This window comes from Neopsephotus bourkii, unplaced genomic scaffold (genome assembly GCF_033783945.1).
Source record: "Neopsephotus bourkii isolate Nb327-2 ecotype Australia unplaced genomic scaffold, CSIRO-AGI_Nbou_v1 NB_1792, whole genome shotgun sequence".
In the NCBI taxonomy this organism is placed as follows: Eukaryota; Metazoa; Chordata; class Aves; order Psittaciformes; family Psittacidae; genus Neopsephotus; species Neopsephotus bourkii.
In genome coordinates, this window is record NW_026902266.1 from 4295854 (window position 1) to 4798740 (window position 502887).

At 41.6% G+C, this 502887-nt stretch overlaps 2 protein-coding genes and 2 long non-coding RNA genes across 11 annotated transcripts; 2 read left to right on the forward strand and 2 right to left on the reverse strand.

Moving 5' to 3' along the window:
* Window positions 1–15267: 15267 nt before the first annotated feature.
* On the reverse strand, window positions 15268–20021 carry POLR2L (RNA polymerase II, I and III subunit L). 2 transcript variants are annotated; one of them, XM_061380357.1, is made up of 3 exons: window positions 19861–20021; window positions 19331–19469; window positions 15268–15764 (listed from the first exon to the last, which is right to left on the reverse strand). In XM_061380357.1, exons 2-3 carry the CDS (start codon window positions 19423–19425, stop codon window positions 15656–15658), a joined length of 204 nt encoding a protein of 67 aa, XP_061236341.1. In that variant the 5' UTR covers window positions 19426–19469; window positions 19861–20021; the 3' UTR covers window positions 15268–15655. The 2 variants fall into 2 exon arrangements, with proteins under 2 accessions (XP_061236341.1, XP_061236342.1); XM_061380358.1 differs by having other exon boundaries at window positions 19331–19480; window positions 19861–19991.
* Window positions 20022–20158: 137 nt separating this feature from the next.
* Window positions 20159–482112, forward strand: TSPAN4 (tetraspanin 4). Of its 7 annotated transcripts, none has more exons than XM_061380322.1 (10): window positions 20159–20287; window positions 94895–94986; window positions 183182–183263; window positions 276216–276295; window positions 408964–409155; window positions 427252–427326; window positions 468477–468578; window positions 476321–476452; window positions 478200–478283; window positions 481126–482112. In XM_061380322.1, the coding sequence occupies exons 4-10, from the start codon at window positions 276233–276235 to the stop codon at window positions 481192–481194; spliced, it is 717 nt and encodes a 238-aa protein (XP_061236306.1). In that variant the 5' UTR covers window positions 20159–20287; window positions 94895–94986; window positions 183182–183263; window positions 276216–276232; the 3' UTR covers window positions 481195–482112. The 7 variants fall into 7 exon arrangements, with proteins under 7 accessions (XP_061236306.1, XP_061236307.1, XP_061236305.1 ...); XM_061380323.1 differs by lacking the exon at window positions 20159–20287 and adding an exon at window positions 93725–93799; XM_061380321.1 differs by lacking the exons at window positions 20159–20287; window positions 94895–94986; window positions 276216–276295 and adding an exon at window positions 95789–95969.
* On the forward strand, window positions 364195–366653 carry LOC133226589 (uncharacterized). The gene is made up of 2 exons (XR_009729574.1): window positions 364195–364299; window positions 366512–366653. It is a non-coding gene; the product is annotated as an uncharacterized LOC133226589 (long non-coding RNA).
* On the reverse strand, window positions 445095–460927 carry LOC133226526 (uncharacterized). The gene is made up of 4 exons (XR_009729534.1): window positions 460745–460927; window positions 458253–458338; window positions 445867–445945; window positions 445095–445382 (listed from the first exon to the last, which is right to left on the reverse strand). It is a non-coding gene; the product is annotated as an uncharacterized LOC133226526 (long non-coding RNA).
* Window positions 482113–502887: the final 20775 nt, after the last annotated feature.

Genomic DNA, 502887 nt, shown 5'->3' on the forward strand with positions numbered 1-502887 from the left:
GGGGGTGTGTGGGGTATTTGTTCCATGTGCTGTAGAGTAGCTTGTCTGTCTTGCATCACAGACATGTCAAAAAGAAAGCAGGTGTGTGCCCTTTTTCTTACCCTATAGGATTTAGGTTTGAAAGTTACACATCACCAGTTCCAAACACGCCTGTATCTGGCCGTATGAAAACGTCTGCTTGCAGCTAATGGGCATGGCCGCTCGGTGGCTCTCGGGGCTCAGCACAGTGCGCTGTGATTTCAATTCTTGTTATTTAAGTGAGTCTAATTCAAGCTGCTTGGCTCTGTGGGCAGCGGGGCCATGGAGTCACCAAGCCCCAGGGAAGTGCAGTACAAGACGCTCTGGTGCTCCGTTGCCTAGAAAGGAAGGTCTCTCCTTCCAGCCCCAGCAACATGCCTGATTTTCATGCTGCAGCAAGGCACTGGTTGTGCAAGAGCGAGGCTGAGGGCTTGACCTTGGCTCAGAGCAGGGACTTCAGCTAAGAAAGCCATAAATATGGGCATATACCAAGGAGACAGACCTGGGTGGCTCAGTAGCAGTTTGATGAGCCAGTGCCATTGCTGTGGTGAGGAGGGTAGATGCACTCCTGGGATGTACTGGCTAAGACAGGGATGGGGTGGTGCCAATTTATGAGGCCTGGTCCTCAGACCTGTGTGTAGCTCTGGCTGCTCTGTTTCAGGAGATGTGAGTTGAAGGTGGAACAGTAATTAAGCCAGGAGGGCTCATCCTGGAGGGGTGTTCACCAAGGACTGGAGGCATGGGGTGGGCTGGGGTCCTATGCTTACAGCAGGAGTCCAGAAAGTGGCACAAATGGCTCTGTTAACAGGATGTTCCAAACAGCTGTTGTGCCACCACAGTTGTTTTGCCACATCATAAAGAGAACACAACTCCTCTCCTCGTGCCTCATCCCATTCCACTTTGTGTCATTAGGGGTTCTGAGTGGCTCCAGTCACCCTTTCCCACTCCTAAAAGGAAATTAGTTCCCCTTATGCAAGACTGTCATGGGGTGGTGTCTGTGAAGTCTGTAGCAGTGTCTTTCAGCATGAAGCAATTGCTTAAAAGCTATTTCTCTTGTTTTAATTTGCTGCTTCTGCAGTGTCTGTGATTGGGGGTGCAATTACTGCCTTACAGCATCCCCATGGGCCACACAGCCTCAGCCTCCCGGTGCTGCTGCCTTTCTCAGGCAAGAGTGCAGATTTCTTCCACTCTGTATCTGGAGACGTGGGGTGTGCTAATTGTTCTTTGCAGCAATTAGCTCAGCTGGTGCTCTGCTCTCTTGGGGTGCTTGGGTGGTCAGTGCAATTTGACCAGGAATAAAAGGGAAAACTGATGGAGCAGTAAATAGTATCTGCAAGGGGTGGTCATCTTGTTGCTGCAGTTTCAAACAAGACACAAGTATTTTGTGCTCCCCTGCACGATGACTTCTAACCCAAACCAGTTCACAAACATGCCCTTTCTGCTCCTCCTGCCGTTTAATTGGGAGGAATTTTCCCCTCAGGGAGGCCTTAGTGCCTCTTTCTTTCACCGTTTATAAAATCTCCCTTCAGGGTGGTTGTCATGTCCTGGTTTTCCTGCTGTGCTGGGACTGAGCAGGGCTGCAGCAATGGAGAGAGAAGCACCAGGAGCAGACAGTGATACTCTCCTCCCTGGCAAGATATGGCTAATACACTGCTTAGGAAATGGCAAAGGCGAACGCTCTCTCCTTTCCTGCCGTGAAATCTCTGCAGGTTTCCATGTGTACGTGTGTGTGTGTGTGTGCACCCTTGGGAGAAGATACCAGGTGCCCTGTGCTGCTTGTTGCCACTCTGCACCGAGCAGCGACAAGAAATGCCTCGGGCAGTGCTGGCGCTGAACTGAGGAGTGGGCACATGTGAGCTGAGACCAACAGCTTCTCCTGGTGTGGCAGGTTCTGCTGTGGGGTCCTGGGCTGGCTCCTGTGCTATTAAAGAGCTGCTCTTTGGGCTGCTGGCTGCATGAGCTGCTACTGCCAGAGGTGTGTGTCTGCCTGCTGCTGCTCTGTGCTAAAGCCTGGTCAGGAGGAGAGGTGGTGATTGTGCCAGGGGCGCTGCTCAGCCGGCCAGGGAGACAACAGGGAGCGGATTCATGTGGTGTGTCTAGAAATGGCAAATTCCTTGGTGGGAGAGGGCATGATGCTCTCAAATGAGCTATAATCACATGAACAGCAGAGATGCTCATGCCCACCAGACTCATGCGGTGACTCATTCCATCACAGCAGATCATCAGGCACACTGGGGTTTTGAAGTCCTCTTACTCCCTGCACAGGAAGCTGTTCCTATTGCTTTCTTGGCTGCCTGCATTAGCAAAAGGATATTACACACTCTAAGGCCATCAGGATCAGCAGCTTTCTGTCTTCTGATTACTGCTCCTGCCTGCAGCAAAAGAGCTGCTGAGCATCAGGCATTTCCAGGCTTCATTTTTGTAAGTAGCAAACTGACAAGGGGAAAGCAGCTTCTGCCTATGCAGAGTGTAGAGAGAGCCCAGTGTCCCAGCAGGGCCTGATCCTGCCAATGGCTGCTGTGTCCCCCTGTTGGACAGCAAAACTTAACCCACCCCATTGCAGTCCTGGAGGTGGCTCTGATGGCTGTAGCACGTTTACAGCAGCTGCATGGGAGCATGAGGGTCACACTGAGCCCCTTGCACCCCTCTGTGGTTAGAGGCCAACCCAAACCAGTCATTGACCCTGGGGTGCAGGGAGTGTGGAGTGACTCTTCATGACTTTGGCCATATGTGTGTGTGCATTTAATTGTATCTATGTGTCTCTTCCTGACACGCTGGAGGGTTTCCACTGCCTGCAGGAACTTTTACAGGTAAGGTTTGTATTTCTTACTTTGCTGAGAAATGCTGGAACCCCTTTACTCCAGAAACCTGCCACCACAGAAATGTGCTCTTCCTCCCAGAGTTACAGTCCCCTCTCTCGTCCCATGCAAAGATCATCCGCTTCCCTCGTAGGGAGCCAGGGGTGCTCCCCACCTGCCAGAAGTCACAACCTCAGCCTCCCTTCTTCTAAAGGGCTTCTCAGCCCTGGATTAATGAGGAGCCAAGGGGAATTGCTGTACCACACAGCAAATGGTTTTCTCTTTAACGTAGCAGTGCCCCCTTAACATTCAGCTGTGTGTCCTACCTGCCACAGGCTGTAAATAAATAGACTTATGTCTAATGGCACCTCACTGATGCAGGCAGGAAGCAGGTGCCTGCATCAGTGCGCAGCCATCTCCCTCTGGGGAATGCAGGGCAGTACCAAAAAGCTTAAGCCTCTTGCTTTGTTTTACAGGAGAAACTGAGGCAAATGTTTCATCCATACTTACATGGCAAGTATGTGGTAAGTGCTGGGGGACTCCCGGTGTGGGGTGTCCATGCAGAGAGCTGCCTGCTCTGCTCATGTGCTCATAGAACATATTTTAATTACAGTCAAAGCCTCCCCTTTCCTGGAGAACAGGGATGTTCCTGGGGCAGCTGCCTCTTTAACCACCTTTTAAGCTTCCCAAGCAGTCCTTACTGACAAGTTGTTTTCCCAGGCTGTTTTAGACACTGGTATAAAACAGGTTGTTTGATTTCTTGCTGCCCGTTCTGGGATGCAGTGTTAAACAGTGATGGCCTGAGATGTGAGGCACCAGGCTCTGGTTTTGGGATTAGGACTGCAACTGCTATCTCCACTCCTAGAGGATGCCATCTCAGTTCCCCGTGGCCAAAATAACAGCTAATATCCCTACAAAATGACACCTGAAAGCATGTCCTTCCACACCCAGCTCTTACAGCTCCTCTTGCATGTTATTCCTCTCTTACATGCTGAGCATTGTCAGGTACCATTTTATGTTTATCTAAATTCAATCTTGTCCTGTTTAAATGTGCCCAACTTTCTGAGATATCCCAGGCTAATTCACATTTTGTCCTTCCTTGCATTTTCCATCCCTCCTTCATCGATCCGCAGACGTGATTGAGGTTATAATTTATTTCCTTTTCCTTCTTCCTCCTTCTCCTGCTGCTCTCTTCCAGGACTTCAATGAAAGGTTTTAATAGCAGTCAGTTGGAGGCTGACCTGTTCTTTCATTCCCTGAGTGCCTTGTGCTCTGCGAATGGGCTCATGAATGAGTCAGTTCTTTGGGCTCTAGCTTGGCAGCCTGTGGCAGAGTTACTCAAAGGAGTAACCATTTCTGAGGTTTGTCCACACTTCCAAATGGAACAGTCCTGAACCCCAAAACAGGAAGTGGAGCCCTAACTCATAGAACAACTGCAAAGGCGGCTGCATATGTATTTTTTCAACCAAAAAAAACCCTCAACCCCAAATGTTCGCTTACCATAGTGAATGGCACTGGATGGGGCTATTAAAATCACAGTCTCATCAAATGTGGGCTTTTGGTGTCCTTTTCATCAAAAAACAACGCTACCTTCAACTGGAAGTAAATTGAATTTAAACAAACGTGGGTGACAAGCAGCAGCATTTCCCAGGCAGAGCTGTGGGGCCCTGGGATGTAGTTAAGGTGCTGACTGGGAATACAGGAGCCTGGTGTCGCGTCCCCACTTTGCCAGGAGGTTTGAGGCCAGCTCTTGCCTTGGGGTTTTTGGCAGAGCTCAGTGAGCCGTTTAGTGAAGTGACGGGATACTTGGAGGTTCCTGGTGCTGGTGCTGGTGCTGGGTGTCAGTGGATGAGCACGCAGCACTGCAGAAGTCCATCCTGTGCCTGCCTGAGAGCGGAGCTCCCCTGCACCTGTGAGCTGCTGCTCCAGGCTGCTAAACACGGCTGACAATTCCTATCAGCGTTTCTTTTTCCCCTTCATGCTTCCTTTTCCTTGTCCCCTTAGATTGAAAACTTCCTTTTAGTGAATGTACAAGCTGTGCCAACCTCCATGTGGTCCTGATGGTACCACTTAAATTCTGCCCGCAATCTAAATAACAATAAAAATACTGCTTCAAAGGAGTTACAACCTTACAAAATTGCTGACGTACAGTGCACTCCTCTCCTGAAGCCAACAATAGGAAACACAAATTGGTGCTAAACTGAAACCTCTGATTTAGCATCAGCAATTTTTTTTCTAGCCTGGAGCTTTGGGTAAACTTGATTCTGCCCTTGCAGCAGAGGTTTCTGGAACGTGAATGCAAATAACTTCTGCTCTCCACGCACCACTGGAGAGATGCTCTTGTTTCACTGCTTTAAGATTCAGAGTCCTTCCAGGAGACAGGAACCAAGGAAGCCTGTCATCTCCCAGGGGAGAAAAGTGCTGCCAGCCTGTGGATTAAGTAGAAGCAGGGACTAGCCTAAAGTAGAGAGGGGGGTTGGAGAGAGGGAGGCAATTCCTGAATCACCTGCTTAGAGCCAGCTTAGGGGAACAGGGTCACTTTTTCTGGCCCAGTTTTTAATGCCACTTTTACCCATGAAAGGGTCCTGGAGGGAGGATGCAGGAGCCACAGCACCCTCAGGCACTTCCACCTACCCTGTGCATGGAGCTCACAGGCAGGGGCAGCCCCGCTGACACCATCTCCTGGGCAGAAAATCAGGCTAAAATTAAGGCAATCACGCCTTTATACATAAGTTCTGCCTTTATTTACATAAATGAGCTAATGGATTTTTTATTTCAGACTACCCCTCCTCTCCTGGATAACCTATAAGCCAAGCTCTGAGCTCCCTGTCAGGGCTTGTAGGAAGCAAATGTTCACTCCTTGTCTCCTCCAGCTAATTAAATCCTCTCCCCGCTCCACTGGAGGTGGCAGGAGATGCCCCAGTTTGCTCTTAATGAAACCAATTGGTGCCATGAGGGGAGTTATTTGAAGGCCAGAAGCAGCTCCCAGGGTTGGGTCTTCCTTCTGCACCTCTAGCCCAGGAGAGGGGCTGTGGCACCAGCCAAAACAGAACAGGTTGTGGTCAGCCCAGTGACACTGTCCTAGGCACGGTGGTTGAGCTGCAGGCAGAGGTGTGCTTTGAGACAAGAGCGGTCCAGACCGAGAACAGGGCTGTGTGCTGAAAGAAAGGCTGCACGGTGGGAGAAACAAAGCTGTTTTGTTCTCATTGTAGCCCGCCCTGCACTGCAGCAGCACTTGTAGAAAGCCAGAGATGTTCTTGACATGCCACCACCATCAGCTGTCTTACTGGCTGAGGGCAGGAGTAGCCTCCTCCCTGTTGCCCTGCTCTGGTGAGATGCATGTCTGGCCCAGCCTGGCACATCCCAACCATTGCAGCATCCCTGTCCCTACATGGGGGGAAAGCAGCAACTGCCACGGCCCTTGTTGGGGTGGATTTAGGTTTTGGGGGCTGCAACACTGCAGGTAGCCTGGCTGGTGTAGGAACGAAGCCTTGAGATACGTGGTGAAGGGATTAACAAGGTGTGGTCGTTGCAACATCCTGATGGGGGTGATTAGGGTATCAGGTGGAGGCCTGAGCGCCCTTACTGCTCCCACCTCAGCCGGGTGGAAGAGGGAGAGATGTGATTCACCGTTCTTTTCTGCCCTTGCACAAGACCCAGGGCCCTTGAGCAGCCTGACCGAAGGCAATTGAAACTATCCCTCATTTACATATAAAAAATGCATCACAGTGAGAAAGTGTCTGCACCCCATCACCTGTGACAGCAGCAGCAGGTAATTTGACTACAGTCTCATCTCCACTTCTCTCAAAAGGATGAATTTGGTATTTGAACCCCTCCAGATGGGCAGAGGATGAGAGTATGACTCCACTTTGCAGAGAAGTTGATGCGCTTGCTCCTCTCTCCTCCCCAGAGCAGGGATTCCCCTTTAGTAAGATTTGCATCTCTGGCTATGTTGGAAGATACTTGGGCGGAACTAAGCTTAATGAATTACCAATCATTGGCTAGCTCTGGATTTTAGTGCTGCTGCAGTGAGTGAATTTATCAATGGCAGTGTTGTACAGCAGCGGCAATGCACGCTCTGTGTTTCTGTCGCTTCAACGAACCACACTGTTTGCGAATCTGTAATTGTGAAAGTTCTTGCTGAATGTGACTGGGTGCACAGTGACAGGTTGCTTGTAATCAGAAACTAAGCCCAGCCGCACCCTGCCCTCTGATCTCTGAGGACTGGCTGGAACACAAGGGGGTTATTTTCTGCCAAATCTCTTTACTCTCAACATGACAGAGCTGTCAGGCTCAACTTGGGCTGCTCTTTGCTGCTAAGGCTGAGGATTCACCTCTAAGTGAGGTCAACCCTAGACCTGGTGCTCCCAACTCTGAGCAATTTGTGGTGGCCCTGAGCCTGTGGGGATGCTGGCTTCTTCCCGCTGGTGAGCTGGTGGTGGCTTCCCTTTCTTGCAAGCCTGCTTGCACCAGTTGCAGTGGCAGCTTGTTGGTGGCCTGCTGGGAGGCTCCTGCCTGAGGCTGGGGGGTGAGTGTCAGAGCCAACATCAGGCACATGGCATCTGGTCCAGCATCCTGTTGGTGTGCTGTCGCTGTTTGTCACCAAGGAGCGTCGTGTCCCTCGCAGGCAGCTTGCAAAAGCATCTCATTGCTTTCCAGGCATCCAGCCCCATTCAACTGGTGTGAGTAAATCCAGCCTGTATCACATCTGCCTAAAAGTCTCCTGAGGACCTGGGGCTCGGCTGATCCCTGGAGTAGCATCTCACACTGCCTCTGTAACTCAGGCACCAACATGACTTTAATACAACTTTTTAAAGTATGCATTTGTAGCTAGTAAGCCCTTGAGTACTGCAGAGTCCCTTTTATATTGAAATTCAGGCTCTTCAATAACATTTTATTATGAGGCTTGCTATTTTTGGAATTGCTGTTACTCTGTTATGAGCAAGGCACCTAACATCCTTCAATATGAAATCATTAAAGGCACAGCAGAGTTCATTACAGGGGCATTTCTCTGGATTAAGAACAAATCAATACAACGTACTAATATCACAGCCTGGTACCTGGCTTCGATTGCAAATAGCACATCCAAAGGCAGGTACTCTTGGCCTCTTGTGCTCTTCTTCCAATATCTTATTTACTGTTTTCCCCCAAGCTGTTGTGACGGATTTATGAACAGACAAAATCTGGAGGTTGTTTTTTCCTTGAGCTACCTGAATATTGTAGCTTTTAAAATAAAGAAGAAACAACCAGCTTAGGTTTGTGATATTGCAGTAACCTCACATGCAGTGTGACTTCTCCGCTTCTGCCGGAGGAGCCCCCCTGGAAGCAGACATGCAGAAGGGAGCAAAAGCCTGAAGCTCTCTCTAGTTATGTTTAGCTGATCACATTCAGAGTTTAGAGTAAGTTTCAGATGTTCATTTGGTTCAGTAGCAGCCACTAAGGCCAGTAGTGTTTGTTTCTCTTTATTTAGTAGAAGTAATTATTCATCAGTGGAATTTAATTATTACCTTTTTGCCTTTTTGAAATACTGCTTAATGGAGGGAAGCAGCCATTTGTCGGGGCTGCATTTAGTGCTGAGTGGATCCAAAGGGGGTTTTCTTCATGCTGTTTTGACAATTATAATTAAAAAAACCAATCAAGTTGATGACGTTTGAAGCCGTCTCTGTAATGATGTGAAGCACTCAAGCCCTTATTAACTTTATGCTTCCATTTACTAGTCTGTTCCTGGAGGAAGACCTTCCAGTCAAACTGCTATTGCTTCTTTAAAAAGCTGAAGTTAGTAGTTGCTTCGGCTGCATCTCATTATGAGGAAAGGCCTACAGCTGGGAGCAGCACTCATTTTGGGTTTTATATTTTTTGGGGGGAATATAGCAAAATGTCTTGCTATACCTCCAGCCCAACCTTTAGCAATTCCATTGCTGCATATGCATTTATTAACTCAATTGTGAAAGTTCTACATTTCTACAGAAATGGAAGGCTTGAGGGCTTGGCTTTATCACAAACCATTACTGCATTGATGAAGAGCTGCGCAGAGCCTACCTGCTGGTGGGTAGTGGCTGATCAGTGTAGGTAGGAGCACATCAGCGCAGCCTTTAACGCTGAGTAGTTGACACTGCTCTGATTGCCACTTATTCCATTAAGTGGACATTGTCCCTTCCCTCTCCTAGCACTGTCTGGAAAGGAGCACGCTTTCATACATGCTACCATAGGGAAGACTTAGTTAAAAAGAAAAAAGGAGAGGAGAGGAAGCACTTCAAGGCAGCTTTGAGTAGCTGAAGATAATTGGGTTTTAGCTGTGTTCTTATACCTTACAGAATGCCAAGAACAGTGATGCTGCTGATCTCTGAATTGCTGCACAAGCTCAGGGCAGCAGCTTTCCATCAGCAGTTCCTTCACTGGGCTCTACTTCCTGGCTGGGAGAAGCTGTGTGGAAATGGACCTGGGGGTCCTAGTAGACAAGCAGCTTAATATGAGTGAACGGTGTGCAGCTGCAGCAGAGAAAGCTAACAGGATGCTGGCTTTTCATTTTCCCACTCAGCGCTTGTATGGCTACATCTGGAGTAGCATGTTCAGTTTTGGTCCCCACTATACAAAAGAAATGTGGACAGGCTGGAGAGGGTCCAGGGAAGGGCAGCAAAGATGATCCAAGGATTGGGAAGCTGTGTGAGAAAAGGCTGAGAGAACTGCATTTGTTTAGCCTTGAGAAAAGAACCTTATGGGGAGACCTTATCACCATGTTCCAGTATGTAAAGGATGACTGCAAAGAAGAGACTCTCTTCAGAAGGAGTCATGTGGAAAAGATGAGGGGTAATGAGTACCAGTTACTCCCTGGGGAGATTCTGGTTGGACACTAGAGGAGACTTTTTCCCAATGAGAAGAACCAGCCATTGGAATAATCTCCCCAGGAAAGTGGTGGATTTCCCAACACTGGACACTTTTAGGATTCAGCTGGAGAGAGTGCTGGGTCATGTCATCTAGACCGTGCTTTTGCCAGGAAGGTTGAACCAGATGATCCTTGAGGTCCAGTCCAACCTGTTATTCCATGATCCACGGTGAAAAAGTACTTTAAAAAAAAACTCTATTTAAAGATATTCCATTAGGATTTGAGGGCAGCATATGATGGACGTCCTTGATAAGAGAGAGGCAAGAAAACACCAGGGGTTGGGTGAGATAAGGTTTTTCCTTGCTGCCCCGATGGTTTCTGAAGATTGGGATGAGTGCCATCTCAGAAGTACAGACAGGGAAACTGAGGCACCACACTGGTGGCTTGCCTAAGGCTTGTGTAGCGAGTCTATTTGTTCTGTCAAGGCCCGTCTGTAAATACACACCTTAAGGTGAAGCATTTTTCTGTCTTTGAAAGACATAAGCAATAATATTAGATGGAGATGAGCAAAGGGAGTCTCCCTTGCTCATGTGGCTAGCCTGGAGAAAGCAAAGAGAGGGTGGAATGGAATGGACCCAAAGTACACCAGAGCGGAAGGAAAGATTCCCACTGAGCTTCATGCCCTTGGATGAGGTGTCTGGAGGGATGTTGGTAAGGACAGTGACATTTATGTTAATCTCCGAAGTAATTCAAAGCTTGTAGATACCACTGTGGTGATCCACTAGAAAATGTGCAAAGCAGCAGCCTAAGAAAAAGTTAGCAGCTGAAGCTTCGTGCTGAGCACAGCTGTCTTACGCGTGGCACTGATTGATTTCTTACTTTTTAAGAGCAGTGTATCCCTTGGATTGCTGCAAGTAGACCTGCTTTTGAAAGGAGGAGGTCTGATTCCCAAAGAACACATATTCAGTATTCATTCTTCCTAGCTCCAAATCCAGCCTGTGGGGTGTGGGTTAATTCAGCATCATCAGTGCCTACAGAAGCTTTTGACCACAGCCTTTGCTGCTTGCTATGAAGTTTGCTTTAACTGTCAGTTTCTTGTGCTTCCCAAAGCATACAGGCTTTTAGCTTTTTGTCTGCTGTTCCATGCCTGTCTTTGATGACTATTTGTTCAGCTTCTGAAAGCAGGAAATAATGAACCACTTTTATTACCACACTTCCTTTGTATTTGGGAGGGAAAAGTGAAGGACTTTCCTGCATGAATTTTCTAGCTTGGCTGTTACAAGACACAATGTTTGCTGTGGGAGCAGATGCATCAGGAAGGAACTTATGGGGAAACCCGTGTGATGCTTGGGAGCTCTGTGTCTTCACCCCAGCCATGTGTTACCTACAAGCACAAGACAAGATGTAGGTCACCAGAACGGGTGATTGACAAAGTCTGAAAGACATGCTTTTGTGAAGCAAAAATAAGCTCAGGAGTTAGGTGAAAGCTAATGCTCTCTGTGAGTCTTGGCTCTACATCACCTATGTATTTCTGTAAGGGAGTGTCGAGAAGAAAGAGATGGGGGCTTAAATGAGACTAAGTCCCATGTAAATACTGTATTGCTTCCAAGCGCTAGCTCAAAGTGAAATCAGTTGCCTTGCATCTCCCCTCAGCTGGAGCCACTGAAGCCAAAGATAACTTCTTACCTGTTTTTATGGCCTTATGTGCATGAGGCGCACGCACCTTATGCTACCAGGCCATTTTCAGCCACACTGAAGTTAATGAAGACTCCCACAGACTTCAGTGGGAAATACATCAAACTGTGCAGCTCAGGAAAGCCGAAGTCTGAGCCACAAGCTTCCTGTCCTTGGCTTTCAAACATCTCTATTGTGCTGTCCCTATTGAACAATCAAAAACGCTTTACTTTCTGGAGGAACTGAATAAAAATTGGATCTGAAAACAAAGCTACAATGTAAATCATGGCACAGATGCACTGAAGGAGAAATCAAAGCTGTGCTCATCATCTGGGCAGTCAGGGCCAGGTGGGAATAACATTATTTTGGAGATGTCTCAACTGAGAAGTTCCAGGAGTAAGAAAATCTCACTGGCTAACTACAATTAAATGGATGAATATGAATCTGCTCAGAGAGGGGTCTAAGTAGAAGTGCTGCTTTCTTACTTGGATTGGTATTGAAGTTAGAAACTATTTTGGAATGCTTTTAGAGGCAAATGGGCTATTTGGTTTTGGTGGTGCTGTTGGGTTTTGATGTTTTTTTTTGCAGGGAAGGCCAAATTGTATTTTTCTTTAGAGCTATTTGCAGGTAAAGAGGTAGCTCATGTTCTGTGTCCTCATAGTTCACTACCAGAGAAATGTGGATTTGTAGTCAGAGGGCTAGCTAGGCATTTCAGTGGAAACATACAGCTATGGGTTTGTGCACTGGTTGCAATCAGGGTTTTCAGAATTCTGTTTTACTTCATATAGACAAGAAGTCAGAATTCAGTATCCAGTTGCAGGCTGCATTTAGGTAGAGGATACAGGAAGACAAAAACCCAGCACAGATCTCTCAGTAAATCACCCTGGGGTGTGATGCTCACAAGGGGTGATTTTTTGGTGCTAAGCTTTTGAAATACAAGCCTTGAGGCTCATTACAGATAGGAACGAAAGCACTTCCCTTCCTTCCTGCAGATGGGCTCAGAATTGTGAGCAAGAGGTTTATTTCTTATTTTGGTTAAAACTGTCAAGAAATGTAAAGCTTTCCAGACACACACATACCTGGGTGCTGATGCTCCAGGTAGAAGCCCGCCTTTGGACTCCATGAGCAGATGCCTCTCTACTTTCGTGACCTCAGCTCCCATCACATGCTTCTCAGGCACTACTTCGTTATTTTTATATGATAGTGAGGTGTGAAAGTCCTGCCTGGTGCTGCCCTGGCCTGGGAGGCTGCAGCCTGGATGCTGGGGGTTCTCCCATTACACTTTGGTGGTGCTTGCTTGCTTGCTTCTCCAATAGCAGGTGTGAGCTCTGCAAGAGTCTTTCAAAACAGACTGGAAAAACTCACAGAATGCTTTATATATGAAGTGACTGAATGACTGCAGAGCACTGGTGGGATTTTGTTGGGTTTTTCTTTTAGCAAGCTTCCAACTGACAGGTTTCCACACGTAATTAAAGGCTGCATATTCAGTACAATTCCTCTCTTTGCCACTTCTGTCTGTTGATTCTGCTAAGGGTTCCTTTTTATTAGGAGTCAGTGAAAACCAAGGCTTTTTCTGCCTCTGTGTGTGTATACACGTGTCTTTCACATTGGCTTTAAACAATATGGTTGTTGTGAGCATATTTAGTGGCTCTTCTCTAAGAGATCTGGCAGGTTAGAAAGCAGATCCAATGCACTTACGTTATTAACAGCTGCAGAAGCAAGCACAGGAGAAATGACAGCAGAAAGGGACTTACTTTCTTAGTTACCAGTGAGCAGGGGTGAAAGCTGGGATTTATAGAAATGCACTGAAAAATTTGCTGTCCCTTTACAGAACAGAATTTAAGCTCTGCCGCTGCCCCTAACCCTCCCAAGGATGAAACTCTTGAGACAACCTTTCACATGAACATGATAAACCATTTGCTTCTCCACATTACAGAAATGGCTTTTTTTGGTCAATGCTGCATGTGCAAACTCCCAAGGAAAGGCTGTGATGCAGAGAGGTTGCCCTGTGCTGCAGGAGCTAGTCTTACCGCCTGCTGTGGCTTAGTCTTGCTGCTCAGGTTTTTTTCCTGCTCTTTTGTGTAATGTCTGTCTGACAGAGCGATACCAGACTGCCACTGTCTTCCACTGTGCTGTGTTTTCTGTCTGAGAAATAGTAATGAGAGCAACCAAGGCAGTTTTTATTTTTCCTTCAATTTTTTGAATGAGGCCTGCTGTGGTTTTTGCAAATTGCATCCTCACAAGTGCTTAAGAGCCGTAGTTTTTCATATTGGACAATGGCATCAGCTTTGAAAAGAAACATGTTATTCTAAAGCAGAAAACTAGATTAGAAAATTGCTTTTGCAGATAGAAGCACAGTCCTGTCAGATCGTCTAATCCAGTTCTTTGGCACTGATGCAGGACAGCTTTCCACACGGCATAACGCACGGCTGCCTCTGCCAGACGTACCAGCCTGGGCTGCTGCGCTTTCTCAGTACAGCTCACGAATGAGTGCTGGGCCTGGCATTCTGATCTTTCTGTGAGCAACCTGGCACGTATCTCCATGTAACGCTCCACTGGAACATGGACAAGTGTCCTACAGGAGTTCAGTTTGGAAAGGTCATCCTATATTTTATAGTGTCCCTTTTATAAAACAGCCTGAAAGAGAAATTTTAAGTGCATTTAACTAGCTAATACAGCAGGCATGCTGAACATAAGCTATCCAGTCAACTATGAAACGAATACTAGATTTAATTGCTTAATTCTCTTTGCATTAGGATAAAGCATATGGTTTCAAAACGCCTTCAGTGAACAACTGCTGAATTTGGGAAACATCTACTATTGCCCTGTACTAAATTAAAAAGCAAGTTCAAGTGTAAAGATTGGTGGGGTGATAGCCAAAGGCAAGCTGACCTGCAACTTATTTTGCGAGACAATCTAGTTTTAAGGTTTGTGTGTACATGTTTGACCTGGAAACCCAGGTTTTGTTCAACTTCTCTGTGGTTCTTCAACCATGGAAAAAAATCGAGATGCTGCTTATCCAGCAGCCAATACGTGAATGCAAAAAGTTTTACTGTACCAAGGAATAACAGGCTGCAAGCTGAGGGATCATCATCTGTTCTTGCCTGTTTTCTACAAGGCTGCTGTAACGATGATTTGTCCTACATTTGCATATGGGCTAACGCTGCATTTGAACAGAATCCTGAGCGTTCACAGATGTAGGAATTGGCCTCCTTCATTTTCAGGTAAGGCGAGTGTGTCTGCCTCTGCATACCACCCGAATGGTGTGTTTTTGGGATGTTGGAGAACTGCATGAAACATGCTCAGCTTTCAAGTCAACAGCACAACAGGAAGGTGAGACCTTTTGGAAGGGTCAGTGCCTGTCTCCCCATGTAGGTAACCTTGGCAAGCCCTGTATGTACAGCTGACCTCTCTGTGTTTGGTTCTACCAGGACAGCCTCCATTTGGCCAGGCAGTACTACACCACCTGCAGCACAACATGAAGCCAGTGAAATGACAAGCAAGTGGAAAGCTTGCATGTGTACCAGCTACAGGGAGGTACAGGTGCTTGGCAAGATCAAGACTTTGATCCTGTTCACACCAGCATGCGTAAATTCTCACATCAAGTGCTTTCCATAGAACACTCATGCATGTTTTACCTAACTGAAGGGCACTGCACCATCTGATGCCCTGTTCTTTATAATACAGCAGCTGCAGTGTTTCGTAAGAATTGGGATAGAGACCACACGTTGACTTTAACTGCAGTGAGAAGTACGCTCTGCTAGCTCCAGCAGCTTTCACGAGTAATGCCTCATTCTTGCCAAACTTACCCACTCCCCTGTTGCTGGAGCACTGAGCTTCAGTCCCATGTTTCTAATCCCTCCGCCTGCCTAGTGCAAAGCACCAGACTTAATAGTACTCCTAACCTCAAAGAAACCAGCACAAGCAAATGGCAAGATCCAAGCACACACTCTATCCAGAAACTGTAGGAAGTCTACAGGGGAGGACCTGCTTTATTTTAATGTTTTAATGAAATACAGTAATTTCTCTATATGAACAAACACGTATTTTTGCTGGCAGCTGCATCTAAAAGTTCACAAAACAACTCCAAACACAGATTTAAAAAAAGAAGCATCCAAACGTTTAACTTAATCTCCAAATCTTGGTTAAATGGACTTCATCTTTCCTTTGTTTCCTTGAAAGAGGTTAGTGTGTTGGGGCAGTATTTTCTCCAGAAGGTGAACATCTCTCAATGGCTACGTGACAGGTGGCTTTCATCTTTTACTGTCTGAAGTCCACTTTCAAGTTCAGCATTAGAGATCCATTCCATGTAGTTTGCAGTGTGGTGCTTTGTTCATCTATCTCATTTCTCCAGGGGCGCATAATTCAAAAGCTTCTCAATCAGATCCACATGGGCCAGGAGCATTCTGCGGCAGCAGTATCTCTTCAAACCAAGGGCATCCAGGGCATCTCTATTAATGAACAGCAACAAAAAAACCCATAATGGATGAAGTGTGTCACAACCACTTGTAAGTGTTCCTAAGCAACATACTGATTACTTTGAGCTTAGTCATAAAGGGAAACTTGTCTGCAGTTCAAACTAAGAAACAGAAATTTAGCATGTGCTGTTAATGTTCTGTTCAATTTACTGCTGTTGACAGGGTGTTTGCCTGTTCTCTGGCCTGCAAGAGCACATGATCTCTGCTGAAGCCAGCATCTAGCTGACACAGCTACCAACTTCCAGAGGTAAGTCTGCAGAACTCCCATAGGAACAGAACCAGAACAGTCTTAACTCTTACAGATTTCTCCTTCTGAGCCATCCCACTCATGAGAGCATATTTGTTCATGAAACAGCAAGGTTAAGTAAGACACAAATATTTTGATTTTTGGAAATAAAATTTTAGTCTTCAGAGCTGGAAAGAGCCTCAAAATACAGTACATTTGTAAACTCAATTATTTAGTTACAGTAACTTAGTCTTCCTTTTACAAACACCAGTCTGTAGAGAAGAGAGGAGCTGATCTGGTTAAAACCAGGACTGATCAAGAGGTGTGAAGGTTTCAGAACACAGTTCTGAAACATGGGAAGTCATTTCCACTCCTTAGCTGTGGTCTGTCTAGGATTTTACCTGCACTGGTTACAGCTCCTGCTAGCTGCATGGTAGAACACAGCACGAAGGCACTAGACAGTCTCCTGACCCAGGAATAAGGAATAGCATCTCTGAGCATCATTATCCATGCTGTTGTTAGCATCTCTAAACACTGTTAACACTTTTCTGTAAAGTGAGGAGGATACTTGACTATCTCATGAGATAGATAAATTTGTGATCTAAGGCGTCTTAAAAGGGTGAGAGATAGAGAAACTAAAATAACTCAAAATGCAAACCAGCCCACATATGGATGGGATGTTAACTCTGTGGAAGGCAAAAATCCTTTCCGGTTCCCATGTAAGAAGGCATTCTGTGATACAACCCACAAATACACAAATAAGGATGTACAGACTGCTCAATACAGTCTTTCCACTTAATTCCTTCTGAGTGACTGCTTGAGACTCTTATGGTTGGGTAGAGAAAATATGAGTCATCCTAGCCTGCACAACTATATGTGTCTTCAATGGCCATTGCTATCAGACCTCTTAAAGATAAGTGACATTTTCCATGCTCTTTAGCTCCAACCTATTAACCATAAAGCCAATCTGATACTCCTTCAGAATCTGACATTCATGAAATATGAATCAAGTCTTTAGATCTACATGATGCAGTGCAACAATCCAGCATTTGCTTAAAAGCAGTATTATTTCCTGAAGCCTGTAATTCAGCTATAGGAAGAAGCTGACAGTTCTAAGTACAAATGACTGAAATGAGGGCTCTGCATAAGCTGGGCCATGGAAAAGGTTGTTTGGCTTCAAGCAGCTTCTCTGATGACGTCAATTAGTTCTTGTACCTTTCAACAGTTCTTCAAGGGCTTAAATAGCAGGGCTATTTGTTTTAGGACTAGCGCATGCAAAAGTCATTTAAGAAGTATATGAAGAGTATATTTTTAGAAAAGATTTTTTATAAATAATATCTAAATGCTCCAAACCACTTGAGAACAAAAGCATCTGATGTCCGTTGACATGCAAGTTTTTAAGAGGTATCTGATAAATTCTGAACTTTCAAATCCAGTTATCAGAGATGCAAAATACTGACATTAATCACATCTTTAGAATTCATACTATATATGCATTTCAGCTATAACAGCTTCAGTTGTGTTTCTCTTCTTTTCTAGCTTCCCTTCTAGCTCTTCCCTTTTCTCTTACAGCTTTTGGAAGAAGAGCAATTTTAAGGGACAAATGGAAAGGTGTGGGTCTTTTTTAAGCACAAATTACTTAGACATGATTATTTTTTCCATTTTGTCTGTCCATTTCTTAGCCACAATTAACAGAGATGCTGACACTGCACTGCAAGTTTTTAACTGTTCAGTATCTGTAAACCCTGCTTCTGATCTTACAATCTCATAAATACATTAGTTTGAACAGGCATCCCAGAAACACATAGTGACTACAGCAATAGTTCTCAAGTGAGCACTTATCAATACCAATGTACATCTTCCTGTCCCACACAAAAGCAGAGGAATAATGAAGACAGGAAAAATATTAAAATGTAATACTTGGAAAATAAGTCAGAAGTGCTGCCAAAATAGTTCTGATCAGTTTCAGTATTAGTGAGAAATGATTCGCTACCCACACTATTTTAATGCTTTTAACTCCATGAATGAAAAATTTTTTTAGTAGGAATTTCCAAATATCTTTAGTTTAGCCACTGCAATCTTTTACTCAGCTAGTTTGACAGGTTCTAGGATGTAAATGCACTCTAAAAGACACTCACAGAAGTAATGAAATTTAGGAGAACTACTGAATGATATTTCATTGGACAGTTTTTAATGAAACCGGTGGGGGAACAGGACATCTCTCTGCTGCAAACTCTACATCAAGCAGTAAGAAGCACGGAGAATAGCACCCTCCTATAAGTTTAGATTAGGCTCAAAAAAACTACGCTTCGTTTTGTGCTCCAGTGTTTAACATTTGACAAAACAGTATCCTAAATCACAAGAATGTTTTCAGGTTTGCTTTGGAAAAAAGACAGTGAAATCTGTGCTAGTTTACACTCTTCTGAAAGTTCATAGATATCAGTCCGTTTATAAACCTATTACTAACCCTAAACATTTGAATGCAAAACAAATATTCCCTTCTATTTAACAGTTTCAACATCACTTCAGGAGGTTTACTCGAATTTCTAACACTTTCTTTTTCCATTCCTTTGAATTGCAAACATCTGCATTTTCTTTCATACTTAAACTCAATGACAGTGTAAGGAATTCTCAAGAGTTACCTTGTGAAACCTTTCTGAAGTAGTCACACCATAGCTAGACCCTCCTTGAATTATTGTGACTTAAAGACATGGTAGACTCTGCCACTAGCATGAGCTCTGGCCAGCGCAGATTAAAAGTCTGGCTATGCAAAGCCCAGACTACTGAAAACACAGTTGCTGGGAGTATCAGTCAGGCATCTGAAGCAGCTAAACTTCTCCTTCCCCCATCTGCAAACCAGTGCTTTCAAGTAAGATCTGCAGCTCTGCATAGCAAACACAAAATGCTTTAAAGAAAACCTAAAAGGGGCATACATTTTTAACAGTGATACTTCTTACACTTGTGACTTCTTTCTCCCACCTTTAAAAAACCCTCCAAAACTCACTGGTGTCCTAGTTGGCTCAACTGCTTGTTACTTTCCTTCCTGTTCCATAGAGTTAAGTATGAGTTTGAGTATAAAAGTTATGACTTGGCAACATCCATCCTACTACACAGAAAGATTCAGTAGGGAAGCAAGTACTTTCTCACCGATTAAAATGTCTAACCATTGGTTAAATCATTAGCTTCAGAACGTACCTGTAGTTTTTAGCCTCTTTACATCTACTTTGTAATGCCATGACCCTGCACTTAGGTATCCTATATGCTGTGCGATCTCATCTAACACGTGACTCGAACATAGAGAAATAATACCCACCCTTCTGTATATTCTGCTTGCAGAAGGCCAAGATAGGCTTCCCACTTGTTTCCAACTATTTTTCCGCATGTGAAACATCTGACTGGGATGATCATTCTTGCAGTGTAGCTGTAACGTTAAAAAATACAGTATCACACCTCTGCAAAATGACTACCAGTTAATATCCAAACATAAGAAGCACAGGACTTGACGCCTCCAGCAGCAGCTCAAACCACTACGTGACAGCAAAAGGACAGCCCGCAGTACGGGCGTGCGGAATTACAGCGGTGCAAGGCCATCAGGCTGCGCTTCACCACCGTGGCCAGGCCCGCATCGCTCCTGCGACCGGGAGAGAACCGGCCAGGCCCGAACCCGCCCGCGCGTTACGCCTGCCCCGCGGCGGCGGAAACAGGCCTGGGGAGGGGTGTAAGAGACGGGTGTAGGGCCAGGGGAGGCCGGTACTGGTTCGCCACGATCACTACCCCATGGCGGCGAGGAAGCTCCCGTCTTGAGGCACTAACAGAACCGTAACCCTACGAGGCGGCTCTTACCGTAACCGAACAACTACTCCGCGCTCCCGTAACGCCTGCCCGGGCAGTACCAGTGCGGCGAGGCGGGGGGGCAGGCGCTCCGCTTCAGGGCGGGCCGACACAGCGGCAGGGCGGGAGGCGGTCCGGTGCACCCCTCTTTCTGCGCAGGGCGGGCAGATGGTAGCGGCCCAGAGTACGGCGTCCCGGGCAGCTCAAGAGAGTTGGCGCGCGGGGCGGGCTTGGTTTCGCGTTTCGCGTGTGGCGCGCTGAGCGGCAGCTGGAGCGCCGGGAGCGCGGAGCGGCGGCACCGGCGGCGAGAGCTACCGAGTGAGGGAGCGCGGCGCCCGCCCCGGCTCCTCCTCTTCCCCGTCCCCAGCCGGGTGGACACTTGTTGCTATTGCGAAAGGGCTTTTGCAGCGGCGAGACTTCTCATCCCATCCTGGCTGAGGTATCGGAGCCGTCCGGGGCGGGAAGCGCAACTGGTGGCTGTAGCTCGGCACCCGCCAGCGCTGTCTGGCGAAGGGGGAGAGCATGAGGAGAACCCTGTCGGGCAGGGTTGTGGGACTGGGCACCACGCCGGGGTCCGGTCTCTCACCGGTACGGGCGGCGGTGCCCGCCATGGCTCCGCGGCTGAGAGCCTGTCCTCCCGCTGGGGGGGTGCGGGGTGGGTGCCGTGATGGGATCCGGTCGGGACGTCCCCAGTGTTCGGCTGGCGGCTGCCTTGTCGCCGCGTCGCGCCTGTGGGAGGGAGCGCAGTGCTCCTTTGGGGCTGTTTCTTCTCAGGCGAGAGGAGGCAGGAGCGCCTGTGTGCGACCCGCTCCGCTCTCCCGCCTCCCGTCCCAAGGGCTGTGGGGTGTTCTGCACAGCTCGGACAGGGTTGGTTTCTTTGAAGGCAAACTCGCCCTCGAGTCCCGGTCTAGTTGTGGGCGCTGTCGTGGCTGCGGGTTTGCCGGGAGTTCTTAACTCTGGGGTCAGGTTGGGCTTGACGCTGTCCCGTTTAACTTTGAGTGTTGCTCCGTCTCGCTGTGCCCTGTGCACAGCTAAAAAGCAAACGAACTGTTCAGCAGATGTAACTGTGCCCTCGGGGCATCACTGCTGCTCAGGGCAGTGCCAGAGGCGCAGCCTGCGCCAAGAGGAGCGTTTTCCTCATACCTGAGGGACAAGGAAGTTCCCCTTGCTCGGGAGGCAACGGCTGGGTGCAGGCAAAGCAACCGGTTTTATTTGGCACCCCAAGCAGGAGAGGTTTGGTAGCAGAGGATAATGCATCTTGAAACTGTTTACTTGTATTTCATTAAGGATTGGGGAAGCATTAGGCGTCAGGAGGCTGTGTGTGCTTAGCACACATAGGGAAGCATGCTGCAGTGGCTACAAACTTAAGGGACAGACACTGCTGTTCTGGAGACTCTGGGATAAAACATTATCCTGAACGCCATCAGTCCTTATTGCTCTCTCGTTACAGCGTTAGCGTTATGTTAATTGTCCTTGGGCGGAGCAGAAATTCTCCAAAAGTGTTTTATTTTCCTGCTAAAGTGTCTGTGAGTTGATAGAGTGCACTTCACAGAGCTATTACTGCCAGGCGTATAAATAATTGTGTCTTAATGCACAGCTTATGTTAATACGTCTTTCGTGACTATTTTTTGAATGACTGGATTATTGACCCTCTGCACAGAAATGCCAGACCTAACTTGAACTGTAAAAGAGCACATAGTTTGATTCTAACAAATAAGGGTTCGAGGTTGTTTGAAAGCATTTTTACAATTGTGATTGCTACTGAAAAGACAGTAATTTTTGCAGTCCCAGGAACAATTATAAGCAGTTGTGAATGGAGAGAATTGACTTGGCATGGAGGGTAGATGAAACCTCCTGCGATCTCTAGATTATTATAATGATTGTTACTGTAGGCCAGAGGGAGCCAAACTGTGTTTTCTTTTTCTCCTTTTATTTATTTATTTATTTATTTGGGGGGAGGGTGGATTTTGGAGATTGTTCTTTGATGCATTTTCAGCACCAGGGCTCCGAAGGAATTTTCTTACTGAACTCTGCAGCGAAAGACATTTGTGTTTGGAGATGGGAATTTGCAAGTGGGGCTGAGAAAGAGGGGCTGTCATGGAGGCTTCAGGGCAGAGCCACATTCTGAGATGTAGAATAGCATCTTATTGGCCACCTTGTAGAAATGTGGTTGCTTACTTCTTGAAAACAACTGGATTTTGACTTTGAGACCTAGTTCTTGTATCTGTCTTTGCTTTTCATCCTTTTCAAAGAAAAATTTACTCAGCTTGTTCTAACAGTAACACTATGACTTTGTTACTTCTTTCCCCGATAACCTGCTTTGGCTGGGTGATGGGCTTAATGAACTAATAGGTCTTTTATGGCTGTAGCTTCTTTGATCCCAGAAAATGTAAGGATTTTTATGATGTATGACCTGGAGAGACTGCTATATACTGAGAATATTCTCTGCTCAACTTCGTGTACCCTCTGTTTAATCTGACCTTTTGCCAAACCGCAGAAGTCTGTTTAAAATACTTGCTGGGAGAGGATGTGCGTGCGTGCATGTAACTATCAGGAATCACAGAGTCTTATGGGCTGTAGCTCACAGTGATTAGGGTGACTCTGCAGAGTGAGCTCAGGTGAGCTGGGTACTGCTGACACTCAGCTGTCGCAGTTTAGTATTTAGTCAAATACTAAATATACAAAATACAAAAGTATTTAGACTCTTCAGCCATCCTTCTGAAGAGGGATGAGGACTGGAAGAACTGGAGAATTAGGTCTCTTTAAACATTGTTTGAATTGGAGTCCTGTCTCCTAGAACTACTCCTACAACCGCATAGGTCCTTCTCACAGGAAATTTTAGTTCCATTTCTGGTCGCTTGCCACCTTCAATAAGCAACAGTCCCTGAACCAGTGATTCTTTGTGCCTTTGGGCAGCCTGCTGCTCAGGAAACCCATCAGAGCGCTCCTTCACATTGAGCAGAAAAGGCTTCCTTAGAACTAGCCAAATAGAGGTATGTTTGACAACAATGGACTGCTTTTCTGATACGGTTCTGGAACAGCTTCTGTCATGTGAGGCTTTCTGGTGGGGCATTGCAGATAATATATCCCACTTACTGGTTAATGCAGTACAGGACTTCTTACTGTGACCTGAGCAACTTTTGAAGGCTGATAATGTTTTGTCCCACTGTCACTGTTGGGTTGGGGCTTGGCATTTCTTGGTGGATTTAGATCTACAAAAGTCAGCTAGTCATGACCGCTTTGTGGCATTGTTAGTGGTGAGTACTGAAATCCTGCGTTGGTGACTAAGGAGTCCTTCTTCCTCTCCCATCCATAAAATGTAAGGGAAAATATTACTACATGTTTAAAACTGAACAAAAAGTCAGTTAAATGACCTGACTTACTGAACTACTCTTAAAATACTTTAATAGCTTGAGTGGCCGTATGACCTCCTGCAGCTCATGTTGGCAGATTGTGTCTTTTGTAACCTTGTCTCTGTAATTAGGGCTGTAGGAAGGAGTCGTGGGATCTCTGTGCTTGTACTGGTAGCATGAGAAACCAGTGGCTGAGAAATGTATTTATTTATTTACTTCATGGGTTGCCATAGGTCAAATTTTGGTGTACATCCTCACGAGTCTGAAGGCTCTTCGCCTTTCACTGCTTTTCACCTTCCTTAGTTGTTCCCCTTCTACTGACTTTGCTTGTTTCTGCACACATGTAGATTATCAGAACTTGAGGCTTTTAAGATCTGATTTGCCAGTTAGGTAGCAGTTGTGTTCGGAGGTAGTGAAATGTTATTTAAATTCAGGACTTTTTAGCAGAGCTTCTCAGTGAAGGATTGTTTTGGTGCTATTGAGCATGTCTTGCACCCTTCTATAAACTTGTGGATAGCGCTGCTGGCTCTGACTAACACCTCAGAATCCTGTACACGATGGCAGGTTCCTGGCACCATGTTCAGTGTGATGCTCCTCATATCTCAACAAAGCCAGGGAGAAGAACCCTAAGAGGAGGACGTGCATGAATCTTGAAATAAGTGATTAAATAGGACATTAGTCAGGAGCTGAAATGTGACATGGAAAAACTAACGAATAAATATGTAGCAGCAGAGAGACAGTGAGAGAGGAAGATAGAAAAAGGCAAGACAAAGCTTGGCTGCTCTTTTGTCAGGCACATTGTACACTCCAAGTCTACCAAATCCTGCAGATTTGCTGTTGGGCCTTCTCTAGTCCCAGCTAACTGCTCAGAAGTGTCATTCATTGCATCCACAAAACAAAAAGAAAGCCGGCTCCTTCTGGAGCTACCTAGCATGCTAGGCAGCACACATGACTTAGGAAGGACTTCCCTCCTTTCCCTCAAAAGCTTGCAGGCTCAAGGACCAAAGACTAAGCTTGTTTTGTTTCCCCCTTGATATTTGTGAGTGGGTTGCTCTCTAAGCAGTTATGTGCCCCCCTGGTTGTTTATAGCTGGTGTGAGGAAGGTGGAGAAAACCAAGAGGGAGGGGCAGGGATGATGAAAGGAGGAAAGTCGTGCCTACTCTGTAGATCTGTGTGTTGTTTAGTTGTCCTGCAGGTTGTTTAATAGCTGCCTAGGCCCCTGGATTTAGTGAAATGAATACAGAAGCTGCTAAGCAAGTAGAAATGAAGAGAAACCTCTCTAAGCTGGGGATGTGGCTGCAGCTTCACTGTAATACCAGACAAGCCTGATGCTGCTGATTTCATTAAAAGCAACATTTGGAGCCTCAAAGCAGGTTTTAATACTTGCTGTATATTTTTTTTTTAAATATGCTGACCTTATCTGGTAAGCCTGTAATATTCATTGCAATGAAGAGCAGCTGCTGCATAAATACATATATAATATCAGTTGCCAATTCTGAGAGCTGTGCTGAAACTGTGACTTGTTTGAAGTGAGGTTGCTATTAAAAGGCAGGTGGCAGGATGTTTATTTTACACCTTGTTAATTGCTTGTTTTTCCTGCTGTAATTGGCTTCCTAATGGGGGCAGAATGCACTTGGTTTTGCACACAAAGCTTCATTAGTGACAACTGATGGAAAGGATTCAGAGGGTGAGATTTATATGATATATATATATTGGAGTAACAGATGTCTCTGCTAAATAGAGTGTATGAAGAAATCCCACAGATGCATCCAAAATTCAAATGTTTTTCCATAAAACGATTCATAAGGTGTCCTTGTGTCAGATGTAAAGATAACTTCCTATTACTTGGGGAAGGCAAAGAGACTTTATCTTGCTATTTTTGTGGGACAGAGACTTTGTTCTCCCTCACTAGACAGGTGTTAGGATACTGGGATGGTGCTCTGTACCTGGGACTCTGACAGTGTAAATATATTGAGAAAGATATCTTCAATGATCTCTGTGGCATAGAATCCTAGAATGGTTTTGGTTGGAAGGGATGTTAAAGATTACTCAGTTCCAACTCCCTGCCATGGGCAGGGACACCTTCCACTAGGCCAGGTTGCTCAAAGCTCTGTCCAACCTGGCCTTCACTGCTGGCGGAGATGGGGCAGCCACAGCTTCTCTGGGCAGCCTGTGCCTGTGTCTCACCACCTTCATAGTGAAGGACTTCTTCCTAATGTATAATCTACATCTACCCTCTTTCAGTTTAAAGCCATTCCCCCTTGCCCTATCCCTGCATGCCTTTGTAAGAAGCCCCTCACCAGCTTTCTTGTAGGCCCACTTTAAGTACTGGAAGGCATCCATAAGGTCTCCCCAAAGCCTTCCGTTCTCCAGGCTGAACAATTCCAGCTCTCTCAGCGTTTCCTCATAGGAGAGGTGGTCCAGCCCTTGGAGCATCTTTGTGGTCCCTCTTCTTGATTCAGTGTAACATGTCCACTTCCTTCTTATGTTGGAGGCCCTGGAGCTGAACACTACTTCAAGGGGTGTCTCACAAGAGTAGAGTGGAAGGGGCGAATCCCCTCCCTCAACCTGCTGGTCACGCTCCTTTTGATGCAGCCCAGAACACAGTTGGCTTTCTGGGCTGCAGGTGCATGCTGCCAGTCATGTTGAGCTTCTTGTCCACCAACACCTTCAAACCTCTCTCCTCAGGGCTGCTCTTAGTCCAGCATATCTAGTGATTGCTTCTGCTGATGAACTAGAAGGAGATGCTGAGCAGTGGTGGTGTTTGTGGTGATGTTTAGTAGCTTTCTGAGATTTATGGAGCCTTCCCTGCTTCTTGTGTATGTTAATGCTGTTTCAAATCTCCTCCCATTTGTGCTGGGCCCATGGAAGCAGGGCACTGTTGTGGAGAGGCATAGCTATTCCATTTATAATTTCACGGTCATCCCAATTGTGCTTAGAAGTGAGAGGTGAGGTGTTGTTCTGGCTAGAGATGGGTGTTCCACAAAGGCAGTCCTTGTTTTAATAATGATGTTTCTTAATGTGGTGTAAGGTTCCTTAGTGTAAGAGACCAGTCTAAGGACCGTCTGTTGATGTTCATCATAATGATCATGAGATACCATTGCGTCTGATACCATGTGCTGTCAGGTCTAATATGTTGTACCTGTAGAGGCTGCTGTAGGTGGCAGGTGAGTGTAGTTGTGTATATGTACACATATATGTACATGTATATAGAATCAATACTGAAAAGGCAAGAAAGCCCTTCATGGAAAAGGTTTACCATGCTTAACTCACCCTATTGCCCCACTTTTTTCTTTTCTAAAGCACTGATGTGGGATTGGAAAAAACTACCCATCTACTCCCTCATTCTCTGCTTCCTCAGATCCTAGTTTACGATTGGTTTTATCTGTCGTGTTTGTTCTCGGTAAGGTCACTTCAAGACAAAAGTAAAATGTTTGCCAGTCTTGGATTGACATTTTATAAGAAAAAGCCTTTATTACATGAATGTATCACAGCCTAATTGTCTGTTTCATGTTGGGGGGTGGGGGGAGAGTAATATCCTGAGGCAGCATTTTAATTAGAAAGATCGCAGGAGCTGCCCATCAGCTCTGCTCTTCCATGCAAGTGTCCTCAGATGACAAAATAATCCCCTTTCTTGGGATAATGTTTTTCATTTCTGCAGAATCTTTCCTTCCATAGTAAAGGATGAATTGTGAAGTTGAGGTGAGACCAGGACACATCAATTATTAATGCTTGAAGGGAGGAGCCCCAAGGTGGTGTTCTTCCATGGTGAAAATACTATGTGCATTCCCGTTTTGCTCATGGAGGTACTTCTGTTCTTTGACTGGGAGCTTTTTTCTTGGATGTATGAGCAAGTCCTCTCCCATCAAGATTTATCTCTGTTTAATGAGACTGCAGCAAACCAGTCCTCATGTACTAGTTTGTTCTGGCATCTATGAGTCTCTGAGCTTCAATAAAAAGGAATGGGGGAATTTTCTAACTTTTTTTTTTTTTAAGTCTTATCTTTGAGGCTCTTATAAGCAATGATGGATGTATTTGGAACAAAGAATTAAAAATCAGGCTCTGCTAAAGGCTTTGGTCCTTCAGGGATGCTCATATCTGTATTTAGACTTGATGCTTTGGCTTTTCCTGCTATCTGTCTTCTGGCCAGTCTTGTGTCTTGCAAGCCTCCATTGGGGTGGGAATAAGAGACTGTTGTCATAAGTAGGAGCAAAGATCCCTTCTGCTGAGTACCTTGTCTCTGGCAGCAGCTAGCAATAGCTACTTATGCAAGCAGGTAAGCTTGAAGCAAGTGTGTGATAGCTGTACAGTGTGATGCTTTCATTTTAGGTTTCATGAAAGTCTGTAACTGTAGGGTGTTTTTTTTTTCCAGAACCAGCCACGTAGGGAAGAGAATGAAGTTTTTCTCATTGAAACTGGTTACTCAGCTCAGGCATGTCTGCTGGTTGTGTCTAGGTTGAGCTGCTGTATGGAACCTGGATGTCCTAAACCAGCTGCAAAGCTGCCCCTGCTATGTGCTGCATCATGATGAAAAATGGCTATTTCTGGAAAAGCTCCTGTTGGTGTGCAGAGCTTGAGACCTCCTAGTGTACAGGGCTTCTTCCAGTGTGGATGTGGGGAGGAGGGCAGAGCTGATGCACAGGATATCATGTTATCACTCAGATGAGTGGGCTGCTGTGCACCTATCATTGTGCCAGCCACAGGGAGCGTTCCATTGCTTTGTTTATTGAGCTGCTGTTTTTTAAATTAAAAACGGCCAAATGTTTCATAAAATATTAAGAGGCACTGCTTTAGTGTCTCTCATCAGATTAAGTATGTCACTTTTTGTGTCCTTCGGGTGATGAAGCCAATCAGCGTGGTCGTTCTCTCACCTTAAGGATGCATTAAGGTGACATGCTTCATCTCACAAGGGATGCTGAAGCTATCACGCTGCAGAACTGGTGACTGTAGGGGTCCTGCACTTTCACTGTGGATTTTCAAATGAAATTTTGCAGAAGCAATACGGTTTGCTTTGTACAAGTGAATTCTTTTTTGTTAGAGAAGTGTTTATTGGAAAAAAAAATACTGAGGTAATACAGTGGTAGACAGATGCACAGTGACTGCTCTGCAGGAAAGAAAGAAATTACAGCAGGTCTTGTATGAAAGACCAAGAACTGTTATGTTTCAGTGGGTAAAGGGGGAGAAGCCTCCACAGTCCTCAAACATTCTTTATGAATATGGATTTAGAAGCTGTTTTCCTTGCAAGTGAATTTCTTTTTCATTCAAGAGCCAGTTCCAGCGTTTTAGTCACGAGTGCTGGAGTAACAAAGGGCTGGGAAACTGTGGGGTGTGTAATCTCAGGACTAGAAAGCTGGGGGAGGGTCTCTAGCCTGCTGCAGAGAAGCCCTGAAGCCTGCATGCTGGTGAAACACAGTATTTTGGAGTTGGGACCAAGCTGTGGAGAGCTAGCTTCCACTGAGTTTTCCATCATCTCTTGCCCAGGAGTACTCTAGTACTCTTCAGTATGCATATAATACTTGGCAATGCTGCAACATACAGGTGAAGTTGTTAAGTTTTAACACGATACAAGACCAACTTGGTTCTGAATGCCCTGGTTGTTTCTGACTGTGCTGGCTTTTTAAAATCAGTAAGTAATGGCACATGTAGCATGTTAGTCTTGAATTCCCGCTGCACACAGGTAAATCGCACATGTGCACATAAGGGAGCAGTTATTCAGGAGCCTGTTCTGAAGGGCAGCAGTTTCTTTGTCTGATCTGATAACGCTGCTGCTGCTTTGCTAGGTGGTGTGAGGGAATAATAAAAGCCTTCAATCGTTTGACCTGATCAGCCAGGGTTGTCTGTAGTGATTGATAAGTCCTCTCAGAACAATAGGCTGCTTGAGCTGTGCCCAGGGATTGATGGGTTTGTTTGGTGTTATGCATTCATTGTTGGCCTAAGTAACAGTGAGACCAAGGTTGCAGTTTTGTTTGCAGCTTGCCTTCAGATCCCTGCATGATCTAAAATGGTACTTAACTGTATATACAACTCTGCTCTCCCCAAGGCTATTTGGAGAGAACTTTCCCCATCTCCTTTAGGATATGCTGAGTATTTTGAGGACCCCAAATTATTTTGATTCCTTAAATTGGCTTTCTTCCTAATAGGCATAAACCAAAGACATCTTTCTGCTCCTAGTGAGTTGTGCAGGGATTTATCTGTAATGTGGATGAATGTTAGTCATGTGCAGTGTTACACAAAGGATGCCACCTGTCTGCATCTGGGCTGGAGGTGTATTTGGATGTATTTACATTTCTACAAAGGAGATGAGTTTTCCTGCTTCTCTGTTAAGCTACATCCCCGGTATGTACGGTAGTTTAAAGCAGAGATGTTCTATCTTGAAATGCATGCTCAACAAATACACTCTCCCTTCTACCCTGAGTACAAAATGGTTTGTGGGTGAAAGAATGGCTTTTCCCCCAGCACCTGTGCAGCCACTTTATGAATCAAAGAACAGTTTATGGAGCACAGATGAGCTTATTGCTGCTGTAGGGAAGTGCTAGTTCGATGCCCTCTTTCAAGCATTCCTAGCTTCAGCCACAGTGGTAGTGGGCTACAGCTGTGGTGCAATAGCTCTGCCTGCACTTTATTTTTTCTTAGGCATTCTGCTTTTGTCAGAGTGAATCAGGACATCTGGAGGGAAGGTGGGATGTCTGTGAGTTTTGTCACACACAGAGGGAAATTTCTTGTTTGGAGAATGGATAATGGAATGCCTTCATACCAGAAAGCAAGAACTGCCTGGGAGATCCTGCTCCTCTCCTAGAGGTGAGGACAGAGAGAGCTATGCTCAGAAGAGATCTTCATCTTTACGCAGCGATAGGCTTGAGAAGCATTTGTTTTCTGGAAGTTGTCTGTTATGTCTTACTGTTCTATTTTAGATTTAAGTTTATTGGCTCTCTCTGTCAGTAAATGACCGTTTCATTTTCGCAGTGCCCTATTGGTTAAATTATAGTTAGGGCTAGTTTATTGTGGACCTGTTTAGCGTCAGATTTATTGCTTGCCTTCATTCCTGCTCTGCTGTGGGATTGTCATTGCAGTGCCTTTTGGGCATTTTCTTTACTGACAACTGGCCCAACTCCTGGGGCTTGAGAAGCTGGTTGGGGATTCCTCTGGGAGCCTAAGGGAGTTATTGGAAAGAAGTAAAATTCTCATAAGTTCCTGAGAAAGCTGTCATAAGGCTTGTGGCTGCCGGGGTATTGCAAAGTTCTTTGTTCATGGGACCCATGATGAGCCATTGTTAGACAATAACGGTTTCAGGTTCCTTTGTGCTGTACTTTGAAGGAAGGACCAGTTCTGGGCTGTTGTTTTGGCAGATGTAAGAACACACAACATACTCTGTATCAAAGCATTTACAACTTAATTGTTTTCTGCCTTTTTTTTTATTTCCCTTTTTCCTCCCAGGGTTCTTTTTCCATGCACCCGGTTTACCTGTTCCAGTTTCAATCCTGGCAATGATTCATCCAAAGTCAGACTGGTTTTCTACCCTGTGGCTTTTGGCAACTGGAAGCCCCATTTGCCATCCACAGTACTGATGCTGAGGCAGGTGCTGCTGTAGATGAGCCAACCGTCCTTTAGCGCTGACCAAGATATTTGTTACAGTGAGGAAAAGGGTTTTGATGATCCCTCATGATATTTCCTCAGTGTATGTATAACTGTATGTGTGCATACAGCATGTATGTGTTCACCCTGCCTTTGCCTGTTGCTGGCTTATTCAGTCGGCAGGCTTTGCTCTGCCCCTGCATATTTGCTCCACATCCTTAAGGCATTTAACAGTTTGTTTCTTTTATCTGCCTCTGCAGTGAAAGAGGTTGAACTAGCTTATTTGCCTCAAGGAGATCATGTTTTGCTGCTGGCTCATGGCTTTGTCCTGCTTTATGGTGTACAGTGTTTGCTACAACTGAATTTTGAGTAGATAGGGATGAAGTTTTCATTTCCCATGGGAAGGTGGTACTCCACCCAAACAGCTTTCATCCTCTGGATGTCTGTCTTGGAGCAATCTTCTGTTTTTACTTTAGTCCAATTGCCTTACACTCTAACCACTGAGCAAAAAATGGGTGGGTTAAAAAGCTATCCAGAATAGTATTGAAATGTCAAGAATGTGCAAAGTCATTTCAAATACTCAAATTTAAAATGAAATGTATTGGTGCGTTGAAATTGTTTGATACATCTCTCTGTTTGAGACTGAGCTGGGATAGAATCCAAACCAAACCATGCAAGATCCCTGGAGGGAAAAGTGCAATGCAAATTGGCGGTAGGAAAGTCAGACTGAGCTTTGGTTTGGCTTTGGCTTTGCAGTCTCTGAGTGTGTGCCAGCTATGGATGAACAGCAGTAGGACAAATATTTAGGCGCTGCTGTACAGCCTATCAAAGCTTTTATTCAGTGGCATGCATTATGGATTTCATACCAGATCTGAAAAATAGTGTTTCTGCAAGAAGCCACACCACTTAATTTCAGCACGATGTGCTGCCAGCCCTGAAACGTGTCTGCATTTGCTTGCAGAGAGCTTGCTCAGATGCAGGGCTTGGTTCCATCTATTTCTCCCTTTTCTTGGCTTGCTTTCTGTAGATATAATAATAGTAATAATAAAAAAACCCAGAAAAATCCTCTCCAAAATGTTGCTATTGCAGCTAATGTAGATGACTGCTAAAATCATCTATATATTTTTTGTGTGGTGGTGTTTATTATTGTTTGTTTGTGTTATTTAATTTGGAACTCTTCATTTCAATTTGAAGTAATTGAAAACTTAGCTCTGATAGCACTATAACACCTAAGCATTTGGTCAGCTGCATGGATATCGGCAAACAAGTCAGGAGATGTGTTTCAGAGCCAGCCTGGAAGAGCTGGGGTGTAAGGGACTGACTGGGGAAAAAGAAGCTTTTCTGAAATGTGATATGCCAAGCTGCCTTAGTGTTTATTAAGTCTGAAGAGTCAGAGTAGGCACAACAGAGGGACTGGGAGGGGGAAAAAGTCACAGAGGATGCAAAAAGCCAGCCTGGTATTTCGCACCTGTGAGTGTAAGAGCATGTGTGTGCAGATGAGTGCAGAGTGTGATTTAGTAGTTTCTAGATTTACTGTGGAACAGTTTGTGTCACCACTGATGCACAGAAAGTTGCTGCTTACTAGTTTGGCCTTGACTTGCAATAGCTGCCTATGAGCCTTAATGTCAGCATGGGTCCCTGGAGTGCGATGGAGCTAGTACTGTTTGCCCAGGACTCAGGCTGCAGCTTGTGCTAGGTGGCATGGACCAGACTGGGTGTAGCTAGGAGGAGATGATGTCAACAGGGTGGGAAAATCCTCTTGTGATTTTCATAGGGCAGACTGCTGTTGAAATACGAGGGAATGGGGAGTAGGTAGTCATGAAGGAAGTCAAAACAGGGTGTTACTTTGATGTAGCAGCACATGGATGATGGGAAATGAAAGCTGAAGGCTCTGACTGTCGATGCTTCAGTTTATCTTCAGAAGTCAAAGGTCTCTCTTGAAAGGTTTCCTTCTAAGACAGAATGTGCATAATGTGTTATGACTGTGTGATGTACACATGTAAAATTGCCTTCCAGTGTCCTGCTGCTGCAGAGTGAATCTGACTGGTTCTCTTTCTCTGCTTGTGCCAATGAAAATAAATTGCCCCATCATAACTTGAGGAAAACAGTGTTCTGTAATCCTGTGTGCAAGGCCACTGGCCAATGGTGTTTAAAACAAAGCCAGCCCTTCCTGTGGTATTGGATGCTGCTTCTAAGCAGGTTGGAAAGCCAGCTGGGCAGGGAGGCAGCAAAGCTGTCACTTCTGCAACTTTCTCACTCATGGCTGCTGAAAAGGGCTCTTCTCTGAACTCTGGACAATGCGTTCTTGCTCCTTTCCTTTCCCCTCCCATCCCTCAATTACTATGACAGTCCTTTTGCTCTGTCAGAGAAGGTGCTATTTTCTTTTGTGGCTCACAGAACAGGAGAAGAGGCATTGCACATGACATTTTGTCCCAGATGCTCTTTACACCTTTCCCATTTCATTTCAGATCTGTTTTCTCTTTTTAAAAGCTTCACAGAGAAAAGACGAGGCTCTAATGATGAAGGAGGAGGGAGGGAGAAGGAACCTTCCCTCTTAATTTTTTTGCTGCTTATGTGTGTCACCGATGAAGTAGAATATGGTGTATCAGTGTCTATGTATGCACAGTGATGTGGAGCAAGTGCCTCAAATTTGACTTACGGGGAATAGCTGAAAGGGGATTGCACGGGTAGGGCTCAAGAAGAGTGGCAAATACTGGAAGCTGGAGGTCCGAGTCCCTTACCCGTTTCTTTGGTTTTTGCCAATTCTGATCATGCACAAGAGCAGATACAGAGTGTGATTTAGGGGGGCTAGCAGGATCTTCTGCTTGTGAGAAGACCTCAATCCTTTCTAGCTTGCTTGTGCTCTCTCATTTCACACTAGTCATGTGATGTTCTTGGTGATCAGCCTTGCCCGCTCTCTGTTCTCTCAGGTTTATACAGCTGCTCTGTCTGTGGTTTTTCCTGCAATACTGGGATGTTTCCATCACTTCCTCTCTGTGTTCAGTATGAGGGCTAAGCTCAGGGGCGTCAGAATGTGCAATCTCAGACTGTCATCAGTGTGCCATGATCAGCTTATATAGGGAACACCTACTGATTACCAGTAATGTTCATGTGTACATCAAACCTCTGCTGAAAGAGGGCTTATTTTATGGGATGTGAGAAGTAAGGCAGCAAGTAAGGTGCCCATCAAGTCAGTGAAAGGAGCTATGGCTTAAGTCCAGCTTGTGCTGCCACGTTGCATTCCTGAGCATCTGAGTTGATACTTGGTTGAGCATAAGGCACTGAAGTGTTTCTGGTTACTGGTGCTGCTGCAGTTCTGAGCTTTCTGTCAGGGAATGAAACTATTCTGAAGTTCCTTATGGTAGAATGATCACAGTAAGGTCACCTCTGCATGCGCTTGACCTATTAGTTTTCCCTGATGTTTGGGCCATGCTATGATTTAGTTGCTATTTCCAAAAAGCACCGTTTCTTTAGAAAAATGACAATTCAATTCTAAAATCCCAGAGTTGTCTTTGCTGGAATTTGGCTGAAGGTTGCATTTGCCTTTGCATGTGGTATGGGTTGTAAACAAAGTTTGCCCTGCTGTTTTTCAGAAGGAGCTACAAAGAAGCTTAAAATATTCATTTCTGTGTCTCCCTGGAGATTTCTGTGCTTTCACCAGTTACTTTCATCTGAATTGAGCATTGCTATTCAGATTTAACAATAGTGTAGGCCAAGTAAAGGAGCATAATATTAATCCTGTTTAGTCGGTCGTGTGTAATCCAGCTGTTCCTAACACACTGTCTTGGATTCATGCCACTTGATGCGTCTAAAATAAGAAGTGGAGAGATGCTTATGTCTAGATGATGACTTCTATCTTGGTGGGAAGAGGTGTCCATCTCTCTCCATTGGCCTTAGAGGAAGCTGACTATGATGATCAGCTTAACTTGGGTGTTTCGTGAGTGCCTACAGGTGGCTCAGGTAGTCAAGCCTAGTGTTGGAGAACCCATGCAACGCATGGGAGACCCATTGCATGTGCCACCTTTTGCAGCTTTGCTGCTACTTGGGTTAAAGGAAATTCTGCTTATACTTTTGTAGGGCTGCTAAAAGCTTGTTTCAAGTTGGTTCTGTTTTGTGTTTTTAGTAGTCTTGTCCTATGCTGCTAGTAATGGGAAGGGTGATGCCTTTTGATTTGCACATGCATCTGGGCTAGTAGTGGTTAGTAGTTGGTTTCCTTTAAGCCAGGAGGTGTAGCTGCTGCTGGCAACTCAGGCTACTGTAGCAGCTCAACAATTTGACCTTCAGTGGTCATAGTGCTTGCCCACTATCTCAGACTGCAGCTTTGGTATCTTTCCCTAACTATTTGGCTTTTTTATTTTTCCCTTAGCTGTGACAAGCTTACTCGTGCATACACGCTCAAGTGGGTAATTAATCTGTCTCTCAACAGGCTCTGCTAGCCATAGTATTTTATTCAATTCCATGAAAAGAGTTACTTTTTCATTATGATGCTGGAAGGGTAAAAGGCAGCTTATTCTCTACTTTAAAAATGCCATGATGGAACATAAAGCTTTTCATTAAACATGCCTGGGTGAATGTATACGCTTAAGTATCTGAGCTGTGTCTAATATTTTTTTTTTGAAAGAGAAGGAAATAACACAGCTCTAATAGCCAGTGTTTTGTTTTCAGATGGTTAATCGGTAGTATAGAAAAAATGACTGAATTAATTCCTTCATAGTTTTAGGCCAGGAAAAATAAAAAACCCAAAGAGAATGTCTGTTGCTGTAGGGTAGTTCTCCCCTTCTTGACATCTTACAACCTTTTAGGAGTGTTGGCATCTCAGTGGTTCACAGATGATTGTATCCATGTTGCAGTTCTTTTTGCTGTTATTAGCTAACCTGGTAGAAGATTTGCAGTGTAATAGCTGGTGAAACAGCCGATTTCTACCAGGAGCTCTTTCATGCCAACTTGGCTTTGAGTGGGTACCTGGTTATGCTGGATAATGTTTTGTCCTCAAATAGGTGAACTTGCCAGCAGCTGGACATGTTTTGTCCCTTCTCTTGCATGTGTGATTGTCACAGACTTCAGTGCTACTATTCAGCCCATTATTTGTCACAGACTTCAGCGTACCTTTCAGGGGCATACATGGACTCAAGCTGAGTATTGAGCCTACCTGAGGTGGTAAGTTTTGGAGGGCGGTCACGGTATTACTTAGTGTTTTGCTAAGGGATGTCTGGTGGAACAAGCCCTGCTCCTGGGATTAACTGATTTTATAGATTTCCAGCAGCAATTGCAGTAAGCTGAGCAAAAGCCAGGGGTCAAGACTGTATAATAGTAGTAGGGGGTTTTTTTTGTTGTTCCTGAATTGGTTTGATGGCAGCACTCAGGTACTGCAATGGATAGAAAAAGCACACTGCAGATCAGCTGCTGGGTAATGACTTGCTGTACCACCCAGGGCAGCTTTACAATTGTATGGGAACTGAGAGCTGGCTCACTGTGCAAACTTAAAACAATTCTGGTCAGCTGCTTGGTGGCTTGTGTACAGGGCTTAGGCTTGTGTAGACTGGAGCTGCCTTCATGAATTAAGCACTTAGCTGTGATGTGTGGAAAAGTGTTGTGCTTATAGCTGGCCCTGCCAAAGGTTCATTACAGACTCGGTTGCAAGTTGATACGTAGAGACAGCCATAGTGCTTGGCTCTCATAAATATCCTAGTTCTGGATATGTGGGAGAAGTGGTTTGTGGTTGGGCAAACTTCTTGGAGATAAGATAGAGATAAGCCTGTGCAGAAGACCAGGAGCTGGGAATCACACAATGCTGTCATTTCCATACTACAGGATTAGAAGAGGATGTCTGACCAAGTAAGACAGGGAACCCAATACTTAGGGTTGAAAGCCATGAATTTGGCAATTGTGTTGCACTTTCAAAAAGAAGTTTTTAAATCTGTCTCTGTCTTGCCTTGGAAACTTTGAACACTCAACCACATGCAGGCACTAATATAAGTTACAAGTCTGGTTTCTGTTTATTCCTCCTCCATGTTCAGTGTATAAAGGTTATTTCCCTTCCATGGAGGCAGAAGCTTACAATTTACTGGCACCAACCCTTGTGGCTCTCTCCAGCTGTAATTGGGAAGGAAGTGTTATGCTGCTGCATTTTCTTGTCACTACCACATCTCAACTAAAGGACTGATTTGGCTGCTGGAAGATGCAATATAAACTTTTTTGTTTAGGTAGTTGAAAATATCACATCATGACGAAGAATGTTTATTGTAACAACAAAATATTCCTTGCATCATCTGCCAAACCGAGGGTAACTGAGTAGGAGCTGAGCTAAACAGGTCTGCATGGATTTAACGTGGATAAATAGCCACTGCTGAGGGGGCGAAAGAAAAGGGAACTGGGAAGGAATTTTCAAGGCACAGAAAATACAGATCCTGTATCGTTTACTCTCCTGTAACCTGGGTCCCTATTCAACAAAGTACTGACAAATCCCGTTTCAGCTAAGTATTCAGAGGTGCATTTCCAAAGGGTTTTAAGTCTACAAAGACACGGAGAGCAGCACTTCAAAGGGATTTCAGAATCTGTGTTCTAGATGCCTTGTACTTGTGAGTCTGTGGAGAATTTCTTCCTAGTCCTTGCTAGTCACTTTCCATGAACACCTTGGCTGTGAGACCTATCTTAGCCAAGGCAAAGCAGTGTTTGTCAAAATATTTATCTGAGCTGAGGCCTTTACAATATAACAGATAAAAAAAAAGAATGATGGGAAATGGTGACCAGAACAGGGTTTGTTAGGCCCAGATGGCTCTGTAAGCACGCAGATAAGGATGCCTAAGCCTGCTGCTGTCTAGGGGGAGGATTGCCCGTGTGTTCAGCAGCTCAGGAGTTTGGACCGGGCTGGTGGAGGCAGACCCATGAAGCTGCTTTACTTTCTGCAGACATTCCGCATGAAATACACTGTAGAGATTTGAAGGTGTTACAGTGATTAACTAAATGGGAACTTAAATGACAAAATGATCCTGTTATGCTGCTTAGGCTTGGCAGAAGGAGAGGTGTTGGGGTGCTGCTGCAGTGCATTTCAGAGCAGTGGGAGTTTGTGACAGAGCAGAGCAGGTGTGAACACTCCAGATCATGACTAAGTGATGTCTTGGCTGATGAAGAGTGCTGTTTTATTCCTTTTCCTTCAGTGTTTTCTTCCAAATGTAATTTGCAGCAATCACATCTCTTTCTTATTTACTGTTACTGGTGGCTTGCAGTTTTGTGTCAGCCTCTTCCTGTTGCAGGCATGAAGAGGAGGGAATTAGTCTCTGTTGTGCTGGTTATTGGAGACCATGTGGCATTAAGGCACTGAACAAGGAAGAGGGCTTCTGTCCTCAGGAACACGTCCTCTGAAAGGAGGAAAATGTACAGGGAGTATCTAGCATACCTGGAACTGGGAACAGAGCCCAGGTCTACTATGCACTTAGTCCAACCTTCCAGCTACTGAGTGGTAGAGAGGCTTTCATGGCACTCTGGCCTATTGATTTTTCGTCTTTTGTGTGTGTATATTTTAGCTGCTGCTTTCTGGAATCCGGCTGAGGAATTTCTGAACTTGGGTGCGCAAATAAATGGAATGAAAATAAGTGAGACCCCAGGTTCCTAGTAGAAGCTGGTATTCTCTTCCTGCTGCTTGAGGATTCTTGTGGGTTGACAGGAAGCCTGGAGGAGGAAGGGTTACAAATGCCTTGCTTTGATTTCCGAAATCGCCCCAGGCTGCAGATTTGACTGGTTTTGGAAAACATATTTCAGTGTTGAATTCTCATGCAGAGGGGCCACTAATGCAGCTGACATCTATTTTCCTAAGCCATTTAATAGTTAGGGAAAATCAGAAAAGAGTAGGGTGAGGAGGACCTTATAAAGGATTTTTCTTGCCCTTTTGGCTTACAGCCACTTCTGAAAAGTACCTGTCCTGTTTCTTTATCTATAAAGGTTTCCTGGAGACTTCTCAAGGCATTGGGTCAAGGCATTTGAAACAGCTAGCCTAAGTCATTAAGAATAGATGCTCCTTCATTATGCTTACAGCTGGGATTTCCCACTGCCTCTCACAGGTATGTATGTATTCACAGATAGGAGAAAAGCTTGACTTCTGCATAAACAGAACTATACTTATTAGATGAGGGTTTTCATTCATTCTTATTTTTCTCATTTAAAAATACATCCACAAAACCAGTCGTGCTGATTTGAGTGTATTGTGTTTGTGTGGCAAGGTTTCGGTAGCAGGGCGTCTACAGGGGTGGCTTCTGTTGGAAGCTATGGAAGCTTCCCCTGTGCCTGATAGAGCCAGTGCCAGCCAGCTCTAAAATGGACCTGCCGCTGGCTAAGGCCAAGCATGTCAGTGATGGTGGTAGTTCCTCTGGGATGACATGTTTAAGAAGTGGTGAAAAACCTGCACCGCTGCAGCCAGAGAAGAGAGAGTTAGGTGGCAGAACCAGCTCTGTAGATACAAACGTCAGTGAAGAAGGAGGGGAGGAAATACTCTGGGTGCTGGAGCAGATTCCCCTGCAGCTCAGCAGTGGTGCAGACTATGGTGAGTGAGGCAGGCTGTCCCACTGCAGCCCATGGAGGTCCACGGTGGAGCAGGTCTCTACCTGCAGCCTCTGGAGGACCCCATGCTGGAGCTGGTGAATGCCTGAAGGAGGCTGTGACCTTCCTGCAGGCAGCAAGTGCTAGAGGAGGTGTCTGGCAGGACTTCTGGCCCCATGGAGAGAGGAGCCATGCTGGAGCAAGTTCACTGGCAGGACTCGTGACCCAGTGGAAGGGACCCACGCTGGAGCAGTTCATGAAGCCTGTGGAAGCATTTGTGTTGGAGAGGTTTGTGGAGAACTGTCTCCCATGGGAGGGCTCTCACACTGGAGCAGGGGAAGAGTATGAAGAGTCCTAACCCTGAGGAAGAAGGAGAGGCAGAAATAAAACGTGTGATGAATGGACTGCAACTCCCTTTCCCATTCCCCTGTGCTGCTGGCTGGAGGAGGCAGAGAAAATGGGTGAGGGAAGGTGTTTTGAAGATTTGGTTTTATTTCCCACTATCCTACTCTGATTTGATTTGTAATAAATTATTTTTCCCCAGGTCAAGACTGTTTTGCTCACGATGGTAATTTCTGAGTGATCTCCCTGTCCTTATTGCCATCCATGAGCCTTTTGTTACATTTTCTCTCTCCAGTCCAGTTGCAGAGCAGGAGTGATAGGGTGGCTTTGGTGAGTGTCAGCCAGCTCAGCCACCAAGAACCATCATGACCACAAAGGGACCTCTTAGGTCTGGAGATTATACTGTGTCTGGATGAGATGGAGTTAATTTTCCCCACAGCAGCCCTCACAGTGCTGTGCTTTGTACTGGTAGCTAGAAAGGTGCTGAATAACACATCACTGTTTTTGCTACTGCTGAGCAGTGCTCACACAGCATCAAGGCTGTCCAACATTCCCCCTCCTGTGCGGGGTCTGTGGGGTGAGCAAGATTTGTGAGGGGACATAGCCAGGACAGCTAACCCAAACTGACCAAAGGGATATTCTGTACCACATGGCATCTGCTCAGCAATAAAAGCCAAGAGAAAGGAGGAGCGGGGGCATTTGTTATTATGTGCTGAGGTCAACCCACCAGATTGAGCCATGTAAGTTTTCAAAGGTGGATCTTCTTATTCAAGTGTGTAACTTAAGAAGCATTCTGTGTGCTGAATCTAGCTGTTATACAAAGACTGTCCAGTAGATAGAACTCTTGAAGACCTGACCTTTGAGCATGGAAATAGGTACCTGATTTTCAGTTAGCTGTATAACACTGTGTATGTGAACACAAACTGTGCCTCAGATACATATATGAAAATACTTTTCCTACTAACCTTAAGGAAAGTGTACATTAATGTTAATTTTTGTCTAGTCAGAATGCACACAGAAAACACAACATTTACCTTAAAGGCCTTTGACAGAATTTCCTGTAAAGAACCTAAACAATATATCTGGTTAGAGAACAGGACACTGTATGTTAGCATATGCATCTTTATGCTTGCTGAAGTGTTGCCTAATGCTGCAAGTAAAACACTGGACTAGTGGCCGAAGATTTATCTTTATTCAGCCTGGCTTCCACTTATGCACCTGCTTATTTCTAGTTTGATTGCCTCCCTTTAATGTGTTTCAAAACCAAGTACTTCTGTGAAAATAATTCAGATGCCATGAGGTGGAACAATTGAAATATACTACTTGGTATAATTTCTTTCAGTCACTTTTAAGCAAGCATTTTGGAAGAGATGCCAAGCCTTCTGTGGTTTGGGGGCTTTGAAAAAATACTTGTGGGAATTAGGAGATTTCCTTGGGTTCAGGTTGGGCCCACATTGCTTTCTGCAGAGCACCTTGCAGCTTCCAAGTGTGTAATACTGGCCCTTTGCAGCAAATACCGTGTGAATTAAACCGTGGCCTTCTCTTTGTGTATCAATGTTGGACAGTTAACTTGCATTAGGAGTGCATTTTTTTGAAGCTAATTCTGATTGTTCCACCTTACTGCACTTAAATTTGAATAATGGAGTAGCTTAAGAGTGTGTATTTTATTCCTTTTTGGATAAAACTAAACTGTAAGCTGTGTTCCAGGAGCACACATGATGTTCATAGTCTAGTCCAACGTACCCCATCCCAAAAGGCTGATGATGATGGGGGCCCTTAGGAATAACTTGCTTACTTGACAGATTTGTTCTTGTTGGGCAGCATTTAGACAGCTTGGGAATAACTTGGGTAAGGCTAGCGGTGCTCAGTCTGAGATGTGCATACAAGGGGCTAGGTGAGGGGAAAGGAAGTGGGGTGAAACAGCAGTGTGCTTGCATACTTAAAAAGAGGGAAGGTTGGGGATATGTTGGCTGGTTACAGCCTTGGCTGCAGTGATTATGAGATGGAGCTCAGGATCCTGAGTGGAAGGAACAAGACAAAAAGCAGGATTGCAACCCTGGACTCTAAATGAAGTGCCAGCAGCTAGGCAGGGTGGTGGATATATTGAACAACAAGAGAACATTAGATTAGAAACTAAATTAGCAAACTCTTTAATTTACTGGAATATATTCCTCCATTTTAGTATCTTCATATTTGTGTCATTCATAATTTTCTTGGGAGCACTGCTCTTTCACAACTTTCTTCAGGAAAATCCTGTTAGAGTTTGGGACAAAATATGTGCTTTGTTGGGGTCAGATGCATGTGAAAGAGTACAAACTCTTAACTGTTGCTAGGTTACGCTTATGTTCTTACACAGAAAAAGAAATCTGTATATGTTGGGAGTGTCATATGACAGGTCAAAATGTTTCTCTTGCTGCATGATGTCAATCACTGCTATTGTGTAGTGAGCAGATCCTATGGTTAACTTTTCATGCGATTGGCATTAGTTGAACTCACCTCTGAGTCAGTCTAATATATGCAAATCTTTATGGATTCACACACTGAAGTGTATAAAGCGTTTTTATTATGGGAATTTGCATCTCTTATGAACTACAATAGGAATAACAAAAAAATATATTTCAATTAAAAAATTTACATTTTTAATTGAAATAAATGTAAATTGGATGTCTTGTTTGAAACTTTTGAAATGTGCTATGTAGGACATAGAATCATAGAATCATAGAATAGTTAGGGTTGGAAAGGACCTTAAGATCATCAAGTTCCAACCCCCTTGCCATGGGCAGGGACACCTCGCTCTAAACCATATTACCCAAGGCCTCATCCAACCTGGCCTTGAACACTGCCAGGGATGGAGCGTTCACAACTTCCCTGGGCAACCCATTCCAGTGCCTCACCACCCTAACAGGAAAGAATTTCCTCCTTCTATCCAATCTAAACTTCCCCTGTTTAAGTTTTAACCCGTTACCCCTTGTCCTATCACTACAGTCCCTAATGAAGAGTCCATCCCCAGCATCCTTATAGGCTCCCTTCAGATACTGGAAGTCTGCTATGAGGTCTCCACTCAGCCTTCTCTTCTCCAGGCTGAACAGCCCTAACTTTCTTAGCCGATCTTCATATGGGAGGTGCTCCAGTCCCCTGATCATTCTCGTGGCCTCCTCTGGACTTGTTCCAACAGTTCCATGTCCTTTTTATGTTGAGGACACCAGAACTGCACACAGTATTCCAGGTGAGGTCTCACGAGAGCAGAGTAAAGGGGCAGGATCACCTCCTTAGTTCTGCTGGTCATGCTCCTTTTGATGCAGCCCAGGATGCAGTTGGCTTTCTGGGCTGCGAGTGCACACTGCTGGCTCATGTTCATTTTCTCATCGATCAACACCCCCAAGTCCTTCTCTGCACAAGTGTCATTCTTTGTCCTAGCTTTAATATGAATCAGCACAGGAATCCTGTGTTTAAATGTCTTGCCTGTATTACTGCCATTTGTGTCTTTAATCAGGAATTCTGCTTACGGTGAGGGCCAGCTTGCTTCCTTTACCCCGGCAAGAAGGTGCAACAGTGCATAGAAGGCAAGAAGGTGCAACAGTGCATAGAAGGCAAAAAGTCTTACACAATCTTGTCTCTGAATGTTCTTTCATCGCATGCTATTGCCCTTGAAAGTCTGTTTTGTTTAATCACTGGAAGACTTGCTAGAGGTTAATCTTCAACATTTGGGACATTGAGAAGCAACTGAGCAGTCCTGCTCCACAAACTGAAATGACCAGTTTGTGCAAGTCTCTTACTTGCACTGTATGGGGATAGCTTGAATGTCTTCCAAACATAACTCCTATATTGTCTATGTGTGTGTTCCAGGTGATGTCCTGGGAAAAGCCTGTGATTTCCCTGTGCAGTCCTGTAGCTATTATTTTTATGTTTTGGCTTCAGTTCTGTGACAGTGGCGTTGTGCAAGTTATTGCATGTTTAAGCTGAAAGCTGCATTAGGAAATACCTGTAGGTTAAGGTACTGATAAAACAGTAGGTTTTACTTCTGAGACTTCTGGGCTTTTGTTCCATTCGTGGGCTTATGTCTGTCTGGAATAACTTGTGGTGCTTGGATGCTTGGAGAACAGTAATGCAGCAGGCACAACACTATTAAGTAGCATGGGTTTGTTTTACAAGGGGGTGTTTTAACTTTACCATAGGCTGCACCTTTTACTTTCCTGCCAGTTCTGAATCAGGTGGTGTGTTCTTGCTTTTGGTGATACAGTTTGGCTTTGAAATTCACCTGTAAGCCTGAAGCTGTGAGTCTCTTTGGGAACTATCATGCCTCTTCTCATTCCTGCTTAGTTCATCTAGTAAAATAGACGATGAAACCCTGTCTAGGAAGCTGTGTATGCTGGGGCTCTTGAGCATCAAACTTCTCCTTTTGATTGTTGGACTCAGCTGGGCCTTGAGGTGACATCTGGAAGATGCTTAAAGCTGTTCAGTTGAGAAATACAGTACTGCTATGTTTGCCAATGAAAGCTTTTAGGGAGGTGATGAAGGACTGTTAGATGCCTTAAATGCTTTGTGGCAAAATAGCAATGCCTCATATGCTGGAAGAATACATAATCTAGAACAGCAAGTCTTTGCTGCCCCTGCATTTTAAAGGAGGACAGTGAGCCAGAAATCCCATAAAAGTACAACATCATGAAAGAAAAAATTCCAGTTGCTTCCCAGTCTCTTTTAAGGGTGATTGTTTCAGGCTTTTGCTTTTAAAAAGCTAGCGAGAACACTTCAAGTATGTTATCTCTAAACTATAGATATTCTTGGTAAGTAAGGTTTTTAATCTTTAATTCAGTTTTCCCTACTTGCCTCCTTTTGGTATGGATAGAGGGAGAATAAACTGACAGCTGTAGGAATGTGGATAGAAGTGACATTTCAAGTAAATTTTGCCTATGAGGATGGCTAACAGCTTTATCCTCATGCATTGCTTGAGAGATAATGGGACTGTCACAATGTTAATATCTACTGCCATTTGTTTTCATTGTTTAATGTGCATGGTCACTGGACCTCATAATTAGAAAATAAGTTCCTTTTAGGAATATGCCTTGTAAAGCAGAACTCGAAATTAGTATTCATTATGAAAGCCGCTGTGTATATGACTCAAACAAATATGAACACCTAGCCATTGTTTGGTTTTTTCCTTGGCAATCACTGCATTATTCCCCTTGTGGCCCTGAAATGTTGGCCTGATTTTTGACGTCTGTAGATAATTGTGTAATATAATTCTTTGGGTAGGGAAGCTAACCACCAAGTTAATTTTGCTCTCTGAAGTGTTCAGCTTCTAAGGCAGATCTGTCTTTAAAGGCTTCTTGCTGTAATGACTAAACCATTGGGGAATATTGCGCACACAGAAGTGAAAATGTTCCTTCACTTACTCATTCTGATTAACCTTCTGTGTGAAGTTGGATTTCAGAATGCAGCCTTTTGGTGGCTTTTGTCCATCCACTTCTGTTTAGCATGTTGCAGAACGGAATTCGTGCTTTGGTTTATGTTTGTGTAGGCTAGACCACTTGGTAGTGTGGTATGTGTTCTGGTATGTGTTCGTGTATCTGTATGTCAGCTCACTGGTTTTGTGTGTGAATTTTGACTGCAGGAAATACTCTTGGTACATGCATTCAAATCCACTGTCTGTCTTGCAATTACTATGTTGGCTCTTTTGATAAGAACCAACAGTGTCCTGTGGGACAAGTGTTGGCAGAGGAGGACTTTGGATGCCTGTAGCAGGGCTGTTTGTAGCGTGATTCCCCTCATTTCTATTTGATGGCACAGTACCAGACATGTTCTAAGACTTTGATGGTCAATTAATTTGTTCTTTTCTGTTCTTGAATTGGAAACCAATTGAGTACTTGTGGAGGGTGCCAGACTAAACTGTTTTTTTCTTGGAGTGCCAGTGAAAATGTCTTTCTCTCCCATGTTTCCTTGGGAAAATACACTTGAAAAAAAAGAGCTTACATGATTATGCTGTGTGTGAGGTTGTCGGGCACCTGTAGACAGTCACCCCATGCTGATGATGTTTGACTCTGTCAGCCAATTGTAATAATTTTGCCAGAAGGTGGAGGTTCTACCTTCCCACCCAAGTACTCGTCTTGGGTCCTTTAGCTTTGTGAAAGAGCTGACTTCAGTGCACTAGTGCTAGCACAGGAAACCTAATAGGTGTGAGTGTCATTGTCTGGTTTGGACAAAGGTGACTCAAAGTTCGGCCTCGCCTTCAGCCCATGTTCTGTGAATGTGTGGTGTGACTTCCCCCCCATTTGAAAATACAGTCCTGGCTTTAAGGAATAGGTCTGAGGCTGCAGTTACTTGAAGCTCTCAAGCAACATCTTTGTCAGCATTTTAACTTTGTTTTGTTTCTGCTGTGGTAGTGATGAGTAATTTTAGACTGTGGTTTTGCACAGAAGGGGGGGAAGCATTTTCTCATTCAAAACTCTCACCAGGATCAGACTGTGTGCTTTAATCAATGAAGTTTATAAGCTATTTTGGTGACTGATGATTCTCTTGCACTGCCTTAAGTAAAGTTCTCCCTCTTTCCTTGAGGTAAAGAATGTTTTCTGATTTTCATGGATATCAACCGCCTTTCTTCTAGACTATTGGCTGGCATGGCCACAGGACAACAAGCAACATGTGTACAGCATGCCAGACCAGTGAAACAGTTCAGGAATTGCAGGATCCACATGTTTCCTAACGTAGATAGTTCTGCTCCCTTGCAAGCTTTATGGGACATGCAGGGGTACAGACTCCAAGATATAGGAATCTTTGTTATTCTTTGCTTTGGTAAAGTGTGGGATTTTGCTTCGGTTTTGGGATAGGAAGAGCCTAATAAACTGCAGGGCATATTATTTTAGAACTGGGATACAGTCCCTCTGGCAAAGGAAATACAGCATTTCTAGGAGATGGTGGGGTGTTGTAGGGTGCCATCTTCCCCTTTTCATCACAGCAGAGAATGATTAGAAAAGGAGGAAAGCAGGAGGATGGTTAATCTTTCAGAATTTTATGGGTTTACATATAAAAATCTCATGCTGTATTAAATACGCAATAGTGTTAATTTGCAGTATGGGACATCCCATTTCTTGTTCTGCCCTCACCCCCTTACTTTCATACTTCAGTCTTTTTGCTAGGAAGTCCAGGCTGTTTGTTGGTTTGGTTTTTTTTTTTCTTTTCATTTAATGTAAAACAGCTTCCTTACCTAGGTATGTTATTACTTTATGAAAAATGTCTGAAGTTCCTGTTTGCCTAAGATAAGTGCTGTCTTTCTGCTTTCTGAAGAACACTGATATATTTTGGTTCCTTGTTATTCCAACACCAATACGTGAATTCTGCTTCAGTTATTCAACAAAACCCATTGCATTTATTTATTTATTCACTAATATGTTCCTTCAGTTTCTGGATTCTTCTTCCTTTCCCTTGTGGGAAAACACTGTATAATTTTGTAACAGGAAAATATAGAGGAACATGAGAACTATGAGAAGAGGCAGATGTTTGTTAGCTTTGGGATATCTGTGTTGCTGCTTGACTGGTGAACTTGCACTTTGGCTTTAGAAGATTCTCCATGGGTGAGATGTATTTCTCCAGCCCACCAGGTTGTCCCATGCTAATAGCTGACTATTTCTTTACCAAGGCCCTTTTTTGTGGAGTTTTGTTCTGGGGAAGTTGTTAATTTTAACAAAACAGGAATGCAAATAGCCGTGAAAAAGAGTTTCTGGGAGCGGGAGTGAGATGCAGTGAAGGAAAGAAGGGTCTCTGCTTTGGAGAGCCAAAAGCAGAGCTTTGTGATGGCTTGCACTGGTACCTAGAACCTGCCGCTCTCGTGTCTGAGTGGGATGTGTCTCTTGTGAAGATCTGGTAAAAGGGATCTGGGCTCTAGTAGTAGTAGCAGCTATATAGTGTTAGCTATGGTCCCTTTCCTATAGGATTGACTGCAGGAAGCTCAAAGTGAGGCTGTGTCTTGCTTCTCTTGAGCCGTGAGATTGTTTATTTCCTTGACACACCCAGGCAGAGGTAATGCTTGTTCTTTGGTTTTGCTTTTTTAGGAGGGAGAGCGAGAAGCTGGTGTGGAGGTATTGCAATATGACTTTGAGAAAGAAGGTGTCAGGGGAGTTTGTAGGATTTCCTCCCCGCCCCCACTTCTTTCTGTTTCAGAGGTGATGTTTCCTGGCCTGCCTGCTGGTTAACTGGTGTGGGATGGGTCAAGAGTACAATAGAGCAGAGTCTGTGGAAGTACTGCCAGCCAGTATCAAACACAGCAAAGAAGCAGGAACAACCCTTCTGTCTTACTGTGCATATGTCTTGAGTTCTTGAATGTTGTATTGCTAATGCCATTTCTTCCTAATTCATGTGATCTTCTGTCACAACACAAGACATGACAAATGAAGCAGTAGGAATTTCCTTGAGCAGTGTTTATTTTAGTGACTAACATGTTCTTCTAAACCCATTAACTTTCTTGCAGATCTTTCTCTATAGCTGCATCGGATAAGTCTGTGGTCATATGAAGTTGCATGCTGCTCTGATTTGAAAGTGCACATTCCAGTGAAGTGAGTAGGACTGCTGACATCTAACTTGAGGAGAGCCTGCACCTCTCTTACCTGATGGTAGGTCTGCCTTGGGCAATCATGACCTTACTGAGGACAGAGAGCAGCCGCAGACTGGCTGTTTTTATGAAGTGTTGTAGTGCTAGTTTTCTGGTTATCCCTGAGGCAGACAGGATGTTGCTTGTGCACTGTGACAGCTTGCTCTTCAGAGGCAACTGGCCCAGTGTCAATTGTTAACAGCTGTGGCAAAAGTTTGAGGAAGAAGAATCCGATAATTGATGTATGAGAAGCTACCCCTAGGAAGATAGAACTGGACTCCCAAGTTGGTGTATGTGCTCTGTGCCTGACTTACTACTATTACAACAGACATAATAATGAAACTGGAAGAGTATTTCAGCAGGGAAATTATGGTATAAAGTAGGAGCTGATGAATTCAAATAAAGCATTTTGATCTATTACAGCCTTTGCCTTCACTGCAAATACTCCTATTCTTAAATTCTTTGTTGTTTTGGGGTAATATCCTCTACATAACCTGGCTGATAGAACAAAAAAAGAGAACTATAGGAAAGTATAAGCAATCAGCAGAAATAGTTTTGGTGGTGGGTTTTTTGTTGGTTTTTTGTTGCTTTGATTGTTTGGTTGGTTTTCTTTTTTTTTGTCTTTCAAGTTTGCTTCTGAGGTTAAAATAACAGGAACCAGATGTAAAAAATGTAAAAAACATTTAGGACTTGAATTCACTTTGTGTGAATTGCCATGTCATGGTTCAGAGAGAGGGAGACAGAAAGAGCCCTGTAGTCTGCCAAATGGGCAGGAATTTTAACTTCTGTTTCTCACTTCTGAGAAACTGAATAAAAAATACCTGTTTCTTGTGTAAATTTATCTGGCTCATCTGCTTGAAAATACTTTCCCAAAGGAAGGGTAGTGTTTGTAGCAATCTTGGAGCTGTTGGAGCAAGTCCAGAGGAGGGCCATGAGAATGATCAGGGGCGTGGAGCACCTCCTGTATGAAGACAGGCTGAGAAAGTTGGGGCTGTTCAGCCTGGAGAAGAGAAGGCTGCGTGGAGACCTCATAGCAGCCGTCCAGTATCTGAAGGGGGCCTGCAAGGATGCTGGGGAGCGACTCTTCATTGGGGACTGTAGTGATAGGACAAGGAGTAATGGGTTTAAATTTGAACAGGGGAAGTGTAGATTGGATATAAGGAAGGTTCTTTACTGTGAGCATGGTGCGACACAGAAACAGATTGCTCAAAGAAGTGGTGAATGCTCCATCCCTGGCTGTGTTCAAGGCCAGGTTGAACAGAGCCTTGGGTGACACGGTTTAGTGTGAGGCGTCCCTGCCCATTGCAGGGGGATTGGAACTGGATGATCTTAAGGTCCTTCCCAACCCTAACCATTCTGTGATTCTATGATTCATTAGATTATGCATTGTTTTTATCTACAAGCAATTCTATAAAGGTTAAGCAGAACAACTTTAGAAATTAATAAGCAAACAGCCATTATATTCAACAGAAGCCTTAAATAAAAGCTCTAGGAACTTCTAGGCTACGCTCATTTTAATTATACTATAATTAATTTGCTATTTCCTGCCTCTTTTCTAGAATTTGTAAGCTCAGCCAAAATAAGTTTGGAAGACAAACAAAAGGGTTTGATTTGCTAAGAGATATAACCTCTTTTGGGACAAAGAGTAAATCATTGCTTCCTGGGCTTTCTCATTGAAAACACTTCCTTCTTGTTGTTATAGGTCTCACTCAAACTACTTTCCTGCCTCTTTCTGTCTTGCTAAAATCTGAGTTTACAAATTACGAGACCATAATAAATTACAGTGGGCTGGAAATCAGGGACACTAATGGACTTGCATCTGTCAGTGGGATGTCGTGAAAGTGCCTCTTCTACGGCTGTTTATCTGAATTTTAAGGGATTTTCCATGCAAAGGATGATAAATACTCCTTATGCAAAGAGATCTTTTTGCATTAAAAATCTGTGATGCCTGTCTCAGTGTGTAGCTCACAGCATGCTAGAGGTCAGAAAGATACTCATAATGTAATTAAGGTGTTTTAAAATCAACTCCCTTTCTTGAGAATCTCAGAGTTCTTTTTAGACCAAGTCTGCACAAAATGCAGTTGTTAGCAGGTGGAAATGAGAAAGACACAGTGTGTGTGGCAGTGAGCAGCGCAGTGATGTGGTGGAACAGCAAGTGTTGCCTCATTGCTTGCAGTCTAGTCATTACCACTTCATCTTCTCAAGCTGATGAAGTAGGAGAGATTTATTTCATTCCCTTCCTCCTGAATCAGTGTGCACTGTGGGAGCATGATGTTGTGTTATCCTGCAGCAGCTTAGACTGCCACTTAGGAAAAGACCATAAGTGAGGGAGCTGAAACTGAGATGAGGCATGCCATTGGAAAAGGGAGTTTAATGAGAGATGAGTGCTTTCAGAAGTGTTGGAGTCATCTGTATGGCAAAGAAAGGAGGGGAGAGGACTTTTCCTGGGCTGCAGGGCACACAGCGTAGTGTTTCTCTAGAGCAGCTAGATCTCCAGTTGACTGAAAGATGTGCAGAGCTTTGTTCCTTGGCTTCCCTGGGCTTCCACCAACCCAACTATAAGAATTACAAAGCAGGATCTCGCTGAGGAACAAAAAGCTGCTAGTGACATGATGTAAGTACGCGTGTAACAGGCTGCATTAGAATAGTAGCAGTGTAAAGAGTGTAGCAAGGGTTAGTTCCTAAAAAGAAGCGCATGTTCTAGTCTTGGAGATGACATGAGAACTGAATTCCATTCCTAAGGGAAAGGAATGGTGCATTTCTAAATCCTGTTAGCCGAAAGGAGGCTACTATTGTGGAGAGTCTCCCTGCATTGAATCAAGTTTGTGTTCTGTCTTTCCAACTGCAAAGCTAAGGACACATCCTTCCAATCTTTGTGTATGAGATGGCTCTCTGGGGACGTTAATGTTGCGGTTACCATGGGAGCCAATTCAAAGTGAATTGTCATGCCATCATAACCAGAAGATATGTGCAAACTCTGTTGTTACATTTTGCAGAGGTTTGGGATTTTGAATATTTCTTGAAAAAAAAAAAGTATTTATTTATATGTGGGTATAACTTTTGTGTTAAGCATTTCTGAAATCAGACTGGCTCTGTGGCAGGGAGGACAGCTTGGCAAAACAAGTCAGCCTGAAGTGGGTACAGGTACAAGAACTTTAACTCTGGGTACAAGTCCCCCCTGGGAATTGTTATTCTGTTTGGTTGTAGTGTTTCTGAGTTACCTTGATCCCATTCATATAATGCACTCACCAAAGTCCAAGAAGAATCTTTTTTCCTTTCCATTGCTTTCATTTCAGTGTCAGTTGGCTGACACTGTTACTTGCTGCGGTGCTCAAGAAAAGTCCTCAGCTGAGACTTGGAGGTGCTCATTGGAGAGAAGAGCACTATGATAAGAGCAAGATGCTCTTGGACCTGTTTTTTCATCCATGAAAACGGGTTGGTTATTCATGCAGGACCCCTGTGGTTTTAAACATCTGCTTGTCACCAGACTCTGTTCAGTGACTTTGGACTTAACAGCATGGGGGCTGAGCTCTAGACCTTCAGGATCTTTAGGTTCTTGTGCTGATGGTGCTTCTAGCACTCGCAGTATCTCAGTCCACCAGCACAGTGGAGATGGCAGATGTGCTTCTTTGGAAAATTCCTTTGTGTGAAGTTAAATCAAATCCCTAGATTTTAATTGCTAATTTCTTTTAGGAAGAACTGACCTACATATGGGACTCAAATGTGACTTTCTAGCTCGCAGAAGACTTGTTGAAAATCTGAAACAGTGTTAAGATTGCAGGGATGCTGTTGTCTCTTTTCTTGTGACTTTTGTTTTTTGTCTTTTCTGCTGGTAGTGTGGACTTGAACTCTTCATGGAGAAGAAAACTGCATCAAGAAGTGGAAAGTTAGGAACTGCTTTATTGGTTGCTGTTTGTAGGTCTGCTAGGGGATTATCGGAAACATGTATTTTGTGCAGAACAGATTAGTCTTATGTCCTATCTGTAGGAATATTGTTTAAATAGCTCTTTTTTGTTGGTTGTTTTTTTTTCCCCCGCATTACAGAAAAGATTCTGGTCTGTGAATGAGAATTATTGTAGTATTAAAGGCTGTAGATTTTGATGACTTGTCAAAAAACAATAACAAAACCCTCAAACAACTCTGGAAAACACTTTTTCTATGCAAAAGTTCTGCAATGAATAATTAATTCTTTGTTCTGGTGTTATTGGAATTGTTTAATCTGTTTTGCTCATTTCTAAGGAGGAAGTGCTTTCTGTCTGTTGAGTTCACAAACTATTAAGAAAACTGTATCTTCTGTAGAGATATGGCATTTTCAAAATAACATCATTATTAAGGTAATTTCATTCAGATTTCATAAAATATTCTAGGCAGGCCTGTTTCAGGAACCAGATGTAAGGATAAAGATATGCACAGCTGAGGAAGTTAAACTGGAGCGAGAAGTAGAATATTGCCAAGGAACTCAAAAAAGAGGTGCTCTAGTTCAAGAAAATTATAAGCATTTGGTGAGGTGACCTGAAGACGAGTCTGCAAAACAGAGGGGAAACAAAGGCTGATATCCTGTATCAGACAATAAACTGATATTTCTCTTATTCAGGGATTCCAAAATATTTCACAAGCAACAGTGAATGATTCAGTTGTACAGTTATGGTGTTGTTCAGCACTAGTATGTTTAATACAGTCTTCCATAGATATTTATAGTAGGACAGTGGGTAATGATTTGGCTTTTGGTTCAGTATCTATCCAAAGGGATAGAGCCATTCTATTCAGAAGAGACTTCTAATGGGAGAGGAGGATATTGGCACTAGTCTGTGAAATGAACTTCTGTTGCGCATGATGTGCCTGAGTGCACCTTTCATTCAGGGCATGTGCTTTCAGCTTCAAAAAGAAGCTGTTTGTACATGTTTAAAGCCCACACTCTCTCAAAACAATTCATACTGTGGTGCATATGATTCTCCCTCAGGGAAGAGAGAGAATAAACTGAACATCAGATATTAGCTGCAGCACTTAGTGCACTGCTGGGAGGTGCTTGGATATGACAGTGATACAGGCAGTGTCAGAAGCAGTGCAGAAGAGAAGGTATCTGTGCCAGCAAGTTATGTTCAATGTTCACTACAGTATTTTTCTAGAGCACAGCTATGTTTAAATGTATAAGCCAAAAGCATTTTTGCTCCACACCTCCCAACTACTCTGCAAATACAACACCTTGTGGTTCCAGGAAAAGCAAGAAAGTGAGGAGCTAGCTCTTTTTTAAGATTGAGGCAAGCCATCTCTGCCAGGAAAACTCACCTCAGCATAGCTGTTAAGCTCCTGCCATCATTGTGCTCTTTGCTGAACAAAGCATGAATCCATGAACTAATAAAATACAATTTCTCAACTGATTTTTATGGACAGGATTTTTTCAAAACTCTCTTTGGGATTTAGGAACCTACTTATCACTGACTTTCCTTGGGGCATAAGTGTTGATTCTCCAAGGCTAGCTGGAGAGTATCTGGATGCTGTTGCATCATCCTTCTGAAGATGCTGGCAATGCAGTATAAGCAGTTCATGAGGCCTTACAATCAAGGAAGAGAAATGGATTACTTATCAACTGTGTATCTATTGGGAGGAAAAAGGCTGCCTCCACAATGCCTGCAGGGTAGACCATAACAAGGGTTAGGGACTTGCAATGAAAATTGCTGCCAAATGAAGAAAGTATGTTGCTACTGCATAGAGTGCTGGTATATATGCTTTGTATACCAGGTTCTTGGTGACTATTTTTATCTAAAATTCCCATGTTTACTCTGAAATCAAATGTAGAGGGTTTTGGTTTTGTTTGGGCGTTTTTTGTTTGTTTGTTTTTGTTTTTCTGGACAGCAGGAAAGATGTTACTAGTCTATGGCTTTTCCATCGCTTTTTATTTTGCCATAACAAAGCTGCCCTATTCAATCTATTGTTTTGATTTTTGAATTAATTTCTAAAAGGATTCCTCGTAGAGAATTTTATATTCCTAGCAATGAAAGACTGAGCTGTAAAAGCACTGTTTTAATTTAAGAAACTTGATCTTTAGAAATGCTATGTCTGCATGGGCACTGTGTGTTAGTAATTTGGGTGCATTCCTGTGCTGATTTCTTGTCAAAGACAGGCTTCTATGCCTCATTCAGAGAGACTTTTACTTCTTTGTGAGGCCTGGAGCCAGTACTGTCATAAAATATGATAATGTCTTCAAAATGACAATTACCGGGAGATATTTTTTCTTGGATAAATCCCTTTGCCTTCATTTTCCTGTCCTGTGTGCAGAAACAAGGCAGCATTATAATTCTCATCTACTTTCTGTTTTGTCTGACCCTGTTCTATGGAAACCCTTCTTCGAGGTTCACAGTCATGCATTTGAATTGTAACACCATACGATCATCTCTGCTGTGCTGGAAGGGCAACATAAAAATGACAGAAGCAACGAGACAAAGTGCAGTGGGAATCAGCTCCAGTAGCTTAGTTTTGAAAAGCTTTGTTCAAGGCATCCATAAATATGACAGAAGATAGTTTTATGATTTAAAAAATGAAGAGAGAATTATGTAGGTAATCTTTGCAACCTAGTAAAAATATCATAGTACACAGAAATTGAAGTGTTACAGCTTCCTGTGATCTAAATTGGCATCTAATCTTAGTAGGTGAAGCAACACTTGAGGATGTTGTTTATAGTGATTGCTTTTTTATCACTTAAGAACAAAGTGGTGTTTTGAAAACCTTCATTATGTGAATCAGGCAAATGAGGCAATTCAGGTAATAAGTAAAATCTCTGAAGATGAAGGAATCTCTGTGTTTTAATTTGTATTTATAATTGGCCCAGACTGTTATTTTTACGTTCTGAATCTCAGTCTGAAAACTACATTGGGGGAGGAGGGGAATAGTCTGGTTATTAAGAGTAAAATGTCTTTCTACTTAGAGCCTAAATGGTATTTTGCCTATTATCTCTCTACCCCCATACCCCAACATCCCCCCCACCCAATCAACAGGTTGCTTTTCCTGCCAAGGAAGTGCTTTGCTGCTATAGGGCCTGCCTCAGCTGTGGAGCAATTTTTTATGGTTAGGAGTGAAACCTTCAACTTATGTTAATTCTGTGCAACTAAAGCTGCCTAAGAATTAAGCATCTAAGCAGTCATTTAGGGCTTCCTTCTGCAGATGACAGGGGAAAAAGAAGGAGAAAGGGAACTTGGAGAGGAAGATTCATCCCACCTCAAATGGGGCTTTCCTCAAGATGGATTTTGGATTTGCTGTTTCTTTCCTTTGATTATACAAGGACCTTAGACTTGCCTTGAAGAGTGCATCTGGCAGTTAAATGATTGTATACAGGTATTTGTGTGTGCAGCTTGAATCCCAAGCATAGTCCTTAGAGCAACAGCTGTCTTTGTTACAGAGGATGTACCTGGAGATGATGCAGCATTTGCAACCAGAGACATTTTACTTTAGAGGCTGATGCTGAGTTAGTAGGGTTCTCATGCTGGTAGCTTACATGTATTTAGCTGACTGTGGTGGTAGCTGTCTGGAGGAAACTCTGCTTCAGGATCTTCTGCTGGTCAGGCAGATTCTATTTGCTAAGACTTCACAATGTGCTTGGAAGAAGCTCCTTCTGTTTGCTTGGACAGTTAACTGCTTACTGTAGTAGCGATGAAAGGTGGATTTTGTCAGCATGTTACAACAAAATTTTTGTAAAATCTTGGAAGAAAAAAGGCCTTTTTGAAATAGGAGCTCACGTTATGTAAAATAAAAGGTTGGGAGCTGGGGGTCAATTATTTGGGTTTTGTGGTGTATTTCCCTCACTTGAATTCACTGAGTAATTCCCCTGTTGTCCAAGTTTTACAGAGCTTTCAATGTGCAGCTAGCATTCCTCCTGGTAGCTTGTTATTCATTTGGAAGATCAGCTATAAGAGTGGTTACCTATCTGTTCTACCAGTTCTTGCCAATGTGGGTATATTCTCATGTCCTGGAGCTGGTTAAAAGAAGAATGCATGAGGAGCCCTGCTGTAAAGGTTTCAGCAAGTTATAGAATCATAGAATCGTTAGGGTTGGAAAAGACCTGAAGATTATCTAGTTCCAACTTCCCTGCCATGGGCAGGGACACGTCCCATTAAACTATGTCACCTCGTGTTGAGCACTGCCAGGGGTGGAGCATGCACAACTTCTCTGGTCAACCCATTTCAGTGCCTCACCACCCTAACAATAAAGAACTTCTTCCTTATATCCAATCTAAACTTCCCCCATATAACTTTGAACCCATTACCCCTTGTCCTATAACTACAGTCCCTAATGAATAGTCCATCTCCAGCATCCCTATGGCCCCCCTTCAGATACTGGAAGGCTGCTATGAGGTCTCCATGCAGCCTTCTCTTCTCCAGGCTGAATAGTCCCAACTTTCTCAGCCTATCTTCATATGGGATGTGCTCCAGTCCCCTGATCATCCTCGTGACCCTCCTCTGGACTTGTTCCAACAGTTCCATGCCCTTTTCACATTGAGGACACCAGAACTGCACACAGTACTCCAAGTGAGGTCTCACAAGAGCAGAGTAGAGGGGCAGGATCACCTCCTTCAACCTGCTGGTCACGCTCCTTTTGATGCAGCCCAGGTTGCAGTGGCTTTCTAGGCTGCAAGTGCTCACTAAATCCAGCTCATGTTAAGTTTCTCATCAACCAACACCCCCAAGTCCTGCAAGTCCAGCAGGGCTGCTCCGAATCTCTTCTCTGCCCAACCTGTCACTGTGCCTGGGATTGCTCCGACCCAGGTGTAGGACCTTGCACCTGTCATGGTTAAACTTCATGAGGTTGGCATCAGCCCACCTCACAAGCAGGTCAAGGTCCCTCTGGATGGCATTCCTTCCCTCCAGCGTATCAACCGAACCACACAGCTTGGTGTCATCGGCAAACTTGCTGAGGGCGCGCTCAATCCTGCTGTCCATGACACCAACAGAGGTGTTGAATAAGACCGGTCCCAACACCGATCCCTGAGGGACACCACTCGTTACTGGACTCCAGCTGGACATTGAGCCATTGACCACAAGTCTTTGTGTGCGGCCCTCCAGCCAGTTCTTTATCCACCGAGTGGTCCATTCATCAAATTGACGTCTCTCCAATTTAGAGACAAGAATGTCGTGTGTGACAGTGTCAAGAGCTTTGCGCAAGTCTAGGTAGATGACATCAACAACTGCTCTATCGCTGTCCATCAGTTCTATAGCCCCATCATAGAAGGCCACCAAATTAGTCAGGCAGGATTTCCCCTTATTGGAGCCATGCTGGCTGTCACCAAGCACCTTGTTGTTTTTCATGCGCCTTAGCATGCCTTCCAGGAGAATCTGCTCCAAGATTTTGCCAGGCACAGAGGTGAGACTGACTGGTCTGTAATTCCCCAGGTCATCCATTTTCCCCTTCTTGAAAATGGGGGTTATATTTCCCTTTTTCCAGTTGTCGGGAACTTCACCTGACTGCCATGATTTTTCAAATATTATGGCCAGTGACTTAGCAACTTCATTTGCCAGCTCCTTCAGGACCCACGGGTGGATTTCATCAGGTCCCATGGACTTGTGCACACTCAGGTTTTTAAGATGGTCTTGAACCAGATCCTCGTCTACAGTGGGCCCAAGGTCTTCATTGTCACAGTCCCTGCGTCTGCCTTCCAAGTTCAGAAAGTTTATTTTAGCCTCTCATATGGGGGCTTTTTCTTCCATAATGTAGTGGTTTTCCTTTCTTCTCATCCAATTTTTTTTTTCTTCAAATGAATTCAAAATGCTAAAATTGGTAGATAAATAAAAGCAAACCTCAGTCTTGTGCAGCTTAATGCTGAGCTTCAGACTCACTGTTTGATCGAACCAGTTTTCTGTCAGACCTCTTAACCTGTCTATGAAATGAAGAGGCTTCTGAAGGTAATAAGTACAGTTAGGATTTGGAGTTCATATATTGAGTGTCTGTAGGATGGAGAAAGGGAAGGTGTTGCATGTTCCTGTGCAACCAGGACATCTAGTGAAAAGTTGCACACAACCGGTTTTGCTTTCTTTTCTCCTCTCCCACTTCAGTGTTTTAGCTTGACAGTTCTGAAAACATTTCACTGATGGATTATAACTTTGAATAGAGATGAGACTTTGTTTGTTTTGCTTTTTCTGATAAATTTCAAAGAGCATCACAGCATTGTAGGCTGCTAAACTGACAAAAGGAAGATCAGTAGGAGAGTGAGTTTCTCCAGGCAAATTTCCTGACCCAAGACAAAGGCAGCAAAGGACTGTCAGGTTACATTTTTGTCATAGGAACAGAAGAAGAAAACTGGACACCTATCGGTTGGTCTTCACAAGTGAGTTGCTCTGAAGAAACATGGCTAATTCCAGCTGGAGCCTGGGATTGTGTGCTAGGCTTGGAGTAATAGTGGAGAAAAGATTGATTTCAGGGAGTTGTATGATCCTTCCCATGCTGGGTGCTGGCAGTGCAGTGTCTTGATGGCAGATAAAGAAACCTGATCTTTGCACTGAAGCAGCCAGCAAATGTGATCTCTTTTCTGAGAGGAGAATGTCTTTCTCTTCTCCTGAGTTTTTGGTGGATGAATTGCATTTCTACAGAGCCTTTCCACCCTGGCCTAAGACTGTCCAGGCCAATCACTTGCTCATTCATGTTGTTACAGAGCTAATTCTGCTTCAGCGATGGATAAGGAGTTCTGCTAAATCTGTGCTTGATTACCATCTCTGTTTACCACAAGGGAGCAGTTATTAATGTGCTCTCATTTTTAAGCCTGTTATAACTCCTTCACTTTGATTAATCTTATTGTAGAGCTCTTTACTCTTTTAGCCTATTTAAGATGTAAGTCTGATTGTAGAAGTGCTTCTGCTGTTTCCCTCCTAACTGAGGGAGGAGGTAAAGGGCTATTGATTTTTATATAAAAATGAGTTTAGTGAGACTTGGAAGTTGGGTTTGATCCAAGTCTTACTGGAGTTGGTGGTGATCAGTCATTAGGTTTCAGTGGATTTCAGGCTCTGGTGTCTGACTTACTGTCGTGGTGTTCAGTTGTCTGTGTAGCAGGGGCTTCGTGGGTCTTCATCAATTGCTCAAAAGCAGCGAACTATCATGGTGAGGGAGGGCAAGTGGAGCATGCTGACCAGATATTTATCAACTGATTATTTTATTCTTGTGATCCTATTGTCTCATATTTCTAAACATTTCAACCTTGAATGTGTGGTCATGATGGATGTGATAGCAGTTCATAATGAAGCACACAATGACAGATAATACAGCAGAGCTTTAGCAGCAAGCTTTCAGAGAGAAAAGATCAATACCTTTGAAATAAGTTGTAATTTAGCATGCATTAATACATATATTTTTTTAAAATATATTATGATGTGGAGATCGGGGAATCAGATAAAGATAGGGCATAACAGGCACAGACATGAACTAGTGATATAATTCAGAGGTTTGCCTGTGTCAGCAATTGGGCTACATCTGACCTGTGGGCCAGTCAAGCTGCTGCCTTTTCTTTTAAGAAGGAAAGGTTTCTGTGGCATGGAACAGAGAATGGTCCAGTGTGATGCCCAGCTTGTGGAAGGCATCCCCAAAAGATGGGACCATCTTCTCAGGCATAATTCTGTCTGCAGATGACTGCTGCAGCTCACGCTTCATTTCTCCCTCTCTCCCTCTGCTTTTTCTCTACTGACTTTTGATTGACTGGTACTCTAGGTCAACAAAATGCCATCAATTTCCCCTGATAGAAAAGCGTGTGAATAGTGCATCACTTTTACCTCTTGAACCCCCAGGAGCTTGTTCTATACAGAAGCAGGCTTTTTCTGTGCTTTGTTCTTGCTGATGTCATTTTTCAGGCTTCTTCACTATCCGATGTTAGGTAATGCATTTTCAGCTGGAACAAGTTGGTGTGGCTGTCCATTAAAGTTAAGAATAAATGTATTGTATCACCACAAGGTGCCATTCATAGAAATGGCAAGAGGAGAAATTTATCCATGCATCTGCCTTTGAAGAAATGCAGCTATTTCTAAGGTCTTTGTAAAGACAGATTTCATCTGTACATTTGAAATGTAGTATGACTTAAAACAGCAAAATAGAGTATCATTTCTTTGGGCTTACTCTTTTCTGTCAAGCACATAGAAGGAAGATATGGGTTTTTTATGTGAGAGAAGGATCATGAAGTATTGTTTATCTGCAGTGTGTGCTAGTAACAATGGAAGTGTACAAATGGAGGGAACAAAGTTCATGTACCCTGTTAATGCTAAATGGAAGTAGGTTCTATATAATAGCTATTATAAAATTCATCTATTAGCTTTGCCTAAAAAGCTTCTGGTAACCCTCTCAGGTACATCATTCAGTTTAGTGATAATAATTTACACTAATAGCTTTAAAACTCAGGACAGAACTAGTGCTTTGTCCTTGACTGTCTTGCCTACTGCTGTTAACACCCAGCGCCTGGGCGTGTTGTCATCAGGCACCACCTGCAATGGCATCAAAGGACAATGTAGCCAGAAGGTTTCTCCAAGGCTATCTGCCTTTCTGAAGAGGCTGTTGTTACTCTGTACCTCAGTTTAGTTCACCCTGAAGCATTGCTGGAACACTGCCTGTTCAGGCTTGTACTCACAGACTTGTGTTCAGGTGAAACCACAATGCAAAGTGCCTTTTCTGCTGAGAGTAAACTTACTGAGGGGGGAATTTCAAAACGTCACACCTGAACTTTTCAGTTTTGTTATGCTGGGTTTCAGTGAGGTGCTGTGTGCCTGATAACTTTGTCTTGCTGCTTGTTCCCAGTTTACAGGTGCAATAAGTCAGACTAGAGGTCAGCCTGGAGGAGAGGAGTGAAGCAAGTGGCCTACCAAGGCCTGATTGTGAAATAAACTTCACGCACAGATGGTGAAAGTGAGATGAGCAAGGCAGCTCTGAACTTGTGGCACACTTTTGCTTGTCATTTTAGAGTCATGCATTTTTGTGTAGAGACTGTATGCACCCTACCTCCTCCCCACTGAAGACAGCAGAAAGATTCTATAACTGAAGAACAGAGAAAAGGGAGGGGGAGAAGGCTGCGTCCATATTTTTTTTCCTCTGAATAGAAGACCCTGACATGGAGAAGCAGAGGGCACCTGTGGGAACAGAGATTTTGTACATATACTTGAGGATGTGCACAACAGGTTAACATGCTAAAGGCCACAGCAGCCAGCAGAAGTAGAGATAGCATGATGGTCATGTGTATGAGGGATGACTGCACAGAACTGTACGACTGCTGTTGTCAAGACAGTATACATTTTCCCTTGAGTGTAAAAGGCAGCAAACCTGGATATTGATTTGCTCTGGCTACACTGAGAACTCAAGCTGCAATTGTTCTGTGAGTGAGGGAGGAGGTGACTATAAACACAGTTGTGGTTTTGAACTGGGGAATGGGGAAGGGAGGACAGAGAAGAGGTTTGGATGATTCCCAGTCTACTCGTAGGTTCCACAAGCTCTTGAGGATGCATGTGGCTGCATGTGACCTGCAGGAAGGCTTGCTTTTCCATGCCATGCAATGCTGAAAGCCTTCAAGGAGACTGGCCCATGGCTGCTCCTTCTGCCTGAGCTGCCCACACCTGCAGAAGGTTGTTAGAAGTACCTGGCAGCGTGGAGAGTGCTGCTGAAGATCACTTTGCTTCCAGCCTTGTGACTTTTGACAGTGAAGGTATTGGAGAATAGGTTCATCTCACTTTTGGGATTCCCTTTGCTTCCCTCATACATAACTCCTGCTGGCTTTTGCTCCCCTCTAGCCCCCCAGTACAAAAACAGTGGCAGAGGTCCTTTGATAGTGCTCAGTTCTGTTTGTGTGCAGTGATGCTTTTTGTCCTGTGGTAGCCTTGAGTTATGGTGAGTGTGGAAAGTAGGATGTACTGTCCAGGCAAAATAACTTGCTGCCTGTTTAGCCTGTAGGAAGGAAGGCAGATGGGGTTTGCCAGCCAGCCACTGCATAACTGAGCTCCTGGTAGCTTTCTGCAGGTAGAGTACTGCAGATCTGTGGGATACTCGGTCACTTGTGTGGGGTGTCATCTGCCCTTTTGCATGAGAGATTAAGCTCAGCTGCCTATACCCATCTCTGTGGTGTTCTAGAGGCGCCTTCTTTTGAAGGTGGTGAGGCTGCTCTATGCCTGTTCCTGGTAGCATAGCCCACCAAGCAGTGCCTGTGAACATGGATCTGGAAGTACAAAGTATTATGTTTAAGAGGCTCTCTGCTGATTAAAGTAGATCTTAAGTTTATGGTTGTGCTTTCTTGGAAGGATAAGGCTGTTGTAGGGAGAGGACACAATGACAAAGTGTGTATGAGAGGCATGAGTTAATTTATGTCTTGATTCAGGTAAGTGCTGGTAGGATTGCAAGATATTTACAGTGCCAGTGACCTGAGCTGATCTGCTCGTAGAAGCACTGTGCTGTCTGGTAGCCAGTTTTTCTTCAGAGTATGTTCTGGATGTCTGATTGAGAGCATCCATCCATAACATCCCTACTTTTACCACAAAGCTCTTACAGTGCCTGCTGAAAGCTTGCACAACTGTGTATGCTTTACTGTGTATTTGGTCCAGAAGTGCTGTGTGGGTGGTGGAAACATGTTGTTGTGAGGAGAGGCCCTTTGAAATAGCAGAGGTGCATCTGTGTTTTTGTGGGACTTGTACTTTTAGTAACTGTGTAATTAATAATGACCTCCCAGGTTTTATATCTCTCTGGGTTTATTTATTAAATCCATTTGTGTTTAGGTGACAAGATGCCTCTGACCCTTCATGCTTTTGATATCTTTTCACCTAGTCAACAGAAGCAGAGAGAAACTGACATCTGGATACATGGGAGATGGCAGCATAGAAGAGCTGAAACCCTTTCTAATGGACTTGTGTGTTTTCTGCAATAAGAATTGACATGTGGGAGTTGCTTTGATAGATTGTTTTTTCAGGGAGTGGATCGCTTGGTATTTTGGATGTGTTGAAAAGACTTTCACCTGTGGCTTGCAGTACAGGCAAGTGGATTTTTTTAGTATGAGAATCATATATGGAAGGAGTACATATAATTGCACTAGGTGGGATATCTTTTGGGGGGTTATTTTCATATCCTTTGCCCAAACATTATTGACCATATGCTTCTTTTTAAGAACAGTATTATGCTTTCAAAGGCTTACAGTCTAGACACACATTAAAATACACAATGTTAGAAAATTTCTTTCCTTCCTCTCCAGCCATTCACCACATAAATCATTTTCCTTGCCAGTGAAACATCAGGATTAAACACCGTGGTGTGTATCAAGACTATTATTGTAATCTGCTATTTGAAATCAATGGCATTGAGAAGATGAACTATATAAATGTGGTGGTGTATTTTCTGGACTATCCTTAATTTGAGAACAAGATACATGCTTTGTTACTTTACTTCCATGTTCAGAGCAAGATATTAACCAGCTCCAATATTAACCAAATGAGAATATTGATGAAACCATACTGAAGTTGTTGTAGTTACATTAAAAGAAAAATAAATTCTTAAATAACATTGTTAAGTGTCAGGTGCTGTTTCATAGTGAAGTTTGCAGTGGAAGTCAAAAGCTTTGAAGCCATACTATAGAAGGCAATATGGCAGGCTATGAGTTTAACAAGGTACTGTCAAAATTAAAGGCAGTGTATTGAGAGTCTGCCCGCAGTGAGTCATCTTTTGAAGTATTTAAACTCATTAGTGGTTAAAGGCTCTCTTTTTTAGAACTATTCTGTTATTTACCTCTATTTTTTTCCTCTTCAGACAGGAAGAGTTCCATGTTTCCTATGTTCTCTCTGTTCCCCCTGTGTCCCTCTCTTCTACTCCTGTTGTTATTTCGTAGCTTTTCTGCACTTTACAAAGAGGTTCACTTTTCCTATAATGGTGTAGCTATTATAACTGCATTTAGGAAGAAAAAAAACCCCTTGCTCAAAACCCCACCAACTCATATAAAACACCACAAGAATTCATTTCATCTGTGTAAAGTGATTAAGTGTGTGTTTAAAGGGAGAGCTAAGTGTCTTTTACTGATTTGCAGCTCTAAGCTATTGAGTTTTACTGATGTCTTGAGTATGTGATAAAGAAAAGGTTGCCTTTCATATTAAGGCAGATGTATTTGAAGAAAAGGTACTGCATGAAATGGTAGCACTGCTGAAGTTATTGGGGTTTTGTTGTTTGTTTTTTTGTTTGTTTTGTTTGCTTTTTTGTTTGTTTTTTTTTGGTTTTTTTGAGGGGATTTCCTACATAACTGTACATTTAAAAGTAATCACGTTATTGTTTGGTATTTCTTCCTTGTTAGTATAGTGCCTGAGCAGCCACTAACATGCTAAATGACATGAGTTAACGTGTAGCTTGGTGCAACTTGTTCCCTTTTTCCTTTGTGTGTGTTTTTAGTTAACAACAAACAAGCAAATTGATCTTATGCCAAATGCCAGCAGTTGGAAATCTCTCTAAAATCAAATTGTCGTCTTAAAACTGATTGGGAAGCATTTGCTACTAGCAAAGCAGGGCTCTCAGGGGAGTAATACTAGGATTCACAATAAGGAGCAGAAATATTAGAGTGTATCTTATAAACATCTTAGGTCATGTAGATAGATAGCAGACATCAGAGATGATATTGTGCTCTCTTCTGTGTCTAAGGCTAATGTGGCTTTATTCCAGATGACATACTGAAGAAGTATTTTTCACCCAAGAAGAAAATGAGGGTCAGGTGCTGAAGTGGTGTAAACACCCAGAGCTCCAGGGAGGGCAGGAGTGCCCTTGGTTTAGCCAAGCAGATAACTACAAATTTTGTGTTGTGTTTTTATTGCCTTATTGGCTTAAATGACTGTGCTTTTGGTTTTGGTATGTGAGAATCTGGTACTGCAAATAAATGTAAATTCTAATGGGAGTATGACTAGAGCTGCATAAATGACATTCACCTCCACATCAGAGTGATCATCTCTGGCAAAGACTGAAGCATGGATTCTTACCTTGCAAGAGAACATCCTGATGGCTGGCCATGCTTTCATGTTCTTCCTTCTCTCCTATTTCTTCTACCCACCAAGTATACAGTTGTTTATGCCAAATAGCACAATTTCTCTGAGAACAATTGTGGGGCTTGCTCCAAACTGGCCAGTTGTTATTGTACTCCTAAACTGTGGGAGACTGGCTCAAGTTCCTGTTCTGTGTGGATATGATGTTAACACATTTAGGTCAACAACTGTCCTGGTTGTCAGAAAAGCATCAGCTTGAACTTTGAGATGCTGGAGAATTGAACAAGGCACAACAGGGACAGAAAGAGAGCTTTGCTGCTGTCCTGGGTTCAGCAGTAGCAGTCATTTTTTCTCCTTCTTAGTACCTGGTGCAGAGCTGTGTTTTTGACTTTTGGCCTGGGAACAGTGCTGATAACACTGATGTTTTTAGTTACTGCTCAAATGTTTAGTTTGACCAAGGACTTTGTGAGCCTCATGCTTTGCCAGGGAGGAGGAGAAGCCGTGAGGAAGCAGAGACAGGACACCTGACCCAAACTGACCAAAGAGGTATTCCATACCACAGCACATCATGCCTAGGAATGTAACTGGGAGTTACCAGGCAGGGTTCTCTCTGCTAGGTCGAGCTCATTTCGGTGGGTGGTATCGTATTCTGTTCTCTTGTCATTTCCCTTATCATTATTACTATTGGTGGCAGCAGCAGTGGTTTGTGTTATACCTGAGTTACTGGACTGTTCTTATCTCAACCTGTGGGAGTTACATTCTTTCAGTTCTCGTCCCCATCCCTCCGGTGGGTGGGTGGGAGGGAAGAAACTGCATGGCTGACTTGCCGACAGGGTTTAAACCACGACAGCTGCCCCGAGATTGATTGTTTATTAGTTTGTTTTTCTAAGCCAAAAAAGCCTGACAAATTTTACCTAAAAGCATCAATGGTTTTGGGTTAGTCAAGTGTTCTTTTTACCACCTTATTTTGGAGGAAACATTGATTGCCTAAAACTACAGAGATTGTGCTGTCTCTGTACTTTTCTGGAGAGAACTTCCAAGAAGACAAGCACCGGGGAAATTAGTAGGAGTAACAAGAATTCTCATCCTTAGCTTCTGACAAGGGTCCTTCAAAATAATGTTATTTCTTCAGGAGAGAAAAGTCTGAAGTTAATTTCTCCAGGCAAGTGAAGAAACTGACAAATATGCACAGGGATGTGAAAGGTAATACAAATGTGAACTTATGAATGTATGTATTGTATTTTATTTTATTACTGACATATATGTATCTGAAAATACTAGGGGAGGATTTCTACTTCTAAGTAATCTTGGTTTTTATCATATAAAACTAAACCTTTATTATAGTGTATATGCAGCCTGATCTAATGAAGTAATCCAGCTTCTTGTTAAAGGTGACTATATTTTCACATTTTATAAATTGTGGGAAATATATTTTAAGGAATCAGTGCCTGATAATGAAGTTATATAGTTTCGTTAGTCTTACTGACCCATAGCTGAAGGCTTTGAGCTGGGCAGAGCTCAAAGACACTCTCTCTCTGTCCTGTTCCTCTGTCTACCCGGTCTGACCAGCTAGCGTAATGAATCATCTTCCATTCGTTGCAAATCACAGGGTATTTATGAAGATTTATATGTGTGCGTGTGGTATGTTGGGAGATACACAGATTATTTCTGATCCTCCCCCTACCCTGCCTCTCATTTGCAAGGAATCTGTCATGTGCCAGAAAGCTCTCTGATAGAGCAGGCCAGGTTGAAAACAGCATTACAGCATTGGAGGAAGGGCAGGTCCCAGGGAACACGTTTTCAAAGTGACTGTTGTCCCTCGTTGAGAACAGGAGCAGACGTCGGTGTCTTGGCTGCATATAGTTGCAGTGAATTCATTCACCACGCTGAGGGATCTAATTAAATATGTAGAGCTACTGGGAGGACAGAAATGTTCACAGCAACACAAGAAATGCAAGGCTTCTCTGGCTGTCATTTTGCTATAAATTGGCAGTTCCCCAAAGACATCAGTAACCTCCCAGTAATCATATAATAGGATCTGGCCTACACTGGATCTATGTGCAGAGGGTGGTATGACTCCAAGAGTTGATGTAGTTCCTTTGCAGGAACAAAGGTTTTAATTGCTTTAATTGGTTTGGAAGGTAGGTACCTGATTCTGCTGGTATATCTGCTGCTAATGAAATCTGGTAGGGAATTGTTACTTAGAAGTAGTCTATTTTTAACAGTGCTGCTGTAACAATTTAAATTATTTGAGCCCTATGTAAAGAGCATAGACTCTGATGGGCTTTTGGCCTGTTTATTAGGTGGGAAAAGCTGTGTATCTGTGAACACAATTTGTTACCAGTGTTTCTCTAAGTGGTTAAAGGCAGTGGCTCTTCCCCCTGAAGATGTTTCAGCCTCCGATGTTTCTAATTAAACCAGACCCTGATGTGTGCTATTCATAAGCAAATCTGAAGAGGGGAACGTTGTTTCCCTGGCTCACCAGCCATCTCAGCCATTGCTTCTCTACAGATTGACCTGGCACTGTGAGATGGAGAAGCTACCCTGAAGCAGGAGACTACTTATTGCTCATTCTTGTAGGTTATCTGTCAGGTTTGTCCAGAGCAGGAAACTTTGAAACATTATTTCCTGCAGAATGAGTTCTCTGTTTTGTGCTGGGCTGTCAGCTTTCTTTCATTCTGTTTCTGTGAACAACATGTTTAAATAGCAGGGTTGAAAAGCCACGTTTGTAGATTCTCTTCTTGTCTTGATGTCAGCACAGAGCACTGTCTCCTTGTGTGGTTTTCAGATCTCATGATAGCAAGCAGATCAGAATTAGTCCTGTGTAACAAAGCTTGACTAAACATTATAGCTGTCTGGTGTTAACTTGTAGCATGTGATTTATAGGACATGGGGGAAGTGGTAGTGTTTTGTAACCTTTTCAGCTGGGAACTCCGTAACCATTTGTCCTTGCTACCAGGACAGCTAATCCTCCTGCCTGGCTGCCGGGTGGAAGCAGATCCCATCAAAGGGCTTCTTCCTCAGTTTTTCTCCCCTCTCTTCTTCATGTTAGTTCACAGGAATAACAATGGTCTCTGCAGAGTGTGTGACAGCCCTGGGACCTAAATAGATATGTACAGGATAGCATATCCTAATGCAGCTGCGATGCTTGTGTTATGCATTTTCCTGAATTAAGGAGAGTGATAAGCTCTCACATGCTTCACCCTGTGTCTATTTTGTTGCATGCTCACAGCAAGCACTCAGAAATGTAATGGTTGAAATTACTTTGGCCTTTGACGTGATTTTGGCTGGCTTATTACTACAGGATTTCTTCTGCTGGGTTTGTGCTAACATGCATCAGCACAAAGGTCTTGACTAAAGGCTGTCATTGCCATCTGAAGGCCTGTATAGGCTGAACTGTGTACAGTTATTGTCACACACAAGACTTGGAATAGTAAGAGCAGAAGCTCAGAAGCAGTAAATTACTCCCGACATTTTTCTTTTTTATTATTGTTAAAAAACCCCAAACAACTGAACCAAACAAAACTCGTGACAAACTTTTCTAAGAGAATTGAGAAATGACACAATAATAGAATGGTTTGGGTTGGAAAGGACCTTAAGATCATCTAGTTCTAACTAGAAGTGCTGTGGGCAGGGACACTTCACACTAGACCATGTTGCCAAGGCTCAGTCCCTGATGAAGAGTCCCTCTCCAGCATCCTTGTAGGCCCCCTTCAGATATTGCAGTTGATTTTCTCTGTCTCGCTCCAAGATCAGGTCCTGAAAGTTATTTTGAAAATGCTGGCTGTTGTTTAAGGATTTTATTAAAGTCCTTGCTTTGGAGAGTTTGGATAAAAGTAGTATTTAATTTAATTAACCTTTACTAGTCTTTCTGCACGAAAAGGTGACCTTTATAAAATGCCAATTACGTACCCAAAAGCTTGCTGCTTGCATTCTTCTGGTCTATATATATTAAAATATATATATATATAATTATCTGTGCATATGTAAATAAAGGGATGTGAAAACACATTTAAACTTATGTGAGGTATTTAAGGACTCTTTACTTTGAAAAACTGTGTTTGTACACAGACATAAACAGAAAAACCATAGACAGTGGTTGACTCAGGGTTGTTCTAAATATTATGTGGTTAACCAGATGCCTGACAGACAGTGGTCTAGAGCTGAGTGTGGGGGGGATATGTGTGTGTGTGTTTGAGAGCCATAGTCTAGAAATCAGGTTGTGTGTATGTGAATTAAAACAGTGCTTAGAGGCATTGGTAGAGGTCACAATGGCTATGGACTAGCTCCTGCGTGGGGATATAGCCAGAGAGATTCTCTGTCCCAAAAAGCATGTGAACTCACTATGCTGAAAAATGTTGGGAAGACTGTGGCTCAGAGTGGGAAAATGGCCAAGTCATGTTGCATGACTGCATTTCATCTAAACCCCTGCTAAGCATGGTGTCCCCTAGACCGACCTGTCCTTTCTTGTTCTTTGATTCATCGCTCATTCACATGCACAATTTTTCCTGTTTTCTCATGCCAAGCAGTCTAGAAGAGACATCTAAAAAGCTTTCGTCAACTAAGACAAGTGTGAATAAACACAGTTTTTGGAGAACATGAGGTCTAGTATGCTTGTTAAATTCCCCAGATTGAATTTGCCTTTAATATACTCTGGGGGTTGGATTTCAAATGTGTTTAAGTTTCTAAAGATGTGAACAGATGCGTAGTAAAATTTTCAAAGGCTTTTAACTTGCTTAGGTGCTTTTGAAAATCCCTTTAGGTGTCAGTGTGTCTTTAATCTCCTCAGTAAATCTGCAGATCCTTAGAGCCTGTTGTTCAGCATTCAGGACTTGAACAAGGTCTGGAGTCTCTGCCTTCTGTCCAGGTTTCTGTAGGTATATTTACTGCAGCTGTGGATTGCTGACTGTAATTGTGTAAATGCAAATGGGCCCCAGTTTTAAAGCTGACCCTCAGTTGTGTAGATGTATAATATTCTCAGAATAATTGTTTTGGACACAGAGGGCTTGTAGTATTTTGTAATCCTGTTGCAAAGACGAGATTCTGCCCTCCATTCTTTGAGAAAACCTCTCCTTCAAACAAAGCTTGTATAAAAGAGAGGTTACTTAAGTGTTAAAATGTACTTACACTCATCTATAGCACCATACAGCTTGCACACAATTACAGCCTCACTTTCTTCTGCCAATGGAAACATGATTGTAAATAGATGTGTATTTTAGGGGAAGGGATTCACCTTAGTGTTTGTATCTCTCTGTTTCTTGGCTGCTAACTGAATAACAGTGGAGATGGAGGGCAGAGCTACTGCAAAAAAAGTGCACTAATTTATCCTTGAAATCCAGCACGCACATTGAGATTACTCAGAAATGTTCCTTCGTGGCTCAGAGCTGAAATCAGTCCTGTTGTGATGATAGCTCCGTGGTGGAGGGAAGGAGCTCTTAAGTTTCAGGCAGAATAAAAAGTTGATGCATTTCTTTCCCACAGTGTGTTTTCTTTGAATAACTTGCTTATGGGCTGCTCATTTTAGGACCTGACTCCATTTTAGAGCCTGATTTTTGAAGCCCATTAGCTCCAGCAAGCTTTGAAAGAGATTGCCAGAATAAATATGCAAAAAATACTGCATGCCAAGCAGCGAGTGTAACAAGGTTTGGTGTGATAGCTGGGAACTGGTCCATTGCTGTAAGGAAGCTGCATCTCATGTTAGAGGCTGTCTCCAGTGTTTCTTATTGCCAAATTACTTTTTTATCCTTTGGAGAATTATGAGGATGATGTCACTTAACATCATGGAGGAGATCTGAGCAAACTTACTAATTTAGTCTATAGGGTGAAGGATCTCCACTTGCAGCCTGCAGGGTGAACTTTTATTCGTGAGTGGAAATGCTAAGGACCTCGGTGTCAAATGGAAGCAGTGTGTGTGATAAATCTCTTTTGAGAAAGCTAATCTACCAGTTAAATTTTGTTTTGAGAACCAGTTAGGTTGTTACTTTTTCCCAGTGATTATTTCTTCTTTTTTGCATTTTTTCCGGGCTCTGTTTGCATAATAAAAATGACTATTGACCCAATGCAGTAAAACCCTGCAAATGATGAAATGATTGCTGGAGAAGAATTGTCTCTGAATTTTGTACCATACACTTACTTTGTTCCTGACATTTGCTCTATCGTGTTTTATGGGTGCTCTGTATAGAAAATGAAATTGCCCTCATCCAGCCAGCAGTAAAAAATAATGCATTCCTTGTCTAAAGTATGCACCAAATGATTAAAGGAGGGACCTTTGGAGGCTGAATTTAGTGATGTTGTAGCCTATTTCTGAAGTTCTTGGTCTCTCTCTTGAGATAATGCAGTGTATACATTTCCCCACTGCCATTATTGCATAACGGTTCTTATCTCTAGTATCCAAAACTGGGACGTTTTCAGAGTTGGTGACAGTTTATTTCTACAGCTCTGGGGGGGAAAAAAGAAAATATAAAGGTGCCTGAATCAGCTGGAACTTTCCATTTACCCATGTCTCTGCTGAGCTTTGCATTAGGCCCTGGAAGGGGCCTATAGTGAGACCACTGCACTTGTACCCAAGTTGTTGTGAAAGGTGGGATTAAATCTGGCACTGAAAGGACGCTATGCCACTTAGACTTGCACTGTATCAGTGAGGTCTTGGGAGCTCTGTTACTCAATTGTGAAGGCAAGCAATTCTACAGTATGGTGAGGAGCGAGGCTGGAATAATGTCTAGGATTGCAAGGGGGGCTGTAAATGTGGGTCAGTGGAGGGAAAGAGGTTATGGGAATGCTGAGCGAGGTCAGTCAGATCCGCTGATTTTGAGCAGATATTTGTATTTTAAGGGTGATTTGGTATTCCAATAAATTCTCAGCCAATTTCTGCATAATGTCAGGGTATTTGTAGCTATTGCTGTTCCTGAGACATAGATCAGCAAGTAGGTTTGATACATGTGCAGATACTGCTTTCTCTGATAGCTCACCATTGCATAGGAGGAGAGCTGTTCAGATCCTGCTGCCCAATAATTCCCATGTTTGCTGTAGCCTTTCTGGTTAAAAAAGGTCAATGCAACTTTTTTTTTTCTTTCCCTCTGCCTCCCACTCCTCCCCCAGTTGAATCTGCTTCCTTCTGTCTTGAACTATTCTGCAGAGATATCTTGATTTCAGAGCCTGGTATATTGGGTTTGTGTAGCAAGGTTTTGGTAGTGGGGGGTGGCTTCTATGAGAAGCTGCTAGAAGCTTCCACTATGTCTGGTAAAAGCCAGTGGCAAGCAGCTCCAAGAAGGGCCACTACTGGCCAAGGCTGAGCCCATTAGTGAGGGTCGTAGCACCTCTGGGATAACATACTTAAGGAGGAGAAAGAGTTGCTGTGCAACAGCAACTGTGGTCAAAGAGAAGAGAGAGAATACCTGAGAGAAACAGCTCTGCAGACACCCAGGTCAGTGACAGAGAAGGTGAGGAGGTGCTCCAGGTGTTGGAGCAGCAATTCCCCTGCAGCCCATGGTGCAGACCATGGTGAGGCAGGCTGTGCCCTGCAGCCCATGGAGATCCATGGTGGAGCAGATCTCCACCTGCAGTCTGCGGAGGACCCCATGCTGGAGCAGGGGGATGTCCAAAGGAGGCTGTGAACCTGTGGAAAGCCTGTGCTGGAGGAGGCTCCTGGCAAAGACCAATGGAAAGAGGAGCCCATGCCGGAGCAGATTTGCTGCAGGACTTGTGACCCTGTGGGGGACCTATGCTGGAGCAGTCTGTTCCTGATGAACTGCACCCGACGAAGGGTCCCATGCTGGAACAGTCTGTCCCTGAAGGACTGTACCCCATGAAGGGACCCACGCTTGAGCAACACATGAAGAACTGCAGCCCTGTGGGAAGGATTCACATTAGAGAAGTTCGTGGAGAACTGTCTCACACTGGAGGGACCCCACACTGGAGCAGCAGAAGAGCGTGAAGAATCCTTGCCCTGAGGAGGAAGGAGTGACAGAAACAATGTGTGATGAATAGACTGTAACCCCCGTTCCCATGCCCATCTGCTGCTGATCGGGGGAGGTAAAGAAAATGGGTGTGGGAGAGTGGGAAGCTGTTTTTAAGATTTGGTTTTATTTCTCATTATCCTACTCTGATTGGTAATAAATTAAATAAATTTTCCCTGTGTTGAGTGTTTTGCCCATGATGGTAATTGCTGAGTGATCCCCTTTCCTTATCTCGATCCACGAGCCTTTTGTTGTATTTTCTCTCCCCTGTTCAGTTGAGGAGGGGAGTCATAGAGCAGCTTTGTTGGGTATGTAGCATCCAGCCAGGGTCAACCCAGGAGTGTGCTGCTGGGATACTGCAGGCTGTCTCTACTACCTCATCTCTGCCACATCAGAACCTTACTGAAGAGACTGGTCTTGCCGATCAGAGCTGCTGTTCTAGTTCATCTGCCTGCCAGTGCAGCATCCCTTCATCCAGGGTCTTTTTCTTGGCTGCCTGCAGCAATAACTCAAGATCTGTCTGCCATCTGGATGACACTTCCCACAATATAACCTAGCATTGGTTTTTATGTTGGTTTATTGTGTAATGCTGTAAATACATATGGCTGTGTATATCTTTTGCATAACTGCAGCTGTAGCAGTGAGAATGGTGGCTTGTGGGGTTGAGGAGACTTTGAGCTCTGCTGCTAACTTCCTCTGTGAAATAATGTGTAGGATGCTTGCTTTCCTTGAATGTTAAATTTGTTTTAAAGTCTGATTTGAAAACTCTTAAATTGGGGTTCATTTTTCAGTCCCTAAATACATTTTGAAAATGCCCCCCCCCTCCTTATAATAGTCCTTTTCTGGTACCTGTCTTCATGTTGATGATGTTTTTAGACACAGCTGCATAATATGTTCACAATATGCTCCAAAATCCTATGGCCTGCAACACCAGAGATTTGCGTATCTTAATCCAGATGCAGATTAGGGCTCCAGCTGTAAAGATGGGAGTGTTTTGTCCCAGCTAGGATGATAGATTTACTGTTGGCAAGGCTATCAGTCACATTCATGGCAGAAGATCTCCAAAGCTGGCAGAGAGCATGGGTCACTGCATGGGTTACTGCAAGACACATAAAAGCCAAAATGCTTGTACTGCCATTTTATTAAGCTGTCTCTGTAGCTCTCTTGTTTTTCTGTTGTGCTAGGTTACATCCCAGCAGACTTGGGGAACATGTGGTGCTCATTAAGTATTTCTCAATAGGTCAGCAACAATCCCAAACCAGTGAAGGTCTGTGCTAACAAACAGAGGTTGCCAAATCACTGGTGTCTGACAAAGCCAAACTCCTTGCAGGGTGGGAGCCAGCTCACCTATCATAGTCCTCTGTATGTCCAGTCTTGGAGACTTACAGATTACAATTAATCCTTGTTATTTTGAGATGTTGCATTTGTTTCCTCATCTCTTGGTGTCTGCCTTGAGAATGCTGTGAGATGTTAGCAGCAGCAGGGATATTTCAGGGAAGCAGGGATCCATTTGTACCTAGTTATGCAACCATGGTATGAATGCATGATTTGAAAAAGATAACAGTGTCTGATCCTTCAAGGACCCTTGGTTGTCCTTAGTTTTAATGTGAAACGTATGGGTGTAGTGTGGAGCTGGGGATAATGATTCAAACTAGAGAGACAGATCCCTGATGGTGACTGTCATCTGGGTTGGCAAATAGAAAGCTTCAACATCCCTTTTAAATCTTGTGTTGTATGGGATTCTTTTTAATTAGCTTTGTCATTGGTTGCTATAGCCAAATTGACTACTGGGAATTTAAATATATGTGAATAGAAACTGAAATGACACCCATACAGTACTTCAGTTTTAATTTCACTGTAACCTGTTTTCCCTGTGCCCTTCTTCTTTCAGATTTTGAGTGCAGGTTAGGAAAAGGGGTCTGGGAGGAAGATTGAATGTCTTCTACGTATAGCATTAAATTTTTAAACAGAGCCATTGCAAGGTGATTGTTTCTGGTCACTGGGAGCTTGACTTACAAAAAATATTTTGACAGTAAAAGATGCAGCTAGGCACTAATTTAAATAAAAGACGGGTACTATGACATTTAGGCTTCTAGAACAAGTAAATTTCTGACTTTTCCACCTTGTTTGTAGCTGTAGAGCAGGACAGAGAAACAAACTGTCCTAGTTTTCAACTCTATTTTTCATGTGAAGTATTGACATTTGGGGAAAATGCAAATAGGAACATTCGCTCTTTGGTACTTAACTGAAAGCAGTATTTGACACTGTGCTATATTTATAAAGCTTGAGTTAACCCCAAAAGTCAAAGCTCTATTATGAGTGCAACTTTAAAAAGAACCTTCTAACACTAAAATTTGGGGCAGGCATCATTCTCTGCAGTGTTTGAAAGGTTAGTGAATGTCCTAAGTAAAGTATGGAAGAATTAGGCTGTAACATAAATTCCTTAAAAAAAAAATCTTAAATTTAAAACCAGGTTTGTATTCTAAAAATAAAAATTAAGTAAAGATACTTCATGTTGGTTTAAGGTGATAAACTAACTGCTTTTTACTGATCTTACAGAGGAGACCTTGTTTGTGTTATGGCACAAGCTCGGAGGAGAAGGAATAATAAATGCCTCTGTCATTGCTGTACTCCAACAAGATACATGTAAACAACATTAAAAGCTAGTGCATCAGTGCCTGCCACTGCCATGCTGTTCTGCTGTTGTATGGCCATGCTGGGAAGATGAATTAAGCTGAGTTAGGAAATGGGTTTCTAGGATATTTTTCCACAGTCAGCAAAGTTAAGTGAGATGACGGCACTCAACTCATTTTGCTGTATTTATAGTGTGAGGTATCTAGAGCTTGAAATACTCAACACACAAATAAGCTTGGGAGAAGCTGATTTGTATTCTTCAGGCTCTATTAAGATGTGGGGGAGAAAATCAAAGCCACATGTAAAAGGTCCTCAACAGGGACAAGTATTTCCTTGTAATATACTTCATACACAATGGCTGTAGCAGGATGTAATCTGAAAAAGTATCTTGTACTGTTCCAGTTCTCTAGGTCCCCTAAAAACTTGTTTGCTTTAATCACAAATTCTTGCCCTTAACATGCCAGAGGTGTGGTTTGGGTTTTCTGTAATTCTGAGCTGAGATGCTGGACCTGGTTAAGGAAAGAAAAGGTCTCTATCTGAAGTATCTCATTTGCTCTTTTTCACAACTGATGTCAGCTTAGTAAAAATGATTTATCTTTTTCTTTCCTGCATATGTTAACTAGAGAGTCTGAACCCGCCTTTCGGCATTAGCAATTTATAGCAGTAAAAAGGAAGATGTAGTGAAGCTTTGGAAAAAGAACAGTCCCTTCCTCTTGTACCAGCACACAAAGCAGCAGAATTCATTTTCAAGACTTACTATCCAAACTGCATTTGAAAGAAAATGTCATTCACCAGGTGCATAAAATTGTACCAAATGAATTTAATTTGCTGGTTCCAGTTATCAGAGTCTTTGATCTGGGGTGTCAAAATCTAACCTCTTCACCCCTCTTTTCAGAAATCTTCCTGTGTTACGGAAGAGGTGGTAGGCAGAGCTGAAGAAAGACTGATGATCTTCTGTCTCAGTCAGACACAGCTAGCACAGTCTGTCTCAGTCAGACACAACAGACCCAGATCTACCTGCAAGGTGCTACGTATCCTCAGCTGGTCTTGTAGTAAGCAATTTCTCTTGGCATGGAATGGATTTGATAAGTTTAATAGTATGTGACCTACCCTTAAGAGTAAGTCACTTGTATGTTTTAACCTAAGACATGAGATGCAGGTGTCAGCTGGAGGAGCGGACTCCTGCCAGAATGATTGCTTGGGCACTGGATGGACCATGGTTGTGCTGTGTTTGCTCTGGAGTTACTAATGTTTTGGATTTATTTGATGAGTTGCCCCTTGTAGGAACACTTGTGAGCCCAGCAATAAGGTCCATCAGCCACGTACAGTTGATAAACTGTCTATTAGGCTTCTTGTTCTTTTTTTTCTTGGCTTTTAAGTTCTCATCATTTGAATTGCAAGAGTGCTTAGCAGGTCTGAACTGCCACATGTAGAAGGGCCAGTCCCTTCCCCAAGGCAATGTACAGTTTAAGCAGAAAAAAGATGGGGAAAAGGAGGCACAACTTATCCACACTATATGAGTACACTGCGAAGAAAGTAACTAAGGAATTAGTGGTGTGATTTGTGAAGGGCCTGGGTTGGTGGGGTTCCTGGCTTTGTGGTGCCAGAAGGAATTAGACAGCAAAGAGATCACAGGGAGTATAATTTCCATGTACGGATACAGACTTCAGTCTTCCTTCTGGCAGCTCATGTGTAGGAACCTGGAAGCCACGCAGCGCATCTGTGCACTGCATACAATAATTGAATTATTAATGGAAATGAAGACTGCAGGGTTACATATCCTATTCAGAGCCTTCCAAGGGCTTCCTCATTTTTGGGATTAATTGAAGACATGCACTTTTCTCCCATTTTACTTCAGCTTTTTTTTTTTTTTCCTTTTTTTTGTTTTGTTTTGTCCTTTTTTTGAAAAAAAATTGGTGGTTTTTTCCTTATTCTCTGTGGTATTTTAAGGCTCAGGTGAAAACAAATTTTCATGCTGTTCCCGTTCTCTACCAGAAAGTCCATTTTCTTACAGTTCAGTTGTAAGGTTTCGTGTAGGTCAGTAATATTTCAAGATTTTAATTGTCAATTAGTATGTTTAATATTAAGTTGCAAAGGGAAATTTTTAGCTGAATTAATGACCACTGGCACTATTAATCCTAAGTGAGTCCATCAAGATCATGTTATTATCATAAATGCCAGGAAGTAAACATGATTAGGCCATTAATTTACAGGTGCTACTGTGTTTAGTGTTTATTGCTGTTGATTGAAAGGGATGCTGCTAGGGCTGGCAGGTGAAAAGCTTGATCTCTAATTTTTGTTAATCTGTTCACAGATGTTTGACAAATTCCTGAAGACAGAGTTTGAGTGCACATATGATTTTTTTTCTTTTTTGAGATCTCAAGTAGTCACAATGGCAAAACCAAAACACAGACTAGCATCAGCTTCAAACTAATGCTTTGACTTACAGTTCAGTTAGTAAGTTAGTTGTTTCTGTGGTTTTGGCTGCGATAAGAGTTAACTTCTTTCCTAGTAGCTGGCTTAGTGCCATGTTTTCGTTTAGGATGAGAATGATGTTGATCACGTTATTATGAGCAGTGCTTACACTAAGTCAGAGACTTTCAGCTTCTCGCACTGCTCTGCTGGTGAGTAGGCTGGGAGTGCAGAAGATGGGAGGGGGCACAGCCGAGACAGCTGACCCCAACTGACCAAAGGGATATCCCATACCACAGAACAGCATGCTGAACAAAACAACCTGGGGGGTGGAACTGGTCAGGGTGTGGTGGCAGCCCACTGTCTGGGGACTAGCTGGGCATTGGTCAGTGGGTGATGAGCGACTGCATTATACAACACTTGTTGTGTGTACTCTTTTATTATTACTATTTTTCCTTCCTTTTCTGTCCTGTTAAATTGTCTTTATCTAAACCTACGAGTTTTACCTTCCCCCCTCCCTGCCCTGATTCTCTCCCCCATCCCACTGCAGGGGAGTGAGGGGACAGCTTGTATGGTGCTTAGCTGCCTGCTGGTTAAATCACAACAGTTCTCTTCCCTGAATACTTGTATAACAGTCTTACATTTGCATGTTTGGGTTGTGACCTTTATATATTGGAGATTGTGATTATTTTCCTTTGTTATATAAAGTGTAGATGTGTTAAACCAGGCATAAAGCCTATTTGAAGTTTCATATATGCTCTGTCTAGGACTCATTGAGTGACACTTGAAAACATGCTTGCATTGTAGCTCCAGGGATTACTTTTTGTAATGAACTTAAAATGCTTTTGCAATGTATGTCTAGGGTACTGCAGAAAGGAATTGTCCTGATTTCCTCTTGCCTGTGGCTGTTTCTCACTGTTTTCCTTATGCCAGATTTAGGGTTTTTTTCCCAGAGTTTTAAACTTTATAGCTGATTCTGAATGCTGGTGACAATGTGAGAGAGGAGACAGGTGAAGAGCAGGTAAGTGGAGGAGAATGTGAGCCAGATTGCCTTTCAGCAGCAATTTATACGTTAAAGTGACCTTGCAACAGCCTCAGACCCATGCTCTTCTGGTTGTGTCTCTGCGCTCTTAGCTGTACCCAAGAAAACTGAGTTTGTTGGAGTGTGTGGTATGTTGGTTGTTTAGATGATTGAGCTTGTACCAGCAAAACTAGTGTGGCAAACCAGCATTGGAAGCAGGGTAAGTAATAAGTGTGGTTGTCTACTCTAAAGCTTAACCTTGAGCCAATATGAATGTATCAATATATCTGTATTATCTGGTCTTCATAATGATGAGAACCCATGCCTCACAGGTGAGAAAATCTGCAGTAAAGACTAGGATGTACAAATATCATAGCTTGTGGCTGAGGGAGATAGAAACTAACACACACATGTTAAAGGTGAACAGGTATGGTGCCTTGCGCAAAGGAGTCATGTTTTTTCCTGATACTGATCTTCTGTGTAGTACTTGTAATAAAAAAGAGATTTTAATAATGTGTGTGTATACACATGAGCACGCACAGTAGCAGATCACATTTCCACACTGTGGTGCCTGCTTGCTTCACTGCTTCACATGGAATAACTGAAGTACTGTGGACCTAGGACTGGTCTGTGTCAGAAGGTGGTCTCCCTGCACCATGTTGCACACACATACAGAACAGATACCCTGTTATCCAGTGACTGTCTTTAATTGCTGGACACCCAGAACTTCTCCTGAGGTGAACGTTTTGTTCACTTGAAAACCTTTCTGGTATTTCTGAGCAGGGTTAGCTCTGCTTGGAAGAAGGTGCTGACAGCTAATGTAACAGGCTTGGAAAATATGCCATAATGCACCTAAAGGGGGAGCAAAGCTGAAGCTGCATGGATATTGTCACAGAATTGGCCAAACCACCTTGTGAGCTGGTCCGAAGTCTCCTTAGCTTTGATAGGTGTAGAGGGGAGATGTTATCCTAGGCATGTGCTCCTGTAATCTATGGGTGTTTAACAGAAAAATGTCACTTGGTGGCTATGCTGTATAACGTGTGCCTGCTGCTGTCTGCGGGGCTCGCAGATACACTTACAATGAAAGGGGAATCGGAGGAGCCACTGACAGAACTGAAATGTTTTCAGGAGATAAAGGCTATTAAACTGCTTGAAAAGACCAGTTCGGTCTCTAGAGGGTAAAAAGCCAATTTTGACCTTATGGAAACTTTACTTGCTGATCTTACAAAGGAAGTGTTAGCAGAAGAGAGAGATAAATCTATAATGGAGTTACTTTCTGCCTTACAAAATGTGCCCAGTAGCAAGATCCACAAAAGTATGCTCCTTGAAAACAAAATGAGAACTAGAGGGTAAAGCGCACTTTCTTCTCTTCCGCAGTGGCCACTCCCTTTGTGGAATCCAGCTCTTCACATCCACACTGTTCAGCATTCCCTTGCCTTGCAATGGGACTATCCCACAGTATGTGATGGTGATTGTATCTGTGATGAAGGGGGAGGGCAAATACTTTGCTGAACTGATTATAGCATTTACTATCCCTGTTGGAGTAGTATAAACGTACTACTCTAACTTCTTGTAGAAGTACAAACTATAGCACTGTCAGGCATTCGTATTCTGGGATAATAACTGTGGTGACTGTGAAACTGGAAAGCTTTTTATGTTAAATGTTATTTTTCAGTAATTGAAATGCTTCTACTGGGGCAAACTGACTACCTGATTAAACACTGCTTATTTCTATCTGAGGAGAAGTACTGCAATATATTTGCTCTTGTTAAACTAGTATCTTTATTTAAACATGTTGATGCTTTTCTGAAAGGACTATTTCTGACATCATTGCAACCCTTTGTTTCATTCCTTTAACTCTCCTTACTGAAGAGAATTTTTTTGTGCATCTTTACTGGCACAGTGGTTAGATGGATGTGACTAATAGGGGAGGGGAAGTGTTTGCTCATAAAATATCCTTGTTGTTCAATAAATTGGCCAAAACAATGCTCACTTTTGTATTAATTCCCTGACAGCTGACCAATGTGAATATTGTTCCATTTAGCATGTAAGAGATGAGAGGAACTTTATGAATTTGGTTTCTCTATTCTCTCTGCCTTTGCGCTGGCTTTTAAACTGGAGTTGTGGACATAAGGGTAGAACTGAGGCACGTGAAGTGTCTCCAGTTGGTGACTCAGTGTGTGTATGTGTGTACTGGTACTCTTAACAAAGCCTCTAACCAAGGAAAAGACTGAAGAAGCACATTATGGTTTTTTTTAACATGATGCAGTAAATGCCAACTGGAAGGTTATAAAAGTTGTCCTCAAATTTGGTAATTTGGTAACTTCATTCCCAGTTTAAAAGCGTGTCATCGTCTCTGTAGAAGTTTGTATGTAAATTATGGCCAGGTAGAGCTGCTGAGAGGCCCTGGGTAGGGAGATGAAGAATATCCTACACTGCCTAGCTAGTTCAGAGTACAAAGTGGGGTGGCTTTTACATACCATGGTAAAGCAGATTCCCTAAACTTTACTTTCTTGCAGGTGCAGGAGTGAAGGGATCAGAGCTGTAATTAGAATCAATTTCTCTTCCTTGTAGCATGCTGTCTTGCAACCGTAGCTTTAGAGCACAGGATTTATGCCTTTACAGTATCTGTTGCTACCACAGTGGGGATTAGGGAGCAGAGGCATGAGCATTGTGCGAGTCTTGTGAAGTTGTTTTAGTGCTATCAGAACACAAAATGGGAAAAGGTGTCCTGAGTCCTCCTGCTGTGTTCCATCAGCGTTATAACAAAGTGGCAACGGGCTTCAGTCTCCTGTTTCTTTCTTGCTTGTTTGATTCTTCTGCTCAAAAATGCGTCAGGCCTGGGGTTTGTCCAGATAGCTTCCACGAGGGGATAAATACAGGGCTTTTTCAGCTTGTTTTGCTGTATTCTTTTTCCACTCACGCATCTCCCTTCCATGGTTGGTTGTTTTTTTAATTCTTCTTCCCCACAGCCTGTAGACTGTTAGTTTATTTTATCTTGCAGACACAGTTGAAGGCATTTCCAAGAGGAGTTATTGGGTTTGCAGGAATTATTTTCACTAGTCGTCTTTCTTGTATGTGCCTAAGGTTCCGTTTATTGATATACATTCAAGTCCATTAGTTCAGAAGGCAAAGAGTCAGGAAAACGAGTCTGGGACACCACTGGGGTGTTTTTGTGAGGGAATTTCTTATGTTACTTCAGAGAACTGTTGCCATCGGTATGAACAGGACATACCTCATTTGTTGTAGGTAGAGCTGTAATTGTTTGTGTGTGTGACATTTACTTGTGAATTTGAGTCATGAAGTCCAGGAAAATACCATCACTTCTCAGGTGAGGGAGGATGAGGGAAAAATGCCTGTCAGTAGCCAAAGTCCTTCCTGACCTCTAATGGTAAGAAGTGACTGGAGACACTGGTCTGAAAGCTCGTAAATGAGGTAAATTGTTTCTCTTTTCTCCTGGCCTCCTCTGTTTAAATCTCCCCCACACCTCTGGGCCTAGAGGCAGGGACAGTACATGTTGCGCAGATGTACCGGAGGTGAAAGGACCCAAGCTGTCCTGTCCTGTCTGCACTCTTGTGCCAACCCTTTTGCAGTAAGTACAGCAGCAAGGGCATGGTACATTAGGTACATTAGATGCAAAGGTGGAGTGACGCTTTGAGGACTGTGAAGAGGTATTTGTGTAGAGGGGCGTAAGGGGGTATCTTTAAATATTTAGAGTTTGAGACATTTCAGAAGGTTTAAGGAAATTGTTTTTTGTTCTGTCCTTATGAATTCAGGCTATGCCTTTGTGTGCCTTTTAAAAGTGAGAGAAATGCAACACTGTAAAATCAGAAAGGAGAACTGGGTGGTTAATGGAGGAGGGAGGGAGGATGTCAAGCTTGGCTTTGTCAATGAGAAGGAGATGAAAGTGGTTTTGAGTTTACTTTCACTGAAAGCAGTACATGCGAATTTGTCTTAGCAAAACCTTTATGCTGTGTGTTGCTGCTTTGTAAATGCCGGCAAGTAACACTTAGGCTGTACAGGGTGCTGATCTATAGATGTGTTTTTTTCCTACTAAAGGACATGTCCAATGCTGGCTGTATTTGAAGGCATAGGATAGAATTTTGAAAAGCTGCGCACAGCAGCTGTCACAAATTACTGTAATATCCTGCTGTTTAGGATAACTGATGAGTGTGTCTGTTCCCTGGATATGTTGAGCCAGATCATCAGTCAGTATAAGCTGGCCTTGCTTCATGGATCTGGGTAAAGTGTCATGCGTTTCACCCCACCTGAGAACCTGTGTCCTAGGCAAGCATGGCAGGGCTGTGAAGAGCTGAGGGGAAACCTGAGGACCCTGGTAGCTTTGTTAATGTATTGAACTGGCACAGGTGCATCTTTAGGGTAATCTCTGCTTTCTTTGCTGGGAAGGAGCTTCCAAATTGTTTGAGTCTCATCCTCCTCTCTTTCCACACTCTTCCTCTTCAGTGGTTGGATTTCCTTCCAAGCGGAGGGCTGCAGGGCGGACACAGCTATGCATATGTCTGTGTGGTCAAGAAATACCACCAGTTCCTTGTATTAGGAACTGTCATGTAGTTGTAGGTTTCTTAATAATATTTACAGAAAAGTGGAAGTGGAAGAAGTAATGGTTGATATGAGTCATCTACATTGTGAGATTAAGGTGTAGAAAGGAGATAGTGTGGAACTGCTGGCTGCATTTACATTGACAGGAGATGAAATTGACTTACTGTTTAGAATACTCTGGTATTGGCATATGGAAAGCGCAGACCATGTACAAGAAACTTTTATTTCTCAGTTTACGTGGTGTTTCTTCAGCCTCTCTCATGCTCTGTAGAGCATGAGCAAATTTTATCAGCTTATACTTCACAGCCTGCCCATAAAGAGGAATTATTTTCTTCTAGCCAGTTCCAGACTTTGCTTGACTTCCTGTGGCTGACTTTCGGCTCTTGTTCCCATCCAGCTGTGAGGTATCATCCCTCTGCCTTATTCTCCCGTGGACTACCTAAAGTTAAAGCAGACCAGAAGCAAGAGGATGTTATCTTCACAGCAGGAGTTTACTTATACCTTAAGTGTTTCAAAGTTTTGATACAGCTGCAGCATATTTCTTAAGTATAGTCTTACTGTAGGTAGCAACAGCAGCAGCTCTCATAGTTGAAAATTAAATACGTGCTTTTGCTGGCCACCTGCTCAAGGCAGGGACCAGCAAACTCGTAGACTTCAGACAACCCTAGTGTGTCAGTGATGCCTACAGTGCTGTATGAGCAGGCATTACTGTAAGCAGCCTGCTTGCTTTTGGGTTCTGGATTGGGGGTGTTTTATTAGAGTAGTGCATGCTAGTTGTAATAGATGGGCACCTACCAAGCATTGGGTTTGCAAGAGAGTAGAGCACTAGCTGTACAAAGTGAATAACAGCATGTATATGAAGTGTAAGCTATAAAGTGGTTTTAGACTGTGCCAGGCTGAAGATGAGACAGCAGAGCAAAGGCAGATGGCAGAAACTGCTGGGAAGAGGTAAAGATAGACATTACAGTTGTTATTGGCTTGGGTACCTAGTGTGGTTCTAATGAGAAATACACTGGTTAGCCATAATGTTGTTAGAATACTAGTGGCCACTAAACGGCTGTTATCCCTGCAAGTTTAGTCTCCACATGTAGCATTTCATTTGCTTGACCAACTCTTGTGTGCTTGCAGAAAACTACTGTCAATCAAAGTGAAATGGTTTAAATTCGGATTTTCCTGGAGATGGGTGATTTTTTGTCTTCTATACATTTTTAAAGCTCAAAGATGAACTTTATGTTTTGTCGTAGACTTCTGTGGAGCTTTGCATTTATATTTTTTTTCATGATTTCATGTATATATGTATCTTTTTCCTGTTTCCCCCCATTTTTTAAAGTGTAAGCGGGTAATCAGTTGTATGCTGTACTGCTCAGTTTGCCCCAAGCAACACCAGAAATTTCCTGAGTTAGATGTAGCAAATAGGTATTGAGGGATGATTTCTGCGGTCAAAGGGCAGATTTTGGTCTCAAGACATATCAATTAGTCGGCATGTTCTCTGTATTGTGTGTGAGAACTGAGGGGCAGAGAAGTGAACGCTCAAGTCCTATTCATAACTTCTTTGCCTGTAGAAGAGGAATCAGGAGAGGAGGTAATAAACTGCATCTGCTGTTGAGTTGCTTTAACCAATATGGTGTGCTGTGGCTTTACTGTAACTGACTTGGCATAGAACTTCCAAAAACTTCTAAATAATTTAAAGGTGTTGATTCTGAAGCCATTTGGTGTCTCTCAGCTGATTGTAAAATACTAAAAAATATTTGCAGTGGTTCAAGCCAACCTTCATTTCTACACAAGCAAGTGCAGAAATCTGTGTTGATTCTTCATGAGATGCATTGGGTTATCCTGAGGCCTCGTGGTGCTAGGTGGTCCCATTGAATAGGTTTCTTAAAACTTGCGCTGGAGGGAAGGTGTTTGAAGTACCAGCAATGTGTATAGTTGTTTAGTATCTTTGGTATCGATACCTAGTATCTAGGTACTGGTTTAGATACTTTCTAAACTTTGCAAATAAGTCTGAGTTGGAAACTGTTATTGGTTCTGTCTGAAAAGTGATAATTTGACTCCTGTTTAGACCCCAAATGCATTTTCATTCTGTGAAATGGAATGTATTCTGTTCAGTTATCCTGTAATGGGCCTCTCGCCTCATCATTGGGATTGTCTGCTTCAGAGAGCTACCCAGGGCATCCAAATTTTTGCAGAGCAAAGAAGATTAGGGCAGCAGGTTGTGAAGTCCTGGGGATGCTCTGTGGCAAGAATGGGGGGGTGGGATGTCTGAAAGGGTTTGGCTGGAAGCAAACTGAATGTGAGTGCTCACCCCAGATAGAAGGGGACTTGGGCCTATGAGTTTGTGCAGAAACCCAGTGGCTGAGACTGTCAGAAAGTTCCTTAGAGCAACACTTGTGAAAGTGAAGGACTCTTTGGACAATGTGAATGCTGCTATCCTGGCCCCTGAGTTGTGCTTTACTTAGTGCTTGCACCATATTGCCAAAAATCAGTGCTCTTACATTACTGCACGGCAGCTCTTCAGTTGCCACAGAGTGCCTGCCATGGCTGCAGTGATTCTGGGCCAGCAACAGCGTTATTTTCTAATAGCTGGCTGAAGCGCTCACAGCCAATGCTACACTGCCCTGGCAGCGTGGGGGCTTGTAGCCAGATGGAAGATCAGAGCAGAGTGATTTGCTACAACCTGACATGAAAAACTTACTTGATTTAAGAGAGCGAAAAATCTAGCCTTTCCTCAAAATTGGAAATGTGTTGTTTTAACTCTGTGAAGTTACCGCAAAGGGCAAAGGTAGGATAGGTGTGTCTTCTCACTGGAAGTACTGTGTATTACATAAAACTTGTATGAGGTAGTTTACTGCCTCAGAGATTTTCTGTGAGCAAAACAAATGCCTTGGTGTATTGACAGCAACAAAAGTAAGATAACAGTAATTTTAAGTCTCTAGCTTAAAAGGAAAAGCTGGAAAGCTTTAAAGGAGGAGGGGGTGTGTGGAGTGACTATTTTTCAGACATTGCAGCACTAGAGAACTCAGTGCTGTGTCCTGAAGTGCTCCAACTGGCTAATTCAGTAGGAAATAAAAGACATGTAAACTGTTGTTACCACCAAAATTTCCTTTGCCTACACTGTCTGCTTTGCCTGTCTACCTTGCTCCTCCACAGATGCTTCTGTGTGTTTGCTCAGGGCATGCTTATGGGATAGCATTTACTTGGCTGTTGCTCCCTGTGGAGCTGGGTGCTCACTGGGAGCATGGGGGTACATGGTTCATCTCCCAGCTGAGCAGCAGACTCCTTGGGAAGGTAACTTCCGTCTTGCTGCATGATGTCAAGTGTTGTGGATGATCTCGGGGCAACTTAAAGTATTACTATGATTCAGTGTCATGCTGTGATATTAGGTGGGCCTCTGAAAGAGTATGGTGTGACTCTGGACCTAGCTAGTAAACCACCTGTCAGTCCAGGCAGTGCTGCATTACCCTTGCCAGAGAGAGCTTGGAGAGTAGGGAATATTCTGCTGGTGTTGCCTTCATCATAGTGTCTTGGGTCCATAACCATCACAGCATGGGAAGGATAGTGCTCATAAAGATGGCAGAGGGACAAATTTATGCAATATTGTGATATATATAAGAGATGTGTCAGCTCTTTGGGAAACAGAATAGCTCCTTTAGAAAATACCTGTGATCTCTTCTTCAAGGTTTATGGTGAGAAACAATTGGCTATGTCCATTGAGAATATATTTCAGAAGCAAGGTACCTGTCATATTTTAAATACACTCTGTGTTTCCCAAAGCCCTGGAATGGTTTCATGTTCAGAATCACTGGGGAAGTATTGGAATCAATGCATGCAACCAGTGCTATGTCTAAATCAAATTTGTGTGTGTATAATTGTAAGCATGAAATTAAATATATTCTCTGAAAAGAAACCTCTTCAATGGTAAGTTTGAAATAATGACAAATTTGATTAAAATTTAAACTTTCCCTGACCATTTAATAGCACTGAAATGAAAAAGTATTTACCAGTGGAGGTTTGGCTAGGGCTTTAAAGGAAAATGGAAGTGCTCTAACCACAGGAAATCAATGGCTTAATTGCTTGGAGAAAAAGAGTTCACTGCTGTGCCAGGATAACCAGTGAGAGCAATAGCCTATTCTGCAGGTGTAGGGGAGAATACTTGTCATTTAAGTTTTACAACAGGATCAGTTCCACGACAGGTAACTTGTGAAGTTGTGAGACTGATTGAGAGTTGAGAATTCCCTGTAGCTTGGGCTGGGGAGGGACTGAAGAAAGACTAAATGAAGGGTGCTGAGTTGTTCTGTTTACTCTGGTAGAACCAGTCAACTTTCTTTCTGTCGGTACAGACTATACTATTTCACAAACAATTTTAAATGTAAGGTTTGTTAAATCCGCTTTCTTCTCTCAGTAAGCCATCGAGTTTGGGGCACTTTAGGTAGCAAATAAATGCTGATTTTGCAGACTTAAACTGGGTTTCAGGTTTCCTTCAAGGGCAGCTTGACATAAAGTAAAAGTTAAACAGAAAAAAACACAACAAAACAAAAGAAGAAACAAGCAAACAAATCCCACCCCAACTTCAGTAAAAAGGAAAAGCATCATTCATTCATCTAAAAATGGCAAAAATTGAAGTTTGAATAAATGTGTGATTTATTACATAAGTGCTTAGTTAAATGAATGGTGATGTATCTTTGGCAACTTTGCATGCTGAACTTTAGTGTATCATCAGTAGCTTTCATAGTTCCTAAGCAGGGAGAGTCAGTCCTTTTTCAGGCATGACAGCTAAAAATAGAAACCAAGTTTAAAGCTGTTGACCTTAATCAGGGTTTCATATTTCAGACTTCTAATCACTTTGATTCAGTTACAACTGTTGAAACCATTAAAATATTTGTGCATTTTGTAAGTGTCTGAATTATGGCAGGCACAGAAGGGTGTTGTGGGAGCTGCTCCTCTGCCCTCTGGTGAGATGTAGCGTGTCCCATATAGAACCTCTGCTTGTTTCTGTGGTGTCTGAAGTTTTGGTGGCTCTGTGCTGCAAGCGACTGTTTGGGCTGGTGCTGTTATCTCTAGTTGCATGTTCAGTGCTGGGTATTGGCAGAGCTCCTTAGCCTGACTTGTGCAAGAGTTAACTAATGTTGCAGGAATATGGTTGTCAGGGTTATTTCTGATGTAATGAAGATGAGATCAGTGTAGAGTTCAGCAAAACCTAAAATAGGAGTGGGAAGGGAGTAACTGTTGATATTGTCCAGTGGTTGTTTTGTTTTGGCTTGGTTTTTTAAATATATGTAGGTATAAATACATAGCAGAATCCACTAGGGTAATTCAAGTATTTAAGCTTGTGCAGATATTAGCTGGAGGTAGCTTATCTGCCAGATTTGCTAGGTTTTGGGTACATGGTGATGGATATGGGCATGGCAGGGTTGTAGCCTTTTCTGTGGGTAAGGAGACATCATGTATCAAGTAATAAGAATTGAAATAAGAGACTTCAAATAAGTAGAATGATTGCAAGTTGTCACGTGGAATTTTGTTTGAAGAGAGAGCATGTGGGCAAGAAATACAATGTAACCTTAATTTAAACCCCCCCAAAATACAGGGGTGGGTGGTGGTACAGAGATGAAACTTCCTGACATTTCTTTTTTTTTTTTTTTGTCTTAAAAGCAAGAATAAGCAGTGTTCATATCTGCTTTAAAATATATTTTCAACAGCCTCTTGTGTTTAGTAGGACTTCACAGAATAACTTTTTTTATTTGTTACAGGCACTATCTGCTAATGCAAGAGTAAAGGCAGCAGTTGAAAGCAAAGATGAGACTAAAAAGTGCCTCTTACCACTGGTGGAGGTGGCTGTGCCTGATCTGTGTGCCTCAGGAATTTCTGTGTGTTCCCTTCAATATGGGGAAGTTGTGAGTAGTTCTACATGTGTGTGTCCTGCATGCCCTTGTAACATCAGGCAAGATCTATCTGTGATCTATCAGAGCAGTTCTCTGCTTCCTGCTGTCCCTGATGATATCTGGCCCTGGGTAGCTATGTGGGCACTAGCAAACAGAGGTCACTTTGTAATGCCTCATGGGAAGACTCATGCAGCAAAGTCTTTCCTCCTTTTCAGGGTTACCATCAAATAAATGCTTTTGATCATGTCTCTGTTGATAACGGTTTTGTTTCTTGGAGCTACTGCCCAAATGGGTGCAGCTTAGTGTCCTTGTCACATTATGGGTCTTGCCTCAAAATAGGAGAGGGTGAAGCTATTTTCTGGCTTAAGGGGAAGGAAAAAAATAACTGACTGTGCTCAGAAGAATGAAAACTCAGTCAATACTATCACATCATGGTCCTATCTCCTGACTTCCAAGTTCATTCTTTGCCTTTAAACAGTCCCGTAAGTCTCACTTCAGTGCCCATCAAGATCATGGAGCAGATCCTCTCTAAAGAAAAAGAGGTGATTTGTGACAGCCAACATGGCTTCACTAAGGGCAAATTGTGCCTGACAAATCTGTTGGCCTTTTACAGGACAGTGGGATTGAGTGTACCCTCAGCAAGTTTGCTGATGAAGTCAAGCTGAGTGGTGTGGGGGCTTACAGGAGAGATAAGGAGGAACTCTTTATCAGGGAGTGACCAGATAGGTAGTGGTTTTAAACTGGCAGAGGGTAGATTTAGATTTTAGATACTAGGAAGAAATTCTGTACTGTGAAGGTGGTGAGACACTGGTGCAGGTTACCCTGAGAAGCTGTGGCTGCCCCATGCATGGAAGTGTTCAGATCCAAGCAGGATGGGGCTTTGAGCAACCTGGTCTAGTGGAAGGGGTTGGAACTAGATGATCTTTAAGGTCTCTTCCAACCCAAACCATTCTGTGATTCTATGGTCTCTTCCAACCCAAACCATTCTGTGATGCTATGAAGAAGCAGTAAGCCCTGGGCAGTGATAGGGCACTGAGATGTCCTGCAGCTAGAAACCAGATTCCTCTATCAGTTTGCAGAAGAATATAAGCCCCAAGAAACAGCCATCCTGGATCACAGCAGAAAGTCACTTGGATCTGTCTCTGACAGCAGTGCCCAGGGAAGAACGCAAGAGTGGGGGAAGCAAGTACAGGTGTTTCAAAGCAAGAAAATCAGAAAGCAGGACTCCTGTCTAGCTCAGGGTGTCCAAGCTTGCTGTCTGTGACAGGTCTTTAATCAGACAGTTTGAATTTGGGCATTAGGATCAATCGGTCATTTGCCAAGGTGAGGAGCTCAGCAGAGGACGCCTTCAGCACCGGAGCTTGGGGAAGTGGCAGCGTTCAGGAGCCCCGCTCCGGAAGGACCGGCGCCACGAAGCCGCCCCGGGCCTTGCCCAGGCCCGCAGTGACCGACAGGGGGCGTTCAAACACCACCCAGGGAGGGCGAGCGGCCCAGGCCGCTCTGAGGTTGGAGGCCCTGGTGTCTGAGGATCAGGAAAATGATGAAGCGGACAAGGGATGAGCCAGGTTAGAAGAGTCGCCATGGAAGAGTCAGAGAGTTGCCTTGTATTGCGACCAACTCTACTAGGCAAGAAGAAGAGTGGCTGTGATTAGTGACTCCATCCTGAGGGGAACAAAGGGCCCCATATATCCACTCGACCTGGCTCACAGGGGAGTCTGCTGCCTCCCTCGGGCCAGGGTGAGGGATGTTACTAGAAAACTCACTTCTCTGGCACAGCCCTTCGACTGCTGTCTTCTTTTAGTCCTCCAGGTGGGCAGTGAGGAAATCTCTTCATCAGGAAGCCTGAGGAGACTCAGGAAGGACTTCAGGGCTTTGGGATGACAGTCCAGGGTTCGGAAGCCCAAGCAGATTTCTCGTCCCTCCTGCCAGTTACAAACAATGGCATGATAGTGTCAGAATTATTGTGTGCAGATTAATGTCTGGCTTTGGGACTGGTGTCAGCATCAGAACCATGGGTCAGTCTGCATGGCACCAGGCCTGCTGGTGACCCACAGGGTATGCTTGTTCCAAGGAGGTAAAAGAATTCTAGCCCAGGAGCTAGCAGAGCTCATAGACAGGGCTTTAAAACTAGATTCCAAAGGGAAGGGGATAAAATCAGGCTCGCTAGAAATGAGCCAGGGGATAGCACACTGCTGTTGAAGGCCAGATCCACAGGGCAAGTTAAATGCATCTATGCCAATGCCCACGGTATGGGCAACAAACAGGAGGAGCTTGAAGCCATTGTGCAGCAGGAAAATTATGACATAGTCACCATCACAGAAACATGGTGGAACGATTGGCATGATTGGAGTGCTGCAACGGATGGCTACAGGCTCTTCAGAAGGGATAGGCAAGGGAAAAGAGGTATTGAGGTTATGTTGTGTGTCAGGGAGTGCATTGACTGCCTTGAACTCAGTGTCGTGAGCGAGAGGGCTGAATGTCTGTGGGTGAAGAACAGGAGTAAAGCCAACCAAGCAGTTAGGAGTCTGTTATAGACCACCTACCCAGGATGAAGCTACAAATGAAGGAGGATGGAGAGGGGAGGTGGCTGGTCTCTTTTCCCAAATAACCAGTGGTATAGGACAAGAAGAAACGGCCTCAAGCTGTGCATGGGGAGGTTTAGATTGGATATTAGGAAGAATTTCTTCACTGCGAGGGTGATCAGGCGTTGCAATAGGGTGTCCAGGGAAGTGGTGGAATCACCACAGTATTTGAAAAATGTGTGGATGAGGCCCTTGGTGATATGTGTTAGTGGTGGTCTTGGCAGTCCTGGGGTAAAGGTTGGACTTGATCTTAAAGGTCTTTTTGAATCTAGTTGATTCTATGATTCCAGTTCACCCTCTCTTGCTAAGTTGTAGTTTGCCCCCTTAAGAACCCTTGAAGTTATCCTGAAAAAAATATCTAAACAGTTGGGATGTGTCAGAGACTTCTCTTGAGATGGACTCCAGGTCATTGCATGCCAGAGAGCCAGCAAGTATTTGACACAAGCCAGGACAGAAAGTTTAAACACATGCTTCTGGTCTCTGGAGCACGATATCTTCTGTAGCTGGGTTTGCGGGGAGCCTTGTAGCACTAATTGGAGTTACACTGCAGCTGATGGTCCTGTTGTTATTCAAGTTAATGCTTAGAGGCCCTGTTGTGCTCAGCAACACATGAAAAATAAACATCAACATTGTGTAAAAGATGGTCCCTGGTCAAAAGAAGAGACAAAAAAAAAAAATCAACCTGACAAAAAAAGTGGGGCACAAGCAGACAAAATGTTCTGCCTGGGGTTATAGTTTATTTGCAGTTCATTTATGGAGAGGGAGATGGAGCTCTGGTCTCTGATGGTGGTGCCGGTGCCTTCTTTGCTTAAATGTACTTTCCTGGGTTCCTGTGTTAGACAAGTCAAGGGAAATCTGTGCAATGGCCACAGTACTCAAAGAGGAGGATTTTTGATGTCTTCTAGACTTGAAGAGTAGATTTAGATGTAGCCTACTGAGATCACATCCTCTCACCAGTGTAATGCTGCCACTTCGATGGCAGTGACAACCTTTGTTTCAGGGGGCCGGATTGCAGTCTAAATAGCCATATATGACTTTAGTATCATTGATGTTGTTTAACAGGCCTGATGAAGATAAGGTGGTATTGGGTTATACACCTCTGCGCAGGCTCACTGGACCAGTGTTGTGTGTATGCTTCTGCATCATCTACTCTGCTTTGTCTCTTGTGCTGGTTGTCAACTGTGCTGAAAGCACGTTTGACTGCAGTGTAGATATGACTTCAGATAAATGCTTTCTCCTGTGTTCCTACATAATTAAGAGATGAAATGCGTTCCTGTGCATCTGTGCTTGTGTTTATGGTAGTGTACTCTCTAGGGATGCAAATGAATGGTAAGATTGGGTCAGTCCAGTAGTCTGTCTAGCTTGTTTTCTGTTTTGCAACAGCCAAGAACACCTGCTGAACCAGCCAACACCAATCCACAAAAGTCAAGGGAAAAGAAGGATTCATTTGCATTGTTATTACTAAGGCTTCTAGCTTGGTCTTGCTTTATGATTGTATTTGTTTTTCTAGGAAGAATCTTTGCTGTTATGAGTCACTCTGGCTTAAAAGAAGGATTTCACTTTCAGCTGCCTTTTGCCTTAAAAGGTGATGTTGCTTCTGGTATTTGTCAAGTTAGGAGGAAAAAAAGAAATCTAAAAATCATCAGGCAACTCTCTTCTCAACAAACACGTGATATCTATCTCCTTAGTTCTTTGTTTTAGAAAAACCAAAATAAATGTTTAGGGAATGCATTGCCAATTCTCCTTTGGGGCCTGCTTGTTTTGTGCGGCAGTACGATCTCGGACAGCAACACTCCTGCACGTAACAGGGATGTAGCCTGCTTTCTGTTGTGCTAGATTTCTAGAGCATCTGGAAATTAGTGTCATTAAGCACCTAAGCAAAAGCTACGAGTTACTCTTTGACAAACCATGCACAGTGGTTTGCACATGGACAAAGGGCTGTTTTTTCAAGAGGGCTTGTCTACAGTGCAGACTTTACTGTTGCTTCTGTAGGTAGAACTAAACTGTTGGTTGATTATGCATTTGAGTATAGTTATAACCTTACTTTTCCCTGTGCAGCATCACTTCATGCAATTTTACCATTCCCAGCAGAAGGTGCTTTTCATTTGCATGTATTTGTTGCATAAACTGCTCCCACCAGCGGAGCTTGCTGCTTTGGCATTTGTCAGTCGTAGAAACTTGAATGATTAGAAGTATTTATTAATTTTACTCTCCTTTTCCAAGACCTTCTCCCGTGTACAGGAAACAAGCTTCTTCTCTCTTCTGAATGCTTTCTGTGTATTGTTCCCTGGGAGCAGCAGAGCTTGTTCCTTGGGATGCTGGTGGAGCATAAATTACAGGGTACTGTTCTGTAGGTACTCTTTACCTGGGCTTTCCTCTGCATGCTAAGCATGCCTTAGTCTCTTTCCATTTCATGTTCATTCTCACTTCATTAGTTTATGTGTGGATTCAATGAGAAGTCACCTCTTTTAAATGTTATTTTTCCAATCTTCATTTGTTGACCTGAGTTTCATTTTAGTAATAAATTTCATTGAGGTTGAAAAGTGTGTGGGGTAGCACAGAGAGGAGAGGATTGTGAAGTAGGGAGCTGTAATTTTGAATTGAAAAATCTGTACCTGAAGTGACTTCTGATCACTAGCTGCCTGTTTGACTCATGAATCTGTTGGTTTCTGTCTTGCAGTGGTATTACTGAAGCTGGCTGTTACTGCTGTGGGGGATCAAAAGCTACTTCCAACTGCATCTTGTGTGTCAACTGCAAAACCACCAGTCAGAGTGAGTTTCTCCTACATGCACTCTTTTTTTTGCCAGTGAGGATTTGTTAGCTGTTGTCTGATAAGAATCTTTTTCTCTATTTATACTTTGTCAGTTCACGTACTACTGCAGAAAGATTTGATTTTCCAGTCCCAAGCTAAATGCATACATACCTTTCCCCACCCACCCCAAAAGCTCATACAGGAAGTTCAACATTGCAAGCTTCTCTTTCTTGGCCACCTGTACACCTTGTGGAGGAATGATGACTGAAGACTGAGTGCTTTGATTGTGTATTCTGGATATTCATCCAATGGCCAAGATGAGAATTTGTGAGAACAGCTTCAGAAAGAAAAAAATTATATAAATAAAAGGAGGAAAGAAAATTATTGCTTGGGTACAGAAGATCAGGCTTCCCTGCAGAAGCAAGGAAGCAAACACATCATACATGTGTGGCATCTAGTCACAGGCTGTGCGTGTGAAAGGGGAGGGTGTCTTGGTGCTAGAGTGTTCACAAGTCTGTTCCTAGGTATCTTCTTAAAATGAGTGATGGGAATTCTCTCAGCAGTGTGCCAGAGCTAGCTAATTCAGAGCTATTTGGATACCAAACAGAAACTCCGGAAAATCTTCTTTCCCACAAACTCTTTTATTTTCTACTTGAAAGAAATACAGTGAAGAAAATGCTTCCCTACCCCTACCAGCTCTCTGTGAACGTCCACATAACTTGCCTGTGATTCTTCTGTCAATAATTCTCTTCTGGCAATAACTCAGTAAAATACACTCAAATGATTTTAATATTTCTCACCCATAAGAATTTCTTGCAAAGCTGTCTCTGTTTTTCAGACAGTTATTTACCTGTCTTGTCTTGGCTGGGAGAGCTGATTATATCAGTCACGTATCTCCTGTGAGGAATCCCTCTGTAAGTCTAGAAGGGCAGGAACAAAGCTATGCATGTGCAAGTGTTTGCTTGGAGGAAAACTTGAAGACTCAATAAACAAAAAATACTGGTAAGTGCTTAAGGGAGCATAGGACACTTGTACAATTAAATGGCATCGAATGTTGACGTTGTATAGGTTTTGGGTTATGGGGCTGGGCGTAAGGGAAGTAATTGTGCTAAGGTAAATGATTCTGCTAAGAACTGGTAACAATAGCAGGAGGAAGCAATGCTTTAAAAGGAAAAGATCCCAAAATCACTGTTGAAAGGTTATAGAAAGAGAATTGGACACAGTGTGTGATTCTAGCTCTTGTCAATATTGCAGATGCACAAATTATATATGACTTGTAAAATAGGAGAGGTTGTTTCTAGTGTGCTGGTGGGTTTTGCCTGGAAGGGTAAAGCCAGGTTGCAGCATACATAGAAAATAATACCTGTCAGAAACTGAATATTGAATGAAAGTAATAATTTTAATCAAAAGTAGTTAAAAGTGAGGCTGAGTTGAAGGAGAAGACAACTGCTTAGCTGGAAGACTACTTCCAGTGCTACAGACATGGTCTGAGACACGTTTTATGTATTAGGAATATAGATCAAGGCCATGGTTTTACCATGCATTACAACTGTTCTTCCTGATCACTGTAATCAGAATTTCTTAACTCTTAGAATTCCACTCCATTCTCTGTGGCCCAGGTACAAAGCGCTTGGTGTTGGTGTATGGGGAACTTCACAGCGTATGAAGTGGTCAGCTTGTCCCTTCTTGCCTTCTGATTTGGTATTGTGCAGAAGTGACTCTTATAATTGCAAAAAAAAAGCTAAAAAGCTGTGGGGAACTCAGTCTCTGTACTCTCCTCCGAGAGAGAGTAAGCCTGCTAGTGAGCTTTGCTGCTAAAGACCATGATTTTGTAACAGAGGTTGCCTGTGAATTCCCCTCCCTCTCCTTTCCCCTGTTCATCACTTAGATTCTTGATCCTGTCTGCAGACACTTTTTCTGATGGATGGATCTTACTGTGGACCATGAATTTTGGTTGAGTGAAGTGCAGGAAGGATAAAGGGTTTAAGTGAGATATGTCTTGTGTTAGCTGACAGAGAACACTGCTCAAAGGAGAAGCTTCTTGCTGCATGGACAGATACTTGGCTGAATCTACTAGCTATGACAAAGACATGCTGATTTATATCAATTAGCTTTCCTGACAAATTATCTCAAATGACTGTGGTTGTCTTAAGAGAATCATTGTAAGGGGTGTCACTGGGATCAGTGATTGTACGTACAATCTCAGATACATTAAGTGCTGTAAAGAAGCCTAGACACTGCTTTCTGCAAAGAAAGAGCCTAGGCTGCTTTTTGAAGATTTTGCCTTTCAGATCAAATGCAGGGTTGCTTCCACACACTTCCACTGCTTTCTCTTGAGTCAGTGTCCATTCCCTTGTGCTTTTTTCAGTCCCCTGAGAAAGCTGAATCCCTGTTCAACCCACAGAAGCCACCTCTACTTGCATCTGTTAAAATTAGATGGCAGCAAGGTGTGAGGTTGCAGAAAAATTACGTCAAAGGCTTTTCCTGTGCTGTAACGTTTGGCTCCTGCACCCTTGAGAAGGCAGGAGTCTGCAGCTGTACCTACTTGAGCAAAGCTTGCTGTGGAGCAGCCCTGGTATGATGCTGGATGCATAGTAGATGATGCACTGACAGTCCTGCTGGTGCAGTTGCTTCTAACCTTGACCCACACCATCCTTGACTTTTATCTCTGACTTGTTTTTGCTTTTGTTTAGCCACCAAACTTTCAGTCAGCTGCACAAGTGCATCTTGGCTGGTACGCCTGTTGGAAGGTCTGGCAACTAATTTAGAACTCTGCAAGTCCAGTTGCAGCTCCCTGGTCTGCTTGCAGATTCCCTCTGAGATTTCCTCTCAGATTCCCTCTGAGAATTCAGTAGCATAACTTAGTCTTTGTGCCAGTGTCCTTTCTGTTAAAGGACACTTTCCACCTTGGAAAGGAATTGAGGGTAAGCATGGAGCCAGTGAATGCTCCAGTAAAATGGTTGAAGAAGTAATGTAAGTATTAACCAGGATGTCTTTCTTTAATATTTCTCTACAGTCCAAATAGTATCCCTGAAGTCTTTTTGGCAGTCAAAATGAGATGATGAGCACTGTGTATAGGTGGGAAATGCAGCCATGCCAGAGATACAGAGGTGTGAGCATGAGATCCTAGCATCCCCTGTCCCAGTGGTCACCAAGTGTGTCTCATTTCTGAGTGAAAGTGCTTGCCTGGACCTGGGACACCAGAGGTTGCAAACAACTTGGTTGCATGTTTCTTACCTGGGGTTCCAGTAGCAGGTACTGCTTTGTTCTTCATGTGGCTTTGCCTTGTGTAGTCAAATCTGCTTAACTCAGCTGGCCTGCCTGTGGTGTGTTGGCTTTCAGCATTTACTTTAGGATCACCTTGTTTTCCAGATGTCACCAGGTGATGTCCTCTTCTGACCCTGGCTATTTCATGTCTTCACAGCCTACCTCAGAATAGTTGCTGTCCCAGTTGTGTCAATGAGTAGGATCTTGATAGGATTGACAGCTATAAAACATTCCCTCTGAACTCTGAGATGAAAGTGAGGCATCTCCTTTCTCTTTCCAGAGGGCTCATCTTCTGTAAGAAGAGGGAGGTGGTTTTCTGTTTTAAAATGTAACTCATATCAGGTATCATAGCAGTGTCTATAGCACCCCACAGCAACATGCTGTGATGCCTCATGCTATGGGAAACTGGGAATATGGGAATGAAAGGCAACTCTGCCAAGAGGCTTCTGTCTGCATCAATAGGGTAGTACATGTGACTCTTAGGCATTACCTGAATCTCACTGGTGGTGCAGTGGAAAAGAAATAGGATAAAATCAAGTTAGGGTTCAAATATTCAGACTGTAAGGACACTCCCTGGGGTTTGATGTGCTTGTTTGCTTTCTTGGTATAGTGTGGAGAACAGAGTACATTAAAGAAGTTTGGCTCCGTGCTGCAAATATATGAGCCAACCTTGCTTTGGCTCCCAGCTCAGGGTGAAAAGGATGGCTGATCACCATGCTCTTTCAGTGTTGACAGCTATTGCTGTCAGGCACAGATGTGACTTGGGTCTAAGACAGGGATAACAGTGTGAGTGCTTTTTTAGTGAGAAGGTAGATCTTAGGAGATAATCTATTCCACAGTAAAGGAAAACAACAGAAATGTGTTTGTGTTCTCTTGATGCATTTTTCTTAATTCTTTTTTCATATTTGTTCCTAGGATGCAAGGACATTGCTCAAATATGCCACTATTTAACAATCTCGTGCTCTATCTTTGTTTAACAGTCTCATAACCTGTTCCTCTTTATGCCAAAGCCAGTTACCTTACCTGCAAGGCAGCAGGCAATTCTGGGATACCACTGGCTCTGCAGAAGCAAGTCTGCATATTTGATCCTTATGAAAATATTTTGAAGAACTGAACAAGAAAGCAATGTAGGAATTTAGTGAGCAGATTAATTGCATTCCTGTTTCAGGCTGTTTATTCATAGCTTTAACTTTTATAAGGCAAAAAGGAGGCTATTTTTAGCTTGCTTTTTTTCCCTTCATATTAACCTAAACAACCTCTCCTCTTGGAGGAGAGGGTGGAGTTGGAAGGAAGGAAGGGTGGAATTGAAACTGCTTCATTAAATAGTTTGAAGATCATCAACACACAATTTTGTTTTCACATTACAGTTCTGAGCACACAAGGGTCTCTTTATGCTTTCCAAAGAGGGAAAGCTTTGTGTACAGAGTGGGAGAGTGAGGGCATCTGCGACAATGAAGTGGTAATGGAAAGCTTATGACTTTTGCTTCCTGAATACTTTTTTCCTAGGTACTTCTGTTAGGGTTAGTCTTACTTCCAAGGAATGGTGTAGCTTAGTGATATTTTGTTCCTGCATTTTCCAACTCCCAGCAAATGCCTTGTATTGCAAGACTAAGAGAAAGATTCTGCTATAAGCTTGGAAGGTCATTCAGGTGTTGCTAAGCTACTAATGAAAAATGTTCTTGAGATGCCCATGTATGTGTGTTAAGAGATGGAACCTCACCTAAAGAGATGAGACTAAGGATAGGAGGTGAACTGTCAGAAGGGTAACCAAGCTCTCTTGAGTCCTAGTATGTGTGTTTTGATAATTTTATTGTAGGCTGCTTCTGAAGTAGAGAGAGCAAGAGCAACTCCAACAGCTTCCTTACTAGGCTGATGTGACTTTGGCTTTAACTGTCATGTGATTACTGACTTCAGTGTGCTGCTGAAAGGGTTGCTGAATCCAGGGCCTGTGGATCTGGTCTCTAGAAAGAAGGATACATGCTTTGAGACTGGCCACTGCAGAGCACAGCTGCTTTGTTATTTATCTGAATCTCTTAGACCTTAATGTTGGTTCTTTGATCTTTACAGTCAAGAGGAGGCCATGAAGATGATCAGAGGGCTGGAGCACCTTTCCTGTGAAGACAGACTGAGAGAGTTGGGCTTGTTCAGCCTGGAGCAGACTCAGGGGAGACCTTAGATCAGCCTTCCAATACCTAAAGAGAGTCTAGAAGAAATCTGGAGAGAGACCTTTTAGGAGGGCATATATTGTTAGGACAAGGCAGAATGGCTTTAAATTGAAAGAGGGAGATTTACATTTGTGATATTACGAAGAAGTTCTTTACTATGGGGGTAGTGAGGCACTGCAACAGGTTGCCCCAAGAAGTTGTGGCTGCCCCATCCCTGGCAATGTTCAAGGCCAGGTTAGACAGGGGCTTTGAGCAACATGGTCCAGTGGAAGGTGTCCCTGCCCATGGAAGGGGAGTTGGAACTGGATGATCTTTAAGGTCCCTTCCAACCCAAACCATTCTAGGATTCTATGAACTGTGAAGTCCACCTCTCTTGGTGGTAGAGTGAAGAGCTTCTTGTGCTGTCCTGTCTGACTGCACAGGCTACTCAAGGTTGGATCCTAAATTAGATCTTCTTGCCATGTGTTCCTCTTACTGCATGTTCTTTTGAGACGTCAGAGAACTGATGAAAAATAGAGGTTCCATTTGTAAAAAAAAAGACACATTTCTGTTTAGAAATAAGCAACAAAAAAATAAAACACATATAAATCCTAGTTTTCCAGTACTAACTGGTTACCAAGTTATTGGACTCTGTGTATAAGTTCAGAGCTGGAAGGGACAACGTGACTTTCCAAGCCTCAGTCCTAGGGAAGACTGCCTGCTGCTGAGGGGCAGGCACCCTGCATGGGGCAGGAGCCCTTTCTGTGCACTCTTAGGTTCTCTCTTTATCTGCTTGCTTCTCCTCTTCGCACTGGAAGGCTGCTCCAGATCACGAGTGCTCCATACTCAGATGTTTCTAGAAGCATTCATGGTTGGTATATCTCATTTCTTCACCAAGATAATTCTATTATTTAAATGGTTCTTTTCTTGCTGCGCTGTTCCTCATGTGTATTTGCAGACAGTGATCCTGTCCCTTACAAGGCTGTGTTTTACCAGCTTAAACAACCGATACTCTCTTGTGGTAGAGTTCCTATTATTACCAACATTTTAGTGTGCCTATTCTTGATTCAGTTAATCATCTTTGAATTTTGGTGTGACCAGAATTGCTCACAATATGAGTGTTTGGGAAGGGCTGCTTTCATTAACACTAGTTTACATTTAACCATTAACTATGGCTTAAGCTAGATCATATATTTGAGAAGGATTTTCTGGTCTTGCTTTGAAGACATCAAATGTCTTCAAATGAATGATGACTCTCTGCTCAAGGGGAGTTCTGTCACTGGTTGTTTACTTTGATGTTTAAAGAGGTACTGATGCACGGAATCAGACTCTACAACTCAAGAAGAGTTATAAAGCAGGTATGTTTATTATGGCGCTGGGTGCAAGGGGGGGATCACTCCTCTTAACTTGCATGCTGAGGGGTAAAGCAAAAAGACATTTATTACACACAAACATACATATTCATTAGATTTCTGTGAATAGGCAAGGCATATTACAGCTAGTTCAGGAAGTCATTATCATAAATCTCCTCCTCTTGGTGTTTGCGCACTGCCCTCCGGTGGTCGTGGGCAGGGGTCTTGAGGATGAAGCAAGCAGTCTTCACGATGTGCTTTTCATCTTTGGCAGAGTTGGGTGCCTCAGTAACCACAAAACTAGCTGAAACCAGCCATTTCAGGGATTTCTGAAGACATCTGTAACTTTCTGAAGGGCAGCTCCTGTAATTATTTCACAGTAATTATCTAGGACTAAACTAGTGATAGCTGGCATAGTTTTAGAACCTTATGACCTTCATATAAAATTTATTGCAAGCAAAATGTGATGTGTAGACAAAGAGTATCCGAAGCTAGCAGATGTTCAGGATGCACTGTATCCAAGCCAACTGATAAGCAGAACGGAGAGAAATAATTCACTTATTTTAGTAGTGTTACTAAACTGTGTTATCTTACCACAGACCTACAACACAGACATAGTTCTAAGACCTAAGTTAAGCTAAAAGTACTTCAACCCTATGTTTTCCAGGCACTAGCTTTCCTCGTATCAGTACCTTAATTTGAATAGGCTGCCTTTAACCACTGTGTCTTGAAATGCCTGACTTTTTTAGCTTACAGAGGCTTTTATTACCAGAAATCTGTTTTTTCTTAAAAGTACTCTTATACTTGAAGACTGTGTAAAGCAATTAGTAATTTACTAGGAGTCTGAATTCCAGAAACTGAGCATTCCTATTCCAAGAAAAGGTCCCTTTTAAGGTATCTTTGAATATCCAAAAATGGCTCACTATCAACTTCCATCTCCGGATGACACTGGGCACTGCACCAGCAACCATATATGCAAAGAATGAAAATAAAGTCCATTATTTATGACCCTCTCTCTGAGCTTCCCTGGCTTGTGCAAGGAGAGTGGAACTATTCGGAAATACTTTGCCTCCCCCTGGATTTCTGGCTTCTTTGAAGGTTGTCTTGATCTTTATGAATAATCTTTGGTTTGTATGTTTGATTTCTTGCCAGCAAACTAAATCCTTCTATAATGTGCATTCCTTCAGGCTTGGTATATCATGAAGATTTGAGGGATTTCTCTCACTGTTTGGTGTACTGCTGTTTTCCTCCTGTTAGCACTGAAGTATAGCAGAATGTAGTTCTGAGCAAGGCTTAGCCTGCCATGCGCAAAGTCAGGGTTTGTCACTAGGCTGTGCTGCAAGCGCTCTCTCTGGGAATGGACTGCACAATTTTTCCCTCTATCTGCCTTTAAACTGGGGGCAATGACACTTTGCTTGGCCCAGCAGAGCTCTTGTGCTTTCGTAAACCCTTCTGATGATACACTCTCTCTGACTGCTTAGCCATTGGGCTTATGGTGATGGTAGCACAGGGCTGCTAGGGAAGGTCAGCTCATGGTCCCCAAAACCCACCTGAAGTGATGATCTGACTGACATTAACAGTCTCACAGTTAGGAGTGCTCACCTTAGGATGCTGGTCAAGCTGGCTGTGGTTTTCTTTGTCATTCCTTGTGTTCTCCCAGTCTTGTTTGTTTGTTTGTTTGTTCCACACTGTCTCTTGTAATATACTCAAATTCAATGACATCTAACCTTTTTGGAATAATGGACTGCAGCCAACCATGAAGTTTCTGGCAGTCTGAGCTCCTCACTTACCATACCTTACTGTTCTCCTATTCAGGATGGCTTAATTTTGTTTATTGCAGGAGCTACAAACATTTATTATGGCCATTTATATGTGAACCAATGTGTTACTCTTAGCATAGCTAAGATTGACTTTAGAAGGTCTGTTTTTCTTCTGCTTCACAGTGCCTTACACTGAAGTCTTGATTAAAGGTATAGTAATACAAATACATTTGTCCTAAAATCAATTGAGTGAATGCCCCATACTTCTTAAAAACTTAAATGCCAATAGAGACAAGCTGCCTTCTGGATTTTAACTGAAATCCTATGAGAAAATTAATTGCTCTTTCCTTACCCTTCTCTTGGCATTTTAGTTCAGAGCTAGATGATTTTGGCAAAATACTTCCAGGTGTTTAATTTCCATGATCATAATTTTATTTATAATACTTAAGAAATCTTTTTACAATGGCAAACTTTTGCTTTTAGAAAATGCCTGTAAGCCCCTCCTGCTAGATTACACTGCCAGTACATGTATATGATTTATCAGATACGTATGTTAAGAAAGCACATATCTTTATGTGCATTCATCTTCACTAAGATGGAAGCCACCTTTGTGCTCCAGGCATCCTTTGCATCATTTGAAGTATATCAGAAACTTAGCATTTAAAATAACTTGCCATACATCCATTGACCATTAATGATTTTTCACATGTGCAATTATAGTGCCTTATACCTTCTCTTTCCAAGATTTGTTCTCTGCTTTTGAAAGTATTGTTCTTGTGCTCTGTCACATGTAGTGTTAGTTCACGCTGCAGTTCTCTCCTAGTCACTTGCTATAAATCCTTTAAAGTGCAATTGCATAATTTATATACATTTCGAAAAGGAAAGATGAAGATCTCTGTACCAGTCTGTTTTTGTTATCCTCCATGGAAGCTAGGAAAAAATCAGGTGAGTATACTGGAAAGTAATTAACGTTTGAAATGGAGGCTGAGATTGGACACTTTCTCATGTGTGCTGAAGTCCCCTTGCCTTTCATTGGTAGGAGTAATCGCTCAGTTTTAATAAATGACTGCTTCTGAGTCCTAAAGCAGCTTCACCATAGCTATTTATTCTTGCCAAAGGAGGTCAGTGTCTGGTTTACTTTGAGTTGAGTGGTTAGCCCAGCCCTCTTGAGACAAGGAGGCCCAAAATCACAAAATGGAATACATAAAAACCTTTAGAATCAGTTTTAAGTAATATTAAGTTTGATGACTTTGTAACAGTAGCAATGGAAAATTATTGTGGTGCATGATATATAGAGAAAAAAATAGAGTACAGCTAGAGAACATACTGAGAATTCTCACAAGATAAATCGTTACAGTTGGCATAGTTTTAAGAAAAAACAGTCTAGAAGAGCAGGACACAGGGATAAGGAGTATCTGGGAACTGCAGGTGTCCAGGATGGGCTACAGTTAAACTAACTGATAAGTAGGAGGATAGGAGGATTATTATGTCTCTGGTGCTAACGAACCAATTGAACTGGTATGAGCATCTACTGCGCGTGCTTCAAAGGCTGCCAGAAGTGATGAAGATTGTTGGAAGAAGTAAACGACCCTCAGAGACCACCACCACAATTCTGTACGCTTTCGGGGAACTCTCTGGAAAATTATGTAATCCATATGTAGCCTCATGAATATCCATGTATGCCCAGGGACTATATAAGGATGGCTTGTATAGCAGTAGGGAGACACACGTTAGGAGGAGCTATCCCCCCTGTCTCCCGGCGCCGCAATAAAGAATACCTGCTTGTCAGCTTGAAAACTTTGTTGGCAAGTTTGTTCCTGGAGTTTTCTCCGAATCACTCTGTATTTAATCTTGAATGTGGGCAAGCAAACAGCCTCTTCTTTGGCATTTGGTCTGAATAAGGCTTATTTTATTTGTTTGTACCACAGCAGTGTTCAAGAGCCCCAACTGGCAACTCATGCTATGTAAACACTGTACTTCAGGACAAGCAAATGATCCCTAATCAGACTTCAGGCCATGTGGAATAAATGGCCACTGCATTAGTAAATGCTCCTGGTTGAATAGAGACTTTATTCTAGCTGTGCCCAGCCCTTCCAGATGGAGGGAAGACAGTTTATACTACAGGCTGGTGAGAGCTGCATTATTTGTGTACACAGTACAGTTGGTCTATCTATAGTAGTTGTCTAACATTCCCTGGCTGTGGACAATGCACATAGGATGCTTCTTTTTCTGAGTAGGACATTGGAAAGATGGTGACCAGCTGTGGGCTGCTGGCATCCTGGTGAAGGTGGCCCAGTCCTGCCTGTGCTTTTCCCAGAGAACCCTTTGCAAATGAACAGGGAGAGGAGCTGTGGTCTGTGTGGACAGATCTTCAACCTGTTCACAACCACCTGTATCATGGGACAAAACTTGACAGGAGAAGGGTAAAGGAACAATTCTAGGGTTCCCCTTCTGTCAGGGGCTGGTAAGTTAGGGCTATATGAGCTCTTCTGCCAGGCCATGGATTTGGACACCTGCAGTCTTCGTCATTAGTATTTTAGGACTCATTTGCCTTGTTTACCAATAAGAAAGTATGTTGTTCTAACAGAAATCTGGGTTTTATAACCTTTCTTTCTGCTCTTTAAGATGCATTTAAACATGGGATTAGGAGCTGAGGGACAGCTCTGTTGACATTAATCTAATGGAGAATTATTTTGTAAAAGCAAAACTGTCTTGTGAATTTTCCTCCAATGACTGTTCATGCTCTTAATCATCGCTGAAGTCCTGTATCAACCTGCAGGCTCAAGAGTACAGTGTTGCTCCACCTTGCATTTTGCTTGTCCTTTAAAGGCTATCTGCAACTATAAGGGCTGCATGTTGATTCATTCTAATTGGTATCATAGATTGTATAGAAGCTTGAGACATGTATTTGCATTCTCCAGAATAAAATTTCTGGTTGTTGTAGTGAGAAGTGGATTCAGTTTTGCAAACCTTGTGTCTGTACTTGAGTCTCAAGTGAGGTGCTGCAATCATTTTGATGCTTCAAGAAATAAACCCACCACTAGGTTCAGATGCCTACAAACTAGCTGTCTGCATCTGAGTTATATGGACTCTCCTTCTGGTCAGGAAAGAGAAATAGGTATTTTAGGACACAGTTCATCTGACCCTGGTTTAGACCACTGCTTTAAAAACAGATGAACCTTGCCCTGCAGGTGCCTATTTCTCTCTGTTGACTGTAGCAGCAGTCTGGGCAGCTAGCACAGATGTTGATTTCAACATTTGCTCAAGTGAATCACATGCGAAGTATTTCCAGTTTTCAATTTAAATGATTAAGCATTTCAGTAAAGTGTAGTCCCCAACAAGCAAATACATCCTGGGACCCAGGGAGCTGGTTGTATGATTTAACTTTTTCTACTTTTAATCTCCAGCTCTTTATCTAGAGAATGAAAATTATTCCGTCATAACAGGAGCACTGGCCTTTAGAAAGCTTCTTTTATCTACACAAGTACTTTCTGTGGTGTTTTTCCACTTTTGATTATCCATCACAGAGCTGGATTGACTTCAGAAAGGCCTTGTATGGAACTCTGAGGCACATTTATTTCTTTGACCAGTAAATCAGTATTATAGTTTCCTGGGGACTGGAAAAGAGGGTATTATTATGGAGTTATACTAAGTCCAGTTTCCTGAATGCTGAATTTCCAAGGAAAAGATATAAATCTCCTTTGTGAAGATAAAGCAGCTACGTGAAACAGACTTCAGGGTCCTCATTCTCTTTGTGCTTATGCTTGCTTGCCTCTCTTTTCTACCTTCCTTCATTTCCTCAGGTGCTATGTTATATTACTTAATCTCCTTTGAGGTAAGTTGAGCTTCTTTGTCACTTTATGGAACACATTGGTATTCAGAAGAGCTTTTTCTTGTGTCAGAGCCAATATTTTGTTTCTTTGTCACACAAATCTTTTTTGGACTCTTCGGCTAATATTGTTCTTTTTGAATGTCTTTTATGGCCTGTGATACACTGAGTGTTGCTTCCCTCCCCAGTAAGTTGGGGGGTTTTACTCATTACTTGTACATCCATTTTATGAAGCAATAAAGCCTATTTACAAAGGAAAGTGAAGCTGGTTACAGGGGCTTGATGGAAGCAACAGTAGGAAGCACACACTCTCGAGTCATTTTTTTGTATAGATGAGGTCTGGCATGGAGCAGAGAGCCACAAATTCTGTGGCTCTTCAGGATCCTTCTGGTTGTGCTTAGATGTTCTCTTCTGCAGTCTGTCTGGGAAGAGTTGTGCTGAGGATTGCTGGAAAGGGTTTATTTGAGCGGGGCTGGGGAGGAAGGGGCAGCAATGAACTGTGGTCCTGTTCTCCTTTCTGGTGCTAGAGGGCTGGAAATCCCTGCAGCTTTGTCACATTTGTGTGTCTTTTTTCCCTCCACCATTCTTTGCCTGCTTTCACTGCAGGCTATTTCAAGGCAAAATTTTATTCCTGCAATGACAGTACAAATGATTCTCCCCAACCCCTGTTTTTTGGGAGGAGCTCCCCTCTGCATTCTACAGTCATTTTAAGAGACATAGGTGGAGTTTCAGTGACTGGATCTAGTTTTTGTGTTACTTTCCTTCCCTTTCCTTCCCTCATCACCTTAGTCATACAGTTTTGACACGATCTTCTTGTGTGCATGTTTTAGAAGGCTAGGAATTCATGTGGCATGTAAGGGAGAAGGATGATTTACCTGCATTTCAAGTATTTATCAGTGTTTTCACATGCTCTTGTTCCATTTCTGCCAGGATCTTACCCACAGCAGATTTTGACCATGAAACTGACATTTATGGGGCATAATACACTGAGCACCAGGGTAGTTTGGTGGAGCAAGGAGGGGATCTGAACTGCTGCTTTGATTCTGGTCTGTACCCCTTGAAGTTCTAGGGAGAAAATATGCTGGTTTGCCTAGGTATTATGGTAGGGAGGCATTAAGAAAAGTGGACGGCTCTTTGTGGCTGTCAGAAGAAATGTTCATTTTTGTTTGTCTAGGAATATTATTCTGGAGCCCCCTTGCTTTTGTCATAGATTAAATGTGACTTGACATAGTTCTGTGATTTTGACATAGATTAAAATGTAGTCTCTCTGGGTTTCATCTCACGCACATGTTGACCTGTGATTCAGGACTGGTGGTGTGAGTGTGTTGTGGCATCTCGTTAACAGAGTTGTCTTGCTCACAGATGTTCTCTTAAAGGACACATCTAACTTGTCACATCTGGGCCAGTGGGTCACTGATTCAAGAGCTTCACTCAGTGCTGTTGGTTATTTGCAATGCAGTGCAAAGCACACCTTTAAAATAACATCTATTTCACAGCAAGCCACATTTTGGTATCTCCCAGCCTTTTATTTAATCTGGTCTTAGTTTTGCACCTCCCTGTTGGTGCTCTCCTGGCCTTACAAGAATGCTGTCCAACCAAAACTGGGAATTATCACTTGTGATCAGTGAGCTGTTCAGCAAGTTTTGATTCTCTGCTTTGAAAGTGATAGAAATCTAGTACATAGGTGGCAAATCCAGCCACTTAAGCAAACAAAACCACTCAACACAGCAGATTTTTCAAGATGAAGTAAAGCTCTGACAGGAAGGCAGCAGAAGGAGAGAGCTGGTGGTGGTAAAATCTGACAAGTTAATTTATTTTTGATGTTTGAATTGGATAGGTTGGGAGACAGGGAAAAAAAAGACAGTGCTGGAGACAAGCAGTCCAAAAGAGTCCTGGAGTCCTGGGAAAGGGGGAGGGAAAGCAATTGTAAACATGACCAGCAAAATAATCTACTTCACGTGAAAGGTCTATTTAAATGTAAATTACCCAAAGTGATTTTTTGTGTGTGTGTGTGTATGTGTGTGTGTGTGTGGAATTTTTAGCAGCACCATGTAGACAGACAGAATACTTTTCCGCTTATTTAAATGTGTGATGCAGATAGCTGTAGAGAGATATAAACATCCCCATCTACCTCCTCACACCCACTTCTTTCCTTTAGGCTTCTTGGAGCTGTTCCCTGCAGCAATGCTTCCAGGTAGTGAGGGTTCGGATATCACTTCAGTCACCAGAGCCCTGTCAGGGCCAATTAGCATCCTAATGACTGGCATGTACCATCTTGATAGGAGTCTGTGCTCTGTACCAGGGGACCTCCCCTCTTAAGAACCGATCTTGTCTCAGCTGGCCCATACTGGCCGTATAAACCTGGTTTTAAAAAGAAAATTTCCATTTCATCTTGTCTTCTGAGACCCAGGGGCTTCAGCACAGAACAAATATACTGTCCTTTCCTTTCACTGGAGATGATGAATCTTGGCTTGGGGGAGGGGACTTAAATGAAACTGTTGCTCCTACAGTATTGCAGACTTTGGGAGCAAGTTTCAAGTGAAGTTAAGCAATGCAGTACTCATTCTTCAGAGCTGTGCTAAATAAGAGCACTCAAAGCCCCAGCTACATAGTCTGTTAAGTATTTGGTACCTGGCCAGGATGAGGACTAGAGTGGTACTTTCCTGAAATGACTGCGCCTTGTTGCTGTTTGGAGGTCTGCTGCAAAATCCACTTCATGGTACACTAGCACCTGTGGTCAGAACTGTGCCTTTGTCATTCAGACAAGGGCTGAATGCTGTGCAGAGATCCTTTCTGTAGCACTGACCAGGGCATGCAGGTGAGGAGACTGAGGGGAGGTTTCACAGCTCCTCATCAAGGTCATAGTGTAGTGGAGTGTCCAGGGTATAAACCTGCCACTCAGGCACCCTTTATCAGCATGGAGATTCTTGAGGCTTTGTGATATGCTGTGTCAGGCTGGAGGACAAACATATCCTCTGGTAGCTGCAGAGTTAAATGCTGCAGCATTTCTATGCCATGTTTTATTGTTTAGTGACAACATACTTTCAATTTATCCTGATTTCCAGCTCTGAAAGACACTATTCCTTCTCGTTAGCATGGCATTGCTGTCTAATCCTGCCATGTCCTAGCTCTTCAGTGGCTTTAATGAGATGCTGTGGTGCCAGGGCCAGCTGGTTGGCACATTGTGTTACAGCTGGCACAGCCACACTGGGTCATCTGGAGGGAGAGGTCAACAGTTTAATGGTCCTTAGAAGCCAAATTACCTGCAATGCTAAGTCAGGCCAAAGAGTGGCTGAAGGGCAGTGTATCATGGTGCCTGGAGTGAAGGTGCAGTAGGGAGGATTTCAGTTTATGGGGCTGTGGAGATAGCACCTTTCACAGGGAGCATTACAAACTGTATTATTTGAAATGACATTGCTAAGAGTCTGAGGACAAAAAGTTTTCTTCCCCATTACAGATGGAAATCCTAAGTGTGAACTCTGGAGAGTGAGTGAGCAAGAATTACTATTAAGGTCATAACTATTCTTGAAACATACACACAAAAAATACCTCTGCCGTCCCCCAGCCCAGCCTGTGAGGTTGAAAGACAGCACATTAACATAGCCACATGGTGCATATGTTATTTTTAACGTTGCCATGAGAATTTTATCGTTTCCTGAAATTTTTGAATGGCGTTTGCATTTACTATCAGAATGCTGTCATAGTGCTATCATGACTGTTTAAATTCTGATCTGACTTTTTTGGTTGTGATCTTCTGCAATGTTACAAGAACTTGATGGCTGAGAAGGCTACAGGTACCCAGGCAGGAGCACTGGTATTTGTTTGAGTATTTGCATTTATCTCTTGTCTCTTCTGGGTGTGTCACCAGCAGACTTAAGCCTGTGTTCTACAGCCCTTTTTCAGAAGTGCCACTTCAAATGCCATGGTATCTGTTACAATCTGGTTTGTATGCACCGAGCCTGCTCTCATTGTGCACGAGGTGTAGTAAACCAGCAAGGCGTCAGCGTGCACACAAAGAGCCTAGGACTAGAAGACACTCTACTAAAATGGCCCAATGATTTGAACTCTGCCTCTTGCCTTCTTTTATGTGCATGACTTTGTAGATACTTCTAAGGCTGAAGACCTCTGTCCCACTTTTGTGGTCCCTGAGCATCCCCAAATCTGACATTATAGGCCTTGCAAGATTACAGTGTGCTGCTTTTTCTGGATCATCATGTGTTAAACCCTACTCAAGGTCACTTAGTTTTTCTTTACAAATGTGAAGGTCAAAATCTTAATGTAAGACATAACCTCCAATGAAAGAGTGATTATAGTGATCTATCTTGAGAAGCTTAGGTGCTTAGTTAAGTGTAGATGGCATGGGGAGAGCTAGCAAAACTGATGTAGCAGATGGATGATAACATGGCAGTTTTTCCCCACATTAGCCTGCCTATGCCTAATCCTGACCAAGATCTGTTCTACCTCCCCCTTCAGAGCAAGGACGTGGCTAGGTTTCTGTGGGCTGTTTAACAAGTGGATAGTGCCCTGCAGCTTTCTAAAATGTGTAGGAGAAGAGAGTGTGTAAGATCCTAGGTAAGGGTTCAGGGGCTCTGACACAGATTTTGTCAGCTATGTACATATATCACCTGAAAGTCATGGACTGGTTAGTTGGCCATGCTTCAGAGAGGGGCAGAGCTGCAGCATGAGCCAGTCCTTCTGTCCTGGTGGAGCTTCCCAGCGTTCAGAGCCACCTCGTTTCTTAGAGGTGAGAGTTAGGGATACAGGGCTCAGGCTTGAAGGTGATCCCCAACTGCCCAGAAAAACACAAATCTCATTGATGTGACTGTAGACATGTCTATTGTGGACAGATCTGCAGAAATCATTTAGATCTCTAACTCTGCCGATCTCAAGAGGACTGGGTGTCTACATGGCTTTTTATAGCAAAGCTCTATTTGCTTCAGTTATCCTTTTGCAAAATCGATGAACCACTATTTCCTCTTTTCACCTCCCAGCCTGGCTGTGTAAAGATGCCACGTATTTATCCTGAGGATTTGTTTTTAAAACAGTGGGGACATGCTCTCAGTTGGGTAATGATTGCATTATGTCACCATGCAGAGCTGTCACTCGAAGGTTTCTGCTGAAGCACATAGTCAAAAGACAAAGTCTGCAGCTCAGAGTACTGTGTGGTCAAATCAATAATCTGAACACTGTGGTTTCCTGTAGTGTAGGACAATTCCCAGAGATTAATGTAAATGTAAAAGCCTTTCTAGTGGAAGCAAACCACAGGACTGTGTGATTGCATTAGACATTTCAAATGGCTGTGTAAAGACTTGGCAAATGCATATTTTTGAAACACGTTTATTCTTGGTGCAGCTCAAGTCTGTCTCAGTAATGAATTACTTTAAACTTGAAAATTAACTCCTCGTCCTGGTGTCAGGTTGGATTGTAATCTTAAAGGTGACCTGTAACAGAAAACAAATATTTATTTGGCTCGTGACTATTTTCATTATGTAGTGTGTAAAGACAGCCCACAGAGCAGATGCTTATTTGAAAGAGTCAGTGATGGCTGAAGGGCTACTAAAACAGTAATTCTTCCCCATCATTTCCAATTATCAGATCAACGCAGTTCTTTGAGACTTGTAAAATTTGCTTCTGAGTCAAGCTCTTTTTCTTTCATGTCCATTTCAATTAATCATCCTGGAAAAAGCCTTTATTTGTTTCAGAGTTTCACTGTCCTTTCCAGATAATGTGCAGGAGCCTGCAATGTCTATTCCTGTGATACTTGTGGAGGAGACTTGCTGTTGGCATTGCCAGTTACTGAAGCTGGCTGCTAAAGAGGTAGGAAGTGGAGAGCTTAGGGTTAAATTTAAAATTTCTCCAAATACATAGAGGGAAGAAACCTGCCCTCACCTCACTGCACACGAAACTCATCTATTTCAATTGCTGAGACCGATTTAAATCCCAGTTGTTGTCCGTATTTTCTGTTCTGTACATCTTGTTTTGTACACAGTGACTGATAAGGTCTTGTCCTAACATTGTTAATGTAAATTAAACTTAAGAACCACATGGCCTGATATGATGGCTGATTTTTGTCCTGAAGTAAAATGTCCACCTAAGCATTTACACTTTCTGAGGTACAGAGTAGGATGTTTTGCATATTTTCCCCTCCACCCCCATGCTTATTGCTTTTTTTTTCCCCCACTCCATGTATGTATTTGAAATATTTGAGGGGTTTTCATGATTCATTGTGGAGTTAACGGGTGTAGCTTGTGGTTATTAGGATAAATGTTTTGTCATCAATAATCTTGAATATCAATAGTGAATTAATAACCTACACTCAAGTCTTTTATTGAATTTGTGGTCCACATAATTCCTGCTGTGGTGTTGGTGCATAGTATTCAGATAAAATCTTGAGGACTGAAATGCAGTCTCTGACTTTGACCTTGGGCATACTGTGGGCAGAGATGTGGTAACAAAGTTCCTGGTCTGCTCAGCTGAAAGAGTCTACAGCTACATAGCTTCAATTTCCTGTGGTTGCAGCAGGTTAAGAGGACACGTGAAATACTACCATCACATACCATAACTCGACAAGCGCAGTCTAACCTGCTTGGTTTGGTGTAATTTGCTGATGGATCTGACACCCTGACGTATATCCTTTGGGCAGTCACATCTGCATTGTGATGGAAGCTCTGGAATACTGTGGAAACTAGCAGTTCTGCAGTGGTTTTGCATGAAGTAAAAATGAAGTGTGTTTTGATTAGGTACAGAATAAGCAACATGTTCCAGTGGGTAGAATTACCTTCCTATTAAAACATAGTCATGCTCTGGTTTGAGTATTTTCAACTGCCTGCAGATTTGTTGTGGAACAGAATGATGCACTTGTAGTCAGCAAGGAGAGGACGTCTGAGCTTGATATTGGGATCAGTATATAAGCTGGAGGTCTCTGTGCCAGGGTTCTGGAATAGGATTGGTAGCAGGACTGCCATGCAGCCTGTGGTCTGCTGATCTCTTGGTGAAGAGCTGCCAAGATACAGCGATCATGTTGCTAATGAACAGCAGGAAAGACTATCCTTTTTTCCTGTTCTTATGCTGCTTGAGCTGTGTCTCATCCTGAACCAAGGATTCTTGAGTTTAGAGTCAGATGGACTAGTTCCTAAGCCTCACTCTGTGCAGCTCTGGGTGGCCTGGGAAACAAATGGGAGCATGGGGGAATGGTGGCCAGAACATGAGCTTTGAGGACCAAGCTCTATTGTGGCAAATTAGATGAAAATAGATGGGTGTCTTTTCTGTGTCTGGGAGGGACAACAAAGAACTTAAATGCTGTCACTGGCTGCCTGGAAGGCAGTTGTGCCCTTCTGCTCCATTGTGGCTGGCTGGATGGCTGCAAGCTCAGACATAACTTAAAATGCAGTCATCCTAGGTTTCCCAAAGTTAAGGCTTCAGGGCACAGTTCTGTAATAGTGATCCACACATTTTCTAGCTGTGCAGTTCATTCTAGTCTGTGTGGCTCCTGAGCCTGTTCATTGTCTGTCAGAGCTGCATGTTTTTTCTCTGTTCCAAGAATATGGTTACAAATACTGTATTTCTGGCTTCTTGCTTTGAACATTTTTACTGCTGCCTCACAGGGCTTCCCTTTCCACCACCCAAGTGCAAGGCACTCATCTTCATTGTCATATCCTACCCCTGCTCTGCATATCTTGTCCAGTGCAGCACTGAGCCATCACCCCTACTTGCTCTGTCAGTCCTGAATGCTCGTTTGTCACGCACTTCCACAAAGCCTTCTTCATGTTTTCTTCCATGTCACAACAGGCATCCAAGAGGAGTGCTGGTTAAACGTCAACAAAGCCGACAACTTTTCTTATTTTCAGTCTGTGCCAGCAACAAGTTAGGGGATCATGAGACAGCTGCTGCACTGAGTCAGAAGCCATCCGTATCCCCCTTTCTTTGCCTATGGCAGTACCCTGTTGCTGCCGGGGGGTGGGGAGGAGGTATGAGAGCACTGCCTGCCTGGACTTGTATGGTCCCTGCTGAGCCATGCTGCTCCTGTTCCTCCAGCAGCAGCAAGGCTGCCTCTGCTCACCTCTCCTCAGTGCTCAGTAAGGACTGCCCTGCTAAGATGCTTTGAGCCTGGCAAGTGATGCTGTCATGACAGTCTCCTTCATGAGCCTTCCTCACAGCTGTCTGCATCTCTTCCACTCCTGGGGATTTAGATGACAAGCCCTTTTGGGTCAAGGACATAATCCGCATAACTGTGTGACCACTGTTTGGTAAGGTGCATAGCAAAATATGCAGGAACTCTGGGGTACTGCTGTGGTTTAAGTGCTCAACAATTCCTTCAGTACTTCTACTGCTAGTCACTATGTTTGATTCAGCTCTTCGTCCTCTTCTCTTGCCCCCCAAAATCATGGTGAAATTTAAATTTAGCATAAGAGGGAGTGCATGTTTCCTTATCAATGAGAGAAACAGTGCCAGCTGTGGTTTCAGTACTAATAGCAAACAAAGCCTCCCTAAAAGAGAATTTTTCTCCCTTCCTCTTCCTTGGCAAACAATTTTATGGACTTATTTTTATCTCATTATGTTTTCTATGCCTCAGTTGTTTGTATACTTTATAAAGCCTCTAAAGTAGAATTATTGAATAAACACCCTAATGTTGGACCCATGTGTTTCTCATGGCTGGCTTCACATGGATTTTGTTTTTTTAATCTTTGTTTACAGGACACAGTGTATTATACCCCTTCCCAGTGCCTGCACTCCCCCCGAAGAGCCAGAATCTGCTTCTAATGCTTTTTGTTTAGCTGACTGCTGTTCTGTTCTAACCTGGGAATTATTTCCTTTTAGTCTGGCAAAATTATATATTAGCTCTGTTATTGATATATGTGAATCAGAACTAAGGGTCTGATTGAGAATCCACATGGGACTGTGAATCTTTCAATCGATTTTTCGATGGGTTTTGGCTGTACCTCTAATTGCCTATCGTTCTCAGTTAATCTGTGCTGCTCTGTTTACTTTGCTTGATGAGATAAGGATCATTCTGTTCCTTGGTGAGATGTATTCCCAGGAGTCTTCGTTTTTTTTCACCTGTACAATGATCACTTTAGATTTTAGCAACCTGGTGCTAGGAAGTGCTGCATCATTAGTTGAGCCTTGGAGACAAAGCTGATGTAGTGCCGAACCTTTGTGCCCATAGGTATTGAGTGTTCCTCTTGGGCAGGGTGTAAATGGGTAACTGTGGCTGCCCTCAATCTACATCAAAGCTCACAATATTACTTTTGTGAAGGGATGACCTGTCACTCTACTTTTGCTTATCTTGCCTATCCTTGTTAATTGCTAGCTAGTATTGTGAGTTTTCTCTGTGCTCCTCTGTCTTATGTTTCATTGATATTTTTGCAATTTCTTTCTGTGTGTGTTTGTCCTTTCTGTCCCCATTATGGCTTGTTTTTTATCTCATGTAGCACTGGACAGGCAGCCTGCCCGCCTCTGTGGAACTGAGTGGATGCTTTGGGTATGCATCCAACTAGACAAAGATCACCAGCTCAGTGTTCCCTAACAGCCAGAAGAAAATTGCAGGAGTAGGATTTGTATCACAGGGTGGTTTACTGATGTAGTCACAATTGAGGCACTTGCTTAGGTAAGAGATCACAGGGGTAGATTACAACCTGATGAGCCTGAGGAGCCAAGCAGCTACACCAAAAGCAACGATGCAGAACCAAGGGTGGTTTACTGATGTAGTCACAATTGAGGCACTTGCTTAGGTAAGAGTTCACAGGAATAGATTACAATCTGATGAGCCTGAGGAGCCAAGCAGCTACACCAAAAGCAAGGATGCAGAACCAAGATCCGGTGACATGTGCTTTGTGGCCTTGTTGTAAGGTTCTTGCTTCTGTCTCAGAACACTAGGCACTCACTCACGTAACTCTCTACTTCTAGTAAACAGTTTAGGTTACAAAATGTTAAGTACTGAAAACAGCTACCTACATGCTGGCCTGGGCTGCGTGACTCTTGCTGGAGCTCTGCAAACTTTCTGTCCTGATCCCTGAACAAGCGCCTCTACTTGAACAAACCAACCATCTTCAGATATCCTAGTGTGCTGCTCACGGTGGAAGAGCAGTGGCTGTGGTAATTGTATCTTCCAAATCTGCCTTTGTGATTCTCCTGTGCTAGAAAATCTGCCCATCAGCGTATGAGTGACTGCCCCAAACGGCAAACCTGGGCTTGGTGGTATCTGATCCTCAGTATCTCCACTGAGACTTTGTTGTGACATCCAGACCTTCTGGAAGGGCACTTGTCTGGGTGCCCATCTTCTGTGGTTTTGTCCAGGGGAACAGTGCTGCATTGTTTGCTGCTTGGAGTCATAGCCAGCAAATATTTGTGGGTGTTTTGGGGAGCAGCAGCTTGGAAGTCTCTATTATTTCTTGAGAAGGTTGAACTTCTGCAGAATCTGAATCTTGTCTGTAGCCCACATTAATTTATTGCATTTATGCATTGAGCAGGCTGCATTCAGTATGTCGATTGAATGGAGAGATGATTTAAAAACATGAAGTGTTCTGGAGAGAGATTAAACTGTTTTCTTGTTCAGAATTTTGTGTATCTCTGCCTGCCATGAAAATTGAAACTGCAAATATTAATAAATTTGTTAGTCTCGCTGTAATGAGACAGCATTGTAATGACACAAGCAGTCAAAGGATGAGTCATACATTCAAAAGCAGGAGATATTTTTTAAATCATAAGGTTATTTCACAGTGTTGGGATTTGTTTTTAATTAAAGTCCTATGAGGACAGGCTGAGAGAGCTGGGGTTGTTCAGTCTGGAGAACAGAAGACTTCAGGGAGACCTTGGAGCAGCCTTCCAGTACCTAAAGGGGGTCTACAAGAAACCTGGAGAGGGACTTCTGACAAATGCATGTAGTGGTAGGACAAGAGGGAATGGCATAAAACTGAGAGGGGAGATTTAGATTAGTCATTAAGAAGAAATTCTTCACTTTGAGGGTGGTGAGACACTGGCACAGGTTGTCCAGAGAAGCTGTGGCTGTCCCATCCCTGGCAGTGTTCAAATCCAGGCTGGATGGGGCTTTGAGCAACCTGATCTAGTGGAAGGTATCCCTGCCCATGGCAGGGGGGTTGGAACTCGATGAGCTTTAAGGTCCCTTCCAACCCAAATCACTCTAATTCTGCTCTATGAACATATAGGGCTAGTATCGTTAGTCTTTCTTCTGTCTTCTGCAATTAGGAGGAGCAGAAAGTTTAGTAGTGTTTGTTTTTTAAGGAGAGGGCACCCATTACAAGTCTCCTCTTGAACCTAGTAGTTAAAGTTGACAGATCTACAGCTTCAACTGTATCTTTTCAGTTGTGATTTAAAACATCTTAAAGAAACAGTTCCTCATGACAAACAATGACTCACGGTAATTGAGGATTCTTGAAGCAGGTGTATAGTATAGTTGGCACTTTTTCTCCTGTCTTCCACTTTTTGCCTTTTGCCAAATTCAGAAGTTGTTGTAATAGCATCAGTCACTGCTTTCTCAGTGTCCATCTAGCAGGTAAGTAGGAAAGTACCTGGAAAGCGCTATAGTGCTTTGGGCAGGAAACCTGATCAGGGTAAATTCCAAAAACTACCTCGAAGGCCCTGTTGATGTTTCTTGTCTGTGTTTTATTCTAGCCGTTTGTGTTGCAGACTTGTTTTCCCAGTATTTTGATAGCTGTGTTAGAGCTGTGGTACTGAACTAAGGCCTGATACTAATAAAACATGATGCTGTTATAAAACTAATCAGGGTAGCCAGATTTAAAAATGTTTGCAGTGTTGCAGAGGTTCTCTCAATACTCAGAGACCAGGTGATGAAGTGACAGTTAAAATGCATCATTAGTAAATGCAGAATATCGCATGTAAAAAGACAATAAGTTCCCTTCCCTACCAAAGACCTCATGAAGTACTTGAGGATAGTGACAATGAGTCAAACCTCAACTAATGCTACTTTGGGAAAGTTTCTCCTGATAAGTCTTTGGAAGCATTAGCTGTGTTCAGAGATGTTTAAAGAAGCAAATAGAATGAAAGATTTTTTTTCTACTGTGCATGATTTCATCAATTTCTGGACTCATCGGCCTGGAAAAGAGGTGAGAGGTCTTGGAGAAGGCTAATGAAGTCATGAAAAAGGGAGAGAAGATAAATTAATGAATGATTGTTCACCTTTACATAAATCGGGCATTAGAAATAATCCAATGAAGTAAGTAGTAGTTTTTAAATAAATGAAAATATGTTTTCCTGCATGAACAGAGCTGTGGAACTCATTGCTACATTGTGTTGTTGAGGCTAAAAGCATATACAGACTAGAGAAGTTCATGGAGGAGAGGTTTAATAGACCACAAACAGAATAGTTCAGTATCAGCCTCTGCTGAGGAGCCATAAGCTTCTAATAGCCTGGAATACTCTAAGGAAGGTGATGCACCAGAAGGAAGGCCATGTTACCTTCTCCTAGCTTCTGACTCCTTCTGTCTTCACTCCCACTATGTCATTATTTGGGAGTGGGTGGTGAGGTGGTTACACTTTTTTTCCTTTGGCCTGGCTTCTGTTTCTAGCTACTTGGTTTGTGTAAGTCTCTGTATCTGAGCAGCTTTACCAGATTGCTAAAAACCAGCTTTGGGTCAGGTGAGCGCATTCACATTCCCCGTGTCTTCACATATGTGTACATACTCTTTCTGGTAAGCTTTTCTACATAACTGGATTTCAGTGAAGCAGGATCTTGACGCAGATCACATCGTACGGAAGTCCAGAGATGCACTTATGAAAACCTCCACTAGTTGTCACTCGATCCCTATTTTAAAGCTGACTTAAAGGCCAATTCGGGTTCTTTTTAGCTTCTCTGAAAATGATGTCCTGGACCCCAAATAACAAATATCTGTGACAAATTTTGCCATGGAGTCGTTTTGAAATGTAGGGATAAGAATCATTTTAAAACCAAGAGATGGCAATCTCTGCAAGTGTTGTTCTGTGGGTTTTGGCTTTCTGAATGACTATTCTCAACAGCATGTTGTCCAAGGTCCAAACTGTTATGGAGGCTGGTGTATCAGCTGCTGTATGCACACTGCATGATAACTCCCCTCTCTGGAGAGGTGAGGACGTGTTCCCTCTAGGAGGAGAAGTGACAGGGGATTGAAAAGGCTACAGCAGCACCTCAGTCAGCTTGGGTTTGGCTTTGATCAATGTTCTTCTGGGTGGAAGTTAGCAGGACTGAAAAGGAGTGTGTTGAAAGGGTGCTGGCAGTGATGAGCAGGAGGGGGTTCTGTAGAGGCAGTATGTAGCTTATTCCCAGGATGGTCTCCTTTCTCTGTTTTCTTTCAGTTAGAAGTCCAGGTGCTTGTTCATTGTGAACTGTTTTACAGGTGCATGTTTTGCTTGCTCTTATTTCTTTGGTACTTGTATTCAGAGCCAGTGTGAGTTTGAGAAAATGCTAGTAGAATTTCATAAACTTGATAAGCATCCTATCTCTTTTTCCGTCTTTAGGTCTGCCTGTCACAGATTCATATTTAGAGCACATGGGTTTTATTGTTTGTGTTAGAGGTAGTGCTGTGTTGAAAAAATCATGTTCTGTGCCAGCTGGTGCTTGACACTGTGAAGTAAGGAAGGCAGAGATGCCGACTGTCTTGAAGAGTTTATAGTCTGCCTAAATCACAGGAAAATGCAAACATTTCACTACTGAGGTGTTTAATTTATCCTTATTTTATCAAAATTCTTTTGTTCCTTGTTGTGATGGCAGGCAAGCCTGTCTTGTGATTTGTCTCTTCTGCCGGACTTGTGCTTGGTCTGCCCCAGTCCACGAAGAGCTGCCTGAAAATATTTGGGGATGATGCAGATCATCACTGTAAGGAGAGCTTTATTATCAGTGCAGGCAGAATTGGCACCCTTTGCTCTATGGAAGGAGAAGATTGACAAGGAGCTGAACTCTTGGCAGGCTTATAAAGAAAAAGCACTACTGTCTCTACATGCTTTGGCTTCAGTGAACATACATTATTTGAGGTAGTAGTCAAAGATGGAGTCAGTGAGCAGGAGCAATTAAGAAGTCCTCTACCCTCCTCTTGCATTCTCACTTTGTAAGTACTGTTACACACTACCATGTGCACTCCAGGAGCAAGGATGGAATACAGAGCAAACCAGCCTGTGCTGTGTGGCTGGCATATACTTGTTCCTACAAATCAATTACTGTTTCCAATCTCTCAGTGCTTAAGCAGTGTGCAAAGCTGTGTTTAAAAGGAAAAAAGAAAAAGAAAAAACCCAACACACCACCACAAAAAAACCCAAACCAAAAAATGCAAAGAAACCCAAAACAAAACTTAAAAAACATACACACACACAAAAACCAATCCAAAACACAACCAAAACCCACCCATAAAGCAAAATCAACACCCTCCCATTTTTCAAGATTTAAGGGAATTTAGTTTCATCAAAATTCACTTTTCAATGTAATGAAATGGAGGATTTGTTTTTCAATGACTTGTTTGTTCACTGTAATAGTAAAATTGTTGTGCTGAGTTATTGCTATAAAATTTAATAGGAGGTATTGTTCAGTCCCTTCTCTCTTCTTCTGAAAAAGAAGAAGGAAAATCAGCACAAACAGAATTACTCTGAAGGTGTTTCTTCAAGGTTAGAGAATGTTTCCTGCTCCAGCTACCCATTTGCTTTGAAATGATTATGTTTTGGAAATGCCGTGAGCCCAGGCCATCAAAATAAGTGTCAAGGGAACAAGGGATTGTTTGAAGCCAATGGGCGAGGTGTTTACACATTTGTATCCCAGGACTTACCATGTTCCATTTATATACTCAGATAAATGAGATGGAGATTTTTATTTACATGAGAAATGTGTGACTTAATCTCTATTATCATTTCATTGCTTTGCTGAAACCTTTATTACACATCTTGGTCTAATATTTTCTTTTTGATTTTCTAAAAGCAGTTTGAAAACCATGGAGATAGGGCAATCCATTCGTCCATTTCTTACATTTAATTGTAGGGGAAAATGATCAGGAACATCTTATTGCTCTTGATTGCCTTTTAATTATTTTACACTTTAATTAAATCTTACTATTCTTTGTTAAGGGTATTGGTTGGAAAGCGTTTTGGTAATCCCACACAAGCAGCATCTGTGGAAGCTTTTGGTAGCTGTTTCCTTGGCAAGGAGGATCTTCACTAATGTAAGCTAATAGCACATGATGGCGTTTGCTGCTGCACTGGGACAGCTTTGGGGAAGTTGTGGGGCAAAAGATAGAACCCCAATTTATACAACAGCTAGGAAACAAGTTCCTGAGGCTGGAGCAGCCTTGCCTAGAGATAGTCATTGCACTCATGAAGATACCATTTTCCTGGTTTCTGCTGCACAGCTCAGAAACTTTATTAACCAATTTGATGGCTTCCTTGGTCCGAGCTATTCTGTAATAAAATCAGAGGTGCCAGACAGTGACTTGTTGGGTGCTTACATCATGTCTCCTGTGGTGGTAAAATGTCAGAGGCAGGGGTCAATGTATTTAACGCTTGAGACAGTTTATACCAGCCTGCATATATGCATATGAGAGGAGGGTGTTGCTGCCATGACCAGAACTTCAGGAGCTGAGTTAGTACTCTGTGTGACACAGGTATAATTTGACCTGGCGGGGGTCCTTCAGCTCAGTCACTGGTTCTTCATTTTAACAGTTGCACAAAATTTGATTCTACCACAACCATACCTTGAACTCAAGTGAAAAATGTGTGTCACTGTAACATGAAGAATGAAGTATGGGCTAAACTGAACAACTACAGATGAGAAGTCTGAAGTGAGGCTGCTTAACAAAACTTAAAGCTTAAGGATAATTTTTTAGAGAGTTTGGAGGAGCAATTAAGTTTTCCAAGCCACGTCTATGCAGAGACAGTATCTAGATTACTTGGTAGCCTGGGAAGATGTAGTAGTATTGAGAGAAGTTTTACCAGCTTGTCCAGTGTGCTGAATGTTTGTTTATTTTGGTAGAGCACTGCTGCAGGATTAGTCAAATGAAAGTGCATCTTCATATACTGTAGTTAAACTGTCAGTAGAATGAACCTCTGTATTCTTGTTTGACACTTAAAGCATTCTGCTTTTGCAAAGGGTAGCATTAGCTATAAGACCTACCCACATAAATAGCTTAGCTCAAGGCATTGCTATGAGCATGCTATAATTTGGTTGAGTACCTCATGGTGATCTGTCTCCTGTGGGGTCACTCTCCTCTATCTTGCACTGAGAAGCAGAGATGATCTTCAGTCTTTGTATACATGCCTGCAGAAAAAATTAAAACAAAATAGAGTAGGGTTGAAGTTGTGCACGACACTGTCTCAACCCTAGCTGACATTTTGGGTATTCAGCTGTGAATAAATGAGTCTGCCTATCAGTTCATCAGGGAATCTAGCAAATGAGGAACTGCAGTAATTAAAACCTTGCTGGTGTGAAATCCTACTGAAAATACTTAGCATCTGCCATCCAGCAATTTTTAAGTAATTAACAAGCTTTCCACTTTCTTATGAGGAGGTAAACATCAGTGTCTCCCATTTTACACTGGTATTCAGAAGAGTCAAATGACTTCCTGTGTCATATGCAGTGAACCAAAGCAGAGTTCTTTGATTAGGATTTTAGCATTAATGTCAGCAGTCTTTCCGTATATGCACTCATAGTTATTATAACTAATAGAGCAAATATATGAGTTTTAATAACTTGTCAATTGAGGAGAGATCATGTGGCTTTCTTTGGAAGAACTGAAGAGTTATGCCGTTGTGAAAGAGAAGGAGCTATGGCTGTAAATGCACTTCTTGCTCGCACATGTTTTTTTTCATCTGGGGAAGAGTAGAACTGATTGTTGATTCTTCAGGAAAAAGATTTTTCCTTAATAAATAGTGTAAGGACACTTCAAAAATACAGGTTAGAGGCTTACTCACTATATAAACCGTATCAATATGCTGTATGCAATGGCTTATTGCAGAAGCATGATACTTGAAATCAGTCAGATCAGTAATAAAGTATAGCTTGACCAAGAAGTGGTTGAAAATAGTTGAATAATTGCTGCACATTGTAAAGTATTTCAAGTGGAACATAAGAGCCCTTCACCTTCATGGAAAAGTAATTGCATTTCACCTGGAAACCTGTAGCCGGAACCTGCCTTTAAGCTTAGGTTGGATACTGGTGAAGGCATTAGAAAGAGATTTTCAGGTCGTATAGTGATATAGGCCCTGAAAGGCTGTAGGCAGGAGAGAAGGCAAAAATGATGAAAGAACTGAAAGAAATTTAATATTAACAGAAGTCCCTGCTACTTCAGTGTATTTCAGTATGCTTTTTTGTCACAACCTGCTTACAGAGCTGTACCTGGAAACCCAAGTCTGTTATAAGCGTATGTCTAATTCTGACTAAAACATATAGCCAAAGTGGCTGACAGATAGTGTATGGTTTTCCTTATTCTGACCTCTAGGTTTGCAAAACCATTCTGTGATTCTATGAAAACTTCATTGTACCAGCATTACAAGAATCTTAGAATTGCCTTATTTTAAACTCTGAGTTGACTTCACAAGGAAGTTCATCATGAAGCCTCTGAAATATAGTTTATTTCTAAGATGATATGTTTTATGTTCCTAATCCTGCAGATGAAATCACTATTCTCACACTGCAAGTCTTAACTGAATCTGAAACAAAATAAATATAAGCCAATAGGATTAATTTATCTTCCAGCTGAAACATAGCTGAGAAAAGGGGGACTGTGATAACATTTTGGATGATACAATATGAGCCTGGAGGGTGGGAAAAGGAAGTGATAAGACAGTCCTGTGAAACTTCAGGAAAACTGTAAACACAGTGGTTCTAGTGCCATGACAAAGAATTTGTCCAAGATACCTGTATGAAGACCCATTTGTTGCAATTTATAGACTTTTATTTAGATGTCTAGGTGGCTGAGTTCCAAGACTTCTGTTATCCTTAAAGAGTTCAGTCTGGCAGTCAAAAAGTGTGTGGTGATGATTCATCAGGTGTAGTGAGCACGAGCACATTTTTGACAGATGCAATTAAGTTGTGTGCCTTAGCAACATTTTTCTTAGCCACAGGTCAATGTACTCTCCATTTATTCAGGCTTTCTCTTAAGTGACAAATGGTGCAAGACAGCTGTTTTAGAAACAGGACTCGTTTCAGTGTCAGAGGTGAGAAAACACTTTTTGTTGCATGTAATGGAAAGGCCAGTATCAGAGTCCTCTCAGAGGGAGCTTTAGAAAGTGCTGTAGCTTTATACTATGTGGGAGAACTTTTCATTTGTGAAAGCAAGGGGTAGAGAGCACTCCTGTTTCTTCTACAGGCACTGGATATTGCAGCTGCCTACTACCTTGCTAGCTTCTATGCAAATGCAGGAGTCTGGCTGTTCCACATTACCCGCAGGCACAGTGCCAATGTCATATACCTCCTAATCTCTCAGGCATTGTTTATTCTAACCTGCTTTTATACCTGGCAGCTCCCAGCCCTGCCTTCTCTTGCATTGTCCTCCTGTTGCCGTACCTGCTTTCTGGTTGCTTGGTGAGCCACTATTATGCCAGAGTATCTTTGGGTTGAAGTCATGACAAGCTCAGTCCAATTTGAAATATGGAGCTCTTTTTCTGTAGCCCTTTGGATACCAGACTGTTCCTCAGCATTTCTCAAGTCCAGTTGCCTTTCTTGCTTTGCACCTTGAACTGGAAAAATGTGGTGGATTAGCCCAACTGAGGGGCTGAGATCTGCTTGAAACACTGGACTGGAAATGTATACATAGGCACTAGATTCTGTTGTGAACCATGGTAGCAGTTACAGACCTATGTGGAATCTTGTCTTATGAGGGGTGGGGAAAGTTCAGCCTTTTCCCCTTAGCCTTCTGGTAACAGAGAATAAAATAAACCTGACATTGTTATAACATGTGATCCCTTTCTTAGGAGTTTATTTCCTGACAAGGGTAAGAAGATTCTTCTTGCTTAGTCTGTATGCATGCTGCCCACTGAGAGCTGTATGAAGCAGATGACTTCATATTTCACCATGTCTTTCAAGCAGTCTTTGCTCTTTTGTACCAGTCCTACTGACCAGTGTGAGTATGCAGAAAATGGAAAGGAACAGGGAAGTGCACATCCTCTCTGAGCCTCTGTGTCTCAGTGTTCAGGAGTTAACAATGGGTGGGTTGTCTCTAGTAACTATATTTGTAACCATGTGAAGCCACAAAACACGACTTGGTGTTGACAATTTGGGTTATTTAAAATAACTGTGTTTAAAATGCCAAGCCTATGGGAACTGAGTTGATTAAGAAAGAAAAATGTCAGATGTTTCAGGTACAGTAGATGTCAAGAAGTGTTTAATTAATAATTTGTATAAATATGCATTTTCTGTGGCTAAAGCTCATACACTGAGAAGAAGTGATTAGTTCTGTGTACTAAGGGTTAGTGAGGAAAAGTTGTTGAAAAAGCAATTAATGATTTTCCACAGTACTGTTTGTGAATTACACAGTGATAAGCACAGTGAATTCCAGCTTTCAAGGTCTCAGGTTAGATGATTTCTATGATGCCTTTCCTGTACACTTTTAAGTATTTCCCTAAGAATATATGTAGAGCAGCTTCATAGATGTGGGTTTGTGGGACAAAACAGTGCTAAAGGACTCAACACCTAGATTTGTATATGTTTCAGGGATGTTTACTTCATACTGGCTCTAGCTGTAGCTCTGCTGACTGCCAACGTGGTGTGCCACCTTGCATTGTCTACTGAGACTACTTGTCAATCTGTGTGGCTGTAATCCTTGTGTGAATGGGAGCAGTAACTGCGGAGGTGTGGTGTTTGCAGACAGGCAGCTTGTGATAACACTGCCTCTTTCTCTATGGACATTCATGCAACATGTATCTGGACAAAGTGGCAGCTGCTCAGATGCTCGTTCCTAGCTGCAGGCCGAATTACTCAACAGCTGACATACAAGGTCATCTGTGAGACTGACCAATTGCAGTGTAACACAAAACTTTACATTTAGTTGATTAATTTTACTTTTTTTTTAAATATAATTTTCTCTTCCTTAATGTGAATAATTCTCATTTCACAGTTGCCAGTTCTGTTTATTTTGTTAAATGTGGCATTTCCCTTTGGAGCCTTCACAGGCTGCTCAACTCAAAGAAACTGCACACTCCCCCTTCTGTGCCTTGTGTGCTACTCTTGAGTATAAAGTGTCTTTGTAGTGTCGTCTGTGTGAGTTCGGTTATACCATTAGTTAAAAAACAAACAAACAACCAACCCACCTTTAAATTTTGAGTGTCTGAAATTTCTTCTTAATTACCTTTAGAAACCAGCCCACCTTTTCTTTCTCTTGATCCTTATGGAAAACCAGTTGATGCAGAAGCATGGGGAAATAGCAGTGTGGAGGGTGGAAGGCCGATTTCCTCTGGCATTTGGAAATTTAAGGATTCTCTTTCCTACTGGCTTGGAACAAAACCTAAAAATGTTGAAAGACTCCACAAAGGAATACTTTGTGGCCTCACATGTGTGTGTAGGTTGATATTTGACTTGCAGTCTGTACTTTTTGTTTCAAATTTCAAAGCCGAAATATTTCATTTGGATTCTGATATCTGAAGTGCAGATGTAATATGCAGAAAAGAAGTGTGGAATTTAAAATAAGGGCAAGTAATTTAAAAATGAAAAGTGAGCAAAACCCTTTTTCTTTAGGAAAGGTTGTGGGGTGGAATGACTTGTATCCTGTAGTTTTAGTTTTTAATACTGTCAACATTGTTTTGACTTTGTTAAACACTAACATTTCAGCAGAAATGCTTTCTTTTCAGATGAATTGTGGATCTTTTGAAATCCTGTGGTTTTCTGTTGTTGCTGTTGCTACCACTGAATTTTTCTGATGCACAGAGGCAGAATTTAGATTAGGTTTTCATAGTGCTCTGCTGAAATCTTTACAATGAACAGCATTCCAATAACATTAGTGTATTTCAACATGTAGAGAAGCTAATCCTGGCCCTGTTGATGTCACTGGCGAAACCACAGTGAACTTTGCCCAGTTGAGGCTTTCATTTGAATGATTCAAGGTTTTGCTTTCTCTGCTAAGCTGGAGCCCTTTGTTTTTGAGGCACTTGATGAAACAGTTTTGTATGGGTTTGTTTAGGCTTTGGTTTAAATGCCAGTTTCTCACATGTGTTACGTATCTTTTTTTTCTCTTTCCAATTTTGTTGGGCTTTGTTCCTTCACCATGGAGCCCAGATGCAATGTGTGTGAGTTGGGAGGAGGCAGGAATGACACCTGTTTTGGAAGTAAATGAAAATTAACACCAGCACCTCCTGCCCTCCTCATTCCATCAGTTTCATTCACTTCCTTATTATCATGGCAGAGTTATGACTCTGAAGCAGAGAGGTTCTCCTTTACAGTGGCAGTTTTTGGCCCCACTAAACTATACTTAAAAAAAAATAATAGTAAAATCTCAGTATTCTGTATAGTCAATCACTCTGGAGCATCCCTTTCACACAAAGTTAGCCGTTTCAATGCCTTTAGTCCCTAAATGAAATAAATAACTCTATCTTTTCTTATAGCTGGTATTGCTTCTGGACTTAAGTCATTTTAGCCTTCTAGTACCAGCTGAGGCTTTCTGGAAGAGAGAAGGCTCTTTTCTGTCCCAGAGTTCATTTTACACATGGATTTTGTGATGAAGGGGAGCTCTGTTTTATGCTTGAGTTCCTTTTCCAGAATGTTCATTGTGTTCAAAGAAAGGACAGAATTACACACAGTTTCATTAAGGCCAAACTGTGAGTTCTGTGTCCAAAACTGCCATAAAACTGGCTGAAGGTAGTGCAGGATTTGGAGGTCACATCATGATATCGGTGTAGCTGTGCCTTTACTGACATTGCTTAATGTGCCCTGCAGAAAGCTGGTGGTTCTTTATTATGTGAGCTTGCCTGCACCCTGCTCTTGTGTGGCACAGGCATTTCTCGGGTAACTGGTGAGTGTTATACTCTGGAGAGGATTCAGGACCTTTGTCATTTTTGCAGCTGTTTCTTTTGTGAGTGTATGTATCCTGTGCTAGCAATGGGGTTACACTGTATCTTACATATATACCAGGCAGCTGAGATTGCCTGTCATGCGGTCATGTAAAATTATAAATCTTTGCATAAATATTTATGATTCCTGATTTTTAACTCTGCTCTGTGAGGAGCCTGATTGCAATTAATGACTTGGTTGCGTTTCCTGAGATTTAGTTAGAAAACTTCTCTTAGAAGCCTATTGCTAAACAGCATTCAGCAAGTTAAATGCGGTTGCTGGCTTTTATTATCAGAGGCGTAGTAACCTAGGAGCAGTTACAAGATGCCTGATTATAACAACATCTTGCATATTATCCATGCTTGTTTTCTGCAAATGCCAGTTTATTCTTGAAAAGCACCCTAGAATTTCATAGCACTCATACATGGTCTTATTGGGAGTGCAGGTGAGGCTGTCTTAATGCAGCGCTTATAAGTAATCCTAAGAGGTTTGGACAAACACCTGGGCTATACAAATACACTGTAAACTGTAATTATGCACTATGTAGCTGCAAGAACTGAATAATTCTACTGTCACTTTGACTTGAAGGCATTCTAATGCTTGCCTTGTCATGGCTTGGTGGCCTCATTCCTGGTCAGGATGTCATTGCATTGTGCTCCCTACAAACACACTGTAAGTGATGTTGAAGGATTTAGCATCTAGAATGGCCAACACAGAAAGGAAATACCATCGTACTCCTTTCAGAAACAGGACTCTAAAAATGGTAAGGTTGGGTCAGCTCTTACGGGAAAGTTCAACTTGACTCAGCTGCAAGTCTTAGGCAAAGGGCTGAGGCTGAAGGCTGCCTGTCCTTTGCAGATTGCTCCTGTTCTCAGTTAGGCATTTCCCTGATATGTTGTTTCAGTGGTTATTTGCTTTTCATCTTGCTACATAGTTTCAAAAAAATACTCATCCAGATGGGCTGTTTGATTTTCTGGGTGTTTCACTCTTTTATGTTTAGTTAAGTCAATATATGTCAATTTTTCATCCATAAAACAGAGCTAAAACTTTCATATTTAATACTGTGCTGTGAGGGTAAATTAAGAGGTTCATTTCTTTTTTTTGCTGTGTCAGGAAGAGAGTTAATATGACTTAAAGATGAAAATAAATATTTCGGATCCAGTCTTTCCTTCCTCCCTCTCTCCTGGCATTACATGTGTACTCTGGATCTGAAGCTTTTGCTCACACCTGCCCATTTGTGATGTAAGTAACACACATTTTAAAAGCATTATCCTATTTGGATTGCACAGGGTAACACCTGCTTATTCAACTTTCTTTGACCTTGTTTCATAAGTGTAAGAAGGGATGTTGCTCTTTGGAAGCAGCTTGTTCATACTACATCTTAATTATTAGGAGAGTGTATTAATCATGACATTGGGTGACTAGAGCTCAGGAGTCAGGCTCTAGTTCTCAAAGAGAGAAAACATAATCTTGTGGTTAAATCAAAAGCTGAAGATCTTGCATTCAGTCCCTTTCTTTGTGCATCCTTCAGTATCCCGAAGTTATTAAGTTCTGGAGCTCAAATTTCCCTGTCCAGCCTAGGCGTTGTAAGACCAAATTAATTAGTGTAGATGAGTCACTTGAATGCTCTGGGGTTGTGGTTTATTTAAAAACCTAAATCTATCACTGAGGCCAGACTTTTCTAAAGGTCACATCTTGGCTTTTAAGCTTATGCCAGTAGTTGTCTTACCATTGTCATTTAGGATTTGTATCACAGTTTTGCCTGGAAGCCCACATGCACATCAATGAAGAACTTTCAGTGAAGTCAGAGGCAATAAATGGATATGAAGAACATGAGAGAAAACATGGCAATGGATTACACTATGTATGTGTGTGTGTGTGTCTGCCCAACCACTCACAGGTTGCTATTTGTGGTTACTTTTTGGATTTTCTATTTGATGAGATTTGTTACTAGGAGGAGGCCATGAGTATTTTTAACAGGTATTCATATGTACAGGCAGTTCCAGGGGAGAGGAGAGGTCAGAACTGGTTACTGAAAAGCTTTGCAGATGAACAACACAGGCTCATTTTGCTATAGTGGAACTGGGAGTCAGTGTGTGATAAAAGATGAGTGTAGTGAGAAGCCAGGAAAGACTATCAGCGTTAAAACAAGCAGTGGAGAGTATCGTAGGAGTTATTGTAGCTTTATGTTGGGGAGAGATCTCTCCAGCAGTTATTTTAAACAAATGTAAGTAGCACAAGATTACATTATTGAGATTGGAGAGAAAGAGGTTTCAGTAGCAAATGTCCTAGCAAGATCGTTGCCAGATTAGTGTGCAGACACCAGTCTGTCTTTGCACTGCAAGGTGTATTTCTACCCTAAACTGAATTATTTTAGCTGTCAGCAAATGCTTGATAATATAGTGGTCTGTGCTTGGGAGATTTGCTCTTTATATTAGTGTTATATTGCATTCCGTGTTGAGGCTAGACAGAGCCACTCATCTTTACCTCATGGTCCCACGTGGCCCCACTTAACTTAGTCATGAGTGGGCAATTAAATAAGAAGAGAGACCTTGTCAGCTCCAGGCATTAATATAAATCTCGGTGCCTGTAATACATTTACACGGCTCCCCCGGGCCTATCTGGACTTATAATCATCTCTCTCATTCACTGATCTTCTGGGGTATTGACTACTCGCTTTTGGTTTATAGTTCTCCGAATCAGAGTTTGGCCCAGGAGGAAACCAGCAATGAGTTTTTCTGACAAGCATTCAGAAAGCAGACATTTGCCCATGTTGGTGTGCATAGGCATTGCCTCAAGTAACAGTAAATACTCTGCTGGGGAAACAGAAGTTTTCTTCAAGTTGGTGTATTCAACTCTTCATGTTGGTGAACAACTGCCTCTAAACAACATTGAATTGTTTATGCAAAATCACACAGAAGCAGGAAGGATGCATGGCTGGAGTCTGGTGTGTGTTTCTTTTTTTTTTTCTCCAAGAACATTAGAAGACATTATTTTTTGCTCTCAAAGTTAGGCAGAACTCTTCCATTCATTTCTGTTCCAGCAATCCCAGGGTACTACAACTAAATAAATGTCATGGCATAATTTTGTAAGTAGTCTGCACTTGAGCATTCTTCCAAGAAGATACATATTGTACTGGCTTTTATCAGACAGACTCTCAATGCTGCAGAGCCTTAAAGCAAATGTAGTCTCAGACTTCTTCCCTTCCTCCGTTCCCATAGAAAGCACCAAGGCTGTGTCCACCAGAACAGCTGGTACTGGTGCTAGTTATTTCCATTTCTAGTATAGATGTGTTGTGAAATCCAAAATAAGCTTAAGAGATAACATTAGCAGAATCTAATATTGTCAGAGGCTCTGTAGCTACATAAAGGGCATTCAGACTGTCAGTGTTTACTTTTGACAGTGAGAGACATGGATGCTGTGACCAAACATTAAGGTGACTCTATTATACCAAATGATTGGTGTGCATTTTCTTCTTTCAGCTGATAAATGTTGGTGCAGAGGAAGAAGCTGCCCACTCTGTGTCTTCATTGATCTCTTTTTCATATGCGTTTTGAGAACCAACTTGTAGCAGGCAGCAGCCAGTTACAGACCAGCTGATCACGACAGTAAGGAACTGAATGGGTGACGGCAACTGGGTCTGGATGGCTGATACGATTTTCAAATGTAGCTTTCAGCTCTGTGTAACCAGGCATTTTCTTGCAGTGGCTGGTGCAGCTATTCTATATCACTTTGGGCTCAATTTTGTCCTCATGTGCATGTGAACCATTCACAGTGAAGATCGGCTTGTGTATGTATGACTGTGCATTCAGGATTTAGTTCAGTCTTATGTTAAAGCTGAGTGGCAGCAATTGGTGAGAGTCAAATGGCCTCAGTTGCTTTCTATTTTATTACCTAAACCACTGTAAGCTTTCCATGCTTCTTGCTGTTTTTCTCTCAGCGCCTTCCCCTTCTGCTCATTCCAGGTGCGTGCTAATGCAGGTGCCACACAATCTGTTCGAGCTTTGGAGTAACTCTGAGAGAGAAACTGCAATGTTGATTTGTTTTAATGTTTAATTATGAAGGACCCAGCATTAAAGGCTGGAAATGTTCCCAACTGATGAAAGGTTTATGTGTGTGCATGTATGTATATAGCCTGACTGGTTTATATTTGTTTGTTGGCTTTTTTGTTTGTTTTTAAATTTCATTTGGACAATGAACACAAAACATCGTCTGTTTCTGCTGCTGCAGACACAATATTTACAGCTGAAACGTTTATGGTGACAGTCCCTCAGCAGCACACATTTCAGAGCATTGCTGTGGTGCTGATGAAAACCTTTGAAGTCTCTGTGGTAAGAACCACAGTAGTATTTTCCTTTCCTTTACTTAGGTTTATCATGCTTGAGGTCAGTTACAGCCTTGTCAGCAGGTCAGAAATACTCTGCCTTGTGCTGTTAAATGGGAGGGAGGCTCTGGGCATAGTGCTAATAGCCTGCCGTTCATAAATGGGTACAAGTTAATTAAGCCTTTGCTCTTTTTTTTTGCTCATTCTGTCATTTCCTAAAGGAAGGTTTATTGTCTATATGCTGAATAACCAGGTGCAGAGCTCCTTTTCAAATACTGTTTTGTTACTGAGCAGTTTTGAATCCTGGACACGGACTTCTGCTGGGGTGCAATGCAGGCCAGAAATTGCAGCAGGAGTTCAGAGTGAAGGCCTGCTGACCCACAGCTCCTTGCTCCATTTCTGGACATGAGGTTGTAGCCAGCTGTCTCTCTCTGGAGAGGAATGTTTCAATATTCATGCTGCAGGCGTGAGTTTGTATGAGACTGATCTTCAAGATTATACTGCTGAATTTGTTTTATCATGCAATTGTTTGTCCCCAGCTCTGCAGGACTCACCTTTTTTTTCCCCTCAGCTAATCTTCAGTATGATCCATGCCCATGGGTCTGGTTTCCTCTCATGAGCAGTCCTGTTAGAGTCCATAGAGGGCCTTGGCATTAGGCAAGCATAGGAATGTGTGGAGAGCAGGGACTTGCTGTGTGCTGAAGCCCAGTGTTAATGTGCCACACCTTCTAATAAGGGATGATCTAGAGTGAAGGTGCTGTCATGCCCATGCTGGGTAAATGGGACTTCTGTGCGTGACCTGTAAGTGAGTTGTCACCTAGTTCATCAGAGATGCAAATAAGTGATGTAAGTTATAGCTAAAATGTGCAGGGAATATCTAATGTAATAAATGTGTAATGTAATTTGAAGAGTTAAACATAGTTTGCTGCCTTCTTATTCTTTCTGTAGACTTAGAGAAAAAGAGGCTTTGTTACTGGCTGTCCTCTGAGTATTGGGCTTTGAATATTCATCCAGCCAATCTTCCTGATTGACTGACAATCCCAGGTGGCTGCATATACGCTAACACCAGTTGATGGAGTATGCTTCCTAAAGGCTGATGCTGCCTGCCTTTATCTGCAGCTGAGTAGTCACTTGTCCTCTAGTGAAGGTGGAGGCCCATATGAGTGATTTCACATTGGCAAAAATACAAGACATAAATTCTGTCATTTCTTCATCTTTATGTAACTGAGTGCTCTTTTTGAGATGCTTTGCTATCAGGTTGCATTTGAGTTTGTTGACAGAAAAGAAGCAGTAAGACTCAGGAAGCATTCACTGGTCAGGAAGTGGATATTCACTGGAGCACAGGATTTATGTGTGTGCCTGTTTTCCCAAAAGCGATCTCTTTTGCCTCTTTTTCTAGATTATTATTGTTCGAAGCTTGTCTTTGAAGGGTGGTCCTGCAGTCAGGTCCCTTCCCTATAGCTCTCTTCAGTCCCTGTGGCCGTGATCACTTAGCAACTTTTGAGTATCTTAAACCTACAGTTTCTCTTCTGACCCCATCAAATACAGTATGTTCTTAATCAGTTTCCCTGCCTTTGCCCAGCCAGTTGCTATTTTATGGGCTCCTCTTTATTCTTAAGTCTTGGTTTGTTTTTCACTCAATCTTTGCTGCCTTGTACAAGCTTTTAAAAATGCTTGTCTCTGCATTCATCTGCCTGTCCCTCTCCATGGCTGATGCTTGACTCTTTTCTCTGGTTCGTGTGCTGCTTTCTTTACTGTAGTAACAGCAGGGATTGCGTGGAGTACTTCCATATGCTTCTCAACTTTCCAGCTTTGGGACCCAGGTATTGCTCAACCTGGAGCTGCTGTTGCGGAGCATGCTGCCCGGGGTCTCAGCAAGCTCACTGCAGCTGGACTCTTTGTAGAGAACCTGTCTGGGGGTAAAGATCTAGAGCACCTCTCCTATGAAGACTGGATGGGCTGGGCTTGTTCAGCCTGGAGAAGAGAAAGCTCTGAGGAGACATTATAGATGCCTTCCAATACCTAAAATGGGCCTATATGGAAGCTGTAGAGGGGCTTTTTACAAGGGCATGTAGGCATAAGACAAGGGGGAATGGTTTTAAACTGAAAGAGGGTAGATTCAGATTAGACACTAGGAAGTAGTTCTTTACTGTGAGGGTGGTGAGACACCGGCACAGGTTGCCCAGAGAAGCTGTGGCTGCGCTATCCCTGGCAGTGTTCAAGGCCAGGTTGGTTGGGGCTCTAAGCAACCTGGTTTAGTGAAACGTGTCCCTGCCCATGGCAGGGGGGCTGGAACTGGATGATCTTTAAGGTTCCTTCCAGCACAAACCATTCTATGATAAGACGTGAGATACCCTAAAGCCTAATGAATGCTTGCAGAGCCTGTGCCAACTGCATCATGCAGTTGCAGGTGTGAAGGTGTAATATAGCAGCTGGATTATTCCAAAGTGTGTAAATTAGTCATATTTGGGTGGCTTCTGGCTGCACACTGTTCCTTTTAAAAAAGAAAGGAAAAAAAAGCTAAAAAAAACCCTAAAATGCTGCATGTATTTCATGAGCTGCTGCCTTCGGAGGTAATGCAGCACTCTGGTGTGTTCTTTAGCACATTGTCTCCTTAACATTGAAGTTCTGTCTTCAAATGCCAGGGAGAAAGAGGGCCTGAGGTACAGTAAATTGGTGCTTAAAGTTATCTTCTCCTCCTTTGTTAAATAAGATGATGACATGATAGCAATTCTTTGAACAAGAAGGAGGGTAATGTAAGGTTGATCAGTGTGAAATCAGCTGTTGTCAGCCCAGTGGATAGAACTTTGGAAACTGTCCTAAAAGAAAGAAGTCAGAAACCAACAAGAAGGCTATTTTTGTGGAATTGTCCTTATTTCTTATTTATGGCAACAGAGAGGAGGATCCTGTGACCCCTCTTTATCCTATTTGAAGAAAGATCAGAGTTTAGAGACTGCAGGCAGAGATTTGCTAATGGCTAATATATGTCTTGGGGATGACAGGTCAGATGTCCCAGTCAGTGGTGCCCATAATCATAGGTATGTATAAGTTAAGGATCTTGCTAGCACACTTTCTGTAGTGAGACATAAATAATTGAGGAGAAATTTGTAATTGAAGGGCAGCTGCAACCAACCTGCACCCTGCCTTTAGTGGCTGTGTTCTGCAGTCAGGAGTGCTATTGCCATGGGAAATATCCTAGGAGAGCATCATCAAGCCTTGACGGGCTTCTTGGGGATTAGAGTGCCTTCTGAAAGGAAGTCGTTGTTATAATCAAAAGTACTTTCCCCACTGTTTCCTCATCGGAGTGGATCAAAGTGATCCTTGATGGTTAGAAAGACTCAGTGCCTGTGGGTCTGTCAAGCATAGCCTTGCCTTACTCAACTTGTGTATCTGTCTCATGAGACCTTGAATGTGGGCATTGGCTTAAGCATTGGGCATCTTATTTCACACCTGGTCAAGCTGATGTTTTAAGACAAAAATGTCAAGCCAGTCCAGTTTGCATGGATTCTTAGTCTAAATCCTTAGGAGGGTTTTGGCAGGACACTTCAATTGTACTTTTGGACATTCAGGTCATCACTTCAACGTATAAATTCCTCCACTGCCACTCTGACCAGATATGTAGCATTGGCCTGTTCAAAGAAAAGCACAGGCATTGATCTCCCGTTCCTCACTCCATACAAAGAGTTTTGGAAAGACATATACTTTCAGGGCTGATATGAATTCATAGAAACTGGCTTGGTGAAATTTAGCATCAGGCCACAACCTGTCTGTGAATTTCTTTATAGACATCTCTCTGATGCAACAGACTCCCTTGTATCACTGTGTCTTGGTGTAACTAGAAGGTTACTGTGAAAGACTCACAGTGAGCTGTTATGCTGATGGGTATAAGTGATGACGATGATGCTATGTTTTTACAGCTCAGCAATCATTTCTATTTGTTCTTGAACCTGGCTGTGCTTCAAAACAGAATTTAAGTGAAGTCACCACCTGTTCATTTTTCAGCCAGACAATCTGCTTTTTTAATCTTGTAATAATAAAAATCCCCTTTCAATTTGTTTTTCTGGCTGGCATCTGATTTCTGGCTTGTTTTCCAGCCAAGTGGCATCTCCTCCTCCTCTTTACAGCTTTGCTTCTGGCTGCTCAGTGTAGCACTTAACACATGACGTGGCATCACTAGAAGCTGTAGTAGAGAATCCAACTGTAATAGAGTGAGCGTAGAAATATGGACTCATGAAGAAACTGGATGCGTAGGGAGAAGGCATTTCTACGACATTTTCAACTTGTTCCTGCATCTCAAAAATAAGTTGCTGTTAATTAATGCATATAATACACCTGTATGTTGGTAGAGATTATACTAAATGTATAGATAAAAGGCACAGACATAGTGAATGTGTACAATGGTGATTTCTGGGGCCCAATTTCATACACTTAAAAGGAGCTACATAGGGGCCTTGAAGTTCCCTGATGGTGTTACAGGATAATCATTTGCTGTTGCTGCTATTATTTGAGGATACAGCTTTTGTATTTTATCTCCCATATGTACTGGTATTTACACTGTCAGAGAGCTGGACAGAAAAATTCATGAGACCTTTTCAACTCTCACCCAGGTAGTGCTTTGGGTGTGAACACATGTATGCCAACTGTATATTGATATAAAAACTATGGAGGGGTTTGAATGAAAATCCATGGTTTTCCCTGACTTTATTTAGCCATTGCTAGATAATTTTAGATGTGTAATACAACTTAGGCAGCCATGGAGCTGGCCTGCATGTATCTACTCTAACTAAATTGCATTTAGAGAGGGCTTTGAGGCAGGTGAATGGTTAACTCCTCCACTCCTCATCCCTGATAGCCATGTGAGTAATTAGGAAAAGCTTCCAAAGAGGCTTGAAGAGCAAGGGCCTCACTCACCACCTTAAAATTTGGTGCTGGTTTTCATTATTTCTTTTGCTGTGTTTTTTTGCACTTGAATCTAAACTCTTTCTGCTGGAGCTGGCTACAGCAGTTGGATCGTGGAAGAAAATTAGGAGTTTTGGGACTCTGCTGTCTGAGATTTGTATTGTAAGCTGCTGTTTGCATTGTTCTATAAAGTGTATGTGTATTTGCTGTGGCTGGAATGCAGGGGTCTACAGACCTGTGAGGGTGGCCTGTATGCTGTTCTGAACGGTGCCATTTGGAATTTATAGTTTTGCTGGGTTTATTTTTTACATGAATTAAGCTGTTTTATGGTAGGGAGCCACTTAACTTTGAAATCTAGTACATCTTAGAACAGCATTTGGCCACAACTAAAATTAAACAGAGAATTGGTATGCAAGGAGTGCTTTCACTGAAAATTAAACAAGATAAAATGTTAAGACCCTACGGTGATGTAAAAATAATTATCCAGGTGTGCTCTTTAGGCTTTTAGTGGTGTGAAGTGCTTTTATAGGACAGTGTGTATGTTAATTATAGAATGAACCCTTGATATTTATGTAATGCCTGTTGTCTAAGGCCATAAAACACAAAAGGTGATCAAGTCTTTTTTGCTAATTTTACAGAGATACCTTGCTGTAGATTACAGAGCATGTCAGCAGGGGCAGCTCTTTCTCTGGGGACACATGGTCCATCCCCGCTGCAATTTCTAACCTTGGGCCTTATCTCCCAGCTGTGCAAAGGACAGATGACACGTGCCAGCTTGGCTCCTGCACCTCAGCACACTGGAACAGTGATCACTGCACCTGTGTGGTAGCTCTCAGTGGCACTTAGAGCTCCCTAATCTCCAGCAGCACCCTGCACTGTGGGGGCATTAGTGAAAAAACTTAAAATTTTTGTGGAGGAATAATCTGAAGAGCTTGTAAAGCATAAACCTGGTCAGTTTGGGAGCTCAGGTCAGATATGAGCTGGTGATGTGACATTTGTCAAATGGTCACTTTCAGCCATTTTTGCACTTTAAATCTCCCTGTGAATCTTAGCTGTCAAAGAAATAGGTAAATGATAAGACACAATGTAGCCTTGCAAGTCCTCTTTCTGGAAGAACTCACCATTTGGTCTCGCATGAACAAAGTGATGTGTGGGCTTTCATAAAATCGATAGGGTGCCTGTGTAGGTCTATTGTCCTTAAGGGAGTTCCTGCAGTTTCTCACCATCTTCAAACAGAAAGTGACTGGAAGAAATGTCGATTAAACTGAAGGCCCTCCAGGGCAATGCTTTTGTTTATTACAAAGTGCTGATGTATGAAATAACAGTGCTATAATCATCTGTAAATGAGCCACGAACCAGGAGAACATCCATGAGCATTTTATAACGAGATGTGTTCTCTAAAGTTGCAGTTGACCAGAATAAATCAATAGCCCATGGAGTGCACTTTAATTTTAGTCCTAAATGTAAAAAGGCAGTTTTAAGTGTCTCTGCTTTTGAGAGCACAGGCTTTAAAACTTCCTGACTCTAGCCATTTTCAATGCCTTAAGTTGTGTGCTAAGTAAGTAATGATAAATTTCCTGAAAATGTAGTAGGCCTTTCATCTTTATCTGCTGTGACTTATGCAGAGGAAAATAATTGCATCTCCTTGTTTCAAGGAGCATTGTTCAGTGTACCAATGTTTAATGACTCTTTGGTTAAATACCATTCCCAGCTCATCACTTTTGAGCCATTTATTGCTTCTCCAAGGTGCTGAAGAAGGAAAAAAAGAGAACAAGAAAAAGCAGAGGTAGCTCTAAAGTGTATGTTGGTGTTTCAGCACAAAGATTGGACAGTAGAGGAACTACTAGTTTTTTTTTTTGCTTTAGAGATCTGCAAAGAAGTTGTCATATCATCAAGACTATAGAAGCAAAGAATCTCCCATACTCTCTTGTGGGTAGTGCACACTTACCAGTTTTCTGTCACAGCAGGATGAGTATCTCTTGCAAGCCTTCACACTGCTCTGCTTATTGTGATCTTCGACTGCTCCTTTCCCACATCCTGTTCCTTCATACCACAGATTGCTTCCCATAGCTACACTGGTCTCTGATTCATCTGTCTCTGTTCCCATCTCACTTTAATATGGTCCTTTCCTTTTGCATCTTTTTATTGCAAGCTACCTTTGCTTAGGTCTAGTGAATCCTTTCCTTTTGATTGAAGTGCGTAAGAGTCTCGGAATACCCCACCCCAAATGAATTCCTTCTCCCATGCCTTGTGATTGATGCCTGCTTCGATCAGTAGCCCTGCCCCCTGCTAACAGCTCTCTGTTCAGGGGGAAGCTCATTTTACACAGTCTTCTTTTCAGCAGGTAATTTTACCGTGGTCCCCTGAGAGAAGTAAAGCAAGAGCAGTTGATTTATAAAGCACATCTGCATGGTGCTTTCCTAGGGCTTAGTCTTACAGAAGCCTTCAAACTTCTGGTGGCTACAGCTGAATTCACTGCCTAAATAATTTCTACTACAGGCTGTCTGAGAGGGTAGGGAAACAGTCTACTCTGGGTGTCTGGGATGGTGAGTAGTGTTGTATGTGTTAGGTTTCAATCAATTAAGGGAGGCTGTTCCCCTTCATGTTATTTGAACCAGGTCAGATGGACTTGCTTGCACCCATGTTACATCCTGCCATGGTCTCTTTTTTTGTGTCGTGCAAAGGAAGCTCCTGTTTCTCCTCAGAGCTGTGTTGAAGGCTACCTCAACTTACCCTATGCTGGCAGGGCACCTGATGCATGAAAGGCAGTCCTACAGTGGTGTTAGGTAACTGCGCTGGTTTAATGTCTCCTAACCTTAGAATAGGTTTGTGCTGGACTGACGTGTGTGCTGACAAGGGTGCAGAAGTGCACTTACAAAAACTGAGAGGCTGCAGCAGGTTCTAGTTGTATCGTTGATATTGCTACATATCAGGATATCAAAGGTTTTAAATTATGATGAATGCTGCTTCATTACAATGTTGCTTTGCTGTGTTTATTGAAATTGTAAGGGGCTCTTTTCATTAGCCTACCTAGGATCTACCTTTAACCAGTAGTGGTTCCCCCTTGATTGCTGAGGTCTTACTAAGTTTAAAAGTGCATGATGTATATGGTAGAGATGGTTGCAAGTTGCTTCTCGTCCAAACAAGTTAATTCCCTGTATGGCACAGATTTGCTACTGCTGGGTCATTTGCTGGGAGAATGTAAATCAGAGCAAGGTTGCCGACAATAAATAAATCGATGACGGATGAATTTATGGTCCATCACAGAAACAGAATGGGAGCTGTGATTTATATATTTATTTGCTTTAATAAATATGAAAAAATAAATTGTGACATTATTCATGGGAGCCCTGGTGGTGAGTGCAATCTGTATCTGCCCAGTAAATGAGTTTTTCCTTGTGGACAATTGGCAGCATTTTAAACATGCAGGTGGTTTTTAAAAGTGTGTGTATGGGGGATGGTGTTTTTATGACAATATACCATGACAGTAAGTATAAGCACATAAGAGTAGGAGACTGGTCACCCCTTCCTCTCTCAGAGTTTTTAGGTGATCCTACTTTTGTTTGTTGCTTGGCCATTGGTGTAAGCCAGTGTGATGTTTCTGATCCATGGTAGTTCAAGGTGTAAGAAAAGCAGAATAGAAAAACAGGATCTGGGGATGGGGAGTATCTGGGACTAGCAGATGCCCAGGGTGGACACAGATAAACTAACTGATAAGTAGGAGGACAGGATGATTGCTGTGTTTGGTGTTAATAAAGCCATTAAGCTGGTGCAGACATCTACTGGGGAGTATCCCGAACTACCTGATGTCCAGGATGGGAGCAGTTAAGCTAACTGATAGGATGATTGCTATGTCTGTAATGTTAATTAAGCTTGTTGGGAAAAGTAAACGATCCTTAAAGACCACCACATTTTTGTATGCGTGCGGGAAACTTTCTGTAAAAAGATGTAATATGCCCAGTGACTACATAAGGATGGTCTGTGTAGCAATACGGTGGTACACGTTAGGAGGAGCTATCCCCTGTGTCTTCCGGCTCTGCAGTAAAGAATACCTGCTTGTCAACTTGAAACTCTGTTAGCGAGTTTGTTCCTGGAGTTTTCTCTGAATCACTCATCAGTGATACAGCATACCTGGACACTTAACCATTGGCCAGAAAGCAGAGGAGGTGGAAGATTCCCCCATCACCACCACCCCTTGCCATAAGAAAACTAAGTAGCTCCGATGTCTAGTACATCGTATGGGAAACATGCCAGCTCATGGACACAGATTACATCTGGACTGGAGGGACTTGTTTGATAAGGGGTTATGGGAAGGCTTGTCATCCTTTTGGAGCTGGTGTGTGCACTCTAAAGCGTTGGCTTTGTGGAACATTTCGGGGGCAAAGTGTTCCTCTTTGGGAAGAAGGGCAGAGCCATTTTCCACATCCTTGGTTTCTGTACTGGTGTGGGGAGTGAAGGGGATAGGATTTGCATGAGAAACACTCTGGGAACAAGCTCTGAGGCCTTGATACTGAGCAAGCCTTGGGGCGATAAGTTGGAATGTTGAAAGACAGGAAATGTAAACGAGGAAGCCTTGGGGGGATAAGCCAGGATGTTGTTGATGCAGAGGGTTGACCAACATACAGGGGGGGTTGTACAAGGGGGTTAGAGGAATTCACTTGCTTAAGCAAAGGTATTGTCTGTACCTATCATGCCTACGGACCAGAACAAAGGCACTAACTATTGATAAGGAAAAGCAGACACCTGGTTCTACTGACAAGGAAAAGCAGACGCCTGATTCTACTGATAAGCAGCTATTGAGAAGGAAAAGCAGACGCCTGAATCTACTGTTAAGGGGGAGAAGCAGGTGGTTTATGGCTGGGACGAGGAAGACTCATTTACTTCATCTTGAAGACCCCTACCCACAGGAGGAAGACTCATTTACTTCATCTTGAGACCCCTGCCCATGACCAGAGGGGGCACTGCGCAGGTGCAAAGGACCTTCTAGCTCATTGTAATACGAAGCGGGGATAGGACATGAATATGTATAGGCGTATTGTGCAACCTTGTGACTTTAGAGGATAAATGTAGAGGGAAACAACACTGAGGCACGCATGACTTTGAGGAATTATCCCCGTGCGTCTCAGCGCTGAACAAGAACATACCTACTTTACAACTTTAACGAGTTGTGGAGTCAATCCGCGCAACATTGTAACAGGGAATCTCAGTTGGAGGCCAGAGGATATGGGCGTCCTGAGAAGAACTGAAGCAAGAAGGTGAAACTGTTGCCCTGTGAACAACGCGTGATCAGCATTGAGATTGGACTATTTACCTGTGGATTTTTACAGGGGCCAATGAGGTTGAATGTGGCATGCTTGTGCAGGTTGGGAAAATACCGAACAAAGGTATAAAAGGAGTTGATTGTAATAAAGTTGGGTCTCAGTCTCAGTATCCTCACCGACCTGAGTCCGTGTCTAAATATGCCACATACTGGTACATGGGCAACGTGGCAGTTGCAGAGCAAGGGTTTTGGGGTGGGAAAGAGTAAGAGAGTACTACTTTCTTCTAGAAGCCTGTCAACCCCAAACGTATAGTATGTTGCTTAGCTTTGCATTTTTACACTGTTGTTGAACTATAAATGGGGACATATCTGTGGTATTGTATCATACCAAGAATGGAAGATATGAATTAACATCTCCAGCTGCGTGCTGTGATTGGTTTAAGTTCCCATACCCAGTTTTCTTGTTAAAAAATCTATTTAACCTGTTTTTTTCTGAGGGAATTTGATATTTTTTGGCTCATCTGTGTGTATGTCTGCATAACCTGAGGTGAAAGAGAAGGTTGGGAAAATTTTAAGATATGGATAGTGGAAATCACAAAAAAATCATATGCTGAGAGTCACTCATTTCCTCTATGCTTAGCTGGGATAATACAGCTTAGCTTCACTGATACCAGCTATAGTAGCAGTCAGTAACAGTCTGGTCTTTTATTTGGGAGAATCAGAAGAGAAAATAAAATAACAACCTTTATTGAAAGGAAAAGGGGATGCATTTGTTAAAAGGGAATGATCTCAAATGATAGGGAACATTTCAGTTGATGTATTGGTTTATTTTTGGGTTGCCTTCGATACCTGTTTTCAGTCAATGATCACAGCAAGTTCCCTCTGAGCTGATTCTGCAGTTTCTTGAGAGCTGCCCGTCACAGATATTTCTTCTTGGACTATCTTTAGCAGAGACATTAAACAGGGTAATACATGTAGAGACTTTGCAATTCGCTAGATGCTAATGCTCTGATGGTGTGGTAAGCAGCAGGACTAATATATTACCTCACCTTCTCTCTCACTCTGTATGTGTAACCACTGAAATGTTTCTATTCAATAGCAAACAAAAGGCAGGGACTGGTACTTGGAGAGCAAACCAGGCCATGGGACCAATATCTTTCTGTTGTGACAAGCACTGAGCACTGTCTGCTACAGCAGCTGGAGCTTTATCACACGTGTGAGACCCCCTCATCTGGACCCTCCCCATTTGTTTTTCCTGTGATGCCTTCTGATACTCTTTGTCTTTATACTCAGCACCATTTACTAGCTTGCTGTCTCCTGGGCTTAGGTAGAGAAAACATGCTGTTCCTCTGTCATAAAATGGAACATTGATGGTTTCTGGTGCTGATGCATAGTTTAATCGTCAGCAGTGCAACTGAAATTAGGGAGAGTGAGTGTTGTTTTTAATTCTTGATTCGCAACCATTTTGAAGACTTAGGGCTTGTATCACAGCTTTAACATGTGGCTTTTTGTTATAAAAATAGTGAAGACGTGTCCAAAATGTGGGCTGACTACATATACTCTTTCATGGAGAACTTATTTCCTGGGGAATGATTTCTTATGTTAATAACTGCTAATGAGGGATCAGTCCAACAAGTGTCATGTGTGTGCTGCATGGAGAAAATAAAGGTGTGAGCTTGGAGTTTTGAAAGGCTAACTCTGAGATGACCCAAAAGAGCTGATAACCTCAGCTTTCGGGTGTAGCAGATGCGTGAAGAGCCTAAAAGGTCTCTTAGGTGCTAAAAATCAACACAAACCTTATTTTCATTTTTTCCTCTTTTTTGTGAAATTCAATCTAATCTTACACCCACTAAAACACACCTTACACTTGACTTGTTTGAGATGTCCCTGGACCACTCCAGTAAGAATAGCAATGGGTGAACTTGTGGATGGGCAAGCGACAGACTATGTGTTCCATACTGTGCTTTATGGAGGGATACTCCCCTGCTTGCCATAGGAAAGCTTTAAAACAGTGCAGTGAGTTATTTTACCTTCTGTACTAATTGAAAAGAGGCAGCCTCTGAATTGCATTACCTATTGCAATAATGTTTGCAAAGTACTTAAACGACACACTTACAATCACTTCTTTAAATGTAAACCTTCCCCATTCAAATAGTCACAGCTCAAAAGTTCTGCTCAAGGCAAAAACATGCAATAAAAAAACCTAATGTAAGATAAATGGGCCCTCCTGGCTGCTGAGCCATGAGGGTTGGATCTATTTGCATAGTTCACACAGACTGCATTTTTCATTGTCTTTAGGCACGTCTTACAGATCTTTCATTTTTTTTTTAAATGTTGCTCCTTATCATAGTTATTATAGCCCCCAAAAGTTAACCAATGCTTATCTAGAGGTGCAGAAACTAATGTAGACAAGGATTTGTTGAGTTTCCCTACCTGCTTTGACCAGGGTTATTGTGTACCTACATATGTGTTTTAGTAGCTGGTTTTGCAGTTGACTCCAGTTAGTCCTAACTAGCTCCTCAGCATAGGAGATACCAGCAATGTAGAGGTAGGTGTTGCAAGTGTACCGCTCCTTATACTGAGAGTTGGAGTTGATTAATGCTAGTAGGCTGACTGCCCAAGTTCAGGTAGCTCCTCAGATCCACTGGGATGGGAAGGTGGAGAAAGTTAATGTTGGGAGGAGTCAGTTAATCAGTGCTTTCCAAGCAGTGGAGAACTTAGTGTGCACTTAATCTCTTTCTCCCCTTTAATCTTGTTTCATGCCAGTATTATGGGGGAAAGATGTTTGGAATTTAACATGAGTGATTCTTTATGGTTCTGCGAAAACTCTGAAGTTTCTAGTTGCTAATAACTAGTGAAAACTGTGACCAGTAATTTAAAATCCTGAAATCATGCTTTCCCCAGTCTCCTGTGTGCACAAAGTAACTTGGTACAGAGCCTGATGTGGTACCCTTAACAGCAATTTTGCATGCATTTCTCTTCTGTACATACATGGCCTTTCACACCCTTAGTGCACACGCGGGTGCTTTTGATGAAGCAGGCAGCTGTCTTGGAGCTATTTGAAATAACTGAACAGATGCGTGACTCTGCCACACATCAGCTCAGTGCAAGGCATCCCTCCTGTGCAGCATAAATCTTCAGACTTCAGGAGCAAACATACAGTGCTAGACTTCTCATTTCCTCATTTATCTTTGCCATATTGTAGCCCCTTGGGGGGGATAATATTTTGATGGGTGAATAAAGTACCATTAACTTAAACATTATTATCAATCATCATGACAAAGGAGGACAAGTAGTCTTTGTACCTGGTCTTGCTGCTCGTTTAGTCATCAAACCCTTTGCAAAATGAGTGTAAAACTACTTTATTAAGGCTGTGGTTCTGTGATACAGTTTTTTTTGACAGAAGTACCTGTTTTAGCTACTGCCACTGCTACCCTGCATCCCTAAGGCATAGCAGCATCTCCATCCATTGCTCTGCAGCTACATGTGCTGCCACCCTGCTCAGAGTGCCAACCTGGCTCACCTTCTTAGAGAAAAAAACATGAGAAAACACATTTTAGGAAGGGAGGTAGTGGAAGGGTATTTTTTCTAAAGCTGCCTCAGTGCCCTGGTGCTGATTGCTGCCTGGGCTGGCACTCCCTGAGAGGAGTGGGCTGGGCTGAGGACAGGCACACCTCTGGGATGGGCGAAGAGGTGGAATGGTTTTCAGCTAGCATTTCCAAAAAGAACCGGGAAACGAAAGTCTGATTTAGTAACCTATGTAAGTGTTGGTAGTGCTTCAGCACCAAGGACGTAGAGCGGTCAGGATCCTTAGTTGACAGTTTTTATAATAGTCCTTTGTTTTCTCCTCCTTGAGACTTCTTGAGGGGATAAAAATCGTCACAAGCAGCTGGGTGCATAGCACAGCAGCAGGGCACAGGAAGGGTGTGGGCCAGCACCCTCAAGGGAGTGTGAAATTCAGGGGCTCACTCCAGGTCTGCTGCCTAGGTGAGAATTGAGGCAGCACCAACTAATTGATATCAAGTGTCATTTTCAGCAGTAGCCTGTCATAATGATATAGTATGAAACATTATTCAAATATCTTTTCTTCTCTCTTTCAAAAGTCGCTGCAGATGTTTCAGATTATGCCTCTGCTTTTCAAAGGGATTACTGTGCCTCGGAGAGGCAGATTATTCACTGTCTGTCAGCCTTGGGGTTTTTCGTGGTGTTTTGTTGTTTGGGTGTTTTTCATCTGTTTTGTTCACTTGAACTATCATCTTCCACAAGCATAGCTTTTATTGCCATGAAAGTGGGGCAAATGATGAGTAGATTCTACTGCATTGGTGTTTAATAAGTTACTGCTTAGATACAATTTTCTGTTCTTGCTTGCTCCTTGGGTGAATGTGATGTGCTGGCAATCTTTAATCTGTTACACAAACACAATGTCATGCTTCCCCAGACTTCTTCCTGGCTGGTATTATTTTTTGCTCACTTAGGTTCTCAATGTGCACAAACACTTACAGAGCCCATGCAGCAGAAAATTTTTCCAAAATAATGCCCTTTTATAATATGTAAGGTCAGGATTTGACAACTGATTTCCAGGAGGCCCCAGTGAAGAAGCACTGTTTACCTTGCCATATAATTTGCTTATGCTGCTCGCAAAGCTCATGCTTATGCTAAAAAAACAACCAAGGAGAGAAAACCTTCTGTGGTAGGTTTGGAAATTTTATGGACTATTCTAAGAGGACAAATAAAATGGGATCTGGCTGAAAGAGAAGAGAGTAATAAATGGTATAAAGAAGGTAAATAGGATGAATACAGGCACCTGATCACCTGATATAAGGGATGGTCAGTGAAAATAAGAAACTGGAAAATAATGTCAAGAAATTCATTGCTTTGTGAAGCAGCTGGCCTCTGAAACCCCTCACCACCACCAGACAAGGAGACCAAAGGGCTGGAGCTCAGAAAGTCACTAAAGCATGCTGGTTAACATGTATCTCAGGATATAGTGGGGAATACTATAGTTCACCAGGACTGTTGGAAGGGACACAGTCTCCTAGTTTTCAGAAGCTGAGTTAAAGCCTTGCTGCTGTGGCTTCAGAGGACCCTCCCTGGGAGCAGGTTATGCTCTAATCGAAGAGCTCTGGGATCTGCTTGTGGTAGCTGCTGGTGGAGGCAGAGTGGGAAGAGGACTTCCCAGGATCACCTGTAAGCAGGCAGCGGGTAAGGATGAAAAAGCCTGGAACCTACCTCTTCTTTCACCACTGTCTTAGACACAGTCAAGGAAAGTGAGCTCTCCCTAAAGTGGAGGTAAGTCAAGCAAGAAAGGCAATGAGGAAAGAGGCTTGGTAAAAAAAATCAGTAAGGTGACCTGATCTAGCTGGTTCTGCTTTGAGCAAGGGGTAGAGCTAGGTACTTCCAGGGCTCCCTTCCAACCTAAATTATTTCACACATCTGAGCCTGTGAGTTACCACAATACCTTGGAAATGCTATAGCTGTGACTACTAGCTTGTGACTAAGTTTGAGTGTTGCTTTTTGTTTCTTTTCTTTGTTGTTCTTTTGAGGAATACCCAACTTGGATCTCTCAGATTAGCCAGGTAAGTCAGTCACCACATCTCCCTTGCCTTCCTTTACTATTGAGTGAAAAGGGTTCTTCTATTCAGGGTGTGAGGTATTCAAACTCCTGCAGCTCCTTTCTCTGTGCTGATTATAGAGGGTATTTAAGAAAGGAAGACAGCCAGCTGAGAGGCCTAGTCCTTTCTTCTCCCTTCCCCTCCATCAATTCCTTTGCTTTTGAGGCACATTTTTTCTGAATGCTTTCTTTGCAACAGGAACATTTGTCAGCTGAGCCTTGTCGGACTTGCCATACTCTTGCTTTCTCCATACTTTTTTTTTTCCTCTCCCCTTTCTCCTTCTCTTTCCCTTCTAAGCATACTAATCAACTAAGGTAATATCAATTCCTAAAGAGGAAGTGTTGAAATCTGTGGGTTTGTCTTATGCTACTTTTTGTGCCTGGACAGTGTGTTACACCAGCTGACCAGGTTTTGAAATATTGATCACTGGGAGTTAACAGAGCAACCTGGCTTAATGGAGTGGTGTTAATCTGCCAAGGATGAGCACAGGTTGTAACCTGATGGCTTTGAGCGGCATTTTTCCTCTTGGCTAAGTCTTTAAGAATTTACCTCTAAGAGAGGGATGGATCCATGACACTTCTTTAAAAAAAAAAAAACAAACCAAACAACCCATAGAGAGAGATTTCCATGCCCAAATGTTGGTGTTTTAGGCACCTGAATTTCCGTGGTGAAGTTTCTGAATCAGCCTGCAGAAAGCTCTAGCCAGTTTCTGTCTGGCCGTAAAATCCAGCCTTTGAAGCAAATCATGCAGCACAAGATCCATCATATACTCTCAGCATATGGCATGACAGCGTTTTGCTGTTGCAAATCAGCATAACCAGCCCTACAACACCCTGCTTCCTTCCTGAACAGTACAGTTTAATATGTAGCAGAGGGGAGTTAGCTTCTCAGTGAAGATCTGGAAGAAAAGCACTGGCCTTTCTGGAGGTGCATGGGCAGTGATCACAAATGTGCCTGAGCCTGGGTATTTCTGTACTCCTTTCTGCATGTGCACCAGGGCAAAGCTTGGCAAGTGTTTGCCTGCATTGAGATTCTGAACCAGGCTCAAAGCCATTGTGAATGGATGATCTCAGTCTCTGGGTGAGCTGGCAGTGATGAATTGAAGCCCTTGAGATACAAGACTGAGCAGATGCAAGTGACCTTAACTGACACAGAAATGAAGCCTTATCTGCATGAAAGAGGGGTTCAGCTCATCATTGTCTGCTGTTATAAATAATAGAAAAGGAGAGAGGCACAGAAACTAGCCCAGGCAAAGTTCACCAAAAGAAGGCAGTTAGGAGGAAGCCTGGCCATTTTTATTTTTATTTTCATTATTTTTTTCTTTAATTAAATCCAACAACCTTTAATGCCAACAGGCATTAAAGATGTCATGCTAGTCAGGTGGGGTTTTTCAGCTACTCTTCCTTCAAGTACTCTTTCCCAAGGATAGTCTTTGCTCTGTGCTTGTTTGTGTTTTGTGCTTTTTATGGTTTCCTACCATCCCTTTTCAGTGTTTCAGCTTCTGTCTTTACCTTCTCTTTGTCCTGATGTATTTAGGGCCTAGTTCTGCTTATAGATGGAGAAGTGGGTTTTTACCCAGGTTAGTGGGTTGGTCAGTCAGCACTGGGCACTGCAGGCTACTCTTTATTCACAGGCAAGAAAAGAAAAAATTACTTTTCCACCCGGATCACGCTGAGACCTTAACCTCACAGAAAGAAGGGGGATTCTCACAAGTTTCCAGCTACAAAAATTGCTTCTTACTGCATGTGCCTGGATTGTGCAGAGTAGAACAAGATGTTGAACTTGATTGGAGTTGTTTAGTGTAATCATGGTAGAAAGTACTTTTCAGGCCAGAAGTATGTTTGGTATTTCTACATGTTGATGGAAGCTGTTCTTGAGTTTGCAGAGGGTGAAGTATGGAGACTGGTGGGAAAGCCTGGTCTGTGTCTTGTTTTCTCTGCACGTATGTGAAGGAACCAGCCTGAAATACTGGAATGCAGGAAATTACACATGTGGTGACTTTAAATTTCTGAGTAGTCTCATTACCTTCTAGAATCTTCCCACAGGCATTAAGTTGGCTCAGACATAAAGATTTGCAGGAATGTTCTGTTTAAAGTGTGCAGTGGAAACTGCAGTTTAATTTGTTAGTGTGGCTGTCCATCCTGCGGCCGTTGGAGACTGATGCTTAATTCCCACAAGCAGTGCTTTCCTGTGTTTTCTTGGATTATTGGCTTGCTGGCAATGGCTCTCAGGGATAGTAGGTCCCTGTGAAATGCAGACTCTTTCTATGGTCTCATCAGAAAAAGGCTGTACCTAGGTGCTTGGTTACAACATTAAGCGAGGGAAAGCAGAGGATAGAAATGAAATGTGAACAAGACTGTATTCAAAGCGTAAAATGTTAAAGGACAGCAGTGTCAGGGAAGCGCCACTGCCTTCAACGATTGATTGCTTTTCAGCACATGGTCATTCAAGAGCATGTCACCAAGCTGTGTGGTTCGGTTGATACGCTGGAGGGAAGGAATGCCATCCAGAGGGACCTTGACACGCTTGTGAGGTGGGCTGATGCCAACCTCATGAAGTTTAACCATGACAAGTGCAAGGTCCTACACCTGGGTCAGAGCAATCCCAGGCACAGCTACAGGCTGGGCAGAGAAGAGATTCAGAGCAGCCCTGTGGAGAAGGACTTGGGGGTGTTGGTCGATGAGAAAATGAACATGAGCCAGCAGTGTGTGCTTGCAGCCCAGAAAGCCAACCGTATCCTGGGCTGCATCAAAAGGAGCGTGACCAGCAGGTTGAAGGAGGTGATCCTGCCCTTCTACTCTGCTCTCGTGAGACCTCACCTGGAGTATTGTGTACAGTTCTGGTGTCCTCAACATAAAAAGGACATGGAACTGTTGGAACAAGTCCAGAGGAGGGCCACGAGAATGATCAGGGGACTGGAGCACCTCGCATATGAAGATCGGCTGAGAAAGTTGGGCCTGTTCAACCTGGAGAAGAGAAGGCTGCATGGAGACCTCCTAGCAGCCTTCCAGTATCTGAAGGGGGCCTATAGGGATGCTGGGGAGGGACTGTTCATTAGGGACTGTAGTGATAGGACAAGGGGTAATGGGTTAAAACTTAAACAGGGGAAGTTTAGATTGGATATAAGGAGGAAATTCTTTCCTGTTAGGGTAGTGAGGCACTGGAATAGGTTGCCCAAGGAGGCTGTGAATGCTCCATCCCTGGCAGTGTTCAAGGCCAGGTTGGACGAGGCCTTGGGTGATATGGTTTAGTGCGAGGTGTCCCTACCCATGGCAGGGGGTTGGAACTTGATGATCTTAAGGTTCTTTCGAACCCTAACTATTCTATGATTCTATGATTCTGTGTCTCCTGTAGCGCTGTGTGCTTTCCAGCAATGTGAACTAAGATGAGTTAAATTTGCAGCAATTCTGTGATAGAGATGCAGTCGCCTCTGTTCTACAGATGAAACTGAGGAAGTAAAGTTCAGGTGCCTACCCAGAATCAGTAAGTCAGTGACAAAGGTAGGAAGTGAACGAGAGCTCAGACTCCCAGTGAAGTACACAGAAATGAGCCACAACGAAGCTTTTAAGCTTACGTAGTTGAATAAATGAAACTGTATTTTTCCTGAAGCTTTGAGCACATGCTAGTTCCTGTGAAAATCTTCTGGAATTGTGGTAGCTGTTCTGCAAATCAGACTTCTGAAAAGCAAGAGATATGTACAATTGGTTCTGTTAGACCTATTGATTTTTCTTTAAATAAATGTTGCATTATGCACAATATTACACAGGAGAAGCAGCCTCAAAAGGGTGGAGTATTGGCAAGTTTCCTGAGGCCATTTGGAGTGCATCAAGTAGAATAGAATCAATATTGATCAGAAGAAATAGAAAATAAGAAAATGACTGGGGAGAAGGTGAAAAAGGCAAATGGGAAATAGTGGAGAATGGTGGCATAAGAGGTCAAGTTTGGTCTCAGTGTAGAAAATAGTGGGAAAGTGTGTGCATGATAGCCCGGAAAAAAAGGCCAAACTCCTGTCTTGAAGGAGTTGCATGAATTACGTAGTAGAATAAAGGAGAGTTTTGGTGAGGCAGCACAGCCATGAAGGTAGGAAGGCTGCTGATGGGCACATGACCTTGTATTGCCTCTTCTCACAGTGATTTACCACCAGTGTACCCTGTCTGTACACTGCGAGATGGTGCTGTAGCCTTGGCTGAGTCTTCCAGGTACTGCTCTAATAAAGTAAGATCAGTCATTTCCCTCAATCAGCAGTCAGTGGATTGAAAAAGGAGGAGGAAGATTAAGAGGCTGGTGAGAACTGTGTAGCTTTGGTTGTGTTCTTTGTTCTTGTAACCAAAATTTTACCCTGAAAGTGTTCCAGGAATGGATCCTTGTCTGCTGACATAAGTCAAAAACATCGTGTTCCCCATTCCTTCCCTTTCCCCCCTCAACACTAATGTGTAGCAGATGTTTAAAGAAGACAGAATCATAGTTCTTTGTGTTATACAAGGCAAATCAGGTGTTAGCTGGTTTCAGACTGTATTTTGCCATGACCTGGGAAGAGATATATTACTATCCTCTGGGAAGAGATACATTACTATCCTGTGTGAAGAGTGTTGGAAAACCCTGGCTGTTTGGTTTTGGTTTTGTATTTGTTGAAAACAATGAAATGTGTATCTGTGAGAGAGAGACAGACTGCGTGAGTGCATGTGTCAGGTGGAGGGGAAACTGAAACCTGTATAGTATGTTCCTGCTGCTGTATCAGGGTTAAACTCCTGGGCTGTGATGGGAACCTTGAAGAAATCTCCTTTGAGGGCTTCCTATTGGAAAATGCTCAGCATCATCCTGTCACTAGTGATTTTTCACTTGGATGGAAGTCTTGTGTTTCTGCCAAACTTCAAATAGACTCTCTCACAGTAGAGCTTTACTACCAGGAAGTCCCTTTGTGGGAGCTACTTAATAGACAAAACAGCCTCAGGAGAACAGTTGCAGTGTTGGTGATGCAAGAACCCTAGTCTAACATTTTTATGTTGTCCTGGGTTTTCCCATGTGGCCTTGAATATGTCAAATGGACTCTGTCTCAGGATGCCAGGAACGAGATGAAGAAAGTGGTACTACTTGGCATGGTGGGGATAGGATGATAAAGGCACTGAAACTGATGAGGTATCCAAATATAAAAGCTTTTATCTGAACCACTAAGTATGTCTGCCCACTCCCACGATGTTTATGTTGTATTCCTTATTTAAGCTGGGCATGGAGGCTTTTGTAAACCAGTCCCTTGCAACCTGTGGAAAACCCCATGAAGGGAATGGAAAGCTGCTGTCTGGCTCCCCAGCATTCAGTCCTGATGATGAAAAAAATCCAAGGGGATTTCCTGCATCAGATTTATTTTCTTATCTCTTCACTTGTGGCAGACATGCAGTTTACTCTTCTGGTTAGTCCTGCATCTCCGAAAATACTTGCCAGCATCAAGGATGGCTTACAAGAGAGCAGAAAGACCTACTGGTCATTGAGGTTGAAGATCAGAGGCTTCAAAAGGCAGTGCACAGATCTATGTTTATCTGTGGATCAGTACTGAGGGTGAATCTCTCAGTATTCCAAATACATAAGAACGTAATTGTAGGTGATGTTAGTAAGTCCACAGTGAAATGCAGCACTGCCTGAGTAACCCACAAGAAGTGGTGTTTCCCATGGCTCAGCCTTGGGGCCAGTTCAGTTTAGTGTCTTTATCAGTGATCTGGATGAAGGGATCAAATGCACCCTCAGTAACTTTGCAGACAACACCAAGCTGGGTGGGAGTGTTCATCTGCTGGAGGGTAGAAAGTTTCTGTTGAGGAATCTGGACAGGCCTGATCAATGGGCTGTGGCCAGTGGTATGAGTTTCAACAAGGCAAAGTACTGGGTCTTGCATTTGGGCCACAACAACTCCAAGCAATGCTACAGGCTTGGGAAGAGTGGCTGGAAAGCTGCCTGGCAGGAAAGGACCTGGGGGTGCTGATTGGCAGCTGTGTGAGTATGACCTGGCAGGGTATATAAGTGGCCAAGAAAGCCAACAGCATCCTGGCCTGTATCAGAAATAGCGTAGCCAGCAGGATTAGGGCAGTGATGGTTTCTTTGTACTTGGTGCTGGTGACCTCAGACATTGAGTACTGTGTTTAGTTCTGGGCTTCTCACTACGAGAAAGGCATTGAGGTGCTGAAGCATGTCTAAAGAGCAACAGAACAGGGGAAGTGTTTAGAGTGCAAGTTTAGGAGGCTCGGAAGGGCCCTGTTGCTCACTACAACTACCTGAAAGGGGATCATAGTCAGTGTCTTCTCCCAAATAACAGATGATAGGACAAGAGGAAATGGCTCCACATTGTGCCGGAGGGGTGTGTGGGGGGTGTGTGTGTGTTAGATTAGATATTAGGAAAAATTTCTTCACCAAAAGGATTGTCAAACACTGGAACAGGCTGCCCAAGGAGGTGGTGGAGTTGCCATCTCTGGAGGTATTCAAAAGATGTGTAGATGTGACATTTAGGGGCAGGGTTTAGTGGTGGACTTGGCACTATTTGGTTTATGGTTTAAGGGTCTTCTCCAACCCACATGATTCTATGGAAGTATTTCCCCCTGAAAATGCTTGGTGGCCAGTGAGCACTGAGGAAGAGGGCACATGGCTCTTGTAGATGATAGTTGAGCTTGCCCAGTCATTCTGTTTTACAGGTGAATTGGGGAACATACCCGGACCTCATAATGACATTGACTGTATCCCAGTCCCTCACCATGACTTACAAGTTTGCTCTCTCCCTGCTGTTGTCAGGAGCTTGGGCAGCCTTTACGAGGAGAAGATCAGGCAGCTGATGGAGGTACTGCAGAAAAGCAGAAGCATCTCACAGCTACAACATCAAGGCATATATAGGAAATTTGGATTTCCTGTGGCTAGGATCTCTGGCTCTGCTGCAGATCTGTCATTTTCCCCTTGGGCAGATCTCTTTATCCCCCTGGATGGTTCTTTTCTGTCTTGTTTGTTCATGTCTTATTGCTGGGGGAAATGCATTGTGCCTTCTGTTTGTACAGCACCAGGCTGTATGAGCAGCTGAGGTCTCCTAGCACATCCATCACGCTAATAAAAATAGGAAGGAGAGCAGCCATCAGAAATTTCTCCTTACCTTTTAGTTATTAATACATCCACCCCCTTTCTCTTCTTGCTTTAAGGGAAAAAATAAGTCAGCTATCTTTTATTACTTCTAAAAGAAATGAGTCTTGACAGGTCTGGAAATGTGTTTCCTGCAGTTACTCCATGCACACGGGGCCTTGCTGCCTCATTTATACACCCACATGCCATAGCTCAGACGTTTCATTAGCTTGGCATATATGTTTAGTTTTGCAGTGATAGGCACATGAAAGTACATCAGGAACAGGGCCAGAAGAAAAGAGAGGGGTGGAAAGGGAACACGTTGCTGTCTGAAAATCGCTGTCTCAATATTTTATTCCTTGTATAAGGAGGACAGTATCTTTTTTTTATTCTTACTGTTTGCTAGCAGTGCTTTCTGTGTACAAGATCTGACATGGACTCAGATGGATTCACTGTGGCCTGGATGGCTGCTCATGCCACTTAAACAAGGTTGATTTGTGATCATGGCTGGCAGAGGAAGGGAGAAGGGCATATAGGGGATTTTCCTGTTGGTCAGGAGTGAGGATGTACCCTGGAGAAAGGAGTACGAGGCAAATACTTGGCCAACCCTCTTCTCGTCCCCAGCCTTGCCTCTGGTTACTCTTGCTTCTGGGTATCTCCTCCAGCAGGAGCTGCTGTGTGTTTGGCTCTACACAGGGACTGATGGCTGCGTGGTGACAGGCAGGAGGAGAGGTGAGGGCAGTGCTGCTGTCTGATGTACATGCCCACAGCAGGGGTTGTCCTTGGCCAAGTGCATCCAGGGTGTTTGTGTAAGAACTGAAATGCAGTCAAGGCTGGTTAGATCAGCATAAGACTAATTTTAAATCCCAGATACGCTGCCAGTCTTATGCTGCATAACATCAGCCATTCTGCTCCCTTTTGTCTTGCTGCAGCTTCATCATTCCCTTTCAGAGTTGTCCCTCTGTTGCTCAGTGGAATTCCTGGGTGACTGGTTTTTGTCCCTAAGCCCACCTGTGTGCTTGCAGTTAGTGTCCTGGAAATGTTTGCCCTTGTCAGATCTGTCCCTCTCATTCAGCCAGCTACAGAGCTTGGCAGATCTAGGCCTCCTGCCAATGCTTTTGTGGTGCTGTGGTCTCTCAAGCAAAAAGCCACTCTTTCCTGTAGGTAGCACAGGCCGACAGATGTTCTGAATTCTGCTTTTGTCCCTGCCTGGCTGTCTTGGAGACAGAAAAGGCACACTGAATCCAGTGCTGATGCAAGAGATGTCTGCTGGGATCTGGCAAAGGTCACACAAAAACTGTGGAAGGAGGATATAATGCCATGTTTATTTCATCCCTACCTCCACCCCCAGCTTGAGATGATACAGGGAGGAACCACTCTTGGTATTTCAGATCCTCAGAATGTAAATTAACTTTGTTCTGCCCTGGCTCCTCTTTCTCTTGAAGGCTGTGTCAGCACTTGTGTTCTCCATGCCTGAGTTTAAACAAAAATCTGTGGGTTTCAGGGTTAGCAAGATGCTCTGAGGAGCTGTGACTGTTCATTCCTCTCATTGCTGGGGGAATGACTGTCCCCTTGGCTAACACCAGAGCTGGAACTCTGTTGCTTAGTGAGAGCCTCTGGTTTGAGTTGAAAAGACTCCCTTTTGCAGATAATTTTTGCTGGGGTAAAAAACCCAAACCCCAAACATCCACAAACTAAAAGAGCTGTAATGACCTTGTGTCTCCTGTGAGTACAAGGGGACCTACAGCACAGTCTGAAGAGCAGGTGTTACTCCAGAATCATTGCCACAGCTTGTGCTGGTTAAACGATTTGGAGCCAATTTGCAACCCCACCCCTTTTGTTTGCTGAATGCAGGTGAGATACTGGCATGATTCTCCTGGTGCCATGCTGTGGAGCACCACTTTTATGCTGTTGTCTTTACCCAGAAAATTACTGACCATAAAACCAGCTTTATGGTGTGGTGCTGTTTGTTTGTGGAGTTGGTTTTTGTTGTTGTTGTTGTTTGTTTTGCTTTGTTTTGGTTTGGTTTTGTTGGTTGGGTTTGTTTTGGTGTTTTTTTTGGAAGCTTGCACCATAATACAGCAAATGAAACAGGGGTGTTCTGTGTGCAGGGGATTATTTAAGGTCCTAATGCCTATTCAAAGCTGTTGGTTAATTGAACATCACAGAGTTTGGCCTGATCTGCCAAATACAAACAGGGTAATAATTTTTATTTATTTCACAGGATTAAATTCTGACCCTTGGTCATATTTATTGACTGCATGTCTTGGGGCTCAGCGGTTTTAACATTTGATAGTAAATTCTTAACATCATGCTGAGAAAAAGAGGGAAAGGTAGGAGTTTTAAAATACTTCTCTGTGCATCCTCATCATCCTTCTGCACTGAAGAAGCATTTGCTTCTTCACCAAATTGTTGTCATTCTTGCACAAGAAGTCTGTTTCCAGCAGATGTCTAGGCATGCTAAATTGTAGTAGGTCCATTGCTCTTTGGTAGTGTTTCCTCTTTAAAGTGCTAGACAAAGAGTGCTTAAACCTTCAAATCAAGGAACAGTGTTCAGAAGTGCTTAAATGATTTAGTAGTGCGGTTCCTTTTGGCTTCTAGTCAGACTTTGTGGTCTTTAATCTTTTTAGGTGCTTAAAAGACACGTTTTCTTTCCCTCCCCAAGGGTTTGCTGAATCTGTCTCTCCTAAGTACTAACATGGCCCCATTAACTATGGTTTTGAAGTACTGTCCAGCCTCCAATATGTTATCACAAGAGGCTAGTACAGAAGAGATCAGTGTCTGCATCTTACAGGTGGGCTGTTAAGACGTGAGGGAGTCAGACTGATTTGCTCATGACTATACACGGTGGGTTTTGAAGCATAGATACCCAGGTCCAGCACTGCATTCCAGAGCAGGAGATTGCTTGGCTTCTTTACAGGGAGGTTCTAAGTGTTCTGTGACATGCTTTGCTGAGTCAGGGCATTGGGCTTTTCCTTATGTAGTCTGTTTTTCCCCACATACAGCTACTTGCCAAAATTGCTAAGGTTTTGCTATAAGCGAAAATGTTGGCGTCAAAACCTCTCAGGATTGCAGTCTGATGAATTATTCTGTGTGCTGAGAAGAGGAAGATAAGGAACAGGCAGAGGAAGAGGCATTTAAGTACAGTATTCTGCATATATCATTTGTAGTTTCACTCATGATGATACTTCACTGCTCTGACAGTGGAAAAGCATACAATGTACAAACTCACCGGTGTTACGCTTTTTCTGTAGACAGCCCTTCCATTAATGGTGGCTCTGTCATAGTAAGACCATGTTGGGTGAGGTTTAGATCAGCTCTGAAGGGCTCACCTATACAACTTGGGATCTTTGAGTGTGGATGGGGATTATAGTGAATTTAATCAAGCAAAGATGGAGTGAGTTTGAAAAGATTCTTGCTTCAAATTTTCTTGAGCTGCTGCTGCTTTGGGATGCAGGGATGGCTTGTAATTGTTTGGAAGAGCTGTAGCCTTGCTCTTAGGAGAGCGGTGAGGTTTCTGAGGAGAATTTCATTTTGGGGCAGAGGGAAAGCCTCAGCACTGGCTTAGATTTTATGCCTGGTGTTTGCTTTCTGTAAAAGATTGTCTTTCTGCAGCTTGTGCTGTGAACAGTCTTCACATGGGGAGAAGGACTGGGTGGAACATAGGAACAGCTTTTCAAATAAGAACTTAATTATAAATATTTAGAAAAAAAATCCAGAGTTAATTATTTCTTGGCAGTTTTTCACAATAGAATCAGTGTTCATTATTTTGCCTTTTGTATGCTTTTTACCTTGGTGTGTTTTGTTTTGGGGTGTTTTTTTTTTTTTTTTTTTTTTTTTGAGGTTTTGGTTGCTGCTACTGCTGCTGTTTCTTTCTCTTTGTGCTGATGGGTCCTTGGTTAGCGAAGATGTTTTGTGTTGGCTTCACAATGATGTGTGTCCCAGGGACCGTGTGTTTCAGTTATCTGGTCTGGGCCAATTGAACAGCTGTAGTCCTCTGGCAGGATGTGTTTCTGAAATGAAAAATATGGTTCTAATTTATTTTTGTTTATTTTAAATCCTGTTTGGCAGTCACCGTTTTATACTTATTACAGTCTGATTATTGATAGTGGCAAAACGAATTTGCTTGAAGTTTAAAAAACCTGCAGTATGGCTTTTTTTTTGTAAGGGAAAATATTCTTACTGTTTTGAAATATTTTAGAATGCTTTTTGATTGTCTATTGTATGTTGCTTTATTTGAGATTATTGAGTTTACTCCCCAGAGTTGTTCAGAGGAGCACTTGCATACCAAAGCTGATCCCCTTGGCCATGTTACTAGTGCCTCTGTAAAACATATTTAAGAAAGGGTAAAAACCACCACACGGGCAGAGGAGGTGGTGGTGAGACAGTGAGAACAGCAGAGGAGGCACCAAGGTAAGGGTGGAAGAAGAGGAGAAGGTTCTCCATGGTGAAGCACTTATTACTTGCAGCCTGTGAAAGATGCACATAGCAAGAGATGAATATTGCCAAAGGAACTGCTGGCTGTGGAGTACCCATGCTGGAGCAGAGGAGAAGTATGAGAAGGAACAGTAGAGAAGAGCTGTTGTGTACTGACCATATATTTTCATCAATGGCAGAGACAGTGGGATTGAGTGCACTGTCAGCAGCTTTGTGGATGACACCAAGCTGAGTGGTGTGGTTGACACACCTGACGGATAGGATGCATTCAGAGGGACCTGAACAAGCTCAAGAAGTGGGCCCATGTGAACCTCATATGGTTCAACAATGCCAAGTTGGAGGGTCCTGCACCTGGACTGTGGCAACCTTCATTATCAGTAGAGTCTGGGGGGTGAAGGAATGAGAGCAGCCCTGAGGAAAAGGACTTGGATTTACTGGTGGATGAAAAGACGGACATGAGCTGATAATGTATGCTTGCAGCCCATAAAGCCAACCATATCCTGGGATGCATCAAAGCAAGTGAGACCAGCAGGTCAAGGGAGGTGATTCTGCCCCTCTGCTCTGTTGAGAACTCACCTGGAGTACTGTATGCAGCTGTGGAATCTTTAGTACAGGAGAAACTGGGACCTGTTGGAGCAGGTCCAGATGAGGGCAACAAGAATGATCAGTGAGAGGGAACACCTCTCCTATGAGGAAAGGCTGAGAGAGAGAGTTGGGGTTGTTCTGCCTGGAGAAGAGAAGGCCCTGGAGCAACCTTACTGTAGCCTTTCAGTACTTGAAGGGGCCTTATAACAAAGATGGGGACAGACTTTTTAGTAGGGCCTGTAGTGATAGAACAAGGGGTAATGGATTTAATCTGAAAGCACATAGGTTCAAACTAGATATAAGGAAGAAGGTTTTTTATGATGAGGGTGGTGAAACACTGAAAGAGGTTTCCTGGAGAGGTGATGGATGCCTCATCCCTGGAAGCAGTCATGGTCATATTGGACGAGACTCTGAGCAACCTCATCTAGTTGCAAGGAGGGTTGGACTAGATGACCTTTAAAGGTCCATTCCAACCCAAACCATTCTATGATTCTGTGACCATAGTCCCCATTCCCCTGTGCTGCTTGCGGTGGGGCATGGAGTCTGAAGAAAAAGAGTTTAGTTGACCATGGAAGACAGGAGAGGAAAGATGGTGTTTTAATGAATGTCTTTTTGTTGCTTACTACCGGAATCTATTTTACTTGGCAATAAGTTAAGTAATTTTTTTTCAAGTTGCATTTGTTACTGCCTGCAACAGGAATTGGAAAGCAATCTCTCTGTCTTTATCTTGACCCACAGGCTTTCTCGTTCCTTTTCTTATTCTTTTGTCCACATCCTTCTGAGTGAGTGCCTGCCTGGGTGGGTTGTTTGGCTCTTACCCATGGCTAACCCACCACAGTGGGCAAGAGGCTTACGATCAAACTACACTGGTCTCACACTTGAGCACTGTTCTCCAGTGCAGCTGTGCTGGCTCATTTAAATGAACCTCTGTAGCAACATGATGCTCAGTGCTGCCTCCATGACTTCACCTGTTTGGTTGTCCAGTGTCCTAATAGGGTTTGCAATGAAAGCAGCCTGCCCCTTTTTTGCTCTCCTCACAGCTAACTCAAGGTATTTCCAACAATGTCTGTATCTACTGAGCTTTACTTATGGTATTCTACCATGTATGTGCTATCATTGTATTTCTTGCAAAGGTCTTATATTGGATGCAAATGGGAAACTTGCAGTCTTTTGCACTTGCAAATAGGTGAGAGGAACTTGCTGGCTTATCTGCAATCAGAGGGGTGCATCTCTCAGCCAAATAATTTGGTAAGATGCTGTCTTTGTTATGAAGGAGGGTGGAAGCTGTCTTTGGCTACTTAGAGATGGAAGTTGGGCTCCATACAGCATTGCTGATCTCAGGAGATCAAATCAAATGAAATCATGAGATTCTCTACCAAGCAAATTTGTTTCAAATATAATTTCCTTTTTTTTTTTTCCTTTTCTGCTGTATTTGCAGAAGAGGGATGTTGGCAGTGATGACAGTTAGTGTACATACAAATTTATTCACTTTCATAGACTTCCCTGCATGCTGAGACTCTTCCATTTTTCTTTCTTCACCAGTAAAGTAGGTGCCACCCACCTTCCTTATGATCTTGAGTTTTGACTCTCCTGACTTGGCACTTTTTCTCATCTATAGCCCTTTGGTATGTGGAATAAAAAACCTGAGAAGAGTACAGAAGAAGGTGCAGGACAAAAATGACAGAGCTTGAATGTGTTGGACACAGGTGCGTCTTAAGATAGAATAAAAGATCTTTGTTCTTTCTCCCTCGTGGAGAAAGATGCCCAAGTCAGATAATTAAGGTGTGTTTTGCTTCAGGGTTCTACACGGAACTCTACTTGAATTAGCAGGCCTAAAAATAATAGAGCTGGAGAAGCTACTCACTTCACTTCAAGGACTCTTGCAGTGTCCTGCAAGTGCTAAATGCTGTGATCCATGATTTATTTCTGAGAGCTGGCAATGCTGTTACGTGGTTATATCAGTCATAGTCTCTGTACTCCCTACCATGCCTTCCAGCTGTGACCCTCCTGTCAGGAGAAAGTAACCATGTACACGATCCACATCCAAATACAGCAAGGATTTTTCCTCGTGAGTTATATTGATTTTGCAAATATGCATTCAATTAGCACAGTCTAGTAATTCTAAAGATGTGTTTATTTAGCTGTCTGTGCCCTTGTTGCTAATGCATACTGTATGGCATTGTGCTAGGAGTTGGGTGACCTTCGATTTTCTTTGTAGGCTATAAATCAGGGCCATTGTAGGCTGGTTGCTTGTTTTCCCATATATTAAGACAGCTCTGTTATCCTCGTAATAACATACTGATTTATTCAGTAATAATTGCTTCTCTTAGTAAAGCAGACTGTCTCATCTCATAAATACAAGCAGGCTTAATAGATTTCCAGGAGGAAGTGTACATTCACCTAGGCTTCTGGTTAACTTGGTCTGAAGACCCTCATTCAGCAGTTCCTGGTCCTAGCCCTTAATTTTTGACTTCTGCCGGAGTACATTGTCAGAAATTATAATGCTTTTGTTGAGGGTCTGAAGTGACAAAGTACTGCGTGGTTTATTAATTTGTGGCAGCGATGAATTAGTCTTTGTAATAAATTATGCAGCTTTTCTTCAGTTTGCATTTTTTCCCATCTTTAGCCTCAATGTGCCCTTTCTGCTATTTTAACAGTTCCTTTCCATGAATGGAAAGCATGTTCCTATATACAGTGATTATATCTGGTAAATCAGGCAGTTTAAAGTTTGCAGTATTAAGCTTCGTATGCAGGAGAACATGTTCTATAGGCTTCCAATAGGACTAATGGTCATCAGATTTATGGTTTTTTTATGATTTCTTTTTTAAAGATATTTTAAAATATCTTTGACATTGGAGAATGTGACTTTTGAATTTCCTTCTAGTAGACTGCAACTCTTGGGCTAGTTGGCCATGACTGCAAGACCTAAGAAGACTTGAATGGCTTAAAACCTCCTTGGCAGCCTAACGCTACAGATCTGTTTTAGGGTTGCTTGTGAGACAAAAATTAAAATTAAATGAAACTTAATTTTCAAATTATTGGGTTTTTTTTTAATTTGAAAACAGTTGGTTTGAGAAGGGAATAAAGTAAATCTCTTTGGGCTCACATCCTCATTTTCTATTCTGTAGCTACGTTTGTTCTTTAAGGATGTAAAAGTCAGGCAGCTTGTTACGTAATGTAGCCTTAGCATACGTGTATGTATGAAAATAAAATATTTTGCCTTGAAACACTTTGTAAGCATTGCCTTTGCTGTAGACCAAGTAAATGGTGTTAGTTTCCCTGATGTTTTCTATTAGTGGCCAATGCTGTATATCTCATAGAGAATTAGTAGTCTGTTGCAGTGGGAGTACCAAGGACTTTTGGTTTAACACGTTTACTTTCCTTTTATAACAAACCCCAAACAAACAGAGGTATGCGTGTATTTTGTCAGATTACTCCAAAAGAGTCAAGGATGTGGGTGCCGTAACATTGTGTACCTGGGGCACAAAACCTGCTGTGGTGAGACTGCTGGCAACCAGCCACTCTGTACTGTAAAGTCAGTACAGCTGGAGGCATGTTTGAGGGGAAATAGAGTCCCTCCACACCATGCAGCTGGACAGGGGTGCTTACGAGTGAGAAGACTTTCAATTAGACATCAGGTCTTGGCTAGTTCTGGTGTAAGGTGGAGCAACTACAGGGCTGACTACAGTGCTGCTGTGGTTCTTACACACTTGGCAGCACCATCTCTCTTTCTTTAACGAGTCCCCCCTTGCAGGTAGATGTCTGGTGCTGCAAGCAGCATTGCCTCATGCAAGATATACGGTTTTTCCCAGACCCAGTTGTTATGACTCCCCCAAAACAGCAACTCATTGATTCAGAATCTTGACTTGCTGCTAAATTTGTGTGCCACAGGCTTGGATGCCCGTGTCTGCCAGCATCACATGTCTGGCTGCTTCTTAGTTGTTAGGGGTTTGGTAGATGCTAAACTCTGAGTAATGCGCTTGAAGTGAGCAGACAGTTGCAAGCGTCCCAAGCATGTGAAAATCTGCTTGCCAAGTGTTGCAAGTGCTTTTGTAAGCCCCAAACATCTTGCATTTATATTCTTTCTGTGAATACAGAAAAAAAAATAATCATAAGATTTGGAACTGATTAAAAGAGAGAAGGAATATAGTTGTTTAGATAACCAGGTGGGTTCAGCAAACCCATTTACTAGAGTTAATTTTGCCCGTAGCCATATTTGTACTATTGGCAAAGTAACAGTCCTATTACAGGGAAGTGTTTTTACTCAGTTCTCAGCTGGGCACAGAAGCTGTATGAGGGCAGGAAGGAAGGAGGTAGTTTTTGAAAACAGAATTTGCAATGGTTAGGTGTTCCTGTACTCTTCATGAGTGGCTGCTGTGCTTTGCAGTGCTGCAGAAGTGGCACGTGATAAAGAACGTTGTGGTCATTTGTATGTTTGTGGTTCTTTACTTTGCTTGGAATTTTAAAATTCTTTAATACTTTCAAAATATAAAGAGATGTGCAAGTTTTTCAGTTGCGTTGAAATTTAATGTCATGATATATATTAAAGCAGTTTTGGGAAGGAAACCTAAAGTCACTCAGTGGATGTAGGTATTTTGGTGCAGCCCTCAGTGCTGAATCCCATCATAGCAGGGCTCAGTTCATCAAAGTAGAATTAATCTGATCCATCTCTAGCTGTCTAAACTTAAAGCATCTAGGCCAGAAAGTGCTTCAGTCCAGCTATTTTGGGTGCCTATTTTAGGTTTGTTAAGTCATGCTCTGATGATGTCTGTCGCCACTAGCTGCAGGGTACATAGGGAACTAGTTTGGATGCTTTGCCTGAGTTCAGCCTTGGGGTAACCCACAGTACAAGAGAGCTTGCACCCTCATGGTGTCATTTAAGACAGCATTGGTGTGTTGCTGGTTGATAAAATTTCCACTCAGAACAGTGCTTGGGCACCTCCTTCTACCCAAACAGGCACGTGTTACTGGAATAAGGCTTTCAGCTTTTACCAGATGCCCCCTCTGGCTCCAGCTGTGTCAGCTAGGATGTCAGTACCTGTCATTGCTTCTCAGGGCCTGTGATGGTCCCACAGGGATGTGACAGTAGGGCAGTCTGTAGTAAGCTGGATTGATCGGTTTAATGCAAACAGTTTGGAGCTTTTAGTTTAATCTGTCCTGATGGATTTTACCCAAAGCCGATCCAGCAGCACTTGCATGAAAGCTTCCACCAGCAGAGAGAAAGCAGCAACCACTGGACAATAACTTCAGTGGCACGACAGCATGTAAAAGGAATGTCTTTCTGCAGTCTGAACAAAGAAGATGAGGAGTCTCAGCCTGGTTTCCATCCACTGGACTGTGCTGTTCTCTAGCTCCTGTCTCATCTGAAGCCTTCAGTGGTGTTAAAACACTGTTGCCCATCAGCTGTGGATGCGTGATAGAGTGCTGACCTCTCTTGCTCTGCCAAGCTGAGTAACATGAACCATCAGGGTATGGGGGCAGGTGTAATACATACCAAGGGGGACTTCAGACAGGAAAGCACTGAGGAGGACTACCTCTCTCAGATGTAGTGAGCACATATAGATAACAAAGTTGGTTTTACCAGGGGGATTTGTGAGAACAAACTACAAGTTTACTATAGATGTTAGCAGATGATTTCTGTGCTTGTACATACTCCTGCAGAGTCATTTTGATTTCTCGGGCTTTACAGTTGCAGATGTAGTGAAGCTATAAACACTCTAATCTCTCTCCTTAATTCAGAATTTGGGCTCCTCCGTGCTCCATTAAATCCCACATTTAACTTTATTTTGAAGAGTTTTAGTCATAGGAACAGTGTTGGGGACAGAAATGGTACATTTAGTTCTGCTGAATGGATATGGTATTAGATTGACAGTCCCTGTCAGTGTGTAATTGCAGATTAATGGGATGTAGTATGTCATTATGGCAGCTCAATAATGCAAGTTTCGGAGCTGTGCACAAGTCCAGGTTTTCATTTCTTGTTAGAGTGTGCTACTCTGACCTGCTGTGCACCATTTTCTCCCAGATCTCTTGTGGCAGAGAATAAGGATGTTTACAGCTGAGGTACTTAATGACCCCAGGAATATGATGCAAGACTAGCAGTGTAATTTAAAGTGTATGAGGAGATGGGGAAGAACTGATACAATATGAGAATGGTGGAATCCAGCAATATGCTCTAAGGAATGAGATATGTATAAAAAACTTTATATTGTGAAATGAGCAGCCTTCTGCACAACATCTGCCAGTGGATGGGAAAGTATTATTTGTGTCCAAAATGAATATAGAGTTGCTGAGCTTTACTAACCAGACCATGAAGTCAAGGGAGGGACCATGTTAATGGACTAGAAAACAAGGACATTGCATGAATCGGTTATTGAAGTACTGAAGTAACTTTCCCAGTTATTGCCAAGTTGAGCCTCTATCAGATAGTACTTTAATACTTCATGTCTTGCAGCAGACACCTCGTGCTGAGCTGGTTGATTTGAAGGTGTTCTGAGAACCATCTTGAGACATTTACCTACCTAAAAAGTAGCATTTACCTACCTAAAAAGTAGCATTTACCTACCTAAAAAGCAGCCTCCTTGTGTCTGCAGATGAAAATATTGCTGTTTGAGAACTGAATAGATTGTAGTTTGACCCTGACTAAGGAACCAAACAGGTGTTAGAAAGGGCTTCATCACTTTAAGATGTAGTCGACCTTCAATTTGTCTTTGCTCATAAAGTAGCCTGTGCAGACAGTGCAGTCTGGACTGTCATAAGATAGAATGGATTTTTTTTTTTCATTTGTGGGAGTGGGCAGAGGGGAGGTATTTATCCCCCCATCTGACTGAAGTCACATGGAGAAAACATTAGCTATGTCAGACTGAAAGAAATGGCTTGGAAACCTCTGTGGCAAGCACAGAAATGCTTCCTCCTTGATAGATTTCAAGGCAGCAGTTATAGTGCTGGTTAAAGGACACTGAGAAGAAGAGAGAGCCCACAGCTGGGGAGTTGCAGATGCATTTGACAGATTTGCTGAGAATTTTTCCTCATGCTATAAAAAGTATGGCTTCCACTGCATTTACTTGTGATGCACCATTTTTAATGTTTCCGATGCTAGGGTATTTTACATGTCCGTTTTGTTTTTTGTCATAGTGTAAGTGGAAACTGGCAGGGCTTACCAAGTCATTACTCGGAGGATACCGAGTCTGTTGTTAAAGCTGCTGACCCAGAGGGGCTGGGGGTGCTTCTAGGCAGAAGGAGCATGTCTCTTAATAATTTGATCTAGTATGACCTTGACTGTGCTTCTGTATGTGAGAGAGTATTGAGGATATGTGAAGGGCTCCATTGCTCCTGTGCAAAGAACAGATATACTAGTACCATGCCCAAGCCTCCATGTCAGAGTAGCAGCCTATGGAGAGTGTTGTCTATTGCTTCCTGTTCCCTACAAGTAGGTGAAGGTGAAGCATCAAAATGCGGAGAGTGGGGTAAGCAGGCTCTTCCTCCTCTCTGTTGGCCTGCATGCCTAAGTGCATCTGGGAAAGGATAGTGAGCAATCAACCCATCTGGGCTAGATGTAATGCCACCCATCAGGTAACAGGGATATGGTCTGTGATTCCTACAGGGCCCAGGGCCCAAAGGTGTTCCTTTGGACATAGCCATGACAAGAAGGAGGTGACTCTCCACAGCCATCTGCCAGAATTTACTGCCTTACAGGTCTGTGTGTATGAGTACTCCCTCATCTGCTCCAGGCATGATCAGGTTGCCTAGGTCAGGTCAACGATTTGTGCTGTTTTATACTATCACTGATAATATATTTTTCCTAAATGTAAGTAAGCAATTTTGACAAAAACAGCTTTTCAGGGAAAAAAAAAATCTGGGAAAGGAGTCTGTGATGGCCTCAGATTCAGAACTCCCTGCTCTCTGCTCAGGGCTTGTTTGACAGCAATGGGTGAACTAAATATTTGTGCATTTACAGTTTGCAGAAAAATAGTAAATTCTTAGAGATAATGAATATATGTGTATATATATATATATGTGAATATATATATATGTATATCCACAGAACCACCAGCCTACTTCAAAAGAGTGGTAAGATCCTAATAATGCCTTTGTTTAAAAGGACCTCAACACTAAATCACCCATAGAACTGAGGAAAGTATTTATCGTTTAGTACCATGCTGCCAGATTTAGTAGTATGAAAATAAGTCATTCATCTGTAATGCAAATGTTGATGTCTGATTAATAGAGAAAATAACATGAGCAATTGATCTGCAAGGGAATAGATCATTATAAATGTAAATTAGATCATCAAAGGATAAGACACACAGAAATAAAAGTACCCCAAAACATGATTAATTATTGAAGTTCCAGTAAAAAAGTAATCTGTAACAATAGAGTCCTTGGAAGACATGTCATATGATTCATCAAAATTCTGGACAGGGTTATTTTTACAATCCCAAAATTGATTAGCTTCATTATAAATATAATGGGGGCATTTATTCCACCCAAGATAGCTTGCTATTTTAGGGACAGAGCACAGCCTTAACACTAAACGGACTCAGTTCTGATTTATGCACATCTGATTTTGCTGTAGTATATAGTTTGCTTGGGTAAGTCAGGAAATACCTGCTTGCATTTTTCAGGGAGGAATGTAGGTTTAACATTAATACATATTTTTACCTGCATATGTTCTTCATCACCCCAAGATATAGTGTTGGAGGAAAGACTGTCTTTCTGGTCAGGGCACAGAGTTTTGTCAAAAATTAGTTCCTGTTTTTGCCTCTCAGAAAAATTTTCAGGGGACCTTGGGCAGATCACTTTATCTCTCGAGGGTTTGTTCTGCACCTTGGTTTTGAATGCTTCAGCTTACTGGTGTATAGCATGAAATTACTTAAAAGGTCTTCATTTCAAGTAGTGCTAGAAACCTACCCTTGTAAAATCCTGGTCACTTTTTAAAAGCTCCATTTAAGATGTTATTATTTTCTAACAAAACAGGGCTTACTGACCACCAAGTGCTGTTAAATACTTGAGTGACTTCATACTTTCAAGGTACACAGTATTTTATCACTGTTTGTAAATTAAAGGCCAGGATCATAATCTGCATCTTTCCTGAGGTTCAATTTTCCATCTTGCTATTATTAGAGACCAACTTGGGAACTTGGCAGTTTTCCCCCTTTCTATTAAAAGTAGACTGGATGTGCTCTACTGCAGTAGTTTAAGTGCAGTTTGTATGGCATCGTGGTGGTATGCTGAGCACCGCAGAACTGGCCTTGTGCAGCACCCTGCAAGGTCAGTTGGAGTCTGAGATCTGTTGCTGGAATGAGTACTTGAAAGAGTGTCAGAGGGAGGAATAATACGAGAAACATCTTTGAAGCTGGTACTGGCAAGGTGGCCCATTGGCAGCCTAGGAATTCCTTATAGCAAGGGTCCAGAAAAAACAGACAGGAAACTTTTGTATACAGGGCAGGTTGACAGGATCATTGAAAGTGAGAAAGAATCCAAACAACCGTCTCTTCTGTTCAGTTTTTTTATTTGAGGAAAGAAAATTTTCTAAGTATTATTTTGTGAATAAGTATTATCCAGGAAATGCTGTATCTGTCCCTACTTTCATCTTCTTAATAGAAACGAGTCATATAACCCCAGTCTAGGTTAGCCTCTGGGTTAGAAAGTGTCTTGAAACAAATTTTGCATGCTGCTCATCTTATTAGACTTATACGCTACTTTATCTGCCACATCTTTATGTGTATGACAGCTAGCAGAGAGTCCCAAGAGCTGGTTATGTTAGGAAGTCACACGGTCACCTCTCTTGAGCTTCAGTTTTCTCTGGTTTAGCACCTTAGTGTTCAGTTCTGATAGTTTTTCCTCCTTTGAAGGAGAGCAAGATTGAAATCTGTAAAAGGTGTGTCTCCTGGCTGTCAACAACCACTGAATATTGACTGGTTCCCTACAGGAATCGGCACTTCAACCATGGCTTGAGATTGTTCTCCAAAAAGTGTGCCTTCACTGTGAACCACAGTCAGTAGTTTTTATTCCTCCTGAATATTAGTTTGAGCCCTGGAAGACTTACCTTTTGCAAATAGCACTGGAATGTAGCTGCTTGTGGTGCAAATTTCTGTAGCTGAGAAGGCCACCTGATGGTAAGTGTTTCTGCTTCTTCATTCAGTGAAATGGCTTTGAGGCATTTCTTACAGGAATTTAGTTAGAATATTGTATTAGTACCTTTGTGCTCTTGAGGCTCCAACAGCTAGATTTAATGCTGTAGAACAAATACAGAAAACCCGAGAAACGAGGAACAGTAGCCTGCCAGGAAAAAACACTTTTGCATCTTTATACTGTCATTATCTCTTAAAAAACAACCCTTCAGGCCTGATTCTTGTGTACAGAACTCCTATATAGGAAAAAAACATTGGTCTTGACTAACCCTTCATTTTGAGCTTCTGAGCCTTTGGTGGTTCTAGCTAGTCACTTCTATTACTGTAAGCATCTAAGTTTAAATAGTAGTCTTTTTAACCGCATTCTGAGGAAGGATGAGTGCAGTGCCCTATTCTAAGGACCTGGCAATATAAACAGAAATTGTTGAGTATGTATTTTCCTGGGTTCCCTCGGCGCTGTAGAGAGAGCCCTGAAGGGAGAAGGGCAGCTGAATGTTGGTAACTGGTATTAAAAACTAGCAGACAGGGAGAGATACATGAATGCAAGATACATAGGGCTGTTAAGTGAGGGAGCAGACTGTGAACCCAATTTATGCCAGTGGCATGAGGAATGAAATGAGAAAGGTGGCACTCAGTAGTTTCCCTTGGCTCTTCATAAATTTCAAGTGTCTGCCTTGCCTTTTTTAGTAGCTTGTAAAATGCAACCCTGGGATTTTTTGGAAGATGAGCTGGTGAAAGTGATGGGGAATGAGAGAAGAAATTTCCTCATTCTGGCCTTCATTTCCCAGATCTTCAACGATCTGTTAGTCAATTAACTGGAGGTCAGATATATCGGTAGGCTTTTAAAATGTTACACTCCAGGAAAGTATATTATTCAACTTATCTTGTCTGCATCTTCTGAACCACACTTGGAGTGGCAATATTTCAGGTTCGCAGTGATGAAGGAGAGGGTTTAATTTTTCAGTGCCTTCTGTGCAGAATGACATTTATGCTTTTTACATTTCTGTATTTTTGGTTAGGAATGTAAGTTGCTGTTTAAAACAAGCACTTGGAGATGAGTTGATTTCTAGAAATCATTTTAAATAAGGGGAAGAGGAGAGGCAGACTTTTGGTGTTCCTACTGTGGATTACTTGGCTTAAGTCTGGAGGGCTCGTGACTGGTACTTGTGATGTTCCTCATCAGCATCCTCATCCTGTCCCACATTATCCAATGCTTCCTCAATCTGGGGACTTCCACCAGTGTTGTCATCTCATGAGGCTGCAGAGCACTGGGGGCTGAGACTTTTATAGCTTTGTGCTCAGCACATATGTAATGCAAAATAACCATGTGCTCCCAGAGGGCAAATGTTAAGTGCTAAAGAGAAGTTACCAGTGAGGCCTAAGCAGTTGCTTTGCAAAGCAAATAGTATGAATTGTTTTTTAAATGTGGGCAGTCCTTTCCCACTTCATCCTCAAGGTGATATGCAGCCCTCTAAAAACTGAAGCCTGGGTTCATTTATCATTGACTTCTCAAGTCATCCAAGAGGCCTGTTGCGTCTCTGTACATTGTATGTTTTGATCCATCCTTGTAGGAGGGTGGCGAGAGCACCAGCATCATGTATGGATTTGCTTTGCTTTTAAATAGCTGAAGGTTGTTCCTTGTGATCTGGTTATAAATTCTCTGGAGCTTAGTGAAGGAGTTTGACAAACATCTTGGCCTTTCCATGGGGATTTCTACATGACCAATAGCTCATTTGCAGTATATAGTTTTGACCAGTTAGAAGAGTGTCCATTCTTCTTCCTGACAATCTGAATTCCAGGCAGATAAGGTCTCAGCTTTTCACTGTTTTCTCTGTACCTAGTATGAAGTAGCTGTTTTTCAAGATGGTGTTTTTAAATGGTGTAGTCAACCTACAAACCTCTCAGGCATAGTTATCTACACGAGGTAGGAGAAATCTCTTTTTAAAAGCATTAATGAAATTCATTAACTTCAGTAAACTGTCCTCAATGTTTGTATAGGTGAGACCTCATTACCCTCAGGACTGCTCAGTAAATGATTCTCAGGCCAACATTAACATTCCCATTTCAGTGACCTGCTGGATTGGCTATGTACAGATTACCAATGCTCCTGTTTCTTCCATGCCCACTGGAGGCCTTTTATTCCCCAGGTGCTACTTATTTCTGCTTGCCCTGAGGCAGTGAACTCTCCCAGCCTTGCTCTAGCCTTTGGTCCTGTGCAGGCCTTGGTGTACCTCTGTGTTCCTCATTGCCCTCAGAAATTCAGGATTTTTGTAGCCCCTTTTCATGGAAAACAGTGCAACCCTGACTCCAGCTTTCAGGGATCGTACTCTGGAGGCTTCCCAAACCTCCATGTGTGGAACTCTGGCTTTCTCCCTGGCTGGCACGGCAGCATCTCCACTCTCTGTCTAATTACAGATAACGGCATCTCAAGTTGAGCTCTCTCTGTTTATTAGGGAAACAGTCCAACACTCTCTCAGTGGTGTTGATTGACCCAGGCCATCTGATTGTCTTTGGCTGGACAGGAGAACTTCGGTGGGGATTTTGTGCTTCAAGGTGAGAGAACATGCTCTCATGGGAGCCGCTGAGCTGCTTCTTCAGGAAGAGCTGCTTGCGACTGGCCAGATGATTCTGTAGGGAAGGCAGAAAACTAGTAGGAGTCGATGACCAGAGTCGCACTGCAGCAGAAGCTTGAATGAGTTACTTAGGTCCACGCTAATGCTATGGAGGTTTTGGTGAGTATCTGAAATGTCTTCAATTCCATGCTTAGGTTGAGAAACACCTAGGCTAGCCTTCTCCCTCCTGTCTTGTGTATGCCATCTAGTTGTGTACTTGTTAGTGAAAGTGCTGCTTCTGAATGTATGTGCATGTGTGAGGGTCGTCAGCTCTCACTAAAGTGGGAATGTCATCCTGTCCAGCACTATGCCCATATTAATAGTAGTCACGCTAAAGGAGGAGGCAGGAACTATTTTATTGATTTCTAAAACAGTTAAACTCTTTTAATATAAGGGCAGCTGCTTAAAAGCTGTATGTGTCAGCCCTCTCAGTTTCACTCCACTGGCATCACAGCTTTCTAAAAACAAAAGCCTCATGCAGTCTAGGGACTTTAGTGCTGAACTTTTAATAACTGTGATGAAGTGCTGTTCAGGACAGCAGGTAATTGGCTGGTGTGTAACCCAAAATGTTTCTACAGGAGCATGTGGGTGAAAAGCAGTTAGTACTAATTAAATAATTGCTTCTATTAAGCTGAACATAATTAATGCAACTTAGATAATAGAGGAAGGTATGTTGGTGAATTAACTGCTGTGGGTTTGGGGTAGAATTTTAGTGATTTACTTTGTGGCCAAGAAGAAAGCATCAGGAAATACTGCTACAAAACAACTGAACTGAAAAGGGATCACCTTGCAGTATGCATGGCTGCGTATTAAACTGGTGCTGAAAGCTTTTTATACTTCCACAAGGTTGTATGGCAGATTATAGTTAGAGCTGGGAGGGAGTATGTTTATTGGGAGGGGTTGTTTTGTTTTGTTTTTCTAATTATTATGTTTGGTTGATTATTTATTTATTGTCTCAAGAAGCTTTTAAGACTTGGAAAACTTGAATGTACTTACAAGGTTGTGTCATTGCCCAAAGTGTCCCAGTAGTCCAAAGACTCTCACCTACTCTCTCTTAGAGTTTTAAGTGCCTGGGGCCAAGGGCAGGTTCAGGGCCATGTGCTTAGCTCCAAGCTTGAGTGTAGATTGCTTTGCAGTGGAAGGGGAGCCAGGAGCCAAAGGTCACAGCAAGGCAGGCAGGGCACTGCCTTCATCGCAGATTTGGAAAGTCCCTCTGCACCTGAATAAGAGGAGCAGGCAAGTTCAGTGATGGTAACCAAGAGGCTGGCCAAGAGTGCAGTGATTCGATGCATAGGGATGAGGCAGGTCCAAGATGAAGCTAGGGTGTTGCAGTCGGGGTCAGCAAGGTGGAGGGCCAGGCACAAGCTTGTGTGAACTCAAGCAAGTCTATAGAAAAGGGGGGAAGGCCCTGCTGGAGGTATCCATAGAGCTTTCTCACACATACCTGTTTCATAGCAGTCTAGTCTCAGCTTGTGTTTATGTTGTTCCAGGGCTGAGCTTGAGCATGGGCACCCAGACCCTCAGGAGAGGGGAGAGAGGTTGCAGAGCCTCTTCAGCACCCAGTTAAAAAAGCCAAACAAATAAACAGCTTTCTAAGATCTTCCCACACGGAAAAAGAGAGCTGCATCCTTTTCACCTAATGTTGCCAGTGCTGGGCTGGCCAGGTCATTCTCTAGGACTGGAATAACCACATCCAATATTCTGCTTGTCAGACTCAGAGATCTCAGCTTGAACCTGTCATCTACTCCCAAAACTAATATCTTGCTATTCCTGAGATCAATATCTTGCGTATGAGGGCTTTGGTAGTTCTTGGCTGGGGTTGGATTTTTTTCCTATTCCTTTTTTATTATACCTGAAATTTCAGCCTGGAGCTGGAAAAACTTTATGAATGCCAGGCAAATGATAAAACTCTCTTTAATTTGGCTCAACGTTTGTGAGTGTTGTGTATCATCATGGGAAAGAATGTATTCATCTCCTGTGTGGTACTGTAATGACAGTGAAAAGTGTGCATTCAACCTTAGGTTGAAATCTTCTGTGTTTTAAATGCTTGTACCTAGTAAAAAAAGCCCAACTGAAGCAGGCATAATGGAGTGGCTGGGGCAGGATGAAATCTTTATCACTAATAGAATCATAGAATAGTTAGGGTTGGAAAGGACCTTAAGATCATAAAGTTCCAATCCCCCTGACATGGGCAGGGACACCTCATACTAAACCATATCACCCAAGGCCTCATCCAACCTGGCCTTGAAAACAAATGAGGACAAACAAAAGGGTGTCCCTCAGGCACAAGCAGAAAGCATCCAAACTCCTTCATTTCACAGTGCCTTGTTCCTGAGAGATTGTCTAAAAACTCCTGTTGCTGGCACCAGTGCTGGGTATTGTGGGACTGATGCTCAGTGAATTCCTTGTAATTCTGTCCTTGCCATTGCTGCTGTTGGGGCTGAATCACAATAGTTTGGTTGTCAGTGGAAGCTGGAGAGAAGGACAGGTGTGGTCCTAGGCTAATTTTCTCCTTGTTCTCACCTGTCTATCTGTTCCCCTCTCAGAGGTTTGGAAACCTCTGAGACAACTCAGCTGGAGTGAAGGATTTACCTGCCTTGTCTTGTTATTTTGAATGTCTTCTAGGTATCAGCTAAGATCAAAATCCCTCAAGTGTTTTTTAGATAAATGGCTTGCGGTTTGTAAGCAAAAGATTAAATTGTCTTGACATTTTATAATCTTCATGTTTTCACATGTTGAAGCTTAAATGTACTGCAAAAGGCCCCTGTCATTTCTCTGAAGTCTGATGGGTCTCAGTGGACAGGAATAATATCCTCACTGCCTTGCAGTCCCATTTCTGTATCTGGTCCTGCAACCTTTAGGAGCCTCATACAAAGCTTTGTTGTCCTCAGGACCGTGCTGGCTTCTAGACAGTTTAGGCATACCTGTTACTAAATTATATCCAATGACAAGATACGATAAGATCAAATATGGCTTTATTCTCTGGAATATCTCAGCTAAGATTTGTTTGAGAGTAGAGTTGGGTGACTTCTCAATCAATACTGTCCAATTTTCCCATGGTACTGCCTCTCTGAGCTGCTGGAATTTATTATTTGTTTAATGAGTTTCTCAGCCTTAGCTTTAATCTTATTTACTTGTGAACTGTATACAGCATTGACACAAATAATTTCTATGCCAAGCCAATATGCCGTGCAAGGGAAAACATATTCAGATGGCTGTGTTGGATTTTGGCGCCTGTGAAGCTCATCATTCCTGCCTTTTCTTATCAAATAGGAGGCTGAAGTATTCTGGTACCATGCAGCCCATCAGGAGTAGATGTATTTCTGTCAAGGGAATGAAAGAAAATTCAGTTCCTTTCTCTTTCTGCTCTGGTGCTCCAGGAGATGCAGAGAAGAGAAATGTGATCCCTGAGGATCTCTGCAGAGAGAGAAAGAAAAGAATATATAGAGAAGGTGGAAATCAGCTACAGGATGCCATACCTTGAGGAATTCTGTATTCAATTGACTTTTGATACCTCAGGCTTTAAATTGTCTTTTGGTAGTAGGCATTGCAGATGATGCTCTCTTCAGGCAGCAGACAGCACCACATGGGATTTCCAGTAACTTGTGGGTGTGGTGTGTTGCCAATGATCAGTCAAGTTCTTATACCAAAATTACTTTTTTTATATTCTCTTTGTCCATGTAAATGTCAGAATTATTGGTTCTTTATTGGTGGTAGAAGCATTTTGTCAATCTCCTCCCCCCCCCCCCCCCAATGAAAAAAATCCGATTAATAGTGCTGAAAGGAAATGTTTCACAAAGGACTGGAAAATGTACCTGTTTTGAATCCTGGTGGACAGATAGACCCTTCAGTGTGCCAGTATGGTTTTTTTAAATTGACTTTTGACAAGTCTTATATTGATAAGGACTCACACATCAGGGGAGATGAGGAGGCAATGACTATCTGGCTGTGTGAGATTGTGTGAGATATACCTGTGCATGGGAGAGACTGGTGGTAGTGGTACATAATCCTTGTTTAAAAACGCTCTCAGGTGGGAGCTACCTTCAAAAGGCTACTAGTTAGAGCTTCTCTCCAGCTGCAAGTGCAATGACTGTGGCATACATTGCTGGTGTTCAGATGTTTCATAACCCAGGTTTGCAGTGTTCCCTACTCATTTCGGTTGCCTGGCTGAACCTGTCAGTTTGTTCAGACCTGCTCTTAGTTCTGAGTTTCAGCCGAAGATGAACCTTGGTACCAGATCAGGGAAGTCTTGAGCTAGAGATGTCTTCCCTCACAGGAGAGACAGTGTCCTGTTAGTTGCCTTTAGGGCATAATGGAAATGATTTGTTTAATCTGATCTGTTTAACCTTGGCCATGCTGCCACTGCCCTTCAGTTTTCTGGTTTACATTTGTGACATTTTTTCTTCCGCCTGGAAACTGAGCTTGCTTCTTCAGTTGGAGTGGCTGCTGAGGAGCAATGAATTCTGCCTTTGTACCAGGCTTTTAAAGAAATTATTTATGATTCTAAGATGATTGGATATGTTTCAGTGTCAGCACTGGGTATGCATTTTTAAGAATGCTGTTGAGACTCTCATGTAAGATACCAGCTAAGCATGTTTCTAGGAAGTTAATTTATAGTATTAAAGTTCTGAGTTCTCTGATATTAAATAAAACCTTTCAATGAATTTATCAAAACCTTTTCGGCCCTTTCTTCCTTCCAGAATAGGCAGAATTTAATAAAAACACCAAGCAAAGGAACAGAATCATGTTTTGGACCTTACATCTTGCATCTCTTTTGTTTTAACTGGGACTGGTTAGGCAGAATACATAATCATAAGCTCACAGGCTTGATTTTTGCTGAAGGGAGGTTCTGTAGCAGAGTTTGGAAAGTCACAGTGTGACTGATGTCAATAAGTCAGAAGCTGCATAGGCTTTGAGCTTGTTATCTGCAATAATGTGAATTAACTTCAGTTAACAATGAACAGCCATAGTAATAGGCTAACAGAGCATCCAGATTTAAAAAAAATGTAGTTGATGATAAGGGAGATATTGATATTTTTTTTTTACCCTTTGAAGGTAAATGAGAGGTTTACTGACCACCTCTGTGCTTAACATTGTCGTGCAGCCAGGAGGGTTTAAAAATTTTTCAACAGAATGTATCCTGACATTCCTTACTAGTCCAGTTTTCTGGCAGACATAAAAAAAAGAAGTTCATAAACCAAAAAGATTAAAAACTGTGAAAAGGGAAGAAGCCGTTTCATTAATGTTGCCTGTAGTCATGTTCCGTGAGGTGGGCAGTAGAGCTGCTCCTCTGCTTCAGGCAAGAGTCTGGAGTTTAATTCTGGTCTACATGCCTGGTCAGTTGTATCTTTGTATTTCAATCTCTGTGCTAAAATGCAACAGGATATACAGCAGAGGAGTTGAAGTTGTGGTGATCTTTAAGAATATAAGTCAAGCAACTTCTGTCTCTAAGAATGTAAGTCAAGCTACGTCAAGCGATACATAAGACTTTCTTGGACTAGAAACAAAGCTGAAATTTTGGGTTAGGTACATTATAGAAACAATTCCTTAAAGTTTAATTCTACTCAAATTCTTGTTGTTTTGCTTCTTTGGCATTTTGAAACTGGAACAAGCATGGAATTCTGCTTGTTCTAAGTTGAAAATGAAAATACACATTTGTCCCACTGAGTACTCTCAAGATGTCCTGATGTTCATTCCTCACTTCTATAAAAGCCTCTGTTGAGAGCTGCTGGGAAATGAGTTTGGACATATTCTTCCCATTGTGAATAACTTGTTCCTGTAATGTGGGTGCACTTTGCCTTGAAGACATTGGGGGGGAAAGCAGATTTTGTATCTTGCATGACACTTTGAGTTCATGCCTGATGCAGTAATACTGTTCTAAGCAGCAGAAGTTTTCAAAAGTGGGTAAAGACTCATCAGTGCAATCAGTGTTTCACAGTATCCATTCTCTTACAGGATTACATCTTACTTGAAAAGTCTGCTAATGCTGTACTTGAACTGTTTAATTTATGAAACAGTTTTTTTTCCTTCTCCATACTTCTCCTGAACTGAGTATGCTTAAATGGGAAGGAATGGCCCTATTTCTTCTGCATGTCTAACCTAATTAATCTGTTTAATTTATTCAGTAATTGGAACATACAGATTTATTTTTTTTTACTCACAAAGTAGAAGATGGGAATGCTAAACATCAGTGTTTGTTCTTGTAGAGTCTGCCTGGTTGAATAAATCACATCCTCTGGTGCCATCCTATTCACTTGAAGCAGGTGTTTGAAATTCACCATTTTGGTTGAGTTCGAACTGAAGGCAAGGAAAGCATACTGGGAAAATAAGTGCCAAAAGCCTTGTAGGCCTGTTGGAAGAGTTAAACCACTCTCTGATCTCAGTGGTTTCAATCAGGCTATAAGGTCTTTAAGCTTCTTGTTTTTGAAGATTAGTCTGAACTCTTAATTGTCCATTCCTGATGGTTTCTATTGCTCCAGGTTCACTAATTCTGCCTTAATAACTACAGCAATCATTGCAGTGGCATAAAACCTTGTTATTCTGCTTGTAACATTATCCGCTTTAAAAGCTTTCCCTTCAAAGCCTTTCAGCCAGTTCAGAATTGGGATGATGGGGGTGAGTACACTGGACAGAGCTAAGCAGAGCCATAGCACTTGGTTCTCTGGGCTCTTGGAGGAAAGGAAGTGTCACAAGCCACCATTTCACTATAACCCGCTGGTAGCAAGCTGGTGGAGTGTCGATTTCCGGCTGGTTTGCTTTATAATAGGATCTAACATATGCTCCTGCCAGGTGCCCTGTGGGCTTTGAAAAGAGTGCTTGTGCAGTTTGGAAGCACCACACATTTGTACCTGAGTCTTACTGTGACACCTTGGAGGTCTTGTCCAGGCGCCTCTCTCTGGAAGGACCTGCGCCAAGAAGCAGCCCCGGCTCCCCCCGGGCCTTACCCAGAGCCGCATGATGGACAGGGGGTGGTAAAGCACCATCTGGGGAGAGCGAACGGCCGAGCGCGGGAAACCGGTCTGGGCGTGAGGCGGCCGCGGGCCTGTGTGGGGAAGGCACCTCAGCAGCTCAGGGTTCAGCTCCTTTTGGTTATCACCCTCACAGGAGGAGCCGGGCCATGGTACCTACCCGGCGCAAAGTTATCTCCTCTGTTCGCGCCAGGAAGGATACAGCAACCCAGACGGAGCTGTCATGAAAATGTGCAGCCACCCGGATCTCAGGCTGGAAGGAGTGCCAGGGCTTCCCGCTGGTATCAGGTGGTGGTAGGGACAGCAGGTGTGTCAGATGTGACCAGGTGGACAATCTGCTCAGCCTGGTGGCAGAGATGAAAGAGGAAGAAGAAACATTAAGAAATATCAGGGAGTTAGAGAGGGACATAGACTGGTGGGGCCAGGCTCTGGCCTCCCGGACAGCCAGCAGAAAGAAAAGATCCAGGGGCTCCTGAATCCTCCCCCTGCCAGACTGAAGGCAGTATCTCAAGGGATAGGAGTGAATGGATGCAAGTCCACTCTAGGGTGGCAAGTGAAACCCCTTCTTGCTCACCTCACCCTCCCCTGGGGTCTCTGCACAACAGGTATGAGGCTCTGGATGTGGATGGCCAGTCAATGGATGAGAAGGATGAAGGTCCATCCACACCAGAGGTGGTGACAAGGTAAGGAAGGCGTCTGCCCCGTATTGCAACCACCTCCATGAAGAAGAATAGAACGGTTATAGTTGTAGGCGACTCCCTCCTGAGAGGACCAGAGGGTCCAATATGCCAAGCCCCTCTCACAGGGCAGTCTGCTCTCTCTTTGGGGCCTGGGTTAATGACGTTGCTAGGAGAATCCCTAGTCTGGTACTGTCCTTGGAGTATGACCCATTGCTGTTCTTCCATGAGGGTAGATGAAACTGCAACCAAAAGTCCAAGGGATCTCAAAAGACACTTGAGGGCCTTGGGATGGCTGGTAAGGGCATCTGAGGCACAGGTTATCTTCTCTCTTTCCAGTTGTGTGCAGCAACATTAGAAGAAATAGACGGACTGCTGTGTGCAGTCATCTCATTATTGTGTGCAGTATGGTCTCACTAATGACACCTTTTGATGTTCTATTTGATTTTTTTTAAAATATATTTAATTTTTTAGTTTATTAAAACCCTTCAAATTTCTGTATGCATGAGATGTTGGGGAGATCTATTTTCATTTACAAATATAAATAGAAAACTAGTCTTTGTGGTTATAAAGAAAAAGATCAAAAGCATAACATTCTGGCAGGCCAATATATTAGGTAATGAGATTCTAATGCTCAATGTTTTATGAAAACACAATGTTAGGAAGCTGATTTTTTATTTTTCTTTAGATTAACTTGGCAGTATTAGTTTATTTTCTGTTCTTCCAACAAACTTCCATCCCCCCCCCAATAATGGATTTGTACATTACGTATTCTGAATGTGTGGAATTCACATCTGCATCTTTTTTGAGTCTCGAGTCCATGAAGTGCTCCTATCTGATCCAGTGTTTTATGTGATTCAAATTATGCAAAGAAGCTGATAATGCTACCCTGTTCTAATTAAGTGCTTGAACATGGGCCTGAGTGGAAGCATGCTGTGTGGGTTTGGAAGTGCTTGTGGGAGAAAGGAGCTTAAGTCCCATTAAGAGTGAAGAGCTTGATCCCGCCAGCTTGAGAATGTGATGTTTCCCCTATGCTCTGCTTCTGCTGCCATCAGCAGGTGTTGTCATTCCTATGACTTCATGAGCCAACCTATGGACTTTGTGCACCATCCCTTTACAGTCACACTAATGAAAACTCTTATATCTCACTGAGTTTTTCTGTATTATGTTTCAATCCAGTGATTTTAGTCCAGTTAATGAGAGGGTCTCTTTCGTACTTCCTGAAAGATATGGTTAGAGAAAGCTGTTTTCCCTATATTATGCAAAGGATATATGACTTCTGATACACAGGTTCCTGTTTTGCAGGTCCACAGTTTACTGGTTGCGGAGAGGCCACCTTGTCAACTGGGATCACATCAAGTGCACTAAGCTCCTGTTCCTGCCTCAGGTACATGAATTTATTGATCTAAAATAAAGTTCTGAATGAGCAATTGCATTTGAACTTAAGGCCTCAGTGAATGGCTTTTTAAAGAGTAGAAAATGCAATCTGCAGAAGCTATTATAATTAATAAAATGGGTCAGGCTGCTAACAAAGGTGTTGCTTACTGATAGTGTGGACTGTTTCCTTATTTCCCTTAGAGTATTATGGCCTGGAAAGACATTGTATTGAGCCCTTTGGGTGAGGAAACTTGAAGTGGTATTAAATTATTATCCTAGGATCCTCTTTTTTTCCCTAGGATTACTGGCAAACTAATCTAATTTGAGTAATTTTGGTACTGTTTATATGAGTACTGAGAGCAACCTTGTTCTTTCCGAGCCAGCTCAATTATTTCCATTTATGAAGAAGGCTGGTATATTATGAATCTTCATGGTTTAAGAAAGAAAATAAATCCTGTCTAATGAAGTCATGTGTGAAATCTGTCCATTTATTCTTTTCCCCTTGAACCTGCTTTTTTGTTTTTTGTTTTTGTGCACAGTCTATGTATTTTGAAGAGGGGAAAAAACCCAGCCCAGTTCTCCTAATCATGTTATAAAAATGGTAGTGGTGTTGAAGAACATGCTGCGGGTAAGGAAAGGACAGATAAACAGATTAAAAAAGAGGTGCCGCAGCATCTGGCACAGTTGCTGCAAGCATATAGTTAAACACCCAGCAACAAATGACTAAGACACTGAGACGTATTTAGGATAACCTCACAGAGTGCAGCCCCTGAACAAGGGAGAAAGGAAGAAGGTGAGATGTTGGAGTTTGGTCCCCATTGGAGTCTGGTCCCCTGTAAAGCCTTTTTCTCAATCTTCTGCAAGATTAAAGCTGCAAGTATAAAACACTGTAAAAACTTTGAAGCAGAGATGGATCTGAAGTGTTGAAGCATTTAAATGGAGGGTTAGTCTTCGCCTTTCTTTTATTTATCTTAAATACTTCCTAGTTTGGTCTCTTTTAAACAGTTGCAGTGGGCACAGTGCCCAGCCTCAACCTGAGCTGAAAGTCAGATTTTGTCAGAAATCTGGGGAAAAAAAAATAATTTCTGAAACAAAAGCCTGTGTCATAGCAAATACCAAACACTCATCATGGGCAAGCTATTGGAGACACTCAAACACAATCACTACTGCATGGTGTGCCTTGAACTGGGAGCTGCAGGTTAATATTTAAGTCTGTGTAGGTCTGTGGACTTCTGTGGCCTATGCAAACTAAGGATTTGACCAAGGCCTGTGATATGAAGCAGGATTGAAGTCTGATATTGATGGGTACTAATTTTTGACTGCTTTAAAAGCTGGTGTCTATCAGGAATTTTTATGTTGCTTCATTTTCAGTGACACTTCTCCTCCAGCTCCTAGCTGGAGGGAAAGGTATTTTGCAGGGAAAAGTTTTTTTTGCAGGGAAAGGTATTTTCTTTGCTTTTTGTATGTATCTGTGACTTCCACATCAGTTACAAGTGGAAGATCTGTACTAAATAGTTAACATTACCTTGAGTCAATTGAATTGAATCACTCAGAGCTTGGTCATTTTTGCTAGAAAATTACTCTTTTGGTCAATTTTCTTGCCTTTGTGTTGTCTGTGAAGACTAGAATATCTGTTGTTCTTTCAGGCCCCTCAGAAGGGCTGTTCCATCTGTGTTGGTTTTACAGGTAGATGGAGCAAGTTAATTTGGTAGAGAGGCCATAACTTACCACCTAATAGAGTCTGTAATTGGGCTAGGGGTTTGTTTTTTTTTCTGAATTACTGTGTCAAAACTTGAGCAACTTCTGCTTTTAATTCTCAAACTGAATTATAGGTTTAGGACAAGGAGTTGCAGCAAACACATGCTTTCAGCAGCTGGACTGATCCAATTTTCTGCATTGCTAGTGACAGTCTTGTTGGTTTTGTGTGATTTTATATTTAATTCAAGCAGAGCTTCCAATAGGCAAAGATCAGAGAAGAGTAGAAGGCTTCTTTCTTTGCTTTGTAACTGTAAATAATCACACAGCATTACTGTATAATTTACAGGCTACAGCTCTTAGGGGCATGTTTACTCCTTCATCCTTACAGCCTTGTGCACAGCACTGCTGTATAAACTCTGCAGGGGGGGAAAAAACCCAAACCAAACAAAATCCATTTCTCTGCAGTAAATTTTTATACTGAATCTTCAAGATTGTCTTCACAGACTAAGGACAACCCATTTTTTCCTGTGGTATAAGGGTTTCTGGTGAAACATGGTTAATGAGTGCTGGAGCATCTGTTTGGGCTGATGGTGAATATATTTGGTTATACATGGACTGCTTGTACTTTAAATTATAAAAAAGAAGCGTGAATTTTCTAAATGGTATTTCACCATTGAAACCAGGTGGTATGAATTGTCAGCTCAAGTGCAGTGTCACCAGAAGGTGAGATTTAGCCAAAATGGTCACTTCTACTATAGAGATGAGGAGATGGAGTGGTAGAAAAATGACACACCATCATGTTCCTTTCACTTGCAAAAAGGCGGGGGGAAATAACTGCCTGTGTCTGTGCAGTATTTACACACAGACAAGGAGTCTAGACCAGAAGCTGTCAGACTGTAGATTTGGGGGGATTTAAAATGACCTTCATGCCATGAAAAGGCTCTTTGCCTACATGCCTGATGGTAGGAGTGGAGTCATTGTGGAAGCAAACAATGCTTTGCTTTCCCCACAAGTTTTTGTTTTTCTTTAGTTCTTCCTGCTTCTTGCCTCACTACTGACAGGGAGCCTATTTTGCCATGCTAAACACCTTGGGGCTGACAGGATGGAGAAAACCTACAGGCTCCTTTGACAGCTGTAATCAATAAGAAATGAAAAATCTCACTTCGAGAAGCCCTTTTCCAACTATAAATGACAGCAAGAGTCATGAAGGTGAAACCCTGATTTTAGACCAGACTGTGAAAGCAGAGGACCGGGAATCTGAGCCTAAGGAAAAGGTTTGCAAATCAAGAGTTTCTCTCCACTACTTAGTGTGCACCCAAGTCAAGGAAAGAGCCACCGTGTTCCAGTTAGTCCTCAGAAATACCTTCCTCAGGCAGCTCATAAGCCGGAGCTTTGCTTAGCACATCCCTGTGCATTCAGGGCAGACACAGGGCTTGCTGCTGCAGGAGCTTTCATTATCAGATTGCAATCTTCTCTGAAGGTCCCACTCACCTTCTGAGAAATGCTGAATTTCACAAGCTGTCATGAGAGTCACTGGGAGATGAGGAAGCTTCATTAATAGCATCTAGGCAGGAGGAGGGATCAGATGAGCTTTTTAACCTAACAGGTCTAGTTCATTTTTTTTTTTTTTTTGAAGTAGGTGATTTCTGTGGAAGAAGAAAAGTTGTTTATTTCCAAGTAGATTTAATTGCCAGCAAGCCACATTGAAAATGGGAATAACAACTTTTAATTATGATTAGGGGTAGACAGAAATTCCCAGAGCACGTGGTTAATCACAAATAGAGGCTGAGGAGTGCAGTGTTTTTCATGCCGTGTTACTGAGGCAATGGCAAGTTATTCAGAAAGCATAATAGGAAAAGTTAAGTCTAACTGGTATGTTCTTGTTTTGTGATGTTGAGTAACTATTAGTATGGGCTCTTACTGTCATCTTTGTTTTTCAGTAAGCAATGTAAGCGAATAAGTATGCCTGTGTCCCATACTGCTGCTTTACAATTTAGCTGCTCATTTGATTGATATGGAGTTTTTATTCCCTTTATGTTATGGGTGCAGTTGGGGAATTCAGTAGTAACAAAAATACAGAGCTCTTTACCACGAGCTGTGTGCTGATAGTTCTCAGTGTTCTGTGAAGTATGATTAATCACACATTGTAGATACATAACCGAGAATCAAGTTTGCCCATGGTCACTTGGCTGGTAAGAGGACTGGGGTGAGGATCCCTGCCCTGGAGTCTCAACACAGAGCTCCCTCTGTCTGTGCAGAATTCCTCTTTGGTTTGTTGGTAGAGCTGTGAGTAGTATCATTTCTCCTAAGGATGTGGGAAAGGTTTTATGTTCCCCAGATATTAATCAGTATCTTTTTGTCAGCACTGGATTTAAGGAAGAGATACAAAAATATCACTTCCTTTTGTATTATCTATCATATGTCCTCTGGAAGCATCTTTGCCAAATGCATTAAAAAATGCAATTAATGGCTACCCAAGAGATTTATTCTATTATCTTGATTAGCTTATTTCTAAAGTAGTTTGACATTTTATTTGTCTGACTTACCTGTTGTTGTAGGGAGATTTTGTTCTATTGCCCTTGAGAAGGCTGAAATGTTAAACAGGAAATATGGGAGTTCCTTTCATTTCACATTCATAGTAAAAATGTACTTTCAGACTGGAGTGTCAGGTCTGCAGTATAGGATAAATCTGGGCTTGTGGTTGATACAAAATGGTGCTCAGGAGACTTAGATTTTATTACAAGCAATATCCCAGACCTCTGTGGTAAGCTGCTTATACCTCAGTCCTACAAAGCAGTTTTAAGCCCTGCACACCGTACCTCTCAAATGTGAAATTCAGGTTGAGCTTTGTCTTCCTTTGGCACTGTCAACGTCCCGGTGTCTGCAGTCAGTGTGAATGGGCAATGTAGGGAAGTAGTGCACTGGAATGAAGTCGCATTGCTGCTCACAGAGCAGACTTAGCTGTAAACAGTAGGACAGATGTAATTTGAAGTAGCCACTGATGTTGCTGCTGGATGTGTACTGTTGGTACTGTGAACTATAATGGTAACTGTAACACATTAATGAAGATTTCATTTATCTGGAGGAGTAACAGCCTTTTTTATATGATCGTCTGGTAAAGTGAACTTGTTTCTTCTTCAGCCAGTCCAGACATGCTTGACATCAGCTGAAATCTTCTAAATATATTAGTTTTGGGGTAGTTTTGTAATCATATTCTGGTGTCCAGTTCTCTCAGCTCTGCTTCATGATTTCCTGATTTCACCTTGATGCATGCATGCGCACACACATGCACTCCATTTGGGAACAGAAGTTAAATATTTGATTTGATTATGATCTTTAGGAGGCATTATAATTAGGAAGGGTTTTTTTTTTTTTGAGGGGCCAAGAGAAAGCTCAGAGAGTCAGATCAGAAGCAAATCAAACCAATTGAAATTGGATTTGCAACTTTATATATGGGAACACTCTATTTTACTTTGCATTGCCATTCTGAGTCAAAGATGATGAAAAGCATCTGATTAATAGAAGCCTGGATGAATAGAGATGCTGCTATAGTGGTTTTGGAGTCCTGTAGATCTTGGGCTTGACAGCCAAAAAACTAGTCCCTTTTTATCTTCATGTTAGAGAAAACTGTAAGGTAAATGAAACAAGCAAGTAGAGCAGGCGTATATTATGAAGCATGTTTTGTGTGAGTAAATGAATATCCGCACTTCTAAAAGTGTAAAACTGAGCTCTGCAAAGATAAATTGCTTTATCTTAATAATATACAGCATCCAAGAAAGCCTCTGCTTTTTTGAGAAAAAAAAAAGGAAACTTTAGACCTTCTTGAAGCAAAGATAATTACACACTGGCTTATTTTAATTACATTGTCTTAAGTAGGTCACTCACATGCTTGAAACTGACAATTTAGGAAAGCTTAGGAATCTGGCATAAGCACAAAACCAAGGGACCTTGGTTCCAATCTCATTTTACAGATCAGTCCCAGTATTGCTCCAGCATTTTAGCATGGACTGCCTACAGTCAGAGAGAGCATTACTGGTATTTGTTTTTCAATCCAGACCTGTGTTCCCACTTATTTTCTGGGTCAACTGATTTAATTACAAACATGTTCATTGCAGTCAAGCTGCCTTGTAGCAGCAGTGATAAAAAGATAAAATCAGGCTTCTGAAAGCAATGGTGACAAGATTGGCTCAGAGCAGATACAGAAACTGAAAACAGGAACAGCTTCATATGGTCAGAGATGGTACTGAATGTTTGCTTTCTGATTTAGAGTGTCTTATGGCTCTAGGAGAATGAGGCAAAACTTACCAGCTCAGTTAGCTCCTAATTCCTTAAAAGCATGGTCCTGTCTTGCAGGTGCTTAGGATGCTGCATGTCCCTTCAGTACTGAAAAAGTCAGAACTTTAGTGTCGTCTCAGGAGAAGCAGAGCTCCAAGCATATTTATAAACTCCTCTGCCCTTCTTCAGCTACCTAGTGGGTAGACCACAGCTCCTCTGAAAATCTGCGTAAAGGGCTCTTTTGGAAATACTTGGCTTCAGAGATGCAGTGTGGGAAAGTACGAAAAGGAGCACTTGTGTCTGAACTGGCTTTGCCCCTACTTCACTAGTGTTTATGCAAGCTGGTCTTTAAACATCCTAGACCCTTCCCCTCCCCCCCCCCATATGGTTATGAAGATGATGCTAATGGGTGTAGCACATCTGAAAATACTAACATTTCTGATGTGATGGGGTTTCAGGCATGACCTATGTTCCCAAACACAGTTAAGTGGGAATACAGTGCACAGAACATCTATTTCAGAAAAAAAATCTCTAGCCTCTGCTTTCTACATACACACCTGCTGTGCCTTCCATACTTGGTGAGCTTTTGGGAAGTCCGCAGGGTGAATTGTGCAACCTGACCAGTATTGTCACTGTTACATTTTTTGTTTCTGCTTAACTCTGCAGTTAATGAATAGGTCATGGAAACTTTTTCCTTTAAACAAAGGGGCTGAGACACTGCTTTAGACCATTGTGTGTTTGCTAGCTGGAGCTCTGCTGGTGTAACCTGGGGAGGTTATGATGGTGGGGTGTTCAGGAAAAGATAGGGGAAGAAAAAGAGCTCTCTGCTGTGAGTAGAGGAGTTTGCATAAAGAACACACTGGTGGAAACAAGTCAAGTGGAAATAAGCCATGCAGGTTGGTTAGCAGTTTAACTATTTCTTCCCCTCTTCACTATGAAGCCCAGCTTGCACCCTTCTTTAGAAAATGGCAGTTATTGGTAGCTTAAACTTCTCAGTGGGGTTCAGGGTAATAGGGATAAAGTTAAAACCAAATGAACAAAGCTGTGGAGAAGGTGAATTTGATTGGAGTCTTCTTTGTGTGATCAGCTAAATCCTGATATCTGTCTACTCCTGGACTTTTCCTAGGATAAACTGTTTTAGGTTAATTATATAATTACCAAATGAGCACATTTGATCTAGAGTAAGAGTGTCTGTGTAGAAATTGAACTCTTGAAACCACTTGAAAGTATTTATTCTGCAGTAGTTACTTTGATTAATTTCTAAGCATACTGTGACCTACACTGATTATAGTTGGCATTGCTTCTGTACCTCACTGCCCACTTAAAGTAATTCAGTGTGCCCCCAGTAATGAGTCAGGTTCAGAATTGTGCCCTTTCATTTTATTTAAACTAGGCAGAAACAAACAATCTTCCCAACTCTTCATCTAAAAATGCATACCACAGATGAAACACTGCACTGTGTATCCATGTGCTGGCTCCACAAAACTCCTATATTTTGCTTCCATCTCTTTCATAACAATAGAGTTTAAATGTGGAAACATCTCTTAAGTCAGTCATGGATATTTGGTTCAGAAAACGAGGAGGTCAGTGCATCACATGAAGCAAGATGTGGGGGGATGAGACATGTCTAATGGAAAAAAATAGAAAAAGGCAAATAATACTGAGGGAGAGAAAAATAGAAAGAAAGGGACTGGAAACACAGTAGAAAATGCAGGGAGGGGCTGCAAGATCCTCATGCAATTCCAGTGAGTAGTTGTTAACACACAGGAATTGCTCAGTGACTTTGGATAGGCTGGGCTCCCTGCTCTGCAGAGCTGGAGCTCCACTGGCTTGCCTGTCACATTGTCCTGGGTTGCTTCTGCAGAGAACTTGGCCTTCATCACTCAGAGGCTGCCATCTGTCACAGTCACATCCACTGGTCTGTGAATTATTTGTGCTTGTCTAAAGGCACTAACTGCTGAATGTGTGAGCTCTGCTGTTGCTCCAGGATTTATGCTGTAGCTCAACTGGGGGCAAATGGCAGAGTCTCAGCCCTGCAAAAAGCCCAAAAGCAGATCCCACAGCTCTCTCCAACGTGCCCAGAGGAAGGGGGCAGCCCTCAGCTGCACTGCAGCCAAGGGTGTGTGTGGGCAGAGTAGCAGTCTTTAAAAATGAAAAAATTAAATTCTGTTCACCTCTGTGGACCTTACAGTTTTATTGTTGTCTGGATGAAGCTTCACAGAAATTTGGTGAGATAGCTCAGGCGTTTCCAGTAGGAATGAGAAAAGATACCAAAGGCAAATATCTACTGAATAACTAAGAGCTGGGGATAACCTTCAGCTTGCCTGAGCAGATGGCCCCTGCCCCATTCTCCAGGCAATGTGCACAGTTGTTTCGTCATTAGAAAAGTCTTTCCTCCATTCATGGAGCTCATGAACAGCCTTGTGTTCTTTGAGCTGTTGTACCACCGCATGTTCTTGACATTCTGCTTGCTTTCAGCTCATTGCCTGAAGTTCTGGTGTAACAACGTCTTCTGCTTGGCCAAGAACTGTCCTGGCTTGGCTGTGTGCAAATGCCTGTGGTCATTTCTCAGAGGATCTGTTTTGACTCCAGGTGGAAAATGGAGCACTTAGTCTCTCACTGAAGGTCTTGCCTTCATGTCAGCCCCAGGAGCTTGATATTGCTCCTTTTCTGGGGTCAGCAGAAATTAGTTAATCCTTATGAGCTCCTGATTGCTTCAAAATGTCTCCCTAGTCCAGGACTGTTTGGCTGGACAGGAGATGGTTAAAATTAACTGCCTGCAAACATGTGTATTCACCTTCACCTTTTATTTATGCTAAGGGTGAAATATGATACATCTATTTGACTATAGCACTGACCAAAATAGCTTCAACACTTTGCACCCAGTGAGCAGCTGATGAAGGTGGTGGTCTGGTTAGATGTCACTGTCTCCCTGCTGTCACTTTTTAGACCCAAATGACAGAAACACAAATTGCTGAAATCAAGAAGTAATTACAGTTCGTGAACAACGCAGAGTCAGACTGAAAACTGGTGGAAGTTAGCACAGCTTCATTAAAGTTTCATTTATTTGTGTTTGCATTATTTTAGCTGCCTAATTTTACAGCTCTAATTTAGAGCGTAGCAACGCATGTAACTGAATCAGCTTAAGTAAGGTGGCAGTGGACTCTGCTGTGAGGAGAGCAGAGTTGCGCTGGTGGTGGGAGAGTTAGCCCTCTTAAATCACATGTGCTATCAGTACAAATAATCATGTGGAGCTACAGCCTTACTAGATTGATGTAATTTTATACCAGCTCCTGACATGACTGGTAAATTGTAGCTAAACTTTAATTTACCCACCACCCCCTGCTCTTCATGTTGAGTATCACAATCATGAAAATTCTCATCTGAAAATGGTGTAAGAGTTACCAGTATGAAGGCACCAGTGGTAGGCTAAAGTCATGTACTCCTTATCTTCCTTTCGCAAGCTGTCAGTGGAATTAGGAAATGAAGTTAGCATTCTGGAAGTCCTTTCCATGGTGCAAGTGCATATTGCCTTTCTGTTAATTATTTAAGCCTAACTTGTAAGGCTAACCTTTAATAATTAAAGCCTAACTGTTCTGGAAGTGCAGAGATGCTGTTTATGCAAGGTCTGTTTATGGGCTTGGTCTCAACATGTCTTTCTGTTGTTATGTTGTTCATATTTAAATTGAGGTTAAAACTATGCAATTACTTCATATCGACTGAATAATACTTATAGTGCGTCTGAGCTTGGGTATTTTTGGTGAAAAGATACTTGACCTGAGATGAAGGGTTGTCCTGGCTTAAGGTGTTTGGTCAGCCCTTAGTTAGGATTTCTGGACATTTCTGTGTCAAAAATTTTTATATCTTCTTTACCATTTTGGATTTCTTTAAGTTTCGTTTGACTTAAGTGTGTATGATATCTAATAAGGCCAGGCATGTCGCTATAGAATTGAAGCAGAGACAGGAAATAGGCATTTGTCATATGGATGAATTTCAACAAGCTTGAGTTCAAATTGCTTTTTGAAAAGCAGCCTGATGTGATAAATGACAGTAAATGAAATTCTGCTTAAGAGTTGCTGACCTCTTATTTATTTTATTTTACTTTTTATTATCAGTAGTATTCCTGAAGAAGCTGCAACACTCAAACCTAAATAGAGAAAATAGACTGCAAGCATGTTATGAAGCTTTCCACATCTATAAATAGTGTTCTCCAAAGGACTTTGAGTAACAAGGTCTTGCTAAGTACAGGCAGTTTTGCCATTGTATAGTTCTGTCACAAATGTGAAAGGGTAGAAAAATGGAGATTCTTATGACAGTTTTTAGCCATGTCCCTTAATGTATATCTGGAAAGTCCCTGGACTTTCACACATGTTGGTTGGTCAGTGATTCTTTGACCCCTCTCTTGACAAATACATAAATAGTGATGTTTATCTCCTGACTGCAATAGGTTATCACTATAATTTTAAAAGTATTTATTGTGGTCAAAATGAAGTGGCCTGCCATCAAAGCTGAAGCAGGGGAATAGCTCTTCTCTGAAAAGAGAGAAAAGTATGGCCCGTTTATTTAGTGGAGAGTGTTTAACGTTGGCGGTCTTCAACCATGCCTTCATTCCATGGCACAGAAAAGGTCATGATAGGGAAGACTTTCACTGCTAGTAAGTCTTTCCAGCCATGGGAGAACTCTCTTGCACTGTCTGGGTTACAGAGGGTACAGCATGTATATGAAAGTACAGATTGTCTCATCTAGTGCATGTGAACAATGAAATCAGTGAAAGTAACGTAATCTAGGGAGAGCAGCCCATGGAGCTGTTACTCCCAGCTGAACCACCTCCTTTAAAATCTTTTGGGGGCACATTGTTAGATGCACATTGGCAGAAACACATTAATTAGTACAAGGACAAAGAAAAAACTTTGACTGTTCTCATCAAGGTCATTCTGAACAAGTCCAAGTTCACAAGTCACAATCAATGACAATAGCTACATTAGAAAAATCTCATTAATTAATTCCTGCCTCTGTGATCGGTGTCAGCATCAGAACATTGGGGTTTTTGACCATGGGTCAGTCTACACAGCACCAGGCCTGCTAGTGGCAGATGGGGTACCCCTGTCCCAAAAGCGGAAAAGGACTCTAGTCCAGGAGCTATCAGGGCTCATAGAGATGCCTTTAAACTAGATTTGAAAGGAGAAGGGGACAACACCAGGCTTGCTAGAAATAAGCCAGCGGGTAGATTGCTGCTGTTGGAGGCCAGATCCACAGGGCAAGTTAAATGCATCTATGCCAGTGTCCACAGCATGGCCAACAAACAGGAGGAGCTTGAAGCCATTGTGCAGCAGGAAAATGATGACATAGTCACCATCACAGAAACATGGTAGAATGATTGGCGGGTCCTGAAGGAGCTGGCAAATGAAGTTGCTAAGCCACTGGCCATCATATTTGAAAAACCATGGCAGTCAGGTGAAGTTCTGGACGACTGGAAAAAGGGAAATATAACCCTCATTTTCAAGAAGGGGAAAATGGGTGACCTGGGGAATTACAGACCAGTCAGTCTCACCTCTGTGCCTGGCAAAATCTTGGAGCAGATTCTCCTGGAAGGCATGCTAAGGCACATGAAAAACAACAAGGTGCTTGTTGACAGCCAGCATGGCTTCACTAAGGGCAAATCCTGCCTGACCAATTTGGTGGCCTCCTATGATGGGGCTACAGAACTGATGGACAGGGGTGGAGCAGCTGACGTCGTCTACCTGGACTTGTGTAAAGCGTTTGACACTGTCCCACACGACATCCTTGTCTCTAAATTGGAGAGACATCAGTTTGATAGGTGGACCACTCGGTGGATAAAGAACTGGCTGGATGGCTCCACACAAAGAGTTGTGATCAGTGGCTCAATGTCCAGCTGGAGACCAGTTACGAGTGGTGTCCCTCAGGGATCAGTGTTGGGACCAGTCTTGTTTAACATCTTTGTCAGTGACATGGACAGTGGGATTGAGTGCGCCCTCAGCAAGTTTGTTGATGACACCAAGCTGTGTGGTTCGGTTGAAACTGCTGTACGCTGGAGGGAAGGAATGCCGTCCAGAGGGACCTTGACACGCTTGTGAGGTGGGCTGATGCCAACCTGATGGAGTTTAACCATGCCAAGTGCAAGGTCCTACACCTGGGTCAGAGCAATCCCAGACACAGCTACAGGCTGGGCAGAGAAGAGATTCAGAGCAGCCCTGCAGAGAAGGACTTGGGTGTGCTGGTCAATGAGAAAATGAACATGAGCCGGCAGTGTGCGCTTGCAGCCCAGAAAGCCAACCGTATCCTGGGCTGCATCAAAAGGAGCGTGACCAGCAGGTTGAAGGAGGTGATCCTGCCCCTTTATTCTGCTCTCGTGAGACCTCACTTGGAGTATTGTGTGCAGTTCTGGTGTCCTCATCATAAAAAGGGCATGGAACTGTTGGAACAAGTCCAGAGGAGGGCCACGAGGATGATCAGGGGACTGGAGCACCTCCCGTATGAAGATAGCCTGAGAAAGTTGGGGCTTTTCAGCCTGGAGAAGAGAAGGCTGAGTGGAGACCTCATAGCAGCCTTCCAGTATCTGAAGGGGGCCTATAGGGATGCTGGGGATGGACTCTTCATTAGGGACTGTAGTGATAGGACAAGGGGTAATGGGTTAAAACTTAAACAGGGGAAGTTTAGATTGGATATAAGGAGGAAATTCTTTCCTGTTAGGGTGGTGAGGCACTGGAATAGGTTGCCCAGGGAAGTTGTGAATGCTCTATCCCTGGCAGTGTTCAAGGCCAGGTTGGATGAGGCCTTGGGTGATATGGTTTAGAGCGAGGTGTCCCTGCCCATGGCAGGGGGGTTGGAACTTGATGATCTTAAGGTCCTTTCCAAACCTAACTATTCTATGATTCTATGATTCTATGATTGGAGTCCTGCAACAGATGGCTACAGGCTTTTCAGAAGTGATAGGTAAGGAAAACGAGGTGTTGAGGTTGTGTTGTGTGTCAGGGAGTGCGTTGACTGCCTTGAACTTAATGTTGTGCGTGAGAGTGCTGAATGTTTGTGGGTGAAGAACAGGGAGAAGGCCAATCAAGCAGATATCTGGTAGGAGTCTCTTACAGACTGTCTACGCAGGGTCAAGCTACAGATGAAGTGTTCTTCAAACAATTGTGAGAAGTTTCATGATTGCTTGCCCTTGTTCTATTGGGGGACTTCAACCTATGAGGTGTCTGCTGGAATTACAGCACAGCAGAGTAGAAACAATCCAGGAGGCTCTTGGAGGGTGTGGAAGATAACTTCCTAACCTAGCTGGTAAGTGAGCCAACAAGAGGAGATGCCTGGCTAGGTTCGTATACTGAGGACTGGTGGGTGATGTGATGGTTAGAGGCCATCTTGGGCAAAGTGATCACAGAGAGATTGAATTTTCAATCTTTGGAGCAGTCAGGAAGGTCAGCAAAAGCTCCACCTTAGACTTCCGGATGGCTGACGTTGGCCTGTTTAGATGCTGGTTGGCAGAATTCCTTTGGAAACATTACTGAAGGACAGAGGGGTCCAGGAAGGCTGGACACTTTAAGAATGAAATCTTTAAGGTACAGGAGCAGGCAGTCCCTGCCTGCTGAAAATCAAACCAGCGGGGAAGAGACCAGCCTAACTGAACAGGGAAATATTGTTTGAACTCAGGGACAAAAGCGAATTTATCACCTGTGGAAGAAGGGACTGTCACCCCATAAAAAGTACAAGGATGTTGTTAGGTTATGTAGAGAGAAAGTTAGAAAGGCAAAGGCACAGATGGAACTAAATCTGCCCACTGCCATAAAAGATAATTAAAAGTGTGTTTACAAATATATTGGCAATAAAAGGAGGGCCAAGGAGAACCTCCATCCTCTGCTGGGTACTATGGAAAACCTAGTGACTGAGGATGAGGAAAAGACAGGTCTCTTTTCCCAAGTGATAGGACAAGAGGTAATGGTCTCAAGCTGCACTAGGGGAGGTTTCAACTGAGTATTAGGAAAAAATTCTTCACAGAGAGGGTGATCAGGCATTGGAACAGGCTTCCTCCCAGGGAAGCGGTGGAATCACTGTCCCTGCAGGTGTTCAAAAGTCATGTAGATGAGAACCTCAGTGGACTTAGCAGTCCTTGGATAGAGGTTGGACTTGAAAGGTCTTTTTCAACCTAGCTGATTCTATGATTCTAAGTGTTCTCTCTGTCTCCTTGTTCTGTGGCAAGTCTGTGATAAAGCTAATTGTGAGAAAACCAAGTTTTTAACCAATTCAATATCACATCCAGGAAAAAAAAAAGCTTTACAGCTTTATTTGTAGTCAAGCAAGCATTGGTGCAAAAGCTTGTATAGGATGGCATACTTTCTTAATATATTTGTATCTATGCGTGTGCATGGTTATGTATCTTTATTCTGTAGAAATCAAACCGTGTTCATCTCTTGGAAACCTTGACTACAGTGGTCCCTCATGCCCCTTATGGTTTCCAGATGTATTATTTCTTTTATTTTCCTCTACTCTTTTGTGCCTCTAACAAACAGGAGCGAAGGTCAACTTTGGCAGCAACCACCTTCCTTTTGAGAACCTCTATTCTTTTCTGCATGTGAAATGGTGTTATGGGATAGTTTCTAAACCACATTAATTGAGTTTAAAGAAAGTTGCCAAGCTTTGCAGAAACTGTCAATTTTCATTTCTTTTCTTCTTTTTGACACAATCTGGTGTCACAGTTCAGTTTCCACTATGACAGCATGATGGGAAGGTGTTTTTTCCTTCTTTCCAATTTAGAAGAATTGCTTTCCAAGTGGGAAGAACTTCAGCATCTTCTAGTGCTGTGAAGAATACAGCAAGTACAAAGATGCTTTGCAGTATCTATCTCCAGGAGACCTGGTGAAGCCTGAATTTGAACATGGCTAAGCAAGTTGAGACCTTCCATATGAAACGTCTCTCAATGTGGGACTACGAAGACCATGTAATCTCTGTTATATCTAATTTGCAAACAAGAAAACTATATTTGGTAATGGCTAATGTCTTGTTGCATTATGTTTCCTTGCAAATATTGGTCTCCTGTCCAATATTGGCTTCCTCTTGAGCAAGCCCTGAGTATGAAGGGAAATGCAGTTCCACACAGCACATTGTAGCTGGTGAGTTCTTTCCCCTGGGCACAGCTGCAGAGCTGTGCTCTCTATGTATACTATTAGTTCCTATCTCTTCCTTTGAGTGGGGTTTAGATCCCTCCCAGGGTGCACCTCCTGTTCATCTCTGTCCACCTACAGTTGTTACTGTGATGAGGCATTTGGGCATAGTTAGGCCCACTGAAGGAGCAGTAAAGCTTCCTATAGGTTTTGTCTGTCCCTCATGTATGCTCAGCAAGATAGCTGCTCACTTGACTTACTGTTAGTCAGTCTATAAACAATTTTGAAATCTCTGTGGCTTTAGATATGGGTTTCAATGAAGCTGTATGCGCAGTTTCTTAACCTTGAACTGTTCAAACTTGCACTTCCCTAACAAAGCACAAATCAGGCACTTAACTTTACGAACATGAATATGAGGCCTGAATATCTGTCAAATCAGAGTGAATGCAGGATCAGTTTTGGGAAGAATTGAAGGACAGATTTTTACTTACTTTTTTCCCCTCAAAAAAAAAAAGAACAGTATCTTGAAAATGTAAGACTAGACTTAAGGAAAGGTTATAGTTTTCTAAGAGTTTACGTTTCTGAGAGACTCATGATGGGCGTAAGGAGGGGGAAGTGTTGGGGTGGTTGCTTTTAATTTTGCTTTTCAACTTACATCTTCCACTACAGGCTTCAGACTATAATGACAGAATCCATCAGGTGTAATGAAGTACCAGCAGGTCCCAGTTGTTGCATTTGCCTCATGTCCCCTTGTGCTCAGTGTTCTGAACCCTTAGCTTGGCAACAGAAATGCACTGTTATCTCACTGACTGGTCTTTACTGCGCTTCATCTAGTTTTCTGATTTCATTTCAGATTTGCTAACACCTGGTCTGCAAGTGGCAAAGGCAGCCATAGGTGTTTATAGGCATGTAGCCGTGTATATATATGTTTAAATACATGTATGTATACATACTAAATGCTTACCAGTTCTATTGTGTTGTCAGTTACCATCATCTGTAGGAGTGGGCTGCCAGTGTTTTCCTCTGTTGCATTGATTCTCAAGGTGCCCTAAATGTATGAATGAAAATGCATTGACTCAGAAAGCACACAGTCTAGAGATTGTTCAGAAGTGAACCGGTTCACTTGACAAGTTCAATTTTGAAAGCAATCTTTTTCAGGGCACTGAAAGATAACAAGTGAGAAATCCTGCCCAGGAAACAAGAGAGACTCAATTTACCAACTGTCAGACACGTGGCATTAACTTTGAACAAAATGAACAGCAGATTCTCTGAGGCTTGAGGCTTCAGTGGAGCCCAAAAGTCAGGTGGACGTATTTGAATGATACAGAGGAGCAGCCTTTGTGTGGCAAGGTTGTTTTTACCTCCTAAAGTAAAATAATGGCATCCATAAAGGTGACTTTGCTACAGAGAGGGCTTACAACCTAGATGTTGAAACAAGTATGTGGAAAGTAATGAATTTGAACTGATAACGTTCCTCTTTTCCCTGTGAAAACTTCCTCCTACATTTCATAGCATGTTTCAGTGCAAATGCTGATCCTATTTGAGTGTTTCCAATTTAGTTTGAGGAAATAAAAAGTGTTGAGATACAATATTCTCTCTTGCAGCCTTCCTGTAGTGTTTTGAGTATTAGAATGAAAACCCCACAAGTTTGGAAAGGTTCATTAATTGTTCAGCCAGAACAAGTAGAAACAGTGGTCAAAGGTTGTGAGCATGATACCAGTTTTGCATTTTTTCTTGCTTGTTTTCAGGGGGTGAGGGTTTTATTTTCTTGTTTGTTTGCAATATTTTTGGTTTTGCCTTTTTTTTTAAAGCCTCAGCAGTCTGGCTGCTATGTTGGATCTGCATTAAAAGCATTTTGGGTAAGCTGACAAATTTATACCTCCCAGCTTGGAAGCTTGGTCTGTACTGTTGCCATCAGTTAGAGGATTTTGAAGAAACTATCAGGCAGGTGCTTTGCTGAGGTACAGGAGATGATGGCTGTAGGGGATAGCACACTGCAGGTAACAACAGATGCAGAATAGTCCTTATCTCTTCCTGCCCTCTGTGCCTGGTGGACATGTTGCTCTTGCTTTCACCCCATGGCGCCGCTTCCAGGCCTTGGCACGAGCTGTGTGTTAAGCAAAAACCTGAGTAAACAGTCACAATCTGCCTCAAAAAATCATGCAAGCGTGCTAATTCTGCCAGTTGCATTCTTTGAAGTATTGACTTGTATGATGAAATAAATGAGAGGTTTACCAATAAAAAGCCAGATTGACCACTACAGAGCTGCACTGAGGACAATGATTCTGAACCAGCGTGTGCTTCCTGGGGGTCTTGTACCCAGTGATATCCCCATCTATAAATAAGGAACAATTACTTGCAATGCAGGTGGTTCCATTTCAAATTCCAATAATGCTTTAAAAATGACATTTTACAAGATTAGATTTTAATTAATGGTTCAAACCAAAGTAGGCAAATACAAAGGGAGAGAAATGGGAAGAAAAAAAGGTGATGTTCAGTGGAAGTTAAGAGTATGTTTTGATTTTGATACATTCCTCTGTTTTCAGCAGGAAAAACCTCCTACTCACTATGGGGGAAGGTGTTTTTCAAGCCCTGTCTTGCAAGATGGAAATTTAAATGCAGCAACATTGTGGGTGCAGGTGACACTGAAAAAGTAAAACAGGACTTAAAATATGGATATAAGAGACTCTTCTTGAAGTAGAGTTATGTAAAAAGTAAGACTCCAATCCTGTATGCTGCCACTTTGATCTTCTTTCTGATGGCAGGAAGCAATTTTAGCAAATTAACGTAAGGATCAGATTGTAATCTATGGGGCTTAATTTACTTTGCTGTTTAGCATGTTGTGCATCTTGTTGAGCTTAGCATCTTGTTTCAGTTTCAATGTGGATATAGGAGCTACAAACTGGGCTTGTTAATAGGTTAGCAGTACAGGATGAGTGAAAGAGGGAAAGAGCTATTAGTTAATAATACATGGGAGTATGCTACAAAGATTGTGTGATGTGATTTAAAAAGTAGTTGTGTGTTCCTCTACTAGTTTCCTGTGAGGACTGGTAAATGTTTACAAGGTATGGAACAGTTACTGCAAATCAGCAATAGATTAAAAAGGTTAAAATACTTGGTGCTTCTACTCATTTCTCTGAGAATGAGTTTGAATTTGGGTAGAAAGTTTCTGATAAAAGGCTGTATTGGCTCATGGTGTTAGGGATTCTCACTGGTGGCTTTTACTGTGCCATGTTGAAGAACCTTTCCTGTTGTGTAGGGACTAAAATCTGGGATGCAGCTGCAGGGAATAACCTGTGTTGGTAGGTAGAGTGGAAATGAGGGAGGCAACTAAGTAAGTAGATGTTTCTTCTGCTAACACAATTTAACCATCCAGTCAAAAGAGGTGATTATCCCACTGTATTCAGCGTTGATGCAGCCTCACCTTGAGTGCAGTTCTGGGTCCCACTATTTAAGAAGGATGTGAAGGCCCTTGAGTGTTCTCAGAGGGCAACAAAACTGCTGGAAGGGCTGGAAGGAATGTCTTGTGAGTAGTGGCTAAAGACTTTGGGTTCGTCTAGTTTAGAGAAAAGGAGGCTGAGGGGCAACCTGATAGTTCTCTGCATCTTCCTTGGAGAGGAGACAGTGGAGAAGGAGGTTTCTGTGGTAGGATGCATGGGAATGGTTCAAAGCTACATCAGGAGGACTTTACACTTGACATTAGGAAGCATTTCTTTCCTGAGAGGTTAGTCAAACACTGGAACAGGCTTCCTAGAGAGGTGGTCAGTGCCCTTGGCCTGTTAGTGTTTAAGAGGCATTTGGGCACTGCCCTTAACAACACGCTTTAACTTTTGGTCAGCCCTGAACTGGCCAGGCAGTTAGACTAGATGATCACTCTAGATCACTTCAAACTGAAATAGTTTATATTCTATACCACTTGGACATTATCTCTCTCCTCTTATGAATAGTACCAAGATCAGATCAGATGAATTGTCTGAAAGGTATTCATTTCTCAGTACTAACAAGAGGAAAGGGAATGGGCTGGGTAAAGCTAGGCTGGACACAAGAGGTTAGATGACAGGAGACACCCTGTCTGTTGTTTGAAACACTTAAGATGGTCAAAAATGGGAAGGGAAAACAAAAGCAATGAGGCAATGTGGATTGTCACCAAATGAGCAAAGGTTTGAGAGAATAGAGCCTAGTACTTTACTCCTTGAAACACGCTGTTTTCCTGAAGTTAATCAAATCGCTTACAGCAGCTGGGCAATCTTCTTCAAACCGTAAGTATACATGAAGGCTATGCCAGGGGAAACTGAAATGAATTGTCCAGACCTGTGTCCTGACTGAGCATAATACTGTCATGAGAGCTCAAGGTTTCTTGAAAGAAGGTATCTTTTCAGGCATTTTAATCCTGTATGTTCAGCAAATATTTCTGAAAAAACTCTGTCCTCTCCCCTTTTCTCCTCCATCAATGTTTATTTTGATATCCATTTTCTAGAGAGAGATGCAGTATGCCTTGGTATTGGCTAAAAATCCAGTGACTTTAGTGCAATGAAAAAAGTAAAGGAAGATCTGTGGAAAGGTCTGCCAGAATTTGAAAGAAATATGAAAATGCCTCCGTGCCTTGTAAACCTGAGCTTGCTGATACATGGGGGGAGTCTAACAGAGATGGTGTCAGCTGGGAACTGAAGAGTCATTACACCTTAATCACTGTTTGCTGGCTCTGGGGGAAAGAAACAGCTCCTCAACTGGTCATCAGTTTTGTTTAACAATTTCTTTTAAAGAAAAAACAACAAACAAACAAACCAGAAACAAAGAGAAAACAAGGTTTTTCAGGATTATTCATATGTTTATTGGTTTGGGTATTTGCTGGTTTGGGTGTTTGTTGGTCTGGATATTCTAGAAGTAAAAAGTAACCCAGCACAGAAAAAGAGGCAAATAAGCACAGATCTGTTATTGAGGGAGAAGTGCATGTGGCTCACGATCAGCTTTTTGCTTATGGACCAAAGAATCTTCTCTTTTTTTTGTTAAATGAGTGTGGTTAGTATGTGACAGCTATGACATTGTTTTGTGAAATACAGCTCTTCAGCTTCTTTTTGAAGGCAGGAAAAAAAAGCATCCTGCTTGATTTATTGAGAAAAAAGCCTTAAGCTGTAGGTGACATTAGCAATGAAAATGTCAAGCTCTGTACTGTTTAATACATGACTGTGCTGTGATTTCACTCTATTTAATGTTACGGGACAATAACCGGACTTCTGCTCTCTGATTACTTATTTTATATGCAGCTTTTCTAGAGAGTGACAGTTTCACATTGCTAGGGAACAAAGTGCAGCTATTTTAGGCAAACTTCAGCCTTCCTACACAGAAGTTGTCAGGATTTACTCGTCTCCTATGGGAGAATGAGAAAACCTTAAGAGTATGTGTAAAGAGGGAATTTTCAGAGAAAACTTATTTTATTTGCATCATCTGAGTTACTGAGCTATCTGCTAGAAAGCTCTTCTCTCTTCCTGATTACGAGGGTTGTCTTTCCTTTTCATCCAAAATCTGTTTACGTCCTGCACAAATATTTTGTCCTTCTACTCTTAAAAAAAACAACCAAATCCAATAAACCAAACAACCCCACCTTCCCAAATATATTTTTTATATATATCAAGAAAGAAAGCTTTCAACACAGGGCAACAGCAAGAATGCTTTACACTGAGAAAGGATGACCATGGCACTCATAAGTGCATTGCATGTTTTACTTTTTCGCATTACATGTTTTCACTTCTCAGCCCCTTCTTAAATTATGGCTCAGATGCTGCTAAATACCATTGTTCTTATTCACTCATACATCTATGAATGATGAACAAACCCACATTTGTTTTCCCTGGGAAGACATCTCCTTGTTCTTTAGCAAGGATTGAGGTGGCTGGTGCAGATCAAGTCATTATATGACCTCACAGTAGGTTAATAAGAGATTGTGAAAATAGCTTAACACTTCAGCAGTTTTATTACTGAAATTGCACAGCTGAACGTTCAACAGCAGGACAAGATCATCTCAGTCTTATTCTGCCTTTGCATCCACTCAGAGGTGGTAGAGCATTGGCAAGAACAGGGGCAGCTGCAAATGGATGTGCCAGAATTTCATCATAATCAAGAGACCATGCTTACATAGGAACAGGCAAGTGACAAAAATAACACCAGTAAGTAATACTGGTGATTTCTTGGAGTCACTTCTGACTGTCACCTGCTGACTTCATGGAGGTTAAATGCATGTAATGGATGGCAAGTTACAATCAGCTGACTCTGCTCTCCTAACTGGCCTTGCTGCTTTAATTTTTAGCTTTCCCTAGTGTCTTACATAGCTGTATAATTACCCAGTAGGAGTCTGGTCCAGTAGTTTAATACTTTTGTATAAGGTAGTGCACAGAGTTGCCATTAAATCTGGTTTTATTCCTGTTTTTTATTTTGTTATTAAGCCACTGAAACACTCGTTCAATTCTGCTTGTTCATTAAACCCTGATATGAAAGAGGAGCTAGGCTGTAATGAGCAACTTGGCCAAGACATTTGCAGATATCTTTTATGGGAGGAACAATGTGAGTGGGAAATAAAATTTCAGTCTCAGGCTGCTGCCATGGGCCAATCATTATAAAGGCAGTTTAGAAATAATGAAAACATTCCCACTGGATTAAAGTTTTGAATGAGCTGTGTGAATTGTAAGTGGTAATGCTGGGTTTCCAAAGTCACTTAGGATCAGTTCTATGAAGATACTGCAGTATGTAAAGTTGTAGGTAGGCATTTTGTGGAATTAACAAACTTAAATGTCATTGAGGAACTTGAAGATAAGAGAATTTTCTCTTTTTTTTTTTTTTTAATCTAGCTATTTTGGCACTTGGCCTTATTTTTTTTAATGAGACCTGATTTTCTATGGGAAAGGAGGTAGCACTTTCGAAAGCTGAAGTCTGCAAACTGTTTGAAACTGTACATGAAGAACAGAGAGACATATCACTGCTGTACTTGTTTCTGAAAATCCTACATTTAAGGCACTTCTGAAAAAGGGAAAATTGTATCTGGTTAGAATAGTAGCAGTAAGTTTAAGACTGTTGGGAAAGCTCCCTTTGGTGTAATGAGGAATAGTTATATGACCTGTGAAATTGGGATGAGACTTCCTTATTTCTTTGCCTTAAACAAATGTTTTGATTTCTTCTTATTGGTTGAGCTGAAAAAATTGGAAACTTCTCTCTTTTTGCATTCCAACTCAAACTACGTAGTACAGCCTCTGAATAGAAAGTAGAATAATACAAATGAAAGAGGGCTAAAAATAAAAGTAATTTCCAGCTAGGTCTATATAAGCACTAAAAACAGAAATAAAGGAGATTTCATGCCTTCACTATAGCATCCAAGCAGTGAAAATCAATCCATTTGAGACAGATTCTTAGTATTAAAACAAACCATTGACTCATGGTAGGAAGTAAAACAAGAGGTGCAACATTCACAGTAAAGAAAGCGGATGGAAAGAGTGAGTAGATTAATGGGACTACTTTAAATACAATTTTGTGTGTGTCCATGATGTCTTATTACAAGTGAAAATCCAGTCGATTTAATTTACATTGTTCTCTGAAGTCCAATTACATGTACTACACAGTGGGAATGTGTGATGGATTGACCCGAGCCACCAACTAAACACCTGCTAGCCAATTGCTCACTGCCCACTGTCTGCCCTCCTACCCCTAGGAGGATGGGGAGATAACTGGAAAAGCAAAAATGAGAAAAAAATCAGTTTAATCAGTGCAGCAAAGCTCTATGTGCAAACAAAGCAAAATGAGGAATTTATTCACTACTTCCTATTGGCAAGCAGATGTTAACCACTTCCTGTAGGCCTTAGCAAGTAATGCTTACTTGGGAAGATGAATGCAGTAACAGTAAGTGATCCTCCTTTATCCTCCTTTCCCTGAGCTTTTATTGCTAAGCATGACATCATGGGGTATGGAATGATGTCGCTGTGGTCATTTGGAGTCAGCTGTTGTGGCTGTGTCCCCTCCTGACTTCTTGCCCAGCACTCAATGAGAACATTGCCATTCAAGCCTACTTTTGTCTGGTTCTGCTTCAAAGTGTCTAGTTGCTGCTGGAGTTACTGTGCCTAGTACTGGCCGTTCATGCTGGTCGGAAGAAGGTGCTGCTATGACTGCAGCTACTGGAGAGTTCTGCTGTACTCTGCCATTCTCAAGACATCCCAAGGTTTCACTTGGCCATTTTGTTAGACTTCAGTTTCCCCATTTTCTTGGATCAAGTGAGTTCTGTAATAAATCTATCAAGAAATGTGTCTCTCTGGTCACAACTGGAGGGAGGTGTTTTGACTTTTTTACTGCTGGAGAGGCTTGATTTTTGTTGCCTATTTATTTGTACCAGGTGAAGTTTTGGAGTCTTGTTAGAAATTAGTTCCTGATGTGTACATTGCTAGTATGGGATGGCATATTCATCCCTTCGGCCCTCAAGAGGCAGTCTGTCTGGACTCAAAGTTAGTTTAACCTGTTTTGATTGCAGCAAAGGACTCTAAATCCTCAGCAATGTTATTGCCTTAATTTGGGCATACTGAAATTCACATGCATGTGAATCTCATGTTTTTGAATACCTTGAGTCTGGGAGTTATAAAGATACCCTGTCTTTTCAGTGGGGGTTGCCACGTAAGATAGAACTGGGCGCTCAGTGTGGTTGAGTACTTTTGTTTCCAATGCGTAGGATGTGGCTGTATTCGAAGCGCAGGAGTTCAGACTTTTGATCAGTATTGGAAATCCGCAGGAGGCAGCTCTGTGAGTTGCACATTGACATTGCATTTAAATGAGGCATTTGATATTTTTTCCATTACTGCTGAAAAAGCCCAACTCTAATGGTAACTTTGGTTTGGATTTTTCCCTGTAATTATATACTTCTGGGTTTATATATATGTATATATATATTTAACTTCAGTGAATGTATGTGCCTATCTTTAGCTTATTTCTTCCTGAAAATTCTTGTTGTAGAATGATAAAAGCATAAAATAAACAGATTATTCATAAGTGGTACAGAAAATATCTCAGAATACCGGAAGTACTGAGCTCTTTAGAGGTGAGAACTGCCTTTATACCACAACTTTATTAATATTTTACCCCTGCCCGCTCTGTTAATGGAGAAGATATGTTTTTAAAGTTTTAATGTTCATTAAAGTTGCTATTTAAGTATACATTTTTTGTATTTTCCTTTTGCTGGAGCAGCTGATGTGCCCCTGAATTTTGAACAGGATATTTGTAATACTGAAGAAGCCTTATAGCTCTGCCTGTGTAAATACAGTTCCGGTTGCTTCTGAATGCCCTAGTAGTGTGTCAGCATTAGGTAAATAAACTACCTGCATTAATTGCTCTTATATCCCTTGAGTGCATCCACTTTCTGGGTTTTACAGTAATGCTAATGTATTGTAATCCATTATTATCTGCAAAATTAAAATTTTCTTTCTTTGCCTGCATCTGCCACTGTTAATTCAGAAGCTCTAATAAATGCATTATAAGAGGGAAGTAATAAGCAAAACAAAGTATAATTTCATTCTTTGTGCTGGCTTGGAAGGAAATAAATAGTGAAAACATGCAAAGTTAGCACACCACTAAAGTGAGACTACAAAGCAAAGTCATAAACCCCTTTTGTAGCTGTTGCACTTGCATTTATTATAGAAATGGGAAGAATGAGACCAAGCGCAGTGATGTACTGAAAGTAGGACTCAGATTCATATTGAAGGACTGGGAGTCATGTGGAAGCTCTGAGCAGTGTCACACCCTGGAATGGGAAACTACCCAGACGGGCACACTGAGACAGTAATTTTTATCAGGAAAAAATGGTAAACCATCAGAAAGCTGAGATTCATCATGAAAAGAAGCAAAACCCCAGAGGGACCTGTGTGTGGGCATAGTGTCTCAGTAAGGAAAAAGGTGGCTGAATGAGCAGATGAAGCTTCATCAGATGCAATAGTTTTGATTTGAACATAATTGCTTTACCACAATTTGGGAGCTGGCTGATACTAAACATGCATTTCTCCTGCTAATTTTAACTGACAGAGAGCATTAGGAGATGTCAGATGCAGATTCTTAGTTTATCCATTCTCTGAGTAGGTGAGCATGAGCCAGCCCATGACATGTTGAACAACTGGGATCAGTCAGAGAGTTTCAGAAAGATCCAGATGAGCAAAGGAAGAAATCAGAGTGGGATCAAGATGGTGAAAACGAAGGAAAAAAAGTGGAGAGGGAGTGGATGTTTTGGGAAAGCTTTATGAAATGTTTTTTGCAAGGCTGAGCTCAGGCAGAAATAGACGCTGAACTGCCAGGAGCAGGAGAAACATCTGAAAGCAGCATGGTGACCAAGAGGAGCCAGGAAAATAGCTATATATAGGGAATGCACATGGAACTGTGTGGCAGAAGAAGCAAATACGCTCAATTCCTTCTGCCAGCATTGTACTGTATCCTGTTGGGACTTCAGTGGCTCTTCCGTGGAATTTCAGAGTGGATGCTGGTTCTACACCTTACCATGAATGGCACATCTGGCAATTGCTACCAGCTTAACAGATTGTCTCAAAGGACCCTGGCCTTGCAGCGGTGGTTCTGTCTTCTCTGCCAAGAAAGCAGCTGCAGCAGCACTTGCAGGCAGAAGTGCCAGGGCACAAGCTGTTTAGGGCAGGTAAACAGCAGCCCAGGGGACAGGAAGTGGGCTTTCTCTGGGGGTAGTTGTGACAAATGTCCTGTTGTTTCAATGAGATAATACTGTGCTGTTAGTCTAATCACTGTAATTAGTCATGCTGTGCTCAGTGGTGATGTCCCTTGGGACATGTTTCAAACATTTCCTCCTGTTTTGTGCTTGGAGGGTGCTGGATTTGAGAGTAAAGAACAGTGATGTTATCCACCATAGCAGGAGAAATCTGAGCAAAGGAAGCAGTTGCAAAGCATGACTTTCAACAGTCACAGAAAGATATGCATGGGGGAGTGTGGGTGAAAGGAAAGGAATAAGCTAATTGTGCTGAATGGGGTATATATATTTATACAGGGGCAAGTTAGCCCCTGTTGGTCTCTGGAGGTTTCTTCCTTTAGTACGTTTTAGAGGAAGAGTGTAAGTCTAGAACTGTAGGGTACTTACAAATCCAGGAACAGGCATGTAAAATTCAGTGATACGTTTTTTATACAGACATAAAGCAATTGCAGTGAAATAAAGGAGGTTCTTTTATTTCATGAGGCTTAAAAATGAGTATGGCCCACAAGGCTGTACAAATCTCTCTTGATTTTCTAATGTGCGGCAGCATTGGGCTTCACAGAATAAATGGACCTAATCATTTCTAGGAGTTTTTCTGATTCATTGCTTGAGAAGCTGAGAGCTAGGACTTGTTCCCTTGAGTCAGTTGTAGCTCCTTTCTTCTGTCTTAAAATGTTAATAAACAGAGCTGTGGAACTTCATGGGTGTTTGTAGAGCTTTGTGGATTGCTGCTATGAAAGATTGTCCTCTCTAAAGTATATGGTGTTATTTCTAGACACCTGTGGGGTAGAGTGTCCTCCCTTTGTGTGCATTTGACTTCAGGGCTGAATAGTAATTGTCCAGGCATTGAATATTTAAGTTGTGGTAGAATGGAAGAATAGATAAACTTTCCATTAGTGTAGGTAAAGAAACAGATATGCATTTATAAATGTGTATTTGCTAGTCTTTCAAGAACGTTCAAAAATGCTATTAAAGTAGAGCAAAGAAACTAACATTAAGTAGAGCTTCTCTGTAGGAATAAGATAAATATCAGGAAATAACTAACTGCAAAGCACGTCAGAAAAGCAGTACTGTAGAAATACACACACAGTTTGCCACTCATGTTCCACATTCATTAAAAAGCATCAAACACTGTGAATTATCAATAACTGTTTCCTGAGTTCTTATTTATTAGGAGATGCTGATCTACATTTAGCTATATTATTGTCTCACTTCCAGAAAACTCAAGTTTCTGCTCCTTTGAAGAGTGTACCCACAATGCTTTCGGTTTCAGAACACTATTTCATTCTGTAGTTTCTCTGCCCCTCCAACTGCCATGTACAGATGATGCAGGATGTTTTTTGCAAGTTCAGTGACTATGGTGGTTTATGTGCAAACTGAAGATTTTAGTAGGCAGAGGAAGTGCCTTTAAAGAGGAGCTCTGCTTTTTCAAAGTAGCTGCAAAAGTGACAGCAAGTTTATATTTATTGTCCATATTTATTTTCTCCCAGTGGTGTCTTAGTTTATCCAGGAAAAAAAGATATTCTCATCCTTTTAGTACATTATAGAAGTTTTATACTAACATAATTCTAATGAAAACAGTAACAATGCAGTGCTCTAAAGTAAATATAACATAATGGAAATATGCATAGTGGTCTTACTTATTAACTCAGAGCTAAACTTTTAGTGTAAGCATGAAGTTTGTTATTTTAGGTCCATCAATGACAAGATAGTTTATTTAAAATTTCTGACATTAGAGTGCTATAAACCCACTGTAGCTTCTTTTCATATCGTTGGCATTGTAGAGATCTGATGCTGGTGTCTAAGTGACGAATTAGACACTTCTACATCATCGTTAAATATATACCATTACTGGTGCTCTATCTGTAAGAGTAATCCTGGCAATAAGGATTAAGTGATATCATCACTCTTCCAAATAGTCTCAAGAGAAGCCGGAGGATGATGTCATGTCTAAGCAGCCCTTTAATCCTAGATGTATATTTTAGTATCCTGATTTACATGTGGTTCTGCTATAGTGAGAAGAATTACAGTCTATGCTGAGACTATATGGGGTTTTTTTGGAGGCTGTCAATTTCTCAGCTTCGCCAGTACAAATAAATATTTTCAAGAAAAACGATGTCTTTTTTAGATTGTATCTGCCTATATATATATATATATATCATACGCATGTATGTTTGGTTTAGCTTTCATAATTAGGCTAGTTTTTTCATACCCATGTGTCGTGGTTTAACCCAGCCAGACAGCTTTCACTCACTCCCCCCCCCACTTCTTGCCCTCCCCCTACTCCTGGAGGGGTGGAGAGGAGAATCAGAAAGAATGCAACTCCCATGGGTTGAGATAAGAACAGTTCAGTAACTAAGGTATAACACAAATCACTACTGCTACCACCAATAATAGTAATGATAAAGGAAATAACAAGGGAAGAGAATGCAACACCCCATCACAAGGCGACCGATAACTTGCCCCCCCAGCCTGACCAAGCACCAACCGATACCTCCTCCAACCCTGCAGTCCACTCTTGCCTCTTCTGGGTCACTCCCAGTTACATCCCGGGCATGATGTGCTGTGGTATGGAATACCTCTTTGGTCAGTTTGGGTCAGGTGTCCTGTCTCTGCTTCCTCCCGGCTTCCCTCCTCCCTGGCAAAGCATGAGGCCCACAGAGTCCTTGGCCAAACCAAAACATCATTGTTTTTCAGCTCTGTTCCCAGCTGAAAGTCAAAACACAGCACTGCACCAGCTACCAAGAAAGAGAAAAATGACTGCCACTGCTAAACCCAGGACATTATCCACCCCTAAAAATTAAATCCCCTTGAGGTACACATCGGACTTCCCCATCATCCCGCATTACCCACCAAGTGTATCCAGGTCCCTGAGCAAAAGCAATCCCATGAGTGGGTTTGCCTTTACTTGAAGCCATGTCAAAGAACGCTTAGATGAGATCATGTCAGAAAGGTTATTGGATTGAGTGAGTTTTATTGTGATTTGTTTGTTTGCTTGTTTATTAGAACTTTTTTGTACTAATAACAGTTTTAGCACAGCTGCATTTCTACTGCTAGAAATGCCTTTGCTGAAAGAATTGTTAGACTTTTTTAAATTCTACACATTAATATAAATTATATTGACAAAAGATAATGTCATTGCTATAGGCTGTGCCTGTGAGACCATTAGCTGCTCCAGTTGTGCCAAGATGGGTTGTACTTGCACAATGATACCAGCAATCCATTTCTGAAGTAGACTTTGCCTGAGGCATATGCTTAACTTTGCATACTGCAAGTAGTTTCACTGATTTCAGAAATCATTTATAAGACAAAATCTTGGCCCCTACATTCCACAGATTCCAGTGGAGCTAGAAGCCACCTGTGAGGTATAAAGCATTTTCAGACCGGACTAGAGCTGATAGAATCCCAGGGGCTACAACAGAGGTAGAAACTGATCTTTTGATACTGAAGAAGTGAGACTTGTGGGTGAACTGTGGATAACTTAACAGTGATATGTAACTTATTATTGACATGAAAGAGAAAAGGGAGCGAGCAGAGGCTTGCATAGAAAGTAGTAACATTGTCAAAGGGATGGTGTAAGAACATGGTCTTTAAAGCAACATAAATAGCTGTGGAATAAGATTTCGTTTGTCAAGAGAGTTTTATCTTTGCAGGTGAGAGGAATGCTATGGATGGCCTATTAGTGACACTATGTGGAAACCGTCTGCCACAAGTCGTAAGAAAAGATGATAATGAGCAGGAGATTCTTGGGAAGAAAATGAAGATACCCTCTTTAGCCATGATGAGTTTGTGGTAATTGCTAAGCGCACACATAAACATACAACAAACAAGCTGAGATTCCCATTTGAACAGAAGGTGTGTCATGTTGTAATTCATCAGGATAGCTGAATTTGTGTTTGCAAATGAGAGGAAGGGTGGAAGGGAAAGGGAAGAGAAAGGACAGAGGCCAATGTGACTAAAGGAGAAGACTGAAAAGTGTGGAGCATGAGGAGAGTTCAGTAGAAGCCGCACTAAGGGAGCTCTTGGGAGAACCAAGAGAATTCAGGGAATGGTATCTACAAAGCTGTGAAAAGAAACAGTACAACATCAGGAGCATGGCCAAAACTACTGAAGGGCCTGATTAAGAAGTTGTAAAGGTATTGCTGGAAGTTGTTCCCATTGACTGTAAGAGCATGACCAAGGTGTTTCTAGACTGTATTTGTTTGGAAGGAATGCCAGATAATTATTGTAGCGATCTCAGAATGGGTTATGTGTTTTGACATGGATTTTTCAAGATGGAGCAATGAAAGCATATTTGAAGTTTATTTGTATTATGAAGGGAAGAGCTATAAAGAGAGCAGGTTGGTTGCAGTGGAGGTCTGAGAACAAGAAGAGATCACCCTCATAAACAGAGTTGGTTAGAGGAGGAGACTCTTTCCATACAGTCATCAATGAATCATACCTTGAACAAGAAAATTAATGGCTTGAACTGTAAATAAGACAGTTACATTGGACTACTCATGTAACCCTATGGTCTACAATGTATATTTAATATTATTTAGTTATTAATATTAATGAGAACTTGGCTCTATAAGTTTGACTACTTATGATCTGTTTGGGTGATTGTATGTCTTAACTCTGAGTGCATTTAAAAGATCTTTATTCTGGCATTTGGAAGGCATGAAGGACATACACGTGAGATCCTGAGGGCTAAAGCAGGGTGAGAACAGTGCCTTCCTGATGTCATGCATCAAATATTGCATGGGACAGGCTGAGCTGCCACAAATGCCTCATGAAGCTCTTAACCACCCAGGAATTATTCCACGCCTTTCTGGTATACTAGGCATGCATTCATGCCTCAGCTGAGAATGCTTGTCCTGTGCTGCAAGAGAAACTTGCTCCTAGTTCTTTTCAATCAGTTTTGCACTCCCTTTGCAGTGTCACTGGTGCAAGTTAGACCACTTATTTTGCTGCTGTTGTCCTTTTAAAGTATGTGTTGCAGAGATTTAACTAAAATTTTATCACCTCTTAATATAGTCAGCTTGCTGTATTCAGATGGGCCAACTGAGGCACTGCATCAGTACTAGTACAGATGGGGACTTGGTGAATGATGGTATAGTGTGAGTGGTTTCAGCTAATTAACACCTGTGTTTCTGTTCCATTTTATTTTCTTTACATGAATGGCAGCAATGACTGTCCCTGAAGTTGTTGGAGATAAGCAGATAGCAAGTGTTTCCTGTTATGAACACTGCTGTGAAAATGCAGTGACTGTTCTGCTCTTGCTGAGCATGCTCAAGAAGCAAGAACAGGACCCCATAGCCTCTGGGTAATAGAAACCCTTATCTTGCATTTCCATATTGCTTTGTGGAACAGAAGCTATTGTGAAAACGAATCCACCTCATTCCTCCATGAGTATTTTGTCTTGCTCCGCTCTTCATGAGAGCTGTTTTCCAGTGAGACAACCCAAGGCTGGCAAAAGAGAGATTTGTTACTTTCTGCTAGCTTACAGAGAGACAGGGGGACTCTTCTTGATGCACTACTGTCACTGTCCAGAGCTTTTCTAAGCTTTATCTTCTCCGGCTGCAGTTTGTGAGCTGAAAATCACCTCTACTGAAAATGCTGTGCAGTTTCTATAGGAAATATCACTGTCTGCGGGTTAAACTATGGATTTAAATGAGTGTTGCTGTATCCAGGTGGCTTCAGACAACTCTGAAGTCTAAAAGCTATGATATGTAGCAGTATCGGCAAAGAAGCCAATCTGAGCACTTATTTGCCCTACACCGCTGTTTGCTGTCTCACAGTTGCATCAATGTGACTGTAAATGTGGCTGCATCATGAAACTGGAACATCAAAATGATGGAGAGTCAGAAACATGGCAGAAAGGGAGAGGGCTCTTTTGATCTTCAAATAACCCTGTATGTCACATGGCGAGACAGACATTTTTATGTGCATAATTAAGGTGCTAAGCACAGGAAAATTATTGAAGGAGCAGGGACTTAGAACAGCCTCATAATGTCCTTAGAGAAATAACAGAACAATTGACAGATGAATTTCCTGTAATACTATTTAATTCCTTTAAGGGAATTCCTGCCAGCATCCTAAGCCTTGTGAGCTACCAAATTCAGGAGTCAGTTTATTCCAAGTACTGAAGAGTGTGTTTGAAACCATCATCCCTGCACCTCTTGTATTGTGGCTTGAAGCCCAAACTATTTTTGCCACACTGTAAGGTGTGTCAGTAAATGTCATTTGTTAAAAAATATCTAAACCACCCCACAGAATCCCCTTCAACCAGAATTCTGTACTTTGTGGGTGAGGCTGCAGAAGTTGCTGATGTGTGTGTAAGTAAGTTCTTTGAGAGAGTTGTTTTGGAGAAAGTTTCATTTCTTTTACATAGGACGTTCAGTCCCCCAGTAATTATGTATTTGGTATAGCTGTGACTCCTCCTTTTTATTCTGTATGCTGACAGTCTCTTGGGACTGAAACATTCCACTTGTTCACCCTTTTAGTATCAAGATGTGCATCACACTGCTGGCTTTCAGAATGAAGGAAGAGATGGCTGGGCAAAGTAAATGTTTTCCTTGTAGGTATCCCTATGGGGAAGAACCATTATGAATGTCTTTAGTCTTCTGGTACTTTCCACAGGCATCTTAGTTATACTGGAGTTCTCAAAGCATTTCTAGGTCAAGTCAGTCTTTTTTTTTGTAATACCTTTGACTTTATTCTTATTTATATGTATAACCAGCTGTTCTCCAGATAAGTGGTACAAAAGAGGTAAGAAAAGGAGAAAAAGAGCAAAGGAAGCAGTAACTACTTTTCTGTCTCTTCCACCACTGTGAAAGAAGGAGAGAAAAAAAGCGAGACAAGGAGGGCATGGCTGTAGTTGCTTTCCCCTCCCATTACTCCATTGAGCAGCAAATAACCTGAAGCATTGTTTGTACTTCCCCCACTAACTAAGCTGCTACTGGCAATTTTGACAGTTGACAGGAATAGTCAGTCATGACTGCTAGCAGTATTTCTCTCCTTCACATTGCAGGGAGTGGAATGGTCCATAGCTTTCAGGGTCCTGAGGGTGCTGTCTGGGTTGGGAGCAATCAAGTGATAACTACCCTTGCCAGCCATTATATTCTTGCAGCTGTACAGATTATCTCAATGCTTTTCAAATGTTCCTCATATCATACTCTCATCAGACACATACGTCATGCTTCTAGTTTAAGAAATATGCTTGTAGTGCATGGTCTTTAATCCGTATTATGGAATCATATTCCCTCTTCGTCTTGTACTCTTGGAGGATCTACCATGGCAGAAAGGTCCACAGTTTCCTCCTACAGAAGTTTCATACAACTTTAAAATATTTACACTGATATTTCCTAACATTAGAGCCATCCATTCATGATGGTCATCTTAGTAGGTAAGAAGAAATGGGCATCACTAGAAGTCCACAAAAGAGCAAGAAGTTTCAAAAACTGTCAGTTACTCTGTGGATGGTGAAATTAGCCTCCAGAGAGCTATGTGCCGCCCAGGATCTCACCTCTGTGCCTGGCAAAGTCTTGGAGCAGATTCTCCTGGAAGGCATGCTAAGGCACATGAAAAACAACAAGGTGCTTGTTGACAGCCAGCATGGCTTCACTAAGGGCAAATCCTGCCTGACCAATTTGGTGGCCTCCTATGATGGGGCTACAGAACTGATGGACAGGGGTGGAGCAGCTGACGTCGTCTACCTGGACTTGTGCAAAGCATTTGACACTGTCCCACATGACATCCTTGTCTCTAAATTGGAGAGACATCAGTTTGATAGGTGGACCACTCGGTGGATAGAGAACTGGCTGGATGGCCGCACACAAAGAGTTGTGATCAGTGGCTCAATGTCCAGCTGGAGACCAGTTACGAATGGTGTACCTCGGGGATCTGTGTTGGGACCAGTCTTGTTTAACATCTTTGTCAGTGACATGGACAGTGGGATTGAGTGCGCCCTCAGCAAGTTTGCCGATGACACCAAGCTGTGTGATTCAGTTGATACACTGGAGGGAAGGAATGCCATCCAGAGGGACCTTGACACGCTTGTGAGGTGGGCTGATGCCAACCTTATGAAGTTTAACCATGACAAGTACAAGGTCCTACACCTGGGTCAGAGCAATCCCAGGCACAGCTACAGGTTGGGCAGAGAAGAGATTCAGAGTAGCCCTGCGGAGAAGGACTTGGGGGTGTTGGTTGATGAGAAAATGAACAGGAGCCAGCAGTGTGCGCTTGCAGACCAGAAAGCCAACCGTATCGTGGGCTGCATCAAAAGGAGTGTGACCAGCAGGTCAAAGGAGGTGATCCTGCCCCTTTATTCTGCTCTCGTGAGACCTCACTTGGAGTATTGTGTGCAGTTCTGGTGTCCTCAACATAAAAAGGACATGGATCTGTTGGAACAAGTCCAGAGGAGGGCCACGAGAATGATCAGGGGACTGGAGCACCTCCTGTATGAAGACAGGCTGAGAAAGTTGGGGCTGTTCAGCCTGGAGAAGAGAAGGCTGCGTGGAGACCTCATAGCAGCCTTCGAGTATCTGAAGGGGGCCTATAAGGATGCTGGGGAGGTACTGTAGTGATAGGACAAGGGGTAATGGGTTAAGACTTAAACAGGGGAAGTTTAGATTGGATATAAGGAAGAAGTTCTTTCCTATTAGGATGGTGAGGCACTGGAATGGGTTCCCCAGGGAAACTGTGCATGTTCCATCCCTGGCAGTGTTCAAGGTCAGGTTGGACAGAGCCTTGGGTGAGATGGTTTAGTGTGAGGTTTCCCTGCCATGGCAGGGGGGTTGGAACTAGATGATCTTAAGGTCCTTTCCATCCCTAACTATTCTATGATTCTATGATTCTATAAGGTAATGTCTTGTATCCAATCTATTTTACACTATTCCCTTACTGTAAGAAAAGGCAATAGGATTATCCTGACTCTACAGATTAGACTGGGAGTAGAGTGTCAGTTAAATGATTTACCTGAAGTTAGAGAAGTTCGTGTCAGAGCCAGGGTTTGAATCATAATCATCTGAATTGATTAGCCTCCAAAGTAGACTGTTGTTCTGGAAAAGAAAAGCCTTCAGTCAGTCACAGTTGCAGCTTTGGGGAAGTGACTGGCCAGAAAAATTAGTGTTAGCCAAATGTTTTTCATTTTTGTGTTTGTGTGAGATAAACTGTGCATGCTCTAATTTGGTAAAAATTCAACATCATCTCTTAATAAGAAGTTGTTATCTAAAAGCTTTACAGCCCTCCCACATTTCCCCTGACAGCTTGGGCTGTGTAGCACGGAGAAGCTGGTGTGGCTTTAAATGTCAAAATATGCTTTTCATTCTTGTATGTGTGTATATATATATATCAACGCATTATCAAGTAACATAAAACCCTGCAGTGTGACAGATTACATTTCTTTAATTGTCATCACTTTTTCAATGAATTTATGGCTGTCAAGAGAAATTTTTTCTTCTAGAAACACTAGAAACCTTGGATCATCTAGGCTGAAAAGAAGGCCAGGACTTGCTCTGCGTATCTCTTGCTGGAACACTTCTGGAGATGGCTGAGCTGATTTGGATTTATTTGGTTTTGAATGCTTTCTCTTGTTTTGCTAATCACATACCAAGCTGTATTTCCTGGAGAACTCTGACCGTTTGCCTCTGCTTTATCAGTGACTTATATTGTTTGTGGGAAGAAAGAAGCTCATCTCCTGAGAAACCTGGTTCTTCATGTTTTCCTACTGGGTGGCCCCTGCTGCTGAGATGTTTGTGGAGAAAGAAGCCTGTGCACCCTTATGAATTAGAGAAGGTTTATGGTCCTTGTTCAGAGGCAGATGGGAAAGAGCAGTGGGTTGAAGCTGGGAATCTATTAGCTAAAATGTGTTAAACCTGGACAACCTGGACTAGCTTAGCAGAAGTTGAAGGTAAACTGGCTTCTCCTGGAGGCTGCTCCCAGGTGATTTTCCACATGGCAGCGTTACAGCCACTCTTGCCCAGGCCTGTGACGTTGTATGGAGTTATTGTGACCAAAGTGCAGGACCAAGCACTTTGCCGTGTTGAATCTCATACAATTGGCCTCAGCTTGTCCAGAGCCCTCTGCAGAGCCTTCCTACCCTCCAGCAGATCAACACTCCCACCCAGCTTGGTGTTATCTGACTGAGGGTGCACTTGATACCATCATCCAGATAGATGAGAAAAGAACTGGCCCCAGCACTGATCCTTGTGCTGCCGATTGGATTAACTCCATTTGTCACACTCTTTGGGCCTGGCCATCCCATGAGTTTTTTACCCAGCAAAGTGTACACCTGTCCAAGCCATGAGCAGTCAGTTTCTCCAGGAGAATGCCATGGAAATGGTGTCAAAGGCTTTATTAAAGTCCAGGTAAACAAAATCCACAGCCTTTCCCTCACCCACCAAGTGGGTGAGATGACACAGTTAATTTTAAAATGTCACTTTTTTTACCAATAAAAATGGTTCTATGATTCAGCTCATGGAGAAAGAAGGGGTTTTACCAAAAAAGCTTTCAGGTCAAGTGTTTGATCTCCAAAATAAAGGCACTTCTTAAAAGGTGATGGCCTTTGGTATCTCTCACCCTTGCACTAGGCAGGAAAGTATTGACTCCTCCATGCTACACTGAGGTGTAAGCTATAGCTGTTTACAGCTATAGGACATGGCAAAGGATGTCATTGCAGTTATTCTCAAGCTGAGATGTTTACATCTCAGTATTTGATACACAAGTTCAATCTGTGGACTGAGTCCAAATGGCCATAACTTTTAAGTACTTTTCACATTAGTGTAGCTATTCAGGTGAACAAAACTTAAGCCTGTATTCAGACCTGTCTGAAATGTTATAATGTGACATATTGTTTATTTTGGTGCTCTTATTTCCCTCCCTGTCCTTCTACAGAGGTTTGCACAGAATGTGTTGCAAGGCATAAGCAAGCAGCAGAAACAGAGGTGAATATTTTCCCTTCTCTTTGACAGTGTATTCCTTTCTAGCTCTGTCTTGATCTTGGTATTTCCTTTTCCTCATTGTTGCATGTTTGGAATAATGCATAGTTATCAGACCTCTCTCTACTGTGGTATGCCAGGATGATGGAAAGGCATCTCCTTGAAAACATTTACAAAGGCAGCCCAGCATCTGAAAACTGATGTGTTGCGCATAGTAAAAGCTGCAGATTACATGAAATCTTGTCTTACCAAAGCATGCCTGTGTTAACTAGGAGTTTGTAAATATTTCAAATTAATTTATGGGGAAAGATCGGATTTTCATGTACTGTAGTTTAATCAGATGTTGCCAATTCTGAGAATGTAGTGGGATAATGATAGTCATAAGGCTGTATGTCTCACTGTAGAATGAAGAGAATATTCTGAGGCTTAATACAGTGTTGTGCAGGATCTTTGCAAGTTAGGAATATTTAAACTGGTTGTATTATTAGGCTTTGTAGTATTGCATTTCATGTGTGTTTAGCAGGCTAGAGAGATGCATGCACACCAGCGTTACATTACTATGAAGCTGCTACTAGGAGCCTCTGAAGAATACAAGAATGGGAAGAAGGGAATAAACAGATGCAAATGGAAACAAAAATGACTCATCTGATGCCTTAAACATGAATGTCACCAATAATTTCTAGTTATGCAGAAATCAACAACTGCTGTTGCAGTTAGCTTTCTGCCTTCCTCTAAAATTACTTGATTTTGAGTTTTGTTTCCTATGTCTTTTTGTGTGCTGCATAGATTTAAAATCATATGTTGTCATTTACTGGTCCCTCAGGGATACTGGGAGTGCCAACTTTGACATTAAGATTTTTTCTGTGATTAACAAAGCTCAGACTCTGGAAACCTTAAAACCTGTGGCCAGTTTGCCAGCTGGATCCCTGGGTTGAGACGCATTCTTCAAATGGCAGTTTCAGGTAGGAAATTATGGACAGACAGCAACAGAGTCCCCAGGATCGCACTGAGTTCCACTTAAATGCCTGGTCTGCTTTGCAGCAGATGTATCACATTAGTCAGGGATTGTTGTATTTTTTGCCTTTTGGTTTCCCCACATTCATTTGCCTGGTTGGATACTCTGTTGCCTTGAGAGAAAAACCATGAATTAGATGCCACAGATAGAATTGCCTTTTTTTTGGGTGTGCAAATGAGTGCTCTGTGTACACCTGTAGCAGCAGCAGCCAGACAAACTGGTAGGTCACAGCACTTCTCTCCTGCCTAAAATGAAGAAGAGACTAGTTCTGATTAAAATGCAGCCATAGCCCCTAATATTGTAGTATTAATAGTGATGTTGGCCTTGACAAAAATAGCTGTTAAATGGGGAATAAAAAGTTTTCCATGTTTGCCAAAGTTGTAATGAAAACGGTGGAGCTGTCATAAATATGGTATTCTTAGCTAAAATGATTATGCCTTAACAATTTTCCAGTGCATTGCATTAGATTATTTCCAGCACATTCAGATCTTAGCGTTACAAAGGTTTAATAGAAAATCTTGACAGTGAGACTTTATCTGTGCCAGAGGAAAAGATAGGCAGTGTTTACGAAATCCACTCACATTCTTTACTCACCAGCACGATGTTGCTCCCATGCTTACTTGTTGTCATCTTTATATGCGTCTAACTCTCTCAAAAAACACTTGATCGAGTGGATAGCTGTGGATTGCTAAATTTGGTTGCTGTTGTGACGCAAACTACATGAGCCCAACTATCCTCATAGCCTTTAAAAACACAGGCTGACTCCCCAGGAGAGATAAAAACCATGGTGTTCCACAGAAGTGGCTGGTGGTGTGCCAAACTACACTGCCTGAAGACTGAGCACAATGATGCATCTTTGATTCATATAACTGTTTCTCAGAAAAGCTAGTGTTTGTAAGAAAACAAGCATGCATGGGTTAATGCTGAACCATGAGTCAGGGCCAGAAGTTACATTTGACATATCTCTGTTAGATGCCAAGGAACTCAGGAAAAATTTAAATACCAGCCTCTGTGATAGTGATAGAACAATGGTAGTTGAGAAAATGCACAGAAGTATTTTATTCCAGATAGCAAAATTACTAATGTTGTTCATTTATGATCCACACAGTGGAAAGTGTTTGCCCTGTGTAGCTCTGATTTCAGTTTGTAGCAGAAACTTGTCTCAGTAGAAGAAACCTTGGATGGCTCCAGCTTTCATTATTTATTGATTGTTTCTTATTTCTTCAGAACAGCAGCTGAACCCTCCTTAGCATGTTTCCACCGATCCCTAATGGGCTTTGTAAGTGGAGGGAGATACATGTGTGTTTGGAAGTTCTGTTGGCCTGCAGACATATGTATTACTTTCTTTTCACTTTTGTGTATTCTGGACTAAAAGGAGAACAGTTAATTTTTTCTGAGGCCAAAACCTGCACAGAACCTAAGGTGGCATCATGGTCTTTGCAACTGCAGAGAGCATGTTGTTGGGTATACAGGACACCCCAGGAACTGGGTTGCTTGGTTATCTCACGCTAAAGAGAGAAATTTGGTCTAGAAAAGCATTCCCATTTAGAGTTAGTGTACCTGGAAATATCCTGCTTTTTTTCTTTGGGTATCTCAGTTGAGTAAAAAATGCAGCATAGCCTTGGCTAGCCTTGTCAGAGAGCGAAGAGAGCCCCCTGATTCTCGTCTCCTGTTTTGCTGGGCTGTGTGTGAGATGAGGCTATTCAGTTGCTTAGTTAAGTATATGCTGAAATGTCTTTCTGAATCCATAGCCTTCTCTGTAGATTACTTTAATAAAATCATAGTAATAGTCACAATAAAGTATTTTCTGCACTGCTGTGAAAATTATGTGGGTTTTTTTGCAGAGAAGGTGTATGACTGCACAAGCTAAGAAATTGGATGTGTATTTTATTGCCTTCAATGGCTTTTCCAAAGCTTATGAATAATCTACATAAATAAAGGCTTTGGAATTCCTGTGTTAGTAGTGGTGTTTACTACTAACACCTTAATTATTGTGCACTGGTGCCTTTGGTGGTCTAAAGACATATGTGAGGGAAGATTTACAGGGTGGAGTGTTGTTTTAGTAAATCAGCTGATACACTTAGAGAGAACAGGCAGTAAACCAGTAAACTTCCAGAAAAAAACAATAAGTTGGTGGAGAGTGATTGTGATATGAGCACTCAGAGAAATTGCCTCCTAAGAACACCTTGATGCAGATGGCAAACACTTAGAAGACAGGAGCATGTACATACAAATTTGCCAGAATAAAGTCTGTAAGCTGATGTTTTGCTGGTAGGTACAGTGTATAACTAGGTAAAGCTGGCATGCCCTATAACCGTGTGGTGTGTGGTGACATTAACCTTTAGGTACTCATTCCAGTATCTGTGTCTCCCACTAGCTCTGCTCTTCTCCAGGGACCTGATGTCTTTAGGTGACAGCTGCCTGTCTGATCACCTAAACTGACTGCTATTGGATCTGTCTTGAATCCCACCTTCAGGTGATCAGACTTTTGCAGAGTCCTGCTGAAAATGTTGAGTATGTGTCTCAGATTTCTTTCTTGGGTAGTCAGTGTTACACTGTGTGCTGCTGAGAAACTGGTGGAATCTAACCTATCATGTTGGATAGATACCCTTTCCAGATTTGATCTATCAGATAAAAGATGTCTCACTGTGATTAATCGAGGTTCAGCTGTCTCCTTTGGTCATAGCTTCAGTTATTGGTCCCTATGTCTACACTGTACATAAACCATTTATCTTTCCCAGACAAGGGTATCTTGACCAGCTACCATTCTGGTACCCTTCAGACAGCCATTAGCTGTCTTGTTTTAGAACGAGAACTAATAACCCACAAAAAAAGTGGCAGTTTTCAGCTAATACTGTAACACCTTTCTACCTTGTACTCTGAAAAACACTGGGCTAATCACATGCTACTGAACTTACTGTGTATGCTGGATACGGTTAGGACTCCCAGATGTCTGGCAGCCTAGGTAAATATTAAATATTCTACTGGGTTTACCTGGGGAACAGTTGAAGTATGGAAATGCTACACTGAATCAATGGCTGAGTCTCACAAATATAAGAAAGTTTATTGCTTTTTTAGTCTTCCTCTCTGGAAGGACTGGAGGTGCTGGAAAATGTTTTCTCATAGGAACTGCTACTTATGAAAGGAGACTTTATGGTAAGGAAGGCACTTGCTACAAGTCACTCAAGCAAAATAGCATTTTTTACATGCACTTCATAATTCAATTACCTGAGGAAGAAGAGAATTTTTTTTTTTCTTCTGGTCGGTTTTCTTTAGAATGTACATGTGTGATTCCACTTAGAAAAGTTAAAATGCTGAACATTTATGTTACTGTCTTGTTATGATTGTATTTGGTAGTCCATTTCCTCCCAGTTTGCATTCTGAGGAGCCAGACTAGAAGCAGTTGCATGAATGTAGTAGTACCACAGGAGATTATTCTTTTCAGAGGGTGCTATGACATTCTTCATTTGTATATATTTTTAAAGAGATTGCTGACATTTTAGCACTTGATTTAGGAGACTGCAATAAAGAGAGGGGGCAAGGGAAGAAATGAAGAAGGAAAACCCAGTCTGTGATCTAGGAAAGAATTAAGGGAGAGTGTCTAAAAGAATTTCTGAAAAAAAACCCCACCACCCTGATTTGATACATTTTGCATTGTCAGACAAGTAACATGTAACAATAAAATAAGCCAAAATTCAAGCTAAACACATGGGAGGTTGGGTTCAGCACTGAATTTAAAATGTAACATTTTCTGTTTCTGATTGGACATTTTATTGTTGCGGGGAATTTCATATTTCTGTTTGAAAGAATTAAGCTTTCCTACTAACATATGTGACCCTACCACATGCACACCCTCAGCTTTCATTGATGAACTATGTTTTGTGCACAAAATGAATGCCCTTAATATTACAGGCACATTCCATTTCAATAGTTACACCTCTTTTTGGCAACACGGTCAGATAATTTGTGTATTAAATAGCTATGTTGCAAGGTCTTGAGTTCATGAAGGAAGGCAGTTCTGAGTCAGAGCAACATCAGTACTGTATCTTTTTTAAACTGTAGTTCAGAGCAAATGCTTAGGACATGTAGTGATAATTCTTGTATGTCCTGAGTGTACTTAGAAGTCATGGAGCAATATAGCTGCATCAGTGCAAGCCCTAAGTAGAGGCCGAGAGATACTATTTCCAGTTTTGCTCTTTGAAACAGGAATAAGTGGAAATGTTACAACTTGAGTTTTTCCTTGTTTGTAGTCTGGATTTACATCTTATCCCGTTGAAGTGAGTAAGACTTCTTAAGGCATTGGACATAATGTTGCAATGGTATGAACACAGGTTAAGTCTGAAGTTAGCAACTGTCTGCACTGTGAATGCAAACCTGGCTTTTAGTACAGATCTTTGTCTCTCTTGCATGTGCATATTGGATGGAGAGTCTTGATAACTGTTTATGATTACTAGCACTTGAGGCTGCTGAAGAAGAGAAAAAGACATACATGTTTGCGGGTGTCTCTTCCTGTTTGGCTTCTGTCTGCATGCAAATGCAAAAGGTTTATCAGGCAGTTAGCTTGGGACTTAAGCTAGAAATGCACCTCCTTCCCTCCTTCCCCTTCTGCCTGTGCAATATCCCCAGAGTGGTGATAGGAAGTAGCAGCAACTACCTCAGGTGTCAGATCAGTCCCCTTGCTTTCTGTTTAAGCAGGATCCACAGCCTGGCTGTGTTTCTTGAAGAGTAACAGAAAGACCTGGAGATGCTTCTGAGTTTCTGTATTATAACTGCTATTCAGAATAATTTGATATTGTCTCTGAAAACTGAAGCTATAAAATTGATTAATTGGTTTCACATTCATTTTTCTGTTGGTCTTCAGTTGCATGGACTGTTTAACACCAATGATTGATAGTTTCATTATAACTCTTCTCCTATAAGCACATGGAATCTTTATGAAAAATTGATTTGTGATTTATTCATTATGCCTAAAAATGTCTTAAAAGATGCCTTGCGTTGTGCTAATTCTCGAAAGTCAGATGAATAGTGTGGATTTTCTGAGACAACAAAAATGTTAACATTTGACACCCTAAATTGCTGCTGTTTTGTTTCCTCTCCTTCCTCTTGTCTTATGTATTAAAGCCTCTTCAGTAATTGTCATGCTGAATACTACATTACTTTTGGTGATTTCTTCTTTCGATACCAAAAAGCCATTTGTGCACCTTGTGTAGAGTTTGTGGGTTTTTTTGGTGTTTTCTTGTTGTTGTCGTAGTTGTTGCTGGTTGGTTTGGTTTTTTTTTACTACTGATCCCAAGCTGCTGCTGCATAAAATCAAGGTCAGAGGGGACTGGCTTAAAATATATATTTTAAGCTGTTAATTTAGAAGAGAATCAGCAAAGATTGAGGTCTCACAGATGGCCTGGTATTGCTGTTCCTAGACACTTCTCTGACCATGCCTCAAATCACTATATAAACCAATGAGTTTAGCTGGGAGAATGGTGAAGATTTCTTGTTTGGTATTGGCAGTCTCCAAGGGAGCCTGGTTAAAAGTTCAGGGAGGTTATCTTGGCTTTTCACCCTCTGGTTTTCAAACAGCTTGCTGAATAAGGTATTTAAAGCAGAAGGTATTATCAGAAAGCCTCAGGCTTGTATTACTGTAAGTTTTTGGTTCTTTTTTCCCTTTTGAATTCTATTTGATAGTATACAAGGAGAACTTTAAATATTCTGCTGGAAAGGAATGTGTTTTATACCAGTTTTTTACCCTTTCTCTTATTTAAGAGCCAATAATTTGAGGCATTGTCTGTTCTTGAGCTGATAATAATTTAGCAGGTTGGAAACATGTACTTCCTAATTCTTCAGTGAGAAATGATAGAAATTGTGAAACTACTTACGTAGGGTTTTTGTTAGCCAGGCTTACTCTTACTTGGCTTTTGTAGTCGATGGGGTAGCTGGTGTCTCACTGCAAATAAAAGGGACTTCTGGAGAGTCAGCTCATTGCAGAAATAGCAGGATGTTCACTGAGTATAATCTCTCATAGAGACAGAAATTCACAGCAACAGCGTTTCTTCTGCTTTATTTCCCACAGCACTAGGCAAAAGTGGCTCAGCCTTCTGGACATTACAAACATGTATTGCTCCTTTATTTGTTTAACACCTTTTCTGAGCTTTACATCACTGATATCAGATCTGGCCCACTCAAGGTATGTTTCATATTCTTCTACACACTCTTAACTGTAGCTTTCTCATTCCCCAGAGGGTTTCCTTCATTGCTCTTATCCTCATACTGCCCTTACACTTTCTTATTAGACTCTTGGTGAGTATGAAACAACAAAGGATAGAATCCCACTACAAGGTCTTGCTTGAAAGCACCAGACCCTTCAGAGCTGCAGAATCAGTCTGTGCGATGCCAGAGGTTCTTAGCTGTGAGTGATCTGAGAAATATTCCTGTAATTATTCCATTACTTTTCCATAAATGGAGTATCTCTAGAATGCCAATTGCCACAGCTTTAGGTGTATCTGGTCAAGAATTTATCTTTAAGTTACATGTAGCATTAAGATTACTCCAGGTATATGCAGGTACTACAGGTTCCATTGCAGGTGCTCTTTGAAGGGACCTTATAGGCATTGCTGCCCCTAAAACTCCCTAGAAAACTCAGTAGGTTTTGGCATCTGCTGCTTAATGGTTAGCGTAACTGTCTTCCTATGAACTTGGCAGTCTCACTCTTTGCATGCTATTTCTTTCCTTATCTTGAAAACTCTAGATGGCAGGGACCATTTTTAAACACAAGATGCGATACTGTTGAGATGTTAATTCTTACCTAAGCACCTGCAGGTTAACTAGTAGTTCACTGCTGGTGGGAGTTCTGTCAGATTTGTATTGTGCCTCCTGTGTTTTAACCACATATTTCTGAGAAATGCCTACAGTTAATTTTCATTGCCTAAAGCAACATATGAGCTAGGTAAGAACCAGCAGACCTACCAGCTTAGCTATTTGAACCCATTATGTATGTCCAGTTACACACTTGCTTGTGGACCGTTCTCTGCCAAAGTGCTTGTATATAGTTTATGCAAAAAAACCAGTTAGTTCTTTCTTACTGTTATTTATTCCTCCACAGAAGGCTAGCTTGCATTTTTTACTTCTAGAGTATACTTGTAGTATCCCCTAGGTTCAAAACAGCACAGTTATAAAAGTTTCAAGTGGTCAGTATTCTCTGTATAGTCTTGAAAATTTAGTTCAGGTGTCTAGCTCTGATTTGTTGCAAAATTATTTATTGAAGGCAGTTCTGTATTTCAGGATGTTCTCTATAAAAAGCCATTGTTATCTGTATTGTGAATTTTTTTTTGGGGTTGCCTTGGCTTTGTGGTTTTCCAGTGATTTTGTTCAATATGTAGTGATTTTTATTTGTGTCTGTAGTCTGTCAGTTAGCTGAAGATGTTATTACATATTTGTTAAATGCAGGCTGGGGTTGGTGGTGTACAAGACAAACCATATGGATAGATACTGCTTAGAGCTAATCTCTCCTGGGGCAAAGCATTTCTGAGGAATTTCTAATTCTGACAACTGGGATCAAATGTCTGACTTCTGAGGGCTGACAATAACACCAGGGGCTGAGCTGCTTTGTCCTGTTGATAGCAACTGCTAAGCTTAAAAACCACAGTAAACGCCAGGGAACCCTGCATCTTAGCTGCTTAGGTTAGGGTGTGTGTGTGCTCAGGGTAAGGCATTAGCTTTAGAAGTCTCTATGGGGCAGAAATGCTGTGGCTGCTCAGGGGTAAAAATAGTTCTGGGTTTTCAGTGACTGCATTCCATGGCTGGAGCCTGAAATCATGAATCAGGGCTCAGCGCTCAGTCTGTGTGAGACCAACTGTGAGAGCTCTGCAGGCAGATGCAGGAGGGGAGCAGCTAGCTGAGATGAGTCTGAGCCCAGCACCACTGATACTCTGGGAGGGACCTGTCTTGCTTGTACACTCTCAGCAAGGTATTGTACATTAATATTTTGATTTGCAGTGGGAGTGTAGTTACTTGAGTGTGAACAATTAAAAATCCACTGAACCATGCAAAATTTCCCATTAAACCAAAGATGACTTTTAAAAAGTGTCTTTTCTGTGCCTATTCAACTTCACAGAGGCTAACAGCTTCATACCTTGCAAGCTTTCAGAAACCTGGGATGATATATTGTGATTGGAAGGGCATGCTGCTTGTTTCCACCTGAACACTCTTTTGTGTGTTTGTCCTTGTTTTTTGCTTGGTAGGTTTTTCCTAGGAATTTTCTAGCCTGGAAGTTCCTGGGAATTCAGATCCATGAATAGCTAGTGGTCTTTGAAGGCTTTCCTGCAATAGTGCTTTTCAAAAATGGTACCTAAAACATGGTTGCTTAACTCAAAGATCTCTTTAAAACTTCAAACTCTGTCAGTGTTGTGGCATGAGGTCTGTGAAGATTTAAATCCCATTTTGGCAGAGTTCACATTGTTATCCTCAGTGGTTTAAAATGTGGCACAGTTTAATGAAAGAGTTCTACTTACAGTCTTTTTGCTTACAACATTTTGTTGAAAGTGTTCTTAGGATGCTCCTGAAGTCTTTGTGATTAACTTTACCTTTGGAAGCAGTAAACAAAAAACTTTCTGGTTGGGTTGTGGGCTGTTTGGGTTTTTTTATGTATTTGCCTCTGAGACATTTCAAATATGTACCCTCCAGGCCACTACTTGGAACACCTTGATGTTCCTGGGCATGCCCAGTGAGTTGAATAACTCTATGATCCTCCTTCCAGAATAAGCTGCTAGATTTCGTGTTGCTAGAAGTACCCATGCCACCTGCCTGTGCAGATTGTCTGTTCCATTAGTGCTGATGACAAAACTGTGCAAAACCACACGCAGTAACCTCGCAGCCAGGCACAGCATTCAAGTGCATTCATCTGTTTTCTTTCCAGGCCTTGGGATGCAGCCGCACATGCTTGTCGAACACTCTCAGTGTATCTGCTTGTGCTGATCTGCTCAGTGCTACCTCGATGTGCTTGGCGCAGTTGCAGGCACGTCTTTTGCTTTCCTGGCACTTTACACATAACGCAGGCATCTACAGCTGTGCTGTCCCCAGGTACTGCTGAATGGGATTGTGTTAGAAGAGCTTGATAGCTCAGCATGGTGCTGTGTATCAGTGATCTTTAGCAAACCAGTTGCCAAAGGCATTTGCCCCTAGTTTTTTTCTCTTATAGTATGCTGGCACAACTTACTTCCCCGAACATTGCTGATATTCAGAGTAGAGGATACTGTTTTCTCATGCGGCTCCCACATTTTGAGGCTTATCTGTAACACATAACTGAAGTGAATTTGAGAAATCTCACATGGAAAAACAACTTTGTAAAGTGAGAAGCATATTGCTCTAGCACAAGGAGTACAACTGTAGGAGTCAAAATAGTTACGTGCAGTAAGCTAGGTCAGTGGGGTGTTAGGTACAGGTACAGAATGATTAGCAAACATCAGGAATTTTAAAATCTATATTGTTTTCTTTTACTTGAGACTTCTTAGTGTGTAAGTCACTGGGCTGTTGTGCAGGACCTAAATTCTATTTCAGCCTTGCTGATAGAATTGACTCAGCTAATTTTCTTGCTTTTCAGTTCCCAGACTGTATAATGAGGACGATTTTACAACAGAGATGTTATGGGAATAAAATTTCTTTATTACAAATGTAAGTGCTAATGCCATCTTTACCGTTTCAGAGCTGCTAAACTGCCAGTGCACCACTTCTGGGAGACCTGTCCCACTTCTGAAACAGGAGTTTTGTGTTCTCACTAGTGCCATTTTGCAGAGGGTGAACATGGACTGCAGATAGCTCAGGATATTCCAAGAGTTGTATGAAGTCCGAGGACATTAACAGATGCTGTAATCCTGCCTATCCGTATCCTGTGTGCTGGCCTCACTGTATGTTCCCCTTTTGGGAGGTTCAGTAAGAGTTAGAAATATACTGCAGGACATTAGGTTCATCATCAGCACTGCACAAAAATAGTTGTATGGGTATTTTAAAGAAGTGACATGGCAAAACTGTTGGTATAATTGTACCAATAGCAGAGCTGCCTAAAATAACAGGAACATGAGAAAGTCCTTTCTAACAGCAGCAGTTTATCTAATGCCATTTTCACTTATTATGGATAAAGCAATGAGAGGTATCTCAAATATTTGGTCAGTGGTCCCAGATATTATGTGCCCTTTGTGTTAGGAATTACAACACTTCAAACTATGTGCCAGAGTTGTCAGCTAAGGTGAATAGCTGAAGATCTGGCTGTTTGCCCAAGCTGTCCACATTTAATTACCCTGTGAAACCTCATTAGTGATGAGCTGCACCTGTGATAATAAAAGGGAATTATTTTGAAGGTAGTTCAGATCCCAATTCATAGCTCAATTTTAAAAATGTTCTTTTAGAATCTGAAAGTTCTTGCATCCCTATGTGCTTTGTTATAAGTAGTGCTCAGACCTGATCTGATTTTCTGAGGGGGCAGGAAATAGAGAAGTTGCATTTCATAGCTAAAATTATATTAAGAAATTGGAAAGCCTGAAAAAAAAAAGGATAAATGCAATGTATTTCACTCGAGGACTGTTCAACTATATAAGTACAAATAGGCCTGTAAGAGAAGATCTGGGGGTTATTGTGGTTCACAAGGTGAATTTAAGTCAAGAATACTGTGTTGTTTAAAAAAGCAAAGCCATCTTGCAATGCAAAACCAGAGTATGTCACCCATGAGACCTGTGAAATGATCCATCTCTTTGGCACTTAGTAGAGTCTCATCTGGGTTTTGGGAGCTGCAGTTGAAAGATATGGATCAACTGGACAATTTGATGCAAGTGCAGTAAGAATGAACAAGATTAAAAGAAAACTTAAAGGGAAGATTGCATGCATTCAAGTTTTTTTGGTAAAGAAGAGGTTGCTAAGGATATTTAACAATATTTTGCAAGCACGTAAATGGCTGCTGGAAAGAGGAAGGGAATAGCTCTTCTTTGTAGGAATGGGGTAAGAAGTAATAGGGTTCAACCACAGATTAGAAGATGCAGGCTTGTTAGTAGATGAAGTAAATGTTCGTTTTAGGTGACCTGTTCTGCTGTCATCCATGAGCTGTTCTGCTGTCATCCATGTCATCCAGAGCCTTGTCAAGTCTCTTCCAATTCTATGATTCTACAGTCCTGCATAATTATGTGCTTTGAGTTGGAAACTAATGTCCTTAATCCTCTGCAGCAATGTGCTCTGTCTCCCAGAGTACCTGTTCCTGAAGCCAGGGCTGATGCTATTATAGATAATAGGAGCTGGGCAGAGGGAAGGGATTGGGTTTATATGTAACCTTTTAGCAGTTGTAAACAACATGGAGACATAAGTCAGGACTGACTGCTTATTCCCAGTTTCTCATAGTACAAAAACCATAGGACAGGCACTTGAATTGTCAGGTGGCAAATGCAAAACAGAGAAGGACCTTTTGCACACCATGTTTAGTTAACCTGAGGAATTTATTGCTGTTAGGTGTGTTGGGTGCTGAAACCAATAGGGTAGTATGCCAGCAGATCTTTCAAAAGTATTTAAACATAAATATACCAATTCTAGTTTGAGAATTTCTTGAGACGCATGTTGCTGGAGCCTAGGATTATATACCATGGAGGCTATTGCTATGTTTGTGCCCTGCTCGTATACTCTTGGCATTTCCAAGTGGTGTCTGTCAGAGTTTGAAGGGAGACCTGGGTCCAAAATTTATTGAAGGAGGGTTTTTTTCTTTCTCCAGGCTGCAGTGCACAGCCTGTAGAGGAATCTACATGCCTGGTAATCAGCACATTTAAAATAGCCTTTTGCCTGAGAAGAGCCGTGACTGGGACAAATTCTGTTCCCATCTGAGAAGGATTCTGTCAGCACTCCCACTTCAGTCTGAGAAGTGCAGTGGAACAGCTGAGGTGGAGTGGGAAGAGGCAGCAAAGATTCAGCCCTGGGCATTGGGCATTCCCATGTCTTTGCTGGGAATTTCAAGGCATGTACTTCTTAGATTATTTCTAGCCAGAACTTGCTCTTAAGTATCAAATCTTTGCTGTTAAGGATAATTTAGGAAGTGCCATCATGAGACACATTTCTGAGTACAAAGCTTGGCATGGGTTATAGGAAGAATCTTAAATAGCCAAGAGGTATGTGAGCAAGGTCAGATAAAAACTGAATAAATGCTATGTGTGAATTTTTTCTTTCACAAAATTGCCATTTCTTTAGCAGGATGATATTATGAATGATTCTAAAATAATTTCTGTAGCTGACATGCTGCCATTCTGTTAGGATTATGTGTTGTGAGGATATGACTGTGTGGGATTGGTATGCCAGGAGGTGCCATGCAAACAGCAGACTCTTGGTGCTTTTTTGCCTGTAAGCTTTCCTCTGCCAACACTAAAACCACTGTGTTGACAAGAGTAAGCTATGAATTTTACCTTTGGGGCAAACAGTTCAAAGTGTTGACAGAAGGGGATTGAGTACAATGGCAGAGGCTGTCTGCTAAAAGAACACAAGGCCAGGAAAGGCCATGAGAGCTAAGCACTTCTGGTCATGTTCAGCTTGTTACAGAATAGGGTCTGATGGGTCAGCCTGCTGGAGCAGTGTCACCCCCACTACTGTCAGAGGGAATATTCCTTGTAGCCAGTGTACAGATTGATAACGAAATGGAAATCAGGCAGAATAATGTCTACATGAGAAGTCCTTAGACCAACAAAATGCAAGCCATTTTGTACCAAATAAGGCATACACTGATATGGAAGAGTATCTTCTACTTCTAGAGCACAGTGCCTTGAGCAGTGAGCAAAAAGACTCGTGTTTACATCTGGAAAGGTATTGTGATATCTAGTTCTTATTAGGAAGCTAAAAATAATTTTACAAGCCTGGAACAAAGCTATAGGAGGCAAGAGTCCTTTGAGGGTTGGCTGCATTGTAGGGGCAGTTGTACTTGACCTAGATTAATGCTTGGACATCATTTCAAGTTGAAAATTGCATACTTGTGAAATCCTCCTCAAAACTTTGTTAATATGTTTCTAGGAGTTGTCTCAAGATCCTCTGTTCTGTTTTTTCTAACATCATCTAACCTTTTAAAACAAAGCAAAAGCGTCCCATAATCTACAGGCCTTGAAAAAAGATTCCTCAAATTAAAATTGAAAAAAAGGAAAAAAAACCATCACTTTAACATTTCTTCAGCAGATTTCACAGCAGATGATTCCCAAACCATTTTACAGGTCTCCTGAATTAAAAAGCAGCAACACTTTTAAAAGAGGCTGTACATTCTAGGTGTGACATAAAATTATCACACCGTGACAAAGCACTGACCCAGCTAATATGGATGTTGGCCAATGTTGCATGGTTTAGAAGCCCCTCATTTAGTGGTTGGCTTCTCTCATCTTTTAGAAATGAATTTTAAATCCTGTTTAACGTAAGCACAAATGTTCTTATGAGCCGTACAGAAATCCAAACCCAGTGGACACATCCTGCAGAGGTCTTGGAAAAGAGGGCCTGTGGTTGCAGTCAGGTGGAGTAACTGTAGCCGGAACTGACGTTGCACGAGAGGGATTTTCATCCTTTGAAGACCTTTGAGCAGCCTGTGAGCTAATTTAAATCACTGCTTTCCTAATTAGTACCTGTAATGGGATCTCATAATAGACTACTTGGCTCAACACACCTTAACAGCACACCCTCCTATGACCAACCTCGTCCTCCTTGCCTATCCCTTCCCTTAGCAGCCTCTATATTTGTTTTGGACCATCTATACCAGAATGCTGCCTGGAACAGCATACAGATATGCTTTTTTTTTTTTGATAGCAGCTTTGGAGTTGCTTTGTGTATTCTGAACAGCCAAAGCACTCAGGTGAGGAACTGAATAACTGACCTTTTACATTGCTGTCATGTGCTCACCTAAACAAAAAAATTCACCCTGAAGGTTGATAAAATGAAATAAATTTAAAAAGAAATAATAGAAAAGGCATTTTTATGCAGCACTTTTAACTCCCTTGATAGTCCTTGTGGAAGTGATAGATATGCCTTCAGGGTTTGCAGTATGTATTTGGTGTTGCATATACCTTATAATGAACATTCTAGTGGCTATCTTGCTGTAGTAATTTCTGAAGTCCCAAGTGAAATGTGGGATTTTTCTGAAGGATGTCATACTTGGTGCACACTAATTCCTTCTGAACTTTTGATCCGCTTTGCTGAAATGGAATTTCCCTGCAGAATAATTTGCCTTCCTGATATTGAACTAATAATATGAATGTGTATGTGTTTCCATTTGAAAGGGTTGGTAGCCACAGAGCACAATTCAGTTGTAATAATACTCAAGTTATTATTGTGAAATACATGTCAGATTGTTTGTTTCTTTTTTCCTGAAGCTGTATTTAATGATGTTTTAAATACAGCAAATTTCCACTCAAAATGAACAACAGCTTCTCTCAGTGAAACAAAAGGAAATTGTTCCTTATATTCTCTGTTTCATTACTAGATTTTCTGCAAAGTTTATTTGGATTTTTTTGTCCCCCAAAGCTGTTTTATTGATACCTATGCCAAACCAAAACTCACTGGGCAGATAAGAAGAAAAATACATATTTGTACAGTGACATATCTGCAGTGATGTAATCTTCTTTATGGAAAAATGCCTTTTAATTCATCTTGTACATGTGTATCCTTAGCAGCAGGTGCCACTGCCAGACAGTTCATCAAAGTTAATGTGATTGCTGGGAAATGCTAAGGCCTTTCTTTTTTATTGCTGTGGGAGGTGGTGTAAAGAGTGGTGTTTTCTGTGGGAGAGGAAAGAGACTAAGCTGACAAGCCAGAAAGGTGGACTTTTTAATTCTACTTTGTTAAATATTGAGTGTAAAAAATCAAGTGTCCTCTGTGAGGCTTGTGGTGGGGAGTGAATGTGGAACACCTTGTCTCAGCAGGAGGTGGAAGCACAAGTTCAGCGCAAAGGCGGCCATCTCATAGCAGGGTGGAATACACTTGCAGGAAGGACAGGGATGAGAAGTGAATAGGGAAATGCTGCCAACTTAGCCATGCTGTCAGCAGAGGCTGGACATTGTACATTCTTCCCTTGGCAAGCAGCTTTAAAAGCAGCACATGCTGCTTCACAGATTGCATGGGGCAACTGTACCAGCCTACCCTACCAAGGTTTTGGCTTTACTACCTCTAGCTGCTGATGTCTACTAATGGTTGAGCAGCAAGATTTGCTGACATTTAATGTCTGTCTGAACTTTTGCCCTGCTTTGACCAGGCTGGTCTGGAGACCAGTGGGAATAATAAGTTTGCATATGTGTAGCTGCATAGGAAGTAGCCAGGTTTGGGAGGAGTAGCCTGGAGCCGTAGTAAACAAATGCCAGGGGCATAAAATGACAAATGGCTAATAAAGGATGCTCTGTGGCATAAGAGAGTGGAAACGTTAGAAGAGAGCTGATCTACAGGGAAAGAAAACAGCACAAAGCAGATAGAATCATAGAATAGTTAGAGTTGGAAAGTACCTTAGATCATCTAGTTTCAACCCCCCCTGCTATAGGCAGGGATGCCTCACACTAAACCTTGTCACCCAAGGCTCTGTCCAGCCTGGGTTTGAGCACTGCCAGGGATGGAGCATTTACCACTTCTTTGGGCAACCTGTTCCAGTGCCTCACCACAGTAAAGAACTTGCTGGTATATAGCCTGAACTTCCCCTGTTTAAGTTTTAACCCATTACATCTTGTCCTATCACTAGAGTCACTGGTGAAAAGATAATGATAGAATTAACAACAAATTGCTAGTAATAGATATTACTATCAGCAGGCATGGAAATGAGGAAGGATTGTGTAAGAATGAATGGAGGCTTGCACATACACAGACAGTCCCTTTGGTTAGAAGTATACAGTGCTCAAAACCAGGACAGATCCTAATGCTAAGATGGATGCAAGTTTAGGAGATGAGCTACATACTGCAGAAGCATCTGTGTTATGGAAAGGACAGATGAGGTGCCTTTTTCTTACATCAGCAATTTCAGGCACAGAAAACAGCAGCAGTGAAACATCCGAAGAGTTGAGCATGAGCTAAACATAGTGGGAGAACAGTTATGCTAGGTAGTTTGGAGAATGTCAAGCAGAAATGTTTAAGCCAGGACAAAAGTAGCCATGAGAAGGTGAGTTCTCAGGTGTTTCACGGGACAGAAAGCTCAGGCATGTATACAGTAATACAGTTAAGAGTTCAGGGCCTGCAGTATGATGATATTAGTAAGCCTTCACAGAAAATTTGTGAACAGTATCACCTTGAGATTCTGCCTCTCTCTGTGTGCAAGGCTGTAGCTGAATTAGGAATCAGCTTAGTCTCAGGGCACTGGATTTAAATTCTATAACCCAGTTTAGTTGCTGTTCATAGCCAAACTTTTTCTGAATTCTGCAGTGATGGCATTGCAATGTTCTTTTCCTTGTCCTTTGTATAAACTTTCCTTGTCCTATTTGAAATAGGGAAGTCTGGGTAATACCTATGGAAATAGTTTGGTTTACTGATGGATTATTTTTGTTTATGCCCTAAAGTTAAAAGGGCTATCAGCAGAATAACTTGGATTTATGAAACAAAGATTTTAATTCTAATTTGTTCAATATTTTAGAAAAGTTGTATTTTCATCTTTGTGGTGAGGTTCTGTCTGTGTTCAAAGCACAGGATCCCCCATAGAATAAACTTTGACTTCCTCATTTCTTTGTGCTTTTAAGTAGTTTGAGGTGGTCTGATGCTTACCTAGGTGATAATAGTCATTGTTGTTTTTTCAGGAGCAAGTTTTCTTTCCTGAAATGGCTTGCAGTAGGGATTTTGGAACCAGGAGTCCAGTCTCGGAATGTTTCCTATAAGAACATATGTGAGAGAGTGCCTTCTTTTGTCAGAGGAGCAAGAAGTGGCTATCACCTTTTGCTGAAAGTGGAGCATTATTTATGAAAGCTGATTAAAGCTTCAGGCATATCAGTCTTCTGTTGAGTTGTATTTGTTTGTGCTTGTGTATCCCATTCTTTCCCCAAGTTCTGTTAATGACTAGATTGAACTCAAAAAGGGTCAACATCCTAATGTTTTTTCACCTAGCATCAATTACTAGGGCTGTCTTATTAAGGCAAGTAACAACATTCTTAATGGCAAATTCATCCACAAGGTTTTTTATCCATCTACTAGTAAAATCTGACCTTTATAGAAGTTCATCTTTTCAAGTGTTGCATGTGTTACAAATTCTTCTTGAGATTCTCAATTGGGTTTCATTTTTTCCCCTATGTTAGATTGCATGTGAATACTGACAGTTTGGGGAGCTTTCTTTTCTTTCTAAATGGAATCTTATGGCCAAATAAAGTAGCGTAAACAATTTGAAATGCAGGAAGCAAAGTAGGGTTTGGAGATGTAAATTCAGTTCCCTGGTATAATTTAAATAAACAACTCAACCAACAGAAAGTCCCATAATCTAGTTCACATGAGCAGATGTTTGGCAGGATTCAGCATGGTGGGTTTGTAGTCTTTGCTTATCACAGAACCAGTAATGCATGCATCACTGCCACATGCTTCTTTCTTCCCTTCATCCCAGGGAAACTAATTTTGTCAAGAAAATAAAGTGGGAGGAGGAAATGTATCATTCCAACAGAAGCTGGATACAATTTCTGTGCTCAACCTTTATTAGTGGAGGCTGCACAGGGGGATGTGTTACATCTTCCAGACAGCCTATTGCAGATACAAATCTCAATGTCTGCTCTTACTTTTAATGGAGATCCTTTTTCTCTTTTTTTTTTTTTTTTTAATGTGTATGAATTATAAAGCTATTTTCTGCAGCAGATTCAGACACTAAAATGTTTAGCACTGTAGCATCTGTCCTTTGTGTAGTATATGTAAGTGGCTCATGAAGTGTCCAGTAATTTCTGTTTTCTCATAACTGAAGAATGGGAAAGACATGTTGGCACTAGAATCTTCTTATAAAATGGAAAATTTACTTTAAGATGCCTAAAAGTATCATTAGATTTAGAAGCATTTCCCTTTCCCCCTAAGTGGAGAAAATCTTTCATTAAAATTTCAGCCATGGTAGTAATATGGTGAGTGTTGGTATAAATAGTTTGTTAATCATTACACAATGGTCTATCCTGTAAACCTTCTTGAACAAAATGTCCAATTCTTACTACCCGAGCTGTAAAAACCAGGAATTCACATGAAGTATTGTAGTAGCTTTTGACGGAGAAATTTCCCACTTAGGCTAACCTACGAAGAGTCTGGCCTGAGCAATGCAGAGAATGGTGAGGTGCTGTGAATACAGGGTGGACAAGCAGAATTGTAATTTGTGAAGGAAACTTAAATGGGCTCATCTTCTTCTGGATGTATAAGGGAATCAACAAAATTTAGTGGGAGATCTTACGAAAGAGAAAACTAGTATTTATAAAAAAAACCCCCCAGTCTTTAAATAAGGTTGATGATGCTCATTTTGTCATAGATTTCATTCATCTGCATATTTTTACCCATGTGCCAACACGCACCAAGCGTATGTCCAAATGGTCCGGCAAGGATCACTTGTGTGTGATGTAGAGGACGAAGGATTCCAGTTGTTAAGTCTCTGGGGTTCTTCCTGATGTGACAAGCATAGTTTTGGACCGATCTTTTATGCCTTCTATGATTCAACAGTGGTTGCAGTGTGGTGCTGTGCTGCAGAGCCTTGCTCACTCCATCTTTCTTAAATTGTAGGCCAGGTTACCACCCATTTCCTGTTTTCCTCATAGGCTAAGGAGGGTAGGAGTGGTGGATGTGGCAATTCCACAACCTTTGTTTGATCTTTGGTAGCAATACAGACCCTTAACTCTTTGTTCTGGTGCTTGCACCTATGCATTTCTGTTCTTTTCTGTAACAGATCTCTCCAGGTGGAATTTTTTAAGTGCACCCTTTGTTGTCCAAACTCTTTTTAACTGAAGTTAGTAGTAAAATTCTTGTGGACATGAAAGAGGGAGAGTTGTGTCACTGCTCAGTACTTTTGATTCGGAAAACTAGCTTCTTAAAATCCAGTTGTATACCACCTCTCCCCAAATGGAGGAGGCATCCCCAGCATGAAGTTTAAACTAGATAAAATAATGTTATGACCTTGCTGTAGTTCTGGAAACATAGTGTTGCATGAGCACAGAGCAGTTACATGAGCACAGAGAAGCAGTTCAGCTTTTGCCTGAAACTGAAAATGCTTTTTTTGTATGACAGTGTTTCCATGTAACACCCATGTATTTGTCACATGAGAACAACTTTGTTTCTAGCAGAAAGAAAAAAAGTGAACTTTGCTCTGGTGTTCCTGTGCAGTCAGGGCTCAGCACCAGACTGCTTATTCACCCAAATTGTTTTGCATGGTTGCAACCTTTTACTCACCTTTAGCTTTTGAATCCTTTGGCTAACAGCAGGAGATGACCTCACTTCTCTGAAGATTCAGAGAATAGCTGGAAGAGAGATTGCTTTGATGCAGGACATCAATGCTGAGAAGTGTTACTCACGTAGCTCAAGAAGAATGTAGTTCCAAGAACTAGTTCAGTGAGATTCACTCCCGCATATGGAAAAGAGGGATCGGCCCTGGGCTTTTGGGAAACTTTCTGTACCACCCTCCCTTTTCCTCCCCCATTTAATGTTTCCTGTGGCATACAGTATAGTTGGTGGTCTTCTGTGGAGAGTCCCTGGTGATTGTGTTGCACTAGTACTTCAGCTTTTCCATAGCATATATGTTTTGTCACAAGAGTGCTTGGTTATTGAAGCTGTCGAATGAGCCTACCTGCAGTGATTTGAATGCTTGAGTAAACCTTTGATTCCTCTTTCTGTGCTGAATATCTGGTAAAGAGTCTAAAACACCCTGGTGGCGTGTTTGGGGCGTGTGGGAAGGGAGAAGTGCAGAATGAAGGTAGGGGCAGAAAGCAGCTGCTCGAATGTTCTGCACCCACTTAGAACTACAATTTAAATTCAGTATCATTTCCAGGTTAAAAACAATCTTTTGCAAAATTCTCAACTTACGCTACATGTTGTGGGTGGCTATGAAGAATACTGCCTTTTAAGGAGTTGGCAGTGGGGTTTGGCAGAGGGGATGATATAGAAAGCAATTTGGTTTTGCATGCAAACCATGTGTTGATGAGGTCTCTGTAACAGCTACTGTACAGAGGATTGACGAAATATTTGTGATACCAACTTTGAGGTTGCTGCCCTAGGCTACCTGATTTGGGAGAACCCGTACATGATTCCCTTTTCTCCACAAGCTGAAGAAGAAGCTAGAGGATATGGAAAAAAGTGGGAACAGAACTAAAAAGGTTATGAGTGTTAGAAAGAAACATACTGCTCCTTAGTGCAGTATCTTGAAAACGTAACCCAGTCTGGAAACAAATTTAGTTGGTACTCAGGTGTCAACCGTTTGGAAAGCAGCAAGTTTCCTAAGTACTGAGGAATAGTTTTGGCCTTAGCCTGTGTCAGGATGGGTGTGAGGACTCTGGCAAGCTCTAGTGAGTCCTTCTAACATCAGCATGGAAAATCCCAAAGGCCACAGAACAGGTATCAGTGAGCTACTCTGCGAAATTTCACACATGGTTTATTATGTGCTTTCAGCTGTTTGGCTTTTTCATACTACTGCACTCTCTGCAGATGTTTTCCTGTGACTCACAGTGCAGCACCAAAGGAAAACACCACTAGGTTATCACACAGCTGTATCTGAATAAACCACGTCTGGGGCATGGGTGGACAGCAGTGTAATCTTATGACACAGTTGTTAGTGAGCCTGGAGCATACTGGCCAAGCCACTGCAATGTCAGCTCTTCAGGGATCCTGGGAGCAATTCTGGTAGTTGGTTGTGCTTCATCAGATCTCTGTACAGAGTCTAACTTGGTCTACCCTCTTTGCATGAACTGGAAAATCTCTCTCAGCAGTACCAAGGAGCTCTAGTTTCCTTGGGAATTTAGCGCTAAGTCTTATTTACAATGTGGAAGGGACGCTTGGAGCGGCAAGGTATGGAGAGCATGTTATAAGACCAGCCTGTGCCTTGGATCTTGAAGTGTGGGAGTGTGTCAGTGAGTGCTGATGGCAGGTACAAGCCAAAAGGCTTTTTTCTTAACTCCTGCTGTTCCCCTCCTGCATCCCCCTCTGTGTTCATCATGTGGTGAAGATAGCAGATGGGCTGCCCCTGAGGTGACACATGCTTACCTGCAGGGAAGAGGAGCTCTTGTACCAAGTCCCCAGTGAAAGCATTGCTGCTGGCAGGCAGGAAGTGCTGTCACTTGGCAGCAGGCCTCAGAGAAAAGATTACTTTGTCCTTGTTCTTAGTTCTGTTTGCCAGGTTCCTTTCTGATTGCCAGGCTGGTAGTGCATGGGGGAGATAACCCTGGTTCAGTGAGCAGCAGTTCAGTCTGTCATCAAACAGAAAATACTTGGGCAGAATTAACAGAGCTAAACTAATTTGGTATCAGGCTTGTGGGTGTGGTTCTTTGGTACAAGTGTGTTTTTGTTTGTCTTTCTGTAGAGAGGACTGAAATCTTCCATCACAATCTCCGTCTGTCTCTTACAGACACCTGTGAACAGGTCTCTTACAAGCCTCTTAACTTTTGTGGTCTTCCTCCTGGCTCTGTATTTCCAAGCTAAGCTGCTACCTCTCACCTCTCTCCAACAGGCTTCCCAGCAGCAGGGGGTTTGTTCCCTTTTCCCCAGCTCTCCCATCACCAGCTCTGCAGGCTGGGAGACTTGTTTGTGCTCTGTTCTTCATGGTTTGCTGAGTTTCGCTGCCACTTCAGGTAGTTCTGCCAGTCCAGTACCATCACTCCCAACCCCTGAGCCCCCACCCCAAAAGAAATATAAACATCGTTGCTTTAGAGTGATGTTTCTTTGTGAAATTTGGCTGCTTTCTCTGTTGAAAGACACAATATATCTTTCCTATTTTGATGTTTGTCTTGTAATTTTTCTTACCTTCCTAGCAGCTGCTAATGGGTTTGACTGTGTCTGAGTGTGACTCGTAATCCCAGAGGGCATAATTGGTTGAGATCCAGCTCACAAATAATGCTCGTGTTTACAGGATTGCTTAGTAAGGAAGCAAGTGTATTACTGTGCCCTGAACATGTATTAAGACTTCATTATATCTGGGAATCAAGATGCCTGTGGATTTTATTCAGTCATCATCATCATCATGGCTTGACTTCGCGAATGAAGATTTGGGAAGGGCTTTACCCACGCTTACTACAAGCGCGCCAATGACTAAGAAGGCCAATGCGGGATAGGCAAATCCGGCTACAAAAAGCACAGCAGAAGGTCTCCTTGGGTGGAACAGGTGGGGCGCGATTCTTCCTGCATTGTCTTTTCTCCTCGAGACTAGTTCTTCGTGAGCTCTCAAAGGAGTCAACAGCATTATGTATGGTGTGCCTCCAAGTCTCCCGATTGGAGGCCAAGGTGGACCACTGATGGTAGTCAATATGGCCAAGGCTAAGGTACTGTTTCAGGGAGTCCTTATATCTCTTCTTTGGGGCACCTCTCTTGCGGCTACCGGTGGGAAGTTCACCGTAAAACACGATCTTGGGGAGGCGGTGATCCTTCATCCTAGTGACGTGCCCTGCCCAGCGCAGCTGCAATTTCAGCAATATAGCCTCGATGCTGGTGACCCCTGCCTGTTCGAGGACAGTGACATTAGACACATAGTCAGTCCAATGGATGTTTAGAATTGTACGGAGGCAGCGCTGATGAAAGCGTTCCAGGAGTCGCAGGTGATGACGGTAGATGACCCATGATTCAGACCCATATAAAAGAGTAGACAATACAATGGCTCTATAGACACTGATCTTTGTACTTTTCTTCAGGTGTTTATTGCACCAGACTCTTTTATGGAGTTTTCCGAAGGCTCTATATGCCTTTGCTATTCTGTTGTCTACCTCTTTGTCGATCGTGGCATCCGAGGAAATGATGCTTCCCAGATGGCTGAACTGCTGAACTGTCTTAAGCTCTGACTCGCCAATGGTAATGTGGGGATGGCGATAATCTTCTTGCGGTGCAGGTTGGTAGAGGACTACTGTCTTCTTCAAGCTGACTTCCAGCCCAAAAACCTCAGCCGCCTCCGCAAAGCAAGATGTTAAACGCTGCAGAGCTGCTTCTGTGTGGACAACAAGGGCGGCATCATCAGCAAAGAGCAGTTCACGGACAAGATGGTTTAGGGTCTTAGTGTGGGCCTTCAGTCGCCTTAGATTGAATAGGCTACCATCGGTACGGTGTCGAATATAAATGCCGTCTTGTTCGTCAAGGTCTGCCGTAGCCCTTTGGAGCATCATGCTGAAGAAGACTGTGAATAAGGTCGGTGCAAGAACGCAACCTTGTTTCACACCATTGGTTATTGGGAAAGGCTCAGAGAGTGCATCACCATACCTGACTTGGCCTTGCTGATCCTCATGTAACAGAATAATCATTTTGAGGAACTTGGGGGGACAACCTAATCATTCCAAGATCAGCCACAGGCCTTTTCCGCTCACAGTGTCAAAAGCTTTGGTGAGGTCAACGAAAGTTACATATAAGCCCTTATTCTGTTCTCTACACTTTTCTTGCAGTTGTCTGAGAACAAATACCATGTCTGTGGTACTTCTATTAGCCCTGAAGCCACACTGACTTTCAGGTAGAAGTTCTTCTGCGATAGCAGGTACTAGTCTGTTTAATAGTATTCTTGCAAGAATTTTACCAGCAATGGAGAGCAGAGTTATACCACGGTAGCTTGAGCAGTCTGACTTGGCACCTTTTTTCTTATACAGAGTGACGATGATTGCGTCACGAAAGTCTGACGGTATTTTGCCTTGTTCCCAACAGCACACAACTAGCTCATGAAATTTTGCATGAAGTGCTTGGCCTCCATGCTTCCATATTTCAGGTGGGACTCTGTCAACCCCAGCTGCCTTGCCAGTTTTCACCTGCTGTATGGCCTTAAGAGTCTCTCCCATGGTAGGGGCTAAATCCAATTCGTTTTTCACCGGATGTTGCAGAATGTGCTGGATTCCTTCGCCTTGGACTACACGATTAGCACTAAAGAGGGTTTGAAAATGTTCAGACCAATGATTCAGGATGGAGATTTTATCTGTAAGAAGCATTTGGCCTTCTGCACCAAGTAAGGGGCTTTGAACCTGGAATGTGGGTCCATACACTGCTTTCAGAGCCTCATAGAATCCTCTGTGGTCACCCAAATCTGCACATAGTTGAGTCTTTTCTGCTAGGTTGACCCACCACTTGTTCTGGATGTCTCTAAGTTTCTGTTGGAGTTTGCTACATGCAAGACGAAAGGCTGCTTTTCTTACATGGCAGAGTGGCTGAGCGAGGTGTGCTTGATGAGCAGATCTCTTTTTTGTCAGCAATTCCTGGACCTCCTGGTTGCTATCGTCAAACCAGTCTTTGTTTTTCTTTGAGGAGAACCCAATGGATTCTACGGAGGACTGCAGGATGCTATTTTTGATATGTTGCCAAAGCGCTTCAGGAGAAGAATCTATAAGTTGGTCTTCAAGCCTAGTTTGAAGGTTAGCCTGAAAGCTGTCCCTCACTGCAGCTATTTGGAGATTATTAACATTGAGCCTCCTCCTCGGAATGCCGCCCCTCTTAGGTTTGGGCTTGAAGTGGAAATTAAGTTTGCAACGCACAAGGCGGTGGTCTGTTTGGCATTCTGCACTAGGCATCACTCTGGTCTGGCAGACATCACGAATATTTCTCTGGCGCACTAAAACATAATCAATAAGGTGCCAATGTTTAGATCGAGGATGCATCCAGGTTGTCTTCCAGCTGTCTTTCTGCTGGAAGATAGTGTTGGTGATGGTAAGCTGTTGCTCTGCACAGAACTCTAGTAAGAGGTGACCGTTATCATTGCAGCTGCCAACACCGTGCTTGCCTAGTACTCCTTTCCAGGCTTCAAAGTTCTTTCCTACTCGGGCGTTGAAATCACCAAGGATTATGATCTTATCTTCTATAGGAACTTTCTGAGTGAGGTGAGGCAGGTCGGAGTAGAATTTTTCTTTTTCTGCAGGGTCAGCTTGCAGAGTTGGAGCATATATGCTGAAAAGAACAACGTGTTGCTTATTGTGTAGTGGAAGACGTAAGGAGATAATACGGTCGGAATGACCTATCGGCAAATTTTCAAGTTTAGAGATGATGGAGTTTTTAATCATGAAGCCGACTCCAGAAAGATGACTTTCAGTTTTGGGTTTGCCTGACCAGTAGAGTGTATAGCCAGCACCATGTTCTTTGAGGCTACCTTCCTCATGAAGGTGAACTTCACTGACAGCAGCGATATCGATGTTAAGTCGTGACAATTCATGGGCAATTAGCGCAGAACGGCGCTCAGGACGCCCACTGTTCACTGTATCAAGCATGGTTCTGATGTTCCAACATGTGAGTGTCAATCTGGACACACCTTTGGAGGCAGGTGTATGCCTTTGTCTCTTTGTCTTTAATTGACCGCAATAGAAGATGCCCGTTGGCCGCGGCTAGCCAACCAGGTGAAGGGGGAGATGGGCTTTGGTTAGGCCACCTTTTCTAGGCCTCTCTCCATATGGAGCAAGCATTGCTGTCCTTGAAAAAGGCTGCTTGGTCATTCAGGATGCTGCTGAACAACACTGTCATCTCCTGGGTCAGTCTCGAGCAACCAGTGTCCTGAACCGCCTGCATGCAGCGTTGGGTCTGTGACTTCCAGTGCACCTTATCACCTGCCGTTTTGTCCCTCGCCTGTCGCTTCAGAGCTTTGCAAGTGTGGGTAAACCCTTCGGGCGTGCGCAGTGGATTCTTTTTAGGTAAGGCACAGCATGCGCAGAACTGGCCTCACCCTTTACACCTGAGCTTTATCTGCCAGGGCCTAGTGAGCTTGGACGGTGACAGCAAAGTCCTCAGGTCGTAGGTTTGATTAGAGTATCCTTCTCTTAGATGGATGACCTTACAGGGCTATACGAGCTCCATCTGCCTGGGTTTGAAGTTGGAGTTGTCCTTCTCCTAGGATGGTTGCCCGAAGGCTAGTGAGCCCATCCTGCCCATGGACACACTTTGTCTGACCCTTCATTTGAGACCTCACTGGCATGGAAGACCCTACCGGAAGCATAAGCCATGACCAGCATAGCATTTTATTCAGTAATACATCTGCAAAGGATATCTTGATGCACTTTACCACACAGGCATACTCTTGCAAGCTTTGCACACACTTGCAAGCATTGCATACCACCAAATTGTTTTATTTTAATATGACAGAGCAGACCTAATGTCTCTGTTACTTCTTGAATTACTTTCTTGTCTATCTTCTGTAGCAAATATAACAGATGATGCACACACATGTGGGTATATCCACCTAAAGCATCTATTCTCTCTGGCCAGAGTATCTATCTATCTGTGAAGTCACTGGATCCATTATTTGGTGCAAGGGTTATAAGAAGAATTTACCATAATATTAACGTGTTTGGGATTTTTTAAGCAGTAAGTGCAGCAGAAAACAACTTATTTATTGGCCATCTAAAGTGAGCTTGGGAAAGCAATGTTTTCCACAGGGTTTCAATTTAAGGTACAAGTTAGCTGGTCTGATGTTATGAAGAAGTCACTCTTCCCTCACCGTCTGGTGTAGGTATCAAGCAGCAAGTGAAGGGATAAAACTGGATGCAGAGGAATGTGAGGCGGTTATGATGGCTGCATGAGGCATGATAGACAGCAGCAGGGTTCAACAAGGAGAGAGGTTTATAGCATCACAGCTGCTGGCTGCATCTTTCTGATGCCCAAACCTGGGTGGAAATCTCTCTGTGCACTCTGAAGTCTTGCTGGTGCTGAACTTCAGGAAGTCATAGTGTTCATAAATGCTTTATTTATATGCACATACCAGGCATATAGAGGGGATGAAATCGCTAATAGAGTGTGCTGTGTCAAAGCTGATCTTGCTTCTGTACCTTTTCATGCTTTGGCAACCTAATATTGGGTTTTGTTTTGTTACTACTGTGTTTTTCTGTAGCCATTTGTTGCTGAGTGGTAATTTCCATGCGTCTGTCACAGCAGAATCCTGTGCAACCACAGCAGATGCACAAGGGCCAGATTATTCACACAAAAATGTCACATATGAGACAGTAACCCAAGGAAAGAACAAGGGTCAAAGACAATCACAATCTTCCTTGTTATAATCTGTTCTGGCCAGTAACTTTCTATTTTGGCACAGAAACATACAGAAAATCAGGCAGATCCTTTTATAAGGCACTGGCTCTCTTTGGCATGCTTTAATATACAGCCGTAATGGTGACCGCTCTGAGCTGTGCTGGCTGGCTTTTGCAGTGTGCTATTGTGTTTAACTGAAGCAGACACTGAGGTAGTTTTAATGCTATCTGTTTGGTTATTGTCTAACCAAATATCCAAATATTTGTCAAATAACATCCCAGACCACTTGGGCTCTTAGCATAAAGAAATGAAGCATTTTCACCCTTGTGAAAAATAGTTTGCTTTCTCCTTTAGTAACTTGCTGCTGTCTGCTCTCCCACACAGCTACTGCTTATTTGGTGTCACTGTTGAGCTTATCCAGGGTGACATTGGCCTATTGTTTTGACAATAACCTTAATCTATTTGTGGAGTTGAAAGTAGAGGCTGTGTAGCTAGAGATGGAAATGCATGGGTTTAGGCAGCTTATAATGAAATAGAGTCTTTTACTTCAGCAGCTTTGAAGCCACTGCAAATCAGATGTTGGATTTCATGTGTCTTCGGGGATGTGAAATGAATTTAGTGGCTTCTAGCTGGTTGTAGTGAATCAGGTGTTCACCTCATGAAATGCTCCAATATAATCAAGGTTTGTGGGTGGCAGGCTTAGCAGGTATGCCAGCGGCTGTATCAGACTGGATGTAGCTTACTGTACTGACAAGGATTTTGATAAACCAAGTTGAAGGCAATTTAACAGACAGATCACTGAGTAGGAGCCATGCTAGTACATGATTGCCTGTACTTGTATGGGTTGTAAACACAAAAGATAGTTGGACTTTGAATGGAAGTCATTACAGAGCTGTGTTAGGTGGTAGGACCAATAGTTTCCTCTTAGTCGGTGTCTCTTAGTGCTGCTGGGGTGAGGGAACTGCCTTGGTAGAATGATAGCACTGTGAAGTATCCAAGTCTGGGCTGTCAGTGTGGTGCCTTTATAGTGATAGACTCAAAAGTACCTTCACAGAAAAGGAGATAGAAAGTTATCTAGGAGAAAGCAAACTATTTCTGATGAACTTGAAAACACTTGATTTGTCCTTGCTCAGGAGTGGGAGCATGTTGTCTAGCTGAAGCACCCTCCCAGAAAACTTTGTCCCTTGTGGGAGTACTGGTGGGGGGTAAATGGCTACAAACCCTCCCATCAGAAATGTCTGCTGCAGGGTGAGACTGGAACAAGGCATGTTGCTTATGTTACTTGGTTATTTAGATCAGTAGTGTCTCTAAATTGTAGCCGGTCGCATTATACTTTGGAGCATGCTTTTGTGGAGATCCTAAGACCCTGGCTTCTCAAATGGAAGGAGCACCAAGCATTAAGAGGCAGCAAATGCACAGTATTTAGATTATGCCTGGCAAATTTGCTTCCTTACTTAATGTCAAAGGTCAGAAACAGTACCAAATTGCTTTCTTTTTGTCTTTCTGGGCTTGAATTCTCTGGACTCTGTAAACTGATACTTAGCTCAGCATCTGTTTCCAAAAGGCATGCATTTCCCTTGATTTACATTGTTTAATCAGTGAGGATGCAGTGGATGCATGTACTGTGAACAAGACAATCTTTATTGCAATCACTTTTCCGACTGCAAGCCTCAGCTTTCACAGCAATTAAAAGATAAGCTCACAGGTATGTAAAACTGTCCTCCTGCTTGTTACAATGATAGTGTTTGCTTAAGCTATTTTCTGTTATTCTCTGCTGCCATCAAAGCATTTCCTGCTAGTAATTCCTGCTAGTCACCAGTAACAACTATATGCATTCTTCTCCTCTTCCTTCCGTTGATGGGAGTCTAAGCCAAATCAGGAGAGATATTCAAGTTCTGTCTATGGATTAATGAGAGTTGAGCATCCTGTTGGTGGAAGCAGTTCCTGTGTTACAGGAAAAATACTAAAAATAAGGAGTTTATCTGCTATGAAGCTTTTCAATATTAGTGCAGCAGTAGAGGGAAGAGCCTAGTCATGTGGGATGTATCAGTATGCACTGGATAAAATATAAACGCAAGCCAAAAAGATAAGCTGTTGTTGAATTGTGTTCAGTCTGTGTTCATCGTGGCTCTAGATTCACGACAAAGTGATGAACAATCAAATGTCTGTTGACCTTATTCATGAGAAATGCTGCTGAGATACATTCCTGCCTTTCTCACTGCTCTGATGACTAATCTTTCCTTATTTGTGCTTCAGTGCCTTTATCTGTCAGATAGCAATAATGATAATAATTCCATTTTAAAGCTTATTGGGTTATACCAGTGAGGAACATACACAGGACCTGGACACAAGTGTTTTTTATTTTATCTTCCAGAGTCTAGGAGTGAGACAAAGGAAGACATAGTTGCTACTTGAAGGATGAGCATCAGGGACCTTAAATGCCTTCTAAAGTATTTTAGAGACTGCCTGGTCCATAGTGCTTTTTTGAGGACTTGAGATCAAATAATACACCAATTTGTATTGTGCTACTGTGGTATTTCCCCAGAAGATTTCAGTGCTTTGTAAGCAATTGTCATTGTGAATTTTAGGCCCCCAGTCAGTTGCATCTAATAGCCTTCCCTTATGTTTTCATTCACTTTATTCCCATCAAGTGAAAGAGAAGAGTTTGTGATGAAACATTCTCTCATTTCCATTTCTTATGGTCACTGTGTCTGGTCTTTTAGAGATGCTTCAGGAGTGGAAATGACTGAAAAATCCTGTGATACTTGTACACTCCTCTACAGCTGTCTCTGATCTATGGTGGTATTACTTCTCTGCTATTTATAGGTCATACTTTTGCAGAGTTACCAGCTCGCAATGCTTCTAACTTTGACAGTTTGTACTTCATATACATCTCAGGTCAACTAAAGTACAGCCATTTGTAATGTAATTGATAGTCCTTTGGGCCTGACCCCTCATGCTGCATTCTGGGACTTCAGCTTTTCCACCATATATCTTCTTTTTAATGTAACTGTGTAAATAGCCTGTGCCTGTGTGGCCATACTTAAACTCTCTGTGTCCCTTCTGTGACAAGCTACCTATAATTTGTAACCACATTTCCATGAATTTTTGTGAAATGTCTCCATATACTTTTCCCCTTCTGCTTAGGTCTGCCAGAGTATCTCTTGTCTGTCAGGTGGCTTCAGTCTTCAAAAATACATTCCTCATTTCATGTTTGGAGTGCACTCTGAGACACAGTAGGTCAATCTTCTGTCTCTTAGGAAGACTGTTGTCTTTTACATTCTTCTTTCAAAACACTGTGATTCTTGCAGTGTTTCACATTCTGCCTTGTTCTCAGTATATAGCCTGTTTGAGTTCTATCACTCTGTTACAGAGCCCTGACTTTCCTGTACATCATGGAATCAGGGAATAATTCATGTTGGAAATGACATCTTGAGGTCATCTGGACTGATCCCTTGTGCCAAGCAGTACTAGCTTTGAAGTTATATTGGGATGGTAACTCACAGCCTTTCCGAATCTTAAGATTTGTCTTCAGCTCCAAAGATGGAGATTCCCCATGCCTCAGAGCCCCTGTTCCAATTCCTCCTTTCCCCCTCCCTCCAATACCCATTTGCTCTCCTCCTAATACTGTGCAGCTCTGGAGAGACTTTGGTTTCATCTTCTGTATACCTCCCCTTTATGTAGTTGAAGCCCGCTATTACCTCTTAACCCTCTGCTAAGACTGCTCAAGCCCAGTTCCCTGCCTTTCATTTAGCACTTGCTTCAGCTTCTTAATCATCCTGGCATCCCTCCATTACTCTGGCTCCATTGTATCAGTGTCCATTTTGTACTGGGGACCCCTGAACTATCCCCACTACCGCAGGCACAGTTTGCAAGTGTTGAGTGAAGCAAGCTAATCACTTCCATTGATCTTCTGGCTTCCTTTCTTTTAAGACAGCCTAGTACACAGCTCATCTTCATCCTTTAGGGCAACTGCTGAGTTATATTTAATTTGTTGGCCACTGGAACCCCAGGTCCTTCTCCACAAAGCCATTTTCCAGCCAATTGGCTGAACCATACAGGATATAAGAAGATAGTGTTATATGTTTAAATTGTCTTAATCATATTTTTGGTCTTTGGACTTTGTTTTCAAGATATTAGTATTATTTTCTGATGCTTCTTTTCTCAGAATTTTCTGTATCTCTTTATTTTTAACCGCAGGCTTAGTAAGTACTTGTAATATCTAGAATAATTGTTATCCTCCTATTTTAGCATCTTTATTTTCCAGGCACGACTAATCATTCTGTGAAGGTCAGTGTCAGGAAATACCTGAGAAGTGCCTCACTATTTTGACCCTGATGTGAGACAACTGACCAGGGCCTGTTTCTCAGAGTATGTGAAAATACATTTTTGAACCTTAGTGTCAGGTTTTATTGGAGTTTCGCCCCCCCCCCCCCTTTTGTTTTCACTGCAGAAGAAATGGAACTAGAGGAATGAGCTGTATGTTGGTAGAACTTGTATTTAGTTCTTACGTTCTGATCTACTATTTCTGTGCAAGTCCCTTGAAACCCCTTATCAAGAAGGGAAGAACCCAGCTGGAGTTTTGGGACTCCCACATATGACAGCATTGTCACTGATACAATAACAATGACACCACAGTGAATTTACCGGATTTGGGGAATAAGATGTTCTGTTTTTGCAAATTCAGGTTATTTGATTTGAAATTCCATGAAAAGCATAAGCAAGAGAATACCATGGTGCTGCTTTAGAAGCAGCTTTTGAATGAGGTGTCTTTATGCAAATGTTCTCTGAAGTATTTGGTTTGAAATCTTCTTTTGAAATTAGTTTTCGATGCTCCAGTTCTTGATTCAGTCTTTTTTCTAGGGCCTCTGCCTGTGTTGCTTTAAGAGATGTAAAGCGTGGAGAGCTCCAGGTATCACCATGGTGGGAGGAAGACCTGACAATGCACCAACCTTGTCTTTGAGTAGAAAACACTGTTTTGCAGGCTTTTTTTAGATGATATTGTTATTCTGCTTTACCACTGGCATATTTACTGAACTGGAATGTATTTTGTGTCAAAACAAAGGCATGTTGCTGCTGTTATGTTTAAGTGCCAGCTCCTCTCCTACCATCCCTTTCATCCTGGCCATTTTCTATGCCAAAAAAGACAAATGTCTTTCTAGTGTTGTGCTAATGATTATGGGTCTCGTTTGACCAGAATGTGATGGTCAAGTTGATTTCCCCTCTGGAAGCAGGTACCCTGCAGGTTTCTAGATCAGATTTCCCTATCCAGTCCAAAAAGCACTTAAATGTAAATATGGCAAAGGATGATAAAATTAAAATGTCATCCATACAGATGTCAAACTAGTGTAAATCAAAAAGGTAGCCCAATAGTCACTGTATCTATTCCACACCAGTAATAATAAACACTAGGCTGAAACAGCTTTTCATGGATGGCCTGAGGTGGTTTTTTGTTTGGTTTTGGTTCTGAGGTGGTTTTTTGTTGTTGTTGTGTTGTTTGGTTTTTTTTGGGGGGAGGGGTGTGTGTGTGTGTTTGTTTGTTTGGTTTTAGTTTAAACAGCATTCCATGGGGCCACCAACTGCAATAATAGAAATCAGAGTCTGTAAAGATACAGTCAGTTCCTGGTCCTGAAGCAGTAGCAGGTTGAGGTGATCTGTCATCAGGAGAATCACTCCTGTCATGATACGTTACGCAAGCAGGGATTTTAAGGTTGTATCCGTGTTCCTAACCATGGGACCAACCTTTACTTTAGAATCTTCTTTTCTGGGTTAATTTAAGCTGGAATTTTATAGGTTCATCAAAGATTTCTTAAACATAATAAATGCTGTAGTATTAAACTTCAGATGTATAACACCAAGGAAGCGCCTGTTTTCCTAAGTAGTAGATGGCAGAAATGTCATTACTGAAGTTCACTGTTGGATAGGAGAGAGCTGGGGCTCTGCCCCTATTTGCCTGCAAGGAGCAGAGGAAGCAAGGTGAAGCTAATGGACAGAGACTGATTAAAATTTATTCCTGCCTGAAAGCAAAAATGTATCCCTAGTAAAGCATTGTTCTAAAGTCCTTTGATGTGTCAATGAAGGGAGCTCAGAGGAGCACGCTGCCGACAAAAGGACCCTGAACCACAGGGTGTAGTTGCTTATTCTTTGTCCTAAACCAGAGCAGTGCCATGTCTGTCCTCTTCAGTTCATGACTGCAATGACCGTTTCTTCATGAAGGAGGTTTTGACATTTTTAGCCAGTGGTGTTTTATTACCTGGTTCTTTTTTGTGAACACTGTGAGAGGCAAGAGTGTGCCTTCTCCCACCAGCCCTTGTTATCAACCATGCTTGAAATGCTTTCCTCCCTTAGAGTGCTTCATGGAAATAGGTTGCTTTGTCAGGCCCGTGTCTTCAACAGCTATACCTGTGAGAAAGCTCTGCCATGCAAAAACATAATCATCTCTTTCAAGAAGTCAGTGATTGCTCCAGGATATGTATTCCCGACCTGTATTATTGTTGGTTGGTCTCTTCTGATACAACTGTGTAGTTATTAACACAGAATTGAAACATAACTTTAAAGTATCATCAGACACAATGTCCTCATGTAACTCACAGGTTATGGTAAAGTAATAGTAATTCACAGAATAGCAAGGAACTGTAACACGGCTTTCTTCCCTACCAGTTCCTGATGACTTTTCCTAGTGGATGGTTAAGGGCAATGTTGGAAATAAGATGGCCATTCCATCATGCTTGGAAACCTACTAGATCCAGGTTATTTTGGGCAAAATGGAGAAAACAATTCCAAAAATGTCTAGCACTTTGTGCAACTGTTACAGCTGTATCCCTGTGCTGCATCCAGTGTCAGAGGTCTGGTGCACCTGGGGAGGGGCAGCCTGGTTGCTGTGGCTGTGTGGTCGTGACTGTGCTATGGCACTCATTGTGACGGCTGTCACTGTGATGGCTGTGCTGGGTGTTGTGAGCCAGCACACCGCTGGGGATAAAAACCCAGCCAAGCAGTTCTTTCCTGGATCCTGCAGCAGGAGGATGGCTGGGTTCCTGCAGCCCTTGTACTCAGTGCGAAGGTAAGAAAAACTTCACAGCAGCTTCCTGAAAAGCAGCTGGTCAAAATAATGAAGGTGATGAACCCTAGAAGTGGATTTGATAATTTTTTCAGACATGTTTTCCATCTAAATGGCAAACCTACCCATGTTGTTTACAAGGAGAACTGCAGCACTTCAGTTTCTATTGTTGGTTGAAACTAAGCAAACTTGGCCATTAAAGCAAGGCTGGAAGAAGGTAAAATTATGAGGGTGAATGTAAACCCCAGGGTATCATTAAAATTAGTTTTCTGAAAGGCTCGTTAGGAACAGGGTGAAACTCTCAGTAATACTGACAGGTGCCAGCAGAGGGCATTCGGAAACTTGGCCTTTCTGCTCATTTATCTTCCAAGAGATCATAGCCCCTGCGGAATTTCTGTGTGAGGCTGATGTTTTGCAGTGCCGGTGGCTTCTGTGTTGGTACAGGCTTATGGTCAAGGCAAATTTTCTGGGTTTGATATTTGGTTGTGGGGTTTTTTGTTGTTGGTTTGTTGTGCTGTTTTGTTTGCTTTGGTGGTGCTTGGGTTTTCTTTTTTTGTTGTTGTTTGGTTTGGGGGGGGTTGGTTTTGGGGTGTTTTTGGTTGTTTTTGGTTTTTTTAGTTGACATGTGGGATATCATCAATAAAATATGTATCTGAGTTATTTCCAGATTAGGGTAAGAATTGAGGCAGAAAGCTCTGGCTTCTATCAGGGTGCAGTATTTGGGTGTGAGCAGGTAAAAGGCCTGAAGAAAAGAAGTGAAGGAACAGTGTATTTTCTGTTTTCTTTCCAGTGTTTGTTATGTGTAAATCAGCAATCTAAAGTAAAGCCTGATTACTGCATAAGAATTACCCTATTTAGATATTAATTACACCTCCTCTATCCTAATATCGTTGGCACAAGGCTCTCAGCAGTGACCATTTTAGCTCAGTGCCCTGTCCTGAGTACTGAGAAAATTGCACATGTAGGAATAATAAAAAAAGAACAACTACTGACTCTTTATACTCATGACCAAAAATCCAGCTGCATTTTCTGTTGATCAGTGTTTTTGTTATTTGCATAGGGTATGTAACATGGTGCAGTACAGAACAGGTCTCTCACCAGCAATATATTTGGAGAGAGCTGTTGTTAAATCATTGAGTAAATGTGCAAAGATATTAAAGCATAAGAGCATTTAATAATAATGCTTTTCTGTTCTGGGGCTTCGGATCAAGTGATTCCTATCCATCAGCTTTGATTCAGGCTCTGGCAGCAGAGACTTTCTTGAAAATACTTTCACTAGACTTTCTTAATTAAAAGAGAGTCTCAAGGCATCTAATAAGTGAGGACAGGATTGAACCTTGAGACTTTTCTGTTTCAGATCTACAGACTGAGGTCTGAAGAGATGGAAACAGATCTATCTTAGGTCTTAAACCCATATACACACAGGAAAATTTCAATGCATTTTGCATAAAGCCTTTAGTAAAGCATGTAGCAGAAGTGGCTGTAGGACTTAGACCTCTGAACTCTACATGCTGTGCTTCATCCCACATGCAGAAATCAGACTTTGTTAGTTTTTTTTCTGAAAGGCAGAATATACTGCTAAACATGGGGTGTGCTTGTGAAACCAACTGAAGTGCATTTCACACCCTTGCAGTACGATATACGGCTTCAGCACTGTGAGGCTGTTAATGCTTTCAGCTTTTTTAGCTCTTTGGAAAAATGTTAATGAAAATTAAGGAAACTTTTTTTTAAGCAATGTAAAGATGCATTAAGTGGACCTGTTTGTGGTTTCTTTGTTTGCTACCATGCGTTCTAAAGTATTACAGATGTGAATTTTAGTATAAGCGGTGGCTTTATTGTGTATACTAAGAAGCTACATTGGGAGATTAGTTCCTCTAAATCTCATTTGTGGAAAGATATGAGTTATGCTGCCAAACATGATTTATTTAGTATGGCTTGATAAAGTGGCTGGAACAAGATCTTTCTGGGAGCCAGAAAGATATTGATTTATAATATAAGTGTCAGTAGCATAGACAGAGTAAAAAAGAGGAGCTGAAGGGTACATTTATTGATATATATTTCATATATTCTTCATTTCTTATAACACCTACTAACAAAATGTACCTGACATGTCCTTCTATTTTGTTTACCCATATGTCAGAGCTTTCCTTTACCTTTTGAAAACACTAGCTTGTTAGTGAATGTTAGTTTGTACTGCAGTACCTTCCTACATTGCTTTGTGCTTCCACATGCGTATGTTATAAAAGAAGTCATTGATTTCACCTGAAGTACCTTGCAGAACCCCTAAACTTGATTATTAATGTTAGATGGTTGATTTTAAAGGTGTTTGGTTGCATCTTTTCAGTACAGATATCTATTAGCTGTAAAAAGCGTACTCTTCCTTTGTGGAGTCTTGTCATTGTGGCTGAAAAGTAGCTTGTTCCCTTCTTGCAAACATGCTTGAATAATCTGAGAGAGGGGCTGTGGGGAGAGGGAAGGCAGAGCAGGACATGGGCTCTTCGCTGTGAAAGGAGCACAGAAGAAGGGAGCAATTTACTCAGACCTTGGACAAGTGGGTCCAGTGTTGTAGTTTTGCATCAGCATGATGGGAATGCAGTGGTTACCACTATAGAAAAGCTGTATGTTTTGGAAATGCAAAGCTGTTCAGTACTGCATGCCCAAATCCGACAAAATTCTTGGCTCTGACTGAGTGGCTAGCAGCTTCTTTTGGTATGTGAGAAATGATTTCTGTAAGCAAAGCTTAAATATTCCCTATGTGATGACAGTGTGTCTCACTCCTTTTCATTACCACCACCTGTCCGTATTGTATTTCTCCATTTCTGTGTTGTCTTGCCTTGCTTGCACTGAGTGGTAGCTGTTAGTGAGGTACTTCAGAACAATGTCAAGGTTACTGGAAATGTGGCAGACCTCAATTTCCATTTGCAGATGTGTCTTGAAGGAATCAAATCAATACATAGGTTGTAATAAGTGTTCTGGTTGAAGTGAGTTTTCACCCAGCCAATATAATGTTTCAGCACAGAGTGAATAACATTGGAATCACTGGCCCCATGTAAATGCTCTTCTACTAAACACAGAAAAACATTTTAGTAAAGGCTAGTTGTTGTTATACTGATAATTAACAGTAAAGTTAACCTTTTGCTGAGAAAAGCTCTTTCTTGGTATCCACTAGGTACCAGGAAAAAAAAAAGTATCTTAGCATATGTTATGTGTTGATGAGTTCATGTTCATGTTCCTTGTGTGAACAGTCAGATTTCAGGTTTGTGTTGAGTATCTTGTCCTTATCCTTATGCTGTTATTATGACTACCATAGAGCATGTCTGTCACCAGCAGTGCTGTACAGACACCTAGAAATGACAGTAAGCTGGTGAGAGGTGGTATAAAAAAAAGGGCTGGAGAGCAAAACTGAAGCACAGGGATTGAATCAACAACAACATGGAGGTCTGTGTCAGAGGTGGAGCAGAAACTCTGTCTGAAAGCCTACTTAATTTTCAGGGACGAAGTCTTAGTCCTTCTTGTCATTCTGTCTGTGAAGTAGGCTGACGCCTATCTTTCCCTCCATTCTTCTAGGAAAAGGATGGATCTAATCCTCTCATTCAGCACATCAGGAGGCATATCAAGTGTTTTGAACTGTACAGGCTCAGTGTAGAAGGGCAGCTGTCAGTAAAGTAGCTGCAGATGTCTCATTTAGCTATTTCACATCTACAGGGTGATGGCTTTAAATTGTTCTCTAAATTAAAAAGCTTCTCGGAAGTTTGCCTCTGTGCTCTTCAGACCCGTAGGTAGATCTGCCGCTGACTTCTGTGGGAGCTGGATCGGCCCACACAGGAAGAAGGAAGAGAGCATTTGAATTCTGTAATAAATACTAGCTGAGCTGATAAATCCCAAGAGCTTTCTCATTGCCATGGCTGCGTGGGTCCCTACCCCAGGGGGCCACTCTGCCTCTGCATATCTTCTAATCTGCTTTAGGGAAATTTCCATGCAGTACTACACAGTGCATTCAGACCATGCGTCTTCCAAAAACATATTGAAAAACAAAAACAGGGCTATGATGATACCTGATACAGAATAAACTATGTCATTCAGCAGCAATGGGAGGCTATAACAAAACATGTATTCAGGAGCAGTGTCCTGGTACTCCTTTGCCTGGAAAGAAAAATAAATCTAAAAGCCAGATTCTTAAATTAAGCTGGCTTGCGTATGTGGATTGGCAGGTAGCAAATAACAGTGTGAAGTGACTTCTGGCCCTTACTGGCTGCTTGCCTTGAAAGAGAAAGGAGCCAGCCGTGCTCCCAGATGGAGGAGCCAGAGGGAGTCTAACATCGTGACATGTGAGGTTCCTCCATGGATGCTGAGGCCCAGCTGGCAGCTGATTCTCCAGCAAGGCTGGTGACAGCTTGAGGGAAGGGCACCTCACCTGTGCCAGAGCAGGATAAATTATATAGTCGAGCTTTGGCATGCATAGCTCAACTGAATGAAGAAAACAGAGCCCCTACTCAAAGAAAGGGGGAAAAGTAAACAAATCCTAGGGCACAGTTCAGAAATGCTGCTGCAGATATTTTCTAGCAGAAATGAAAAAGGCAGCACATACATGGAGAGAAATACTTGAGTGGTGGCACTTTGCCTGAGCTGAAGCCTCTGCAGTTTGAAGATTGTTGTCTGGGTTCTCAGTTGGTGTAAACCCATCCAGTGCTTTTGATTTCCTTGTAGTTATTTTGCAGGCTGAGAATCTTGCTCATATATCTGATTCATGACTGAGGAGCATGAGTCTCTGAGGGATTTGTATGAAAACCCAATGGTTAATTAGCATGTAATGTTAAAAGCAGATCTAGTTTAAGTGAACGGTGATTCAGTGCACCTATCCAGGTAGAGATTTGATTCTAAAGAAGAAAGTTGAGCTGGTAGGTCACAGCTTGGGCTGTGACCATGGCGTGTGACCTGTCCATGAGCAGGGATGCTTCACACCAGACCATGTCACCCAAGACTCTGTCCAACCTGGCCTTGAACACTGCCAGGGATGGAGCATTCACTTCTTTGGGCAACCTGTTCCAGTGCCTCACCACCCTTGCAGTAAAGAGATTCTTCCTTATATGTAACTTAAACTTTCCCTGTTTATGTTTGAACCCATTACCCCTTGTCTATCATAAAATGCTTTGGGTTGGAATTGACCTTAAAATTCACCTAGTTCCAACCACCCTGTCACAGGCATAGGCACCTTCCACTAGACGAGGTTGCTCCAAGCCCCATCGAGCCTGGTCTTGAGCATTGCCAGGGATGGGGCAGACAACTTTTCTGGACAACCTGTTCCAGTGTCTCACCCCCCTCAAAAAAAAGAACTTCCTTGTAACTAATCTACTCTCTTTCAGTTTAAAGCTATTTGCCTTTGTCCTATCACTACATGCCCTTGTAAAAAGCCCCTCACCAGTTTTCTTGTAGGCACCTTTAGACACTGGAAGGCTATTAAGGTCTTCCCTGAAGTTTTCTCCAGGCTGAACAACCCAACTCTCTCAGCTGGTCTCCATACAGGAGTGCTCCAACCATTGGAGCATCTTCATGGCCGCCTCTGGACTCACTCCAACAGGCCCACATTCCTCTTGTGTTGTGGGCCCTAGAGCTGAATGCAGAACTGCAGGTGCAGTCTCATGAAAGCAGAGTAGAGGAGGGGAATCAAGTCCCTCAACCTGATGGTCACTCTCCTTTTGAAGAAGCATAAAGAGACGTAAGATTTTCACATGTATAGGAGGGAAACAGTCTCCCATCTTCTACTGAAACCCATTTTCCCTATTTAAAACATTCCTTGATCCTTTTTAATAAAAAAAGGATATACTGATAAAACTCAGTCATCTCATAGGTGATCTGTAAGTGGTAACATAAGACTTTTAGTCACCATTACATATACAGTAATTGGCTGCATTGAAAGTCTGCCTTGTAAATGCAAGGTCATAGTTTGTTGTGTAATGAATTGTTTCTTCTCCTGCGATGCCAGAAACTGTTGCCATGAACACTACAAAGTGCTGATTTACTTGCTGTCAAGTCACTGTGGTTATTTACTCTCCTGAAATCCTTGCTGCTTCATCCATTCCCTTTGCATGTAAAGGGAGAAAACTGCAAAAGTGAGAGCGTTGTTTTTTTACCCAAAAGAGGCAAGAGCTGTGTGAGTGTAACACTGATTTTCAAAAGCAGCCATCAGAAAAGTCTGTACAAGTGGTGCATGGCAGAAAAAGCCCTGTGCCAAAATTCCCCTTCCGTGATGAGGTGGGGGAGCAGCAGCCTTCAGAGTAAATATGCAGGGGATTCTGAAGGCAGTGCATTTTTGGGTCTAGCTGGTGTTGAGGCTGCTGGGCCTGCTGTCACACTGGACAGGACTGGTTGTGTTTACATGCATTGCCTGTGACCACTGCCTAACGTGGTGTGACAGACTGCCTCTTCCAGCCCCAGTGAGAGCAGATGGTGGTGCTGGCCCCCTACTGCTTCATGAGGGCCAACTGTAGTCTGGAGAAGACCCAAGTCTTCCTCCTTTCCAGTCCCCTTGCAAGGGGGGATCGCTTGATGATGAATGTGAGGTACAGGTGTAATTAAGTAGGTCCTTTTCCCCCAGGATCTTTTCTTTCCCTTTGCAGTTGCAGTTGTGAAGCCTGTAGGGCTGTCTCATTGGTGCTATGCTTTCATGACAGCTCAGGCTGCTATGACAGTTGCACTGCCTGTTGCAGAGTTTCTCCCTTGAAAGATCCTTATTTAAAATCCTAGCCTTCAAGCAGTCTAGTTAGCTAATTGTCAGAGCTTGTCATGCCATGTAATTAATTTTTGGACAGCATTCAGATGTCTCTTCAGGAGTGTGTAAGGGTATGTGTGGAACTGCATCTCTTCTGCCCTGTTACTGCAAGAACTGCACTTCTTGCTGGTTCAAAGAGAGCTGCAGACATCATCACAGTAGCCTTTGTGGAGGATTTAAAATAAGGAGCTTCTGTAACCTGCTCCTACAGAAAAATCTAGCTAACCTCACTACTAGTGCAGGGATTTGTTCACAACTGGCTGGGGATGACCAAGGGGATTGTTTAGTCTCATCAACTTGCTGTTAGGAGCTTGCTTATTGTAGCCTAATAATTCTGTCTTGGAAGCACTGAGATGAGACAAGCAGCCCTCAAGCTAAGGTCTCTGTCTTGGATAGGAAGGATAAGGCTTCAGCATCATAGATTTAAAAGTACCATGCTGCTAACTACTTCTGATGCACATGCACAGTTGGTCAGGTAAACAAGCTGCTTCTCATGCCTAAGGTTTCATGCACTGCAAATACCAGCCTGTCCCTGCCTCTGGCTGAGTGAGGTGGGAATAACCCCAGAGCTGCACTGATCTTGTGAAAAATAAAAAGTGCCTGTACATATACATAGAAGTATATATTTCTTTTTCTGGGAAAAATGCCAACATGCTGCTTCTAATTTTGAGCCATTGCCATCCTGGGTGCAGTCTATTGAATTTTGGGGTTGTTTTGTATTGAAAGCTGTGTTATAGAAATTAATGTCAACATGGAAAGTGGTTTTTTGTTTAGAGCATAATAACAAAAAATCATCTTTGAGGTACCCTAACTGCTCAAACATTATTGCAGCAGAACATTTTGCTTTTAAACTCAGTGTGCAGCACCTGTGCTGTCCTGATTCATCCCAAGATTTTCAATAGCATCCTAGTGGAGGCAGAATAAAGCATGGCTCTCACTGGATCCTCTCTTCTGTCAGAGCTCGGCATGGTCAAAAAATAAACTTAAATCACAGCAAAGTTGTTGAAGCCAATTCTTTAAGCTGCTCTCAAACTGAGAGGAAATAGTCCTATACACAAAAAAATATTCATCTGCTTTTATGGTATTTCAAGAAGTGTAGATAAGCAGGGATTCAAGACCAAAATGTTTCTGATACAGGAATGCAGACTCTCTATCAACAGAGTTGTTATATGCATGAATAAAACAAGATTAAAACATGCCAGAATTAAACTAGTAAAGCCTTGTAGTGTCTTCTACTCAGCCACCTCTGTTTGTCATGCACATCTCTTACTAAATATTGGCTGCTGTGCCCACAGCTGTGTGCCTTTTTTTGCAGCCCCTTTCATAGCTCAGGAGGCCCAGGTGAGATGAGTGCTGAGTTATACACTCTGCTCATCGCTTCAAGTGTGAAAAGAGCTGCTTGTCTTGAAATTTCATTGTCTTCATCTAAAGGAAGTGACCCCCTTTCTCTTGATTGCTCTCCAGCAACCTCTGATTTACAACATTTCAGACATCCTGGTGACCCTTGGAGCTTCCTTTTTTGCTTTTGATTTAAGAGAGCTCCTAGAAGTGCGGTTCGTCTTCCTAGGTGATAAGTAAAAAAAGACTTGGAAGCAGGCTGTGCCTTGAAAAGTGCAAAATGTGGATATAAAAGGTAGAGGAAAAAATTGCTTTTCTGTGTGCTAAGAAATAGGGCCACAGAGAGACTGATAGCTATGCCACTGATTACCGATGGAGCCAGGCAGAGGTCTGGCTGAACATCTACAGTAGCTCCTACTCATGGGAGGCTCCCAGTCTACCAGCAATGGCCTGTTCTTGTTCCCAGAAGGCAATGTTCTTCCCCTGTCCCTCAATGCTAAGTGGCTTTCAGTGGCTCCAGTCCCATGTACATCACTTCCCAGACAGCTTTCCTACAATTTGTGTTTCTCCACCACTTCTCAGGAACACAGGACATTATGGTTTCACATACTATTTTAGCTGACTAGTGAGAACCTTGCCATTTTGCAAACTTGGATGCAAGAGGCTCTGCACATTGATCTGATGGGGGGATCAGATGATCTTGACATAATCTTTTTGACAATGTAGGTAAATCCTGCTGTTTGGCAGGAGGAGAGGAAAACCTGCAGGTTGGTATTTCCCTGCTGGGCAAAGCAGCCATAGGGGAAGATTGCCAGATTGAGTTCAAACCAGTTATCTTATTATTGAGAACCACTGGGACTGTTGGAAGAGAAGAGGATGCTTTTGAAGTCATGTCTGTCTGTTTATGAGCTTCAATAAGCAGCAGAGAGCAGGCTGTCCCAGGGGCCAAGAAAGGGAAACCTCTTGTGTAATTACTCTGATCTGCAGGTTTTGCTATATGGATTTTGTGATTTGTAGTTTAGGATTAAAAAGACCAAAGACCTTTTAAGTGTGCATTTTATTCCGCTGATTGTGTCATCATCCAACAGATGTGAAGCCAGCCAGTGTGCATCAGACCCTTCATCAACTAATTAACTCAAGTTGTCAAGCTGCAATCAGTGAGCTGCTCTCATACTAAAATAATACTGATAAATTCCTCTCATCTGAAGCTGTCAGCTTCCAGCTGCATGAGTTTGCAGGATCTGTAATTTACTCCATGAAGGAAAATCAGATTTGCACCTCTGTCTTGCCAAAGCCAACTTTGACTTGGTTTCTTTTCTAGGAGAGTTTGCTGTTGGAGGAGCAGGTAAGGCCAGGCCAGGACTGTCAGGACTGGTAGTGGAGCTACCACCTGCTATCAGACTGGCAGATGCGGTGCACTACAGCGGTGTGAGTCCTGGTCGTTTCACAAGGGACAGAGGAGCAGAGAATGTGCGCCCTCTCTGGGCCGCGCCAGGGGACTTTCACGCTGCTAGCATTTAAGTTTTTCCAGTTGCTTGATAAGCTGATCTTTGTCTGTTTCTTTTTAGTTGCATTTAAAAAATTTCTCTGAAAGGAGTATGTGTCTTTTGAAATTCTTCTCATGGTTATTTTGTGAGGCAAGAAAGGTACTGCACATTTTACTATAGGACAGCTTCTAAGACCTGACTGAAAGCGTAAGTGTGGAAGAATGCCTTTGGGACCACTTGTCTGAGCCACAGAGCTGGCAGGCCAGCAGGGAACCCTCACAAGTTCTGGTGAGGATGTCAGGCCTTCTTCCCTCCCAGTTCTTGGAGTTTTAATACCCTGTTACATCTGTCCTGCCATACCTATCCTGTCTTAAATGCAATGAAGAAATCCCATTCCACAGTGGTAAAGGGAGTCCTGGATTCAGCCCTCCTGCCTGTCTTGCATAAAAAAATTGGATGCCATTTCATGGGAGCATAATCAATTTACAGCAGTCCTACTCACAATGATGTCCATGCATCAGTGAGGAGAGAAGCTTGCTCTGAGATTTGCCTGGCCTAAGAACAGCTAGAATTTTGAGGCATTGAGATTGGAAGAGCACCTTGCAATGATTTCAGTGTGTTTTGGATCAGGCTCCAAACACATTATGCTGCTTGAGTTAGGCAGTGAGTATAGTTGTCTTCTGGGTATTTTAACTTTTTGCTCTTGCAAATACAGTCAGCATCTTGATTCTTGACATGTGGAAAGCAGCACAGGTAGGGTTTTAGCTTTGTAGTGTTTGACCCCGTAGGAATTTTTACAGTTGTGTTACAGTTTGTTTAGCTTTTCTGCTTCCAAACAAAATGGAAGCAAACATAAATAATTATTTGTTTTCTTTATGCAGACTTCTAACAGGAGATTTGTATAGTCTTCTAAGAAATAATAACTAGCTGTTACTGTAATGAATCTGTTTGCACAGTGTAAACATAACAAGTGGAAATTAAAAGTACACTTTACCCTACGGCATAGGTTTTGGTGACAATTATAAAAGGCTATAAAGCATCTTAATTAAAGTTTTATAGGCTCATAATTATGCATTATTTGAGAGAAATATCATTAGCAATATCAGAGCTATGCAGAAACTTAATATGGTCATCAGATAGGTGGAAATATGTGTAAAATATGTTCCTAAGGAGGTGGTCTTTCCCCATCAACTAAGAAATCCTGTCTGAAGGCAGAAATGCAGAACACAGGAGTCAGGAGGGCTGGCTCTTCTTTCTACTTTCCCTGCCATTCTGAAAACCATAATGCAATAGATATCCTAATCACTTTTCAGTTGGCTTCTTGGTGATCTGATGCAGAAATCATTTTTAGTATATAAATCTGCCTTCATAAAAATACCCATAAATATAACACAGTAAACAAATTGCTTGGAGGTTGGACTGCGGAAGAGGTTGACCTTGTATTTTTAGCAGTTTCATGCATGATAGGGCTTAGATTTAGCAGGATTAAATTTTGCAAAGGTCCTGCGCCAGGTATTTCTTAGAGAGTAGAAATATCTGAAAGCCAAGTGTAAATCAATAGGAAACACTGCTCAGGTGAAATTTAGGCATGACTTTGGTTTTATTAAATCCAGATTCTTACCCAGTGTGCAAAATGGTGCAAAATGAGTGATGACTTTAAAGACTAAACAGATGTTTTGGAAGTACTTTTTCAATGAGGACATCTAAATTTCAGCTCCTCTTCATTTTATGTCATTAAAGCTCTAAGTTATGTCCTTATTTCTGTCCAAACAAAACCCCATGATTAGATGACTCTCTTTAGGGCCTCTGTATTATCTTTGGTAACAGAGTTTAGGCACGTTTTGCAAAAACAGAATCATACCTGTGCTGCCTTAAAATAACAGATGCCTCTTCTTTCTGTGTAGATGTACCCTTCCTTAGGGAAATGAGCTTATTTACAGATTTTGACAATGAAATATAAAAAGAGCCGGATTGTAGTGATGTGAACAAGCAAATATAGATACATGGTTTCCAGAGCAGGCAATACTTTTTCTTCAAAAAGAGCATTTTTATTTCAAGCATTATGACTATTATACTCACTAATATGTTTTTGAGGAGTGTAAATCCTAGGCTGTTGTTTTAAATTGTTTACCTGTATGTGTTATCCGTTCAAAAAATATAGTTGAAAGCATGTCTGCTGGTAGCACTCCTGAAGTTATTTTTGACTGTTCATTGTTATGAATGCTCAGAATGGCAAAACAGAAAGGCAAAGCTTTTGCTCCTGCCCAGAATTTCTTTCTTTATTTTTTGATAGCAGAAGCTCCTCTCTTTTTGCCTGAATGGTTACAGAGATGTCAGGAATAAGAGATCTGCTGCTGCTTACTTTTATTATGTGAAATGATATAAGCCCTGTGATTCTTTACAATGTCAGGAAAAGGGATAATAGCTAATAACATAATATATAAAAATATATGTGGGCAGTTGCATTTTCTTTGTGCAGGTCCATTGCATTTTAATACCAATATTTAATCATTACCTAGTGGTTTTGTTTGTTATTCTTTTCAAATACTCCTTTAATTTGTTGCATGTTCTTTAATTTTAAGCTCTCTTCAGCACAGCTTGCATTGTAAGAAATGCATTGTGTCGTAAAAAATAATGTCTGTTTGCTTACACCAAAAAGTTGTTATCTTTTGAGATGAAAAGGACATCTAGTGCTCCCTTAGGGAAGTTATTTTCAGTCCTTTTCTGGGAAAAGAAGCATATTTGTCTTTAAGCTAGGATTTTGGAAGGAGCCTAAGGGAGCTACGAGCAAATTGAGGTATTTCAGCTAGGAAGGGAAAGGTACAGACCCAGCAGTGCTGCAGGGGAGAACACTTCCCCATCCTGCCCTGGGGTCTTTGTGTGCTTGCTCACATCTGTTGACCCAGTTGCTGGAAGGAGAGCTCCTTGCCCCATTTCAAACCACTTGAACTAACTTTGCTTGTTTTGGCTGGAGGCACCTCCTAGCCAGCTCTGCAGGTAGCTCTGCAAAGCAGTAGCCTCAAAGATGTGTGCTCAGGGAGTAATTCCTTCCACTACAGTAGCAGTATACAGAGTCCAGCTCAATCTGCAGCCTTTTAAACACTGCATTTCTCATGTTTATGTACAATCCCACTCACGAGAGCATTTAAGGGTGTGCTTACATGAGTATCTCAATGGAGTGAAAACTATGTTTGAGTACTTTGCTGAAATGGGCTCTCCGTGACCTGATTCTCAAAAGTGCTGAGCACATGGATCCCTGTGAGGTCAGGGAATGCTGCTGGTCCTTCACTGCTTTGGAAATGGGAATGAAATATGGTTATATGAACTTGGTTTCATGCTCATATGGTTCTAAAACCTGAGCCCTGCTTTTAAGGATGCAAGAAAAGAGGAGAATCCATTTTGAATATTCAAGAAAGTTGTGAATGCTCCATCCCTGGCAGTGTTCAAGCCAGGTTGGACAAAGCCTTGGGTGACATGGTTTAGTGTTAGGTGTCCCTGCCCATGGCAGGGGGGTTGGAACAAGATGATCTTAAGGTCCTTTCCAACCCTAACTATTCTATGATTCTGATTCTGTGTTAAAAGGCAGACACAAATTAGGGAACATTAATGAATCTTTGAATTTTTCTAAGTCATTGTTTTGTTTTGTTTGCTTCTGCTTTAAAATACTTGCTTGTGTAGTTTAATGATTTTTGTGTCTGATTGATTGCTTCGTACTTGACAGAGATCTTGAGTATCATGTGTGTGTTTGAAGTGGTATTTCTTTGAACGTCAGCTTTTCTCAGGTTAAAGAAAGTAACCTGATTTTAAGAAAACTAGCACATAAATTGCACTTGTGCTGCTAAGACCTGCTGACACTGCAAAGATGGGACTTGACAAAGATTTTCTTTGGGCTACAAGTCATCTTGTATGGGGTGTCAGATGGATTATTTCTGTTCTTTCACTCTATTACTGAGGGCATTGGCAGGAACAGGGCTTGTGCTTCTGCAGGAGTTCAGTGACTGACACTGCTTGTCTTTCATCTGCAGCACTAATCCTCTCTATCCAGGACTTAAATATGCAAGGGAAACAGGGAAAATCTTTACCTAAAATTTTTATTATTGGAAAAAAGGAAACCTAAGTAAAGAACAGGATGACAAAAGCCCAGAAACCACAAGTGCCAAGGGAGCTCTCTCTGGTGCACAGGGGTTTGGGGCCCATCCCAAGTAATTTTTTAAAGATTTTCTTGAGGTTTTTTAACCCTGACTTGGCGCTAGCTGTTCTGCATGCATTTACGCTCTCATCACTGTTTGAACATGTAGGAACTCAAATATGAGTGAAGGAAATGCCTCCAGTACCAGTAGTGCATGTGCCAATACCAGCATATCTGAATGCATGGGCAGAGGTGATGAGAACCATTATGCAGATGAGAGCATATAAAAAGCAGTGAGGTTTTCTGCACAAGTAACTTGTGCACAGGCTTAAATAAAGAGCATTGCAAATCATACCCAAAGTATTTTCTCTGCATCTCTGATTACATTCTTTCCATAGCAACTAATTATGCCATAAACCAAAGATCATGACTTCAGGTGGCACGTGAGCAGGAGATGAGCTATTAAGTATTGAAGGTCCTTTTTCTTCCATGCAAATTTCCTTATTTATAAAGAAAAAAAAAAAAAAGAAAAAATAAACCAAACCCTAACCTTGAAGTCTGCTGTGAGTGAAATTGCTTCTGCCTGGGATATTTTTTCGAAGTTGTGTTGGAGGCATCAGTAAATCTTTAAAGGAGTTGCAAGGGAAGACATGATCTTCTTATGTATGTGGTAAGTTTGAGGTTTCAGTTAAACATGCTCCTTTCTGTTTCACCTGTTAAAAAATATTCATCATTATTTCTACAATAAGAGGTTCTTGAGAGATCCATAGCTTAGAACTCCATGGTGTAATACTCCTTGAGCTGGAGGACCTGCTACCTGACTAGGGCTAATAACTAGGTTATTTGATTTACCTGTTTCTTTGACATGTCCTGCTTTTGGTTCAGAACTGGCTTTTTGACTCCAAGTCTTGACCCACTGACTCTCTGAAAGCCTTTGGCCACACGTGACAGCATAGGCTCTTTACACTACAGAATTTTTTAGCACAGAGCAGGATTTAGAAAGGAAGTCCTTTGGTTGCTGCTGCCTTGTTCTGTGTGGGCTGTCAGTAAGGGGGTTGACATGCAGGGACGCTGTCACCAGATTTGTGCATTGCTTAGCTTGTAGGTGGAGATATAGAGGGTGATTTTACAGCCATGGCTCAACCTCTAGATCCTTCAGTAACGTTCATAGAATCATAGAATGATTTGGGTTGGAATGGACCTTTAAAAATCATCTGGTCCAACCTTGAATGTTTCCACGGAGGGGGAATCCACCACCTCTCTGGGCAACCTGTGCCACTGTTTTATCACCTTCATCATAAAAAAATTTCTTCCTTATGTCTAGTCAGAATCTCCCCTCTTTTAGTTTAAAACCATTACCCCTTGTCCTATCACTACATGCCCTGTTAAGAAGTCTGTCCCCATCTGTTCAAGTACTGAAAACCCACAATAAGGTGTCTGTGGAGCCTTCTCTTTTCCAGGCTTAACAATCCCAACTTTCTCAGCCTTTCCTCATAGGAGAGGTGTTCCCTCTCTCTGATCATTTTTGTGGCCCTCTGCTCCAACAGGTCCATGTCTTTCTTACACTGAGAACTCCAGAGCCAGATCCAGTACTCTAGGTGGGGTCTTCTGGGAGCAGGATCACTTCCCTTGATCTGCTGGCTGCACTTGCTTTAATGCATCCCAGGATATGGTTGGCTTTCTGGGCTGCAAGCTTACACTGTCGGCTCACATCCAGTTTTGCATCTATCAGTACCCTAAAGTCCTCCTCAGGACTGTTCTCAATCCCTTCACCACCACCACCCCTGCCCCCCCCAGCCTGTACTGATACTGGGGAGTGCCCTGACCCAGGTGCAGGATCTTGCACTTGGCACTGATTAATCTCATGAGGTTCACATGGTCCCACTTCTTCAGCTTGTTCACATCCCTCTGAATACATCCTATCCCTCAGGCATTTCAACCCCACTACTCAGCTTGGTGTCATTTGCAAAGCTGCTGACAGTACACTCAATCCCACTGTCTCTGCCCTTGATGAAGACACTAAACAGAACTGGCCAGGACTGAGCAGAGACTGCAGACCTACAGCAGAGCGAGGCTGTCAGGTTAAAAATATCATGTTCTCACTCTCTTTTGCCTTGCACTTTTAGTTGTTTATATTCATGCAATGAATATGCAAAAGCAAACAAATCAAAGACTCCATCATGAGTTTGCCTTTTTTTCCCCCCTCTCTGAGTCCGAACAGCCAGCCTGGCCCTGGACTTCAGTTCACTCTCCAGTCAAAAGAGGCAATGTTTCTCTTAGTCTGTGGAAGAGGTGCATTTTTTACAAAGCCTGCATGACTGAATCAAATGTAAACCAAACAGCAGCTGCAGAGTGCGCTAGGGAGGAGAGAAGGAATTGCTCAGTAGGCATGTTGCAGAAGGGGACAGGCAGTGCCAAACAGTTTTGATTAATGCTATTATGTGGTGATCTCTGTATGTACATGAAATTAAAAAGTTAACCATTTAGAGTGTATTTATCAATTGATCACCCTTAGCTGCGGTGTGGAGCAAAGTTAATAACCACAAAAGCTCCCAGTCTTGTAGTAATACTTGATCTTAGACATTTTGTTGCCTGAAACTGCTGGGAATGACTTATCACCTCTCATGGGCATGCCTTTGCACACACTCCTGTTGCAGAACAGGAGCAGTTGTCACATACATGCTCTGTTTTTATATAGTATATTTCAGTAATAGCATGGTTTTTTAAAGTTTATTTTATTTCATGGATCACTTAACAGTTTTTATGAGATGCTCGCAGGCTACTGAAGTTAATGCAAAGTGGGTTATTTCATTAGGAGGATGGAGGTATGCAGAGGTTTGAAGGCAGTGCAAGAGGCATTAGTAGAGGAAAAGCCAGTGCAACCATTAAAGGACTAATGAGACTAATTAATGAGGTTAGCAGCTGCATTTTGTGTGTTCTAAAGGGGCTGGTATTTCGTGATCATGAGAGTTAAATCAGGGAGCAGGAAGAGAAAGCAGTATTCAAAATGGATAAAAGGAAGGCCTGATACCCATTGCTTTCAGTTGATGGTTCCTTTGTGTCTAGAGGTGTCACACAAAGCAGGGCATGAGGAGGGGAAGCCCTGGGCACAGAACAAAGAAAGCAGCAGCTGGGTCTGGAAAAACATGGTGTCCTGTAAAAGGAGCCAGAGGTGAGCAGCTGGCTGAAAAGTCCTGTAAAGAAGCTCTCAGTGCAACCATGGGGACAGGCACACACTTTAGGGGATCCTCAGTATGTGGGTAATATGGATAATATGTTTTGACATGTTATCACCACTTGAGCTCAGAGTACACCACAAAGTTCACTTGAGCCTTGCCTGCCCTGCAAGGTGGTGTGTGTGTGGGGAGCACTGGTCACTGCAGTGAGAACAGACAAGGGAACTGGGAGTAGATTTTCCTATGAGAGGTAAGTGCAAGGTGCAGGACTCGTGGTGACTGCACGTGCAGGGTGATGTGGGAAGTGTAGGTGTGGTGTAGGTATGTGTCTTCAGGTGGTTAAAGCTTTGATGAGGTTGTTCTGAGAGTGTATGAGGGGTAAAGCAGTTTAACAGTTCTTCTGCTGATCCCTGACCCTTTTACAGTTTACTGCCTGGAGTTCATCTGACATGGTTGTAGTGCTGCCTCTTCTCTTTTAGGGACGGGGCTCTGTTCGGAGGTTTCGAAGTGTTTTGAGCCCTCAAATCAGAGCAGCAGGGACAGAGTTGTTGCAATATAAATGGTACATACCACCAGAATCATTACAAATTGAACCACTGCTGGCAACACTGCACAGTGCTTTCTTCCTTGTGTGCAGTGATCAATATGAATTGGCCACAGCATGGGAATGCACATGGGAATATAGATGTAGCTGGGGAGAGATACAGTAGATGGAAAGCTGAGGTGAACAAAGGTCACTAGATCCAGGCTGTGTTTTTGGGTTCAGTCATTAGCAAAGAGTTTTGTGAAAGCTGTAATTCACCTGCCCCTTGAGTCACCATTGTGGACATAATGGCCCAGTGCCACAATGCTTCTGATGTTTGTTCTTCTTAGTTCACGTATTACTTTATCGTAATGGCTTAAATGTTGATAGGGGTCCCAGCATGTCCCTGCCCCTTTCATCCACTTTCCACCAGGGATGAACAAAAGTAGACTGCATCAGCTCTTCTCTTTTTATTACTGCTTTTCCCCAGATTCCCTGCAGGGTTTTATCCATCATATAAGAATGTTATCCAGGCCTGCCGGTGTAGTGTTGCTATCTCAAGGATTTCCCATTTAGGGGAGTAACTGGGTTTCCTAGTGTGGAAGATTTCATAAAATAACAGTTCTGAAGGTGTTTAATGTCTGTATCCCAAATGACACTGTTTCTAATTAGCTGGTGATACTGGTGTGACAAAAAACAGCAGCAATGACTTGAGAGCTAAATTTTACACTAACATGCATTTGAAAAGTTTTCATTTCAATGAGTGGTGCTAAGGGACAGTGGTGAAAAGAGGCTGGGGTAGAATTACCCTTTATTGTAAGGGTTGTGTGGGACCTCAGCCATCCCCTTGTCTTTTTTCTGTATCTGCCTGAAATATACCCATTGTGATGTTTATTATTTTTTATTTAAAAGCAGCACTTAGAAACTCTGCCTCCCACCTCAGACCTTAGCTTTATAAATTATTCCACCCATGTTTAGGACTGCATTCTCTTGGGAATTTATGATTTCTTGGCTTAAGGAAAGGTGAAATCAAGTGATTTCTACCCCTTTTCTTATCCCGATAGCAGTGAGCTGCTTTTGAGCCTTCAGGTGCCTAGTTTACAGTAAATATGCCAAATTGGCCTCTGTTACATGCTTGCAATACCATGGGCACCCCTATTAAATATCAATTATCTGACTTGACTGTATTTCAACACAATGAGTTTACAGAGCTGTACCCAGGTTTTCTTTTTACCATTTAATATGGAGCTTTGAACATAGGTATTTCTGTATATAGACGGGGACATAGAAAATATTTGAATTGCCTTTGGGTTTCCATTGCTAAACTGGTCTAGTTCCTATAAAGATCAGGATGACTGGAGGCAGAACTATTTAATGCAATAGGAGAAATAAGTGATGTCTTGGCAACGCAGGCTGAGTGGCCTGGGACCATCTTTTATGTCCTAGGAAAGGACTCCTTTCTGGGGACAGTTTTATACCATGCAGGAGAGTGAGCTCCATTGTGGCTATGAAGTATCTCTGTTCTTAGAAGTAGGGAGATTAAAAAGTGGAAAAGCTTTAAGTCATCCAAAGTTGTTGAAACAGATGGTGCAGGAGTTATTACTTGTGTGTTTAGTGCTCAAGTTATTTCTCTCTAAAGCTTGCACCAGGTATACCCAGTATATTTATAGCTTGTGGAGGAAACGAAGGGAAATAATTAGACTCCAGCTTTGCAGTTTGTAAATTAACAGAATTAGAGGGTGGTTTGTGAGGATGACCTGCTCAGCCTACATGCAAAACCAGCTCATTTTGCTTTTACTAAATTGTTCTTTAAATAATTGGTGCCTACATCTCTTGATTTGCGCTGAGACTGGCAAGATGCTTAATGCAAGAAAACTGTTTTCATCTTGATTAATTCTCTGCTGGGGCAAGCCTTTTAAGAAATATTAGCCAGCCATCTTCTCGTTTAGCTCTGTGAGCTTACAGTCAAAATCGTAAGGCTGGCAGAGGATGGAGAGAAGGAAAGCAGAGACAGGCTGGCCTGTTGCACAGGTAAGGATCACACACAGAGGTCAAGTGCACAGGGAATTTAGGGCAAAGATGGTAAATGGATCTTGTTTTCCTGAGTGTTTATACTGTCATTACTGCAGGTTCAGTCAGATTTTTCCTTTCTGAAAAAGCTGTGTGCGGCAGATTTTCAACTCTTTGCTGCCTATGGGAGTAGCTGGATTTTAGGGAAGTGCTCCCCAATTTACAGAGTACATCAGTGGGTTATCTGAGAGGGGGATATAGGCAGCTAGAGAAGAAAATGAACTGGCCGTACATTTTGCTAAGTGACGATTCCGCGGGACGGTGTTAGGAATATCCTGGTGATAGATCTGCAGCAGGACAAGGAAGCCTTCCGGCAAGGAAAGCGTGGCCTCTCCTGAACCCCACACCCCCAGAGCATCCCGAACGCTTACGCGTAGGACATTTTTACAGCAGTTACTTATTCCCGTTTCTTTCGGCAGCGCTGCCCGTGTACCCGGCAGCCCTTTTAAAGCCAACTCGGGCTCCATCTCCGCGCGGTTGCTCCGTGCTGAGAGTTTCGGATCGGGGGAGGGACACGGCCGGGGGCGCCGTCCCCGCCTGCGCCGAGGCAGCGCCGGCCGCATCCCAGGGCCGAGGGGCGGTTTCTTATCGCAAAGGTGGAAATGGGGGGAGCTGGAGGGGCTGCGGCGGGCGGGGGAGGGTGCGCGGGGCCGGGCCGGGGCGCGGCGCTGCGGCGGGCGGGGAGCGCGATTGGCGCGGGGCTGTGGGGGAGTGGCGGCCGCGCTGTGAATGGAGCTGCGCGGCTCGCTGGCCACAGGCTTCCTCCGCGGGAAGGTGGCACGGGCATCCTCAAAGTGAGCCGAGCGTCGCGTCTCGTCTCGGGGCAGAGCGATGTGGCGAAGAGGAAAGGGCCACGGGGGCTGCTGGCCTTTGGGATAACTGCTGCCCTTGCCCGCGAGTCTTGTGCAGCGGCAGTCTGTTCTCTGTGTGTGGCATATGGAGCTGGGGTTTTATATGGCATTTGCAACCCAAGAGAGGTCACACTTCCTTTTTTTTAAAATTCTTTGCTTTGGGTACAGTATATCTCTCTCTCTTTTTTTTCTTATCTGGTAGTGGGGTGGGCCGGGAGGGACGACTGAGACACCAGAGGGAATGTTTACTTGTGCAGAAGTCTTTCTCATGTGGAGGCACGCTGCTCCCTAACTCCTGGCTAAGCAGACTTCAGTTCACCAACTTTGCTGCTGCACAACACGTGTAACTCCTTGACAGGATGGCAGACAAAAGAACAGCTGGTGCAAAGCAATAGGGGATTCATAGCAAGGAGGAGGAAAGAAAATCACAAACCTTTCACCCACACTGTTGACATCCAGCGATTGTCAGAGCAGCCGTTGAGACGGGACAAGCTGAAGCCACCATGCGCAGGTCTAGCACCGATGAGTCGACCTATCATAGGAGCCCGTCCCTGGACAGCAAGGATTACAGTTTCCCAAATGGCACCTTTCGTCGCTACAGCAGCATGTATGGTGGCCAGTTTGGGGCTGCCAGCAACTCTTTCTTTGGATTCCACGCCAACCCAGGCCCTAAGGCCACCAAGGCTAAGTACACGACCCCCAAGGGAAACAAGTACGTTGTCTTTTACCTGGATCTCTCATTTATTTTTCTCCTAGAACTGAAGAGGTGCAGCATGGCTCACAACTGCCTGCAGTGTATCAAGTACCTAATGTTTGTCTTCAACCTTCTCTTTTGGGTGAGTACATGTTTGAAGCTGTGAGGCAATTGCATTTGTGTCTGCTTACTAACATGGAAGGTAAACTTGTTTCTGCTTTTGAACTTGGATGTTCAAACTTGGAAGTTGAACAAAGCAGTGCCTAGGCTGCACTTTCTGTGGCCTTGTAAATTGCGTGGACAATGTCCTGAGTGTTTCCTTCACCTTTTCCTGGCCTTCAACTGTATTTTAAAACTGTGATACAAGGTAAAAGAATGTGTTTTAGAGACCAGTTACATTAATACTTTATCACTTTCCTCCAACGACAGCCTTACACTCCTTTTGTTGTGCTGATCTTTCATTTTTGCATGTGGTTGCCTCAAAAGTCAGTCATAGTCTTAGAGAAATCACTGAGACCATCCATGGTTTCAAGGTTGAGCACGTGCTTACGTCCATTGCTCATCACTGTGAGGCTTGTGTGTGTGTCAGCAGGACACCATGATGGGACATACAGGTGTGCATCTCCACATCACCTTTTTAATAAATGAGGTAGCTGTTGACAGCAGGGTGGTTGGACATTTTACTGCCGTGAAACAGAGCACTGGCTGTAGACAGAGACTAAAGAAGCTCAGTGGGTGTTTTATGTATAAATGCTGCTTGTCCTGTAAAAAAGGGAGTAGTATGATTGCTGGGGGGAGGGTGGCGGGGAGGGTGGAGGAAGTGATTTCTAACTTAAAGGCTCCCATCCAGATTTCTATGTGAGAGCTCTGTTGCGAGGTCCTCGGAGGTGCCTTTAAATGCCTCATTCTTCTGGAATGGTTTAATAGCATGCTGAGGGAAACAAGGAGTATTGGGAAGAATATGGTTTCTGGCCTGGTGCTTAAGGAGAGGAGGGTTGTTTGCAGTTGAATGTTGCCATTTCTGTGTTAGTGATCATGCTGTCATGAATTGTTTGAGGTACGTGGAGGGCTGAGTGAGATGGAAAGAGCTGTTCTCTAGTGTGCGCTGCTGTACAGCTGTTTAAAACCAGGCATGCTGCAGTGCTGGTGCACCAGAAAGCACAAAGTGCAGGCAACTTCTGCTGACCTGAGTCATACCGAGGAGTCAGGATGTGATAAACTAGTGCGTAAACTGGCATGGTACTAACAAGACCTATGAAGCACAAGGAAGGTGTTGTGTTTATACCCTTAGCTGGTAGAAAGAGTGTTGGTAAGGCTGCAGTTCTGTCTTTCAACTCTGACTCTGGTTGCTTCTGCATTCCTAAATATTGTCTGATATTTGTTAGAGCTTGCTCCAGACCTTTCTGAAAAAGACAAACACTATCTTTCGTGCTCACTTAAGCCTTGTGCCTCTGCTGGCTGTCCCTAGTTGAAATTACAAACACTGACAGCTAGTTGAAGTGTGTGCTAGAGAAATGCAATAGGATGCTTTTCAGGGCTATGCGTGACACTGTCACAAAGGATACTCATTGCATTCTGATTCCTTTTACAATATTAATCTTCCACTGAAGTTTATGCATATGATAAGAAGAAGTACTGCTTCAAGTAATGTGTGTATTTACAAAGGCAAGATGCCACATAGTAATAATTTTTGGCATGCTTTTCAGTTGGAAAGTCTTAATCCTTTGAGAAAGAAGGAAAGGTCTTTATCTTTCCCCTGACTCCATTAGCGCTATTCTGAAATGCTTGGAGGGAGAGAAAAGAAGGGGTCCCAAAAAAGAGAAAATAACATATGCTAACTGGACTCTTCCTGAGCTGAAGCATCCAGGCAGGGGAGCGGGTGTTGTCAAATACTGCAGCACAATTTCTGTTTTGTTTCCCTTTCACATGCTACCTGCACAGCAGGAGTGATTGATGATGATCATGTCCAAATGAGGTTTGCACAGCATGTAGTTATAATAGTTGCAGCTCTTCACTGTCCCAGAGTGAAGAAAGTAACTAAAAAGAGATGATTTTTTAAAAGTACTGGCTTAAGCTGACCATCTTTAATAAAGGCAGAAAAAATCCATTTCTAATGATTAAAAATCTTAGGATGATTACAGGTTGATGGTGCTGCTGGTATTTTGTTTTTTCAAGTTGTCAGTTATCTGTCATGTTTTACTTTGTGAAATTAAAGGAGAGGAGTATCTGTAAGAAGATGGGATTTCTCTTTGCGTACATGTTCGCAAGTTTTGCTGTCTCCACCTTCCCCTCCACCCCTTTTCTACATAGTTGATTAGTGACAGACAATAGTCTGGGAAAAGAATTGCTTCTTTCATACTTTGACCTCCACATAATAACTGCAGTTATTTTCATGTATCTGGAGCAGTCATTGCACTAAATGAATGAAATACCTATTATAAGTTGTTCCTGCTTTTTACTCTATTTTAAGCAAATGCTTTGATTTCCTTCAGATATCATATTTTCATTTTCTTCTTCCTGTTTCTATTCATTAACTTCAGTCCATATGAGTATCCTTACAGCCTGTTTCCCAGTACTTTCAGCTATCTTTCCCATAGAGTGGCAGAAAAAGTCTTCAGCTTTGTGCAGCTCTGGTGGGATTGGTGCTGCATTTCTGAGGAAAAGATCTTTTTCTTGTAAGTCTAGTGAATTTATAAGAAATAAAATCTCAGAGGTTTTGGTTTTAAATGTTCCTGGAAAGCTTTATTGGATTAGATGCTGCACTCATGCTGTAAAATCTTTAAAAGCTGTCATATAACTGTGAAAACAGAGCAAATTTCTCCTCCCCTTTCTGATGTTTGAAGGGAACAGAAAGCTCCTTCACTATTGACAGAGGCTGAGGTGCCTTGTCAGAGTTGATGCTGAATCAGTCCATTGATACAGTAGACCAGGAGCTATTAATGTAGAAAAAACCATCTGATCGTCCTAGAATAACTCTTTTCTCCATGAAGGGTCCTGCACAAATTGCTCTTGGTGCATTTGCAGCTACTGTGGCGTATTAATGTACTGAAATGTGGACAAAACATTATCAGACAGTAGTGCTGCCATTCTAATGGAAATTGCCATTCAGGGGACATTTCCTGGAATACTGCCAGATGCAGAGGAGCCATCACTGTATCACTGCACTTGTTTGTAACTCCCAAAATAACTTTTGTCACCTGATACATACTACTTGCCTGACTTCATTCATTTTTATGGACTTTGATTTTCCTTTGTTGAATTGCTGAACTCTTGAGACTAAAGATTACCTCAGGTGATTGAAAAGCATAGTATTTTCATTTCATAATGAAATATCTGTATTTCACTGTGAAATACCCAGGGAAGAACATTTGTTTTCTGCATTCTGCCCTCCAAACACCCAGAGTTTCCTTCTGTCGGTCAGTAAAGTGAACTATTCTCTTTCTGTGCTTGTAATCTTGTAATCCAAGGCTCTGCTTTCCTTGCTGGGAGAGTGCCATAGAAAGAAAAAAGGCATTTCCTTAATTCCCCTTGGTTTATGCCAGCATTCCCACTTTCTCTGACTTCTAACTCCCAAACCTCCAAGACTCATAAGAGGAAATGCGCAGAACTGTACTTGTGTTTCCAGTGTTTCTTGCTTTCCCTCAGAGATTCTACATTGATAGAGATTTGCTCATCAAAGAACTGGATACCTGTATCTGACTCTTTGGGTAGTGCTTTCACCAGTAAATAAATTCAGTAAAGCACAGCATTTGCAAAATGCTGTTGTTAGAAGGCTAGTTATAGAGAAAAGGAAGCAACAAAAAGAGACAAAGAGGTTTATTATTTGTCAAACTTATTAATAATTTCTATGCATATGTCTCCCTTGTTAAAAGATACTAAATTAGTATGCTTCATGTAGAATTGAGAGTCTTCAAAACTGTGTGTGAAGACCCTAATTCCAGTGGATAGGCTCCCAAAGACCCAAGGGGAATATTCTCTTAGAGCTTGACAACCTGGGAGTTGCCGCCTACCAGACACATTAGAGCTGGGATGAGCAGCTGGAGCTCTGCTTTCTACCTTCCTGCCCAAAGACAAAGGCAAGCCACTTTGTTTTCTGTCACCAATTGGTTCTTGTAAAGTTCCCAACTGATACAGCCCTGAGAATGATGTATTTTGGATCTGAGACACAAACTGCAAATCTAAATGTATGGAAACACAGAGCCAAAGAAGTGGCAGGTAGTACTAGCAAATGCACTAAGATCTGCATGGAAAAAACCAAGAACCTATTTAATCCAATTCCAGGACCAGCTGTGCATTGCTTGCTCTGTTTTGCTGCTGTTGATAGTTCGTGGGCCACAGTTTGGGAATCTCTCCTTGAATGAGTACTGCTGGTCTGGTGTACTAGTAATACTGCCAGCAGTCAATCTTCATTATTTGGATGTAATTAGAAAGAAGGAGGGGAAATAATGAAAATGATAAATGCCTCATTACTGCATAATTTCCCTTCCTGGCACTTCAAATTCAGAGGCACAGGTATGTCTTGTAAGAACTATGCAAATGTTCAAAATATCTGGAAAACTAAGTGTGCAGGGCAGCTAGAAAAAGGGACAGCTTGATGTCAAATGCACCATGGGGCATTGGATGGTCTTTGAGTGATCCTGTCCAAATTTGGTCGGAGAGTGGAGGCAGAGGGGTGCCTCTTCATTTCTTTCTATGTCAATCAGCTGATGTTATTAGCTTGAGGAGAGCTGTAACTGAGCTTACCCCCAAAGCTGGGGAATTTTGTGAAAGAAATATCTGATTTTGTTGGATTTGATTCCTTGTCGTTCATCTGCATCCTCCATCAGTCAGCTGAATGAGATTGATGGCTAAAACAGCGGGAAGCGGTAGGCTGTTAGTGGCTGAGGACAGCAGTCATTTTATAGTTATACTTGGCTGCAGTCTTAAGTTGGTGGGGAAAAAAAAATACCAGTAGAGCAGTAAGCCATTTTAAAGGCAGGCCCACCGTCTCATTATTATTTGTGCGTGTTCTCCTCTGATGGGCAAGGGCTGCCACACGTCCTATGGAGCTGAGCTTGGGAGTTGGAGCTGCTGCCTACTCTTCTGCAGGGAAGACAGTCACATGTCTACCAGTTGGGTGGCGCTCCTAGAAGATAGTTTGATTGGAAATAAGACAGGCTGTATATTTTCATATGTCTAACAGGTGGATAATTATGACAAACATTTGATTAAACAGCAATATGGATTTTGCTTCTGTGTAATTAAAACATCGGAAATTTAGCCCAGAATGTATTTTTTTTCTAGCTGCCTCCATGTCTGTGATTCTCCTTTGTTACTTACCTCCTCAAGAAGCTGCTCAGTCTGATTGACACCTTATCTCTGCTTCTGAGTTTCTGAGGGCTCTCCAAGGATGTATTTTTAAGCAGTATTGCTTTTAAAGAAAGGAGAGTCATTCGATATGGGAATTACAGACTTCAAAAAATGGCATTTCTGTGAGAAGCAGAACTATTGAGCAGATAGCAAATGTGAGAGATATGATTGTATTACCTGATGTCTGATTTATATGGGCACCAATTAGAGCTTTTCCCATAGCAGAACCATTCATACAGTCTCTCCTGTGTGGATTCTGATGTCTAACAGGGGTTGGGGATCATGCTGGAGTCTTATCTCTCTGTGAAGGCATTGCTAAGGGCTGCATTTGCTACCTAGATACATTCCTTCTGAAAACCTTTAGGAAGTTAATGACTTTGAAAGGGTGTGTATCTGTCAAATCAGGCTAACAGTGACAAATGGACTCAGGAGTTATTTGTGGGATACTCAACCAACACAATTTCATGATCTTCTTTTCCTTAGGAAACCAGGCTTAGAAGGCTCTTAATATAGGAGAGAAAATGTTGCTTTAAAGTTGACTTTATAATAGATAACATCTTCAGATTATTTGCTGTGGGCCGGTTTCTGCTTCCATTTCTCATGACGAAGAGTAGCTTCATTGCTTTAGGTAGATTTGGTAACATTGATATGCTTTTAGGCTATGAGTATTGGCAAGGACTAAGCATCTTGCCTTATAAGGTTTGCTGTCAAGTATATCCACTGTACCTAATTCAGACTTACCGGGAGAAGAGAAAACCTGAGGAAACCCATCAGTGGATAAACCCACAGGGTATGGCATGTTTCAGTTTTGGAGAAAGTGTCCAGTACTTAAAGGTGGCCTACAAGAAATCTGGAGAAGGAGTTTTTGCAAGGGCATGCAGGAATAGGATGGGGGAAATGGCTTTAAACTGACCCAGACGTTAGATTCAGATGAGGTATTTGGAAGAAGTTCTTTCCTGTGAGGGTGGTGAGGCACTGGAACAGGTTGCCCAGAGCAGCTGTGGCTGCCCTATCCCTGACAGTGTTCACGATCAGTTTGGATGGGCCTTGAGCAAACTGACCTAGGGTAGGTATCCCTGTCTGTGGCAGGGGGTTGGAGCTGGATGATCTTAAGGTCCCTTCCAATGCAAACCATTCTTGATTCTAGGAAACTGGCCTTTTTAAAGCAATGAGTGAAATTGCTGCAAACATTATTCCCTCTTCTGGACAATGACAGATACCAAATCTGTTGCAGCCAATACTTTGAACTATACAGAGGAAGGCAAAAGGCAGATGAGATAATTTCCATCATTATTATTCTTTCTCTATTTCTTGGCTTGAAGATTTTTGAAGACTAGCCAGTGCTTCTTTCTTATACATGATTTCTCATCAAGGGGACTATGATCAAAGTCAGAGTAACTGCCACAAAATATGCTGTCACCTCACTCTTCACTCTGCCTGTTTCACCCCCTTGGTACCTTTACTGTAGAATATGAACCTTTTGGCCAGGGGATCATTTGCAAGTCTGTACCTGTAGAGTATCTAGAAGAATAAAATTGCAGTCTCAGTTTGTCTCCAGACACTACTGCTTCAAATATGATAGCTCCTAATACTGCCATGTGATTTATTTATTTAGAACATAACTTCTAGCTGAGGTAGCAAATCTGTACAAGTTACTGTATGACTAATATACAGTATCTATATAACATATAGAAAGACACTGCTCTCTGGTATTTATAGTGTAAAGTGAGCACTGCCAGGTCAAAAATGAAATGTGGAGTCTGATGAAATGACTTCTGCATACTCATGCAGATTGGAGACAGTAAATTGTATTTCTTAGTCTCCTGTAATTGTTTCTCCAGGAAATCTTAAACCATCACAAGATGCAACAGGAGTAAATGAAATTGAAATTGCGGTCTGTAATTAGACTGTCATACTGTAACGCATCTTAAATCTGTCTTCAGCAGAAAAGCTAACACCCTCCAGAAAACCCTCCCAACCTGCCTCAAGTGTGAATGCATGCTGAGCTTTATAATTTAACATGATTCAACGGAGGTTTGTTCGAAAGAGGCCGTGCATTTGAAATAGTAGTTTGGATGAGATGGAAGGTTGATGTACAAGAGCAAAGGAGCAGAATGAGTAGGTCTTGTAAGGTTTTATATACAGACTTTCAAGACTTTTGAGTGGTTTTTTTTTTTTTTCCATTGTTTTTTCTGCTCTTCTGGATTGCTCATGGAGCCTTTTCTATTCTTTCCTTGGCTAGGATACCTTTGTCTGTTCTCAAGTACTTTCAGAATAGTGCAGCAGCAGCTACTGCTCTGTCTTCTTATTCTTGGAGTCCCTCTGAGCTGTACGCTTTAGGGGTAGCTCTGAATCCAGATCAGCTTGATCCGTACTGGCTTATATTATTACTTTGTCTACTCTTCTTTTCTGCTCTGCATGTTATGCCAGACTTGATTATCTGCTCTTCCCACAAGCATCTTCATGTTCTCATCCCAGTCCATCCTCTACAGGAAAATCCTGGTTACTGAAGCTTCCCTTTCCCCTGCTGCTGTATTTTGTAAATTCCTTCTTGAGAAATCATCTGCTGTGATGCCTGTAAACACTGCGTATGATGACCATGAAATGATAGTGATTTATTAGTGCTGATTTTGTTTAGTACACTTGTTCATTGCCTATAGTGATTAATCTGTGCTGGCTCTTATTTAATGCTTTTCCTCCTCCAGCACACCGTGCTAACACATTTCTTTATATGACGTGTTCAGGGAGGAACTTTTTTCTGCATATCACTCCTGGTTCTACTGGTGGGGACTCTGATAATGTAGAAGCCTCTGGTTATAACCTAGAGTGAGCTTTCTTGCCTTCCACTTGTAGCCATTACTAGGTGCTTTGTAGGTAAAACTACTAAGTGTCTTTTCCCACTCCATTCAAATAGACAGATGTCTTCTCCCTGCACCTAGCAGGATTTAGATTCAGGCTTTAAGAACAAGAAAAGCTACTGTGAGGAAGGGAAACCCAGCCAACCACGTCGTTTTCGTGCAAATATCTGTTGGTGCTTTATATGCCCATGTGAAGTTCACTTTCTCTTTCTCTGTGTTACTTTTCTTTGTCACAGCACAATGACCAACTTTAATGATCAAACAGCCAGCATGGGTTGCAATACTTGGAATTAAGCAACTTCAGTCTCTTACTTAAAACAAGTTTAGCACTTAGGAGCAAAAATCTCATAGACTTAAAAAAAAAAAATGCCCGTGTGGCAGGCCTGCGGTGGGATTACAAAGCTGTCATGTAGGTTGCAGTTACACCAGCAAAACTGAGCTCTTGCCAAGAAAGCTTGTTTTGTTCAGAGGACTGATGTAGACTGTAATGGCTAAACATGCTTTTTTGCTACTATTAGTTGTTGCTCTGGTAAGGGCTTTGCTGGTATAACATGCTGACAGCTTTTTTTATTAGCCTACAAGACTTAGGAGCAGTGATGCTCTCTCTGTGCTGCTGGCAGACGGCATTGGACGCAAAGCGGCAGAATGGAGCTGGGTGAAGCAGGAAGGCAAATGTTGTCTGTAGGAAATGAAATTTTATTGTTGCTCAGTGGCTGTAGGCTTAAGCTATGCAACAGCGTGAGGAAGCACTGCCATCTGAGCTGTGAGCAAGGTGCATCCTCCAGGGGCATAATGAAGGGGTGAAAGCTTAATCTAAGGAAAGATAGCAGCCATCAGCTGCTGGGCAAAATTAGATAGTAGCTCCAGCTTGTTTTATACTCCCTTCTTCATTCTTTAATTGCCAGTTGTTTTGCCTTTGCTCTCTATGCATTAGTTAGAAGGGAGAGCAGAGAGAAGGAGCTAGATTCTCAATAAATACATTCATTCACTTTTCTATGGTCATCAAGACTGGATACCTCTTTGTGCTGCTATGCTTGGAAAGGTTCATCTGCCAGCTTCCTCTATAAGAAACAATCTCTTGGGCTTTAAACCTTTTCCCTCTCCCATGCTGTGGCCTCCCACTAGGGGTACCTGAAATCTCTGGTCTTGTCACAGTTTCTGTGACAACCTGAGAGTCACCTGTAGTAGCAGCAAAGGTACTAGTCTCCTTGGGAAGCATCATACAGGAGCATGTTTGGCTGTGTTGAGCATCTGGATTTTTCTGTAGGTCATCTTACTATAGAGCATTTCTGTGACATTGCTGATGATCTTTATTCCCTCAGTATTCACCATTGGCTATTACGAAGGTATATACTGGGTGAGATGGACTTATGGCTCTTCTGTAAAACACAAAACAGAGCTCCAGTTTGTCCTGAACCTCATTTAAGGATTCAAAAAAACATCTCGGTTTTATTTCAGTAACAATTTTTAATATACGCACACACGCACACACACACACACTGTCAGGTGTGGTTATTCATGGATATCTTTTTACATTACTTCCTTCTAAAGTTCCTCTACAAATTGACCTGAAGTTATATCCTATATGCCACATTGCTCCTGTCAAGTTTGTAAATGTTTGTAAATGAGCTGTCTTCATATTGGCCAGTTGAACATTTGTACTCTTGTTTTGTGACATTTACCCAGGCTTGTAGAACAAATTGTTTACTCATGTCTGAATAAATCTTTTCACTAATCCGTTTGTGGCAGCATAAGAAGGAGCTGAGGTGACACATTTGGTACCGTTTTCTTCAATAAAACGACTGGAACTCTAGATGCGATTTTGTTGCACAGCTACTTGCAATCTGTTACGAGCTGCCATCCTTGAAGGCCAGAGTTTTTAACACATCCACCATCTGCTCTGTGCTTGCTTTATCCATGCAAAATACTTGGTTGTTTTAGAATGACTTTACAAACTAAAGAACCCACAAATGGTCTAATGCAGCCCATATACACATGCTGCCATTACTAAAGAATACACTGAGGCATCTTTTGGCATAAAAAAGCAGACACTGTTTTGTCATAGGTCTCTCCGTGAACAGCAGCCACAAGACTCTTCCAATTTCGCAGGGAACCAGCACTTTTCTGGTATTTGCAAGCCTCAAACTGTGTAGCAAGAACAGTCTAGCAGAAAAGAAGGATACAAACTTGAAAACAAAAGGCCTTGAAGGCAAAGAAGAAGTATAGCAAGTTAGGATCGATTTAAGTGAAATAAGCATTGTTGAAATCCTTTGTGTAATTTATGGCAATTTCCAGGTATACTTCAGGTAAATTCACTCAGGACCTGAAATATTTTTACCATACTCCTATCAGTCTGTGATCTTGAATATGCTCTTGTGTGTTAGTTGCAACATTTACCCCTTCTCATTCTCCAATTTCAACTTGTACATAGGTTTTAGGTAGATAATTCTTGGAGAAAAATCTACTAACAGTCACTGAGAAAAATGTCCTGTTCCTGAGGAGACTTGTTATACTGGTTAGATTGTAATTCTGAAAAAACATAGACTGGACAGTCCCCCCCCTTTTTTTTTTTTTCCCACTCTGACAATAAAGGGATGTTTCATTACCCTAGTAAAACCTTAGATAAAATTCTGGCATTTTCCCAGTACTGAATTTCTCTCTACCTTCATTTCTCAGGAAATACTCCATAGGCTTTTCAAAATGAAGGCACTGGTCCTCCTTCAAGCACAGGGTTTGTTTACTTTTGCTTTCTTACCTGCTGGTATCTTCCTTGAAGCTCCTACTTGCTGTGCCCTGAAGTTGCAGTCAGTTATTGTTTTCAGGCTGGAGCTTGGAAATGCTTCATGCTTTTGTCACTGCAGTTGAAATTTCTCTCCCCAGAATAATAGCCAACCCATCCAATTCCCAGCTTAGTATTTTTAGCACAAGCTGCTTACAGTTACATGTAATAGCAACTTTCTGCATCAGCAGTGTGGATTTTCCTCTGCGTGTGTTAGGAGCACTCCCTTTTGCAACCTAATCCATTTTAGTAACTTGATAATTTTGATGTGAAATTATGAAAGCAGTAGAATGCCCTTCATTTTAAATCTCACCCCTACTAGCTGGAGCATTGTATATGTATAACACTTTGTTGTCCCCCCTGTGCTGAGCACTTGGAGGCCTTAATAGGGTCCGCACTACTTTCCATGGACTTCAAGCGGAACTGTCCAACTAAGAAGTCAGAAGTACTGTGGCATGTTCTTCAAACTGATTTTACTTTTTCATGTCACTCTCTGTTGCTGAAAGAACATGGTTTTCTTCTTCTTTCATGAGGGTTTTATGATCTCTATAAAGCACCATTTTTCACAGTCCCTACAAGAGTTGCCTTTGACCTAGAGCTTATTTATTAAATTGTTTGTGATACTACAAGCACACCCTCATATAATTTTCTCCTTGGTATGCTTTTGTTCAGTAAGCATGCATGTGAGGGAGGGCATAGTTCAGCAATGATACCACAACTCCCTGGCATGTATGTAGAATGAAAAGTTACTAAGGAGAAGAAAGAAAATGAAAGTTGAAGGCAGTAAGGGGTGTTGTACTGTATACCACTTGGTGCAGCATATGCATTTGCCCTCCATCATGTGGCCACGTTGCTGGACAAATGCTCCATCCTGCTGGTGAAAGCTAAGCCAGACACTGATGCTTTAGAGTCACATTTGATCCCATCAATACCTGGTTTGGGGTTGCTTCCCTTTGCTTACTGCTTGTGAGTTAATCCTCTTTGTGTATCATCTCATTTTGTCCTAACTGGCAATATTCTGTTGTTTTGGGTTTTTTGCATTCCAGCCACATGTTGAGGTTTGAGTTCCCCCTCGTCCCCCCTTTAATCATATCTGTGAAAGTGAAAATGGTCTGTGGTCACACAGTGTCTGTGATCTGGAGACTCTGTAGGATTCACACAGTCTTGGCACATGGTTCACTGTCTGCTGGTATAATGGGAGCTGTTAGGTTGCACAGCAAGTTATAGGCTTTAGTCCCCATTATGCTCAGTAAAACAGCCATCTTTTTCTCATCACAGATATCATTAGCTATTATGGACTATTTCAGTCACTCAATGGAGGTATCAAATCTTCCACTGAATTACCAAACAGGTCCATTTTCCTCAAACATCAGTCCAATTTAACCCTTTTTCTGACTACATGGGAGGTTGCTCACAGATCCAGTGCTGCACAGAGTAGTTTCAGTTTGATTTTGGTTTTGTCTCTGTAGCTCCATCCTGCTTTGTTCTTTTCCCAAATTAGGTTTTTGCCTCAACTGCCAGATGCTTTGTCCGTTCTTTCCAAAGAGCACTCATAAAGTGGGCAAGCTGCGAGGGCACAGTTGGTTTCCCAATAGCTGTGGTGTGTTAATTAGATGCAGACGTTTAAGCCTCAGCTACCCATGGACTCTGCTGCAAAGTTATGTGGCTTCTGCTGCAGAAGACAGGGCAGACAGTGCCAGAGGGCTCAGATGGTGCTTAAAAGCCAGTCACTGCTGCACTGGGCTGTCTAGCCTGTAGCACCTGAGCCACAGGTGCAGATGCCTTATAGTTTCTACTGTAGGAGTTGTCATGGGGCAGCAGGCATGCAAGCATTGCTAAGTGTCTCTGGGACACCTGTATAGCCTCAGCTCTGCCCCAGCCTCCAGCAAAGCAGTGGGACCAGCGTGTCATTGCTGCAGAAGGTGGTGTATATGTTGTGGCTTTCGATCTGGTGCTAATTGATGCTGGTATGTCTGCACAGGCAATGGCAGGCAGGAAAGAAACCAGCCTCCCTGTGGTATTGCAAGTGCAGGACCAAGTACAACCTCACCCGTTGTGGCACTGATATTACTGTTGGCACTTGCACTGACAGGTTTTCATGGGAGTGTAGCAGCGTGGGCTAGTATCTGTATCAGGGAATGATGCTGTTTTCTAGTATACTAGGAAGTAGGATTCATGAAGTAAAGCTGGACTTTAAAAGACACTGTAAGAGGCTTTAACAAGGTTGCCAAAGTCTTAGATGCATGTTCCAAGATCTCCAGAGCCTTCCAAAAAGTTTACAAAAACTTCATTGTGACAGTTTAGTGCTGCTGCTTTGTCCTCAGCTACAAAAGCAGATGCTTAACAAAAATCAAAGAGCTAAAAGAAACAATAGTTGGATATTCACCCCAGACATACTCTTGTTTTGTGTGGAATGTAGAAATGTTTTATCTGAATGATTTCATCGTTGTGTGTGCGCATGTGTATCAGAGAGTAAGATAACTGAGTTTTTGTGAGTGGGTGTTCAGTTTTGGCTAACAGGATCCCATTTCACTTAGAATTTGGAAAAACAAGTGACACCTGCAGGGCTTCAAGATCTATCAGATTTGAATGTTATAATGATTACACCAGAGCAATAGGTGTATATATTGGTCAGGCATATTGGGGGGGGAATGAATATACATAAATTTATATGAATATTTAGGGATATTAGAAGCAAATAACATCAATTTCCTTGAAATAAATAGTACAAGATAAGAGATGGGAGTTGGAAGAGGCACTGTGTGTGTAAGAGGGACCCAATACAAAATAATTACCAATATCATGGAATAAGTCGCAGCATTTTTTAGCAGTAGACCTGTTAGGAATTCACAAACCAGCCTATTTACTTACTGTGGAACTAATTTTCATATTCTTTTTGATAAAATAGAAGATTATTTCTAACTTTACTGGGGAAGCCTGAAAAGATTAGAAATCCCACTCTTCTAGCCAATTAAAAACAATACCCAAGACACGGAAATAAAATACTTTTGTTCTGAGAAAAACATTTGAGCAATTTCATCAAAAATCCTTGTTTTTATTATAGCTGCTTTAAAATCAATATAGTGAGCTCAACTGAGGGCTTTGCACAGCCATCACCACATTTGCTTGTGCTGCAGGACCTGATGCTCATCTCCCTTGCTGAAGAGGCATTTAGCTTGTGGCAGACAGCTTAACTGCATGTTACTGTGTATGAAACTAATATTGTGTTGTTTAGTACAGTCATTTCTTTTAAAAAGTTGAAGGGGGTTAAATAGAAAGGAAATGTGGTAATATTTGAGAATGATTTTACTAGTAAGATTTTCTTAATTTACTTAAAATCAAAGACATGATTCTTAAAATTTTCTCATATATAAAATGTGAAATATTCAGCAGAGCAGAAATTTTAGTCTTTTGGAAAACAGCATCTCCTTACAATGCCCATTATCTAATAGCAGCTGTTCCAGGCTATTAGGTGGTTAATAGGTGTGCCAGAAGAGAAAAAACATTGTCAGATGTTATAGCTGGAAGTGAAGGGATTCCAGCTTCCACAAGAGTTGTGCTTTGAGTCTATGCATTTAGAGTTTATAGTTATATACGTGCAGTAGGAGGAAGGAAAAAAGAGGCTGTTTGAAGAGCCTGGGTTTTTCTTACTTTCTTCAAGAAGTTTCCACTACTTGGTCATTAATTACTATGTAATTTCTGTGATTGGCAATGACTGAGTTATGTGTACCAAGGAGATTTTATGATAGTGACAATTTCAAGCCTGCTATGTTCAAAAGGACTAATATGACTTAAGCATCCATGTCCTGTTGAATCTCTGTTACAGCTGAACATATTTTAGGTCCTTTGAAGTTTTATTCCAATTCTCTCACATCAGACACTTCAGTCAGTTATAATTGCTTCCAATCTGTGCCACTGCTCCTGCCTGTGGAAGACAGCAGACACTTTGCTCTTGAACAAAAGCATTTGTGACATGGATCCGAGAAAGCAGGTCCTCACCTCTCACACCAGACTCATGTGATTCTCTTAGCAAATGTCAAGACTGAGTAGAAGTGTTAACTGTGTCATGTTTGGTGTCATATGATCCAGGATTTATGTGAAAGGCAGAAGGCTGAAGTAATTTCAGTAGTCTTAGATGCTCGGCTTCTAGCTGTCCAATCAAGTCCCATTTTCCAAGTGAGCAAAGCCCTGAGAATGGCATAGCAAGGCTGAGGGCTGAGGAAAAACGGAAAACCTTTTATCAGATTGCATTTAGTTTTCCACTCCTATCTCTGTGCCTAGTGCTGCACCACATATTGGATTGGTTTTTGAAAACTGGAAAATAGGCTTTGCTTAAAAAAACCCTAAACCAACCCAGTTTCAGATGGTCTGGGCTTCCTTTGTCTCAAATAATCTGAGTAACTTTTATAATCTGAGAGAATAGACCTGCAATTTTACAAAATGACCTAAAATGGAGAAATGCCACTTTTGGACTGCATCTGCAGGTGTTGCTGGGCTGCCAGGCATCCATATACCCTTCCACAAATGCCTGCTGTGGGACTTTCCCATTTTCAGCTTCAGTTTTTGCTCTTCTGCCTCTGTTGGCAATTTACTGTATCTCTGAAGCTACCCACACACATACATACTGATGGACTCATTCTTTAGGTGAATGTTGCAATGTGTAGATAGTGTTGACAGAGATTTTCTGGTTTTCTTTTTTCTTACTTCATTTGCGTAGATGTTACTGTCTTCAGAAGAGGTGCCTGGGGCCATTGAACCAGAGGACCTGTATATCCCCAGGAGGATTGTATCACTAAGAAAATGTTATTAACGAGCTGTCTCTTAAGTCTTACACTCTGTCCTGATTGTTTTTCTCTGTAATTGCCAGGTGTACTCTTCCAGGGAGCCCTAAGTTTGCTGTCTGCTTTTTCTGAAACTCTTATTAATTAAGCAGGAAGTTGGATTACTGGCTTGAATTTGTAGGTGCCCTTGACACTCCAGAGGGTTTGTGCAGTGATCTAGGTATTGTTTGTACATGGCAGTCTTTTTTAATTACCTTTGATCCTAAGTTTTCAACAGTTCTTTCTTATCTGCTACCTGTAAGCCTGACAGAAGGATCATACAACTGGGAAAATGTAAATTTGCTCTCAGACAGAGCTGAATAAGCTATTAAAGACGTTTACTTATGAGTTGTTTGACCAAAGTCATAAAATGTGAAAGCAGCTTTACAGAATCCATGTGAAAATGTAGCATAAGTTTGGAAACCTCTGCTCTTGTTGCCCCCACTTGAAATTGAGTGTTTCAAAGGAGCACATGCCTGTTAAATAGCACACCGGAGACAGAGTGAGAGAGGCATCAGCACTGTTATATTTGCTTACTTTTGACTTCAAGGTTCTTTTTCTCAATTTCCTGAAAGTCAAATGGTTGGTGATGTGCCTGGGGCTGCTTCCATCCCTCCTCCTATGTGGTTTGTATAATCTTTAGAAGGTAGGGGTGACTCAGTTGTGAAAGGCATCTGTCTTGTCTTCAAAGGGTTAAACATGCCAGTTCCTGTAGAGCGTTATTCCTGCTTTTTTTAGTGATGTCATGTCTGGGTGGAAGTGCCATGGAAGGGACCATGATACCAAACCATGCTCTTCTAGTTGTACATATGGTGCAACTGTTGATTACAGAGAAATTATGTCACTAGTTAGGGCTGCTGGAGCCAGACCCTTTTGCCATCACTCACTGCCTCAAGAAACTTATGCCTGGACAAATATATGTGTTAAGTTAGTGAGGGAGGACAAGGGCACTGAGGATGTGTCTGGGGATTTGCATGTATCATTCGCAATCAGGAAGTGTGACTTTCATTTATATGTCTTACAAAACATCATTCTTATTTATCGTTTCCAAACCTTTCATCAACAGTACTTATCACAGCTCTTGCCTGCACAGTGATTTCCTTTCATCAGATCTTTGAGCAGAGCAAATGCTACTTCTACAGTCTGCTTGGATGCCTGCTCACTGTTCCGAATTGTCTTGATTCTGTGTCTTTTACCCAGCATTTTCCCTATTGACTTCAGCTTCTCCTTATCTTCTTTAGGGTAAAGATCCTAAGGAAGTTTTGCTACTGACTTTGACTTTGCAGTAAAAATAGCCCACCTGAATGTGTCCTTTCTCTTTCTTTGCAGGAGTAAATTTGAATATTTCCTGTGGACGGATTTATTGCAACAACTTAGGATGATGAATCCAAATAAGCTATACCCTCAGCCTTTTACGCTTTATTTATTTGGCATTCATTTTTTATCACACAAGCATTACTGCACTTGATCACACAAGCATTATTTAATCCTAAGCCTGTGTCAGACACTTCAGGAAAAGGTGCAGAAAACCTAAACTGGGCAATTACTCTGAATCATTTACGGTTGTCTTATCTGGGGATGTTAAGTCCATACACATGAAGCGGAGAGTAGTGTTTCAGTTCTGTTGAAACCAGAGTGGGAAGCTCTGCGGACTCCAGTACGATCGGTATTTTGTTGGCAATTTGTGCCTACTCTGGAGGTTAAGATAGTAATTTTTCTAGAAGACATGTATTCCTATAGCTTGGAGACTTTGTAGCTCTGTAGTTTTGAAGATACAGTTCCCTCTGTTCAGTCAGTAATGTTATCTTGATAGGTTACAGGGGTCTTTCAGTAGTGTAACCTTCCCAGTGGTTATGACCTAATTTGTCCTTCCTGAATGTCATCCCATTGATTTCTGTGGCTCTGCCGTGCTCAGGAAGTGCTGCTTTTGTCAAAGCCTTCTTTTACTGTCAGGTATTCCAACTCATCTGTTTTAGCACTTGAGGTTCTCTTATTGGTATATAGACCCTTATTGCTTCTATTTCTGGGTGTGTGCCTCTTTCCTCTTTTCCCCCCATTCACCCTCCATACTCTCCCCCCCTCATTTGTTGTCTGTTTTTTTTTTTTGGGTTTTTTTTTTAATTCAAGACCTCTAAATGCCCGAAAGTAACTAAAATTTCCCTCTTCCATTTTGGTCTGTTTTCCCTGTAGTTCACTCCTGGGTATTCAGTTATTTCTTGGTTAGTGGCTCAGAATTTTAAAAATAATCTTTTCTTTAACATTGTGCAGTAGGGAATGTGTTGGTAAACAGGACACTCTACCCATAAACCCATTCAAATATCTTAACAACTCGGCCCTTAAAAGTGAGCGCTTGCCGTGCTAGGAAGAGGTCTATCAACCCTTCAATGAAAGCCTGTTTTGCTGGAATACACAGGAACTTGCGATGGAGTTATCTGGCAGATACCTTCAGTTGGTATAATCAATTGCAGCATTCCTCACCTTCAACCTAATTGGACCTGATTTGATGTAAACCCCATGTATCTGAAATCTAAATCCAGGGTGCACATGAGAATCAGGTCAGGAAAGATTGTCCACAGTGGGTCTGATTAGCACATGCATTTTATCTTGATCAGTGCTCCTGGATTTGCAGTGGAGGTTGTGATTGATATACTGTTCCTTGTATGTAAGAGAGCTTGTCTATGCAGGCACTTGTCTGTGAAGGCTTTTATTTTCAGACTTTTGCTGCTATCATCAGATATGGTTTCACTAAATGTGCTCAGTTATAGTGAAAGATGCGTTAAAATGCATTTAAGCAATAGTTATGTTTGACTCTGCAAAATCTAAAAACAGTTCCTTATGTTTGCCTCTTCCTTTCCCACATCTCTACCTGCATTAAATATCACTGTTCCGCACCTATTCAGGAAATAGCAATTAGGCACATTTATTTGGTAAGGCAAGGAACCCCTGATCAAGCAAAGCGCTGCATGTCTGTGAAATTCCAGGTCATGCAAGGACAGTGAGTCCTGTGCAGCAGCCCATGTTGTCATGATGCTACTGTGGTGCTGTTTGCTGCCTGGTTGCACAGGTGGGATGGGAGGGCCATTGTCCTGTGGCAGCTGCCAGTCCTTATCACATCTCAGTATGTGATGAAACTGCATGTCAGAATGCACAGGAATGTTGCAAAGGGTCTCCAAAATTTTGCAGTACAGACACCTACAGGTGGCAAAGCTCCTTGTAGCCACAACCGGCTGAGTAAAAGGGAAGCCCCAAGCTCCTTCTTTGCTCTTCCACAAATGTGATTTCAGAAAAGAAACTGGTGTTTTGGTGTTGTCTTCAGCTGTTCCTCTTATCTGTGTTCCCATTACAGTGAGACACTGTGTCACCCAACAGACGAGTTGAATCTGATATAGGTGGAGAAAAAATGAACAAGCCTTTTTTTCATGTAGGTCCCTAATGAAGAAATTGCGTAGTCAAAAAGTAATCTGTGGAGGTTTTGATTATTGTTTTCATCCAACTTTATCAATTGCTCTAATAAAGGCTGTGTTTTTTTCCTACACCCTTAGACTATTATGGCTGTGTTACCTGCTTTATTATAGTAATATCTTCTACTTCTGCATACATAGGTAAACTGGTGCAGAAGTTGTCTTGCAACACGTTTTTTCTAAGCTGAAGCCCCCGCTCCCTGGGGACTTATTGAGGTTTGTGAGAAACATGTTTGGCAGGGTCCTGGACAAGGACTCCCCTTCTTTTTCCCTAGATTACTGCCTGAAAGATGATAGAATAAAAACCTCACAGATGCTTACTGCATTAAATAGCGAGCTTTCCCTGTGAATTGAAATCTCCTATAGCATACTTTTTTTATTCAGTAGTCAGTTATATTTGGTTTGTATTTTGGAATTAGAGGGCAGAACAGATGGCAAACCCTCTGTTTAAGCTGAAGTGTACCAAGTAACCCACAGTGCCTGGTGCCTTGTGTCTTGCTAACCAGAATTAAGAGAAAAGTTGTGCTCACTTTTCTCATCCTCACTCCCAGAGCTTTATGTGGAAACGGTGTTAGCATTCACCAAATCTCACCTAATAGCAGCACCATTCTGCTGCTGCTCAGGCCAGCGAACTAAATCTGGTTTAGAGTAGCTAACATCAGGAAACATCAAATATGAGGAGGACACCAGGAAATATCAGATATCATGAGCAGAAGCATCCTTATGAGACAGACACTACAAAGTGTCCATTTCAGCATCCTGGGCATAAATACGTCATTAGAAGTGAAGGCTTTGGCCAAAATAGAATTCCAGCTTGGAACACTTAAACGATTCTTAAGTGACAGTCTTAGTAAAAGCATGATCTTGGTCCTTGATGAATTTCAGTATGCGATACAGCTTGACCACTTTAATATCCTTGTATCTTTCGATGACATATGGTGGTTTTCATTCCTTTTGTGTTGCTGTTTTGGTTTGTTCCATGGAAGAGGTGCAGGCAGGACTCCAGTTCAGCTGTAGGTAAGTTTTCAATTTTCCCTGCTTTAGCAAATTATTAGGAAGCTTCTATTAATAAAATATTTGGGTTTACTATAATATTTGCTTTTATTTCTACAGAGCAAGCATAACAGATCTGGTAGGGTATCGGATGATACAGTACCTTGCCTTTGCTTTTTTAGAAGAGATGACAGATGGACAGTCATTCCAGAGATGTAGGCACATTCCCTTTCAGAGTAAGCAGAAGCAATGAAGTGGGAGAAGGCAGTAGAAAATGTGTGATGTAGAGTTCCTTGATGTTGACTTTCTGAGATTCCCTTATCACCCATTTAGAAGAGAGTTTATCTGATGTCAGCTGTAGGTTTAGACAGGTGTGGACACTAGCTGGCAAGTAGGAATTATTACCAGAGATGCTCCTGCATTCAGAGTTTACCTATGGGATAAAATAAAGGCCGGTTCAAACCTCTCCTTTCTCTGCCTCTTTGAATTCTTCTTCTATTTTTTTTCTTTTTCTTTACTGTCCTAACATTAATCTGGCTGTCTCACCACCATCCATCTATTCTCCTGCCTATGCTCTCCATCTTTTTAACAGCAGTTATGATCTGTAAAGTCTTTATGGTATCATGATGAGAATTTAGGATGACACAGTACTATTCTGTACTCCTTCCCCTTCACCCCCTTCATTGATTTCTCATTCCTTCTTTCCTTCTGCCAGTCTTTCTTTTGCATCCAGTTTTCCATTTTGAATCTAAGCTGGTCCTGCTTTGAGCAGTGAGTTGGACATGGTGACAATCTGTATCATTCTGTTCACTGAAAAGCATCCTTTAAAGTGCAGAGTCCACCACCAGCTTTACTAATCATAATCATCTTATGTGGAAATACCCACATTTTCATGGCACTCTATAATGGTCCTATGGAAAGACAAAACCCCCAAACCTGGAATTTGTTTTGTACCAAAGTGGCATCTTGGATTAACAACAATAACGTTAGTTTACATCAGCCTTTATATCATAGTGTATTTTGTATGTCTCTAGTTAAAACATAGGCCTTTGCATGATCAAATTGTCGTGTCAGCTGAGTGCTGATGGTAGTCTATGTATACACTTATAATCCAGATGTATTTGAGGTAACCCTGCTTAGTTTCACTCGTAATAAAAAACTTGTATTTCCTGGAGTTAATGTTGCTGAAAGCACAGAGGCAGTGTCACAGCAAATGAATTGACAAGTGGTAACCATTTGAACCAAGGTGGATTGAGACCTTAGTTCAAAGGTACTGGGTTATGTATTCTGAATTGATCGCGGCCAGGCTTTCAGTGGCTGAATTTCTGTGGACAGATACGATTAAAAAAAAAAATCTTCATTGAATACTGCTGTGTTCAATTGGTGGCCCTGTTGATATTCGTGATCTTTTTTTTCTAGTATGATTTAGTAATCTGTGTGGAAAGGCATCAGAATCTGGTCTGACAAACAGAAGACAACATTAGAGGCCCCCCTGCCAGCCTGCTCTTGAGTTCAAGACTGATGCCACTTTCCTCTGAAAGTAAAGTATTAGCTGTGTTTAAAATTTCCATTCTTCCAGAGACTCCTCATGCAAACTGGTGGGTCTTGTGACCTTAAAGCCCTAAATCACTACTTAATGCACACTCTTTTTGGAAAATCTGCCTCTAAACACACTTAGCCTTGGACAGAAAGGATCAAGAAACTCATAATGGTAAGCAAACATGGCTTGGAAGGTAGGTGACATACTCCATGATCCCATCCCTTACAAAGCTTCAGTAGAAATGTCCCAGTTGTATTATTGTGTTCACAAATTAGACTGCCACATCCAGGCAGATATACTTCCCCAGCAGCCCTTTGCTTTTTATCCTCTTTTTTTCTTTCCTTTTTTTCTTTTATTTCCTTTTTTTTTTGGGGGGGGGGGGTAGGGGAAAAAGGGAAGCAAGGGGAAAATGTTGTAGCAGCACTTCAGTCTGACATTCATGCAGCTATAAGAACTGTGTTTTGTCAATTGCTCTCTGAGCTTCACTTTTTACATAACACATTCTCAGGTTAAGAGAAGCTGGGGGAACAGAAGAGTGTTTCAATGATTAATATCACTGCTGGGCACCAGGATGTCAGAGTGCTGCTGCAAAAGAGATTAAAAAAAAAGAGGAGATTGAGGCCAGTTTTCTGCTGGATACCCAAAGGAGAGAAAGCCAATTTTTTAAAGGTGTTGAGGAACCAAAATATAAAGTGGGTATCTGCATGTATCTTTTAGGCCCGTAATTATTTTCAGATTGCAGCCCCTTTTTACTCTTGAAAGATGCTATTATCCTATAGTGATTACAGAGTTAAGTAATACTTCTGACTTCAAAGAAATCTGGCCCTTTTTTATGGTGAGGAATCAGCACAAAAAACCCCACCCTGTTATTGTAGAAGTAGGCAAAAAATCCTTAGATCTGGACAAAGAGAATAAGGAGCGCAATATGTACAGCTGTAGTGGCCTTAAAAGCAGTGGCGCTCTGCTCTGAATTAGTTGTGAAGGTTCTTGTGCACCATGCAATGCAAATGCTGAGGCCCACTTAAAATGGTATCTTGCAGGAGTACCTCCCCTGTGTTTTCCATGTTTATTTGTGCCAGTGCAGATAACAGAGATGGAAATGGACTTGCATGCTCAAACCTTCTTCATGTAACCGCACATTTTCTGCTGTATGAAGTGGTTAAAGAAGTTGGAAGTGACTTATTGATGTCTTCTATTTTTGGCAAGTAATCAGAACCAATTTATTCTCCTTGATCGGGTAGTGTATAAGAAGGCAGAGGAGAGGCAGCCTAGGGAGGTTTGTGAAGCATCTTACTAAGGATGTTTCTCCTGATATCCTAAATGTATTTAACTGTTTGTAGTAGTGTTTCTGTTTCCCTTCCTTCATTTTGTTAAAGCCATGATATTAAATATTTCTACTGATCTGCATACTGTTAGGATCAAAAGTATTGTCAGCTACAAGAATGTGGTTATGACTGTAGCCCGTAAGCAGTTTTCCTGTGACACCATTCTTTACAGACTGGGAAGCTGATCTAACTTCCAGGACAGGGAATCTTCTATGAAGGTGACAAACTCTTAAATGACTCTTCAAGGTGCTTATGTAGGAGTATGATGTTTTTCAATGAATTAACCAGTGAACACCTGCAGACACCCTAGTGCTTTCTGCCAGTTGGAAACTGTTCATGGATGGGAGAAAGAAAATTGCTTGTACTGCAGTTTTGCGTGGACTTGGAAGGCATGGGGCTGCTCTGCTCTCTAGAGGAAAGGCACTGTTCTCTGCTTCATTACATTCATTAAACTTCATTACAGCCCTTAAGTGTCTGTAGCAATGCTAGGGAATCAATACTGCTCTGCATTTCCTCTGCAAGAGGCGTTTTCTGAGCTCTAGTGCACTCTATGGTACTACTGACCTAATCCAAAAAGGGTAAGAGATACTTAATCCAACAGCTTCCTTGTCTTTGTTTCTCCCCACTAATCATGAAGGCCAAGTTCACTCTCAGGTTAAAGATTGAGTTTACAGACAATTTCTCTGGGAATCCAGCCATTGCAAAGAATTGATTTCACCTGCCCTTCCAGAACCCTGGTATTTGCTTGGGCATGGGCATTCTTCAGTCCTGGTAATCCTCCTCTTCAGCCTTACCTCTCCTTGCAAAGCTCTGAGTTTCTGTGATGAATAATGCTGCCCACATGCTTGAGTTTTCCACTGTCTGTCTAATAAGCAATCACTTAGCGTTGATGAGAGGGAACTGCCTACAGAAATCGATAGCTGACGTGTGGCAGCCCTCTTCAGGTGAAGGCAGCAGCGAATACAGATGAGAAGAGCAAGTTGCTTGATATGAAGATGATTTACAGACTACATTAATGTGGCTAGAAAGGTAAAGGTTTAGGGAAGGGTGCCTTTTCAGGTGAAGAGGTGAGATTGTGCATTTCAGTGTCAGCAGGTGTAAGGGCTAAACAAATAAGGCAGTGTAGATTTGAATATGTACCTACGTAGCATGTGAGACTCAGGTTTTATTTAAGAAACTGTTGCAGAAGATTTGGCATCAGCTCTTGGTTATGGGTGTATGTGAGAGTATGGATTGGTTAAGGATTCTGGGACAAGCACTGGAAAAAATTCAAGAGGCACTTTCTTTCTTAGCACAGCTGGCATGGTGTCTGTGGATGTGAACCTTAGAGAGTGCCATGTTACTTGTTCTTGGCATTAGATATGAGTTCAGGTTCTATGTAGCTGTAATGATCCCTCCCAACCTTTAAAAATAAATCTCTGCGTGCTCACTCAAATAACTGTTTATGATACTGATCAGCTAGTGTAGAAGGGAAGAGCAGCTAGAAAGCAGCGTTCCCCTCTTGTAGGATTGTTTCTGTTGATATTTTGATGCCATTGGGTTATTTCCATCATGTTGAATGCTTGTTATTGTTGTGAAGGAAAAAAAAACTTTCAATCTCCACACAAAGTTGCATTCAAGCCTGCTGGTTTTTTTAGCTCACACAAGGAATAATTCCCTTATTCCTCCAAACTGACCCTGTCGTGTTTGACATTGTTGGATTTTCTTTTACCAATGTTTTTTCTCTCTCTCCTCCTCTCTTAAGCCATTTCCTGTCTACTTCTCGTGCTGTAAAACTTTATCGTTCCCTTAGGTTGTGATTGACTCCTTTGCAAGGTGATTTACAACACTCTGCAATGAGCATGCTATATGAAAATTAATTGTATTCTGCTCTACAGTCTGGGTTGGGTGCTTTGTTTAGTTTACTTCCAACTTGCAATTCTTCCTTCACCTTCTAACCTATTCTGTTGTACAAAAATAAATACTAGTTTGAGTGCATATCATCCGCACCAGATAAGATCTTGTGGACTTTCCAGAGGACCCCAGTAAACTATTTCTTTGTTTTGTGCAGTGCAGATTGAATTTGTTCTTGTCTCCTAGATGTTTTTCCTTGACTTAGGGACCAATCTAATCTTCTCTAGCTTTTCAGTGACTCTGGTCAGGTTTTTTTCCAGTTCTCTGATTAGATCTGACTGGGGCATTGTTTGTTCTACAGTGACACACTGTCATTTCATACTCCTTTTTTATGTTTTTTTTCCCCTCCTGAGATACAGCATGATTTCCTCTGAGGTCTTTACATGTGGCTGCCATGCTGTGAACCAATAATTCAGCTGGAAATAAGAATGCCCTGGGGCTTCTTTAATGCATATTTATGCATATGATTCTATATTTTAACCAACACAAGGTCTCAGGACATATCAAGAATTTCACTAAAGTTTCATCAGCTTTATCTTAGATTTTGATTTGCTCATTTCTTTGTTTTGATGTGTTGGATAGAGAGATTGGCATGTAAATATTTTGAAGTCCCTCGAAAGCACTTTTCCTCTGTGATTATTACCAAAGAATGTACTTTATATTACCTTGCAGTAACACGGAGCAGTTTGGGACAGTTCTGTCAGATTACACAGGCTATTTAAAAAGACTGTACTGCATAGCATAGGTGCACAGGGGCTTATCCTTTACCTTGCTGTGCAGTTTCAGTGAATAATGGGGGAGGTCACAGTGACTCTATTTTACTTTATGCCCTGCACCATTCAGTGCGGAGCTTTTCTCAGGTAGCTTTTTGATAGCATAAGTCAGCTATAGCAAAAATACGTTTTCCCTTCCTTTGGCCATGCCTGGCTTTCAGGTGGCAAAATAGCAGATATGGTACCAATCACTGTAAATTATCCTCCAGTCTTTTTCCTTGTTTAATTACATATAAGGCTTTTACAAGAATATTGCTGGTTTTGTTTGTGTTGTGCCCAAAGCAGTGGAGTTCCATTCTTGGTTAGTCTTCAAGCACTACTGTAATGATCCTGACTATTAGGAATACTAAGAGCAAGAAATGAAGCCTCATCAAAAGCCAGTTAAAGCAATTGGAGAAATGCTGACTTAATTAGCTTTACTCTAGGCCCTTCTGCAAGTCTCCTGTCTATTAAATAAGAAATGGTAGAAAAAAGCACTTACAGATTATTTTGCTATTTTATCTCTTTTGTTTTGGCCACAAATTGCAATGCTTACCTGTCCTGACTGTCTGTGCTCTCATTGCCACCTCTTTTCAGTCAGAAACCACTCACAAACTTGCAGATGTTTTGCTTTACTTTTTTGCCCCCGCTGGAACCCTGAAGGTAAAGGCATTGTAAACCACTATATTCTTCTTCCTTTACATGGCTCTTCCCAAGTGTACAGTGAATATTTTAAAGGCAATTGGTTTACTTCATTTAATGGATTTTTCATATATTCTAGAACATCTGGAACAAGTACATTAAAAGTTTGATCCTGCAAGTCAGTAAAGCTAGCTGCGTGCTTGCACACTTCTATAGAACCCAGAAAGAGCAGGGCGGGTGAGAGAACATCTTCTCTGCCTGCGAAAGGAAGGGTTCTGTTTCTGGCACTGAAGTCTCAAAAAAATTATTTCGAGACCTAGTTTTGTAGAACTGGTTTCAAGGATCTTTTTTCAAATGCTTCAGTGGATGCACAATTACACACAGTCTTTAGATTCTGTTTTCCTGCACTTCAGAAGTCACTTAAGCCTTTTAGTGTCTCCCATTACGACAGTACAGTTCTAAATACTGTAAAAGGGCATAAGTGGGCATCTGGGGATCTTTACCAACTCTTGAAGACCTTATGATAAATGAGGCATATTACATTTTAATACTAGGCGTTTTTAAAGAAGAATTATTACAGGAGTAGGCTCATTCAGTGGAGGCATACATTTTGATGATTCCAGTGGGATGATATTTTTGTCTGCTGTGACAATTTTGCTTACAAAATTGTATTCCTAATGTCTTTGTCATCAGAATTCAGCTAAGGAGATGTCAGAAATTTGAAAGGCACAAAGAAGATCCAGTTGCTCTGAGAGTGCTATATTTAGCTGTGCATTAATGCATGTAATGACTGAAGACTTGTTTGCATCTGTGAAGTAAGCAGAGATGCTTCAAAGATGTGCATGGAGCAAGTATATGAAATTGCTTCTCAAGAGTTAAGTCCTGTTATTTTCAATGAGGCTCGTGCAACAAATTACTTGCCAGTGTAAAGAAGGTATTTTTGATCCTCCCCAGGCATGCTTTGGTCTTTCTAGAGAGAGTGGAAAACCAGGATTCCATGTGAACATCCTCCACACAAAGAGGCTGCCAGGTTTTTATTGTTAATAGCAGATTGACTTTTCTCATCAATATTCTGCCTTTATCAGAGGAAAAACGTGTTTCCAGTATTTCATGTGCTGACTTTGTAGTGAATTTATGTGCAGTCTCTGTATGGTGTTTGAATTGTTGTGACTGACTGGATCCTGAGAAAAAAGCATATGAGAGAGTGTGATTGGTTGCTGTCAGTAAGATAGAGTGTACTTCACAGTCCTATAGTGTTGTCCCTTGTGGTGCCTTTGGCTGTGTGAAAGTAGCTATCATGCTATAATCATGAAAGAAGAGCTTTGTACTCACAACTCTCAACATTTCCAACACGCAAAATTACTCAGGCTGAATAATACATTGGTTTTGATGATTGGGAAACAACTGAATGAAACCAGAACATTCTAGAAATGCGTTGATTAAGTCACCCAATGTCTACTACACCTTAGTGACTGCAGAAGGAGCATCCCTAACAGAAATGGGAAAAAAAGGCTTTTAAGTTTTTGGACTAGCAGGCTCAAAAGCATTGACTTGTAGGAGGTAACAGTGATATGCCACCCTGGAAAGTACTGAGCAAGAAGGCAGCTGTGCCAGGGCAGTGTGGACCACTGTCTAGTACTTCCCCAGGAGGTAGGATGGCAATGACCGTTTTAACATAAAGAGAGCAAGTCTCATCTGACTGCTTTGAGATTAGAAATTATGTTGCTTTCAGAGACTTATTGGTGGAATCTAATTAAACTACTGCAGAAAAGGAAGTAAAAAAGTGCCCTTAAGTGGATTTGTTTGCTGGCAATTTGATATAAAATCAGGGGACTAGGAACAGATGATGAGCTTTTTCTTTTTTCTTTTCTTTTGTTTTCTTTTTGTTTGTGTGGTGTTTTTTTTTTTTTTTTAGTTTTTAAAGATTAGGAACTACAAAAACTACAAAATGCAAAATACAGACTTTGGCATCATTAGCAATTCCTCCAGCTTTATTTTCTCTGTCACTCTGTAATGAGTAATGAACTAAGCTGGTATTAAAGCAAGCTTAACAAGCTATTGCTTTTTAAATTGCGAGTCTCCCAATATGTCCCTCTCCTTGTTACTAATTTTAAGTAACTCTCATTTTTGTTGCTGCCTTTCTGTTCCTTGTGAATTTTGCATAATGTTTATATTTACGTACCTTCACTCCTCCCAGCAAAAATGTGGTGATTAGGCTTTCTCTGTTACCAGCTTCCAGGACAGAAGAACAAAAGACATTCATAGGCAATGAAAATTCAGACAAAATACAGTCAAAGTCAGAATCTACTTTAGAGGCAAGCTAGTCTATGAAATCCACTACTTCACTGAAGTTGCAGAAATTCCTGAAAGGCACTCAAAATTTGACATCTATTACCAGCCTTTGTAATTAAGTTGCTGGAAATATTGGTGAGAGTAAGCCTGAAGTTTGTGTCTCCTGAAAGCCATCTCTGGCCTGTAAGGAGGCAGGGGTTGAATCTCTGGAACTGGTCAACTGGCATTTCCATGCAGCTCCAAAAGGGTTTTATTGATGAATAATTCAGGTTGAGGTTCGAAGACATTTTGTGTGTGAAGAGCTCAACCTAGTTTGGTAAGCGTAGGACAGAATGATGAATGCAGTCTCATGTGCTCAGAGTTTCCATTTCCCGTAAAATAGGAACAGATGATGACCAGCAAGGGTGGAAGGTAACTGTTTCAGTGATGAATACTTGGAAATTAACCTACTTTTACTTGTTATCTCAATGAAGATAGAAAAGCAGTGTCTAAGTTTGAAATGTGGGATCCTGTATTTCTCCTTTTTCCAAAGACTTTGCATTGAGGATACTTAAGTTTCTTGAGTCTCTTTAATTTCTGAGTTTCTTGCACATAATAGAAATTTAAGTCTTAATGTGCAAAGAATTAAAACAACTATGGGGATTAGAAATTTTTTTTTTTTGTGGAATGTATTACTTCACACTAGAATTTACTTTGCCTTCTCTGAAGCATTTGTCTCTGTTGGAGATAAGCTATAAGAAAAAGTGAACTGCAGCTCTAATTTGAAATTTCTCTACCGAAAAAGACAGTAAAACTGGCAGTGTGAAAAAAAAAAAAAAAGTCTTTCTAAAAATACAAGTGAATTAAAGGGCAAAACTTTTCAAAACATATTTAGATGCTTCTGTTGTGCTTAACATGTGAGCCTTCTTTGAAGTGCGTCGATGTCTCAAAAATAAGATGCTTGTATCTTGAATGTTGTGTAAAGTTCTGGTACCTCTCTCAGAAAGCCTCAAACAGCAGTAAAACATACAGAGAAGGGAGATGGGAAGATCAGAGATAGGGAATGGCTTCTATCTGAGAGGTAGTTAAATAGAATAGATCTATTCAGTCTAGGAAACGGGTGGCTGAAGAAGGACTTAACAGATTTTGTAAGGGTAAAATGAGGGGTTGCATAGAAAATGGTGAATAAGGAATGCTTTCTTGAGAAACATGTGTCTAAGCGTGTGGATGTTGTTGCCATAGGGCATACTGTCGGCAGCATGAGTTAAAAAAAAAACAACAAAAAATTGGGAATAAAGCCTATTAATGGCTATGAAATACGAAGACACTGCAGACTCTGGAACTCCTCAGGAGCTGGAGCCTGAGGCAGGTAGGGAAGTGTTCCTGTATGTCGCCTTTGTCCTTGCACTTCTTCTTTCCTCCAGTGTAGGATGTGGTTAGAGATTCACCGCTGTTCTGGTGAATGGAAGCTTGTTCTGACTAGATGTGGCCATTCCTGAGTAAAACATAGGGCTCTCACCTCCTGAGAAAGAGGCTGTGTAAAACTATCTCCAATTAGGCACAAAAGAATGGATGGGTTCAAATCCGTCTTTGCGCTCTCGGCCAAAAAAATGCTATATTTCAGAGCATTAATTGTAAAGAATGTAAAGAATGTCATCTTGCTCTGTACCTAACCCCAGGAATATTGGATAGCTCGTAGATTAAGGTATTATTTGCTGCAGGCACAAGGACTGGAATTTAGCCATTATTTGAGCTAAAGAGAATACTTTATGCCAAGTGACAGTGTTAGGTCAGTGATGCCATCTTATTTCTTGATGTAAGTGTAATTCCATCTAAAAAGGGTTCTGTGCGTTTACTTGACAATCAAGTAAATAGAATGTATTTAGACAGAAAAAGGCCCCCCAGCTTGAATATTTACCCAATGGCTTAGTGTATGTAGATAGAGGAGTGGTTATCCTGTCAGGCTTTCTATGTACCTGTCAGAGTGTTTTGTTTCACAGTATACATATTTATACATTCAGATTGAAGACTTAAATGCAAAGGAGCTAATGCCAGCTGTGATATGTATGTGCTCTCTGATGACAGGAATGTCTTTTGAAATAGAAAAACAATTCCTTTAAAACAGGCAAACAACCATGTTTTGTCTTCACACCTTTAGGCAAATATATAAAAGGAGAGATGGGAAGAGGAGAGGGAGAGTTACTCTTATTCTTGGGAGAGTTTTCAGCTTTCAGCCTGGCTTGCCCCTGGGCTAATAAAGCTTTCCCTACATAACACCCAGCAGCCAAAATGCCAGCAGCACCTCCTCAGGAGCTGGACCCTTGGACTGATGTCTTGTTCAAGGTCTCTGGTTCTTTCAAATTTCACTTTTCAAGAGGGGCAGGGTAGCAGAAGATGTTTCATGTGTTCCTGGGCATTTTGTCTTGGGGCTCTGTTGTTGGCTTTTCACTCTGCAGGAGGGGTATGCCTGTGCACTACAGTACTTGCTTGTGTTAGACTCCACTCATGGAGCAGATTATTTTAGAGTTGGGGGCTTTTGTGAGTTGCAGCATCACTGGTGGGCCATGTTGTGAAACTTACAGCACAAACACTTAGGAAGAGAATTTCTGCCCAGAAAAATGTAAAAGGCAAGAAAAATTAGAAGAGGGAGTTCCCTCATGAAGGAGCGGACCCTTGTGAGGTTAAATACCTTGTTAAGTATTAAATAGGGAGCATGTTCCAAAGAAAGCTTCAATGCAAGATTTAAATGTGATGAAAACACAACTGCTTGTTTCAGGTTTGCTGTTGGGTGTAGGCAAAGTAACCTTGCTACAGCTGAACTGCTTGCATTAGACATCTAAGCACCAGCACTGATCTCAAAGGCTCTAGGGAGTGCTTGGCCTAGCACCCTCCCTTGCATCATTTTTCTGCACTTCTGTTAGGTCATTTAGCAGGTTGATATGGCTCTCAGTCTCTGCTCAGAAGAACCTGAAGTGGTCACAAGAGCTATGAATCTGCGCTAAGGGTTTTCAGCAGGGTTATATTTACAGCCCTGCACAAATGCTTCTCCATGTTCTACCTGTGCACAGCCACTCTGTTTGGCCTGAGATTTTGCAAAAGCACTTAAATTTATTCTCATAGAGAAAAATATGCAAATGAGAATAAACTAGGTATCTTCTTATTCATAAGTAATAGGGATCATCATTAGTAGCAATTTAGCTTCGAAGTTGCTGTGATGCTGACAGAGGCAACCTCAGTCTCCAACCTGGACCAGAGTGGATTCAAAGGCATGGGGCTGCACTGTGGGGTGGCAGTGACAGCAATCTGTTGTGTCACTGCCTGGGCAGCGTGACTGAAAAGCAGCCTTAAAGTTACAACACATGCTGGGTCCAAACTGGCTTCTGCCAGTTTTTCCACCTGCCACTGTTTCCTGTTTTTTGCAAGGGTTGTTGATATTTGTGTTTATGGACTTTCTGCCCAGATATTTAGAGGTATGGGTACAGTCTCCTTTCAGTGCTGCGCTCTCTGATGAATTACATGCTATATTTCAAAGATTTAAAAAATCAAAGAATATATATTTTAAAGTGTGGTTTTGATTAGGGAAGTGACTAAATAAAAATAACTCCATCCTTATTCCAGAATGGTTCCCTAGTGTATTTTCAAAACACTTCATTATTTTGACAAATGCAAGTGTTTATGCTACTTCTCCCTGCAGACCTTACACAACTAAGGAAGAGTGGCCTGCAGTCTTTTCTGCCTAGAGCATCTGCTGCTTAACTCATAGGCACAGTCCTGAATATGCAATTCAGAGTCTTTATTACCTGCACTGCTGTTGGAGACAGGAGATATGTAGCATGATATTTGCAATCTCAAAATGAGATTTCTGAACTGTCAGGGGAGAAACAGCCCATCACTGAGTTGTAAACTGAGCAACAACAGAATGAATTTGGGCTTTCTGCTGTCACTTCTTTATAAACTGTTTGCTCTGGTGGTGGGCCTGTTGGTGTTCACAGAGCTGAGCATGGGCCCACATCAGAAGATAAGGGTAAAAGGTGTGTTTTATCAGAGCAAAGCAGTGCATAAAAATATATATATCTGTGGTGAAGAATTTACTTCTTCCTGTATGTTATCTTCTTGCTCCTGTCACAGAGGCTGGTATTTCTGCACCTTTCAAAGTCTTGTGCTTCTGGAGAATGAACATCCGTGTTCATGGTTCTATTGACAGTAAGCGGAGCTGGAGAGACTGTACTGTGCTTTTTTTTCACTCCTACTACAAAGTGTGCAGGCACGCTGAGGCTTAGAGGCTGCATTGCTGATCTGAGATAGAGCTGAAATGTAAAATCTCAATTTCAGCCTGGATTTTCAAGCCCCAGGAATCAGAGACTTTCTTGATGAAGGCTTTTGTTTCAGATCCTTGTGCAGATGTGGTAACAGCTGTGATGTCCGAATGGCTTCTGGGTTTGAGTCTTGGCATGACCCTTCTGCCTTTGTGTGAGCAGTGAGGCAGTTGTCTTCTGCTGGCAGCAAACTTGGATCCAAAACTTCCCGAAACTAATGACAAATGCTCATTTAATGTGTCTCTGGTAACAGAAGTTTGGGTTTTTTTTTCCCCTCTACTGATTTAGCAAGCTGCTTCTGAAGTTTTTTCAGGGCTGGGGAAAGGCAGTGCTGTCAATTTTAGTGTGGATCAAGCCAACTAAACACTGTAACTTAAAGTGCAAACTAGGGCAAGATGCTGTGAAGTGGATCTGTAGAGGAGCTGTTTTAATTTTACCTTCTGTGTTATCCCTCGATTCTGAACTCTGAAGCTGATTGGCAGCTTTGTTCATCAGCATTTGGAGATAATATGGAGAGGATCCATGCCTCTTGCACTATCTGAGCTCCTTCCTAAGAAGCATTTGTTAGATCTGGTCAGGAAGGGTTTTTTGTTCTCACGAGCAGTCTCAATATAGATTAAACAGGTTTTCCTTTACATTTACTTTCCTGTGCTTTTCTATTGGAAAAATGAGGGTAAAGGGTTTTGGGGTTTGTTTTTTTTTTTTTCCTTCTTTAAAAAGGAACTTTTTAGGTTTTGTTTAGACTATGGCTTAGTGATTTGCTGTGTTAAATACAGTCTAATACTGAAGTCTCTACAGTCCTGCTATCTTCCTCATATAGATGGCCATTACTGTCCTGATACTTCTGCATCTACATGTTTGTGAACATAAATCCACTTCAGACAATTACAGAAACAGAAGTTGCATCAAGCTCAGATGCACACTCATTATTTAACAAATATCTAGTCCTTTAAGGACTCTGACTGCATCATGATGCAGGGATTTGGAAATCTTTTATTCTGGGAGAAGGTTTCCAGGTCTCAGCATTTGGATGACACTTACTCCCCTGTAGTCATTAGTGCTGCCTCAGGGAGATGACCTTACAGATTTAAACTATATTTAAGGAACAAAATTCTGAAAGAGGAAAGACCAGAATAGAGGCCAGTGTTTTCTCAAGAAGCCTCTGATTTGTGGCAAAATAAACTGCCTATACATCTGCTGCTCACAGGTTCTTTGGTTGTTGGATTTTCAGAGAAATCAAACAGAAGACAGAGTTTCACTCATGTCGCTCAATAACTATTAAAAAGCACAGGGAGAGAAAGGGTTACAAGAAAGGGAAATGATGTTACAGATGTGATTCTGTCACTATTAGCTGGTGTATTTAGTTATAAAGTCCTTTCGAGTTTAGCACCATTTGTTTTAAGGTGAAAGTTGATTTAGTGGCAAAACAAAAATAACTTGAGTTATGTTTGATGCCAACTAATTTGTGGATGTTTTGACCGTTTTTGAAAACCCCCGTCAGAGACCTCCTCAGGCCAGGATTTCTACATCTTTAATAGAAAATCAGTCCTTAACTCAAAAGTGTTTGCAGATGAAGTGTCAGAGAGACAACAAAAATGACAAACAGATGGGAGGGTGTGCAAAGAAACAGCAAGCCAAGTAAGATTAGCATAATAGGCATCACAGTGAGGTTATTGTAACGCTCAGTAATTACACCCAAGTAAGAAACTGATGGGTGATGAATTTCTTATTTTCTGCTAGAAAGTGACTGAGTTGTTTCCTGCTGTTCTTTGCTGTCTGTGTGCAGGGGTGTGGGTATTTTCAAATACCCTTCCTACTTTTTAGGTGTAGGAACTTCAGTGCTCAGGCATGTTTCCTTGGGCTGCCAGATACCTGGCTTAATGGAAGCTCTGCCCAGAACCGTGGGTGCTCTCAGCTTGTGGAAAGCAGTTCCCAAGATGATTTCAGACATTCTTTTGAGGCTTATGTTTCAATCTCTGCATATTTTGCCTACTTACAAGTCAGTGTTAAGGAACATATGAAGAATCTGTTGCCATTGGGAGAGGAATGAAATGCCTAGAGTGATCCAGAGATAAATGCTATCTACTCAAAATGCAGCCCTCCTTTTGTGGTCACATTTGGTGGTGTGATATGCCAGAGTGATGTTTTGCTGAAAAGGTAGCAGGTCCAAGAAAGGAAGTCTGTCCAGTAAATGAGGCCAGGCATGTGAGTGACTGCAATCAAAATGTGCTTTTTACTCCACAGACATCAGGACAGATGGCACTGAAGTTTATGAAATCAGGTAATAGGCTCTGGTGGAGAGAAGCATGTTAAACATGTCAATTAACCACAATTTGGAAAGCCCCCGTTTGACTACTTGAATAATTAGATCAGGTTCTCCCAGTACTGACAAGTTGAAGGTCTGTCATAATTTCCTCTCGGAGTATAAAATACATAGTAGTGACAAAATAAGAGGGCAGTTTTTTCGGAATAAGATGAAGTACGTTGATAGTTCCTTTGATAGGTATGGCTGTGGAATGAGTTGCCTTCTGTCTATGTGCTCTGCTGTGCATCCAGCAAAGCCTGACCCTAAAAATCCCAAGTTTCCTGCATGCATGTTTTAAATTAACCTTAGTTGCTTTGGAGTAAGGTTGACCTGCACACTTAGTCTCTGCTCCTCAGTTTCCTTGGCTATGCAAAATGTGCAGCTTATAGCTGTGTTCTGGGAGAGCATTTTTTGAAAGAGGGAAGGCTGTCATCCTCTCTGGTTTTGGTTGTATTTTTGTACAGCTGGCTAATGAGTCCCAGCTTGTGCAGTTGTTATAACAGAGACCTGCAGAGTTGGAACCTCTGTCAGCTGCTAAGCTACTGCTCTTCACAAAAAGGAACATTTTCTGAAGTTCAGCAAATTCTTAGAGACAACAGGAGTTCTCTAAGGAAGTTCCATTGTCTCCAAGGCATGAAGAGTTTTCTCTTCTTGGTGGTGGACTCTCTTGGCTTCAGGTAGCTTACTGCCTCCCTACCAACTCCCTGCAAGCCAGAGAGGAGGAAGTATTACAGAAGAGGTACAGCACAGAAAACTTCATAGGACAAATCATTTGAGAATTTCCCTCTAGTGCAAAAATAATATCTGAAGCATACCAGAGGTTTTCTTTCTCACCTTCTAGCATGTGAATGTCTTATTTCTTCCAGTTCTTTCTTAGCACACAACTTGGGCTTGTCTTGTTCATGTAATAAATTCAGGGTATGTCAACTCTGACATAAATGTTGGGGTGCAGTGAAGAGATGAGTACAATAGAAGAGTGGAGAGGGCTCTGACTGGCCAGGGTGCACCTCCACTTTACCCCAGCTGAAGCAAGCAGGGCCAGGCTGGGGATATCGGTCAGCTGAGAGTGCAGATCACTAGACATGTCCATTGTAATGAGACTGGTCCAAGGGCAAGCTGAGAGTGCAAGTCTGGGTCAGGACCGTACCCTGTAACACCAGGTAGCCTCACAGTGGTGAGTGAGGCAGGTCTGAGGTCAAGCTGAGAAGTCAGCGCACAAAGTAAGGTCCACATAACAATGTCCATTGCCAGGCATGGCTGGGGCTGGAGACAGGCAAGAGTGGAGGCAGGGACTGAAGGCTTGTGGCTATGCTTAGAGTGTGGCCCTTGGGCAGAAGAGGTGGGCAGATGCCCTAAGGGAGCCCAGGAGCCTTACACCTTGGCCTTGAACTTGCAGCATTTTGTGTTAGAAAATCTTGAGTTTCACACCCTCTTTGCATCATTATCAGGTGAAGACGAAAGGTTCAAAGCAAATTGTGGGGCCTTTGTAGTTGGTACAAACTCCACAGTAGTGTAGGTGAGAGGCAGATGCTACTGTCAGACTGGTGAGGGGATCATTCTCTTACATTGAGTATGGGCTGGCTACATGAGGGAATTGGAAATAGCTCTTCTGGCTGAGGTGGACCTTGCATCTGGTCAACTGGAAATTAACAGAATTTGCTGCTTCTTTCATAGGAAAAAAAAACCCTCAAAACAAACCACCTTCCAATCTCTTTTCTTGATGTATTTGAGATAGCAGACTGACAGAGCTCTTGTCCAGCCGGTTGGCGTTTGAGAGCAGCTTTGGAGTGCCTTCACATGCTGCAGCAAGAGTTGGGTCCTCCATTTCCATTCATCCGTCCCTCAAATGCAGGAGTAGTTGAGGCTTGTTGCTAGCAGCCAAAGCAGCTTTTCTGTGGTTTCCTCCAGGGGAAGCTGGTAGGCTAAATGGAACTGTGTGTGTGCTGCCTGGTTGGGGATCTCCAGTAGTTTCATGCTGCTTTAGATGCTGATGACTATTTTGGCTGGCTCTAAAGGATGGTGTCTTTAGCTTGAATTTCTTTTAGAGCCATTCAATATCCTCATCCTGTTCAATCTCTCAGGAAAGGGAAAACAGGCACTCCAGGTAAGTGTTGTGCGGCAGACATAAATCAGCCATGAATTGCATTACTTCCTTTCAGAGAGTAGCTGCTTTTGCATGATTTTCTCAAAGAATCTTGAAGGGGCATGAGGAGGCAGGGATGATACCACACTGTTTCTGTTGCATGGAGACATACTGCCATTTTTCAAGACTAAAATGCAGACTTATATTTTGTTCTGTATTGCTCAGGAGCTGTCTGTACAGGTTTTACATGGCCCAGATGAAGGGAAGCAAACTACAGTCTGATGCCTGTGACAGCCTGTGACAAGACTTCCTTGCCTGTGCAGCCTACAAGCCCATGGCTGGACTATATTCACTACTCTTCATTCATAAAATTAATATTCCAGGGCTCCCCAGCAAATCTTACTTGCCTTCAGTGTTTTTTGGGGTAGGATTTAAGGGGCAATGGGCAAATAGAGGAGCTTAGGGAAAAGTAGTAGCCCATTGCCTGTGAGCCTCTGCTCTTCAGTGCCTTTGCTGAATTTGTCCTCAGGGTTACCAATGTTTATTTATTTATTTTTTTAAATGTGGAGACTTGTCAGCTAGAAATGTGACTTGAACCAATCGTCCATTTCACACAATAGGTACTGCACAACAGTAAGTAAGCTAACTATCTGAGCCTGGTGGTGGTAGCCAAAAGCAGAGAGTAACACTTCATCTGCCAAGAATTCAAGAAGGGGAGAGGGAACCCAAAGATGAGCATCTGCATAACACAAGTCTGCCTTGTGTTAGCTCTAACCTTGTTAGCTCTAACCTGACAATGAATAATGTCTGGCAGTGCAAGTCATGTTACAGTTACAGTCACAGGTTAGGTTTCATTAGCTGTAAGAACCTCCATCCCAAGTCTACATTAGCTCTTCTTTGGGAATAAAGAGCTAAAACCCCTTCCCTTTCCATAGCTACAATTTAAAATGAAATGTCTGTTGAAGAGGGATGATGTTGTTGAATAAGAACTATACTTGCACCATTCCTAATTCCTCAGGATCTTGAAATCATTTTGGTTTTCTGGTTCAGTGCTTTTATTATCAGTTAGTGCTTTTAAATGGTTAACCATTGCAAGCTCTGTGTCTTTACAGACTATAATGGGAAAAGTATGTCTATGAACCAAAGTGGGATCAGTACTTTTTGTGCTGTTGGTTACCTCAGAAGGAAACCTCAAAGGAAGTACCTTTTACTTTACCTAGTTAGTAAGGTAATAGAAGTACTTGGGATATTACTGGGTTTTCAAAAATGCAAAGGGTTGGATAATAACGTACTTTCTACATTTCTAAAACACAAGATAATGTTGTTTTTTTCTTTTCAGAGAACACAGTTCGAGTGGTTTAAGAAGGAGGTGCTACTTAGTTTTGCAAAGTGCATGATTCCCCGTACTAGTGGAAAGCCATAGTGGTGCAGAGTCTGATAGGCAGATCTCTGGGTTTTCTGGGTAGGAAAGCTAGAGCTTGTCAGCAGTAATACAATATATTTTGGGAGAGATTCTTTAACGCTTCAGAGGGATCCCAAACCACATTTTAGACACCAGCTGCTGTGTGTGTCTTTTTCTACTTTATAGCATGTGTCATTTGAATTTAATGCTGAATCTTCAACTAGATGTATGGGAATGTTTTTCTGCCTTTTACACAGCAGCAATACTGTTATCCCTGGGGAAAATAACTTGAGAAAGATGCTTTAGGCATTTAACACTTCATATTTAGGAATGTCAGTTATACTTCTGGAGCTCTGTAATTTTTTGTTTTTTGGAGTGTGGAACCATTTGAGAAGGAAACTAAAGAGGAAAAGTTACAGCTGTGACCAATTCTGGTTGCAAAGGCTGAGTGATGAAGACTATGTGCTGCTGTTGATGGTATGCCAGGGGGAAGAGATTTAGCCCAGAGGTATCTTGAGAAGCCTGAAGATGGTCCAAGAGAGACCCCTTAAAAAGAAGTGCAAAATTCTGCTCTTGCAGCTGAGTAACCCTGTGCATCCGTCCAGGTTGGGACCAAGTGGCTGAGTCGCAGTCCTGCTGTGAGGGCCTTGCAAGTTAGATGTCAAGCTGAATATGGACCAACAGCGCACTCTATATGTGAATTAGGTGAACTACATGCTGGGCTACGTTCAAAGGAGTGTGGCTAGCAGGTTGAAGGAAATAACTATCCCTACCTGTTTGAGACCGACGAGGATTTGCCTGATATGCTGAGTCTAGTTGTGGGTTTCCCACTTCATGAAGGACATCAAGAAACTGAAGCAGGACTCTAAAAGAACTGCTGGGGTGGGTAGGGCCTGAGCAAATGTGTTATAGGCAGAGTTTGAGAGAAATGGGTTTGTGTACTCTGGTGAGGGGAAGCAAAGGGGTTATCAACTAACAACCTACAGCTACTTGAAGGGAGTAACAAAAACGAAAGAGGCAAACCCTTCCCAGTAATTGCAGGTGGTGTGTCAAGGGTGCTGTGGCCAGAAATTGCAGCTTGGAAGCTTCAAACTACTTAAGACCTTTTTTATTTGTTTGGTACTGCAGCTCTGTAATAAGGTACCTGGAGATGATGTGTCTCCATCCTTGGATATTTTCAAGACTAGGATAGACTGAACCATGGCTGAGCTGATCTAGTGTTGGCAGTACTCTCTCTTGGAGAACAGCATTGGGCTAGAGACCTGCAAAGTGCCCACCAACACTTCTGCAGGTCTAGGTAAACCCTGAATCCTGGTCAGTCCCTTAATCTAGAGAACTCCAGTGAAGTGGGGTGTAACATCACTGCAGTCATGCTCAACTTGGTCTTGGAGCACTGAATTGTTCAAGGTAATGGATGAGACATTATTAAAAACCACTCATCTAAAACTAGACTATACTGAACCAGACTCCCTTGCTTCATCTGACTGTGTGCCCTGCTTCCACCTCTTGCCATCAGCTGTCTATTTTTTTTCATTAAATCTGGTTTGTTGTCCCATACCACAGGGCTGTGTGTGTTCTGGGCTTTTAAAAGTATGGAGTTATTAACTGAGAGGTAGCATTTTCAACTGGCCATGACAAACTGTGGTTTCTGTGATTCAATCTCTAAAGTTTCCTGTATTTTTAGTGCTGCTTGAAACTTCCAGGAGACTCTATGATTCAAGGATGAAGTTGACAAAATGCCTTTCCTTGCTTTAGTGAGGTCATGCTCAAGTATTTAATGGTGCTTGTGACCAGCAATTTCATCTGAAGCAAGATATGTGATGTCAGTTGGTTAGACTCCTAATGTACTGTAAGAAAAAGTGTATCCTTAACAAAATAAATAGGAACATATTCTCAGCTTGGCTAAGCTGCCATAGCTTGGTTGATTTCAGTGAGGTTATAATGGTATAAATGGTAAATTGTGTCTTCCTTTTAGATGTCTTTAACACTGTATTGCATATTGACTGGCACTGAGGGAGAAAAAAAGAACAGATAAATGTATTTTTATTATAGTGGAACTGTTGGTAAGAGACTTCAGACAAGACAACTTGCTACACTGTTATTAGTTGAATTAAAAATTGTTTAAAGAGAAATGTAGACTCATGGGGTGGAAAAGACTTTCAAAGGTCATCTAGTCCAAATCCTGAGGCATTGAGCAGGGACATCTTCAACTTGATCAGGTTGCCCAATAACACATCCAGCCTGTCCTTGAATGTCTCCAGGGATGGCATAGGTAAGTGCTAATAAGCAGAAGCTCGATACGACTTAGATCTCTTCTCCTCCGTGAAGTTTTTCTATGAATACAAAATTTGTGTGATTTAATAGCTGAAATGGTATTATTTGGAAGCTCCACTAACTATCTGGAAGAAGTGATAAGGAAGATAGAAGTTGTGAGGTCCCCTGAATAGTAAGGAAGATAACTGTTTCTGAGAAACTTGGAAGGCTGAATGAGGTAGGAATGAGAATAAAATTCCTCATGGTAGAGGTCAAGCACATATGTCTGATAATTTGCACTGATATCTGAAGGAAACAAGTAATTTCAGAAGTGGCGAACAGGCTATATCAGACTGTATGTGTCTGCAGCGTTGTATGGCAATAGAAAGCACAAGGAGTGCAGGCTGGTTTTGTCCCATAACAAAGAGGTGACAACTTCTTCTTTATCTGCCTTTCAAATAGTATCTAGCAAATCTGGCTCTGAAACCTCTAATACCATTGGGGATTCAAATAGTGTATGTAAAGCTACAGGACAGGAGTGGGAACATAAGAAGTCACTCAGGGTGAATTAAATAGCTTCAAAGTGAGTTCAACAGTAAAGTTCAAAATGAAAGCAGTACTCAAGCCTCAGAGAAGAATAAACAAATCCAAGATGTGTACCTTGCTATTCACATATAAGAATTAGTTCTGAATTGAGTCTTTGTTTCTCACTTTGGCTTGGGGGCAGTGGGTCTTGCTCTTGCCTCTCCATGAGGATGCAAAAGTAATTACAGATCGTTTTCCACTCTGGAACACTGTGACCTACCTACTATAGATCTGGTGACTTAAAATAACTCTCAACTAGCTACATGCATTTTAGTACTGTCACAGTCTGAGAATGCTTCTCAGTCTCCACAAATCCAAAGAGGTACTTGCTGCTACATAAAAAACATGATGTTAGCGCTTGCATTTATCCTGAATTCTAATGAATCTTCATGCTCTGAAAAATGTCTAGGAGGTGTCACTTCACTAAAAGTATAAATACTTTTCAATAAAACCAGAAGATGTGTTACAGCTTTGCTTCGGACAAACGCTCCACATTTTTTAGTTAGTGCTGTTCAGAATGAATATGAAAGGAGCTAAGAGAACCTATTACTTATGGTTTCTGCATTCACATTTTCTGTTTATAATATTTGGTATAAGGGGTCTTTTGTACACATAGGTTCAGAATCCTACATTTTTTGCTTTGTTAGACAAAAAGTATATGTAAGAAGTTTGAAGTTCGGAGTTGTAATTCAGGCACTATATATAAGTTATTTCATTTCACATGTTGGACTTTCTTATGTCTTATGCCTCTGAGATCTTCATATTTTTGTATTATTATCTTTTATATGTCCAGCCAATTTTTGGAAATGGTTTTGTCATGTTCAGTGCCAGCAGATTTCATAGTTTCCTATTCAGGGAATTGAAGCTGGGCCCAATTGAATTCCATGTGAGGCACTGAATGGGTTCTGGTAAAATCTGACTTAAATAATGGGGAAACTTCAGAGTCTCCCCCTCTATCAGGGGAACACAAATGACAGCTGTGTTCTCCTGTTGCAGTAGTTGTGTTACCACTCTGAAGCTGATTGCTTGAGGAAGAAGTGCTTTCAGCTGCCTTGGACTGTAGAAGAGCAATGTAAGATAATCAATTGCAGAATCGAATAATTTGGACTCCTAAGAATCTCTGCTGATTATATAGACCAGCTGAAAGCAGTTCTCACTAGATCAGGTTGTTCATGTTCTTGGCATGATTTTTGAGGATCTTGAAGGATGGAGACTCCTTATGGTCTCTGTGGACCTCTTCCAGTGGCTGACCAGTTTCCAACACATTAATTTCTGTTTCTATTCAGAAAATACACAACAACAAAAAGAATGATACAACAGAAAAGCGTGGTCTGAGACATCTGAAAAACTAATGAGAACAGAATGATTTTTCTTCCTCTCATTATTGTAAACAAGTAGTAAGAAGTCGGCTATGAGGCAGTGGGAAATGTCACAATATTCACAGTATCTTCACTAATTCATTTCTATGAAATGGTCTTTCTCTTCCATCGCTATTTAATTGGATGGAAGGGTTGAGAAAGGGCTTGGATGATTTTTCCAGTCAATTTATTACTTTTCCATGCATTCTGCAGAATCATGTATGTGGCTAAAAGAGGGGAGAAAGCTCTTACAGGTTATACCAATAAGACAGGATCAGCAGAAGCAGAATATTCTCTTCACAGTAAGAGAACCTTCCTCATGACTATGGGCAAATCACTTAAATTTTTATATCTTTTTTACGCTGCTTGGAGTTCTTTGAAGTAACTGTTGATGGCTTCATATCTACCAAAGTAAAAACTTATCTGTCTGATCTCCTCTATATCCCACCTTGAAGACTTTCACCAAGGGAGTCTGGCTTTGAGCTTGTGTTTCTGTAAATAAGCTGTGAAGTGCCTTAGGCAACTTGGTGGTAAGCCTTCTAGGAAGAAAGGTGGGAAGCCTTGCATTTTCAGTTCCTCAGTGGTCCACAGGAACAGGGGGTGCCTGATCTAATACTCTCATTCACTATCTTTCTTTTTTTTTTTTTGATTGTTCCTGTTTAGCTATTTCAGCAATTTGCTTTCCTCTTCCTTTGCAAAACGTTGAGCAAATCCCGAAGCCTCTGGCTCTCCCTTACATCTCCACTTCACATAAGATAACCTTCCTTTTTCACACAACTTGAAATCTATCTGCTTGCAAACCTGTTTAATTAGCTGTTAAGCCTGATTAACAGTTTCTTTAGCTTGTGGAATTATCAGGTTTTTGGGCTCATGTACAGTGACTTAGTATGCAACTTCGTGTCTGAACTGACTATAAGCCTCTGTTATCAAGGAGAAGGATCCAGCGTTAATTTTATGAGTGATCCTACACATTATAGTTAATGTACCCAGTAAGATGGAGACTAGAGACCCACTCCCAGAACAGAAAGATGGAAAGCTATGGAGACTATGAACCATATAAATACTGAAAAATAACCCTTAGGAGCCAGGTTTCTTTCTGGCTGATGGAAGAGGAAAAATGAGCCATGTGCATATAAAAAAATTAAGACTCTTTAATTAAAGCCTATAACAAAAACAAACAAGAAAAAATCCTTGAGCTTTTTTTTTTATTTTACATATGATTTCTCTTTATTTCGTTTCTAGGATTTCCCTACTGCCTTTACTCTTCTACAAGATTTTTCTTTCCTGATATTTGCATTTAGAATTAAATTTTGCTTCCTTCTCCCATGTGGATGCAGGAGAGAAAGCAGTTTTATTGCTCTAGCTGGTGATGCCTGCTCATCAGTCAGATGCAAAAGGCCCTGCATATTTGGCTTGCTATTTTTTGTTTCCCCTGGTGCCTTTTTTCTGTGAATGTCAGACTTTCAGCTGTAGAGCAGGCTGATGGAAGAGAGGCTGCTAGAGGGAATTGTGGCATGGAGTAGGAGTGAATTCTGCATGCTAAAAAGCAACTATCCTGTAACCCCACAAACTGAAACCCCAGGTGATTTCCACTTCTGGAATCCCTTCCCTTCTCTACTGACAAGGTTAGCACTTGGAGGAGACACAAAGCTGAGAAAACCAAATGTGTTATCCAGCTCATACAAGGTTTTGAAATAGTGTTTCTGTTCTGGAAAATACCTGTGTAAAAGATGCATGGCTGTACTTTCTGGCCTGTATTGCTTGTGACGTCAGAATTTGAGGTGCTGGATATAAAAATACATTCTTTTCTTTTTACCCTTGTTTTTACAAGATCAATGTAGCAAAATGACAGCATTGTCTTTATGGAATTTTCCTGTGGTACTTACAATATTCACTGTTTTTCCTAAAATCCAAACCTTTATATTCATGTTAATACTTCAGAATATTAGCTTTCATTTTTCTCTGAGCACATTTGTAACTTCATTTTTCCAGAGGAAAAGGTGTCATTCAAATGTCATACTTTCCAGAGTCACTCAGATGTTCTGGGAGATTTAGACTCCCAACATTTAATAAAAGAAATGTATCCTCCATTTTAATACAGATTTAGGAGGTTGATTCCTGATTTCTGTGTGCAGAAGATTAGCAGTATTAGAATCATAGAATCATAGAATAGTTAGGGTTGGAAAGGACCTTAAGATCATCAAGTTCCAACACCCCTGCCATGGGCAGGGACACCTCACACTAAACCATATCACCCAAGGCCTCGTCCAACCTGGCCTTGAACACTGCCAGGGATGGAGCATTCACAACGTCCCTGGGCAACCTACTGCAGTGCCTCACCACCCTAACAGGAAAGAATTTCCTCCTTATATCCAAACTAAACTTCCCCTGTTTAAGTTTTAACCCATTACCCCTTGTCCTATCACTACTACTATCCTATCACTAGTATTAAACTGAGCTGGACTTTATTCCTCTTATATCTACAATACTTTTAAGAATACAGTGAGCTGACTCAACTTGAGTCACCTGTAAATCAGAAGAAACTGTTGGAGATAATGAGGTTGTCCAAATATCATTTGGGGCATCAGGGGCAGTTGCCAGATCTCTGTTGTTGTTCCTTTGGGTCACCTACATGACTAATAATGTGAAGAATGATTGAAGACGCTATTCCTTCTTAAACCTTTGAGGAGCAAATGTCCCACCTTCTGGGATAAACTGCAAACTGTTCTCTCAAGAGAAGTTGAAACAAAGAGGGGGGACAATGTGTCAGGTTTGCAACATCATAATTCATGTTGCTAGCTGGCTAAGAAATCCACGTAGTCAGTTTGGTGCTCAGTTCCTTCTTCACCTCTGACCTTTTGCAGACATGGTGGACGTTGGAGTCAGGAGACAAGAATTCAAGGAAGCATTTACTTGACACTGAACTTAAGCATACATCAGTGTTTTAAATAGAGGACTGTATTGCACCTGGGTCTGAGGTCAACTGATCAGGTGTTGTGCTGGGTATGTACTTCACACCTGGCTTTATCTCTCTCTAGCCACCTCACATAATACAGTAATTCTTGGCCTGCTTCTTTTCTTCCACCATGTGATCCCTAGCTTACACTAAACTGTGTTCAGAGATGTGTTTGATCTCCAGGACAATGGTTAGGATCCCTGAAAGTCATTACAAAAAATTAATCTCTTGGATTATCCACATGCCTTGTTGCTTTTGTCCTGCCTTGACTAACAAGTTTTGACAAGTAAATTATCAGGTCAGTAGCCCTTGTCAGATGAGGCTGATTGAGAAAACAGGAAGCAGCTTCAAAGCATGAATGGTTTATTGTCACAAGAAACATAGCAGATCTTTAGGGATGTTGAACCCAATTATCCATATCCTCCTTGGATAATGCCAAGCTGTTTCAAGCTAATTAACTAGAGTTTAGACCAATCTGGATATGAATTTCATCTAGTTCTAATGAACTTTTATTCTTTGGCTTTGCTCATCTCAACCACAGTGAATTTTGCTTTTGGGTTAATGTTGGTTTTGTTTTAATTACATTGCAGCAGACTAATTGGATGGCTCGGGACTAGATGCTTAATAGCTTGATATTGCATATTATTAGTGCTGTCTTTTAATACTAGAGGATGAAAGAAAGTTATTACCAAGTACAGAGGTTTTGGAAATTATTCTTCCAGGAGAAGCAGCTTGAATTTTTCCACTTCTTGGTTCAGTCTCCTTTGACTTAGTGACTGCTAAAGCTTTTAGTAAGGCCTACAAAAATATTCCCATTGATTTAACGAAGCTTTTATAGACACTGATTTACATCTCAATTTTGAAAAGTACTTTAGCTGGTGAATAAATAGATTTCCCTATCAACAGGACTTAAGCACATGTTCAAAAACAGTACTGAAGCAAGAACTGAGACTTTGAAAAGGTAATTTGTTCAGAAATAGTTACCTTCCAACTCACCAGAGGAAAATACTAAATCACTTTAAGGGAGGCCTAACCTTCTAGAGTTCACTTTTCTCTTTGAATTTTGACCTTATAGTCATGACTGATTTACCTTCCCCATTTGTGTTTTAGCTAATTAGGGAGAAACCTGAAAAGCTAATTTCCATTTTGTTTTCTACCCCATTCACCAACAGGTTATATTTTTCAAGTCTACTTCTGTTCTCTACATTTTTACTTCAGTTGAATGGTATTTGATCTATCTAAACTGAATGGGAATATTTGTATGTAACTCACAGGGGTTCAGAATTGCATCTGCTAACTTTAGAGAAACGTCTTCTGTTATACAGTTTGCTGTGAGGATCAGGTCTTTGTAGTGCTGTGCCTCCATTTGAGCACTCAGTCTTGCATTCAGCAAGGCACTGGGAGTGAAGCAGGCTTTTAGGAGGCAACAAGAAAGTCAGTGGGACTGTTCACCTTCATTAAGTTTAACATGCAAAAATGTTTTTGGAGATGATATTGTCTTTACAGAATGAGGCTATATTTAGTGCCTGGTTTTTGCATCTCCCACATTATTTTGTGTCTTGTCGTAATAATCCAGCATTTACTGCAACTGGTAAGACGCATAGTTATGTACTGAACTGTTCCACTTGCTACTTCAGCATCTCTGTGGAAGGTGCAGATGGTCCCAAGGAAGGAAGCAAGTGAGAAGAACAGTTGCACATCACTATGCTCTCATTTTTGTTTCTTTACATTTTAGGTGTAACTTTTGTAATTCAAATAGAAGTTCTTGTATTAAAACCTATTTATTCTGGTTATTATATTAATATTTATTTAGGTTTTAGAATGACTGCATGCATTATTAGCAGTCATTAAGATGTTGGAAAAACACACACTTTTAGGAAAAAATGCTCTGCTGCTTTGCTTTCTGCACTTATTCTAAGAAATTGCATTTCTTAGAAATTGCTTAGTCTTCTAGACTAAGACTTCTTAGTCTAATAAATTTCATCAGTTTTCTTAGTCTAAGGTAATAAAGCCTAGTGGGTCAGTTACAGTTTTTGTATCTCACTAGATTGTCACACTGCAATTTATTTGGAGTTTTGGAAATAGGAAAACTATGTATTTTGAAGAAACACTTCTTGTCTGGAGGAAAGAAGTTAATGTTTCTGGTCATATGAACTTTAATAGCATTTCTCCTAAATTCAGTCTGCAGCTTAAAACTTTCAGTGTGTGTTAAGACCTGAAGATATACAGCAAGTGGAACTTTAAGTGCTTTCATACTTTTCTGCTTGTTGGAACTTACATTTTGACAAAGCTGGTCACAAGATTGTATTGTGGTTTCTTTAACTTATGACAGTGTGCAAAGGCTCAACTTGTTTGTGGAGTCAAACATTCTAGTCTCTACCTAGAAAATTATGAGACTTTAAACAGATAGCTGAATGCTTTTGTTCCCATCTTAGCTTTGTTAAGTCTTAAAAGTCTTGTATTTTCTAGAGATTCTTTGAAGCCATGGTTGTAAGTAACTTTTGATGTTAGCTGAGACTCTGCTGTTATCCAGGGTTCCATGAGCTAGAACTGTAAGGAAACACTAAACAGGTAGCAGATATTAATAATGCTGATAAGGTGCAAGTACTTGTTTTATAAGTTACTAGAAGCAGGGAGAATCTATTTTCACACATAGCACTATGTTTTCTGTGGAACCCTTTACACTGGGGTGACTTTATTATAACTGCCCCTGTTGCCATTACACTCTTTTCTGCAAGCACTGTCATTTACACCTAAGAGAGAATCTGAATTTATATTTCTAGAACTAATTGAAATTATTGTTGTTTGAATTCAGTAACATAATTAGGGTTAGGAAAATGTGAACAAGGCATGCAGTCAGTCCCCTGCCTTTGCATGCTCTGGTGCTGTTAGAGTAAGAAAGATTTGCAGAGCTGTGACTGTATAGCAGAGGTGGCTGTTTAACTGTCCTCTTAAAAAATAAAAATAAAAGAATCTCACAGGCATAAACAATCCAGTATAAATGAGATAAAATGCTGCACTGCAGAGTTATTTCAAATAGAAGGAAATATGAAAGACTGAAATGTAATAATACATTGCCAGAATGCTTTCTCGTAGAGGTTCCTGGCAGGCATTGCACTGGATAGAACACAAATAAATCTGTTTTAAATACTAATCAATAGATTCATGTATTGGTGTAGAACAAATTTACTGTTTGCATTGTGCGTGGTGATTCTACACCGTGTACCTGTTACTCTTTAGAGAATCTTCTGCAAATGCCTCCTTCAGTGGGAAACCATGAGAGGTTTGCATGCAAATGCATATTGCAGTCACACCCAACATGCAGCTAGAAATATGGACATTTTGTAAACGGTGCCTTTTATCAGTGTCTTCTCAACTGTAGCTAATGTTGGAAAATCCTTGCCTTTCTGAAGAGATCCCTGTTACTTAACATTTATACTAACCCCTTCATAAAAGCAGCATTGAAGAGACGATTTCAGAAAGATTAAGAGCTGTGAACTCTTGTGCCAAACAGGTTACCAAACAGCGGCCATGTACCAGGTGGGTTTTCAGGAAGGCCAAGAGGACATGCATATGCTGTTTGACCCAAGCGAGGCAACGCTGGGAACATCCATTTGGCAGAAACATGGGGACATGCGATCATATTTCCTTGCATTTTGACTCTGTAGGTGAGGTATTTTGTAGAGGTTGTGCGAGAGCATAATCCAAGGGATAATTTGGTTAGCATTCATATATATATATATATACACACTACATGGGTGTTCAGTGAGGATGAAAGAGGAATTAGGGAGAAGATAACTAGTTAGAGTGATGGGTGAAATTCTATATCCAACAAAGCACAGGAAATCCGTAACAGTCAAATACTGAGCCCTAGCTTCAATTTTCTGAGTGCTCAGGCCAGTTTTCTAAAAAGAAAATATTGTAAATGTCACCACAACTAGTTTTATATCAGATAGACAATATTAGAAATCATTCTTGTGTAGCACGTGATACCAAGAGTAAGAGTGAAGCCTCTAAATAAGACTTTTTTTTTAATATGCCTTTCAAAGCATAATGGAAGCAAGAATAATTTTCCAACCAAGTGTAAATTCACTGCTGTTACTTTGCATATTTTTCAACTCTTATTACTATTGAATTGAAGGGGGGGGAGGGGTGAGAGAGAACTCAAACCTTTTCTCTACTTTTTTATAGCAGTAGCTATTAAATATGGGCACTAGTATGAAAAAGAAAACCCTCAATGTTTTAAACAGCCAGCAAGGAATTGTAAACTGGACTGGAAGTTTTGTATTTCTGAGAAAGCAATTACTGTAAATTAAGTCAGGTTTATTTATGAGACTTATTAATGTGAAATATAGAATCAGTGTTTTATGGTTTTCACAGACGGCTAATCTCTTAAGAGAGAGACTAATTATGGTCATAAATATTGTGTGTAATCCTGATGGGTGAATGGATTTTGAGGGGGTGTACTGTTGCCAGCAGGGGTTAGCAGTCTGACTGGAAACCTGATTAGAAGTACTAATGCAAACGAATCTGCATCACCAGCAATTGATTATTACAGATTTCTTCTTAGTAAGTATTTTGGGGAGAAAAAGATGCTTGAAATGGGTCTGCTTCAAATGAAGGCAAGATGAAAATTGCAATGCTCCTCATGAGCACGCTTCATGAGTCTGATGCCCAGTGAAGGCTCATGGAGCATCCCTTGGGGATTGCCTGTCTTGAAGCTGAGGTGCAGTGCAGGTTCCTGCAGGGTGGCACAGCAAATGGTGGCCAAATCCTGGTGCCCTGCAAATGTAATACAATTTTCAGAAAAGCAGACAAGTTTATTCTGACATGGCTGAAGGCAGTAAGGAGAGTTACTGAGCCACTAATCCAGTAACTTCAGTTCTGGTCTCACTGCTGCACTTTTTGCCTTCTCTAAACAGAAGCTCCAAATCATAAAACACCTCTCAGTGTGTGCGCAAAACTTGGAGGGAGGCACTCTAAAATAACTCTGCATCATATTTTGAGACCAAAGCTGTTACAGTTGTGCACAAGGTTTATTTGTGTGGGTGCAGAAGGGCACCAGGAGCTTCTGCTGGCCCTGTGCAGCCACATTTTGGCTGGAGCCACCCACTGGTTCCAGGCTAGTGCCCAGCCTGACAGACTGATTTTCATATCTGGGAACTGCTTTTCCTGTGTGGGTGATGCTGGTAGTGGTTCTCAAATCCTAGCTTCAGTGTAGCCCGATGGGGTGCCCCTATCTTCAGCCCACCACGTGTAGGTCCTGGCTGGACTCCGTAAGCTGACTCCAAGCTTCTTTCGTTGGCTGACATCATTGGGAATGGCGAATGCTACGCACCTGGTGTCCCCACCCTGCTCTGCCCACCCCACTGGGATGTGGTGGGATGGCACCGAGGGCAGTGTGTGGCTCCAGCCAATTGCCCATGTTCCCTGGCCACTGCCAGCTCATTTTGCACAGCACTCTGCTGCAGTGAGTGTAGCACAAGCCACCTTTGTTGTGCTCAGTAAACATCATACTGGAGAAACAGGTGAGAATTAAGTCTGGCAGTGGTTCCTCTCCATGAGTGCATATGTATATTTGTACCCCTGAGGCTCTGACCTCTCAATGATCTTCAGGTATGGGAGATAGCTTTTGTGTTTAGGTGTTGCCCAAAGTGCTGTCAGTAATTAGTGTTGCTCTTACAGCATCAAAAGTGCTTATTGCTGAAAGCATCCCGTTGTGACTGCCATGTTGTTCTGCCCATTTGCCAGAAAACTCCAATGGCCATGTACTGGGGCTCCAAATAAGTCAGGGTAAAGCTATACAGGAAAAAGGGCGTTACAAAAACTTACTTCAGTGAGAAAGTAGCCTAACACGAGCTGCTGTAAGTCAGGCTTGTAAAGAGAAAACAAAAAGGAATTTCTAGCAGCCCTTCAAGTTTCTTACAGTAATGCCACCTCCTTCAAAAGGAGTTTTTTTTTTTTTCCATGTTCTGCTAGTGAAATTGCTTTGGTATAGCTCGGCCATGATGATGTGGTGGTCTCATGTGCTTTATCCTTTCTTTAGTGCTGATTTTGGATGGGCATTTAGTTGGCCATAAATAAATGCTCCATACAGCATGACTTCACAGTATCACAGTATGTTAGAGATTGGAAGGGACCTCAAAAGATCATCTAGTCCAATCCCCGTGCCGGAGCAGGAACACCTAGATAAGGTTACACAGGAACGTGTCCAGGCAGGTTTTGAATGTCTGCAGAGAAGGAGACTCCACAACCTCCCTGGGCAGCCTGTTCCAGTGTTCTGTCACCCTCACTGAGAAGAAGTTTCTTCTCAAGTTTAAGTGGAACCTCTTGTTCTTATTTCTAGCAAGTTTCTTACACACTATTAAATAACCTTCAGGGGATAACACACTCTCTTTTGTTTTAGACTCAAGATTTAGTTTGAACTTGTAACCCAAAGGTAAGTGGGTCCTGTTTTTATCAGCCTGGTTCATGCCTTTCCCCCAGGCTTTCCAAAAAGGTAGGGAAAGAGTAAGAGCTGCTATTGGCTCTCGCTAATTGGCTGCCTGCGATTTCAGATTGCTGCTTCTCCAGTCCTCTTGTGGCTCATGCAATGCCGTTTAGTGTTGGATGATTTTTTGCAAAAGATAATGTGTTGAGTGCCGCACAGCTAGGTTATAATATATGGGTAAAGGGAGACAGGGGAGCAGTACTCTTTCTTGTGGTGCTTTCTGAGCACAGCCTGTCAGCAGAAATGTGCAACGAGGAACTTGCCACACAGCCATTAAAATGCCAGAAGGGAAACTTCCTGCAGCCAGAAGAAAAATTTTCCCTAAGCTGCTGAGTGTGTGACAGGCTGTTAGTGGCACTGTCTTCTGATGATGCAAAAGTGCAGGAAAGTGCAAACCTTAGCACAATAAATACTTCATGGCATATTCTGATTAACAGCTAGGATCAAACTGAGCTTTCCCACACAGGTTTGTATTACACGGGATGTTTGACATAAGGTAGTACAATAATGGTTGACTCTGAATGCTGATGCTAATGTGGGCAGAGAGAAGGATGAAGGAATAAGGATAACTAGAGCTCATACACCTAATAGACAAGAAAGGTTGGTGATTGTGGTGATCATAATGGGGTGATCTTTCTGGGGGGTTAAAATACGTAATCACCTCTAAATCCACCCTGGGTAGCAATTTCACGTAAGCCATGACTTTCTGGGGATAGAAAGCTTTATAGAACATGGGAGTAAATACCACACAACTGAAACATTTTTTTTCTCTGTGATATGGAAATTACAACTTTGTGTTTTAGCCTATGCAGCATCAAGCTTATCGCCTTTTAACACTTGTTAGAACTAAATTGTGTGAAGAAAGAGGGTTTACCAGAATGTTTAGCAGCAGCATCGTGAAAGATAGAGACTAGCAAAAGCTCTCTGGTCTCTATAGAAACTGCCTCTGGACATAGTAGGGTCTGGTTAGCTCTTAGGAACTTCCATTTAATGCTGACAGATACTGTGCTATCACAGTGTGGGGAATGGAAGAGACATGTTGGTAGCTTAGGGATCTGGCTTCTCTCTCTGCTTGCCCGTGAGAAAAAATTTGGTGTTATTTTCCTCCCTGAAATCAGCACTTGAATGTTAGAAACACCCCAAATTGTCAGACATGTGGTAGCTGCCTACACCCGTTGCTGGCTCCCTAGCTGTGCAAGCTTCACTGCATGTCGCTATCGCAAGTCTGTATGTCCCAAGTCACTTGATACCTGAGAGAAATTCATGTATGTGCATGGGACAAAAAGGAAAGGATCTACCTAATGCACACAGAAAAGCAGGTCACAATGAGTGGTAGTGCATTGACAAGTCAGAAGAGGAGGATCTAAGTGTCACAGTTTTGCTGAGGTTTGTCCTTGTGGTCTTCTGCAGTCCAGGGGAGCTATATAATCATATTTTTTCCATGTTAGTGTTAGTATTTGGTTACATGGATCAGTGTTGATGTGACTCATTAATGTGGCTTGATCTTCTTACAGGTGACCTGCTGTCTTCTGTCTGAGCTTAGTGTCTTAATGTGTTCATATATATTTGGTTAGCATCTAAACAGTGGTTCTCCAAACTTCAGGGGAGGCATTCCTATTTCAGAAAATTGAGACTTCTTTAAAAGGAAAAAAAACCATAGGAAAAGGGCAAATTACTTTCCTTATACATGACTTCAGGGTTGTCTTTGGAATTAAAGAAGGGAATTAACTGCGATTATAGATGGGAAAAAATTTGAAGTTTCCATCATGTTAGGAATGCCTGCATTTGAATATTTAACTTTTTTTCCAGGTTGGTACTAAATATGAAACAGGACACTTTAACGCTTCATTTGACTTTTCTTTAATTAAAATGAAATATATGAACACTTTCTAGGTAAAAAATAGTTAATTTTTGTTACTGATTGGCTTTGCAGCATTTAATTTTGAGCCTGTTTAGTATTTAAGCCATGTACAAGATGGGGATTGCAGCTAAGACATATGATGTGTTTTCCATTCTCCCTTTTGGGTTGGCCTGCTTTTCGGGACTACATCTCCAGGGATTATTCAGAATATTACAGTTTCAGTAATGTATCATACAGATACCTCAGAGGAAGATCTGCATTGCATTACAGGAAATTTAATCTTCTGGGCCATTCAGTTTATGTTAGAAAATGTGGGCTTATACTTCAATTTACAAATGCCATCATGCTGTAGGGGAAATGTAGTTTAGTGATTTGTTAATCCAAGTTCAAGGAGACATTTTGGGTTAATTCACACTAAAAAAATCCCACCCTACAAACGCCTTTTAAGCAAGGATCTCTGTAATGACGTATTTCAGCTAATTTTTCTTTGGGTAATGATAGTAATAGTATTTAGTATTTTTCAGCAAATCAGTTTTCCAGTGGGAAATACTTGTTTGGTGAGGTTGCATATTTGATAAACAAGCTTTAGTATTCCTAAAATTCGTATTTCTACAGGTTTTATTCAGTGACTGAGGTCTTTCCTCTACTGACGACTCTACAATATACCAAGAAGACCCCATAAAATTTTGCTATATTGCTTCTGTGTTATCCAGTTGCCTATTGCCTGCTGAGATTTACTCACTAAGATTCAATAATGGTTTGGTTTACAGCTGTCAAATCAAGAAAGAAGAAATCTTAAAAAACCTGCTGAGCAAGGTGCTGGGATAGGGAGTGTAGTCCTAACCTTACATCCCTGCATCAGATCAGGTTTTAAAGTAATAAGAGCTCAGAGTCAGATGGGGTAGGGAGAAGGCTGGAGGAAACAACTGCTGCCTGGTTAGTTGTCTGGTATTATCTAGTTCATGTTAGCCTTGTTAAGCAGCTTAGCTTAGGTATTAGTATGGTCAATCCTGTGAATGTATCAGTATAGAAAAGATTTGGACCTGTTGGAGCAGGTCCATACAAGAGCAACAAAATTGATCGGAGGGGTGGAACACCTCTCCCATGAGGAACAGCTGAGAGTTGGGGTTGTTCAGCCTGGACAAGAGAAGACTCTGGGGAGACCTTATTGTGGCCTTTCAGTTCTGAAAGGGTGCCTGGAAGAAAGATGGGAAGAGACTGTTTATCAGTGCTTGTTACAATAGGACAAGGGGCAGTGGTTTTGAACTAAAAGAGGAGAGATTCAGTCTGGATGTGAGGAACAAATTCTTTACAATGAGGGTGGTGAAACATGGGAAGAGGTTGCCCAGAGAGGTGGCCGATACACCATCCCTGGAGACATTCAAGGACAGGCTGGATGTGGTTCTGAGCAACCTGATCTGGTTGAAAATGCCCGTGCTCATTGCAGAGGAGTTGGACTGGATGACCTTTGAAAGTCACTTCCAACCCAGACCATTCTGTGATTTCTTTAAAAATTTGTGTACTTTTTTTTGTAGATGCTGCTTTTGTAATTCTCTCTTTAAAGAAGGCACTGGCCAATACACACACAGGCAATTGTGGGTAAAAAATATCCTAACAGCTTTTCAGGGTGCTGTAAGAAATTTGGATGAGATTTCCCTTAGCTATCTGCAGTCCGGTGTTTTCTTTTTAAAGCTGTCTTTGAGTGCTGTGCTGACACCAGTTTTGGGATGAGATGAAAAGAGGGCTTTAATTTGAAATGAAATGTGGTTTTTACTGCCTGTGTTGGCAGAGGATTTCCTTCATGTTCAGTTTTTTTTCTGTCTTCTCAAAGCAAAAGTCTGAGGAATTTCTTTCCATGTCTTGGGTATGTTTGTACTCGTACACAGTTACTTTTTCTGAAGGTTGTCCAAGGTCATTGCTCTCACAAGGCAAACAAAACCTGGCTGTTTCCCTCCGTATGTTGTGGAAAGGATGAGGGACGCTTTACAAACTGCCTTGTGTTAGGAACATAACAGGAAACAATACTCTGTTAATGCAGACTTTGCCATATTGAATTAGCTCATTACCTCCTGTGGCATATCAGCACGCTGCCTGTAACAGCGATGGAGCCACATCAAGGTGACCTCCAGCTCTTTTCAGTAATTTATCTAATCAACTGTGCAGTAATTTACTTAAGGTTGAAAAGGCAGAGGAGTTACTTCATGACCTTTCTATCTGTCAGTTCATACACCAGTGTGATTTTTTTACTACCCATTTTATGTGAGGTTGCATAACGATAACACTGGATCCTTCTTAAAATTCATTACCTGCACCTGTCTTTAATGAATTCTAGCAATTATGTATTCCGTGAACTCCCTCTCTGTTGCTTTAAGAAGTCTGCCTTGTATTGATTTTTAATTCACTGCCCTTTAGCTTCATTGATGAACCTAAATATTTCAAAATACAGAAATGCAGATTGTACCACCCAAGCATACATAAACCTTCTGGCATTGCCTGGGAGCACTCTTGTGTCAAATTTATTCAGACACAATAAACAAGTGTAACTCGTAGTGACTACAAAGGCTGGGCCTGACAGTTGCATTAAAGTAATCTTAATGCCTGGAAATATGTAGTGTCCCCGTCCCCGTCCCCCGAAAAGACTTATTCAACTATTTCTTCACCTTAGAATTAGTAAAATAATAACTACATTAAGATCCCACAAGCCATCAGTTGTACCAGTCCCATTCATCAGTAAGCTAGTGTATCTAGCTGGACAAATTTTTGAGGCTCCATTTATTAAATTAAGTGCAGTTCACAAAGGAATAAAAGGTTAATGATGAAATGTATACTAGAAATACTGAGATGAAAGCAATATTTTATTCTTCATGAAGTATTTTATACTTCACAGCCTACTTCATACCCTGTATTTGTCAAAATCTATAGTCTGGGCATATTTCAAATCGCATCAGGCAAGAGTTCCAGGAACAAACCCATCAGAGAATTCCACAGCCTGCTGCTGGTAGTGTTTCTGCAGCCCTTTCACCCAGGAGCTCAGTGGCCAGGGTGCCAAAGTTCACTTTTCTTCCAAACCTCAAGGGCTTTGTATGTGCCACAGACAGCACATCTTGAGTGAAAGGGTTGTTAGAAACTCATCTATAGGGTGCTAGTGTGCTGGTTACCTCACTGTAACTTAAAGCTTCATATTCCTAACAAGGGGTAATGTTTCAGCTGTAATTAACATTTCTTGTTGATCATGTTGTGTCCTTTCTGCTTGGCTTCTAGTACCATTGTGAGGTAGTTAGGTATTGTGGTAAGCAGGTAAGCAAAAACTGGCATGGGAGCCCTGCAAGCAAACATGTGCCTAAGAACTTGTGTCCCTTATGACTGTGTGTTAGGTAATGGGAGATAATGCCACATCTACACACTTGAGAAAATGCATTCCTCACAGTGTAAATTATTAATCCTGTATGTTTATCTACTGTATCTCACCAAGTACAAAAACCTGGTAATGAGACAAAATAGCCTCATGTTGATACAACTCGTAGTCCCTCAGAAGAAGTTATGGCTACCATCTAAGTATGCTGTATTATCTGAGTAAAGAAAGACTGGGCTCCTGACAATAGTGTATGATCTTGTAAGGAGTCATATACACTCACTGGAGAGGACAAAGTAAAACTGCATAGATTCAGAGATTTTGTGTTTAACTGGAAGCACAACTGTTACATGGTATTGGTCAAAGTTCTCCAAAAGCTCAGTCTAGTGCAGATCTGTCAGGTCAGATCTTCTACTGCCTGGCAGACAACACAAGTAAGATTTTGCCCCCTTAATCAGTTCAGTATAATGAAAATGATAGGCTAGTCTAAACAGAAATAAAAGCTACCCAGTGAAGAATAATCACTGGCCAAGCTTTTCTGAAACAGTCATTTTACTTAACGTGGAATGTTTTAAGAATGTTATTGTGCCTCTAATCTCTCTTCACCCCTGCCCTGGTACAAAGGGGTTTGGCTGTGGACCTGTGTGTAGATAGAGGTGACAGGGTGTTTGAAAACACATGGTGGGAGAGAGGACAGTATACATCTCGGTTCTGTATCGCTGAAGAGTGCAGAGTCATTTGAGGCCAGGGAAATGCTGTGTTAACCAGCATTTTGTCCGAACCTTCTCATTAGCTCTATTTCCTCCAGTTACAATATATTAAGTGAAAATGGGAAAAAAATTGCTAAGTAAGAGAATGCTTTTGTCACAAAGTGCATCTCTGTCTTCCGACTGTACTTTCTACAACCTTGCCACGCAATTGTCTCACTAATCTGAAAGTTTGTGCTTTATAAGTTTTGAGAGGGTGCAGACAGCTGCCATAACCTCAAAGAGCCATGCATGGGCAGTTGTGCCACATTTCTATTTCTGACTTGCTTAGAGGCATCAGGCAGTCTCTGACATTGATGTAGTATGGTACAATGTTTAACGCCTTCATTTTCACTTCAGACACGCTCCCACTGTCCCATTAAGGCTGGCTCCAACGGTTTTTGTTATGATCAGCATTAGCACCTCATTTCCTCTGCCCTCTCAACCTCCCTTCAAAGCTCCATAAAATCCATCTCATCTCTGGTATTTGACAAATATTTCTGGACACCTTGGAGCACTATCTGCTGAGGCAGGAAGCAAGGCTCAGGTGCGGCTGCCTCTGTAAGCCAGCTAAGGGCAGCATTAACTCAATATAAATCCTGTGAATGTGATATTCATCTCTCCCTGCCTCCTCCATTTGTTGTATCATTCGGTCCTTCCCTTTCTCTTGTTGCTGATCTTTGGGTTGTTTTGTTTTTCCTTGTTAATAGAGCCTAAGATGCAAACTGAGCTGGGTCTCTGTACATTTGCAGAAGTGAAGTAGCTCTTCTCTAGTCTGCTTGGATTTGATTTGTCTGTGACAGTGATGGGGACTGTTGTCCTTAGCAGTAGGGAAGCTGTTAGTTGGATGCGACTATCAACTGCTGTCATGAAGAGGAACTGCTCAGGCTATTTCAAGGTCTGAGCATATGTTCCTATTAGATTTTATGCACTGTCTCTTGCAAATGCTTGTGAATTAAAGGATTCCTGCCTGTTGTGTGTAGGTAGTGGTTAGGATAGTAATGAAAGCAGTATTTACAGGTCTGTAGAAGACAGGAAAACTTCACTGTATCTGAACTTCCACTTACTGCCTTTCTGATTGTATTTGCCTCTTAAGAGGTTTCTCTGTTATGCAGTCAGCAGGTGGCTGCGTCTTTGCTGCAGAACTTTATAACGCTTTTCCTGCACGTCTATCTCAGCTTATTCCCTCCCTGCTGATCCAAACCCCTCTGTATTATTACTGTAATTACTTATTTTTATGGTGTTGGTGGCTGGAGATCTGCAGATAGTGTGACATCAGATGATGAATGTTAGGCAGATGAGGGTTTGTGGAGTTGTTTCTACCCAAAAAGGCTTGCAAACTGATGTATCTTAAGACTCGTAGTATCTTAGCCTATGAAGCTGCACTGTACTTAAGATATGCTTCCTTCTGTTCAGTCTAAGACCCATCAGGAACAATAAGGATCTTATATTTAGAGTGACCTAATTTTGTCTTTCCATCACATTACTAATGTTTGATGGCAACTAAAATTTCCATCAGTTTCTTCATCCTCTTGTGTCATGTGCTAGCAATAGAATTAATTTTCTGCCGAGACCAAAAGTATGGATGATTTGGAGATGGGACAGCGTTGAAAGCAAAGAGGTAGGAATGATCATGGATTATTTTAATGGTGTATGTATTATGTATAGGAAAGGAGGCAGGAATAGAGAGCAAGGAGCAAAGGAACAGAGAGAAGGAAACAAGGAGGGTGTCGTAGAGATTAAATTACAGAAGAAAATGGTGTCTAGGCTTTTACTTGTAACATTAGCCTGTTGACTTCACTAGTATTTAGGGTAGTGACAGACAGCTCATACACTGCTCAGTATGTGTTCTTGGCTAATTCTGCAGAAACCTCAGCTGTTTTGGAGAAAGTACACTATTCCATTACTCTGAGGGGGCAAGAAAGGCTGCTGCAGGCCCAGCCTCTGGTGAAAAAGAATGTTGTGCTTTCAGCTGTCTACTGGATTCTGACATGAGGGGAAAAGAGCTCTTTCTTGCTCCAGCTTCCTTTCATCTGAAAGTACAGTAAACTCTTCAAATCCCTTTCACGTCCTCTTCAAATGCGAACGGGGTTGTTATCCATTTTGTTGAACCGTTTTAGCAAGCAGATAGATGTGCATTTAACTTTTAAGTTCCAAATGATGAAGTGTAATTTTCTGTATACAAAGTGTTGGCTCTGTTAAATCTTTGAATAAGTTGCTGCGTGCAGGTATCCTCTTGATTTAGTATTGGGAAAAGGTTGAAGGGCTTCTGTGATGTGGTAGATCTGAAAATGTGTAAATGCTGTTTAACGTAGGAAAAGACTGACTGGATTCCTTCAATACTCTGGATTGCTCAAGGTGAGGACCCTCTAGCAGCCAATTTAGAATAGTAAATCAAAGTATGATTGGAGGTTTGAAATTTGCTATTGTCTGCTGTGTTGTATGTCTGGGAAAGAGTAAAGCATGTCCATGGTCAAGAATCATGGTGTAGTGTAAGGATAAGTGAGAAAATTTCCACCCTTCAGTTTTCTTAGTATCTTAACTATCTTGCATGTGAAAAAAAAACATGGCTGTCTCCTATGCTATCATTTTAAGTTCAGCTTTGTTGACTGATCTCAAGAAAATGGGAAGTGTGCAGCTCCTAGAGAATGTCAGTAACATTTGGACACTTGGTTCTTTTCATCCACTTTGGAAATCTCAGCCAAATGCAAAGGCATTGTGCCATGCCCTCAGTGCTATGCTTTGAAGGATGTTCTAACAATTAATCCTCTTTGTGGATTTTGTTTGGTGATTTTATTCCTAGGGGTTCAGGTAACTGCACTGTGTGAGCCGTATCTGCTGTAAACTGAACAGCTTTAAAATGAACTTAAGATAGCTTGTAAAGTAGATTAGGTGCATGCTCTTCTCTGTGTGAACTTTTAAAAAGCAACCAAGCATCTAACCCATTTTCCTAGTGCTGTGCATGAATTATGAAAAAAGGGGGGGGGGGGGGTTTAACTTTCTTAATGCTGAAGACACATCTGTGTCCTTAATCAGACCTACAGAAAACCAGCTATAACTTTGCAATTTACTTTGCAGAATGAGGTATTAGCAATTTACTTGATTAACGATATATACTAGCATTTGCTCTGAATTTGAAATACCATAAAAATCATTTGACCTCTTTTTACAATTAGCTCTGTAGTGACATAGGAAGCCAAGCCAGAAAAATGTGTGTGGTGTTCCTGAGAGTGCCCAGGGCTCCAGGGAAGCTTCCTGTTTCTGCCAAGTATAGCTGACAGGTCCTATTGAGCTGGGCGTATTTTGGCTGAGTGGTTACCTTTTCTATTATGTTTTCTCCTAAGATCATTATTGTCTTAGCCATTTAAAAACCAAAGTTTAGCTGTTGCTTGGATTTGTCTTCATTAATTAGGTCTGTGACAAAGTAGTGCCTGAAAGTGCGCTATTTTATCTGTTACTAAGCTCATGTCTGAGCATGCTGTTCTGTGGCAGAAATTTTATAATCTAATGAATTGAATAGAAACAAAGCAAAAGTAATATTTTAAATTAATTAACAGGAGACTAAAAATAAATCAGAATGAAAAATATTCCAGGATGTTCCAGCAAAGTGAGATTTTGCTCTGTAGAGGTTTTTCAGGACTCCTGATTAACAGTTTGGACCAGCAGTTTGGCTGGTGGGCTGATAGGCAGTACAGGACTGAAGGTGTCATGCTGTGTCCTTCTGTTGTTTTCTTCAGTTAAGGAACATGCAGGCCCTGAATTGAAGGAGGCTGTTGTAAAAGAAAATAGATTAATTTTATGGAAACTGAGATCATGAAGACAAAAATACTACCTCTGTTTTTCAGAGGGAACTTTGTTAGTCAATTGTATGTCTGAGCCAGAGAGGAAGATATATAATGCCAGTGCTTCTGGCCAGGGAAATGAGAGTTTCTGGATTTTTTTGCCTTTTCTTCCTCCAATTCTGACTGACATGCCAATATCTGCCCCAGAGCTACCTCTGGTTGTTTCTAACATACATGTTTCTCCATACATGTTTGTTTATTTCAAAATATGGGCTGTAACTTCAGTAATTCAATACATGGGCTTACATTTCGTATTCATTATCCCAAAGCCAATTGGGGCAGGTCAGGAATTAAGATGCCAGTACAACAGTTTTAGGACATTATTTGGTTTAGTTGTCTTTGAAGTGCTAAAGTACTTTCTAGATTGGAAGTCACAGGCCTTGTTCTCTGCCGAATTTTTCTATATCAATGAAAACAAAATTGCTAAGGAATGCCTTTTAAAAGCAGTAGTCAATAAGGGAGAAGTTAATACCAGATAACTATGTATCCCCCAAAACTTCAGCTGTGCCTGAGACTTGTGGGAGTGGATTTTTTGTGTCACTTGTTTTAATGACAATATGTCATTTCAGTAAAGTAAGGAGGACTAAGTGCCTCCACTTGGACAATCAATAGCAAATCTCAAATCCCATCACAAGCACACAAGAGGCTGGTGTTGCTCAAATCCCTTTATTTTCACCTTTAATGAAGTAGAAAGTCATTTGATTGATATATTTGCCCTGGCCTTTTCTGAGTAATTGACCTGGACTGCTGGGCTGTGCCTTAATGAATCTGCTGCTTGAAGGGAGAGGACCACTGAGTTTGGTCTAGACTTGTCCTGTAGCTCTAGCTTTCCTCATTAGTAATTTCAAGGATCCTTCTTGTCTGAACAAGTTTGTTGTCATAGAATAAAGCTCACCAAAGTACAATCTGATTTGACATCTAGAATATAGTCTTGCTTTTGCTCAAATTGCTGTATATGCAGGGTAGCAGTTAAGGTCTTCTTGATGGCCCAGTGAAGAGCCTTGTCCTTTAGATGATAGCTATTCTTGGCAAAGGACTGTTGCCTGTCTTCTCTTTAAACTCTTTTTCTCTCTCTGTATGTGTATACAGGGGAGAAAGAGTCACAAGGCTTTTTCCATGCTTATAGATATCTATATTTCAGCATAGAGGACTGTTTACAGGGAAGGTGGGGTTTATTCATGCATTTTCAACCAACTACCTAACTGGATTGGCAGTGGATACGCTGCTTTACTGCCTTCCTCCCTAGTGTGTCTGAAGTTCCTGTTGTAATTTCAAATTCTCTGGATCAAACCATAATTGGCTCAGTTTACAGATTTGCCCTTCTTAATGTTGTTCATGGGGAGGGACAGATGTACAACCTAAAAACCAGGGGAATCTCTTGTCCTTCAATAGTAAGTAATGTTTCTTCTCAGAAACTTGGCCGTTAGTCAACTGTAGGTGTCTTTCCATAGTAAATGAACTGTTGTAAACCCAAAGGTTTTAATGTGAGCTTTTAGATATTGATTCCATTTGAAAACCAAGCCAGCTGTATTTATATACCAATGCAGAGACTAAAAGGGCATAAACTGTTTCCAAAACTGAACCACTTTAATAATTTATATTACTTTGAATATTATGTACTCTATTTTGAAGATCTTAATTAAAGCATGCTTGATGGAATACATAAGATAGGAACAACATTGAATCTACCCTCTCTGTTTCAGAATAAGCAGTGTCTACATTATAAAATATTAGTAGCTGCATAGTGACGTTCAAGCACTGAACTGTCAGTGTACTTGCATGTGTTCATATAGACACATGGAACCATAAAAGTACTTAGAACTGCTAAGAGTTTCTTTAAGATTGGAAGCATGTTAGAGGGGACTTGCACTTCAAGTTTCTCTAAAAGTTAGTGAATTTATTATATATATAATATATATATATATTTTAATATATAATTAATAATATAAAATAATAAAAATACAGTATATATATTAATATATGTTAAAAAAACAAACCAAAACTAATGCATAAATGGCAGTTTCAGAATGTGACATTGTTACAGTTTCACACCTCCTGCTCTTAAAAGCTTTCAGCAGCTGCATCTTTCACATTAGCTCTAGGTGTAAAAGCTGTAAATTCTTGGGTACGTGTGGCTGGCATGCTTGAGGAATTGGGTGTCAGACACCAGCAGACGAGCTGCAGATAACTCAGAGGTAGCCAATTTTCCCATTTCATAAATACTTGAGAAAAAACACTAAGATCTCCTGGGTCCCATAGTTTTGATCTGTCTTCTGGCTTATGCTTCAGTTCTTTAGTTGGTTCATTTCTTGCCCCTTTAATTGGAATGACATTTATTTTTTTTTTGTGAATATTCTCTTGTCTCAGAATAAAGGCAAACAGGATGCTTTCATTATAGTCATAAAATTGTGCATAAATACCAACGATGTCCATGTGTATTTGTATGCCAAAGAAAGAATCCCAGAAGACTTTTAATAGAACTGCAAAGTGCTTTAAAATTAGGAAACACCAGAATTGGAGTAACCTATGTGTCATTAGTTTGGCATTTCTGTGTTAAATGACTCATGGTAAAGATTTGGTACTTATATCCTATAAACCTGTCATATTTTAGTGAGGAAGATGTTTCACATTCAACCATCAGTTGAAAACTAATTTTGTTAAAGGAGTAACTGAAATAATAGTAGGTTGGCTTTTTAGTGGAAATGGGAATAAGACATACATTCTCATACATGTTACATAGCTATTTACTATCAGGAAGGGTATTTCTGAAATGTTGAAATTCAAATTTTACATTCCATTCCAGGCTTTGGAGGTCCAGGGCTCTTTTTAGCATGTAAAAATGTTTCCTGATCTCATCCTCATAATTCAAATTATTTCTGAATATTTATGACTTCTCTGCTTTCCATGCTAACCACCTTCTTAGCCCACTGTTTATGCCTTTACACCTTATAGTTTTTTCTTCACCCTGCCAGAGCCAGGGGAGAAACAAGAAACTGTTTATGTGCTTTTGGATGCTGAGACTGCGTAAGGAATTGGCATTTGTAGAAAAACTTGGCTGGCCTCCTGCAACCCTGCTCAGGGTGAATGGAGACTTCAGCAAAGTCAGCTGCAACAAACTTCAGTATCTTTGCTAAGGAAGAGTTGGCTCCAGTTTTTCTAATGGCTTGTGAGTTGTTATTCTTGGAAAGCTATTTCCTTGCCAAGTTGCACTTCCACACTGCAAATCTAGAGCTGCTTAAAGAAATTTATTTTTTCTTTTTTTTTTTTTTTTTACTTTTGTTGTTAAACATGAGCAAAACAATGTATTTTTCTCTGACCTCCATCTGGGAAATGCCTCAACTGCTGAGACAGAAGTTTTCCAAAACAGCATAGCTAGAGGCACGCTCCCAGTATGTTAAAGTCTCTGGGATTTTAATGTTGTTAGCTTTGGTGCTAGAAATAGTTGTGTCCTGTGCATGCTAGACTTTTTAAACCTTTCAGCATCAGTTCCTCTGAGCTTGCTGCTGCTGACATTGTCTGTCAGAAGTGTGCTTGGTAGGGCAGACGTAGGTTAATAAAGCAAATTTCATTTAAAGTTATTACTCATGCTTCTGCATACCTTTCTAAATATTTATGGCTAAATATCATGTTGGCCTTTTACAGAAAACTATCATTTTGGCCTTTTATCCGTGAGTGCTCTGTTGCTCAAGACATTTCTTGTTTACCTGACATATCAGAGATCTTGCAGAGGGTGTCAACAGTCATTCTGGAATTAAAAAGTAACTTCCTGGCCAGAGTATGCAGTGAAATCAACAGAAGTTACTAGGTAAAGAAAGTTCTAAGTTAGAAAAGGACAGTCGTAAATATTCAGAAATAATTTCTTGCTTCCATCATCCTTATCTGTGTTTATTTTACTTTCTTTTTTCTGCATTGCATTCTTTATTCTGTAGATGTTCTCCTCTGTCTTTTCTGCTTGAATTCTCCAGCTTTACTGTTTACTTGGAGTCTGAAAATCCTTCCAGCTTACAAGTGACAATGGTTATTTTTAGCTTAGGATTGTTAGGATTGGGGGTTTTTTATCATGTAAGCACTCATTCTCATATGTGAGATAGAAAATACATTTTTTCTCATAAAATACTCTAAAGTTTTTCCTTAAATGGAACTACTGGACTGTAAGTGAGGACTTGTGCTTGTGGGAGCATTCAGAAGAAGAAAGTTTTAGTAATGAGTATATTCTAGGAATGCAGACCAGTTTCATTTCTGTGTCCCCAACAGAATCTTGTGTATCTCTCTGTGTCGCATCATTACCCAAGAGTAAAGAGTGACATTCAAGTTTTCTTCTGCCCATCTCTGATTATACAGTTGTATTTTTAAGATTTTGTGAAATGCATCAAAAAGGTAAATAACAATATGAGTGTCATCCTGCCAGTCTTAATCCACTCAATTAAACAAATTGTAATGTCAATAAATCATTTTCAGTAGAAACTCCTTTAAATCCATCTGAGTGAAATATACTTGTTCATAGTAGTTACAGATTTGTCCCACACTTATCTGTTCAATGATAACCTGCATAGGGAAAGAATGTGCATGAACAGATATAAAGATACTTAATGTGTTCCATGAATGCATTTTGAAATGGATTCTCTGAAGTTTCAATGGGTCACTGTCAAGGAAAATCAAATTTAATTGTGTTCCAGAGACATGAATGAATGTATAGGACGGATTGCTCAGAGGCTGTGCCCGCTGTGGTGGCCTTAGTGTTTACTCTGCTACCTGTTTTTCTCAGCTCTGCCTCTCTGAGCTTTCTTTAAAGGTCAGGCATCAGTTCTGTGCAGGACTAGTTTTCAGTCTTTTCAGGAGAGGGTTCTGTCCTTGGTCTGCAGGTACAGACATGCTGAAAAGTGGTGTACAAATGTGTATAGGGGTAGCAACAAATATCTCAGTGCATTAAAAAGGGAAGTAGATTAATAAATTGGGAACAACTTACTAAATTTTGTTCAGCCCAACTTCAGTATTTGGTTATTGGACTATGTTGGTAGTTATTATATAATTTTGGATCCAGTGGTCTCTGCTGCGGGTGTGGAAATGTGGTAAAGCATTAAAGAACTCTTGCTTCCTCCAAAAGTGTCTAAAATTGAAAGTTGCCGTCATAGTTTTTCAGAATCCAATCTGGTGAGGTTAATTGTTGCCATTAGGTGGAAGGCCAAATCAAGGTTGGGTTTTGCCTTGCATGCTGAAATAAAAGTAGGCTTGTAAATTTTGTGGTGATTCTTTTGAATTCATTTAAAAATGAATTGTTAGTGTTGTAGAGAAGCAGAGAAAGTGTGTTAATCACGTGTGTAAGTATCTTGTGTTCAGGGTTTATTTTACCTGTTTCCATTGGTTCCTGCTTGTGGGAATTGATATTGTAAGAAACATTAATATACTGTTGTAAATGTAAATGACAACCTGCTGGTCTTCAGGCATGTTCCACCTACCATCAGGAAACCCCTAAATCTCCATTATCAATTTATTCCATACTCAAGATTAATTTTAGCAACATCTTTTTAATGTAAGGATTATTTTGTGGCTTTGTTACTTCCTTGTTTAACTTTACAGCCCCCAAATTGAAGATAATACAAGGTAGTGAGCTGGATTCTCAGTGTGCCACATTGCATCCAGACAGTTGGAAAATGTCCGTTAATTATTTGCTGAATAATGGCATTAAGACTATTTTGTTGCAATAGAGACAGTTTTATGTTACGAACTCCTATGAAGGCTGTGTTCCTATATGTTACGTAGGTCACCTACATACTCACAGTTGGGGTTTGGCCATTCTAGAATCAATATGATGAAAATATTTTCATACAAATTAATGGACTGGGGGTGAGAGAGAGTATGGTGGCTTAACTTTGCCTAAGAGCCAGGCTCCCGCACAGCCACACCTCCTGCTCAGTGGGAAAGAAAGCAGGAAGAACACAAACAAGAAAGCTTGTGGGTTGAGGTAAAGTCAGGGATATTGCTTATCTATCAGTTACTGTTGTGGGCGAAACAGGCTCAACTTGTGGAAAATTAAATTATTGCCAACTGTAATAGATTTGGGTACTCAGAAGCAGAAAGACCTTAAAACACCTTTCCTGCCCTCTCTCCCAGGCTTCGCTTCCCTCCAGACTCCACCCTTCCCTGACAAGCAGCACAGTGGGACAATGGGGAGAGGATGGTCAGTGGTTTCTCTCTGCCACTTCTTCCTTCTCACACTTTTCCTCTGCTTCCGTGTGGGCTTTCCACAGACTGCAGATCCTGACAGGAAAATCTCCAGCACACGTCCTCCACAAGCTGCTGGGAATGTCTGCACTGCCATGGAGCTACTTCTCCTTCTTTGGTGCTCCTACTGCTGTTTCCCCTCTGCTTTTGTCCCCCACTCCTGTATCCATGTGCCTTTTCCTGCCCTTTCTCAAATGTATGTTCCCAGAGCTGCTACCACCTTGTCTGATGGGCTCAGCTGTGCCCTTCAGTGCATCCAGTGTGGAGCCTCCTGGAACCAGCTGTGTCCAGCACAGAGCAGTGCCAGCCTCCCATCACAGTGGCTGACAGGCACATGCAGGACACATGCAGGTGACTTTGTAAAAATGGATTTAAGTGCTTAAAATATTCAGGACCCCAGTCATTTATTCTTACAACTAATAGTTCATGTTTTATACCATCTGCATTTATATGATTTCTGAGAGTTAGTGCTTTAGCAAATAAAATTCTGGAGTGGTTTTTTTTTATGCATGCCAAGTAAATCTCCATGTAGCACCTGCCTGCCTGTCGAGTGGGTGGGTTGTGCCCAGGCAGTGAGAACCAGGCTGGAGGGTAGCAGAAGTCTCTACCCAGTCTCAAGAGGCCACATCTGATGAAATTCAGAGCTAAATGCATGCTTTTTGGCTACCCAGTGTGCACATTATATGCACATACTGATTTAGCTGCTGCCAAAAAGATTGACTAATGGCTGTTTTCCCTTCCTTCCCATCAGTGCCACCACAGGTATGACTTTCTCTCTCCTCTTTAGAGCTATGGATATATACAAAATTTATAGGAACTTTTTATGTTATAGAAACTTCTACACTTGGTGTCTGAATTTGACAGGCGGAAAGCTTGGAAGGTGAATGGATGTAATAATTGCTGGGGATGAGGAGTAAAGATACATGGATGGACAGGTAGACAGGGTGGTCACCACATAAGCCTCATCTTCTTAGGAAACCAAGCTGACTAAACTGTGGTAATGTAATTACAAACTGTTTTGTAAAAAATGTTTTTCATCTCCTGACATTAGAGGAATTTCACCTGGCAATTTAGACATCTTCTAAGCGTATATAACCTGTACTTTATTCTTGCCATAGATTACACTGTGCTGTTGTGTCAAGCCTCCTTTCAGGTATGTAACCTGTTTATATCAAAACAGGATTTTACATTCAGTTTTGCTTTTCTATAGAACATCTTACAACCCTGTTTCTACCGGTATATTTTAAACCACAAAGAGCTGATTGAACTTCTTGAGCTTTTTTGGTTGTTTTGTTTTTTTGGTTTGTTTGTTTTCCCCCAGATATCCTTTGCCTTTTTTTTTTTTTTAGTACAGATCTTGGTTAGAATATATGAAGTCTTTAGAGGTGACCACCTCGGTATGTGCAGTTTACTTAATGACACTTTCTCGAAGCAATTTATTTAGATTAACCCTCATGTTTATTAGATTAATAAAATAGCTTTTGTTTGCAAATACGTACATCCAGAGTTTACAAGTATACCATTAAACAGAACTAGGATGTTGACAGTTGCATTTGGCTTTGACATCACTTTTCAAGGTCTTTGGAAATGGAAACAGTGGAATTGCCTATTTCATCATTCAGTCTTCAAATGGAGAGCTTTAGTCTTTAGAAAAGCTGGTCAGGTTTACAACCAGCCATTCTTCCCCCACATCATGTCATCACAACAGGACGTACAATGTCCTTCTGGGGCATTGTATTACACACTTTTCCTAATGTGTAATTCCTAATATCTGTGAAACTATATAAAGGCCATCTTGTAAGAGCTATGTTTGTAGTTCAGCATCTTGTGCCCGGCTCTGGATCCCTGCTGGTGGTTAAAACAGTGCTCTACATTATATAAGGAACTTCTGTTCCCAAATCTATGCAACTTTTGAGACAAAGGAGAGCAATGGGTGGGCACCAGTTTGAGTTAATGGTAGTACTTCACCATCTTCCCTAAAACACCAAGTACTTCCTGACACACCTGGAGATTTGCTTATTTCTAGATCTGTAGGACCTATGACATGACAAGGCAGAAGATTTTGTTTCTGTCATGTAACATAGTTACCTCCACATTTGTCCCTTCTCTCCTTCATCTGTCAGGGTAATTTTTTTCCTGGTTTCTCTCACCCTGCCTCTTTGTCAGTAAGTGCATCATAATTTCTGAATCACCATAACCTTGTTTGACTGATGAGGACAGAACCACTTAATATTTTTTCCTCCTTGGGATGTTCCAGCCTAACATTTTCTGAAAGCATAGCTCACAGGGAAGAAAACCAGGATGCTTCTATAGTGAGGAAATCTTACCCTAATGGGACTGCATCAGCACTTCTGCTGCATTAATATTTTTATTGGACCATATTGTGAAGTACTGAGAAGTGCATTAGTGTGCATCAGCATTTCTGAGCTGTGGTTGTGTTTTATGAAGGTTATCAACAAGACAGTGCATTTGAAAGCTTTGTTGATCTGGATCAGCAGTTCAGTGCATTAGTGATTCATGCAAATGCTTAGGCCCTGGGACCCAGGGAGAGCAGTCATGTGCTGCTGTGTGTCACTAATCCAAATATTATTATTAGCCTTTGTCTTGAAGTGGAAGTTCAGAATTTGATGGATATTGATTATCAGATGAAAACTTCTTTTTTGTTTCATTTCTTTTATAGTGAATATAATAGAATATACATGGCAGTAATTATTTTTGCCTTTGAAATTTACTTTATTGAATAGGGAATCATTTTGGAGGAAGGTAAAATTCAGTTCTAATAGCAGCTATAAAAATCCACTCAGCTTTTAATGACTGTATATGGCATGCTGTCAAGGGGAAGCAGAACCAAAAATTCAAGAAGAAATGTTTCTATTAAACAGCAGTATAGACCTGATGTAACCTCTTGCCTTCTGTGTCTTGTCCCTGTCCCCACTTTCTGGATGTTCTTGTTATCTACCCTTACACACTTGAAGCATCTCAGTCCTTTTTTCCTAGTTGCCTGCTTTTTTATGTCTTGGCTGCTCCTAACCTGATGGGTTTTCTGTATCTCCCTGTTCATTGTTCCCTTTGGATTGTAACTGCGTTGGAGCTTGAAGAGGGATAAACATCATGAATGGAGACCAGGGGGAGCTGGGCTTTGGTCTTGAACAAGGGAAGAAACGTGATAAAGGAGCACCACAGCTAAAGTGTGTGGAAGTAGATAGCTGAAGTAAGAGAGACAAGTAATTGTTGAGGTCTGAAACTGAGGGACAGAGTGAACTGGGTCTTAATTCTTGTTTGTCTTCACTTAAAGAGAAGATGCAGAAAGGAGCAAAATCTCATTAAACAGATTATGGGGAGGAGGCAGAGATAATCCCTATCCAAAAAGAATCTTGTTTTAATTCACACATATGGTGTGATTGCATCCAGTAATAAATATAAAGTTATACTCTTTTTAAATTTTTTTTTTCTTTCAGCTGTTACAAAAAAATGTGGTCATACAGGAGTATTTCATACCAAAAGCAACTCAGGTCATTTTTGTTTTCTGATGGAAGAGATGCAGTGCACTGTTAAGGATTCAGGGATGCATAGCACTGAATTCTGTCCCCAGGTATGGACATGAAGGTCCCATTAACAAGGATTTTTTTGTTCATACCTTAAAGCTGTTTACAGGTTTTTAAGAAGTGCAGCATTTTGTTCTGCTTTTGCTAATGGCTTTGACATATTGAGTCCCAGTGAGCATCACATTGGCAGAATGTGATGTGCAAAAGAATAAAGTCCACTGAGGGTGAGTGCTAAAGATCCTTTACTCTTTGCCTACCCAAATGAGAGGACTCACTTGCAACTTCAGTACAGATTTTCAATGCAGGAGAAAAACAGAGGAAATAAGTTTATTTTTTTCCCCCTTTTTCAGTCAACTGTAAAGGTAACATTGCTGTATTCTGTGATTTCTTCAGAACTGCAGTACAGTTTCACCTACACCCTGGTTCAGCTTCTTTTAAAGTCCCAGTAATGTCACAGGACTTCAGTACAAATTTTAGTTTAAATGTGCTCACAGTGTTTGCTGTGGGTCCCTTTACCAAGACTTCTTTAATAACTGCCAGTTATATTATTTCCATCCTTCCTTTCAACACCCAGGCAAAAAAAACCTCAAGAGTCTGTTGACTTGTACGTTGTCCATATTCTGATACTGTAAACTGGCGCACAAGATTTTTGTTCTTTTTAAACTTCCAAGTTTGTGACAGGGGGAAACGAAAATGTGTAGGATATGTACAGAAGGCATACATATAGGCTGTCATATAGGCTGCATCTTGAAGTGGTTGCATTAGTACTGCTAATTTCACCTGCAGTCTGATCCTACTAGAAACAAATGGTCAAGACTTAAAGAGGTACCTATGAATTGTAAGTTACTAGTAGAAGTTTTAGGAAGTGCTTTCTCAGGTGACCATTCTGGAGCACTGAAATTTACATGTATTGCTTCTTTGTTGTAAACAGTGAGTCGATCTGATGGTCTTGTCTTTAAAGCAGCTCTCATCTGTGCTTTTTCTTCACGTATCACCAGTCAGAGGTGGCAGCAGCAACACTGTTACTCAGTCTTTTCTTTCTCTTGAGCCCCCCATTACTGTGCTTTTGGGATATCATTTTCAGACACATACTGTAGATTCAGAGAAAGATTATACTGCTGTTGGCATGCTGTTCAAAAAGGTAGAATGAACCAATGCACTTGCCTTCATGTGTCTGTATCAGCATGTTGCCTGCCTCTGTGTTGTCAAGCGGTGAACAAAATAAGGAGTGTTCTGTGATTCTTTGCACTGTCTGGTTGTGATGCTTGTCATTTTAATGTGCTAGCAAATTACTTATGTAGACTGAAGGAGTCTCTGTAACCCTGCCTCTAGTGGGTCACTTCTGCTTGGGCATCTCCCACTGTGTGCAGAGACTGTGCAAGGAGAATACATGCAATTTCAGAGTACGCAGTTGTAATTTATCAACTAATACATGTAGTAGTCAGCTAGGACAAAAGTGCTACTGGACTAGCAGAATATTAATGTGTTCTCCATTGCAGATGCAGAGACCTAATGGATGGTAGGTTAATTGCTGGGTAGTCATCAGACAGGTGGGAAGGGGCTGGCCTCTACTGCTCCTTCAGTCAAGCTGATCCTTGACCATTTGTGTTGAATTGCTGTCTCTGAATTTCCATTTTTCTTCTTAGGGCTTTATAGCTTCTCATGTCAGTGTTTTGAGTCAGTGGCTGGTACTACCTCAACAGTTTCATTTCTGTATTGCTTGGATTTAGCTTATTGAGTTTCACAACTCAATAGTCTTTTTTTGCAATAAAGCTGAGCCAGATTCTCATGTCCTGCAGCATGCCAGGTATTGGGTCTCAGACAAGTGAACCCCAGGGGATGTGGTTGATCTTTGGGGATGTGCTGATAGTCATCTGTGATGGTGCTCCTTTCCTCTGGGAACGGGATACACAAGTGGGCTAGGACAAGTTTTCTCCCTAAATTAATTTTAATATTTTGGTAAAATTGAGATAAAAGTCTTTTCTGAAACCAGAGGTGTGGGTGAACTGAGCTATTGCTGGTGTGCCTGCCTGTGCAAAACAGAGCTTCTGTTTTGCTGTTTGACTAACAAAACCATTGTGTGCTTACTGCTGCTATCTCTTAGCACTGGATTTAGAAAATGTCCTTTTTTCTGTTTGGTTGAGTTTGGGGTTTTGGTTTTGGGTTTGTTTGTGGGGATTTTTTGGTTTTGGTTTTCTTTTTTTGGGGGGTGGGGTGTGTGTTTGGTTTTTGTTTGGTTGGTTGGGTTTTGTTTGGTTGTTTTTGTTTTTTCCCCCACATCTTGTGTTTGGCAGTATTTGATTTCCTGGTGAGTTCTTGTTCTCATTCTAAGTGAACTGCATAATCAAACCTCTTCTGATGTGTGTGGAAGAGCTGAGCTGAGTTTCTACTATGAGCAAAGAGGTGGAGGTATAAATGGCATGACTATCAATAACAGGAATGAAGGACTGAAGTTCAGCAGATCATGGACTGACATGAAAAGGGATGCTTTAAAGTGTGTGTAGCAGTGGGACTGGAGAGAACCTTTGAGCATCTCAGATAGCAAGAATCCATTGGAAGTGCTCAGAGACTTGAAAAAAAAATACTACTTACAGTTCTGTACTTGCAGGAGAGAGGCTGTCCCAGGTGAAAATTCTGAGTGAAGCCCTCCAAATACAGAAATCAGAAACAAACCTTACTTGTTTCCCCTGACTGTTGCCTTTTGTGTATACTGTTGTACTTTAAGAATGAAAAAATACAATGTCTTTTGCAGCTGGAGGTGACCCTGAATACTTATGCACTTTAGCATTCTAGTTTATCTTTGCCATCACCCATACCTTGTGTTTTTTCCTCTCAGATGCATTTTTTACTGAAGCAGGTTTTGCATTTTTTGAGCCAGGGTTCCCTGGAAAGCTGTATGTCTTTTCTTTTGGGTCCCAATAGTGTGCCAGTGACGAGCACAGCCTGCTCTTCCACACTGTGGAAATGTCAGCTTTGCAAAGGCAGCTGTCTGAGGTCTTTGCAGGCAAGAGTGTTCCTGAGGCTGCCACACATCTTAAGGGAAACATTGCTAGTCAGTCACAGGGGAAACGATGATACAGAACAATCGCATGGTAAGAACTCATATCAGGAATGTTTGGCAGCTCTAGAAAGTGTGTACAAAAGAGCCACTGAGATCTTGAATGAAAAATAAAAATTGAACTCTGAGTCTGTACCATGTGGCTGCGCTTCACCTGTGTGTGATAGGTCTGAGCTTATCATTTGGCTTGGTGTGAACTGGAATGCTGTTGCCAGGAGTCTCAAGCTCATGTAAATGCATGTAGGCATGGGTACTAATATACATATGTGCACACACACACTAATAAATGTGAGATGATTTTATACAGGCAGACTAGAGTTAATGGTGGTATATATACATGATTACAAGACTAAACTTAAGCGCTTATGTGCATAAAGCCAAGCACTGTGAACCCTGCAGGTAGATCAGAGAGATCACTGTATTTCAGTCTGTAGGCCATGAGTATGACTTATGAGAAAGGGACTGCCATCCCACAGAAGCATATACACCTTCCATACATGTGTGGTTGGTACATGAGATCTGCTCCTTGCTCGTCTTGCATGCTTTGTCAATGCAGAGAACAAATAAAGTGGCCAAAAGGAGGTGCATAAATTGAATTGTGAAGCAGTGGTTCTACTCAGCCCAGTCTGTTTTCTGTTTTTCATGCTGTTTGTGTAGTAAATTGAGTTTTATTTATGTGCTCAAGAGCACTGAAGGAAAAAAGAGACAATAAAAATCATGGTAAATAATTTTGTACTCAGATGCTCAATCAGGGTTCTCACCCTGTAGTAAGGCAAAAGACCATGTAGTCCAAGGAGCTGCTTTTCTCAGGACATTAAACTGTGCTCCCAGCAGATAGCAGCAGAGATGAGAAATTTAGTAATTAAAGTATTTGATTCTAGGAGGCAAGCTGGTCACTGTGCAAGGGAGAGAGGCAAACAAAAAATCCTCCAAGGCCCTTGGAAAATTCCTTCTTAAATCACATTAAGTGGTCTGCATGCTCTTGATCCAACACTCACCAGCTAGCCCACAAGAAAAAGGACTCTTTTGTATAGCACAGCAGTAGCTCTCCGTCCGGTGCCTGTGACTCTAGCTGCAGCTGCTCTGATGCCTTGGAGAAGGAAGAGTATTCATATGAGTGAAAGACAGTGTGCCTGATCAGGCATGCATCAGTGGAAAAATCCTCTGATTCCAGCCACAGAGCGTCTAAGGCTGTGCAGTGGGATTTGATTTTGATTTACCCATGCTGCAATGCAGAACTGCAAGATGAGGACAGTGGAAGTAAATCTAGTCCAGTTCTGGGAGAGGATTCATGGAGATCAAGGTCAGTAGGGTGTTCCTGGAGCCTTTAGGCCAACTTCCTTCTCTTCTTTCCCAGCTGTTTTAGGGCATGAAATTTATCCCAGAAGCAACATTAAAATATATATATATTTAAAGTCTCCATATCTGGGCAAGTCTATCACCTCTCCTGGTAACCAGTTTTAATACTTAATTATAATTTCCCTAGAAAGTTTGCCTTATTTCAAGGTTATATTGCCTCACTTTAGGTTTCCAGTCAATGGATTTTGCTATGCCATTATCAGCAGGATCAGGAAAGCTAACCTGATCTCTTTTGTATGAAAACAGTGTTTCACATTGTTCACAAACCCCAAAATATCCTAATATTCAATATCCTAAAATTCAGTATCCTAAATACATCAAATGTTTCTTAGTCCTTACATTGTCAGGGTGAATTTGTCAGTTCCTGGGACACTTCTGTGGTCTTCTTTTGCACTTGCTTTAAGATGCCCACAGCCACCTTAGTATGTATAGACCAGAACTGCAGACACCAGTCTAATAATGGTTTTTCCAGTACTGCACGCACAGATCAAGGAATTGCTTCCATGGTTCTTACCTTCTTCAGGGCTGAAGTTGCCCTTTCTCTAAGTTTGTTGTTCTCACAGGTTGTTGTCTAATAATTGTCTTTTAAAACCATCAACTTCTTTGCTTAATTACTATTTCTGCAGTCTCTCATGATACAGGAATAGTTGTATTTGTTGTTCCCATATGCACAATCTTCTTGGAGGGTTCACTTTAGACATGTTGAACAGTGACCGATTTATTTAGCTAAGGGCCAGCTCAAGGCTCTCTGCAGTCTGGACAAAATTGCTGACCCAAGAAGAAGGCCTGTGCTGAGCTTGAAAGTAAGGCTGGAAGAGCTGTCTGTGTTTCTCTATGCCTGGAACAGGGCTTGCTGGCAGCTGTCTTAGGTGAGGCTTTAACTGTTTAATCTGTGTTTCTTCCAGGTCAAACGTAGGGAATATAGTAAGGGTAGGAATGCAAAGCAACACATCACAAGTCCATAAACATAAAGAACAACTGCACTTGCATGATGCTTGGCTGTCTTCCAGAATATATGTATAATATATTAAAAAACAAGTCAAATAATGGGGAGGAGAGTTAGGATGAGAAGACATACCCAGTTGCAAATCAAACATTTAAATGTTCAGGAGATAGAAAAACTAATCACTGCTCAAATTGTCTTACCCAAACCTGTAAGAATCATTTATGCAATGATAACACATGGTTGGAATCCACGATGAAACAGAGATGTAGTTTGCCAGATTTAATACAAATCTTGAACATCAAATTTCTGTGCTGAGAATTTTTTGATCTCTTCATCATTTGACAGTGGGAGAGAATGGTTACAGGTCTGGAATAAAGTACTGACTGAGCTATTTCATGCTCATCTCTGAATTTTTAAGTAAGGAGCAGGAGGCACTATACAGTCATTGCTAAAACCACACATTCTCATGTGTTTACCATGCTGTATGATTGCAGTCTTAAACTCACTCTCTTTGTGCTCATGAACTATGATACTGTCTTTAGTCAGGTGCTCACATACTCTTTTGTTCCACAGAATGCCTTCCATCATACAGGACTGTCCTGGGTTCAACAGTAGCAGTCATTTTTTTCTTCTTCTTAGTAGCTGGTGCAGCTCTGTGTTTTTGACTTTCAGCCTGGGAACAGAGCTAACACCAATGTTTAGTCTGACCAAGGACTTTGTGAGTCTCATGCTCTGCCAGGGAGGAGGGGAAGCTGGGAGGAAGCAGAGACAGGACACCTGACCCAAACTGACCAAAGAGGTATTCCATACCACAGTACGTCATGCCCAGGATGTAACTGGGAGTTACCTGGAAGGGGCTCTCTGCTTGGTCAGGCTCTTTTTCGGCGAGTGGAATCATATTCTCTTCCCTTATTAATTCTCTTATCATTACTATTGGTGGCAGCAGTAGTGATTTGTGTTATACCTTAGTTACTAAACTGTTCTTATCTCAGCCCGTGGGAGTTACATTCTTTTGATTCTCCTCCCCATCCCTCTGGGAGCCTCGGGGGTGGGGCTAGACTGCGTGGCTGACTTGCCAACAGAGTTTAAACCACAACAAGGACACATGGAAAAGTTGCAGGCTTGTACAGGGCATGAGTTTGATCTTTGTATAGCACTTACCTTGGAAGGTTTGGAAACTATACAGCAAATACGGCCAGGGATTGCTGACAAGCAATGGATGAGCCTGTGCAATGTCAAAATAACTCCACACTGCAGTTTCCACATTCTTAACTATGCAGGTACTTGGTATGATGTATGTTAGGCCAGATTTGCATAAATGCTGAGCATTCCCAGCTGCAAGCATGACCGGTTGGATGTATGCTCTGCATGTATGGGTGCCATAAAAATGATAAGTACTTTGAAAAAAATGCATTCTGAGGATCTCAAGTTTTTTTCCTTAAATGTTTTAGCTGCTTCAGCTTTGCCCATGGGTACCTATAGTTTCATGTCTGCCAAAAGAAAGAGATTGCAATAATGGCAAATATTGTAAGAATATTGAGGCAGAATGAGACATTTTCTGGTGCTAGTTAGTGTAACAAGGAAAGGCCTGAAGAGTGATGCAATCAGGGTTTATAAGCATACAGAAAAAAGATGTGGTGCAGTGTACTGAATGTGGAGGTTGAGAGGAAATAGCTGCTAACGAGCCATAATCTTATAGAAACATGGGGTTTGGCAGTGCCTCCCAATGCATGTGCACTGGAGAGAGACCTGAAGTCTGTCACTACTGTCTGGCTTTGCGATCCTAGCTTTCATGGAGGGGTTTCTGGTTTGTTTTAATTTAATAGAAAAAATGTCACTGCACTTCACTGGCTACATAAAATCATAGAATAGTTAGGGTTGGAAAGGACCTTAAGATCATCTAGTTCCAACCCCCCTGCCGTGGGCGCGGACACCTCACACTAAACCATGTTACCCAGGGCTTTGTCCAACCTGGCTTTGAATGCTGCCAGGGATGGAGCAATCACAACATCCCTGGGCAACCCATTCCAGTGCCTCATCACCCTAACAGGAAATAATTTCCTCCTTATATCCAGTCTAAACTTCCCCTGTTTAAGTTTTAACCCATTGCCTCTTATCCTGTCACTACAGTCCCTAATGAATAGTCCATCCCCAGCATCCCTATAGGCCTCCTTCAGATACTGGAAGGCTGCTATGAGGTCTCCATGCAGCCGTCTCTTCTCCAGGCTGAGCAGTCCCAACTTTCTCAGCCGATCTTCATATGGGAGGTGCTCCAGTCCCCTGATTATTCTCGTGGCCCTCCTCTGGACTTGTTCCAACAGTTCCATGTCCTTTTTATGTTGAGGACACCAGAACTGCACACAGTACTCCAACTGCGGTCTCACGGGAGCAGAGCAGAAGGGCAGGATCACCTCCTTCGACCTGCTGGTCATGCTCCTTTTGATGCAGCCCAGGATACAGTTGGCTTTCTGGACTGCAAGTGCATATTGCTGGCTTATGTTCATTTTCTCATCAACCAACACCCCCAAGTCCTTCTCCGCAGGGCTACTCTGAATCTCTTCTCTGCCCAACCTGTAGCTGTGCCTGGGATTGCTCTGACCCAGGTGTAGGACCTTGTACTTGTCATGGTTAAACTTCATGAGGTTGCCATCAGCCCACCTCACAAGCGTGTCAAGGTCCCTCTGGATGGCACTCCTACCCTTCAGCGTATCAACCGAACCACACAGCTTGGTGTCATCAGCAAACTTCCTGAGAGCACACTCAGTCCCACTGTCTGTGTCAGCAACGAAGATGTTGAACAAGACCGGTCCCAACACCGATACCTGAGGGACACCACTCATTACTGGTCTCCAGCTGGACATTGAGCCATTGACCACAACTCTTTGCGTGCGGCCATCCAGCCAGTTCTTTATCCACTGAGTGGTCCACCTATCAAATTGATGTCTCTCCAATTTAGAGACAAGGATGTCATGTGGGACAGTGTGGAACGCTTTGCACAAGTCCAGGTAGATGACATCAACTGCTCTACCACTGTCCATCAGTTCTGTAGCCCCATCATAGAAGGCCACCAAATTGGTCAGGCAGGATTTCCCCTTAGTGAAGCCATGCTGGCTGTCACCAAGGACCTTGTTGTTTTTCATGTGCGTTAGCATGCCTTCCAGGAGAATCTGCTCCAAGATTTTACCAGGCACAGAGGTGAGACTGACTGGTCTGTAATTCCCCGGGTCATCCATTTTCCCCTTCTTGAAAATGGGGGTTATATTTCCCTTTTTCCAGTAGTCGGGAACTTCACCTGACTGCCATGATTTTTCAAATATGATGGACGTACTTGTTTCACAGCAGTGAAGACATCTGAGCCATTAATGCCTCAGGCAGGTTAGGTGTGGCTATAAGGTCATATTTCTCTGTGAGCCCAATGAGTTGTTCAGGGAGATCTCTGTACACAGTGTCATTCAGCATCACCACTGATGCCTGGTAGAATTAATAATACTATTTATATCAACAAAATTAGCTTGAATTAGATAGGTTCAGTGTTATTAACAGTATAATTAGCAACTATGTATTTGACTCAATTTTTTTGTAGTATCTTTTACATTAGCACATCATAAAAAATATCACTGTTAGGAAGTAGGAGGCAGGTGCTGAGTCAATGAGGCACCTGTTTACAGATAACTGTAATTTAAGCAGCCACATTTAGCTTACCCTAATGTGATGGACAGCAAAAGTAGCACCAGAAAAGGCACCTTAGAAACATCTTGTCTATCTCCAGGGTTTTTGTATGTCTGCTCAAGGCATCTTTGCCACTAGTATCTGATTTTGCCTATTCTTGAATATTTACAGTAATAGTTCCTAGCCAACTTCTGTGGAGATGCTGTTCACTTACCATTTGTTCCTTTCCTTAACTTACATGGCCAACTTATCTACCAACTTCTGAGACTGAGTAATTACCATTTTTTATTTATACATTTAAGTTATTGCCTTGAATATATTTATAGATGGTGATATCATTCCCTGTGAGTCATCCATCTCTTTTCAAAGGTATTCTTCCAGCATTGCCATATGTGTGACCTGTTTGCCTAATTTTATGGGTCACTGATGGAGAAGAGGAGCTGTCTACAGTGCTGAAATAGAGTATGTGTCAAAGGAGTAGGGACCATATCAGAATTATTGTAAGTGTGCGATAACTGAACTTCCTATCTCAAACCTTTTGTTTCAGTCCCTGCTGAAACTGATGTCAATTGAACTCCGTAACTGCTGGTTCCCACTCTTGGTTCTCAGTACAGCAAAGTTAAACATTAAATGGCTTTCAGCTATTTCAGTTCATCTACGTTGGGATAGGTGTCCACAAACACGCTGAGCTCGGTGAAATGGTGTACTGAAAAAACCCACACAAAATTAGCTTGTCACATTCTCAGGTCTCTAATTCAAGACTTAACATTGAACACATGCCTGTTTTGCTAAGGCTGTTTTTACACTATAGAAACAATGTAGTATAGCTAGTAGGTGCCTGAACAAGCTTCTTATTAGTTAAGTTGGGTGCCTGCTGCAGTCAATCTCAACACAACTGAATTATTCTAGAGTGAACTATGCTACACACATATATATCTACTCGCACACTGTACTCTGCCTAACTTTATGTTAGCACAGTGTTTTGACCAGCATAAATCTTATGTAAATAAAATGTACAGAGGGAGAGAGCAAGATCTATTTGCCTTGTAAAAATCAGATTTTAAGGGCACATATTTTAATGTTTCAAGGTGTACTAATTTACTCTGGCATCCCTTCATTGCGTCTACACTTTATGCATTCATTATGTTCCAAATAAGATCAAAGCAAAGCAAATCTCTATCATCCTTCAGTTAAATATTTCAAAAGAATGGGACAAACACTGCATTAAGCATGTCATTTAGTCTGATTCTGATGAGCTGACCTAGTTTGTTATTTACACAAAGTTACACTTAAGGGGCATCCTAAATTACAAATACTTTTTTACTTTGGAAAACTCTTCAGTGGCAGTATCCTGTTAAGCACAATAAGATAGTATGACAGCTCATATGAGATGATATTGTCATCAGGGGACTCATAGAACAATGTCTGCCGTAACATTGATGTATTTTATACACTGCCTGTTCTTCCTTTAGTTCCAATCTGCTTTTGTGATAGCCTACTGGAAGATCAAGTGGTCGTGTACCAGCCAGATAAGTCACAACTTCTACTTACAGATGGTTCTTTTGAAATGGCTGCTTCAGCTCATGCAACTTCATCTTAGAAGATTCACCAAGTGATATTTTGTTCATATTTATAGCAGAATATAAAGTAATTTTTCTAACTGTGGCTGTATAAAACATTTCATGCATGGTAAAAAAGCTGTCTCACTTGTGCAATAATCATTGTTGGGCATTACAGTGTGCCATAATCCTGGTACTTGTGGTGTCCCTCAGGCAGAAACAGCCATTGCCTTCAAAACCATTCTGAATCTACAATATGTAGATAGAAAACTAAATGGCTGGTAACTGCCCCAATAAATTTTATGGTGATCGTCTTTATGGTTGCAATTTGATGTAAAGGCAAAAGCTCAAAATACTGGAATCAACAGATTTGTATTTTATCAGTTACTTATCTTAGCATGTGTTAGATCTTCAATATTGTTTCTAGACAAGCTTTTGCTTCAGTCTGGTGTACTGCAGAAGTTGGACCTAGCCTGAATTCCGGTTTGCATATGGACTTTATAATTGGCATTTCTTACTAACTGGTGGAAGGGAGAGAAAAGAGTCCTGTGAGGGCAGTGTCAGCACTTTGTGATTCATTGAAGGGGCCTTTGGGGATTATCAGTAGGGAATAAAGAGAAGTGCTTAGTGAAAAAGCAGTGTAACGAGAGACACTTTCAATTCATTCATCAGTGTACTAGCAATCTCTACTTCCAGACAGGTGAGATACTAATATATGGAGCCAAGAAAATCAATCTGCATCACCAGAACACTTTCATAAATAAAATGTTGCAAAGAACAACAGCTTTAGACTCTCTTAACAAATCTTGTAATAGAGTTTACTTTTAACTGGTAACAGAGTTTACTTTTAACTGAAGCATTGATCTTCATTTCTTTAGGCACGAATTGGCACAGCTTAAAAGTATATGTAAGCATAAATGCCATTATTGTCAGGAGTGTGTATAATGAGTAGATGCAAAACATATGTCAAAACCAAATGTTGGGTACACCCTTCAAGTTTTACCTATTGTGTATTAACTTCTTTTGCTCTCTGTGTCCTGATTGTGAGTGCAGCCTCATGGTGTTTCTTACATAGACTAGGATCAGTGACTGAAAAGAACTCCACAGAGAAACTGCTCACACAACCACACAAAATGATAACAAGCTTCCCCTACCCTCAGAGCAAGAGTAACATAAACTGTAGCCTGCTTCTATGGATGTTAATGACAGAAAAATATCCCAACTCTTCACACTGTTATTTTCACTGCATTGAAACAGATCTAATTTAATTTAATTCTGTTCTCCTCTTTCCATCAAAGGAAAACCTAGATTTTTGAGAGCCTTTTCTTTTTACCTGCTTTTTAAAATAGGTTAGCAAACTTTAACACTGTTATAAACAAACACATTTAAGTCTGTCTTCCCCTTAAAAGGATTAACACATACCAGACATTCTTTCTCTGTCTACAACTGCCTGAGAAAATGGTCTTTGTATCAAACCTGTAAAAAAGTGATGCAGGCTACAATGTGCTGTACCTCCCATTGCAGTATGTGGAAGCCTAGCCCATAAACGCATTCCTGCTTCTGCAGAACTACAGCAGGGGAGAATCATCTTTAAAGTTCTCATGGACAAGGTGGATGTATCAGTAGCCCAAGCCAACAGAAGAATTATTGAGCAAATTAATCTAAGCAGAGAACAGTTATCTGGAAGGCAGTGCACGTCTTGGGATCTGAAGGTGTAGCAGAGACTCTGCAGAAACATTTAACATGTGCCTTCCCTCTGAAAGGGCTCAAGTTGTTGAATGGCCTTCGTATGCAGCACATGACAATAATTGTTGCAGTCTATCAGTGACCTTGTCAGTGCTTCAATCAGTGACCTTGTCAGTGCTCCAAGCAGTGTCAAGCATGGGGTACAGCAAGGGGTGACAGGGCTGCTATGGGAACTAGATGTTCTTTAAAGTCCCTACCAACCTAATCTGTTCTATGATTCTATGTTCCCTCAGCACCAGCAGAGAGGCAAAGCATCAGAGGAGTCTAGAGATACTGTGGGCATTCTCTGTTGAGGTAGAGAACGGTGAAGTGAGCTGAATCATCTTTGTAGCATCAGTGCTGTGGCAGATTGACCACCCCAGGGAGCCAGAGCTCCTCCCTCACTGTTGTTATGCTTATTTTGGAAAACAGTCCTGATCAAGAAAAAGATGGAAAACAGGAAGGTAAGGAAATAGCTGGAAAATTTTACCAAGCGCCATTCAATCAGTTGCTTGTTGTTAACAGGGTAGTAACCTGAAACTCCCACTCAGATGTTAGTTGTAAGCAACAACTGCAGCTGTATGCTGGTGGAGATGGTAATGTATCCACACACATCTTAACTGCCAACCATAATTTTTTTTAACATTAAGTAATAAGGTCACTAGGGGCTTTTCTAAGGTGCTTTATGGTGCTTTTCAATATTTTGGTGTTTCTAATGGGCTATTTAAGCCAAATAGTCTAGAGATGCATCAGAGAAAGTAGAAAAACAGTAAGAAAGGGGGGGAAAAGTTGCTTGTAATTACAAGTTGTAGTGAGAAGGTAACAGGCTTACATTACTTTCTGAACATCATTGCTTTTATATTGACCAGACAAGGGCCTCTCAGGACAAGGAGTATCCAGAGATGACTTAGGTGTGCGGGATAGACTGAAGCAAAGGTTTCTTTACCATTTTACACTTCTAACAAGTGTGTGACATGTTGATGGTTTGAGAAGTGTTCAATTATCAGCACTGAACTCCTAAAACCTAGCTCATTTCTTCAGACTGTTGGTTTCTTTTGGTTTATCAGAAGGTTGCTTGTATTCTGTGTCTTTTCTGGGGAACTTGCAAATGGGCTAGGACTAGCCAAAACAGCCTAAAACCTTCATGCACAAACTGAGAGACAAGGAGCATGGAGGCCACCCAAGGGAAACATTGCTAGCAGCATTCAAGTAACATGGCTTCTAGGAATACAAGGAGGATTCCTTGCTCACTGTGACGGCAGCTCACAGCAGAAGGCAGAAATAGAGGCATGGAAGTCTCTGTGTTCACTGAGCAGATGGAAATGTTTGGCCACTTTGTGGATTTCTTCTTGCCGTCTGGACTGGGATTGCCCTTGTTTTCATACCATCCGGCATTAATGTTTCCCAAAGTTGCGCCTTAAATGGAGCAAAAATACTCTACAGCATATTAACATGAGCATATCATAGTAAATGGCTTTATACATAATACAACATGGTCATTAGCCAGCTGTGCCCATAAAGCACCAAGAGGAGGCAGCAGGATGTAAAGCAAGTTCTTCAGCTCTGAAGGCATTAGACTCAGGGCTTAGCAGAGCTCTTCTGGCCTTCATGTTGCAATGGAGAGTGCTTTTCCATCAGCAGTTGTCATACCACTCTAGGGTCTTTTATGACATTTCAAAAAGCCTGTAAGCCATTGGCCAGCTAATTACATACCAGGCATCAACTCCTGAGTGATAATCATAGATCTGTTGGCCATGATAATGTTTAAACCTTCCTTCCTTACTGCCAGTCAGGTTTGGACAGGTTTATATCTTGTGATTTACTGAAGTAAAGCATCTCATACTGGCCTAATGTCTGGATCTACCTTTTCATCATATTACTGTATTTCTAGATAATGTAGAGGAAGAAAAAATATTTGATTATATAGCATGGAAGATTTTTATTAGCAAACGTTTATGGGCACAAGTTTTATTGGCTGAAGTTTTATATCCTCACCAAGTTATGTATGTCATCCTTAACAAGTGCCAGTAAAACTTTTCTATTGTGCCATATATGCTATCACATATTCAGAACCACCATTTCTATTTTAATAGCTGCATTGCCTCTTCGACACAAGAAAAGGGTCTGATGATCCTAAAAGGTTCCCCAGTGGGCTCTCCTACAGAGCTGACACACTTCTGCTGGTGAAAACCAGAAAGAAGCACTGGTGTGGGTTCTCTTTGCCCTGTTCTCTTTGGCACCTAAGATCCTTGAAGGTCTCAGAAGTAAATGGTAAGGATTAGTATATTCCAGCTAAGGGTGAGGTTGAATGCTGAAGGTGTGGTTGGCTGGTTTCTGAAAAGTGAAGTTGTATTTTCTGTTACCCAGTAGGGGGATTGAACTAGGCAGAACTTGGACTAGATTGAACTGAATTGAACTAAAAAAGATGCAATTTATGATATCTGATAGACTGATTTTTCAGCAATATTTTGGCTTAGTTGGTTATTGCTTAAAGTTGAATTGCAGGGAGTCAAGGAGAGATAATTTTTTAAAGCTCAGTGTAAAATCAGTGAACAGATAAATCATAGAATCATAGGATAGTTAGGGTTGGAAAGGACCTTGAGATCATCAAGTTCCAACCCCAGTGCCATGGGCACGGACACCTCACACTAAACCATGCCACCCAAGGCTCTGTCCAACCTGGCCTTGAACGCTCCCAGGGATGGAGCATTCACAACGTCCCTGGGCAACCCATTCCAGTGCCTCACCTCACTGTAAAGTAAAGAATTTCTTCATTATATCTAATCTAAACTTCCCCTGTTTAAGTTTTAACCCATTACCCCTTGTCCTGTCACTACAGTCCCTAATAAATAGTCCATCCCCAGCACCCCTATAGGCCCCCTTCAGATACTGGAAGGCTGCTGTGAGGTCAGGAGCAGGTAAGTATCTTTAAAGGGGAAAGAATAATAATAATGATAAATACCTGTAAGAAGTAAGTGTGGAAACAACCACACCTGCTGTAAAGAAAATGAAGCAAAAGCTTTTGTGGTTGCTTCATTTTAAGAAGACAAATGATTTGCCCTTCTCACTTTAAAGCATCAGAGCTCATGCAGTGCAAGTTAGAGAGGTGACAGCATCAGATTCTGGAACATTGGAATCCTGGAATTTGCTCTAGTCTGCAACAAAGATATTCTCAACCCTCTGATATGGAGGTGCACTTGCTTTCACACCTGAACTGCAGTGGAGTTAAGTTAGATGGATTATTCATCTCAAGCAGAGACCTTTCTTTACCCTGGGGAAAAAAAACCCTTGGAACTGCAGTTCCATACTACAGTCTCTGAGATAGTCACACTGTATGAGATCATTGTAAGAGAGAGAAGAAAATAAAACAGGAGCTGGCTCAGAGACTGGCAAACAACAACAAGCTGCCAAGTGATCATTTTAGTGCTGCAGTAGTTTGCCTCTGCAAAATTCAAGGACACCCATCAGAAAAGCTTGTTGGGGAAAATCTTTTTAAATGGGGCACTCTGTGGTGGCAGGTTCAGTTTACAAGAGCTGTGTTTTGAGACAGTGCAGTATTTCTTTACCAGGGATAAAAACAAAAAAAAAAGCAGATTTTATAATAAGCAATTCTTCTATTTAGTGTGCTACCTTCTCTTTAGGGTTAGCACATAGCAGTATGTGCCTAGTATCTCTATATGAGCCTGAGATAAAGCTTACTGTGTATTCACTGTATTTTTTATATGGGTTCTCTCTTCCCTTGAAAAGATGCAGACTGTGAGTGGCTTTACAATAGGCAAGCTGTTGTGCTTTCTCATTGTAATGACAGCAGACGAAAAGCAATCAAGAAAGGTAAAACAAAATGCCTTTTTTATTTAAAGGATAGTGAATACATTCCCGTTTATCAGTGGTAACAGGCATTGCTTAGAGAAGAAGTTTCCAAGTTGAATGATATGTTTCCAAAAGACATGAATATGACTTCATTATAAGCAGGTGTTCTCTGAAAACTACTTTCAGCCCCTGGGGTCTGTATTATTTTTCTTGCTGGTTTGTCCTATAATACCTCCCCTTTTCCCAAAATTACCTGACTGTTGTGTTCTTATGTATCAACACCATCTCAGAGTCTGAAATCATCTGACCAAGTACTTGCGGCAGAGCCATTTCATTTGAAAGAATTTGAACCCAGTGTCATAATTCAGTCCTGGTTCACTGCTGTGGCTGAGACACCAAGTCTTGAAGTGAACTTGGTTTCCTTCAGTCCTGTTCTTTTCAGGTATCCTGATGCTGTCATCTTTGCATTAGTTATTGAATGATGAAAAAAGAGCAGAACTAATGTATTGTTTTACAGGGGCAACTTTACATATAAATAACAACTGGAGAGGTCATTACCTGACATTATACTTCAGTTGTATGGTAAGTATATGCTCTTGGAGACCTTTTCACAGCAGTCCTAATGGGAAAGAGCACAGGGATGGGGGGTGGTGTTATTATTATTGCTTTGTTTTTCCTTCAGCTGTGGAATGTCTGTTATAGGATAGCGTAGTTTTTCAGATACCAAGAATACACATTCTTGATTTTGACTGTGTTATGAGATGGGAATTGCAGCTTCTGGGGCCAAGGATGACAAAAGATTTGGTTTGTGTTGTGAAGAGTGCAGTCTTTACTATTCATTTTGGTGCAAGGTTCTTGTTGGCAGACTAGGAGAATATAATACCCCTGCTCTCTTAAATAAGATACGGCATAGGGTTAGCTCTGCTTAGTACTGTTAGATGAAAACTCAGTTGTCTTGTACATCCATCACTGCAAAGTATAGTCATTGGCTTGCTACTGCTAAACTGTTTAGTTACAGATGAGTGAGAGTCTGCATAGATCAGCTTCCAGAAGACAATACCTGTTTTACACAGCTATCGACTTCTGATGCTGGAGAAGGAACGAAGACTCCTTACAGAGCACCAGGAGAATTAGCTGCTTTATCTAAAAATTCTGAGACTTTTGCTATTCAGAGCATGTTTGTACCCCATCACAGTACACCCGTTCTTCTGTATCACAAGGCTGGTTTTTGCCTGGTCATCTACTTCAGCATGCAGTAGCTGTCTCAATTCTACTGTGTTACTGGTCAGCATAACCAAACTTCTCCTCATACCTAATTCTGCCTTTGAGGGGTCAGAAGCTGTTGCTGAAATATTCTTCCATAATCTTTGATGTCCTCTTACTGCATACCACTGTACTAACAATATAACCTGGGGTTTTTGCATACTGAGCTTGCTGAGATACCAAAAGCAGAGATTATGGGGTACCATGTGGCAGTGGCAGCAGTAGTAGCTGCAAATAGCTTTTGAGTCCATATCAGGCTATATGCAGAGGCAGATGGGTGGTTGTTCCGGCAATACCCAATTTTCCCAAGAAAAAAAGATGGTCATCCTGATTCCTGTTTGTGTGCCATAGCCTGGGATCCTTTCATGTAGCCATAAGCACAAACAACTCATCACAGATCCTAGAGACCTGGATTGGCAGTGGCTGGAGTTTGCAAAAGCAGAATTGAGATTTGTCTCTGCAAATCTTCCCTTGGTAAGTCAGCAGTGATGGTCAGTTACATTTTACAGAGCTTTTCCTAGCTGCTGTAATACTGTATTATTGAAAATACCCCAGAACAACTATATTTTATGTCTCTACCCCCCACCTCTCAGCTCCACTTTGGTATAGACATAATTGCTAATTCATTAGCATTATTGCTAGATCTGTGCAAGCTGAGAGTCATCAGCAATGAGAGTGTAAAACAAAGCAGCCAAGCAAATTTCAAATTCTGTTTTGTGGAAGGAATATAAAAGTGAAGCATGTGGGTTTTTTCTTTCCTCCATTACAGTATTTTGCATAAACTTTAATTACTCTCTTTGCTTTTTTGCCACCCCAAGTTCAGTAACGCACTAGAGATGAGTACTAGGCCCAGTATGTCACACTGAAAGGGGTAACGTTGTTAGCAAATTAAATTAAGTGAAATTTCTGGTCATTGTAAGTACTGTTATTATAACCAAACTGAAAACTCTGAATTAATAGCTTGTCAAAGAATTGCAAACCATCTTGAAGTGCTCAAAAATGTCCTGTGCATGGGCTGAAGTTCTTTGTACTTGATGGAAGATTGAATAAAGTTGGACAGTGCTGATACCTTGTTTCTTTTGCTTGCTCTAAGAGTAAACTAATCTCATTTATCCAGACCATTTAGAGTTTGCTTGGGAGTGTGCTTGGCTGACCTTTGGCAGGCCCTTGTTTTGAAGCAGCACTTATTAAATCAAGCATGTTTCTATTAGAAACAGAATATTTAGACAAAACGACCCTTGTCATTATTGTTCCTGTTTATATGGAACCTAGTTATTAATTCTGATTGAATGCATAAACGTTCATCTTTTAAAACGACTATCATTACTCGTTTTCTCTATTCTTCTCTCGGTATGGGGCTAGTGAGGAGAGGAAGGGTATTATTTTCTATGCTTCTACAGGAGAATTATTTTCATAGATGCAGAGAAAACTGCACTGTTACTGTTTTTAACTTAGGCTGTTCGAAATAGGAGTCATTATCCACATACTTTAAAAGACTCAGAAAACATGCGGGTCCTTTTCCCCAACAATGAATTAAACACAGTTAATGTCTGTCTCAAGAGCAGATTTTCCTCTGCAGATGGGACCTCAAAGAGCAGTTAATACCAAATGCACTTTAAAATCTTATTATGCAAGACTGAGAAGGGCAGAAAAAAATGAGGCTGAGAGCAAAAAGAGGTAGTTAGCCCTCTCTGAAGTCTTCTTGCTGGTAGCTGTTTCTCTCAATTTTAAATGTTTCTTTTTCTGAATGCTTATTGTTCTGATAAGTTAGTGGTTTTGTTAGGTAATCTTTATAAATAATATGGTAGTTACCTGATACTAAAAATAGAAATTGAGAAGAATTAATTCTTACATTGTTGAAGAGGGTAAAATATATGAAACAGGCTGCTAGATTTTTTGGTTTTCATTTTGTGGAAAGACAGTTCAGTAAAATGTTTCCATGTATTACATTACGTGGGCTGTTTTCTACCCCTGCATATCACTGAGTAATAGTCTTCTAATATCATCAGACAGACTTAAGTGGGCTTCATATCGGGCCACAGAGAGTGACCAGACCTGATGGAAAAGAAATGAGCAATAAAACAGTAAAGACATGTCAAAATAAGGTTAAAATTAAAACCACCAAAAAGATAAGCTTGTGAACTCTTTGGGCTGAAATAGTTTTTCGATAGCTACTATTTAGTAACAGCTCCTATGCAAAGCAGAAGATCCAAATTACAGTTTCAAGTTGATGCTCTGTTGTTGCTCTCTGTTGCTCTCATTTAAAGTAATTTTCTGTTTCTTTTTTGTATGTTCACACTGTGATGTAAGGAAAATAGGTTTTGAAAAAAACCCAAACAAAACAACCTAAAGGTGTGGCTGCCTTTCTTCATATTTTGAGATACAGCCCTTGTCTAGTTCAAGTTGCTATAATTTACCTCGTGCAGTACACTGATATCTGTCACTGTCAGGCTGAGAATGTGTAATTCTGTTTATACTTTTCCCTCTGGAGCAAGATGGTTGAGATGCAGGACAATGTTGGCATCTCCAGCTGTCAGTAAAATATGAAGACTTGAGAAATAAGTCTTGTTAGGAGTCAGGGAAAGTCTTTGCAGGGTATTCTTTGGATGGGATGAGCAAAAGGGGCACATGTTGTTAGAATGATGCAGTTTGGCAAGATACTTCAGGAAAAGGGGTAACAGAGCTCTGTATTCCACTTGCCTCTAGGAGAAGGGGTAAGGCGTTTCACAGTATGTTTGCTGTTGTGTTAATAGCATGAACATTATTCCTTTGAATAATGTTTAATGTTGCAAGCAGCAGCATATGCTGTCAGTGAGCCACAGGCAAACGTTTGCATACAAGAGTACTATTTTTAAAGAGGAATTGCTTAGAAAGCCTAAGGTTGTCCTTGTAGGTTTACTGGGACCTTGTAGGTTTACATGGTTGGTGAACACTGCATGAATATTTAAAATTGCTTATATGGAATCCTTTACAAGCTCCACTGAATTTGCAGATGGGGAGAAAAGTGGCTTTGGATTATATATGCTAACCCACTCAAGAGTATTACATACTGGTCTACCACTGAGAAAATGTCATACCTAGTCAACAGATTTTCTCACCTGGTCAGGAAATAGGGCTTCCTTGTGCTACGGAACCTAGCACTGTGCTTGACAGTCATCCTTTTCCCTCCCTGCTAAGTCAGAATTAAGATACTGCTGTGATTTAAGCATTCTCACCTGTTTCTCTTATTGCTTCTGTTCAGACCCTTGCCCCTGCTTAAATGCCTTGTACCTTTCAAAACCAGTACCATTACAGCAGTGTCATCATTTTCATGGAAAAGGCTTCTCAGCTTTTTCATTGCCCCACATAAGGCTTCTTGCTTGCTGAGACACGCAACAAAGGCAGTTTACTCGTCCCCTCCTCAGCCTTATGGGAAGAGGAAGCTTTCAATGTGAAGTTGTGTTTTGAGTCCCATGGAATTGCATCTGGCTGCTGGCTGTGACTGTCACACTCTGTGCGATGGCCTCCATGTACTAGAGACAGCTAGTCAGCAGAGCCCATCGGCAACACTGGTGCAGGATATTTGGTAGTAGGGCACAGCAGGGTTCCCATTTTCTAGGCACCAGGTATCAGAGCCACAGAAGTTGTGAGACTTTTCAAGCCTGGAAGAAGCATGCTCATACTAAACAGGCCTGGTATTACAGCTGGGGGCCTCAGAAGTGCAGTCTGTCATTGCGTTGGTCTTTTGGTACTGTGGCTTCAATTTTGTTGTATTCATACATGCTCTGCAGATATTAGTTACATGTTTCTGTGTTGGTTGCCTTCAGTACAATGTTAGTGATGTAAATTGCAGAGCTACCAGACCAGTGGAGAAGGTCATGATGATGAGGCCCAAGCAGTGCTCACTGGCGAATAAAGTTGTCATAGGCTATACCACATCATTAAAAATGAAGACGTCAGATGATAACATATTCAGATACCATGGGCCACATTTTTTTGGATTTTCACTGTATTTCTACTTGCAAAAACAAAACCCCACCCCGGATGCTGTCTGCTGCACAGCAGATTTTGACAGTTGTTTGAAAGAAGCAGTCAAGACTTTCCATTAATTTCCCAGCATAAAACCCAGAGATTATACTTTGTGGCAGACTGTGAGTTTGACCTGTGCAGTCTCGGCTGTTTTACTCATGTTCCTGTAAATGGGATGGTTGAGTCAGGGGAACCGCTTGGCTGTGGGAGGGAAATCACACCTTCCCTGAACACAAGCTGAGAAGGAGCAAGGGAAGGGACTTTCAGAGGTATTGAGTATGGGAGGTAGGAGAGTCACTGCATGGAGCTGGGAGCGGCCACTCTGGAGACAGAGGAAACTTTTTTAAGGACCATATCCTTTAAGGGCTTTTTTAAAACTGGGCATTTTGCTGCAGAGACTGATGCTTGGAATAAAGCTTGGGAACAAGAACCTTCTTGCAAGGAGACCATGGATGAAGGGAGTATTTTTATTTCTCTTCTTTCTGCATTAGACCATCTTTCTTTCTTTTTTTTTTCTTTAGTTTAAATGCTAACAATTCTGTTTTCTACTTTAGCAAAGCCTGGCTTTTTTGTTTAAAAACCTTTTGGTATTTTTTGCAGAACTGTCTACAGAGAAAAGGCTTGAATCTTTTTTCATGTTAAGTAAAAGTTAATCCTTACCTCCATCCCTGCTTTCTGCCACATGGAAGTACTAAAGGGAAAGGTGGAAAGGGATAAAGGTCCTTATGCTGCAAAATGTGAAACAGCTTTGACCTTATGCTTAGTAGTTCCCCTGAGCATGTGGACTGCAACTCAAACCACAAAACTCAGCAAGGCTATTAGGAGTTTGCAGTGTTGAGTATCAAGATCATCTGAGGATATAGAGAAACTCAAAATTGTGTTCAGTGCTCAAGGACCAGTTAAGCCATGCCTCTGCCACTGGAAGTGATGCTGCTCAGCCATCTCCTGAAGTGGGCATTGCAGGAGGGCTACTGCTGGGCATGAGATTTAAATGGCATCTCATTTGCTCCGTGGCAAATCGGCACCCTACACATAGCACCAGGTATACACAAGTTTGCATATGGATGTATCTATAACTGCAAATACATTACCTGTTAAATCCTTTCAATTAGTTTCTGCATTTCTTTGGAAGCATGAAGAGAGAGTTTAAGAAAATGTGAGATCAGAATTACCAAAGCATTATGTTTTCCTTTTCTCTTATCCTTGTCACCTTAAAAAATGTCAGGCCTCAGGTTTCTCTGTTCTGTTAGATCCTGGAAAGGTGTAAATGTTTTCAAGAGATCCCTAGAGACAGGGTGTCATGGTTTAAGCCCAGCTGGCAACCCAGAACCACACAGCCACTTGCTCACTCCAACCCCTTCCTCCCGCTCTCCCAGAGGGAGGGGGTGGAGAATCAAACTAATGCAACTCCCACAGGTTGAGATAAGAACAGTCCAGTAACTAAGGTATAACACAAATCACTGCTGCTACCACCAATAATGATAATGATAAGGGAAATAACAAGGGAAGAGAATACAACCGCTCACCACCCACTGACCGATATGCAGCCTGACCCGAGCTGTGATCTAACCCTTCTGGGTAACTGCCCCCGGTTTATATACTGGGCATGAGAGGCTGTGGTATGGAATACCCCTTTGGTTAGTTTGGGTCAGGTGTCCTGTCTCTGCTTCCTCCTGTCTTCCCCTCAGAACAGAGGCAAAGCACCGAGGTTGTAAAGTTGTGCTGTTTTAATTTGAGGAGGCAAAAAGCCAAGTTAGATTGACAATTTAAGTACCGAAAAAATAATAAACTAAAGGCAGATTCTGTGTCCAAGCCTCTTCTGCTTTCATTTCCCACTGGGATACTCAGTTCCAGTGCCCTTGTTCCGTTCGACTTTCTTGAAGGGGAATTGGAGAGTATCCAACTTTCAAAATTACCTTGGCTTTAATTTATTCTGCTTTTGATGTTCAAAGCACCATATATCTTCCAATGGTTCCCAAATCTTTTCCTTAGTCTCAGGCTATAATTTACCTGGCCAGTGTCTCAAAGGCAGATACCACTCACTTTAAAAGTTACGGATAATTTTAATATCTGTATGTTTACATAATAGATGAAGTTTGTGGGGTGAGTGAGGAAAGGGAATGATTTAACGCTTCATGAACATTTCCAGCCATTTAAGAGACAAATGAATTTCAATTTTACAGAGGCATCTTAGCAGAAACCTGCACAGGTCCAGCGTATTTAATGTCACTTGGCAATAAAAAAAATAAATGAACAAACTATTCTCCCTTAGGACTTACTACCAACCTCATAGAGCTAGGCGTGATCCCTGAAGTCTGAAGAGTTGCCACGTAAGGGCACAGAATGGCTGAGGAAAGAGAATCTGAGCAAGATGTCCCATGATTGTTGATGGTGAAAGTAAGGTTTGGTCCAAGATGAGTACTGATTCCAGAGCCCTGCAAATGCTCACCTGCTGACTGCCACATCGCTCCTTGTGGCTGGCCAGGGCAGAGCGTGGATATTGATTTCCTCTTGTGTCTAAGCCTGGTATGATCTCTGCACACTTTTGCTGCTCTCTTGGCATTACAGAGATCAGACATGATGGAAAAGATTAGCCAATTTGCTGTAAAGCATATTAATACATCTTCTGTCACACATCTGCTAGTTTCTAATGTATCATCTCCTTTTATTTTTCAGTTGCGTGTATATGCTCAGGCAGAGCTAAATGCTCATGTGGTTCATGTTGGTGTAACTTAAAGCCTGGTTCTTAAAGCAAAAAAGAGCTATAGAGATCTAGAACTTTATCTGATCTTGTGAATTCTGATTTAAACAGAGGCAATGAGTAAAACTTAGTATCCATTAGTAACAGAAACATAACCCCTCTTAATAATCCAACACATATCTGATGAACAGGTAACTTTTCGTACTGTCCAAAACTGACTGTTTTTTAGGGGAAAGAGGGGATGCAAAGACACTGCTTGTGCTATGCCCGCACTACCCAATAGGTCATCCAAAACAATGTGAAATGTCTTGCGTCTTTCTAAAAAACTGTTTATTCCTTTTTCTTTCTCCTCTTCCTTTTTCCTCCGTAAGTGATGAAATAGATTGGCTCCAGCTCTCCCCTCCTGGTGTGCCATATGTGCTGCATGATGCCCTTCTTTGCTAGATTGTTCCAGCTTTTGGGGAGGTGGGAATTTATTCCTGGAATCATTCCAGTGTCCAGATCACTTTCCTTGTCTTTATTAGTATGGACTGCAGCCCATCATCACTGGGGAGAGCAGTTGGTAGGGAGCATATGAGATAATTGCCTAAAATGAACCCTGCCTCCACAGGGTACAAAATCACTCAGTGGCATTGCAGGTTTCTTATTCCAGTTTAAATCACCTTCCTCCCTCTAGGCGGTAGCTGGTTCTTACATATGTTTACGGGGACCATATGCTCAGCCTGTACCCAGTCACAGGCTTAGTCTGCCTGTAAAGCTTTATACGTTCTTTCTTGCAGATCTTTCTAGGTGGCATCCCATCCTTCAGGTGCAGAATGGCTGGCAGCAAAAGAAACCAGCTTTTCTGCATGGTCACTAACTGAGCAAAGCTTCATGGGTCCAAAGAGTCAAATTCTTCCTGTTTGCTCATTTCCGAGCCTGGCACTGCTCTTTGTGGTAAGGCCAGCCTCTTCAATATTCTTGCATTTCATGCAAGGATATACGACTTTCATAGAGTAATAGAAAGGTTGGGAAAAACCTTTTAGATCATCGAGTCCAACCGTAAACCCAACGCTACCAAGTCTACCACTAACCCATGGCCCTAAGTGCCACATCTACATATTTTTCAAATACCCCCAGGGATGGTGACTCCACCACTTCCCTGGGCAGCCTGTTCCAGTGCTTGACAAACCTTTTGGTGATGAAATTTTTCTAATATCTAGTCTAAACCTCCCCTGGTGCTACTTGAGGCTACTTCCTCATGGCCCATCAATTTTTTTCTTTTGAGGGGGAGAAAAGCGACAGACACCCACCTTGCTACAGCCTCCTTTCACATAGTTGTTAAGAATAATAAGGTCTCCCGTGAGCCTTCTTTTCTTGGCTTTTTTTGTTTCAGCTGCTCCCCATAAGACTTATGCTCTAGACCCCTCTTTGTCAGCTTAAACCAGGCTGCCTCACTATTTCATGTGGGCTTTAGGACGGTGAGGTGTCATGACTGTGAAAGTATGGTCCAAGTCTCTGAAGGTTCCTTTTCCTGTATTTGTAATAAGATGAACCAAATCCATGTTGTTTCCTCTGCTGGCTTATTGAGTGGATAGTATGGTGTACCAAAAAAGGTCAAGAAGGGGCCTAGCTGGAACCAGTTACATGTTGAGAACTAGGGGCTGCAAACTGCAGAGGAGGAAGAGGTGAGTGCCAGGAGAAAGCTGGAGGTACAGGCTTTGGAGCTACAAACTGAGAGGAACCGTGCAAGGAAAAATGTAAGAAGGGGAAGAGTAAAACCAGGTAGAAGGATTCAAGATGAATGGGTAGGACTGTTGGTGGTTAATACGTGGTTGCTGGGCAGAAGGGCAGAGGAGGGGCTGGGCTTCCTATTCCCTGCAGAAGGGCAAGAAGCAGCCCTGGAGGCAAATAAGCCACAGAAAAGGAGAATGTCTAGTGCTTGTTTAGATGGTATGGGATTTTGTTGTTTGAAAAATGAAGAGACCCTGCTGTAGCCAGGTCATGTCTGCCAAGTATAATGCTTAGAATTCTCCAGGACTGGGAAACATTGCATAGTATAGTTGTGGTAGTAAAATAGTTCCTGTGGGTAACTTTATTTTCCTGATAAACTGTGTTAACCTGATTGAGATGCTGTAGCAGTGTTTAGCAGGCTTTCTGTGCCTGTACTGACTTACTGAAAATTAGCTTTGCTGAATTGCACCGTGTAACTGCGTACAGGGTGTTGAAGGGGGTATGCTGTAATAATGGGCACAATGAGCACTTTGTATCACCTGTCTTGTGGTGACTTACACCACACTAATGTTTTTGAAATCTCTTGCTGAGTGTTCAGTTGAGGTTCCATCTTGGTACCAGTATGGTTTATAGTTTAAGCAAAGATAAGCAGCAAAAAACTTTTCTCTCAGAAGTAGCACAGTCCCACAGCTGTGTCCCATCACTGGTTGTTAGAGCAGCTGGAGTCCCTCTCTTGATACTTTAAGGGGAAGAGAGCTTGGCTCTTTGTTAGGTTCGTGTCTGCCCTCTTGAATTTGTTGGGTTGGTGGAAGTGTGGGGGGACAAGACAGTAAGTTCTTGCATTCAGCATGCTTCTGGACATAAAACTAAATTGTAACCATGGCCTGGACTAGAAGTATCAGGACAAGAGCAAAACCTCACAGACCAGTGAATAATTTTACAACCTGCTGTAAGCATTATTTTTACCCTTCTAAAGGGAAATAGCCACCCATCTCTGCCATTTCAGCAAGCTGGAGGCTTTACCAGAAAATGGTTCCTTGTGTTTGTGTCTTGCTTGGTTTGTTTTGTTCTTAGGAGTTAGTAATAGTTTCATTACTATAGAAATAGATGTCATGTTACTTTTTCATGTTTGTGTTGGTTTTTTTTCCACTCTGTTATGTGAACATTTCCTACAGTTATTTGCTGTAGGGAAAATGTGACAAGGGCTGTATAACAGTAGGTAGAAACTGAGAAACTGGCTTAGCTTTGTAAGGACCTTGCTTCTTGCCCTCAGCTGGCACCAACAAACCCATCAATATTAGGTGTGAGCCAAAGTGACCCAGCTTTACAATTACAAAGGAAGGGGGATTGGGAGGTTGAACCATGGCATGTCAAGAAACAGCACAAGAGTAGTTTGGAGGTTTGTGCAGCTGAAAGTGCATCAGTTTCTAGTCATTACTGGTTGAGTTGGGGAAGAATGGAAGCCCTGGTGTGTTACAGGGTCCTTTATGCCATTTAGACCTTTACTTTCTCAATTGCTAATGGATCTGTAGCTTGTCTTTGACTGACTGCTGGCCCTGCCCCTGCAACAGGGTGGCATGAGGAGGCAGTGTCAATGGGTGAATGTGAGTCTAATGTTGCTCAGTGGGACTGGCATTTCTACGTGTTAGAGACTGAAAGAGACTGGTATTAGCAGCAACTCTGGCTGTGTACCAGAGACCGCAGATCCCAGCCAGGATTGGCTTTCTGCCAGCAGCTGCAACTGCAGTGCTCGTAAGACACATGCAGTATTTCTTATGGTGAATAATAGAATACTAAATAGTTTATTATATGCTGATACTGGAGTTATGGAAATTTAAACGTGTGGGATAGGGGTTAGAGAGGACTTATCAAAACTGTCCCTCATCACCTCACAACCTCAAAAATTGTCTGCAGCAACTGAGAGACAGAATATTTAGGGCTTTTGGAGGGAATGTATTTGAAAAATAGATGTGGAAGAGATGTTGGATGGAGAACGTGAGGAAGCTCCAGACTCTTGCAGTTCAAGGGAATGGGAAGACTGTGCACGTGAGGGTAGATGTGAAGATTGTGTGCTGTTTGGCTGGGGTGGAGCAGACAACTAGAATGAAGCAGCCAGAAACTCAGTTGGGTGCACAGGTGGTTAGCAAGTGTCCTAAAGCAATCTGAGGCTATACCAGAGGCTAAAAATAGTTAAAGTTCAAGGTGGTCTTTATGTGAGCAGAAAATGTTGTTCCATTGGAGCCTTTGGGAAAACACAGAGAATGCTGCTAGGAGCGCTTTGCTCCCTCCTTTGCCCTGTGTATCTTGTCAGTAAAGGCTTTCAGGCTTAAGATTTCTATGAAGGATTATTTTTTAACCCAGTTAAGTGCCTGGCAGTACACCCACAGCTGCATTTCCTATAGCAGAGCTCAGTATTATATCCCTGTGACCTGTGACACTTCAAAATTCAGGTGTCCTCTTAGCATTTCAAGCAGGGGCTGGGCAGACACATTTTTCCCCCAGATAACTTAAATACAGAAAAAAGTGCTGCAGAGTAGAGCTTTGTACATTAAGGAACCCGATGAATTATGCATGAAGTACAGCAGTCTGGTATTGGCAGTGCCTGCTTTATGAGAGGAAGGGAGCGATAGTAACAATTTACACCATACACAAGCTGTAGTTTTTCATACTGAAGTAGTAATGTGGGCTGCTGAGCTGCGAATGAACTCCTTGGAGCCCCTGGGGGCTGAGAAAGGTTATTTGGCAGCAGGAGCAGAAGACCCGTTTTGAGCAAAGCATGGAGAAAGGGAAGGCAAGGCGGGAAGGACACATCAGCTCTGTAGTGGAGTTGCTGTCAGGTTGACAGGCCCAGCATGTGCACATTACACTCTGCCACGTAATGGGACAGTAAGACTGACGCTGAAAGCATCGTATCAGATGATCTGTGCTGCCTGGGCTTGCTGTCCTGTGAAGTAAAGGTAGAAAGAGGAAGCAGTGGTTAAAAAAAATCTTGTTAGTGGTAAAGGTTGACTGCAGAAAAATAAAGGGATGCTTTAATGTGAAGTCTGTTGATATGCATGACAGCAGACTTGCAGAGTTATTGCATGTCAGAAGACACAGAGGTAATGCTCTGTAGGTAACTGGTTCAGTTGATCTGACAGGAAATGTAGTACAAAAGAACTTCTCCAAGCCTTTTTGATTCAGCAGCAGTATGCTTGCCACCACATATTTATGAGGCAGCTACTTCCTTGGTATTAGCAGTAGCAGGAACTTGGATTGCCTTGTAATTGTTTGTTGTTCTCTCTCAACCAGATCTGCATATTCCATTCCTCTCTTTAGTGTGTTTTTTGTGGTTTTTTTTTGTTTTTTTGTTTTTTTTTTTGTGGGGGGATCATTCATGAGTTTGAGCCCTTTTTTTAGGAAGAGGACCTCCCTAGAGTGGTGAAAGTGGGCTGTATTGATATGAGGCAGCTGGATAGTAATATTGATTTTTTTTTTTTATAGTGTTGGTTATTTCCGCCTTTCAAACGAGCTTTGCAAACAGCAAGGAAGCTGTATGCTACTCCTTCATGATGGGAGGGTATTTTCATGCTCAGCTTGCAGATGGAGACTGACATAGAGAGAAGTACTGTCCAGCATTTTCAAAAGTGTCTTGTATTAGGGGGCAGGCATTTCCCAAGGGATCATGAGGGGCCTCTCTGAGCATCAACTGCAGTGCTTGGCATTTAAGAAACTGAAAACATTTCATACTGGACAAAATCTGAGGCTACTCTGAAAAACATTGGCCTAAGAGACTTCCCTGGGCTAAAGGGCTCAATAGGAATCCTGGACATTGCTGTGATTCCTACTTCTGTGCTGCTTTACCATAGATTGTTCTTTATACTTTTTATTCTTTAGATGGTGACTGTGTTTGTCTTGGCCCTGTCTTACCAGTGTCTGAGTCCTTTCTGTGATGAAGTTGTGTATTTGAGTCTCATTTTGGAGTTGTTCTGACTTACCTCAAACATGAGCAGCACAAACAGATTTTGGTTTACTTCAGCCTCTCATAGGCCACTGAGATGCAGAAGAGAGGAGAAACCCCAGCACTCTGAGAGAGCTGTTGCCCTTGCTCAGCTTCCTAAAGAACTTAATTCATGGCTGTCCTCAAGGTTAAAAATGTTGGTTTAACCATTTTACAAAATGGTTAAAGAACACTGATCAGATGAGAGCTTTCTTGCCAATGACTTGGCAAAGCTTTGGTTCTGACTATGTAATGTTTCTGGTACACACATGACATTGCAGTATCTCATTGCTGTATTTCCAGGCAGGGTTTCATTGAGTTGTTCTGTGTTTATTGGTGTGGGTATGCATGAGCAATGAAACTACCCTTCTTAACTGTAAGCAGTAAAATATGTATTGTGCTTGAATTGTTTTCATTTTTGGCAGAGGAACTTTATAATACAATTATGTTTATGCCCAGGGGCATATGGGATTCAATTACCGGGTATCTGCCTTCCAGCACTCACTATCTTTCAGACACCCTGTATTTAAATTATGCAAATCCTTTGGGAACCAGGTAATTATATAAATGTTAGTTAGCAAAAATCCTCTGAAGTTGCATATAAACATAATTATCTCCAGAGCCATTTTGTAGGTAACTTTTATTTTTATTAATCTAAGTGCTTTTAGTTTGAGCTTTGGATTTCCAGTCAAGCAACTTCTTATGAAGATGTTGTTCTGTGTACTAGGACAAGAGACATCTGGGGAAATCGTGAATCACCTACTCCAGCCAAGCATGAAAAAAGGAAAAAGGAAAAACAAGTCTTTTGGGAAAAATAAGTCTAGGAGCTGAAGTGCAAATCTGGTAATCCTGAGTCAGACAGGGTGTGTGGGTTTTTTTCCTAAAAAAAGTATTCATAATTAAGCAGAAGCAAATTTTGCGTGGCCATTCTTATCCTTGCTTTATTTCAAGTAAGTGCATGCACAAAGGTGTTTACTATAAGTTAAAGAGAACAACTTTGAGCCAGCTTCAGTATGGATTTACTACACAAATTACACTACATTATCAAAAAATAGCAGTAACTTGTAAATGAGTGCAATACAAAAAGATCTGATAAAAGTTCTGACATCTCTATAACCTCAGCTAAGTTGACTGAGGCAGACATTTTACCATGCAGACTTGATCTGAAATCTGATCCAAACCATGGTGACATGTTCTACCTCCTTTACTGTTGAAAATGGCTACAGAATGTGTAAGGGAACAGTGAATGCATATCCAAATTTCTACAAGGTAGAATATATATACATATATATATATATATATATATACACACACACACATATATCCCTTGTCCTCTGACTGGAGGGTGTTGGTACTGCTTCTGTACTGGACCTTCAGGCCTTGAGCAACCTGGTCTAGTGGAAGGTGTCCTTGCCCATGGCAGGGGGGTTGGAATTAGATGCTGTCAAGGTCCTTTCCAACCCAAACCATTCTATGATTCTCGGTAACTGTTTATCCGGTTACTCCTTCATTGTTTCTTACTAACTTTCAAAGATCTAAACTCCTCTGTTAAATATAAAATGCCCTTACTCCATGTATGTTCAGAGTATGCTTCTCGTTACTAAAATGTTTCTGTTTCTTTATAAGACAGACTAATGATTCAATCTCAAGATTTGTTCATGTCTTGGACAGAATTTTTCCCTCCTGGTGCTGGTCCAAGCTGAGTTTCTGTTGCTGGATCTTTTCTTATACACAGAGGTGTGCTTGTGATTGCTGAAATTACACATTGGTATTTACCGAAGGATAATAGCATGCACTGTGTACAGCCTCTTCCTTTGGCTTTTATTTAAATACTAAGAGGAGAGAAATGATGTGCCTAAAGAGGTTTCCTTTGTGTTCCCCCTCTCACCCTCCTCTCTCCTTCAGAGGAAAAGGAAAAAAACAACAAACCAACTGCTGTGTTCTCTAGCTAAAACCCATTCAAACAAAAGAAGTCTTAAATCCATATTAATCACCGCCACCTTTAATTTTTCACTCACTGCTTGATTAAATTGCTGCCTAGTTTTATCCTTTCAGTGATAGGGCTTGGTGAGTACTTTGCAGTGAACTCAAACAGAGAAGTAATAAAGTGCTTTCTGTCATAGGCACTCCCCAAAGCACCAGACACAGCACAAGTTATTAAAAAAATATCAAAGACTGAGCTCCTATAAACTGAGCAGAGAGGAAAAAAATGATTGTCCAGGGAAGGGGAAGAAGATTTTAATTTCACATCTGCAATTACAAAGGCAAATACATCTGGAGAGAGAGTATTTCAAAGTCAAAAAGAAATGAGCAAACTCAAATGCTGGGGCCCGTGTCAAAAGCTAGACTTATAATGATTTTACCAGTCAAAAGGTAAGTGTCCTTCTCTTTCTTTCATTATAATTGTTGTCACAGGGCATGTCCATCACTTAAATTCAAATTGATCCACAACCACCTGCCTTTAAATCTTTCCACCAGGAGTGCAGGTGTTTCAGCTCCAGATATGTCCTGATTCCAGTGAAGGTGGGGTTCTGCTTAAGCCAGCTTACATTGATGAGCAACACTCTTCTGATGCTCCACAACCATTATAAAAATGGCTTATGTTGCTATAGGACTCAGTGGTAGACCTATGGCTTTTGAGCAGCCTTCCATTACTGAGCAGTCAAGGTGCCATTCCCATGCTGGGCTGTTTGTTGTTTGGAGTCCGAGGAGCTAGCTTTGACGTTGTTTAGCCTGATGTGAAGCAACAGATCTTTCCTGGCCATTGTCCTTACTCTGCAAGTGAGTAAAGTGAGTTGCAAAGTTAGGCTTGGTCCTATGTTATAAGTGGGCTTCCATGTGTTACAGGATGACTGCTGTTCAAACACATTAAGTCAGTATAAACATCTACTGATGGCTTAGCACTTAGACGTAGTCATAGAATAGTTAGGGTTGGAAAGGACCTTAAGATCATCTAGTTCCAACCCCCCTGCCATGAGCAGGTTCACCTCACACTAAACCATGTTACCCAAGGATCTGTCCATCCTGGCCTTGAGCACCGCCAGGGATGGAGCATTCACAATTTCCCTGTGCAACCTATTCCAGTGCCTCACCACCCTTACAGTAAAGAACTTCTTCCTTATATCCAATCTAAACTTCCCCTGTTTAAGTTTTAACCCATTACTCCTTGTCCTGTCACTACAGTCCCTAAAGATGAGTCCCTCCCCAGCACCCTTATAGGCCCCCTTCCAATACTGGAAGGCTGCCATAAGGTCTCCATGCAGCCTTCTCTTCTCCAGGCTGAACAGCCCCAACTTTCTCAGCCTGTCTTCATACTGGAGGTGCTCCAGTCCCCTGATCATTCTCGTGGCCCTTCTCTGGACTTGTTCCAACAGTTCCATGTCCTTTTTGTGTTGAGGACACCAGAACTGTATACAATACTCCAGGTGAGGTCTCACGAGAGCAGGGGAGCAGGATCACCTCCTTCAACCTGCTGGTCATGCTCCTTTTGATGCAGCCCAGGATACAGCTGGCTTTCTGGGCTGCAAGCACACACTGAAGCCGGCTCATGTTCATTTTCTCATCAACCATCACCCCCAAGTCCTTCTCCACAAGGCTCCTCTGAATGTCTTCGCTGCCCAGCCTGTAGCTGTGCCTGGATTGCTCTGACCCAGGTGTAGGACCCTGCACTTGTCGTGGTTAAACTTCATGAGGTTGGCATTAGCCCACCTCACAAGCGTGTCGAGGTCCCTCTGAATGGCATTCCTTCCCTCCAGTGTATCAACCAAATACACTGATTAGTCAGAGTAGGGTACTTCATAGAATCATAGAATAGTTAGGGTTGGAAAGGACCTTAAGATCATCAAGTTCCACCCACCTCGCTCTAAACCATATCACCCAAGGCCTCGTCCAACCTTGTCTTGAACACTGCCAGGGATGGAGCATTCACAACCTCCCTGGGAAACCTGTTCCAGTGCCTCACCACCCTAACAGGAAAGAATTTCCTCCTTATATCCAATCTAAACTTCCCCTGTTTAAGTTTTAACCCATTACCCCTTGTCCTATCACTCTAGTCCCTAATGAAGAGTCCCTCCACAACATCCCTATAGGCCCCCTTCAGATACTGGAAGGCTGCTATGAGGTCTCCATGCAGCCTTCTCTTCTCCAGTGCCTGTCCTTCATTTCAGTGTGACAGCTATCAGTGCAAACGCTGATTATCCAGTAAATGTAGAATAAAATGGACAAACTGAAGCAAACAGTAAGGGCTGAGATTGCATGCATTTGCTTCAACTGGCTTCAGCTGAGAAGTAACTTCCAGATTAAATGGGTTATTTTCTTTAAAATAGAGACTATGAATAGTTTGCAGTTATGTGGGCGTCCCCTCAGCTTTATGTCTTGTCTTTGATAAACCGGTAAGCGATCATGTTGATGAGAGCACATATTGGGCAATCTTGTTGTTCTCATTAGGATGTTTCACAGGACACATTGCTGAATTCTGACACAAAAAACACTTTTTCTTTATGTTTTTTTTTTTCCTTACTATGACCACAACCTGAGTCAATAGAGTCAACATAAGCTAAATCATTATAAGTCAATTTTAAACCAATTCAGGAATGTCCACACTGGGGTTTGTGTGGACAACAATTTAGTGAAATCAATTGAAAAATCAATGCTAGGCATCATCTCTGTCAGTTTAACTAGCTTTCTTCCCATTCAGCTCTCAGGCAGCTAATAGCTGGCAAAAAAAAAAAAACAACGTGCAACATAATGTTATTTTAGGTTTACACAATTTTCATTGGCAAAAGGATTTTAGAGATTGAACTTACTTTCTGAAGTTTGTATTGTGCAGATCTTTACCCAGCTAAGGGGTGATGGAGACTTCATCTTTCTTTTCTTACTATATTTTTCTGTCTTTTCTCTCCCCAAATGACTGCAATATTATAAACTTGCGCACGAAGTATGGAGCTTACTTTCATTCTTTTATTCTTGGGAAGCTTTTAAGAGTCGGTGATTGCAAAGGTAATAGAAATACACTGATAACTGTAGTCACTGGATGTTTGGAGTGGTGCTGGAATGTTAGTAATATTCTGCCATTGTGCCTGGTTGTATTGGCATGCTCCGACGAAAACCAGGGCCTGCTGTTTCAGTGATGAAGTTGGTCTTCTGATGAAATCTCTCATCACACAAAACTTCATCTAAGTATTTAGCAAATGCCTTTGAAACTTCAAAGCTGAACATGCTTTCTTCTTGTTAAGGTTGTAAATTCTGTGGAAGACATTTCTTTCCTTAGTTTTCATGTACTGTAGAAGGTATCCTGCTATTGCAGTTGTTTTGGTGCAGTGCTGAGTGTGATTGCAAAAGCAGCATTGCCTCCACGAGAGTTACAAACTCTAAACAGGTTCACAACATTAAAATTCCTTTCTGTTCCTTACCTATTGAAAGATTCAGCAGTGAGGTGTGTTTCTGTACTGTGGTACCCATACACATTCATTGGTTGCCCTACACCGGGCTTCGTGGCCCTCAGCTAAAGTTACTACAGGTGTCTATAGAGTAGAGACAAGGAGTTAGGGTGGGTAATTGCTGTATCTTGCTGCATATCAATGGATGTACTGTGGGCCTCTAGAGAATAACCACATCTCATACTGCTGTGCAGGAAGACGCAATCATTCCACAATGAGCAATAACAATTCAAAAACATTTCATAAACATTCTGGGTTTGTTTTGGTTTTGTTTAAAAAAAAACCCACAACCCACAAGACACCAATGGTATTTCATTTTCACAAAATGACTTGGAGAGCTCTTTGTGGACTGCAGTAGAAATGTTATTGGAGCAGTGGACCTGAGACTTTCTCTCCCTTGCTATCTTTCCATTTAGTGTCAAAATACATTTGGGCTTCCTTCTCTGCTATAATACTGTTGGTCACAAACCTGTGTTTCTTGTTTACTTTCTGAAACTCTTACTGAGACAGCTCGTGCTGTTAGTTGCTTGCTTGAGAAAAGGGCCCAGGGTTGAACCCTTCCAAAAGGCAATAGGTTGGATGTTGAAAATGTCAGCCCACAGGTATCTGTGTGCTCACCTCTGTTTTTCAGAAAGCACCATCAGAGTTTTTAATTTCTGCAAGTCCCTGAGGGTAACCTATTAGAAAAAGCTGATAAGGGAATTTGCTTCTAATTCTGCAGCATTCTCTGTCCTTTTATTTGTCTAGTTATCATTGTCTTGTGCCAACAGCCTTAATGACGTGCTCATTGCTCCCTTGTCCCATCATGCACTGCAGTTACTTCAGGCATTACACTAGAATAACAACCACGATTGTCATTTCCTGGAGATGTAATGTCTTGGGATACTGAGGTCTTTAGGCAGGCATGGGGTTAACCTTTGCATCCTGCTGAAATGATGTCAGCTAGTGGAAATTATTACAAGGCCTGAGATACCAGCTTCGGAATAGACAAGCACCTGTGGCCAGCATTTTTTAACCTCTTGGACTTATCCCAAGCAATCAAGTATCCTACAGCCAAGTGGCAATATCCACTCTGTCAGTGAGTCATTAGTTTATCAGGGAGGTGATTTCTTTATGAGCAGTGTATTTTCTAATTTAGACAAGTGAAGGATTAATAGAAAATGAGCTTTAATAGAAGCAAGGTCATATTTTTTTCTATCACAAAAGCTGGAGTTACAGAATGGATCAAGAAGGGGCACAGCATGCAGAAAGGTATGGATGTGTTGATCATTTGGGCTTAAACTGATTTACCTCTTTGCTGTCCTGACCTTTCTGGTGAAGTTTTCTTGCAGATAAATTCAGACAGATGAAACTGTTAGAAACAGAGAAACTTGCAGAGCAAGAAAAGAGGGATCTGAGGATTTTCATCATGAGCACACTCACCCATCAAATGCCAAAATAGCAAGTTATATAGCATGACCAGAGTGTCAGTAGAATATCTCTGCTGTGATCTGTCAAGTTATGTAGCTATCTGCAAATGGCCTTTTGGGCAGAGCAAGGGAGTCTGTAGAGAAGTGCTTTATCACAATATAGCATTGGCCAGCTACAGCGGCTGATTGCTCTGAATTCCCAGAAGTGACTGTTTCAGGGATACCATTCCCTTGCATCATATGTGATCCCTGTGAAAAGCAGCAGTTTCACCTTTTGCATTTGCTTGACAACCTTTCAGCTTTCCAATTTGGTTGTTAACAAATGCTGGAGTTTTTTATGAGAACATATGCTGTCAGCTTCGATTGGCTTCGTTTGTAATTTTGACAATGTTCCCTGAATGTATGACACAGATGATTACTCTGTGAAGACTCTGTCATGTACCAGGACAAAGGAATTTTAAGAATAACGACAAGTAAACATCCATCTTTGGTGGACTGCTGTTAAAATCCTTTGAGAAGACAATTCATATGAAGGTATAATCAGAGCTTTAAGAATTGCTGATTTCCAGAATGAGGAAGGGTAAATATGATTTTAAGTGAGTAAGGTAATTAAATAGATACTTTTTGGTGCTTTTTTTCCCTCACCTTTTTTTCTCCTTTTCTAACGGAGGGAGAGCTTAGCAGCTCTGTAAGGAAGATGCGTGTAGGATGAAAGAATCTGACAGGATGCAGAACAACTGAGAGGTGACAGTTATATTTGCAGAGGGTCGGGAAACAGTCAAGTGATGGCAGGGAAAGCTCATCTGTACAGATGAGAACTGTTCCCCCAGATGGACAAAGGAAAAAATATGGGCCTGGAATAGAAACCTTTAGTGAAGGGAAGCTGATGAATAGCAGTGCCAGACCTAAATTTGATGAAGTCCGTGGACCTTCATGATTTATATCTGTGGAAGATCTCACCTGTTATATCTTTATATGTCTTTTTTCTTTGTCTAGTTCAGGTTTGTGGTTTTGATGTAATACAGATTTTCTCTCTCTTGTTGTTCCCCTTCAGTTGATTTGTTTCCCTATACTTGTATGTTGTTAAATGTTGAAGGATATCACAGTTATTTCAGGCTTGCTGGTTTTCATAGTATACCATCAGAGTTTTTTGAGAGCATGGCATTTACTGAATGGCTGAGAGCATTTCTAAGGCTGTGAAAGGACCTTTGACACACTCAGCTGTTACACCTTTGTTCATGTAAAGCCACGTACTTTGGAGTTCACAGCTCGGTGACACTGGTGTCTGTCTAGAAACACAAGGTTGCAAAACTTGGGTGCGCAGAAAAAAAGCTGCACCTCGGTTCTAAATTTGGCCAATTCTGTTTTGTTTTTGTGTAACATTCTGTGAGCTGCCAGTTTTGCCAGGGGTTTTTATTTTCTTGAATGCCATTGTTGTGGCAACAAAATGAGCCCTTCCTTACTGACCTGTGCTTTTTGCAGAAGAGAAGTAAATATTAAAAGCAGAATCAACAATAGCAAAAATATGAGATAGGAATAAAATCACAAATGGTTGTTTACTTCTTTCTCTCCCTTGACAAAAAGAGGTGAGCCAAGGCTGAACAGGCTCTGTGCTGCTGTGGGGAGGCATGGCAGTCTTCTGGGCCCATCAGCTTTTATAGCAAGCACTAAATAGTCATAAAGCACTTGAACATGGCATATATATCTGTAAGTAGATTATGTATTCAAAAATGACAAGAATTTGTATGATGTAAAAAACTTCAGAGGAGCCTGACTGTTCAGTTATCTGGAGACATTTTTATATGTGAAAAACAGCTGTACAAGCTGAAAATGTCTGCAATGGCAGGGGGAAGGAAGGCAGGTGTTCAAGTACATTTCTTCAGCACTAAGGAATTTCTTCAGAATTAAATAATTTGTCATCATTGTCACCCTTTTATTAAAAGGTTGCTTTGAAAATACTACGTAATGGTGTTAGGACTGTAGAGGATTGCTAAGGTTAAGCAACTGGGAACCTGAACCAGAACTCTCAGAAATCAGAAGCAGCTTGGGGAATGACTCACGACCATAAAGAGGGCAGGGAGTATTTCATTGGGTAAGAAGAACACACATACATGCACAAAAAAGTGAGCTCTTATCATCCCTCATTAAAAATCATGTGTTTAATTTCAGTAATAAAATTTTACAGTCAGAATTTCTGTACATTTGTCACTATTGTCATGCCAGTCAAAGCTAAAGCCTCTGCTACAAGGTTTTGCAGCGTGATACAAAAGGGTCCTGAAAGTGGCAATGTTGCCTCTTCTTCCCTTCCTTCCATTGTAATTTGGTCATTCAGTTAGAGACATACTTGGTGGAAAGCACCAGAAAGGGGTTTTCATGCTTCCTCTCTCTGGTCAGCTGAGATACTATTCGTATGTGTGTCAGTTTTTCACACCTGCTTTGAAACAGCAAGGGAGGATAATGTGAGAAAAGACAGAGAACAGCTGTATGCTTCATATTCATACAAAACTTTATCAAGAGCCAGCCTCGCTGTTGCTTTTACACCCAGCATTATAAATTGGGCCCCAGTTTTGGATTGATATCATTCATGAACAAACTCTGAAAGTGGAATTTAAAAACAAAAAAAGGGTTTCAATTATTTTAGCATCATTACACTTCATGCTGCTGCTGCTCCTCCCCCTGGAGAGCACTGAAGAGACTCTCTTGCTGTTCCAGGCTCTTTTCATTTACAGAGTATGATTGTGTGAGTTGACCAGATTTTCTAAACCAGTGATCTCAATGCAAATGCTCTGCTGACTTGTTTCTGGCTTAAGTGCAGAAACTTTGTGAGTTGTATAGAATTGACAATACTTCTTTTAATTGGAGACAGTTATGGTATCTGTATTTTGCTTTTCTACATTAGTGGCCACTGTTTCTTGCACATTGGGTGGAAGGGAGAGCTATAGCATATGAGAAAAGATTCTGCTTGTTTGCATAGCTTCTTACAAGTTTGTGGGTCTGTGCTGTTTTGGAGGAGTTGGATTTGGCTCTCATGTGACTCATGCTTTTAGACAATTTAAATACTTTACATCCGAGATTTGGCTGTGAGTAGCCCATTAGAAATGTGCATTATGTATCATGTGCATGTGAGTAAGCATGTATGAGAGCAGGCAGCTTGTTCTACTTTTTTCTACTGTAGCAATTCTTTTTTCTTTCCCTTAATCCCTGTTATATCGCTGTGGTTTTATCTGATATGTTTTGCAGCCCAGACAGACTTAAACTAGTTTCTTTCTCTCTCATCTGCTCTGCCCAACTGCAAGTATACTCCATTATAGCACAGACATCAGAGACCACTGGTTGCAGATTAGGATTAGATAAACTTTCCTGGGCATGTTCAAATCCTGTCACCCATTATAAAGCAGCTTCAGACCCAGGAAAGAGGCATTTCATTGATCAAAGGCCTACCTAGCGAGCTCTAAACCTTGTGATCTGTATATATAGTAATACCACCCCACTGGCAGCTGTCATGGTTATTCCTGGCCAGTAACTCAGAACCGCGCAGCCGCTCATTCACTTTTCCGTCTCTTCCCCCCATTCCCAGCAGGATAGGGAAGAGAATTGAAAGAATGTAACTCCCACAGGTCCAGTAACTAAGGTATAACACAAACCCACTACTGCTACCACCAATAATAATAATAAGGGAAATAATAAGGAGAGAAAATACAAAACTAAGAGGGGAAGGAAAAAAAACCCAACAATAGACACAGGTGATGCACAGTACAATTGCTCACCATCCTGACACGAGCAGTCATCTGGCCCTTCCGGGTAACTACCCTCAGTTTATATATTGGGCATGACGTGCTGTGGTATGGAATATCCGTTTGGCTAGTTTGGGTCAGATGTCCTGTCTCTGCTTCCTCCCAGTTTCTTGTGCCCCTCCTCACTGGCAGAGCATGAGACTGAAAAGTCCTCGATCAGGGTAAGCATTACTTAGCAACGACTAAAAACATCAGTGTGTTATCAGCGTTGCTCTCAGACTAACACAGAAAAACGCAGCACTGCACCAGCACTGCACCAGCTACTAAGGAGAAAAATAACTGTTACAACTGAACCCCAGACAGCAGCTTTTCACTAAACCTAAGCAGGGAACTGAGTGTGTAGGTGCAAAAAGTCTTTCACAAATTCCTCATCTGCAGTTGGTCCAGAGAAGACGCCATGTGAGCAGAAGGCATGAGCAACACATGTGGAATTTAGCTGTGAATAGAATGCTTGTAAAAAAAACCTCTGACTTCACAAAGGTAGATAGCATGCCTCGGTGTAGAGCATTATGTGTAAATGGTTCTTCTCTCTCACTGTGCCCATCCGGCAACGCACAGAAATCACCTCCTCGGAGATTAACCTGTTGGAAGTGTCTCAGATGAGCCAGATGAGACTGAAATTACTTCAGACTCCCTCTGTGTGCTGCCTGGCTGATATTTTTCTCCCAGTCTATGCCAGAAGGACTTTGGCTGCCCTTGCATCAATCTGTTTGATGTGGGACAGGTGGTGGTAAGCCACTGCGGTCCCCAAGCATGAGCTTTCCTCTAGCCAGTGCCATCAGGAACAGACTGTAGTGAGCATTTGTGGAGATACAATTTAATGTTTGGGCTGGATATTGCACAGGATGCAGCAGAACAGTATTGTAAAGCAGCTAAGGGATAATAACCTTAAGGCCTGGGGACAGGCAACAAGCACTCTCAGATCAGCACTCCAGCTGCAGAGCTGGGACTGCCTCCTGGTTCCCTGTGATGATGCTTTGCAAAAGGTGATGCCTGGGGTTTGCAAAAGGTTTTGGCGACTGTTTAACCCCAGATCGAAATGCTTCTGCCTGCCTTAACTTCTGTGCAGAGCTGTTGTATATGTCAGTACTTTGAGAGGCACCTGGAGAAATGTTGGACTCTTCCTGCTAGAGACTCAGAGGGTTCATTTTACAAAGGAGAGCAATAAGGGAGTGACGTAAAGAGAGATGAACCATTTCTCATTGGCAATGCTGAACATTTCTCCTTTTCATACAAATATTGCCACTATTTGATTCTGCAGTTTGAGTTGGCAACAGCAATAAAGTCAGCAAGCAGATGCTTTGCAGAAAGAAAGTATTTCTCTGCCGTTGGTTTTCTTGCCCTATAGCGAAGTTTTATTGAGTTGATTGTGTCTGTAATAAGCCTGGCTTTCCGAGAGCCACTCTTGGGTAGGAGATGTAAAAGTCTTGCTGTAAGCCTCTTGTCCCCTTTGTCAGAGTTAATTTCCTATTTCTAGCTGGCTTTAAGCTAATGGTATGCTTGTTTTGTCAATTTAGCAGGAAGCTGAAAGTATTACTTATTAAAAGCCCTTTTTAGGGGAAAGCCATGAAGTGTTTTCAGGACACTAAGTGCCAAGCATCACTGGAGTTTGGGGATGTTGCAGGCTCACTGTTCTTTGCCTTAGACTGTATTAGTTTAAAAAGGAAGGACCTGACATTGAACCTATTTAGAGTAAAAAACACAGCAGGATTCATGCCTGAGCCAGGGGGTTTCCTCTTCAGTCTGAAAAATGTTATATTGCCTGCAAGCCTTTGCTTGTACTTTGGTACTGAGTGAAAGCAAGCATGGCAAAACCAGACCTCTACCAAACAAGAACTTCTTTCAATGGGAGCAATGACTGAGAAGTCACTTCTGAAAAGGGTCTCACTCAGAACAAGCTGTTTCTGCTTTCTCTCAAAACTCTCTTCCACTCTGCCTGTTCTAATGCGTGAGTTTGTGCAAGCATGGCAAACATGCATAACTGTACTTACAAAGCTGTCGGCTAAGCTTGATTCTGCTCTTCTTGGGTTTGGGAGAGCAGGATGATATTTTATATTAGAAAGTCTGAAGAGAGTTGGCTGACGGAGGATTAAGCTTTCTGAAAATGGTATTATGCTCTGATCACAGCTTCTGGGAGGTCCTGATGGGAATATTTATTTATTTCAGAAACTAGCTCTAGTTGCTTGTGCTAGCCATGGCTATTAAACATTACAACTAGAGATAATTATTCCTTATAAAAAGTAGTTTTTGTTAGAGGGGACTAATACACAGCCCTGGTAGCGCCATGTATGTCTTGGTGGTGCTTCAGCACTTTCTCATAATCATTCAGACTAATGCTTCCCAACTGAACAAATCCCATGGCCATTTCATCCAGATAAAATAGATAGAATGGATGAGATTTTCACTGCTCCTGGAAGGCTGACAACAAATCTCAGATTCATCAGACCAAGAAGGAAGCAATTACCCAGACAGCAGCTTGCCAATAGCAACTTTTCTCTTAAAATAAAGGGGCACAGTGACATCATCTTTTCATCAGCTCTTGCTGTGCTGCTGCAGTGAAGGGAAGGCAGAGAAAGCTGCCTCTTCCTAAGGAGCTTTCTTCTGACTCTTCTCCTTCTAAACCCCTGCTTTCTTTGTTACTGTATGTCCTTCTTCCTTGAGCACATTTTATTCCCTTACACCAGAACAACAGAAAGACAGACATTCACTTAAATTTCATGTTTTCGGCAAATTGATCTGCACTGGCACATAGACTTTGTTTCCTTTTCCATCATCTGTTGAGATCCAGCATAGAACAGCTCAAACAGTATAGATTATGCAAGTGGCATTTGAGGGAAGTGTTTTCTGATGAGAAGAGAGGTAGTTACTGAAAACTGAGGCCACGGTCACTCAGCGTTAGCGTACCTGAACCGGAAAAGAGAGAGCAGCACATCAACAGCTGTGTAGAGAATATATTTCACCAACAGTTGTGATGTGGACAAGATAGATAAGAAGGCTGTTAGCAGGTGTGTTTGTCTTGGAGACTGTGCAAGTGGAAAAATGAATTCCAGATCTATTCATAGCATATAATTGGATGTGTAGTATCCAATAGCTTGGGTGGCAAAAGCCCATGGTGTGTAAATGGGAAATGCCTTCTAGTCTCATGTTCGTTTACCTAATCTGGAAATGTTGAAGTTTTCTGGTTTGGGGGGGAGGGAGATTGTTTTTTTCTGTTTTTTTTTTTCTGTGGTCTTTTTTTATCTTTTTTTTTTTTCTGTTGTTTTTCTCTGCCAAGCATGCAAATAGTTTTTCTCAGTTAAGAACAGACTATTTCAGTTGGAAGGGACTGAGGTTAGACTAACAGATGTGTAGTTCCTTGTATCTTCCTTCACGCCCTTTTTGTAGATTGGAATAATACTGGCTAGCTTCCAGTCAGAAAGGACCTCCCTAGACTCCCAAAACCTTTCACAGATGGTCAGGAGGTATTCTGCTATAACATCTGCTAGCTACTTCAGAACTCTGGGATGAATCCTATCATACCCCATGGACTTGTGAACATGAAGCTAATAAAGCTGCTCCCCGTACCATTTCAGTGTCTACAAATGGAAAGTCACTCTTCTATGCTCATGGTTTCTGACTCAGAGGACCAAACAGGCCAAGATCGGTCAGTGTTATTAAAGATTGAGGCAAAAAAATAATTGAATGCTTCCATTTTTAATTAGTCAGATGATCATCTTCAACAAGTATTGGTCAAATCTTTTCTTTAGACCTCCTCTTGCTATTAACATATTTGAAAAAGGCCTTCTTGTTAGCTGAATCAAACTGGCCAGTTTCAACTCTAATTGAGCTTTGGCCTTTTGTGCCTTCTCCCTGCATACATGAACTTCAGCTCTGTACTCTTCCTGCAAAGCTTGACGTTGCCTTCCACACATCGTACAATTTGTTTTTCCTCTTGAGCTCCACAAGGAGTTCCTTGTTCAGCCAAGCTGTTCTTCTGCCTCGCTTGTTTTACAACATAGTGGAATTGCCTGCTTGCAGGCTTCTAAAAAGTGGTCCTTAAAGACTAACCAGCAGTTGTGAGTTCCTAAGCCCTCAAAAGCAGATTCCCAGGGTAGTCTGCTAAATAACCCCCTAAATAGCTTAGAGTTTGCTTTTCTGAAGTCTGGGGCCGCTATTCTTTTTTCTCATTACACTGAAAAATTTAAACTCAACCATTTCATGATCATTGTGGCCAAGCCACCTATCTTCATGTCCCCCAGGAGTCCTCTATTCACAAACATCAGGTCAAGGAGGGCATCTTTCCTAGTTGGCTCACTGAATAACTGTGACAAAAACTTAACTCCTATGAACTTCAATAATTTCCAAGGCCTGCTCATCACATCAGTATGATGTTCCTAGCTGATGTCTGGGAAGTTGAAATCTCCCATACGGACTAGGGCTACCAATCCAGAAATTTCTCATAATTGGCTATAGAAAACTCATCAGTGCTTACATCCTGGCTAGGCAATGGGTAGCAGACACCCATTATAACATCTCCTTTGTTTTCCATCCCCCTAGTCCTTACCCAGAAGCTTTCAACCACATCATAACTAACTGTAAGGGCTGTCTAATCAAATCTCTCCCTTTCTTAGAGTGGGACACATCCCCCTCACCTGCTGTGCCTATCCTTCCTGAACAGCCTGTAGTCTTTCATCCCTGCCCTCTAATCATGGGACTCATTCCAGTGAGTCTCACTAATACCAATGATATTGTAGGTCTGGGAGCTCGTTTGCTTCTTAGAGTTAGTGTGTTTGTGTACAAACATTTCATATATGTTCCTGAGCCCTCTGTGCTCCCAGGAGCAGTGCAAATGTTCCCCCTAAGATTTCCACCCTCTGGAGATGCCATGCCAACCCTTGCCTTACTTAATGCAATCCTGTTGGTATCCCCTTCCCCCATCAATTCTTTCATTCAGCCTCCATAAGCAAACTGGTAGACCACAGTCATTGAGCAGAAAGGAGTTTTGGTCCAGTAAACACAGAAGGTCTGCAAATCAGGAAGGAATGCAGAGCTCCTGTAGGTTAACAAAAAATTGCGGAGATAGCATATCTCAGAATGAAGGTCAGGGATGGAAAGGGAACGTTCATCCAAATAGCTGAGTCTGGAGGGAACTAGTTAAGAATAGGCTGTTTACACAAAGGATTTTCCTTCATCTTTCTCTGCTTTATCTTTCCACTTTCATTTGAGGAATCTCATTCATCCTGCTATGCTTTCCTCCCTTGCAATATTTCAGCTATATAGTTTTGATACCTGTCTTTCCCTCTTGTGAGAGAGCATCTACTAATGGCTGGTCACGCCCTTAGAGAGCCATGGGAAAGAGAGGAGGTGGACTGAAAATTGGATGCTTTTTTTGATGTTGTTTTCGTCCTGGCAAAAGCCCACTGTGCTAGAGTAGTTCTTGGGAAGTGCCACATGCCAAGTCAGATCTCATCATTCTAGGCTAACCACTAAGCATTGCTGTTACTGGATAGGCAAAGCTCACTTGCCCTTGGAAGAGCAAAACACCATGCTGGGACTGAAATGCCAGAAAAAATACTGAAGTGAATGCCTCCTGGGGATGCATTTTCATCATCTGAAGATGAGCTGTTAAAGACAGGCTCCAAAAATGATACCTTTCTGCCCTTTGATTGTGTTTTGCCTGTTAAATGGTTAATGGAAGGGGAATGGAGACAGCTGAAATCATCTTGAGACACTTTTTTGTTACTGAGCTGTTCATTTATAATTTGAAATCAGTAATTTAGCTTTAAGTGGCTAAGGTCATTAATTATAAGCAGGTTCTCTACAGTACAGCTGCAGACAGTAAGAGGCCACATATGAGTTATTAAATAAGATTTTCCCTTGATTCACAAATATGACTTTTGTCCTGACCTGAACCTGGGAGATTTCTTACTGAGAGTCCTGTTGCCACCTTCCACTTTGCTATATATAGAAGCTAATTCTGTAGTTAACCCAAGACTATGGTTTACTATCCAAAATGTCCTCTTTTTCTTGTTTGGATAAAGTTATGCTTCTCAAAGCTTTGCTTCTTTTTCTGTCTCGCTCCCATGTCTCTGATTCTGTTCTCTAGTCAGACCTGCACAGACACATTGCAACAGTCTGCCCTGAAGATTATTTATTCTCTTGCCTGTTAAATTTGCATTAAATTCCACCATTTTGTTTTGGGGGCCATCCTGGAATTAGTAGGCAGCTTGATGTCACAAGGCTATTCTCTAGATTTCCTTTCTTTGCTGAAGGCTGTAACATTTATGTTTGAAAGCTTTTTATTTTTCCACCTGTAGCATTTGAATTGCAATACACCCTGTGGACATTTTAGCTTTGTCAGCTTGACTGTTATTAAGCTGTAATAATTTATCATCATTGGCAATGATTTTATGTCTGGGACTTTTTTAGCAGGTATTGCAGAACATTTATTGGTAAACTGCTGTGAGCATGCAAAGACTTAAGATATATACTTTATAAAGCCATATTTATGTAGCAGTGCTTTATGATGGAAGGTTGTGCTGAGAAAGTGTTTGAGCTGACAGTTTATTTTTAGATGTGCCAGAAGTTTTTGTTTCCATCTCATTTTGGGCCTCAGCACAGAATGATTGAAGATCTCCAGAAACCCAAAAGCTTTTTCCCCTCTTATAACAAGAGAGAGTGCGTAAATAAAACTGACAAACACAAAAATGCAATAAAATACAACCTTTTCATGAATTTATAACATAAGGGGCAAAGTAATAAAAAAACTATTAATTCATGTCAGCCATACTCCTTTATTAAGAGCTACTAAGCAATACATGCACTGGGCAGTGCAAGAAAGGTCAGTGTAGCTGAATGCTTTCCATGAGCATTGGCTGGAAGGGACTGGCTAAACCGAGGTAATTTGATTCTTCATGCTTTCTGTGTATATTTGTACTCACAGGGGGGTTTAATATGTATGCAACAGCATGTTTTTATCATGAGGAAGAAAAAAAACCCAACAGTATGTAATTTTAGTTAGTTAAGGGGAGATGAATTAATTTCCAGATTACCTCAGGAAGGATTAGGAAGTTTCGTGACCTGACATTAGGAAAGAGAATCATCTTTTCTGTCTTTTAGGTAACATGGTGAGGGAGGGATTTAATTTTTAAGTCTATGCTCTTTGCTCTGGCTAACCTACAGTTGGTGCATAGAGGTTTTCCAAAGGGTGATTTGTCCTGTACGCATATGCTAGATGTGACCTTTGAAGATGCATATTTCTTTCCAATGACAAAGGAAGGAGAGTTTGGGTAGACGGATTTGATCTGGGGATCTGGGTTCTGGGTTGCCCAAACTCCAGGCATCTGAGCTACTGTTGTGGTCAGGGAAATTCTGGTCAATGCCATTAATGATGTCTAGGGAGTTATTCAGCCAATCAAATGCAAGCTTTGATTATGATGAGACACACTGATTTCTAGACATCACTAATAGCACTGACATCTATAGGTAGGTGACCTGAACCCCATCTTAGATGATCTTTTAAAAGCTAGTCATATAGACCTGAAATCAGAATATTTGCAATCCTTCTGTGTTGTATCCTGCAGCATTTGACAAAAGCACATGGAGTTTAGTCCCAAAATCTTTTGCAGTTCCTGACCAGAGCGGTACTTATAGGTAGCCCTTAGGGTAAGCATGTTGTTTGTACAGTCCCAATGGGAATGTTTCTACTCATTTTTACTTCATAGTCTTTGCACTCATTTCGATAGATCTAGGAAACAGAAAAAGCAAAGTAAAATGTGAAAGCAAGGGATTCTGTGGGCTCTCCTATCTGTATATTGCAATGAATCTGCTGATCACAGGTCTGTTTAACTAAATGTGTTTATTCCAAAGCATCTGAAATGCTTCCAAAGCAGATATTTGATTGGCAATAAGAAAAGACTGTAGTGTTTCCTTTGGGGATAACTAGCACAGTAAAAAAAGATTATTTGAGGTGGCATTCATTACTGATGGCACACTGCCCATGCTTGGAAGTAGCTTGGGATACAGGCAATCATATAGAAAAAGAACAAGTAAGAGTGCTGAAAAGCCTCAGATGTGCTATTGCATAGCAAAGCCTAATATAAATAAACAATCATTAAAAATTGCTAACATAAAACAAGGGAATAATCTTTGCTTTCTTTTGTACTCCCACCCAATTAGTACAGGGTTTTTGAAAAGGCATTTGAACTACTGAAGTGAGAGATGCTATTCCAGTCATAACACTGTGTTATGGGACTGCTTGCATGGTATTTTAGGCAATTGAGATGGTAGTAAATACTTTGCTTGCCTGTACAAATATTATTAACAATCCATTAAAAAGAATCCATAAAAGATTCAGGATTCATTTTCCTCAGCTTTCTGATGGTGTTCAGTGAAAGAAGATGAGCTTTGTGATGGGAGGCTGCTTGTTATTAGGGTGCAATTATTGCTCACAAGTGTTATTGATCGGGGGATCGATACTGAATGTGGTAAGAACCCTTCCTGCAACCATGTGAGCCACTTATTGATGGGACTGTTTAAAAAAGACTTTTCATTAAAAACCAGTTGTGGTGTACAAGTTCGGTCATTGTCCCCATCTGTGTGGGAACCTAAACCTCAGAAAAGGAAGGTCTCTCTGCATTTTAATCACATTTTGTCATTAGTATAGCTATTGCTGGTATGCTTAGCTGTACCTCATGGATCTACGTTTGCATTTGCATCTCAAATAGCCCAGTTCGTTTTGGTGTTTGTTGGTTTGTTTTAATTCAGGAAAGAATACTAAGACTGTTCATTTTGCATGTGAGCTCTTCTGGAAGTCAGGGGGGTTAAGTTGCATCCTGGAGGGTAACAGGTGAAATGTGCCAGAGAGGCTGGTGCTGGTGAGAGAAAATAAAGGTAAAGAGAGAAGGTGGGAAATTGTGTGGAGCGATCTGAACCAGTCTTCCATTGCACAATTTTCTTTCATCTGTGAGGACTCAACACTCCCACGTTGTACTCCAGTTGTTTCCCAGTTTGTTTTATTCCCAATACTAACCTCATGCCTTATGTTCCTTCCATTGATTGATGCTGTAGTGTTATAATATGAACTGGAATGTGTCTTTAGTTTTACTTGAAGCATGAATATGAAGAAGCCTCTTAATAGCATTTAGAAGGTTTTCATGCCTGTGACTCATTCAGATAGGTGGCTTGTGTTGGAGTCATGCCCCACAGCTTTCTGGGAGCTGAGGCATTGCGTAAAAGTCTTGCTGCTTCCCAAAGCCTTCCTATGCCTGCTGGGGATGGGCTTAATTCCTGAGCAGGGCTTGGGCTCCCCAAGGAGAGCTGGGCATGCCAGGAATAATCCTGAGGATACTGTGCTTTTTCAGGTGGGACTTGGAGAACAGTGGGAAGGCATTTCCTGTGGTATGGAAGGTTTGTCTGTCCTTAGGTATTGCCAGCACCTGGTCAGAAAGAACAGGTCACAGGCACAGATTCTGTGTGGGACTGAAGGAAGGGAGCGCCGCTGTATTACAGATGTTCCCACGGACACCCACCTCCAGGCCTCTGCTGTCAGCTGATTGGTGTAAGAGCAGTATTTGATGGTGACCATAGATGTTCTTGTCAACACTGTTAATCGTTGCTGGCTGCTGAGTGAACTTCAGAAAGGTGAATGAAAGGGCAGAATGTGCCATAGTGGCATTGCTACTGGAGGAATTGGAGAAGACTTATTATATCATGTAGACCATGCATTTGCAAAGAAAACCAATTTCTCTTTGAAAAGGTCTCCATAAGGAAAATTAACTGTAATCACAGTGGAATACATCAGCACAATTTGGGACGTGTGGGAAGGACGCTCTTAAAATCAACCTCAGGATGTAAAAAGCCGAACACATTGGTAAAAGCCACCTGCCCCCAATTCCAGGAAGGTAATCAGAGACTCTTTGTGATCTGACTCAACTTCCAGAATTAAGTTCAGCTTCTGCCAGGGTACATTGCAGGAGATTCTTTGTTCAGAGTATTGAATCAAATATTTGTTTATATAGTCAAGACTTATTTTTTGAAAGCTTTTGTGAGGGAAGATAAAACAGTTTTAGCTGTTGCCGGGTTTTTTTTCACAGTATCAGCAATTTTCTCTTTTAGATACGCAACTAATTTGGCATTTCAACTATAGTATCTATGTTCACTATGGATGTTTCTATAGCAACCAGCTTTGTGCTATCTACATAGCTCTATGGATGGATTAAATATGCAATATAAAAATGTTTTTTGTTATATTTTTCCTGCAGACTATGCCTGTTAGCACATTTCAAAAACTTTCTGAGTAGTATGAAATAGAAGAAACGTCTTCTGTCATTGTAAATCCTTAAAAACCCTGATTATTTTTCTTTGTTTCTTATATGACCCCTGTCATCTTATTATTTCATTACCTCTTACTCTAAACCCACTAGTGTCTCTAGCGGAAGTGGAAGATATTTGGGGTAAACCAGGGAGATATCTGGGGTAAACCAGGGAACGGAGCCATGGCATCTGGAGTCATTAGTTGATGCTAGTTATCCTTGGCTTCTCTCAGCCTATCACTAAATCGTTTAGGTAAAATTCTTCATCAGTGATCTCCTTTACAGAAATCACAGGTTTTGTGTTGTGTAAAAGACCAAACTTTACCATCTTATTTGCTCCTGTTGTTTTCAGCATTTAGTGCTATATATGTGACAAGTGACTGAAATTGCATCTAGAGCTCCAGACCTGGTCTCTTCCCAGTTTATGCTACAAAGTAATTAAAAAAGTTGTGCATTATTTTACGGGTGGGACAAAACAGGAACTCCAGAGCACACCCAGCTTTCTTTAATTTCTGCTTCTTTGTTAAAAGATGTAACTTCATTTGATGGATTCTGGTTCTGGACCTCATGCGTGTATTCCTCTTTGCAACTCTATCGATAGATTTCATTACATTCATCCCAGGTGGTTTTATAAATTACATTTGAGGAGTAGATGAAAAAGCTTTAACACTTTCAATTTGGCAGCAGTTAAAACTAGAACCTAAAAAGAGACGTGTTCTTTTCGTTGTCATGTATTCATCCTTTGCCCCCTTCTAACTCATCTCGTGCATTTGCTCTGTATTTCAGTGAGTTGTCATTAACTCAGTACTTTACTCATAATCCTTAATTTGAATTAGAGTTTAGGCAAGTGTCCAAATTAGATGCTTGTGAAACTGATAATAACAATTTTTTAGCATTCTATGATCATGTTTAATCTTTTATCAGCAATGCTGCCATAATAGGTCATCTCACCTGTTCTATTTCTGCAAGTTTTTGCATCCTCAGCGATATGACTTTGCAGTATGGGACAATTAAGTGCACTACAGAAGTGGCTAATTAAAGTTGGCAGCAGTTAAGCACATGCTTTAAATGCTTTGCTAGATAAGGATGCAGTTGAGCACTGGTTTAAGTGTTTCAATGAATTTCTGGCCCGTGAAAGAAAAACATCACTTTTAGATTGGGTGTATTAACTCATAAAGTAGTTCTGTTCTTTTGTAACTGTAGTTGATAGATAACTATGATTTAGAGGAGCAAGTGCATAGGAGAATGCTACTCATAAAACAGCAGGCATTAACTGAATGACTTTTTATTCTCTTTTCCATTAGCAGGGTGTCAGCATGGTACTCTGTTTTTTTGACATCTTCAATTGTCCTCAAATTTACTTGAGTTGTATGAGACTGCAGTGTAGTGATGGAGCTCAACTGGCAAAGAATAATGTATTTCTTAAGGCTTAAGCTCTTGAGACTCAGTCCTCACCAGGGTAACTGAAATAGCAGCATTTTATGTTTCTCTTATTGACACTATGGAAAATAATGCCCTTCTTGTGATATTTCTTTACCCACATACAGCTCTGAAGTCCTGTTTGTAGACTTTCCTGACTTGATAAAAATGCTCTTGGTATTTGTCAGGCTCATGCACAGGGTGAAATATCCTAAACCAGCGTATGTATAGAAGCGTCTAAAAGGAAGGAAAGCAACAACATGAGCTATTGAAGTGTGTTTCTGTCAACCTGTGACAAGACTACAGTGTAGTTAGAGGGCAGTGAGGGTATGAATCCCAAGATGTCATGCTGGCAGGCAGAACATGGGTTAGGGTTGTAACTCGCAGCTACCTTTGCATGTGTAACAGTTGCTTGCCTGTCATGCAGGATATCAAGTTTAGGCTTGTGGAAGATGGCACATCGTGTCTACTTCGAAATCGTATTGAGTACTGTACACTGTGTTGAAAATCTGACAAAACAGTGCTTGTAGAGACAGCATGTTAATCAAGTTGTAAGTTTAATATTGTTGCCTGCTTGAAAGCAAACTCTCAAACACACTCCCTTTAGAAAGGAGACATTCTTTATTCTGCGCAGGGTGCTCAGTGGTGCATTTCCACAAATCAGGCACACCTACCAGGATCCTTCTTGCAGTACTTGTACACAAGTTACAAAGCTCCACTTAACTAATGCAATTATTCTACCTACATAGTACATATTCACTGTGCTGAACAATCAAAATTATCTGTGCCTGTGCCGGACATTGTGATGAGCAACCAAAAGTCTTCTGCATGGATGCAGGGATCTCAGAGGGTCTCCAGGGGTTGTTTGGGTCAGAGGATGTTATCCTCCTCCTCTCGGGCCCTTTAGCCTTAATTCAGTCACCAAATACAAGACAATAGTTCTTGTAAACCCTGACAGATATTTACATAGTTCTGGGATAAATTTTGACCTTACTGCTGCAAGTTCAGCAGCAGTATGACACTCAGGCTAGATCCTTGGCTGTTGATGAGGATGGTGACTGATCAGTCATGCTGGCTGACATGGAGGGGACTGTAGGTCTGCAACTATTGGAGGTGTTTGCTGCTCATGTACATAACATTCCATATTGCAAGATAAGATTTTTGTCTTTGAAACTAATTTTTAAGCAAAATGAAAAGAATATGGAATAGCAAGGCCAAACAACTAGTTTCATAGAGCTTTTAATTTTTAACTGCTTATATGCAAAGCTGAGGATATTGGCATTTGAAATGCTTTGTGCTTTACTCAGTTGCACTCTTTTAAAGCAGTTTCCTGTAAGTCCTGAAGATACTAGTGAAGGAGTTCAAAAGTGGAATTAAATGACTTCAGAACAAAATAAAATTTTGTCTTGAGAGAACATAGCAGAGTGAGTAAATGTTGTTCTAAAGAAAAGCGTTGAGTCTGGGAGTAGAGCAGCATCTGATACGTGGGATAATGTCTGTCTACTGGAGGGAGCTAGCACTTACTAGGAGTTGAGACCAGACATGTCTGCTTGAGAAGCAGTGCTACTGAGCCAATCTGAATTAGATAAGAAAGGGATTTCCTGAGTTGTTCTGTTTTACGGAGAGGCTTTGCAGACTGCGAGCTTGTTTGGGTTTCTTTTCTTCACCCTCCCGCCCTTCCCCACCCCCAGCCTCCTTTTGTGCATACTTCGTGTTCTGCCTTACTGTTGAAATCCTGAGCCTCAATAGACTTTAGAGGTCTATCCCAAGATGGGATAGGTTGGAGACTTTTCTGCCCTTATTTGTACTTCTCTGAAAAGACTTCTTCAGGGGACTGTGTTGAGTCAGCCAGGCTGACCGTCAGAGTGCTAAAGATGTGTGGATGGACTATGGGGTGGAAAGGACATGCTTGCAGTCAGCCAATTTTTAAAGGCTGCTTAGTCCCTAGACTGGGAAGTCAGGGAGACTTTACAATAATCTGAAGATACGTAAGCCTAATTCTCATTGATTTTTCTATGCAAATTATGAGACAGCTCAAGTGTTCTGGAGTGATGGCAGCTGAGAATTTGCTGGCAGCTGCCGACTTCATAAACAATACTGACATCCTGGGCCATAGATGCAAGAACAGAAGGCAGCACTACAAAAAAAAAGGAAATGCATGTGTGCAAAGAGGTGCACTGGAGATATCCTCATAAGGAACACAAGAGTCTGTGACATGTAAACATAAGTTTTAGGATTTTCCTGCAAGTAGCCTATATCAAAATGCAGAAGAACTACTGGACTGAGTGTGTAAAGGTTAACAAGTCTTACTCCAGATTTACTAAGGCTGAGAGAGGACTCTGGATAGGATCCATATGCCCACTGGAAAAGCAGTACAGCTTTTATAGGTCCAGTGGATCTGAGGGAGAGAAAAACATTTTGAATTTGTTTCTAAATTTGATGAATGAACAGATTTCTAAATTTGCGTTGAAATAAGTTATGCATTCATTGATACAAAACCAAGAGTATGATATGTAGGTAAGGAGAACCCAGGAACTTAACTCTGACTGTTATCTGTCTCTATAACCCTGTCTTCTGAAAATAGCCTGATGCCAAGCAAAGGAAGCAAGCAAAAAATAATTAAAAAATAATAATAAATTCAATCTGTAAGTGAACAGTAAAAGTGGGGGGGGGGGAAGAGGATGAAGTAAGGTGAACATAGAAATGTTCATAATATTGAAAAAGTTTCATCTCGCTTAGTATCCTGGGTTTGGTCATGTTTGCTCGGGGGTGCTTAGAAACATAAAGAAAAAAGGAGAGATTTTTGCTGGGTGCTCCAGTTAATGGTTTAAGGTCTTACCCTGCAAGATCTGCATGCCAAATACCATTCTTCATAAATGCTGGATACCTCTGATTTCTGTAATTTTTGTCCCTTTTTTTTTTTTTGAACCTGCTTATATTTTGACATCCACAAAACTCGTGGCACTAAATTCCAGAACTTAATTAAATGCTTTGTGAAAAAGTACTTGGTTTTATTGGTTTTCAGCCTGCAGACCAAATAACCTCTAGCCTTTTTTATCTTAAGAAAAATGAATAATAATCCTTTATTCACCTTTTCCCTCTCACTCTGGCATTCCTGGACTGTTGCTGTTCCAGTTTCTTCACTCTTAGGAATGTAGTCCCTACTAATTGTTCTGTTTTCAAGTATTTTTTCCTATTTCTTTTTAAATTGTTGCTAGAAGGACACAGCTCAGATCATGGCCACTTCGGATGAGATGGATGAGATTGTGCATAACCTTTAGCTCTGCACTGCAGAGCTCTAGAGCCTCCATACGCTAAGGGTAGAAATATGCTTCAGTTACCCATTTACTACTCCATTGAACTTGCAAAATCAGAAGCACACAAGGATTAAATTTTATATCATCCTGTATTTGCTAGATTTCCATAGACCAACCCATATTTGATAAATTTCAGACCTCTGACTAGCAGGAGAAATGCAGCTTGTGCTACCCTGGGGTAATACCACTAGTATATGTCACATGAGCTCTGCTAAATTGGCCATCCATGTGGTCGACACCGTCTGCATATTTGGTCATCCTGTGTGTTGGTAGTTGCTAGTGGTTGTGTGGTACAGCTGGATGTCTACAGGGTCTTCGGTGGTGTAATGGCCGTGAGCTGCTGGCTTGAAAGTGTGTTCCAGAAGTAGCTAGTGTCTTTGAAGGTGTTCTCCAGAAGTGGCTGCTCCTTCCTCCAAGATAGGCAACGGCTACACCAACAGGTTGTTTGCATTTGTTTATATATGCTTGCATAGAGTGCTGTAGTCTCTGCTTTAGCACACAACCCTGCTTTTTCCATGTAAATTCCTTGATTCATTTGATCCTGTCAATGCATGTATGCATTCCATTTTCACCTCTTCTCTATGTCTAGCTGAAAGGAACAGCAGCTTAAGTATGCCTTACATTACAAGAACATCTGCTGGATGATGTTCACATCGTTATTATTAATGCTTGGATGTTGTTTTTCTATTGTATACTCTTACCCCATAGTTGGAGGAGGAACCATATTCATACAGGAGTAACTGAATAGCAAGTGGGATTGAGAAAGCCCTCCTCGTTTAAATATGTGGAGGCTGGTGAGAAAAACTCTCAAGTGAGTTAGTTTAACTACAAAACAACTGGTCATACTTTCCACTTGGATTCTTTTATCAGTGTATTTTTTTTATCTAAAAGAGGAAGTATGATGGGTAGATCCTAATCAGATACAATCTGAGAAGCCTCAATTAGATGCATTTTCTGTGTAATAAAACCAATAAAAACCCACTTAAAGACACCAATACCATTATCATGAACAATGAGGCAATTTCTCCTGCAGTGTTTTAAGTGCATAGCTGTAACTTCAGAATAATTTTCTCCAGCAACATGCATATATCTAGGGCTGTTTGGGATTACTTTGTTTACCATACTGTAAGATCAATTCTAAGTGTATGCACTGAAGTTTGAATAATTTATTTTCTAGCCCATTAGAACAATTTGGAGGATCTAATTCCATAGGCAGCTTTTGTGCCAAGAGAGGGAGTGCACACATGTCTGTGTATCCCTTGGGGAAGGAGATAGAGACGGAATCTATGCTTTTAGGGTAAACCACCTGCTTTACTGCTTGACTCTGCTCTGTAAGTACCTATGAGAAATTTGTCCTGAGCAGAATAAAATACTCCTTCAACAACCAATTGCGAAGTCCAGGGTTTTGCAAAGAACCCATTACTTGTGTGTCTGTACTCACTATTTCAGAAACTCAGGCATATTTGAGATTTACACTGAGTTTGTCCTGGAGCAGACACTTAAATCTCTTAAATCTTAGGGCTATGATAACTATCCTTTCTGATGTCCCCTATTTTGACCTTAGAATGAAAGATTTTACAAAAAATACAACATTTATTATAAAAAAATATGTTAGAAGCCACATTTTGTTTCAGATTGTGACAAGAGCTGCCTTGCCTGCAGGAGAGGGGATTATTATGAGCAGTTAGGCAAACAATGTGTTAAACAATTCCCAAGGGAATTTAAAAAAGTGCTGTTGTCAGTAGCCTGAAATCGTTGAGAAGGATTTGTTTTTTACTTTTAAAAAGTCAACCCTGCACTCACCACATGGAGTCAATACAGACTCGTATTTTACTGCCAATGGATGAGATTCAAGCTGCAGACTTCTTGCTCATATTTTTGGTTTCATGTTTTCTCTTTTAACCATGACAGCCTCACTGCTTGTACGTCAGCCCCCAAATTGTCAAGAGTAGCCCTGTTAATGGCTTTGATTTTGTTTAATTTCACATCTCAGCAAGCCCTGAAAGCTGTGAAGACTTGCCATCTCATCACTCTGCTTCTGACTGTTTGGCACAAACAGGGACTTGGGGGTTGGGGATGGGGTAGGGAGAGAAGAAGTGGGGGAAAGGGAACATCATAAATAACTAAGTAAAATTATCTGTAACTTAACAGCTCCTTATATAGCAAGATGAAGAAATCAAAACAGATAGGCAGCATAGAACCAACTACAACAGTTTTCTTTTGCTCTGATCCAAAATAAATAAATGTAAGCCCTCTGATCCCTGCACCTTAGGCTGGGAATTACTCTGCTGTTCGGTTCTGCAGGGGTGGGAGGAGGACCGAGCTTTTTGAATGTTTGAGAACAGAAAATATTCTGCTATAGTTGGAAATTCTCCTATGGCTCTCTTGGTGGGTCTTTGTTCCTTTAAGCTTTTCCTTAGACAGGTGCTTGAGTATTATAATGGTCATTGGACAGAGACTTACAGGTGTGCTTCACCCCTTGGCACAAAGGGGGCCTTAAGGAGCAGTTTACACTAGAGTTAACGGTAGCCTCTGTTTCCCAGGGCCTGGTGTGACTCTTCAGTGACTTTAAGAACCATGAAGGGATGTTCTGCTGTGGGAAAAGAAACAGGGCTGTACTAGGGCGGAACAGCCCTCAGTAGTGTGTGCTGACGTTTCCTAAGCAGCACTTTGTGAAATCCAGTTTCAATTGGATGATTTAATGCTCAAAGAATCCCTTTGTGCATTTCAGGATTTGGTTAATCAATCTACGGAAGAGCTGTGCTCTTCAAAAATAGGAAGATAATGAGCTGCTGGAGAGCCTGATGTACATTAGATTGTCTCTGAATTAAGGGCAACGTAGTGAGATACTCCTGCTGACCAGCTGCCCTGAAATGTTCAGCCCTGATCTAAATGGCTGTCACAGCATTTTGAATGAACCATCTCCTGTTTTTGTGAAGTTTTGTGCTACTCATGAACTCCCAGTTTCAGCAGACAAGAATTACTTTGGAGGGAGCAGACGCTGGAATCAAATGTCCTAAGGGCAGTGTTGTCTCAAGCATTATTCATTGTACATCATAAGGAATTTAATGGGCAGTGGAGGAGCAGGCAAGCAGGTTTTGTTATTGAAAACAGCAGTGTCCTTGGCGAGACCCACCTTCCATAATAGGAATGATAGTTGTAGGTGTCACTATCACTCAAAGCATTGTAGCAACACGGGAAGCACAAAAGGTGATGAAATAAGCTGCCTTTTATTCGTGCTGTTGAATTGCTTCAGAACAGGGAACTAAAGGTAATAGCTAAACATATTGCAAGGTGATACCTTTGCTGCCACTGGGCACGTGCCCTCATTAGGCTTAACTGGCCCATTTGTGCGGCCTCACTGCCTGTTGCTTTGAGGCAGAACCTCCACCAGGCTGCAGTGGCAGAAGTGCAGTTGTGCTGTCCAATCCCATTCTGCCAGTTTAGTGCTATGTATGTCTATTGTGCGACTGTATGTCTATATATGTCTAAATGTGCAATTTAGTGCTGACTGTATGTCAGCACTTCGACCGGTTTGGTTTTAACTTGAGTGTCTTGCACCTCTCCTTTGATGCTATTCTGTAGTCCAGTTGACCTTGAGAGTTTTATTCCATTTTAAGGAATTTGTTCCTTTTTTTGTTTTGGTGGGTTTTTTTAAACATTTTTCCCTTGGGCCATCTTGATAGCTTTTGTTTATACCTCCTCTGTTACCCTAAATGATTTTCTGTGGATTATCTGCTCTAAGTATTCTTCCTCCTCTCCCCTGGTTATTCTTCAATCATGTTTCAGATCGTGGTCCATAAGTGGGCATAGAGGGGAGCTATTTCCAGTGTATATGGCCAGGGAATAGACTGTCCCTTTGTAGTGTTTATAGAGAGTACTATGCAAAAGGGTGAATATGGTGATATGGGATGACTGTATATGAAAAGGCTGCTGAATGAGATGATTTGAGTCCCTGTGTGCTGGAATCTGCCTTCTCTCCATGGAGATACATATATTGTTGCAGCTGACATACATTTCAGTGAGGTATTGTTGCATTCTTTAGTTCTGAACTAATAGACTGGTTTGCAGCTGGGGTGAGGAGTCCTGCCTTGAGACACAGCTGCCTTTATTGTCCTTATTGAGGGGGAATTCAGTGGCATGCAGGGGCAACCTTAGCAATTAGTACAAGAAATTGCTTTGGCTTTTGTGTTTCTCTTCTGTTTCATTTCTGAGGCTTAGCTCTGCCCCAGGATTAGCTCTATCTTTTTCCTTCCCTGGTTCATGAGCTGCCTTATGTTCATCCACTTTATGCAGACATTTAATTGATATGCTCCTATGTCTAGCTTACTACTCTATGAATACAGTTTCTTTCTTAGCCTTTAATTGATTTGGATAATAAAGTCCAATTATAAAACTCAGTAAAAATTGGTTATTTTAAAGGGAGAGCAAGAAAGAAAGAAACCTAAGTGATGCTCTGCTGTGACTGTATAATAATGCAAAATCCCCTTTGGTTTAATTCTGTTTAATTGCTCAGCTTTTCTCAGATTGTTACAATTCTGCAGGCTTTCTCGCAATTATAAGCAGCATGCTCATAAATGTTTGCGTTTTTTAAAAGTTCTTTGTGTATATAATAATTGCAAATTTTATGGGTTACTGGTGGCTGCTGCCTGCACTGGGATCCTCCCTTCTACTTGCTTCGTGCCTGGGGAGCCTGCTCTCAAACCTTTCCTAAACCAGCCAAGTCTCCTGAGGATTGAATTGCCAAACTAGTAGCCACATTAGGAGTAAACATCATGTTTGGGTTTTTTTGCTACAGGAGGATACTCCTTCCTTCTCTGCCCCTTTACACTTAAATGCTCTTTTGCTTCTGAGGGAGGATAGGCCTTGGACAGGAACTAAGAAGAGGTGTGAGGTGTCCTAACAGGGGATGCTTTGACAAGATTTATTTATGGCATGTGGCAGGGATGGGAGAAAATGTATTAGATGGGAAGAGCAGGGCATCAAAAGAGCTTCATTGATCATCTCTCTGAGGTACCAATATAGAATATGGGTTTTTTTCAATCCCTTTGGGATCTGACTCTTTGGGAATTTCTTGGTTTTGGGAATTTCTGTTTTTTCACTAAAGAGAAAGACCTGATATTTGAAGGTGTGTCTTCAATTTGGGAAATTTGGGTCATGAGTGTTACCGAGGGGTTCCCCCTCTATGACTTTTTTTTTTTTTTCTTTCTCCTTTGTGTGTTTTCCCTACTGAATGGCCATAGGGAGAGATTATTTTCCATTAAATGTGACTGCTGCCATATTGGTATGGATGAATATCTGGGCTGCTTGGATACAATAACTTAATTTCTTTGTTTCTTTTTATTTTCCCAGTTAGGAGGCTGTGGAATCCTTGGAGTAGGCATCTGGCTGGCTGTTACCCAAGGGAATTTTGCCACCCTCTCTTCTTCTTTCCCGTCCCTGTCAGCTGCCAACCTACTGATTGTCACAGGGACATTTGTCATGATCATTGGCTTCGTGGGTTGCATAGGCGCCATCAAAGAAAACAAGTGCCTCCTGCTGAGTGTGAGTATTAAGCCACTATGCCATTGCAGTGTTTGCTGTCTTAAGGTTCTGGTGCTATTCACAATGCATGTCACAGTGTCCTGTATTTCAATAGAAGTTGCCCACTTGACATGGATGAGATGTCAGTTATGTTTGAATAGGTCTTTAATAGCTCTAAGGAGCTGCTAGATCATTCCTAACCATGCTTTCAACTTGCCCTTTACCCAGCGGTAAAGCAGTTGATGTCATCTACCTGGATTTGTGTAAAGCGTTCAACACTGTCCCACACGACATTCTTGTCTCTAAATTGGAGAGACATCAATTTGATGAATGGACCACTCAGTGGATAAAGAACTGGCTGGATGGCCGCACACAAACAGTTGTGCTCAGTGTCCGGCTGGAGACCTATAACGAGTGGTGTCCCTCAGGGATCTGTGTTGGGACCGGTCTTGTTCAACATCTTCATTGCTGACGTGGACAGTGGGATTGAGTTCACCCTCAGCAAGTTTGCCGATGACACCAAGCTGTGTGGTTCGGTTGATACGCTGGAGGGAAGGAATGCCATCCAGAGGGACCTTGACACGCTTGTGAGGTGGGCTGATGCCAACCTCATGAAGTTCAACCATGCCAAGTGCAAGGTCCTACACCTGGGTCAGAGCAATCCCAGGCACAGCTACAGGCTGGGCAGAGAAGAGATTCAGAGCAGCCCTGTGGAGAAGGACTTGGGGGTGTTGGTCAATGAGAAAATGAACATGAGCTGGCAGTGTGCGCTTGCAGCCCAGAAAGCCAACCGTATCCTGGGCTGCATCAAAAGGAGCATGACCAGCAGGTTGAAGGAGGTGATCCTGCCCCTTTATTCTGCTCTCCTGAGACCTCACTTGGAGTACTGTGTGCAGTTCTGGTGTCCTCAGCATAAAAAGGACATGGATCTGTTGGAACAAGTCCAGAGGAGGGCCATGAGAATGATCAGGGGACTGGAGCACCTCCCATATGAAGATCGGCTGAGAAAGTTGGGACTGTTCAGTCTGGAGAAGCAAAGGCTGCATGGAGACCTCATAGCAGCCTTCCAGTACCTGAAGGGGGCCTATAGGGATGCTGGGGATGGACTCTTCATTAGGTACTGTAGTGATAGGACAAGGGGTAATGGGTTAAAACTTAAACAGAGGAAGTTTAGATTGGATATAAGGAGGAAATTCTTTCCTGTTAGGGTGCTGAGGCACTGGAATAGGTTGCCCAGGGAGGTTGTGAATGCTTAATCCCTGGCAGTGTTCAAGGCCAGGTTGGACGAGGCCTTGGGTGACATGGTTTAGAGTGAGGTGTCCCTGCCCATGGCAGGGGGGTTGGAACTTGATGATCTTAAGGTCCTTTCCAACCCTAACTATTCTATGATTCTATGATTCTATGAGACCTGCAAGAATGGAGTGATTAGTGGTGGTGTGGGTTTCCATGAACTCTTCAGGGAAGAGGGAGGGGTCTATGTAGCCATCTTTTGCAGTGTACCCTTGAATTATGTTTTACTCAGCTTTGGTAGCTATCTACTCCAAATATCTACCCTGGAGGTACTGATGATCTGAAGTCTCAAGTTGATTTGGGTTTAAATTGGAAATAAAGTCCTTCAGATTTGGCAATGCTTGTTTTGCCAGTCATTAACTCTCAGAAGACTGAGGTGTCAGGAAGTAAAGGTGCCAGCAGAAGGAGACTGCTGTGAAACCAAAGATTAATAAGGTTCCTGCTGTTCAAGATTTAACAGAAGCTTGAGCCATATCCCTGGTGTACTTTATCAAAATGTCATTTTATACCACTCAGAGCTAACTTTGAGTAGTGGATGCCTTCTGTAGTTGGTGTTTGTATATTTTGGGTCCTGTTCAGCTGAAGACCAAGAAGTGAGGTGATCTTGCTGCTCAAGTCTGGGATTCTACCTTGAGGTTCAGCAAACCTCATGGCGAAGTGAAGCTGGAGTTTAGTTTGGTGGGCTGGTGATTGCTTTGTAAAAGGCTGTTCCTCACTGTGCTTCACATATTCATTTTTCTCCCCTCAAAACTACTGAATGAGTTGAGGCACACAGCCCCCAGGAAAAATTCGCCCTGTAAAAAAGAGGACTCTCTGCAGACCCATGCAGTTGTTTCTGCTGATTTTGAACCAGTAAAAGTCAGGACCACTCTGTGTACACTAATAAGAGCTATTTATGTGTCAGGTAGGTGGTTTGAAACTAAAATGAACAACATAATTTGAAATTAAGGCAATTTTGTGAATAGAAATTGACACTGGGAAGGCTGAAGGTAAAAGCCCTTGAGAATTTTAAGTCTTATAAATACCCATTTTGTGTAGGAAGTGTCTGGTTGACCAGATGTAATTACTGTATTACAGTTTCAATGCCAATGCAGCAAGAGTCCACAGGGTGCTGAGTCTAATGGTATAGCTTACACATGCAAAATTAATCACCTGTTTTGTGCTTTTCTGATTGAAGTCTAGCTCAGGTGTGGCCAGCAATGAATGGCGTCTTCTTATATGTCAGGGTCAGGTCAGGATCTGGCAGTCAGTCCTTGGTACTGGAAGAGTTTCAGCCTTTTATATTGTATGGTTTGTTGGCCCTCATCACTCATTTGGGCAAGGGCAAAGTCTCCCTTGATCAGCTGTCATTGCTGCAGCTAGAGTGAATATACTCAGCCAACCTCAGGATACCCAGGCCATCCTTTAGGCAATGCAAATGTTTGTTTACTGCTCCACCTAACACATACTAGAATCTAATGCCCTTTAATGCACAGTGTAAGGACTAATCTCATGCCCTTCAGTGCATGATTTAAAGACTGTGATTGATGGTTCGAGTTAAATGATGCAAAGGAATCCAAATTCATGCTCTGCTTATAATGCCTTTAAGGTCTCCTTGAAGACACAGCATTATAAGCATACGGACCACATGAACATGCCTGGTTTAACTAAGGACAATTTGGACCTCCACTTGTTGTTATCTCCTGTAGTGCATGACATTGTAATGATGGGTTGGCAGTAGTCTTTAGACCTGCAAGACCTGGAAAGATAAATTTCCCGTGCATTAGGAGCATCTCTTGTTCTGCTTCCTAAAAGCAGAAGAAAGAGGAAAAGATATGGCAGTTACATGTTGAGAAGGATGTAGTTGAGAGGATGTGCTGCTGTTACTGGGATAGATGGTTTGGAGGAAGACATTGGAGATATTGCAGTAGGCGTGCAGCACCACTGGAATCCTAAAATGGACTGGGAGGGAGCAGAGCAGGAAGAACTCTTAGCTCAGTCCACCTGCATTAGAGGATGTTTTCGATGGTCTTGCCTTACAAATAGTGCAACTGTTCACTGATGTGATAAGAGATGAGATGTCCTAATGGGTCTGCTTGAATGAATGAGAAATGAGCAGTATCAGAGACATTTTTATTTATTTATATTTCATACACTGGGTTGCAGAGCAGATAAGACTGATCCTGTAACTTTGTGTTCTCTGCATATATTAGTATTGTGTTTTGTAAGCTGTGCATTAGGCTGCTGTGATTAGGTGTCAATGATAATAATTGCTTATCTCAGGCATTTGCCAAAAACTTATGAAAGAAAAGAGGATGGATGAAGTGTTTTAAGTAGCAGAGGACAGATGGAGAAAGGAGGTAGAAAGCAGAAGTAAAGTTTAATTTGTAAATGAGGTGTGTGCACAGCTGTGTGCAGTAGTCAGGAGTGATCCACGTTAACTCTCTGAATAGAGAGCTTAGCTTAAAGCTTCACAGTTTTACTGACTTGAAATAACTTACCTGGTGTCCATGGGCTAAGGAGCTGGTAGATACTCTTTACTCAATGGCACTGTATAGTCAGGGACAATGCCTCATTAATCTCACAAGAAACAGGCCCACTCCTATTTCTCTTTATTCAGAGGACTAGAATAATGTGAAAATCTAAAATATAGTGGGAAAAAAATGTAAAAGGAAACCTCAACCATCCTGTGTGTTCTGCAAAAACATGCAGATGGGGTGTGTTGTGCAACTGTCATTCTAAGATCTCCGTGAGCAGAGAATAGATGCTTGCAATGATTCTTATTTGTTACAGCATGAAAGTAGATAAACTTTTCCATCATTAGATTTCTCTAGGTAAATCAGAGCAATTAGGATTTCTTGAAGTAAGTTTACAACCTGGAATATATAATCTTGCATCTGAATGTGGATGCAAATCGATGAGTGAAGTGGGCAAACAATTCTTTCTTGGTTCAGTAAGATTCCTTTGACATTTCTGCTATTCTTGTTGATCAAGATTGTTTATCAGAGTTCCCTCTGCTACAGGCTCAGCTGTAATTAGAAAATGGCAGCTTTATTCTGTTGAGTTGGGTCACTGTCCTGAACAGGTGACAGAGGTCGTAATCTAAGAGTCTGACTTGAGAAAGTTAGTTTATGGACTTCCATTGATTTTTATATTTTTTTTCATAAGTATTTGATCCTGCATTGCAGGATTATCTAGCTGTACTGCATATCTGTATAGGCTGCCTTGAAAGAAAATTATTAATCTATTTTTGTTCTAGTCCTCATTGAAAATGTGTTATAGTTCTAATGTCCATCAAAGCTGTTAGCTGTATCAATCATCTTTGTGAATTTTAGCAAAACATATAGATTGAATGCTCTTAACCCCATTGTAATGCATATGCTTTTCAGCTGAGGGCAGCTCCTTGCAGAAGGTGAGGCACCAGCTTGCTTTACCACTCAAGCACACCCAGTTATGCCAACTTGATCATAGTACTGACTTTAGGCAGGTGCTGTATGTACATGTGCACATGCCATTGCTCTATGCTAAAGAAATTTATGCCTGATTAAGTACTTTTTTCTCTTTCATTCTCAAATGTTGACCATAAGCTCATCTTAAGTGTCTGTGTAAACATTGCCTTTTAGGTTAGTTGCTTAACATCTGTTTTCGAGGAGCTAAATTGTCTGAATTATCTGCCTTCCGTGCATATTTAGCAGAGATCTGTATTTGTCTGATTGCACTGAAAAAGCTTGTTATTCCATGGGTAGTGCAGGTTAAAGATCTTGGTTCTAGATGTTAAATCACAAGGGACTATGTTATATATTATCTGTATTACAGTATCCCCTGGGGGCAGCCCATGAGATCAGGATGCTCGTTCTGTATAAAATTCCTGGTAGAAGAGGTCCCTGACCAGTAGAGCTTGTCATCTAAATAGATAAGACAAATGGAAAGTATTATTATCCTCATTAGGCAGATGGGGAGCTGCAGCAATGTGAAACTAAGTGCCTTGCATAGGTTGCCTGGGAGATTGTGGGAGAGCTATGAAGCAAGCCCGAATTGTCTAAATCTCTACTCAGAGCCTATATCATCTTTCTCTCATTCCAGCAGGACGTGCCTAGCTCTTCTGTCCTTTAAGAAGTATTTAATCCATGTTTCTATAATAGGAATGATAATTTTTATTTCTTTAATAATATGTATTATGTCCAAATAATCAGTAAATATCCCAAAGCAAAGCTAGTTCTCAAGTTTTTATTTTGTCAAAAGTTCCTAATTGGCACAATTAGCTGATTTCCATGAGCTCCACTGAAGCCTGTTCCAGCTGAGCAGATCAGCCTAACTGCAACATTACCTTCAGGTAAGTGGGAAACAGGACATTTAGAGAAGATGCCAGAAAGGGCATGAGAACATGGTCGAAAGCAGATTTTTTGCAAATATAAACTTACTTCTGGTCCAGGAAATCATAGTCACTGGTAAAAGACAGTATTTGGGCTCTTTGTGAAAGAAGGATTTTTATGTCTATTTGGTTGTTATAGCATGTATATATAGATAACATGCTTCCAAACAGTTGCAAATTAATAACCCATTTCCTAGAAGCAAATAAGATCCATAGGCAGTTATTTATTTCACCCTCTGATTTTGTGACACTTTTTCTTTTTTTCTTCAATGAGTCAGTATGAAGAGCATGTTGTTCTCCTGGTTGGAATGTGCAACATAGCCAATAATCTAGTCAAAGAGGCAGAGGATGTCTTGCCTAAAAAGGCCTGAAGTTGATATAGGGGATTCCTTGCCACGTATTGCCCATACAGGAATATATTAGGAAGGTTAAAGGGCTTGAAGCTGACAAAATGCTGATTCCTCTGTGATTATGCAAAGCCAGCTGCCTTCTTATAAAGCACCAAGGTTGGGTGTGTTCCATTGTTCAAGGATTAGACAAAAAGATGGCTTAGATACATTCTTTTTCCCCCACTTCCTGATTTGTAGATAAGCCTAAGTTTTGGTGGGTTTTGGTGTGGTTTGGTTTTTTGTTTTCTATTTTTTAGTTGGTTTGGGTTTTGTTGTGTTTCTTTTTTGTTTGTTTTTTGTTGTTTTTTTTTTTGTAGCAAAGCTGAAGGGATTAATGAGAAGGGGAAAGAAAACAATCATCAACAGATCTGTGTGTTCAGCTTAATTTAAATGAGAACCTCATGTTAATAAGCAAGGAGTTCATCACAGTTGCTGGAATTAATACAATCAGAATTAAACCTTGATACTAGGTCAAGACCAACTATGGAAAGAGTTGTTACTATATATGTATATGAATTACTATCCTTACTCAAAAGGCTCTCATTTCTGAAATAGTCCAAGGGGAAAGCAAGTGCCCATGATGTTTTGTACTGTGCTGTTTGGAGTTTTCTGAACTTCGGCCAACTCATCCGTAAGTGAAATAGCAATAAAAAAATGAGTGAAAAGTTAATGAGTGGGAAGAAAAGGAGAATAAAACCCCCTACTTTTTTCTGTAGTGTCACTGGATCCAATCAGAGAGCTGACATCTGAAACTCCATTGGTGACAGGGAATTTATTTCAAAGCAACTAAATGGGAAAGAAATAGCCTGTGAATGACTTCATCTCAGTAATTTAATGCTACAGACCAAACAGTAGATTCTCATTCCAGTTTAGCACATGAGTTTGTGTTCTTTTAGCAATCCAAGTAGCAAAATCAGGGAAATGATGGCTGCAGCCACAGCAGCAAGCAAGTGATGTGAAGACCAGGAAGGTACCATACACACAGCCTTGATAGCATTATACATTATGTGTAACAATTCTCTGTGTAATGCTGTGTTGCATATGGGAGCCCTAACTTGCTCCCTGATTGGACTGTAAGTACTGAGCACCAGACTCCCCAGGTTTTGTTGCCTCTCCTTTATTATTGAGAATCTGCTCCTCATTGCCTTTCAGTATTTAGCTCCTTCTGCTTGGCTGACAGTGAAAGTCCAGAGTGGATGGGACCTAAGTCTTCCCCTTCCTCCTTTCTTTTCTTCAGCTCTGGTAGCAGTTAATCAAAGGGCCACCAGAGGAGACAAAAGAGGACAGAAAGAAGAAAGCTGTTTTCATTCCATCTCGGTTTTAGACTTGAGCCTAGAATCCATTTGTAGGAAGGGCTGTTTTAAGACTCCTAGAAATATTTCTATGATTATAATTAGCAGGTGAGGTCCCACTGCAAGCTTAGCTCAGGGTTTGCAAATAAATGTAAAACGAGGGCTGCAGAATTTCAGAGTAATCTTTTTCCCCTTCAGCTCATTGTAGGTCATCTGAACAGCACGGTCATGTTGTTTGCCGTTATTGTCTTGGGGGAGCTTCTGTCATTTTGCTCAGAACTTGGGGTCAGCCAGATGTTTAGTATGAATATGAGTGTGAAGCCAGCCCTGCCAACTCACTTGATCCCCAAGCAGGCTGTGTGTGGACCACTTGCTATTCTCTCCTCCTCCTCTCCTGGCACTGAACTGTCTGATCACATTTCATGCTGGAGCTCCACATGACAAGAAATATCCTGGGGATAGTAGATTCAGGAAGAAGCTTCATTTATTAAGTACACAGGTGATGTTAAGGTCTGAATAAAAGGTTTAAGTTTAGCCATTAATTAACTTTGCATTTCTTTCCCATAGGTGGAAAATACTTTAACCTGAAGCCAGAGCCTTTTAGTTGTATTTGTATTTCCATTAGTTATGTTAGGTGGAGTCGGGCAACTGCTTTGTTATTAATGGAGTGGCACAGGAACACGTAAAAGCCAGTCTAATATTTTAGTTCTTTTTCAGTATCTTACTTCACAAGTAGGATGAGTTTCTGTCTTGACTAGGATAAAGACTGACACCAGATCATGGCACACCTTTGCATTCTGTTTGCAGAAGAGATAAAGCAACCCTTAAAGAGAGTCAAAGGCCAGAGAGACCTTTATTTGTGCTAAGAGATAATAATCTAAGATCTGTTAAATAGGCCTATAGCCACCTACTGTTGTGACACGAGAGTGATACCTAGCTAATATTTCATGACACTTCATTGATTTTGAGTCAGTTTATGGAGAAGATGATTAAAAATGCTGCACAATGCCAGTAAAAATCCTGTGATGTAGTACAGGAACGTCAAGTCCCTCAGCTCTTACTTATGAACACAGCAAGACTGAATGATTCCAACTGAAAGGAGTAATAAGACTAAAAAACACTGTTATGTGTTAAAATTGCATGTGTTGTATATATTCCCAGAAATAATTACTGCAGATTTCTTTGAGCCTTACTGATCAGCAGGAGTTTTCGCACATTCATAAAAAATATAGTCCAAACATAAACAAAGCTGTACTATATATCCAGCAGGAAAAAACATGTGCAACTTTGTCACGATCCCAATGAACTAACTATTAAGGCTTTTAGAAAATAATAGCTGATGAGCCAAGTTTTCTCTTCGTAGTTTGCTTGCATACATTACTGCCTTATTACAGTTTATGGGCAAACTTACATTTTTCCTGCTGAAAATTAAGCATAAAAAAGATGGGGAGGCTAAAGAGTTTTACTTCCAAGGAATCAGTAAAAGAGCTAAATATGCACACCGTGGCAGAAAGAGGGCTCAGATGGGACATAAGTCTACAGGTATTCAAGGAATTTAAATACTATAGGCAGAAAGGAAGCATGCATGGTGCTACAAAGGGTGGTTTGTATGGAACTAACAAGAGAAGAATTCAAACCAAGTATCAGCAAAAACTTTTCTGAGATGTGGAATCAGAATCTACTATGATGGAAGAAAGCTGCCCTTTCCCTTTTGTTGTGAAGTTCATGTGGTACATCAATAAGCTGGGATTTTATTGACTGAAATTCAGTTGTGTGTCTGGGCACTGTCTTGTCGTTTCTTATTTGTTGCTCTGTCTCTTCCTGTATAAGCCTTTCAGACTACAGAAGAAGTCATTTCTAAGATCCAAGTACAATTCCCATTGCACTTTTTCTTCTGTTCTCCTCTCCTTGCTCAGCTCCTTGGAAAAGAAAATTTAAAAATATTTAAAAAAACTAAGTGAGCCTTTCATAATATTCCTACTCTCTGTTACTATATCAGATCAAAATGCCTTTGGGGAATTCTGTTAAATCAAACTGCTTGTGAGAACTGGTGATACATTAAACACTTCTGCTTTCAAAAGTGGTTTGTTTTTTTTTTTTCTTTTTTGAATGCTGGTAAAATCTGTACTGTATCAGTTTTTAGTCTGTGGAAGTAATGTACCAGTATGCAATAAAACAGCTATTCTGAGAAACCTTTTCAGCTGCTTGGGAATGATCTTTGTATTTCTGTGCTTAAAAAGCCAGAGCCAACACTGGCAAGCATTGATGCCTGAAAGCAAGTACAGGACCCCTATAAAGAGCAGGTGTTTCGCCAGTACCTGGAGTTCTGTTTTCCAGTACCTCAGTGGGAATTCTTGCATTGATTTTGACTTTTCATAAGTGGCTTGATTTTTTCCTAAGTGTACAATATGCAGTAAATTTTACAATAGTTTATAGCATTCAGGACCTGTGACACTGTTACTCTCCCATTTTTGTGCTCAACTTCATCTATCTAAGTTTGTTGTTGCGCCTATTTTAATTTGGTTACGCGTGGGGATGCTATGCTTTGGCAGGGTAGAGATAAGATTTTGGCAATGCCAACCATAGTAATGAGGCATCTCCACTCACTCTAGTTCATATTATTTCACTATAAATGATATCATCTATAATGAGAGAACGGGAAAATTAAAAAGCATATTAAATTAAAGGGAAATTCTTCATTTTCCAGCAGCTTGGTGTGGCTGCTATAAAATCCATTAAGTTCTTTTGACTTTAGTAGAGTTCTGCGCATTTGTAGGTAAAGGTTTGACTTCATTTATTAAATGTGTTTTCACTGTTAGTATTAAAGCTAAGATGCTGTTGCTGTAGAGGGTATGAGCAGAATGTGATGTAATTTTTGATAGTATTTCTGTTTATATCAAAAAATCTAAAAATCAATTAAAAATCATTTTGAACAGATAGTTTAGGTCTAAAGCACAGTAACACAATCGGATAATCCTCATTTTAACACAAAAATGAAGGACCTTCTCTATTTGATTAGAACAAACGGGGATCTTTAAAATGTGTGAAGAGCCTGCATCTGAATATGTGCCTTTGTCTCAAATCAGAATAAAAAAGATAAATTTAATAACTGGGTAGTTGTGAGCCATACCAAGGCCCATATCCCTGTATATGTCTTGACACAGAAGAATATCACCTTCTTCCAGAATAAAATAAGGCTACATCTGGAGTGTTTAGCTTAACTTGGGGCTCCACAGTAGAAGAGACATTCATATATTAGAAGTGAAGGAACCCAGTGGAGGAGCACCATTATGATTATGTGGCATATAGTTGCAAGGCCAGACTGAGCAAGCTGGAGTTGTTCTGTCATAAGAAATTAAAGCAAGGAGGAGATCTTATTTCTGTCTTCAGCTACCTTACAGTAGAGTCTAGAGAAAATACAACTTTTGGAAGGATTCATGGGAATCAGACAAGAGGTAAGAGACAGAAATTACAAAGGAAATTCCAATTATGTTGTCATGAAAATGGTCAAGTATTGGGAAAAGGTGTCTGGTGAGGCTGTGGATGGCTATCCATCTTTATCCTTGGAGATGCTCAGAAGGTGACTAGGCACAGCTCTGCACTGCTTCATGTATGTACCTGACTATGCTTTTAGCCAAGTGGTTGAACCAGGTGCTCCCCAGAAATCATTCCCAACCTCTAGAGTCGCAACCTCTGTGACTCTAAGGGACTCTGTCCTCTAGCAGCCAGAACTGGACTATTGTTGAAGACCAAAGTTAAATATATGCACATTACAACCAGGCAGGCAAATTAAAATCTCTCCCAGGCTATGAAGTTCTCTTGGAAGACCAACAATTTTATCCCAACAAATTCTCTGTGACTTCTTGATGTGCTTACTAATTAGGAAGTGAAATGTAGTACTGAAATTAAAACTGACCAGTGAGGATTTGGTATTCCAGCCTAACTAAAAGGCAAAATGCATGACTCTATCAAACTTGCAGTTTATGTGACAGAGGAAAGATTGCCTGTAACTCTTCTGTGGGTTTTTTTCTCTTCATTCTGGGAGCTTCGGCAGGCTAAGAGCAGCTAGTTTACTGGAACACTTTCACAGGGGCAACATACCTGCTTATGTATTCATATTTTTTCTGTCAGAAAAGAAGCTAACTGTCCCCCTTGCACACAGATTAACAGTGTAAGCATAACACAGAACACACGTGATGCAGCACAGGGTGACTGTTGAAGTTATTGTCCAGTTTCTTAGGTAGGTTATGCTAATCTATTTATCTGTTACAAATTATTTGTCAAGCCTTGAACTTTAAAACTCTTTTGGAATGTGTCACTATTCTAAAGAGACTGCTTGATTTTTCATCTTCCTACTACTTTCCTGTTGCTTGTTGAAGAGGATTTGAATAATACTTTTCAAGAAACTTCTGTTGCTTATCATTAGCTAAGTTGAGAAGAGGGTTTGGCACACAGAGATCTGACAGACTCCCATCAAAATAAAAGAATTACTGCAGTGAATAGTCTAAACACAGCATTCTCAGTTTTGCCATTAGTTATACCATGTTTACTCTCATAGCAAAATGTTACGAGATTGACATGACAATTACATCTTGGGTTTCACTGTAACTGGTCACTTTTGTCTTTAAGACGCTGTGAGAAGATCAGCTAGTCCTGACATGGAGAGATAAGCAATTTGAGCAACATGATAGAACTTTTGAGAAGACTTGGGAAGCAGTGGGGAAGCAAAAGACCCAACCCCATGTATTAGTGTGTGGTGCTCAGTCATCAAGCAGAGAGACAAGTGTCTGTAACATCTGAGAAAACAGAAAATCTGTTTGTTTGGGAAGAAAATAAAATTAACTTGTTGCTCTGTGCCTTTGTGAGCTTGATGGAGACATGATGATATGCACAGGTAAAAGTTATTAAGATATTAAGAGGCTGGATGAAGGCTACTGGAACTAGTGGGTCAAAAGCCTAATACAGCTCCAGTGGAGATGGAGATGCACGTTAGGACCTCTTCTTCTCTAATAGATATTTCTCTCTCTGACACTGGGAAGGAGATGGCTTAGCTATAAGGTAGGCTTGATAGCAATTGCATGCTTCATTTTCTCTGCTCCTTTAATGGGAACCTGTGAGAAAGTCATGGGCTTTGTAGAATATAAAGGTAACTGCTGAGAAACTGACCTTCTAAAGGGATGGAAATCAGTGGTAGTAGCTAGACAGAAAGGTGTCACCTTACCTCCCTTCTCATCAAAACTTCTGTGGGGTTATTTCAGGTACAATTTATGAAAAGTTGTGCAGTAGGTACCTCTCAGTGAACAGCTACTAGGTTGCATCCCATTATTTGACAAGTAGTATGGTAAAAAACTCTCTGTACAAGGTCAGATTAATCTTTTTTATGGGGTTTTACATGAATGCTTTGCTTTGGGATTGTTTTTTTTCTCCATGCATAAATCTTGATTATACCAACAGCCTGCAGCCCCAGTGAACCAAAGCAAAACCCATTTTTATTTTTCTCTGTATTTATCACCACAGTGAGAAAACTCATTTAGAAAGGAGCTGTGAGAGTTTCCAGCAGGTGGGGGGTGTGTGTGTGCTGTGAGCCTTCAGTGGACTGGTGTTTCTCCCTTTTATATTTGAATGGGATATGCCAAGCTGGTTCTGGCCACAGATCAGGTATAATTTCCTTTGGGATGATACTGAGGATGGAACTGAAAGTGAATTTTTGTTGGAAGGTGCTATGGGAATAGAGGAGCAGGTTGTGCACACGTTCATGCATGCGCTTTAGTATGGTGGATCAGAAGACATGCTGCAGCATGCAAGCTCAGCCAGCTCAGTCTGAAGACTCAATTTTTACTTTCCCATTTGTCGATTTGGGTTCAGGTAGGGTTCTTCTTTAGAGGGGGATTATAAATGTGCTGACCTGTAAGTGCTTGTAGCTTTTACTAGGTGGTGAATTTGAACTCTCCACCTTGAGGTTGACCTCACCTAATTTACCTTTGCAATAAAAGATACAGCGTGTGTCTACTGTATGCACATAGTGGAATTACTAATACGTGTTTATTACCTGTGATAGTGTACATTTTGTCGATGAATGCAAATAGTAAGAAAAAACTAGAGTTTTTATTTAAAACCAAAAATATTTATCTATGAAGAAAAAGCATAATCCTGCTTATCTAGGTTTTGAGTTTCTAAACAGCATACATTACTTTTGGTTCACTGTATGACTTCCAAAATCTACAGTGCATGAAACCAAATTCCCACTAGTAATAGCTTCGAGGAACCTCTGAGCCTGTGTAGGGAAAGACTTAAACATGGTATGTAATAATCACTGAGAGGATTTCTATTCTAACTAAATTTTGATTGCTTGCCTTCACAGTTTTAGCATCTTTTATGATGCAGTGTCATACCTACTTCTCTAGTATGAACTGGAGGAAGGTAGGAGCACCATTATGGTCTGGCTGGAAGATCCACCTCCATAAACTCTTAATTATTGAGTCTGGTGGTGAGAAATAATAGTAAACACTTGAAAAACCACCTTTCTTTCCTCCTTGCCAGTCTCCAGTCCACTCCCTGCACACCAGACTCAGTCACGGGGGTCAGTGCAGGGTGATTTCCTTTTTCAGCCACTCTTTTGTTTCTTGCTCTTTTTTCTTTTCCTTTCTGCAGCTCCAGCATAGAATCCCCCCCAGGCTACCTTCCTCTCAAAGGTGCAGCTCCTCCTTGGTGCCTATATGCACAGGCATCCTCTGCTGCTGTGCAGACCTTGCCTTACTCTCTGGTGTCTCCTGCCCCAGTTGGCTGTCAGGAGGTCCAGTTTGTCTAAAACTGGTAGCCAGATTGCATCCTAAATCAAACTATTTCCCAGATGCTGTTAAAAATGTTCTTCCTTATGTTCTTCGTATTTGAAAAACCATGGCAGTCAAGTGAAGTTCCCAACAACTGGAAAAAGGGAATTATAACCCCCATTTTCAAGAAGGGGAAAATGGATGACCCAGGGAACTACAGACCAGTCAGTCTCACCTCTGTGCCTGGCAAAGTCTTGGAGCAGATTCTCCTGGAAGACATGCTGAGGCACATGAAAAACAGCAAGGTGCTTGGTGACAGCCAGCATGGCTTCACTAAGGGGAAATCCTGCCTGACCAATCTGGGGGCCTTCTGTGGTGAAGCTACGGAACTGATGGACAGGGGTAGAGCAGTTGATGTCATCTACCTGGAGTTGTGCAAAGTGTTTGACACTGTCCCACATGACAAACTTGTCTCTAAATTGGAGAGACATCAATTTGATGGATGGGCCACTCAGTGGATAAAGAACTGGCTGGATGGCTGCACACAAAGAGTTGTGGTCAATGGCTCAATGTCCAGCTGGAGACCAGTAACGAGTGGTGTCCCTCAGGGATCAGTGTTGGGACTGGTCTTGTTCAACATCTTTGTCGCTGACATGGACAGTGGGATTGAGTGGACCCTCAGGAAGTTTGCTGATGTCACCAAGCTGTGTGGTTCAGTTGATATGCTGGAGGGAAGGAATGCCATCCAGAGGGACCTTGACACGCTTGTGAGGTGGGCTGATGCCAACCTCAGGGAGTTTAACCATGCCAAGTGCAAGGTCCTACACCTGGGTCAGAGCAATCCCAAGCACAGCTACAGGCTGGGCAGAGAAGAGATTCAGAGCAGCCCTGAGGAGAAGGACTTGGGGGTGTTGGTCGATGAGAAAATGAACATGAGCCAGCTTCAGTGTGCGCTTGGAGCCCAGAAAACCAACCGTATCCTGGGCTGCATCAAAAGGAGTGTGACCAGCAGGTCCTGCCCCTTTTCTCTGCTCTTGTGAGACCTGACCTGGAGTATTGTGTGCAGTTCTGGTGTCCTCAACATGAAAAGGACATAGAACTGTTGGAACAAGTCCAGAGGAGGGCCACGAGAATGATCAAGGGACCGGAGCACCTTCCATATGAAGATTGGCTGAGAAAGTTGGGGCTGTTCAGCCTGGAGAAGAGAAGGCTGCGTGGAGACCTCATAGCAGCCTTCCAGTATCTGAAGGGGGCTATAGGGATGCTGGGCATGGACTCTTCATTAGGAACTGTAGTGATAGGACAAGGGGTAATGGGTTAAAACTTAAACAGGGGAAGTTTAGATTGGATATAAGGAGGAAGTTTTTTACTGTAAGGGTGTTGAGGCACTGGAATAGGTTGCCCAGGGAAGTTGTGAATGTTCCATCCCTGACGGTGTTTAAGGCCTGGTTGGACAGAGGCTTGGGTGACATGGTTTAGTGTGAGGTGTCCCTGCCCAATGCAGGGGGTTTGGAACTAGATGACCTTAAGGTCCTTTCCAACCCTAACTATTCTATGATTCCTTAGACTCCCCTTTCTCCTGCAACATTATTCCTTGTCTTCATCTGTAATGTTTTCATGCTGTTGAGTGCAGAGAAGGGAGGAAAAGCTTTCTTGAGAGCACAAGAAAAACAGGTCCCTGAATTTTACACCAGTTCCTGGCCTACCCTCTGGTCCAGGTCATGTCCTGTGAAGCAGGACTGGAGGACATCAGCTCTGAGGGGATGACAGTAAGGCATTACAGGGGTGTGCGGGCACCACAGGAGCAGGGAAGATGCTCTGTGGGGTGGTTTGTGAGTTGTCTTTTCATGTATGAGCTGCAGGAAGGATATGAGTAGGCTTTTTGTGGTTGTAGACTTTGAAGGTTTCAGCTGTTGAGCCCTCTCATCTGTAGTGGATGTGTGAAATGCAGTCTTTTGAAGGCTAATAACTTTTGCACAAAAATCCACTCATAGTTGGGTAAGACAAAAGGCACGTGCCTGGAATAGAGCTGTACTTTGTTTCAGGTCCCTGCTCTGAACACTGGAGTGTGAGAGGATTTCAAATTAAGCCACCAGATTTTTAACTTGGGCAGAATAACATTCTTTGCCCTGATTCATTCTTAGAAGTAATTGAGTGCTGTTTTTGAAGTTCTTCCAAAAGCTTTTATCCTTTAGACAGAAACAAGCTCAGAATATATAAGCATAGATAATTAAAGTTTGGCAATATTATAAGCTGATGAAATTGGGATTTTGTGGTAGGAAATAATGCTGATCACAGTTTATAAAGGGTATGAGTCCTTCATTTGTTTTAGGAATTGCCTGATGTAATCCAAACTATGCCAGTGCATTTCACAGGGAGACAGCAGTTCGTATGCAGATTTTAGAATAGCCATGCTTTATGGATGAACAAAAAAGTACCTCACAGCCAAATAAAATATAGCAAGGTGTTTGAGCATCTTTGCAATGAGTGATATGCTTTGTCCTGTTTAAATTGATGCTGTGCAGCAGGCTAAAATTGTAAATGTAAAAAATAAACAAGTTGCATCAAGGATGGTTTGCAAAGCCATACAGAAGGTCAGTGTTTGATGGTAATGATATGGAAATAAGCTTTGATCAGTAGCATGAATGAGTTCTGTGATTCAAAACTGGGCAGTAATAGGATCCAGTATTAGGGTCAAGCAGGTGTGAAGATACTAGTGCTGAAGATTTGAAAATAAACTTTAATTTCAGATGTGCAGGGCAAAATGCAATGAGTTCTGTAGACGGTGTAATTGTACTAGTGGAGAAAAGTATTTTCCCCTTCTTGACCTTTTGCCTTCCATTCAATTGCAGAAATCCATCAGTTCAAAGGTTTGGGTTTGACCTACCAGGCACTGAAGAAGCTTTGATAAGGCTTTGTAGCTATTAAACATTCATAGGTTTGCAGCTTTGTGGCTGAATTCAACAAGACTGTAACTATTTTTTCTCTCTTGGGGATAGGATTTCAATTAAATCAGTGTTGCTCAGTATTAGAATTCCAGCCTTACAGGTTAAGTGTATGGAGTTTGTGTTATAGGGAGCGGGACCTTTACCTGAGCCTAAAAAGTTCTCTTCTTCACTCATCTTTGCAAAACTCAGTTTCATTTAATGCTCTGATAGTGCTTGTTCTAAAGTCTGTGCAAGTGCTGTGCTGATGCTGCTGCAGAGCTGTGCCACAGATCCATCTAGCATCTTAACAAAAGGCAGGTTTTCAGACGTGTTTGGTGTTGTCAGGAGTTCTCTTGCTGAAGTTGATTAGAGGTGAGAGCTTTAGAGAATCTGTGTGAAATTACTGTGTTAAAAGTTTATATCCACTCCTTTGAGCTTTTGATTACTGGGGTTTAGCTGGTTCCATAGCTTATGAGGAGAAAGAGATGGACTGGCTTTGATGTCTTCACTACGAATCAGCCTCTTTCAGTTGAAACCCATGCTGATTTGTGTAGCTACACAAAAGCTACCTGGTGTACTACGTTGGTGTGCCTTTCACTTCTTCCACAATTTCCCTTGAAAGGAGCTATGACTACGGTTTATGGATCAGGCTACCTTCTCTTGCAATGGGAAGTCTAAGCCGTGGATTTTGCTGATATTGATAATTGGAATGATCTGACGGGGAAGAAGATAAAGAAAACCTAGCCTGGGAAGAGTCCTCAAGGGTTCCTGTCTAATAGAGCACTGGCCTGCTGGGGGGACAGATCTTTCTGGTGTTTTATGCTGTTCTACTGAAGTCAATTATATAAATGACCCATATGTATGCCCACGTACTGTTGTGTTTCCTGACTGGTCCTTTACCTGCTTTTTCAGTTGCTGCATGTTGTGGTGCCTTCTGTTCTGTAACACCGCAGCTTTGCATCTTGCTGCCTGTATGACTCCCACTCCCCATTTTGCATGGTCTGCTGAATGTACTTATTGTGCATCCAGAAAAAGCTGAAATAGTTGTTGATGGTTTTTGCTTTTTGTTTTGTCCCCTGTCCCTTTTTCTCTTGACAGTTTTTTATCATGCTGTTAATTATATTTCTGTTGGAGCTCACTGTTGTGATTCTGTTCTTCGTCTACACTGACAAGGTAAGTCAGATTCTTAATTTTTCTTTCCCCTTCAGCAAATTTTTATGCCCCTTTTCCCTATAAATAAATCATGAAGCCCATGACTTGGTATGCACATCATGCTTCTGTCTTCCTTGAGACACCCCTCTCAGAAGGAGCTCTCTCAGAATACATAAACAGCTTTGCAGGACTGGGATCTCTTGCTTGCTCATGTGTACAGCTCAAGGTCACAGATATTGCCAAGTGCATCTGCCATTAAAAAAACAAAACCAACCCCCCCACCCCCCAAAAAAAACAACAAACCAAAACAAAACCCACAAAAACAAACAAAAAAAAACCAGAACAAAACCCAACAAAAAAACCCCTAACGAAATAAGAAAAAATAAATGACAGAAAAGCAAAGCAGTCATTGAGCCTGACTAGGAGCATGTAGGAAGAGACACCCACCAGACTGAATAGGATTGTTTTTTAAGTATGTTTATAATATAAGAGCCACATTAATGCTGTAGCAAAGGAGGTGTCCTTAGCACAGGCAAAGGCACACAATTCATTATCTTTCCAAGTTGCTTCTTTCAGCACATGTGTATTTGGATTCTAGTGGAAAGGCAAGATAAATGCATAAAAGTTTAATGAACAAAGGTTTTGTTTGTGGTTTCAAACTTCACTTAAGTTTGACCTTTGTTCCTGTGCTTTGTATTCTGTCATAAGGGCAAGATTGCCTCTCTGAACTATCTTTACTTTAATTTACCTTTATTTTAAAACAACTTTTCTTAAAAAAAAAGGACAAAAGCAAAAGCTACACAAACAAAGCCAAAACAAGGGCATAACCTGCCAATTCAATTGAAATTGTCAAAGTATATTACAACTGAAGACTAAGGGAGCTTGAAAATCACAAAAATTTTGCCATGGATTAGGTCATCAGGTATGTGACCGATAAACAGCTGCTTCTGGAATGGAAAGACAAAATACCAAAAACTAAATAAAAATTAAAAAATAACTGCACAAGATATCAGAGTAAAATGAATATTAGCAGTAGACGTAGTCATATTCAGTGTGTTTAGCAATAACCTGGATGAAGAGTGGGTAAGATGTCAGCACTACTTTCTAGAAAGGCTCTGAATTAATGAATGAACACTGTGAGTGGTTGTCAGGCACACTTCTGAAGGACTGAAAAGAGCTAGATTGCCACACAGCATGCTGTAGCTAGAACATGAAATTAACTTGCAAAATAATTGAAGTAGAAGGGACAATTTAAAATTACTTGTATGCATTACTGGGCTCTGAATTACCGGTAACCTCTTGGGAGAAAGATCTACACGTCATACATGACAGCTTAATAAAGGCATCTACTTAATATGCAATGGGCCTCCAAAACCCTCATACACTTGGCTATATTTAGAAATGGAAGCAGTTGGAAAAATTACCACATCGTTGTGTAAATCGCCTCATTGTAAATTAAATATTGAGTTTTGTTTAAGCAAACAGAAGTCCTAAAAAGGTGGGAGACAGCAGTATGAAGAGGAATTATGGAGACTACCCTGATTCAATTTGGGAAAGGAAAGACATCCTCTGCTTAAATTATCTTAAGAAGATAAATGATAGCAGTTTCTAAAATAATGACATGCTAAAAACTTGTCCCAAATGCAGAATACTCAAAAATATTAAAGAGTGGATTTAAAAGGTAGATGTTTCTTATGTTCTGCATCATCGTCATGTAGAATTCCCTGTTGCTGGCTGCTGTTGAGTCTGATCGTTTGATAAATGCATGGGTATGTAGGAAAGAAAATGTTACATTGGTAAGTGTCTCTCTGAGAATGTTGGTCTTCACTTTTCACAGGTGAAAAGGTGTCGGGGATGATTCCCTCCCTCCTTCAGCCTGTTGGTTTACAGTGGTTTTCTTTGTTCTTAATAAAGAGATCACGGATTTTAACTTTCCTCTGAGTCATGCACTTTAGGTTGATGCAGGAGATACAGTCTAGTTGTCTGTAAGATCTAAATATAGTCTAAAATACAGGCTCCAGTTCAAGTGCAGTTTTACTGAGTTGAGAAATAGCTGTAATCTGTGTATTGTAGATGATCAAATTAGAGGCTCTTAATGTTTCTGTACGGCTCTATATGCATGGTTTTATACTGAGGAAATCAATACTTTGTCTCCTTATTACACTTACAGTCCTGCCAACAGAATAAATAAAACATCAGCAACCTAAAACAAATGTTTTCATACAGCATGCTTTGAATTTGTGTGCTGGCTTTTCTGACGTGAAGAACAGTATTGCCATGTGTGCTGGTATGGGGAAGTAACTAAGCCAGACAAGTCCACCACATAATTCAGTTGATGCAATTCCCTAAAAAATCAGCAAAGGAGCAGTCTACGCTAACTCTTGCACATCAGAAGAAAGTAACATTAGTTTTGTGTGCAAAAGCAGAAAAGGACTCTGAAGATTAAGACTTGGTGGACTCCTGTATCATTCATATATATGTGTATATATATATAAAATCAGCATTTTTTTTCAAGTACCTGGTAGCCTTCTGTTAATTAGGAGTGTATATACATATAAAATTATTTCCAGGATAAAATGGGGCCAATTGTTAATTTCTGTTCCTGGCTTGAGAAAGGTCAACAATGGATCCCCTTGCAGTTTTCATTTACTCCTGCTTTGTCAAGTGTCACAAAGTTGAATTAATACTCTCCTCTTTCCATGAAGCAGGACAGCATTACTGCCCTACTTAGGTGGAGAGGCAGGAGCCAAGACAGTTCCCTAAGACTCTGCAGGCAGCTGGGGCTGATTCTAATTTTAGAGCTCTTGGTGCTTTGTCTGATGGCAGGGGATGTGAGAGATTGAGCTGTGCTGGCAGCAGAGCTGGGTAATGCAGCTGACTTAATAGTACTTTTGCAGTGAATGATGTCCATTTTGTGCCTTCTGCTGTGGAATGGTCACAGTAGCAAGCTGCTGCCTACACTGCAGGGTGCAGGTATCAGCCACAGGGTGGGTGTGCATCCAGGTGCATGTGGACACGACTCATGGGCTCCTGAGCTGGTAATAGGGGTAATGTGCTGCTGCTTTGAGCTGCACTGTGCATCTCTTTGGCAGGGCCTGAGTTCATACCTTGTTCGCATTTCCTCCAACTTTCCTGGCTGTCCTTACATTGCAAAATATGAATCTCTGGAATTCTGCAGAAGTGAAATGTGGCCTGTGTGGGAATAGGATGAGGAAATACATTCCTACGGGGTGGTTGTCAGGAAAAAAATACAGCACTTCTATTTTGTGCTGGCTGTTCTCAAGGCAGCAGGGTGACTGATTCATAGGCTGTCTTCAGCTCAAAATGGCACCCGAGGTACTTGGGAGCTTATTTTCGTTTGTACATGTTCAAATGTAAAGTCCTAAGGCATGACTTTATATCTTTTTGAGGGCAGGAACATCAGCCTAAGAGATGTGGGCATTGAACAGAGTTTGTGTGATTATGAGAACTAAGGCAGGTTATTGCACTGAGAGCACTATTTATTCAGGCTGAACTGATGTCCCTATTTGAAGCAGTCTAAACTCCAGTGACATTGCTAGAGTCATATGAATGGTTGGTTATGTGAATGGCTGCCCATCTGTAGCTTGAATATTCTATTTAATGTGTTTTATTTTGATTCCATTAATACAGAGTAACATTTGACATTTTCTTAAGTTGGTCATTTCTATGTGGGGCTCTATATGCATTTATGAGAGTTCCATGGAGTACTGATAGGGTTAACCTTAATTATATTGTGACAAAGAGAAAGCAGCAGGGTCCTGTGCTGTCAGAGGCTGGATACTCCTTATATTTCTCAATACCAGATTGGACCCTGTTAGAATGTAAATTGTGCTAATAAAATGCACAGTCTTGTACCAGTTCTAACTTGCATAATCCTTCTGGCATTAGCGTCTGTATTTATTTATACTGTGATGATACTTCTGGAGGCAAAGGAAAAAAAAAAGTCCATATTTACTTTTTTGCAGCTGTAATACATTATTTTTTCAGTAGGTTTTTTGTTCAGATGTATGCATTTTTTCTGATTTATGGCAGAGCTATGGAGTCACTATTTAATGCCCACAAATGGAAGAACATAACCACTATAATGTGCTTTTTTTTCCTTTTCAAAACATCAAACTGAGTAACGTAAGCCAGTTTAAGGAATAGAACCACTGAAGGATCACTGACTATGGTATTTGATTATGGGAGCAGTTACTGCTATTTGCAACTCAAAGTTAAGACCAGAATTTTCAATAAAGATTAGGCCGTTAACTCACTTGGGGTCCCTGTGACAATTACAGCCTGAATTCCATGCCTGCTTAGCTGTTTTGAAAATGGCCCACAGAATAGTAGAGAATTGAAAAATAATGGCTACTTCTGCTTTTCATGAGATGAGTGAAAATGCTCTTGCTTTCCATGTCGCAGTAAATTGTAATGAGTTCTGCTATAGCTTTTACTGCTAGCTGATAAAAAATATGGTCTGTAGATTGATGTATTTCTTGCTTTGTTTCTCAAAACATTTTGAAAATTATTGTAATTCCTAATTGATAATTTGCCTGGTTCCATACAGATTAGGCACCACAAAGTGGAATGTAGTGTATATGGTTTCAAGTACAGCACAGTCCTCACAACCTCTTTCACATTTGGCTTTAACGACAAAGTGGAAAAACTGAATCCACCTTCTGCATTCATGAGCAGCTGTTCACAGAAATGATCTGATGCTGCTGAGCCACTTGACAACATGAGTACGAGGTTCACAATCAAACTGAGGACAAATCATTCATGCAGAAAGTTTAGTTCAAACCTACTGCAGAAACTGTTGCTTTCATTGAGCTTCTGTCCAGAGAGCTTTAAAGTTTTCAGTGTTTATCTTTGACAGATCTTCAGCAGAGCAGGGTATCTTCTCTGATAACAAAATGCTTCATGTTCCTAGTCAGCCTAGCGCACAGGGCTGTCCATGGGAAACAGCAGCCTTTGGAAAGTTCTGCAAAACTGGCAGGGTGGTCACTCTGCACCACTCTTCAGTCAGATAGCCTGCCTTTTTTTAACAGTGTTTCTTCATCAGCATTTGACTGTCCCGTTGTCATACATTTTAAAACTTATTACTGTTGAAAGCTTTGGGTGGTGGTAGAAATATTGGGTCCCTGTGTCCTCCTTTGCCACAGTGAACACAGCTGTTCCTGCTGCTGTGCAAGGCTGGGAGAATTTCAGAACATTATCTGTGTGGGTAGTGTCTGTGTGTGTTGGCATGCAGGAAGGCTCTCAAGAGGACAAAGGCTATTTTTAACTCTGTGATATTACTGTGGGGATGTGCTGCATTAACATGCTTCAGAGTGTGCAAGTCCTGGTATGTGTATGCAATGGTTTCTGAGCAGCCTGTGGGTAAATGCTTTATTTTTCAGTTAGAGTTCCATTTGTTTTGTTTTTAAAAGAGCTGTCCACACATTGAGATCTTCCTGGCATGTAGTATCTCTCTGGCAGTGTTCTTGAGTTGGGTTTTGCATAAGTGCTGACATTCCTAAAAGCTATTTCTCAGATAGACAGGAGTAGCATTGCATGGGAATGCAAAGGTATCTAGATTGTCTCTTAGATTGCAGTGCACTGCCATTATTGCTATGTGAGTCTGGTCAAGTATTTTATTTCTCTAATGCAAAATAATGTTATATAAATGGTGATACAGAATTATAAAAGACAGAAGTATCTCTGTGGTTTATTTTACTTGGTAATAAGCTTAATTTTAACTAGTTTATTAGCATTTCAGTACTGGTCTCACACAATAGGGAGTTGCAGAAATTTCATCAAAAGAATTTAATTATAACCAATTCGTTGTGACTTCTTTTCAGCAAAGCATTCAGGCATAGGTTTAAATTTGTCTCTGTTCAGCAGCTAAGTCAAGTGCATGCTTAAATCTATGTGACTGACTTAATAATACACTGAAGTCTTGTCAAAGTTGATAGGCACCTTTTGTGTCTTTCCCTTAAAAGAAAAGAAAATGCTAATGACAGTAAAAAATTCTGGAGATGGTAAATATCCATCACATCTTTCACTCCATAGGGAATTCAGTGAAAAATAATGAATGTTTGCTTTACAGCATTATTGGTTATCTTTTTGTATTTGTTTTGAGCAGCTTTCTGTTTAGTATCCTGAACTCCAACACATCATTTTGACCTTTTTTTAGGCAGGAGGAGGTGAGGGAGATGGGATTTATTTGCCAGTGTGGCTGAAAAAAAGCACACACACCAAAGGAAATCCCAGTAGCTTCATTAATTCATTTGTCAAAAGAGGATTTCATTGAAAGTGCACCTCCAAAATGCTATTAAAAGGCTTGTTAAAGGATAGCACAGTATTGATGAAAAGAGTTAAGCGCATGCTCAGAAATAGGTCTTATTTAGGAATGGTAACTGAAGATAAAATGCATTAGGGCTCCCCATTGAGAACGCTTGATCAATGGTTGACCAAGGCCTAATTGATTCCTCTAATAAATTGTTAGCAGGGGAATGGTGTGAGGAAAGTAAAATCAAAGTTTGCTAAATTAAGCTGCATGCCTAACACAAATATTCTTAGTGAAGATCCGATGATGCAGTGGCCTCTCGGATCCTCATGCTGCTTATCTTCCTGTTTTGGCTGAGTTCAGAAATGAAGATGAATGTAAGTGTTGCATTCTAGTCAGTATGGATTTTTTTTTTTTCTTTCTATTGTGCTGCTGCACAGTTTGGAATAGTGCCTTTTCTCAGGAGAAATACAGTTCTGACCTCTAACCTGGCTGACTGGGAGATCAATTCATCTGTGCAGATCTGGGAATTAAACACAGCTACTGCTGCCATTATGCCTGCCTTAAAGCCAGCCAGATGTATCTCTTATTACTTGACATGATTAAATTCATCGGAGTGTCTCCTGAGAAATAATAGGCAATGTATCAGCCTACAAAAGAAAGAGAAGTACCTGGGCTTCCTTCTTGCTGGTTATAATCCCTAATTAGAGATTAACTCACAATCTCAGGAGCACGTTATACTGTATCTTTGTTCTGGGAGCATTTTTACAATGAGATTATTTGTTTCCCATGCTCCTATCTTAAATTTCTGGTTTTGTAGTAGATGAAATATGTGTAGTGCAGGTCTTCATTCAGCTTCTCTGAAGGAGCACTCTAGAATACACTAATGGTGGTTATTAAATACATGCGCAACATGCTTTTTGTCCAGGTGTCTTAGAGCATGTTACAAGTGTTAAGTAGTTCAGCTCTGCTTTTGCTGAGTGGGAGAAGTGATGGTGAAGGCTAAATCCCGAAGGTGCAGTGTCTCCTGGGAAATACTCAGTGCTCTCACAGCTGGATGAATGTAAGGACCTTACTGTTCCAAAGGACAAGTTTTATATGACTCTCCTGTGATCAAATGAGAAGTTATTTCAACATCTGGGTGGATCAGGAACTGAATGAATGTTGGTGCTCATTGCTGATAGAACTCAAATGACTGGCACTGCTTTACATACATCTGATCAACACTAGTTTTGGCTGGTGACTGACCCCCAGTTTTGTATCTGTTTTAACTAACTGCTGGTACACTTTTTATACAGTTTTATTTGGAAAAGGGAAGAATAGCAGAAAGAGAAAAGAGTGTTTTAGAAAGTTGATAAGATGAATAAGGCAGCTTTAGACATTCAAATACAAGCAACATCAAATGCAGAGGAATGACTGAGGTAATATATTGAAACAGACAGGACATTTTTTATTCAAGCTACACACATTTTTGATGTGTCACAATGTATTTCAGACAACATTAGAAAATGGCAGTAAACTAAATGTTTAACATTTTTTACATGTACAAAAAGAGAAGGGAAGATTACTTTTTTGTGTTACCAGACTTCAAGCAGGCCAGTAGCATACAGTCCTTGTCTTGGATTTGTCAGATGGAATTCAAGAATAATGTGGTGGGTGCACCACTTTATTAAGTATAATTTGCAGCTGGAGTTCTTTCAACTCTTTCCTTTTATTTAACTCACCATCAGTATACATAGAACGACTCCTAGTTGAAATGAGGGAAGACAGACCTGTTGATGAGCAGCTCTAAACCATTACTAGTGCTAGGTTTTCTTAGGGTGGGGTGTGTTGACTTTAAGGCCACAAATGTTGAGGTGCTTTATATTACCCAAACTCCATAGTATGTATAAGGCATCCAGTTTATAGCATAGCTTCTCACTGGAAATATTGATGCACTGCAAAATGGTGTTGTCTTTGCAGCTGGTAATTGTGGGTTGAACCCTTGCTGTGAAATTCAGGTGTAGGAAGGGGGTGCAAGTGTTCTAGACACAAATATTTTTTTTGAAATATAGTCCCAAACTTAAAAACCCAACATAATCAATGGCAAATACCAATCAATGGTAGACTATATCTGCTTCCTATTTTGCTGTCCGTGCCAGTAAACCAGCAACCAGGTATAAATAATAATCTCTAATATAGACTATTTATCTTAGTTATTTGGGATCTTGAACTCTGAATCTTTTTACAAATGAGCACCAAAATCAGTGATTGACTTGACAATAGGAAATGACTGACCTGGAAGAGAGAAGCAGATTTTTTGTAAGTGGATATATCTTAATAGGAAGCAGAGAGAGAACTTGATGTTACAATTTCCGAGTGCACACATTTCCTACTTGATGCTTTCAGTGCCTCTGATAATTTGGATGGTGCTGGTTTAACACAATTTTGCTGCGATGTCCTGGCATTAGCAGTGAATGAGGCACGTACAAAATTTGTTTTAAGCATGCACAATCTTAATTCGCTTTGTTGTACTGCAGTTGTTCTCTGTACCCTCTCTATGCGGGGGAGACATTCTTAAGAACAGAGAATTCTTGTATGGGTTCGGTTCTTTCTTGTTGAAACCCATCCATCTACTTGCACTCCCCTTCCTGCTACTAATTGTCTTTAATACAATTTCTTAACTAGTTTTTTCTGTGATAATTATTATTATATGACAATATGTGTTTTGATTTCCTTGTTTGCTCCATTTTGCACTTTACTGCTGTAAGCCAACAATACTGTTGCTCTGCCAGACATTTTTGCCATCTGCCCCTTACCACTCTGAACCACAGGAAAATAGAAAGATACATGTCATCATCTTCAGCTGTGCTGATGTTGCCTCTCTTGACAAAGTCCTAACCTCACCATTTAAGAAACCTTTTCAGAGGTCACCTTGAAGGGGATATTGAAGTGCAAACTGAGCTGAATGCTAAAAATTGGTAAATTATGTAAATGAAGCAAAATTGAAAAGATTCAAAGGCTAATTTGAAGATATTTAGAACACCTAAAAGGTCTTTCTCTAGAGAATAATGGAAGTGGAAAATCACAAAGCATGTAAGAGAAAAAGACTTTGATTCTAAATCAGATGTATGTTAGATTTATCTCACAAGACATTTAGTTATTCTTACGAAAATTCAGGACCAAAAAGTTCAAATAAGATTTGAATCAATCAAAATTAGAGAACATATATTTAAAAGCTATGAAGAGAATCAACATTACTCTCTATACAACACGCACACAAGAAAACATCCTGTAGATTTCTTTTAGGTCCACCTTTTTTTTTTTAAATGAATAGGGAATGCATTGTAGTTGGCAGAAAAGTAGCTGAAAGCATTCAAAGAACGAGAAGCAATGTGGGGTTTTTCGAATTCAGGTAGCTTGGGAAAAAAAAACAAATATTTTGAGGACTATGAAGAAAGCAGGAGGGGAATGTGTTACATACCTTGAAGTGTGTTGAGTTTGGACTAGTATTGAAGTAAATGTCAGTGGAATGCCCTTGCTGCTACTGCCACCACTGGTGACCATTCAGTGGCCAAGTGTGGCTTCCCATAGCTGGATTTTCTCAATGGAAAGCTGATTCATGCTCACTTTGACTGATTCATGTACAAATGGCAGGGGCAACTCATTCATAATGCCTGTTGTTAACACAGGAGGGCAATGAGCAATGGGGATTGTTTTTCCAATTGTCTATAGTAATTCCTCTCTTTTTCAACTCTATTCATTCAAAGTGTCAGTTTTCATGTAAGAGAGTCACTGAAAGACAATTAGGTAAGACTAGGGCACTGGAATGGCTGAATATCACAGTTTTGCTGTATCTGTTTGAAGCCTTTTAGGGGTTTGATTGCATGACACCGTTATCAGGTGTCAGTACATAATGAATACATAAGTTACCACTTCCTGTATGATAAAATCCTGTCCCCAGTGAAGGCTGTGTGTTGTCTTCCATGGAGCCAAGCTATTATCCATAATTTCAGGGTATTTGAAATATCCTTCCCACTTACCTATGTGGTGATTCAAATAATGTTTGCTGGAGCGTATGAGGTGGTGCATTTCAGTGCTATAGGAGATTCCACTGCATGCCAAGTAAATCCATCCTTTGTAAATCCCTTCTGACTACTCCCAGTGATTTTGTCCTCTACATGTTTGAAAATGGTTTCCAGGATTAGTTGCTCCACCACCTTCCCAGGGATTGAGGTGACAATGACAAGCCTGTAGTTCCTGGATCTTCCTTATTGCCCATGTTGAAGACAGGAGTGGTATTTGGTATTTTCCAGTGTTTGAGATCTTCTCACCATCCTCTGATGGGACAGAGGGTTTCTCTCTTGGCTTGTATAGTATTGCCATTTTTCGTCCACTACTTCCAACCACCGTGCTAGCAGAAAACCAGACTAAGTGCTGACTCTATAGAGCAGACAAAATGTGTATTTAAACTCCCATTTCAACTTTTTTTTCCTCCTTCTGGGTACTCATTTTGGGTATCTGCTGCAGCTAGTCACCAGTTTTCACAAAAATTATGGAAATGGAGTGTATCTGAATGGTCTACCAACCATTTGACTTGCTTTATTTAAAAACATATATTGGCAAAAACCTTCCAATGACAAAATGCTCTCACTGGTGCATGCCATAGGTTTGTAGTGATTTAACAAGAGGAGACTATTTGAGTTAAAGGTGCATATACAAGTTAAAGCTTTCTGTCAGTGATAACTGCTGGAATAAGTGCTTTTTGAAGTAGCCTTTCACTGTCATTTGTTTGAAATTACTTTTTTTTGAATACTTACTCTGAATTCCTGGAATGTGTTTGGTATCAAACTTCTAAGGGGGCAACAGGGAGAGACTTCTTTGCACATTGAGCTGGACTTCTTGAAGACTTAATGTTCCTTTTTCACATGCTCATTTATTAGACTTTGTGACTGGGTGTGGTTGGGTTTTTTGTATTCATCTCATAGGATCAGCTAATGCTATGTAAGGTAAAATGGAGAATGTAGGGTTTTCTTCCACATCTTTCGTGAGGCCATGCGGAGTCCATAGGAGTCAGATCCTGGTTTCCTTGGGCTTCTTGCTCCAGATCCAGGGGTACCTGCTAGCATGCTCCTTATACACCATGGAACTATCAACATTACTGTATAGCTCTTTGAGGAGATCCAGCTCTGAGATGAAAAACTACTCTCCTGCTTAATCTAGGAATACAAAGGCACTTTTATAATTTAAAGTCCATTTCAGATACGTTTTGAGCAATGTTCCACTCGAGTAGATGGCCATTTGGAACAGACGTGTGCTGTGTGCCTGGAAGAGCTATAGTCTTCCCGTGAGGCTGAGGTGACACTGTAGAGAGGCTTGTGGCACATCCTGGTGTGAATTTTCCTGTTTGTGGTCCCTGTTATGGCCTGTTTAGCAAAAAAACTGCTCAACAGATTTAGAGATCGACAAATGAACCCTTTCCACATCTCTTTATGAAACATTTTTGTTGCAAATGAGCAACATGGTAATTTAAATCACTGTTTCACTGACTGTGTTTATTTCTAGTCTCAGTAGGATGCCATGCAGAGTTACAGCCTGTAAGGGTCGCTCAGTAAGTCCTTATTTATTCCACAGCTTTTATACTTAGAGGTTGTACATCTCATTAATTTCCCCTCCCCCCTTTTTAATAGCATATTAAATTTGAGGATTCCAATATCATTCTTTCAATCCATGTGAACCTTTCTAGAGGTTAGTTATTAGAGAAGAGTTAAGGAGTCTGTTCTATAGGGATTTCTGTGAAAATTGGCATGTTTGGGGACTAAAACAAAGCTGATGGGGGTGTAAAATGCACTACTGGAAGCATGTTTCCTCAGTCACAGAATTATTCTCTTTCTCCTCACAGACTCTTTGCCTCATTCAGCTTAACATCATGACTCCACAATTTAAATAGTGTGAATTAAGAGGATCAAGTTTCTGGTCTCTGAAAGCTTGTAATACCCTGATTACTCTAACCTTCCAAGAGAAGAGGACACTGAAATGTCCCTGTATCAATTCTGGCTTGCCAATCACTTTACCTTCTATCCTTGAAATTATCCAGTGGGGATTTTAGGTTGCATGCAGACAACTTGTGTTCTGATTGAACAGAGCTAAATGAAGTTCGGAAGAATCTGACACTTGTAACAGAGGTTGTTCTTATGCAACTTCTAAGTGCTCTTTTAAGTGGTGGTGGTGGAATCTGGTAACGAAAAAAATTAATGCAAAAGGAAAATGAGATTTAACAGACAGTTAACTACATCCTGCATAACAAAAATGAGGTTTTGAGAGAGAGATTTGAATGTCTCTCCCTTGTTGACCCACTTTGAGGTAATTTAGAGAGGCTTGAATTTTGACACTTGATGAGAATTAGATCTGCTAGGATCTGAAGTGGGGTGCCCTGTATCCCCTTTTGTGTCTGCGAGTCATCTCTGAGATAAAGTGACACTGTACAAGTGGTGACACGTGGTTCAGTGCTTAGCACAGCAACTCAATTTACAAGGGAAGATTTCCTTGGGTAAGAATGAATCTTAACATTCCCTTTTTTGTATCCTGTAACCACAGTGCTGAGCCTTTCTTATTCTATTCAGAATATGGTGGTGCATGGATGGTAAAGATGAATTTGTACTAATAAGCATATAGGTTTGGATCACTTCCTTTTGGTTTATCAGGAACTAGCAGCGCACCTGGTCCTCCATTTCATGCTGAAATAGAAGAATAAATTAAACACGTCTTTTGTCTGAGCATATTTTTATGAAAGTGAGTGGGGAATAAAAGATGAATTGCATTTTATAGAGTAGGAAATTAAATTGTTCTTCCACCCTCTATCTCAAAAATCCAGAAGAAGTCAGGAAATATTACTTGCTTTCTGAAAGTACCAAGATCCCTCCCCATGTTTGGGCTGTCTCAGAATGTTCAGGAAAGGCTTTAGGATTAGAGAATTGTGGCTGGGTGTGTCTTTTCCTGCATATAAAGCTATTTCTTGTAAGAAGTATGTATGACTCCAGAAAGTGAATTGGTTGATTTGCAACAAGAGAAAAAACACCTAGACTGATCCTGCAGTGTTCTGCTGCTTCACCTTACCAACAGGGTCTTCCCTTACAGTCCTTTTCAGGGATGAGTTCCTGTTTCAAATCTCTAGTCAGCAAATCTGGGCAGCAGGATTAGGTAGGGGGAAAGCCAAGGTTTTAGGCTGCAACTTTTTTCTGCGGGGAGCACAGGCTGCTTCACCTTCCCACATCATGCCTGAATTGAAGATTGGTGTTGCAGATGAAGGAATGGAGTGAGAGACTATACTCTTTGCCAGAGATTAATATGAAACTGATTGGTCCCCAAGCTGTGAGTAATGTTTATTAGTAAACATTTTGCCCATTGTGGCAGAAATGGTTGTTCAGGATTCTCTTGGCAGCATCTGTTCTCTGCTGTCCCTCTGTTGTAAGGAATGCAGCCTGACAGCACAAGTAATTTAGTGCAGTTAAAAGCTAGCCCCAGTGAAAGGAGTGATGAGGAAGATTCTTTACTTATTCCTCATTAGTCCTGAGCAGGCTTGCTTATGAATCCTGTAACCTTGGCAGCAAGAGAGCCTCCTTTTGCTTTGCTATCTGCCAGGAAATGAATTACACAAGCATAGGAATTCATGAACGCTGAATACTGCAATTAATTTTGTTAAAGCGTCTTTATATATTTAGTTTCGGAAGAGGAAGGAAGGAGAAGCTTATCACTAGCTATGAGTCTGAAGCCACAAATCTTGCACAGCTTTCAGTTTAAGATAAAAATGAATCTATAAGGAATCCAAAAATCCTTTGTTCATTTTATTTATTATAAGAATGAGAAATGATGAAGGCAGTAATATAATGTTAACATCACAATCCCCACATTGAATTCATTAACATGGAGAAAACACATTAATAGCTTTTTTATTGCTAGTCTGAAAACTTTATAATGGCATTTATTGCAACGGAACTGAAATGTGAATGGCAGAACTTTATAAATCTCAGCTCGTATGTGGTGGCTTAAACAGTGTCTGAAAATGTTAGTGGGGTTTTGTTGGTTTTTTTGTTTGGTTTTGTTGTTTTTTTTTTGAAGTCTGGACTTTGAACTTTGCCAGTTTTTCCCATTTAATCTTGCTTTTGCACATATTAAGGAGGCAGTCATATTGCAAAGAAGCTGCATGTAAAGCTGGATGTATTGGATGTGGAAATTTTCTCTCCTTATGGCCAATGCAGGTGCAAGTAAATGTTTCATCAGCACACCCATTAAGTTCCTAGTGGTAAATTTAGCCACAAGCATTCAAGAGATGTTTACTTTGCATTTAATTTAGATCTAAAAAAAAGACATAGCAGCTTGTTTTAAAATGAATTACATTCAGTTTATGTAATATTCTTATTCTCATATATTCTTATTCATTATGTATATAGAAAAAATAAATGAAAAAGTTACAGCAATACCCACACAGCTCAAAGGGGTGAGGGTAGTTGTCCTAAAATAGATACAATCTGGCTTAGCCACCAGACAGTCATTTCATGAACTCTGTTGGAGTGAACTTAGAAATAACTTCACTGAAGTCAGAGCTTCTCCCAGACTGAGCAATCCCTTTATCTTCTCTCTTTAAGTTGCACCAAATTTTCTCTTTTTTCATGCTACTGTATAGTGCTCGCACTGTAGGGAGTTGTGGTTCTTTTTTATCTCTTTTCTCATTCTTTCTCATGGGCAGTGTCAATCAACTTGCAAATTACAGCATGCTCACATGTGATTGCAGTGGAGGTTTCTTTACCAATGTTGTAGTTTAAACCCAGCCACACAGCTCATTCACTCACTTCCCCCTTCTTGCCCTCCTCCCACTCCTGGAGGGATGGAGAGGAGAATCGAAAAGAATGCAACTCCCACGGGTTGGGATAAGAACAGTTTAGTAACTAAGGTATAACACAAATCGCTACTGCTACCGCCATAATAATAATGATAAAGGAAATAACAAGGGAAGAGAATACAACACCTCACCACCAGCCGACCGATAACTTACCCCACCCCACCTGACCGAGCACGGACCAATACCTCATCGAACTCCTCAGTGAACTAGCCCCTCCGGGTAACTCCCAGTTATATCCTGGGCATGACGTGCTGTGGTATGGAATACCTCTTTGGTCAGTTTGGGTCAGGTGTCCTGTCTCTGCTTCCTCCTGGCCTCCCCTCCTCCCTGGCAGAGCATGAGGCTCACAAAGTCCTTGGCCAGACCAAACATTTGAGCAGTAACTAAAAACATCTGTGCCATCAGCACCGTTCCCAGGCTGAAAGTCAAAAACACAGCGCTGCACCAGGTACTAAAAAGGAGAAAAAATGACTGCTACTGCTAAACCCAGGACAACCAAGTACTTACAGGCTTTATAGTGTTAACTCTTGCTGTGGCACAGCCTCATGCTGCATTTAGGTAAGAAAATGTGGGACTTTGCTTGTGCATCACCTACCTTTCCATGACAGCAGTGTTTTGCACTGCATGGGAAGTTGTGTTTTGTTAGGGAGTTGCACTAAAAACATTTAATATGTGCAATGTATTTTTTATCACATTTGTTCAAAATAGCTGGCCAGAAATCATAATTGCTGGACAAAGAAAATGATGGTATGATAAATAAAGTACCGTAAATAAAACTGTTATCTGGAACATGTCAGTTGCTGAGGTGAGCAGCTCGAGAGAGGACGCCTTCAACACCAGAGCAGGGGGAAGCTCAGTGTCCAGGAGCTTCAGTTTAGAGTGGCTACAGCCACGGAGGGATCCTGAAGTCCTCCACAGGACTTGTCCAGGAGCAGCTGACTCACAGGGGGCAGAGCGGCACCAGCCCTACCTTCTCCAGAAGCTATCAGGAGAACTGGCTACCCTGGATTTGGAGAAGGCTGAGATTCTGAATGACTTCTTTGCCTCAGTCCTCACTGGCAAAGGCTCTGACCACACCATCCAAGTCTTGGAAGGCAGATGCAGGGACTGACCTTGGGCTCACTGTAGGAGAGGATCTGATTCAAGACCATCTTAAAAACCTGAACGTGCAGAAGTCCATGGGACCTGATGAAATCAATCCTGGCAAATGAAGTTGCTAAGCCGCTGGCCATCATATTTGAAAAACCATGGCAGTCAGGTGAAGTTCCCGACGACTGAAAAAAGGGAAATATGACCCCATTTTCAAGAAGGGGAAAATGGATGACCCGGGGAATTACAGACCCGTCAGTCTCACCTCTGTGCCTGGCAAAATCTTGGAGCAGATTCTCCTGGAAGGCATGCTAAGGCACATGAAAAACAACAAGGTGCTCGGTGACAGCCACCATGGCTTCACCAAGGGGAAATCCTGCCTGACCAATTTGGTGGCCTTCTATGATGGGGCTACAGAACTGATGGACAGGGGTAGAGCAGTTGATGTCATCTACCTGGACTTGTGCAAAGCGTTCGACACTGCCCCACATGACATCCTTGTCTATAAATTTGAGAGACATCAATTTGATGAATGGACCACTGGGTAGATAAAGAACTGGCTGGATGGCCGCACACAAAGAGTTGTGGTCAATGGCTCAGTGTCCAGCTGGAGACCAGCAATGAGTGGTGTCCCTCAGGGATTTACAGCTGGGTTGGAGCAATCCTAGGCACAGCTACAGGTTGGGCAGAGAAGAGATTCAGAGCAGCCCTGCAGATAATGACTTAGGGGTGTTGGTCATTGAGAAAATGAACATGAGCTGGCTGCAGTGTGCGCTTGCAGCCCAGAAAGCCAACCGTATCCTGGGCTGCATCAAAAGAAGCGTGACCAGCAGGTCGAAGGAGGTGATCCTGCCCTTCTACTCTGCTCCCGTGAGACCGCAGTTGGAGTATTGTGTGCAGTTCTGGTGTCCTCAACATAAAAAGGACATGGAGATGTTGGAAGAAGTCCAGAGGAGGGCCACGAGAATGCTCAGGGGACTGGAGCACCTCCCATATGAAGATAGGCTGAGAAAGTTGGGGCTTTTCAGCCTGGAGAAGAGAAGGCTGCATGAAGACCTCATAGCAGCCTTCCAGTATCTGAAGGGGGCCTATAAGGATGCTGGGGAGGGACTGTAGTGATAGGACAAGGGTTAATGGGTTAAAACTTAAACAGGGGAAGTTTAGATATTGGCTATCTAAAGGATAGCCAATATCTAAACTTCCTACCTAAGGAGGAAGTTCTTTACTGTAAGGGTGTTGAGGCACTGGAATGGGTTGCCCAGGGAAGTTGTGAATGATGATCTTAAGGTCCTTTCCAACCTTAACTATTCTATTCTATGATTCAAGGCCAGGTTGGGCAGAGCCTTCTGTGACATGGTTTAGTGTGAGGTGTCCCTGCCCATGGCAGGGGAGTTTGAAGTAGATGATCTGAAGGTCCTTTCCAACCCTAACTATTCTATGATTCTGTAACATAGAAAAAAATATATTCCTCAATGCCTGACAAGTTGAAGGGAGATGCCTACAAAACCTGAAGGGCATTTTTCATGGTAGGATCAGACATGTATAGGCTTCTGTATATATGATGAAACTCTGGGAAGTGTACTTCATGTTGTTTGGTTGAAAACTACTTGATAAAGTTTGGATTAATTATCTATTGAGTCCTTAAATATCAATCAAAACATAATCATCATTTTTCTACTGTTTCAATGTGTCCTCAGCCAGAATCATAGGATTCAGCATAATGAAGGATTAAATTGATAATATCTGCACTTCTTTGTTGTATTTTGTTTGATTTGTCTTGCTTTTGTTTATTGCCCTGTAGAGGATGAAGTTTTACTGCACTCTATCCTTACAGTATCTCTGTAAATAAGAAGAAAACAAAAAAACTGGTTTGAGTTTAGCTTGTATCTTCTTACCCAGATTTTAGAAGATAATTATAGCAACTCCAGAACTCTTCTTAAATTACCCATTAGGTAGTAGTGGGGGAAAGAAAATCTGGGTTTTTTTTCCCCTGTTTGTTTTTTTTTCCCCTGACAGAATGGTCTTTTGTGGCAGAAGGTATCAGATTTTTCTACCCTCATCCCTTCCTGTCTTGTGTCATCACAAGTCACACTCTATTAGAGTACTAATGTTTCTATCAATAAGTGATGAATTTGCCAATGGTGATTTAAGTTTAAAATTACTTGTGAGAATGTAATGAAGCCTGCAAATCATGAATTAGATTTTAAAGAAATTATTTCTGACAGTTAAAAACTACAGGGCTAAAGTCATTTCGAGGCTGGAGTTTTTTACCCTCTATAAATTATGCATCAGGTCAAAACAGAGGTGATTCTGTAGGAATTACCTTTTAAGGCAAATCACAATTTGTCTCTTGCTGCAGCAGCCTTCTCTTACTGGTGTGTAACAGGGTGAGTATCGAGCTCCTGCAAAATAAAAATTGTCTCTGCTGCAACGAGCTGTTGTGAGCACCAGTCTGCTTCTGATCATATTTTCCATTGGTCTGAATGACAGTTTCTAATCCCGCTTCCCAGCCTTCTGCCCTTGTTACCAGACCGCTTGTCTACTATGGACAAAAAATGATACCCTGAGGCTCTCTCAGCCTTTGTATTTCTAAACAGGGTTATATTTGTATAACCCAAAATGTTCTTTTCAGGTTTAAACTGTCCCATTTGGCAACCACTTTGCCTGTGTAGGAGCAGATGCCTGATGCTGGTTTGCAGTTTCACAAGGAAGAAAATCCCTTTACTCAAAAGTGCACATGGGGAATTTGCTGTTGCTTGGAGCATATTCATTTAGTTAATTAGATTTGTGAAAGATAATGAGAAGGTTCCTGTCCTAAATTCAGAATATTTAATGCAATTTGGAAATGTTTGTAAGTTTGTTTTAAATAATCAGAAGAACCATTGCTGTCCTATTGATTCTCTCCTGTCTTGCTTTTCCCCCAAATACAAGGAATAAGACTAGTCAAAACTATTTCATCACATCAAGAAAAAAAGGGAGGGGGGTGGGGAGCAGAGAGCTCTCCTAATGCTTTAATAATTGTGCCTATAGACTTTATTGAGATTTGGTGATTTTCTCTGAGCTGCATGGTAACAGAGTGGTAGCCAGCATGTTTCTGAATGCTCTCAGATCTCCCATTTGGTGACAGGAGCATTTTTTCATATTTACACTAAAAAGCTTTCTAAGAAACAAACAGGAGTGAAACGCATTGTTTAGATGTGGCATAAATAGATAATAGAAATTCTTCTCCTCTCTGTTAATTTTGTTTGAATTGACCCTGCAAATGAACCCTTTTTCCATCAGACTTCTGGTGCACCTTTTTCATTACTAACGTTCACATTGGTGGTTTCAGAAACTGGGGGGTGTTTTTTGATTTGGATGTGGATGAAGCAGTCATCCACTGAATACCCAGCTTTTGCAGTTTCCCACTATTTTTTTTTTGTTCTTTTTTGGTTATTTTTAATTTTTCCCCTTGTGTCTGCATAAGCTTTCTTGGGAGGAAATTCAGCCCTGGCTCATTAGTGTTAGTATTTGTGTTGTCCTGTTTATGTTGTTGAAAGAGGTGAGTGCAATGGGATTAGTGATTAAAACTTGTTTCAGTCCTCTCAGTTAAGGATGCCAGGACTCATTTACTTGCATGTATGCTGGATGTAATTTTTCATCTGCAAAGCTGCTTTATGTAAAACCTCTTTGTGCAAAACCTAAATATCTGTTGCTTTTGCTTTGCATGGTTTCAGCTCTGTTTCCAAGATTAGATTGTCTGTAGCACATTTATCTATCAACAAATTGTTTGTTTACATGATGAGACATTTCCTTTTGCAAGCTGGGTACTGTTCTTCATAGCTCAGCCCCCAGTTTACAGCACTTGTGATTCTTGGCTGAATGTGTTTCTTACAACCTTCTGTGTGGATTTGTCTGTAAGTTCAGTTGTTACCACTAATGTGAGGTTAGCAAAGAAATCATTATTTCTTTGCATTACTTGGGGAAATCTGTTCACAGGGATGTGACCTTTGCAGTTTCAAAACAACTGGAATCCAGTCCTGGGTTCAAGACTTTCTGTAGTGCTGTTATGGTCCTGGTCGTTTTAATCATGCAGATGTCTTAGTAGTGCTGATGGGCCTTGTCTGTGTTGACAGCAGAGAGCACTGTCACATTTCTGCTTCAGCTGAAGCATTTTGCACTTGCGTATTTGCATGTCATGTTCACATAGCCAGGTTCTCGAAGCCTTTCATCCCTCAAGTACACTCTGACTCCTGTGGTGTTTATGCCCCAGATTCTGTCCCACTGACTTCTGAGGTTTTCCTACTGTCAGAGTTGTTGTCACCTTGCTCTTTTGACACAGTTTGAGAGTTTCTTCTTGTTAGTATGCTGCAGCACTGCCAGTGGCACTGACTGTGTTTCACTCTTGTTAGTTATCTTGAGGACTTCCAAATCTTCCAAAATCTGGAGATGCAGACTCTGACTACTGACCTGAGTAGCATTCAGAAAAGTATTTAATTGATTTATGTCCCAGAGCAGCACTAGGTTGGATGGTATCTTCTGAAATGAGAGTCAACACATTTTCTGTATTAATTATAAAGGTAAGTTGAGCCACTGGCTTTTTGTTTTGCTGTATTTGTCTTCACACATGTGATGGCAAAAAATTCAGCAGCGTTACATCAAGAGGTTTAGTAGTAGGGGAAAAATGATGCTGTAACTTTGTGTTCTGTTTTGGAGAAGTTACCATAGATAAAGAGATTCCAATAATTTTCTAGTATTGCATTTTGGCAGCAGTCAAACCCAAGAAAGCTGGCATGGCAAAGACTTACCCAACTGTTGTTGTCAGGCTGTTTTGCATAGTGTCTGGGTTTTGGCTGGGGTGGAGTTAATTATTTTCCTGGGAGCTGTTACAGTTGCTGTGTTTGGATTTAGTCTGAGAATGATGTTGATGATGCACCTGTGTTTTAGGTGTTGCTAAATAGTGCCTTCCCTAAGTCAAGGACTTGTGCCCCTCAGTGAGATGGGGCACAGGAAGCTGGGAGGGAGCAGAGTCAGGACACCTGACCCAAACTAGCCAAAGGGGTATTCCATACCACAGCACGTCATGCCCAGTGTATAAACTGGGGAAGCTGGCCATGAGCCACAGACCACTGCTCAGGGCCTGGCTGGGCATCAGTTGACGGGAAGTAGGCAGTTGTATAGGGCATCACTTGTGTTTCCTGAGTCTTATTCCTCTTCATCATTATGATTATTGCTATTGTTGTTATTGGTTTAATTATTGTTATATTTTACTTTATTTCAATTATTAAACTGTTCTTATCTCAACCCATTCTTCCAATTCTCCTCCCAGTCCTATCTGAGGGAGAGGAGGGTGGTGAGTGGCTGTGATGGTGTTTAGTTGCCAGCTGGGGTTAAACCATGACACGTAGTCATGCAGTTCTCATGTGACCACTGGAGAGCTGGCTTCTGCTGGTCATAGAGGTACACAGCTGAAAGGATATGGTCAAGCTTTGTAGAAAAATGAGATTCAAATATGATCTGATTGGGGAAAAAATATCACAGGTGTATCATAAAAAGGAAATGATTTTTAGTAATTATTAGAAGTGCCGCCTTATGCTCAGATGGAGGCAGTGTATGTCCAGTACTGCTTATTTTGTTAGAGTCTGAACTAATATAAGTAGTCTAAGTAGCTATAGAAGCTCTTAAATAGTCATATCATCAGCCTATGGAGCTATGCCAGAGCTTTACCAGAGTTGAGTGTCTGCCAGCATTCAGCGTATGAAATCATGCAAAAGGACATCGGTGGTGAGGCAGAATGACAAACACAACTCTTTCTTCTTACTAAGTTGGGAGGTAAGGAAGTTGCCTTTTGATTTTTAATGCTTTCAAACTTTTAGCGTAAACCATAAGTCCTCAACATTTTATAACCCTTCTTTTAATAAAAGAAAAATTCGCAACTATGGCTGCTGGATTTAGTAGTTGGAATATTATACAAACCCCCATGCAACTACTATGTGACTTCTCAAGTATCCCAAACGCTGGCAATATCAGTAGAAGTACAAGGTTGTTCCTTCGGATTAGGAACTCATGTGCAGACTTATCCCAGCCTGCAATTTCTTTAATGCTGCTGGTTTAGTTTGGGGTTTTAGGTTTGGGGTTGGTTTTTTTGGTTGTTTTGTTGGGTTTTTTTTGCTACCTACAGGTTTTTCCAAAAGCATTTTCTCGAGTCTTTGCTATTTAATACTTAGGGTCTGCAGTTTGTCCTCTTGGCCAAATTGGGTATTTTGAATTCCCATGACAAAATGAAGACAAAGTATTACAGGAAAATGATAAATGTTGAATAATGAATAAACAGCAGAGCAAGTCTCAGATTTTTGTTCTCATTAAAAATACCTTTTCCAGCATTCATAAACTCCTCACAACCTTTCAGTACCTCAAAAAAATCTTCACAAGGCACAAACCCCCTGCACTTTGCACTTCTGTGTGTATGCGTTTTATTTTCACTACAGCAACACCTGGGCACCTGTACTGTTTGTTTTAGGCCGATAGGATCATGTAAGGTAAATTGTGATTCCAGCTCCAAACATCTTTGAATCCCATAGGAGATTTGTTGCTATTGATCCAGGTCTATCTATATTAAGTTTTGAAATAAGTATGAAACCATGTCACAGTCACAGCTGAGTGAATGTGAGCTTTTACTGTGTTTTGGGTCGTGAACGGGAGGTCATGTCACTGCAGCTAATCATGGTGCAATGTTTCTGAAATGGTTACAGTTTAGAAGATGGAAGTTTTTCAAATAAAAGTTAATGGGATTCTGAATAGCAGGTCTGCACACAGGGTCCTTCTTTATAAGAAAGGTGCTGCAAAACTGTAGCACTGGTAGTGAGTCACTGCAGCAAACAGCACAGAATCTATGGCTAGAATTGGCCTTTGCTGCTACACGGTGTTCAACACAGCCTGTGAATACCTACTGTCTGTGTAGATTGAGATTCAAGGATGCTCTGACTTTATGAGTATTATTTGGGTATAGACTGGTGATACCTCACCCTGCCAAGCCAGTGCTATGATATCTCAGGGAAGTATTTGGGAGGACAGATAAGGAACAGGGGCAGTGTTAATACTAATGAAATTACAGGAACCAAAAGGACTCAACTGTTTGGACTAACAAAATCATGTGCCATTGACTACTGAAAGTTATATTGAAGGCATTTTTTGCTGTTTATCTAGGAGTCCTGACTTGCCTGTACCAAGGGAGCTAAGGCAGCACAGCTTAGAGCTGCTCACCTGTGACTACTTAGGCTCAGCCTTTCCTGTACAGCCACAGTACTGGGTGATGGCTGCGTGCAGGCTCTCACACCGCACCATGAGAAACCAGGTAAAAGCAGCTCCTAAGATGAACACCATGAATGTGCTGCAGGGCAGATGAGCCTGTGTGTGGATAGTGGCTGTGGAGCAGCTAGCCTCAGTAACTTGGAGGACACGTTTTCCGGGGGAACACCTGCTCTGTCAGTCAGCAGCAGCACATTCAGTACTTGAACCAGCACTTCTGTGTGTTGACATGGGCTGAGAGATGTGGATTTGGCAGATAGGGAGCTCACACAGAGAACTTGGGCTGTGATCTAGGAGAATTTGTGCTCCAAAATCACCAGTGCCAGTTTAAAAGGAGCAATGCCTGTGTCTCCAAGATTGGATGTGCTAAATAGAGTGGTATGTTTTATGTCAGCTTTTCTTTCAGGATGGATTTGAAGTAAAGGTCAAGGTGCAGGGCATAGGTGATGAATGGGTCATGATAGGTGTCATGAATAAGGTCCCTGTCCTTGGAAAACCTTGTAGTCTTCTGGAGAGATTTATAAATTTTAAGAACAGATGAAATGGTTAAGGTCATCTTTGGTCCATAGCATTTCAGTCAGTATTCTTGTCATCAGACTAATGACATCTGAGTTATAACTTCTAAAAATTCTTGAGCCTTGGTTTTAATACATTATTGACTACATATCATTCCTCATTATTTGTTCCAAGGATTGCTTTTCCTTCACAGTTCAAATTATGCCTTGTTTCAATCTTGTATTTGTCTAGATTAAACTTTGAATAGCCCTAGGGAGCACTTAAATGGTCCTAGAGGTGTAATGGACTAGGAGCATTAAGGGTCAAGAGGGAGCAGCAGCCGGTTGCACAGGAGGGCACCTGAGAAGGGCTGTGCATCCTGGAAGTCATCCAGGATGCATCCTGTGCATCCAGGGACGTGCTCTAGATCTCTGCCATAATGGTGATGGGCACTCACCTCAGATAAAAACAGTGTTTCTACAGAGAAAGCTCCTGAGATGTCTGACACTTTCACCCAGGGTGTTGAAGATCTGTCTTCTCAGCGTTGTGGGTGACTAATTCACCTCCCTTGCTGTAGTGATCACAATATTGTAGAGTTTAGGATCCAACTGATTATGCTGAATGTTAGTATTAAGAGTAAGATTTTAGAAGAGGAAACTGGGAGGGATTCCATGGAGGGTTCCATGGAGGATAAAGGAGCTAGCGAGTGTGGGAATTTTCAAAGAATGCTCTCCAGGAAGCACAAAAACAGTTCATCCCCTTTAAAGGTAAGGGAAATAGGGGAACAAGACATCCCATGGCTTACCTGTGAGCTTCTTAGTCTGCTCAAAATCAAAACAGAAACATACAAAAACGATGGAAAAGCAGACAGATACCCTTTGAGAACTGCAGGGGCATTGCCATAGTGTGCAAAGACGCAGTTAGAAAAACAGAATCTCAGCTTGAATCAAAATGGTCCAGAGACATCAAAAATGACAAGAAAGGGTTTTTCAGGTACGTAAACAACAAGCAGAAATAGGAAGAAAATATGGGCCTGCTGTTAAGCAAGAGAGGCAAGTTAGTCATCCACAACACTGAAAAGACAGATCCTCAACACTTTCTTTACCTTTGTCTTTACCAGCACTGTTGAACCCTAGGTGTTAGGAACAAAAATACAGAATCTTATGGGGATACCTTATCACCATGTTCCAGTATTTAAAGGGTGACTACGAAGAAGATGACTCCCTTTTTACAGCGACTCACGTGGAAAAGACGAGAGATAATAGGTGCAAGTTACTCTCTCCATGGGGATTCCAGTTGGACACTAGAGGAGAATTCTTCCCAGTGAGAACCAGCCATTGGAAAAATCTCCCCAGGGAAGTGGTGGTTTCCCCAACATTGGACACTTTTAAGATTTGGCTGAAGAGAGTGCTGGGTCATCTTGTCTAGACCATGCTTTTGCCAGGAAAGGTAGGACCAGATGGTTCTTAAGGTCCCTTCCAACCTGGTATTCTGTGATTCTGTCCATTAACTCTCATTATGTTGTTTTCTGATAGATTAAAGTGCTGTCTGCTGTTGGAAATTGTTTCTCCATGTAGGTACCTGAAGACTACAATTAGGCTGCTTTTTAACCTTGTCATTTTATTTAGCTTATCCAGGAGTGTTAGTCATGTGAAATAAAGCATGATTCTCAGTGATTGGCTTTTTCTTGTAGGCCTTCTCTAAAATCTTCTCATATTTTCAGTAGATTTCTGAAAATATCGGTATCAGTTCTCATTATAGAGATATGATACAACTCAGCCTTTATAAAGATTATGTTGAATATACCCCTGACTCTTTTCTCTGTAAGTTGGAAGAGTTGCCCTCAGAGACTTTCCATCTCCATTTCTTTCAGTCCTTACACAGATCTCCTGCTTTCCATAATATGATTTCCAGTCTTGTAGTGTGACCTCATCTTCGTTCTTAAACGTCTGTTCTGATATTTGGCTGTATAAGCCCCAAGGCTCTATAACCAAGCAGGCCAAATGAGATTAGCAGATTATTTAGTGCATAGCGAGTTTTGTGTGTTATCTATAAAATTTCATTAGCAGTGATTTTTATACTTCCTTTGCTAGCAAGTAGAAAAATACCAAATAACTGTGGGTCAAGAACTCACTAAAAACCCCACTGAATGAATCCTCTATTTTTAATAATGTTCCGTGTTTGTAAATTTTACTTTTTCAAAATACATTCAGTGCGGCTGCCCTGACATTTCTTTCTCTTGCACCACATAAACCTAGAACCTGATGGCTAATTTGAGCTCTTTAGAGGTGCCAAAAGCAGTAGGTTTACATAGGTGGAGAGACCTAGATGAATGCCACATGCAGAAAAGACTTTCAGACCACTGGTATTATTACATACCAGAGAATCCAAGGGGAATGAGAGAAAGAAGATAGTTTCCAGTTTTAAGAAGAGACTTGGGATAAATGCTTCTCTTTGGCAAAAAGCCGATCTCTCAGTTAGGAAAGATGCGCTCATTTTAAATAGATAGAAGTGCAAGCAATAAATACAAAGCAAGTCAGAGGCAGCTGAACAGCATCCTCAGGGGTGTTCTTGAGACCATTGTCCTATGTGGCGGATTTAACTTTTCATTTTGTTTTCTGCTCCTCTCCAAGGGATAAGTCACCCTTCTGATAGAGATTGTTTCTGATTCATCATTGGTAATTGCTTAGTCTGACTGGATTATTTCCAGGACCTTGATGCCATTTCTAGAAGGGGCACTTCCATATGGTGGAAACAACTTCTAGAAGGCTTCTGTACTGAGTGAAGTCAGTTGCATGAAAGCAGAGTAGGTGTAAACTGAAAAAAAAATATATATAAGAAAGCACAGTGGTTTTGTTACTGATAGAAGGCTTTTAAGACTTGAGATTTTATAGAAGAGAGAGAAAGGGGATGTTTTAGCATAGAAGGTTGGTAACAGGATACAGCTCATACTTTATGCTTGTACTGACTGCAAGGGGCAGGTTGAGCTATAGTTGATTGACAGTAAACTTCAGATGATTTGCACAGTTTTAAAGGCAATTCCAGGCACCAGCTATTGTAGTATGTAGTATGTTTGAGCCAAACTACTGTAGTTTAATCCCAGAGGCAAAACAGAGGTGTTTGGAGATTAAAACTGGTTAGAAGTGATTGCCATCTGAAGAAGAGGGTGGTTTGACCAGCAGTTATTTGATTGAGTCTCTATCGTTCTCTATATTCTCTTAGATGTGACCTTGTTCAGTTCTTGTGAGGGAGGCAGGCTGAGAGACACCAATTTTGCAAATTCCCTTCCTTTCTTCCAAATGGTGGCTCCTTTGGATTTGGGCTGGGACTCATCCCTGACATAAGATGGGTGTCCCATTTCACTGGGGTGTCTGCTCTAGTTCAGCTACATGTGGTATGTGCTCTTCAAATACTTACTAGCAGGCTGGGTTTTGTGGGGTTAGGTGAGAATGGCTCAAATCATAATCTCTGTTGTGTCCCTTGCTGCTCACATGAACTGTATGTGCATTTTTAAAGCTGGCTTTTGTTGACTTTTCCAGTTGCAGCTCTGAGTACCCTTTCCCTTCATTCAGGATCACCAGGTAGTTGAGGAACTGAGACTCCTTGGTGTCTCCTGACTCCACTATCAGGAGTGGATGGCCACTGATACCCAGATACACGGGCTGTGTGTCACCATTTACTTGATGATGCAGTTACAAAAGAAGATGGCATATGCCCTGGGTGGTTTGAAACACTGCATCTGCCACAGAGTGGTGGTGCTGATGCTGTCTTCCACTGCTCACCCTATGGGGTCTGGGAGGAAAGACAAACTTCTTGCCAGTTTGCAGCTGGGTTTGGCACCTGGCATGTGCATGTATCATGTTCTGGGATATAGGATGGCTCCTCAAGTAGCAACAGTTTGAGGTGAATCTTTCTTCAAGACTTTTGGTTTCTCCTTTTATCGAACTTGGCTGCCATTTAGCAGGATGTCTGCTGTTCATTTGATAAATGCCACTTTTCATGTAAAAAATTTAGCATCCCAGAATATATAATTCTGGTTTATATGGAAATATCATAGTCCTCCAGCACCTTACTCAGTTGAAGGTACTGTCACTTATCTCTATTTAACACCTGGGGAAACAACCATGTTTCCTTTTCCATTCAATCAGTGTGACTTCCAATGAGAAATGAGGCTTTTTTTTTCTGGCTTCATTAGAAGTAGAGAGGGTGTTGGAAACTTGCATTTTGTGCTGTACAAGTGTGACTGGCAGTTTGTTTACTTGCTTGCTTTCTGTTATTATGGAAAGCAATCTCCATGTAGTTTATTCATTTGCAATGACTTGAGTCCCAAATCATTCCATTCACAGTAAAATCTGTTTTCAGTGAAGTGCAGTGAAGAGCTGCAATTGTTTGTTTCATTAAAACAAGGGAGGCATTTAATAGCAGTAATTCACTTAAGTTGCTTTTGTTGTCTACTAGCTTTCCAAGACATTTTATTCCAAGACATCCAGTTTACAATATCTCCACTGGAATGCTTACCTGAGGATTAAAAATAGTAATTCCAGTTTCTGAAGGTCAGAACTCCCAGGGTGTCAGAGATGTTGTTTTGCAGAGGGAATCATTTATGACGTTGAATGAATGTACCCTAATAAAAACATGGTTTCGAGCCACTAGAGACACCATGTGACAAATCCAAGTTGCTAGAAATGTGAGCAACTACATTGATGTTATTGGAGCCAGGCAGATTTCTACTAGATGAGGAAATGACATTTAGCATAATGTGCGATTCTTGTAAGTACACGTCTATGTGACTGGAAAAAGTGAACATATTTCCAAGGTAGAAAATATAGGTAAGGAGATGATCCCTTGGCTGGTGTTCAGCTAGGAGGATTTTGAGATTCTGTTCTATTTTATTCAAAATAAAGCCAGGCAACTTTTCCATCAGTCTTACTGAGTTTCTGTGAAGTAGCTGAAGTTCCTCCAAAGCCCTTGGTTTCATCCCTGGATGTACAACTTGTGCTGCCCTCTCTCTGGGAGTGTGTTCTGCACTTCTCCCACTTTCACGCTGAGCAGAGACCACCCCACAGTAGGCATAAAGCTTGGTGTAGTGAGCCTGACTTCATCTTCTGGTCTGCTCCCTCTAAGGACAATGGTAGTTATCCTGGCAGCATTATTTATTTAAAATGAGTTAATTTCAGATAAAGCATATCTCAAGAAAAAGAAAGCAAGCTGTGTGTGAAATCTCACTTTCCCCTAAGAATTAACATTCCCTGGATCTAGGAAGACACAGTTTTTTCAATTTGTTTCCACAGAATTACTCTTTCCAGGCAAGTTTCTCCAAGCAGTAAGAGGTTTTAACCCTTCAGTGGACTGTTTTGGTTTGGGTTTTAATGGGTCTTTTAGTTACAAAAATGTGGCTTATCAGTAGACATTTGTTCCCCTTGTTCTAAGAAATCAGGAAAATTTCTTCCCCTGAGGACATGATTTAACCAGCCTTCTCCTCTGCTTGCTTTGCTGCTTACCCTCGTTGCTAGTAGTTGCCAGTGGACCCGACAATGACAACGCTGTGTTCAGCAGAGCAGCTCTGCCACCAAGAGGTGGCAATGCCAATGCCTGTAATCGGGCATGGGGAGTTTGTGTGCCTTTCCCATAGCCCCAGGCAAGGTTCAGGTACCATTAGAGGCCTGATCTAGTTGGGGTTTAGTTGTTTTGATTTTTGCAGATGTATTTTTACTGCAGTGGACAAATTCTGTATTTTGGCTTATATTTTCCTACCAAAGTCGTGAATGTAAGAGGAAATAAACTTAAGTTAGTCGGATAAATGGATTTTCAGATAGCCCATACTTACGTTGTTTGTGGGACTCATTCATCTTCTCATACCACAGTGGAAGCATAGGGTATGTTTTGCCTTAGCTATCCCTTCTCCCCCTGATATTTTAGGGGTGCTCTCTCCTATTTGAAAGCTTTCTTATTCACCTTCAAACTAACTAAATGAGTATTGTAAATTATTGAAGCAAAGGTTGATCCCATGGGATGGCTGCAGCAAATAGATTAGTGGGGAGATTGCCAAGTCCTTCATCTCTGTGAGTAAACTGCTGGCTTCCCCTTTCCCAGATCACAGCATCTGCAGAGGAGTCTGTGTCCAATGTCACTGTTGTGCCTAATAAATAATCACACAGTGGTCATTAGTTCCTATGGGGGAAACAGCTTGTCTCACTGCTTTGATTTACCTCTGCATGTCCTCAAGTCTTTGTGACAGCTAATTGGAGCTCAGGCTCTATTGACATGTGCATCCCTAGGTGGTTGGGAGGGGGGTTGTGCTTTTTTTTTTTTTTGGTCTGAATAGATGGAGATGACAGGTTGTTAGCATTTGAAACACAAATGCAACCCGCCTTTCATTTATATTGGCAAAAAAAGGCTCAACAGCAAGTATCATATTAATTAGCATCCTTCCCAATTTGCTTATCTGAGGTTATATTGATGGTCCTTGAGGACAAATGAAAGTGATTATCTTCTTTTTTTTTTTTTCCTTTTTTTTTTTAGTAATGGGGAAGAAGGCGAAGAGGCTGAATACAGATACCCTGGGAATATCCTAAACCTAAGCATGGGGTTTAAATGAACAAGCATTTCCCTTTTCTGCTGACCTGGATTCAGTGTACATGAGATTTCAATACATAAGCATAGCTCAGACAAGTCTTTACACCCTGGTAAAAGTGTGGTTCTGTAGCCACTAGAGATCAAGGCAAAATTACTGTTTACTGGGACATGCAAAGAACAAATAACTATCACAGGATCCTGTCTGGGAAAGGATTATTTGAATACATTGGAGGGGTGGCACAGGAAGGAGATGATGGTTCTGAGGGATAGTTTGTGAGATCTGTGGAACACAAGACTAATGTATGAAGACAGAGGAGCATTGCTGAGAGCAGCAGTTGGTGGGATACATACCTGGAGACAGGGGGTAGAAGCTTTCTTGTGTCAGTCATCTTTGGGGTAAGAGTATGAAGAAAATCTTCTACAAAGGGAGTTCTGTACTGGAAATAAAATGGTGATGTTAGGTCATGATGGCATCCACCTTTGCTGGTGTCACTGCTATTGAGGATGTTAGTATAATTTTTTTCCCAACCAGTTTAATAATCTGAAGAGGGGTTTGTCTATATGTAAATAAAAGGTTTCTTCTATGAAATCAGCATAAGAAGTATCCTGCTATATAAATAATTAGGTCTGTCAGAAAACACATGCACTTCAGTGTTCACTCACCTGAAATTCCTCCAAAATGCTGGTAAGGCTTTTGACTAAACTTCCAGGTAATTAATTTGCAGTGTCAGCCTTTTCTGTATCTAATTGATTTTGATTTGCCTGCCTAGTTTTACTCAGCCCTTTCCCCACGTTTTCTGCAGCATACCTTTGAAATAAGAAGCAGCAAGCCAATAATTCATGTTTAAAGTTTTTATTCCCATGTTCACTAAAAAAACAAGTCTTGTTTTTAAGGAGGTCTAGGACTATCTCATCGGGAAGTGCCCATGCATAGGGTGCCATACACGGCAGAGAGCTGAATGTACACATGCTCTTGAATAAGCAGTCAGCTGTGCTATTGACTTCATTCTGTATGCAAGCAAAGACTCTGCATAGCTGCATCTTAACATTTTTAGCCCATGTCTCTGAGCTGGTTATGATGTACTTTATTTAAACAAGCTTGGGGACTTGATGCACAAGTTACTCAGTTGTTGCTGTGCATAAGAACAGATGAGATGGCATTGGCTTCTCTGGCTACAGGAAGGAGCACTTTCTCTATTCCAGCAATGATCGGAGGCTAAACATTCACTTTATATGTAGCAATGATAAAATGTCTGTTTCTCCCTTGGAATTTAGGAGAATCATTTGGTCAAAATGAGGTGCAGTTTGCTCTTGCATAAAAATTTTGTAGTTGCAGAGCTTAGTGTCTTGTCATGCTTGTGATCTCTTGTTTAAAGCAAAGCAGCATTAAAGCTGCTGTTGGGATTCATTAGCATTTTAAGAGTATGAATAGCACTCGAACATTTCAGTGTCTCCTTCCTTGCAGCCTCAGCTGTCTGCCACATCAGGTGCCTTGACACTTCCTTTTGAGCAGAAACAGGTGCTTGTAGACTGAAGGCTGACTGAAAGTGCAATTAATTGTATACACAAACCATGGACCCAGGAAAAACTGATTTGGAAGTTCTTTGACTTTCTTATTAGCTTTTTCTAGGTTCTTCTCAGAGAGTATGGTGGGAAACATTTCCTCTTACTGCTTCACCAGTTGTCTGCTCCAGGCCAATGCAAGATGTACTTGTCCTTCCTTTTGCTTCCTGATGAGCCTTAGTTTTACCCCCTCATTGCCAGGAATGTTACTGACACTCTCATGTTAATAACTCCATTTCTTGTCTCAGATTATGTACAGGGCTTCATGTCCCAGATTGGTTTTGGTATTCAGATACCTAACCCTAATTACATTAATAATTTTATGGCATGAGTGGAGTCAAATCATTCCTGTTTTACAAATAGAGAACTGAAACACAAGAGGAACTAGGTAGGAAGCCTGTGGCACAGCTGAAAAGTCTCACCTCAGCTAAGTCAAACCATCATGTTCCGGAAATGTTCACTCTTCTTCCAGCTCTCAGATGATTTCCTACAATCTTCTGTTCCTCAAGTCTCCAGGAACTTTTTCCTCTGAAGATACATACGCAATGCACCTCTCTTCGTATCAAACACTGCTAGAGCCAATAAGCATTTCAACTAACTTACTGAAGTTTGGAAGATCGGTAAAATGTTTGAAGTCTGACGTAGGCTTTTGCAGTCAAACTAGGAAAAAAGAACTCACTAAGCAAGTGTTTTGCTGTGTTTAAGGAAGCAGTCATAAAAAAATGTTAAGTCCTGGAGTTGTTTCACATCTGGGGAAGAAGTGAGGAAGAGGGAATCCCACAGAGCTGAGCAAAGTGTCCTGGCAATGCTGTTTTACACTGACGACACTGAAAAGAAATGACCATATTGTCTCTTAAGTGGCAAACATCAGCAAAACTTACACGATTTCTCTTACTAAAATCTTTTAAGATTTCTATCTATAGGCAGATGGCATAAGGAGGATTTCTGCTGTGAGGAGAGCATGTACTGCTCTCAGCTTCTTATAGACAGGCTTGGAGACATCTCATTTAAAACAAGCCTTACCTGTTGGTACAATCAGTCTCATCTCTTAGCAGGCAAGAGGGCTTCCATAAATGACCTTTTAGATTAGGCGATTCCTGTTTACATTCTATTTCCTACTCCCTGCTATTTGTAGAGAATGATTATCAAGGCATTAAAGATAAAAGTTTTGCCCAGTGGGAAGCTCTTGAATATTTTGTCATTTCATTAAAGCCTCTTCTGGTGGAGAAGCAGAGAGGTAGGGGAAACAGTCACCAGAAGGGTCAGGAATATTTACTTACCTATACTGAAACTCTGCTGAGAGGCTTTCTCCCATTCAGGGTGCTGGTGAGGTGGAATTTTTGTTCATGATATGGTAGGAAAGCATTGAGGCTAGAAATTAAAAGTCTCCATTTACCTGCAAGTAAGAAACCTGGGGATGCTGCTGGCATCCTCTGGCCTTTGCCTAAAGGTTGAAGAATCATAGAATAATTAGGGTTGGAAAGGACCTTAAGGTCATCTAGTTCCAAACCCCCTGCCATGGGCAAGGACACCTCACACTAAACCATGTCACCCGAGGCTCTGTCCAACCTGGCCTTGAACACTGCCAGGGATGGAGCATTCACAGCTTCCCTGGTAACCCATTCCAGTGCCTCACCACCCTAACAGGAGTTTCCTTCTTATATCCAATCTAAACTTCCCCTGTTTAAGTTTTAACCCATTACGCTTTGTCCTGTCACTACAGTCCCTAATGAAGAGTCCTTCCCCAACATTCTTATATGCCCCCTTCAGATACTGGAAGGCTGCTATGAGGTCTCCACGCAGCCTTCTCTTCTCCAGGCTGAACAGCCCCAACTTTCTCAGCATATCTTCATACGGGAGGTGCTCCAGTCCCCTGATCATTCTCGTGGCCTCCTCTGGACTTGTTCCAACAGTTCCATGTCCTTTTTATGCTGAGGACACCAGAACTGCACACAGTACTCTGAGCGAGGTCTCACAAGAGCAGAGTAGAAGGGCAGGATCACCTCCTTCAACCTGCTAGTCACGCTCCTTTTGATGCAGCCCAGGATACATTTGGCTTTCTGGGCTGCGAGTGCACACTGAAGGCGTCTCATGTTCAGTTTCTCATTGACCAACACCCCCAAGTCCTTCTCCACAGGGCTGCTCTGAATCTCTTCCCAACCTGTAGCTGTGCCTGGGAACACTCCGACCCAGCTGTAGGACCTTGCACTTGTCATGGTTAAACTTCATGAGGTTGGCATCAGCCCACCTCACAGGTGTGTCAAGGTCCCTCCGAATGGCATTCCTTCCCTCCAGTGTATCAACTGAACCACACAGCTTGGTGTCATCGGCAAACTTGCTGAGGGCGCACTCAATCCCACTGTCCATGTCAGCGACGAAGATGCTGAACAAAACTGGTCCCAACACTGATCCCTGAGGGACACCACTCGTTACTGGTCTCCAGCTGGACACTGAACCATTGACCACAACTCTTTGTGTGCGGCCATACAGCCAGTTCTTTACCCACCGAGTGGTCCACCTATCAAATTGATGTCTCTCCAATTTAGAGACAAGGATGTCGTGTGGGACAGTGTTGAATGCTATATGTGAGAATCTAAGTGACATCTCAAACTGTCAGCAAGCTGAAAAGGAGTTACTGAGGATTTCCTGAAGTGTCTTCTTTTGGCCATTCTTCCAGAGAGAATTGCAGCAATGCTGGCTTCCCTCTCAGTGTCCTGGGACAGTGGAAGGGCTTGTCTCTTCCGTATGGGTATCGCTTCAATTCAATCAATGTTTGCATCATGTTAACTATAAATACTGATAATGCACATTCTGCACAGATACAACTTTCTTGTTTGCCCAAGAACTTTTGCTCCAAAGCACTTCCTCCTCCTCCTCAGAAGCAGAATTACAGAATTTGGCTTCTCAAGGAACAGTGCTTGTCTTCTGTTTCATGCCTTAACAGTAAGTAGATAAATTCCAATGCCTGTCATTTAGACAGAGAGTGAGATCTGTCAGATCATCCCAAGGAAATGAGAAGGCTACTACAATCTCCCATCTGTAATACAGACATGAAAATAATTCTGAGCCTCACTAGGTTTTTGCAGTGCAGAATGTTTATGTAGTGCTTTCAGCGTATCTGTGTCTGTGCTAAGCAGGGGGTTTGTTGTTGCTGCTGTTACACAGTTTTTATCTCAGCCTCAATTATGCCTAAATCGTCTTATTCAAGGAGGCAAGGTGGAATCTGAGAGCTCATGGTCCTCTTGAGGGATGGCGGCTTCTGGAGCAGGGCTTGACAGCCAGCCAGACACAATTCTGCTTGGAGGGTCTGGACTTCCTGAACAATGAGGGGACAAAGCTGACAGAGAAGCAAATTTTACATGTAAATGGCTACAGCATAAATAGCCATCTTGGGGGAATATAGATTAAGAAGGAACCAGTTTTTAATTTGGCCTAGATTTATTTGCAGACTTCAGTAAGATTTTTTTAAATTTTATTTTTTCAAGGAGTGTTTTGTCACAGCTGTAGTTTAGATGAAGCTCGGATCTCTGCCCATTCTCACTGCATCAGCTGCTTCCAGCCTTCCCGCCACTTTTCCTGACCCCTTGTGGTAGTTTCCCTCCAGTACTGGTGCATCTCTTGCAGCTTTCTGTTCAGTAGTTCAAATACTGAGCTTTCTTCAATGCCTGAAACTCTCTGTATATGACTTGTCTGTCTTAGAGTAGTGTATGTTTTTAGAAAAGACTTTTTAATATGATAATGAGAGGTTTAAGAGCCAAATTAGTGCCTTCTGGAAGTCAGTGAGAAAGTGTGCTTATTGCAGTGGGAACAGGATCTCATCTTATATAAAGTGTTAGGGATATGGATGCCCCACACTTAAGAAGTAGTTCTTTTCCACTTGTGAATTGTAAACGGATTACCACACTAAGCAACAGGACACATTTAACTTATGTTAATAGAAACACCACTGAAATCTGATGGTGCTGATAAGCGTGAGCAAGCCTCCAATGTGTCTAAAGTCAGAAGTCATAGGAATGGACATGGATGAGGTGCCAGCTTGAAGCTTACACCTCTCTCATCTGTTGACTAATGAATCCCAAGGAGGAAAGGAATTTTCCTCTGCTGCACTTTCAGATTGATAAAAGGTTCTTAACTGCCTAACCTTTCAGAATCTCTTTCTTCTAAGGAAATCTCTGGTATTCGACATGACTTAAAATAGGCATCTCATTTAGAATAATGGTTTGCCTGCTGAGAGTTTTCATTATGCTTCATTGTACTCCTTCACTAGATAGAGTTGTGCCTTGTGAAAGGCCTGGCTTGTGTATGGGCGAACACAGCAAATTCATATTACAGAATATTTAATATAGTTGCTGGGGTTTAACCCCAGCTGGTTAATAAGTACTACAGAGCTGCTTGCTCACTGCCTGCACCCCTGGTGGGATAGGGAGGAGAATCAGAAAAATAGGTAAAACTCATGGATTGAGATAAAAACAGTTTCATAATTGAAATAAAATAATAATAACAGTAGTTATTATTATTAATAATAATAATGAGAGAGAGGAATAAAACCCAAGAAAAAAAAAACAAATTATGCATGATACAATTTCTTACCACCTGCTGACCAATGCCCAGCCTGACCCAAGCAGTGACCTGTGGCTTATGGGCAACTTCCCAGTTTATATACTGGGCATGATGTGCCCCTTTGGCACAGAATGCCCCTTTGGCTAGTTTGGGTCAGCTGTCCTGTCTCTGCTCCCTTCGGGCTTTTTGTACCCCTCCTCACTGTCACGGCATGAGAGACTGAAAAGCTCTTGATCAGGGTAGGCACTACTTAGCAACAACTAAAACATTGGTGTGTTATCAGCATTGTTCTCTGACTAAAGCCAAAACACAGCACTGTGCTAGTTACTAGGAAGAAAATTAACTCCATCCTAGCCAAAACCAGAATAGCGGTACTTACAATCTCTGCTTTGCGATAGACACTTTTTCTGGCTAAGGACTGGTATCACAGAGACAAACAAGAGGAGCTGACAGATGGGTGAGTGCTGGATGTGATCATTTGTCAAGAGCTGTGATGAATCACTGTGGTGCAGCATTTCATTTTCAGAAAGATCATTTTCTGAAAAACTCAAAAGGCAGAAGAGCCAGCTGGGGGTGTTTTGTGAGTTTTCATTTAAATCAAATACACAATTAGAATAAAGGCATATTGAAAAGTTTCTAAAAACATTTTGAGGAAGAAACAAAATTGAATTTAGGAGGAAACAGAATAACCTGGAGGAGCATTTGCTAGCTATGCTCCACAAACATATGCACCTTACTTACCCTTCTCTGATCAAAGACAATAGGAAGCATACGTCTAGAGCTTCCAGCAGTGCTTAAGTTAGGGAGAAAATATCCATCTTGTAACCTTGTACACAGGTTATTTGAAGTACAGGTCTGTGCGTTTAATGGGATTGTTTGTAGACAACTCCTTGCAGCACGAATGAGAGAAATGGTCTTGCTTAATATCATCTGTGCTCTTAGAAGTCTAAGGCTACTTCTGCAACAAGACTGATTAATTCATGCAGATAACACATCAGTAAAAAAGGCCTTATTTAATTGACTAAAAACAGGGAAGACGGACAGAAGGGGACTTCATGCTGGTACCACAGCTGCAGACAAAAGTGACAGGAGACCGAAGACTGATGCTGCTTCCCCATTCTCCTGGTGACAAAGGGCTGCAGACTCAGCTGTGCTGTACAAGTTTATTGCTAGGTGGTGATGAAGATCTTCCTGTTCCTAGTGTAAGCAAACAGGAGTGTGAATGCTTTAAGGAGTAGCTCTGTGAAAAAGAGGTTTTAAATCAGCTTCTCTGCAGAGAATAGCACCCTTTGGTGCATTTACAGCACACCTGGTTAGAAGATCAGTTAGAAACTTTAGTAAAGGAGAATTACGTAAAATCCTACATTTACAATCACTCAAATAAATATAAAGCTCCGTGTGTGTGTAGGAATAAAACTGTATGAGATTTCCAGATACCTTCCCATGTCAGCAGACATGAAACAGAAAAGAAATCTGGAGATAGAGTTTCACAGCAAGTGTATGCCTCTTCCAAGGTTGCAGCCTGTGTAGAGATGAGATAGAGAAGGAAATGAGACACACACATGGTGTGGGATTCTAAAAAGCTTATATGTTCTTCCAAGCACGATTCAAACAGGCACTTCACTTTTTAAAACAACAAATAAAAATGGTTCATACAGTGTGCATGGCTTGATGTTGAGGGGCTTGATGTTGAAGCTTTTTGAAACAGCAGTGAAAGAACTGGTTGCATGTTGCCTGTTTCTTGAGTTTCTGAAATACGGTTAATCTGTTGCCAGTTGTGTACCCAGTATAAGGGTCTTGCACTGTTTGTTCAGGGAAGAGTGATTCCTCTCATGAGGGAGAGAGGGCTTACTTTCAGTTTTGCCTCAGCAAGTTGCTTGGTAGTGTGTCTGCGTACAAAGAAGAGCAGGAATGCTTGGTGGGGCAGTCTCTTGGAACCATGTTAAAGCACACATGGACTAACAAAACTGTTCCAGATCTTGAAGTACTTTATAAATGTTGATTGCAAGTTATTGAATGTATTATTGTTGTTGTTACTCTAAAAGAGGACATGAAAATTTCATTTATAAGGGCAGCCTGTGAGCCTTGGTAAAAGGGGTTATCACGCTGAGCCACTGCAGTGGTTTGCAAAGCAAAATTTGAGTGAGGAAATACAAACTTTGCTTTTTGCATCCTTTTGATAGCATGGCATTTGCCTCTCAGATAAGCATCACTGTTTCATTTGACCTTCTTCCTTGTTCCAGATTAGTGGTGATATGAACTGTAGGCTGATGCATAATTTTCTCACTTGGCAGATCTTCTCAAGTGTGATAAATAATATTCCAAATAAATTTTTCTCTTTTGTCTTCAAGGCAACAAATGTACCTGATAGATTTCTGTCCCCACCTGTCCTCAGCTAGGCTGTTTCTCCTCGCTGTCCCTTTCCAAGTAAGAATTAGTTTTTAAATCATTAATATACCTGACTACCTCTGTAGGACACTAACTAAATTTCAAAGCCTCTCTCAGACTAGCAACACAACTGTGCCCTTCCACCCTAATTGATGGCTCTGCTCCAGACCACAGTGGGTCTAGCTGGGACAAAGGGAGCTGAAGGAAAATGACAAACCAAAACCCAGTTCATTCTAATTCTTAAATGAATGCCAAGAATCCCACACACATATAAGTTTATCATTATTGCCTGTAATTTTCACAACTAATTTAACAGTTAATGGTAGCTTTCAGCTTTGGTTTTCTCTTCTAATTAAGGTACCAGTGACTATGTATAATCTCTATGTAAAGTCAAAAGCCACTTACATGTTAATTACAGTGGGAGCACAGCACCTACTGTTCAAGATAGTCATCCACAATGAAGTGCTTGCATGATAGTTAAGGTGCTGAGATTAAGTTGTACATCTTTCTGGCACTGTCTCAAAGTTATTAGTGGATCAGTTTGATGGTGGTTAACTTCTGTGAAGGAAACACACTGGAAAGACCAAGCGCAACCTTCTGCACATACAGCAGAGATTCTTGGACATGACGAACTTTTGAGGTCATGTTTATATCTATCCCATAATAACTGTGATGTAGTGGGTTAAAAATTCCACTTTCATACTGTGGAAGATGCTTTGCATCCACTTTTTTTTCCAGGAGCAAATAAAACCCAATTCTGACTCAACAAAGTAGCAGGAAAATCCAAGTGTAGGGTAGAAGCAGAATACTTCTGTTAACTCAGAATTAGCATTGGTTACTTCATTTTAGATCTCCCCCTTATCTGGCACAACTGGTGTCAGAGGGGCAATCACTAAAGAATTTGCCATGTGTGTCTGTTTTCCAGTATGAAAGACAGTATGTATTGGCTTAGCCTGTCCCCATGAAGCAAGTTGTGAATTTAATTTGGGTGGGTTTTTGACCATTACATCAGAAAGATCTCAGAGTGGCACTGTATTTTGCAGTCAGATTTCTAGCAGATTGATGGAGAAGAAAATGGGACAGGTCTGCTCACCCTTCTTGACATACCTGTGATGTCAAATGGACGATTAAGCACCTGGGGGGGGGGGAATGACGACAACGTAGGGGTGTATTTGAGCAGCACTATTCAGTGCTTTTCATTTGCAACAGAAAAATCAGGTTAAATCATGAATATCCATTTGTTATTTACTTCCTTTTTTGTATTGGCTTGATTCTGTAGAAATGTGTATGTATGGTTAGAGTGAAAGACAGACACTTGCAATCATGTTGGTTACTGCCTGGTGGTGACCAGTGGATCCCGCTTTACTAGCAGAGACTCAACACGAAAGCCATCTTCAGCCATCTCCAATTGCAGAAGCCTCTAAAGAGAACCTTGCACTTTCATTAAATCAGCAAAAATGAATTTATTTAAGAGCAGTGCAATTAAGAGAGATATAAACAATCCTGTTTGTTCTGAATGTTGGCTATCTCATTGCCTGATGCTGTAATATCTCTGTCCATCCTACTGTAAAAAACTGGGGTACCCTGGCTGATGTAATGAACACAATTCCAAGCATCAGTACAATGTTAATGCTGATATCCCAGGAAGCATATGGAAGATGCTGAGATGTACCTGGTCAAATTTAAAGATATTAAGCTAAAAGGAAGTCTGTGGGTAGATGAATATCTTCATAGGCCTCATTTGCAAAAAAAATAAATTGTGATTAAACACAATCCAGTCTCTCTGTAGTACTTTGGTGGTCAAATGAGGAGGGAAAAGATGTTCTGGAGGTCTGTAATGGAAAACATTAATTTTGAACAGGAACTCCTCATGTTCTTTACAAAATGCACATACCTGCAATGGATACCAGCTCTACTGGAGAAAAGCTTTAGGAAATGTCAGTTAACTTTTGATTCACTTCAGTGTAGGAATGTTGTCCAATATCTTCCCGCTCTGCACACTTTGATTCTGAAATGTGGTACTTGGCAAATTTTGAGTTTTGTGTCTTTTGTTGTTGGTTGTAGATTGACAAGTATGCTCAGCGGGATCTGAAGAAAGGGCTTCATTTGTATGGGACAGATGGAAATATTGGCCTAACTAATGCATGGAGCATCATTCAAACAGATGTAAGTGAGCTTTTTGTTTCTTTTTTTTTTTCTCTCTCTCTCTTTACCCCCTGTGTTCTGTAACAGCATATTCTGGATGCAAACCTGATCAAACCTCCAGACTCCAAGCCAATCTCTTCCTCCTAACCAGGTGGCACATTAGCAACTAAACTCTGCTTTTTGTAACAAATGGTAATTTTTATTTATTTTTCCTTTGGCCATGGTAGCTTATTTCTTTTTAAAATTTGTTTGTGTCGAAGCCTAAATATCATATAGTTCTGTGATGTATGGATGGTGGAGGAGATGGCCAGACAGGAAACAAGCAGTACCTTCTCTTTAAAGTCAAAGAGACAACTTATGTTGGAATGAAGAGTGTAATAAGAAAGAGCCACTTCAACAAGTTTTCATTTCTGTCCTGCCTCCTTTCATGGCAATTGTTGGTTTTTACTATGTAGTCAAAATGGAAACCAGCCATGGCATTTAAAATATTCTCCTACAGTCAGTACATTTCTCCCAGCAGAATTCAGTCATCTTCCATCACAAATGGGAGGGAATGCTTTTTGCTATGTTACAATCACTGATGCATCCTTCTGATCCTTTGACAGTACTCTGCCAGTGTTTGTCTCGTAAGGGCTGGTGAACACTGTTGCTGGCTTCCTGGTGTTGTCCTTGTCTGGCTTTCTGAGGAAACACCATCACTGCCAGTTCAGGTTTATTAGCTCTGTGCTTTTCATATTCAGTTCAGTCAGTTCTCTTAAGGGTGATCTTTCTGATTTGATTTCCTCTGATTCTTGAATGAAGAAAAGTGCTTCAACTTTGAGTTCTGCTTTAGGAAGAAGCACTCATACTACCTTGGCATCACTCAAAATATCTTGCACAGCTTTTGTTTTTATTACTTTTACAAGCCCTAAGCATCTTGCAATATTGTTAATATTTCTCTTCAATACTATGATCAAATATGGAAAGTTATCAGTTACTGACAAGAGAAGTGCATTTTGTGCTGCTAGCCCAAGAGTAAGCCATGTGAAACAGATAAATTTTTAATAACATTGCTTATATCAAACAGCATTAGAAGTTTTACTCTGGTACACTAACTTAATTCTGCTTAGTAAAAATGTAGTAAAAATTACTAATATTAAAATGTTTGCAGTAAATACTAATCTGGTTTCAGTTATACTACAAGAACTGTTAAAAGCATGTAGCAAAGGTGGGGGGAAAAACGCTATTTGGAGGACTTACAGGATATAACCCCCATACTTCTGCTTCCCTTTCTGTAAAATAGGGGTAACGATATGTAGTACGTGTAGTTCACATTTTTTCAAGATGTTTACAAGTTGGACTGGATTCCAAAAAAATGTAGAATAATAATGAGAATTTTGGAAATTTTCATTGTGGTGAAAAATTTTAAAAGCTTTCTATAGCCATGAAGAGTAGTGATGTGATTGCAGTCCTTAAAAAGGGAGCAGGAAGGGGAAAGAGTTTAGAAAGAAAAAGGCTCTGTAATTGATCCAACAGCCTAAACCTCAGGATACAGACATTTGCTGGTAGGATGCCATTGTACAGCAGGATGGTGGATTCTTTTTCTCTGAAATTAAAACAGGGTTGTTTTGGTATTTTTGTCTAAAAGAAATGGTCTTGTTCAGTGACAAGCTGGGTTAGAGACAGCCCTCTATGTTCTGTTCTCTCTGTAGTGCCACAGATCAGGCTGGATTGTCTTAATGATTCCTTTGTCCTTGAAACTTATGACAGTTTAGAGAGTGTCTTATAAGTTTCAGATGAAATTAATTTTAGCTAGGTCTTAGAACCTCAAAAGGTAATAGGAAAGTGCCATCTTGCAAGCCATGTACAGTCATGTTACACCACTCTCTTTTCTAACATGGCAACCACTAAAATTACCAAGCACTGTCTTGACAGTACCAGAATGTTAAAGTCTCTGTGCCCCTTGTGCTGGGCACTGAGGAGAAAAGCAAAGAGCTCCCACAGATCCATTTTTACTGCTCTGCCTAACTGGTTTGCACATGAATCTTTCAAAACTATTTAGGAATAGACTCTTGCAGTGGTGCAGTGAAGGCAATCCCAGCATGCTTAATTATGTAAAATACTTTGCAGTTGAATAGCAGTATGTAAATGACAAGTATTATTTGTTATGTTCAGTAATGATCATTATCCCTTACATTCCTAATCAGTAGAGTGCAATCACTGATAGGATTAGAGCAATGCAGAGGACTTTCTGAAAGGCAAGTCACAGCCCAGGCTTGCTGATTGCATTCTGGCTCCTAAGAGACAGCTCTCAAAACCCCCACATTAGAGGTGACCACATTGCCATATAGGACAGTCTCAGCACTGACTTTTCTAATGAGCCAGTAGACATCAGTCACGGGTTGAGCTATGGGCCATGTCTATATATGGGTGGAAAACAACAGCCTTGGAAAAAAGTATGACATGTAAAAAACATGACAGTAACAGAAATCATGTCCTTTTCCCTTGACCTCTCCACATTCACATTCCTCTCTTTGCAAAAGTATTTCTCAGAGTTTGAGCAGAAGGATGGCACCATGGTTAAAGAGGGATCTGGCACAGTTCTTAATTTCTCCTACTATTAGCTTAGATATAGACCATACCCACCCTGTGTGACTGTGCATGGCAACTTTTTCTTGAGGGAAGGAGGAGGAGGGGGGAAGTTTTTCCAGAAACACAACCACATTTAGATGGCATTTGATTTCTGTGGGACTGGTCAATCACAAAGCAGAGGGAAGCTTTGACTGGGAGTATGGATACCCAATGTACACGCAGTGACTTTTGAGTAGTGATTACTGTATTTCTTCAAGGGTGAGAGGCCTGAACATGTCTTCTGGGAGGCTTTCTTCTCTGAGAAATGGTTTTCCTTTTTTTAATAGAAGCATACAATTCCTACAAGGGAAAAACAGGGTCCATCAGGCCTGTCCCGGGAAGTTGCAGGTTTGGGCCAGGGCTGATCTGTTCGTGTTACTACTAAAGGAGTTGGTTTCAGCTGCATACATGCAATGCATGTTAGAGGCAAGCACTAGACTCATTTTGCAGTCGGATTAAGTCTCTAGGTTAGGGAGCTGCTTCACATTAGAACATTTTATTGATTTCTTTTAATACCTTCAGCTAACCAAACTGACAGCCTTTCTCCTCAACAGCATTTCAGACCTTAAAAGGATCAGAAACACAAGCAAGTGACTGTGCATCGTGACTGAAGACTACGAAAGCTTGCAGAGTGATTTTAAACATGACTAAAATTCCAATAGATTAGGATGTAGGTTACTCTGAACTGTATCACACTCCCTACCAGCCAGGACTGGTGGAAGGTACAGGTGAAGATCGTTCGGAAATGAGAAACAGGCATTAATATTTAAAATGTTGCTTCAGCCCCATCTCTTTGTGATCAATATTTGAACACTTCTCATTTTAACTAACCAGGCAGTAATTCAAGAGTCATGCAGAAAACGCGTTAGCTTCACTAAAGTGAGCAAATTCAGCTCACTTTTACTGCTGTGTAATGCCTTTCATGTCTATTTAGACCATGGTAACTGAGAAGAAAATTTGACCCATGTCCTCTACCCCAGTCATTGATTCTGTTAGATCAAACCATGCTTCAGGATTACTACTGAAGTAATCCAAACCACCAAGTAAAAACACGCTTTTAGAATAAAACGGTTTTATTCACCATTTTTTTACAGTGATGGAGGAAAAAGGAATATAAGGGGCACCCTGCCCCTGTCCCTAGTTCTCTGTCACAGTCACAAAACTGGCAAACCAGGACTTGTTAAAACCTGTCTACAACAAGGATTGGGTTTCTGTTTATTTTCATGAACCTTATTCCAGCCTGGCTGATTCTGAAGGAATCTGACAATGAAAATAAGGCCTACTTAGCCTTCAGTACTGGGATTGCCTGTAAAATACAGAGAAGAATCCAACTCCTTAACATTTCCATTGTACCAAGATAGAAACTTTGAGTTGAACATTAATTGCCAGCCCTAGATACCCGTCCTAGAGCAGCAATTACTTGTTAACAGAAAAATCAAGCTATTTGCAAGCAGCGTTGCGTTCCATAAAAACAGCACAGAGACTTCAGTGCTGTTTGGTGCTGCTTGTCTGGGAAAAGCTCTCCTCAGCAGCACAACCTTTGACTCCATTGTTGAGTTGAGCAGCCCCTGCGTGTCCTGAGCTCTTGGGAACCAACAAGTGGCTTCAGAACACCAAAGGAAATCAACAGGGAAGCCACGTATGTCTCTCTAACAAAGGAGGGAAAAATGTGTGTGCCATCTTGGGAGACAGAGCCTCCCACATGAAACAAACAGCAGCATATTGTCAGTATTCCTGGAAATGTTCAGCAGCAGGAGCTTAGATACTTGGAGGCATTTGCCAAGCTTTTGCTTGTCTGAGCAACTCCGCCAAATACTGTACAAGTGTCCCCAGAATTACTGCCTGTTGTCACCTTACACCATACATCATATGGGCAGGCACAACTGCACCTAATCACACGTGCTCTTTCACAGCAGCAAGCATAGAATCAAGAGACCCCGGGTGTTCGCAAGTTAAGGTGTCTTGAAGTTACAGCTATTCAAGGCAGTAGCTGACATTTTCCAACTGATTGCTCCTTTTTAAATTGGTCAGGGTCCCCCAGAATAAGCACTGTTAGTTTGTAGTTGTTTCTATAAGAACATAAGTGTATTGTGCCCTGTTGAAACTAGGAACGGGAATAGCTAGGCAATCTCATCTAATTTTATCACTTAACTAGCAAATGGAACAAGACAGGACTGCAAATGTGACCAAAAATGAATGTATTTGTAGCAAGCATCAAGTCTGCAGTTGCTTCATGACAGTCAGGCAGTTTAACTTTCTGGCATTGGCAGAACATCAGCCTTTGGGGAAGGATGTAACTGGATGTAACTGGCTACAACAAAGTGCTGGTGACAGAAATTCATATGAGCTGAGCTTTCTCCATCCTCCAAGTGCAGGACTGTCTCCATCTATCCTTACTCAGAAACCTTGCTCTCAAATAGAACATTGTTCTCGAATCTAAGAGGACTCTCAAAAATCCTTTTGTTTTGCTTTGTCCTCAATATTTTCCTTCTAATAGCCCCTCATCTCCCTCAACAATTTGGCTACGTATTGTTCAGCTTCATGCACAAGAGATAGATCAGTCACTTGTCACATGATCCAAAGTCTCTCCCACCCTCTCTTCTCTGCTTGGGCCTCCATAATGAAGTATCTGAATTTACTGAGCTTAGATGTGGTTTTGGCTTCTAGGTGGACCCCTTTGCTGAATCTATACTGCTGACTCATTCAGACCCACTCCTGCTTGTTTCCTTATTCTTGCCTCTTTGACCTACTGCCATGGGTCAGTGCCTTGTTCCCCAGTGGACTTAAGTCTTTATTGAACTGCTCCCTCACATGTGCGTTCCCTGGTCTCTGTGGTGTTAGAACACACTCTTCTATATTTGTCACCTCCTTTCTTTTAGGATCTGTTGCTTAATTCCATTGCTCATCCTTCCTTTGTCTTCCAAATACATGACATTTCCCCCAGTTACAGTTCTAGGCATTATTTCTTCCAGCCCCAAGACTACTGATCCTCGTGCTACTTCACTGGTTTTCACCCATGATTTTTTCTTAGCCCTTTTTCCCAATGCTGGGACTGCCTTGTCTGCCAGCAGTAGCAGACAAGTATCAATATTTAATCCTCTGCTCTTGTACAATATACAGAGCAGACAACGTGTGTCCAACTGCAGCTTGCCTTTGCAGCTGTATCCCCTCCTATTTCCACCTTCTGGCTTACCAGCAAGTTTTCCTCTTTGGAGTCCCAAACCTAGGTCATGGCCTAGCCACCTTCTGCTTCACAGGCTTCATAGGAACAGCTGTCCTCAGCCTGTCAGTGAGCCCTTAACTACAAAACCTGTACTTCATCTCCTTAGTCTGTCAGACTTTGACACCCTCAGCCAAGCAATATTACGGGGAGAAGGGATCTGGTCCTGATTTATGCAAACTTGTGTCACTTGTTTTTGGCCAGAACATCACTCAAATGTCTCAGTCCTTACTGCTGCACTCTTTGTATCACAGATGAGCCACATTTCCAAGGCTTGCTATTTACAAGTTGTCACTTCTCACTGTCTATCAAAGAGCTGCCTCCTGACTCTAATGATGACAGCCTGCAAGACCTTCATGTTAGATTTCCAGATAAACCAGCCTTCCTCAAATACATGCCATGTGTTCCATGCTGCTCCTATCCACTTTTGGGACCTGTTATGCACCAAGCTCCTGTCTTTTGTGCAGTAACATAGAGGGGAAAAGAAAGTCACAAACTATTTTTACTTTTAAGTTGGTTTGCAGAAAATGAAGCCTGTGAACTCACAGACGGTTGCAAGCCAAGGATTGATTCCTGCCATGGAGCAAATCAGAATTCTGAGCAGAATCTTGGGGGACAGATGTTAGCCCGGGAAAGATTTCTGACTTTTGCTTGGCAGAAGAAAACCAGTGAGCGCTGTGAGCACTGCAACGTCTCTATCGCAGACTTCTTTCTGAAAGTGCTTGAAGCATTGTATGATGCGTGTGGCAACGTGTGACACCTCTGCCCTCTGTTGGTCCGAACGCTCAAAACACCTACCCCTCTGTGCCCAGAGACTGCAACTATTTTATACATATTTATATACATATATGTAGGAAAAAATCTCCCTCGGGACAGTGCAGACATCAGGATCGGAATTAGGTCCTTGGTGCCGGTGATGCAGACATCTGCATGATTACAAGTCTATCAGAAACAAGAGGAACAGCCTCTATAGGAATGCAAAAATGCAGAGGCTTATATAAAATCACATCTAAAATGACTTGGCAAGTCATTTTGAGGCTAAGTAGGTGGCTAGTATAGCCTTGAAAAAGTGTGAAGTACTGCCAATAGAGAGCAGTTCTGCACCCCAGTGTTGCCTTCTTTTACTCATTTGTGGTAAAGTGTCTGAATACCCATAAATTCATACTTCGGAGTTAGCACAGGAATGACAGATGGTGTATACTTCTATACGGTAACGAGTCTTAGCTTATTTCATATCACAGGAATATACCAGTTCCCTGAGGGGGAAGATGGTTGCAGAGCCATTCCCCAGATCTTGCATCCCGCTACCGAAGTCAAACAAACCTTCTGATTTAGCACTAATATAGTCATTGCACACTGTCATCATCTGCAGACACTTAAAGCAGACACTGAAAGCACCACTGTTTAGCAGCATCAGATGGTGGCATTAAGGAACTGCACCAAAAAGAGGAGGAAATGCATCTTCCACTGAGTCTTTCCAAGGTGACAGTAATTAACAGTTTAAAGAATTTGCCTTAACTTCAATCATGATTTCAGAAGCGTGTGCCATAGAGATCCCAGTATCTTCATCTCCTGGGTGCTATATCTGTATCTTAAATAATTTTTTTGCTGACAAAAAGCTGCAATCCATCATTAGAATCCTGCTCAGCCACATCAACTCTTAACCTCAGTACTTGGCTGGGGTTGTCTCGTTCCAGCTCCTGCAGTGTCCTGCCATTGCAAATAGGCACCTTTGCTTCTTCTATCAGTGTTAGTTACATGGAAGACGATATCTGAACATAATAAAAGAGTGGAGGAAAAGGGTTTATTTGGGCATAGCTGAGGAAATAAATATTTCCATAACATTTCAAGCCTCTGCTGGTGCAATCAAAATACACTGAACATCCAACTCCAGATCATATTTATAGTATCATGTTGGTTTTTCTTTTTCCAGTTCAGATGCTGTGGAGTCTCCAACTACACTGACTGGTTTGAAGTGTACAACACAACCCGGGTGCCAGACTCCTGCTGCTTAGAATTCAGTGAGAACTGTGGGCTCCACTCCCCAGGGACCTGGTGGAAAGCGGTGAGTAACTCTCCAGCAGCAGCTCAGCAGCTGCCTTGCAACCCAGGTAAAGGGCAGGCACCTGGGCATTTGCAGGGCTAAACAGATGGTAAGGTATGATGTACCCTTCCTCATCTTCAATCAGGTGCTTTCAGAAGGCTAATGTTGAGCTGTGGCTTTTGACCTCCAATGAAACTGCTGATTTAATTATTTTCACAGGCTTTCCTTTCAGTAGGCTCTAAGCTGTTGTTTCACATCACAGACTTGTACCTTCCAACACTAATCACAAGCACAGTCTAGAAGATCTAGCTAGTAAATTACAGGATTGTCCTTTTTAATGTCCCATCTACCGGAATCAGGCAGAGATAAAGGCAAATGGCTCATCCACACACACAGATTGCAAGCCCTGGAACTGCAGCCACAGCTTATCATGGCTCAGGCAGTAGGGAGGCAAGAGGACTCTGTGACCCTGCAGTGCTCTGCTCCTGCCAGGAACCCAAGTTCAGGGGCTTCCACTGCACAGCAGGCAGGTGGGGATTGTGCCACTGAATTGCCAGCAGCGCTCTTTTTTACAGAGAGTTTCTGCACTTGCCTGTAATCAAATTCAATAGTCCATGGGATAATTTCTGTACAATGTCTTCAGCAAAATTCTTCCATAGGAGATAGAGCCTAAATTCTTCTCTGAAATTAGCTCAGCAATTCTTTGTGCTAATTACGTGTAGTGCAATTAACTGGGAGGGGTGTGGAGTAAGGCCATCTGATGAAGTGGAATTATAAGGAAGCTTTGCTGGTTCTAAAGGTTTGTGAAGACAATAAGTAAAGCTTTCTTGGCCACTTTCTAGAGATTTCATATACATGGATTTTCACTGGCACAGGCTTACTTCCAACCAAACAGGGCTCCCTTCTACCTCTTAAATAGCTCCAGGTTAAATTTTGAATTTAAGAACTTAAAAATTCTTGTATTTTATTTGGGGTATGAAGGTATGAAGATGATCAGTGCAGGTCAACACCATCTCTTCTGGTGAGCATTAATAAGTTTTCCTTTAGCATATGCATATGTTAAAGCCACTAACTTAAGGCTGAATGATTCTTGGCCATGTACATTTACAAGACAGAGGGCACAATTTTTGTACAAGGTTGTCTTACAGATATTATTTGTTCTTTACACATTATTTAAAGACAGGTTTCACTTGGATCAAGTCAACCCTCCCCAAAACTGGGCCAGGAACATGAGGTTACAGTTACTGCAGAATTTAAAGCAGGAAGAAAATATTTGAGGAGAGCCCATACTGCAATTTGAAATTATAGGAAATTGTACAAAATGGGCCTGTGTGCAGCAGCATTATCAAGCTCTCACTTGATTATACACATATCTATATAGTGTAAGAAAATTCTGTTTTTCTGAAACATGGATAAAGTGAAAGGCTCGTTCTGAAGTTCCACTGCTTCTGGTTGGTTTTTAGAGGGCAAAGTGGGCTCAAATCCACTGCTTGGTTGTTTGGGTTTTTTTTTAATTACTGGCCTAATTTATACAGAGCAGTGCTCATGCAGCATTTTAGAGGTGCACTTTTTTATGTCATTAGAATGAGTGCTCCTTATCCAGGCTTCAACCCAGAAATACATGGTAGTTGCTCCAACACCAAAATGATAACCCAGGCCTACCTAGCAGCTTAGCCTGATCTGGCTCATTCCTGGCTGTATTCCCAGGGGAGTAGAACTGTGCATTTATGGCTAATACAATATTCTTTTGTGTTTTGTTTTTTTCCAGCCGTGCTATGAAACAGTGAAAATATGGCTCCAGGAAAACTTACTAGCAGTGGGAATCTTTGGATTGTGCACAGCTATGGTGCAGGTACAGTTTAATACCAGTCAGATTTCAAATCCTAGTTAACTGTAACTAAAGATCCAGACATACTCTGCCCAAGCCTGATTTAGTAATTCCAAATTTTGCATGATACTACTGTAAAACTCTGCAAGATTTAGGTCTTTTATGTTTTAATTTAGTTAAAATACTGTGCACAAAGTACAGAATGGGGAATACTGCACGCATTTTCTGGTTTATGAGGAACTTACAAAAAGCAGACACTTTACCAAGTGGTTTATCTAAGGCTTAGGCTAGATTCAGTGGAGAGATAGTCCCTGCCTTCCAAAGACAGAAGTGTAGTCAGAGTAGGGTGAACTGCCCTTTAGGGTACCTGTATTTGTCCAGTAATTCTCCAGAGGGGACCATCCACTTAGGCTAAATACCTACCTTTAAGAGAGCCTGAAAATAGACTTAAGTCTTCAACCCCATTCTCAGTCCTAGGGTGAGTTACAAGCTGGGATGTTGGTACTATTACTCAATCTTGCCAATAGAAACATCTTCCTCTTCTATTAATTGCAGGGAAATGGGGTAGGTAAGATGGGCATAGCCTTGCCCGTCAGATTTTTGACCTGCAGTTATTTCCAGCATAACTTTGCTCAGAGAAGAGTCCGTTATGAGTCAGTGTAGCACCTTGTCTCTCACTCTTACATACCTGCGTCTTTACACCAGTTTGCCATGGTTGCAGACACAGTGCAGCCCCAGTGGCACAAACCTTAGCCTGAGGGTACACAGATGAAAGCTGTGCTGGAGTTCAGGCTGTACATCAGCCTTGCATTTATGTGCCCAAGGTCCCACTCCTGAACGCAGTGAAGACGGGGCTTTAGTTTCCAGCTCTGCCTCCCTCACACTCAATGCATAAGCAAAAAAGGAAGGATGGCATTGCTAAGCTAATTAATATCCTGTGATTCCAGATGAACATGGGGGGGTTGTGTGTGTGTAATTTTGTGTGGTATATCACTATCAGCAACAAGGGATAACCTGGTATCAAAATGCCACTTGTTCCCAATAATGTCAGATGAGGCAAAATGGCATATATCTTACTCTTTCGTGTGTCATATATTGGCTACAACTTATTAATGCAAATGCCTGACTCCTCATAGGCTCGAATTCAGTAGTTTTGAGTTTTGTTTTCCAGTATAGTAAGCAGATATGCTTACAAAAATAGATAAGCCCAACAAGATCATGTGGCAGAGAGACAACGTAAGACTGTTGTTAATACATTACCATACTTTAAGAAACAGCTATTGAGCTTCTATCCAGCATTTAGGGAGTCTTTAAAAGATATATTAAAAGCCCAGCAGCCTATGTCAGCCTTCTGATTGACCTTGATTATATTTAGGTTAATTTAAGAGAATACAGAATTCTGACAGAAAACAATCACTAGTTTGCACAGGAGAAAACACTTCAAATAATTTTAAAATGCTAATTAATATTCCTAGTAAATGCTGGGAAGTACAGAGAAAACACTTTAGAACACTAAAGGTTTTTAGCCTGTCTTTTAACTATGTGATCAAATCTAATTGATGACTAAAGTTTTGATGCACTGTCATCTAAAATGAATTGGGCTCCCTCTACTGTTGCTGTTACACTGATGTTCCGGCCCCAAACATGTTTCATGTTAACAGTTAGAATTATACCCAGTGACACCTTATACCTAGTGACAAGTTGGAGGACATGCAGCACACATGATGGAAGAATCTTCTTTAGTCATGCATGCTCGAACCCATAAAAGAAATTCAGCCACCAAGGTTTTATTATGCAGCTGTCATTGAAGGTGTTCCTTTGCTAGGAAGCAGAAGGCAGTATTAAGGGAATACCATCAAAAGGCATGTGGTTACTATAAAACAGCACTCTAAAGCCTAGCAGTCTCATTTCACTGTGGAACAAAGGGAAGTGAAGGTGGTAACAGCTTTATTACCATTTCTTTATTTATAAAGTAGTATGTGTGTTATTCATGTACTCTTTCAAAATACTCATTAAAAGGTACTACAATTTATACAAAGATTAAATCTGAAGCGGTCAAATTAAATGCTTAAAATACAATTCATAGAAAAAATGTCTCCCTGGCAAACCTTTATTTCAATGACAATTTTTTATAGTGGGGTTGTAAAAGAATAGTAAAAACTACTTAGTATATTCACATAAATACTTCAACTGGAAGGAATATATGGCACTCTTCCACATCGCTTTCTGATGAAGTAGTCTACCAGAGGTGGCACAGCAGGTCAGCATTTGGGCTGGGAGAAGAACTACTACCTCCCTGCTGCTTCTCTTGAATAGGCGTAGTAGAAAAAGACATGGTCATTGTTGATGAGGAATTGATGGTTCTGATTAATGCATGGACAGTCTCCAGTGATTTCCCCATAGAGACCTATGCACACATACACTTGGAAAAGTACAGTACAGTAAACCACAGCATCCTTTGGGTCAGGGATGAATGTCATCGTCTTTCAAAGCAATAGCTAGAGATAACCACAGCTGTGGGTTGCTATTATAAAATAATTTTGAGGGAAAGTCATCCAAACAGTTCTTTTCAATATACCTCTTCCCAGTAACTGGAGGCTGCTTTTCATGGAGAAATCAGCTCTCCCATGCTTTCATTGTTCATTCTGTAAACCAGCAATACAGGTAAGGGCAAAAGGCACACAGAAACTAGGAATAGAACAAAGGACATGAACTGGTAGGAAAAGCAGTATGTGACGTGTCTGCCTGTGTGTGAACAAAGCCAGTGTAGGCACATTTGCCTCTCCTTTTTTTTTTTTTTCATTTCAATAAATAGTGGTGGGGTTTTTGCTTACTGAAAAACAATTGTGGTTTTTTTTTCTCTTAGATTCTCGGACTCACCTTTGCAATGACCATGTATTGTCAGGTAGTCAAGGCAGACACCTACTGTGCATAGATACCGTTTCCACCCTTTCTGCTCCTCCTCCAAAGGACACAGGAGAAATCTCCTTCATGCTCATCCATCTGACCTTTCCAACCCCCTCCCCCTTTGTACTATAAACTGTGTATAATGCTATCCTTCTGAAGATTTTGTGAATCATCCCACTTCACTGAAGGAGGAAGAAAAGAAAAAGTCAGTACTTGAACTGGTGCAGGTAAGAAGGAGCTTTGTCTTTGAACAGAAGAAAACTCCCAAGAGCAATGGTTTCTTTTCCATGGCCTATGGCAAGGCAAAGGAGGCTGCTTATGAGGGGCTGATCTGCAAACCCATGGTAGGAAGATTGCAGTAAGGCAACCTCTGTCAAACCTGCCAGGTTGCTTTCCCACATCCCATGGTCTGGAAGAAAGGGCATAGAAAATGAGTGTTCTTCAGCAAGAAGGTACAGAGTAGCTAGCACAGAATGCAATTACTACAGTTTGCATATAGCTAAAACATCAAGATCAAGCAGCCCTGCCTCCAGGTGTCTCAAGATGATTTTGTAGCCAGGAGAAGATCATCTTCAGAAATATGTTATTTTAAAGGAGTATTTTTAATCTTTTGTGCTGGAAAGTTGGGCTTTTAATCAGAATCTGTACAGTGAGATCTGGCTGTTAAGGGAAAACAATATTGGACATTGTCTCATTAATTGCCAGTGGCATATAGATGGTTGACTGTATATGTAATATATATTACATTCATACATACATATGTTCTGCAAGGAGGTAAAAATACCCAGCATCTAACCTCAGAAAGAGGAGACCTATCTATCCCATTTTACATTCCAACTGAAATAACTGACTATTATTTCTTGTAGGAGGCACTATCACTTATACCTCTGGGAAACAAGTAATTACTTTCAGCTGTATCTTCATTTCAGTAAACAACTTGTGAGTGGGCTCTGTCATTCTACTATGGTTTTATTTTTTATCATCCCTGTTGCAAGTTAGTCTGCCAAAAAATATCACTCATTTCCACCCTTGAAGATCCATACAAAGCTGTCAGCTGTTCCTTCCCTGAATGTCACCATTTCATTAATTTACTTTGGGATATCATCATCTGCAGCTATGACAGAGTTTGCCTTGCTGAAGAAAAATCTTTTTTCACATTGCTCATTTTTGAGAGTTATCAAAACTTCAGATGTTTTTATGCTTAGGGTTTTTTTTTCCCCCTCAGCTGCATGCTTGAAACGGCCAAGACACTTCAGCCTGTTGGAACTGGGGTCACCTCTCAGTTCTGTTTTTCAGACCCATCTCCCTCTGCCTGACTGTTGGCTAGAATTTACTGCACACTTTCTGGAACTTGCAGAAATTGAAATCATAACTTTCCTTAGCCAGGAAACAGCCACCAATTGTCCAATTTCCCCACCCATTGGTAACTGAATTTATGTAGTACCCTTATGTGCACACCTTTTAGTGATGAGGTTAAGAATCAGATGTTTCCTGTTGTTCAAACACATAACTCCCCATCAGCAAGCAACCCCAGATAATACACAGGACGATGCTAAGCACTCAGGGAAAGAACACAGCAGGGGAATGCAACTGGCCCACTCCTCGCAGCCAGCCTTTGAGGACCTCTCAGCCACTGACAACAGACCAGAGAGACAACCATGATGCCCTGTTTTCCCAGGAAGCTCAGTGCAGCCAACAGACTAGAAGCATCCATCAAATTTAGGAAAAACAAAGTTACCCTGTACCTTTAGTGCTTACAACTGCAGGTCTCAGCTGTGAGTGACATTTTGCTTCCTTTGATTTAAAGGCAATTTCCAGCAGCAAAGCTGAACTTGTCAAGGCTCAGACTGTTCTCCATGACATCTGTAACTAAATCTTTCCTGGACCTGCAACATTGACAAATACTACTCTCACTGCTTAGGTTTTGAGGTATTTTTTTTTCCTCTTTGCTGATTTCCTGCAGTGTTTTCACCCTCAGGCATGAACTACTCAATGTTTTGTGGGGAAGTGCTTTGGAGAGTCTGGTGTGTGAAACAGCAAGTATCTTCCAAAATCATTTCCCTCCACCTTTATGCATGGTGCCTATCTGTAGCATCAGGCATTTAGCTGTGCAGGCTGACCTGAAAGTAATGCATTACTTGTGTGTGTTTTATGTGGCTTAACAATCACTGTCACAGCTACCTCACCACCACTAAAGGATTTTACTGCCATGTTCACAAGCCTTGATAAATATTAATGCACCTCAATCCAAGACAAAGGTTAAACTGAGTGAGTAGGCCACACACAGGCACCATGTACGCCAACACAGGAGACCTACTTTTGGTGTTACAGCCCCATAGTCTCAATGCTCTCTGCTTTCTGAGCCCAGGCTAACCTGTCAACAGGCCTGCTCTTTGAAAGATGCTGTAAGTTCGATCCTTCCCTCTCTCCCACTTTGTTCCTTTCTTACCTGCATGGACACGATTCCAGGTTAGATGCATCATTAGTTCTTGCCATAGTTTAAAGTTCATACACACAGGTACTCCTGCTGACAGATCAGTTTTCATCACTGAAAAACAGCATAACACAGTGATGAATGTGTTAACAAAACACTGACTTTTTAAAAAAGATAAAAGGTAGACAAGTCTATTTGTAGTGATCCCTGCCATTAAAAATTAACAGAGACAGGAGGCTGATTATGGCTCAGTTAAGAAGAGCAAACCATTGTGCAGCAGAGCTCCCACAGAGGGTAACTCTCGTCAATTTGCCTGATGATGGTGTAGGGAAGAGAGAGAACATAACGCCTCATCCTGTGAGTCTCCCAATAATGTGTGCTGAGCTCTTAGACTGCCGGGCTTCAGGTAAACCTACAGAAGAAACAAAATGAGAACCAGAGACTGATGACAAGTCACGCTTTGTGGTTCCCTCTAATAATTTTCCACAGTTCAGGCATCTTTACAAAATATACTACCTTGGTTTTCAAAAACACGTATCTATAGGCAGTAAAAGCAACACTCACTTTGTAAATTGCAGTCACTGCAGCAGAAACACATGGCACTAACTGCTGAAAAGAAAGAAAAAAACCCTAGATCACACATTGCTGCTAATAATTCGTTTTTTAAACACTATCAACTGACACTGCCAACTGAGATGCTACTGCAACTTGCTTATAATTTGAACTGGCCTATTTTCTATATTTGATGTTATTAGCTCTCTTCACACAGGTCAAACAAATGTTAGGGTGCTTACAGCACAATTCAAGTTCAAACCTCGGAACATACCACACATAACAAGCTTCAGATTTACCGTATTTTTCTTTTTAAAAGCACTGTAGCTTTGCTTTGCTGACGAGGTCAGAATATTCTGGAATACGTAACAGCAACAATTTTTTTTTTTAAAACCAAACAAGATAGTTCCATATTATGCATAAGACTTCATGTTGAACTGGTTGATTATAACTAAATACCCTGTAATACATAATATCCATTCTAAAGGCTGCTTATACTGTATGTAATGCACAGCAACACCGAAGTCATTCCAATTGCTTCCATTAGTGTCTTGTCACTTTTAGTAAAGTGTTTTATGTTATTTTCACTTCTTATCTTTAAACATGAAGGAGGACTCAATACATTTAAATGAAAGAACCAAAGGCAACAAAGACATTGAAAGAGAGCACTCCTAAGTAATACTCCTTGCTCTTTCTGCTTAATGACAAGATGTGAAGGCACAGTGTGCATGGCTGGACCTACTGAATGGAGCAACATCAGAATTTAGCTTTTAGATTCAGTCCAATATATTTCTGGCTTATCACCTTCACAATTATGGTAATGCATATACATATATACATTTAGTAGAATATCGTTTATTTTCCTTTATGGTAACTGTTGGTAGCAGCCAAACCTTATTGCTTGTACAAATGAATTATTTAGCTCCGGATCTTACAGTGCACAATCACTGAAATTCACTCCATTTTCTGTTCTATGACTACGTCTTTGTTCCTCTCCCTCAAGTAATCTAAACTCATGAAGGTTTATTCTACCATTTAATAATTACCATTTAAATGCATCGTTGTATGATTTATAATATAGAAAGGAAGAAACTGCACAGAAGCTGCAAAAAATATTTTATCTTGCACCAGCAGTATGGCTGCTATGTGAATCCATGCAAAGCCCGCACTTCTCACAAGCTACCTATGAACCCTTCACATCTTCTACATCTCTTGGTATATGTGGCTCCTGGCTGCCACTTTTCCCATTCACAGATAGGGCAGGAGGTGGTTGGCATGGAGAAAGTTGAAGCCTTTCAGTTACCCCTTAGCTTCATTCTTGTGCTATAAATGTGGCACCAAAGGTAAGCAACAGAAACCAGCAGTTCATTGTGGCATTTATTAACTTTGTCTGCAAGGATTCGTGCGAAACATGAATGTCTTCATACATACTGAGTTAGACAATTCACAGAAGGAAACAAGTCAGGACTTGCCATGGGAAATTTTGTTTGGATTCCATTGTGAATTCTCCTAGATTGTCACTGGTTTCTTACCACAGCGGGCAGGGCTCCTCAGTTCTTTGCATTGTGTCACTGCAACTAGAATGATACATTTTTGTGCATTCATATTAAGAACAAAATTTAAAATATACATTTTATTTTTTAAAAGTTATTAAATATTATTTAAAGTTTACAACAGAATGTCTTTTGTATTCTTTATAATCAACTATACTACAAGCTATAGAGTGAGTATATACATACCCAAAGATGTGTGTGCAAGTGCACACACACACACAGTGAACACACTTAAAAATAAACACAGCGTATTGCTTTTTTCTAATTTCTCATTCCCTCCCTTTCATTTGGCCAACCCATCCTTAAACAGTAGTAACGAAAAATAAGTATTTAAGTGGCTTACCCATTCCCAGGTAAATTTACACTCCTTTCTGTTTCCTCTTCAGGGCAAACCGAAATGATGTGGTAGTTGGTAACAGTTTAGAAAATACTGGGAGATCAGGTTTACAGTGTAAGAAAATACTTAGACTGAAACAAATTATCTTCAGTTTAGAACTTGTCGGTAATTTTGTGTTGTGGTTTAAGCTCTGAACTTCACTCTTCCTGAGGTAGCTGCTCAGAATAAGAAAGTGCATAGAAAAAGCTGAGAAAATTAACACCAGACTGCATTCAAATGGAACCGCTAGGTTCCTACTATGTCAGATCAGGTCTGATTTGCTAGGTATCTTGTGTGATGTCAGGTCTAACGCTACCTTTTTCAATACAATTGCTCCCTCTTGGTCAGACAGCTTTGCAAGTGAATTTGCCTGTAAACTGGGCACATTCTGACCACCACCACAGGCATATTACTGAAAGTGTGAGGGTAGAAGCAGCCTGAAAGTGAAGACCCAGAAATTTTAGAGGTTGTTGCAGGAAACCTTATAAAGGATAACCCCAACCTTTGGTGAAAGTTTCTTACACCTCCCTCAATTCACTAGGCACATTTATATTACTTGATTTTTCTTCATCCCATTAAGTGTACCATTAGATGCTCTCATTAATCCTATTTAATCCCTTTCTGATTCTGTGAAACTTTACATTTCAGTCTTACACTGTAGCAGTGGATTTCACAATTTCATCATGCTGTAAACATTTAAAAGAACCATTTCTAATACGGATTTTAACATGTTGCTTTTCAATTCGATGTATTCACCAGTGGTTCTTCAGGAATGCTAGCTTAATGATTCTTACAGAAATATACGGGCACAGCAGCTATATTACCTTTACAGCCTGATTTTGTCTTTCCACTAAAGCTTAACCATGGGCAGTAGAGTACGCTATTGATTTTAAAGATCCCATTGTTTCCAAGCCCCAAGCCCAGCATACCTTCCCCAACAGTTATCCTAGTTCAGTTGTCTTTGCTTTTTGGTCTACATGTTGGCACAGCAGAGGTGTTTCTATTTTAATTAACAACTAGACTAGTATTTCATCTGACATCCTGCTATTTTTCCTCAGACATACTTAACACAACCTGGGTATATCAGGCTTAGCTGATTATACTAGCACTTTCTGTCTGTATGGCAATAATTTTTGAAGAGACTCAAGGGTAACCTGAGAAACCTCACCCAAACTTCTGTCTTAACGCATCAGAGTGCAAAAAGCAGAACCCTGTGTTTCTTACCTTCCCATGTGTTAAAAATCACAAATAATGACTCTATCCTGATTAACTCACCCAGTGAGTGCAATTTGAAAAGGCTGTTTTACTGAAATCCCATCAGCTGCCTATGTAGGTCATTTTACCCTAGGCCTTGCTTCCCTCTCCCTCCTCCCAGTAAAAACATTTCCCCATAGAAATACTGTACGTTATTCTGTTCACTAGGAGTAATGGGGTTTGTTGACCTGGAAGAACAGGTTAGTTTACACTCTTCCCTCCATCAGCCAGACAGAAAGCATTCACTACCAAATCTCCACCAGTGCATGTCAGACAGCTACACAGAGGGCCTGGAAGTCATCTTGTAGTGCATGGATTTTTAATGAAGAAATGGTGGAGGGGTTAAACTGGTTTCTCAAACAACTCCCTAGTATCTTGTATGAAGAAATTGTTTAAGCAGAACATTTTGTTGTTACAGAGTTGCTTCACCGAGACTTCCCTGTATTTCTGGGAATAACTTAAAAGGATGGGGTCCTTACCCACTATAAGCCTCCCCTAACACTCCCCTGGCACTGCTTTTACAGAATATGGTTCAAATCACAGCCAACAAAATAAAATATAACTGTATATAAATCTATATAAAACAAAGTACAGCATCAAAAAACAAAACCCAACCTGTTAATGTGTATTTTTTATGTGTTCATTTTTCCATATGAACACAGTAATGAGTTTCAGGTGTGAAGCATTCATCCTGAAGATACTAAGACTTACTATAGAAATAAAGGTATATCAGGAACTGGTTCATGAAAGTCTATTCAGGTGTACCTCATCATTTCCCTTCTCCATAAATTCCTTTTCCTAACCCAACCCCCCCTCAAAAAAAAACAACAGCCTGGGGGAGGAGGGCAGGAAGTGTTGTCAGTTCTTAGTTTTCTCATTCTCAGGCTCTTATTTCTCAAGGAATTAGACCCTCCCCCCCAAGGGAGTTACAGCTGTTTACAAACTCAATTATGATGAAGCATTTGCAAGTACTCCAGGAAAAGAGCACTTCACCATGGTGCTGCTTCTAGTGCTTTCTTAGAACCCCTCCTCTCACTCTATGAGCATTTACCAGATCGATAATGACAGTCACAGTCACTAAAAGCTTCATTCTGATCCTCAGAGTACCACAAAGCCCTCCCTCCCCACCAACAGCCACTCTCTTTGCACCTGTATTAATTTCATTTGAAAGTCACCTTGGTATGAGGCTGTACGGAGCTACAAGCATAGGTACTTGAGAAATTTCTTCACACTGCGAGCTCAGCTGCAGGAACCAGACACACAAATATGTTGGAAACAGGAATATTTCCCCTAGAAGCCAGAGGTGCTTTGACTATTCCCTCTGGTCAGCAGCTTAGCTATGCTACTTGTTCTCTTAACAACAGAGATGTATCAAAACCTCATGGTTGAAAATACTCCTACTTTAAAGGGAAGAACAGAAATTGTGAACTCAGACCTGTGCACAACTGAAGGAATTATGGATTTGCAAATGCTAACACAAGAGAATACATGGAATGAACTGATGTGTCATATAATTACCAACTCACATTCCCTAAACAAAATAACTCACCATCTTGGAAGTACAGCTTGTTGTCATGGAACGTGCTTTATATGTGGTGCTAATAAAAATTGAAGTTTTAAATCTTCTTGTGAAGTCCGTGCTTGAAAGTTCTTCCCTATTAAACACCTTCTTGTATCCAGCTCTGCACCACAGCTGGTTGCTCTGACACAGTATAGTCTTCATTTTCAAAAGGTCCTTTGAAATAAGTGTTCACAGGTTTAAAAGAAGAATTATCACTTGAGAAACCAGCACAATTAAAAGCTTGCTGCAAATCACACTCTCTTGTTCCTGACGGAATCAAGAATTGATGTACATTCAAAAATCTATGTACATATATGTTCTTCTCAGAACTAGGATATTCCAATGCAAGCAATCTTTCTATGGATGACAAAGGACTCCAGTTTATCCAGAATTCTGCAGTAGGAAAGTGGTTAAGAAAAGCAAAACTAAAAAAGACAGGTATAAAAAAACATAGATGAAAAATACGGGAGAAGGTTGGAAATGGACAAGAGACCTGGGCAAACAGCACCTGAGCAGATGTTTTCCCCACTGTAAGGTACAAAAATACAGCAGTAGCATACCATGAAAGTGACAGCTCTTTCACAACAGACACTATTCTTTTAGGAAGACACTCCCTGAAATGAAGCAAGGCTTCAGTGTGTATAAATTCTTTCTATAAACTGTTCCTCCTTGTCCCTGTGATTTAGCAGAGTGGGAGAGGGGTGGGGGGTGAGTCACAGAATCATCGAATAGTTAGGGTTGGAAAGAACCTTAAGATCATCAAGTGCCACCCCCCCGCCATGGGCAGGGACACCTCGCACTAAACCATATCACCCAAGGCTCTGTCCAACCTGGCCTTGAACACTGCCAGGGATGGAGCATTCACAACCTCCCTGGGCAACCTATTCCCGTGCCTCACCACCCTAACAGGAAAGAATTTCCTCCTTATATCCCATCTAAACTTCCCCTGTTTAAGTTTTAACCCATTACCCCTTGTCCTATCACTACAGTCCCTAATGAAGAGTCCCTCCCCAGCATCCCTATAGGCCCCCTTCAGATCCTGTGTAGATGGTGGTTCCCTCACTTCTAGCACTACAGCAGCCCTTCTCTGTAGCTTGCTGCAATTCAGATCTGTATGATAAAAGCTGTGATGCCCACAGCCAGGGCAGTCAGTCCACCCCTTCAAAACAGTCATCTTACTACCCCCAGCAGCCATACAGGTAACTTCCTACCAGAGGAGCTGCAGCGGATACTGTCACCAGGAGAAGGGGGTGAGGGGATGTATACAAGATTAAAAATATGCATATACATGTTCAGTGCAATCTGTTTACCTCTTTTTCCTTGACCCTGCTTTCATCCTGTCCTCTTCAGACTGCAATCCCATCTACTCCCTTTCTAAGTGCTGCAGGTTCACAGAGCTACTGAAGGACACTGGAATACTCAGAAAACAGTTACAAGGGTTACACAAATGATTTCTCTTACATCCTCCAGCCTTCAGTACTTTCACCCTCACAGGAGACAGAGAGCAGTGGGGGTGAATTTATGTGTAATTTAAACGTTACTGAAAATTCCATGACATTTGAGAGAACTCAGCATGTCGCAGCTAATGGGTCACTGGTCATATGGAGCACCTCCTGCAAGTGAAAAACCTCATCAGTTTTTCACTGAGGTGCAGAACATCAGTGCAATTACACAGAACGTAAAGGTGTTCAGCTACACTACCAGATCTAGTACCCCAAAACTGGTGCCTTATTTGCACAAGAAGCTCTGGTGAAGTACAAACAGAAATTCATGAAAACACTGCCATTCTCAGTGCTGACAATGCAAGCTTATTTCATTTTCATTTTAATTTAGTGGGTTCTCGCTGAAAATTTAAGATTCCCTGGGAGCTTCCTAGCATAAAGTGGCAAATTAAACTGAAATTGAGATAATCCCCAGAAATGTGTACACACATTTGAGTAAAACAACTCGAAGTCCAGACACCTTTCATACTTCTAAGTTCTCATATAAATAAGAAAAACCAAACTCCAATAATGAAAACATTTTCAAACCTTTCCATTTGCCTGAAGACACCCCAGAATGTATCACATGATGTCTACACTATCATTGCAGTAGGACTACTCAGATCTCTTATCATCCTGAACCAGAAGCACCACAGAATTTCAGAAAGGAGTCTGAAAAAAGCCAGTCTTTTTCATATTTCCTCTGGCTGCCTTGTGGAGAGCACACATCAGAAGCCTCAACTTAATTTTCACTTCAGTATTTTCAAATCGACACATTTGCTTGCTTGAAAGCCTAAGCAGGCTTTCAGGCAGGAAAATTGCTCAGCTGTGCAACTCTTGTTTTTCAGGTCTGTGTAAAATTGTTCCTGTGACAACAATATAATAAGAAATGAAAACCCACCAGGAATGAGTGTACAGATGTACACAAAAGGAATTTTAGCTCCAGGAGTGAAAGTAGATTTGCAGTAGGCAAGAATGCACTATAGTTTCAGTTATGTCTGCAGTGCAATTTTCGAAGCAGACAGTGTGATTCCCCAGGGAAATTGCACAACCACAATGCCTAGCATATTTAAAGACTGTCATTCTGGGCTTTTAAGTCCAGCTCTTTGTTTCCATTAATCCACTGAGCTGCCAGCCAATCTCACACTGGCAGGCTCACTTGCTCTCTAACAATAGAAAGCTTATTAAATATTAAGGACTTACTTAATCTTAAGTACTTCTGTTTGACTGAGAAATCCTAAACAGCACACAGAAGATAAACCTTTTTCCACTAAAAATACGTACATACACATACGCAGCAGTATTAGATAAAGGCAAATGTCCCCAAACTAGCAAATCGTGTAATAAATCCATTCATTTTAAAGCAGCCCATGTGTCCCCACAGCCACATTCTTCCTAACTTGTCTAGACCCAGGGTTCACAGGCTTACCTCTAAAGGACAAAAGCTCACTTTTCTCCTGCTCTGAAATGTCAGCTTAGCAATTAGGAAGATGCTCACGGCAGGATTCACACTATTCTGATAATACCGATGGGACACGCTACAGGTACAAACCATTGCTTAAAGGTAACAGGACCAGTAGCATGTCTGATATTTCATCTCTGCTACTTCCATTACATCATTAAAAAAAATACCGCCAACATAGCTTTTGGTTAAAAATTAGGCTAACTAAAATGCAAAAATGTATAGGATGGATGTATATCCAGTACAGTATTTTCTGAAAAATCATTTTTTCCTAACAGGAAAGGGGGAGGCATCTAGTCAGCTGGATTACTTCCTCTTGTCTTTCAGCTGGTTCACTTCAGACATAGCACAACTCAAGGTGGAGTGGTAGAAAACAGGAAAGCTTTTAGCTAAGATTTTTAACCTTTTCAAACTCTTAAGGTGTTCCACTGGACCCTACAGGAAGGCAGGGAACACCGCAAGCAGCAAGCGAGAGTCCTCTTTGGAATCTCTCCTGTGGAAAGGGGCCAGGAGTACCCACAAAGGATGCTGAAACACCACTTACCTCTTATAAGATCTGTAGTGCAAGCAGCCCTCCTGCCCCTTAAAGCAGTTGTGTAAGCTCATGGGGTGTGTGGCTTGCTATGCTGCCTGAGGAACTAAGACCTTCCCAGATAAGATAATTCTTTCATCTATCTTCTTTCTTTGTGCCTCTCTCTCCAACCCAAATTTGCTACTACATCCAGACCCACTCTGCTCTGCACAGCATCACCATTCTTCTGTGGACTGGCATACTGAAACCCCTCTGCCAGGAATCAGAGGCACAGCAGCTTCTCTGCAAACAGATACATAAACTTGAATTTACATTTCTTCACAGGCTCAGATATCAAACAATGGTATATGACAGGCATAAACTTACAGGAGCAAAACTTGGATGTTGCCAAAAAAATGAAAGAAGAAAGCTTAGAGTCTGTGTGCACACATGCAAACCTAAAGATGAATAAAAACTGTAATACTGGATTTAGTGCTGAGGTAAAACATGATAAAGCAAAACACCAAGCAGTGGCCTGAAGTTCTTCCAGCATGCCTATGCCAGGAACCTTGGCACAGGCTGGTGGAGACACTGCCCTGGTCTGTGCTAGGACAGAGACAACTTTGACACAGGTAGCACATGGGCATTCAATTTTCCATTACAATATGCGTATGTGGACCCAAGAGAGTAGTTGCAAAACTAATATACTCACAAAAATTTTGCATTATTTTATCAGATCTCAAAACACAAAGTTACCATTTGTATGTATTTGGCTAGAGCTTTAGCTGAGGCTGAGCCTCACGTTTCCCCGATGCATGTCATCTACAGGCCCATCATACAGGACAAAATAATTCATTATTCCTGTTTGAGTACCACAATTCACATTTCATAAAAACAAGTACTGCAGGCACTGCAGTCAAGTAAGGAAGCACCGAGGGCTAGGAAACACTGAGGGCTTTAAACCCCTTGGAAGGATTAACAATATAGCATGCAGAATTATGCAAGTCATTTTGAACTGCAAGCTAATCCCTTTATTAACAGGAGATTACAACAATCATGGTATTTGGTATCATTTGCACACACACAACCCATGTTGCAAAGTGACTGGTTTAAAACAAGCCAACAATACTCAAATTCTGCTGTAAAACCTACAGGTCAGTCCCTGAAACTAATGCAGATTTGGTAATAAAATGATCTTCCACTTATCAGTTCTTTTTGTAGGTGCACTAGCTTAGTTCATGCTTTGTTCCGTACTGAACACCTATTTTGTAAGAATGGTCTTTAGAAATGCTCACTATACATGCTTACAAATGATTCTTTATGCAGAATTAACAAAAACCAAAACACGTAATAATTTTACAGGACAAAAGAACTAAGGTGCAAATAGTTTAACAAAAGCAAAATGTGTTATTGTGGCAAGCATGGGAAGAAATTATTCCAAAAATGTGCAGAACTATTCACGAGACGTTAAATAAGTGGGTCAGCTTCTTGTGAAATAAACTCTTTTATGATCTCCTCTCTTGATAGGTAAGACAAGTTTGCCTTGCCATAAATTCTATTCTAATAGTAATGGCAAAAGGATTAGACTTATCAAGACACAAGATAATTTTGAAACTAAACCAAACATCCTCCCTCAGGATGATGCACATTTGAGAGGCTACTTATAAAATACTGCCTTTCAGCTGAGCATCACAAGTTTTACTGTCCAACAGAAAGCAAAGCTTTACAGTGAAAGAAAAGCACTGCACAGAGATGCCATTAGAGAACACAGAGGGCTTACCAGGTGCTGCTTACTTTCAGCGCTGTGTTGCCAGGCCACTCCAATACAATCAGAAATTCAAAAACATTTTCATGTGCCATTATCTTCCTGCTTTGTTACCAGCTGCAGTCAGTCTGGGTGACACCTCCCCAGCATCATCATGAAGAAAATGCCTAAGTTTAAGTGCCTAACACCTGCACTGTAGAATGCTTCTCGCTAAGCAAAGCTTTCATTATTTGGAGTTTGCTCTGAAATTAGAAGTAAATTCTTTCAGATACAACCACTTACTTCCACACAAGCCCCAAGTAAGTTACTTGATGCCACCAGTGGAAATACCTTAAAAAGCAAAAGGGTAGTATTACAAAAATGTCATTATCAATAAAAACTGGCTGAGCTATACAGCTTCACAGCATAGTTCTGTCCTCAGAATTGTGCTCCTTTTCATCGTTCGGAACCACCATCTACTCTGTCCTTCCAAACAATGGTTTTGTAGGCAGAACAGGGGAAAGGCACTATTACTTCTTTTGATTCCTCCCATTCTCACTGAGTCAACACAACTACAGGAGATGAGGCAGGATTATGTTTTTGTTTGAGATCATTAAAAGAGCTGCAATCAGGCTGCAGCTGCACTGCTAAATTCTGTTGTAATTATAAACAACAAAAATCCTAGAAAACAAATGGGCTCCCAGACATGCAAATCAGTGACAAAATAGGGCCTGTGGAATCTTTAACCAACAATGATACCTAAACACCAACAGCTCTTGAACTGGGGGGGGGGGGAAGGGAGAAACTTAAAAAAAACCCCACCGTTCGCTTACAAAGAAAATGACTTGGAAATGAAAGCTGAGCAGCAGCTTGACTCAGACATCACACAGACACAGAGACTACACAGTCATTATCAAAAGAGAGAAGTATATCCTATATCCCCTGCAGTGTGCATGCAAGCAAGATTAAAAACCACAAGGTTAGCCATGAAAACTTGATTCACTACAGATCACATGGGTGGAGGGAAGATGCCCCATACGAGTACACAAGTTAGTTAGCCAATGGCAAGAGAACTACACCACCATTATTTTCCCTTTAAAATTTCATGACTAGGAAAATATTCAGGCCTTTTAGGGATCCAGCTACTTTCTGTACCTTGCTGACTTACTGCCACAGTTAATTCCTCCACCTGACTGCACACTATGTGAATTACTAGTTCCATTTATCCTTTGTAAAGTTACTTGTCTTCATACCTACAAGCAAATCCATTTCCCTTAATCTGTGGTGGAGAGGGGAGGGACTCATCACTTTCTACGGTGTCATTTACAATGGCAGAATGCTCTATTCACTTCAGCATGCACACAAACCCAACTTGCTGTTAACAGACTGCTCTGCACCAAATGATTTTGAGACCCACTCCATGTCAGTGAGGAAGAGAACCCACTTTGCTCTGACCTGTTCTGGTTTCTGATGACCCAGTAGCAGGGTCTAGCCAGCATGTGATGGGAGAGAGTCAGACACATTGGCTCCCATTTGACCTTCTGAGAGACTTACTCCTGAACACTGAAAAAGTAATTTTCTCTTTTGTTTCCCCTTCACCCTTTGCCAGGTCTGTGTGCTCTTTGGAACACTGTCCTCTTTTAACTCTAGGAATCCCACCTGTTTTTTTCAATGAAGTTGTTATCGCTAACTCCTGAGAAGGGAAAGAAAAGGCTTCTCATATACCTGATAAATTAGTTTAATACTGCACACACTTGAAATTCAAATTACACACCATTATGTGTACCTGGGAAGGCAGGTAAATACTGTAAATGAGTATTTATAATATTCATGTTGTCATTTGCAAAAATCACTCAATAACTTAATTCTCTGCTAAAAGCACCAGGAGAAACCATCAGAACAGTTAACCTCAGTTTTACAAATATGCCAAGATACAGCATTGACGCTGCCAAAGTACTTCATACTCCTTGGCACTAAGACAGCCAACTGCACAGGGGTGATTTTAGGAACAGAGGGATTCGGGTTTGTTCTGCTAAGCTTAGCTGTCTGCTACTTCTACAGGAGGGAGAAAAGGAGAAAGTGCGTAAATCAAAATTGAAAAAAGTGGAATAAAAAATGAAAGTGGTGAATAACGAATGAGAATGTTTGATAACATTAGAGATACCAATTGTGGTACAAGTACTTCATGAAGCCACAAGCACTGTTTCCCTTTCCTGCCCTGCCCACCACCATAAAGAGAGGCAGATAAGCTTAATAGCTACTGCCAAGGTGAGAACATGAAATCTGAACACAAACCTGGGACCTTACTCACATCAAAGGTTTAAGCACTTGTCTGGGTTCAGCAATAGCAGCCAGTTTTCTCCTTCTTAGTAGCTGGTGCAGCGCTATGTTTTTGACTTTCAGCCTGGGAACAGCTCTGATAACACTGATGTTTTTAGTTACTGCTCAAATGTTTAGTCTGACCAAGGACTTTGTGAGCATCATGATCTGCCAGGGAGGAGGGGAAGCCGGGAGGAAGCAGAGACAGGACACCTGACCCAAACTGACCAAAGAGGTATTCCATACCACAGCAGGTCATGCCCAGGATGTAGAACTGGGGGCAGTTAACTGGAAGGGCTAGATCACTGCTTGGTTGGGCTGGGTATCAGTCGGCAGGTGGTGAGTAGTTGTATTCTTTTCCCTTGTTATTTCCCTTATCATTATTATCATTGGTGGCAGCAGCAGTGATTTGTGTTATACCTTAGTTACTGGACTGTTCTTATCTCAACCTGTGGGAGTTACATTCCTTCGATTCTCCTCCCCATCCCTCTGGGAGCTGGGGGAGGAGGGAGTGGGGGGGTGAGTGAGCTGCGTGACTGACTGGGCGTAAACCACAACAGCACACTTTATTTATGTATTAACTCTCTTATTAAAACAACTGAAAAAATTTGGTTCAGTTAAAAGCTTACTGCCTGTTTCTCTTGTAGCAAAGGCAGTAATCACAAATCCTAAAATGAATACTAAAGATATAATTTAACCCTCAGTGCTTCAAAGTAATTAGTATGCTTCTAAACCCATCTTTCAAAGGCATGAACTCAGCCAGTCCCCTGCATGAAACTGCATCCTTGCAGCAACCACAATTTTAGGGTTGATGTGAATGAAGAAAGGAGGAATTCGATGGAATTTAAAATCCTGGCTCAGTGTTTGACACTGAAAGTCCATCTAAAACTATTTCAAGCTAACAACAAAAGCACTTGAATTTTAACTGTTCTGAGTTAAAAAGCAGAAGTGGTACGTAAGGCCTGATATATTCCAGCTAATGAGACCAGCAAGCTAGCCAGACTCAAAAAAGACAAATTGATTTTAAGTTGCATTTACAGTTGCAACACACAAGACAATGTATTTGCAAAGAGGGGTGCTTGCCATTTATGCAGAACCAGTTTGCATTAGTTATTCCAAACACCTCTCCCTGGTTCACCACTAAGGCCAACTCTAGCACAAAACAAAGGTAGTTTGTCTTTCACTTCTCCAGATTTATCAGGGGGTTTTAATGACAGAAAAAAAAAGTAAAAAATATTTTTTTTTAAAAAGGAACAGAGGTTTTTCACATTAGGACATGAAACAGCAGAGCAAAAATAACATGACTGCTTGCTTTACACAAAAGCTCAGGAACTGAAACAGCACCTATATACAAGGGGGAAATCCGCCCAGAGGTAGCTGTATGAACAGAGCTGAGCTTTGTGACCCTACCACAATATCACTATAGTAACCCTAGGGACTAGGGAACCAGCTTTACAAATGATATAAATTACTCTCTCCTTCACTCTCACAGTGTGGTCACACAACACCCCCAGGCATCTCTTCCTTAACTTCCAACAGCACAAGAATGCTGATGCTGCTACTGCTGGGCTTTTATCTACTCATGACATACAAATGTGTCTGCTCAACACCATTTGTTTTGTTCAGCCCCCAAAAGAAGCAAAGGAAAACACAAAAGGGTTGCAAGCATGGTTATATAATATTAAATAGTCAAATTACCTATGGCAGCTTAACTTTTCTGCCCCACATGAGTTCATCTGAAAAATCAGAGAAGCAACATTAAAGATTCGGTGAAAATGGATATACACAGTCCTAAATAACTTCCTACATCGGGCTGCTATTATTAGTCACAGTCCCGTCCTCCACAACTGCAAGCAAAGACAGCATAGAGCAGAGTATACGCTCTCTGCTAGTGTGCTGGAAGAAAACTCACTGAAAATAGCAAAAAATGTATGCATGCCATTCCTAAATGCAGATTGTAAGCAAGAACAGAAAAGTACTGTTTAGTGAAAACTGGCAATGTCAGCAAGTGGGTGTGTTTTTTTTTTAGTTACTTCAAAGCTTGAAAATGCATGCAGTAAACACAGGAAAACAAAATTCAATCTTACCTTTTTGAGTAGGATGAGCAGCAGAGGTAACCATAACCTACTGACATTACATACTGGAGGAAAAACAGTGAAACACCATAATCTTCTGACTTCTATTCCATATGTAGTGACCTTTGAGGAAGGTGAGGTATATCACTCAGGTAATCTCTGCTGCAGCCTTACACACAACAGGAACTCCACAGAAAAAGATGTCAGAGCTGGAACATCAGATAGCCCTGCTCCAGAAACTGTGACTGGATTTGCAGAAAAATGCAACAATCCAGCAGGCCTTTCAGCAAATCACACAAACCCCACATGGCATGCAGTCTAGAAACTGGAGGGTCTGTGCCCTTCTGCCATTAAGTGTATGTCTGCTGCGACTAGTAAATGAAATCAGGAGAGTTAGGAAGTCTCTAGAAAGTCAATATACTGTTTATATATTCTAAACATGAAATATGGTAATCATGTGCCATGTGAAGGCAACTCAAAAGTGCTCAGCAGCTGAGCGGAGAATTCGTTCTAATGTGTTGGAAGTCACAGGAAGAGCCTATTTCATTAAGAGCTTGTAATAAACATTGATTTTGTTTCTATGAAAATGCCATACAGGTTTTCTACAGTATTTTTAAAATACATTTTTAAGTTACATTGTAACCAAATAAACATTAAAATGTATTCAGAAAAGGTAACTAATATAATTTGGAATGTAAAATTTCTAATTGTTTTCCAATTGTTTTCAATTTTGAGTCTTAGCTTCCGTTCCGCCACCTTTTTGCAAAATAACATTTTATTACAATGTTCTTGTTCCATCTAAAGGCACATTTCAGCTTGTAAGCTCAAACGCTAACAAGGTACGTGATTTTATTTATTTTGCAACTTTTTGAATAAGCAGTGTTCGTCAAATTCTATTTCAATTATTTTTCATATAAAAGATTTATTTTTTTTCTGAAGAGAAGATACAATTTCCACACACAGAGTATCAAAGGTTTTTTCTGGTAGACTGCAAAACACCAATTCAGGCTTAGTTAATTTGCACTTACTACATAAAAAAGAGATCACTGAGGGAGTAGTATTTTCAGAAAATAGCAACATATGACCTCGTCAAGCTGCAGAGGTAGAATCCATCTACTTTTTGCTGCCATTTAACTGAAGTAAACAGCTGCAATGTGTATTAATCAAAACAGTAAACGTCAAAAGACATGGCCCAAATTTAGGAGAGTCTGTAATTACACTTCCTATGAACATCCATTAACTTTGCAGTCTCCACATTGAAGTATGCACAAAATACCATCCCACCATCCCCACTCATAAAATTAATTACCACTAGTAGCTCTTAGTAGAAACAGATATTTTCACCCAAGCACATAAACAACACTAAATTTTTACAACGTGTTCAGCAATACTTTATAACTAAGAAGTCATTAAAGAAGCTGTTTTCCTACTGTCATCCTTCAGTCTACCCTACCTCTACTCTTTACTCCCAACCTTCTTACCTGGAAGCTACAGCTGATTCTGGAGTTTGACACCTACCTATGATAGCAAAAAAGAATTATAAAACAAGGTATCGAAGCAATTTTCCTTAAAGAAGTAGCATCTCACAATGAGGCAAGCTAAACAATTTATTTTCCACAATTCTCTTTTAAAACTGTTTCTGATTACAAAGACTCTATGGCAGCTCCAGTTTTCAAGACAGATACCACAAGACACATAATTCCTGAGATAAGATGCAATACTGTTGTCCTGGAAATTGTCCATGCAAGTAGTCTCTTTTTCTGTCTCAATAAGATACTTAGTTGTATACAGATACAAGAAACACTTTGCTAACCATTAAAATCATATGTGTGATAACTGATGATAAAACCACTAGCTTCATATTGAAGTCAGCTGCAACAAAATCATCTATTTCTTTTTCTCAGTGAATGCAATAAAATTTCTGCAGAAAAATGCATTTATCTAAACGCTGCATGAGCCTAACCCAAAACAGTAAAACACTGGGAAACATAAGAGCAAAGGTCATAGAATCATAGAATGGTTAGGGTTGGAAAGGACCTTAAGATCATCAAGTTCCAACCCCCTGCCATGGGCAGGGACACCTCGCACTAAACCATGTCACCCAAGGCCTCGTCCAACCTGGCCTTGAACACTGCCAGGGATGGAGCATTCACAACTTCCCTGGGCAACCTGTTCCAGTGCCTCACCAGCCTAACAGGAAAGAATTTCCTCCTTATATCCAATCTAAACTTCCCCTGTTTAAGTTTTAACCCATTACCCCTTGTCCTATCACTACAGTCCCTAATGAAGAGTCCACCCCCAGCATCCCTAAAGCACCCCTTCAGATACTGGAAGGCTGCTATGAGGTCTCCACACAGCCTTCTCTTCTCCAGGCTGAACAAAGGTCAGTTGGAAGAAGGCTCTGCTTGGCATCAGGTAGCTAAAAGACACCTTTACCTTCACAGCACTGAAATCTTACCCTAATACACAGAAACTTTTATTGCAACTGAACAAGATTATAGAGCACAACTCTTTTTTTTTTTTTTTGCTTTGTTTTCTTAAATATCTTAGAAAACTGAATGATGAAATATTCTGTTGAAATAAACATACTTCATTTTCACTGCTTGCTATGCTAGATGTAAACTGTTTTAATATGAACACTAGATAATTCTCCCCACCCATACCCTCAATTTTTCAAGTGCAATATCTTTGATCTTGCCCTGTCACATATCTGGCAGTACATTTAAAAAGTACTTGCTTCTATGGGAGAACACACATACATTTTTTTTTGCTTTACAGAAAAATGCTTCTTGGCATTGTAAACCAGTGCTTTCTACTCTTTTTGAACTGAGGGAATGAAAGCCACCTGCCATGGTCCTTACAGAAGTCACATTCCTGCTCTCCCACCCATCTTCTGCCCTTTGCTCAGTCTTCCTCACTTGTCTGAGGAAAAGTCGTAAAAATAGATGCTCTGCAGAACCTACTTTCACACCAGCATCTCTGTCCCATGTCATTTCTTACATGCAAGTGAGGTGCAAATTTCAAAAGAAACATTTTTTCATGATGGTTCGCTGGTGAGGTCAACATCATTAACCCCAAGCACCTATATATTATGGTTGGCTCAAAATCACAACATACTTATCTGATTTTTCATGATACAGCAAGAATGAGTGTGATCTTTTTGACACACAGGTATTCATTCAATCTCTAAGGATGGAAACAACACTTCTTTCTAACATAGCTGTACTCAGAAACAAGAATCTTCAACATCAAAAAGAATCATCACAGAATATATAAAAGTCCTGAAAACTGTGATAAATTACATGTATCATTTCTAGAGAGGAAACAAGAAGCTAAAATGAAATATTCTTTTCTTCCTCCACATCCTGTTTGAAAGCTCCCTACTAGCTAATACAAAAATGGATCCCATTTCAGATCACAACCCATTCCACTCTTTACAGACTTTTCCTGAGGCATTCTGGTTCAGTAGTACAGAAAGTACAAAAAGCAGTATAATAGAATGTAATTTGTGTGGTACTCTACATACCATTGCCAGAGTGACTGTAAAATGCTTTTGAACAAACTAAAAAATGCAAGTTAATTGAACACGAGGATTCATGTAGCAAATTATCTTCCTATTAATGGTATGGAAGAAAGAAGCCTGATTAGTAAGCCCTGCTGAATACTTGCAATGTGAGAGGTTAAGAGATGCCAGAACTAAATCAGAGAGGTGAAGATCAATAGTTCTTTAATCAATGGTAGATTACAGTGGGATTTATTCTGCTGAAAACAGCAGGGGCAGATAAATTGCCCACTGAGATTAATTACTGGGAAGGGTGGATGCAAACAGAGGAGTGCAGTTATCTTTGTGACAACTGTAAAGTGTCAAGAAGTACACCAATGGGAGTACAGAGCTACTGCCTGAGTCTCTGCTGGTGACCAATGACATCCTCATCAAATTCCCAGCACCCCTTAGATCCTTGGAAGAAACTGCCTTGAAGCCTGTGTATTTCTACAAACATAAATACTGTAAACCAAAAAGCAGGAACACATTTTTTGCTTTGTTTTTAAACGGATGTGTTGTTACAGCCTTTGGGTTCATAAAAATTCTGTATTATAGAGACGAAGGCATCAATGTGTACAGCTGAAGAATGACAGCTTCATGCACACAGATGCTGATCACATTCACAGCACCTACTTAAGCCAAGGACCATCAAAGCAGCTCTAGGGTGCTGTCTACTGGGGCTATCCATGTAATCCAGCATTACCATCATAGCCTTTGGTGCTAAATGTTACAATTCCCACATTACCCACTAATGCATCATGCACTAGCACTAAACAGTGTAAATGGAGACACTAAGCATGTTAAGCAGAGGAAAGAAATCACAGAGCATCTTTTGTAAACAAAACTGATTTAGAA

Coding starts and splice junctions, on each gene's coding strand:
- POLR2L (XM_061380357.1), bottom strand. CDS start 19,425: ATGATCATCCCAGTCAGATGTTTCACATGCGGAAAAATAGTTGGAAAC. Junction 15,765..19,330: donor CAAGCAGAATATACAGAAGG/GTGGGTATTATT, acceptor GTTCATTAATAG/AGATGCCCTGGATGCCCTTG.
- TSPAN4 (XM_061380319.1), top strand. CDS start 275,963: ATGCGCAGGTCTAGCACCGATGAGTCGACCTATCATAGGAGCCCGTCC. Junction 468,579..476,320: donor GGAGCATCATTCAAACAGAT/GTAAGTGAGCTT, acceptor TTCTTTTTCCAG/TTCAGATGCTGTGGAGTCTC. Junction 476,453..478,199: donor CAGGGACCTGGTGGAAAGCG/GTGAGTAACTCT, acceptor GTTTTTTTCCAG/CCGTGCTATGAAACAGTGAA.